Genomic DNA, 576,716 nt, shown 5'->3' with positions numbered 1-576,716 from the left:
TGGATGTATTTTGAAAATATGCACGTGCAAATGAATAGAGTTTTAACAATTATTGATTTATAACAATGAAGGATAAAAGGAACACGTTCAATTGCTGCATTGGTTTGTGAGTGAAATATGAAATAGGCAGTGTGTACTTACATGAAGCTTTGCAATCTAGCAGAACTGTTACAATTATGCTAATTTTTTCATATGATTCATCTGTATGCTTAACTCCATTATCAATCCATTCTACGGGTATGATGCGTATGGCTACAACATTTGGGATTGAAGGTACCACGTAGTTGGTTTGTTCCGTGATGCTGTCATGATTGCCTTCAAATACCTAATGCATAAAAGAGAAAGTGGTTAATGTTGGAGAGAACCATGAGAAATGCCATGAAGGCAATTATCACTCAATTCACAATATAACAAAATGTGCTCAAATAATGTGTTGGGTGATATGCAAAGATTACCTTGTCAATTACCACCCAGTGAACTCCATCGGTGGTGTATGAAATTTCATATTTTGAAACCCACTGAGGTTGATCTGGATTACCCTCGGTTATTACGCCGACAAATGTACTTCCTGGAGGTATTTTAACTTCTATGAATGGGGAGCTGAACAATACAGACAATAATAAGAAAATTAGCATGATTGTATCCACACAAATGTTTTTAAAGGTATATTATTTACTACCTTACAGTATAGCATGAATACAGAATATGATAGACTACAGGTGTAAGTAAGAGGTTTTATACGTTGTATCTTACTTGTCATCGCTACTTGGAGACCATGGTTTGCCTGGTCCAGGAACATCTCCTGATGAATATGAAATCTCAGGATTTTCCATTGGTATTGAACAAGCTGCAGTGACAAAAAAAATGGTTCTTTATAAACACTTGTTTTCCATTGTTTCAACATTTCATAGGTGCACTAAACATATTCATATGCTCTGTGGATTAACACTGTGAGGAAAAATATAAATCTTCGAATTATAGCCTAACATCCATGTTACATTAGCCTCACACATTTTAAACACAGTCATGCAATACAAATCCGTAAAGGTATGGCGTTTCAATGTTCTAATGAGAGTGGCTAAATGTTGACAAGGAATGGAGCCTGCAATGAAACATTTGTTTATTAATGACAGTATGCTAACGTTGATCTCGGAAGCCTCCATTCGTTTTATAATTGACAAATTAAATTTACACTGATCTGGAAATACTTCTCATAATATTCATGTTGGATACGTTCATAGTCTAACAATAATATGGGAAACCTGAAAAGGTTTTATCACTCCAAAATGAAAGCAACATTGGTCTAAAATACAAAGAAGGAAATGATATGTCCTCACGTGTTGTGGTTTGAATGCTTGTTGTTGTCACTGTAGGGGTGGGAGTGGGCGTTGTTGGTGTTTCAGTTGTTGTTGCTGTTAAGGAAAAAAAAGTACGTTACACGTGTGGTGCAGAAAATATCCGTACACGGTTGATAATTATGGAAATAAATTCAACCATTTTTAAAGCAAGAGGTAATATACAGACAACTCTCTTTCACAAGGAATATTTTATCGGTATTCATAACGACATCGATATTATTAATGGCAGTGTAATTATTGGTAATAGTGTATGAGTATTTATTAAATGGTTTTGTTGGATGTATTTTGAAAATATGCACGTGCAAATGAATAGAGTTTTAACAATTATTGATTTATAACAATGAAGGATAAAAAGGAACACGTTCAATTGCTGCATTGGTTTGTGAGTGAAATATGAAATAGGCAGTGTGTACTTACGTGAAGGTTTGCAATCTAGCAGAACTGTTACAATTATGCTAATTTTTTCATATGATTCATCTGTATGCTTAACTCCATTATCAATCCATTCTACGGGTATGATGCGTATGGCTACAACATTTGGGATTGAAGGTACCACGTAGTTGGTTTGTTCCGTGATGCTGTCATGATTGCCTTCAAATACCTAATGCAATAAAAGAGAAAGTGGTTAATGTTGGAGAGAACCATGAGAAATGCCATGAAGGCAATTATCACTCAATTCACAATATAACAAAATGTGCTCAAATAATGTGTTGGGTGATATGCAAAGATTACCTTGTCAATTACCACCCAGTGAACTCCATCGGTGGTGTATGAAATTTCATATTTTGAAACCCACTGAGGTTGATCTGGATTACCCTCGGTTATTACGCCGACAAATGTACTTCCTGGAGGTATTTTAACTTCTATGAATGGGGAGCTGAACAATACAGACAATAATAAGAAAATTAGCATGATTTTATCCACACAAATGTTTTTAAAGGTATATTATTTACTACCTTACAGTATAGCATGAATACAGAATATGATAGACTACAGGTGTAAGAGGTTTTATACGTTGTATCTTACTTGTCATCGCTACTTGGAGACCATGGTTTGCCTGGTCCAGGAACATCTCCTGATGAATATGAAATCTCAGGATTTTCCATTGGTATTGAACAAGCTGCAGTGACAAAAAAAATGGTTCTTTATAAACACTTGTTTTCCATTGTTTCAACATTTCATAGGTGCACTAAACATATTCATATGCTCTGTGGATTAACACTGTGAGGAAAAATATAAATCTTCGAATTATAGCCTAACATCCATGTTACATTAGCCTCACACATTTTAAACACAGTCATGCAATACAAATCCGTAAAGGTATGGCGTTTCAATGTTCTAATGAGAGTGGCTAAATGTTGACAAGGAATGGAGCCTGCAATGAAACATTTGTTTATTAATGACAGTATGCTAACGTTGATCTCGGAAGCCTCCATTCGTTTTATAATTGACAAATTAAATTTACACTGATCTGGAAATACTTCTCATAATATTCATGTTGGATACGTTCATAGTCTAACAATAATATGGGAAACCTGAAAAGGTTTTATCACTCCAAAATGAAAGCAACATTGGTCTAAAATACAAAGAAGGAAATGATATGTCCTCACGTGTTGTGGTTTGAATGCTTGTTGTTGTCACTGTAGGGGTGGGAGTGGGCGTTGTTGGTGTTTCAGTTGTTGTTGCTGTTAAGGAAAAAAAAGTACGTTACACGTGTGGTGCAGAAAATATCCGTACACGGTTGATAATTATGGAAATATATTCAACCATTTTTAAAGCAAGAGGTAATATACAGACAATTCTCTTTCACAAGGAATACTTTATCGGTATTCATAACGACATCGATATTATTAATATCAGTGTAATTATTGGTAATCGAGTATGAGTATTTATGAAATGCTTTTGTTGGATGTATTTTGAAAAGACTTATGTTGCTTTCAATTTGGAGGATTCAACCGAATTAAGGTTTCCAATATAAAGAAGGCAATTATATGGCCTTACGTGTTGTGGTTGTTGTTGTTTTCACTTTAGGGGTGGGAGTGGGCGTTGTTGGTGTTTCAGTTGTTGCTGTTAAGGAAAAACAGTTATGTTACACGTACCATGCAGAAAATACTCATGCGGTTGATATGTATAGCAATAAATTCGGCACTTTTTTAGAGCAAGAGGTGGTTTACAGACATTTTTCCTTTGCAAGGAAGACCTTATAAGAGCGTCAACATGATTAATGCCAGTGTAATTATTGGTTATCGAGTATGTGTATTCATTAATTAGTATGAGGGAAAATATGCAAGACGAGTTATTTTATTATTGATGCCAAGCAGTACATTTGACAATAAAGTAGTACAAAGAAAATAAGGAATAGGTAATTTACTCTTGTGCTGACAGTCTTGTAGAAGTTGAGCAAGTAAGCTAATGTGCTCATGATATTCAATAGGATAAACACGGACATAAGCAGCATTGGAGGGGATAGATTGGTCGAAAAAGATGATGGTTTCCGAGTGTTCCTTAGAGTTGCCATCAAATATCTGAAAAATAAATGCAGTCATTACAAATATGCTTTAAAATATCCTGTCAGCATACTTGCATTGTGATATGTTATTCCACAACACTCTCACAATTAACCCGTTGAAACCGGTCAAAGCATTACCTTGTTTAGCGGAATCCATACAATTCCATCAACACTGTAGGAAATTGTGAATTTTGTAACCCATTCGTTCTTTTCTTCCTTGCCCTTGATTTGTATACCAATAACTGTATTCCCTGGAGGGAACTCGAATTGTAAGTATGGGTTGCTAGAAAAAATACAGAGAAGAATTAATGTCAGCAAACGTAAAGATGATTCTTATATTGATCTTAAGTAAACATGTCCTTGATGTGGGCATTTGCGAAGTGTTTCAGGCACACCTGTCATGTTTGTTTGGGGTCCAGGATTCATGAGAATCCACCTCAGAACTTGCTGAATTTGCCGATGTTTGCTCATCACTTGAGGAGGAGTATTTTATCTTCGGGATAGGCATTATGTAATAGCAAGCTGCAACGAAAATCAAACAAAATTTACGTTTAAATCCCTTGTTGAAGATGAGTCATTGAATAGGTTTCTAAATGATTATGGCATGAATGTTTTTTTCATGTAAAAAGAAAATGACGCGGCATGCATTACAGAGTATGATCATACATTGTACAAATGTGCAAGAATGTTTACATCATGAGACCTCCTTTGCCAGAAGCAAAATATCATAATAGGTTTTTCCCCTTTTTTCTGGCAACAAAACTGACACCTTTTTACAAGGAATCATGTTTACATTAACCACAATACCTGCAGTCAAAATGCAAACAATTTCAAGGACAGTGCATACATTATCAGGGTGTTTTTTGTTTGCATTTTGACTGCAGGTATTGTAGTTAAGGTAAACATGATTCCTTGTAAAAAGGTGTCAGTTTTGTTGCCAGAAAAAAGGGTAAAAAACCTATTATAATGCAAGAATGGTTAATCCTTTTTCATACCGAGCAATATCCTAAGCAGGAATCAATAGAAGTAGTTAAGTACGGATTTTTACGTGAATATTTCAGGATAACTCTTTAAGACTCATGTTGCTTTCAGTTTGGAGGATTAAACCGAATTAAGGTTTCCAATATAAAGAAGGCAATTATATGGCCTTACGTGTTGTGGTTTGAATGCTTGTTGTTGTCGGTGTTGTTGTTTCAGTTGTTGTTGCTGTTAAGGAAAAAAAAGTACGTTACACGTGTGGTGCAGAAAATATCCGTACACGGTTGATAATTATGGAAATAAATTCAACCATTTTTAAAGCAAGAGGTAATATACAGACAATTCTCTTTCACAAGGAATATTTTATCGGTATTCATAACGACATCGATATTATGAATGGCAGTGTAATTATTGGTAATAGTGTATGAGTATTTATTAAATGGTTTTGTTGGATGTATTTTGAAAATATGCACGTGCAAATGAATAGAGTTTTAACAATTATTGATTTATAACAATGAAGGATAAAAGGAACACGTTCAATTGCTGCATTGGTTTGTGAGTGAAATATGAAATAGGCAGTGTGTACTTACATGAAGCTTTGCAATCTAGCAGAACTGTTACAATTATGCTAATTTTTTCATATGATTCATCTGTATGCTTAACTCCATTATCAATCCATTCTACGGGTATGATGCGTATGGCTACAACATTTGGGATTGAAGGTACCACGTAGTTGGTTTGTTCCGTGATGCTGTCATGATTGCCTTCAAATACCTAATGCATAAAAGAGAAAGTGGTTAATGTTGGAGAGAACCATGAGAAATGCCATGAAGGCAATTATCACTCAATTCACAATATAACAAAATGTGCTCAAATAATGTGTTGGGTGATATGCAAAGATTACCTTGTCAATTACCACCCAGTGAACTCCATCGGTGGTGTATGAAATTTCATATTTTGAAACCCACTGAGGTTGATCTGGATTACCCTCGGTTATTACGCCGACAAATGTACTTCCTGGAGGTATTTTAACTTCTATGAATGGGGAGCTGAACAATACAGACAATAATAAGAAAATTAGCATGATTTTATCCACACAAATGTTTTTAAAGGTATATTATTTACTACCTTACAGTATAGCATGAATACAGAATATGATAGACTACAGGTGTAAGTAAGAGGTTTTATACGTTGTATCTTACTTGTCATCGCTACTTGGAGACCATGGTTTGCCTGGTCCAGGAACATCTCCTGATGAATATGAAATCTCAGGATTTTCCATTGGTATTGAACAAGCTGCAGTGACAAAAAAAATGGTTCTTTATAAACACTTGTTTTCCATTGTTTCAACATTTCATAGGTGCACTAAACATATTCATATGCTCTGTGGATTAACACTGTGAGGAAAAATATAAATCTTCGAATTATAGCCTAACATCCATGTAACATTAGCCTCACACATTTTAAACACAGTCATGCAATACAAATCCGTAAAGGTATGGCGTTTCAATGTTCTAATGAGAGTGGCTAAATGTTGACAAGGAATGGAGCCTGCAATGAAACATTTGTTTATTAATGACAGTATGCTAACGTTGATCTCGGAAGCCTCCATTCGTTTTATAATTGACAAATTAAATTTACACTGATCTGGAAATACTTCTCATAATATTCATGTTGGATACGTTCATAGTCTAACAATAATATGGGAAACCTGAAAAGGTTTTATCACTCCAAAATGAAAGCAACATTGGTCTAAAATACAAAGAAGGAAATGATATGTCCTCACGTGTTGTGGTTTGAATGCTTGTTGTTGTCACTGTAGGGGTGGGAGTGGGCGTTGTTGGTGTTTCAGTTGTTGTTGCTGTTAAGGAAAAAAAAGTACGTTACACGTGTGGTGCAGAAAATATCCGTACACGGTTGATAATTATGGAAATAAATTCAACCATTTTTAAAGCAAGAGGTAATATACAGACAACTCTCTTTCACAAGGAATATTTTATCGGTATTCATAACGACATCGATATTATTAATGGCAGTGTAATTATTGGTAATAGTGTATGAGTATTTATTAAATGGTTTTGTTGGATGTATTTTGAAAATATGCACGTGCAAATGAATAGAGTTTTAACAATTATTGATTTATAACAATGAAGGATAAAAAGGAACACGTTCAATTGCTGCATTGGTTTGTGAGTGAAATATGAAATAGGCAGTGTGTACTTACGTGAAGGTTTGCAATCTAGCAGAACTGTTACAATTATGCTAATTTTTTCATATGATTCATCTGTATGCTTAACTCCATTATCAATCCATTCTACGGGTATGATGCGTATGGCTACAACATTTGGGATTGAAGGTACCACGTAGTTGGTTTGTTCCGTGATGCTGTCATGATTGCCTTCAAATACCTAATGCAATAAAAGAGAAAGTGGTTAATGTTGGAGAGAACCATGAGAAATGCCATGAAGGCAATTATCACTCAATTCACAATATAACAAAATGTGCTCAAATAATGTGTTGGGTGATATGCAAAGATTACCTTGTCAATTACCACCCAGTGAACTCCATCGGTGGTGTATGAAATTTCATATTTTGAAACCCACTGAGGTTGATCTGGATTACCCTCGGTTATTACGCCGACAAATGTACTTCCTGGAGGTATTTTAACTTCTATGAATGGGGAGCTGAACAATACAGACAATAATAAGAAAATTAGCATGATTTTATCCACACAAATGTTTTTAAAGGTATATTATTTACTACCTTACAGTATAGCATGAATACAGAATATGATAGACTACAGGTGTAAGAGGTTTTATACGTTGTATCTTACTTGTCATCGCTACTTGGAGACCATGGTTTGCCTGGTCCAGGAACATCTCCTGATGAATATGAAATCTCAGGATTTTCCATTGGTATTGAACAAGCTGCAGTGACAAAAAAAATGGTTCTTTATAAACACTTGTTTTCCATTGTTTCAACATTTCATAGGTGCACTAAACATATTCATATGCTCTGTGGATTAACACTGTGAGGAAAAATATAAATCTTCGAATTATAGCCTAACATCCATGTTACATTAGCCTCACACATTTTAAACACAGTCATGCAATACAAATCCGTAAAGGTATGGCGTTTCAATGTTCTAATGAGAGTGGCTAAATGTTGACAAGGAATGGAGCCTGCAATGAAACATTTGTTTATTAATGACAGTATGCTAACGTTGATCTCGGAAGCCTCCATTCGTTTTATAATTGACAAATTAAATTTACACTGATCTGGAAATACTTCTCATAATATTCATGTTGGATACGTTCATAGTCTAACAATAATATGGGAAACCTGAAAAGGTTTTATCACTCCAAAATGAAAGCAACATTGGTCTAAAATACAAAGAAGGAAATGATATGTCCTCACGTGTTGTGGTTTGAATGCTTGTTGTTGTCACTGTAGGGGTGGGAGTGGGCGTTGTTGGTGTTTCAGTTGTTGTTGCTGTTAAGGAAAAAAAAGTACGTTACACGTGTGGTGCAGAAAATATCCGTACACGGTTGATAATTATGGAAATAAATTCAACCATTTTTAAAGAAAGAGGTAATATACAGACAATTCTCTTTCACAAGGAATACTTTATCGGTATTCATAACGACATCGATATTATTAATATCAGTGTAATTATTGGTAATCGAGTATGAATATTTATGAAATGCTTTTGTTGGATGTATTTTGAAAAGACTTATGTTGCTTTCAATTTGGAGGATTCAACCGAATTAAGGTTTCCAATATAAAGAAGGCAATTATATGGCCTTACGTGTTGTGGTTGTTGTTGTTTTCACTTTAGGGGTGGGAGTGGGCGTTGTTGGTGTTTCAGTTGTTGCTGTTAAGGAAAAACAGTTATGTTACACGTACCATGCAGAAAATACTCATGCGGTTGATATGTATAGCAATAAATTCGGCACTTTTTTAGAGCAAGAGGTGGTTTACAGACATTTTTCCTTTGCAAGGAAGACCTTATAAGAGCGTCAACATGATTAATGCCAGTGCAATTATTGGTTATCGAGTATGTGTATTCATTAATTAGTATGAGGGAAAATATGCAAGACGAGTTATTTTATTATTGATGCCAAGCAGTACATTTGACAATAAAGTAGTACAAAGAAAATAAGGAATAGGTAATTTACTCTTGTGCTGACAGTCTTGTAGAAGTTGAGCAAGTAAGCTAATGTGCTCATGATATTCAATAGGATAAACACGGACATAAGCAGCATTGGAGGGGATAGATTGGTCGAAAAAGATGATGGTTTCCGAGTGTTCCTTAGAGTTGCCATCAAATATCTGAAAAATAAATGCAGTCATTACAAATATGCTTTAAAATATCCTGTCAGCATACTTGCATTGTGATATGTTATTCCACAACACTCTCACAATTAACCCGTTGAAACCGGTCAAAGCATTACCTTGTTTAGCGGAATCCATACAATTCCATCAACACTGTAGGAAATTGTGAATTTTGTAACCCATTCGTTCTTTTCTTCCTTGCCCTTGATTTGTATACCAATAACTGTATTCCCTGGAGGGAACTCGAATTGTAAGTATGGGTTGCTAGAAAAAATACAGAGAAGAATTAATGTCAGCAAACGTAAAGATGATTCTTATATTGATCTTAAGTAAACATGTCCTTGATGTGGGCATTTGCGAAGTGTTTCAGGCACACCTGTCATGTTTGTTTGGGGTCCAGGATTCATGAGAATCCACCTCAGAACTTGCTGAATTTGCCGATGTTTGCTCATCACTTGAGGAGGAGTATTTTATCTTCGGGATAGGCATTATGTAATAGCAAGCTGCAACGAAAATCAAACAAAATTTACGTTTAAATCCCTTGTTGAAGATGAGTCATTGAATAGGTTTCTAAATGATTATGGCATGAATGTTTTTTTCATGTAAAAAGAAAATGACGCGGCATGCATTACAGAGTATGATCATACATTGTACAAATGTGCAAGAATGTTTACATCATGAGACCTCCTTTGCCAGAAGCAAAATATCATAATAGGTTTTTCCCCTTTTTTCTGGCAACAAAACTGACACCTTTTTACAAGGAATCATGTTTACATTAACCACAATACCTGCAGTCAAAATGCAAACAATTTCAAGGACAGTGCATACATTATCAGGGTGTTTTTTGTTTGCATTTTGACTGCAGGTATTGTAGTTAAGGTAAACATGATTCCTTGTAAAAAGGTGTCAGTTTTGTTGCCAGAAAAAAGGGTAAAAAACCTATTATAATGCAAGAATGGTTAATCCTTTTTCATACCGAGCAATATCCTAAGCAGGAATCAATAGAAGTAGTTAAGTACGGATTTTTACGTGAATATTTCAGGATAACTCTTTAAGACTCATGTTGCTTTCAGTTTGGAGGATTAAACCGAATTAAGGTTTCCAATATAAAGAAGGCAATTATATGGCCTTACGTGTTGTGGTTTGAATGCTTGTTGTTGTCGGTGTTGTTGTTTCAGTTGTTGTTGCTGTTAAGGAAAAAAAAGTACGTTACACGTGTGGTGCAGAAAATATCCGTACACGGTTGATAATTATGGAAATAAATTCAACCATTTTTAAAGCAAGAGGTAATATACAGACAATTCTCTTTCACAAGGAATATTTTATCGGTATTCATAACGACATCGATATTATGAATGGCAGTGTAATTATTGGTAATAGTGTATGAGTATTTATTAAATGGTTTTGTTGGATGTATTTTGAAAATATGCACGTGCAAATGAATAGAGTTTTAACAATTATTGATTTATAACAATGAAGGATAAAAGGAACACGTTCAATTGCTGCATTGGTTTGTGAGTGAAATATGAAATAGGCAGTGTGTACTTACATGAAGCTTTGCAATCTAGCAGAACTGTTACAATTATGCTAATTTTTTCATATGATTCATCTGTATGCTTAACTCCATTATCAATCCATTCTACGGGTATGATGCGTATGGCTACAACATTTGGGATTGAAGGTACCACGTAGTTGGTTTGTTCCGTGATGCTGTCATGATTGCCTTCAAATACCTAATGCATAAAAGAGAAAGTGGTTAATGTTGGAGAGAACCATGAGAAATGCCATGAAGGCAATTATCACTCAATTCACAATATAACAAAATGTGCTCAAATAATGTGTTGGGTGATATGCAAAGATTACCTTGTCAATTACCACCCAGTGAACTCCATCGGTGGTGTATGAAATTTCATATTTTGAAACCCACTGAGGTTGATCTGGATTACCCTCGGTTATTACGCCGACAAATGTACTTCCTGGAGGTATTTTAACTTCTATGAATGGGGAGCTGAACAATACAGACAATAATAAGAAAATTAGCATGATTTTATCCACACAAATGTTTTTAAAGGTATATTATTTACTACCTTACAGTATAGCATGAATACAGAATATGATAGACTACAGGTGTAAGTAAGAGGTTTTATACGTTGTATCTTACTTGTCATCGCTACTTGGAGACCATGGTTTGCCTGGTCCAGGAACATCTCCTGATGAATATGAAATCTCAGGATTTTCCATTGGTATTGAACAAGCTGCAGTGACAAAAAAAATGGTTCTTTATAAACACTTGTTTTCCATTGTTTCAACATTTCATAGGTGCACTAAACATATTCATATGCTCTGTGGATTAACACTGTGAGGAAAAATATAAATCTTCGAATTATAGCCTAACATCCATGTTACATTAGCCTCACACATTTTAAACACAGTCATGCAATACAAATCCGTAAAGGTATGGCGTTTCAATGTTCTAATGAGAGTGGCTAAATGTTGACAAGGAATGGAGAGTGCAATGAAACATTTGTTTATTAATGACAGTATGCTAACGTTGATCTCGGAAGCCTCCATTCGTTTTATAATTGACAAATTAAATTTACACTGATCTGGAAATACTTCTCATAATATTCATGTTGGATACGTTCATAGTCTAACAATAATATGGGAAACCTGAAAAGGTTTTATCACTCCAAAATGAAAGCAACATTGGTCTAAAATACAAAGAAGGAAATGATATGTCCTCACGTGTTGTGGTTTGAATGCTTGTTGTTGTCACTGTAGGGGTGGGAGTGGGCGTTGTTGGTGTTTCAGTTGTTGTTGCTGTTAAGGAAAAAAAAGTATGTTACACGTGTGGTGCAGAAAATATCCGTACACGGTTGATAATTATGGAAATAAATTCAACCATTTTTAAAGCAAGAGGTAATATACAGACAACTCTCTTTCACAAGGAATATTTTATCGGTATTCATAACGACATCGATATTATGAATGGCAGTGTAATTATTGGTAATAGTGTATGAGTATTTATTAAATGGTTTTGTTGGATGTATTTTGAAAATATGCAGGTGCAAATGAATAGAGTTTTAACAATTATTGATTTATAACAATGAAGGATAAAAAGGAACACGTTCAATTGCTGCATTGGTTTGTGAGTGAAATATGAAATAGGCAGTGTGTACTTACGTGAAGGTTTGCAATCTAGCAGAACTGTTACAATTATGCTAATTTTTTCATATGATTCATCTGTATGCTTAACTCCATTATCAATCCATTCTACGGGTATGATGCGTATGGCTACAACATTTGGGATTGAAGGTACCACGTAGTTGGTTTGTTCCGTGATGCTGTCATGATTGCCTTCAAATACCTAATGCATAAAAGAGAAAGTGGTTAATGTTGGAGAGAACCATGAGAAATGCCATGAAGGCAATTATCACTCAATTCACAATATAACAAAATGTGCTCAAATAATGTGTTGGGTGATATGCAAAGATTACCTTGTCAATTACCACCCAGTGAACTCCATCGGTGGTGTATGAAATTTCATATTTTGAAACCCACTGAGGTTGATCTGGATTACCCTCGGTTATTACGCCGACAAATGTACTTCCTGGAGGTATTTTAACTTCTATGAATGGGGAGCTGAACAATACAGACAATAATAAGAAAATTAGCATGATTTTATCCACACAAATGTTTTTAAAGGTATATTATTTACTACCTTACAGTATAGCATGAATACAGAATATGATAGACTACAGGTGTAAGTAAGAGGTTTTATACGTTGTATCTTACTTGTCATCGCTACTTGGAGACCATGGTTTGCCTGGTCCAGGAACATCTCCTGATGAATATGAAATCTCAGGATTTTCCATTGGTATTGAACAAGCTGCAGTGACAAAAAAAATGGTTCTTTATAAACACTTGTTTTCCATTGTTTCAACATTTCATAGGTGCACTAAACATATTCATATGCTCTGTGGATTAACACTGTGAGGAAAAATATAAATCTTCGAATTATAGCCTAACATCCATGTTACATTAGCCTCACACATTTTAAACACAGTCATGCAATACAAATCCGTAAAGGTATGGCGTTTCAATGTTCTAATGAGAGTGGCTAAATGTTGACAAGGAATGGAGAGTGCAATGAAACATTTGTTTATTAATGACAGTATGCTAACGTTGATCTCGGAAGCCTCCATTCGTTTTATAATTGACAAATTAAATTTACACTGATCTGGAAATACTTCTCATAATATTCATGTTGGATACGTTCATAGTCTAACAATAATATGGGAAACCTGAAAAGGTTTTATCACTCCAAAATGAAAGCAACATTGGTCTAAAATACAAAGAAGGAAATGATATGTCCTCACGTGTTGTGGTTTGAATGCTTGTTGTTGTCACTGTAGGGGTGGGAGTGGGCGTTGTTGGTGTTTCAGTTGTTGTTGCTGTTAAGGAAAAAAAAGTATGTTACACGTGTGGTGCAGAAAATATCCGTACACGGTTGATAATTATGGAAATAAATTCAACCATTTTTAAAGCAAGAGGTAATATACAGACAACTCTCTTTCACAAGGAATATTTTATCGGTATTCATAACGACATCGATATTATGAATGGCAGTGTAATTATTGGTAATAGTGTATGAGTATTTATTAAATGGTTTTGTTGGATGTATTTTGAAAATATGCAGGTGCAAATGAATAGAGTTTTAACAATTATTGATTTATAACAATGAAGGATAAAAAGGAACACGTTCAATTGCTGCATTGGTTTGTGAGTGAAATATGAAATAGGCAGTGTGTACTTACGTGAAGGTTTGCAATCTAGCAGAACTGTTACAATTATGCTAATTTTTTCATATGATTCATCTGTATGCTTAACTCCATTATCAATCCATTCTACGGGTATGATGCGTATGGCTACAACATTTGGGATTGAAGGTACCACGTAGTTGGTTTGTTCCGTGATGCTGTCATGATTGCCTTCAAATACCTAATGCAATAAAAGAGAAAGTGGTTAATGTTGGAGAGAACCATGAGAAATGCCATGAAGGCAATTATCACTCAATTCACAATATAACAAAATGTGCTCAAATAATGTGTTGGGTGATATGCAAAGATTACCTTGTCAATTACCACCCAGTGAACTCCATCGGTGGTGTATGAAATTTCATATTTTGAAACCCACTGAGGTTGATCTGGATTACCCTCGGTTATTACGCCGACAAATGTACTTCCTGGAGGTATTTTAACTTCTATGAATGGGGAGCTGAACAATACAGACAATAATAAGAAAATTAGCATGATTTTATCCACACAAATGTTTTTAAAGGTATATTATTTACTACCTTACAGTATAGCATGAATACAGAATATGATAGACTACAGGTGTAAGTGTAAGAGGTTTTATACGTTGTATCTTACTTGTCATCGCTACTTGGAGACCATGGTTTGCCTGGTCCAGGAACATCTCCTGATGAATATGAAATCTCAGGATTTTCCATTGGTATTGAACAAGCTGCAGTGACAAAAAAAATGGTTCTTTATAAACACTTGTTTTCCATTGTTTCAACATTTCATAGGTGCACTAAACATATTCATATGCTCTGTGGATTAACACTGTGAGGAAAAATATAAATCTTCGAATTATAGCCTAACATCCATGTTACATTAGCCTCACACATTTTAAACACAGTCATGCAATACAAATCCGTAAAGGTATGGCGTTTCAATGTTCTAATGAGAGTGGCTAAATGTTGACAAGGAATGGAGCCTGCAATGAAACATTTGTTTATTAATGACAGTATGCTAACGTTGATCTCGGAAGCCTCCATTCGTTTTATAATTGACAAATTAAATTTACACTGATCTGGAAATACTTCTCATAATATTCATGTTGGATACGTTCATAGTCTAACAATAATATGGGAAACCTGAAAAGGTTTTATCACTCCAAAATGAAAGCAACACTGGTCTAAAATACAAAGAAGGAAATGATATGTCCTCACGTGTTGTGGTTTGAATGCTTGTTGTTGTCACTGTAGGGGTGGGAGTGGGCGTTGTTGGTGTTTCAGTTGTTGTTGCTGTTAAGGAAAAAAAAGTACGTTACACGTGTGGTGCAGAAAATATCCGTACACTGTTGATAATTATGGAAATAAATTCAACCATTTTTAAAGCAAGAGGTAATATACAGACAATTCTCTTTCACAAGGAATACTTTATCGGTATTCATAACGACATCGATATTATTAATATCAGTGTAATTATTGGTAATCGAGTATGAGTATTTATGAAATGCTTTTGTTGGATGTATTTTGAAAAGACTTATGTTGCTTTCAATTTGGAGGATTCAACCGAATTCCAAATTAAGGTTTCCAATATAAAGAAGGCAATTATATGGCCTTACGTGTTGTAGTTTGAATGCTTGTTGTTGTCACTTTAGGGGTGGGAGTGGGCGGTGTTGGTGTTTCAGTTGTTGTAGGAACGATGATTGTTGTTGCTGTTAAGGAAAAAAAGTACGTTACACGTGCTGTGCAGAAAATATCTTTACACTGTTGATAATTACGGAAATAAATTCAACCATTTTTAAAGCAAGAGGTAATATACAGACAATTCTTTTCATAAGGAATACTTTGTCGGTATTCATAACGACATCGATATTATTAATGGCAGTGTAATTATTGGTAATCGAGTATGAGTATTTATGAAATGCTTTTGTTGGATGTATTTTGAAAAGACTTATGTTGCTTTCAATTTGGAGGATTCAACCGAATTAAGGTTTCCAATATAAAGAAGGCAATTATATGGCCTTACGTGTTGTGGTTGTTGTTGTTTTCACTTTAGGGGTGGGAGTGGGCGTTGTTGGTGTTTCAGTTGTTGCTGTTATGGAAAAACAGTTATGTTACACGTACGATGCAGAAAATACTCATGCGGTTGATATGTATAGCAATAAATTCGGCACTTTTTTAGAGCAAGAGGTGGTTTACAGACATTTTTCCTTTGCAAGGAAGACCTTATAAGAGCGTCAACATGATTAATGCCAGTGTAATTATTGGTTATCGAGTATGTGTATTCATTAATTAGTATGAGGGAAAATATGCAAGACGAGTTATTTTCTTATTGATGCCAAGCAGTACATTTGACAATAAAGTAGTACAAAGAAAATAAGGAATAGGTAATTTACTCTTGTGCTGACAGTCTTGTAGAAGTTGAGCAAGTAAGCTAATGTGCTCATGATATTCAATAGGATAAACACGGACATAAGCAGCATTGGAGGGGATAGATTGGTCGAAAAAGATGATGGTTTCCGAGTGTTCCTTAGAGTTGCCATCAAATATCTGAAAAATAAATGCAGTCATTACAAATATGCTTTAAAATATCCTGTCAGCATACTTGCATTGTGATATGTTATTCCACAACACTCTCACAATTAACCCGTTGAAACCGGTCAAAGCATTACCTTGTTTAGCGGAATCCATACAATTCCATCAACACTGTAGGAAATTGTGAATTTTGTAACCCATTCGTTCTTTTCTTCCTTGCCCTTGATTTGTATACCAATAACTGTATTCCCTGGAGGGAACTCGAATTGTAAGTATGGGTTGCTGGAAAAAATACAGAGAAGAATTAATGTCAGCAAACGTAAAGATGATTCTTATATTGATCTTAAGTAAACATGTCCTTGATGTGGGCATTTGCGAAGTGTTTCAGGCACACCTGTCATGTTTGTTTGGGGTCCAGGATTCATGAGAATCCACCTCAGAACTTGCTGAATTTGCCGATGTTTGCTCATCACTTGAGGAGGAGTATTTTATCTTCGGGATAGGCATTATGTAATAGCAAGCTGCAACGAAAATCAAACAAAATTTACGTTTAAATCCCTTGTTGAAGATGAGTCATTGAATAGGTTTCTAAATGATTATGGCATGAATGTTTTTTTCATGTAAAAAGAAAATGACGCGGCATGCATTACAGAGTATGATCATACATTGTACAAATGTGCAAGAATGTTTACATCATGAGACCTCCTTTGCCAGAAGCAAAATATCATAATAGGTTTTTCCCCTTTTTTCTGGCAACAAAACTGACACCTTTTTACAAGGAATCATGTTTACATTAACCACAATACCTGCAGTCAAAATGCAAACAATTTCAAGGACAGTGCATACATTATCAGGGTGTTTTTTGTTTGCATTTTGACTGCAGGTATTGTAGTTAAGGTAAACATGATTCCTTGTAAAAAGGTGTCAGTTTTGTTGCCAGAAAAAAGGGTAAAAAACCTATTATAATGCAAGAATGGTTAATCCTTTTTCATACCGAGCAATATCCTAAGCAGGAATCAATAGAAGTAGTTAAGTACGGATTTTTACGTGAATATTTCAGGATAACTCTTTAAGACTCATGTTGCTTTCAGTTTGGAGGATTAAACCGAATTAAGGTTTCCAATATAAAGAAGGCAATTATATGGCCTTACGTGTTGTGGTTTGAATGCTTGTTGTTGTCGGTGTTGTTGTTTCAGTTGTTGTTGCTGTTAAGGAAAAAAAAGTACGTTACACGTGTGGTGCAGAAAATATCCGTACACGGTTGATAATTATGGAAATAAATTCAACCATTTTTAAAGCAAGAGGTAATATACAGACAATTCTCTTTCACAAGGAATATTTTATCGGTATTCATAACGACATCGATATTATTAATGGCAGTGTAATTATTGGTAATAGTGTATGAGTATTTATTAAATGGTTTTGTTGGATGTATTTTGAAAATATGCACGTGCAAATGAATAGAGTTTTAACAATTATTGATTTATAACAATGAAGGATAAAAAGGAACACGTTCAATTGCTGCATTGGTTTGTGAGTGAAATATGAAATAGGCAGTGTGTACTTACGTGAAGGTTTGCAATCTAGCAGAACTGTTACAATTATGCTAATTTTTTCATATGATTCATCTGTATGCTTAACTCCATTATCAATCCATTCTACGGGTATGATGCGTATGGCTACAACATTTGGGATTGAAGGTACCACGTAGTTGGTTTGTTCCGTGATGCTGTCATGATTGCCTTCAAATACCTAATGCAATAAAAGAGAAAGTGGTTAATGTTGGAGAGAACCATGAGAAATGCCATGAAGGCAATTATCACTCAATTCACAATATAACAAAATGTGCTCAAATAATGTGTTGGGTGATATGCAAAGATTACCTTGTCAATTACCACCCAGTGAACTCCATCGGTGGTGTATGAAATTTCATATTTTGAAACCCACTGAGGTTGATCTGGATTACCCTCGGTTATTACGCCGACAAATGTACTTCCTGGAGGTATTTTAACTTCTATGAATGGGGAGCTGAACAATACAGACAATAATAAGAAAATTAGCATGATTTTATCCACACAAATGTTTTTAAAGGTATATTATTTACTACCTTACAGTATAGCATGAATACAGAATATGATAGACTACAGGTGTAAGTGTAAGAGGTTTTATACGTTGTATCTTACTTGTCATCGCTACTTGGAGACCATGGTTTGCCTGGTCCAGGAACATCTCCTGATGAATATGAAATCTCAGGATTTTCCATTGGTATTGAACAAGCTGCAGTGACAAAAAAAATGGTTCTTTATAAACACTTGTTTTCCATTGTTTCAACATTTCATAGGTGCACTAAACATATTCATATGCTCTGTGGATTAACACTGTGAGGAAAAATATAAATCTTCGAATTATAGCCTAACATCCATGTTACATTAGCCTCACACATTTTAAACACAGTCATGCAATACAAATCCGTAAAGGTATGGCGTTTCAATGTTCTAATGAGAGTGGCTAAATGTTGACAAGGAATGGAGCCTGCAATGAAACATTTGTTTATTAATGACAGTATGCTAACGTTGATCTCGGAAGCCTCCATTCGTTTTATAATTGACAAATTAAATTTACACTGATCTGGAAATACTTCTCATAATATTCATGTTGGATACGTTCATAGTCTAACAATAATATGGGAAACCTGAAAAGGTTTTATCACTCCAAAATGAAAGCAACATTGGTCTAAAATACAAAGAAGGAAATGATATGTCCTCACGTGTTGTGGTTTGAATGCTTGTTGTTGTCACTGTAGGGGTGGGAGTGGGCGTTGTTGGTGTTTCAGTTGTTGTTGCTGTTAAGGAAAAAAAAGTACGTTACACGTGTGGTGCAGAAAATATCCGTACACTGTTGATAATTATGGAAATAAATTCAACCATTTTTAAAGCAAGAGGTAATATACAGACAATTCTCTTTCACAAGGAATACTTTATCGGTATTCATAACGACATCGATATTATTAATATCAGTGTAATTATTGGTAATCGAGTATGAGTATTTATGAAATGCTTTTGTTGGATGTATTTTGAAAAGACTTATGTTGCTTTCAATTTGGAGGATTCAACCGAATTCCAAATTAAGGTTTCAATATAAAGAAGGCAATTATATGGCCTTACGTGTTGTAGTTTGAATGCTTGTTGTTGTCACTTTAGGGGTGGGAGTGGGCGGTGTTGGTGTTTCAGTTGTTGTAGGAACGATGATTGTTGTTGCTGTTAAGGAAAAAAAGTACGTTACACGTGCTGTGCAGAAAATATCTTTACACTGTTGATAATTACGGAAATAAATTCAACCATTTTTAAAGCAAGAGGTAATATACAGACAATTCTTTTCATAAGGAATACTTTGTCGGTATTCATAACGACATCGATATTATTAATGGCAGTGTAATTATTGGTAATCGAGTATGAGTATTTATGAAATGCTTTTGTTGGATGTATTTTGAAAAGACTTATGTTGCTTTCAATTTGGAGGATTCAACCGAATTAAGGTTTCCAATATAAAGAAGGCAATTATATGGCCTTACGTGTTGTGGTTGTTGTTGTTTTCACTTTAGGGGTGGGAGTGGGCGTTGTTGGTGTTTCAGTTGTTGCTGTTAAGGAAAAACAGTTATGTTACACGTACGATGCAGAAAATACTCATGCGGTTGATATGTATAGCAATAAATTCGGCACTTTTTTAGAGCAAGAGGTGGTTTACAGACATTTTTCCTTTGCAAGGAAGACCTTATAAGAGCGTCAACATGATTAATGCCAGTGTAATTATTGGTTATCGAGTATGTGTATTCATTAATTAGTATGAGGGAAAATATGCAAGACGAGTTATTTTCTTATTGATGCAAAGCAGTACATTTGACAATAAAGTAGTACAAAGAAAATAAGGAATAGGTAATTTACTCTTGTGCTGACAGTCTTGTAGAAGTTGAGCAAGTAAGCTAATGTGCTCATGATATTCAATAGGATAAACACGGACATATGCAGCATTGGAGGGGATAGATTGGTCGAAAAATATGATGGTTTCCGAGTGTTCCTTAGAGTTGCCATCAAATATCTGAAAAATAAATGCAGTCATTACAAATATGCTTTAAAATATCCTGTCAGCATACTTGCATTGTGATATGTTATTCCACAACACTCTCACAATTAACCCGTTGAAACCGGTCAAAGCATTACCTTGTTTAGCGGAATCCATACAATTCCATCAACACTGTAGGAAATTGTGAATTTTGTAACCCATTCGTTCTTTTCTTCCTTGCCCTTGATTTGTATACCAATAACTGTATTCCCTGGAGGGAACTCGAATTGTAAGTATGGGTTGCTGGAAAAAATACAGAGAAGAATTAATGTCAGCAAACGTAAAGATGATTCTTATATTGATCTTAAGTAAACATGTCCTTGATGTGGGCATTTGCGAAGTGTTTCAGGCACACCTGTCATGTTTGTTTGGGGTCCAGGATTCATGAGAATCCACCTCAGAACTTGCTGAATTTGCCGATGTTTGCTCATCACTTGAGGAGGAGTATTTTATCTTCGGGATAGGCATTATGTAATAGCAAGCTGCAACGAAAATCAAACAAAATTTACGTTTAAATCCCTTGTTGAAGATGAGTCATTGAATAGGTTTCTAAATGATTATGGCATGAATGTTTTTTTCATGTAAAAAGAAAATGACGCGGCATGCATTACAGAGTATGATCATACATTGTACAAATGTGCAAGAATGTTTACATCATGAGACCTCCTTTGCCAGAAGCAAAATATCATAATAGGTTTTCCCCCTTTTTTCTGGCAACAAAACTGACACCTTTTTACAAGGAATCATGTTTACATTAACCACAATACCTGCAGTCAAAATGCAAACAATTTCAAGGACAGTGCATACATTATCAGGGTGTTTTTTGTTTGCATTTTGACTGCAGGTATTGTAGTTAAGGTAAACATGATTCCTTGTAAAAAGGTGTCAGTTTTGTTGCCAGAAAAAAGGGTAAAAAACCTATTATAATGCAAGAATGGTTAATCCTTTTTCATACCGAGCAATATCCTAAGCAGAAATCAATAGAAGTAGTTAAGTACGGATTTTTACGTGAATATTTCAGGATAACTCTTTAAGACTTATGTTGCTTTCAGTTTGGAGGATTAAACCGAATTAAGGTTTCCAATATAAATAAGGCAATTATATGGCCTTACGTGTTGTGGTTTGAATGCTTGTTGTTGTCGGTGTTGTTGTTTCAGTTGTTGTTGCTGTTAAGGAAAAAAAAGTACGTTACACGTGTGGTGCAGAAAATATCCGTACACGGTTGATAATTATGGAAATAAATTCAACCATTTTTAAAGCAAGAGGTAATATACAGACAATTCTCTTTCACAAGGAATATTTTATCGGTATTCATAACGACATCGATATTATTAATGGCAGTGTAATTATTGGTAATAGTGTATGAGTATTTATTAAATGGTTTTGTTGGATGTATTTTGAAAATATGCACGTGCAAATGAATAGAGTTTTAACAATTATTGATTTATAACAATGAAGGATAAAAGGAACACGTTCAATTGCTGCATTGGTTTGTGAGTGAAATATGAAATAGGCAGTGTGTACTTACATGAAGCTTTGCAATCTAGCAGAACTGTTACAATTATGCTAATTTTTTCATATGATTCATCTGTATGCTTAACTCCATTATCAATCCATTCTACGGGTATGATGCGTATGGCTACAACATTTGGGATTGAAGGTACCACGTAGTTGGTTTGTTCCGTGATGCTGTCATGATTGCCTTCAAATACCTAATGCATAAAAGAGAAAGTGGTTAATGTTGGAGAGAACCATGAGAAATGCCATGAAGGCAATTATCACTCAATTCACAATATAACAAAATGTGCTCAAATAATGTGTTGGGTGATATGCAAAGATTACCTTGTCAATTACCACCCAGTGAACTCCATCGGTGGTGTATGAAATTTCATATTTTGAAACCCACTGAGGTTGATCTGGATTACCCTCGGTTATTACACCGACAAATGTACTTCCTGGAGGTATTTTAACTTCTATGAATGGGGAGCTGAACAATACAGACAATAATAAGAAAATTAGCATGATTTTATCCACACAAATGTTTTTAAAGGTATATTATTTACTACCTTACAGTATAGCATGAATACAGAATATGATAGACTACAGGTGTAAGTGTAAGAGGTTTTATACGTTGTATCTTACTTGTCATCGCTACTTGGAGACCATGGTTTGCCTGGTCCAGGAACATCTCCTGATGAATATGAAATCTCAGGATTTTCCATTGGTATTGAACAAGCTGCAGTGACAAAAAAAATGGTTCTTTATAAACACTTGTTTTCCATTGTTTCAACATTTCATAGGTGCACTAAACATATTCATATGCTCTGTGGATTAACACTGTGAGGAAAAATATAAATCTTCGAATTATAGCCTAACATCCATGTTACATTAGCCTCACACATTTTAAACACAGTCATGCAATACAAATCCGTAAAGGTATGGCGTTTCAATGTTCTAATGAGAGTGGCTAAATGTTGACAAGGAATGGAGCCTGCAATGAAACATTTGTTTATTAATGACAGTATGCTAACGTTGATCTCGGAAGCCTCCATTCGTTTTATAATTGACAAATTAAATTTACACTGATCTGGAAATACTTCTCATAATATTCATGTTGGATACGTTCATAGTCTAACAATAATATGGGAAACCTGAAAAGGTTTTATCACTCCAAAATGAAAGCAACATTGGTCTAAAATACAAAGAAGGAAATGATATGTCCTCACGTGTTGTGGTTTGAATGCTTGTTGTTGTCACTGTAGGGGTGGGAGTGGGCGTTGTTGGTGTTTCAGTTGTTGTTGCTGTTAAGGAAAAAAAAGTACGTTACACGTGTGGTGCAGAAAATATCCGTACACTGTTGATAATTATGGAAATAAATTCAACCATTTTTAAAGCAAGAGGTAATATACAGACAATTCTTTTTCACAAGGAATACTTTGTCGGTATTCAGAACGACATCGATATTATTAATATCAGTGTAATTATTGGTAATCGAGTATGAGTATTTATGAAATGCTTTTGTTGGATGTATTTTGAAAAGACTTATGTTGCTTTAAATTTGGAGGATTCATCCGAATTCCAAATTAAGGTTTCCAATATAAAGAAGGCAATTATATGGCCTTACGTGTTGTGGTTGTTGTTGTTTTCACTTTAGGGGTGGGAGTGGGCGTTGTTGGTGTTTCAGTTGTTGCTGTTAAGGAAAAACAGTTATGTTACACGTACGATGCAGAAAATACTCATGCGGTTGATATGTATAGCAATAAATTCGGCACTTTTTTAGAGCAAGAGGTGGTTTACAGACATTTTTCCTTTGCAAGGAAGACCTTATTAGAGCGTCAACATGATTAATGCCAGTGTAATTATTGGTAATCGAGTATGTGTATTAATTAATTACTATGAGGGAAAATATGCAAGACGAGTTATTTTCTTGTTGATGCCAAGCAGTACATTTGACAATAAAGTAGTACAAAGAAAATAAGGAATAGGTAATTTACTCTTGTGCTGACAGTCTTGTAGAAGTTGAGCAAGTAAGCTAATGTGCTCATGATATTCAATAGGATAAACACGGACATAAGCAGCATTGGAGGGGATAGATTGGTCGAAAAAGATGATGGTTTCCGAGTGTTCCTTAGAGTTGCCATCAAATATCTGAAAAATAAAAGCAGTCATTACAAATATGCTTTAAAATATCCTGTCAGCATACTTGCATTGTGATATGTTATTCCACAACACTCTCACAATTAACCCGTTGAAACCGGTCAAAGTATTACCTTGTTTAGCGGAATCCATACAATTCCATCAACACTGTAGGAAATTGTGAATTTTGTAACCCACTCGTTCTTTTCTTCCTTGCCCTTGATTTGTATACCAATAACTGTATTCCCTGGAGGGAACTCGAATTGTAAGTATGGGTTGCTGGAAAAAATACAGAGAAGAATTAATGTCAGCAAACGTACAGATGATTCTTATAATGATCTTAAGTAAACATGTCCTTGATGTGGGCATTTGCGAAGAGTATAAGGCACACCTGTCATGTTTGTTTGGGGTCCAGGATTCATGAGAGTCCACCTCAGAACTTGCTGAATTTGCCGATGTTTGCTCATCACTTGAGGAAGAGTATTTTATCTTCGGGATAGGCATTATGTAATAGCAAGCTGCAACGAAAATCAAACAAAATTTACGTTTAAATCCCTTGTTGACAAGATGAGTCATTGAATAGGATTCTAAATGATTATGGCATGAATGTTTTTTTCACGTAAAAAGAAAATGACGTGGCATGCATTACAGAGTATGATCATACATTGCACATATGTGCAAGAATGTTTACATCATGAGACCTCCTTTGCCAGCAGCAAAATATCATAATAGGTTTTTGACCCTTTTTTCTGGCAACAAAACTGACACCTTTTTACAAGGAATCATGTTTACATTAACCACAATACCTGCAGTCAAAATGCAAACAATTTCAAGGACAGTGCATACATTATCAGGGTGTGTTTTTTGTTTGCATTTTTACTGCAGGTATTGTGGTTAATGTAAACATGATTCCTCGTAAAAAGGTGTCAGTTTTGTTGCCAGAAAAAGGGGTAAAAAAATCTATTATAGTGCAAGAATGGTTAATCCTTTTTTTTCATATCGAGCAATATCTTAAGCAGAAATCAATAAAAGTAGTTAAGTACTTTTTTTACGTGAATATTTCAGGATAACTCTTTAAGACTTATATTGCTTTAAATTTGGAGGATTCAACCGAATTCCAAATTAAGGTTTCCAATATAAAAAAGGCAATTATATGGCCTTACGTGTTGTAGTTTGAATGCTTGTTGTTGCCACTTTAGGGGTGGGAGTGGGCGGTGTTGGTGTTTCAGTTGTTGTAGGAACGATGATTGTTGTTGCTGTTAAGGAAAAAAAGTACGTTACACGTGCTGTGCAGAAAATATCTTTACACTGTTGATAATTACGGAAATAAATTCAACCATTTTTAAAGCAAGAGGTAATATACAGACAATTCTTTTCATAAGGAATACTTTGTCGGTATTCATAACGACATCGATATTATTAATGGCAGCGTAATTATTGGTAATCGAGTATGAGTATTTATGAAATGCTTTTGTTGGATGTATTTTGAAAAGACTTATGTTGCTTTAAATTTGGAGGATTCAACCGAATTCCAAATTAAGGTTTCCAATATAAAAAAGGCAATTATATGGCCTTACGTGTTGTAGTTTGAATGCTTGTTGTTGTCACTTTAGGGGTGGGAGTGGGCGGTGTTGGTGTTTCAGTTGTTGTAGGAACGATGATTGTTGTTGCTGTTAAGGAAAAAAAGTACGTTACACGTGCTGTGCAGAAAATATCTTTACACTGTTGATAATTACGGAAATAAATTCAACCATTTTTAAAGCAAGAGGTAATATACAGACAATTCTTTTCATAAGGAATACTTTGTCGGTATTCATAACAACATCAATATTATTAATGGCAGTGTAATTATTGGTAATAGTGTAAGAGTATTCATGAAATGGTTTTGTTGGATGAATTTAGAAAATATGCACGTGCAAATGAATAAGAGTTTTTACAATTATTGTTTCATAACAATGAAGAATAAAGGAACACGTTCAATTGCTACATTGGTTTGTGAGTGAAATATGAAATAAGTAGTGTGTACTTACATGAAGCTTTGCAATCTAGCAGAACTGTTACAATTATGCTTATTTTTTCATATGATTCATTTGTATACGTAACTCCATGATCAATCCATTCTACTGGTATGATGCGTATGGCAACAGCATCTGGGATTAAAGGTACCACGTAGTTGGTGTGTTCCGTGGTGCTGTCATGATTGCCTTCAAATACCTAATGCAATAAAAGAGAAAGTGGTTAATGTTGGAGAGAACCATGAGAAATTCCATGAAGGCAATTATCACTCTCAATTCACGATATGACAAAATATGTGCTCAAATAATGTGTTGGGTGATATACAAAGATTACCTTGTCAATTACCACCCAGTGAACTCCATCGGTGGTGTATGAAATATTATATTTTGAAACCCACTGAGGTTGCTCTGGATTACCCTCGGTTATTACGCCGACAAATGTACTTCCTGGAGGGATTTTAACTTCTATGAATGGGGAGCTGAACAACACAGACAAGAATACGGAAATTACCATGATTTTATCCACACAAATGTTTTTTTAAAGGTATATTATTTACTACCTTACAGCATAGCATGAATACAGAATATGATAGAGTACAGGCGTAAGTGTAAGAGGTTTTCTACGTTGTATCTTACTTGTCATCACTATTTGGAGACCATGGTTTGCCTGGTCCAGGAACATCTCCTGATGAATATGAAATCTCAGGATTTTCCATTGGTATTGAACAAGCTGCAATGACAAAAAAGAATGGTTCTTTATAAACACTTGTTTTCCATTGTTTCAACATTTCATAGGTGCACTAAACATATTCATATGCTCTGTGGATTAACACTGCAGTCAAAATGCAAACAATTTCAAGGACAGTGCATACATTATCAGAGTGTGCTTTTGTTTGCATTTTGACTGCAGGTAGTGTGGTTAATGTAAACATGATTCGTTGTAAAAAGGTGTCAGTTTTGTTGCCAGAAAAAAGGGTAAAAAAACCTATTATAATGCAAGAATGGGTAATCCTTTTTCATACCGAGCAATATCTTAAGCAGAAATCAATAGAAGTAGTTAAGTACTTTTTTTAGGTGAATATTTCAGGATAACTCTTTAAGACTTATATTGCTTTAAATTTGGAGGATTAAACCGAATTCCAAATTAAGGTTTCCAATATAAAAAAGGCAATTATATGTCCTTACGCGTTGTAGTTTGAATGCTTGTTGTTGTCACTTTAGGGGTGGGAGTGGGCGGTGTTGGTGTTTCAGTTGTTGTAGGAACGATGATTGTTGTTGCTGTTAAGGAAAAAAAAGTACGTTACACGTGCTGTGCAGAAAATATCCTTACACTGTTGATAATTACGGAAATAAATTCAACCATTTTTAAAGCAAGAGGTAATATACAGACAATTCTCTTTGATAAGGAATACTTTGTCGGTATTCATAACAACATCAATATTATTAATGGCAGTGTAATTATTGGTAATAGTGTATGAGTATTCATGAAATGGTTTTGTTGGATGAATTTAGAAAATATGCACGTGCAAATGAATAAGAGTTTTTACAATTATTGTTTCATAACAATGAAGGATAAAGGAACACGTTCAATTGCTACATTGGTTTGTGAGTGAAATATGAAATAAGTAGTGTGTACTTACATGAAGCTTTGCAATCTAGCAGAACTGTTACAATTATGCTTATTTTTTCATATGATTCATTTGTATACGTAACTCCATGATCAATCCATTCTACTGGTATGATGCGTATGGCAACAGCATCTGGGATTAAAGGTACCACGTAGTTGGTGTGTTCCGTGGTGCTGTCATGATTGCCTTCAAATACCTAATGCAATAAAAGAGAAAGTGGTTAATGTTGGAGAGAACCATGAGAAATTCCATGAAGGCAATTATCACTCTCAATTCACGATATGACAAAATATGTGCTCAAATAATGTGTTGGGTGATATACAAAGATTACCTTGTCAATTACCACCCAGTGAACTCCATCGGTGGTGTATGAAATATTATATTTTGAAACCCACTGAGGTTGCTCTGGATTACCCTCGGTTATTACGCCGACAAATGTACTTCCTGGAGGGATTTTAACTTCTATGAATGGGGAGCTGAACAACACAGACAAGAATACGGAAATTACCATGATTTTATCCACACAAATGTTTTTTAAAGGTATATTATTTACTACCTTACAGCATAGCATGAATACAGAATATGATAGAGTACAGGCGTAAGTGTAAGAGGTTTTCTACGTTGTATCTTACTTGTCATCACTATTTGGAGACCATGGTTTGCCTTTTTCAGGAACATCTCCTGATGAATATGAAATCTCAGGATATTCCATTGGTGTTGAACAAGCTGCAGTGACAAAAAAGAATGGTTCTTTATAAACACTTGTTTTCCATTGTTTCAACATTTCATAGGTGCACTAAACATATTCATAGGCTCTGTGGATTAACAGTGTGAGCAAAAATATAAATTTTCGAATTGTAGCCTAACATCCGTGTTACATTAGCCTCACACATTTTAAACAGAGTCATGCGATACAAATCCGTAAAGGTATGGCGTTTCAATGTTCTAATGAGAGTGGCTAAATGTTAACAAGGAATGGAGCCTGCAATGAAACATTTGTTTATTAATGACAGTATGCTAACGTTGATCTTGGAAGCCTTCATTCGTTTTATAATTGACAAATAAAAGCAATTTTAATAAAAACAAATAAAAGCTATTTTCACATCGGTTTATTGTACGGTAGTAGGGTATTTGCATTTGTTTAGAAACTCCTTTTTTGTTTTCCACATAATGCACGAGCTTGATACGCGGTGGTTTGGGCTGTTGCAGTTCTTAATTATTAAAATTTCATTCCCTTTATTACTGCTAATCCTACATAATACACTAGCATAATATGACTTTGAGACTCCCCACCGCCTACGCATTCCACAAGGAGTGACTAACCCCATATCTGCATTTGTCATCAATATGCTAAATTCCTCTGTTGATATGTAAACTCGTTTGTCAAGGCGCTCTCCTCCTCCCACCCAGCTTAAAATACGCTGCCAAGCTTAGCAGTGTTCATTAGGACGCTGTCTTTCCGACAGCTCTGTTCTTCACCTGAGGACGGCTGCTTGCGTTGTGGCCGAAACGCCATGAGAATTTTATTTTGTTACGTTTTATTTTTATTATTTCCCTTCTACGTTACTTTACCGAAAGAACCAAGAATATAAATAAAAGCAACATTGATCTGGAAATACATGTCATAATATGAATGTTGGAAACGTTCATATCCGAACATTAATGTTGGAAACCTTAATAAGTTTCATCACTCCAAAATGAACGCAACATTGGTCTAAAATACAAAGAAGGCAATGATATGGCCTCACGTGTTGTGGTTTGAATGCTTGTTGTTGTCACTGCAGGGGTGGGAGTGGGCGGTGTTGGTGTTTCAGTTGTTGCTGTTAAGGAAAAACATTTATGTTATACGTACGATGCAGAAAATACTCATGCGGTTGATAAGTATAGCAATAAATTCAGCACTTTTTGAGAGCAAGAGGTAATTTACAGACATTTTTCCTTTGCAAGGAAGACCTTATAAGAGCGTTAACATTATTAATGCCAGTGTAATTATTGGTATCGAGTATGCGTATTCATGAATTGGTTTTGTTGGATGTATTTTGAATATATGCACGTGCAAATGAATAGAGTTTTAACAATTATTGTTTTAAAACAATGAATGATATAGGAACACGTTCAATTGCTACATTGGTTTGTGAGTAAAATATGAAATAAGCAGTGTGTACTTACATGGAGGTTTGCAATCTAGCAGAACTGTTACAATGATGAATATTTTGTCATATGATTCTTCTGTATGCTTAACTCCATTATCAAACCATTCTACGGGTATGATGCGTATGGCAACAGCATCTGGGATTAAAGGTACCACGTAGTTGGTGTGTTCCGTGATGCTGTCGTGATTGCCTTCAAATACCTAATGCAATAAAAGGGAAAGTGGTTAATGTTGGAGAGAACCATGAGAAATGCCATGAAGGCAATTATCACTCAATTCACGATATGACAAAATATGTGCTCAAATAATGTGTTGGGTGATATGCAAAGATTACCTTGTCAATTACCACCCAGTGAACTCCATCGGTGGTGTATGAAATTTCATATTTTGAAACCCACTGAGGTTGCTCTGGATTACCCTCGGTTATTACGCCGACAAATGTACTTCCTGGAGGTATTTTAACTTCTATGAATGGGGAGCTGAACAACACAGACAAGAATACGGAAATTACCATGATTTTATCCACACAAATGTTTTTTAAAGGTATATTATGTACTTCCTTACGGCATAGCATGAATACAGAATATGATATAGTACAGGTGTAAGTGCAAGAGGTTTTCTAAGTTGTATCTTACTTGTCATCACTACTTGGAGACCATGGTTTGCCTTTTTCAGGAACATCTCCTGATGAATATGAAATCTCAGGATATTCCATTGGTGTTGAACAAGCTGCAGTGACAAAAAAGAATGGTTCTTTATAAACACTTGTTTTCCATTGTTTCAACATTTCATAGGTGCACTAAACATATTCATAGGCTCTGTGGATTAACAGTGTGAGCAAAAATATAAATTTTCGAATTGTAGCCTAACATCCGTGTTACATTAGCCTCACACATTTTAAACAGTCATGCGATACAAATCCGTAAAGGTATGGCGTTTCAATGTTCTAATGAGAGTGGCTAAATGTTAACAAGGAATGGAGCCTGCAATGAAACATTTGTTTATTAATGACAGTATGCTAACGTTGATCTTGGAAGCCTTAATTCGTTTTATAATTGACAAATAAAAGCAATTTTAATAAAAACAAATAAAAGCTATTTTCACATCGGTTTATTGTACGGTAATAGGGTATTTGCATTTGTTTAGAAACTCCTTTTTTGTTTTCCACATAATGCACGAGCTTGATACGCGGTGGTTTGGGCTGTTGCAGTTCTTAATTATTAAAATTTAATTCCCTTTATTACTGCTAATCCTACATAATACACTAGCATAATATGACTTTGAGACTCCCCACCGCCTACGCATTCCACAAGGAGTGACTAACCCCATATCTGCATTTGTCATCAATATGCTAAATTCCTCTGTTGATATGTAAACTCGTTTGTCAAGGCGCTCTCCTCCTCCCACCCAGCTTAAAATACGCTGCCAAGCTTAGCAGTGTTCATTAGGACGCTGTCTTTCCGACAGCTCTGTTCTTCATCTGAGGACGGCTGCTTGCGTTGTGGCCGAAACGCCGAGAATTTTATTTTGTTACGTTTTATTTTTATTATTTCCCTTCTACGTTACTTTACCGAAAGAACCAAGAATATAAATAAAAGCAACATTGATCTGGAAATACATGTCATAATATGAATGTTGGAAACGTTCATATCCGAACATTAATGTTGGAAACCTTAATAAGTTTCATCAGTCCAAAATGAACGCAACATTGGTCTAAAATACAAAGAAGGCAATGAAATGGCCTCACGTGTTGTGGTTTGAATGCTTGTTGTTTTCACTTTAGGGGTGGGAGTGGGCGGTGTTGGTGTTTCAGTTGTTGCTGTTAAGAAAAAACATTTATGTTACACGTACGATGCAGAAAATTCTCATGCGGTTGATAAGTATAGCAATAATTTCGGCACTTTTTTAGAGCAAGAGGTCATTTACAGACATTTTTCCTTTGCAAGGAAGACCTTATGAGAGCGTCAACATTATTAATGCCAGTGTAATTATTGGTAATCAAGTATGTGTATTCATTAATTGGTATGAGGGAAAATATGCAAGGCGAGTTATTTTCTTGTTGATGCCAAGCAGTACATTTGACAATAAAGTAGTATAAGAAAATAAGTAATAGGTAATTTACACGCAGGGTAACAGCCTTGTAGAAGTTGAGCAAGTAAGCTGATGTGCTCATGATATTCAATAGGATAAACACGGACATAAGCAGCATTGGAGGGGATAGATTGGCTGAAAAATATGATGGTTTCCGGGTGTTCCTGAGAGTTGCCATCAAATATCTGAAAAATAAAAGCAGTCATTACAAATATGCTTTAAAATATCCTGTCAGCATATTTGCATTGTGATTGTAAAATGATATTTTATTCCACAACACTCTCACAATGAACATGTTAAAACCCGTTGAAACCTGTCAAAGTATTACCTTGTTTAACGGAATCCATACAATTCCATCAACACTGTAGGAAATTGTGAATTTTGTAACCCACTCGTTCTTTTCTTCCTTGCCCTTGATTAGTATACCAATAACTGAATTCCCTGGAGGGAACTGGAATTGTAGGTATGGGTTGCTGTAAAAAATACAGGGAAGAATTAATGACAGAAAACGTACAGATGATTCTTGTAATGGTCTTAAGTAAACATATCTTTGATGTGGGCATTTGCGAAGAGTATAAGGCGCACCTGTCATGTTTGTTTGGGGTCCAGGATTCATGAGAGTCCGCCTCAGAACTTGCTGAATTTGCCGATGTTTGCTCATCACTTGAGGAGGAGTATGCTATCTTCGGGATAGGCATTATGTAATAGCAAGCTGCAACGAAAATCAAAACAAAATCCACGTTTAAAGCCTTTGTTGACAATATGAGACGTTGAATTGGATTCTTAATAATTATGACATGAATGTTTGTTTTCATGTAAAACGTATATGACGCGGCATGCATCACAGAGTATGATCATACATTGTACATATGTGGAAGAATGCAAGATTGGTTAATCCTTTTTCATACCGAGCAATATCTTAAGCAGAAATCAATACAAGTAGTTAAGTTAGTTTTTTTACGTTAATATTTCAGGATAACTCTTTAAGACTTATGTTGTTTCCAATTTTAGAGCATAAAGTTTCCAATATAAAGAAGGCAATTATATGGCCTTACGTGTTGTGGTTTGAATGCTTGTTGTTGTCACTTTAGGGGTGGGAGTGGGTGGTGTTTGTGCTTCAGTTGTTGAAACTTGTATTGTTGTTGCTGTTAAGGAAAAAAAAAGTACGTTACACGAACGGTGCAGAAAATATCCTTACACTGTTGATAATTACGGCAATAAATTCAACCATTTTCATAGAAAGAGGTAATTTACAGACAATTCTCTTTCATAAGGAAAACTTTGTCGGTATTCATAACGATCTCAATATTATTAATGGCAGTGTAATTATTGGTAATAGTGTATGAGTATTCATGAATTTAAACTTAATTTGGAGCTTTCGTGACTGCAGGAATTATTCTTTGGTTCTTTCGGTAAAGTCACGTATAAAGATAAAATAATAAATTAAATTAAATACTAGCATACGACGTTTCGATTGCAACACAAGCAATCATCATCAGGTATAAATTAAATAGAAACACAAATCTAGTATACTTAGAAATGTAATGTAATACAACAGAGAGTCGGATAACATAACAGTCAACACCCTATCTGGTTGATTACGTTCTTCCTGAGAACCAGAAACATAGACAGACATATAAGCAGACAGAGATACATAGAGAGAGAGCAAACATAGGCACAAAGAGAAACTACGCCTCTGTGTCGAGGCCTTAAATAAAGGGGGGGGGCGGGGGCGGGGAGAGAGGGAGGGGTTAGAGAAATTAGCATGTCCATGAGTGGAAACGGTGAGTGGCAAGGTGTAAAAAGCTTGAGAGGGGGGCAGGGGCGGAGAGAGAGGAGTTAGAGAAATTAGCATGTCAATGAGTAGCACGATGAGTGGTACGGTACGAAAGCTTGAAAAAATTAGGAGGCAGGGAGAGAGACACACTAAATTAACTAACCTAGCAAAAATTTCGAAATGTAATGCAATGCAACACAGAGGGTCGGTCAACACACAATTAACGCATAGCCTGGTTGATTACGTTCTTCCAAAGATTGCTAAATTAGAAGTTAAGTGTGAAATTTGAAAAAACACAGACACGAAGACCGATACACAAGCAGAGAGAGACAACGAAAAAACCCAGAGAGAGAGAGAAAAAATTAACTTAAAACTTCCCCGTAGAAGTGGTTCAAACTTAATTTGGAGCTTTCGTGACTGCAGGAATTATTCTTTGGTTCTTTCGGTAAAGTCACGTATAAAGATAAAGTAATAAATTAAATACTAGCATACGATGTTTCGATTGCAACGCAAGCAATCATCATCAGGTATAAATTAAATAGAAACACAAATCTAGTATACTTAGAAATGTAATGTAATACAACAAAGAGTCGGATAACATAACAGTCAACACCCTATCTGGTTGATTACGTTCTTCCTGAGAATGCTAAATTTGAGAGAGAGATTAAACATATTTAATTTACCGGCACACCCCCATTACCCATGGATGCCGGATAACATGACATTTTCTATAATATTAAACATATAACAGGAATTTCAATGATTGTGGCACAGTTTTCGAGTTTTATTTATATATATATCATTAAGTACATCCCACTGCACTCAATTAGTTATCATAATATGCAGAGATTGGGTAGAAGTATAAAAGCCTTACGTGTAGTCGTGTAAACTTTCGTTGTACGTTCTTTTGTTGTGGTGTATACTTTTGTTTTTGTGGTTACTTCTGGAGTAGTGTGAACTTTTGTTTTTGTGGTTCCTTCTGGAGTAGTGTGAACTTTTGTTTTTGTGGTTCCTTCTGGAGTAGTGTGAACTTTTGTTGTTATGCTTTTTTCTGGAGTCGTAGAACCTGTTCGTTTGCTTATCGAGACCGGTGCAGTTGTCGAAGCTAATGTAAGAAGGACAAGAATGCAAGATTAGTAATTTTTTAATACCCAGAAATATCTTCAGCAGGAATGAATGAAAATAGTAAAGTAAACTTTTTTAAATGTAAATATATAGATTGAGACCATTTCTATATAACTTATCAGACGGGATATAATAGTTGTTAACTTCATTTGAATCTTGCTAGCTATAACAACAAATGGGACCTCGTTTGCCAGTACCAAAATATAAGAATAGGGGTTTCCCCTTTTTTCTGGCAAGAAAACCGAAACCTTTTTACAAGGAATGTCTGCATTAACCACAATACTTGTGGTCAGAGTGCAAACAAAAAACATACTCTGATAATATATGCATTGTCCTTGAAACTGATTGGTCCACACCAGAGACAGCTTTCTTTTGAACCTCGTCTCAAACTGAAACCTTTGTAAAAAAACCTTTGTAAAAAGGTTTCAGTTTTGTTGCCAGAAAAAAGGGGAAAACACTATTCTCATAACAAATATTCATAGCTGTCAACCATACGGTTTACTCATACTCTTATACGGCGAAATTTAGTTTTCAGGTCTATACGGCATACAGTCGTTTCAATACGGGCAATGTTTTGTCTTTGTTTGTGTTTCTCCCTTATGATGGAACTTTGTAGGATGAACGTTGAGATTTATAAGGGCACGGTGTGACCAATATGGTCTGAATTGGTCTGTAATAAGGTAGGCACTGATAACGGGTTGACAAGTATGAATATTGCCTAAGCTTACCAAATTAGTGTTTTTATTTGATATGTGATTATGCTGCATGGACAACGATGAGGTTTACAAATATATAAATTAACAATTTGTGTTGTTTTCAGTGTCTGGTGTAAGTTGAGTGTTCTTCTGGTGTTTGCGAGACTGGAGGAGTAAAATGATAATCATGAAAATAATATTTAACTTAAATTACATAACTTATGTTTTTTTGTTTTGTTTACAGTATATTATTAGTAGCGTAAAATATAATTGTTTTACGAGGTTATTGGAAAAAAATTATACCAAGGCATATGTGAAAAGGATTTGTATGAAATAATTCAATTTATGAAATTTAGAATTACATGTTATATATTTATGAAACGCATTATCGCCAGAAAATGTAAGTGATATCTGCAGTCTTATGTGTGCTTGTTTTCAAGCTTTAAGTTGTGATTTCTTCGGTTTGAGACGTTTATTTTGGTGGTGTGTTTTGACGCTGATGGAGGAAACGTAGAAACAGCTACGGATTGTAGCTGTAAGATGCAAACCGTTAACAAAATTATAATGTCAAGTAGAGCCCTTTGACAATCCACTGCTGGATGAAAGCCTCCCAATCCGTGTTGGTCCTGAGGGTTGTTAGAGCCTATTCGTGATTGTGGAGGGAGGCCCAGGATGGGTTCAGATATTACTTCCCACTAATGTTAGCCGTGTCCAGGAATTGAACTCAGATTGCAAGGTTGATAGCCCATATTATTGGTTCTTTCGGTAAAGTCACGTAGAAGGGAAATAATAAAATAATAAAATATAAAACAATAAAAAGTCTCACGACGTTTCGATTGCAACACAAGCAATCATTTTTTTCTTGCTGTGGATTTCACACCTGATGATGATTGCTTGTGTTGCAGTCGAAACGTCGTGATAATTTTTATTGTTTAATATTTTTATTATTTCCCTTCTACGTGCCTTTACCGAAAGAACCAAGAATATGAATCCCTGCAGTCACGAAAGCTTTAAATCAAAAAGTTCATAGCCCAGTTCAGGAATCACTGGCCCACCCGTCCACTCAAGTAACAACTATTCAGGAAATGGATATACTGTTACTCTGGACTCTACATGTTTGAATTTTGTAAGTTTAAATAGGTATTGAGTTTGCTTGCAGAACTCTTTACAATCACACGTAAATGGTAATATTTGCTTATATATATGTACATTTTTAAATAATGATGTTTATTTTTTTTTAATATAAAAAAAATATGTTACCTTGATCCGTACACCCAAGAAGCACTTCTGCAATCAAGCTAATTTCATTTTTCCATTCTACTGGAATAATGCGGATATATTTGGAATTTGGAATTGAAGGAACCAGGTAGTTAATATGCACTGCAATATTGTTATGATTGCCTTCAAACACCTGCAAGCATAAACAGAATACAGTGATTAATTCATCATAATGTGTCACACTCCTTTCAAAATCCACCACTGTGATAATAATCCCCCATGCTCTGTAGGTCATGTGGATTGTTTCATCATACATCACGATGCTGGCCAGTACGGGCTGGTGAAGGGGGTGGCCTAAGACACGTTCAAATATCAATTGCCACTGATTTTAGCCGGGAATCGAACTTGTCAGGTTCATAGCACAGTGCACGAACCATTGTGTCATTCTTTTATCCAAATACAATATGTGTCAAATAGATATGGCTAAACTGTTTGTTATATCATTTTATTACTGAATATATTACAGATTATTTGAATGATATGAGCATAATACTAGAAATTAGGAAAATACCTTGTCCAGAGTCACCCATGTAACTCCATCATGGCTATATGAAATAATGTATTTTGTAACCCATTCTTCATCTTCTGGGTGACCCTGTGTTTTTATGCCAACGACTTCACTTCCAGGTGGTATTTCAAATTGTATGTAAGGAGATCTGTAAAAAATCCATATAACATTTTTATGCATTTTAAAAAAATGTTCAAAGATGCAAAAAGTATACTTGTGTGTGTATATACTCATATAAAAACGTATCGTGTGTCGTCGGAGCATCATGGCTATTATAACTAAATGAACAGACAAAATTCCATCTCTAAAGATTAAAGGTAGCCCTGTATTTTCTTGCTTATGCCACAGTTCGCGAAAGGACATCCACGAGTGAGATCTTCAGAGATCTCCTCTAGAGCAGTGATTTTCAATGGGGGGGGCACGCAGACCCCTGGGGGTACACGGCAATGTCCAGTTTAACATGTAGGCTTTCGTGACCAATATCATCCATAACAGAGGTTTTTTGGGGGGGTTAGATCGTGTAAATATATAAATGTGTCGTTAAAATAACTATGATACAATTTTAATTAATATGGTAACCTAGAATGATGTAAAAAAAACCTTTCTGAACTCATTGATCAGAAACAATGTGGTTTCAAAGAGTAACCAGCGAGCCTGAACAAATTATGTTATGCATAACATAACATATTCGCTTGCAGTTACTATATTTATGTCCATTTCTCAGAACCATGTTTAGTTCGGCAAAGGGGGTACTCGGTTGAAACAAAATGTAACAAGGGGCACAGTAGCCCAAAAAAGGTTGAGAAGCACTCCTCTAGAGGGAATATTTATCCACTCTTCCAGGCTAGCTATACATTCGAGGTGGGAGTACCCGAACTTTTACACCACCACACACAAAGCCATTTATACTGTTGAGGAGACTGAAGTGAGGGGATTCAATAACATTGCAGCATTGTTGCAACTGACACCAGCAGATTGAACCAGTTGTATTTGTTTAAGTATAATTTATGAAAAATGTTCCAGGGGGAACCATCAACCAGAGACAAATATATATTTTTTATCAGGACAGAAACACTTACCTGTTCATTTATATAACCTTAATACTACATGACATTAAGTAATGTGTTTTTTATGCAATATTTCGGTTTTGGACTGATGGTCCCATGGTATAGATAGATGGTTCATGCCATTGACATTTTATAACACATCAGCAATTGTTTTAGAGGTTCCACTCTGCTGACTCGAGCCAGGTCACAACTAGCTCAATGTTTGCCTGCTTAAATAAATGCTGCTGTAAAACATGAGCAGAAGGCCAACAGTCCAATGGACTGGAAGAAATCATCTATTTTTATGTGAAGACAGACATTTCTCAATAAGCTATATGTGTATTACAAATAAGTCCGAAATAGGATTTCTCCACAATTCTGACTGTTGCCTGATGAGGCTGGTTGTAATTACTGGCATAGCGTCATACTCGAATTGTAAATGTTGTGGGTTTATTCTCCAACACACCGGTGTGCTAAACTAGTAACTAATTGGAATATTTTGGTTGCATGACAAACCTTACTAATGGGCTGTGTCGGGTGGTGGCGGATTTAATGACACTTATATTTACTCCAACTAACCCAAAAAAACATCTATTATGGATATGTGCATGTACATTCGATACAATATAATAATGTATTTTATTTATTCAGCGCTTTTCCCACACTCAAAGTACTGAACAATAAAACATATTCAATGTTATACATACAAAAAAATCTATTACATGAAAAAACACAATGACATTTAAAAAACATAAGAACAATATATTCAAGTTTTAACTCGTGTAATGCATACTGATCATTCTTGTCTGGAGTCCATGGCGCATCATAATATTCTTCAGAACTTCCTGATCCTTCATCTTCACTTCTGGATGAAACTTCAATTTTCGGGTTCTCCATTGCATATGAACATGCTGCATTGAAAAGAAAAAAATCTAAATTAAAATGTTCCCATCATGTAAGAAAATGGAGGATCACAACTGCCAGTTGTTGTAGGTTAGTTTATTAGTGAAGAATATTGAGAAAATCCTACAGAGCTGGGATGCTATCACCAAGGCTCCATATAAAGATTTTACCAGCAACCCCCACTCCATAGTTACTTGGCTAATGGTAGGAAATGAAAAACATTAATTAGCGGAGGCATATCGACTCCTTCACCCAGAATGAAAAACCAGGAAATACTATCCCGCCACAAAATTGGGCGCAAATCTGGAGTTCCCTGGCTGCTGGCCCCAGATCACTTCCTTTGAAGGCCACTCCATTTAAATGAATACACGGAACTTATCAAACGAATGACAGGAGGGCGAGGTTTTCGACGACCTCCCCAGACTGCCCTAGGTGCCTACGGGAAACTATACAGACTTACCTGCATGCCTTTTGGCTGTGCCCGGACATCGCTAAATTCCACCAGGACATTGCTAAATATTTCAATGGAATATGTGGCGCAAACATTATGCCCGCGTTGGACTCCTTCCCTTGGGGCCTGAAACCATTGGGAGTGACCAAGCCACAATACACCCTACTGCAAACTTTCAATGTTGTCTGGCTGTAATGGAGCACCTCAGCTACAAAATGAAAGGGAAGGAACGGGAATTTGGGACGGTTTGGACACCCTTCCTCAATAACCCCATCTAGCGTCAGACACTGAATAGCACTATAGGGTAAATTTAAAATGCAAAATAGTTGAAGGGTGTGGAGGTGGGAGTAGGCTCTAGGGCCTACTCTATCCTCAGCCTACCCTATAAGATGATTGATCCTGGAGGGGAAATGGGCGGATGTGGTCCTCCAGTTACTCTCTTTTTTTACCTCTTTTTGGTCCCCTTTACCCCCAGTCCCCATCCCATGCCTGGGTTAGAAAATGAAGCTGGTGCACCTTATCTTGCTCCTGTTCAACGAGGAAAGCCTACCCAGAGGGCACCCCCCCCCCCAAATGCTATTACTCGTGTATGCATGTGCCTTCTGATGTGACTGCTGATAGTGGTTACATTTCGATTTAAAGCTTTCGTGACTGCAGGGATTCATCTTCTTGGTTTTTTTCGGTAAAGTCACGAATGTGACTTTACCGAAAAAACCAAGAAGGTGGTTACATTTGTTTTAATAGTGAGAAAATACACACGAATACAAATTTAAAATAAAGAAACTGTCTCACGTGTTGTAATCTGATAACTTTTTGTAGTAGATCGAGGTGGTGTGGTGGGCACTCGTGGGGAACTTGTAGAAACTGCCGTAGATGTAGATGCTGTCAACAAAATTAAGTATTAAGAATACAATCATAGGCTGAAAACACAATACTTTTATTTAGATAATCAAGTAATGATAATTTACTGCCATTCGTCAATTCACAGATAAATGAAGGCCTTCCCCAGACTACCAGCCTTGGTTGTTGTTTGACCATACTTAACCATACTGATCAGTATAAGTTGATGAAGGGGATTGCAATGGCCAAGCTCAAATGGTAGAGTTCATAGCACAGTGCGAAATTACCATGCTAGAATTTTCCCCTATTTAAATTACATAATGCATATATTGAAAACATAACATTTATAACAATGAGGCAGAAAATATGTATATTCAAAATATGTTGAAGAGCACAACAAATTGAGTATTTTAACTAAATTACTGATGTTTATTTACTAATTAGGAATTGGGATTGAATGAACAATTTTATAAATAGTCATTTTTATCGTTATGAAACGAGTTTAGCAAACGTAATTTGTATAAATGTTGTCAGTTATGTTGGAAATGTATCTTATTAGCATTATTGTTTGAAATGTACTCTGTTGTAAGCTGGAGGTTAACCCAAACTTAGAGTATTAAATATATCTGGAAACGTTGTTGGTATTTCCATTATTTAATAAGTGTAAAATATTGTTTATCCCGGAAAAGATTTTGACCCACATTGGGCAGCATTGAAATACATTTTGAGAAAAACTGTGTATGACATATCCCGATTAACATGCTGCATAGCAAATTTATTTCAGCATTTAATTAACATGTAATAGACTAATTTTCCTTTGAGAATGAAGGAATTGTATGTACAATTTTACAAGGTAAAACTCAACACATTCATCAACTCATTCAGTTGAGATATACAATAAAACAAACTGGAAAAGAGCACAATAATGTACACTTACGTGAAGTATGAGTCTTGTGAGTTACGTGAATTTTTGTTGTGGTTTCTTTTGGGGTAGTCGTAGATTCGGGTGGTGTGCTTGGAGGCGCGGATGTGGAAGCTGATGTGAAGAGAGTGCGACAGATTAGCCTTTTTATTTGCAGAGCACACAAGACGTTAAGCAAAAGCATGATAACAGTGAAACGAGGTAAAGCATTTATCCTCACGCAGGCAGGCTTGTACAAGGTAGGCCTGTACGCTGATGTGATTGTGCCAGTCGATTGGATAGAGACGGATAAAAGCAGCATCAATTGGGATAGATGGCTTGAAATAAATGATGATCTCTGAGTGTCCATTGGAGTTGCCTTCAAATATCTGAAAATAACAGTCAGTGCAAATATGGTTTAAAATCTCCTGTCATCATACTTGCATTGTGATTGTAAAATATATGAATTTACAACACTCTTACAATGAACATGTCGTTACTTTTTGAGACCTGTAAAAGTGTTACCTGGTCTATCGGCACCCAAATGATTCCATCAACACTGTAGGACGCTGTAAATTTGGTAACCCACTCATCATTCTTTCCCTTGATTTGGAAACCAATGACCTCCGTGTCTGAAGGAAACTGAAACTGTATGTAGGGGTTGCTGGAAAACAGTAAAAAAAAAACATTATTAAAGTTTGCAATTCGACCACCTTATAATATAAAGTGAAACGTTTCCTCATGTGGATGTGTTTGAGGTTCTGAAGGCATACTTGTCATCTTTGTCCGGGGTCCAGGATTCATGAGAGTCTGGCTCAGAACTTGCTGATTCTGGTGATATTTGCTCATCACTTGAGGAGGAATATGTTACCGTGGGGATGGTCATTATGTAATAGCAAGCTGCAATGAGAAAAACAAACTGAATTGACATTTCATACCCTCGTATATTGTGAACATGTTACATTTTATTAGTAATATTATACATTTAAGTAGTAGTCTCAATGATTGTGGCAAAGTATTTGATATAAATATACTTTATTTGAAGGAGGGTCAATCTCACTGTACTCTATTGTATGATATATTGTGAACCAGAGTAAAACCACGTCGCGTTAACATTTTATGAAAGTGCATAAACTTCAGGTACTCAAAATGGGTACAACAGTCTTACGTGTAGTAGTCTGAGTCTTTGGAGTTGTGGTTTCTGCCGGGGTAGTCGTAGATTCGGGTGGTGTGCTTGTAGAAACAGACACGGATGTGGAAGCTGATGTGAAGAAAGTGCATGAGATTAGCCTTTTAATTTATTATTTACATAATCAAAAAGTAATTCCTTAATTGAAATGTAATTTACTAATTTTACTTTGTGAATGAATAGAATGCTAAATTTAAAATAGTACTCTATGAAGTACAAGAATGTAATACTGTGTTTTTTATTCAAATTAAATATTCAGTCACACATTCTCAAACATGCTTTCTTCAAAGTAAAAATTAAAAAATCACAATTCATTCATCAATAACAATGCCTTAAAATATTTTTTTTTATGAGAAATGTGTTGAGTTTTTGTTTTTAATTGTACTTGTGCACCTCTGCAAATGCATCATCACCAAATCATATGTTTCATAAAAGTAGTTTTGAGACAGTGCTATAAATATTATGACCTTTAATGGTGGGAGTACTTCTCCATTCGACAATGTAGACCTGCAAGCAAATGCCTATGCCAATGACCAATTACCCTGAATGAATCTGATGTTGTCATTTCATCCAAGCTAAGCAGTGGTGAGTCTACTTAGTACTGGGATGGTGACTAATGTAGATCAGAAGGTGTTGCGGGCTTGTGTTACAGGGTGGCCAAGAGATGACAATTCTGCAATGGAACTTTGAATCTTTATGGAGTTTTGAGGGTTAAATGCATGTGTTTCTCCAGATTTCCAGTTTCCTCTCATATGCTACTATCAAATGACCAAATATCCGTATCGAATCCTCACCTAAAACAATGTTGTGTGACTCATTGATGCTCTCCTAGATACATATATTACAATATAATCATTATTGTTGTAATATAGCCCAGATAATAAATTTGTTTTAATGTTACTAGCATTTTAGAAGTGTTTCATTGAGTCATCGCATCATGGATTTCAATGTATGATCTCACAAATGGAAAAATGATGTTATTACACTTTTATTGACAAGTGGTAATCATTGATGATAAAATCAGCACCTTCCCAAAACTGCAGTAATTACACATGGCTCCAGTTTGAAACGTAATTTTCAGCAAATAGAGTTTTATATTTCAAAGTAAAAACTGTGGATGATGAGCTGAGTGCTCAATAGACGTCGAGGTGTGTAACTATTCTAAAGAAAATACTAGAGTTGTGCAAAAACTAGTCGATAACTTCCAGAAATGTTAGAAAGAGCAGTGTAATATGTAATCCTTACATTTGGAGGAAGACTAAAAAACAGGGGACAAGAGCACAACAATGTACACTTACGTGAAGTATGAGTCTTGTGAGTTACGTGAATTTTTGTTGTGGTTTCTTCTGGGGTAGTCGTAGATTCGGGTGGTGTGCTTGGAGGCGCGGATGTGGAAGCTGATGTGAAGAGAGTGCGTCAGATTAGCCTTTTCATTTGCAGAGCACACAAGACATTAAGCAAAAGCATGATAACAGTGAAACGAGGTAAAGCATTTATCCTCACGCAGGCAGGCTTGTACAAGGTAGGCCTGTACGCTGATGTGATTGTGCCAGTCGATTGGATAGAGACGGATAAAAGCAGCATCAATTGGGATAGATGGCTTGAAATAAATGATGATCTCTGAGTGTCCATTGGAGTTGCCTTCAAATATCTGAAAATAACAGTCAGTGCAAATATGGTTTAAAATCTCCTGTCATCATACTTGCATTGTGATTGTAAAAATATATGAATTTACAACACTCTTACAATGAACATGTCGTTACTTTTTGAGACCTGTAAAAGTGTTACCTGGTCTATCGGCACCCAAATGATTCCATCAACACTGTAGGACGCTGTAAATTTGGTAACCCACTCATCATTCTTTCCCTTGATTTGGAAACCAATGACCTCCGTGTCTGAAGGAAACTGAAACTGTATGTAGGGGTTGCTGGAAAACAGTAAAAAAAAAACATTATTAAAGTTTGCAATTCGACCACCTTATAATATAAAGTGAAACGTTTCCTCATGTGGATGTGTTTGAGGTTCTGAAGGCATACTTGTCATCTTTGTCCGGGGTCCAGGATTCATGAGAGTCTGGCTCAGAACTTGCTGATTCTGGTGATATTTGCTCATCACTTGAGGAGGAATATGTTACCGTGGGGATGGTCATTATGTAATAGCAAGCTGCAATGAGAAAAACAAACTGAATTGACATTTCATACCCTCGTATATTGTGAACATGTTACATTTTATTAGTAATATTATACATTTAAGTAGTAGTCTCAATGATTGTGGCAAAGTATTTGATATAAATATACTTTATTTGAAGGAGGGTCAATCTCACTGTACTCTATTGTATGATATATTGTGAACCAGAGTAAAACCACGTCGCGTTAACATTTTATGAAAGTGCATAAACTTCAGGTACTCAAAATGGGTACAACAGTCTTACGTGTAGTAGTCTGAGTCTTTGGAGTTGTGGTTTCTGCCGGGGTAGTCGTAGATTCGGGTGGTGTGCTTGTAGAAACAGACACGGATGTGGAAGCTGATGTGAAGAAAGTGCATGAGATTAGCCTTTTAATTTATTATTTACATAATCAAAAAGTAATTCCTTAATTGAAATGTAATGTACTAATTTTACTTTGTGAATGAATAGAATGCTAAATTTAAAATAGTACTTTATGAAGTACAAGAATGTAATAATGTGTTTTTTATTCAAATGAAATATTCAGTCACACATTCTCAAACATGCTTTCTTCAAAGTAAAAATAAAAAAATCACAATTTATTCATCAATAACAATGCCTTAAAATATTGTTTTTTATGAGAAATGTGTTGAGTTTTTGTTTTTAATTGTACTTGTGCACCTCTGCAAATGCATCATCACCAAATCATATGTTTCATAAAAGTAGTTTTGAGACAGTGCTATAAATATTATGACCTTTAATGGTGGGAGTACTTCTCCATTCGACAATGTAGACCTGCAAGCAAATGCCTATGCCAATGACCAATTACCCTGAATGCATCTGATGTTGTCATTTCATCCAAGCTAAGCAGTGGTGAGTCTACTTAGCAGAGGTGTGGACTCGAGTCATGTGACTTGGACTCGAGTCAGACTCGAGTCATGAATTTGATGATTGCGACTCGACTTGGACTTGCATAACAATGACTTTGTCCCACCTATGAGATGTGGACTCGAGTCATGTGACTTGGACTCGAGTCAGACTCGAGTCATGAATTTGATGACTTGCGACTCGACTTGGACTTGCATAACAATGACTTTGTCCCACCTCTGCTACTTAGTACTGGGATGGTGACTAATGTAGATCAGAAGGTGTTGCGGGCTTGTGTTACAGGGTGGCCAAGAGATGACAATTCTGCAATGGAACTTTGAATCTTTATGGAGTTTTGAGGGTTAAATGCATGTGTTTCTCCAGATTTCCAGTTTCCTCTCATATGCTACTATCAAATGACCAAATATCCGTATCGAGTCCTCACCTAAAACAATGTTGTGTGACTCATTGATGCTCTCCTAGATACATATATTACAATATAATCATTATTGTTGTAATATAGCCCAGATAATAAATTTGTTTTAATGTTACTAGCATTTTAGAAGTGTTTCATTGAGTCATCGCATCATGGATTTCAATGTATGATCTCACAAATGGAAAAATGATGTTATTACACTTTTATTGACAAGTGGTAATCATTGATGATAAAATCAGCACCTTCCCAAAACTGCAGTAATTACACATGGCTCCAGTTTGAAACATAATTTTCAGCAAATAGAGTTTTATATTTCAAAGTAAAAACTGTGGATGATGAGCTGAGTGCTCAATAGACGTCGAGGTGTGTAACTATTCTAAAGAAAATACTAGAGTTGTGCAAAAACTAGTCGATAACTTCCAGAAATGTTAGAAAGAGCAGTGTAATATGTAATCCTTACATTTGGAGGAAGACTAAAAAACAGGGGACAAGAGCACAACAATGTACACTTACGTGAAGTATGAGTCTTGTGAGTTACGTGAATTTTTGTTGTGGTTTCTTCTGGGGTAGTCGTAGATTCGGGTGGTGTGCTTGTAGAAACAGACACGGATGTGGAAGCTGATGTGAAGAAAGTGCATGAGATTAGCCTTTTAATTTATCATTTACATAATCAAAAAGTAATTCCTTAATTGAAATGTAATGTACTAATTTTACTTTGTGAATGAATAGAATGCTAAATTTAAAATAGTACTTTATGAAGTACAAGAATGTAATACTGTGTTTTTTATTCAAATGAAATATTTAGTCACACATTCTCAAACATGCTTTCTTCAAAGTAAAAATAAAAAAATCACAATTCATTCATCAATAACAATGCCTTAAAATATTGTTTTTTATGAGAAATGTGTTGAGTTTTTGTTTTTAATTGTACTTGTGCACCTCTGCAAATGCATCATCACCAAATCATATGTTTCATAAAAGTAGTTTTGAGACAGTGCTATAAATATTATGACCTTTAATGGTGGGAGTACTTCTCCATTCGACAATGTAGACCTGCAAGCAAATGCCTATGCCAATGACCAATTACCATGAATGCATCTGATGTTGTCATTTCATCCAAGCTAAGCAGTGGTGAGCCTACTTAGTACTGGGATGGTGACTAATGTAGATCAGAAGGTGTTGCGGGCTTGTGTTACAGGGTGGCCAAGAGATGACAATTCTGCAATGGAACTTTGAATCTTTATGGAGTTTTGAGGGTTAAATGCATGTGTTTCTCCAGATTTCCAGTTTCCTCTCATATGCTACTATCAAATGACCAAATATCCGTATCGAGTCCTCACCTAAAACAATGTTGTGTGACTCATTGATGCTCTCCTAGATACATATATTACAATATAATCATTATTGTTGTAATATAGCCCAGATAATAAATTTGTTTTAATGTTACTAGCATTTTAGAAGTGTTTCATTGAGTCATCGCATCATGGATTTCAATGTATGATCTCACAAATGGAAAAATGATGTTATTACACTTTTATTGACAAGTGGAAATCATTGATGATAAAATCAGCACCTTCCCAAAACTGCAGTAATTACACATGGCTCCAGTTTGAAACATAATTTTCAGCAAATACAGTTTCATACTTCAAAGTAAAAACTGTGGATGATGAGCTGAGTGCTCAATAGACGTCGAGGTGTGTAACTATTCTAAAGAAAATACTAGAGTTGTGCAAAAACTAGTCGATAACTTCCAGAAATGTTAGAAAGAGCAGTGTAATATGTAATCCTTACATTTGGAGGAAGACTAAAAAACAGGGGACAAGAGCACAACAATGTACACTTACGTGAAGTATGAGTCTTGTGAGTTACGTGAATTTTTGTTGTGGTTTCTTCTGGGGTAGTCGTAGATTCGGGTGGTGTGCTTGGAGGCGCGGATGTGGAAGCTGATGTGAAGAGAGTGCGTCAGATTAGCCTCTTCATTTGCAGAGCACACAAGACATTAAGCAAAAGCATGATAACAGTGAAACGAGGTAAAGCATTTATCCTCACGCAGGCAGGCTTGTAGAAGGTTGGCCTGTACGCTGATGTGATTGTGCCAGTCGATTGGATAGAGACGGACATAAGCAGCATCAATTGGGATAGATGGCTTGAAATAAATGATGACCTCTGAGTGTCCATCGGAGTTGCCTTCAAATATCTGAAAATAACAAGCAATCAGTGTAAATATGGTTTAAAATTTCCTGTCAGCATACTTGCATTGTGATTTTAGAAACATATTAATGATTCTACAACTTCTAGATTTGAAGCTTTCGTGACTGCAAGGATTCATACTCTTAGGTTTTTCGGTAAAGTCAAATATATAAATAATATAAATGAAATTGCATTTTTAAATAAAATAAATAATAACAGATAATAATAGAAATAAAATTATATAATTTTATTAAATAAAATTATATAATTTTATTTCTATTATTATGTCTACGCACAAATTATATTCTTTTATTTCTATTATTATTTCTAGTTTTTTCCTACGCGACTTTACCGAAAAAACCTATAATTGTATTTCTATTATTATATATAACTTTATTTATATTATTAGTTCTATTATTTATTTTTTACCTACATTACTTTACCGAAAAAACACACGAGTATTCTACAACACTCTTACAATGAACATGTCATTACTTGTTGAGACCTGTAAAAGTGTTACCTGGTCTATCGGCACCCAAACGATTCCATCAACACTGTAGGACGCTGTAAATTTGGTAACCCACTCATCATTCTTTCCCTTGATTTGGATTCCAATAACCTCAGTGCCTGAAGGAAACTGAAACTGTATGTAGGGGTTGCTGGAAAACAGTAAAAAAACATTATTAAAGTTGACAATTCGACCACATCACAATATAAAGTGAAACTTCTCGTCACGTGGATGTGTTTGAGGTTCTGAGGGCATACTTGTCATGTTTGTCCGGGGTCCAGGATTCATGAGAGTCTAGCTCAGAACTTGCTGATTCTGGTGATGTTTGCTCTTCACTTGAGGAGGAATATGTTACCGTGGGGATGGTCATTATGTAATAGCAAGCTGCAATGAAAAAAAATATAATTTAAAATACTTTTTTTTTTTAAAAACGCGCGTTAATGAAATGCCCTGTCCGAGCTGCTCCTCCACCTTCTCACATCGCTCCTCCCCCTTCTCCCATCGCCCCTCCCCCTCCCCTCATCGTTCCTCCCCTTCCCCTCATCGCCCCTCCCCCTCCCCTCATCGCCCCTCCCCCTCCCTTCATCGCCCCTCCCCTCCTTCCACATGCCCCGCCCCTGGGCGTGGCTCCCCGAGGCTTGCCGTGACGTCAGGGACCACGTGGTGATTGACAGGCAACGTGAGTTGAGCGTGGTCAATTAGAGCCGTAAACAAGATTGTTTAAAAATATATTTTATTAACTTTCATTGATAGAATATAGTATTGTCATCAGTGTGACATAGCTATACCAAGTTGGCAGTCGATAGGATATTGGGAATACGGTTGAAATTGAGTTACAAGATTTGAGGATACGACAACACACAGACTAAGTTAAATAAAAGCGTGTAAAATGTTTAAAAATATGTTTTGGATTTTTTATGATAGAATATAGTATTGTCATCAGTATGACATAGGCATTTCAATTTTTTAGTCGATATCACATTGGGAAGTGGGTAAACATTGAGTTACAATATTTATTTTTTTAGTTAAAAAAGCGTGTAAAATAAAAACAAACTGAATTGACATTTTATACCCTTGTGTATATTATTATTAATATCATTAATCTAAATAGTCGTCTCAATGATTGTGTCAAAGTATTTGATACAAATGTACTTTCTTTGAAGGAGAGTCAATCTCACTGCACTCTATTGTATGATACATTGTGAACCAGAGTAAAACCACGTAGTGTTCATATGTTATGTAAGTGTATAAACGTTGGGTACTCAAAATGTCTTACGTGTAGTAGTCTGAGTCTTTGGAGTTGTGGTTTCTGCCAGGGTAGTTGTAGATTCGGGTGGTGTGCTTGTAGAAACAGGCACGGATGTGGAAGCTGATGTGAAGAAAGTGCAACAAATGTGCCTTTTAATTTAATATTTACATCATCAAAAAGTAATTCATTCATTGCAATGTAATGTACTAATTTTACTTTGTGAATGAATAGAATGCTAAATGAAAAATAGTACTTTTTGAAGTACAAGAATGTAATACTGTGTTTTTTATTCAAATTAAATATTCAGTCACACATTCTCAAACATGCTTTCTTCAAAGTAAAAATTAAAAATCTGAATTCATTCATCAATAACAATGGCTTAAAATAAAAAAAATATTATGACGAATGTGTAGAGTTTTTTTTTATTGTACTTGTGCACCTCTGCAAATGCATCACCAAATCATTTGTTTCATAAAAGTACTTTTGAGACAGTTCTATAAATATTTTAATGGTGAGAGCATTTCTCCATTCGACAATATTGACCTGCAAGCAAATGCCTATGCCAATGACCAATTACCCAGAGCACACAAGACATTAATCAAAAGTATAATTACAGTGAAACAAGGTAAAGGATTTACTCTCAGGCTGGCAGGCTTGGAGAAGCTGGACATAAAATTTGATGTGCTTGTTCCAGTCAATTGGATAGATACGGATATAAGCAGCATCGCTAGGAATAGGAGGACTGAACTTGATTATTTTCACAGAATTTCCATCAGAGTTTCCCTCAAATATCTGAAAAAAATCAGTTGAACAAGAGTTAGCCAACACTACTGTATTGTGATTTAAAATTGTTACGAATGGTTGCAAAATATTGTGAAAAGCAACATGTGGTAACATCATGGGGTCTATACAAATGTTACCTGGTATAATGGTATCCATAATGTTCCATCAACACTATAGGAAACTGTGAATTTTGTAACCCACTCTTCCATCTTTCCCTTGATTTGTACACCAATGACTTCATTTCCTGGTGTAAAATTGAACTCTATGTAAGGATATCTGGGGGAAAAATTAAAAACAAGTAAATAACAATTTTTCATGATTGATATTTTACAGTATCATTAAATATAAATGTTAAGGTGAGTGTTTGTGAGGGGGGAAGGCATACTTGTCATCTTTATCTGGAGTCCATGATTCATGAGAATCCTGCTCAGAACTTTCAGAATCTGGTGATATTTGCTCATCACTTGAAGAAGAATATTTAATCCTCGGGGTGGGCATTATGTAATAGCAAGCTGCAATGAGAAAACCAAAACTAAGATATAATTCTCTATGTATTGTGCGCATTAAACATGAATGTAGCAACATCTATTCGTGAACTTTTTTTTAGCTTTCAGTACACTTCTAGGCATTCCATGATAATACTTTTGAACAATATAAATATAATCTGTAATGTTTAAATATTAGGTAAGCAGAGGTAAACCTGATTATGAGAAGTAAAAATATCTTACATGTAGTTGATTGAGTCTTTGGAGTTGTGTAAATCTCTTCTGGGGTGGTAGATTCAGTTGACGTGCTTGTAGAAACAGATGTGGAAGCTGAGTTGAAGAAAGTGCATGCCATTAGCCTTTTTATTCTCAGAACACGCAATACATTAAGCAAAAGATTGATTACAGTGAAACAAGGTAAAGAATGCACCCTCAGGCTGTGGTAGTAGCTTAAATAAATTTTACCATATTAGGAATATATTTTTGAACGTGAAACTAAATAAATGCAGTTTTTTAGTTCAATTAATGAACCTCCTCTTATTTTATCTCAGCATACAATTAAGTTTCAATCACTTGATTTCATGTACTTTAGTTTAAAAAATCTCTCGAATGCTATGTCATCATTTATAAATAAAGTAATGTGCATTTTATCAGCATAGCCTATAAAGCATAGATTAATTCATGTGCTTTAGATATCCTGTCATTATTTTGGTGCTGGATGCAAGGGACAATCATAGGCTTCAGTGGCAACCCACATTATTAGATTTTTAGATGGCAGTTCCTTTATTAGAGCATTTGTACCAGATTTAACTTTCGAAAATAGTTGTTATAACGCAGTTGTTTCTCAAACTTTTTTGGCTCGCGGACCACTCAGCCGATGCAAACATTTCCGCAGACCACCCCAGCCAGCCAGCCCATCATCCCTGGTGACACAAAGCATTCACTTCTCTATCTAAATTCCACTCATACTAAATGATTAATATTACCGGAACATAAAAAGTTTTTTTGGTAACGCAGCTGTAGCGATTTTTTTAGGGGGGTAGGGTGGGGCATTTCATTTAGATCTTCGGGTTAGGGTTAGTTAATCAGGCTAGTTTACCTAACTTCATTTTTAAATTAAATATAAGTAAAATGTAAATTAATGTCCAAAACATAAGGTATAAACGTTGTCATTATTGTCCAGATCAACCTCCGTTTGCATCACAGAACCACCTGGAGGACCGTCAAGGACCACCGGTTGTCTGGGGACCCACACTTTGAGAACCACTGTTATAACACTTGAACAATTTGGTAGAGTTATCCATAGTGCTCACTCGTATGGATTTTCGTTGTGCTTTCTGAAACGAATTTCTTGGTGGTAGAATGAGTGCTGGATGATTTTGTAGTGTGTTCAGTGCTGAATGTTGTCTCTTCAGCTGAAAAACACAGAACATGAAAATGCAAATTATAAATAAATAAAACTTCTGTATTTTGTTGCAGGAAAATAGTTTGGGTTTTTAGGGTAATACGGTATCTGCAATTTCTAAAACAATCTCTTCATTATTCACCTCCTACCTCTTCACAAATAGTCCTATATACTGTAGGCACAATTGTAAAATTCGCTGGAGGAATATTTATGATATAAGGTGTAACATTACAGAAGGTGTACTATGCTTGCCTTATTACTTTAGAGGTGGGGAATAGTATATGTTGTGTAGATATTTACTCTGGCACATCTGCATAATGCCAAAAGAAGTGGGTTCCTTTGCAGTATCTCCACAACTGTTTCCAAACATTATCATTAGGAGATCAACAGCCAATGCCAGTGTTGCTCCCTCTCCTTTGCGCCATCCCACAACTTCCAAGTTCTGCCTCTACAGTATCCTATCATTTGGCTTCAGGTCTTCTCCTTGATTTCCAACCCGAGGTGCTATTTCGATTTCTGTCAGTAGCCTTTACCCGATTACATGCCCCACGCATGGCAAACCTTACTTGATTACATCCACACAACTTTTCTGTGATGGTCTATTTTCCAAATTCGAATTTGTTTACCCCACCCTGTCATGAGATCCAAAGTATTGTGCATGCACCTTTATATTCTGAGGTGAAAATAAGCTTGTGTTCCATTTTCTTTGTGTCAGCTGACCAATTAATCAGAGCTTAAACACTTGTCTTTTAAAATCAATTACCTTTCTTTTCTTCCAAAGTGGTGAATTGTATAGTCCACCAAAAACCCATCACACTAATAAAACAAGTATTTTGACCTCCCACTCACAATGCCTTGTCTTGTGCACATTACTGTTAAAATACGGAGGGAGCCTAAATAAACATTCATTTACAAATAACGATATGGTTTGAATCGAAGATTACTTACGAGGCAGTGTAAACACGGGTAGTGAGTATGTAAGATCAAGATGTGTAGCCCAAGGTGATGTAGTACTTTTTTGAGTTGATTTATGAGTGCTTTTATGGGTTTCCGCTGGAAAAATAAAAGAATAAAACATTAATTCAGATATGTAACCAAACTAAAAATAACAATTTTATTTTTCAAAAGTGTACAAAGTAAACTCACTTATTGGTGTTGTAGTCGTTGTCCCAGTTTTAAATGGTGTGGGAGCTAGAAAAGACATAAAATATTGTCAAGTGGGATTATACGATCACACACAGTCAATATTAGCTGTTCCATTACTTATGTAGTTATAGTAATTCTATTTTGCAGTCCGTTTGTCAGTCACACACACACTCACTTTGGTGCATCTTGAGTGCAATAATCTATTTTAATCGATGCATCATTGTACGTGTAATAGTGCAATGATGCACTATTATAAGTTGGTCTATACATGCAAGGAAGCCATAACGATTACAACCCTATGACCTGTTTTGTGCAATGAAACACAACACTTGATACTACTTTATCCTATTTAAACATGTATGTTGAACTTATTTTGGATCGTACGCAGCCAACCTTGATAATCGGAGGTGTGGGGGAAGGACAACAAACTAAACACACACAAAAAATCAGTTCTACATCAATTAGTTTTCAATATGGAATTAAGCGTGGATAAACATATTTCAAGACAATTGACATGGCATCTTATGAAATCAAAAGTTAAAAAAGGATCCCAATACTCAAATCAATTGGAAAGATAATTCAAGATAAGCAACAAACATGACCACGTGATTGTATGTACTTACTGATCTGGCAGTGACAGTAAACTCTGACTTCATAGTTGAGGCACTGAAGTTCTGGTTGCAGTCTGTTATAGCAATGTAGACCGTACATTAAATCACACGTCACACCATATTGTCCAGCTTCGTCGTACGCCAGGGGGGTGTCCTTTACGCGGCACTGAATTGTCACAGGTGATTCGCAGAAGACGTAAAATCGACGTAGGTTTGTGAAGCTCTCAAGGTCACCTTCCTTGTCCGTAAAGGGTGAGTCTGAATCCATCCAATCTGACCAGCCATGCTTGGTACACCCTGGGGGCAACAACTTTGGGGTTGTACTTGGTGGTGGGGTCGTTGGTGGAGAAGTTGTAGCAATAGTTGTTGACTGCTCGGTAATTACCGACTGACAGCAAAATCGCACTTCATAGTCAAAGCAGAGTGGGTAATTAATTTGCTTGTCGTTGTGGCATGAAAGACCGCTGTTACTGCAAACCACACCAACTTGATGGGTAGCATACCATGGTACATTCAAACCACTTACACGGCACTCAACACCAGACACAGCAGATTCGTCACAATAAGAGTATTTTAGATGTAATGCGGTGTGGGATTCAAAATCACCACCATTGCCAATTGATGGTGAACCACTATTCATCCACTCTGACCAGTATCCACCTGCACACTCCTGATACACGTACAGGAAGACAAATGTTTGGTTAGAAAATCTGCTATAACTGAATGCCAAATATTCAACACCGACATAAAAACCTCGCATATGTAAGTGAACTGACAATAAAAAATATGCAGATTCCTATGTCAGCCTTCTTTCATCTGTTATAATTCCAAGTCTACTTTGGTGATCAAAATAATTGCTTTAGGTGGCATGGAGTGGATGGCACATGTATACGTACTTGTATTTACACTTTCAATATGTAAGGTATACGTCTGAATACTTTATGGACTATTCATATAATTAAGTTAAAGCTGTGTTATCCAAAACTCAAATATATTAAACGTTAACTACTGTATTTTCAAGGATCATAATGTCAATTACTTATAATTCGGCATCATGAAAAATATGCAGCTTCGTCCCCATTTTACGTGATCGGCCAAGTCCAAATGAGATGAAGGATGTACAAAACAATCGCCTGTTACATATTTAACTGAAACCAAATTATTTTTTATTTTCAGCTACTTCACAATGCCCATTAACAATTTTAAATGATCATCGATGTCTCGAACAAGCACAAATATTTATTTTAACTTCAGTTCAACGTAAACATGTTAGATTCTGCAATCAAATACTTGCCTCTCTGGGTGGCGTAGTACTTTCAGGAGTCTGTAAAGTGGTGATTACCGGAGTGGTGGTGGTTTTGACAGTGGGGATTTCTGGAGTGGTGGATTCTGTTGTAGTGGTGGTGGTAGTTTCCAGAGTGGTGATTTCTGGAGTTGGTGTTTCTGGAGTGGGGGATTCTGGAGTGGTGGTGGTAATTTCTGGAGTAGTTGTTTCTGTAGTGGTGGTGGTGGTTTCCGAAGTGGTGATTTCTGGAGTTGGTGTTTCTGGAGTTGGTGTTTCTGGAGTTGGTGTTTCTGGAGTTGGTGTTTCTGGAGTTGGTGTTTCTGGAGTTGGTGTTTCTGGAGTTGGTGTTTCTGGAGTTGGTGTTTCTGGAGTTGGTGTTTCTGGAGTTGGCGTTTCTGGAGTGGTGGTTTCCAAAGTGGTGATTTCTGGAGTTGGTGTTTCTGGAGTGGTTGTACTCTCATATACTGTGGTTGTTATTTCTTCAGGTGTTGTTGGAGTTTCTTCATACCCTGTGGTGGTTGATTCTGGATATGTACTTTGTGACTTAGTACTAAATCCCCCTGTCGGACCAATAGTAGTGGCTTTACAAGGCTGGCCTAAACAGTGGATGCGTCCTTTGGAGCAGTAACTGAAACACAGAGTACAACATGTATGGTCACATTGTAAATGTCTTATGAATTATTGTATATAATATCAGACCTAAATTGATAGCAACAAGAGTATTGTCTGTAACATTGATAAAAAACAAACCATCACAATTGGCTCATATTAGTTTTCTTATTTAGTTGCAGTGACATAGTAGCCTGGTTCGCATGGGCCCTGGTGCAAGGAATTAAACAGGGTCCCCTGTCCAATTTCTCCCCTCTTTGTAGAGTGATGCCTGGGCCTCTCCAGCCCATGGGTCCTGGAGCATTTGCACACCTTCAAATAGCGATACCACTGGGTTATATGTCATACTTAAACTATTAGAAGTTGTATTATCAAGGTCATAGTATGTATACACAATGACCTACTCTTGAATGTTACGTAGTATGGTCTTAAAAATATGCTTCACAACAATATGATTGGGTAATGCTGTGCTGAAATTACATTGTGAAAGGATGTGCATTTTTTGGAGCATACACACAAGCCAAATGGGAAGTGTGATAATCCTAAGGCTTTTAATTTGCATGCTACATTTTAAAATGACTTAAAACTCTTTCTATACACGGTTGAAACCTTTTTAATTTGATCTTGTAGGCTATTTATTTATCATCATATAGTATTTACTATTTGGGCACAAAGTATAATTTTTTATCGTATTCTTTGGTTCTTTCGGTAAAGTCACGTAGATAGAAAAATTATAATAAAAAAAAGTGAATAAAACATTGCATGTTTACTGGGCAGTAGCTTATATAAACAGTGCCCATACAGTCATGTACAAATACTCTTATGTTGTATTATATACCTATTCTGTAAAAGTTTTTTAATTTTAACTAAAATGAAACAGCACAAAAAGTATTTAATTAATGAGCTATAGAACAATTCTAATTATTTGACAAAAATAGAGAGGCATGTGCATTGACATTGGGTAAATGATAAGTCGTGAAGACTATGCACATGCATACTAGGAGATGTTACGATCTGAAAAGTTGTACATTTAATTACAGTGTCTTATTTACAACCAATTACATCTTGAAATGCATTCGGCAGCTCTACACAACTGTTTATCTTCATTTATCGGGTTTTCTTACCATGTGTGACACTTGTCTGACATCGTTGGTATCACAGCACCCTCCTTGTATTTTATTCCAGCCACAATTATACAGAATACGCACTCGTCCTCCTTGACACAGCTTTTCTCGGACTCATCCAAAACCTGGTGTCGTGGAGACATTCACAAGGAGAGAAACAAATAAACTACACTGCTCAAATGGTTTCATGCGTTGTACATTCTTACACTCAAGTTGTTCAAATTATGGTTACTAACGAGGCCATTGCCAGGTAAGGCATTGAACAAAAACAAGACAACAGCAGCCCCTTTTTGCTGATCTACTGTTGGATGAGGGCCTCTCCCCACACCGTGCGAGTTGTGCGGGTTATATGACCATACTTCACCGCGCTGGTCAGTGCGGGTTGGTTAATGAGGAGAGCACAGATGTGGGCGCAGAGGAGTACAGCCTACAACAATGGATTTTGATACTTTTCTTTGTACTACCCACCGCACAGCACAGCTCTGCAGCCGACTTTGACAACGTTGCATACACGAAGGTCATCCATACAAGCACTATCCAGGCTCAAAACTGCTTAGCTTCTGAGATTTGATGAGGTCTGGCGCATTATTAAATGATTTAGTCAAAGGACAATTCTGGAAGACATTGCGGCCTGCTCCAATGTATACTACGCATGCCATGTGCAGGTGAATATAATTCCACTTACAATCCATTTTCTACCCTGTATGACTCAATACTTGAGTTATTATTAATTACAAAAATTGCAATTCAGGATACCATTATTTTCCTTACAATACATTTGTGATATTGAATGGGTTACATGTAGAACCATATGTATACCTCACCAAGTCAAAATGTTATCAGGATTATGAGTGTTTAGCATATGGGACGAAACTGGAATACCCAGAGACAATCCACCAAGTCGATGATGTTAAACCACTCTAAGGTTTGCGTTCACAAACACTTTCTGTTCTGCCATCTCATGGCCACTTCCAAGCACAGCAGGTTTTAAAGATTCACAGTTCAGCGTGATTCACCGACCCCTGCCTCTAAAGCGCTCGATTACAGGTGTGTGGCGTGTGTGCTCATTTATGCGGTGTTCAGAAAAGAAAACTATTTTAAGGTTTATTAAATTCATGCAGGATGCTTACGTAGCCATCGGGACAAGCGCAGCCCTCCACGCAGCTGTCCTTGCAGTTTGAGAGGATGTCATTATAGAACATGGCATTTTTGCATGTCTTGGGACACGCTGAGGTGCAAGCCGAGTACTCCATTGGGCAGTGGCCGCATTGCATGGCTAAGGATGGAACATGAGAGAGAGAGAGAACATGGTCACAAGGGATATGCAAACAGCTTCAAAGTGCGTTGTTTTATTTGGTTAATGAAAAACCTCAGACCTAATTTAACATTTTCTATGATAACATTATATATTAGTAGTCTATTAAACACACAAACAAAAAAGCCATTATTTTTCAGCATTCAAATAGCATTTTCTTCAGCATTAATACTTGAGTCAACCTCGCAATTAAATAAAAATGTCATGATTTAGGGCTGTGATTGATACTAAGAATTAGGTCCTTTTTTACAAAGTGGTGACTACATGGCATGCAACGTAAACAAATACAAAGTTTTGCATTTTTATTGTTCCTTTTCATTGCATATATAAGTGAGCTAGAATAATCAATATGAATTGATGAATCAATTAATTTCTTCACCACTATTAAATGTACACTAGTAAAAAAATACAAACAAAAAGTTTCGTGTGAAATCCAATTCCCATTATTCTATATGATTAGCATCTGGTAATCTTAATTTCTAATACATTAACTCAGTGAATACAGGTTAAATCAAAGAATTAAAAAGATTACAAATTCCCCCCTGTGGTAGAATACTTTCGTTAGATGAAACTGTGAGGAAGTTTGGGAGTGTAGCCTTGTGATTGCTACAGAAATATCTCCCAATTCTGGCAATTTTTTCCACAATAAAAAAAGATATAATTGCTGTGTTGTGCTGATCTTCTCTTTGTGTGTAGGAGGCCTCTTATAAAATGAAGAGATGATTATGTGAATAGTCCTTAGCATTTACAAGCCAGATCAAAAAGTGACCACAAGATAAATATGAGGCTTGTTTGAAAACTATATCAAGTACACACCTCCGAGGTCTGTCTGGAGACATGTCCAACAATTCCACACGCGCCAACATCGACATCACAACAAAAATCAAGTGGCACAGCTTTGCAGGCAATCTAGAAGCCAATGGCACTTCACTTACGGCAGAGTTCGTCGCTCCTCCACTCGATGGGCACACCGTTTGCACTGCACTCGTAGGCGTACGCCGCAATAGCAGTGCACAGGCACTCGCAGTCACCGCCGCTATCGCAGCCACACGCATCGTAGAGGCAACGGTCAGCGTACGGTGCCACAGCGACCACGCCGTGACAGTCGGCGAACAGAGATGAGCGGAGCACGCCGCACTTGCGCTGCGACCACGCTGCCCGGTGAGGGTGCATCAGGCACGTGTCGTTGATGACCACGGCCGGTGCGCAGTACGCGTGCACCTGCATCACATGACACGCAGTGGGGGAGAACGGCAGGGAGGGAGGGGGCGGAAGGTGTGGGGGTAAGGGGGGGGGTTTGTGGGGTTGATAAATCGAGGGACAGGAGGAGGTTGGGATTTGAGACGGAATTGTTGAGTTCATCAAATGCAACACGCAATAACAAACTGCACAGTGAAAGACATTGGTAGTGGCAAGGGTCTGTGGCAACATTTTATCGACTGACATTTTTTGTCAAACTTGGACAGTATTTACAGTTAGAGTATAATATAATAGACAAGTCTATTTTTCCCACCTTCCAGCTGTCACCGAATATGTTTGGCATCTCTTCAGGTGGTCCTGCAGCTGGTGTCACAAAGTCATCATTCTGATCACCATTGAAGTTTCCACATAAGCCTTCCACCTGTGGGATTAGATGCATATATGATTACAACAAATATAAAAGTGCAATTTTCACCATAGATATTGCTAAGAATAAATATAATTATTGTCTTTGCTAGTTATAGAATTGTACCATTTGCTTTTAATATCTACATTCGTCTAGACAGCTAATTTAGAGTCCCCAATTCCTGTCGTGCTTGGAAGAGATGAGACTCAAGCTGGGTAAACGATGGTTCCAACCGACACATATCAGGAACACTACTTAGAACCCTACTTACTTTCTTGTTTGCTTCCATCCTTTCAAATCTAAACACATGAAGGGTTTTCTGACCCCCGATGCAATGAAGAGCAAAGCACATCCGTGTGTGCGGGCAGCTCACGTACCAAACCCATGTATTTGGGGTGAAGCCTGATGTAGAGCCGCGTGCTGTAGTCCCACTGGATGGACACGCCGATGGGAGTGTCGACGAACAGATAGAGACCTGCGCGGCGAATATTGAAATTGCCGGTGGAGTCCACGACATTTTTCCCCCGCACCAGATCTATCTTGAAGACATCGCCATTGTGAGCACGCCAGTACTTGAGGCCGATGTTCTTGGTGCAAGTTACACCGCTGCTGCCGCACGGCACGTTCTCGACCGTGAGGATGAAGCCGTCGTTGTCCACGTCGCCCATGTCGGTCAAGTTTAAACTGCTGTAGTCTATCAGGCTGTAGATTGTCCGCGCAAGCACATACTGGCAGTTGCCCTGGAAGTCATAGGCACGTCCATCAAAGGTCCTGTAATGCGGGTCGCCGTACACCGTGCACACGCCTGGGCAGCGCTTGTGCTCACACTCCCAAACCTGTCCATTGCACACACTGTAGTGCAGAAAAAAAACAATGAATCCAGTTATCATCAATGCGTACTTTTTGTAAACACTTTCAATCTCATGATGAAAGTGTGAATATGCATTAGCTCTGTCTGTCTGTCTCATCGGTCAATTTATAACAGGGGTGGGGGCACTAACACTTTATTAAAGATGATCCAGTACTAATGAATATTTGGTCTAAAATAGTTGTGTTGCTCTAAGGGACCAACCCCCGATTGATGTCTGGCAAAATTTATCAAAGTGTCACCCAAAATGTGAAGCAAGCCAGAGGAAAACATACTTTCAACAACGAACAACTGTTGGAAAGAGTTACAAAACCCATGCGGATGGACATTTCTTTAATCAAAGGAATTTAGAAGATGTTGCCTTCTTGAGAAGAGACAGGGACTGGCGGTATGGTCAGTTCAAGGTATGCAGCAGTAAAAGTGAGTGTGTATATGTGCTGAACTACTGCCTAACATCGAACTCGCTGTTGGGACATTGTCCAACAAGCACATTACAAGGATACTATCCCTACAGCACCCATGCTACTGTGAATCATAGCTTGCCCCTTTAAAGTGGTTAATTCTCAAATATATAGTCCATGATGGACTCCTTATATAAACACTGCCACATGTTCCTGCTTCTCAGTTACTGAGTGTGTCTGCGTTTAGGAGTGTTGGTTGAGAAAGTTTTCAATGCAACAATTTTAAATGGGCTACAGCAATATTGCAGTAGTTCTCAGACTGTGCTATGAATGTGATGACCCATGAATTACATTCCCAGCCACGGTTAACATTAGTGCCCAACAATATCTTAATTGGTTCTGGATCTCCCCTCCCTACCCCCACCTCTCAATCAACACCCAACGACCAGCATGGTGAAGTAAGGTCATTCAACCTTCATTCCTTACACAGCATGGGGAGGCGTTCATCTGGCACTGGATTGACAAAAAAACTCTAGATTGTTATCAATGATTTCAGTGCCTGAAGAAGTTCCCAGCACGTGGAGCTAAACGTCAGACATCATGCATAACAACAACACTAAGTACAGCACAAAAGCACACCAGAGCTATCCAGCAGAACCACTTAAAACCAACGTAGTAGTATTATTTATTAGTGGACACCTTACCAGTTGTTGCAGTCGAGTGTGATGCTTTGTCCCGTTTGGAAACTTTGTCCGCCGTGATAGCAAGGGCAATGGGCGGGTTGCACACATTTAGAGCCGTCCCACACCAGGCCCGTCGAGCATTCGCAACCAGCATCGCATTTCTCCGTGATGCAGTTGGACAGGCTGGGCTGTACGGGGGGAGGCAGAATGGCATTAGGTGGGATTGGGATGAGAATACTGGAAAACACCAACAAGACACCCCGTGGCTGTCAGGTTTCAGAGATGCCACTCACAATAGATTGACCGTTCAGTGCGAAGGGAAGTGCCATTCAAACGGTTTAACTCACACACGCTGCCACTGGTGAGATTAGTTTGACAAGGGTGGGGTTATTGGTGAATATTTTTGGGTGGTTTTCCCTGTGATGTTGCGTATGTTTCTATATGAAGGCATGACACGGTAGTTTCTCGGTGTGTGAGCATGTATGGATGTATGTTGAACTTCTTCCACACCGTATGTAGCCAACCAAGCTAATCCGAGGTGCGGAGAAAGGACAACAAACTAAACACAAAAAGCAGTTTTAAAGAAAAAAAATAAATCTAGATTTTAAAGTGCATAGCTCCAGTGGCACTGTACAAGTGCATAGCACTTGAATATGTAGAATATATGAGACTTGTCAACCCTGAAACCTCCTGTTGGGGTGAATGCGGGTAGCCAAATTACAGCTGGCCAATTCTGCTAGCAACTCATTTACGCTGTCATTGCCAATTATGTCACGTACATGTCTTTAGGTAAACCCGCGATGTAACATTTGTTTGTGCCTGTTATCAGAAACTATTTGTTGAACAAAAAAAAACGAATTCCGTTTTAGGTAAATTGCTCAACTAATTTAGACAAGGGGGAATGTTTTATTTGAATATAAGCTGAGCAAGTATATACATGCTATTGGAGCTCAAATGACACCGCAATACCACCATCACCCCCTGCCGGCTATTGTTCAGTATTTAATGTAATTTTATTGTGCAGATAAGGTAATCCGACGCCCTCTAGTGGTTACTCCCACACATGACCCCTCCCTTAACCTGAGAGCTCTGCGCTCATTTATTTCACAGCAGTGGATATCATGACACTCATCAACATGTGCTGATTTTAGGCTTATCATCTTGCAACCTGTAGGAGCGCGAAACCTTTTTAAGATCGACAGAGTTGAACTATCTTGTGAGCTCCAAATACAAAAATCCCCCGTATAAAGATTGTTGGGGCAAGTGCTGTTAGTGAGCACCTATGATGACCGGCACGGTACACGAGGGGGTGGGTGGCCAGCATCACGCCCGGCCGCCTTTGTTTCCCCAGTGGCAATATTTACACACCACACTAGGTACTCATTTGAGGCTGAGTCAACCTCGGGGAGGCCCAGGACTGGTTCAGATAATAGTCACTGGTGTTGGCCATGAACAGGAATTGAACTCGCGTCGCTGGGTTTTTAGCGCAGTGCGCTAACCGCCGCAATGATGAACACAAGACACACGCACAGAAAGTGACGGAGGTATACAGATGCAGAGACGAGTAGACCAACGCAGAGAGACACGCGGAGATACACAGAGAGAGAGATATAAATAGAGACCCTGAGAGAAACAAAGACACGGAGAGAGAGAGACAAGAAGACATGAACAGAGAGACATGAACAGGTAAGGAGAGAGCACGGCACTAGAATGCGCTACCGTGGTGACATGGCTCAAGGGAAGCAAGTTCGCAGCTTTTTGCAGACGTTTCCAGTTCGAGCCCAGCGGCTACTCTGGTTATTACTGAGGGTGTAATAACCATAAATAACCATACATTTGGGTTGCCGTAGTGGCGAGATATTAACTCCCTCGTCTGGTATGCAGGAGGTTGTAGGTTCGATCCCGACGACTTTATATTTGGAGTTTGCATGTTCTTCTCATTGTCACGTGAATTTTTCTCTGGGTCCTCCGGTTTTTTCCCCTCCACATTAAGAAACATGCATTTAGAGTATTGGGCTGCTATAAACTTCAACGTGATAAGCCACTTCATTCAGCGATCATTTGTGGCCAAACCGCTTCTAAAATAAAATCAATATAGCTCAGTGGACTTTATCTGGTAAAAAAATGGTTATCGTTGTATCTGCTTTACAGTGGAAGGACTTGATCATTGTTTATTGGTGCCAGGGTCCCAATTGGCCAAATTCGAAAAATTACTAATAAATTACTCAAGTAGCATTGCACACAGCAGCAATCATCACCCCCTACTGTCAGAGGAATGCACATTTTCAGGCCAAGTGCTGAGTCACCTTGTGCCCACATGGACAGCTGCCACGAGGGGTGCCGTTTAAAATATGTTGAAATGAAATGTAAGGCGCTTTGACTTAGCTGAGGTATTTGAGAGCCATATAAATGCAAGATTATCATTATTAAATCAAGGGAGTTATATCACACGTGGCCTTGCATGAAACTGTTGCTGCCTTTTGCAAGTTTATCCAGTGAAACAGGATAAAAAATATATACTTTGCGCTCAAATCATAAATACTAAATAAATAGCCAACAAGATCAAATGAAAAGCTTTTCAGCCATGTATAGAAAGAGTTGTACGCCATTTTAAAGTGGTCTGAGATTCCTCGGCACAAAGGGTGCTATGAAAAAACAAATCATTATTATTACAGAAGGACAAATGGAAAGACATATAGACATAAATGGAGCGAGAGAGACACAGCGATAAAGAGAGAGAGAGAGAGACACACACAAATAGGGGACGAGTGGTTTTCTTCCGGGAATGAGTGTGGCGTTTCTCTGGGATTTCGTGCTCACGTTGTTCATGTTGCCGCAGGTGACAGGGCAGGAGGACTTGCACGGGGACCACTGCATGTTTTGGGGGCACAGTCCGCTGTCGTCAACGCAGCCTTCCGAGCTCCAGCAGGACCATCCACCGTACTCGCAGGTGCTGCAAGCGGAGGGACGCCATGAGGTCATTGCAAACACATACCCACGTCACGATTGGTCATCAGTATCTTCTTGGTTCTTTCGGTAAAGTCACGTAGAAGGGAAATAATAATATAATAAAAATAAAACATAATAAAATAATTCTCACGACGTTTCGGCCACAACGCAAGCGGCCATCCTCAGGTGAAGAACAGGTCTGTCTGAATGGAAAGACAGCGTCATTCAGACGCTGTCTTTCCATTCAGATGCTGTCTTTCCGACAGACCTGTTCTTCACCTGAGGACGGCTGCTTGCGTTGTGGCCGAAACGTCGTGAGAATTATTTTATTATGTTTTATTTTTATTATTTTATTATTTCCCTTCTACGTGACTTTACCGAAAGAACCAAGAAGATGAATCCCTGCAGTCACGAAAGCTTTAAATCGAAATTTGGTCATCAGTAGTTGCTTGTTCAGGAACAGTCTCGTCCCTGCCATATAAAAGTGGAACTTCCGCCACTGGACTGATTCAGAGCTACAAAGAGAAGGCGAGCACTGCTTCGACCACGTTTGAGTGAGAAACCACCGTAAAAATATATATTTTTCGCATTTTAACTTTAAGTGTTATGAGTTAGTCGTAAATCTTATACGTAGGCTTTCAAGATAAATATGATTCATTTTCGAATTCCTCCAGTCTAAATAAAGATTATGATTCTTTGTCGATCTAATGCCAATTGTCAGTTATACCCTCTGCCACCCGACATAGCCAATCAAATCAGGTTGTGACATTGGGCAAATATGCCAAATTATTTGTTTTTTCAGCAAACTGGGGGAAGAATGATGGAAAGCAAGTTATTTGTTTATAATTTTATACGACGTTTAATTGGAGATTGCATCCAGCATTATCACGTGTTAACACGTGAGAGGTGAGATATCAACACCTGATGATGCTGTCCAGCGAAACCTCATCATAAAATAGTAAAAAATTAGCTTGATCTTCACAATTATGGTTCGCTGAAAAACCAAATCATTTGGTTTATTTGCCCACGTGACAACTTCATTTGATTATGTTTATTTCGGGTGGCGGAGGGTATACGTGAAAATTGGTATTATACCGACACGATCTAACCCAAAAGTAACTAACTGTGAAACATAGTTGTTAGGAGTATAGGCAGACGATATTTTTACTAGGTCAGAACTCATTGAGGCTCCAAGTCTCTTACAAAAGTGACCTGGGTCGAAAAATATATTGCTCAGCATCATATGCAGGAGAATTGACCGAATTTTATGAACTTCCAGCCAAACTGAACATCGATATTCATGGTATTCATTGCTATCTGCCTGGTTGACGATGCTCACCAGTTTTTGCAGCCCATTTGCAAAACGCTGCCTGGCGCGTAGTTTGTGCTGCTGTAAGAACACTTGCACTGGCTCTGATCCACACAGCTCAGACCATCGAAATCAAGGAGAAGTCCATCTGGGCAGTTGCAGCCCTCCGAACATTCCTCGTGACATTCCTGCTTCCCACAACACGCACAAGACAGGAGGCTTACACGTGCACAACGACAGCAGAAGCCAGGTAACTTGATAGCATACTGACCGCTATCATCATCCGCCCCCTGTGATTGGTTGTAAAGGTTAATATAATGTATTGGTCTTTATTGATTCTTCTTTACTCAAATTATATTCATTGTATAAACATGATTTTTTTGTCATTACGCTACCGGCAACAGTTACAATTCAGGACTTGATACCATGTTTTATTTTATTTCTCCCCACTATCTACTAAACAGACTTCTTTCATCATCCAGTAATAGAGAGCTCTCTTCTGCTTGGTCTTGTACAACCCTTTATCAATCCGCTCCTCTCAGAAGAATTCCCAGTAGCATGTCGGTCATGGGAGGTTGTTTGCCCGTACGTTTACACGTTGGCCAGCGTGGGCGGACCGAGGACTGGTTCAGATATCACTCGCCACTAATGTTAGCCACGGGCGGGAATGAAACAGAGTTCGCCAGGTTCATAGAGCAATGCGCTAAGCACTGCACCACCGCTCCACCCCATGTTTGGCACTAAACCAGGCATGTTAATCGGAATGCTTTCAATGCATACTAATCTTGTTCGCAGTGTTAGTTAGAAGGGGTAACATGTTGTACAGCTGATATTTTAAGGTAGATGGCAGGCACCTCAAGGTTGCTCAGCGAGGCACAGGTACTCCTGCACGAAGAGGCACACTGCTGGTACACCATGTCACCGGGACACGTCACGGCTGAGGGAGAATTGACGAGACATCACAGCATCAGATCATATCGTTTACGCGACTGCTCCAGCACAACATTTACAGTTTAAAAATATAAACACTGTATGTTGATAAACTATGTGTGATCATTGATATGAAGCCAATACAACTGTCGTGCGCAGTATGTCATTATGTACACAAGTTACTGAATGACAGAATACTCACTGCAATCTAGAAGTAGACGCCAGTTGGCCAGGACGACTCCTCGAGAAGCACAGATGTACGCGTAGTCTGCGAATGTCTTACATTCGGCGCCTCTCAGAGCCCCAGCTGTGCACACCTCATATGTGCAGTCCTTTTTGAAAGCATCCGGGTTGACACGTGTGTGGCAAACTAAGAAAATAAAGAGGAGCGTTCAATGCAGCGCTGCGACCAAGTCACACAGAGCAAGGTGTCGACGCTTATTGGAATGAATGAATATATTTCGTAAAATGGATGAGCTGGTATATGTCAGAATATGTTCTTGCAAAAACATATCCTGCTCGCACACAAGATAATTACCTGAGATTCATTGTTAAAGGGCAACTTATAAATCTGAATTATCGTGATTAACGCAAACATAATTTTTACGTCGTTGAATTAATGCATTTACGGCACAGTGGATGCTTTTAAAGTAAAATAAGCTACAGTTTCCATACACTTCCACTCAATCGGGATGCTGTTCTAAGCCAATGTCTGAATCATAGTGTCCCGAGAGGAGCAAAGACTGTTCGGCATATTTGCAGATGTCAAGAGGATACGTACAGTTAAACGGGTCGTTCATCAGTTTGTTGCAAGTCTCTTGGGCGGCCGAGTTGAGCTGGGCGTACGTGTTGCACGGAGACGCCAGCGCCAGCGAATTGGCATCGGGGCACGAGTTGGTCGCTCCCTGCGCCACCTTCCAGCGAGCGGTGAAGGCCCACACCTCGATCTCGACATCTCCCGCACGCGTCATGAAGTCGTCGCGCTGGTCGCGGGTGAAAGTGCCGCACAGCCCGGCCACCGTGCCTTCGAGCTCGGGCGGAGCCGTCACGTACAGGCGCCGCACGCCATCCCAAGAGATGCGCAGGCCGTTGTCCAGAGTCACCTGCAGGGATGATATCACTGTGTTTTTATTTTTTTAAATGCAAGTCAGAAATCCCCACGTGAACAGGAAAGATGATTGAAAGCTGAAAAGTGCACGAAGAGGCATGGAGAGATCCATGCTTTATGAGAGACAGAAAAAGGAACACACCGTTCATCAGGGAACAAACACAAATCAGAGACTCTAATTGACAATGAATACAAATAAGTGGGCTTGTTTTAGGATACATCACTGGACGGGATTATAGCCGATAGACAGGACTGGTGATAAAATGTCAGCCATCGGAGAGAACGTGCCCACAAGATGATGACCACCATGGATATGGAGGGATGAGATCAATGCATGTGCACTAATGAGATCGATGGTAGCAGCGGATGGTGACCGCACGGATTGACATTGGCCGATGATGAAGCCTCCCACGTGGCAATGTGGACAATTCTGGTGTAAATATACATGTGACACAGATGTGTATGAAATACATTATAACCAGTGATATATATAATATCTGTGTCACGTGATTTCATTCATTTTATAAGTAGGCTTAATATTTATCTTCTGTTAGGTCAGATTGTGTGGGTATAATATTTCTTTATTTTTGCTGTCAGCCAGTGGAGGGTAATAGTTAAAAATTTACATTATACCTACACGATGTAACCCAAAATAAACTAATGATTAGTCATGTCATTTGATGTTTGATTTTGAGGTCATATATAAAATTTTATATATATATAAAAATAAACATCTGGTAGTACATATTGAATATAAAAATGTCCTTTATTTATCTAGGGAAGCCTAACTGAGTCTCAAGACTTTTTTCCAGCAGGGTCATGCATTAGGATGATTGATAAATGTATAAGTGGCTCAGAGATTGGCCAGTGTCCTCCGCCCCCAAACTGCTTTCCACCCCTCAACGTGAGGCTTCGTCATTTCTGTCGGCCACTTCATGTTTATGGTGTTCACAGAGAGTCACCCACAGAGCTCATACTTGGCACCGTACTTACCCTCACAAACTGGCCAGAGACACGTTCCACCAGGAGGCCGGGGATTTTCCGGGGCAGCTCCCCGATACGCCACCCGTTGAGCAGACACTCGAGAGGCCCTTGGAGGCGCAGCGCTTGTCCACCAGCACGAATGTTGACGGCGCGGGAACACTGCGTGGTGATGGAGCGGCACGATTCAGGTCAGGGGTTGCATGCATCGAGGCGAGTTGGTTGATGTGTTCTTCCCAGACGCAATTAGGATGTGAAGTTTATTCTTTCACAAGGTGACAGCACAATGGGATGAAGTGGGTTTTGTTTTGTTTTTGGTGTTGTTAGGAAGATGTTGTTGACTACGTGAAGAAAGTTCAAATAGACATATTAGAAGGGGAGTAAGGCGAGAAGACACGCTTCCGCCAAAGTTATTTCAAGTGTCATAATTTTGTTGTAAGGATATTTATTTTCCACCTGGAGTTTGGGTGATGAGAACTGGTTGTCAGTGGATTTTAAACTGCAAAATATATGAAAATAAAATGTTTTCATGTAATCATACATTCAGGAGATGTGTAATATTAGATTGCTGTGTAAATTATGTATCAATGCAGTGTTATGTAACTATCACTATGTTGACCTTATTTGATCCCTTTTGATAAAAAAAAAACCTGTTCATATGATTCCACAAATGTCGGAATATTATGGATAGGCGTACCTTGTACTCTAGTGGTAATGCCTTACATCGATAAGCTGATGTTGAATCGTGGTGGGTATCCTGTGAAATTCAGTGGTCATTTTGCACCTGTAGAGGGCATTAACCTTGAGTTGAATTACAGTTCCTCACACTCCCACCCTTGCTTCCCCGAGCTAGTACTGACACAGCTGGCTGTTGTTCCGTTTTCACGAGTGTGTGTCGCACCACTTTGGCAGATGATCCGCAAGCGGCTCCCTCCAGCTCTATGGCGTAGGCCTCAGCAGAGGGGTCCGAGGGTTCCACCAAGGTGTACGCGCATCCCAGAGTCAGCCCTGCCGCTTCGTAGGGTCGCTTGTCGAACGTCGTCACGTGCGTCTCTCCCACTACCTTACAAGTGGCTGCACCACACACAAGGGACCACCATCATCGTCATCACGGTGGCTAGTATCCATGGGATTTCTGCCTTGCAAAATGTTATTCAGAGTAAATAACGGTGGTAATGACGTTTTGTCGTAGTGGTTGTAGAGAGCTAGAATAAACTCAGTATTCATACTCATGTATGAATGTTTACTTAACACGAGCATGATAAGACAATGCTATACCCGCAGTACATTTCAAACACTCCTGTACCTGCATGTATATTTAATCATGTAAATGCTTATAATATACATCTGGGCTTTTACGTGAATTCACCTCTGCAAATGTGTCGAATGTCAGGTCAATTTCACTCACATTCTGGTATCCAGACATATAATTGTATTTATAGCAGGTTCTGAAAAACAAACATGCGAAGGAGACTAATTCACACACGGCTGCAACGACACATACCTTCACATGCAGTGGTCGTGCATTGCCAGTTTCCACCAACACACGTGCTGTCAGGAAAGAAAAAGATTCAAGTCATCAGATCATTGCCTACATCTGTTGGTCCTCTGAGTCAAATAACATATTAAACACGTATACATTTAAAATGGAACAGCTTGTGATACATTCAAAACTTTTCGGACTGTGCGTATATAAATTGCCTAATTTGGTTTGGAGCGGTGGCTAGCGCACATCGCTATGAACCCAGGGAGGATCCAAGTTCCGATTCCCAACCGTGGCTAGCATCATTGGCGAGTGATATTTGTAGAAACATGTAAGTGCGTGTGTGGACCACGGGAGATGGAATGATGTAGCACGTGCTGTTCATAGTTGAGACAGTTGATTTACAACAGTAAAGTAGAATTATGTTTCGGCATTTACTTAGTAATTGTTATGAGACCATCCTGATTGGAATCACCTTAGTCTACAATTAGCAAAGGTGCCGTGGTGGAAGAAGAATAAAAAGAAAAATAACCAACGTATCTGAACCGATCCTGGCCTCCCCGCGTTCACAAACCCGCACTAAACAGCGTGATGAACGAAGTACGGGCAAACCACCGCCTACAATCGGCCGACACAGCTCTTTAAGGCATTCATTTAATTAATCAGTGGGGATAATAAAGTTCCCTTTTAAATATCGAGCGATGGTATTCCCAGTGTCGTGGTAAATATAGTAATTATCAGCTTCGATGGGTGCTGCAATTGGTCAGGTGGGGCCCCAATATTTGATTTGCGCAATTTGCGGAAGCCAAACTTTATTGCTCTAATTAAATAAAAAATATATAGTGGAACGTAAATGAAAGCATTTTAATATAATAAATTTAAACCGCGTTTTAAATACGTTTGTTGTTGAAAACATCTCTCATGGTGGTTGTCAAAAGGCCCCAACTCTTAGCTTTGGCCACCAGGGGGGGCCAATGCACCCCTGCCCCAACGTTAGTTACGCAATTTGGTATTCCAAATGCAAATTGCAACATTATTGTGGGACCTTTGCGCTTGTTGAGCCCTCTGCTGGAACCAGCCAGCAAAACGCGCCCTCCGTGTTACTCCGCATGCTCACCAGTTGTTGCAGTCGACGAGGATGATGCTGCCAGTGGGATATTCATCTCCCAAGCTCGAGCAGGGACACTGGTCCTGCGTGATGCAGGTCTTGTCGTGCAGCAGGGTACCGTCCGGGCAGTGGCAGCCCTCCACGCACTGCTGGTTTTCGCAAGTGAACACGGCGCTCTTGCACGTATGCGGGCAGGCGCTCCCACAGTCGTCGTACACCATGGACGGAGGACATTCAACGTCTGTGCAATGCAATTGGGCAGGGGGAAGGGGGCAAAGAGTGAGTTAAAGAGAACAAAAATGCTTTCGGTTGGTGGTCAGTGCTGTCACCGAGACTTTGTGCCTGGCTGGGTAAAGTTAGCTAGGAGGCTTAGGAGGTCAGTCGGAGCGCTGAGCTAACACGACTGAGATCATGGGTTCGAATCGAGGCAGATGTCTGTGATTTACACTGATCTTAAGTGTTGTGAGTTGATTGTCTCAACCCTGCCACCAATGACTGCACGCAAAAAAACCATGTAGTTCTGTATAGTTTTACACGTTCAGCTATGTGGTGGTATACTGGAGGTCGCGGGTTAAATCCCGACCCTCACGCCTATTTGGAATTTGCATGTCTGTGATGTCTGTCTCCCCGTGGTTGTGAGTTTAGATGATTTAGCTATTATAAATATTCACATAAGCCACTTCGTTGAGCTATCATTTGTGGCCAGATCGCTTCTGAAAAAGAGCTATGTAGAGCTTTACCTGGTAAAATAAAAATTGTAAAAAAATAAATAGCTCCAAAAGTATGTTATACGTAGCAGAGCATGTGAAAAAGCAATGCTTATTGTGTACCCGAAAACTCTTCATGAGCACATAGTGTTCTATGAAAAAGAGTAATTGCCCGAAAAGTCAACTGTTTAAGATATTTTTTTTCCTTTTAAGACCACAGTATTATTGATCAACGTGTTCATTTGTTGTTGTTGTTATTTTTGTTGTTCACCACTGGCAGCGCCGTTGTCATCAAATAATTTGTGTGCACCAGAGGTCACCTGAGTTGATCTCAGAAGTGTCTCTGGTGTGTTGTGTCACCCTTTGTCAGCCTTTCTCACACATGGGAGGGTCCCCAACGCACTGCGATCGATCTAAATGGCTACCTCTGTCTTCGTGACGTGACGCCAATAGCACATTCAGTGGGTGAAAAAGGAAAAAAAGTGGATCGAACTCCTTTCGGATTCATAGTACAGTTTCGCAAGAAGTTTATATTCTTGATTCTTTCGGTAAAGTCACGTAGAAGGGAAACAAAATAATACAAATATAAAACAATACAATTATCACGACGTTTCGACTGCAACACAAGCAATCATCATGCGTTGCAGTCGAAACGTCATGAGAATTTTATTGTTATATATTTTTATTATTTTATTGTTTCCCTTCTACGTTACTTTACCGAAAGAACCAAGAATATGAATCGGAATCGCAGGTTTATTCCATCGACTCGCTTGCGGTGGTTGGGGGCTATAACGTGAGAGCAAGGTGTGTGTGTGTGGAGGTGGGAAAGGCGTGAGAAAGACGCACGGCACAGATCCGGTGCCCGCCAGCTGAGCCTGTGTCCGCGACGCGAGCACGCCCCGGCATACGCCTCGAAGGAGGCACAGTGGCAGTCGGTTCGGTTGTTCATCAAGCAGAGGCACACGTCCTCCAAGCAGGCGCGCATGTACGGCTCTGGGCTCACGTCCTGCAGAGAACAGTCGTGACAACACGCGTCAAATGAAGGGGGCAGCCTTCAAACCAGAGGCGGCCACAAAACCAGTGTCGAGTCGCCACCAACTTTGCTTCGTTATCCCAACAACTAGGCTGTTTTTTTTGCGGGTGTATATTGCAGTAAATCTGAAATATTCAATAGAAAAATTGTTCAGCTCATGATTATTAATGACGGGGGAGGGGGGATTGCCCGATGTGGAGGGACGTCACCAGCTAATGGTTATTGGGGAGGGGTGCGGCATGTGGGGTGACGTCACCCCCTTATGGTTATTGAGGAGGGGTGCGGCATGTGGAGTGACGTCACGGATAAAGCCTATTATTTTGTCATCGTCTTTCGAACTTCATCTGAAATTAGCGTTGTCTTGGTTTTTTATCGTTGTAAGTAATGATTTATTGCTTGCGCGATCCCCACTGGCTTTCATTTTCAATCTTAAATTCACTTCACAAGTTCAACGGGATATGCAGTGTCATGAAGAAGAGGTTCCTCTCGTCAGGCATTTCCTGGCAGCATACCCGATAAAGCTCAACGCAGTTTGAGCGAAACCTCGTCGTATTTTGATGTTAAATTCAGTCATGAAAAGTCACCAGTGAAGAGGAGGATTATTATTGGTCAGGATTTGATTAACACATTATCCCGTACAAATAATATGTGTACACGTGACAATCTTGTCTGATGGTGGAGGGCTCGTGACAATAATTTTGCCATAAAACTACCACGTGGCCTAAATCCCAAAAACGTAAACGTGGATCAATTAAGTAACATTCATGCATCTGACTAGTATTTCTCACTATAACGCAGGATTAACCTACCTCGTGTAAAGTGTGATGCGTGCTTGGTAATACGTACGTCTGTGCAGTTGGAGAACTGATTGTGGCGGATCTTCTTGCACTGCAGATAGGCTATTGGAAGCGTATCTGGCTGACACATGCTCACGGCCGATGAGCTTTTAAGGCAGCTGTCATCTGAAAGGGCAAAGTAGCAATGTATTTCATAAATGTACGTTTCAAAAATAAGAATAATATACTCTGTAGAAAATACATCCACCGCAGAGATAGAGCGATGACGTCCCCTTGTGTGCAGGAGATAAGATGGATTGTCGCATCACAAGACTGACAGATGGTGGACAGCTTGAGGAGGCCTTCATCCAGCAGTGGATTGATCATGGCTGCTGATGATGCAAGTCCTTAGTGCCACATTTATCATTATCGCTTGCGTGGGTACATATTTTTTGACGTCCCATGTGTAGTGTTCGTTAAAAATATTAAACAAAGCTACACGTATCCAAGACGTGGCATGTATATGTGTGTACACGCATCCACTGCTGGATGTAGGATGCAGCCACACCGTGTATGTCGTGCGGGTTATTTGATGATCACGCTTGTCACTGTGAGTTGGTGAAGGTGGCGAGCTTAAATGTAGTAACGCTGGTACGTTATAACAGTGGATTTCATTCCATCTCTTATCTATGTCTTGCTTGAATCGACAGACGTGGCGTAACTATATTATCAGGTCAGGGGATGTGGCAATCTGTCAGGTGGGGTCCCGATATTTGATTCGTTTCGCACGGTCTCTTGCCTAATTACATCATTACGCTCACAGTCTCGCTTTAGGGGCGCTCCAGATTCGCAAAATGCAGCGGCTAGTTATGCTACTAGCGTCTCATTTGTTCAATACTGTGTTTACTATGAACCTCAATGTAACAGGCGTACCATAAAATCATGATCTTTTCTCACACGCAGGAGTCTTCACATGCAATGTATGGTTGGCACAAGAATATAATTCGAATACATTAATTCTCCACGCCCTGTGATATATTGCGCAGTGGCATAGCATGGTTGGCATGGGCCCTGGTGCAATAAGTGAAATGGAGTCCCCTATTAATCAACTTCCACCCTCCTCACTCCTTCCTCAAACCCTTTTCGTAGCCCACAGCCTGAGCCTTTCCGGCCCGTGGGCCAGTGGTGCAATATCGCACACTTTTGACAGCTACTGCCACTGCATTTAGATTATTTATCGCAGATTTTGCTAATATAAATTTCCAAATGATAAACCACTTTGTTGAGCTATCATTTGTGGCCAGGTCGTTTATGAAAAATAACTTAATAGCTTAGTGGGCTTTACATGGTAAGATAAAAAATGTGTTTAGTTTTATTTGTATATTAAAAAAAAAAGTGCTTTGTTTAACTTTCCTATACTTTGCACTCCTGTCGTGTTTTTCGTATTGTTTGATGTTGTAACGTTCTGACCCGCCTCTACTGGACATCTGTGAAAAAGGGCTTTAAAGCTAATCGGATTCTTCCAGTAGAAACACATTCTGTTCATTACACGTACCCTCGCCGGGCTCCGTGGCTCGCCAGCTCATTCCGAAGGCGAGCGGGCAGGTAGCGAGCCGTCCGTTCTTCCCGGTCAAGTCGTCCGATGTGTCGTTGTTGAACAGGCCGCAAAGACCGCACGTTTTCTGACTGAGCTCGTTGGTGACCATCACGGATATTGCATTTTCGCCGTCCCAGCGCACGGTGAAGCCCAGGCCGCTGCGAACGAGGATGGAATCGGCGATGCGCTCGATGAGGAGGCCGTTCCACGACGTGGGAATGGAGATGAGGCTGGAGCCCGAGGAAGCCACGGGGCCGTCGTCGCTGCCACTGAGGTCGAGGGCGATGAGCCCGATGGTGATGGTTAAGTTCCTGCGAGAGCGCATCGTACGTCAGACAAGGGAGGTCAATGATGATGATGATGAATCAGGAATGATTATCATGCATTTGGAACTCGCTGTCTCATTCAATAACAGTGTACTCGTAAAATAATAAAGGTACCTTAATTATGGTTCTATGAGCCTCGGGCACAATTAATGAACTCTAGAAATGTAAAAGGTGTTATAGTCTGGCTCTTTGAAGCTCCATAATCGGGCTATCTGCACATTATTTCATAAAATGATGGATGTGTGTGCGTACGTATACACCTATTTTAAAGGTGCAGTGACTGCTAATGTCCACTAACTGCTCATGTCCAATCAAACTAAATGTCGCAGGCCATTCCTGCTGTGGTGTCGGACCTCTTGCAGTTGGCGAGCGAGTTGCACGGCCGCACAGTTCTCAGCACCACGGAGAAGGTCTGGTCCGTGCAGTCTCCCGCCAGCAGATAGGAGCAACCTCCGCGGAACTCGAACAGGGACCCATCAAAGGAGCGGAAATGGCTGAGACCCCACGCCACGCACTCTCCGGGATTGCCTGTGGGTCATGTGCAAATGATACGCTTGTACTCCACAATAGAGGGGAGGGGACATGGTGCAGCAGGGCTGGAGGGACACAGGGCTCTTGACCGTCAGGACAAGAAATGAGCCATGCTAGGCTGTTCCAAGATAGCACTAGCACGGATTGGATATGATTTCATATAGTCGTGGAAACGTAGCATTTGTTGTTAAAAGTGTATTATATAAGCAGAGCTCCCTTCTGTGTTTCCACATATACATACAACATGCTTCAGTCTGTCGGACTATTGGCTTTCTAGACCAGTATTATCCAGCAGCATTTGTTAATCGAAGCAAAGAAACTGGACCGGTTTTGACCTTTTGGGTCTCATCGGTAGAGTCAGGCTTGTAAAACAAATCTTGTCCATGGCCAGAATGAGGACTTGGGTGACTGGATTTGGTGGCACGTCTGCTAACGCTAAAGTTCCCACTGACGGCGCTGATTACCAGCGGCATAGTACCATGGTTGGCATGGGCCCCGATGGAAGGAATGACACTGGGTCCCCTGTCCAATTCCTCGCCAGCCCACCCCCTTTGTAGCCCGGCCTGGGGCCTGTCTGGTCCGTGGGTCCTGGGTGTCTCAGTGTCGGAAACGACACTAATGCCCCCTCCGGCTCGTGCGTTCCCGGTGCAGTTTCACCGCCTGCACAATCGATAGCTGCGCCGCTCCTCATTACCCTTAATAGGCCGATGTGAACACCGTGTGCTGAGTCTCATCGTACCTGGCTCGAAGTAGACCGTGTTCATTTGCGAAGGACTCGCGATGTCTTCCGCTGTAGAGATAATGGGATACATCATACGGGTCAATTGACTGCACACGCGGATATAAAACATACTAAATAGCGCACAATTTGTGTGGTCCATGTAGAGTCCAATCCATAGCTAGATGAGGGCCTCCCATCGCCGTGTGGATGTTATTTAACCACACTTAACCACGTTGGTCAGTGCGTAATTCACTCCATTAATAACACTGCGTAACAAATGTATAATTTTTTTGTTTCTGGGAAGTAAGTGTTATTTCCTAATTGCTATTATTCCCCACAAATTTTACTTTTGTGACCAGGACAGTGATATTTTGAAATTGACCTATTTTCAATGAGAAAACGCGGTGTGCATTTGTGTCAGTCCTTCACATAAAGTTCTGGTCACAAAAGCAAAGTTTTTTGAGGCATAAGCAATAAAAAACAAAAATTAACCCGTAAAAACAAAGTTTTTCACTATAAATCCTTTATATGCGTGGCGGCTAGAGTCCTCTCGTCCTCTGGCTTGAGATGGCTGCCACCTATGGGTCAGATGATTGCCTGCCACCATTAAGCAATTGGTAATTAAATATATTTTATTTTTTCCTAAAGAGTGTAAAATTTTGGAAAAAAATGTTCACGAAAATAAATTGTCACGCACAACAAGTCTGTGTGCAAAATGTCAGCTCGATTGGATCACGGGAAGTGGGTTAAAAAACGACCGAAAGATTTGCACGGTCGTAAGCACGCAAGCAAGTGAACTTAATATAAAGGATTTAATAACACTTACTACCCAGGAACAAAAATCGTGTTACATAGTATAAGCGAAGGCAGGGGGAGCATAGTAGCTGAAGCATAGAAATACAAGTACTGTAGCGTCGTCTGCTGCTCACCACCCTGCTGCCTACATTTGTTGTCCAGCCTCAAGCCTGCTAAGCTTTCAAGATCTGACGAGATCGGGCACATTACGGGTGATTCAGTCATGGGTCAAACTGAAATTTGAGTTGACATCTGAATAATCCCGCTGATAGGCATCGTTGCTTATTATTGTCACTAAAAAACATTTCTTCAATGTCGCATAGGATCCATTTCTTTTGTTAACCACCACAAAACTTCCCGAAACCCTAATCCATTATCACATCAGATTACCTATGATATGTTTATATTTGGTGCCTTTACGTCCATTATCTGACCCACATTATCCTCCCCATATTTGTCCAGCGCTTGTTATTTTAATGTCATACCGGGCACCAAATCACACACTGTAGATAGCACGTAGTAAGCTACGCGTGTGCGTGCTGCATTAGATCAATGGGCCATTGCAATGCACACTCCAGCACTCATTTGTCACACACATATATGCACACTCCAGCACTCATTTGTCACACACATATTTTGGGGGGGGATGTGTCCCCCCCCAATATATATTATAATTACGACCTTGCTTCAATATATTCAGGACTACAGAGCTTGGACAAGTGTCGTTGGTGTCAGATGATCTGTGGTTCCTCGCGCTTCTGAGTCTTTTTTCTCGTGTGGAGCGTGAGCGACGACTGTGCGCGTTCCAATTTGAAATTATTATAACTGAGTCTTTGCGAGTGGGTGACCCGGACGCAATTTCGGCACCCGACACACCACATTCAGCATACAAGTGTACGTATGTGTTCGTGTCTATAGCACACTGCTCGGATGGTGACTCACGGTAACACTGTGGGAAGCTGCCGTTCCAGTGGCCGTCGATACAGGCGATGAGTGGCGGGTCGATTGCCATCGCAAAGCTGTAGCCTTGGGCACAGTCTGCTCGGCAAGTCTGCTCTCCCGTCACCTCCATCACGCAGCTCACGGCACCGTTCAACGGCGGATCAGGTGTGGAGCACACGATCCGATTCACTGTGGGAAAAGGCACAAAAGGGTTCGGGCATCGGGAGGATGGAACGCGGGGCTAGGGATCATGATGATGATGATGGTGGTGGCGGTGCATGGTGGATGCGGAGGGGACGCGACGAAATGTCGCGGTGTCTGACGTTTCGTTCCACGTGCTGAGCGCTTCTACAGGAACTGAATCGAGTTCCTGAAGGAGCTCCCAGCATGCGAAACTGACAAACCGAGCAACCAGAAAACGCATTGGAGAGCTGTACAGCACAACCACGAAAATGTACGCAGTTGCTGGAGAGATTGTAGATCGATGAAGGAAGGTGTCATGGGGGCGATGTGGAGCAGTGACCACGTGTGGTTTGGAGAGGTCTAGTCGTGTTAGGTATGCTGCTTGCCAAATTAATTTTACTCTGTAGTGCATAATTATTATTTGAATTGTACACATTCGGTCCGTTTGTCAATCCACTGCTGGATGAGGGCCTCCCCCACGGACTACGCTGGGTTTATTTTGACCAAACGTTGCCACGTCGGGTCAGTTTACAAATAGTAATTAAATCGTGAAATGCCACTATACAGTAGTTCAGCATTATAATTAAGGGCATTAATTAAATATATCACCACTGCATGCGTTGACTTTTAGATTAAATAATACTTTCAACCTATACCAAAATTAATTGTAATGTATAGCCAGTGCTACAACGATGATAACACGTAATACATCTTTTAAAATGTAATTCTTCATGACCAATTAACGGCCCGTCCGTGACACGTCTCTGTTAGAGCCCTCTCGTGGTGATTGGATGCATGCGGCGTCAGACGACGTCAACATAGGAGACTGGGAGACAGGGGGAAGACGGGGGAGACGGGCCGTGCCGGGTCCCGCAAGAGAACTGAAGTGGAGTTTCGTTTTTGCCGGTTACTCACGGATGCAATTCGGCATCTCTGCCGAAGGCGTCCAGTTTCCGCTTCGACAGTTGTAGACGCCGGTAATTCCGCCCTGCAAGTGCAGATTTCTGATGTGAGCACTCGACGCAGTAACTGTTGACGATGATGTGGCTATGGTGCGCAAGGAACAAAATAACCTTCAAGAACGTTGACCTTAAAAGCAAAACATATAATAGGCGACCTTACAAGCAATGTCCCGAAGAAGGACCATTGCATGAAACTTCGTTTATTAATGTTTTGTTATTTTAAGGCCGTGTTCTTGACGAATGTGTTGAGGTTTTGTTGTTGAAGGTAATGGTGTAGCCCTGAAATGTCTTCCTCACTCCACTGCTGGCGGAGAGGCCTGCACGACAGTGAGCTCGAGAGGCAATTCTAGAGGGTATTTTGGTCTACTATTCCACGTTGGTCAGACGTCTCGGAAGTGGTGAGAGTACACACACAAATGCCACTGCGGGAGATTGAACTGGTGACCCCAGGATTAAATAACGCGGATGATTTATCTGACCACTGTCATTATCAAATGTTTTGCAAATCGACTTTTTCAAAAGTTTGGTTGTTTTATGTCTAACTGATGTTTCTAAATATGTTGAGGAAATCGACAAAATGTAGATTTTTTGTAAATTAAATAATCGTGAGGAAATGCCCGTGAAATTTCACCGTTCAAATCCGACAAAATATGATATTTGTTCCTCAAAATATCTCACGCGCACACACGTACACCCTTCAACACACACGTGAAAATATATGCATATATCCACATAGGTATATTCATACACAAATACATACACAGTTCAGATGGACGGACAAGTTACGATATTATATACTGCATATACTGCACAAATGGTACAGGATTGTTTATGTCTGGATATTGATAAAATTCACAGCGGTTGGTCAATTTATTGCTTGATAGAGGCCTCCCCACGCCGTGTTGGTCGTGAGGGTTCAATGACCATACTTCACCACACTGGTCGATGCGTGGTTGGTGAAGGGCAAGAGCGGGGCAATGCCCAGAAGCAAGTTCAGATACCACTCGCCACTGATGTTATCCGTGGCTGTGAATTTAACTCGGGTCGTCAGGTTCATATCGCAGTGCGCAAACGACCCATGCCATATTGGGCAATTCCAATATACATATATAAAGTGAGACGCCCCGACATTCACCTGTAAGTGGTATCCTTTCATACAGGAGACGGTACATGACAATTGGCCTTGTGAGTCGGACGCGCATTCAAGGTATCCGCTTTCGGGGGGTCGCAGTGGTTCGCATGATTTGAAGAAATCGTCGGCTTTAGACTTTTCAGGTCTGGCAGGAGGGAACACAGAGTATATGATCAACATTTCATCGTCAGTATCTTTTGAAAGAGACATTTGAGTGACTCGTCATCTAAATGATCCTTCGAGTAATTCACTAAAGGCCCGCGGAGACTCGCGGGCATTTCCACCTGTTCGCCTGGAGGGCAGCGGCATAGATTGCTTGGTATGGGCCCTGGTTCAAGAAATGAAATTGGGCCCCCTGTCCAGGAGTCCTGGCCCAGTTGTGCTGCCCGCACACTCACTAGCTAAGCCATTGCTGGAAAGAGCGATAGCAAACCGTGGGCTGTTTTTCATCATCATTAGCAGTGGTCAGCTGTTGTCTATCCACTGATGGATAAAGGCCTCCTCAAGCTATACCCATCTCTCCGCATCCTGGAGTGTGGTTGTGGTGTAATGTAATACAGTATGTCTAATCTCACATTACCATTAATTCAGATTTATCAGCCAATTTATTAAAGAAGGGCTTTCGAATATGTTACAAATATCCATTAGCCAGTGTTTTACATAGGTTCCTAACGTTTATACAGTTATATATCAGTTTGCCGTAAATGTTAACAGACCATTTTTGTTGGAAAGTTTTGAAAGGCTCATGGTGAAACTGACAGAAGAGTTGTAGTTCCATCCCCTACAGCAACAACTCAGCTTTTGAGTGCTGTTTCGCATGTATTGACCTCTGATATAATAATCTTGGGATATTTGTAGATGTAGCGACTAATTTAATCAATTTTAGGTTATTGGAAAGTGTTGTGATAGCAGCATGTATTCGCCTAAATAATAAAAAATACAGTGAAATTAAATACAACTATTTTAATATATTCAATGAATTAGCTCAGAACTATTTCTTAATTTTGTAAACGTGTAACTATTATCTTGATTGTATATGTTTATCATATGATAACGTACAGCTCTTTGTAAAGCCACTTTTGGAATAAAGCTTCCCCACACCTTGTCGGTTATGGGGGGTTGTTTGACCATACTTCACCACGCTGGTCAATGCGGGTTGGTGAAGGAGAGACCTGGCACCAGTTCAGATATCACTCGTCACTGGTGTTAGCCGTGGCCAGGTAATCGAACTCAGGTCGCCGGGTTCATTGTGGTGTGTGCCAAGCACTGTGCCACCACTATATAGCCCGTTGATCGTGTAATTATTGTCCCACATGTCTATGATCTGATGTTTTTGCTCAACGGATTTTCTTCCATGGAAACTATAACCTGTAGAAAGGCAATCGCTAGAAGGGTTATTTGGTCACTTTCATTCATTTACTTACAATAAGTGTGTAAAATGTACTAACCAACACAACTCCGATCATATTTGAAGCGAATACGATACATTTCATTGTGACCATGAAGCTAATGAATAGAATCATCAACCACTGGCATACAATAATGAAATGGCACACAATAAACATCACAGCCATTGTTTTTTCTATGGAAGAATGAGATTTAATATATTTCTGTGCCTCCATGATGAAGGCCTCTTCAAAATATCCTGAAATTCTGTCGTAAGATGGAATCATGTTATCTACTTCACGAGCTGGTCAGCGCGTGTTGCTTATATACATATACCAAATGTAATTAAAAAAAAACCTGCACTGACAATGTACATATACATTCGTCAAAATGTTGGTCAATAAGATATCCAGAATATGTCCTAAATAGCTACTTAAACTACATGGAAATTTTACTTAATCGTACCGAACATTTGTTTCAAATGCCCTGTGGAATGTTACCAGCCGAATATGCCGCTGCCACCTGCTGTGCTGTCACGCCCGCGTCTGTGACGCAAACGTCGAACGCTGTTCAGCACGTGCGCGCACAATGCGAACAATACGGGAAGGAAGACGAGATGGCGAGAGTAACAAAGAGGTCAAGCATACTCACAAATCGGTCAGTAACACTGTCAGCACGATCAACGTGCGGCACACCCAGGCCGATGGTCCTGCCATGGCGTAGAGATGAACCCACGTGGGCACACACACACACACACACTCCTCTGCCCTCTCCTAGCTACGATGATGTCAAAATGAGTGCGTGTCTCAAGATCGTTCCGGTGGAGCTGCTGAAAGATCGTCTGTCTCTCTTCGCCCTCCTTCGTGCAATCGCGTCCCTCGTGGGAGCGATTTAGTACCGAAGTGAACGAGGCGCGGTCTATTTATACGGATTCCAACCCGGACACGTCGCCTCAGCCTTACCTCTCCAGAACAAACAAGGGCACGGGGTGAGTTTGTATTTCCACAACGTAGCTACCACCACCCCAATACCCACCAATCCCGCATTAGTATTTTGTTTGTACCATCAGACTAGCGCATAGCTCTTAATGCTTTGTTAAGGATGAGCGCCAATACCCACAAAGGGCAGTGGTCTCATAAACCGTGTACATAGCACATATTCCTATGTATCCGGGTTCGACGGGGGTTTCCAAATGTGTACTCGCAAGCGGCTGCACACATGTGCATATGTACACCCGTGAAGAACTACCACGATCCATTTGTATATCGCATACCGATGTATTGCCCTATACAGTGAGGGAAAAAAGTATTTGATCCCCTGCTGATTTTGCACGTTTGCCCACTGATAAAGAAATTATCAGTCTATAATTTTAATGGGAGGGTTATTTGAACAGTGAGAGACAGAATAACAACAACAAAAAATCCAGAAAAACGCATGTCAAATTTTTTATAAATTGATTTGCATTTTAATGAGGGAAAGATGTATTTGACCTCTCTGCAAAACATGACTTAGTACTTGGTGGCAACCCCCTTGTTGGCAATCACAGAGGTCAGACGTTTCTTGTAGTTGGCCACCAGGTTTGCACACATCTCATGAGGGATTTTGTCCCACTCCTCTTTGCAGATCTTCTCCAAGTCATTAAGGTTTCGAGGCTGACGTTTGGCAACTCGAACCTTCAGCTCCCTCCACAGATTTTATATGGGATTAAGGTCTGGAGACTGGCTAGGCCACTCCAGGACCTTAATGTGCTTCTTCTTGAGCCACTCCTTTGTTGCCTTGGCCGTGTGTTTTGGGTCATTGTCATGCTGGAATACCCATCCACGACCCATTTTCAATGCCCTGGCTGAGGGAAGGAGGTTCTCACCCAAGATTTGACGGTACATGTCCCCGTCCATCGTCCCTTTGATGCGGTGAAGTTGTCCTGTCCCCTTAGCAGAAAAACACCCCCAAAGCATAATGTTTCCACCTCCATGTTTGACGGTGGGGATGGTGTTCTTGGGGTCATAGGCAGCATTCCTCCTCTTCCAAACACGGCGAGTTGAGTTGATGCCAAAGAGCTCCATTTTGGACTCATCTGACCACAACACTTTCACCCAGTTGTCCTCTGAATCATTCAGATGTTCATTGGCAAACTTCAGACGGGCATGTATATGTGCTTTCTTGAGCAGGGGGACCTTGCGGGCGCTGCAGGATTTCAGTCCTTCACGGCGTAGTGTGTTACCAACTGTTTTCTTGGTGACTATGGTCCCAGCTGCCTTGAGATCATTAACAAGATCCTCCCGTGTTGTTCTGGGCTGGTTCCTCCCCGTTCTCATGATCATTGCAACTCCACGAGGTGAGATCTTGCATGGAGCCCCAGGCCGAGGGAGCTTGACAGTTCTTTTGTGTTTCTTCCATTTGCGAATAATCGCACCAACTGTTGTCACCTTCTCACCAAGCTGCTTGGCGATGGTCTTGTAGCCCATTCCAGCCTTGTGTAGGTCTACAATCTTGTCCCTGACATCCTTGGAGAGCTCTTTGGTCTTGGCCATGGTGGAGAGTTTGGAATCTAATTGATTGATTGCTTCTGTGAACAGGTGTATTTTATACAGGTAACAAGCTGAGATTAGGAGCACTCCTTTAAGAGTGTGCTCCTAATCTCAGCTCGTTTCCTGTATAAAAGACACCTGGGAGCCAGAAATATTTCTGATTGAGAGGGGGTCAAATACTTATTTCCATCATTAAAATGCTAATCAATTTATAACATTTTTTGACATGCGTTTATCTGGATTTTGTTGTTGTTATTCTGTCTCTCACTGTTCAAACAAACCTACCATTAAAATTATAGACTGATCATTTCTTTGTCAGTGGGCAAAGGTACAAAATCAGCAGGGGATCAAATACTTTTTTCCCTCACTGTGCATCTGAGCAGCCATCAATATAATATACGCCACGCAAATGTAACTGCATTTGTTTCTTAGGTGACCACTATCGCCGTGAGCCATTTTATTTTTAAGCTCTGAAAGTTATACAGGTTTATATTTACAGGGGGACGTCGTCCAAATGAAACTGAGTTTGATTCCAGGCCCTGGCTGACATGAAGCAGCATTTCTCATCAGCGGACGAGTTAAAACTCATCACCGCATTTCAGCACTGAGGATGAGCGTATGAATACATAGTCCGTGCATGGGAAGGAATTACGTATAAGAGGCTCTACTTTCTTTCGGAGAGGACACGGTGGCTTCTGGTGCAGATCTCAACAAGCTCCAACAGTATGCTGTGTGCCACAATAAGCGCAAGTTGGACTACACCACCTTCTAATCCATCAACAAAGGGAGAACTCCGTCCATGCTGGTTATTGTCTATGTGGGAGTAGTATCTCAATTGAGACCTTCCAAGACTGCTGGTGTGGGACGAATCCCATGACTACCAGACTTGATGGCAAAGGACGACTTTGTGTGTGGGTTTATATGTGAAAGATAAAGTGTTTGGTAACTCAAAAAAAGTAATAAAGCATTGTGATTTCAGCAACAGTTGGCAGACGTGTTTGATACAATGTCCCACATGTTCACACTCAAGATATTTGCGACCAACTGTGGACTCTCTCGTTGGTGCGATGTGTGTCGCCAACGCTACGATGGACAATGTGGATGTTTAGAGGGATGGAACTCGTAAATCGCCATCTTATCAAGTGTGCTTATATAGTTTCATTGACCAAGCTCAAACTGCCATACAATTTCTACCGAATTGTAAGAATGATGAGAATGTAGAATATCCACCAAAGTTCTCTCCACGATTCCATGTGGTGGCACATTTAACTTTGGTTGTAAGAGAATGGTGCATTGTCCAGATTATGAAACTGACACAAACACCTGGGGGGTCATGGACGTTCATAAACGGAGCAAAATATATTGGAGAGCTCCTGTACATTAGTGACGGGGCATACAGGTCCGGCTTGATTTAATATTGGTGTGAGGTTGGATTTCTTTTAGGTCAACATATGTTAAGGATGGAAAAAATGTCTTTACTTTGTTTTGCCAGTCAGGCGTGTTGGTCTAATGCAATGTCCTATTGTATGTCGTGTATGCATTGCGTGATGTACTTAAATGGAAAAAGTCCACGATACTGTATATACAGCGACCAAAACGGACATTCTAGATAGCCCCGAACGATCGCCACAGGTTCCAGAACATTCCGAGCATAATTATTGGTAGGTCATTTTAATGATGAAGTGCCAGCTTTCACCCAATGCAACATATTAACACACTTTTAAATCTTGACTTAAAGCTTTCGTGACTGCAGGAATTCATATTCTTGGGTCTTTCGGTAAAGTCACGTAGATAGGTTCAAAGAAAATAACCTATCTACGTGACTTTACCGAAACCTATCTACGTGACTTTACCGAAATACCCAAGAATACACTTTAAAATGCCTCCGTTCATCTATGTTATGCTTTATTATTATTAGTATCGGATCTGCAGGCTTGTGAGGTGCAACGAAGCTACATGATAACCCTTATTAAGACATTACAAACACAAGTATGTTGAATGATGTTTTAAGCGCCTACATTTTTGTGTTTTTGTTTTAATCCACTCTCTAAAACTCTACATCATCATCTAGAAATGTATTGGAGCCGTGGCGCACTGGATTAGGCACTGTTCTAGAAAGTTGGATCACTGAGTTCGATTCAGCGCACGGCTTACATCATTGGTTAGTGATATTTTAACTGGTCAAGGCTCACCCCACGGTTACCAACTCGTCCCAATCTCGTAGTGGATTGAGACAAAAGAGATGTACAGAGCGTGTCAACTCTAAACAGTATAAGATGAATAACACAAAGATAAATGACATGTTAAGGTCGCCTATTATTCAAGTTTACAAATAATAATGCGCTCCGTAGTATATTGAGTGGTGGGGTAGTGGTTAGCGCACTGCTCTACAAACCCGGTGGCCTGAGTATAATTCCATGCATCAGTGGCGAGTGATGTCGGAACTGGCTTAATCGCCTCACCTTCCCCTTTCACCAACCCGCACTGACCAGCGTGGTGAAGTATGGTAAAAAAAGTCCACATAATCGACAAGGCGTGGGGAGGCCTTCATCCATTGGTCGATTGAGAATGACTGGAATGTACAATAGGGATAATGAATATAACGTGTTTGTTACCCACAGTGTGTTCATTCCATGCTCTAAGACACTCCTTTGCGTACAAGGTTAGTAATTCCTCGTGCTCGTGCATTCATATCAGGGCATTAATTTCAAAATTTCTCGAACGTCATTTGGGTCCTAAATTACGAAACCTTTTTGCCACTCGCCCTCCCCCATCCCACCCCGCTTGTTTTCTCTCCATCTGTCAGCGTCTTCCATCTGAGCAGCATGGTCGGTGTGTGTGCGTGCGTGTGAAAACAGGATCCTGTTCCCGGATAGCCAACCTCTTTGATTGCTTAGCGGATCAGCCGCAGGGGGCACACGAATGTGCTTATTTATTGTTCATTTATTGTTCTACTTTTCTACTCTCACCATGCGACCCATCCGCGCACAAAGGTCGCTGAACGGCGTTGTTAACATGTTTGCACAAAAGCGGAGTCTTAACGGTAACGCACGTCATCAGAGAGTCCCAATTGTAATGCGCAGTCTGAATGTTCAATGCGAACTCACCACTCGGGGACATAGATTAATGGTAGAGCCATTATAGCGTAATGAATTACACGGAGTCATTACTGTTCTGTACTCCCACGCCATACAGGTGTGATGTAAATATCGTCAATGCATAGAGCAGACATACATTTACTCCAAGTATAATGGACAGTTCGTTTTGTATCCTTTACATTTTAAGGACACTTTAAAAAAGAGTTGTGGGTAGAGGGAGAGGGGAACCTTCAACCCCCCTTACCGGGGCGATGTTTGCTCGACAGACCTTGTTTTCTTCTTCTTTAGTGCTGCCTAACGGCGTGTGCGACTTCACGATGATATTGGTCCCGGTCTAGCACGGCGTGTAGAGTTTGTGCTGTTGTTAATTGTAGCCATGTTTTGATGTTACTGAGCCATGTCGTTTTTGGCCGTCCTGGTCGTTTTTTCACTTCGATTTTTCCTTCCAGGATTTGCTTTAATAGCTGGTATTTGTGGTCGTTTCGGGCAATGTGGCCTAGGTAGTAACACTTCCTGCTAATGATGGTCTTCAGCAGTTGCCTGTCAGTGCCCATATCTTGCAGAACTTGTGTATTGGTGGTTTTGGCTGTCCATGGGATTTTCAGCATTCTTCGATACAGCCACATCTCGAAAGCTTCAAGCCTTGTTTTACTATACTATATTACAGGCTGCACATTTTTTTTCAAAGATTTAATTCTTCTGGAATACTCCCGATCTCATCAGATCTCGAAAGCCAAGCAAGGGTTGAGCATGGGTAGTGCTTTGATGGGCGATCGCCGTGCATAACAGGTGTTATAGGCTGCGGGATCGTGAGCATCAGAGGTACGTTGAGCAAAATAATCGTATGTACGTGTATTTTATTTCCTCTGTTATTTGCCTTCATAAACCCGCGTTGACCTGCCTGGTGAAGTATGGTTAAACAACCCCTCCACAACCCTCACCGCGTGGGGAAGCCTTCATCTAGCAGTGGACTGGCAAAGGTCTGTACTGTATTTGTATTTACAATTACGCTGCATGGCCACCGTTCCGAAAGTAATTTCATATATCCTTTCTTTAAGATTACTGACATTGAACATTACATACAACCTCTTACTAATAACTCATCGTAAATTACGACATCATCATTTATGCCATGTTACTTAGAATTAAAAAGACAACTTACACCTGGTCATTTGATTTCTTTATGTCCTTTATTTATCCAAAAGTGTCCAGTTCTATATAACTTTTCTTTGTTTTTCAGGAGGCTCTTGCATTTGGATGTTAAACATATTCTTAGGTTATTTCGGTAAAGTCACGTAGGTAAAACATCAAAATTAATGAAAATAAAATAAAACAAAAATCACGACGTTTCGGAGGCAACACAAGTCTCCGTCATCAGGTGGGACCGTCACAGCCGAATTAGCTGCATCAAGTGAGGCAATGATTCAAGATGTAATCCCTTATAAGCAAGTTGAAGGGGGAGGAGAGGGGGGGGCTCATCAGAATGTGGTAGCCAATAAATGGAACGTATCGGGAGGGAGGGGGGCGGGGCTCAAAGACAGCACGGAGTGCTAAGTACAACGCATCGGGAGGGGGGGGGGGCGGGGCCAAAAAAAAATGGACGACGGCTTGGACGCGGTTGCTGCTGCACACGCCAACACATTGGACAGAGAGGGGGGAGGGGAGGCCTGATACACATGATAGACAAAATAACGAAAATGCCCATGTTAATAGCAATGCTGGCTGAACAATGAAGAGAGTACTGTTAAAAAAGAACTGGGGATGTTAACACTCGGTAAAGTAAAGTAAAATAGTGCCTGTCAGATAAGATGGTCCAAAAAAGCGTAATTAAGTCTTTGTGTGGTTGATAACATCTTTCCAATGATTACTAAGTTTGTACCCATCATCACGGTTGAAATTATGTCTGTGTTTGTATATTTGTATGGCTTCGTGTACAAACCTTTGATGGTAGCCGGGAGGTTTGCAGAGAACCTTGGTCTCGGAAAAGACAATTTCATGAGAGCCCATCAAGTTGTAGCAATGATCGGCAACGGCAGAAGAATCAGTTCTGCCGTGTTTCAGATCTGACTTGTGCTCGCGGACACGATCAGAAACATGACGTTTCGTTTCTCCAATGTAGCAATCACCACAAATGCAACTCAATTTGTAGACTCCAGGATACTGTAAGTCAGGAACGACATCCTTCACAGATGGAATCAGATCACGGATTTTATGCACTGTACTGAATCGGACTTGGATCTTATGTTTGTTTAGAATTTTGGAGATCTTTTTGGTCACGCCTGCTATGTATGGTAACGTGATAGTTTTGGTCGGAGTTTCATGTGGCTGTTTCTGTGTGGTGGGAGAGACAGCTTGGCGGATAGTACGGTCAGAGTATCCGTTCATCCTGAGGGCCCGATGTACATGTCTTAATTCACCGGTCAGGTGGTGTTTGTCAGAAATGCCATGGGCTCTGTGGTATAGCGTTTTGATGAGAGAATTCTTCTGAGATGGGTGGTGGTGGGAATCCGGTTTCAAGTAGGAATCTGTGTGGGTGGCTTTCCTGTAGACAGAATGTCCCAAGGATCCGTCAGGCCTCCTCTCAAACAGAATATCCAAGAATGGTAGTTTACCATCTATCACGTTACCATACATAGCAGGCGTGACCAAAAAGATCTCCAAAATTCTAAACAAACATAAGATCCAAGTCCGATTCAGTACAGTGCATAAAATCCGTGATCTGAATCCATCTGTGAAGGATGTCGTTCCTGACTTACAGTATCCTGGAGTCTACAAATTGAGTTGCATTTGTGGTGTTTGCTACATTGGAGAAACGAAACGTCATGTTTCTGATCGTGTCCGCGAGCACAAGTCAGATCTGAAACACGGCAGAACTGATTCTTCTGCCGTTGCCGATCATTGCTACAACTCGGTGGGCTCTCATGAAATTGTCTTTTCCGAGACCAAGGTTCTCTGCAAACCTCCCGGCTATTATCAAAGGTTTGTACACGAAGCCATACAAATATACAAACACAGACATAATTTCAACCGTGATGATGGGTACAAACTTAGTAATCATTGGAAAGATGTTATCAACCACGCAAAAAAGACTTAATTACACTTTTTTGGACCATCTTATCTGACAGGCACTATTTTACTTTACTTTACCGAGTGTTAACATCCCCAGTTCTTTTTTAACAGTACTCTCTTCATTGTTCAGCCAGCATTGGTATTAACATGGGCATTTTCGTTATTTTGTCTATCATGTGTATCAGGCCTCCCCTCCCCCCTCTCTGTCCAATGTGTTGGCGTGTGCAGCAGCAACCGCGTCCAAGCCGTCGTCCATTTTTTTTGGCCCCGCCCCCCCCCCCTCCCGATGCGTTGTACTTAGCACTCCGTGCTGTCTTTGAGCCCCGCCCCCCTCCCTCCCGATACGTTCCATTCATTGGCTACCACATTCTGATGAGCCCCCCTCTCCTCCCCCTTCAACTTGCTTATAAGGGATTACATCTTGAATCATTGCCTCACTTGATGCAGCTAATTCGGCTGTGACGGTCCCACCTGATGACGGAGACTTGTGTTGCCTCCGAAACGTCGTGATTTTTGTTTTATTTTATTTTCATTAATTTTGATGTTTTACCTACGTGACTTTACCGACAAAACCTAAGAATATGAATCCTTGCAGTCACGAAAGCTTCAAATCTAGATGTTAAACATATTTGTTTTATGGAGTACTTCGTTGAAGCTTCTGAGCACCGCAAAACAATCTCACACCGAAATTTTGATTTAAAGCTTTCGTGACTGCAGGGATTCATATTCTTGGTTCTTTCGGTAAAGTCACGTAGAAGGGAAACAATAACAATAATAATAAAATATACACCGATTTAAAAGTGTTCCCCTCGTGTTGACTCATGCGGGATGCGTCCACGTGTGTGTGCGCTGACCAGCGTGCAGTATGGGCCAAGTAACCCTCGCGGACCCGCACGCCATTGGGGAGAGGCCCTCGTCTAGAAATACGTTACCTGAATACAAAACTAATCTTGACTTAAAACTTTCGTGACTGCAGGCATTTATATTATTTCAATCTTCATTTGAAGCTTTCGTGACTGCTTTGGTTCTTTCGGTAAAGGCACGTAGGTATAAAATAAAATGAAACAGTCTGACTCAGCAGCAGATCATGCTTTCCCACCCACCTGATGACGGACGCTTGTGTTGCGCCCGAAACGTCGTCATTTATTTTATTTCATATTATTTGTTTCTTTCTGTAAAGTCACGTAGATAGAAAAACATTTAAATGAAGTGAATACAAATATCACGACGTTTCGATCGCAACACAAGTCGACTGCTTGAAACGTCGTGATATTTTTTATACGGTTCGATAATAACAACAAGAATGCGTGTAAATGCGGTGCATCACGTTTGATGTAATCACAGGCTGCATTCCAGAATGGTAGTCAATGTGCAATGCATTTCCAATGAACACGAGAGGCTATGGGCCTCCTCTCCAGAGAGGGGTGAGTGGCGGCGCTAATTAATTGCAGACGCTGAGGACAGACACCTGCAAGCGCTGTGATTCTTCGTGTGCGGTAAGTGTTGCATTTGATGTTTTATTACTTTATTTTACGATTATAATTTGTATTTCTCACGTTAATAGAGTTATTCAAAAGTGGACATTTTTGATGACAACGTAACTCAGCTTTTAACATGGGAAAACGATGATCGTTTAACGAATTTTCACTTAACGAGCAATTTTCGCGAAACGTATCTCGCTCGTTAAGCGAGACAGGCATGTGCTTGCAATTTCGGGACCACCCCTCCTTTTGCCCCATCCACCCCCGAGAAGTTGTCAGATGCGGACCGTGGGCGCCAGTGCAGTTGCACCGCCTACTCTCTCGATATCTCAATTGGCACTGGAGGGGTTGGGGCCTTTGTTGTGGCCATACCCTGGCGTGCACCCACCACCGTGATCAAGGCGCTGATGGATGATACCGCAGCAACTCGATTCAGGGGATTATTTTAACGATTCTTTCTTACGAGTCGGCGAGTGTAGCTATGTAATATGGACGTGGTAAGATGGACTTCATTTCTGAAAGGCGTTTGTGCTTCCATACGTTGAGTTGGGCGTTCGAATGTGTTCTGCGTGTGTTTATGGATGTCACATGAACGCGCCGTGCAATTCGGTAGTTTTGCGGCAATGTTTTTTTCCGCGATACGATATGAACTCATACCATATTGCGATTATCGCGATATTTTACTGAACGTATCGTTTTTGTTCTTTTCCGTACTAACCGGTACGATTAAAGATTAAACCAAAGTTCGCGCAACCGCAGTTCACTTGACATAAGCCTGCCGTGAGTATTCCAATCATGGCAACAATGCAATCTAAAACGATTGTAAGGCGTCTGCTGTCAGTTACGCCAGAAATACTTAAATTACTAACGAGTTAAATCGCGACATTTCTGTCAATATGACTACCAATGCCATCAATGACTTTCAAGCAACGTTTTTTTTCAAAAGCAATAGTCGTGTTTATTTTATTCATAAATAATTCACATGTAACCAACACGTGTTTGTTTTCTCTAAATATTTCGTTAGAAAATAAAATTAACGACGATCATCACGATATGACAGCATTTTATCAAACGGACGATACGATTATCGCGGACCCCATATCGTACAATATACATATATCGCAGTATCGCCGTATATCGCGGCGACCGCGGCAGTTGTACACTCTACGGGTGGGTATTGGAGATGTGTGGATGTATGTTGAACTTCTTTCGCACCGTATGTAACCAAACGTGCTAATCGGAGGTGCGAAACACAGAGCAACGCGTAATTCCCAATCGGTATTTAGTTTCATTTAGCACGCGATGTAGTCAAAATAAAATACTGCATTAAGAACACAAGACATGCATACATGCACAGTAGCAACATGTGAACGGGCTCCATGTATGGCGATGTACAAGATATATTATTTGACATTGATGTATTATTACATTTCGATGGTGCAATTCAGAGCCCCTCGGTTCGTTCTCCAGGCGCGGCAGTTGAGATGACGGTCACATTTCTAAGATCCTCCCGCCTTCCAAGATGTTTTGGCCAATGTGGAAGAGTAGGCCTAAACAGCCTCTAGAGGGGCTCTCAAGAGCTCTCCAAAAGCCCATGCTAGTAGAGGTCCTTATGCCAGCAGTGGAGCGAGCCAAACTTTGCAAGGCTTGCCACATTTAACTTTATAATGCATTTTATTTGACACTACAAATGAGTTAAGTATCCGTAATGTATGAGTTCAGTTGTCAGGAACTTTAGAAATACTATGTACTGTACGCAATTAATTTCAAACCCAGCCTTGGGAAGTACGCGACTAATTTCAAACCGCTGTAATGAACTGCGTGTTTAATGTGTGTGTGTATATATATCAAGGCCGTAATTATAATATATATTGAGGGGGGCATATCCCTCCCAATATTCAAATATGCTCAAAATTTCCCCCCCCCCCAATATATTGCTAGAAAATAGATTTCTGTTTATATTATTGTGGTTATGGTTGTACTTTATTAATCCCTAATCTCTGCCATTACATACAATGAAACAAGAAAAAGTAAAAAAAACAGAGCAATGTAATACAATACACTATTAGACATTATTGTAAAAAATAAATTAAAAGTCCATCGTATGTGTTAGTGAAGAAGACATGGGTAAAAAAGGGGCATGCATTCCGCTATCGTGATGATAATAATCACACGGGAGTGCAGGCGTTTTCCGAAGGTAGGGCAAATGTCGGCGTTGCGAAGTTGTCGCGTTGGGAGCGATCTGCGCAGTGGATGCGCGCACTGCGCTATAGACCCGACGAGTGATATACAGTATCTGAACCGGTCCTGATCACTACCCACACCGCCTCCACACTTCAATTCTGATCAACCAGCAACGGTGAAGTATGGTCAAATAAATTTTGATTTAAAGCTTTCGTGACTGCAGGGATCCATCTTCTTGGTTCTTTCGGTAAAGTCATGTAGAATGGAAATAATCAAAGAATAAAAATAAAACATAATAAAATAACATCGTGCCCATCATGGAGGGTATGGTCAAATACCCTCTATGATGGGCGCGATGTTAGGTCTTCATCCATTACTTGGATTGAGCGTTTGTAATTATTAACATTAATACAGCTATATGATAGGACTATATACCGCACAAATTAATGATTGATTACGTTATTTCTAAATATGCGTCAAAACCGCACCGTTTAAACCTGAAGACTATACGGTACAGTATCGAGAAAAATACAACTTATATGAAAATTAAACATTGTCGGACCGTCGATTTGAGATGGGCAAGAGGGTTGCTTTGTGAATCCATCGTTCGCGTGCACGCTTGCAATTACAGGAGGAGGAGCACGTGGAACTAGACAACACGCGTAAGTTGGAGACATTCAATAAAACTGTGGACTTGGGCAGAACGCGTCGTTAGAAGGGGGCGACGGAGTCCGGTGATGGAACGAGATGAAGTGCAGCATAGGACCGTGGGGAGGCCGTGGGGAGGCCATCAGCGGTGGATAGACAACGGACGCGACTGATGAGGCTGAAACGGTTATAACATCCAGTATACGAAGAGTGAGAACCATTCTAGATTTGAAGCTTTCGTGACTGCAAGGATTCATATTCTTAGGTTTTTTCGGTAAAGTCACGTAGGTAAAAAAATAATAATAAAAGTAAAATAATTTAAAAATTAAATAAAGATCACGACGTTTCGGAGGCAACACAAGCCTCCGTCCTCAGGTGGAACCGTCACAGCACGCTTGCTGTATACAGCAAGCGTGCTGTGACGGCTTGTGTTGCCTCCGAAACGTCGTGATCTTTATTTTATTTTTTATTTTATTTTACTTTTATTAATTTTAATTTTTTTTACCTACGTGACTTTACCGACAAAACCTAAGAATATGAGTGACAACCAATTGTAAATGTTGTGGATTTACTCTCCAACACACCGGTGTTCTATGCTAGTAACGAATTCGCATGCTATGTTTACGTGACGAACATTACTAAGTTGGCTGTGTCGGGTGGTGGTGGGTTTAACAACACATCTATATATGAAGTGAGAACCTACGTGAGGGCTTTGGTTTCCGAATGGAGCTGTTGTGGCGAGTAATATTGTCGAACATCGCGCAAAGGTTTAGTGAACGAGTGTAGCAGCAACGGACAGTCACGGCAATGCAGTATAGAGTGTTGGCTATAGTGGAGAAATAACGTGTGGTCTGTATTCGGTCGGCGATTCAATCTGCTCGTGTGCAGGTAAGGTTCTAGATTTGAAGCGTTCGTGACTGCAAGGATTCATACTCTTAGTTCTTTCGGTAAAGTCACGTAGGTAAAAAATTGAAATTAAAATTAATAAAAATAAAATAAAAATCACGACGTTTCGGAGGCAACACAAGTCTCCGTCATCAGGTGGGACCGTCGCAGAAAATCTGGCTGTGACGGTCCCACCTGATGACGGAGACTTGTGTTGCCTCCGAAACGTCGTGATTTTTATTTTATTTTTTTATTAATTTTAATTTCATTTTTTACCTACGTGACTTTACCGAAAGAACTAAGAGTATGCAGGTAAGGTGCCAGGTGGGAATCGTGGCATCGCTGGGATGAGTGGGGGATGGCGACGACTTGGGGAGGCGTTCATCATCCAGCAGTGGATTAATCATGGCTGTTGCTGCTGATGATTTGATACGCGAGGCCTTACATTTATAAGCAGAAGATGAAGATGGAAGTGGGAATTGAAACTCCGTGTGGGAAAATCTCGTGAAGCATCGTGACGGCGGCGTGGCGTGCATGCAGCCGCATTACACGCGACGAACACATTCGGACGGGACAGTATTCTCTAAAATTTTAATGTTATGAAAATTAACGTTTCTCAAGACTACAATATGGCCCCATTTGCGAACAACACGAATAAGAAGCCTATGTGCCTTGAGCATGTACATTAGATACCAGTCCGCAGAGTTTTAACACGTTCTACAACACAGTTCAAACTTACCCACGCAACATTTACACAAATATATAATTTTTATTTCTCCAAAATTACCATTACCAACCCTCCACGAACCTGTAACAAACGTTATGCCACTCAGTTTTTATTGCAATGGTAACGGGGACATGACCTGAGACGAGATTGCGTTGACAATGCATTCGGGGGGAGGGGGAGCGGTGGCGCAGTGGTTAGCGCACTGCGCCATGAACCAAACGAGCTAAGTGTAGATTCACGCAACGGCGAGCGTGAGTGGCGAGTGAAAACTGAACTGGCTCTACACAACCACACCACTCCCCCCCCATCTTCACCAACACACCGGCTAGCGCCATTGACTATGCGGGGGGGGGGAGGATGCTTCATCCAGCAGTGGATTGGCAAAAGGGATGTAATTAATTTCATTATATAATCGTTACATCGCAGGACCGTAAGAAAGTTGCGCCGGACGGCTTATGGGGAAGCTTCCAGTGGATTCATCATGGTCGATAACGCTAACAGTGTATTTAGCAACAACAACAACAAAAATGGGTTTCAAATTCACTTCAGAGAAACCTCTGCACATCGAGTCCGGGACTCACTCGCCACGGCCGCATTGATTGCAGCGACCGCGACAAATACATTCTAACATTGATTTGGCGCAATAAAGCTTTGTCCCCTCGTGATTCCGTCAATTTGCTGATAATTTATACATTCAATCTTCGATTAGAATTTTTTGTTAATACATGACGGTGAATATAGCGACCGCTGGAAAAATGGATAGGGTGTCAATTCATAGTCAAAATACTACAGTACCGTGCATTGAAAACCCCGATTTGATGCAAGTGAGTTTAGTTATCGATACGAATCGATGCATCGAACGCGTCCGTTACACTCCTATCACGTTTGGAATGCCGACTCGTTATATACACAGTGCCGTATATCAATGACGTAGCTATCGAGTGTGCAGGCGGTGCAACTGCACCGGAAACGCACGAGCTGGAGGGGTCCCAGTGTCGGGGAACGAAGAGGGGTGGGTATTGGATTGGGGGAGGGTGTTCAATTTTTAAATCCTTTATATTAAGTTCGCTTGCTTGCTTGCGTGCTTGCTTGCTTGCGTGCTTGCTTACGACCGTGCAAATCTTTCGGTCGTTTTTTAACCCACTTCCCGTGATCCAATCGAGCTGACATTTCCCACACAGACTCGTTGTGCGAGACAATTAATGTTCGTGAATAAAAATTCCCAAAATTTTACACTTTTTAGGCAAATTTTTTTTATTTTACATATATTCAAATATAACTCATTCACAGTATAAGAGCCCAGAGTGTAACCCCTCCACAGGCCGTGGTGGAGTAGCGCAGTTGCTAGCGCCCTCGCTTCCCATGCCAAAGGTCGCGGGATCGATCCCCGCGTCCTCCACAGGCGAATATATTTTTAAATCCTTTAAATTAAGTTCGCTGCCACGCATATAAAGTATTTATAGTGAAAAACTTTGTTTTTACGGGTTATACTTATATTCGTTGCACAAGGACCCATGCCGACCATGCTACGCCACTTGATCCATTTACTTACATTGAGTTTCAAAGACACACTTAAGAGACTAATATAGAGACCCAGAGACTCGCTCAGAGAGACCCAACGCAACAGCTGAGCTATCCAGTGCAGTGGGGGGCACGGGGGGGGGGGGGCACGGGCCGATGGTGCTCAGGCACCGGGCTATTAAGAGGAGGAATACATTGTACAGGAGGGATGGATCCCATTTATTGCTTGAACCAGGCGGCCGTACCAACGCTGCTGCTACAGTCTACATAAACTGTCCTGCGTACAACGCAGCGCCGACGTGTCATCATGTCTTCTTCGCTGCCCCTTTCTGCTGCTGCTGCTTCTTATTCTCCTCTTCCTCCTGCGCTCGCTTCTTCTCCTCCTTGATCTCCTTGTAGCGCCACTTGGGGATTTCCAGGAGGTGTTTGTCCATGCTCTTGCGTCGCCGGTGCCGTTTAGTTCCGTCGCCACCGCGGTCCGCCGAAGCTCTCCGCCTGCCGGGCGGGGACGCCTTGATGAGCTTGACCCGGGGCGGCTCCCCCCCTGGACACACGCTGTTGCGCCGCCACAAGTTCACGGGCAGCGAGCGCGTCCGTGCGCCGTACCTGACCCGGTAGCTCTCCGTCGCTCCTCCACCACCTCCTTCTCCTCCTCTCGCGCCGCTTGCGCCCGACGCGGGCAATGCCACCCCGACTCCACCGCTCACCGTGGAGCACATGCTGACCCGTCTGTCGGGCCGCCTGCGGCGAGGACTGTCCGAGCCGGCGATCACCAGGACGTCCGTCCTTCTTGGCGGAGCGCGGTGGTCGATCTTGCGTGCTGCCGCTCCGCCGTTGCAGCTGTCGCTTGCCATGTCGAGCATCTTGGCCAGCTCGGGCACGGAGACGCCGCGCTTGCCCACGGCGGGCGGGCTGTCCGGGCACAGCGTGCTGCACGCCGTGCTCACGAACGGGCTGGCCAGGCTCGTGGAGACGCGCACCATGTGGTCCAGCACACCGCCGGCATCGGGGTCCCTGGGGAAGTTGATGGTGAGCGTGTCTCGCAGGCACTCGGACAGCTTCTGCATGCAGGTGCGGGGGGCCACTGCGCGGGCCACGAGAGCCGCCAGCGAGGTCCACTCCGGGCAGAAGGAGGCGCGCAGCTGCTCCGGTACGGGTCGGCTCAGCAGGCGGCGGATGGCAGAGGCCGTCTCCCAGCGGCCCGTGTGCAGGGCCCACTCGGGCGGCGTGAGGCCTCGGTTGGGGTCGGTGGCCGTGATGTCGGCCCCTGTCACCCACGGTCCACGTATCCGCATTTCATGATTAGCACGGTTGGCTACGTACGGTGGAAATAAGATAAACGTGCATACGTACACGATGCCCAGCGTCGACATTTGGCGAAACAACGCGCAAGATAATTGCTGATTTAATGAGAATACTGTGGCAAAGAAAAGACAAATATAGGGTAATGTTAAATAAAACATTAAGACGTTCTTTAATCACCTTAATGTATGTGTATTTATGCATCTTCTTGGTTATTTCGGTAAAGTCACGTAGAAGGGACATAACAAAATAAAAAAATAATAAAATACAATTCTCACTAAAATTTTGAGAATTTTATTTTATTGTTTTTTTTATTTTATTATGTCCCTTCTACGTGACTTTACCGAAATTTTTATTATTTTATTATTTCCCTTCTACGTGACTTTACCGAAAGAACCAAGAAGATGAATCCCTGCAGTCACGAAAGCTTTAAATCGTAATGTATTTATGCATGTTGAACTTATTTCGTACTGTACTTTGCCAACCGTGGGAACATTTATCCAAGCGTATAAATGTTGTTCATTATCACGTGTATGGATATACCATGTGCAAATAATACAATAAATATATTTAATACATCAAAACGTGCTTCCTCACATGTGATGGCTGCTCTTGTCACAGCACTCATTGTAGGTCTCTGTAGCAGTATGTACAGCCTGACGTGTCCAGTTACAACTTTATCTGGAACTATTACAACGATGTTATGAAGAGTGTTGTTAAAGAGCAGAGGTGTGAGGGAAAAACAATAAGCTCCATTACCAGCCTCAGCGTAATTGATTTTACACCTAAAGTCAAGTTGCAAGAATGCTAATTAAGTCATGGAGCTGTCTATACGTATTTGAATTTTTAGATTATAAATAATAAGATGAAGAGGCTATAATTCAATGTTTTTTATGATTACATATTTGAGTATACTAAAGGTTATTCATATATTTCATATGCAGACACGGAAGGACGTCTCCATTAAGTAGCGCCTGAAATCATTGCTCGTTCATATATCATTTCCTATTTTCACTTATGCTGAAAATGTGCAGTGAACACCTACGGGCTATATGTCCATGGATGGTGATGACGATGATGATTTTCACTCACCCACTTTTTATCTACACCCCCCCCCCCCATTGTTTTCGATGTAAAGCGCCGCAAAGCGATATAATTAGTCAGTGAGATAAGGGGCGCCGAATTATCGACGTTTTGCATTGGATGTCAATTGTGCGACCTTGCTTCCCATTGGCCAGATGCCTCGTGCGTGCATTATGACTCCACATGTCAGAGACTCATCTGTCGCGCGACACGGTCTTGAGATATTACGATGAAAAGGCGCTTTATACTCTTTATTATTAACATTTAATTTAAGTATAAGTTTCATTTTAAAAACATATGCGCGAAAACAATTACACAGAGCACACCGAGGCAATACGTTTTGCAGTATCCGTTGCCAAACCTGTCAACCCCTTATCAGTGCCTACCATATTACAGATAAATTCAGACCTTATTGGTCACCTCGTGCCCTTGTAAATCTCAACGTTTATCCTACAAAGTCCCATCACAAGGGAGAAATGCAAACAAATAGACAAAACATGTGTTTTTTTGCCCGTATTGAAACGGCTGTACGCCGTATGGTCCTGAAAACTCAACTTCCCTGTACAAGAATACCGGTAAACCGTATGAGTTGACACGGTATGCGTTGCAATACGCACATCGTGTATACTGTATGTGGTGGTTAAGTGATTAGTCTTGCACGTTGCATGTATTTGATCGTCTTTCGTTGATGCAAAATTAAGTAGAATTTTTCTTTACGTGTTTGATCCTGTTCTTTTTCTGAAATCAAATAATGTTGCACACATTTGCAACGATTGTGCACATTGTAGTTATACGTATATGTCATGCCGTGAAGACGTGCCAGCCAGCTCGGTCAACCCATGGGCACCTGGGTTTGTCCCGTGACCTCCTGTCAGCGAGCCTTCGACACTTCACGTGACAGCCTCAAGGTGCACCTAGCCTGGCACAGGCACTGCGGTGACGTCACCGTCACTTAGTGGCGAACGGGGGCTGCTGCTGTTGTTGTTGTTGTTCTCGTTGTCTGCATTGCGTTCAGGTGAAGGCGCCGGGAGGCGTGCGGCACCTGAGAGCATGAGGGCAGTGACGCAGTCGCTGCGGCCCTGCATGGCAGCCTTCATGAGGGCCGTGAAGCCGTGCACGTTCCTCACCTCCACGTCCACTCCCGGGTAGTAGTTAAGCAAGTAGTTTATGATGGTGATGTGCCCTTACACGCAGCATGCAAAGAACACGCGAGCGTCATCGCTACAGAGCAATTCATATTATTTTGTTCTTTTGGTAGTCACGTAGAATAAAAAATAATAAACAAAAATAATAAAAAGAATAAAAAAAGATTTCGAGGCTTAACCCCTTGTTATCTCTGCCTGATGATGACTGCTTGTGTTGCGATCGAAACGTCGTGTGTTTTTGTGCTTTTAAATTTTTTTTATTTTAATTTACTTTTTCTTATTTATATTTTCTATTTTTTATTTACATTTTAAAATTATTTTTCTTTATTTTCTATCTACGTGACTTTACCGAAAGAACCAACTAATATTAATTCCTGCAGTCACGAAAGTTTTAAGTCAAAATTCACATAGCAATTGTTTTTTTTAACAGCCCTATATCGACCCACCGTGGCAGTCGTAAGAGCCGTTCACCATACTTCACCACGATGGTCAGTACAGGTTGGTGTGCGGGAGGTAGGTAGGGTAGGACCGATTCAGATTTCATTTGCCGCTGCCGGGAATGAAACTCAGCAAATTGTGACGACGGCTCGTATTGAATCGTGTGATCCACGTGAATTATATCCTGCGTAGGCAATTATGCTTACCATGAAGAATTCAAGTGGAGGGAATGGTGGCGCAGTGATTAGCGCATCGCGCTATGAACCTGGTCTCAGTTTGATTCCCGCCAACGGCAGAGATCAATTGCGAGTGATATCTGAACCCCCTTTTAACAACCAGCACTTACCAGCACGGTGAAGTATGCACATTACAATTACTCATGGAGCTCATGGTTAAACAGTGTGGCACTGATTGATATCATTACCTTGCCAGCAGTGAAGCCGGTTAAGCGTTTGATCTTGCACCGTTTCAACCGCTAAGCTAGTGGTTATCCATACTAGTCACGTAGAAGGGAAATAATAACATAATAAAAATAAAACATAATAAAACGTGAGAATTTTATTTAATTATGTTTTATTTATTTTATTATTTCCCTTCTACGGGACTTTACCGAAAGAACCAAGAATATGAATCCCTGCAGTCACGAAAGCTTTAAATCGAAAAGTTATCCATACTCTTTGGTTCTTTCGGTAAAGTCACATAGGTATAAAATAATAAATCTACGTGACTTTACCGAAAGAACCAAAGAGTATGGATTCCTGCAGTCACGAAAGCTTCAAATCTAGTGGTTATCCTTTGGATAGACTTGCTCCACCATGGCAATGTGGAGAATACACTGCTGGCACAGGGCTGTAAGAATTATATGAGCGTCGTTCTATGCTCGTTCGAACCCTAACTCACTCTGACGGTACTTAAAAGTGCACGACAAATACATTCTTGCCGCAAACAAGCAGATCACCGGGAGTGTACCCGATCTCATCACATCTCAGAGAGATAAGCGGGTTTGAGCCTGGGCAGTGCTTGCATGGGCGACCAAACATGCACACACCAAGTTGGCACATGCACTGCATCTTTGGGGCCTACGTGGTTGGCAGCAGAGGGCAGCGCAGCAAAAGGCGTGGCGGTATTGCAATAAACAGGACCCTGCGGGGTGGGCTGGTAGGAACGAATAACCAAAGAATATAAACATAATGTATTATTACACTTGTTAAGCCAGGAAAGCCCCACTGAGTCTAAAGGTTTTTGTAGGGTCATGCCAAGTGTTTGCAGTAGGGGGCGATGTTGCTACCAGGATAGCGTCACTGAGTCTAAAGGTTTTTGTAGGGTCATGCCAAGTGTTTGCAGTAGGGGGCGATGTTGATACATGGACGGACGGACACATTAATCTATTGGTGGTCTGGTCCACTTCGTTCCTACCAGTATAACCTTACATGCCCATGCCCCGCGTCTTCACTGAACGAACCTGAACTGATGAGCGCGCATGGGGACGTATCGTTAAACAGCCCCCAAGAACATCTAGCAGTAGATTGACACAATGGCTGTACGTGTAAACATTGTCTTCCCAGCCGTGTGTGGTTCACTCGTTTGTTGTACGTCATTTGATAGCTGCGGGTGGGCAAAATCCGTGGTTGGAAATATTCAAAGAAAGCGGGGCTGTGGACGGCGTGCACACAGACAAAAAAAGTACAGCCCTGGAATTACCTCGCTCACGACACTGCTGGCGAAAAGGCCTCTGCTAAGAGGGCACTCTAGAGTCTACTCTCTTGTGTCTTCAGGGAACCACTCCAGATGCTGTTTGGCCTATTCTGATTCTTCCACGCTGGCTAGCTATCGGCGACTTTCGGAAGAGGTGAGATTTTCCCCATTTTACCATACCACACACGACCTGTCAACGAAATGTAATGTGCCCATTTAAACTGTTATGTGGACAGAAGTTTGAGGCGTTTTAAAGAAACCCGCCAACTATTTAAAATGCCACGCGGGCAGATCAAATCGGCGACCTGTGGATTGCAACTTCAGTGTGCTAACCAATTCACCATGGCAAGCACTCCTGGGGTAACGCACAAAGTTGAATATCACCTCTACTAAAGATCAACCGTGGGAGCGAGAGTACATTCCTAGAGAGAACCCCCCCCCCCACAACTTACCAGCTTGAGCTGCGAGGAGTAACGCAGTGTTTCCCTCCTTGTCCTTATGATTGACATCCAGGTAGGGGCAACCGGCTAGTGCCACGACCACATCCACGAACCCGAAGTAACAGGCCACCATGAGACCCGTCTGCTTGCAGACACGTACAGGGGTTTCCATATGGGGTACAACGTCACATATCTGACTCGACGGCGACTGAGGTATAGGAGATTACGTAAACATTTCTGAAATGAACATCCATACAAAGTAACGGTTACATTATGAACAAATATGTTACTGGAAGTAGAAAACGCCAACTGATTTAAATCAAGGGGACACGTATGATAAACTTTAGAAGTGTACCAATGGACTGTACTGTATGTGAAATTAAGAATTCATTTACGTGTGACAACGTCAGATTTGTGAACATACGTGGAAAATCACAGATACACCCTGCACTTTGTGTGTGGCTGGTTAATTGGTCTGGGAGGATATGTGATGGTCGGATATGCGACGAACTGTATACAGTATAAATGTCTTCATGAATAAGCCTATGCGTAGGATGTAACAACACACTGTTCACAAACTGCTATCGGTGTGTAACGCTTGGCCGGAATCGACAGGAATGGGCAATGCCTCATAGTCCCCTACAATTATCATTACAAAAATGTCCAGGTGAGAATACCAGGTGTTGTACGCTGGGGCTGCGAGGTGGGCAGGAGATGGCAGCACAGCAATTGATTGAATTCAGAATTGTTATCCCGTCGTAGGCGTGGTCTTTCTCTGTTTCCACAGAATCTACTTCTAGATTTAAAGCTTTCGTGACTGCAAGGATTCATATTCTTAGGTTTTTTCGGTAAAGTCACGTAGGTAAATTTTTTTAATTAAAATTAATACAAGTAAAATAAAAATAAAATAAAAATCACGACGTGCCCAACAATTGTACATTCGCGCATGTACTTCATTCGCACCGTACGTAGCCAACTGTGCTGATCGGAGGTGCGAGGCAAGGACAACAAACTAAACACACACAAAGTAGTTCTAAAGAAATTAGTTTTCAATTGAGATGTGAAAGTGCATAGCTCCAGTGGCTTTCAGACGGTGTTCCAGACGGCCACATAAGCGCAACTGAAAGCGCGTGATGCGATGGCCAGTCAAAAGCCACCGCTGCTGCGAGGATGACCGGAGTTTGCGTGATGATTGTTTATGCTCCTTGATGGTTTATGTTCCCAACGCAGGGCTCTCCCTCTCAAACGAATGTTGAGACTCGGTGAGTATTTCTTGAATAATGGTCGTTTATTTATTTATTTATTAGCATTGCTGTGTATAGATGTGATGCATCAGATTGTACCTATCATGATCGCGTCTCCTTCATATATCACTGTCCACGTAAATGAAATGAAATAAAAGTATTTTTTTCACAAACCATCGGCCCAACGGCCGTCTGGGAGTGCATCATTTCAGCACCATTGCCAATCCATGTCAGTATAAGTAAACTCTGGACCGGTTGCACGACATAACAGACTCATCAACAGTGAGGCTTGCATCGTCAGTAGTCATTCTGCGCCTTTTGAGCCACACTGCACTGAACAGTAAGGTACAGCCCTTTGTCAGTCCACTGCTGGACGAAGACCTCACCATGCCAATCCGTGTTGGTCGTAGGGGTGTTTTATTCTACTTAACTCGGCTGGTCACTAGTGTGCATTGGTGAAGAGAGAGGGGGGAGCCCAGGGCCAGTTCAATTGTCGTGTGCGCAACTTATCTTTGCCGTGGCCGTGAATAAAACAGTGTGCTAACCACTGCGCCACCGCTCTGCCCGTTTGTTATTGCTGGATAACAATGAGGGTTCAACAAATAGTTGGTAAACCGGTAAATCGTTTCCCGATTAAAAAGTCAGGAATTTATTCCTATGAAATAGTTTAAACCGCATGGCGCGTGCGACTGCGTGATATATTTGCCTTCGATTCTCAGTTATAATCATAAAGCATAGTAATACTTCATTTTATATAGCGTAATTCATGCTAACAGCATCCCATAACGCCGCACGCTAATTATAAATAAACACCAAATCCAATATACAGCCACTACCAAGCAAATGAACACCCTACTATATCAGCAAAATCAAAAATGAATAAGCCAATTAAGAAACGGCACCAAAAAAAACACAACGAAAGCGTCTGGGATGTGTGGCCCTTATGGACCACACATCCCAGACCACAACCAAGCCAGGAGAACCTTCACAGGAGGAGCGGTGGTGGAGTGCAAAACAAAGTTACCACTAATTATTATCAATTGGCCCAGTTCACAGGTAAAGGTGCAGCCATGAAAGTTGTTTTCTCGCGCCACTTGGTGCAGAAGGGCCTCCACTCGAGGGAGCTCTAGAGGGTATGTGTACGAGTGTCCACGTTGATAAGATAGGACGTTTTGTAGGAAACGAGCTTGCTCACATTTTACCCCACCACACGCGATCTGCCGATCGACTGTGGTGGACCGATTTAGATATAAAACAAAGACACAGATTCCCCCGTATAGCCTGAACAGACTGTTGGGGCAAGTGTTGTTAGCGATTACCTATGAAGGCCGGCACGGCACACGAGGGGGTGGGTGGAAAACACCACGCCCTGCCGCCTTTGCCTCCCCAGCGGTGATATTTATACACCACACCAGGTCCTCATTTGAGGCCGAGTCGACATAAGGGAGGTCCAGGATCGTTTCAGATATTCGCTATCACTGGTGTTGGCCGTGAGCGGGAATAGAACTCGGGTCACCGGGTTCGTAGCGCAGCGCGCAAAGCTCTACACTACCGCTCCGAACATGTGTATGTATATACATACACACACAGCACTACTGTGTGTGGGGAAGTTAAGAAAGTTGCCCATTGCTTTAATTGTCGTGCCGGGAGATCGAATTAAACTAGCGACCTCTAGATGATCCTTATGGCGGTCGCCCCGGGGTACCAAATAATACAAAATGGCCGAGGCAATTAAATATTTTATTTCTGGGACACTACTTTTTTTCCAGGGGTGTACATAACTCCGCAACTGGGGTACCAATCAATCCGAAATCACTGCCACTCCGCGATGTCAAAACGCAGCGAGGACGATTGCGCTGAAATCCTGAACGCTCGCGTATGCACCATCGTGCATCGTGTACAGCTCGTCAAGATGAGTCGATTGCCGCATCGCCGACCATCAACAAACTAAAAATTACTGCATCACGGACATTATGCAAGAGCCGGGGTACTATGGTACCCCAGGGTACCGCCATAAGGTTCAGATCGCACACAATATGTGACGCAAACCGGTAACCGTTTATGTTACCGTTTTCATGTTTGTTTTTGTTGAACTTCTTTCGCACCGTACGTACAAACCATGCTCATAGTAGGTGCGGGAGAAGAACAACAAACAAAGCACAACAAGCAGGTCTAAACAAATACGTTTTCGATCAAGATTTAAAAGTGCATTGCTCCAGTGGCTTCCTAATATCGGCAGGCCGAGCGTTCCAGACGGCGGCAGACGCGTATCTGAAAGCGCGCGGTGCGTTGACCGTCTTTCTCCGATGGCCAGCCAAACTCCATTGCGTGGATGAATCATGCAATTACCGGTAATGCAAACAACGTTTATCAACCCGTGTAAAACACATGAAACGCTTTGCCGCTTGTATAGATATGTAACGACTCCACACTCGAAGTGGAGATCGTATGGCCGAGCAGACAGTGATAACGTGAAGACAGTGACGACGTGAAGACAGCAACGATGGCCCGAGTCCCTCTCCACAGCCTCGAACATCCCTTCTTGCCCTGCTTTTATCCTCGTGGATTCTCTGTGGGAATTTCCCCAGCTGTCTCTTTAGGACACTCTGGGGAATTTCCCAACCAAGATCCTCCAGACTTGCTGGCGCCTTGTCTTTGCATCCAACCTCTCTGACACCCTGTCTTCACATCGAGACTAGGGGTCGGCACGGTTTGGCTCAAACCACCAAACCGCGGTTTGAACCGAACCAAATCGGTTTGGTTTGGCTCTGTTTGAACTGGTTCGGTTTGGTTTGGGGCTACGAAAACCGACTCGGTTTGGCTCGGACAGGGTGGAACCGGCTCAAACTAGTTTGGTTGGTTGTAAAGGCGACACGAAAGGACATGCTGTAGTTGCCTTTGCCTGCGAATTCACTTTGCAATTGCATCTCCATGGCTCGAGCGGCTCAAGACGGCGCCATCCCCGGCGGCTCCAGCATCACAAGGTATCTCATCCACGACGTGGAAGAGACCAAACACGCCGGTAGCGACGAGGAGCCGATGGCGAGCGAACGTGAGAGCCCGGACGCCACGCGCGGCGACACGCGGCAGAGCCTCATGCGCACCCTCGGCGCCGCAGCGCTGCAGACCGCGACGCAGCCCAAGCCCAAGAAGGCCCGTGTGTCCCGAGCGCTGTGGCACGACGAGTACTTTGAGACGAGCCAGGCCGCGGGCGACGTGCAGAGCCGGACCTGCAAGATCTGCACCCTCCAGTACGCGGGCTCCACCTCCTCGGGCACCCGTATCAAGCATCTCAAGACCCATGGGATCGTCGACCCCGAGTCGCCCACGGTCGTCACGTCGCCGCCGACGGGGAAGGGTTTGCTCGTGCAGTCCAAGATGGCCACGCCCATGTCAGCGCACGCGAGCAAGGCCATGGACAGCTTTGTCGCCGAGTACATCGCGACGAGTGGTCTAGGCCATAAACACGTAACATCGGATCCCTTTACGACTCTTCTTCAACGAGCTGCCCCGGGTTACGAGCCCAAGTCTGAGCGCACGGTCAAGCGCCGCATGCTCGAGATGTATGTCGTCCTCAAGCTACTCGTGCTACAGTACTTTACTACTTTTGGCTCTTGCGTCTCCTTGACCTACGACGGTTGGACAAACGACGCCATGACCGGCTTCTTCTCGGTCACCCTCCACTGGATGGACCCGGCGTCGTTCTCCATGTGCAACTGCATCATTGACTTCTTTTGGGTGGCCCCGGGCGAAGGCGTGGGCAAGCGCATGGCGCAGCGCCTGCACGAGCTGCTCGACGACTTTGGCGTGTGGCCGCGCCTGCTCGCCGTCGTCACCGACAGCGGTTCTGACGCCGTCGCATCCGCCAAGTCCCTCACGCTCCTCGAGGGGAGCAACCTGCGCTCGACGTGTTGCTTGCGGTGCATCGCGCACTGCGTCAACCTCGGCGTCAAGGCCTCATTCGGCGCGTTCGAGACACTGCTGCGCAGCCTCCGCGCGACGCTCGGCGCTATCCGCAAGAGCAAGACGAAGAGGGCGGCCTACACGTCGCTCGCGCGGCACTACCTCAAGTGCCCGCTGCAGCCGCCTTGCCTCGACGTGGTCACACGTTGGGGTAGCACGTACGTGATGCTCACGGCGTCGCTAAGGCAGCGCCAAGTGATCGACGCCATCTGCCTTGAGCCCGGCTGGTCGCGGAGCCAGGCCGGCTTGTCGGACGAGCAGTGGGAGCAGGCGGCGCTGCTCTGCCAGTTCTTGGAGAAGCCGGCGGCCATCTCCGATGCCATGGGCGCCGAGGAGTACTGCACCATCTCGAACGCCATCACGGCGCAGGAGGCTCTCTTGAGCCACTGCATGACCCACCGCCCGAGTCCTCATGTGGTCGTGAGCTCGGCCACCGTGACCATCTCCGACTACATGGTCAAGTACAGCGACCTTCTCTCGTCCGAACCAAGCCGCGTCGCCCGCTTTCTCGACCTGCGCCACCCCAAGCCCGCGGCCTCGAGCACCGAGTACAGCAATATCAAGGACATGATGACGGACATTCTCAACCAGCGCTACCCAGCGTTGACGACGGACGCGGCGCCGAAGGCGGCGCCGCGTGGCGGCATTAACATCCTCTTTGACATGGTCTACGCGCCCAACGCTCACGACGGCGCCGCCTCCGAGGTCGACCGCTTCCTGCTTGAGCCGACTCAGGACCTGAGCATGGACGTCGTCGAGTGGTGGAAGCTGTACGGCGGCAAGTACCCGCGCCTACGACGCGTGGCCCTCGACTATTTGCCTATCCCGGCGTCGTCCGTGCCCTCCGAGAGAGCAAACTCGGCCGCCAAGCGCTCCTTTCTCGACCGACCAAACCTGCACAAGTGCACGTTCAAGGCCGAGATGTGTGTGCGCTCGTGGGCGCGGATGTTGCCTAGTGTTGGGGTTTCACTGCCATTGAACTACCACACTGCGTTCAAGGACATTGGGCGTGCCAAGCTTGAGGAGATGGCTGTGGACGACATCGTCGTCCAGTACTTGCTAGTGAATCTCAATATGAAGAAAGCCTGCGTAGAAATTAGCGATTAATACACTTGATATTTGTATTGAATGCGAATATTGTTTGCCGCGCATCTTTTCGGTTCAAGCCAACTCAAGAGGTTTGGTTTAGCTTAGTTTGGTTTGGTTTTGGTTTGGTTTGGTTCAGTCGTCGCTGGTTTGGTTTGGTTTGGCTTGCTCAATTTGAAACCAGTTTGAGTCGGTTCAAACCGTGCCGACCCCTAATCGAGACTCACGGACACAGTCTTTACAGATAAATACATTACTTAATATCATCTGTAAATTTAGGTATACTTCGCTGGTATAGCGGTGCTCAAGCAGGAACCATTAAAGGTAAACAATTAAGCTAAGAGTTAGGACCATTGTATGCATTATTTTGGACTTCTTTCGCACCGTACGTAGTCAATCGTGCTAATCATAGGTGCGGAGCGAGGACAGCGATTGTAGGAAATTATTGGTTGACTAAAAAAAACTTTGACTCAAAAGTAAACATCTTGTGAAAGTAACCAACAAATAATTTATGATTTTGCTTGTTCGGAATTGAAGCATTCACTCATCACTTGTGATATTGCCAGGATTAAAACAAAAAAATCAGTCATATAGCGGTGCTCAAGCAGGAACCATTAAAGGTAAACAATTAAGCTAAGAGTTAGGACCATTGTATGCATTATTTTGGACTTCTTTCGCACCGTACGTAGTCAATCGTGCTAATCATAGGTGCGGAGCGAGGACAGCGATTGTAGGAAATTATTGGTTGACTAAAAAAAACTTTGACTCAAAAGTAAACATCTTGTGAAAGTAACCAACAAATAATTTATGATTTTGCTTGTTCGGAATTGAAGCATTCACTCATCACTTGTGATATTGCCAGGATTAAAACAAAAAAATCAGTCATATAGCGGTGCTCAAGCAGGAACCATTAAAGGTAAACAATTAAGCTAAGAGTTAGGACCATTGTATGCATTATTTTGGACTTCTTTCGCACCGTACGTAGTCAATCGTGCTAATCATAGGTGCGGAGCGAGGACAGCGATTGTAGGAAATTATTGGTTGACTAAAAAAAACTTTGACTCAAAAGTAAACATCTTGTGAAAGTAACCAACAAATAATTTATGATTTTGCTTGTTCGGAATTGAAGCATTCACTCATCACTTGTGATATTGCCAGGATTAAAACAAAAAAATCAGTCATATAGCGGTGCTCAAGCAGGAACCATTAAAGGTAAACAATTAAGCTAAGAGTTAGGACCATTGTATGCATTATTTTGGACTTCTTTCGCACCGTACGTAGTCAATCGTGCTAATCATAGGTGCGGAGCGAGGACAGCGATTGTAGGAAATTATTGGTTGACTAAAAAAAACTTTGACTCAAAAGTAAACATCTTGTGAAAGTAACCAACAAATAATTTATGATTTTGCTTGTTCGGAATTGAAGCATTCACTCATCACTTGTGATATTGCCAGGATTAAAACAAAAAAATCAGTCAATATTGATCCTTCATATATCAGCCGCACGGCTTTCTCTCAGCAAACTCTGAACCGCAACATTTCAGTACAAGTGTTTCAATACGAGCAAAACTCTGAACCGGTTACAACATTCATAGTTTCACTAGGCGTCGGACTTTCCCGAATTAATGCAGGTGAACTGCCGATCTTAGAGGCAAGGACCTTGTCTTACCGACATGGGTAACGCAAACGTGTATTGTAATGGTATATCGTAGTATTTCAAACTAATCATTTGCGTTTTTGTTAATAATATAAATATCAAAATAAGTCAGCAATCTCCATTTTTCTCCGTCTCTTCGCATAAATAAAAGTCATCTTTGGGATGACATAATACTGGAGCATTCCCAGAAGGCTGTGCAGCTTATGGGTAGGTGTAATACTTACCTATTGGAATGGATGAGGCTCGGGGTAGGCGGTATTGTGATCGGCCTATCCAGACGCAATAATAGTTCTCCAGATATTATAAAAGATGGAATGCGTGTATATTTATAAGTTTGCTGGATTATTGGATTATGCATGTTCAAATCGTCAAGATGATATTATATATATAAAATGGCATTGACAGGTATAATCACATTGAGCTTGTGAGACAGCCTAAGTAAATAGAGGGCCTATTAATGCAAGTTTAAATACATAAAAAATGTACATAAACTAGATTTTTTGCCCGTCCAAGGATGGGTGTATATTGCAGTAGATGTGGCACATTAGGAATGGATCACTCTTTTAAGTATGTCCTTGTGCAGCAAGGGAGTAAAGTGTGGTTCTGTGAAAGTCCTGATGTGCTGTGCAGTGCATCAATGCATGTGTGTACAGCAGCATGTGATGACTGAGTCGGGCCTGTAGGTGGCTGGCAGGGTTATTGAATGACCACGCGGATATACCAATCACATGGTTAATGGCGGCTCGGGAGCAAGGCTGGTTGTAACACACGTGTTGTTGCATTTTACAGGTAAAGGACCCAAAGGTTGTTTTTGATCGTTATATAAATGTTCTAGACTTCTTCTAGACTTTAAGCTTGGCTTTCAATTGTTCGTTTGTGATATATCCAAATAGAGGCGTTTTAGCACTGTGCATTGTAAAGGGATAACGCACTGTAATTAGTTACTGTCATTGTAATTATCTAACTCTAATACTGTGTAGTCTATAACCATGCCCATGTACCCAGAGTATGACTACTTGCAATGCTATTGAGAATAGAACACATGTAAAGTAGTAAGCTGTACAATGGTGAGATACAGTACGTATACTGTACACATACAGTACATATAATGGGTGTAATATACCGATATAAGTGGATGGTATAGATAGACATACAGCTTAGGATTAAAGTAATAGTCGAATAGTGATGTACAAATGTGATTGTCAAAGACAAGGATGGTTTATCAGTAGTAGAATTGGGTTTAAGATAGAGGGTTATTGAATGACCGCGCGGATATACCAGTCACATGGTTAATGGCGGCTCGGGAGCAAGGCTGGTTGTAACACACGTGCTGTTGCATTTTACAGAGTGACGGTGCTGTTCTTCCCAAGATTAATATTAACCACAATAAATAAATGTGCTTGCCCTCGATTTGGAGCACCTGCCCACGTCCTTCATTTCGAGTGTGCAACATAAATCTAAAATATTCAATAGAAAAATTGTTTAGCTCATGATTATTAATGAGGGTGGCGGGTTGCCCCATGTGGAGTGACGTCACCCCTCATGGTTATTGTGGAGGGGTGCAGCATGTGGAGTGACGTCACTTGCTCATGATTATTAATGAGGGGAGGGGTGCGACATGTGAAGTGCGCGACCTTCTTGTGCGTTAGTGGAAGTTTCCACGCGGGCATGAATATTAACCAAGGGGGGGGCCTCTTTTGCAGTGACGTCACGCACAGATGTAGCACGTGCTGCGTAGATTAATTTTGTACCGTCACTTTCTGTAAAGAAACTTCATATTTGAAGCGACTTGGCATAAGAAATTATTTAATTTAACTCGACCTTCCTCTGCTTTCGTGTAAAAACCCACCCACTCATGAATATTAATGATGGGGGGGTGGGCCTGATGTAGAGTGACGTCATGCGCGGGACGGACAGACATTTCTGGCTGATTATAGTAGGTAATAATGCGATGCTGTAGCGTAACTTGCGTGGGGACATGGGGTGCCTTGTCCCCTTCGTGGCCAAATTTACGAGCTTAGGCCCCCTTGACAACCACTATGATATATTTTCAACAAAAGTGTAAAACAACAAAAACGTACGTATTGATGTGACAAGAGGAGCCGCGATATATAGCCGAGGTGCGACCGTGCGAGTCAAATCAAATATTGGGGCCTCACATGACCGATTACCGCACCCCATGAGCTAATAATGTAGTTAGGCCACTAATTGGATGAAGAGAGCAATCAACTTAGTTACAATTGCGATGATAGAAACGGCGAGTGGATAAAGATCAGCGTCGCCAGACGACAACACGAACAATGTGGAGAACGCACGAGTCATGCATCGCGACTCGCATCAGTGGGACAAACTCTTCTTCTGTGACCTACTGCTTTCGGATGTGTTCTCGGGCTGGGACGAATCTTGCTCAGCATGGTGATGAGGGCTTCTTCGGCAACGCATTTCGGTTGGAGCTCAACAACACCCCCGGTCATCGTGCCCAACAGCACGCGCCGATATAACTCGAAAACACATCCGGAGAGTTTTAGAGCACAAGCTTATACGCAGTAATACGCCTGTACGATTATTATACTCGTGTTACGAATTATTAGAACATCTGATAGGACGAGTATCCAGATTTGTGATGTTTCTTTGCTATAACAGCCAAATGGCGATATTACTGGTAACATGTATTTAGTTTAAATAATATTTAATATTTAGTGCATTAGGTTGAGAGTTTCTTAATGAGAATGTTGGAAGAGGGTGATCAACCTTTGTTTCTCCAGCACTGCTGCAACGTGGTCTCCGAAGTCGTATTCACAGCACGAGTGTGACGTTTCATTTGATTGAAATTGAATAATCACCTCGACTCTTGGCTTCTCGGCTCCATCATCCAACACAGGCACACGAATACTCAACCTCGCACAGACGCAAAAAAAAGTCAGGAAAATCACTTGAAACGATTCACGCTGTTCAGGAACACGTCGACATTCATGCAGACTCGCCTGAATTTCGGACAGTCACCAATGCTGGATTAATTTAGGAATTCTCAATCAATGATTTTGCACTCTCCCGAAACAGCCTGAAGCAGTTGAAGTGATTTGACATGAATCAGTTGGCGCTACGCGTGCGTAAGATTACGCACACGCGCTACCATACGGCGCATCCAGCCACACGGCGTTACCCGTCCGTTGTTGTCCATCTCCGTGACTTCTTCCACGGTGGGGCTTCTTCGCAGCTGGAAACGCACCATGGGGCCGTTGTTCTTTGCGCACGCCTGGAAGAGCGAGACAGTCCCAGCACCGGGAGTGTCGTCCTCTTCGTCGCCGCAATCCCCCTCATCGATATCCGACATGGGCGGCAGGACAGAGTCATCAGAGAGCACGCTCATGCTGTCGGAAAACTCCGACTCGTCCGAACTCCACCGCTCGTCCTCCTCATCCTCCTCCTCGTCCTCCTCCTCATTATCCCCGCTGCCACTGCCACCGCCGGCGTCTTTAACGTCGCCAGCGCCGCTCCCCGCGCCCTCGCGGCTCAGCTCCGCGTCCGATTTCTCCATCGCCGCTTTGGCGGTCATCGCTCGGTCCTCGATGGGTGCTCGGCGGCCCATGCGCGTCGCGATGGCTCTGCTCGACCGGGCATGCAGGGTGACAGCATCACGACAGCTCCGGGCCCCGTCCCCTCACTCGCCCAGCCCGGCCAGAGCTTGTTTTTGTGTCGGTAGCCGCTCTCCTCCTCCTCCTCCCTCCACAAGCGGCTGTCCGGCGGGGACCGCCACGGGGTGACCCACGCCGTCGCTTTAGACGATTGTGTCCGCCAGTGCGAACTTGGCAAGGCGATCGGTCGGCGCTCGGCGTGCAAAGGGTCAACGTGGCTTGGAGGAGGAGTGCGAGGCACACACCTGTGCGTAGGTCAGACAGTGCGCTGCCGAGATGTGCGCTCCGGTGCCATTAAGGCGATTTTCGCGTTCCCCCGAGGGATGGATTGTTGCCTGCTTGGTCGGATTTATTCGGATTTATTCCCCTGCGAGTCGAGGCGGTGGGAGTTAAAGGGCTGGGGCGGGGGGGGGCGTTGGCCGACTTGGGTTTAAACCAGGTGGAGGCGAGCCACGCGACTAGTTTACGGAGGTGGCAGCTGCTTCCAGAGCCGTTACCCAGCCTCGCAGGAGACCGCCTGTGCCTTCCAAGTCTGCTGCTTGGCCAATATTACCGCGAAATCGGATCACGCTTGCTTGCAGCAGATTTGCAGCGGATTACTCGAAAAGGCATGTGTGTGCTGCTTGGAATTAAGAAGGCCATTTACGATTGGCGTCGCGTTGAAATGTTCAGACGACCTCGCAGCCATGTCAAGACGACTTCGGATCATGCCGTTAAGTCGCTTTGCTGTCCCTGCCACGTATGTGTGTGGTGTGTGCGTGCGTCGGTGCGTGAACGAGGCTGTTGTTGTTGCACCACATTCGCTGAGTGGGCAATGCGGCGCAGGGAGAATTTGGCGACTGGGGGGGCGATGTTCAACTCATCGTGGCATCAGATATCGGATTTCGTCTGTGCGTCACAGGCGGTGCGGTCCCACTGAGTGCCTCGTTATTGGTCGATTAGGGCACAAAAGCGCTCGATTTTGTCGCCGCGCAGCACTGCGCACTCGTGTATCTGGAATGCTGATGTCTGGATGTGTGTGAGGTTGTGAGTGCTGACTGTGTACTCTGTATCTGCGTGTGGGGGGGATGTGTGTGTGTGTCCTCTGTATCTGAGTGTGTGGGTGCCGAGTGTGTACTGTGTATCTGTGGTTCTGAGTGTGTACTCTGTATCAGAGTGTGGTTGTGGGTGCTGACTGTGTACTCTGTATCTGCGTGTGTGTGGGGAGGGGTGTACTCTGTATCTGAGTGTGGTTGTGGGTGCCGAGTGTGTACTGTATCCGTTATGCAACGTTCGTCTTTCCCTCTCGAATCGCGTTAATCCTCCTCAAGTGCATCAGACTGATAACAACCCCCAGCACGAATGGCACCGCCATCTGGGAACAACACAGACGCAGACAGACAAGCAGCAATGACAACCATCACGAGTTTAGCATCTTTGGCTAACTCTTGGAGCAAGTACTGTGGATATATATACAACACGCGCCGGGGAATTGATTTGCCAACTGTCACGCCCGGCCCTCATATGCTTCCCGAGTGCTGTTGTTGTCACACACCGACGTAGCCCACTCTTTATTACAGGCTCAATTGACCTGTAATCCTACGCGGAAGCTAGGTTATGTTTACATCCACGACCATAAATTAACCGTTAACCCTTAACCGAATCGTCATCCTCTCCCCCCCAACTCGTGGCTTTCTCTCCCTGCTGCTGCACGGTCTTTGCCAGGTGTTGTCGTGCCGCCTTATCTCGTTATCACCTTTGTCACACAACTCACATTGGGTCGGTCTCTCCGTAGTTTTCCTTCGTAATAATAATAATGTAATTTACCTATCCACGACAGACCGAATCTCAAGAAAACATTTGGAAGAAACTTTTTTAGCAGGGTCTTGCATTTGTAGTTTTATATTTTTTTAACCTATCTCTCATGTCCACATCAAAGATGTTTTGTTAAATAAGTTAATTATATTTCCCGGATCACATATCATGCGTAAATTCATAGTAAATCGTAAGCTCATGATACATGCATAAAATTACGTACATGAGAATCGATTACTGTATTTACAAGGTATGATAATTATACATATAATTATTACGTTTAGGACTTTTGGCCAAACGGCTCTATTAAAATGCACATTAAGCATCTAAAGTTTATATTGTTCAACCAAGCGAGAACGCAAGAAACTAGGACAGTCTTATTTGCACGAGCGATATTTATATAGGTGCGTTCACAGATGATTTTTGATTCGCATATGTTGATTGTGGTAGGTCCCGTGACATCCCCAGTCACGAAAGAGTGCTTGCTGCACTTCTCAATTTTAAGAGGTTAACTTTTAGAATCACCACATCGATTAATGAATCGGTGAAGAATGACGTTGCATTGAATTGTCAGAATGACTGGTACCGTTAGGGGCCGTCCATAAATGACGTCACGCGATTTTGGACGATTTTTTACCCCCCCCCCCAATCGTCACACGGCGTCACAAAAAGTCAGACCCCCCCTCAAATATGCTTGAAATCGCTTTAAACTATTGTCATTGGTCATTGTAGTGCGTATTTAATGTGGCGCTGCACTCTGATGCTGTATGAGAAAACATATATTAAAAAGTCTATTCAATTAAGTAGAACGTGTTGTCTATATTTATTTAAAGTTGCGCATTTTGATGTGACGTCACATTTCTCACCCCCCCCCCCATCACACATCGTCACAAATGTCTGACCCCCCCCCCTAGGTGCGTGACGTCATTTATGGAGGCCCCTTACACCCCTGACTTATCGTATGATCGAGCGTGTGAAACAGAACCCTTGACCGATGAGCGGTTCGCGGTTAGATCCAAGAATCGATTACTAATTAAACAACGAAATGTCTTTTAGCGCCTGTCGTGGCTGCAGCGGTTAAGTTAAAACATGTTTTTTTTTACCAGGTGAGAGATCACGAGACCAGGATGCGTCTCAATTGCAAAAGTGACCTGAGCCATCAAAATAGAAAAGAAAAAGAAAATAAAGTGCAGCAATGAAGCAAATATATGCAATGTGTTCGCATTAATCTATTTCACATTACAAATACAAAAAAAATGAAAATTCACGCACACTTATGCATGCACCGTGTGTGTGTGTGAAATTGAATATGCATCATGCTAAGCATTGTGATACGGGTGTAAGCATAATGGATGATTGCGTATTCCGCTGCCACGTGTTAGGTTACTCGTCGATTGATATTAGAATACACAAATACTATCTGGATAATAGAGCAACAATAGTCACCGAGTTCAGTCATCGTCGCCAGGCGTGCTCTATCAACTGCTGGATTAAGGCTTTCCCAAGTTGTCGCCATCCCTATGATTAGCACGCATGGCTATGTACGGTGCAAAACACATTCCTGCGGAGGGAGCTGGTAGGAACGTTGGGTTGCTCGGCCAATGGCCAGGGTCAACGGCGGCGTGGTGTATTCCGCAAATATGGCCGACTGTGAGGGCGGGCACAAGCCGGCGTGAGTAGGTTAAACGTTGAGTTTTATAAGGGCACCATGGGGTGACCAGCCCCTCCCCACCCAGCCCCACCCCTCCCACCCCCCACCCAGCCCCACCCTCCCCACCCAGCCCCTCCCCACCCTCCCCTCCCCACCCAGCCCCTCCCCACCCTCCCCACCCAGCCCAACCCCTCCCATTTTTTTATGCACGACGGACGGACGGACACAATAATCCCCTGTGGGCTGGTGTAACCAGGAGGTTTCCTACCAGTAAGAAGTTCAACATACCTCCCTCACGGTTTGTCTGAATGTGGATTAAAAACGAGTTTATGATCATCGGGTCTCATCACCAGCTGGTAGAGGCACGTCAGTGGAATGATCGATGTTCACAACATATGCACATGAAGTCACGAGATCAGGTCGCTTTTACGGAACATTGGCCTGTCACGTTCCATCATCTCAGTCGCCGACGCGGAGAAATTGTTTCATACTTTTATTTTCTCACGCATGGCCTATACTGCAACGCTTTGCTATCTGGAGCCTCCAGTAATGTACTTTGTCCACTCCAGTCTGTTCAAAATACAGCTACTCGGGTTCTGACCCGAACTCATCGTACAAGACATATCATCCCTCTTCTTCCATTGAATTCAAGGTCCTCCTTCTTACATTCAATGCCCTGAATGATCTCGCACCTCCGCATATTCGGCAGTTGGTGTTGTTTCAACAACAACAACAACTCTGAGGTTAGCAGATTTAGATCTCCACTGCATCCCCAGAACGAAGCACAAGTCTATGGGCAACGATCTCTGGGGCTTTGCTTTAGTGGAACCCGGACTGTGGATCTCTCTGTCGAAGGCTTTCAGGGAGTCCGGTTCAATTGGAATCTTCAAGTGATTCCACCTAAAAACATTTCTATCTCAGAAGGCGTTTTCTATCTAAACTCAGCCACTTCTTACTCATTGTCATTGATGTAAATCGCCTTAATATTTGTTTTATTAAAAAAGGCGCTATATAAGCTTTAACCATTATTATTCATCTGAGGGGTGATTAAAATGCAACAAAAGGATTTGAATATGAATCCTGATATTTTCAATAATATAACATTGTTTTGAAAACTTCAGTAGTTTCATGTGTTATGTCCATATCACAAATGTTCTTAAAAATCAATTAGCAATGGACCTAAAATCACTCCAGTACAGTACTAATTAACGGTTAATAACGCGCCTGGAAACAATTAAGCTCGGTTTGATTTCCAATCTGCATGAATGCGGTCGACGAATCAAATACAGGGTGGAGCGGTGGCGCATTGGATTGTGCAATGCACTCTGAATGCAACATATCTGAATTCGATTCCTGGCCATAACTTAGATGAGTGACCAGATATATCTGCATCGTTCTGGCCCATCCTTACCATGAATCAACCCGTCCTGACAAGCGTGATGAAGTATGTTCAAACAACCCCCACGACCGATACGTGACTGCCAGCAATTTAATTGACGAAACGTAAACGAGTTACAGGGCCATTAGATTCTCACAGCTGTGAACAAAAACACAACACATTCGTCAATAACACTGCCCCTAAAGATTTAACGTGCACAGTAGGCGACGTTTATGGAATTTGCTCCTGCTACTATGTAGATGGGCCATTGCCCAAACGTCGTGTGTTATATTAGAAATGTTTTTAACCTTCGGGCAGCGTTGTCGTACGTATGTGTGTATGTTGAACCTCTTTCGCAGCCTACGAGGTGAACCATGCTCATCTGAGGTACGGGGGAAGGACAACAAAACTGAACACAAAAAAGCAATTTTAAAGAAACGAGTTTTCAATATTGATTTAAAAGTGCTAATTTATACTGGCATCCTAATATCGGAAGGAAGAGCGTTCCAAACGGACGCAGAAACGCATCCGAAAGCGCGCGATTCAGTTGCCGTCTTTGTTCGATGGCCAGTCAAAAGCCGCTGCGAGGATGACCGGGGATTGCGTGATGGTTTATGTTCCCTGACGAGATCAGCAAGGTATTGCGGTTCATTTGTGGTGAACACTTTCTGTGTAATGAGTGCGACAATTTCGACGAATGCGTTTAGTTTTTTTTTTGTTACAGGTATTTTCACTTATGCATCATAGCTAACGTAGCATCGCAATATATATTTTTGATCATTTTCCTAAAAATACATTTTTGGAAACACATTTCAAGGCAGTGCAAAAAAAACCAAGCCACGCGTTTATATTCGTTCCCTTCGCGCGTACAATTTGGGGTGAATCCCTGCGCCAAGCCAGGGCAAAGCGGATTGCGTCCATCCCTTCGAATTTGCTTCACATTAAATCCGCAGCCGATGGCCAGAAATAGTAACGGACGGCTCAGTTTGCTTAATGAGTGACGACTTATTTCCGGCACTTACAGAATCACTTTAGGGCAGCAGGGCAGGCTGAGTAAATAATTAGCCCAGCAAAGCATGCAGTCGTAATAAGAGCAACGATAATAATTACACCATCGCACAAAACAGGAATCGATTCAATCGTTTTTTTACAAGGTTAACATTTGTTCATTGGCGTTGATTGGTCACTTGTGCATTTTTCATTGAGATGGCATGGGGGCATTGCATTAACCACGAGGCTATCATCTTGGCAAACATTCGACTTCACATCAGGGGTGGAAAAAAACTATTTTTTCAGATCCGAATTTGAGGTTTAAGGTTCAACCCTTAATAAACCTTAACACACCTAATAAACCTCATGGTTTTATTCGCAATACTCCCAGATCAGTACTAGTCCTCCTCCGACGAGTCCATGTCGTTGCCCTCGGACATAGAACTGCATTCGGTGAACGCCGCATAGTTGCTTTTGAGGTAGACCAACTTCTCCACCGAACTGGACGCCAAGCTGTTCCTGCGCTTGCTGTGTATGAAGCCCATCGTTGTGAAGTTGCGCTCCGAGGCTGCAGAGGATGTCGCCATCGTGAACAGCTTTACGCCGATCTTCTGAAGATCGGGCCAGGCTACGCCGTCAGACTGCTAATACTGCAAAGGTGTCTTACGTCCCTTGAGCAGCATACCACTCAGGACGATCATTTATCTCGGTGCCATTCATTGCCTCCGAAAAGCGGCGCATGCATTCAGGTGACTCATTGCCTGCTCACTCTTCTTGTGATGGTTTAATCTGGTGTGACAATGTTTGCAGACGGCACTCTTCAACTTGTGCAGTTCCGGATCATTGGTGAAATAGTGCTAAAACTGGCCCATCGAGTGTCCTCTGGCCTTCCCTACGTTCGCCGACGCCTCGTTGACCACTCCATTCTTCTCCATCACAATTACATCACTATCACATTCTTCGGAATCGAGTAAATCCTCATCCAGGTCCTGATCCATGATCCTGCTTGCTGTGGAAATTGGGTTCGTTTGATAACACGAGTAACTCAGTAATGCCAAGATTTTTGATTTCTGGGCTCCGGCCTTCCGCAGTTCCATTACTTCAGTCAGACTTCCTGCAAAAGCCAAAATGGCGTCTTTTTATAATAAACCTCAAAACTTCACCCTAACTGGCCCTTCGGGATATTGAGTTTTTTTTAATTTAAACTTCATCAAACCGAATTGTTTTAAACCTCGCCTTGCCACCCATGCTTCACATGTTGTAACTGATGAGGGCTTAGGAATAATCCAGGCACGTGCCGGGTGTGTTAACAATTACAGATAAGTAGTAATACCATCTCATAGGATGATGCCGTGGTGTAATGGTTGGCACACTGCAATTGTAATCAAAGGGTCGCCGCCTCTGTCTACCTAAGCAATATACATGGGTACACCGAGGTCGATGGGCCGCAAGTCATGTTTGGCAGGATAAAGTGAGTACTTCAACCACTTTCAAGATGTGGGGCTAGCGTGGAAGAGTAGGCCAAAACACCATCCTGAGGAGGTTCTCTAGAGCTCCCTCTAGTGGAAGCCCTTCTACCAGTAGTGGCGTGAACAATAAATCGCAGGGTTGCACCTCTATATTTCACAAACTAATAACAATAACAAGAATGATGTTCAGCCTTTTGTCCATCCACTGCTGGAAGAAGGCCTCCCCGCACTGTGTCGGTCATAAGGGTTGTTTGACCATACTTCAACCGTGCTGGTCAGCGAAAGGGGTGTCCAGGACTGGTTTAGATATCAATCACTACCGATGTTGACCACGCCCGGGAACCAATTCCGGATTCATCTTACACACCCGCATTGTTCCTGTGAATATTTGACCTCGGAATCGGCCCATTTATAAAATTGTCATCATCTTCTTGGTTCTTTCGGTAAAGTCACGTAGAAGGGAAATAATGAAATAATAAAAATAAAACATGTATTTTATTATGTTTTATTTTTATTTTATTATTCCCCTTCTACGTGACTTTACCGAAAGAACCAAGAAGATGAATCCCTGCAGTCACGAAAGCTTTAAATCGAAATAATCATCATCACCATCAGCCATGATCAATCCACTGCCGGATGAAGGTCTCCCCAAGCCATCTAAACAATATTTCGATGGTATTATATCATTCGTACCTCTATCTCATGACCGTGTACGTAACGACGTGTTAATATTTTCCCTTCGTTTAAATTCACGCACTGCACACTCAGATTAACTTTACAGTGCGTGCATGTGCAACAGGCATATGCGCGGTGCAATTAATCCACGGCTAAACTGTGTTGCCCCGGACTACGAAACGGGAAAATCTCTCAAGGACTCCCATGTGGGTATCACCTGCTCAGGGTGTCGACGAGCACACGATGTCGTGCTATTATTGCGATCGCATTGATTTGGTGCTGACCATCGCACCATTTCATCTTCTTGGTTCTTTCGATCGAATAAAGGAAGACATGAAGACGGTCAACGCATCCCCCGAAGATGCCCTGGACCGAGCCAAATGGAGAAGACAATGCCGAAAAGCGGACCCTGCGCCACAGCGGGAACAACGCTAGGAAGAAGAAGGTTCTTTCGGTAAAGTCACGTAGAAGGGAAGTAATAAAATAATAAAAATAAAACATAATGAAATAATTCTCACGACGTTTCGGCCACAACGCAAGTAGCCGTCTTCAGGTGACTTCTACGTGACTTTACCGAAAGAACCAAGAAGATGAATCTCTGTAGTCACGAAAGCTTTAAATAGAAATTTACATCGCACCATTTGTTGCTGCAGTCAATGCAACTTGCTCAGCCCTTTGTCAGTCCGATGCTGGATTAATGCCTCCCCCGCGAGAATAATACTGCATAATGGAATGACAGCAATTCATTACTCAGAATGTGTTCCTCTCCAACACTGAGACAGACCTACTTTTAACATGAGCCCTCAATACACCTTTTTAATTAGATGCAGTCAGCCAGTCGAGTTCGGTGCCTTCAAGATATTCGTAGGTACCACGAGGAGCACGTAATCGCTTACAGGAGCACAACTGGTTACCGGGTGATATACTCGAAAGCTGCAAATGCCGTCAAAGTGTTCTCAATGAGAATGAAAAATATCTAAATCACTGGCAAGTCTGGTACACGCACAGCTATGTGGACACTGACGGAGCCAGTGGGGGTGGGGTGGCACGTGCCCCCCCCCAATTATCCGATCTAAATCCCTAATTTAGATCCGATCATTGGGGTTTATTAGTAATAAATCGGCATTTTGCGACCCCCACTGCCACTATGTAGCATATTATTATGTGCCAGCGACTCTATGGGATGATAGGACAATAGTCTGAGTCCATAATTGGCAATAAGTAACGGCAAAGCAAGTGACTCAGAATTATGCGCAATTGCGTATACAGGACACGACTTCCCTGAAGGCATTCACCTTCAGCGAGCGCGATGCCGATCACACACGGTTCGAATTCAATCCTCGATCGATGGCTGCGCCATCGCCGCACACGCGTCGAATAAAAAGCAAGGGACAAGTCCTTACTTACTAATAACTCCTATCATTTTTCATTGCTGGAGAAGTTGCCCCCCCCCCCTACCTGAAAATCCTGGCTCCGCCATTGTTTGTGGATATAGGTGAATGTGCGGGTGTTTGCAAAAAATACTGACACAAAATAAGGATAGGAAGATTGATGGTATTGTGGTTAGTGCACTGATTTATAAATCACAGTGACCTAGGTTCGATTCCTGGCTGCGATGCCCATCACCACAAGTTGCAATTGCAGGTGTGTGAATCTGGGTTAGCTATGTATGTATGTTGAATGTCTTTTGCAACCATACTAATCGGAAGTGCGTGGGAAGCACAACAAACTAAACACACAAAAAAAATTATTCAATCCAACTGTGTATAGTTTTGAGTGTTTCCCTTCATATACGTGGTTTTTTAAAAGAGTACTCCAATTTACTCTCACATACAAACATACTGAATAATAAATTATCCCAACATCCCATTGCAAGGTCCCCTATTAAAAGCAGTTCTAAAACTTAATGAGGCTTTCCTGAACAATACAGGACATCGTTATTGTGTGTTCACAGCCTTGCTCAAATAATTGCCTTTAATAGTAACTATAGGGAACTTATTCTTAGTCATGGCTCAGGTTTGGCTCAAGCGAGCCGACTCAGAGCCATGTTTAATTTGAGCCGGCTCTGAGTATGGTCCCTGCCACGCTCAGGATTTCCATGAGCCGAGTCTGAGCAAAGCCACGGCTGCACTGCTTCTGCATCTTTGTAAGATAGCAGCTCAAGCCTGAGCTGAGCCGCGTTAGAGGCAAAGAAAGAGGTGAGTAGCCACTAAGAATACGGCCCTGGATGTTAGCCATGTTACCATAACGATAACATCAGAGCTAACAATAGCCCTAGCCCTATCCTTAGGGCCAATCACAGCCCTGACCTTCGCATGAGAACCCTAGCCATAACTAAGTATAGTGCTAATCTTGTAAGCTACTTTGGGACGCTTTCCATTGCATATTAATTGGGGTGAAATGATTTGCTCCCCGTGATGGGTTGATGAATGGCAATGATTCGGGGTCGTGATTCGATTCGAGAATTGATTCATTTTCTAAAAATTCCAGTGAATTTTAGCACTGCAAACGGCTGTAGAGATCATGGGAAGCTGTTGCATACAACACACTAATAAAAAGAAAAAGAAATACATTCTAAAACACATTAAAAAAAATATTTGAACAGGTAGGGCCACACTGAGTTGTATAGACTTTTTTCAGAAGCAATCCCGCCACAAATGATAGCTCGACGAAGTGGCTCATCGCGTGGAAATGTATAGCAGCCCAATACTCTAAACGCGTGTTGATTATAAGTGTGGAGCGAAAAACCAGAGGACCCAGATAAAAATCAACGCGAACACAAGGAAAGCATGCAAACTCCAAATATACAGGCATCAGGTCGGGATTTGAACCCACGTGCTCCTGTATATCAGGCAAGGTAATTAACATTTCGCCACCGTGGCACCTGTCAATGCAAGTACTGGGAGCTTAAGGATAATAATGAGAACGGATTAATCTGCACATCTGTAGTATTAATGCTTGTGACAATGCACTCAGCATCAATGGCAAATAAGTTACCAACTTCATTAACAATATTATATGTGCAATTTCCATCATGAAGGCATATGGGAAGTGTGAGATTTCTCATTGCATGAGGGTAGAGTTAACAATTGTTTTGACTATGACCAAACAACCCAGAATGCACAAAATCTTAACAAATCTCAGAGACGAAGTGGGAGTTGAGCCTGGATGGGCGAATAGCGTGCATAAAATATGTGTTTCGATTTTAAGCTTTCATGACTGCAGGGATTCATCTTCTTGGTTCTTTCGGTAAAGTCACGTAGAAGGGAAATAATAAAATAATAAAAATAAAACATAATAAAATAATTTTAAACATAATAAAATAATTTTAAACATAATAAAATAAATGTATTATGTTTTATTTTTATGATGTTTAATTTTTATTATTTTATTATTTCCCTTCTACGTGACTTTAAAATAAAACATAATAAAATAATTTTAAACATAATAAAATAAATGTATTATGTTTTATTTTTATTATGTTTTATTATTATTATTTTATTATTTCCCTTCTACGTGACTTTATCGAAAGAACCAAGAAGAAAAATACGTGTTATATGCTTCTGCGGGGTTATGTGGTGGGCAGAAGAAGGCAGGGAAAGCACATCCATTCTTGTACTGTACTATCCAATAGCTGGCTGAAACATGGTCAAATAATCCCCAACGACTGACACAGAGTAGGGATACCCTCGTCTAGCAGTGTATTGACGTGCAAGTACATTTAAAGGGTGTTCCAAAAAGACGGACCCAATTTCAAAGCAGTATATTTCACGATGGCAAAATTTGTGTTATTTTATTTTATTTTTAACTACGTGACTTTACCGAAAGAACCAAAGAGTATGGATTCCTGCAGTTACGAAAGCTTCAAATCAAGATTGATGGCAACATGTTACAATTACATAAAAAGTTACAAACGGTTTAATAAGTTATCAAGTTTTACTAACCATTTTATAAATGCTCTATGTGCCCTCCACCTGCTGTACGGACAACATCGAGACGATAGTTTAATTCGTCCCAAACGCCTCTCAAAGTGTCTTCTTCCACTGAAGTGACCGCTGCCGTGATTCTGTTTTTGAGGTCATCCAGATTAGTCGCTAATGGTGGCACAAAAACACAGTCTTGTGTGCCACCATGCTCTTTGACATTGGCGGATCAATGCCAAAACGCCGCTGAAACGCACGCTGCACCGCAATTACGAATTCAGTCTTGCTGAACTGCAGAACGCAAAACGCCTTATGTTGCGCGGTCACCATCTTGCGAATGACTGAGACTAGGGGCTGTTTGTGCGCTGGGAGAGGCATCTAGCCGTAATCATTTGGAACTCTATGCCTCGCCCTTTCAAGTGGTAAGAGTTTCATTCATGGGCGGTTCGTGGTTGCATAGATATAGCGATTTAAAATCGGGTCCATCATTTTAAAACACCCTATTTATAGAGCACATGAACGGTCTAATTCTGGACTCAGTGAATCAGGCTAAAGGCATCATATTTTGCATCACATTCACTGCATCTTAATGCTGTGAATGTTCCAATAAATACGAGTGAATTGACATATCAATGGAGTAAATATGCACAAGAATTGGAAAGTATAGTAATAGGTTTTTACCCTTTCAACTGGTACAACAACTGACACCTTTATACAAGGCATCATGTTTGCATTTTGACTGCTTGTGTTGTGGTTATTGCAAACATGATGCCTTGTATAAAGGTGTCAGTTTTTGTACCAGTTGAAAGGGTAAAAACCTATTACTATATTTTGCCACTGGTAAAGGAGGTCTCATAGTGTTAAAGAATTGGAAACTAAACGCATAATAAAAACGAAGCATTGGAGGTATGCATGCTTGGAATTGCATTGAGATAAAGAAATAGGGAGACATCATAAGAAAACAAAAGTCAATCTGCTAATAAAAGTAACTGGGCTTGGGCAGGACACGTTATAGAAGGGATTCATACTGAATATAAAGAATAGTGGCAGCCAAGGAATGGAATACGTCTGAGAGCTCAGATAGGGCAATGAAATAACCCCGTGTGAAGGTGCTAAGTGAATTACTAAATCGCAGTATCACTCGAGATTGTAGCAGTTTTGGCAGGCCTTTATCTATCAGTGGATTGGCCATGGCCGATAATGAAGATTAACAACATGAATATCACTGCAAGCTTTATATGCTTTTGCGAGCTCCTATACTCCCCTCTAATATCTAGTCGTGCAATTTGGACTGCAGATGTGGTTGAGGCGTTGGTGTGGCTCAGGTCGCAGGTAACTGCGCAGTGAGGCAGGGACCGCAGTCTCTAGGCAATGCTTATTAATAATGATAATTCCATTCCACAAAGGTGAGCTACCGGCACGTATTGATGGCTCCGGCTCCACCCTATCCGACTCCACCCCGCCAGCCCGCCCGCCCACCCACCTCTCCGTTCTCCACGAACTGTATCGCATGCGTTACCATGCCACCCCTATCACAGCGTCCTCGTGTTCACGGTAATTCTGCTTTGTCACTTTCCACCTCTGCTCATTCACGATACCCGTGGTTGCTGCTGTGCCCTATGTGCCCAAAGTGACCACGGTGAGCAGTGACGTGGTGGTGTTTGGAGCACTCCGCTGCGTTCCCGGACACGTTGATTCAATTCCAGGTTACGCAACACAACAACAAATTGGAAATGTGTATTTTCGGTCAACTCAATTGAAAGTGAGCAGCTAAGTAACTAAGTAATTTATTTATATAATGTGACGCAAAATATAATGGTGAATCATACGTGTTAGATTGAGCAACTATTGCCAACTTTGGTGATGGAGTAACAACATGTGTATCATATGACAGGATGACTTCTTGAGGTGCTACAAGACTATTCATTTGATTAACACCGCCAGTCCACGCGCTTAACACAGGTACGCACATTCACAAGACATGGCTGCAACGGCTCAAAGAGTGACACTAAGGATTTGCATTTATCAGGCACTCTATTGCCGTGGCATCTCAAAGTGCATTACAAAACAAGACACCACAAAAACACCAACATCGCCTGGTTAGGAAATGGGAAACGATGAAAAAAGAATCGTAGGTAAAATAACAATGCACAACAAATACCGAAACAACATTAACAAAACCCAACACGTGCTCCGTTGAAATATCTCCGCAACACAGGCTGCCAACTGCTGCCTGTCATGTGCACTTGGTTGTGAACAAAAGGATGTGCGTGTGGCAAGGTCAATAATACTGGTAGGAACGAAGTGGACCAGACCACCAATAGATTATATCGTCCGTCCGTCCGTCCGTGTATCAACATCGACCCCTACTGCAAACACTTGGCAGGACCCTACAAAAACCTTTTGACTCAGTGGGGCTTTCCTGGCTTAACAAGTGTAATAATACATTATGTTTATATTCTTTGGTTATTCGTTCCTACCAGCCCACCCCGCAGGGTCCTGTTTATCGGCCGCACGGGTCTTGCGTACGTCTCGAATGATCACTGTTTACTCGTGTGAACCCAGACTCACATACCGAGTATATCGCCGCCATGCAACATTGCAAAGACAACAACGCTCGGTTACTCTGTGAATTAAACGATGCATAGCGGAGACAATATACACCTTATAATAAGTGTGCTTAATTACAGACCATGTGTCTTACCATGTGAAGGGAATGACATCAAGAGGTTCATAAGACAGAACTGCAAACTGGACAGTGGCACACGCGTTAGCCTACTCACCGCCAAAAACTAAAATCGTCTCCGAAAACACTTCGTGTCTCAGCACCGTTCTCTCGCTGCTTGCTCTGTGCACCATGTGCTCGACTAGGGAGAGAGATAGGGTTTGGGTCGATGTAGCAGTGGGAGTGGGAATGAAAAGGAGGCGGGCGTGTGAATGCACAGGGAGCAAGGTGCAGTCAGTGGTGGCGGTGGTGATACCAGCCCCAGGGGTCGGCAACCTACGGTTCCGGAGCAGCACGCGGCTCTTTCAGGGCCACTTCGTGACCGTTCTTTATTGAGGACCACCGCCTCGTATTCTCGTGCATTGCGGCTCTTGAAAAAAAAATCTATTTTTTTTGTTACCGAATTCGAAAAAAAGGCTCTTCTTGTTATTTTGGTTGCCGACCCCTGGGATAGCCCATTGGGAGGCCTAAGCAGAAATAATTTTGGGAACACTCCCCCCTGCTGCCCCCCTCCCACCTTCATTTCAATGAATATCACAGAATCAATAGAGACAAGAGATCTAGATGCACCCAGATAAGTGACATGTGCACAGCATTTGAGATGTAGTGAAATGAGAGAAGTGAGATGCACCCACGATAGAGAAGACACATGGGATGGCTTTTTAGAAATGTTTAAGGAGCTTGTTATGTTTATTAAGGTTTTAATGGGCTGATATTTTATGCACCCTTATTTTTCAGGAATCTTAGGCTCGTTGGGCTTCTTGTTGACCCCTAAGCATTTACTCCATTTAATAATCCCTTAGCATTGTCAGTGACTTGGTGGGACCATCACTTTGCTATCTCCATTATGTCTTAAACATAGGACTCTTATACTCAGGATCAGGCCATAACACTGGGTTTCCCGCATATGTCTGAACCCTGGGCTATCGTTTGTTTTGATATCAACCGTAAGTGGATATCAAAATAATCCAGTGTAACTGACAGTATGTATGTTAGTAGGTTTTTACCCTTTTAACTGGTACAAAACTGACACCTTTATTCAAGGCATCATGTTTGCAATGACCACAACACAAGTAGTCAAAAAAGCAAACAAAAAGAAGCAACTCTGATAAGGATGATAATATGCACTGTCCTTGAAGTTGATTGGCCCACACCCGAGACGGCTTTCTTTAGAGCCTAGTCCCCATTGGTGTAGGGCCAGATGACACCAGAAGGCGTACAACTCAAACACAGTGCAATATCAGAGTATTGAGAGCTCGGGGTAAGCATTTACACTATGAGATCTCTTTTACCAGTGGCAAAATATAATAGTAGGTTTTTACCCTTTTAACTGGTACAAAACTGACACCTTTATTCAAGGCATCATGTTTGCAATGACCACAACACAAGTAGTCAAAAAAGCAAACAAAAAGAAGCAACTCTGATAAGGATGATAATATGCACTGTCCTTGAAGTTGATTGGCCCACACCCGAGACGGCTTTCTTTAGAGCCTAGTCCCCATTGGTGTAGGGCCAGATGACACCAGAAGGCGTACAACTCAAACACAGTGCAATATCAGAGTATTGAGAGCTCGGGGTAAGCATTTACACTATGAGATCTCTTTTACCAGTGGCAAAATATAATAGTAGGTTTTTACCCTTTTAACTGGTACAAAACTGACACCTTTATTCAAGGCATCATGTTTGCAATGACCACAACACAAGTAGTCAAAAAAGCAAACAAAAAGAAGCAACTCTGATAAGGATGATAATATGCACTGTCCTTGAAGTTGATTGGCCCACACCCGAGACGGCTTTCTTTAGAGCCTAGTCCCCATTGGAGAGATCTCATAGTGTAAATGCTTACCCCGAGCTCTCAATACTCTGATATTGCACTGTGTTTGAGTTGTACGCCTTCTGGTGTCATCTGGCCCTACACCAATGGGGACTAGGCTCTAAAGAAAGCCGTCTCGGGTGTGGGCCAATCAACTTCAAGGACAGTGCATATTATCATCCTTATCAGAGTTGCTTCTTTTTGTTTGCTTTTTTGACTACTTGTGTTGTGGTCATTGCAAACATGATGCCTTGAATAAAGGTGTCAGTTTTGTACCAGTTAAAAGGGTAAAAACCTACTATTATATTTTGCCACTGGTAAAAGAGATCTCATAGTGTAAATGCTTACCCCGAGCTCTCAATACTCTGATATTGCACTGTGTTTGAGTTGTACGCCTTCTGGTGTCATCTGGCCCTACACCAATGGGGACTAGGCTCTAAAGAAAGCCGTCTCGGGTGTGGGCCAATCAACTTCAAGGACAGTGCATATTATCATCCTTATCAGAGTTGCTTCTTTTTGTTTGCTTTTTTGACTACTTGTGTTGTGGTCATTGCAAACATGATGCCTTGAATAAAGGTGTCAGTTTTGTACCAGTTAAAAGGGTAAAAACCTACTATTATATTTTGCCACTGGTAAAAGAGATCTCATAGAGTATGTATGTTCTTATAAGCCTTATAAATTGTAAAGTTGTAACACAACATATTACGATAAAAATGTAAATATATACAACTGCAGTTCACTTATGTTAAGGGAACTGTAGTAGCATACATTTACATTGTAATGGAGGTCTAGAAAAGCTCAAAAAAGATACAATGTATAATTACAAGGTTAGGGGAAACTAATTTTGTTATAATCATCATCGTGAAAACGTATTGTAGTATCATGAAATATTATATTGCAGAGAATCCAGTAATAACAGCTGATCGACTCCTAGTAGCATTGCTAAGTTGCGTGGACATATTTGTATTGTATGTATGTTGGACTTCTTTCGCACCATACATAGCCAACCGTGCTAATCGGAGGTGTGGGGGAAGGACAACAAACTAAACACAAAAAGTAGTATGGTGAATATATGATTTGACACTGTTACATGGAGTGACCAAGCAAACAGTATGAGACAGAATCCGAATCAAAATGTGTAGCGAGTTGATGGTCCTCAACCTAGGCACTATTGACTGCACAAAAACACCCCAACATGAAGTGTGTTTGGTTCTGTGATTAATATTTTTTTTGCAAAATTCCAGCTCTAAGAATGAAAACGATTGTTTTGACTGTCATGCATTTGATGACGTGAGACTGAGAGCACAGTCGGGAAAAACATTTGGGGAAATTTAAATGAATACAAAATATAGAAAATTAACAATATAGCGATTGCTCCAGAACAGATTTTGTACAACCTACAGTCCTTGATGCACTTTAGACCTGCACCACTTTGGAGGCCATGGATTAAACCTACTGACCTCTGACGCGGACAGGAGATTGTAGTGCGTTAAGTGGGTTTATGAGCCCGTCCCTGAAAGCCCTACGCGTTATCTATTTGGATTCTTGGGTTTTAACTGAACATCTCCGTTCCTTTCCCACACGCAAAATGCTTCACGAAAGGAAGTGGGCAACCATCCAAATGCAGGATCATCCACAAAAATAAGAATCTTGAGATTCGGTGAAACTGCATAAAAATCATAATCAACGATTTTTGGGTTTAGATCGCGTTATTTATAAATGTGTCGTAACCCTCCACCACCCGACACGGCCAATCAGTAAAAAAAAAGTGTCACGTTGACAAAAGACAAATAGTTCACTGCTTTAGCCCACCGGTGTGTTGAAGCGTGAAACCACAACATTTACAATTTGAGTACGACGTTTCGCTGGTAATTGCATCCAGCATCATCGGGCAATTCGCCAGAATGGTGAGGCTCTGCTGTGTCACCATTCTGGCGAATTGCCCGATGATGCTGGATGCAATTACCAGCGAAACGTCGTACTCAAATTGTAAATGTTGTGGTTTCACGCTTCAACACACCGGTGGGCTAAAGCAGTGAACTATTTGTCTTTTGTCAACGTGACACTTTTTTTTTTACTGATTGGCCGTGTCGGGTGGTGGAGGGTTACGACACATTTATAAATAACGCGATCTAAACCCAAAAATCGTTGATTATGAACAATATTGGTCGCGAAAGCCTACGTGTTAAACTGCATAAAAATCACATTCGGAAAGCAAATGATATATATACAAATGTTCATTGTGTTGTGTATTTTCTATGACACCGTGATGAACCTCGAGTTGGATTCACGTGTGGGTGGTGTGCTCCCTTTGTGAAGATTTTATTTTCATAACAGCCACTTCTTAACGCGAAGGACCACTCGTTGAAATGAAAACGTACTCACACTCGTTCTGCGTCGATGCACATTGAACGGGGGCAATGATGAATGCGCATTACTGTGCAATGATTCAGAGGAACATTAGCTCTTAGCTAGATAAAAGTCTTCCCTTGCTGTGTTGGCTACGGGGGTTGTTTGACCATGCTTCACAATGCTGGCCAATTTAAGTTGGTGATGAGCGACGCTAAGCAACGATCCAGATACCATATCACTCGCCGCTGATGTTGGCTGGGAATCGCGCTTAGGTAACCGAGCTCATAGTGCAGGGCATCAAACCACTGCGCCACCATTCCACCCTCATTAGTACTTACTGTAAAGCACTCTGATTATGACGAAAATATCGATAACATTGAAGGAAAAAAAATACATTTGCTACATTCCAGGTGGGAAAGGTCCTGCCCCTCCGTGTGGATACGTGGTCATTTGAAGATATTTCAAAAGTAGTCCCGTGATATTTTTTGTGTGAACGGTTCTCCAGCGCAGGGATTTGCAGGGCAGGTGAGGTTGCTCTGTGAGAGTTTCGAGTGAATGGTTTGTTTTATGACATGATACTGATAGCACTATCAGGATAACATTGGATAAGAAACTAAATTAAGTGACATCTAGCCCAATAGTTGCACGATAGGAGTGGTCCAATACGGGCCTGCACACGGCAAAAATACAATGTTAAAGGTAAGCCAACATTTTTCGATTTAAAGCTTTCGTGACTGCAGGGATTCATATTCTTGGTTCTTTCGGTAAAGTCTTTAGGACGTTGTCTTTCCGACAGCTCTGTTCTTCACATGAGGACGGGCTGCTTGCGTTGTGGCCGAAACGTCGTGAGAATTTTATTCTGTTTAATTTTTATTATTTTGTTATTTCCCTTTTACGTGACTTTACCGAAAGAACCAAGAATATGTAAGCCAACATCTGTATTCATAGTCATCCACCATGACCAATGTACTGCTAGATGGAGGTCTCATCGAGCTGCCATCATCTGTCATGGTTCTGCAATGTAAGAATCCACCATACAACTGCCCATAAGCTGATATGGTTATTTATATCCACGGTGGATGTCCTATTGAGCATGTTCACTCCTTTGGTTGCCTATCGGTCATCGTCCAATCGAGTGACGTATTCTGCCCAGGCCCACTTAATGTTCTCGACAGCCACATGACGACTTTAAACTGCATGTATTCACGAATTCATGTGTTTCTATTTCTCGGTGCGATTCCAAGCACGCTGTATTATAGGGCTTGGCCAATTCAAAACGCGTATCCATATCACACACTCTCCACAGGTAAGGGATGCAGTTGCTTTGACACCTGTACTGCTTGTTCTTCTGCGCACCGTACTACGTGAGGAATTGTGCAATGTTCATGTTGGTCACACAGATATGTGCTTTGAGCTGCTGCTGTTTAGTTTTTCGCGGTTATGCTGTATAACTCTGGCTTGTTTTTTTTATTTGTACCGCACGTCGTCCGGCACGATGTCTGGCGTTTCACTCCACGTGCTGAGAGCTTCTTCACCGTTTCTGAGGTGGAGCGTAACATTGGACCTCACGTTGAACGACACGCGGTACAACCAGAAAACACGTGGGACCTATGCTTAGCGCTGCTTCCAGCAGTCCTCTTATTTGTAGTGCTGACGGTTCAGTGGAACGTGGCCACAGTACCTTGATTAAGCATTTCATTACAAAATACGCAAACTGGGAGATCCATCAATACTGTGGATACATTATTTGGTTCTACAGTACTTCGTTATGCTGATGTAGGGTCACTTTCTGAAACGTCGCCTATGAAATACTTTTGAGGCCGTGTTAGTGACTGAGTTTTTTGTTGATATGTATCCCGCAGATATCGAATTATCCTCTCACTGCTTTCTCAACGCGTGATTGAATTCGGCGAGATCGATGGCACCATGTCTTCCAGTGGAATGTTAAAATGTTTCACAAGTGCATTGAGTTTCGTACAAGATGTGTAGAGGATTTAAATTAAAAGTTTTTTTTCACTACCGTACAATAAAAGTGTTTAGTGGGGTATCTTTAAATGGATCGCCTTGAATCGTACTGCATAATGAATCATGTTAAATTGCTGGAAAATAAACATCGAATACAAAGGTCATGTTTATTATCAATATGTGGCATTGCTCAGACTATAATTTCCTGCTGTATATTTAGACACTATATACAATACATTTCATTATGTCTGTAAATAAGGTAATTAAAACAAGAAAGGTATAAAGGTGCAAATCTCACATTACTTGCTTTCATCACTGCTGCGAGAAAGACCGCTACTTGAGGCTCTAGTCAGCCCCCTGTAGAGGGTATTTGGCCTACTCTTCCACAATGGCCAGACATCTTGGAAGAGGCGAGAGTATCCACACTTTACCCCACCACACGGAACCTGGAGATTCAACGGTGATGAAACCCAATCGTATTGCCGGGCGGACAAAGGTGGGTGGGTGGGTGGGTAGAGGGGGGTGGGGCTCGAATTAATACATTTAAACACTTCGCCTTTCGCGACTAATATTATTAATAATACATGTTTTTTGGGTTAGATCGAGTTAACGACAACTATATTTTTAGAATGAAGTAGGCGACGTATCAATCTTTATGAAATAGAGACCCCCCCTCCCCCCCTCCATAGTTACCGGACTGCAGAGGAGAAAACAATTTCAATCACCTCCGAATGGATAAACCCAGGCTTCAGAACTTTCCGAGAGCAGAAGGATTGTTGCTTCAGAGAGAACGCAGGAGCATTCCCGTCTCGATAAGCCAAGGATCACTACAAGTAGCCTTACAGCCACTCAGCAAGAGCAGAATTCATTGCATTATTCAACAAAAAGTAAAGCAGTTCGACTTGGACGTTATTAAATAAGGAATTTGAGGAATAGGATTAAGCCATTCATAGTTCACACTAAGTAGTGCTGCCAAAAGAGCATTGTAGGTAATAAGAATATTTTATTACAAGTGCAACTACATTCATATTCTTAGCTATAGGCCGAAAGTGCTAAATTAAATTAATGGGGGTTGAATAGAAATGAGATTTTTAATCATGAAATGTGCAAGACATTACATTATAGTCACTGCACTACGGAAAGATTGTGCGCATCATTCACACCTAGATTGGAGGGAGGGGCGAGAGAAAGTGAAGAGAAAAAGAGTGAAAATTGTGCTGGGGCCACTCTGCTCGTGACTCGTAATAATGTGTCGGTGGGTGGCAGTCGCCTCTTCAACGTTGATAGATGAATTTGATGCATACACAGGCAATGGCCTGGAAGCTTGCCACTTCAGTTCTCCTATTTGTTACGTACCCATATGGCCTTTAACAGAGGTGTGGACTCGAGTCATGTGACTTGGACTCGAGTCAGACTCGAGTCATGAATTTGATGACTTGCGACTCGACTTGGACTTGCATAACAATAACTTTGTCCCACCTATGAGATGTGGACTCGAGTCATGTGACTTGGACTCGAGTCAGACTCGAGTCATGAATTTGATGACTTGCGACTCGACTTGGACTTGCATAACAATGACTTTGTCCCACCTCTGGCCTTTAACATTAGCCTGAGGTGCTGTAAGTTCAGGTTAATGAGTCAGCGTTTTTGTCATAATCAGTTTCAAGTCTGAGGGTAAACTTTCTAAAGAATAAATATAAATATATTTTTAAAAACTTGCCTTTGACAAAATTTGCCAGAATGCATCCAACTTCGTACATTCTCAGAGGTTAAGCAGAGTTGAGCTTGGATGGACAAAGTTACCATTAGAATAATTGTCACAATTTGATTCATAAAGTGTATATAGATGTAAAGTACTGTCTGGGTTGCAATGGCTACATAGAACAAATGCCGACCTCAAAAACTCTGCTCTAAAACAGCCAAGGGACGTTCACCGGATGACGTGGAGAGAAGACTTGCAGGGTCTGGTTGACAGGCCCAAAGACCCAAAACACAAAGCAACTGGAAACACGTAACGTTGAGCAAGGTCATACAACCTTTAAAAAAAATACGATGGGAAGAGTTCCAAAGTCGAGCCGTGCAAGGAAATAAATAGAAGTGTTTTGAACCTGCGGTGTGGTAAGGAGCCGTCCATAAATGACGTCACGCTATTTTGGACGATTTTTGACCCCCCTCCCCCTTCGTCACACAACGTCACAAAAAGTCAGACCCCCCCTCAAATGACGTCACAAAGCTCTGCCCCCCTCCCCCCCAAAAAAAATTAAACATGCTTCAAATCGCTTTAAACTATTTAGAATCAGTAAGAGTTTTATTCACCATGAAAGTTCACACAGACAAGGAATTTACTATGGCAGGAAGGTGCATACATTCAACATGTAGGAATCTTCAAACTAAAATAAGTGGTATACAGTCTAACTATACTAAAGTTACAAAGTCTAACTAATACTATTGTCATTGTAGTGCGTATTTAATGTGGCGCTGCACTCTGATGTTATAGGAGAAAACATTTATTAAAGTCTATTTAATTAAGTAGAACGTGTTGTCTATATTGATTTAAAGTTGTGCATTTTGATGTGACGTCACATTTCTCAAACCCCCCCCCCCCTCGTCACACATCGTCACAAATGTCTGACCGCCCCCCCCCCGAAGTGCGTGACGTCATATATGGACGGCCCCGAATTTAATAATGTGGATGAGACAAGTCAGTCTGGAAGGACGAGTGCTCAACGTGTGCAGAGAAATCAATAAGTGAAGTTCATGGCAATGGGAAACACAGCAGTCGTCAATGACGATTGATACGGAAGCGATTGTCCAGTGGCAAGGCGAACACGACAGAAGTGAATCGGTGAATGGAAGTTCGGTCTCAAGTCACCATGAGGGGGTGTAGTCATGAATGCAGTTCATGAAGATCTCCAAAATCAACCTGCCGCACGTTTTTCATCACGACACCCACTGCCGTCCAAACACATTGTCCTGCGGAGGGAGCTGGTAGGAACGTTGGGTTGCTCGGTCAATGGCCAGGGTCAACGGCGGCGTGGTGTATTCCGCAAATATGCCCGACTGTGAGGGCGGGCACAAACCGGCGTGAGTAGGTTAAACGTTGAGTTTTATAAGGGCACTACGGGGTGACCAGCCCCTCCCCACCCAGCCCCTTCCCACCCTCCCCTCTCCACCCAGCCCCACCACTCCCATTTTTTTTATGCACGACGGACGGACGGACACAATAATCCCCTGTGGGCTGGTGTAACCAGGAGGTTCCTACCAGTAAAAACTGCGCCAGGACTGCCTGGCAGAGAGCGACTGGAGGGAGGCATTAAGGGCAAAATCAGCACCAAACCAGTTATCGCGAATCCTACAGTCGGTCTGTCCACCTGGCTTTACCCTGTGGCATGCCGTCAGGTTCCAACTTCGACCATTGGGGTCTTCGTGACAGCTGACACTGGCAGCTGTGGCATCATACAATGTCACGTATTGTTGGTGACTGTCCACCAAGTTCAATGGAGGGCTCTGAGAGTGGCACATGGCTCGGTGATTGTATACACACACACACTGAATGAATTAGGGAGTCTCTGGTTTTGTTTTCAGCTGTTTATTTGTTATCACGTCGCTTTGTTAATGCACACTGGAAGTGCTGTGCACCACCTTGTGATCATTTACATTACAAAATCGAACAAATGTGTTTTTTTATTTTTAATTTCAAAAATAACAATAAAAATGTAAAACAGAAAAAATAGCATGTTCAAAATAACAATGGGTGACTGTAAACTACACCTCAATGACTTCCAATATACATTACAGTACGGGGCACACGGTGTGACATGCAAGGGTACAAAAACATGTTTAGAAAATTACCCCCTCCGCTTCATTGGTATTTAACGAGTTCTGAAGCATTTTAGCCGTTGTGAGATAATACAATGGAATTTGATGGCAGTGGCTAGGGCAAGGTGAAACAAAGCCTTTACGGTAATACATTGCGCACTCCGGCAGAGAAACAGTCCAATGTGCACGTCCCGCACACGAACAGCTCCACATAGCCATGGCCCGTTCCACGATGTGGAGAGGGTTGACACTCTTATTACACGTCTGTCAGGACACAATTGGAAATCCATATTTGTCCCGGTTGTGCCAACGCAAAAGTTGTTTTGCGCCAGGGTCACACGTGTGCAGTGACATGTACAGGACGTGGGTGGTGGAGACATTGGGAGTGGGAACGGTTTCCGCTTTTAAATATTTGTGCACTCTCAACTGAAGGCATTCGGTGCAATGTGTACTGCTGTAGACAAGACGGTCTCATCCGGTACCTGTCTGTCCAAGTAGGTGGGCTACAGCAAACTTAATAACAATGTGAGCAAAGAAGATTCAATCCGAATATTAATGTTATCCTTTTACGTACGTTGAGGACGGGTCATCATGACTGGACCGTACACAGCTTTACACTCAAATCGGGCAACGAAATGGATGCGTTTATAAGTTACCTGTTTTGACCACGACTTTGTGCGAGGAATTTGACATCAGCATTCTAACAGTAGCACAGCTATCTTAGACAGTTGTAGTATAATATAAAGACAGCATTTCATTTAATAAGACCTAAAAAAAAGTATTGTATTTCAGGTGTACTCAATAGGTGAACTTGTTTGGTGTTCAACAAACTACGGCTCAAAATGTATTATCTAAGAATATAAATCCCTCCTCCTGAAGGGCATTCCTTCTCAGGGCCGCTGTGCTTTTTAGTGATTTCAAAGCCACACCAAACACTGCCACTTCATTGGGCCTCAATAAAGTCCTCTGCAAAATTGGAATCTACAGTAGTCTCCCATGTAGAATGAATGATGCAATGAGAGCATGCATTATAGATTCTGTAGTATGCCAAAGAAACGGCTAAATTTATAGCCCATGCCCACAGACTCATCCATTGATGAGAAACAAGAAGAGGTATCGTAGGACAGAGAACATTGCCCCATTTCACCTCCTTGTGTCACAAACTAATACGACCCCAAGTCAGCACCACACACCTAGCCTTTAAAATACATTAAACCAAGCATATTGATGCTGCCTCAACAATATTACAAGTACATTTTCATAAATGGTGGTGTAAAAATTGAAACGGACATGGTTGAACTATCCCGGCTCGTTGCTTACATATCCAATGTGTGAATTTTGAAGTGAAATGAAAATGGGAGGCCGAATCGAGATTTAGGGGCCGCGTTCTCTGCCCCACAGCTCAGTCACCACTCAAATCGAGTGGAACCACGTGGGCTATGCAAGGAGGGTCATGGTTAAGAGTTCACGTATTCATTCTTCAGGCGATTCAACCCGTCAGCTCTAGAACAGCTGTTGAGACGTGGAGCAGACAGCACCGATACACTACTCTTTACCATCGTTTTCAACCTGGTGGACGATCAGCACAGAGCATTTAATTTGGAGCATAACTCGATAGGGTGACACAGGGCACGGTCATCGCAGCTCACACTCTGGTACTATAACACCCAAAGGTTGCTTTTGAAAGTAAACACTGTTTATCATCGTATTAATTAATAATCGAACCACCTACTTTGTGTACTTTTTGGTATAAGTAATACATTTCTCAATATCCAAGCACAGTTACGTCTGTTAAAATCAAAGCAAAATGATGATTAATAGCATATACTGTTTTATTCATGAAATTGGCACATGTTGCTACAGTGGTGTGTTGTAATGTCCAGTTGGAGTCGAGTTAACCATGTAATTTACAATTTTTTTGCACAAATCTGTTAGTTGCTACAGCCAATGTGGTAGCGGGGTCCCTGTACCACACACTGTGTGATCACAGGCAAAGAACCCCAACCCAAGCTGGGGTCCTGGTCGAGTCTAAACTTGGGTTACGAGCCACAAATCGTGGTAAAATGTCTGGTAGCCATGTAAAGTTGAGCCTGGCAAAACCAGAATGCTGCGTCAGTGGTGTTGAACTTTTTGGGCAAAAAAATGTTTTTCTTCACAATGTATTCACTATTTACATCAGATGTGAATACCTGTTTCTAGGTGCAAAACAGTAGTTTTTGTTGCATTTTTCTAGCTGCCTCGCCTTCCACACTTCATAGAACAAAAACAGCACAATCCATTTAGGCACTCCACTGATTTCAAATTATCCATTTACTTTCTTCCAAACAAGGTGATTGAATAATGTGATGCCTACGACGGACAGACGAATGTTACAAGGTTTCATGAGTGTATTGAGATTGGTGGGAGCCGTAGAGGCTTTCAAAATGTTGTCTTCTCTGTCATGTTTGCCATTCATTTTAGTGCGGTATCTATAAATGGATCATCCTGTGATCCATGAGGAGTAGAGAGCACTTTCTATCCCAACACCAATGATTACAATCCTGCCAAAGCCGATGCATACCTGACACTTTTTATGCATAGCCGTCACATCATAGCTGTCAATTAGTTATCACAAGCGCACCATGGCCTCAAACAATGGTAATCACAGACCCACTCTAAGCCATTTTCAAAATGACACAATTAAAAAAAAGGTAAAAATAAAACATGACAACCGCAAAATGTAAGTATTTACTCAAACATTTTGAAAAACTAATTTCTGCATAATCATTCAATCTTGTTTTAGTCCTATCACAGTGGACTCTAAGATTCACTTTAGAAAAAAATCCCCCATCATGTATTGCCCCTGCTTTGAATTCATGATATATGCCAAGTAGTTCTCTCTATGGACAATAAAAAGATGGTTTTAAGTTAAACAATGATGGCAATAAAAACAACCTTCAAAAGTGTTACACTCCACTAATATTTACATATTGATACCTTAATGAATGCTGCATGGCTGTAAAGGTGTATGGGGGTACAGGTGAGGTGTCATACAGGTGCAGGGCCATACAGGTAAAGAACTATACAAGTGTGACTGACGCACATGTGGAGGGTCACACAAGTGTAGAGCATACATATGTAGGGCGCACAGGTGTAAGGCCGCACAGGTAGAGGCAATAATGATGAATACTTCAATCGTTAAGGGTACTGTCATAAAAACATGTCCCTACCTTTCATTCTTCCAAATTCCACCCAACCTGGCCACCAAATGCAACTCAAACATTGTGTTATCCTTCAAAATGCAGACTATACAAACCTTCACGAGAATCCTGTACATAACCATTGATCGATACACGTTTTGCTGCTGATAAACTGTGCCATAGTTTTATTACATCATGTGAAATCGTTGTGTCTGCTCCAAGGCTGCAGGACCACGGTTTATTTTGCTCGTCCTGATATTCCGGGCTTGAGACAGAGTCTCATTATATGTATAAAAAAGTCAAAGGTACAGAAGGCAGCCAATAGTGAAATCGCATACAACCCATATATGAACGAGCAATGCTAAATAATAAAGTTAAACCAGTTGCATGTCGTGCCACTTATCTGGAGTTTGTACAGCACCCCTCACGCCAAAACAGCAAATGTACAACGCGCGCACGCACACTCATACGCACGGTGTATATCTCAAATAATTAGAAGTGGCTCCTACATAATCACGTGTAAAGGTAAATTTCATAATAAAATTACACCGTGAAACCAATTGCTTCTCAAACCGCAAACCATTTACATCACATGCCATCTGTCCTTCACAAGCACATTCCAAGCATCCTAGCGTCCCTATCCGCCAAAAGACGAATCTCCATCCTCCACCACCAACCCACGTTAAACCCCTTTCACTTATAAAATCCCACAAGGCTCATTAACCTTGCACAGCTAAGGCAGGCCAAGGCCTTGCACAGCTAAGGCAGGCCAAGGCCTTTGTGGGACTTGACCATTTCTGTTAATGCCAGCAACTATCCAAACATTTAATTGTGATCACTGACGGCACAGAGACTTGGGTACCGATTCATCCTTGTCTTGTACATTAAACGCTTTAAAAAGTTAGTGTGTTAAATGTTCTTACTCCATCAATGAGTGTCATTTGACACTCTACACTGTACTATACTTTCCAACAGCATGTCGTTTTATCACATGCATGTGTTACCAAGACTTAATATGTTCCTTAAATACAGAGCAAAAATTACGGTACAAGGACTTACAAACTTGAGTGTATCATGCATCGGATAGGCTTTGGTGAGTTGTGTTAGTTACTTTGTAAATGTTTGAGGCAATTTCAATTGCAATAGTACAATACAGTAATTAATTTTCCTTTCTATAATTAAGTTGCGTATACATGTAAACATTACCACGGTTGCAGTCACTCAATGCACATTAACTGATGCAAATGTATTTGAAAAACATGTGAATATACTAGTTGATGAATAATTACATGTTTCCCAAGCTACAGTGTGGGGTATTGATTTTTGTTCTTGGGTCACAACGCACGAGAATGCAGGAAACTTCAGTTTAAAACCTGTGAATGTGTATATCAATGATAGGGGATTAACGCCATCTTGACTTTCACTTCCTTGGCTAGGAAAACTTACAGAGCCAAGCTCTCTCTCTACCCAATTTGCTACCAGCCACGAAAAGCTGGGTGTTCACGTCCCATAACCCTCAAATACAGCAAACACACCATGCTACGCACTAGACTAGTAAACGTACCAAAACCTTTCTGCACCAACCGCCAGCCACAATCCAAAAATAACGCTGATCCAACATGAAAGAGAAAACTGCACAGTGGGCCATGGAGGGCAAAGCACAGAGCCAATCGGTCCAAATCCACGTCATTGTCTGAATTTGCCATTTCCAACATGAATGTATAATACTACTACAGTAATGTATGTATGTTGAACTTCTTTCGCAACATACGTAGCCCAACCGTGTTAATCGGTGCAAGGGAAGGACAACAAACTAAACACAAACAACTGTGGTAAAGAAATGAGTTTTAAATCTAGATTTAAAAGTGCATAGCTTAGTGGCTTCCTACTATCGGAAGAGCGTTCCAGACGGCTGCAGAAGAGCATCTGAAAGCACTCTTTGTTCGATGGTTAGCCAAAAGCCGCTACGAGGATAACTGGAGTTTTCGTGATGGTTGATGCTCTTTGACGACATCAGCAAGGTATTGTGGTTCATATCAAGGTATTGTGGTAATGAAACTTAGTTACCGAGGCAAAACTCACTTAGCCTCAAGACTTTTTCACCAGGGTCCTGCTGAATTGGGATATTTTTCCAGTTCTATTAAAGAGTGTTTTTGGCTTTGTGTGGGAATAAACCAGGGTACCCGAAGATCCACCATGCATACGAGGGGGTGACATTCAGCACCAACATTTCCCGGCCACACTTTGCAGTCCAATATCTGCAATGCACGGCAAGCCTTTGTGGTCACCCAAATAATTACTAACAAGGCTCAAACCCTACTTAGCTTACAATAATCAAGGAGTCTGGGTGTATTTAGGGCGATTTTGTTATATGTAAATCTAGGCAGTAAGATCCCAATGTTTCGTTTGAACTCCTACAATATTCTGCATATTCTGCCGTTCCTTGTCTGAGTGAAAACTTAGCTAAATTCCACTAACCCCACTATGAAGACCCCAAATTAAATTAGACCTAAATATACCGTAAAAAAACAAAGGTTAATTATATCTATGAAGGCCACCATCTTAAAAATGACCCAAGCAGAGAAAATATATTTTTTGTCTGCGGCAATAGCAGGAGAACCGTGAATCTGTACATAGCGAACCACCTGACAGCAACGTGCTAAGCATTTCAAAACCACTTAAATTCCTGCAGCAGAAAGATGACGATGCCTAGCGTATGATTTCAACCATAATTCAATCGACTGGTTTATAAATTGCCATGTGACAACAATGCTTGCACGTGATTGGCTACATGTCTCCTGAAGACCGTGGAGTTCCTGTCAGCAATAAGAAAGAATGTAAGAGGAACTGGCAGAGCACAGAGACCTGTCAATCAACTTCAGTCACCAAACAGAGTACAACTATGTGGGGACTTGTTAGGCTAAAACTGCACCTTTACATACAAAAATGGTACAGTCCACCACAGACTGTGTGGGGTATTTGAAGGGATTCATTTCATATACAGAGCGGGGTGTTGAATGGGAAATCAGATACAATCTGCCTGGTCAGTACTCATAGCTATTTTAGGTGGAAATATTTTGTTTTGAGATCTATATGACATGTGTTATTTTAGTATCCGAATTATTTGTCAAAATCGTGGCAATTATGAAAATATTGTTATGTAAATAAAAAAATATTTTGAGTCAACTCAATTTAAATTAGTAAGAATGAAATTAAGCATTCATTTTTACATTTAGTGACTGCAATGTATTGCGAGTAGAAGACCCTGTTTAGGTAAGAAAAAAAGACACGCCCAAGTTCCTGTGCCAAATCTTCCCCGATATTTGGAATGCAAGAAATGTAAAGTTACATCTGTAAATACAATACAATCATGAAACCTGATTTATCTCGACCACAGAGACAAACTAAAATGGCCATTAAATGGCTAAAATTTGAACCAAAATAAAAATGCTTTCACACACGATTCATTTGAAAACATAATACAGATTGGGGTCCATATTACATGGTGATAACGCACGTTTTTAAATCACAGCCTCTCACTTTAACGAAATTACAATATTACTACATACTCGCCAATCCAATCGATTAAGTGGTAGGATTGTAATTTTTAAACCCGTTAACTGTACACATTTTCAAGGCTAAATTTACCGCATTATGAATTACGTATTCTTGTTTCAGTTGTGATGCAATCCTTGCTTTGAAAATGCGGCACAAGGGTTTTAAAATCGGGAGCTTGCCCCTTAAAAATCAGTAGGCTTGGCATTTTAGCGTTACTTCTAGTCAACAGTTGGCAGCTCACGGCTCCACTTTCAGGAAGCGACTGGATTTTGCAATCTGGTTTGACGTGTACAGGCATATTTAATCGTTGAAATGCGAAGGCAACTTGCATAATGCACCATTGTCACCCAACGGTCGACCAGTTTTCTGGCAAGCTGCACAGGACTGCATGTGCTGAGGAAATCACCACAGCCACCGTGTTCCAATCGCCAATTAATCCACACGAACGCGTCACCTGAGACTGAAAAAGCAGAGGCCAAGGTCGTTGCTATCAACATATTAGAGCCATGAGCCACCGCTGAAAGTCAGTGATAATGTTTTATACTTAAACGTCACATTTCATTTGCCATGGGACAGATAACGAAATGGGTTTCATAACCCATTCAATTTATTAATCATGCACCAATGTAATGTCCCTTTGTTTTCCACCCATATTTCCCACGTTTGCCATCATGGTACGCTCCAAATCAAATGCTCCACACAGCATGGAATGTTTAATAAAAAAAAGGGTTGGGAGGGGGGTTGCTTTTACTTAAAATAAAATGTCTTCTCTTTGTCACGTCACCCATAACCTTCATTGATGTGTGCATCAACATAATTCATTTTAGCAAATACAATGTAATTCACTAATACGTGTGTTTGGTGACAGTGAAAGAAATATTGCAAAAACTCTGACTGAAATTAAAATACCATATTCACAAGAGGCTGAAGGTAGTGGCAGTACAGAAGATAAATTGCCACAGTTTATGGCAACTAAATTCCAAGGTAAAGATTAAAAGCAAAATGATGCCAATGACAGTTGTAATAATATTAAGAGTTTAAAGCCACTCTGGCACGAAAAATATTTTACATCAGAGTTCAGGTTAACGCATGTGCACACGCCCATTGACAGATTTACATACTGGTATCAACACACGTATGCACCTGTATGAAAAAGCACGAATGCACACACACGTCTTAAGAGGGGCCTTATAACCTACCCCTGTGTTTGCACATCTATAATCTGACCCCATTAACCTGTCAATATTAAATTAATCGGATTCATTTGTTCACTTAAAAAAGAAAAGACAACCTTAACCTGCCTTCTTTAAAGCAGAATCTTCAGTTCATGTTTAAAGACAACAACAGTGGTCCAATGTAATGTGTCCGCTGTCTTTAGACCCAAACTTAACACAGTACAAAGAGATCGTTAGAACTGCCCCTTGTACACGCACATTGCGCAGAGCTGCATCATTACACAGCAATGCAGAATTATATGTAGATAAAATGCTTTCTCCACATCCCCCCTTCCCCCTCTCGTCTAGTAAAATTATTTTCTTCAACATCATAAAACAAAATAAAAATGTTTCCTCCGAGCATAATAACCATAAGGTCAATGGCTGCGGAGGTGGACATGAATCAGCCTTTAAACGTCTGCAAATTATGTGAACTAGCAAACACAATACTCTTGAGAAGAAAAAAATCAATCCAAAGATGAAAGAAAAAAAATAAACTCTACATATCAAACCAATACATTGGCAATCAGCAAATGTTGGCCATCGTATCCACTAGCAAACACCACACCTGTGAAAAAAAAAATATTTATTTTCCTCTCGCTTGAAGCACACGCACACGCGCAGGCAGCGGCTCGGCAACTCCGCGCGGGACCGGACCGGCGCTCACACCCAGGAGTCCGTGGCATCGCGGTAGTGCAGCGAGTCGTAGTTGCCCCTCCCGGTGACCGCGGCGGCGGTCGCGACTGCGCCGGTGGCTGCTGCGGCGGCGGGGGCGGCGTGCGCCACCGCGCGCCTCGTGCTGTAGAACTCCACGTAGTTGGCCGAGGTGCCGGGCGGGGGATGGCGCGCGTGGGTCCCGCACGCGTCGCCGGCGAAGTGCAGCCGCTCGTCGAAGAACGAATCGTTGGCGCCGGGCAGCGCCGGGCGCGCCGTCCAGTACACCGCCTCGTAGTCACGGCGTGACGGGTCGCCCCGCCGCTGTCTCTCCGCCAGCGTCGCTCTCATCGTTGTCTGTGCAAACCGCGGTGGTGGTGACGCGGTGGAGACACGCGGAGTTAAAAACGGCAAGTTAAATACGATTCCGCTTTAAATGGCGAAAAACTAGGATAGGACACATCGTAGGCAAAAGAATACGAATGCTAATTGGTCCGTTGTTAATAAGTGAACTGCACAACAGTGTTAGAGTGAAAGTAATGATCAGGCATCATAGTGTTGCAATTATTAATCCTTTTAGAATCCATACGTCTTTTTCCCAAATGTGTTCGGTTTAGAAAAGAAAGACATATAATTTCATGTTTGTTGACATTTCCCCTTTATATTTTGCTGCTTTCGTTACTATAATATTCTTATTACTTTTAATGGTTGGTTGAAATTTGTCTATTTTGGTCAGCATTTCAGTGTAAGGAATAACAATGTGTCCATTATAAACAGATACAATAAGATAAAAAAAATGTCTTGCTTGGTAAAAAAAAAGTAAATACTTGTTTCATTGGTGTCTTTTCGATGTATAATTGCCCCTTTAGCCTATCATATGCAAATCTAAGGTTACAAAGATTATTGTGCTCCATACCACACTCCAAAGTCTGGGCGACTTTTCCACAGACAGTAAAAACCATTTGACCTGAACATCTATCTCCTAAACATAGGTAAACCATTGGTTGAGTCTATACACTTATAATTCAGTGAATAAGAAAAAAAACCCAAGGGCCATATTTATTTGCAACCCCATATATATCACCAATCCTCAGCCGGGGGCCAACCACAAGACTACGATGCCTGCCAATGATGTTAGAGCAGAAGAGGCAATGGAAGCCGGTACCTGAGTGTGGGATTGATCCTCCACATTTTGGGAGGCATAAGAACTTCTGTAAGTGCCGGCGCAAGGCTGGGGGGGGAGTCCTGTGCGAGACAAGGAGGATTACGCGATGGGTGTCCCAAACAAACTTTGTTAAAACACAAAACAATTCCTGGCACTCCACACAAAACCAACAGCTGCGCACAAAGCAACAACCAAAAACACTCACACAACAACCAGCACATGGGTTACTGATGGGTATGGAGAAAAATTAGTAACGCGGTGGGCAGCAGTGGTTAACGTGTTGGAATTGATGCGATGCCCGTGTTAAAGTTGACCCAGCAGCCGTTTTATTGTCAGTGCTTAAACTCGGCATAGGGCGTGAGTTTTCTCCTGGAACACCAAAGTGGGACTCGGCAATGTTCCTCTCACTGTTTTTATTTAATTCCGTGATGCGTTACAGCGCATCACGGAACTCGTACGAACCGACGTAGACATCTGCGCGGGATACACCCAATGCAGCTGTACCATCCGACAGGTGTGGCACGGAGTAACCCTTAGCTAAAGGGGGCCTGCCGTCCCGTCCCTCTCACTGTTTCATGCGGAGTTATGCACAGTTGCAATGTGCTTTGTGAAGGCTTCGCCTCCGCCTCCAGAACAATGCACAATTTGCGTCGGTTACAAACGTAGCACTTAATGAATGAGCTCCCCTTTAGATTTGTGACACGTTCACAAGCCATCGAAAACTCTCCCTTCAAATAACGCCTTAATTTGTTAGTTCCATTGGAACCTTATCGCAGAGGAGTAATCATGTATTTTAATTAAACTGAGAGCTGAAGGCCTGCAGTACAGGCCTTTTGCCGCAAGTAAGCCACCGACTCACCCCTGCTCGAGTCTCTCCTCACTGGCAGCTCCGGGCGGTTACTACGGTGACTGGGGGATGAGCGGACCGCCTCGTACTCAGAGCGCCGCGACTCGCGGAAGCTAGAGGTGTCCCGTGCCGTGGAGAGGGCACTGCCCACTGCACGCGAGAGGCCACACGCATATACATGAGAAAAACGCATGCGAGCAAGTCGGGCAAAGACAACATCCACAGACTTCAACCGTCTCGTATGTGGCCGCATCTGTTTGCCGTGCTGTTGTGGCACATGCGCACGGCACAAAATGCAGACGTGGTCATATGCAACATGCACATGGTACAAGTGCGCGTGTGTTGGAACAAGTTTTGTTTTCAATTTCGCTTTAAGACTGACAGTGGCACACTAGGCAAGCAATGAGTAAGACGTGAAAATTTTATATAACGTGCCAGGTACATGCGGCGACTCGTGCGTGTGAGAATTGACAATTTGTAGCGTCATGTATGCTGTATGTCAAAGGTTCACTTGACTCCTGCAGGCACTAGAGCTACTACATTCAATTGCATAAATCATGAGCAATCAATTAAATTTTTACGTGTGTCTACATCTATGTAGATGTACCTATACGTTTGCATCTAAGGTGTGTAGGTTGTTTGGAGCGGTGGTGCAGCAGTTAGCGCGCTGCGCTACGAATCTGGCGACCCGAGTTTGATTCCCATTCATGGCCAACACCAGTGATGAATATCTGAACTGGTCCTGGGACTCCCCCAAGATCGACACCTCAAAAGAGTTCCTGGTGTGGTATATAAACATTGGCACTAGGGAGACAAAGGTGGCCGGGCATGGTGCTGGCCACCTGCCCCTTCATGTGCTATGCCAGCCTTCATTCACACACAGCTCTGTGTGTGTGTAGGTGTGTAAATGGGGAGTGGTGGAGCAGTGGTTATGGCTCTGCGCTACAAACCCGGTGACCCAAGTTCCATTCCCGCCTATGACCAATAACAGTAGACAATATATGAACTGATCTTAGGCCTTCCCAAGGTTGACGAGTTAAGTTTGTAGTCACAGTTAACATCAGTGGCAAGTAGTGCATAAACCTGTCCATGGCCTCCTTTAGGTCAGCTCAGCCTTAAATGAGTAGCTAGGTGCGGTGTTGAAACATCGCCATTGAGGAAACAAAGGTGGCTTGTCAGTGTTGGTCACCCACCCCCTCGTGCGTCGTGTTTGGCCTTCACAGTTGTTCGTGAACAACACTTGCCCCACGAGTCTGTACTGGCTTTACAAGGTTTCTTTGCCTTAGTACGTGTGCGCGTGTGCGCGTGTGCACGCGTAGTTGTGAGTGTGGGTGTGTGTGTCTTACCCGACTGGCTGCGGATGGCGGCGGTGGCACGCGTGGGAGATGCCGGCTGCGAGACGGCGCGCGGTTTATTCCGTTCCCTCTCCATGGTGCTGAGGACCAAGAAGTGCTGTTGACTCCAGCCATCCTGCAACACAGAGACATCAGCGCCAGGCAGCAGAGACATCAGCGTCATGCATCAGGGATATCAACATCAAACAACATGTATCAAGGTTGCTGTTTCAGTCAACGTATACACAAAGTAACAGACTATTTAGATAATAACAGGTTACTTTTTACACGGAGACCTCGACGTTTTGGCCAATCGACCTTCAATAAATACACCAAGGCGTGAAACATCCCAAATACAACAAGGCGTGCCAAAGAAGTTGTACATGCATACATACTTTTCGATTTAAAGCTTTCGTGACTGCAGGGATTCATATTCTTGGTTCTTTCGGTAAAGTCACGTAGAAGGAAAATAAAAAAAATTTAAAATATTTTTTTTATTTTATGATTTCCCTTCTACGTGACTTTACCGAAAGAACCAAGAAGATGCATACATACATTAACTCAACTCTTCCGAACTACTTTTAGTGTTTAGTTATTGATGTCCTTCCCCCACACTTCCGATTATCACGGTTGGCTACGTACGGTGCGAAAGATTTTCGCACCGTACGCTCCGTACTCAAAAGTGGAGTCCGAGCCAGATACTTGCGCAGCAACATCGTTTATGAGGGATGAGGGCAGCACTGCAAGGATGCTTCTGACTGCCAAACTGCCAATTTGCGATGCTTGATGGAGCGGCTCCGACTTCAATCACCAGGGCCAGCTCCACGCGTGAGCAGAGCAAGCTGGCGCCGTTTGTCGAGTCTCTCTTTAATTCCTTGCTCACAGTCATGCTCACGTCTAGCCACTTGGGGGTGCTGCAAGTGCAGTTGTCAGCTCAGCCGGAGCTGCTCGCAGATGTACCCGCGATTTGACTCCCAAAATCAAATTGTTTTAACATTGTAGTGGCTGCAAGGATTCAGTGAACCCCTTAACTTACAATAGATGCAAATGTCAGAAATAATCGATGCTGAAGTGTACGCTTAAATGCGTGAATTATGAGTTTGACGAGTTTAATCGACGAAACGATTCATTGTTACACACCTACTTAACGTAACAATTCCTTGCTCAAATCAGACGCATATGGTTCCATGATTCTTCTGCATTAACTAAATGCACTGAATGTATTATTTATTTCCGGTTAAGATAACAGCACAAAGACATAACACAGGAGACGGAGAATACAATGAAGAGAGTAAAAACTGGATGAAAAAAATGTTTATTATGAAATCGAATCATCCCAAATTGTTGGAGAATAATTTAATTGCAGGGAACTGGGCAGATGAATTGTTACATGCCAGCAGAATTCACTCAAGTGCAGAAATATTTGGAACCAGAGAGCAAGTGACACTGCCAAAAATCATGAGCTATATAAACACAAATTAAACGCAACTTTTGGGTAATGTATTCCATACGTTTCTAAATGTCCTGTTAAATATAAAAAAAAACTCACGAAAAATGCAGTTGTGCAATTTATATTAACAAATTAATCTCGAGTTGATAACATTTTTACATATTGAAGACCTATTTTATTTCACACAGCAACATCTGGAAGTGTGAAACCATGCCAGATTTTTAAAGTTAGGCAACACAACAGGAACAGCTGAATTCACGAACAATTAACTCTGGGTTATTAAAACTAACTCAACACATTAATCAACAGAAGAAGATGTGAGTGGTGGTGGTGGTGGTGCTGGTGGCGGTGTTGGTGGTAGTGGTGCTGGTAGTGCTGGCGGTGGTGGTAGTGGTGCTGGTGATGGTGGTGATGGTGGTGCTAGTGGTGATGGTGGTGCTGGTGGTGCTGGTGTTGCTGGCGGCGGTGATAGCGGTGATAGTGGTAATGGTGGTGCTGGTGGTGGTGGTGCTGGTGGTGGTGGTGCTGGTGGTGATGGTGGTGCTGGTGTTGCTGGTGGCGGTGATAGCGGTGATAGTGGTAATGGTGGTGCTGGTGGTGATGGTGCTGGTGGTGATGGTGGTGGTGCTGGTGGCGCTGGTGCGGGTGGAGGTGGTGGAGGTGGTTTCCATTCTCACAAAGGCAAAAGCTCTCCCCCGGGAAGACCGTAGGGAGGAAGTGGTGTAAACTGTGGGTCTCTGTGGGTGTCTGTGGGTCTCTGAGTATTGGTCTTTGTTGGTGTCTGTGAGTGAGTATGGGTCTCTGTGGATATCTATGAGTATAGGTCCTCTGTGGGTTTCTTTGACTGGGTCTCTTTGAGTATCGGTCTCTGTGGGTCTCTATGAGTTAAGGTATCTGAGTGTGGGTCTATGGGTCTCTGTGGGTATCTGAGTAGGGCTCTCTGTGGGTCTCTATAACTGAATCTCTAGGAGTATGGGTCTCTGTCGGTGTCTGTGAGTCTATGAGTATGGGTCTGGGTTTCTGTGGGTATCTATGAGTTTGGGCCTCTGAGTATGGGTCTTAATGAGTATGGGTCCTTGTAAGTCTCTATGAGTAAGTCTCTATCGGCCTCTGAGTATGGGTCTATAGGTCTCTATTATTTTTAAAATGTTGATACTCCTACTGATACACCTGCTATTATGGAGTGACTCATGCTGCCAGCTATGGCTGCAAAGTTTGGTCGTCCATGTTATGTATATTGTTTTATTGTTAAATTTGAATCACAGTTCCTAAGATCACTGTTACATTGTTTTTATAGCTTTATTTTGGTGATTTCGAAAACGTTTTGGTTTAGCTATATTTGTTTGTTGTAATACAGAGGTAGACTGATAACTTTAATCTAAATTGTCTTATGGTTGTTATTGCTTGACTTGCATCCCACTGGGATTTTTGCACACAACGTTGATATACGGTGCTTTTTCTGGAAGACTTTGCTGCTTTTTCCTGGATGTTTCTGTTGCGCGTAGTCACTTTAAGATGCTCCTTGTTCATGTTTTTGTTTGTTGCGGTTGCACCCGATTCAAGAGCCGCATGGCTCACAAGGGCTATACCTAATTAATGAAACTGAAAACTGAAAAAACCCACCTCAGCCTTAAAAGATAAACAAAAACATAACAAGCAACGCTTGGGGGTCGTGGCCCTTCTTCATAGCACACACAAATACAGAGGCACGCTGGCTTCCTTGAGAGGTAATGACCCCATGTACTTCTTTGTGACTTGGCAAACGTTTCAGCAAAAAAGACCCGCTTACATAAGCAACAAAAAAACAGACAAAATATTTTGCAATCACCCCCATTCTGCATAGTTAGAAACGGGACACGTTTTTATGGTCTAATTTACACATGTTTTGCGTTATGTGTTTGTTTTATCTGGGACATCCCTCTCCCCCCCCCCGCGCCACCCATAACTACGTTCATTTTCACAGCAATAATCTTCTTGAAGGATACAGGAAGGGTCATACTTCATTTACGGAAATGTAACACAAAAGTTGGATAATTAAAGTTTAACAGCATAGATTTTTGTCGAAAACATATCCAAAGCATTCTCTTACACACACACCTGCATATTTCATCAGTTGTTTGCCAAATGATCTTGGGGACAACTGTGGCTGGACTTCAGCGCAACGTTAATGCAGCCACAAATAAGATGTCACAGGATTCTGTTGCGAACTCACCTACGTAGAAGACATAAATGAGTCTAAATGGGTAGGTGGTGGTAGTATTCTAACGTAATAATACGAGGTCTGTTACTTGCAGCCATCACCAATTTGATTAAATCCAGTGTGTGGGTACTCTCACCTCTTCAAATAAATCTAGCCAGTGTGAAAGAGTTAAAATCCCCTCTAGAGCTCCCTCGACTGGAAGCCCAACAGCAGTGGCCTGAGCTAACAATAACAAGGTTGCACCTTTACCTTTGAACTGCTAAACCACCTGGTTCCACCAGCACACAGGGATTATTGTGTCCATCCGTCGTGCTTCAAAAAATGGGAGGGGTGGGGCTGGGTGGAGAGGGGAGGGTGGGGAGGGGCTCGGTAGGGATGGTGGGGCTGGGTGGGGGGTGGGAGGGGTGGGGCTGGGTGGGGAGGGGCTGGTCACCCCGTGGCGCCCATATAAAACTCAACGTTTAACCTTCTCACGCCGGAATGTGCTGTACCACGCAATGACTTAGCTTTGCCGTTGGTGCCTCAATATGGCTTCCGCTGACCAATCAGAGTTGCATGTGCCATGGGGTTTGAACGAAGCTACCGGCATAACCGATTTCTGACTTTCAGAATCTGGATTTCACTCGGAAAATTATTATGTTATATAAACAATTAACGCTACTTTACATTTAGGTACAGTTTTTTTTCTTCCTGCTTGTTCACTAAGCTGGTGTCTCGATTTTTTGTATCACTAAAACTTACTCTTGAATGGCTCTCCGATAGGTTTTCGGGTTATAGTGCATGTTGTTTGGCATGATATCTGACATTTTGCTGTGCATGCTGGGAGTTTTTTTCTGTAACTGAACCAATTCAGTTCCTTAAGAAGCTTCCAGCAACGCAGAAAAACAACATCATGGTGTTCAACATCCGGTATAATCTGAAAACACATCGGAGAGCCATATAGCACAATCGTGAAAGCCTACAGACAATAGTTGTACTGTTATATGATTCTCGGGTCAAGGGTCAGCATATTTCAGGCAAGAATCGGTCACACACCATGCAAGTACAGGCTACCACGATCCAATCTCATGGCCAAAGTAAGCACTGTAAATATGCGGATCACATCATAAACAAACTGCATTCAGCTGAATGAGCTCGAAGGCATAAAACTCCGGGTTAATGAGATTATCTTGTCTTCAGAGCCAAACCAATCAATGGCCCCATGGCTCGCTGGGACCGCGGGGGCATCCGAAAGCGTGCCTTCATGCTGCTCAACGCTACACTCTTTAGCCGCGGTGGCCTCTGTGTTGAAGGCGAGAAACACGAGACACGAGATAATCTACATCCACCAGCTGAGCGGGGACGAATCCAGAGGGGCTGCTGCTGCTGCATGCACCAGTAGGACAGCCCGTGAACCGATGCGATGTTGACACGGCGTACTCATTAGCGGGATTTGAGCTATTAAGCAGCCCCACCGCGTAGCCCAACCTCCCAGCGTGGGTTTAAACTGTGCAGATGATGATTGGTGGGGGCTACTCGACAGGCTTGGGAGCAAATTGTTGTACATCGGGGTTTTGAGGTGGGTTGATGGAGGTGAGAAGGTGCGGTGTTGAGGGACTCAACGTGGGGGGGGGGGGGCTCATCCTCACTCTATGCAAATCGAAGCCATTAAGCCGTCCCTATTTCATATTAAACAACTCTTTGCTTCCCAAGCAGAATGAATGCAATGTCGTAGATTGTTATTTTACCATGTTGCATGCACATTGCACAAGAAGAGAAATTATCATTTAATCATCGCGACATACAATCTGTGCCTATGTGTAATCCAAAGCGATAAAATATATTGCCTTTTTACGATTGCTGTTGTCCTTGCAATCGTGAGATATGTTCATCGGTCTGAAATAATTATTTAGAAACGATCCTTAACGGTAATTGCATTATTTGATAATTCCACATGGTGTTGTGAATGCTTTGCCAATAATGCAAGCCTTTGTGTTTTATTCCGTATAGATTGTGTTTGACAGCGGATAATTCTTATGAGGCACTGTAGCGGATTTCCACACACGTACTAATTGAAGCGATGCCAGATTTGACAGGTCCCTAACAAAACTGAGCTAATGTAACACGTGGGGGTGATGAACATTCATCCGCGCTGGGGAAAAACAATCCCAAATGTTCTGCACATTTCAGTGGAAACGACTGTCAGAAACGGTGAAAGAAACGTCTGGTATTTATCTGGCTAAGCGTGTCCAATGCAGATGATCATAATAATTTCATTATTAGTTTGCAGCCCTTCGTCAATCCACTGCTGGAGGAAGACTTCCCCATGCTGCACGAGTAATGCTGCTTGTTTAACCATAATTCACCACGCTCATCAAGGGCGAGTTGGAGATTCAATCAGATAGTCACTTTCCATGGGATGTTAGCCATGGGCATGGAATCGAACGTGACTCGCCAGGGTCATAACGCAGTGCGATTCACCACTTCGCCACTGCTCCGTTCTGCAAATTAATCTCATATCGGCATGACCAAAAACTAGCCAACTGAATCTTCTTGGTTCTTTCGGTAAAGTTACGTAGAAGGGAAATAATAAAATAATAAAAATAAAACATAATAAAATAATTCTCACGACGTTTCGGCCACAACGCAAGCAGCCGTCCTCAGGTGAAGAACAGGTCTGTCGGGGAGACAGCGTCTGACAGACCTGGTCTTCACCTGAGGACGGCTGCTTGCGTTGTGGCCGAAACGTCGTGAGAATTATTTTATTGTTTTATTTTTATTATTTTATTATTTCCCTTCTACGTGACTTTACCGAAAGAACCAAGAAGATGAATCCCTGCAGTCACGAAAGCTTTAAACCGAAATTTACCCAACTGAAGTTGTGTAAGTTTGTCGTTGAGACTGCAGATTTATTCTCATAACGAATGGACCTATTTCATATATCCACCCACTGGGTATATTTTAACGAGTGAGTACAAAGACAAAAGCCCAGCAAAAACGCTATTAGGCAATGAGGAATATGAATAAGCACATTCATAGCAGGACCCTGGCCAATATAGCAGGGTAGTGGAGCGTTGCATCCGTCCCCCAGCAGTTACGCGAATAGTCATGACTCGATTTTACCTCACCTAGTATGCAGGAGGTCGTGGGTTCATCCCAAACTCTCATGCCTGGATATATTTGGAATGTACATGTTCTTGCCATGGTCGGGTGCATTTTTCTGAAGACGGCTGTAATCTTGATTAAGTTTTCCATGAACTTGAAAAGAGGATAAATGCGTGCATTAATGTTAACAGAAGTCAGTTTGAACATTTGTTAAAATAAATAAAACCATCCTATGTTATTTGTTAAAATAAATACAACAATCTTATGTGTCCTAACTTTTGGGCCACATAGTATATAACATATGTGAATTGAAAAACACCAATCCCTATGCATGTATATCGATGCAAGCAGAGAGAGCTTAAGAAACAATACATTTCTAAGTATACTAGATTTGTGTTTCTATTTCATTTATACCTGATGTTGATTGCTTGTGTTGCAATCTAAACGTTGTATGCTAGTATTTAATTTATTATTTTCTCTTTATACGTGACTTTACCGAAAGAACCAAAGAGTAATTCCTGCAGTCACGAAAGCTCCAAATTAAGTTTATTAACCGATGACTCAACGCATCGTTCCACCTCATCTGTGCAGGTGCGGATCAAGGTGTTGTGCAATTAGTGATCGATTTACTCCAATGCGCTGGGTTATAGTGACAAAGGTAAAGGTGCAGCCCTGCAATTTCCTGCTCACACCACACCTGGTCAAAGGACCTCCACTACAAGCAGCTCTAGAGGGCACATGTCAAGAGTATTTGGCCTACTCTGCCATGCTATGTAATGGTAGATCAAGCAAATTGTCTTTATGCATTATCATAGGAAATGTAAGTCAACTTGAATAGACCAAACTGCTTGCAGATACTGTATTTACGCCATTTGACGTTTATAGAAAAAAATATATTCTGCACACATACCTACCACTCAGAAATGCATTACTCCTTCTCAATCAAGATGCATAATTATCCCGGTGTCAAGCAGAGGCACAGCACATGCAAGCTAATTTTGCAGAGAGAGGCTCCGGAAAGTACACCCCCCAGAACACTCGTTGCTTTTATAAACGCAGTGACTCAGTGTCAAGCCGCTGCAGCCCCCAACCCCGTCCACTCATTGCAGCCCAACTCCCCCCCCCCACTTCCACTTCTTTACTCCCTCCGCAATCCATCGCCCCCCCCCTCGCCTCCGCCATCCATCCCCCCCACCTCCGCCACTCCCTCTCTCCTTGCTCCTCTGGGCTGCACTGAGAATTTACACGCCGGAACGTTTCATCCAGGCCAAGTGAGGCAGAAGAGCTCCGTCGAGCACCCCGAGGCAATAAATCACACGAGCCGTTCATAATTTATGAACATATTAATTTCCCCTACCATAATTTAAGGATTGTTATGGATGTACTATAGATAATTGGAATGCCTTAGAACATTAATTAACCAGCAACTGCCAATTAAACATTGTTGTCCCTTTAGCCTCCCTTTTAATTTAAGCAGTAAACATTGCCATGGCTTTTTTCACCAACACTTGAGGTTGAATATCAATGGCAAAGTATGAGGGAATGTTTGAAAGTGCTCTTTGAATTATATCTTTATCGAGTTGCTAACCCTGGGCATGATGGATACAAATCCCAAAGCAGCTCAATAAAACCTCGACCCCTTATCCGACTAATTTCCCACAACATTTGCAATTTCCTTAAAATCAAGATCCTTCATAAATATTTTTTTATACGAGCTGAATACCCCTTACGATGTGAAGTGTGCATTAATAAGCCTCCACTGGTTTTAAGAGTAAACAAAAAGCATTCACATTTTCAATGCACCTATATACAGTAATAATAATGTTGATTCTATTTCTAGAGGAAAGCCTTACTCTCAGAACACTTTTACAGGTACATCCTGTATTTGGGATATTTTACTAATTGCATTTAAATAGTGGTTTTTTTATGTTGAAGAAACAGAGTACTTGGACAAAGTCATACGTAATAGCGGTAACACTCAACACTGCCATCTCCTGGGTCACCTCGCAGTCCGAGGCTATAACCCCTGGTAATGCTCAGTGGGGTCTCTAAGTTAGGAATTAACCAGGCTTACACCTGCTCAGCTTCTAAAATGAGACACGATTGGGCACATTCATGGTGACTTGTCCATGGGCAATATCGATCGCATTATATCAGCATATCAATACATTACGGTACATACACACGCAGTGATTTGAGTCGAGATAAGGAAAACGGTGCTGTCAGTGAAATGTGATTTGTTTTCTCTCCTGAATTAAGCGAGGCCATAAGCAATTATGTGTCACTAAAACGATGTGAATATAGCAATAAAAATATCATTATTAAATGACCTCTGACAATAAAAATGATAATGCAAGGGGTACAACAACAAAAAAATGTAACACTCTTTCCAAACAATTTAATCTTCTAGTTTTTCAATGGGGTTCAAATAATGCTAAGCCTAATTCAATAACAGCCACCGTTTTAGAAACATAAACATGAAACGCAGTGGCTAGCGCATGCTTTACAGTCCTGGCAGTGTCATTAATCTCAGAGAGCACGACCGCATGGCATCTCCGCAGTAATGCACGATGATACGTATCGGCATTTAATTAAGGGCAGCGCTGCCACTGCTTTGGCTCCTGGAGAGAGGCCGTCTTGGGGTTCAAGGCATTGCTTCGTAAAATACATTTTGAAACTTCTACACCCGTTATGAACACAAGTGTGCATCCTCTCTAACATAGGACGTACGCGTGAAGCGCATGTGGACGAATGCACATGCGTATTTACGTGCGCTCGCCATCACCGGCAAACTTTAGACACGCGGAACACATTCACCACAAAGACAAAGGTCCCCTTTATAGCCTACACAAGCTGTTGGGGCAAGCGCTGTTAACGAGCACCTACAACGGACAGCATGGCACACGAGGGGATGGTGTGACAAGCACCAAGCCTGGCCACCTTTTTTAAACACCACACCAGGTACTCATTGAAGGTTGTATTGACCGAGAGGAGGCCCAGGACCGGTTTAGATAATCACCACTGATGATAGCCGTGGCTGGAAATCGAACTCAGGCTGCCGGGTTCATAGTACAGTGTGCTAACCACTACGCTATTGCTCCAACCACACGCACATATATGCACACAACAGTGGTAGGTGTGTATACAGATAAGTGTCTCCAGAAACCAGAGTACACACTGACACACATACACAAGGCGCATGTCATCTCAACCCTAACCAGACCCTGCTTAATCAATCAGTCACATAACCCTACCCCCACCGCACGCCAAAGTAAGATTAAGCTGCGACCTTGAATTGTAGAATCTATAATCTGCTTCCATGCCGGGCGACTTTACGCTTATTAAGTTGTCCAAGTGAAGCACAGATACACGGAATCTTCTTCGAACACTACTCGCCAGCTCTGCACAGAGCCCCGGGTCTGAGGGTGACATTATATTCCATCGTTCTGCCGATATAAATGTCACGATGCTCCCTGTCTATCACGGTGCACTGTACCTGTGCCAGTGTTTTTGGGGTCAAACTAAGCAACCACAAAAAGTGATTCTCCCCCCCCCCATCACCACTGTTTACCTAAGAGGTTGCCTTGGGCAAAAAGCTTTTGGCCCCTTGTGTTTCTGGAACATTCTGTGCCATCAAGGCCTCCAGTGAGTGGCTCAGGGTCAGTGGCTTAGTGAAGTTCACTGTGGCGGGTTATTAATTACTTGGCGTAGTGAGATGGCCCATGTTGGGATTAAGATAGGGGTGCAATGATCTCTCCCCTACACCTCAGTGAGTTGATGATTTGTCAAAACTGAGAGTATTGGTTAAATTAAAGTAGCTTTTTTGTTACGCTGCGGTGAGTGTTAGCACCTCTGGTGGATGCAGAGGTTATGAGAACCCATCACATACAAGATATGTATAAATACAAAAAAGTAAATTTTTACACGCACAATTCGATGCCTGTATTGCAAGACATTAATTGACAAATCACTTCAGCGTTACGCACGCTTAGTAAGGGCATTATGCCACTGTAGCACACAACCGAAAAATATTCTGCATCACTTTACAAACACTTGGCATAGAAGTATAAGAGTAATGTACTCAACCCGAAAGGTGTCAGTTTCAGTTTGTCGGAACATAGCCATACTTACTCGTTGATTCTTTCGGTAAAGTCACGTAGGTATAAAATAAAATAAACCACGACGTTTCGGGTGCAACACAAGCGTCCGCCATCAGGTGGGAAAGCCATACTGCATGAATATGCTGATGGCGCAGTGGTTAGCACGCTGCTCAAATAATCTGGCGACCTGGGTTCGATTCCTGGCAGTGGCGGCTGACATCTAAACTGGTTTAGGGCCTCCTTCTCTTCACCAAAATCCACACTGAACCAGCATGGTAAAGTATGGTCAAACATCTCTCATCCCTGACATGGCATGTGGTTGGATTCATCCCACAGTATAATGTCGTGAAATATTTCCATTGTTAACTGTGATGTGTCTATACTTCTTGGTGTATGGTATTTTTTTCTGCAATATTTTGCTGTCTTTTCTTGGATTTTCTGTTTGCACTCAGTCACATATTCACTTTAAGATGTTTTTTTGTTCATGTTTTTGTTTTTTGTTTGTTGCGGTTGCACCCGATTCAAGAGCCGAATGTCTCACAGGGCTATACCTAATAAATGAACTTGAACTTGATATGCAACCATATCCTTTAACATAAACATGTTAAGGAAACAAAACTGTACTGCCAGTAACAAATCCCTTAAGGTGATGTATCCTCCCCGCCGCACACCTGCACTACCAAAAAAAATTAACAAAATCGATAAGCATCACTCATCGCAGGAGTAGCACTTATGGCATTCAGGAAAATTTAATTCATCTGTATTTTTGTTTAAGTGAAGTTTAAAAGGCTGACCCTGTAAACGGGCATATTACAGCATTGAGACGCAGCACGTGCACGTACATTTGTATGGATTTCAGTTTCAATGCAGAGTCGCACACGCCAGTGTTTTTAAACGTTCACCGCAGAAGGTTCTCATTTTCCAGTCAACTAGAAGACCGATGACCAAATCACCTGGAACGTGCCCGACCTCATCAGATGTTTGGCAGCTTGGCAGAGGTTGTACCTCGACAGTGTTGAAATGGGTGAACATCATGCACGTCAGGTTTTTATGAGCGGCTATGGGCCTGTGCTATGTTGTGAGAAGCGGGGGGAAGTGCAGAAAAATCCACTGCTGTACTGTGCCTCTATGCTCCCAGGTCTGTGCTCCCTGCTTTGATAACCCGCACCGACCAACGTGGTGTTGTATGGTCAAATCAAGCTAACCTGGGAAATGTCCTCAGAGGATAATAATTTAAGGCTGAGCTGACCTATGGGAGTCCTTTGCACATGGTGTTGTTTCCAGGCCATGTCAAACATTCACTCAGCCCTTAACAGTCAGGTTAATTTAACCTAAAGGAAATCTAAAAAGGGATTCTCATTTCAAGTCTAGAAATCCAGCAGGAGGACCTTTCTCAAGCTTAAAATAATAATTTCCAGCCCTTGTCAATGCGCTGTTGAATGAAGGTTACCGCCACGTCAGTCAAAGAGATTTGTTTGCCCATATTTCGGCATGCTGCTCAATGTGGGCTAGTTGGGGTGGAGCTCAGGACCTGTTAAGATATCACTCGGCACCAAAGTTAGCTGTGGCCACGGATCTAAATCTGGTCGTCGGGTTAATCGCACAGTGCAGTAATCACTGCGCCATCCATCACTCCACCCTTAACTAGCTGAGAGGAGAGGCAGGAATGAGGCTATTCACGGTCCTGCCTGACTGGGCAGCAGATGGCTTGGCTGTCTAAAAGCCCTGCCCAAGGGAAACATTTGTTAAACTTCTTGTGAGAGTTTGACCACTCTGTGGAATTGGCGTATTTCTGGGAGAGAGAAAGACTTTCTCTGGCACGTACTGATCGACTCTCATTGTACGACCGGTAAAGCCGACACCGTCCACGCGCTGTCATGCTCGGTTCTACTCAGGTAGGCAAGAGCATCATGCCTGTAGAGGGTACAAATAAATTCAGTGCTGCTGTACTTTGGTTGCCAGTGCTGCGTGCATTAACGTTTCTGTCTCCAGTTTTTGTTTCTGAACCATAAATTATGTATGTACTGTATGTTTAACTTATTTCGCGCCGTACGTAGCCAACTGTGCTAATCGGAGGTGCAAGAGGAAGGTGGAGGAATGGTGACATTTTACAGCCTCCCGTTAAAGTTTTGATATCCAGTCCAGATCTTTGGAACATGCTTCGTGAATTTCAGAGATATTTCCAGATAATTATCGTTTTCGGAACCAATAAATGTAGCATTGTGGTTTTTGCATTGTTTTATTTATCTATTCCCAGCGACGGCTAAGATCAGCGGCGAGTGATAACTGGCCTTCCACTCTTCACCAATCCACACTGATTAGCGTGGTGAAGTATTGTCAGGTACAAATCGCCTTGACAAACGTGAGTGGGGGGGGCCTTGATCCATCAGAAAAATTAAAAAGGGCTGTAAATTGTTCTCTTTTGTAAAGCTTTCACTTTCTTGACTGGTCCACTTCACGATGTTATACTTGCTATTTTTATAATTAACTGTCACTTATTTTTATTATTATATTATTTAAACATGTCAGCGCCATATTATCTCATCAATAAAACGGAACCACAACACATCGCGTGGGTGATTTGCCATATTGTTAGTAATGGAGAAATTTGTACATTTTCAATAATTAGGTGAAAGAAATATTTTCCCACACGTGAATCTGGTCCTTGATCCTCTTCATAATTTGTGTTGCCAAATCTAACAATGGCAAATACCTACGCCCAGATCTGCATTGATCAATGTGAACAACAATGGGAAGTTACTCCCCAGTAAACACGCCAACGTTGGACCTACGTTGGCATGTGGCTGGAACTGATTGGACCAACATTGGCCCAGCATTGCTCCAATATTCCATATTTTATATGGTCAGCTCTGGATGAGGCCATCTCTTCAGTACTGCAGGCATACTGATGGGGTAGTGGGGGTATAAAAAAGTGCTGTTCACCCCACCCTTGCCCGAGTGACTCTTACCCGAGCACGATCTGTTATGAGTCTTCGGATGCTTTCAGATCAGGTCATGTATAGCATATACCTCCACCACACTGCTCAGTTGTGTCTGGGGTCAAGGGCCATCAACCCTTGAACACTACTCTCAATTGCTACAAGAAACAAAGCCAATCCTCGAAAGGATCAATATGGAAACGACATATGTTTACCCACCAACTATGAGACAAGGAACTGCTAAATATTGAGGTCAACATCCGTGGCCTGAGATGCAACATCGGAGAACTCGCCAACTTGTGCAAGGAGAAGGAAGCCATTGTTGTCATGGTGGTGGAAACATTCCTGGACCCATCTGTTCAAGAGAGAGCAGACTGCATTGCAATACCTGGTTACACCATGTGTTGCCAAAGAGATAGAGCTGCCTCATCCAGAGGTGGGATTGCAGTGTACTGCCTACGAGGAATTGACATTAATCATGACATGGAACTGATGTGGCTCACAGTCAACTTATGTTCCCAGAAGCTATTCATCGGAGCCGTGTACAGACCACCCAGTGCTACCAATGACATATTTAACTACCTGGACAGCTCCATAGCATTACACATCAAACGCTATCAAAAATGATAGCGTTTGATGTACATTCCATCATGCTGGTGGGAGACTTCAATGTCCATCATGAAGACCGGCTAGGTAACCGAATAACAGACTCAGCTGGCCACCAAGTGTTATAGCTTGAAAGCTGCTTGGGCCTTCAACAGATGGTTGAATTTCCAATAAGAGGTGACCAAATCCTGAACCTTGTCATTACTGACTTTCCTCTCATATCTGCAATGCTTGCCAACCTGGGCACCTCAGGCCATAACCCAGTCCTGGTAAAGCTTGATGTCCATGCGCAGAAAAATAAGCCCTACAAGAGGAAAGTGTGGCAATACAACAAAGCCAACTACTGCTGAAGGAGAGGCTTCATCGCATCTACAGACTGGTCAAGAGTCTTCTCGGTGATAGACCCTGAGAAGACGTGTAGCGAGGTCACCGACATCATCTGTAATGCTATGGAGCTGCTATACATCCCCAGCAAAATTGTCACCAAAAAGCCCGGACATAAGGCATGGTTTGACGAGAAGTGCAGGAGAGCTACAAGGAAGAAGCGATGCCTCTTCCGCCAACTCAAGAAAAACAACACTGCCGTCAACAAGCTGAAATTTTCCCAAGCAAGACACTTCTAGAACCTGGCTGAGAAGCAGGCTAGAAGGAACTACGACATCAAACTCAAGGAGCTTATTGATAGAACCTTAACCAGAAAGAAATGGTAGAGGCTCATCAACTCCCTCTCTGGAAGAGCTGCAAACTCTGACATCCCCCTGTCATTGTGCACATGGATGTTGTCCATATCACAGCACGGGATAAAGTAGAAGTGTTCTGTGAGATTTTTGCAAAGAAATGCCGTCTCCAAGATGAAAAAGATCTGGCCCCATACATTGAACAAAGCACCACCTGCTCAATTAAGAACATCACCTGCAAGCCCAAAGACATCAACAGGCTCCTAAAGCGACTCATGCCCGAGAAAGCCACCGGCCCAGATCTAATCCCCACCAGAGTTCTCAAGGAATGCAGTGCTGAACTTGCAAGCCCTCTGTGTCGCCTCTTCCACTGCTGCTTCTCAAGTGTAGTATTCCAAAACCAATAGAAGCTGGCCTCAGTAATCCAAATACACAAGGACTCTAAAGCCAACCCATCAAAGAATCACCCCATATCCCTGCTCAGCATCATTAGCAAGGTTATGCAGGGAGCAGTAAGCAAACAACTTCAAAGGTGCATGCTGAATAACAACCTGATCTCCTGCAGACAGTTTGGATTCAGAACAGGTCACAGCACAGCGGACCTTCTGAATATCTTCTCTCAGAGGTGGAACACCTCACTGGACAAGGGGGAAGACTACAAAAACTCAACTATTGATCCTAAGCAAAATAAAGTTTAGTTGCAATTGTGTGTGCTTACAAGGCTATGTAGCGAACAGCAAACAAAGGTTTTGCACAAAGACAAAAACGTACTTAGGAACGGCACTTGGCATCTGCAGCAGCAATGCAACCCCCATACCAGTGCCGTCATTGGTGCTGAACCAGTGGCAGCAGCTATCAGTGTGTTAAATAGCCTGGCTCGACATTGGAACGGTGTCTCAGACAGTATGAAAATCATCATTAAGATGAAAAAGTTTAAAATGTCTAAATTTTTTAATATTCTTCATAAATCGCGTTTTTTATTGTGCGTTATTAAATATATAATCGTTTGTTGTGATAGTAATGAGCCAAAATATAATGAGTGTGTATTCTCTGGTTGTGTGGATGAAAAGTGGGTTATATTCTTGTACAATGCTGATTGCGTTTTCTTTGTTCAAGGCATTTTTTCCCCTTTATTTTTGTAAGTTACAAAAATGCAGTAATTTTTTGCTTTAGTTTTTTTTACCAGTTCCCTATCCCTGTAACATGTAAAGCACGTACCGGTACTCCCTTTTCGGTATCGCGAGGTACGTAACCATGATAGTAACTAAGATCTCCACAGTATAACATTTGTACTTTTGCAGGGCGCCCATGAAACAAGAGGCTCACAGCTTACTGGGCCCTTCATGCTGAAATAAATAACATGAAAAAATATGGCCAACTGGCTCACAAACTCAATAAACAAAATGGCACAGTAGAACCGTGCCGTCTACTGGATAGAATGGATGGGCATGTATTAGTTTAAAATATTGCCACTAAACAGGCCAGGGTTAAGTGCAATAGTTGCTTGAATGGGTCACCACCATGCACGAACAGGCTGACACGGGGCCATGCTCCCCACTTTCCCCAACCTGCACTGACTAAAGTAGACAAATATGATTAAAAAAAATCCCCCCATAATGCAAGCAGCATGAGGAGAGGCCCTCATCCAGCAGTGGATTGAGATTAGCAGCATAGGCGTACAATTAACTCCGTTCCGTTTTCCATACTGCGTTGCGCGTTAAACCTATCTGCAGTAATATGCACTTCTGTCGCTGCTAGAAATGCCTGCCTTCAGATTATACAACCCAATACGTGTGAATTAAATTGACAGTAAGCAAAAGGGCATAAAAAATATATGGATAGTTACTCACGACAATAAGCATTTAGCGATGCCTTTTTGCTGTATATACTGCACCACTGTGTTTTAGCATGAATTTAATTGCTGTGCAATTACTTTACCACCCAAGCCACTGATTATGATGATGAGCTGGTCTGGGTCGGAGACGCTGAGCCATTACATTAAATGTTTCTGCTCCAACAAACAAATTGTGCGGCTTATGTTGTGGAAAAAGACTAGTGACCAAATTATACAAATTGCAAAGGCAAGGCATGCGCAAAAATACAATAGTACGCTAATGTAAAATCAACCAACATCTTTGCTCACGACAATTCTAATGTTACATATTAATAGGGGTTACATATATTTTAATTCGTTCATGTTTTAAATATACCATTATCAAATAATCGTTATGATTATCCACCCTATTATTTATTATCCATCCAGAAATTCCCAAGTGTCCATTAATTTTCTTCGGAGGTTCCTGTATTGGGTGAGATGTTTGGCCAATGTCATTAATGAGAGTGTGACATGCGGGAGGAGTATCCAGAGAAACTGCAGCTATATCAAGGAATGGCGCTAAATGCTTATCCCCTGGCCACCTCAAAGTGTTTCATCTACTACACCTGGCAAGCCCTGACGGTCGCCAGTCCAAGTACTAACAAGGCTCAATTTGGTGTGGTGAGATGGCCCAGCGGTAGGGTATTGGCCGATTCTCGCCAAGGTTCAAGGCTCATATTCAGTGGCCGTCCTGGTCAATACTGGGAGGTGTATTAACCGTGAAAACAGTATGTGCCATCTGCTTCCCAGCGGACATTAAATTGACGTCACTCGCAAGAGTCGGCCATTGTGAAAGGGAGTCGTGCGTGTTGGTGTCACGGTCAAATTTGAAATGAAATGCGCAGATCAGTTTAACACGCAGGCTTTCGCGACCAATATCATCCATAATACAGGTTTTTTGGGGTTAGATCGCGTAAATATTTATATTAACGTAAATATTTATATTCACGTGTTAATATTTATATGCACGCGTTAATATTTATATTAACGCAATCTAACCCAAAAAAAGCCTGTATTATGAAATACGCAGATATATTCTTGATTGGAATCGACATAGCAATAACCGTCTGCTAAGGCAAAAAAAACTTGGCAGGACCATCTTGAAAAAGAGTCATGAGAGTCGGTGAGGCTTTTCTGTATAACCAAGTGAAGTAATAATGATAACAACACAAAATAAGCCTTTGCAACACACGACTGCAACCATCTTCTGGGTTCTTTCGGTAAAGTCACGTAGAAGGGAAAAAAAAATAATAATAAAATACAAATCTCACGACGTTTCGGCCACAACACAAGCAGCCGTCCTCAGGTGAAGAACAGGGCTGTCGGAAAGACGCTGTCGAAAAGACACTGTCTTTCCGACAGCCCTGTTCTTCACCTGAGGACAGCTGCTTGTCGTGAAAATTGTATTTTATTATATTAGATTTTTATTAATTTATTATTTCCCTTCAACGTGACTTTACTGAAAGAACCAAGAAGATGAATCCCTGCAGTCACGAAAGCTTTAAATCGAAATTTGACCGCAACCATCTTCAGGAGGTTGAATGATGCCCGCAGCAGTGCATGGTGAAAGCTCGACAAAATAAATTTTCAACACGCAGCACAACCCAGAACACACCTAACTCAGAAGGCCCAACTTTGCTTCACTCCAAAACACATATTGAAATAATTAACACCACTATTCACATTACTTCGCACAATGAAACACACGGACATGGCAATGAAATACTAAATGCCAGTGTGTGCACGGCGATACAAATAACACATATACAAGAAAAATAACCCATAAAGATGAATACACTTGAAAATATGGAGCAAAGGTCATAAATGAAAGCAAAAAGAGGTTATTCCCATACAAAGTAGCAGATACACAATGGGATACACACACTCAAAAAGCATGCACAACGATTGAATTATTCCAGTCTATAAGGTCACTCAATCTACAGTGGCCAAAGCATATATCCAATGCAGTTCTCCATAATATGAATGCTCAACGATGATGGGGTTATTGCTATTCAAGTCTGCACATCAATGCAGTGTGCGTTATTTCTACAAAAACATCTAAAATGTGTATAGCCAATTTATATATATTGCACATGTTTTTTTGTTAAATGCAAACATCTAAGACTTCAAAGGCGCCAAGAATGCCTGATTAGTCATGGGAGATGGAGCACTTGTGCCTGTGTGCGCGCGTGCACAAGTGTGTGTGTGCGAGTGTGTGCGAGCGGCATTTGCATGAGACTGCATGCACGTACGGGATGCACATTGTATTTTGTCCCAGTGGCATCACAAGCTTCGGAATAAAATTTGTTTATTTTTAAGCCACGACAAACAACATCGGATGAATTTTCTAAGAACATTCATTTGTCAGCGTTGTGACATTAAAAATAATTCGGAGGCTTTTCAGATGCTCACAGGAACCTACCAAACTTCACGTGCGCTTTTCACGTGCCCGTACGTACACCCTTCACGTGCATGTCCGTATTCTGCCACGGTTTGCGAGCTCACTGCAAACTCACAGACCTAATTGGTCCAGCATTCGTGAAGGTCGCGCTCTCGGTCAACCTGTTAAATAGAATGTGTTCCTCAGATTGGGCTTGACAGCACGCCGGATGGACACGTGTGTCCGGGTGCGGCACGAGATGTTCAACCCTCCCTGGTATGGGGGCGTGCCTCGTCGGAATGCAACCGCTCCCCAATTGCAGCGAACCTAACAGATCCCTGAGGTACTGGAGACAAATTGTTTCCTTAAGTGAGATTACATGTGTGTATTTGTCTATGTGTGTGTGTGCGCACGTCAGCACTGGGGAGACAAAGACGGCCAGGTAACGGCCCTGGACACACAATCCCCTCGTGGCACGTGCCAGCGTTCACAGGTGCTCACTAATGGCACTTGCCCCAACAGGCTGTGCAAGCTGCATGGGGGATCTTTGCATTTTGCGTGTGCAAGGTCGCGTGCATATTGCTTAACGGTCACATTGCGCACATTTGAATATGCAAGCCACTTTGTGGCCCGGTTGCGTGTGTGTGCATTCAAGCCCCACTTGTGTGTGTGATGTGAATAATTGGAGGTAGACAGCAGCATTCCCTGGAGGAGAGGGTGTGGTTGTGCATGCGTTTAAGCCTCCTGGGGCGCGAGCATTCTTTGTGCGAGGCGCAGATCACATGCAGTCGTGTGTGGGCATGTGTGCACATTCGTATTTATCTTGCAAGCGCAACAGCACATTTTGCGTGTGTATGCATTAAGGATGGCACGCCTGGGTGAGTGTGGCTGACTGGATGCTGGAAACGGTATATTTGTTTAACTAATTAGTGTGTATGAAACCACGAGAAAAACGTGCATACACATCCACTGGCCAACCAACAAATCAGTCCACCCGCTCCATGACAGCTGCAATTTCTCATGCTTTGTGTTAATTACACTACAAGTGAGATCGTCGATTCTGCCAGATGGAAAAGGAGAGAAGGCCGAGCGAGAGAGTGGGGAAGACGAGGATAAGGGAGATGACTGGGACATGGTGAAGGATATCTTCGGAGGGAGAAAAAGCACTCGAAGGTCTGAAGAATGAAGGGCAGAGGGACACCCGGGATGGATAGAGGGGTGGAGATGGATTTATCTAACCACTGCTGAAATGGACTCTCCACAGAAGCAACCAAGACATTACAGCTTCAAGATGTCTACTGCTGCTGGGTTTACGTCAATGGAATACATTGTCTCATATTGCTTCGTCTAGAGCAAAATCAATGGGGGACCCTGCTGATGTAAGCATCATTCACTCACTTTCCTATGTGGCTTTGGAATAACCTATTTTTTAAAAGTAGAAGATTGGAAGTCATTCTTTTCAAGGCAAGATTTTGTTTTATAGATGGAATTTAAATATACTTTCCAAACTCCATTTCCAGATAAAATGGTTGTGTACTTTGCCCACAAAATGTACAAATGGACTCCATTTTACTATGTTGACAGTTACATAAAGTGCTGTGAGCGAGTATCTATTAAGGGTGGCACTATTCACAAAACGGTCATGCGGTCAGCACCCAATGCCTGGTCATGCTCGGTCTCCCCAGTGTTAATGCTAATCTCACCACAGCGATTGGTACCCATTTCATGGTGGGATGACCTCATCATCATCATCATCATTTGTTATTTATACTGCGCCTCCCATCCGGTGGATCTTGTGGTGTCACAACAAAGGGGGTATTTGAGATAATTATTCAGTCAGGAAGTAATTAAATACCAAATACAATGTGCAAAAACAATAATGTAACACAGATGTAATACGGGGCACCACGGTAGCAAGATGTTAACTACCTCGGCTCGTATGCAGGAGGTCTTGGGTGAAATTCCAACCCTGACACCTGTATATTTGGTTTGCCCGTTCTCCCCGTAGTTGCGACGATTTTTCTCCAGCTTCTCCCTCCACATTTAGAAACGTGCGTTTAGAGTATATGGCTGCCAACTTTACATTTCCACGGGATCAGCCACTTGGTTGAGCTATCATTTGTGCCCAGATAGCTTCTGAAAAATAGCTATATAGCACAGTTGGCCTTACCTGGTAAAATATACAAACAATAGTAAAACATACAAAAACAAATGTGACTAAACAACATTTAAAAGCTAAACTGTACTTGAGACTATTCTCGTTTTTCGCCCACTGCACTGGAAGTATTTATACACGAAGTGACTTTCGTGTCAGATTCAGGTGTAAGGTATAGCCAGTTCATGAAACTGGTCTATCAGAGATTAGGGAGCATAATGGTGTGCATCAGCTACAATGAGACCACGACCCAACCAACGCATACAGATGGGGACACAGGATCACTTATTTAGCCACACAGGGTATCATTGCATCTAGCAATGTGTCAAGTCCAAACTAAAGAACTTGTCTTAACAGTCAGCAAAAATTTGTCTAAATTTCATGTTCTCCAAGTGATTCCTTCTTATTTCTGTCTCTGTAATTCCCAGCATCATCTCTCCACACTTCTTTAGACATTTTACAGATTTTTTCTCCACATTATTTGTCAGCGTTTGTTTCCAATCCAAATTTCGTGACAGGAAATATATTCCGACTGCAAGGCTTCTCCTTAAGGCACATTGGTATTTTGCTTTTAATCATCAAATGTATCTCTGCTCTCACTCACGACTTTCTTTCAACATTTTAATCCAGGTCGGCCTTCCGTAATTGGCTAAAATATCCCTACTCTGCCGTGTTATCCTAGTTACGCTACCTTCAATTAATATATATTTTTGCCAAGCAGCGTTGGAAATAAACGCGTTGCACAAAACACCACGAAAAAAACTGCACTACTCTAAGATTGCCCAAGGTCAAAAACGATGCAACAATCGCTCAACTTGCAACTTCTGGTAATATGACTAGTTTCTTACAGGTTTATATGACAGCAGTTATTGAGGTATAGCTTTTTTTGTTTCCAATCCAAATATAGCTGTTTATCATTACTCTCATCATTATTTCACATTATTCTTGATTTCAAGCTTTCGTGACTGCAGGAATCCGTACTCTTTGGTTCTTACGGTAAAGTCACGTAGAGTATAAAATAAAATAAATCACGACGTTTCGGGCGCAACACAAGTGTCCGTCATCACGACGTTTCGGACGCTTGTGTTGTGCCCGAAACGTCGCGATTTATTTTAATTTATACCTACGTGACTTTACCGAAAGAACCAAAGAGTATTTCACATTATTTTGTCAATCATGCTTTTGAGTCTATTTCTGTTCCAGTGGGGTATCTGCACCCTATTGGAGGAGCAAGGCTACATGTAGATACGAACGGGGTGAGAGGCGAGAAGCTACATTAGATGTCACTTTGGCGGACGCAGCCTAAAACGTAAAATCCTCGTACAACAATCGATCAACATTACTCACATACATAAGCATCACGAACCAACAACCCGACTTTTGTTTATTTACCATTTACGTAGGAATGAAACTATTCGAGCCGTTCATTACCTCGGAAATCTCTTCATGATACAAGATTACAATTCAATTTGTTCTGTTTACGTTATAGTCAACGTCGCAACTGCGGTTGGCTACAGGGGTTGCTGTGAACCTATTACACACCATACAAATACTGCAAGCCCAAAATAATCTTCTTGGTTCTTTCGGTAAAGTCACGTAGAAGGGAAGATGATACTCATACTCTTAGGTTTTTTCTTCGTTAAAGTCACGCAGGTAAAAATAAATAATACAAATAAATAATAAAAAAATCAAATAATCATAGAAATAAAATAATAAATCACGACGTTTCGGAGGCAACACAAGTCTCCGTCATCAGGTGGGACCGTCACAGCTAAATTTACTGTATCAAGTGAGGCAAAATTCCAAGAGACAAGCTCTTAAATACAAGTTAAGGGGGAGGAGGGGGAAGGGGCTTATCTGAATGTGGTAGCCAATGAAGGGAAGATGAATCCCTGCAGTCACGAAAGCTTTAAATCGAAATCTAAAATAATCATCACTCACGCGCAACACGACATACAGTAACGCAACAATCGTTTTTTTTCTCAATGTGCCCTTAATTGTCACCGACTGGCTTGTCCAGCCTTAACGTGCTCTCTAGCTTTGATGTAAACTGAAGCCAGTACAACAGGTGGGTAAAAATTAGTGCAGCAACAACAATGTATAAGTGTCTTCTCATCAACACCGCAGGAATTATTCAACGTGAATTTTTTAGTTAAGGGATCAGAGTTGCACAGTGAAACACAGCGACTTCACATCTCAAATAATAATGAATTTGATTTTCTTCGATTATTTCAGCAAATTCCAGCTCTGGAAATATAAACACGTTGGTTTTCTGCCAAGCAATGAACACCTTTATGGGAGAGCACACGGAAAAGTGCAGTGCTCCTCGCGCCGATGATAAACGATTGGTCGAAATCTCAGAATTAGTTCCGTGACACCTTGCATTGGCCATTCCTCTAACGTGTGGCATTGCAAAGATCTGAATTAAACATGTCCATTGTCTTATGACATGATGCCAATAAACAACATTTTTGTAAAGTAACGGTAAAAAAATCAAATAAAAAATACGATATATTCAGAGAACCTGTCATTTGCAATGCATTGATGACTCCTGTTGTGCAATTGCTCCAAGAGAGGCCGAATGCAACGTAAATAAAAGAGGTCCTGGATTGGTACACACACACACACACCACACCTTCTTGTAGAGGGCTCGCAGATCACGATACTGCCACAGGGTACTCAGAACTTGCGCCGCTGCTTTGACGACCTTCGGTGAAAACCTGCATGGGTCAGAACACACAGCAATGCATTGTGATGCACAGCCCCTTTGCCAATCCAATGCTGCTTGAAGGCATCCCCCCACACTGTGGCAGTTTGGCCATACAGGGGGTCCAGCATAGTTCAGATATTACATGCCACTGATATTGCCCACTGCCAGCAATCGAAACCAGGTCACCAGGTTCATAGCACAATTCAATATGTATGTTGAACTTCTTTCACACTGTACATAGCCAACTGTGCTAATCAGAGATGCGGGGAAAAACAAGACACTAAACACAAAAAAAACTATTCCTAAGAAATTTGTTTTTAATCTAGATTTAAAAGTGTAAAGCTCCAGTGGCTTCCTAATATTGTAAGGAAGAACGTTCCAGACGGCCGCAGAAGTGCATCTGAAAGCGCACGATGATGCAGTGACCATCTTTGTTCGATGGCCAGTAAAAAGCTGCACTAACCACTGCGCCATCCCTCCACCCTTTGTGTGAGAGAATGGCCCCATGTAAGTGGATATCACAGAAAGCAAACTTCTGGAATCCCTTCAAGTGACCTGTGATTCATACAGTGGGATGGGGGGGGGGCAGCACTTTCCCACCTATGCTGCCATAGAGAATAATGGTTCAAGGCATGGACAGTCAAGATTATGCTTTTCTATCTCAGAGCTAAAATTTAACCAAATTAAGCAAACCGAATTTATTGCAATGGTTATTTCACTCGTTAATGTTCTGAGACCATGAACTCGCTACACACGAGGACCCGGATTAATCACAGGCTTGCTGCCTGGATTCGAGCCCAGGATCTCAATGGTGCCAGCTCAGCGATCCGACCTCCGAGCCACCTGGCCACCTCCAGAGCAACTTAAATACAACAGAAAAATATGTATTTGGCATTCTTCAACAAAATGATTGAGATGACATAGATAACAAAATGTCGGGAACATAAAAAAAGACTTGAAATAGACAAAGAGCCAGAAATGCTGATACATCGACTTTCACGCACATACATACATGCGAGAGAGGGACAGGCATTATGCAGACACAGCCAAACAGATGCAGAGATACATGCATGGACATAAATGCACATGCAGCCATACATATAAACATTGACGAGGATGCACTGACAGAGAGAACACAAAGAGTGGTGATAAATGAGGGAAGGCCTCGCACCCGTTAGAGGAGGTCCAGGTGTCGCTGGCATACATCCGTGACTTATCCTTGGGAAGGGAGTCCACTCTGTATTGGAGTGCACAAAGGAAAAACAAGGGGTGAAGACAATGCTTCATAATTCAACGTCCACTAATCAGCCCATTGCAGAAACACACTTTAAAAAAATTATTCTGTTTGATTTACTTTCAGAAAATGGGAGAAAAAAGGTGATTGGGAAATGTACAGTTATGCACGTGATGAGAACTGATTTTTTAAAAATATTAATTTATTCCGCTCACAGCTACATGCGTGTGTAATCTCAGTGTGCAATTATCCATCAGCACTGTTAACAGGACTGAATACCCAAACAAAATACCAGTTTCGATCGATATCACTTCTGATGAAGTAGGCAATAAATCAAGAGACCACATGATACTTCAGCCCAAGATTACACTGTGTGGCCAGTGATTCTAGCAGCAGTGCATGTCCCCCCAGCCAGTAAAAAGCTTGGACAGCAACTTTATAGGACATCTGGTAATGTGCCCAAATGGACCTCTATCTGTCGAGTTAGAAGGCATTTTTTTTTATAACAGCAAGACAGACTTTGCATCTTTATCGCTCTAATGGACATGCCTTGCCCTTGCCACTGGGAATGGCCACAGCATGCTTAAATAACCATTTTGGAACCGAGCATTTCAAGGAAATTTAATTATGCCACATGGCTTAGAAGGTCGGAGCCCTGAGCCAGAATTTCTGAGATCCTGGGTTTCTTTTATGCACTAATAGATGCATAAAATAAATACCCAGAGAAATATATTTCATTATTAATTCCAAGTCTCCAGCATTAAAAAAACCATAATGTGAAAAATAATGACCATTTCTCTTTATCAGGGTATGTGTGAAAATGCATATCCCCTAGTGTGTGGACAAAAAAGGTAATGTAAAGAGATCTCAGAAGTAGGTCTGTGACATATGCTTCGGTGGGCCATTCTCTAACACCCAGCAGAGACATGCACCGTTTCTGCGAGAATTCTGAATGGACATATTGATAGCACGATTACAACCACACGGGCAAAAGAGGTCAACATTATAAATGTAAATCCTTCATATGAATTAACCGAGACTGGCAGACTGGCCGCGACACAATGGAACGACTTGTGCCCCAAGAACGAACGCTGCCTGTCTGTGCGGCGGCGTCACCCACCTGTCCGTGCGTCCGCGTGTCACGTGGACCAGCCGCTCGATCCCGCCGGCGTCTCTCAGCGCCTTGGCGTTCTCCATATTCTGCGTCGTCACCTCGTTGAGGGCGCAGCAGACGGCCGCCACCGTGTCCTCCGACGCGCACATTTCCCCGTGACCGTTGTTACCGTTGCCGCCGGCCCCCCGCGCTGCTGTCATCAACGCCGTCGACGCCGTGGCGCCCGGAGTTTCATCGCCGCTTGTGCCGCTCGCCATACCTCCTCCTCCTCCACCGCCGCTGCCTCCCACCACCCCGCTCGCAATGCTGTTGTTTGTCACGGGCTCTGGCAGGCGCTGTACGAGGTCCCTCATCGCGTACTTGCCTGATGCATGGGCGGGGAGTTTGTCAATGATGGGGAGGTTGAAGCGCAAGCTGGAAAACGGAGTGTATGATGATCGTAGTGGTAATAATAATGGGTCTCCGACGTGTTTTCGGGCTATGCCGTGTGCCGTTTCGGAACGATGTTCAAACTTCAGGTACTTGTATGTATGTTGAACTTCTTTCGCGCCGTAGGTAGCCAACCATGCCTATCCGAGGTACTTCAGGACATCGTGCTGAATGACACACGGTACTACCCGATAACACGTCGGAGAGCTGTGCAGCACAACCTTTAAACCAGACAGTAGGAATAATAGTGATGTTTAATACACCTCTGCATCAAGGCCTCCACACTTTTTGTTAGAGTGCGAGTCTAATGGTGTTGAACGTAGCACTGTTTGTCCGTGTGTGTGTGTGTGTGCGTGTGTGCATGTCATAGCGGTTAGCGCACTGTGCTACAAAACCCGGTGACCAGAGTTCGATTTCCACTCATGGCAAACACCAGTTGGCGTATATACCTAAACCCGTGCTGGGCCTTCCATACTTCGACTGACCCTTAAGTGAGTGCCTGGTACGGTGTGAAAACATCAGCAATGGGGAGACAAAGTCTGGCGGTTACGATGGTGGCCACCCCCCCCCCCCCCCATGCACCATGGCGGCCTCAACAATCTGCACGCTAACAGCACATGCCCCAAGGATATATATATAAAGACATGAAGGGGGATCTTTTTCTTTGCATGTACACACCGATGAGCTCCTTGCTGAGCACGTCCATGGCCATGTTGCGCAAGGCTGTGGCCACGGCACAAACCACGCGGTCGCTGTCCATGCGCAACAGCTCCACCAGGACGGGCAGCCCCTTCTCGCGCCGCACCATGGCACGCACGTATTTCGACCACTGCAGAGAACGTTCGCACAAAGACAAAGATCCCCCATATAGCTTTAACAGACTGTTGTGGCAGGTGCTGTTAGCCAGCGCCCATGGAAGCCGGCATAGCACACGAGGGAGTGGGTGGCCAGCCTTTGTCACCCCAGTGACGATGTTTACACACCGTAACAGGTACTCATTTAAGGCTGAATCGACCTAGGGGAGGCCAAGAACCGGTTCAGATAATCGTCACACATACAGGCAGAGCGCTGACACGCCGCATGGGCATACACGAACAAAACATAGGCGCACAGCAGGCGAGACGTGCAACTCCACCAGGGCATACATACGGGTGTACGAGTGGTGCAGGTGTCGGGCCGCGTGGAGGAAATTGAACAGGAGGCCCCCATCCAAAGGCCATTGACAAGGGGGCCCCATTTCATGCCTTGCATGAGGGCCTAGTGGTGCACATGCACGTGAGTTCAGATTATTCAGGTCTCTAAATAAAAACTGGGTTTTTGGTCCCAATTGGCTTTTGCCTAGTTGAAAGTAAAGTTACATCCTTACTCTTTGGTTCTTTCGGTAAAGTCACGTAGGTATAAAATAAAATAAATAACGACGTTTCGGGCGCTTTCCCACTTGATGATGGACGCTTGTGTTGCGCCCGAAACGTGGTGATTTATTTTATCTTATACCTACGTGAATTTACCGAAAGAACCAAAGGGTATGGATTCCTGCAGTCACGAAAGCTTCAAAGCAAGATTAAAGTTACATCACCTGCTTATCACTGAAGATGCATACTTCCATGCTGTGTGTCCCATGCTGTTCAACATGACTCGGAAAAAATACACTTAAAAATACAATCATACTTTCATCAAATGCAGCACCCTCTTGGCATCCACTGTCACACCAATGTCTTAATCCAAATATCACCACAGAGCTATGACGGTGCCTGATTTTTATTTTAAAGTCATTTTTATCTCATTAATCACAGCCAACTCAGGACGCAATCTAGGTCTTGTATGTATGTTGAACTTCTTTCGCACAATACGTAGCCAACTGTGCTACATATTTGCTGATATCTCTTTCACTGGCAGCTTTAAATACAGGTAGTCCCCGACTTACGATGGAGATGCGTTACGACGACCCCATCGAAAGTCGAAAATGGCCAAGCCTACCCAGGAGTCTTAAAGAATGGTGATAATTTAGCAAAACAGAGCAATTTACAGTACCGTACTGTATAAACTATATGCGTACAGTACATCCCGGCAGCGTCCCAACGTACAGTATCGTACCTCGTACGCTGCTGCGTTTGCCTGCCGCGCGAAATGTAAAATATTTAACAATTTTGTCATATCGTTATCGCCATCATAAGATCGAAATATCGTAAGTCAGACCATCGTAAGTCGGGGACTACCTGTATACAATTCATATTGATTTAGCTACATCAATATATTTAAGAATGTATACACAAAATCCCATCAAGTATGTCACTTTTTTGTTCAGCTTGTATATAACTATCATTTTTTTGGCAATTAAAAAAGCATGTAATATTAGTCAGAATTGTTTAAATACATTAAAACCATTTAGTTACCAAAAGCATTCGACTCATCCCCAATACATATTGCAGTTATATAAAGAATACAGATACGTACATATATATTACACGTATACATATATTCTATAAATCATACCTCAATACATCTACATTCTGATTAAATCAACCTCGTCACTTAATGCTATATATATAACCAAATTGTGTTGCAGACCATAGTGATATGTACTGTATATAAATAATACATAAACACATCTATGAATAATAACATGCGCACGAACACAACCACATCCAGAATCTGTACAGACATTCAGACGTATGAGCATAATGATACGGAATACCATAGCAATGCAACACTAAACAATGATACAAATGCACATGTTTTTTTAGATTGGGACCGTGTGTGTAATTATATAGAGGAATAAAAAGATGAATTCCCTGCAAATCAATGGATTGTTACAATTCAGGGTCACAATATGAGACACCTCCAAACATATGAGATGTGTGTGTCTTGTTCCTTTCAGTAAAATACAGATCGTACAGCAACAACAAGGATAATCATTTACAACCCTTTGTCAATCCATTACCACGGTTGTCAGCGGCACATCCGTCGGAGCTATTTTTGTTGACTACACTTGACCAGACTGACCAGTGGCTGGTTGGCGAAGGGAGGGACCAGCGCCAATCCAGACAATCACTCTTCACTAATGTTGGTCAAGGCCAGGGATCGGACTCAGGTCGCCGGGTTCATAGCGCAGTGCCTGTGAATCACTGCCGATGAATGTAGAGATATCCAAGTGTCATTTTGAAGCTATATATAACCAAATTGTGTTGTGGACCATATTAGTAATATGTACATAAATCATACATAGACACATGAATAACATGAGCATATCAACATCCACGTAGCAATCGTACAGGTGTTCACACGTAATACACACATTTTTTCCCGATATTCAGGAGCGATTGTAAATAAACAATTATATACGCAAATATATACATAAACAAGATCACAAATTATTCATCATTGGTTTCCGATTCTGCATTATCTGTTAGGGGTAAAAATATTAATTTCCCATGTGAGTTGATGCATTTTCATGATGTGGGGATCACAATTCGATACAAAATGTGTTTCGTCTTGTACGTATCATGTGATCTCTCTTGTGCGGTCTTGTTCCTTTAATGAGCCAGAAATAAACATTTGCATACAATGTGCGTACAATTAACAATAAATAATGCATTCTCAGACGCATCAGTCCATGAAAGTATTTTAATCCACGAATCAATGGCTCACCGCATGATTCCTATGCACCACGTGCACACATCAAGCACATGTCTCTGTCTGCCTGTCTCTTCAACCCTCTCTCTATCTCACTCTCTCACTCTAAGTGATGCTAACCTTAACCTCGCCCTGTCACGCCATCTCGTGATGTATTCCTTTTGTTTTAAGCTGCTTTTGCCTCCGTGCGCCGAAAACTCGTCAGCGATAAATCCGGTCGCCTTGGGAGTGTGCGCGATCGTTCCTGAGAAGGCCTATCCATCTGCCGGCGCGTTACTCACGCTGCTCACAGTGCAATCAGGTGCTACCACATCTTGCCGGAGAAATACGCCCACCAGCCCCCACACTCCCCCCACCACCCCAGGTATCCTCTGTGTCGCCACCGGCACTGCCGCCGACAAACGAGAATTTATTTTAATGTGGGGCTGGTGCTCTTCCCCCAGCGAACCATGCACACTCACTTACACGGTAAAATAACTGAAGTAAGGGCACTTCACTCTCACGACTTCGCGCAAAACCACTGGGAGCCAGTCAAATAAATTAGTCCTGCCTCGCTTTATTAAAATACAAGGTAGCTCAATTCCCTCTTTATTACAAAATAAATTGGCACACCAACGGAATAGCTGAGCCACCTTGTACTTTAGCAAATTAAATGATAAACATCACCTCACTGCTGCCAATTGAATCCAAGGAAGCCAGTCCCACTAGTCAGCCTCTTATTACAGTGTCAAGAAACTTGTAAAGAGCAGCCTTAGGCAATGGATAGATTTGTTACAGAGTGGGCAGCTGGGATGTGAAAGGGGTCAACGTTGTACTGCGCAATGCACAACCTTGAAGTCTGCTCCAATATTGTGCTCTAGACCACGTGTGCCTGTAGTCTACGTGTTGGCATCGCACTTATAGCAACATATCTTTGCTGGTTTGTCATTCACAATGTGGGTGGTGGGGGGAGGGACACTAAATTCGATGCCCAAAGTGCCCCCGTAACTATTATAGAGGGGCACTTTCCCAGGACTCTAAGTATACTCTCTGATGTGAACGAATGCAACTGTGCGAGGAGGATTATAAGGTGACATAAGTTGTTATTGAGACCTAAGAAAAACCGGCAAATGCATAAGGAGCAGGACAGCAGCCAGGTCTGTCTGGGTCAGCCACCACTCACCATGTGACTGCACTTGACAACACCACATACAGTATAACTCTTGCAATGGCTGTGGCTTACTATTGATACATTAAGTCCAAGGTAGGATGCAGGAGTGCATCAGGGTTGTATTTGGTCAGCATGTTTTTAGTTTAGTCATAGTGTGAATGTAGTCGACTGCAACCTATGGATTTATTTTAGTCGTTCTCTTGGTCAACTAGACTAAAGGAGTCAAATGTTTACTCCAATCTAAGTTAAGTGTTGGCGTCTGAGGGGCATGCAATCCATCTCCCCCACCTCAATATAATCATGTCAGCCAATCAATGAACTCAGTAAACCTTGTTATATATATGTAACCAATTACAATGTTTGGCCTTGCCACCTCTGATAATTGTATCTTAGTCTTCATCTTCATCCAGATTCATTAATTTTGTCTCGTCATAGTCAGTCGCGCTTTAGGTTTTATGGGTAGTGGGTAGTCAATGTCGCGCTAGATGGTTTTCTCGTCCACTTCATTGGTTACCGTTAACCGAGATAGATTGTTTCTGTCACTGAATACGTTAACAAAATGAACAACTTAGGGAGGAGCGAGACTCTCGGAATGGGGGGGGGGGACACACACTGACCTTCCAGCCCCCTGCGGCGAGGTTCTGCAGTGCACCTGCGGCGCCCTCCAGCGTGGCCGGGTTGGCGCACTTCTTGAGCAGGCCCAGGTACGGGTTGACCACGCTCGGGTGGAACAGCCGCTCGGGGCCCCGGGGAGGATCAGGACACTCTGGGATAGGTCCCACGCCATCCCACTGACAAAGACAAAGATTCCACAGTATAGCCTTAACAGACTGATGGGGCAAGGGCTGTTAGCGAGCACCTATGAAGGCCGGCAAGGCACACGAGGGGTTGGGTGGCCAGCACCACGCCCGGCCACCTTTGTCTCCCTTGTGGCGATGTTTACACACCACAGCATGTACTCATTTGAGGCCGAGTCAACATAGGGGAGGCCCAGGACCGGTTCAGATAATCGTCACCGATGGTGGCTGTGAGCAGGAATCGAACTTGGATTGCTGGGTTCGTAGTGCAGCGTGCTAACCGCGACACTACCATTCTCTATAAACACACACACACACGTGTCGGTTTTAATTAACTTACAAACACGCACGTATACACTCTTAACCACCTTACTGGAGCAGTTTTTTTCGTGCAGAATGGCTCTCATTAGTTTTTGTGGAGTGCTCTTTGCTAAAAACATCTGGAAACCCAGTGAAGTGGCCATTGTACAGATCGGACTCTGCTGATGGTATATTGATGATCAACACTGGCTCAGAGTTTTCTGTTTTAATGAATGCTGCTGGAAAACATTGGTCGAGAAGACTCAGTCCAATGGACAGATAACACGTGATATTTTAAGTGGAGGAACAGACCTGCCCTCTTTTCATTGTATATTTGAAACGAACTTATCTGGTCTTCGTGTATTCATTACAGATTGTTGTGGGGCTTAAGCGGTAGCACAGTCGTTAGTAAATTTTTCCATCATCTTGGTGACCTGACTTTGATTCCCAGCAATGTGATGAGTGATATATCTGAACTGATCTTTAGCATGCACCCCCCTCCTCCTCTCCACCTTCACCAACCCACACTGACCAGCGGGGTGAAGCATGGTAAAAAAAAAAAGCATCACGGCCAAAATACTTTGGGGAGGCTTTCACCCAGCAGTGGATTTAAAGAGGGCTGTGGCTATAAATATAACCGTGTTATCTCCCGCAAACTCGCTCGTACACGTAAATACGATTGTACAATGGCACACGTTGCAGTGAGCAATAGTACGAGAGTCATATGTACGTGCACATAAAGGCTCAAGCGCGAGCTTAGAGCGCAGGCACATGATGCGCATGAGCATGCATATCGGGTGCATGTGTCTTGGCAATGCAGGGATCACTCCCCTGGAGGCTCGGTATGTTAGCGGGATGACCCATGGTCCCAGATTTATAAAATTTTAATCTCAACATAATGCGAGCAGATGCATGTCAGCGCCCGGATGAAGCAGCATGCATCACTGCAAGTGACTGAATTATGCATGAATAGGTTTATGCACCACGAATAAAGAATTTAAGAAAAAAAAAAGCTGAAAATAAATTCCCACCGAATGTAAAAGATACACAAATGCATTAGCTAGGACTGCCGATATTTAATGAAAGTTACCGCAGCCAGAGAAAAAATATCGACAATGCCTGTATAGCTTATTATCAAGTTAAATTGAAATCTATTAATTAATCTACACAAAGCTGCTGACACAGATTAACGTAATTTACTTTCGGAGTTAAATAACATTCATATCATAATCATATTTACCATTATTTATATATCAAGTACAATATTGCTTTGTGGAGATATATATATATATATATTTCCCCCCCCCCCCCCCAAAGAAAGTGCCCTCTGAGTTCAGTACAGAAGCGTCTATACAAACCATGAAGGGCATTTTAATTATTCCAGATACTTGTGAAGTTTCCCCCAAGACACCAGCCAATAGAATTTCCTCAAAAACCGTCAAGGTCCGTTTTTCATCATCACAAACGAGTAGTGTGTGGACCATTCTCCAGTCGCTATTGAAAGAGACCTCCTTTGCTCAATGGGGCATTTTCCCGAAATAAACCGACCGACCGATTAAGCCGTTCAATACCCATTGTGCAATATGACAATTCTGGAAAAATCAGTTTCACTTCACTTTCCCTGCTTCAATCTGACCAAAGCGATTGTTAGCAGGTCTACCTCCCCATACCATACATACAATCATGAGGAACTCCAAAAGCAATGCAGGCGCATTAAGCAGGGTGCAGACACATTAGACGTGGAGACGACACGGGCTGTATTATTTATACTTTTCAACAAAGGTTAATATTACATCTGTCTGTCTCTCTGTAACATGGGACCACGATAATTACCGTAAAGTTAAAGCAATATAAATTACGTTTGAGTGTAAATTGATTAAAGAGTTTCCCAAAAATTGGAAATTAAAAGCCATCACTGAATGGATATCAGCCAAGGAGATGACATCACATGCCATGTATGTGCCTCACCTCCCCATGACTCTGGCTTCATGGTGGAGTGTGCTAACCACCGTGCCGCCGCATCCTCGAGCAATAAAATGGCAAAACATTTTTTTTTTTTACCAGGTAACGCCCACTGAGCTATATAGCTCTTTTTCACAAGCGACCTGGCCACAAATGATAGTTCAACGAAGTGGCTATCATGTGGAAATTGATAGCAGCCAAATACTCTAAAGGCATGAAATTGATTCTAAATTTGTGGAGGGAAATGTGAAGGGAAAAACTGCACGCTTGCCTCATCCAGCGGCTTCTTCTTGCGCTTCTTTCCCCAGCAGCTCGGCTTCTCCTTCTGCCGAGCCCGGCCTGTCCGACTGCCGCCGCCGGCACCGCCGCCTCCGCCAGGTCCTGCCGCGCCTCCATCCTGGGCGCTCGTTCCACCGCCGCTTCCACTGCCCGAGCCCCAGTCGTGACCCCGCAGTGTCTCGGCGGCCAGGCGGTAGGACAGGTTGCGTAGCACGCACACGCAGTTCTCCACCACCTTGCGGCACACAACAAAAAGACAAAGATCCCCCGTATAGCCTTAACAGACTGTAGGGGCAAGTGCTGTTAGCGAGCACCTATGAAGGCCGGAACGGCACACGAGGGGGTGGGTGGCCAGCACCACGCCCGACCGCCTTTGTCTCCCTAGTGGCGATGTTTACACACCGCACCAGGTACTCATTTGAGGTTGAGTCGACCTAGGGGAGGCCCGGGACCGGTTCAGATAATCGTCACTGGTGTTGGCCGTGAGCGGGAATCGAACCCGTGTCGCTGGGTTCATAGCGCAGCGCGCTAACCGCTACACTACGGCACACAACGCACTCAGGCTCACACGCGTGTACGGTGCGATGTCTCACATCTGACCAGTCACACATCTGCCCTGACCAATTATCCGTCAATACCCGGGGGAGGCATTTGCACGTGGTGTAACTGTCATTTTCTATGTAAAATTCCCAAACATAACCTTTTTCACATATGGTAATGCATTCTTAATGTCGCCTATATTCCAATCCACTGTTGGATGATGACCTTCCTCATGTCATGCGGATCATGGGGGTTATTTGACCATACTTTACCACGCTGGTCAGTTAAGTATAAATTATAGAACTTAATTTTCAGTAAGATACTTTTCAGTCACGGGAAAGGGCACAGTTCAAAAGCAATCACATTCATTATTACCAAGCAACAAATCCAATTTTCCACGATAACCTGACAGGGAAGGCACGTGTTCTTTTTTTTTTTAAACACAAAAGAGTTTCAATGTTATGACCGTAAACTCGCAGAATCATTGTGAAAAAGAACGATTTCCAAATGTATTATTTATTCTTGTGATTTTCAAGTCAAATGAAGCTCGATGCAAAATACTGAAGATCTCATTAGCGGAATGGAAATGGATGAACGTGAACTGCAATGCAACTGCACAGTAATGTGAGCACACACTGAAAACTTCGGGTCTTTGATTTGATGAAAAGAAAACCATAGTTTCTGGATAAATAAATGTGATGAGGAGATAAAGCTCTCAAGTAAAAAAATGTACAGACATGTAAAAATAACTGACCATTTTAGCTATTATTCTTTTTCAAAATATAATGAAAATTGTGTTATGAGCATCTTCTATTGAGATGACAAATCCATTCGTATGTATGTATGTATGCTTAACTTATTTCGCACAGTACGTAGCCACCCGTGCAAATCAGAGGTGTGGGGGAAAGACAACAAACTAAACATAAAAATCAGTTGCAAAGAAATTCGTTTTCAATCTAGATCTTAGTGCATAGCTTCAGTAGCTTATTAATATCGAAAGGCCGAGGGTTCCAGAAAACCGCAGAAGCGTATCTGAAAGTGCGCAATGCAGTGACCATCTTTGCAGAGAGTTTTGACCGAGTGTGCTAGAGAATGGTAAACAGGAACCGATGTTCACAGGGACCTTTTATGCACACACAGTAGGCAACACACCTTTCTCCACACCCTGCTACGAGTTAAATGTTTGCGCATATCAGTAAATTACTATTTTTGTTTCTCACGAATGCATTTAGCCAAGTTAACTTTCCAGCCAAATATAATGTGAATGGCTTTTTGTGCATTGATGAACAACACTACATACTTGAGAACCCCGGGTTTTCATCACGGGCGGCTGCCCAGATTCAAACGCAGAAACTCAAGTGCCAACTCGTTGGCTCTGACCCCTGAGCCGCACCATCCACCTAGAAATAAGTTTGATTTCTGTATAACAATTGTTTTTTAATTGGTTATTTGCATTTATTTGTAAATAAGCAACAAACTGTGCACCTGCATTCTAACTGCGAATGTATTCCAGGGTTTCGCCTAATGGAAGTGGACTTGACACAAAATAAGCGTAGTTGCTGCTTCAGCACAAATCCTGGGTATTCTTCAATGAAAGAGCTATGGGGTTAATGGGATAAGGAAGAGCCATTCTAAATGTATATGCAAACTTAAGAGTGGGCTCACACATTGACCTAGCTGGTGCAGCTTGTTTCAAACCCTTTGGCGCATTCCAAACATGATCCTTATTGACCTGGTGCTGCATCTATAAGTACGGGCCACAAAAACCAGCGTTGCAATAAAACCAATTACAAGAGGCAATAACCTCTTGCCCACAAACAATTGAATCTGCGCCATCATTAATAATTCAATTATTGATATCACAATTGACATGCCGATATCATTGACACCCGATGGGATGTCAATTCTCGTTGCCATTTACTATGTGACCCACCCCGACTTGAAAGACAGGGCTGACCCTCTGCGAATCGAGTAACCCACGTAAGTATCCCCAGGAGACAGCAGCTCTGCCCCTTATCCCCTCCGTCTCTGTACAAGCCTGTGCAATGTTTGAAAGCACATGCGGGAAAATGTGAACTTGGGCAGAACACATCGCTAGATGGGAAAATGGCCACGAGACTGGTGACAGAAAGATATGAAATTTCGGGTCACATTCCGCACGTGGGCTGGAGGTTACCCCCTCCCCCGGTCTAGATGATTAAACAAGAGACTGCTTGTGTGTTTGTGGGGAGGTCTGTGTGACTGCTCGTACCTTTCCTCCCACATCTTCTGTGTCCAGGCAGGTCTCTATTATGTGCAGCAGAGACTCCACAAGTCCGTCGCACTCCCTCATCTGCCTCCGAGCCTCCTCGCCAGCCGAGCTCATATTCCTACAGCCGTGGGACACACAAGCGAAGTGTTGCAACTACACGCGACGACAGCCTGACGCCACAGCTGTGCATTACCTCCACAGTTCTTGTGGGATGCTATGGCCAAACGCTACACTTATACACCTGCTCGCTCTGTCGCATGAACAGAACAAGCTGCCTTTTGGCATTACAATACAGGTCACTTATGCATGACATGCCAAAGCAAATACTATTATTTACCCAGAAGGCCTCACTAAGTCTTAATACCCTTATTCAGCATTGGAATATTTGGTCAAATCCACTTTTGCGTGTTTCAAGTGGTTGAAGGAAACAAGAAACACTCGGATAAAATCCATGCATACGAGAGGATAGGACTCGAAACTCTGGACAGGTAGATTTAAACCACAGACCAATCAATACAATCCAGTGAGTGAACCAAATCTATGTGAGGACTAAACCCATTGCCATATATTGTTTCATCTTTCGATTTAAAGCTTTCGTGACTGCAGGGATTCATCGTCTTGGTTCTCTCGGTAAAGTCACGTGACTTTACCGAAAGAACCAAGAATATGTTTCATCTTTGTTTTATCTCTGGGTGTGTGCGCGTGTGTGTGCGCGTGTGCGTACCTCAGGCACCCAGTAGCATTTCGCAACACCTGGGACTGAATGCCCTGCGCAGGGGAGGCGAGGGGAGCGCTCGCCGATTCACCATCCCTCGCTAGACCGGCGCAGGGCACCACCACGGAGGCAACGAGGGCACTCAGTGCATCCGTCACCATGACCATTTTCAGGGCCTCGCAGGACGAAAGGTTCCAGAGCAGGCCTAGATTGAGACAGGGAAGGTCAACGAGCACGAGGCTACGTGGTTCAGTGAGACAGGAAGGCGTCAAGTGTCTCCTCCTACTGCACGGAAGCCACTTCAAGGGGGCCTCAGAAGTAGCTCGATGATATCCGCTGTCGTGGGTCATTATCTAACAAAAAGCCTTGCATTGCCCTGAGAGATCCAAGGGGATTCTTTGTCGCACGATTTGAGCAGATGGCACCATCAGGATAAAATTGGAGCAGTGACATGAATAGAGATTGTCCATATCTCAGAGCAAGAGAGAAAGAAAAGAGAAAGCATGTTCGATTACCATGCACACGCATACACCAGCTGTCGCCTGATGATGCCGGTTGTAATTACTGGCGAAACATCGTACTCAGATTGTAAATGTTGTGGATTTGCTCTCCAACATACCGCTGTGCTGTACTAGTGACGAATTGGCATGTTCTGTTTACGTGACAAACCTTACTAATTGGCCATGTTGGTCAAAGGGGTTGTATGACTATACATCACCATGCCGTTTACTGTGGCTTGGCAAGGGAAGAGGTTTGGGACTGAAAAAAAGGTGTCAGTTTTGTTGCCAGATAGAAGGGTAAAAAAACAATTATCATATTTTTTACTGGCAAATGAGGTTCCAATGGTGAGGTTTGGGACTGTTTCAGATATTATTCGCCACTGATGTCCACTGTGGTTGGGAATTGAACTCAGGTCACCGGGTTCACTGTGCAGTGCTAAACTCACTGCACCACAGCTGCCCCATATATATACATTTAAAAAGAAGATGAAAACATAATTTGGCGTGAAACTCTAACATGGCATTATGTCCACATATAACAAATTCTTAAATAACCTACACTGTTGAATGAAAAACGTAAATATGGGAAAAAAGTTCAATCACAAAGTGGAAATTACCGATAAATAGAACTTCAAATCAGGTTAAACGTCATAACTTAGGTCATTGTAATGTATTACAGTTGCCGATACGGTTGCCGACCTTCAGCAATTCCATTACACTAATGTGTTTTAAGCCATTACTAAGTGCAAACATAAGGTCTCCTTAAAAAGGAAATTGGAATTGCTGAATTTCCAATGAATTATTCTGGAGCTGCAAGTAAATAATATTATTCCTGCTTACTACTCCTTAAATTCAGGGTTCAATATTAAGAGGGCAACAAAATCAAGTTGATGCGTAACTACAAGTGTGTACAAGAGCAAAATTAGTATCACATATTGTCTAATCTTCGGTGAAATTAGCAGCCTGTGATGGATTTCTTTCTAAACCAACAATTTTTATTTTAAACTATATGTCGCGTTATTACAGAGAACACTATTGTTTGAGGCAACGCATTTAATAAATAAACAACCTCACCAATCACCGAGTTCTACAGTTAAGTGTGGCTATACTGTTCTTAGACTGTTCGCTATGTGTGTGCGAGTTAGCTGAACGAACGGGCCAGCCAGCACATACGCCGCCTGATCCACGGTCCCCAGCTAAGTCTCTACGGCGAACGAGGAGCAAAGAGCGAAGACAGACGACCCCTTGAGTTGATCCCCCATGAACGAGCACCGAATCCCCTTGCTGTATCAAGAACGGTGCCCCCGCTTCCGGCCACGTGTCCTTAACTCCTCCATTCGAGACACCGCTTCAGGTCACGTGCCCTTGACTTCTACAATCGAGGCCAACTTACGGTCACGTGCCCTTAGCTCGTCCAATCGGACACCGCTTCCGGTCGTGCCCTTAGCTAGTCAAATCGAGGCCCGCTTCCGGTCACGTGCCCTTAGCTCGTCCAATCGGGGCACCCGGCGCTCCTCCAGCACTGTGGCTGGCGCGACCCACATGTAAGGCTCACCGAGCTATATAGCTCTTTTTCAGAAGCAACCTGGCCACCAATGATAGCCCAATTAAGTGGCCTATAGTTTGGAAATTACGAGCAGCCAAATATCCCATTATTTAGGATGAATTGGCTCTTGGTGGCTCACCTCTTCTCCTTCCTCTTAACCTCCCCTCGCCCCTCCCTCGTTCCTGTCCCACCTCTACCCTTTCGTGATCCCCAAGTGCCCTTGATCATGGTCACTCATTTATCAATCCTTGTTATGCCCCTGCCATCTTAATCATATTGTTACCATTGTGTAAGCCATGCCAAGCGCCTTCAGTGAAGGCGCTCTATTAACATGGCCACACAAGACGGAGGTGTGGTCATCAGCATCACACTTGTCAGTTCAGCCATTAAGATTTCCAACAATGTGCATTCATTTCTGGGAGAACAAATATTTGTGGGGAAAAATATTCTCTAATACCAGCAAAGTGCTTGAGAATGGTGGTGCGGTCAGTAACCATGCCTAGCCACCTTCCTCTCCTGAGTGCTGTTTATTTCCTGAACCAGGTACTCATTTTAAAGTGGATTTGATCTAGGGGAGGCGGCCCAAGACTGGTTCTGATATAGTTTCGTCACTGATGTTAGCCAGGGCCTGGAATCAAATTCAGGTCACCGGCTTTGTAGTTCAGCGGTCTAACCGTAACGCCACCACTCTCTATTATACAACAACTGCCAAATCGCCAATAAATGACGGTGACATCACCACAGTGCTTGTACCAGTTCAAATATACTTTGAGGTGAAATAAAGTTCCAAAAGCTTTCTGGCAGGAGATCATAGGTCAGACCAAGGTGCCATGGGTTGACTGAGATGACCATTAGATGCACCATCTACGTTCCCCAATGTGCCAAATTGTGTTTTAGCCGCCCGGCGCTCTGCTCGTTGTTGATTGGCATCACTCCTGTGCCCTCCTTTATTGTTGCACAAATAAAAATGTCTCTGTATAGCCTTAACAGACTACTAGGGCAAGAACTGGCACTGCACACGAAGGAGTGGGTGGCTAAGCACCATGCTTGGTCACCTTTGTCTCTCTGGTGGTGATGTTTGTACTCCCCACCAGGTACTCATTTGAGGCAGAGTCAACCTCGGGGAGGCCCAGGACAGGTTAAGATAATCGTCAATGAGGTTGGCCGTGAACGGGAATCGAACTCAGGTGGCCAGGTTCAAAGCGCAGCGCGCTAACCGCTACACCTATCGCACCCCACACACACACACACAGGCACAAAGGCATACGCACCGGTGGCAAGCTCCTGCAGTTCTGCGTCGCCGGCCCTGCGCAACAGCGTCGCCAGGGCTGGCACTCCCCCTGCCTGCCGCAGCGCCTTCTTGTTGTCGTCGTTACCGTACACCAGGTTCTTGAGCGACCCACACGCATTCTTCTGCACGTCGGCCTTGGGATGTCCCAGCAGGTCCACCAGCAGTGGTACGCCGCCGAGCCTTCGCACCTGCCAGCACACCGAGTGAGCGGGAGGACGATAGAACAAGGCAACAGGAGAGTGAGCGAGCAAGCCGATGAGCAACTGGTCACATGCACAATTGCTATTTATTATAAATATTTGCACACTATGTTGTATATTAAAAAGTAAGCTTAAATAAAAATTGTATTACCAGGTAAGGCTCACCGAGCTACGGAGCTCTTTTTCAGAAGCAACCTGGCCACAATTGATAGCTCAACGAAGTGGCTTATCGTGTGGAAATTTATAGCAGCCAAATACTCTAAATGCATGTTTCTATATGTGGAGGAAGAAATCGGAGGACACGGAGAAAAAAAACACACAATCACGGGGAGAACATGCAAACTCTAAATATACAGGCGTCAGGGTCGGGATTGAACCCACGACCTCCTATATACCAGGCGAGTTAAAAATGTTGCCACCGTGGCGTCCACAGTGGCAAGATGTTATAGAAGTCGTGCAGTGGTGAGATAGAACGGTGGTGCAGTGGTTAACACAGTGAGCTCTGAACCTCTCGTTCCGAGTACGATTTCCTGCCACGGCTAACATCAGTGGTGAGTAATATCTGACCTGGTCCTGGGTTCCCACGACCCACCCCACTTTACCAGCCCACACCACCCAGCATGGTGAAGCAGAGTCAAAACAAGCCCCCATGACCAACCTGGCATGGCGAGACCTTCATTCAGCTGTGGATTGCATACGCTTGCACCTCATTTATAGAGAGGCCCAGGCTGCGATAAGTTAATATTTTGAGAATGAAGGCTTCGTAACAACACCACTAAGACCACTGGGCACTAATGGCAAAGCATCCAGGTCTAGGGATGAAATTATACTTTTTAAAATTGAAGGAGTATGAAGGCTGTATGTTAAAATACTATAATAACACAAAATTAATCTGAAACGATTGATATGTCAGTGGTGCAAATACCTAATAGAATGGGGAACCGAATAAACACGTGGCATGGCCTGAACATGCTTTCTAACTTTTTTTGTTGTGTTGTATTATTAATGTAAAGCTGAATTTATGCTCAAATCTAGGCAACCGGTCCACAAATCAGACATATCCCTTGCACTGGAGTCCAATTGAGGTGAGATTCTTTCCCCCGCAGTGAGAGAGGGGTCATGAACCATCTAAAAACCTACCCATATATATATAAAAAACCCATCTCAGCACATATCTATCGTCTCACCATCACGCCTTATGAATGCAACAGCAAAGGTTAACCTTTTATTCACCCAAGTGACTCAAATTGTGAGCTGTACAATACGTACATAACACGTCTATTAATCGGTGATAAAGCCCCATTGGTAGAATAAGCCAAAAAAAAACCCCTTAAGACAACTGACGCTTATTCGTGTCATACCTGGTGAGCACTACAAGCAGCTAACTAGAAGGGCTGTTTGCGGTTTTGTTCTGGGTCATTACATCAGGACATTATGAGCAAATCACCCTGAATGTACGTGATCTCGTCAGACCTTTGGAGGCTACGTATCGTTGAGCCTGTTATAATATTTGGATGTAAAACTGCCTGGGAATCCCAGGCTTGGGCTGCAAATTGGCCAGTAGATGACATCATAGCAATGGATTGAACCCATCTGTGTCACGCTTGCATGTTATCCCCTCATAGGCATAGATTTCTCCAGGATTTCCAATATCCTTGCACGTGGAACCAAACACTAATTACATATGCCAAACAATCACAATGCAGGACCCTGCAGAAAAAACATTATTGAGACTCGGAAAAGCCTTCTTGGAAAAGGGAATGACTATTTTTATATTCAGTTTAAAATCGATTCCCATTTGATTCAGCACTGAACTGAAATGTCCGCGAGTGAAAATCATGTAGTCAGAGGATGAAATGTTAAAGCATAGATCTCTCTGCCCTGTGTATATGGCATTCTTCGATCATTTGTCATTGTTAATACAGCTTTGCTGGTTAAAATATTCACCCTGGGTCAATGGGCTCTCTTGGCCAGATAAATTCCTCCTACGTGGCTAATTCTTGAGATAAGTTGTTCTCTTGCGGGGGCTCGCTATTCCTGTAGAACGCCCCTCGGCAGATATATAACACAGCACGTTACAATTTGATTCTTTGTTTATATGATTTAATATTCTTTTTTTACGTAAAATCATGTTTATGTAAAATAATTAATAGCAACAATAATAATCCTATGTGGGATGAAGGCATCTGCACGGGTGATTTGGGGTTGTGTCACTATACTTCACCACACTGGTCGATGTGCATTGGTGATGAGGTGACACCGTATTTATTTAGCTCGTGTGTTTGAGATCGGGATTCACAGAATTCTGTTCTGCTGCTTGGATCATTAGTTTCCCTGGGGGGGCCCTGGGTAGCTTCTATGGGGGGGGGGGGGGGAGCCTGGGTAGTGACGAGGGGAAGGATGTGAATGCCGATTCCCTGTTCCCGTGGGAGGCCAAGGTCTAGCCATGATATTGCTCGCCACTGATATTAGTTGTGGTCAGGAATCAAACCCAGGTTGCCAGATTCATAATAAAGAGTGCTAAACACTGTCACTGCTCTCCTACCCCTCCCCCCTCCTATATCCAAGTTATTTATGGGTCTGCAGACGTGGGGCTGCAAGGTGGCCAGGAGACGGTAGAGTGGTGAGTGTTACCATTGAGTGTGCATGGGTTTTCTCTAGGTACTCTGTTTCCTCATACTTGCCATCCACAAGTGTAATTTACCAATGGACCAAATGCAGGCCTCTGGCAGAAAGAGTATTGAGACATGATTTGTCATTAATCATATATTTAATTGAGTGAACACTATACATTGCCAAATAAATACTGTCTTTAAAATGTATTTTTTTTTCCATTTTCCACAATGTTTTCCCAATTGTGTTATTGGCACCACGTAAAGAGATGGAGAACCCATTCAGGTTAAAGGACAACCTTTCCATATCTATTGAGAAAAGAGTTCCTTACTTGTGCTGCAGGAACCACTATTACTATGATCCAAGCACAAAAGTACGTGTCAGTAACTGTACGCTATCAGAGCAGAGTACAGCCAATTTGTAGACACACTATGAGCAGCATCGTAAAATCCATTGCACAAGTTTGGACACTCGTGAAAAACGGACATGAGGTCCATCATTCTCTTTTCTGTCCAAGAGAATTCAAATCAAAATCGCATAAAATACGACAATGCGAACATGCATTATATATGACACGTGTGTAAGACATGTGTAAAATACTAAAACACGTAATTCACATGAAAACCTCAAGAATATTTTCCCTGCTCTTCTTTCATCTCACAACTCAATGCCATGTTTCCCGAGAATACCACGCTGAATGTCTGGCAAAAGAATCCCATTACTTTGGCCACAAATCATTCACTTTTTCTGGCAAGAGAAGCTGCCATAGATTAAATTTTTTTGCCGGTGCCCAAGAAACATAAACTAAAAAAATATGGGGGGTGAAAAATCCACGGAGTGCCCTCCAGATAAAATTGCTTGTGAAGATAGTGAAGAAGTAGCTTGGGAGAGGATTACTTATTATATTTTATACCTACGTGACTTTACCGAAAGAACCAAAGAGTAGGATTACTTTGGTTGGAGGTGGGGGAGGATGTGAGGGAGAAGGGGGGGGGGATTGGAGGAGATGGCAGTGTGGTGAGGGGCATATTCAGGCCCTGCTCCCATACGCAGCCCCCCACACATCCACATTTCCCCAAAGCCACCAAGCAGATCTGTGTGGATTTCTCAAGTGTATGTTTCAGAATTTTAATGAAAAATACTTTGGACAAGCCATGCCTGTATTCATCCAGCCTTTCAAGGTTATGAATCTATAAGCTGGGCCTGTGATTGGCATGGCTATTTATTATCTGGAGAGCTCAATTTTGAGGACTTTTAATTAATGACTCTCAGCCATGGAGTAGCATTGCCAGAACTGACGTGCATATTTAAGCTCGTGCCTAATTACCGACGTGTCATGGGAGAGGCAAAGGGTCAGTTTTGACTCCATAATGGGGAAACAAAACACGTATATTGCACACTTGAAAAATATCACTAATTAGTAAATAACAAACTATTAATTAAAATTGTCCCATTTTTTTCCACGTTTGCAGGGGCAAACAGCACCTTTGTTTAACGTGTACGCTTCCCCATTGGGTAATGTGCCACACAGCAAATTAGTAATATATAGGTAACTAGCGGGAAGTACCCGGCGTTGCCCAGGCAAAACATATATTTCAAAACTTATCTTAAAGCATTACATATACATACACAGATACGAAGCTATTGTGAAAGCCCAGGTGGACTGTTTGTCCATTTCTCCACCAACAAAATAATAAGAGGCTTGCAGAAGTCCCGGCCCTGACGTCATTCCTGGAGGCAGGAATGACATCAGGGCCGGTTCAGGGATTTGGAGGTTGGGTGAGGCCGTGGCACTCTGAGTGAACCCGGCTGGACACGTGACCTATCAAGGTGGGGGCCGGGGGCCCTGGGGGGACCTTGGGTGGCCAGGTGGACAGCCGGGGCGCTTCGAGAGGGTTCTAGAAGAGGGGCGTGACCGGGGTGGGGCCTGGACTCGCCGAGGCCGATATAAGCAGCCTTCTCACGGGGCTTGAGGCTGCCCGTGTCAAGAATGAAGAGGGATCGTGAAGACGCCTCCTAAGAAGAAGAGTCAAGCCTACCTGGCTGGGTCATGCTAGTGTATACGAGAGTCTGAGATAGAGTGACGGTGTGTGTGTTAGTCAGAGCAGGACGGTGTTTACCACCCTATGTTAGTGTAACGAGGTTGTTAATAAACAGTGTTGCCTCCAAAGAAGTGCGTGCGCCTATCTGAGCCCATTACAGCAATATATATCGACTCTATAGCACAAACTACTAACTTGACAAGAGTGCCGTCATGAGGCCTAGTCCCGTGCAGAGCCCCCGGCCTTGCCTAGATTGCCCAGCCGGCCGAAGTGGCACTTTGGCAGGCTGGCACTGGGCTGCTACCCTCGCCCTCCCTCACCATCCCCCCGCCCGCTCTACAATAATAGTATCTAAGCGCTATAATATTAGTATCTACCGACCCTATAGTAGTAAGTGCACACATTGAGGTGGGGGGGATAAGAAGACATGACACTTTGAAGAATTAACCTCAGCGTTGTGTGTATTTTTTTAGTATTTATAACGCGAGAGAATTCCCCCCCCCCCACCTCGCAATGAACGCGTGTGCGTTGCTAGGGGCAACCCCCGTCAGCTTTGCCAGCGGCGTAAGGAAATAAATAAATAAATATCACTAAATTGCTAATTTAACTACTTTAAAGTTGACGGATGGGAAAATGGAATAACGCTGGCTCACCACGGGGCTTATCGCGTGGTACCTGGGTACTTTTTTTAAACGTAAACTCCACAAGACAAAAAATAAGTTTATAGGTAAGAAACATGAATGAGATGAATAAAGATTGTATTTACTATTTTGACACGCGGTATACGTTACTTACACTACCAGTATACAATAAGAGAAGAATGACGAAATATATAGCCACTTAAAGTTAAGGTTACAAATTTGTAATGGGCCATTTCTGTAGATTAAGAGGCATGGGCAACTGCAATCAAGTGGCAAGGCGGCCAGCACCGCCGCCAACAATTGCCCAAGCTATCTGGCCCTCAATTGAGATGTTGGCCAACTCCATTTCTGTGGGAGGAACACCAGAGCACCCAGGAGATAATCCGCACATGCAACAGGAGGCAACACTCGATCCCATACAGGTGGAGCAGATGTAGTAAACATTTACCGTACAGCTTTTCTGGCAAACCAGAGTTATGGCACCTCCGACGCTCACGAGAAGGGGAGTTTTGCAACACTTGTGCTAAGCTTTTTATGTTGTATGCCAGCCGAATTGCCATTGAAAAAGAGCCCCTTAGCTCAATGGGCTTTACTCAGTGGGAAATAATCTTCTGACTCGACCCTTGCCTCCAGTGCTGGATTACAGGCATGCATAGCCACCATCACCTGGCTTCACTAATGGATACTTACATTTACGCAATTTCAAAGAAAGGAATTGATTCTTGAATCGAAATGTGGCCCTGAATCATGACGATTAATCAATTTACCTAGGGGGGGGGGTACTAAATTGTTCCAACACATCTCAGTGCATTTCGGAGTGTCTCTACATTCATAAAGAGTGCAAGCATTTTCAGCATACCATAAAAAATGTTTAATTGTGCACCTGCAATTTAAGTTATTTAACGTTGCTTCTTATCACCTTAAATGTTTCATGCCTAATCAACACACATACATACATGGTTGATTAAATCTGTGCAATGTTAAATAAATGATGTAATCATTTAATTGCTTCATTCATGATAAGGTAAAAAGGGAGACTAACGTGTGGAAATTAGTTCGTTAAATGCAACCAAGAGCATTTGACACTTGGCCTAAATTGTATGGGATTTAAATTACATCCTCGTACATGATTAATAAAAGGAAAACCGTGACCACACAAGACACCCCATTAATTGGCATGAACCACGGTCACCCAACAGTCACAAGAGCACTTTCTTTACTTTTTATTTTATAAACCGCTCATTCCATTTTGGTCATAAAGGCAATATGCCCTTTTGAGTCCTCACAAGGTTGATAAACAACTAACTTTGGGCTCTCCAGTCAACATCATCCAAAATTGGCAAACACATCTGCATAATTTCAGCTAACCAGCCGTTCGAATAATTAAGAACGCCTCACTCGAAAGGATGAATCTACAGTCGACACCTGTGCTCCAATGTAGAACCCTTTGCGCTCCTCCCGGAGAGGGTTATTCATCACGTACGTCAAATCTGTTATTGTGTGCCCTTGCATGCGCACGCGTGTGTAGAAGTGGGCCCCTCTCAAGGGGACGCATACTTGTGCACTAAATACAAAAACGGCGGCTAGCGATTGTTTTTCCACACCAGGTCTGCGTTCGTGCAGCGATGTGTACGCTACTGTAGGCGGTCAAAAGCAATTTGATTTTTATTAAAGTTGACGGATTGTGGCATCGAGGAGGCAGATATCGGGATAAGAAATGAGAAGTTAATTGGGAGTTGGCATTGAAGATGAGGTGTATATTTGTAATTTGTATTGGGGAAATAGGATAGGTAAGTGGTAGTGGGTGAGGATTCAGCATACACTCAATTATGCTGCATTTTTGTTTCATGTTGAATGAAAATAAGGCAAGTTTCTGTGTTTGTGTTGCATAAGTGTGACAACAACCCAGATATTGCTTCTTCCCGAAAAAGAGTGCTATCCCAAGAATTTGTTTGAGCCTCTGAGGAATACTTAGGTGCAAAAATGATAATGGGATATAAAAAAAATCACAAGCTATCTGCAGAAAATTTTAAAACTGGATCTGCGAACCCCGCCGCTGCCGAATGGTACACGGAGTTTGTCTACCACGGGAAAAACTGCCCATTGGAAGACAGCCTTGCATTTGAAATTTCCGGGATTATTTTAAATGCCGTGATCGTTTCCTGAAATTTGGTATTTTCTGGCCAGAAGGAAAAAAACATCAAGCCTTCAAAGAAAATTACAAGCCTTCATCCGTCCATGCGGTCCCAGTACGCCTGCACATACCTTTAGATACTTCATGGCTAAGTTGCCGTGTCAGTTTGAATATTTTCTTCGTCGATTCGTCTAATATCGATATAACAGTACAATTTTACTATTAAAATAATTATCACCACCACCATCAGCCATTGTCCATCTACTGGTGGACGAAGGCCTCCTTATATGTCATCACTATCTCTAACAGTCCCAACGGTGCCACAATCGCTCACTCCTGCACATGACCTCTGATCTAATCGCTTAATCTCTGTGGCGGTCATCCTCTCGGGCATGTTCCCTCCTTTAGCTGCCACTCCCCTTCATCACTCCTCGCTTCACTCTTGGCCGAAATTCCATGTCTATTTTTCTTGAGTCAATATTAGGTTATCTGTATTCGTTCCCTGATCTGTACATTCCTCTCTGACTCAGCGTAATGCAAAGCTTGCAATGTTGCATAATTTTTTACACACTTTGGTTTTAGTTTTTCTTCGTCAATATTGACAACGTATACATGCGTGACATTTTCCATAACAAATTAATCTTGTAGTTCAAATGCACGACGGCAGGCAAAAAAAGTTCCCAAGCAAAAATACTAAATGTAAAACCTTCACGATCGTTGCAATGCAGAGAACGGAGGCCTCTTAATTGCAAAGCTTTTCAATCCATCATCATTTAGTGAGCTATAAAAGTTGCATCACAAATGCAGTAAGTGGTTGGAAATCTGTGAAACTGGCATGAGACTCAAAATTAGAATAATTATTTGTACTGGAGGAATCCGATCAGCTATAAAGCTATATATACTCTTTGGTTATTTCGGTAAGTCACGGAGGTAGGAATAAAACAAAATAAATCATGACGTTTCGATAGCAACATAAGCCATCGTCTGCAGCAGACATCGTGCTGCTCGCAGCAGATATCGCGGCTGTCGCGATTTTCACCTGAAGACGATGGCTTGTGTTGCTATCGAAACGTCGTGATTTTTTTTTATTTCTACCTACGTGACTTACCGAAAGAACCAAAGAGTATGCATTCCTGCAGTCACGAAAGCTTCAAATCAAGCTATAAAGCTCTATTTCACAGATGTCCAGTAGGGGTGGGTAAGAATGTTACAACAACAAATAACAGAACAAAAACATGATGGTAGTGCAAAGTATAAGAAAGGGAAACAAATCACCCAAACACATACAAATTAAACTAAACCATCTCCATCCTACAAAGCCCACTGAGGTATTAACTTATTTTTCAAAAGCGATCTGGCCACATATCGGCCCATTATTTGGACATTTATAGCACCAAAATATTCTAAATAATCTTAATGCATTTTTCTAAAAGTGGAGGGGAAAAACGGAGGACCCGGATAAAAAAATCCACGCAACCATGGGGAGAACATGCAAACTCCAAATATACAGCAGGCGCCAAGGAAGGGGATCGAACCCCTGTCCTCGTGCATACCATGCGAGGAAGATTACCATCTCGCCACCGTGGCTCACCCACCTCCTACCCCCCCCCCGTCCACCATTTTCTGCACGGCCCCTCAACCTCAAGTCACGGACCACGGATGTCGTTTCACCAAAGCCGGTGACAAGGTGGCGATATGACGTCAGTCTTGGGGAGAATGTCGCTGCTTTTAATCCAATGAAAACGACCAAACATTCATTGACTTTAATGGATCGGCAGCTTTTGTGGTGCAAGTGGGAATGCCTTCTGCTGGCTTGAGTTGGCAAAATAAAAAAATCGACATTCAAGAGATGTGCTTTTATCATGAACTACTGGCACACGAGGGGATTGGGTGGCCAGCATCACGCCCAGCCGCCTTTGTCTCCCAAGTGGCAACGTTTACACACCCCACCAGGTACTCATTTGAGGCTAAGCGATATCTAAGAAAGGCTCAGGACCGGTTAGAATTTTTACCACTGTTATTGGTCGCGAGCAGGAATCAAACTCGGGTCGCTGGGTTTGTAGTGCAGCGCACTAAAACCACCACACTACCGCACCATTTACACCCATTCATATTATTCACACATTCGTATTTTTCGCACTGATTTGTATCTATATATATGATAATAAAGAATTTGAAAATGCAATACGCACTATTAACTCGCTCTCAAAGAGAGAGAGAGAACAACTTGGAGGTGTGAGGAACCGCAGTTAAGCAGGAGAACGCAGCCACGCGGTGAGCCAGCGTCAACAATTTCCCAAGCTCTGCAGTCCTCTGTATACGAAAATGTTTACTGCCAATTAATGAGCGTTTACATTGGGGAGAAAACAGGGGCACCTGGGGAAAAACCATGCATGCGAGGGGGCAACACTTATACAGACCGAACAAGTAGAGTCCAAATTTCGATTTAAAGCTTTCGTGACTGCAGGGATTCATCTTCTTGGTTCTTTCAGTAAAGTCACGTAAAATGGAAATAATAAAATAATAAAAATTAAACATAATAAAATTATTCTCACGACGTTTCGGCCACAACGCAAGCAGCCGTCCTCAGGTGAAGACTCTGTCTTCTCAACAGACCTGTTCTTCACCTGAGGACGGCTGCTTGCGTTGTGGCCGAAACGTAGTGAGAATAATTTTATTATGTTTTATTTTTATTATTTTACTATTTCCATTTTATGTGACTTTACCGAAAGAACCAAGAAGAAGTAGAGTCCACTCGAGCAGGTCAGAGGGGTATGATACCTCAACACCCATGGGAAGGGAGTTCCACAACATTCGTGTGATCCACCAACGCTCACCTCCAAAATTCTAGATTACAGGCATGCACCACCACTGCGCCCAGCAATATTATATTCATAATATAACTTTGAATGTTTCTTCATGCAGGGAGCTGTTCAGTTTAACAACATAATGAGGTACTGCATCAGTGGTACTTTCCATGATAGTTTTCTTTTATTGACAAGTGTACTTTTAATATGAATGGTTTAACGCAGGGGTCGGCAACCTGCGGCTCCGGAGCCGCATGCGGCTCTTTTGAACCTTGACCGCGGCTCCGGGGCGGATGCTAGCGAGGGGAGGAGGCGCACTGTGACACCTGCTCTGGCGTTGCCGCTGCTGACAGGTCGCCGCTCAGCTCCACACTGCCCGCCCGGTGACAGGCAATAACGTTGCCGTTGCTTTGTCACATGTTTGGAAGAAGTAAAAACCTTCCTGGGCAGCAAAGAGCTCACCTTTGCTGAGCTGGAACAGCCAGAGTGGCTGGAAAAATTACATTTTATGGTAGACATGACAGCACATCTAAACACGCTAAATACAACCCTTCAGGGGAAAGGAGGCACAGCCCTGCACATGCTGGAGGAGGTTTTGGCATTCGAGCGCAAGTTGACAGTGTTTGTCAAAGATTTACAGAGAGGTACACTGTCTCACTTTCCCTCTTTGAGAGAGTTCAAACAAAGTCATGATACGATAAATTTGGAATATTTCAAGTCTGCAATCACCACAATGCAAAGTTCGTTTGGGAAACGATTCTGTGAGTTCAGAGAGGAAAAAACGACATTATCCTTCCCTGTCACTCCCCTGGCGATCGATCCATCCCTATTGAATATGACTGCATTTGCAGGTGTAAGTCAACCTGATCTTGAGATGGAACTGGCTGATATAGCCGACAAAGATATATGGGTGTCCAAGTTCAAATGCTTGACCGCTACTCTTGAGGATGTTGCCCGTCAGAAGGCCATTCTGGCTCAGAATCATAAATGGAGTGATATTGAAAACCTTCCCAAACAGGACAAACTTGTATTCGAAACATGGAATGCCATCCCCAACACTTATATAAACATGAAAAAGTATGCATTTGGAGTCCTGTCGATCTTCGGCTCCACATATGTATGTGAGCAGGTCTTCTCCAACATGAACTATATTAAAAACAAACATCGATCACGCCTCACAGATGACAGCTTGCAAGCCTGTGTGAAAATGAAGGTGACGTCTTACAGCCCTGATGTGCAGACACTGTGCACTGAGGTTCAGGAGCAAAAATCCCATTAACCAGGTAATTTAGCTATTAATTTGCAAAAATATATTTTACATTGTTAAGTGAAAAAGTCCTTTTTTTATTCAGATTGACAGCTGACTGCACGATCCTGTATATAGCAATAAGGTAAGAAACAATATATGCAGTGTTATATTTGTTTTAATAGTTGCAATGGTTTTGCGGCTCCCAGTTTGTTTTTTCCTTCGGAAATGGGTCCAAGTGGCTCTTTATGTCTTAAAGGTTGCAGACCCCTGGTTTAACGCGTTAAAAAAAAGATTTGCTTCACTCAACACATACGAATGAAAACTGTTAATGTATCAATTAAAAACTGTTCAACTGTAAATGCTGTTTAAATGTCCCAGTTTTCTCAATGCCCCACCGTGTGAAGTGAATTCTCCAAACTGCAAATAGATCATTCCATGTCTTCCCTCTTCCTTTTCCCCCAAAAGATGGGCTGGAAAAGTCAGCCTACTCTATTGCATTGTTAATTTATGAGGCAGTGTTAATGACGGATGTGGCGAGTTTATTTTGTCTTGTGCTTTGTTGCACCGCTGCCAATGCTGTCCGTCTTGACTCTTTGTTTAGCCGCTACACACTTCAGAGAACACCACATCTAATAAACCCTCCCTTTTGTCAGCCAACCTGGATTTTCCCCACTTGGTCCGCTCCTCCCATTTTGGTTCCAGCTATTATGACCTCCATTTGGTCCTCAATAATTTTTCCATGGCAACTAACCAACGGATTTCTGCAGAGTCAAGAGAGAATTGGCAAAACAATGGTACAGCCTGAGAGGAGAAAATGGATCACGGGGAATTATGGTCTAATCGGAACTGTCAGCATGCCCCAAAGCAAGCATCAACTGTCAATGGAAAGTGGTATCTTTGAGATGAAGGTCATACCTCCGCAATAAAATAATTTTAAATAAATATGCCACGTCCCTATGATAAGATGATCTACAGGTCACCCTGAGATAAATACCTCATCAATTTAGCCTTCCACATTGGGACATCGGGAGGAGAATGAAAGTAGTTACGTGAAAGCACAATGTATTTACGCCAAGGTTTCTGCAAGGTTTCCTCTCACACACAACGAATACTCAAATAATTAGACAAACCTAACAAGTAGGACCCTCCTGACACAGCTTCAATAACAACTTTCTCTCCTCCTGACTCACATTTGGTATCTTTTTGGGTTTGGCCAAAAAGCTATTATTGTCCAATTAGACCTGTAGCCCTCCATCACCCCATACAGTCAAACCGATCGAGTTGTTACGTGGGGCAAATGCAGCCATTTTTTTTGTTTCTCAGCAAATTGGTGACTTTGAAAGCAAGCAGAATATTTGACAATGTACAAAATTTCGCTAGGGATTCATACCAACATCATCAGGTGGTACCAAGAGCTCAGATCTGTCCGGGTGAATGCACTGCCTGATCTTGATCTTCAGGTGAATGCAATTATGTCATCCGAACAGCCATGCAGGTGAACCGGATTGAACGGTTCATACTGATTGCTTAGTTACAATGTACAGGGGGTTAAAATAGTACACTATTTAATTGTTGGAGCAAATAGGGTATCCTTAATTAAAGCAAGGTGTATTATGTTAGTTATAATTCATACTTGTTTTTGTAAAGCTTAATGGTTTATAAAAAAAAATCCTCTTTCGGGGCTAGGCATAGTATAATTGTAGCAGGTGAAAAAAAGTGATTATTTGTTACACAATTTGAGCCAGATGTATAAATATTTATTGTTCGTAATTTACATTATTGTAATTCAATAATGGATTACTTTTATTCAAAAGGCCAGATTTATTTCATGTTATAATTCTAGTTAAGCAGTAATTAATTAAGTTACTTAAATTAGCACCATGGGGATTAGCACTGAGGATTTATTGTAGATGGTTGATTTAAGAGATTGTTGGTGTGGTAAATCATTGTAATTAAATAATCAATTGAATGAACCTAAACGGCTAGAATTATTTATCCATGATATAAATGTCTTCACTCCTCCCCCAGATTCTCTCCACCCAAGTCACCAATGCCTCGTGTCATAGTCCCCGGTCAACCTTTGCTCAATGAGAGGTCACCCCTTGTAGGCAGCTGCTCCATTCATATTTAAATGCCTACCCCTCTGCGTCCATCAAGTATCTTCGTCCACACCTTTACCAATTCACTGTTTTTGTTCTCCCCTTTTCGGCCCTGCAGTTCTGTATCACCTTTGTAAAACTACTGTGTATGTAAAACTACTCTCTTCCAAGTCCCTTACATATGCACGTGCCCCCTATTAGTTGACAGTCTTTCTAACCCCAAACTGAACTGTATGTAATACATCACCGCATATCATGTTCGACTTGGCTAAGGGATGCCATCTGCCTACACACTTGGTTTGCTGGACATTTTGACACTTATACAGTATCCTTAGCCATTGAAGATCGCCGATTGAAATGCAGGATTATTAATAAAATATTAATTGCGTAATTGAGCATTTGTTAACTATAACAGAATACAGCAATTATCATAACACATCATTAAAATAAAACAAAATAATACTTAACGTGCCAAAAAACAAATGCCACCCAGTACTGACTCAAAGAGTGAAAATATGCCTTTTCTACAAACTAAATGAAATTCCACTGCGACGAATCACACGCGTGGGAGGGGAGTGGGTGGGAGTGGGGGAAGGGGGCAAGTGGGGTGCTGAGGAAATGCGCACCTCTGTTTTGATGTTGGAGTCGCGGTAGCACAGGTGCTGTAGGTAGGCCGCCGCGTTGCCCTGGATCGATGGAAGGTTGTGCTGGAGCATCTGGATGACCTCCAGGAGGTCAGGGTCGCGCCAGCCCAGCTCTCTGCACGCACGCACAAATGCACATTTTCGCGACGTAAGTCTATTGTCAGCCGTGTTAGTCTTATACAGCTGACAGTTACTCATCCGTGTAGATGATCATTGCACTGCAGAGGTGCCCGGGTGGCTCAGTGGGCAGAGCATCGAGCTGGCACTGCTGAGTTCCCAGGTTTGAATCCTGCGATTAAACCCGGTTCTCAAGTTTAGCGAGTCGATGGCTTCAGCCATTTCGATCAGGCGCTAAATACCAATGTTGAGGTCTGCGATGCTATGAGAGGGCTGTTTCCTAACAAAGGTTAATGACACTGTTCGCTACAGAGTTCCAAGTTGAATATTTTTCCCCACAACTATGTTCATAATACATAATAATCAAAAATGTAGAGTCCTTTATGAATTCACTAAAATCAACTGTAGATGGGCTCGCCCAAGGGGATGTCCACGCTCAACCTCGTGCTGCTTCAGATCATCGCTCTCGATGATGCGGAGGACCATGCCTATGCAGGAGGCCTGGCTATGTATGGGCAATGGATCGCAACACCCTGGATAAACATTTGAAATTGCCCATTTGATGGCTGGGTGATTACCACGACTGGAAGAAGGCCTCCCAATGTTGCATTAGTTATCAGGGTTCTTAGATAATATTTCACCACACTGCTTAGTGCAGGCTGGTGAAGGGGAGGTACACGCCGGATGAGTTCATGTTAGCCATGACCAGGAATTTAACTCAGGTCGCCAGATTCCTACAGAAGATCACCTACCACTATGCCACGACTACCCCCAAAAAAACTGCCGTATAAATCAATGTGGTACTTATTCATGGCATGATGTTTCTTTATAATTTATGAAAGGTCAAATAATATTTTCCTTTGTAAAAATGGTTTGATTGGCAGGGAGACGTCCAGGCAGACAGAAAGCAGCATAAAACATGAAAACAGTAACTACCACACATCACATATTCATGCGTAAACACTCATGAACTCAGAGACAATACATCCATGCGTGTGTTTGCACGCACACACACACACAAATCGCAACCACTCATTCAAATGCAGTTACTTAGAATTCATATATGCTTTCACAGATTAAAAAATATACTCTTCGTCTCCTTCGCTCTCTCTTACTTTCTCAGAGGGATCATGCATGCATACATAATCACACTAGCACTCAGGAACACTTAATGTCACACAAGCACAAGCACGCCAGGGCTCGCACATGCACAAGTGTGCGCACGCACACACGCGCGCACGCCAAAGCCTGTGTGCGTGCACACGCACACAAAGAGTCATACACAGACACACACAACAAAGGCAAAACAAATCAGGTACCCTCGACACGTAGGCACGACACGACGCTAAAGCCAACAGCGGGCCCGAGCGAGGTGGTGCGGGGGGGAGAATCGTACTTGAAACGACTTTCAAACTCCGCTCCAGTGCAAACAGCTTCCCCGCGGAATCAGCGGCAATTTCAACAGTTAACCGTTTGATGGATTCGGGCTGAATTACTTCGGCCGAATCGGTATTGCACAGCACCCGTGTGCAGCGTGCTACGATGCAGCTGTCAAAAGAAGATGAGCGATGCTTTTTTTATTCATATGCTTAAAAAAAATCATCTATTTCAGAAGCAACTGCGTCAGTGAATGGATACCCTGTTGTCTGTCTGGATGGTTGGCTTACTGGTCTGGCTTTTCAACTGGCTTATGAAAAGGCTGTGCATATAAATTGAAAGCCCAAGCCTAGCAATAGCCTATGAAATGGCACAGCTGGTCCAATTAACTTAATCTGGTGGCAGAAGTGATTTTTAAGTCACAGGATCGCACCCTGTTTATGTGACACGAAAGAAAGTTGACATTAAAATTAATATAATGGCTGCAGCTTCCCACCATCACGTGTGACCGATCTTGATGCATGCAAGGGGAGAGTAAAGTTTAACCATTTGGCAATAGGAGGTGCGCAAAACACATGGACCATCACGACAGCAGATGGAACGCATAGAAAGTGCAGCGGTATTTACTGAACAAGCAAAATGACAATGGTAGGGTCACGAACATTGCAGAGATCCAGCATTTTTGTCAAGAGGGTTTTAACTGGAAGAGTAGACTTGGAGAAAAGTACGTAGACTCAGCTGCTGCTGGCTTGAATCCGTTTATTGAATCTGTTCAGTGAGTTGCCTGACGATGTTGGGAAGAGGCTTGGAGAGGGCTCCTAGTTAGTCTCTTGATGAGAGAGGGTGCCAACTGCAACCAGTGTGCCTGAAATGATGGAAGTCTTGTGCCAGGGGCGGTTTCTTCATTAGGGCGATTGGGCGACGCACCACCAATGTCATTCAACCACAGAGTCACGCTAGCCGTCACTGTGCCTCTGGATATAGTCCAATCAGCGTCATGCTACGTTCTGTGGAGTACCGCCTCTTTTTGGGCGATTTCCCTCCGGCTGAGAATCGCCCCGAGTGGTCCCATAGACTTACATTCAAAGATGTTTTTTTTCGAACGGGGGCGCTGCAATGCATTCTCTATGGCTTCCGGGAGGGCTCGCCCTAACGTGCTTACGTCATCATACGTGCTTACGTCATCATACGTAAGCACGTTTCATCCGACAATATAATTTGTCGCCACCTAGTGGAATCTTTAATAAAAGAAACTTGAGTGGTTTGTTTTAATAGTGAGTATAGAAACAAACAAGATGTATTGTAAGAGTCACTTTATTTTTCATTAATATTAAAGAAGTGAAGTTGCCTTTACATGCTTAAGCTGTTAATTTATCCATTGCATGGGTGGACCTTATCCTTATCAATCATCCAGACATTTGCCCCCCCTGAGAGATTTTGCAGGAGCCGCCACTGTCTTGTGCTATGGTGAATGCGGTCTAAAAATGCATTGTGAAGAAAAGAGCCGAGATCTGGGATTTGAATGCAGGATTCAATTCGCCCCGTTGCCTAAACCAGACTGACCAACGGACTGCACCAAAGCAAAGACTCAAATTAATTATTAAATTGCATTCCTCACTTAATTTGCCTGAATCTCTCCTCTGAGAATTGAAAACATTGGTTTCACTAGCATGCGGAAGTCTCAGGCAAAGCGTATGGGGGTAAGAGTGACGCCTACACTAAATCGCCACTTGAAGGATTGTTCACAAGTCCTGTGAAAAATATCTTTCAACTGTTATTTGACCCAGACAGAACACTACTTTGTGAGATTTGCAAATGGATTATGTATATCTCGACATGATGCTGATAGCATAACTTGAATATAACTGGAAGTAGGGACCATACACTGCACTGCAGGATAAAAGCACACCTGACTTAAGCACTTTTCTATACTGTATATACAAGGGACACAGTCTACATTACGCTGGTGAGGGAATGACAAAGGCCAACTTCTGATACAAGCACGCTTTAGATATAAGCACACCTGGCCTTGCTCCAAAGGTGTGCTTATATCCAGGTTCTGTTGCATATATATAGAGAACCGGGTGGGGTACCGAACTCAAGTTATAACAAGTCATATTAAATATCAACTGGTTAAGTTTTAGTCCTCCATAGAAGTATTCATACTTTAAAATGTAGAGCGACATCGCGGATGTCACTGTGTAATGCCGGCCCGAGAGAGGCACGGCGTGCGATGTATTGACATCGCGGGCACCACGAGAATGTGGGTGCAGTACCGGCCTGAGAGGGGCTCGGTGAGAACTGTCTGACAGCGCTGGATGGCACCATGCTCTGCGTGTAGTGCCGACCCCTACAGGATGGGGTGTCAGGGTGCCGGCCACGGGAATGGGGTTATGAAAGGCCATGGCACTCTGGTTGACCCTAGAGGACACGTGACTGGTAAAGTCTACACAGGGCCCCAGGTGGGGGCTAGGGGTGGTCACGTGTCAGGGTCGAGATCCTGCTCGAGGATTCTAGAAGGTGGTCGTGGCTAAGAATGGAGCCAGCCCCGCCACAGAGGATAAAAGCCGGAACCCCGAGAGAGACCGGCTGCTGTTGTTCATCCTGAAGAATCTACGTTCTGCGTTCTACAAGTCACCAACACGTGGACCTGGACCCAAGCTGGGGTCCTGTATGGTGTAGCTACTCCCAGTGTAATTAGTGTAGTTAGCCTGGTGGTCCACCTCCATAGGTTGTTATCTGGTGAAGGGGCAGTTACCCCTTTGTGTTGGTATCAATAAATGTGTTGTCTCCAAGAAGTGCATCTGCGACTCAGTTGAACTCACTACACATGTATTAATTCACTGATATAAACACCTATATAGGGAATACAACTGTTGGAATGGGCTTTCCTAGCACATACATTATTCATGTGAAATAAATCACTTTATAATGCAAGTCTACTGGAAGCTCACAAAAATATACGGACATTGTCCAGCTTGTAATGTTAATAATCTCCCAAGGGACAGCTTTAATGTGAGTGTTCAAGAAGCTTACTAAAAGGACCAGTTTTGCCAGCTTATTACACACCAGGCATTGACCAGAACAATCGGATAAAAGACCACCGCAATTTCCAATTATTCCATACGGTAATGGGGCCAGACAGAGATGGAGCAAATCCAAAAACTACACATAAAAGATATTTCAGAAGTGATTCATCCACCTTAACCCATTCACCCACAATCTGCTAAATAGAGTACAGTATATCCAATTAAGTCCTGACAAGGCGACATTGCGTTTGTTTTTTTCTATCGCTGTTACATGAGCACTTGAGTACGGCGCGTTCTATTCGGTATTGATAGAAAGAAAGAAAATACTGGAGCGATCAATGTCCTCCTTTAGCCAGCAATTTAAATGGCTCCCGTTAGCCATGCCAAAAAAGCAATTAACCCTCTGCCTCTTTCTTGTCTGCCCTGTACTTTCAGAGCTGGGCATGACTGTAAAGCATGCACGGCAGTCAAACCCGATCTCATCAAACCTCCGAGGCAAAAAAGGGATGTCCTAATAAAAGCATGAATTGCTTGACCATCACGGTAAAGCCTGGCATCACATTTAGGGGCACCATATGTGTGCACAGTAGGGGGGGGGGAAATATTAAACTCCACCACCCAATCCATGGAAAATGTGATCGATCGCTACAATTCAGAGTTGCGATTTTAAGAAATACTTTTTTTAAGAGGGGTGAACGTAAGAGCCATCTATCAGCTGCAGGGGTCGTGCAAAACCAGTTTAATACAACATGTATAGTAACGTACGACCCTTTTATCGATCAGCTGCTGGATGAAAGGCCTCCCCTTGATGCATCAGTCATAGGTTTTTTTTAGCCATACTTCACCATCTTGGTCAGTGGCGAGTTGGTGTAGGGGGCAGGGGGTTTCAGGATCGGTTCAGAAATGACTTGTCACTGATGTTAGCAGAGGTCGGCAATCGAACAAATCACTGGGTTCACAGAACAGTGCGCTAACCACTACGCCCCCCCCCCCATCACATATATATTGATAAACATAAATTGTTACAAATGTGATTTAACACGGATCGTGTGTGAGTTTATAAATCAATATTGATCAATGAACAGATGCATTTACACGACTAGTGCTCATTAAGGCCACTCTCCCCACTGAATATAGTTCACGTAATACTTAAACATCGCAAGGAGTATAGTGTTGTTCATTTGAATGTTGATGAAGGTGTGCCCAGGTCCAGGACAGACATCACTCGCCACTGACGTTAGACATGACTGAATCAAATACAGGTCATTGGGTTCAGAGATTAGTGCTCTCACCGATGCACCAAGGGCTCCATTCCATATTTTGGGAAGAAGTCACCATTTAGGCTGATCAGGGAGAACCCTGCAAGGGTTACACAATTCTCAGTGCCGGACGTGCATTGTGACTTTGCCGATTGTTTGAGTCACACTCAAATTAGCATCAGCAGCCATACCTTGTGAGAAAAATTGAGAAAAAATGCAAATAAATAAAACCCCTGGACAGGTTTCGTTTGTCATGTAGATGAAGCCAGCCTTGCGTGCGTGCACTGCCAAGCGCTTAAATGATGGGTAGGAGCTGCGCGCGACCAAAATTTCCCCATTTTTGTTGATGTTTTATTGTAAATGTACCTGCCGTAGCTGGATTCATGCTGGAATACAGGCCACAAATTAGACAACCCCCTGCACAAAGGTCCAATTGGGGCGCAATTCTTTTTCCCACAGCTGAAGATGGGCCAGGAGCCACTGGGAGTCTCTCCGCAAAAAAATGGCCAGGGCACAACACACACTCTTCAACCACCCGACACACACATACACCTTTGGAAGTGAACCCTCTCTCCCTGCTCTGACTTCTTGTAGCTGCTGGACATCAGCAAGACCCCACGATGATATGAGCCTGTATGAAAGTCCTGTGATTGAGAAGGCGCCTCGCAAACGAGAGGGCATGAGTTTGAATTAAAAAAACTATCTTGCGTTCACAAGTGCTCGCGTGCAAAACTGCTGTTAATTTAAAACAAAATTGGAAATTGTCAACTATATTTGAAATATGAAATCGCAGTCTTCTGAACTGCGGAGAGCTGCATCATCTGACAACAAAACTGGCTTCTGATAAAGCCAGAAAATAATTTTCAGCCCTATCTTGGTGTAGCAACTTCTGATTTTCTCTCCGTCTTGCACAGAAGCTGCTTAAGCTGGTGGTAGCTTTTTGCACCATAGTGTTATTGGAAAGTCACTCTTGCGCACACTGCACATCGATCACAATCGAGTTGGTTACGGGTCACACTGCAGCAAGTGACATGCAACCTGACTAATCAGTGTTGAATCGTTAGAGCAGGTGAGCTGATGCTTTCTTCCATATAGCTTGGTGGCCCTTAACTGCACTGCAGGGGCTGGTGCAAGGTGCATTTTGATTAATCTCTGTGCTGACACTGGCCGCTTACTAAGCTGTTGTAACAGATAACCTCCATGTAACAAAAGGTTAAATGTTGGCAACTGGATTTTTTTTTGTATTGAGAGAACATGGAAGACATCTACATTTCATTACTTTTACCATCTGATCAGCCACAAAAGCTACTTCAAATGAATAACAACAATAATTTCAAAGCCCAATTGAGTTTCAAATGTCTTGGTCATTCCTTTTAAAGGAATGCTTTTTCACGCGAGAGATAAAACAGGGGTCAGAGAAAACATAGTCGGCATACGAGGGGACAATGCTTAAAGGTCCGCACAAATGTATTCATAATCCACTTACTGTATCAACATCTCCTGGTCACCTCACAGCCAAGCAGGCTTGGGGAGCTTCACACATTTATGTGATCCGCAAACAAGTGGCCTCTTGATTTCCCTCTTGACTCCAGACGCGTATTACCACACCCATCGTATATATGGTCAAATATATGCTTTAAGGGTGGAACTGTGGCACAGAGGTCAGTGCACTGTTCCATAAACCCGGTGATCGGAGTTAGATTTCCAGCTATCACTGTTAAGTTATATCTGAAGTGGTCCTCCACCCATCACAGTTCTTACTGACCAGCGTGGTAAATTATGGTCAAACAAACCCCATGGCTGAAAAATGTGGGGAGGTCTTCATGCAAAAGTGAATTGAAATAAGTATAACCCGTAAAAACAAAGTTTTTCACTATAAATCCTTTATATGCGTGGCAGCGAACTTAATATAAAGGATTTAAAAATATATTCGCCTGTGGAGGACGCGGGGATCGATCCCGCGACCTTTGGCATGGGAAGCGAGGGCGCTACCAACTGCGCTACTCCGCCACGGCCTGTGGAGGGGTTACGCTCTGGGCTCTTACACTGTGACGTTCAGCCAAAGCCATGAATGAGTTCTATTTGAATATATGTAAAATAAAAAATGTTTGCCTAAAAAGTGTACATTTTTGGGAATTTTTTTTCACGAACATTAATTGTCTCGCACAACGAGTCTGTGTGAAAAATGTCAGCTCGATTGGATCACGGGAAGTGGGTTAAAAAACGACCGAAAGATTTGCACGGTCGTAAGCAAGCACGCAAGCAAGCAAGCACGCAAGCAAGCAAGCGAACTTAATATAAAGGATTTAAAAAGGGATAAATTATGCATTTTTCTGAATATTTTTTCAACACTTCAAAGCACGGGTCTGCAATCTTATGCGACGACCGTACAAAGATTCCCATTCACATCAAGGTTACCGCCGCCGTAATGGGTTAGCGTGACTATTTTTAGCACGTCTCTCTTAAACTATTGACTGAACGTATATTAATATTCCAGCAAAGGCATGTGCACACATCGCCATGCAAATTTTCTTTTTTTTCCATGTGGGCTATGCAGATCAACTTGAGTGTGCAAGTTCTTAATTTTAAACACTGGCAAATGTGGATTTACAGAATGAAGGGTTGATTTTAGAAAAGATAAACAAGAAAATGGGTGATGTGGGTGAGCCAATTACTCAACTCATTCAATATGGCATCCTCAGCAAAAGACTCAGCCGTAGTACGTTGATCAACAGTGGGCATTCAAATGATGGTAAAAACCATACAGGCAAGTATGGCGATACGCCTCTGCTGAGCTCTGAAGAGACATGGTGATTTAAAAATCACTCATCCATTTTCCCATAAGGTATCAGTGCTTTTATACCACAACTAGTGACATATTGCAGGGAATCCACACAAGTACAGGCATAAAGATACCCTACACAGACAAATACTCTTTGGACAAGTACTGTTAGCAAGCACCTATTTAGGTCACAATGTCTCACAGGAGGGTGTGGTGTGCGTTTAGTACCATGCCTGGCAGCATTCATCTTCCCAATACTAGTATTGACACTATAGCAGATACTCATTTAAGGCTGAGCTGACCTAAAGGAGGCCAAACAGGTTTACACACTACTTGCCACTGATGTTTACTGTGACTGTGAGGTCAATTTGGGAGATAATGTTGATAGCATGGTGTACTAATCACCACACCATATGCTAGCACCTAAAAAAATGCCTCCCCTACACACAAATATTCCCCTTATAGCCTGAACAGAATGTTGGGGAAAGCGCTATTAGCGAGCACCTATGTAGGCCGGCCTGGCACATGAGGGGGTGGGTGGCCAGCACCACACCCGGCCGTCCTTGTCTATCAAGTGGCAATGTTTATACACCACACCAGGTACTCATTTGAGACTGAGGCGACCTAGGGGAGGCCCAGGACCAGTTGAAATATTTGTCACTGGTGTTGGCCGTGAACGAGAATCGAACACGGGTCACTGGGTTCCTAGCGCAGAGCGCTAACATACACTCACGTAAACACATACACATCAGGCATACGTAATACTTGTGGAAAACTTAGAGAATTCCTCTTTCTCAAACAACATCAAAGCAAAGCGTCACACATGTAAACTACACATATAAAACGACATTTCTGAGAATCCATGATCATTCTCAATGCTGGTGGCGAAAAAAATGCATTAGATACTAATTTTCGGCTGACTTGACAGAGTAGGTGAAGTCCAGGCCAGATTCATATTCTAATTTCATCTTTAATTGTGCATGGCGAAAAACCAGAGCTCAGTCACTACGGTTATAGCTCAGTGAGCCAACCGCTTTGCTGTTGCTCCTCCTCAATGCTAACACAGCAGAATTAGAGTGAATTTGATTTTGTTTTGCAGTTTCAGAAAATGTTGTATATCGGCTTTCTTTGTTCAATGCCACCATTCTTTAATGGATAAGAAAGCACTCGCACCATGCAACATATGTAATTATTTCCATGAACTCCCAAAAAAAGCCACACAAAACTCAAGTGTGTGCACATACACTCATCATGACATTCTGGCATGGCTCAATTACATTTGCGAAGAAACTGACGTTGCATTTAAAAGTCATAACCTCAGAATTTGGAAATAGGAACAACATTACAACAGGTTTTTCCTAGAATTTCAATGGCTTATCAGAGATACAATTGAAAACCCAACCAAAGGACCCTTAATGATGGTGTCAATGATTAATGTATTGTCGTATTACTGGTCACCATTTAATGACAGCCCCTTGTGTTCAACACAAGCATGCCGAGGAGAATAACAAACCATTGGCTACGTGCACATCCTTCAAGTCCATGATGTATAAAGTCACCTTCAGATTAAGTCACTGTGGAGTAACTGATATCAGACAAACATTGGCATATTGTAGGGGATGATCCATTCACAGATACCTCACTTAACTATAATTATCCTCTTACTTACTTTCTTCTGAACTCTTATCCAATAAAGGCTGCCTATGTTAGACAAAGTGTATCAGGAGAGTGTGAAAAGATGTATTCAGTACTTTGATATTGGTGGAAGACGTGCACAGGCTTTGAAATAAAATATATTTTTCTCTTTAATTTCTCACTATTAGTCATATATAGATGGATCGCCCCTGTACGCTGCCAGTACCGTAAACCCTGGACACGCTTGCAAATGAAATTTTCCACCTTAAAGGATTATCCAGGATTGTTTTTGTTTGTTCATAAATTAAATATATATTTTTAATCATCTGTTTCTCAGTATTACAGGCATATGTTGTGATTCCAAGTTAGCTGATGGCTATGCTTTAACATTTTTTTCTGTTATATTAAGAAACCCTTGTCAGCATGTGATTGTGCACCATGCTGCTCTTTGATCTATTGATGTATAATTCATACAATTTTGTTTTAGCTGCAGCGAACATAACATTACATTGCACTGAATTTGCTGCGGGTGCACCGCACGTTTTCCTGCCATACACCAATACAAGGTGCAATATTGGACTCAAGATAAATAAGAGCAAAGCAAAATTCATGTTAACAACTTCCCTAGAACAAACCGAGGAAATCTGTTGGAGGGAAACAAATGGAAAACACCTCGGGGTATACATGCCTAGGGCAGTTATTGAAGGCAGACGCCGAAGTAAATTGATGAGATGGAGAGACTGACAAAGGCAAGTCGCAAAGCTATGGAAAACTGAACTCAATAACAAAAAGCAACAAATAAATGTGCCAAGAGATGAAAGTTTGTATGATTTCAATCCCCTGCTATGATATGGATCAAAACGTAGACGTTGACAATTTGTTTTTTAACAAAAGCTGAAAAGTGTGCAAAGAACCATGGAGAGGTGTGCATGCTTAGAATTACAATGAGAGATAGAAAGCGAAATGCACACAGAACAGAGAACGTGCGCAAGCGAGACACAGAATTTTGACTTTCAAGTCACGAGGAGGGATGACGACCAGTGGTCACGGCTAATGATGGAACGTCAGCAAAAGAACACAACATGCCAGAGTGGACGGATACCTTGGAGATGGAGCAATCAAATAAGGCCATGGAGCTTGATAGATTTTTGTATCGGATGACCCATTAGGACTGGGGAAACCTTCATCCGGCAGAGGATAGATCACGGCTGCTGATTATGATAATGATGTCTCTTCTTGGTTCTTTCGGTAAAGTCACGTAGAAGGAAAGTAATAAAATAATAAAAATAAAACATAATAAAATAATTCTCACGACGTTTCGGCCACAACGCAAGCAGCCGTCCTCAGGTGAAAAAAAATGATAATGATGGTGACACAGATGCGTGTTACTTTAAACAGCATTCTGCACATTTGTTTCGCTTATTCTATAAATATTTTAACGAGCAAAAACAGTCCGAATAAACCACCAATGAATCTTTAAAAAAGACACACGACGTGTAAAGCGTGAACTCAAGTATATATTTTTTTCTGGAGTCATTCTACTTACCCGCCGCCACTTTCCTTCCAGTCGAACTCGATTGCTAGCCACTTCCCGGACATTTTCCACACAGAAGCTCATGTGTCGGCGATGAGAGAAAGCCACTCAATCTGTGAATGGGCTGTGCGATCGTTGGACGCTGTAATTCATTCCAGAATCGCATGTGCACGCTCGCAAACTGCCCACGGGAGATCGCAGCTCCTAGTAAATTGCCTCCAAGCGCGGTTCTCATTTTCACCTTTCTTTGAGCGAAACGTAACGGCAGATACAGAAGTGCAGCGCTCAACGATGCGAATTTAAATCAATTGCCATGTTTCTGGGTGAGTGTGTGGAGGACTGGGGGAGGGGGGGGAAGGGGTGGCAGGGGTGTGGGGGTGGTGGCAGAGGGAGTGTAAGACGGTGGTTGTCAGTGCTTCTGTTTGTGCATGGGCTGGCTGCGCTAAAGGGAATGCAAGCAACGAGTTAACTGTGGGCTAACACTCACACGTGTACACACTCTCAAGATCAACACATGTTTGTGCTTCTAATCACACGCCGCCGCTTGCAAGCTTGTCCATGTGATTGCTCTTACCGACAAACACACAACACGCGTGCGTGTACTTGGGCGAACAACCCAGTACCTTGACTCGCAGTTTGAACACAAAGTTAATAACACACCGTGCACGTACGGGCAGTTATAGAAGCCTGAATGACATTTTGACAATTGCTCATAATTAGTAGGTATGTTTTAGTTAGGAGTTGTTGCCAAATCCATGTCAGGCAAACTCCCAGTAAGCCAATACAAAACATTAGCATACAGTATTCAATGTAACAGTCCATAGGATATTGGTAAAGGAGAATTTTAAATGTAAAAATTGCATGTCAGTGTGTGTCCCATCTCAGAATACTAAAAGTTGAGCAACTAACATTCTGGAATATTATTGTTTTGGCATCAAACAGAGCATCAGATTCCAGCATCTCTGCTCGGATTCACCCTATTAATAATTACAATGACAGCCTAAAGGGGCATTACAACCCGTGGCAGTATCGATATAAATGGCCTGCTCTGGGCACTTTGTAGAATTGAATCTAAATCAAAAATGGATTTTTAAAAATGCGTTTTGTTTGGTTGTTTATTTATTTATTTTCACCCGACAGCTTGAAGGCACGGCAACACACTCATTCATCCTGTCTAACCCTAATTGCTTTTGTTCACACCGCAATCAGCCTTTGACGCAATCTGGTGCCCATTTCCAGTGCACGCGCGTTACCATTAGGGGTGTGGAAATGAAAGGAACAAATGCTAATGTCATTGTAATCATCTTGCAGAATGCGTTTTCCCTGCAGGTGGTAGTTTTGTATAGACACAAAATACATATAGGCGGGTTTGCATTTGAATAAAACAATTAAGTCCCAATTTAAGTTAGGGATGCCCTTTTTAAATGTCTACGCATAATCGTGTCTCCATGAATAGTTTAAGTTTCACGCTAACACGGCTTACATAGTATTACTGTGATTGTACTTAGAAAATCACAGGCATAAGAACCATGCCAAGATGTTCAATAACCGTAAGCAGAGGCTTAACTCCGCTAAAAAAATAATAATAATAATCAATGTCAAGCAGATAAAACTCAGGGAACCCCGACTCAAGGAACCACAATGAACAGGAATGGCTGGTTACATAACTGTATCATTATAGAAATCAACATTATTTCAGCCATTTATCAATCCACTACCGTGTTGGTTATGGGAATTTTTCAGTGTGGGTTGGCGAGTGGTAAGCAGAGTCCCAGAACCAGTTCGTACGACTCACCAATGATGTTAGCTAAGAGAGACAAACTCAAGTCACTGGGTTCCACAGTCAGGGGGATAAACCCACTTCCCTCAGCATTAAGACGTAGGTACAACGCATCATACAATGATACTTTCAGAAAATATTTAATCAAGCACGTTTATCAACTGCTATCCATATAAACTATTCCTAATTTTGATAAGAATGTGTTGATATCAACACCCGTTTAAACCGACCCTAAGCTAGATATACTAATAGATACTGCCAATCTTTGGAAAGAGAACTGTAAATGAAGAACAACGTTGGGCCAAACTGGAATTATGTGAGGAGTTGAACAAATTTAATTTCACGCCAAGTGATACGACATGCTCTGAAGTGGGATCAATTTGCGTTGGTGCCTCCTGACACTGGAAACAGGTGTTCGGCACAAGTGATTGACAAGACTCGCCAGGTCTCACAGCTCAAGACAACAACAGGCCCTACCAAATGTTCATGTCTACAGGGTAAAGGTTCGCCAATTTAAAAAATACAATAATTCGGGATCAAACAAAAACGACGATGGAATTACAACTAAAATGGAAAAACCAGTGCAAAATAAACCCAGACGGTTGCAATATATTCAAAATGTCAACAGAGACTAAATGAAACTAAACGCAACTTAACAAACACAAAAGTCACTGGATGATGTTTTAGATTAAACGGATGATGGGCATTTCCAAATATAAATCAACTGGTACGGTTCAAGAACAGGTAATAAGCCCAGTTCTGTAACAGAAGTCCATTTGTCCAGAGCCTTGATTCCATCTGCAGCTGAACGATTATATTTATCAGTGCCAATGTCCATTGCCTTCCATTCACTCTTGTCCTCAACATGACCTCAACCTCCATGCATGTCCAGGCAACATTCGCCGCCTCTCCGTCGCTTTGTTTTTAAATCACGCAGTCAACAATCACTCCCCTCTCTCTCTCTCTGCCCACTCTCCACGCGTGCCCGGCCTCTTGACGCGCACAAAGTGTAACGCGCGTGTGTAGAGAGTGTGTCACGTCTTGGCCAGGCTAAGGTGCAGTGTCGCGGGTGGGCATCGTCCACCCTACCTACCGTAGAAAAGAACCATGTTTCTCCTCGTCACTCATGCGTTGGGCCGAGAAGACGAGACGACAAATCTTCCTCCGAAAAAAATAAAATGTACGGTCAAATAAATAAGCAAATTGAAAAAAAAAATCACTGCGTCCAAAACACGAAAGCTAAATATTCCTTCGCCTGCTATACAAAACACTGCCCCTTAAACTTCGACGTTGGAATCGAAAAAAAAAGGAATAGTTACCAATGTCTTATTTTTCAAGTCTTCAACACAGATAAAGGGTTCCTTTTTTATTCTTTTGTACCGAAGACTTGCAAATCTTCTGCACGCATTACCACATACGACACAAGAAAACGGTGTGCCTCTTGCTAAAAGACGTGGCTTGGCTTTGGCTCAACGACGGAGGAGGAGGAGGGAGGAGGAGGAGGGAGGAGGAGGGAGTCCCGCTTGAGGTGCAGGTCCGCGACGAAGCCGCATGCCTGTTCCCAGGCTGGGCCCGCATTGGGAAGAGAGCTCCGCTGCGTAAAAATAAAAAATAAAGGCCGCCCCTCCCCTGACCTACTTTTACCCCTGTGCGCCAATAACAGACGGGCAGGCGATTCTGGAGGGCTTACGGGGGTGTGGGTGGAGTGTGTTGTGTGTGTGTGTGCTGTGTGTGGCATTGTCGTTAGTTGCATTGCTCTGAGATGCCCGAGTGAAAGAGAGTTTTGATTCCTGGTCAAACACAGCAGTGGGAATTATCTGAACCTCGCCTAATCCTCATCCCCCTCGGTGAATTTAAAACTGAGTGGCCAGTACGATGTGTCAACATCAACACGGAGCGGATGACGGCAGCCCCAAGCTTGATTCTGTTTATTGTTCTGACCTTAATAGGCATTCACGAACATTTTCTCCAATAGCTTATATATATACATATTTAAATGATAATGGTTGCACTTTGTGAGGGGCGTGGGGGTTGCAGTTTGGATTTGAATGTACTTGCACATGTCAGTATGTATTGGCGGAGTGTGTTTATACGGATTATGGGTGGGTAAACATGTCAAATGGTGAGTATGTAATTTTAAACGTGCGTTGTGCGGGTGATTATACGCATCAGCGTCAAACCAATGATTATATCCGTGCGTGTAGGTGTTTACATCTGTGGCCAAGTGACATCGTGCGCTCGCATGCGTGTACGCCGACGATGCGCACGCATGGCTTGAGCGGACGCGTGTCCGTGCGCGCGCGTGCCAACTTGAAATGTGCAGAGGAAAATATGCGACCGCACCACGCACACGTCAGCGCACAAGGGCAGATTTCTGGCGACGTGCATCATTTTTGGCACGTTCACGTCTGTGAACACCCTCGCTTGAATGTCAGTGAGTAATGGCTTGTACACAGGGCACGTGCCAGGTTTAGATTGTACGGAAAGACCCCATGGAGTGGCACAGGGGGAGGACAAAGGCTGAGAATCGATTGCTGTTTTATCGGCTGGAGCACACAGGTCTATGACAAGAGAAGCAACGATAAGATTAATTTTATATTTCATTTTTTTTCTGTCTCATTGTTTTCCTGCAATTGCATTAAATGACAACGCGTACGTGCGTTGTGCGCACATTTGCGAATGTTTGTAACGCGTTTTTCCCCCCAAACTTGTGAACGTGTCATGGAAGAATGGCTCCCTGTCTGCACGTACGAGTATTATCTTAGTATCCGCACAGACGTTAACTTGCATGTGTAAGTGAATATACATATGTATGCGCATGCGACCACAGAAATGACAGCACACATTTGTTGTGGTAAGTATGCACGCCCATATATAAACGTGGATGTAATCAGGTGGATCAGCAATCACTGCATACAGCCAGCTTCGCTGAGATCCTGAGTTTGAATCTGAGTTTCCACTGCCCGTTATTAAACTGGATTCTCAAGAATGACGTACCACCCATGATCTCAGCCTGGTCAACAATAACTGCACAAAAACCCACCAAATAACCATTTTGTTTTTCACTGAAATGTGACGAAAATCCCAGCTTTGAAAATAAAAACACGTTTGATTGTCATGTGACCCACGCGTCTAAGAGCAGAGTGTGTGGGAAAGTATCTGCTATTGTGTAAATATGTAGGATCTTCCAGTTGTGTGAAAACTTGTGCAGACATTCTCAGACACATGGGGTCATAACATTCCCTTAGATTTCTGAGTGAAATAAAACTGGGAATAAGCAACATACAAATAAAACCCATGACACACATATATACGCCCACTAAACAACCACATAATGGTGAGTTAATGCCAAAACAGCAATTTTTTTTATCAAAGGAAAAATGTAATGCACCTTTCTATACTCAGCACATCAGTTTTAACTTTAAATATGGTGTGAAGAGAAACATGTCCTACCTATAAGTCAAAGCAGAAACAAGAGATAAAATAATAAAAAGATTAGCGTGTCCTTCTAGCCAAAGGTCAGAACACAAACAGAACATATAAAAAGTATAGAGTCCATTGCAACGCAAACAACTGCTCATGTAGTCAAACCATGCAATAGCCACAGCATTGCATAGGTCGTGGATAGTTAGGGCACCTCAACCATGTGATCATCATAAAGTGCCAAATCAATACTTGCAACTTCAAAATACATTTCACTTCATATGGATTCCAAAATAATCACAAAAACACACATATATACGAAACGTACAACCGCCGTTTGCTCCCACTTGCATCCCAGTGTTTGAAATAAGAGTTTACAAGAAAAACACCCTCCCGTCGCTGCCAAAAATGTTCTAAATCTTGCCTCCTGAGTCTCACCATAAAATCTCTGCAAGCCAAGCCCTCTTGTCGTGACCTTCGCAAAAAATCCAAACTTGCCACAGTATCTACGAGACGCGAGATAACGAGAAAAATAGTACGTGTACACAGTACGCGTTCATTTTTTTCATCTCTGCAAAATCTTATTTATTGGATAAAGTATTGGGTCTGACTCAATTTGTGTAAGCCACAGCGCAATCACCAGCGCTGGTGCTCTCATATGCGGCTCTCGCCATCAACATGCCACGGGGGCTGCTCAGTCCTGTTCCCAAAGCCATTTATCACATGATACAAAAGCGGATAGGCCGTGCCTCAGAGTTTTTACAAATCTTTACTACATTTGGCATTCGGCTTAGGCTAAGTGCAGTGGCGAGCTCATTTAACAACCCACCAACCCCAGTGAATATAAAAAAATGCCAATTTTGGAAATTTAGCACTCAAAAAATTCTATTTTTTTCTTTCAAGATCTATTGAAAATTAGCAGATTGGCTACTTTAGCCGTACATTTGGTGATATCGTGTGCGTGGGGGCTCCGTGTGTTTCTCTAGCCCAGGGGTCGGCAACCTACGGCTCCGGAGCCGCATGCGGCTCTTTACGGGCTGCTTCTTGACGATATGTACGTATGTACATAGATGCATTGCGGCTCTTGAAATACTGAATTTTGTACCGAATTGGAAAGAAATGGCTCTTCTTGTTATTTGGTTGCCGACCCCTGCTCTAGCCCATTTGTTCTGTCCCTGGCCATGAAATTCCATCATTCTGTACCATGACTCTATACTCTAGTATTTTTTAAAAAGCATAGCATATATTTTGGAGGCATTTTTGTTTAGAAGCTGCATCTGAGACAGTCACACAGCTCCCATTCATGGCCAAACCAGACCTATCACTACAGCAAGGGGGAAAAACACAATTTTCTTTGTTTTTACTTTTCCGGCTAAAAAGTCTACGTTTTATTTGTGTTTTACAAATGGCTGGTCTAACGACAGGCCATTAATCGGCAATGTTTTTAGAAACCATGCCATTCTGGTCAGCAACCTTGTTCTTTAGATTAATGGATCTTCCCTACATAAAGATATTTTATAAAACAAGACACACGGCCTTCGTGTAAACACGCTGCATGCGGCTTAATGGATCTTCCCTGTATAAAGATTTTCAAATTAAATATTAAATAAATAACTCTGCCCGAAGCTCTTTTATAATGTCCCCAAGGGAATCGAATGCTGATTTAGATAAGTTTGATCGGCCTTACCACTCAGAAGCCTCTGTGCGTGGACGAGCGGACGAGCATGCTCGTGCGTGCATCCCTCCACTAGGTTTACGAAGCCGACAAAAACATCAGTAACTGGTGCAGTGGTGAGTATCGACATCATTGCTGGGGATACAAGGTGGCTAGACATAGTGCTGGCCCAATGCACCCGCCCCCCCACCTCCCCCTGTTACCATATAGAACATGTCGCCACAGTCTCTAACGTTTAACAGAGGATTTTGGTCTTTGTTCCATTCTGGGTTTGTGTTCTTGCGAGTGAATATGTCTAGGTATGTGTGCGTGTGTGTGTGCAGAATGCACGAGCAATTCTGGCAAAATAATGGCATTTAGGTGCATATCAATGCACCCCTCCCACCCTCCATCCTGGTTTGTTCCAGGACTCAAAGTGGTTGCTACATAACCTGCATGCACAATCACTTTGAGATCAGAAAGGAAGACTGGTTCAGGAACACCCCACTAACAAAGCGAAGTGTCAACACTCTTGTTTTAAAATAATTTCCGTTTGTAATGAACAAGTGTGCAGTGTTGTACATCGATTCTGAATGCTATATCACCAAGATATCTTGGAAAAGAGCGTTAATTATACTGGAAGCTTTACGTTGGCTTAGATTTTGTCTGAAGTGCAAAACAATTATTATTTATTTAAAAAAATAATGTAAGATATTGCAATTCTCTTCGAGGATGCTCTTGGCATTGCTCTCAATTGGATAATATTAAGAAGCAACATCAACATTGGGCAAATGATACAATTATGATGATGTGGCAAAGCCTACATTCAATAGAGGTTAAGTGGTGGAAGAAAAGTCAATCTCAATACTCCATTTTATCCATATTGTCCAAGAGCATATACAAATCCTAAAAGCAAAAAATACAGTGTGTGGCACTATTGGCAATACAGCCGTCTCTGGCCTCTCTGCTGACAAAGCCTTGTAAATGTGGGTAATTTTCCAGACACGTTTGGCTGTGACACAGCACATAGAGGGTGTGAACAACAATGCCACGGGACCTTTGCGAGTCTGCGAGCTTGCAGAAGGACAATCCCACTGACAACAACTTGCTTGTTGGATAATGTTCCCCCAACTTGTCAACACATTGGTCCGAGACAAGGGCTGGAGCCGGGTCGCAGTGTGCGGTGAAGCAATGGATTTGGCAGGAAATGGAATGGGCCTTCTTCAGACCACTAAACAAAAGCCTCATTTAGCAATGGTGAAAATAGTATGTCTGCCATAATATACAGCAAACGATCTTGCCTGCACCGTGATGCCACTTGTGCGATTAACCTTGCCAGTCTCGCGCAATCGCATTACTCCGCGTTTAGCCGTAAGAGTCATCCGTAGCATTTTCTTAATTAGAAAACGTGTCTGTCCCCACGTATAACGATAATAGCTCTAACAACCTAAAATGTCCTTGTGGGTGCAATAAGTCATTTTAATAGTACATGCAATTTACCTCATTATGTCATTTTAACGCAGTAAATTTTGGCATTTCTGCCTCTAACTACGTGTTACAAACACTTCGGTTCGATGCTGGTGAGCAAACCATGCTTTGAAATTATCCATTTTAAAATTCACCTCGACTCTCTCAAAGTCACACTACCTTGCCCATTGGTACATTTTAACAAATGAAACGTGGGGATAAAAACAAGTTTAAAATGTAGTGCAAAGAAAGTATTACTTAAATTAATTACGTGTTTAAAAAAATGAAATAACGCCACCTTCTTTTTTTTTTACACAACATTAGTGACACAAGCTGGGAATATTTGGTCCATTAAGTGAGTCACGAAAATTTACATTTAGATATTTATGTAAATTCAACTTAACGAACGTCGAAACTCAAAATGCTGAAACGATATTGCACTCAACACGATACACACATCATGTTTAACAGGCATCCAGCCACGATTGCTTAGCAGGCACATTCAAGGACAAAGTACCACCATACATGTATTATATCTATATAAATAATGTATTATTCAGTGGTTCAAAACACATTTCATCTCGACAATTCAAATGAATTGTCTTGAAGTGTACGCTATGTCGTTAAGTTAATTATTCAGATTTGTATGTGGCATATGAATTACTGAAAACTGTTTTCTGCATCATATACTTTCAACCCTCTTCATTTAAAAGCAATATTATCATTTATAATACACCGTGTTGTACATATCCATTGCCCATTTAAAACTATCGAAACTATGGAGGTATTAGGGCAGAAAGCTATTTTGTTCAGATGGACTCGTATCCTTATTGGCTGTGCCCATCTCGGAAGCTAAGCATGCATGAGCCTGGATAGTACTAGTAACAACGACCACCATGCATAAAACAGGTATCTGTAGGCTGCTGCAGGGCTATGTTATTGTACAGAACTATGCTCCCCACATTCATTAACCAGCACTAACCAGCATGGTGAAGTGTGATAAAGTAACCCCCATGACCCGAAACTGTGTGGAAAGTTCCTCATCCAGCAGTGGCTTGACAAAAATGACTTTACATGTACACATTCATTTTCCTTCCCACCAGCGAGTCCAAAATGTTATGTCGCTTGCACAACACTTTACAACCACAATGCAGCCTGCAGGCCCAACATGTAGAAGTGCCAATGCAAGGCTCACATCTGCCACCCCCTCTTAATTATATAGTGGCATGGGACACCCATGAAACAAGTGCAGCAACGTTAATGGGAGTTCAGGAAGGCCTCCTTTGGCTTCATTAAGGCATATGAACCTGTGACATTATGCACATGAATAGGTCAGTGTTTCAGCATTGCGACCAAATCTGTGTGTAAAATTAACAGGCATTACAAAGTGTGTTGAGGACATGGGACCATGTTTTCGCACAAGCTGCACACAGCTTAATGGAGTCACCATCATTAGAAAACGGAAAATCAGAATTAGCATGGAAAAAAAGTATCTTGCCTTGTCCTTGTGAGAAAATAATCCAAAAGGCAACACGAACTTGGAAAAATAATGATTAATATTTCAAGTCCCAAACATTGGATACGAGACAACATTGGCCTCTGCCATGCGCACTGATAAGCTCTTATATGGTGATAAAATCAGCACAGTAATAGGTTAACGGAAAATAAGTAAGCAAAAAAAAACACCACGAATGGGAGGTTGATGGGGGAGTAAAACAGAATAAGCTATATTTATCACAGCCGACCTTTAGAAATAAAATGGCCTAAAGGTCTAGAGTATGGATCTGCACACACAGCCTCTGCTTCGTTACAAGCTCACGCCCAGGAGCGGCCTTGACACTGGGCACAGTTTGCGCCCGCTAAGCTCCACTGCCCGAGCGAAACAAGGCACCTTTCAAAGCCTCCTATTCTGGATTGTGTTATAAAAACAAGCAGGTTGAGAACATAGCTGCAACATCACACTGGATTTGTCCTGTGCACGTTCTCACGCATGCTACTTTACAGATTCATCATCATGAGCCACGGTCAATCCACTGCTGGATGATAGCCTTTCCAAGCCACTGCCATCTCTCATGATGTTGCAATGTAATAATCCGCCTAGCATCTGCACACAAGTCGATTTCATCGCTCCATCTCCTCAAAGAATGTAGTGTTGGACCCGTTCCATTCCTTGACTATCACTCCTTAATTATTATTGACCAATGTCTACCGTCCTTTCTAACGACGTGTTCTGCCCAAGCCCACTTACTTTTCTCAACAGTTTGAATGATGAAATGAACCTTCATTGTCCATTTAATCCTGTTTCTGTCTCTTCATGTTAACGTTACAAGTTATGTTGCGTATATAACTTTTGGATATTGTCAGCGGAAATTACATATGCAGGTTACGAACGCCAGAGTAGTAATCAACAGCAACAGTTAACGAATAGGAATCAAATACTGCTCACATATTTTATATCACTTTCAATCAAACGACATTCCTCCACAGTGTATGAAAGGATGGATGAGTAACATGTTATGAGGACCATATATTTAAGAAATTAAACATCACCAACCGACTGACAGGGCTATTTTTGAATCTCATTATTATTATCATATAATAAAAACTATCTTGACTCTGAATGCTTTTAAAATGACCTCAAAACTGTTTAGGAAATTTACAATAAAATATATCACGGAAGCACCAGCATTTTTTCTTCTTGTAAATAACATTATTTGTGAAGAACATTATTAATAACATTATTTGATTGCATTGACAATAACTTAAAAAGCGCGAGTCTTTGCACACTTTATAAATACAGTCGAACCTCGGAGATCAAACGCCCCAGAACTCGAACAATTCGGTGATCAAACAAAATTTTCGACCATTTTTTGCCCCGGACATTGAACAAAAATTCGGAGGTCGAACAACTGGAAAGAACCTGTTTGGGCCGAGACGCGTAGCCAGGGCAACCGAGACAAATGCGAATGACCCAGTTTACGCGTAGCTCTCGCCCAGTGCAGACCCGCAAAACATCATGATCAGTTTTTAGTAAAAAGGCACTTAAGTGAATCACAGTTAGTGCTAGAAAAAAGTCAAAGAAAAGAAAAAACCCCAGAAGGGCAGTTACCCAACGTTTTTATGAAGGGGGACTCCCCTTCCAAGCAACACTGACACCTCCTCCTCCCCTCCTCACCACCTTCCACTCAAGCCATCCACTCTCCTTACTACAGGTAAAATGAAGTTCAATGTTCATTTATTCTATTCATTATAACTGTGTTTCTTGTTTTTTTATGCTTTTATGTACTATACTGTATTTTAATATTGTAAACTTTGTGTAAAAATGGCCCATAATAGGAGCATCCTTGGGTGGGGAACCAATTAATGCTATTTCCATTCATTCTTATGGGGAAAATTGATTCGGTGTTCGAACAAATCGGTGTTCGAACACGGTTTTGGAACGACTTAAGTTCGATCTCCGAGGTACTACTGTACCATATTTCAAACCTTTCGACCGCCCATTTATCTACACATGTGTACTAAATCACTTGTGACCACACCCACTGCTTTTAGTAATCAAGCTGAGATCAGCAGACAAGGCCAAAAAAATACATTTCTCTCTGAAGACTTTCACACATAATGAGTAAACGGTTTTACAGCAGACTCTTTTACAACTATGGATATTTTTTGAAGGTCATCGCCGATGTGTAAATGTTACACATGCAGCTCGCATGCATCTCATGTGCTGAAGCCAGGATTTTAATTAAGCTGACCATCTCCTTACATTTTGTCAACACATGAGGACACTTACATTTTTAGACCCGCATATTTTAACGTTTCTGGAATCCAGAAGATTGATTTTAAGGCCACAGCGTTTAAATAAAAATGAACAAATGTATCTGCATCATCAGAAAACCAATCATAATTCATTTTTTTGGATTAGAGCGTGTGAGTATAATGTCTATTCGAGATGTAATGCTCCTTCTGCCCCCTAACACGGTCAAACAATTAAAGTTACCACAAGAATAAATGTGCCCCACTGATGTTGTTTTTCAACAAAGCAATATGTTGAAAGAGCAAGCAAAATGTTATAATTACATGCGACGATTCACCGGAGATTACACCCAGCATCCTCAGGTATTAGCAAGAGTTCTAACCTGAAGTGAATTGACATTGTAGTCACACGATCTAGCCCAAAATACGAATTATGAATCATAATATTGGTCAAGGAGATCGACGTATGAAAACACAATCATAAATTAACACAAAGTATAATTAAATTAGTTGTAATTTACAGCCCTTTGTCAATCCACGACTGCTGGATAAAGGTCTGCCCATGCCATGCCAGTCATGGGGATTGTTTGAATATACCTTGGCGCACTGATCATTGCAGATTGGTAAAGGGAGAGTGGGTTGGGCCTAGGTCTGGTCCAGATGTCACTTGACACTAAGCCACAGCCAGGAATCAAACTCAAGTCAACAGTTTCATAGCAGGGTGCACTAATCACTGCACCAACTGCACGAGCATAAACGTAGCATTTGCGATATGGTACTGACAATGTTTTCTCATCGGACTCGTAGCATGTGCTGAAAATAACTGCAGTTGGGAGTTCATGAAAACAAATGAATCATGATACTAATGAGACTGACATACACACGAGTAATGTATTCTTCGATTCATATTGATGAGGCTATTGGTACATGTGTAGTGGGTCCAACTGATTCGCAGATGTTGTCTTGGGTGCAACACTATTTATTGCATCAACTCAGCACAATATAACGTAACCTACACTCGGGTGTTGAACGCCCATCTAACCACGCTATGGCAGAACTAGACATGGTCTCGCTATCCCGGTCCGGACCACGAGCTGGGTCCCGGACCGCGTGGCTAGAGGCTTCTTCAACCCAACGTGGATCTTCACTCACCAACAGTCAAGAACCCCGAGCCCCACATGGGGCCCGTTATATCGGCCCGGGCTGGGGCTGGCTCCGCCTCTTGCCCCGCCCACCTTCTAGATCTCTCGAGCTCTTTCCCGAAGGCTCCCGAGAGCTCCTCTATACCACGTGACCACCCAGCAGCCCCCGTCCACCGGTGGCCCCCCTCCAATATCATCCGGTCACGTGTCGGCAGGTCAACCAGCGTATCATGCCCCAACGTAACCCTGGCTGGCTGACACTCCTTCTCGCTCCCTCACCGGGAGCCCGCACCGCATACTGTACGTGGTGCCTCTGCGCTAACCAGCGCTCACCCAAGCCCCGCTAGGGCTGGTACTACGTCCAGTAACCGGGCTACACATAATGACAACATTATCCGCCATGGCCTCGCAAGGCTGCCACCACACAGTGACATTCACAGTCACTACACATGTGGTGACATAGCGCTGACTGTTGGACAGCAGCTGCAACTGCAGGTGGGCACTTAGCGCACACGCCACTGAGCATATACGCGGGTGTGCTGGCAGGGCAGAGGAACTGGGGCAAGGGTCAAGATAGACCTCGTGTGGAAAGCCCCTAGAACCCTCCAAAGGGTTCGAGAAGGGAGGCGCGCCTAGGGCAGAGCCAAGCCGCGCCGAGGGGAATAAAAGCAGCGGAAAGCGAGAGCTCTGGGCTGCTGGTTCTGGGATTGAACTCGTCTCGTCGTCGCTGCCGCCTTCGCCCGATCATTGCGCGGCCGGATAGTAGTCAGCTGTCCTGGTCGATGCCGCCGGTGCCACGCGGACAGGGTCGTGTCTGGACGGGGCGCGCGGCAGCGTGGTCATGTGTGAGAGAGAGAGGGAGCCTGAGTGGTGGCGTAAGCTCAATAATAACGAAAAAAGAGGGCAGAGCGGTCCCTCCTGCGACCACCTCGTCTCCGGCTGACTGTGTGTGCGACACACGCCACCCGTACGCACAGACGACACTACACATGCATAGAATTGCACAAGAATGAGTTTTGATTAATAAATGTTTTAGGTGCTGCAGCCACAAGAGGCACTGTCAGCCACCTCAACATTAAATAGAGTGGATTTGTGTATCGAATTGCCATCCTCAAATAAGCTTTAAAAAGAGATAAATCGCTCTATCTCAAATATAAAACATTTTAATTACAACACGTAAACTGCAAGCAGCAGCTATAGCACCGCATACAAGTGGAATAATTATTAATAAACTGCCTCATTGCTGGCAAGCTGGAATAATGCGGCACCACTTCTCTGCTGATTTCATGCAGTGGTCTGAAACTTGTCTTCTGAAGCTACGACGTGCAAAGCACTGAGGGACACATGGATTGTAGATAGATGAATGCACCAATGAATAAATGAGAACAAATACACTGGTGAATATGTGGATCACAGAAAAGTATTCTACAAAAGAAAAGGAGGAATAGACGGGATTGATGGACATGTAGGTATATAATGAGTATATGACTATACGGATGAAGGGATGATTTGATTTCTGGATGATTGGAACATTTGTATGTCTGGGTGATAAATGGATAGATTGACATTTCCCTGGCTGATAGAGGCAGCACATCCCAGGTCTGCCTCCATACACCTTGGGCTGCAGTAATGAGCAGCACCAATGCTAACCGTGGCACCCTAAAGACTGCTTCCATGCGCTAGAGCAAACCAGCCGCCAAATGCGTCAGATCATTCCATCGGCGGCTCACTAACAAGCCTTCTTATCTCTGCTGCTCACCAGAAACTCGCTTAATTACTCTGTTACAGCTCGCAGCTGTCATCGTTTTCTACAAGTGCCAATTAGCTAACTACACATGGCTGTGGATGAGTGAAACTGGCATTTCATCACGAATTATATACATCAGTGGCTCAATTGATGATCATTTTTAGAAAGCTTTTCCAGAAACAAAATACTGTACTTTGAAGGCTTTTAAAAATATATATCTTTTTTTTAAATGCAGGGTTTGTTGGAGTTAAGGTTAGGCTTGAAAGGATTTTTTTTTAATAACACGTCAAAGCAGATATCGATGTAAGAATGCTCGAGTGCAAATGTACATGCACAAACGCACACTCAAAGTGCAAATCAACAATTTCCTAGAAATTTCACCAAGTGACACGAAGTATGATGACCGTACAAAGGCGTGCACACTCCCCGAAACGTGTCATCCTCCTCTCGTGCACATCCGCTCTTGATAGGAGATGGTTGAGAGGACAGAGGTACGGAGCGGCCATAAAATTGAGGTGCAGAAGGATGTAGAAAGGTGTGCAGCCGTGCGAGATGATTACATGCCAATCCGGAAAGCAACTATCGCTGCAATAGCGATAGACGTGCCTGGTGCAGCCTAAACATCATCTCTTTAGCCAAGCGTGAATGTTCTCTGTAATCGCTTTTCTCACCTGCCTACTTGAAATTATTCATGTGTTCCCCCTCGCACTCTTTACATAAATAGATACCTACAACAAACGCCAAGGATTACTTCAGTACCGCAGAAGCAGGATACAAACACACCCCATTGGGAGCAAGGCCATGTGTGCTTATATCCAAAGCAAGCTTGTATCAAAAGTAGCCGTTGCCTTCCCCTACCCCAGGGTAAAGTGAAGTTATGGCAGAACTGTGCTTATATAAGGTGTCTTGTATTCAAATTATACTGCATATATAAATAAGAGTGTGTATATATATACACATGTATTAATGTATTATCAATAACGTATCTTATTTACAATCCTTTATTGAACTGAATTATATGAAGAGGATTTAGTAACAAGGTGAATGACTATTGGGATTGTTGTTTTAAGGCAGCTCTTGGAAAAGACAAGTACATCAAGACAACACAGACTTACAAAAAAACCCTTAGACTTACATATACTTACACGGCAACACACCCATAGACTACTAAGACTAACAGAGAGAACTATAGACTTGCATACATACGTAGATGTTCTTTAAGTATAGACAACTAATAGCCTATTGAGATCAGGAGTCAAGGGACACCATGGGTTTATATATGCACAGCAAAACATTGCAATGTGAATACAAATGCAGAATGATACCTTTTGAAATTAAATAGATAAGTACACAATAATATTTAATAATTTTGCCTTTGAACATAAAAAACAAGGTATCTTTTACACAATGCTTTGTGCCCAAGGCTCTTTGGGCAGTACAAGCAAAATCTGAACCTGTGTCAACAATCGGTGTCTCATAGGCTTTCTTGAAACAATGCTGGTGTACTGTTTGGTGTTATAGGCAAAGCCCCATCTCTTTAAGATATGGGCCCTATTTGGATGAAAAATTATATTATGCACAACACAAATGATCATTTGCATGGTTGTGGAGCGATAGCGTAGCCAAATATATTTTAAAAATTATTATATATTTCATACTTATACAAGCAACAATGACACAATTGAAATTAGTAAGCCATATCTGGTATATTTTTGTATGGGTGGTTCCCGATTTTTTTTCATCTGCAAAATCTCAGTGCAAAGTTTCATATGAATTGGAACGATATATTTTGAAATATTATACAAAAAATATGACATCACTTCCGTTTGCGAGGTTGCCAGGACACAACTCTCACATTCCACTGATGCCCTGCAAGAGACCCGACTACCCAACCTTTTGACCTCCAGTAAAAGTGGCTTCATATCCACCGAGTAGTATCGTCTTCGATCAGAATGTTTGAAATAGTCTTCTTCTTCTCTCAATAATTTCAAACCGCTGCTTTATTATAATGAACATTTCCCACTTGAGCACCCCAGCACATGTTCTGCAAATGTCATTTTCCAATTTGTGATAGTTATTACAATGATTATTTTGGTAAAGTCACGTAGAAGGGAAATAATAAAATACTAAAAATAAAACATAATAAAATACAATTGTATTAAAATAAAACATAATAAAATACAAGTGTATAAAATACAATTGTATTTTATTATGTTTTATTTTTAAACTATTTTATTATGTTTAATTAAAATTATTTTATTATTTCCCTTCTTTGTGACTTTACCGAAAGAACTAAGAAGATGAATCCCTGCAGTCACGAAAGCTTTGAATCGAAAAATGATTATTTTGCGGAAAACCTCTCGATAATTTTGATCTTGATACCAATTTTCTGCATTATCCTATAATACTATAGTTGAAAGATGTTTGTTGTCTGTTCCTATTATATTTAAAAAGTGCCTGCCCTTGGCAACGTTTGTGGGCTAATTTTTTTTATATAAAAATGTTGTAGTTGTTCAATTGAAACTGCTTCGAGAAAATGTTTTTATTCAATCCAAAACCAACCTTAATCTCCTCTATTTTTCCTATATTGTTGCATCCACAATCTTGTTATTTATTTTCCTTAACAAAAATTAAATTGTTCTAAATATATTTTGATATTGTATGCCTTTCCGGTGTTTCTATTTTACAACAGAACTTTAAACATTTTTTAACGTTAAAATATTTGTGTCACTATTTGACTGTATTGTTTATTGGTTTGAAAAAGGTTCTGGGATGCACAGAAAGTATATGACAGTAAGAAATTACGTTCAATAATTTATTGCATCCAAATGAACTACAACAAAATATTTAAGACCTTACTAAAAGGCTGCAAAGTGGGACTCAAGATCAATGGACAAAACAAAAGTCACGTGTAAAGTCTGCTATCCAAGTGAGGATATCTGTAGAATAGACACAATGGAAAAACGATAAAGAGTAATAGATGATATACTAAATAATGACATTCTAGTGCATTTAATGCACAGTGGTTAGCGCACAATACTATTTATATGTAGTCCTCAGTTTGAATCCCAGCCACTTAGCATATCAGTAGTGAATGACGGCTGAACTGATACTGATCCACCACATTCACAAACCCACACAGACCAGCACGTTGAAGTTTATGGTCAAACAACCCTTTCCCGTGACTACCATGACATTTTACATGTACTGTAACAATATTTATATAAAGAAAAAATCAAGGTCATTAGCCAACAAACAATGCCATGTACATAATTACATCCATAATATAATTATTTTTTGGGTTGGATCGCATAAATATAAATGTGTCGTTAAACCGGCCACCGCCCGACACAGCCAATTAGAAAGGTTTGTCATGCGAACAAAACGTACCAATTAGTTACTCGTTCAGCACACCGATGTATTGGAGAGTACACCCACAAAATTTACAATTAGAGTACGACGTTTCATCGGTAATTACTGCCAGCCTCATCAGGCATCCAGAATTGTGGATAAATCCTTCCGTTTCAGTCTTAAATAGAGGGGGTAAATGTGATGTCGTCACTGTGAGCCAGAGGACGGGTTAATGTAGTCATATAAATTACAATGGATATCTATTAATTATTTGTGTTATTCACAGTTAATCAAGCTACATAATAATGTATATACATAATTTATGTACATTGTGTATGTATAATGGTAATACAAGATTAATCGTCAATATAGAAATAAACACGTGAATAACGCTTACGTAAGATTCATTTCCATGTTAATGTAGTTGGGGAAAAAATAATTGTTATAAAAATATATATATTCATGTTGCAAAATAAATCTACTTTGGACAAGGCTGCTTCTTGCCAGAATGTTTTACTTAACTTATTTTCAATCGAGCAAACAACTTTAGGTAATATTTTATTTAATTACTTAAAAAAAAAATACGAAGAACAAAACTACCAATGAGGCAGCATTCATTTAAATACAAGACAGCATATGCACTCGTGGACAAACATTACGTTTCGTGCGAATATTAAGTGGCACAACACAGCCATATGCCAACACCCCGACCGGCACAGACTGATAGATATCCCGTTGCCTCATAATTAGAATGAAAAACGTGCGTGGTCTGCGAGAGAAACTGGATTAATATTTAAAGCCTTCGTGTATAAAGAGATGCAGTCCCATTCTGAGGCAGCCTGAGGTGAGAAGCGGCCGCATTAAAAGGCTTGCAGCCTTATTGTCCACGTGGTCACACTTCATGCCATTTACGCTTAAGTGTGTATACGTTGACACCGCAGCGTTGCGTTTGCACATTTTTGCAAGGTGCGAAAGCTCGAAGGGGTATGGGCCGATCCACAAATGTCTTCATCGCACACAACAACGCGGCAGTGACGTTACGATTAAGCAGGGAAGCAAATCATCAGTTTTGTTTTCACAATTGGGGGTTCATTATATACAATGTGGGTCTCATGTCTTGTTTGTGTTGCATCAGATTTGTTCTGTCTCATTTGTAGAGTTTCTTTTCACCCCACTGACTGGAGTGAAACATTCGCAAATAATTTACATATATTCTAGATTTTAAGTTTTCGTGACTGCAAGGATCCATACTCTTTGGTTTTTTCGGTAAAGTCACATAGGCTGTGACAGTTCCACCTGAAGACGGAAGCTTGTGTTGCCTCCGAAAGGTCGTGATTTAATTTATCTGTTTTCTTTTTTAACCTACGTGACTTTACAGAAAAAACCAAGTGTAATTTACATATAACTGACATGAATGATGATTTACTTCGTAAGCACCCGATTCGATGCATGCATCGTGAGTTTTAAGAATTTATTTTAACTGACGAATCGATGCATCATTAATGATCTGTCCACTCACCATTGGAACCTCCTTTGCCAATAGCAAAATGATAATTGTTTTTTTACCCTTTTATCTGGCAACAAAACTGACACCTTTTGTCCACTTTCGCTTAGTGGCAAAAGTAAAATGTTATTTTTCGCCATTCATATTTATAAAGGTACGATTTGTTGTGGATACTATGCTCCACGTATACAGGTCTCTAAAATGTGCGTATAGACACTTGCACAAGCTCATCATTGCGTGTTCATGTGTTTACGTGCACGCACGAAGGCATGACAATTTCAAAATCGAGGTAATTGCCATCAAGAGTATAATTACTATGAATCCCATCATTATGGCAAGGGGGCCAACACATGATTCCACGCGTAGTTATTGTGCCCAGCAGGTGTCACCGCACCCTGCTGCATCGTTTGCAAACTGATCTCTTTGATGACGGGAGGTGATGGTTTTGTTTGAAACCGTAAACATATTAGCAAACTCCAAAACGAATTTAGTGAGTCCCACATCACTGACATTCAGTACGACAATGAAACAAGAAACCAACTGTCTGGTGAAACAACAGCAACGGCTAATCAACGCAGCACTCGACAATAACAATTTCCTCTCCTTGTTTCAAAATACCATTAGGCAAATTACCCCTCATTTTGAGAATCATGGTTTGAGAATGTACACACGATCATCTGCAAGTGCATAGCATATACAACATACATGCGTGTGCGTATACTTGTACGTGTGTTCGTGTGTGTGCTTTTGGTGATTATGTTCGTAAAAAAAAACTGAGTGCAGCTGTTTGTTCGCGCCCCCCCCCCCATGCCACCATTAGTCGTTGGGACTGTTTGACCATACTTCCTCACGCTGGTCAGTGTGATTGGGTGGAGGAGGTACCTAATGGGTGGCCTATTCGGAGAGTGAATGTCCTGCATGAAGCCATGAATCCACTCCTGGGTCACCCAATACTCACATCAGGCGTGACGAGGATTCGAAACAAGGTCGCTGGGTTCGTTAACGCAAAGCGCTAGCCACTGCACCACCGCTCCACCCCGTCGTGTGCGCTCTCAAATTAACGGACACGAGCGTGCGCTCGCGTGATGAAATATTCAACCACACTCGTCAGCAACTAGCCAAAAATAATTATTTCATGACCATGAAAAGCTTTCACGATTGCAGGGATGGCAAGACAATACAGCGCTCATCACTTATCAGCAACGATTGCAGAAGCACGCCCCATGGGGTTTTAATTTGTATTGAGAGCGCTCATTCTAATTTCAGGATTGGGCACATCAGCACAGGACTCATGCACGCTGCTGCGGCAAACCGTTTACTGATGCGATTTCGGGATGTGCAGCATCTCCGTGTAGTTGACTGGCAGGCTGTTGTGTGTTTTGTGAATGCTTATAATCCAGTAACTTAGAGATGGGGGGGGGGGGACATTGCAGCCTATGACTAAATCTCGATTGAAGGTGCCCAATCTCAAAGCATCTCAGAACCAAATAATGATTGCGTCTGGTTACTACTTGGATGGTAGACTGCCTGCAAATACCAGGTAGTGAATGTAGGCATAGGCTCCAAGGTGGCCAATACGTGGTAGCACAGCAATGTATGTTTGAATCTAACTGGTACAGAGTTGAGTATTATCCCCTTTGAACGTGCGGCTTTCTCTGGGTACCTCAGTGACCTCCCACACCACAAACACTCACGAAAGGAATTTTGCAAACATCCAAGTGCAGTACCCTCCTGAAAAATAATAGTATGACTCAGTGAGGCTTTCTTGAGTAAAGGACTGTATTTAATTAATATTCATGTGTGCGAGACATCCTCCTACAGCGCAATGAGGTGTCTGTTAGGGGAAGTGAAGCAATTATTTTCTGGAGTTTGAGCGTGGACACTTCACTAGACAGAAAAAGAAATAAACGCGAGCACTGAGATGATACTCCTTATAAGGTCACTTCGTATACTGTACAGAGCTCACTGCACAAGCGAATCAGTTCGAGCTGAAATTGCAGAAAAGGTGGGATAACACAAACCACTGCTGACAGTGGAGTCAAGGAAACTGCAGTGGTTTGAGTGGGGAAGGGGATGTCACCTTATGGGACATGGTCGCAGTATACAGAAGGCGAGGGTGCCCCACGATCAATTGGATGACAAATGCGATAACATGGACAGATAAAGTGGCACAACAGCACCTGACGAAGTCTGGAAAAGGAGAGGCAAAAGTGGAGGCTTGACAGCCGATGCAACAGTGGCACCCCAAGGACCACCAGTAAAAGTCTGTAAATGAGGAGGAAAAAATCATCACGTGATGGAAAAACTGTCATAGAGAAAATGGTGCAAAAAGAGGCGATTGGTGTAGACGATGCTCATGATGGTGAGCGATTACTCCTTTGATAGCCATTGTTTCCTTTCAGCAAGCAGGTTTCCACCCAAGCACAAAATACTCCAACGTTATAGGGGCCAAACACACTAAATAAAACTAAGCTATATCATGGGATCTCCTTTGCCAGTACCAAAATATGAGAATAGGTTTTCCCCTTTTTTCTGGCAACAAAACAGGTCTTAAGATGTGAATACACCAAACTGAAACCTTTTACAAGGAATCATGTCTGCATTAACCACAATACTTGTGGTCAGAATGCAAACAAAAAAACACTCTGATAATATATGCATTGTCTTTGAAACCGATTGGTCCACACCAGAGACAGCTTTCTTTTGAACGGTGTTAGACAATGCATATATTATCGCAGTATGTTTGTGCAGACGAGATTCCTTGTAAAAGGTTTCAGTTTGGTGTATTAACATCTTCACACACCTATTTTATTGCCAGAAAAAGGGGAAAACCTATTGTCAAAATAAGCTGTTTATTCTACCAAGTAAGGCCCACACAAAACCAGGCTCATGCTGAAAAGACTTAAAACATAGCGGGACTTTCCTGTGTAAACAAAGCAATTGGAATCTACCCGCACAGTGGAAACCACTTACATATTTACTCACAATAAGTCAAAAGTAAAATTTTCGGATAATTCATAAGTGGAGCACATCCCTCTTTCAAGGACCGTTCTGCTTATGACAGCATTGCCCTAGGTCAAGGGTCAGGCACCTGTGGCTCGGAGCCCCATGAGGCTCTTTAAGAACTGCTGCTTCGTGACGTTATATTTATTAAGGAATCACCGTCTCTCGTATTTCACATGCATTGCAGCTCTTGAAATTGAGGGGGTTTTTTTTACCGAAATGGGAAAAAAAGCTCTTCTTGTTATTTTGGTTGCCGACCCCTGCCCTAGGTGGTCACACGGACACCTTGCCTCGCAGGAATGTGCCGAGGTGCGTTACCAATGTACAAACCAGATGCAAAAGCTTATGATTAAACCTGCCTATGGGTTCCCACCACGTTGCCAAGGGACAAAAAAAAATGGGTATGCATTGTGAATGGCCTTATATCACAGTAAACACTGACTTATTACATGCTTGGCAAAAATATCTGTAAACTTGGCTTAGGAATTTGAGGATTTGAAACTAAACTCAATTAACAATGTCTCGTTTATCTTCTTGGTTCTTTCGGTAAAGTCACGTAGAAGGGAAGTAATAAAATAATAAAAATAAAACATAATAAAATAATATAATAATATAATAAAATAAATGTTTCGTTTCTTAGCAGTGTCTACTAAATGTAGAGAGAGACAAAGAATAAGAAAAAAAAGCAATTGTATACCCAACATAAGGCAACTGCTGTAAGGTGGTTTATACCGGAGGTCCTTACTGTATTGTTTTTATGGCTATGTAAGCATACGTGCCCCACAGACACAGGTTAAACCGAGGACACTTGCAGATAAATAAGTAGGCCCCGAAACGTAAGGTAAATTTCTGAGAGAGCATGTGTCATGGCACATTCTGTTAGAAGACCTTGCAGTGTCATTTCAGTCGATAAAAACAAGACTTTATGTTTTAATGTTAATAAATTCAAGGTGTATTCATGAGGCTCATAATGATTTAAGTGTAGCAACAGCTTGCCGGTGTTTGAAGTACCCATCTAACATATTCTCCTTTGCACATGTTCATTCCATATGCATTTTTTTTTATCATTTTAGATTTCCCCTCCCCAACCAATGTCTACACAGAGTAATTCAGTCATGCACTCTATAGGTCTCTAAACACACGGTTGCAATGCCAGCATAGCACTCTGAAGACCATTAAGAATTAATATGTGTTCCCCAAAAGGGGAAAAGATACAAACCTCACTTTGGAACTTAAATCCCCAATGTTATTGGCGAACCCTAAAAAGCTACATGGAATAAACAAAATATTGGGATTAAAGTTATGATTTGTCCACAAAAAAGATATCCCCTGGACTTTGAATCTGGGTTTAAAGCCAATGATAGTAAAAGGTGCATCCACGTTCCTTGCCATTCATGCTCACTCCGGTAGCTTTATAGGATGGCAATTATCAAAAATATGGCTATGGGTGACATGATGTCTATCTGGTGAGGTGCAATGAGTGAGCCATTGTTGGTGCTTGAATGTGCATTGTTAGCTGGATCCATGGGTTCATGCAGGACATCCACTCTCTGAATAGGCCACCCATTAGTGTTAAAACAAAAAACTGCCATAATATGTGTATTTGGCTTTTGTGATCCGTGTACAACTCCCAGAGTGAATATTGAAGAGGCAGCGGCACGCTGAGCTGTCTTTCAATTCATTAAACTGCCAGCAGAGGATGGATAATAGTTTAAAACACAATGTATCCAAACATACAATTGTGTGTTGCAGACTCAAACCGACACACTTACATAATAACAATTTTAATTCCTTGTCAATTCACTGATGTATGATGGCCTCCATTATGCTGTCACTCATTGGGATTGTTTGACCATACCTCACCATGCGGTCAGTGCGGGTGAGTGAATGAGGGGGGGGGGGGGTTTGGGGTGGGGACTAAGTAACGATTCGGAGGCATGAACCAGGAATCAACTCATGTCTCTGGGTTCAGTGCGGTACGCTAGCCACTGTGTCACTGCTCCAAGCTATGCATGCGCATATGGTGATATTGTCATACATAGGCATGCAAAACAAAAAAATAATGAATAAGCTAATCACAGAAAGACAAAGATCCCCCGTATAGCCTTAACAGACTGTAGGGGCAAGTGCTGTTAGCGAGCACCTATGAAGGCCGGAACGGTACACGAGGGGGTGGGTGGCCAGCACCACGCCCGATCGCCTTTGTCTCCCTAGTGGCAATGTTTACACACCGCACCAAGTACTCATTTGAGGCCAAGTCGACCTAGGGGAGGCCCGGGACCGGTTCAGATAATTGTCACTGATGTTGGCAGTGAGCGGGAATCGAACCCGTGTCACCGGGTTCATAGCGCAGCGCGCTAACCGCTATACTATCGCTCCCCACACACAAACAAACTAAACATACATTTCCAGATATTCTTTTATATTTACATAAAGATACTTAGCGGTGGCATGACGATTATTGCACTGTGCTTCTAGCTGGTGACCTGAGTTTGATTGCCGGCCACGGCTGAACTCCGTGGTGAGTAATATCTGAGCCTCTGCTCTTTACCAACCCGCCACTGATCAGGGTGGTGGATTATCGTCAAACAACCCCCATAACCAACAAGGTATAGGAAGGCGGTCATTGGTAGCAGTGGATTGAAAAGGGGCTGGACAGTAACATTCATCACAATTATTTCCATGACATACATTGATACATATTTGAAGTAAGGATGTTTTTTTTAATGAGCCTCGTCACGATGATTTCCATCTAATGTACACGTAGCCCACTTACACCGAATGAGTGTGGTGGGCTCCCGCAAGCTTTCATACCGGAAAAAACCTAAGAATATGAATCTTTGCAGTCACGAAAGCTTCAAATCTAGAACTCCCGCAAGCTGTTTGAATCGTCTTACAGCGCGCACGTTGTGATGCTTCCTCCAAGGGCAGCCGTAATGCAACGTAGATACACGCAGTGTGTAAAATGTGTGTGCATTTAATGTAAATGACATCCGAAAATGGTGAAATGCTCTGGAGGGCTATCGGTCTTCAGCTGCAGCGTAAATTCAAATGAGAGCTAAATCGTGGTGTTCGCATTGCTGGCACAGAGGACAGAGGTCAATGATAAGATGAAATATAAATGCATTACTGCATGCGTATCTCACCATCACTGTCCATAGACCATTTTATGAATGTTTTGCTCACAGTGGGAGCTCTCCTAAATCCCCCTTTTTAGCTCCAGGTGTCCAGCATTGATACCATTCAGGAGTAGTCAATTTATTAGTCGAGTCATTTAAGCTAGTTCCTAAACTCACACATTACGCAGAGCTTTACGAGTCAAATAAATCCTGATGCTTATAAACTGACGCGTGGATTTCGCGGGAACAATAAACCCGCACCGTCTTAAAAACGTACACCTCCCACTGTCTGCAGCCAACATAGCCAATACAGAGTTGGTGGGGAAATCATATTCTTCGGTTCTTTCCGTAAAAGTCACGTAGATAGAAAAAAATAAGAATAAAAATAAAATAATAAAAATTAAATTAAAATAATAGAAAACTAAAAAAACACTTAAGTAGACTGTAGCCTGGTTCTAAATCGGAGTGTACTGGCAGTCTATAATGTAGACTGGAGCCTGGTTTTTAAGCTGGTGAGTGCATTGGCAGTCTATGATGTAAACTGTAGCAATGGTTATTAAACCGAGTGAGCGTACTGAAAGTCTATAATGTAATCTGTAGCCTGGTTCTTAACCTAAATAAAATGAAAATAAAAAACAAAAACCACGACGTTTCGATCGCAACACAAGCAGTCGTCATCATCGAAACGTAGTGGTTTTTATTTTATTTTATTTAGGTTAAGAACCAGGCTACAGCCTACATTCTAGATTGCCAGTACACTCCCTCCGATTTAGAACCAGGCTACAGTCTTCATTAGTGTTTTTAATTATTTGTATTAAATTATTTATTATTATTATTTTCTACCTACGTGACTTTACCGAAAGAACCAAAGAATATGAATTCCTACAGTCACGAAAGTTAAGTTAAAATTTGGAGGGGAATGTTTATTTCATATACGACACAGAACACAAGTGGCGAGAGCGGAGGGACTCTGCTGAATTTACCGCGCTGTGAATCTGGCGACCTGAGTTTGACTCCTGCCAACGGCTAATGCTGTATCAGCGGTGAGTGGTATCTGAACCGGTTATGGATGTCCACTCCCCCCCCACATTCACGAACCTGCACTCAGCGATTTAGTGAAGTATGGCTCAACAACCCACGTGATTGACAAAAGTATGAGGAGGCCTTCAACCAACAGTTGGCTGTAACAAAATAAATTAACTTGCCTCGTACAGGAATTAGTTAAAGCTAAGTTCATCCGCATGATTAAGATGGGTGACCTAACCTGGTTTATGTCATTAATGATGGAATGTCTTTTATTGCTTCAAAAGTAACAGAAACTAATGTGATCAGTTCGTAATAAGCCACACCTTCCCAGAGTTGAAATGTTTAATTTACGACTATAATGAGCCAATAATGTCTGTGTGTCCCGCACGTGACGTCACACCACATTGGCCAGCCCCCCTCATTAATAATCATGAACAGGTGACGCCCTCCAAATGGACACCCCCCCCCCCCCCATTAATCATAATTAGTGGCTGGCATCACTCCACATGGGGGGTCGAGGCGCCTCCTCCCCCCTCCTCGGCGTCAACTTACAACCCTCACTACAAAGGCAGAACCCTCACGTCACGCTGTTGAGACATCAAAGTAAAAAGGACGTCATGATGAACAAGGGATTATAACCTTTAAATGAAATACGTCTGTGTCACCGCGCCCTTACAAATTACACACGCATTAATGCAATGAATATCACGTCGTAGTCTGGTGTTCACTTGCAAGTTTCAGATTTACTGCAATACACTCGTCCTTGGACGGGCAAAAGGCTAGAGATACATATTCGTGCACGCATATTTACACAAACTCACATGTGGCATGTGCGCACATTACCTAACAAAAAAAACCGACTTTATTCCATTCCCCTAATGAAAAAAATCCCAATTTTTGCACACAAAAGAGATTCGCACGTGCATGCATACAAAGGCCTTATTCTCACACGCAAATTCAGCTTCACAATCACTCACGTGCTCATGCTAACCACCATCACTTGTGCACACGGGACAACACACCGCTGTCTCCTAAGCAACACAGAAAAATAAACAACAAGGAAAAAAATATATCCTGTATAGTTATAACGGACTGTTAGGGCAAGGGCTGTTAGCAAGCAGCACCTACGAAGGTCAGCACGGCACACGAGAGGGTGCCTGTGGCCAGCACCACGCTCCGCCGCATTTGTCTCACCACTGTTGACGTTTACACACCGCACTATTTAAGGCAGAGTCGACCTACTCGGCAAAGCCCAGGGCGAGTTAAGATGTTTGCCACCGGTGTTAGCCTCGTAGTGAAATCGAACTCAATTCGCCGGGTTAGTAGCATAATAGCACTCACCACAGAAACAACACACACGAACAATGCTCACGCACACCTAACGCTCATTGCTGCTTCGCCCTCCACTTTGTCCCGAGCACGCTGCGAAATCGCCCTCATTACAGCACGGCCCAGCGGCACTAAAGCAAATCGCTTCATCCGACATGTCCAATCGCACAACACAACAATGGGCTCAGGGTAATGAAGCATTTACCCGAGATGGCCTCAAGGACAGGTGTTTTATCAGCTTTATTCTGGGGGCCAGAATTATCGTCCTTCGTGCATCCGTCTCGCACCAGCTGGTTGGCTTGCAGGCTGGAAGGCTGTTTAAACAGTTTAAACTGTTTGCTTCTTGGGGTCTATCTGGACACACATCTGACCACGCGAAGGTCTTAATACTCGGTCAGACATATCCACCACCCTCCACCCCACACACGTTTGTCTGCATATCCATCTGTGTGTCCACCCAAGCTTTGCAAATGCCCAGCTTAATGTCCGCTAAGCAGCGACTACATCCAGTACCCACACACCCACTACTCAGCCATTGTGCAGTATTAATGCTAAGTGCTGAGAGGCTGAATGGAAGCATGTGTGCGCGAGAGAGCACGCTTGGCAACAAGCCTGCACGTGTAAATCAATGGCAATCAATGTCATGATTTTGAAGGGCGGTAATTGAGAGAACGAAGGCAGGCAAGGTAAGGTAACATGCACGACGGGATGACGAAATAGGGGATGGAGCAAGACAATCCAGGTGTGTGCATGTGAGCGAGGGTGAATTGTATCCAGAACCGTGCAATCTGCACACGTGGGCATAAACATTCGACAGCACAACACAATTACAGGAAACTCAATGATGAAATGTCTCCGATGTTAAGGAACAACATAAGTGGGAACGATTAACCACCACTTAACACTGGGTTTTCAAAACTCATGTTGTCATGCTCCACCCTTGATATGCTTTGCCATGTTTATCAATGTATTCCATAAAGAAAATAAATCAAATTCAACACACAGCTTATGCTTAATACTAAATACATCCCATGCGGTACAGAGAGCAGCGGATTCAATTTAAGAGTCATCTGTCTGTCACGTGGAACAACACACAATAATATCTCTTTCTTCCACAAATGTTTATTCAGGACCAAAATCCGTGACATCTTGGTCACCGACACCACCAAAGTGCTTCGCGCAGAGGAAAAAACACTCACAGGGTTCTCGCTCGGTCTTTGTTAAACGCCGAAACACCTGGAGATTCCCATCACTCCAAAAATGTCCTGGGTTATGCTCCCATCTAAATCACAATTACATGCCGAGTTGTTAATTTGTTATAACTTCACTTGAAATTGCATTCGACATATTTTCCTGTTTACATATTAGTACAATGGTAACCCAAAATCTGTGAAAGGTTTCTGTAACTTTATTGGACTCTCATCAGTCTAAATATAATCTTCCTAAGCCAATATGTGTTAAAGGATATTTAATCGTGAATAATGATGACTTTTGTTGCCTCGATTTATATTTGCCACTTTACTGTAGTTTACTGCATCTGTTATTTTTGTCATGTCGGAGACCCATGTCACTCATGTCCTTGAGACTCATCCTGGTCTTTTGACTTCTCACCTGGTTATTCTGAATCGATGCTTCATGTACCACGCAGACAATATCATCATTTTTTGTATTACTTATGCCACATCTCCCACGCAATACTTCCTGAGGTGCAAATATCTGTTGTTTTTAATCTCATGATTTCCATTGGCATTTTCCAAACATCCCAAAATCGGATCACAAAACTTTTACAATGGTTGGCAACTGTCCTGGCTGCCTTTCTTGCTTCTCTGTAGTTTCCATAAAAAAATTCTACATCATTTTGAGATGCAATTTGCGTGCACTTCAACGTGTAAAATTAACAAAAAATAAATTGCCTTTGATCGGTTCAGATTCGTCAAACATGAAAGGACATGCCATGATGCAGTATGCAGCGAGAAATTGTGTAAAGCCCTGACTCGTGCTATAAATACTAAGCTCACACTGTTCAAATGCAAAGCTAAAACAATAGTGATATTCAGCTTCACAATTATATACACACTCCATAAGCGCACATGTCCATCGCGATGTACAATTAATTAACACTATACATTATAACTCTGCAACAAGAAACTGTCCCACGCATACACCTTTGCGATGAACATGATGGACATCATGTCGAGACAGAGTGCTGTAGGAATAAGTCGAAAATTATGGGATACACTGTGTAGTGTTGCATATGTGCTGAAGTGTGAGTGAAAATAATGGAGCACATTCAAAAGCCCAAATTTCTGGTTTGAGGTGGACAGCAATTGTGGGGAACACTTTATGCAGCTTTTCACACCTCTTAGCTCCTTCGGGGACCCTGCATTTACTCATGCTCGCATAGTGATGGCTACTCACACAGGGAGAACCTCTGATCTGCACAATTATTATCGTGTATATTCCAACATCGCAATATATTTCAATGATATTCTTTGGGTCTTTCGGCTAAGTGTACGCGACTTTACCGAAAGATCCAAAGAATATGAATTCCTGCAGTCACGAAAGCTTTAAGTCAAGGTTTATTTCAACGATGCTAATCTTCAAAATGCAACGCTATTTAAAATAATTCTTCCATATTTTGGATGACAGCAGCAAGTAGTGCACCACCTCATGTCAGAGAATGGCCTTTGAAGAGATCATCAGAGTAGTACTTTAGGGGTCCCTTTAACAGACTTTACATACGCAAGGGATGTCCTTGAAATGGTTTGCGAAGTGTTCTTTGCTCCTCAATCCAACGACATTATTATCATCATTATCATTATTTTCTCCGAGCTGGAATGAAGCTAAAGTAATGTTATTTGTGCAGTCACCGCTGAAGCCATAAACTCGATACACCGGAGAACCTGGTCTACTCACAGGTGGCCAGAAATCACAAATCGCCAACTGGGTTCTCAGCAGTGCGCGGCTCACTGCCGTAATGCAGGCGTTAGCCCTCCAAGCCTCGTGGTCACAACCAGCTAACGCTTCTCTCAGGGCAAATAGTTCCCTTGAAGAGGTCATCCTTTAAAAGGAGCGTCTTGGCTCTTGGCCGAGTGAACAAAACATTAAAAAAAGAACAAAGTACACATCACTGGCACGCAAACGTCTCTTCTTGATCACGATGACCATTACCTTGTCCATGCGACAACACACTAATGTTCACATTCACTATAATGTAACTATTTATCATGAAACTACAATTATTATTCAATAAAAACATCGAACTTGAAAAATATTTCACCCGGTTTAATATTCTTAATGAAAAGGATAGAAATGTATTGGCAAGGAGGAGTTTTAATTGATTTTACAGGACAGCTTTGCTTGTGGAATATCTGACAATCTACCTCCCCATCCCTATTGACAATTCAGCCACATTTCTGCAACAACTACTACTCCAAAAAATGTCAAGCCTGTGATAAACGCAATAAACACACTGGAGGGAATAGGATAATTTATCCTTGGCTTGATATTATTTAATCATGTAAAGTCTCCGAGTGTGCCGCTTGTGAATGAGTGGAAGTAATGGAATTCTCTGCGTACGTGAGGGAGTATGATTGTGTACATTATCATTTCAGTACATATCAATGTTAAGATCAGTACTAACCTGGTCCAACATTATAATTGACAGTAGAGTATCCTTACTCTTTGGTTCTTTCGGTAAAGTCAAGAGATGGCTTTGACAAGGATTTATATAGCTTGTCAAAGCCATCTCTTCGGCATACCTCAGCAACTGTTGTCGCTGTTGCGCCCGAAACGTCATGATTTAATTTAGTTGTTTTCACTTTTTATTTTATTATTATTTTCACCTACGTGACTTTACCGAAAGAACCAAAGAGAATGGATCCTTGCAGTCACGAAAACTTTAAATCTAGAAGTAGAGTATCCTGGCATGGGCCATATATATACACACAGGGTGTTTCAAATGTCAGGGCATATACAGTTATTTCATTTATTTTAATAGCGGCATTAAAACATTTTTAATGTTTATTCTTCAAGTTAATATTTTATCTGTTATCATTATTAATAGCTATATCTATTTTTCATTAATATATACTTTTTATCTTCCATTATTAAAAAATGGAAAGAAAATTGACGAAAAGACAAATGAGTTTAATTCGTTTTTATGTACGCTTAAGGAGGTTGTAATCTAAAAAAAATGCTACATTCAATCAAGATAATTCATGCATGCATTAATATTAAATGGAAGCAATTTGAAACATTTGTTGAAATAAATTAAATAACTATGTAATTTGTTGAAATAAATATAATAACCCTGTGTCCTTATTTTTGAGCCACCCTGTATACACACATACACACTCGTATGTATTTTGAACTTCTTTCGCACCGTACATAGTCAACTTTGCTAATCGGAGGTGTGACGAAAGGACAAATATAAAAAGCAGTTCTAAACTGCCACTGACTTTCTATAAAGTGGTGAAAGCATACCAGGCAGTGCACACTTTAACCACCTTTGAGGAATGATGGGCCGTCTCACCCCAGACCGCGATTTTTCGCGTGGTTCTTGATATACTGACTGAGCAATCATGGCCAACAAAGATTGTGTGCACTTTAATTGTCATATAAAACACACTTCTATTCACACACACCAGCTTTATAAAATGGGAGCGGAAAAATGTTTCTTTGTGCAGACAAATGTAAAAGCGCACATAGCAAGCAGACATCTGCAACTGTGTGCGTCAAGAAAACAAATATGAGTATTTATTAATTGTATTTCTATGCATATAAAACATTTCCGTCTTTAAAAATCAATCACCATATCTATCAATAGGTTTAATATTGAAGGGAGTCAACATTCCACATTAGGAAGATCTCCTTTATAACAATGAGAAACAACCCCTGCTGAACAGAATTTGCTAAGTGATCATTTCATATTTCCTGCATACTTCACAAAGGCAAGGCCGAACGTTAATTTCAAATCCATTTAAATTTCTGCTTGGAGGGCACGGTATGTTTCTTGAGTGTTCATGCAATATATTGTTTTCCTACACAAAAAAATACATATATTTTATTATGCGAAGAAAGAAAAATGCATGCTTAAAATATATCAGTACATCTTGCAAATAAACATTAGAGGAGTTATTCTCAGGACACCCAGAAAAATATTATTTTACAAATATTATTTATGGATTTCAGCTAATCATAATTTACATAAAACTAAACATGCAAATGCTCAAAACTAACTCACTATTATCAAGTTGATAGATGATGTAGAGGAAAAGCTTGCAAAACTAGCAACTACATTTGAATGAACACGTGAATTGGACGAAGGCATTAGGTAGCTTTTAGGTTTCATTAAGTTATTTAAGAATCGCAGCATTTGATGTTCAGTTAAGAATGACTGTCCACACACTTCACTAAAACTAGTGATCCACAACGGCTGTACATTGTGCTGTGTTGAAGGAGCTTTTCACTGAAATTTGTGAGTGCCCACGCATTGCCAAGTTACCCACCTTGCATCACTGTGCATTAGTTCATGCTCCGTGAATCGCTGACTTTCTAGAGCCCCAACCTTTCCCAGCCACGTGAACCTCGGCCTTCGCAAGCCCTACTGCACACGAACTTTCTTTCCAAAGCCCAAACCAAACCCATATTACCCACACCAACAAGCATACCAACACCCGACATACACTGACTATCACTTACTTGCCACTGTACTTGATGGCTTTTGTCGTAATTATCCGTAACTGGCAGCTAATTACTGTAATTACTTCACAGCAACAGTAACAATATTTAATCGATCTTCCTGAGGCTGGAGAAGCAAGTTCAATAGGACTGAAAACATAATTAGAAGTGTATTGAACGCAGCAACTCCAGGAGGTCTTGTGCAGCATACGCAATAGACAAGAGCCAAAGGGCTGAAGAAAAGAAGATATGATCACAATTTGTCGATTGAAAACTCATTTGTTTAGAACGGCTTTTTGTGTTTAGTTTCTTGTCCTTCCCCCGCACCTCCGATTAGCACGGATGGCTACGTACGGTGCAAATGAAGTTCAACATACGTACACAATATCTGAACCGCTAATGGGTCCCCACTGAATGGCCCAGTGTGGTAAAGCGTGGTCAAAACACCCCCCCCAATGTCTGATGGAGCACTGGGAGGCCTTCACTTCACAATAAACTGACAAAGGGCTGTACATTATTATTCTTATTATTATTTATAAAGTAAATTCCTAATGATTTTCATTTGTTAGACATATATATACACGTCTGATAAGATTTCAAACTGGGTGTGTGATACAATGCACTGCCGAATATGGTACACGTGTAAATTGTTCCAGTTTGTAGAAGTACATTGTTAATGAATGCTCCACCATGTGTTAATGAACATGTCTCGCACGCACAAGCTGGTTTAAAGCAAAGCCGACCCCCTCTGTGAAACAAGACAGAGCGAAACAAAAGAGAGAGGCAGTGCGCCAATTGGCAATTATAGCAGAGGGCATACAAAATGTAATGCAGTATTTGTTACTGACTGCTGCAGAGTTGCTTTACCCGCGAGAAAAAGTTAATTTGCAGGCATACCAAATAGCAGCTACTTGTGCAGTGTTTTAAATATGTGCGAAGCAAAATAAAGACACAGACGCAACTCAACACCGATTTAACGAAGGGACAACCTAGTATTTGCCTTGGACAAAATCACCCGGATATGTGCCTGCTTTTGTCACATCTCTAAATATGGTAAAATAACCACCCATGATTCGTATGGCATGGGGAGACCCTCATCCAACAGTGAAATGACAAGGGGAGAGGGGCTGTACATGTTCTGCACACATGTGTAATGACAGGGTGCCATCTGTTGGCCAGGAGGGATAATCACGGGTATGGGTGCATTATATAATAACCAACTATAAGGGGGGCGTAACTGGGCTAAAGGTTAAAGGTGGGGTCAGTCGGGAAGCTCCGGGAACCTGCTCGAAGGTTCTAGAAGGGGGCGTGGCCAGAGGCAGGGCCTAGCCACGCTGAGGAGTATATAGGGGGGACGTGACCGAAGGTTCGGGGCTGTCGTGGGGTCCGGGTCCTGGCTGCCGTCGCTGTATTCGCCGTCATCTCTTCTCCATCGTCTGGCCGCATGGCCGATCCGCTGTACGGCTCCCATCGTCGTCGTCGCTATATTAGTCAGCCAGCTATATAGTTAGACGCCGACGATGGGGCTATGTGGATGGGTCAGCTATGCGTAGCCCCGTATATAGGTATATGTCGCTCAGTGATTGTGCCTGCAAGTGTGAGAAATAAACAAGGAGCCCTCTAGACGTCGTGTCTCGGAAGTCGCTCACTACACATGTACAACTTAGGGTTAAGCTTTTACTGGTCACTGGATGTTTGCCAAATGTCTTTGTAATATAATAAGTGCATAGCGGTCCTCTCGAGCGCAATCTTAATGGAATGATGACATTCTTGTGCCATTTTTATTTTTTTTTAAAGTTCCCAACTAACATTTTACCATTCGTAAGATTATTCTTGTTTCATTTTGGCCAGATTGAAATGCGTTTTTTATTTGAACGTCTACTTTTGTGAAACATATGTTGAATGACATTATACTGTGAATAAATACAATTATCAACAGTTAAATTCAATTTCCCGCACCTCTAATTTCCCGCACCTCCGATTAGCACGGTTGGCTACATACAATGCAGAAAAAAGTTAAAAGTACATACATACAATAGATTTTACATGCTCCCAATCAAACAAATGACGCTTATTACTAGAAGACAGTACCTGTCACTGAGCAACGAACCCCACCACCCCCATCATCCCAATCTCCCCACCCCTGGGTGCCACCCCTTGCAATTCAAGGTTACAGTCACAATTCATTAGTCCAGTATACATTTTTTTCTACATACAGCAGAAACCTATAGGGAGAGTCAAAATAAGCCTCACATTAATGAATACATTTTAAAACTAAAACTATTGCTCGTGAAACAAACATTTATCTTTGTATATGTGTAGTTAATTTAACAGAAATAAACATGAAGACCCCTATATACCCGACGGGTACAATTGGGGGACAAACATTTTTCCGGGAGGGTAAATGTTGCACCATATCATGCAGCAATAATTACAAAGGCAATAATATTGGCAAACATGGTGATAATCATGACAATCTTGTTGCCGACACCAATTACCGAAAAAAAATATGCAAAAATATAAGTAATTTCTGGATTAGGTACAGTACAACATCGCATATCTGGCTTGCTGAGGACTCAGCTATGGGAGGATATATAAAAAGGTCAAATATGTGAACATCTGTGGAAAATTACATTATGCAATGCACATACATGCGGACAGCTGGATATTCCACGCTGTTCTGATAAAAACCGACTACTTCCAAACTTACCCCTGGTCCTTCTGCAGGCTCTCGGAGGACGTGGAGCGACGCAGGCGACCGTCAGGCTGCATGAGATGCCTGCTGTGCGCCGATTCTCCCGAGGGCCTGCGCGCCAGGCCCACCGAACCAGGCTCCGTGTGCGAGGAAGCCGAGTGGCTGCTTCGCTGCCTCCCACCTGGGCCGCTACGCGAGCTGCGCTGGCTGGACGAGCGGTGCACAGCTACGCAGAGACACACAGACCCACGCAACAACAAGACTGAGAACGGCAGCCATAGAGCCAGGGGCAGCGACGGCAGACAGAATCGGTGCCATCGTTGTTACGAAGTTGAGAATTTGCTGCTGCAACTCAAATTTTCTTTCATCAACATCTCATCTCAACCATCCCAACACCATCTCATCGCAACCATCCCTGCTGCAGTGTAGCCTAGGGATTCCCCGGTGGTAGTTGTCCCCCTCTGCAGATGCCCACAGCAGTGGCCTGCAGATTGACATTAATGTACCAGTAGGGGTGATATTGTTACGTGGTTGTTCTCCAGCAAGTAAATCATGAGTCGTTTAAGAAATGTGGTCAATTTTGCCCGTGATGCAGGCACGAGTGGCCTCCTCTAGTGAATAATATAACAAAATCTTTATCATCAAACGTGAAGCACATGACATTATTATCAACTAGGGTGGCCACTCGTCTCAAATAGTGAACCTTTGCATCGAGCGGAAAAAATACGACCAATTGGCCATATTTAACTTGGCATGTAAAAATTCACTCTCCCCACAGTGAAACAATGAATAGTTATGAATTTCTTTAAAATTAGATATTTTTTTCTCCTTTTTTACTCCTGTCTCATGTGTATTATGCAAATGTGGCGTTGGTATATATCATGCACATAATTTGCATGAATCGTAAATAATCCCTTATCATATGCACAATTTGATACATGCCCAGTTAGTGTGATAATTCATTTAGATAAATTGATGCATCGGTAATGACATTACCAGTCAACTATAACTATCATCATCATCATAAAAAACCTTATTCAATATCACTATGGCTAATAACAATTATTATTTATATGCACATCAAGTCATCACCATTTTAAGTGAGCGTGGGATAAATTAAAAGTAATTTTTTATGTATATTTTGTACATGAGGGAAGGACACCATGAGTCTAGAATGCCCCACTAATACGTGGGCATACCTTTCAAACCTCTTTAATGACAGGTGAGTGGCCCATTTGCTGTACATCCTGTATACCACCGGCTGCATGGCAGCCCTGTAAGTGGGTGTCACACACGCGATGATGTCCAAGAGATAAACCAAGCTGGATTGCGGTGTGCACAATCACGCACAGTGCTGTCACTCTCAAAGTGTATTTGCTGTCAAAAGTGTATTTTATGTGTATACAAATTATCAAATGACAGGCTTGTTTGATAATAGTCCCGCAGGAGGCTGGCGCTGGCTTCAAAACGGAGCAAACGCTAAACCCGGAGGCAAGGGTGCTGAATACAGTAAAACCTCCCCCCACTCACATCCACACATACCATACCAAGTGCATTCACTCTAATATAATTCTAAGCCATTTGAGATTAATAAAAGTAGACTGCATCTCTGACATCAACAAGACATCACACCGCTGACCAGCATTCCATGTTTAACAATGAAGAGATACGTGCAGAGTACTGTGCATTCACATTATTCACAGGACGAATGATGCTCCATACGAATACAATAATTTGTCAGAAGCAGACGCTGGATTGGCAGAGGCTGGTTGCACTTGGGGTTACGAGCAATAGAATTGAGAAAACCAACACAATTCCATGATGCATACCTGCATTGCCCCGGATAATATTGGATATTACTAAGCGAGCTGAAACAAATGTTAAAGAAAACCACGACTATAGATTCTGGCAGAAGCCTACGAAATAAATCAGTATAGTAGCCATAATGCACTCATCTTTGAATTATGTTCATTTGTAAAAACAACAACCTAGTATTGAAAACTACAGACATGTTCATAATTGTGATTTATTTTATTCTATACATACGTGACTTTACCGAAAGAACCAAAGAGTATGGATTCCTGCAGTCACGAAAGCTTCAAATCTAAAATGTTCATCATTATAAAAGGATGAAAATATCCTGGTCTAAAATGAGACACTGCCATAAACGTTAGATTATGTAATTAAAAATTCCAATGTCAAATTCCAATGCAGTCCCAAACATATTGTGGAATTACATCTTAGAGGTCCAAGCATTACCGATTGAACGGCCGTTTTATCTCCACAGCAACTCTATTAAGGCTCAGACGAGTTGGCTGTGCTTCTCATGCCCAAAGGGACTGCTTACTAGCCCTCGGTAACAGTCACAACTTCATTTCTAACGATGCATATGGATGGTAACTATAATACAGGTCAGCCCACGGGGGTTTAACTGGCCCACATTCAACTGAAGCCGCTGTGTGGCCGATATAAAATAAAAAATCCAGAATCACCTATTTATGCATGTCAATGCAAACTATTAGGCAAAATTGTTTGCAAGAGTAAAGTGGAAGTAAAACGATGCAATTTTCTCCCTGTGTAACTTTCTTGAATTCTTCAATTGTTACGCAGCATCCTATCCTTAACACGCCACTTTTTTTAGGTGCATTTTGCAACATAGTTGGACACTAATGAGCCATTACACTCAATGATGCCCCATGTCAAGGTGCCCAGCAGGAAATGTAGGCAAAGAGAACATTGCTTGCATAGCCTGTAAATACGTTTCTAATAAAGGTATTTAAGGGATGTAAATTAGGTAAAAATAAGAAAATGAGGACAATAACTACAGTGCACATGTATTTTTCTAATAAAATTAGTTTTTTCAAACTGTTCACAGCCGTTATGCCCATAAAAAGACAGCAATATTGGAGGTTGCCACGATAAGCATGTGACCCCATCCAGCCAATCAGAGAACGTTTTGCATGTGAAACAGCAACACATTTGAAATCTGCTTTGGACAAAACAATCTGTTGCAGACCCACAAGTAAATGTATGGTACACGTTAAGTGTTGCACTCTGTGTTAAATGTAGCACAGAAAACATTATTGGTTGCAACATCATTTCAAGAAAATTGCACCTTTTGCCAGTGTGGAGACATCGACAAAATTGCAGAATTACCTGAAAATGCTGGATTAAATCAGGATCTATGAGACTGAATCCCAACCCCCACGAATATATGCTCGCATGTGCAAGGAATGGCTTCCTCTGAATTAAAACTGCTGCATGCCAATGCTTGGCAAAATAAATGATGAATGGATACAGTACAGGCTATTAGAGATCATGATGCTAAGTGGAAATAAATTAAGTCATCCATAAGCTGATAGCATTTCATCAGGAAACTGATGGGTTTTATTCTTCCTCGGCGTTATTTGGATTCCAATTTTATTTTTCTTCTGCCGACTTTATCATACAAAAGTTGTTGACACAGCAACGCACAATGTTCTATTTATCATATATATTGTTGCAGCAATACGCGGACACATGCTGCGTGATACAAACGCAAATGCGGAAACACGCGCATGCACGTCCACCAACATATTCCTCCCAAGAGACAGCGGAGAAATTGTACAGATAGCTCCAAGAGAAGTGAATTATTGATGTGCTGCTATTTGTTACTAGAGTGCACCACTTTAAGCCAATGACCTTGGCTCACTACTGAACTATAGTGAAAACATACATTTTACGCCCACTTAAAAAAAATGGGAAGACACATATTAAACACGTTCCTTCGGAGTGGGCAGGTAGGAACTTGGTTGGACAGCGCATTCGTGCACGACAGACAGACAAATAATCCCTGGTGGGCAGTGTGGAACCTGTTGTTCCTACCTGTATGTATAAAAGATAACTTGACTTTAGGTAGCCAGGCAGACAGCCCCCTGAACTATCGCCCCCCCCCTCCCTTAGGCCCCTCCCCCCCTTAGGCCCCTCCCCTGACCCACTTTCTTTTAGGCCCCTCCCCTGACCACCCCCATATCCTCAGGCCCCTCCCCTGACCCCCCTTCCCTTAGGCCCCTCCCCTAACCCCCCTTCTGTTAGGCCCCTCCACTGAGCACCCCCCCCCATATCCTTAAGCCCCTCCCCTGACCCCCCCTCCCTCAGGCCCCTCCGCTGACCCCCCCCTCAGGCCCCTCCCCTGACCCCCCCCCACTCAGGCCCCTCTCCTGACTCCCCCCTTCCTTAGGCCCCTCCCCTGACCCTCCTCCCTTAGGCACCTCCCCTCTCCGTACCCGGCAGTAGGTCTCCACCAATCAAAGAGCTGTTTGTAAGGTCTCCACCAATCAAAGAGCTGTGTGTATTATATATTATGTACGACAGACAGTCAGACAGACAGACAGCTAAATAATCCCTGGTGGGCAGTGTGGAACATTGTTCCTCCCTGTATTAGTTTGCTATCCTTGGTCCTCCCCACTATTTCTGTGCTGTCATAAACTAGTCAACCAATCAAGCAACCAGCATAAATTTACTGGTAATCCAGGGTGCATTATGCCCAACAGCGCTACCCTACAGGTCAATTTGTGACACCACTGGTGAATTTGAGTTGTGTTTCCCCCCCCCCCATGCATAGTTTTCTTTGTGCACCCAGCTTCCTCCCACGGAAAAAAAACCCCTCAAAAATAACACAGATCAAATGTCCTCATGCAGGACCCAGTTGAAAACTTTTTCTTTTCAGACTTAGAAAGGTGAAACTGGTTAATGGTTATTGATAAATGGTTTGCCTTCTTTTTCTGCATTAAAAAAAACCAATGACAGTAATAAAACATCGCACGCCGATAGTTAACACAATTTGACGCAGTTTGTCTTCATGCATGTGCGTCCGTGGATCTGATCTCTGACAAATACGCGCATGGAAGATTTGTGCAGAACAATAGAAGGAATGACGGCCAGTGGTCGAGACGAATGATGGAGTGGCAGCCAACAGACGGAATACGCCTGTCCACCAAGGAGATGGAGCAATGGGATCAGACCATGTGCAGGAAAGACAGATCGTTGCATTGCGTGACCATGAGGAGATGGTGATAACTTGGATAGATCATGGCTGATGATGATGTGTAACTGGGAGAACACATTAAGAACTTGCTGCCAAATAAAACACGTGCTATTATCATAAAGTGAACATCACTGCATCCAATTGATCGTGTATTCAACAAACAAAACAAGCAGCGAGATTCACATTTCACGTTTTAATTCGTGAACTCTTATTCTCAAGAGAGGGGCAAGTATCTGGATGCCAATGCTGCAGCAATGTTCATTACCTGACCTACTTCAGAACGCAGATGGGAAGGGTCACATCTCTCTCCATGCCCCCTGATAAGGAAATACATAATCTACCAGCCAATCCAACAGGAAATTACATACTTAGGTAATCTTACTTATGCATCAGTTCAAGCTCCTGCCTTTATATAGCATACTTGCTAAATAATGGATCAATTGTAAAGAACATCAGTTCGTTCGAAACTATTTCTTAACTGAAACGTGCACGTCCTGTAATATACACAACATCCTTTGACAACAAAAGCTCCAGAAAAGTTACCCGCGTAAATAAGATACATTTGGAATTGATGCGACCGAGTTAAACAGAATATAAATAAGCTCTTATAGTGTGTACGCCTATCGTGCATTGTGGCATCTACAGCAGTCGTAGCATTGCGCCATAATCCCAATCAAACGCCGGCATGCTCACGAGTTGAAATGCACGACCGGCTTTCCTTTCAATGGCACGGCTGCCTCCAGCCTTGGGGAGCAACCTATCCATCGCACCCTGCACACCTGCTGGGATTTTTTTTGTTCATGATCACCGTCACCTTCGGCCATCTCCCTCAATGGAGCCTCCCCATCTCGGGGAGCATGCGCAGTCATTTAGTTTCGTTCATGGGTAGTCATCCCTTCTAGCAATGCGCTCTGTGAAAATGCACCAACTTTTGCAAATAGCAAGGGTTTATCAGAGCGCAAACAGAAATGTGTGTTGCTGTCATAAAAAAACACATTATTTAAATGATTTGGTATGCTAATAACCTACATGCAGACTATTAACTTTTTTTACCAATGTTACGCAATTAATTTTTCGTTTTGTTTGCTCAATTAAAACAAGTTAAAGTTTTTCGCATAATATTCCTCTGTAACTGCAAGAAGAAGCCACACGCAAGCCACTAATATCCCTGGAGGTGGACACTGAATTAATGCAACTGCTGGGACCTACCAATTACAATGGGTGAAAAGTCCATGACCTAAGCACAACCTGTGGGTTGCTTAACAAAGAGAAGGGGGTTTGGTAGTTAGAAGGTAAATTCGACAAAGAGCAGCTGCGATGGCCACAACATTGCCTTCATGGTTTACCCGAGCAGGCCAATAAAGTGGCACGCTATCGTAAAACTGATTGCTGATGTCAAATTACATCGAATAAAACATGACATTTGGTTTGGCCATGAGCCTTCATTTAGTGCTTAAGGCGAAGAAAGGCAATGTTGTTATGTACAAGTCAGAATAATGTTATCTATGGCGATGTGTGAAAAAAAACACGTAGCAATAAATTTACAAATCGTTTGGTGATGCTTCATTGGCAGTGGTACAGAAGCACAGCGAACAATAAAACTCACATTTGTCAAAAACATTGCCTCAAAAAGAAAAATAGATTTTAAAAATAGACATAATCGCACACGCAATATGAGGAAAGGGCATTGCTGAAAACATCGCCTTTCATATATTTTTGTTCTTTTCAGGCCACAATGTTATTGATAAATATATTGAGCATTTTAAAACAAAATATCGGTTACCACTAAAGTCACAAAAATGTCGACGTGTTTTCAAATTCTTATGGGTAATGGGTCTGCACTCTCCTCTGTTGGTGGGTCGGTGCTGGAAACTCCACATGCCCATGGTGGGGACAAGTCTATCAGTAAAATGAACAGTGATGATTTCCTACAAACTGGCACTCACCTTGTTCCTATGACCACTGTTTCATTGCTTTTATGGCTTTATTTTAGTGATTTTCGAAAAGTTTTTTGGTTTGGCCATGTTTGTTTGTTGTAGTACAGAGTTAGACTGATGGCCTTAATCTAAGTTGTCTTGTGGTTGTTGTTGTTTGACTTGCATCCCACTGGGATTTTTGCACACAGTGTTGGTGTACAGTGTTTTTTTCTGCAATATTTTGCTGTTTTTTCTTGGATTTTCTGTTTGCACTCAGTCACATATTCACTTTAAGATGTTTTTTTGTTCATGTTTTTGTTTTTTGTTTGTTGCGGTTGCACCCGATTCAAGAGCCGAATGGCTCACAGGGCTATACCTAATAAATGAACTTTAACTTGAACCTTGTTGACCCCATGAGGATATTTACGCTAGGTTGACCCCCTGCCTGGGGTTAAAACTGACAACTTTTCAAATGCAAGTCAAAACGTTCCATGGGTTAATATTACACTTGACATATGTTCACACTTCTAAAAATGTTGGATAAAGCAAATAAAGTGTAAAAGAGAAAACTCACAATGACCGTCATTAGGAAAGACAGGTTGACAGATGGGCACTCAGTGATAGCGACAGGATGACCTAGGCATGCATTAAGGGCTGGTTATAATGCAAGCTGCATCACTACGTGGGTTAGGGGGGATGCAATATCACTGGAAGGATTAACGCACCTCGCCGTAAATAATGAGAAAGTCCAAAAAAAATTCGAGGATTTAATTTTGATAATTAATTCACTTTGCGGCGTGCGCATAATCAGCCTGACCAAGTGCACGCGCGCGCGTGTGGTTTACCAGTGTGTGAATGACTGCAAGGGTAATTTTTTAAAGCAACGTTCACACGTGAATGGTATACATTAATTCTAGCTGCACAGTTTGTGCACTCATCGCGTAGGCAGCAGATTGAAGTATCGTCAGTAGGATTCCGATTTGTTTCTCCCAATGATGCAGTGGTGCAGCATCTTCAAAGTATGCCAGCTGCTGAAATTAGATTAGCACGTTTGGCTACGTATGGTGCGTAAGAAGTTCATCATACATACATACATTTCAGCAATGTCTCAAGGTTTGCTGCTGTCATCGTCTAATTGTTAGCACACAGTGGACTTATAGTTCAAAGGTCGCCGATTCAATTCGATCTCCCAATTGGACATTCAAAAGCATGGGACACGTTTTCAAATTTCCCCCCCCTCCTCCCCAGCCTGTCCATGCAGCAGTATAAGTGGAGATACCACAACTAGTTGATCGGCAGTTGGCATGCGAGGGTGTAAAATGTAGGTATTCTCACATGTTTGTTTGGAAAGTGTGGAAGAGTAGGTCAAATTCCCTCTGGAGGGGGATTTCGAGAGCTTCCCTTTCGTGGACTGGGTACATTATACTATGTGCTGGTGCTTTGGGACAATTTTACAAATATTGCAAATTTACCACACTTCATACATTACAGCAGAGATGCAATGGTATCGGCCTATGTCAAACTATATGGAGATAGAGTTACTGGCTCATAAAGAGATATTTGTGCAGGAGTTGGCTAAACGTTGGGTATTGAGATTTATACGAAGAAAGCAGTATAGTAAGTGGGATTCTGATTTATGGTTGTGTATTATGACTGTTCTCCCCTTGTATGCGTGGGTTGTCTCCTGACATATTTGCTTCCTCGAAAATGACCGCATTAATTCAATTAGCTCCAGCCCTCGTATTTATATCCATGTGGTTAATTTTGTCACAAAACATCAATCTTCTCAATTTGCATGCAAACAAGACAACGCGCACCACACGTTTTGAAGTTGCACTGCGGCGTTGGCCTGGTGGCTCACGGGAATCATTTCACGTCAATGCACCGAGCAGGCAATGCTGAGATCAGGGTTTGAATCTTGTGGCAACCCATGGTTAGGGGCCATCCATTTAGTACGTACGCATGGAGGGGGGGGGTTAACCCAAATGCGTGCGCTTGCGTATGGGAGCTCTACTGACAATGTACGTACGCATAGGAAACGGGGGGGGGGGGGGGGGTGAAGCCTCGATAATAATTTGTCTACGTTGGCCTTCAAATGAGTTAGATAGTCCGGCGGTGGACTATCTGTTCGCTTAAACACGTTAATATTATTAATCATTGATCGTTTCTGCGTGGATTAAATATTGGCCGCTCTATCGGATTCGGGGGGGGTGCGTCAGGCGTACGTACGCAGGTGGGGAAGGGTGTAAAAAGTACACGTGCGTACAGGGAGGGGTTCAAGATTTTTGCGTATGTACTAAATGGATGGCCCCTTATCACTGGAAGGATAAACTCAGTTGTAATCTAAGTGCATTGATGGTCTCAGCTCAGTCACTAATGACTTCACGAGAAAAAAAAAACATCATTAAATTTAGTTTTTAACTTAATTCCTTTCATTACAGCTCTGACGATTAAAATGTTTGATTTGATTTACTTCAAACAACAAACACTATTTGCTCAGAATATGAAAAGGCATTCCTACCGTGTGGCTAACGAGAGCAAATTAAGTGGTTCAGAAAAAGTTCGGACAGACTTTTCCAAAGCCATTCGCTGACAAGTGAATATTCCTCTGCGTAGGGTATCACGGTTGTGGACATCGTGCCGAAAGACACGCGGAGTAACTCAGAACCCCATTGGAGAGCTGCGTATTCTGTCCGCACAAAGCCAGGCGATGTGTCGATTGCGGATGCACGCACGGGGCCTCGCAGATTTACCGGATGACGCTGCGGTGTTGTACACGGCGTAGTCGGGTGGGGAGCGGGCGCGCGAGATGGTGTGCGTCGCAGACTCGGGACTTCGGTAAACCTGGTCTTCATATATCGGAGTGATGAGGCGATCGGGCGACGTCACGTAGCGCACCTCTGTCCCCGCTCCCTGCTGGCTTGAATAAGATCCCCTGAGACCTGAACGGGCCATAGGCAAACGCGCGCGCACACACATGTCAAAGACAAAGACAACAACCGCAGCCCAACCCTGCCCATATAGCTGCAAGGGACTATTGGGCTAAGTGCTGCCAGTACGGCAGAGAAGGCTGTGTGTATGTGTAGTCAGCACCACGCCCGGCCACCTTTGTCTCCCCAGTGCAGATGTTAAGTGTACCGGGTACTCATTTAAGGCCGAATTGACCTAGGGAAGGCCCAGAATCGATTCACATATTCCTTACCGACTTTGGCCGTGAGTGGCAATCGAACTCGGGTCACTTGTAGCACAGTATGCTAACCACCACACGACCGCTCCCCCAATATCCTGCATTGACTGTTTGATTTCTATCATTGCAGCGTTCAGACATGTAACAATGCATCGGTTCATCTATAAATATTGATTCTTTCAGTCAAGCTGCATATATTGAAGATTAATTGGAATCGATGAAAAATGCTATGACATGAAAAATTATGCAAATCAGAATCTTGATCAAAATCAGAATATTTACTTAGACTGACTAATGAGACAAACAAAACTGTACTGTTGAGTCAGAAAATCATGAGGAACAATACAAATGGAATAAAAAGTTATAGGTTATTGCATTAAATCATAAACCTAAACTGTGACCATTTATTAAATCATTGCATATGGAGGGAGGGGGTTGAATTGTCACCATGTCAAGTAAAAATAAAATGGTAAAGGTGCAGCTCTGCAATTTCTTATTTGTGTCACTGCTGGCAGAAGGGCCCTTCACAAATGGGAACTCCACAGTCGCCCCCCTGTAAATGGTATTTTGACAAACTCATCCATGACGGTCAGAGATCTTGGAAGAGGTGAAAGTACCTGCTACTTTATCCCACCACGCATTTATAATGCTGCTGGATTGCAAGTTCAGTATGCTAACCATTGCACCATCGTCGTATCCTACATGTCTAGTCCCGAGGCAATATGAAAAACATGTTTTTTTGGCATAGGCACGCTGCGGGTGCTCGTCGCTCACCGGACAGGCTTCCAGGCCTCTGCCGATCCACCCGCTCCGGGCTCTGCCGGTCCGAGCCTCCCGGTGTCCGCTTCGCTGGCGACGCCTGCGACGATGGAGAGGATGACCTGGCCAGCTGCTGCTGCTGCTGCTGCTGGACCTGCTGCTGGTGGTGGTGATGGTGGTGGTGATGCGTCATGGCCGATCCCAGCGGCGGCGCGCCACTGCTAGAAGCCACCGAGTTCCCGTAGCCGCCCAGCAGCGGCGGCGACTGCGATGATGACCGGGCGTAAGCTGCAGCAGGGCCCGCAAGCGGGGAGGCGGCGCTCGACGCGGGAGATGCGTGGTTTGGCGAGGCCACCGCCATCGGCGCTGCCGAGCGGCTGTTCCGGTACGACAGCCAGTAGTAGTTTCCCGATCCAGCTGAGGGAGCGGCCGCTCGTTTGCCAACGTACATGTCGGCTCGCTGAGCGGGGCTGCCCCCGCCGGGGCCTGGCGATCCGTACGGCACGTGCACCAGTGTGTGCGCCGAACGGGGCATCCCGCCGTGGCTGTGCCCCGCTCCGTGGTGCGTCCCGATGACGGTGCCGTACGGAGGCTCGCGGTTGGGGGGCAGTGACGCGGAGCGCTTTGGGGCGAAGGTCTCGTAGTCTCGCTCGGCGTTGCCACGCGTCTTCAGGTCGTACATCCGCATAAGCTGAACAAAACAAAACGTTAAATTTTTATTAAAAAATATGCAAAAGTAGTCCTCGCTTTAAACTAAAGGTTTTCTTTTTACAATTACAAAAGTAAAAAGTAAAAAAGTAAAAAAATATATAATTTACACCACTTTGTTATCATTTAAACTTTATGAATTACTAAAATTATCTTACTTGACATTTTCTTTTTAAGAACTTAAACTCCCCGCTAATGATATAAAAACACATTCCTCACAAAGGTAAAGCCATTACAATAAACTATGACTAATAGAGATGGGGTCTTATTATAGTTATGAAGACCTCTACAGGTAAATAAGTGTCGGATAGCTAACGGGAACACCTGGGTGCCAATTTCAGCTTTCTTCATGCGGTGCTTGGTGCAAGGGACATGCACAGCGTAGGAAAGAGAGGTGTCGAAAAAAATGCTTTGCTCCCGGCTGCCTCTCACAAAATAAATATCACTTTGCTATTACAGAGGCAGTTATGAGAACCACGTTAAATTATCTGGGTATTCCACCATTGGGTTATTCTCACTGGGTGACAAAGACAAAAGTGAGGGGCCCGCATTGTAGAAACTTCACCGCGGGACAACGATTCAGAGTGGCGTGGTTATCACGCTCGTGTGTACGCGGATGTGACACGTGCCTGTGTGTAAGCGTGCGCGCGATCGCCACGTTGCTGCTGCTGCTGCGTGTACACATTCTGCTGCTGCTGCGGCTGCGGCTGCTGAGCGGACAGGCTGCGCGTCAGCATGGTGCGCGAGCCGCTGTCCTCGGGCGCGGCTGTCGCTTGCGTGCCCGCCCCCGCCTGGAACCCGCCCCCCGCCAGCGTCTGGGAGAGTGACTGGGCCCCCGTGTGGCTGCTCGTCTGGTAGCTGCCCGTCTCCTGGTAGCAGCTGTCCGGAGACGAGTTCAACTTGGATGACACCGCTCCTTCTACCGGAGAGGGAAACAAATTACGAAGGAGTTGGTCATCGTAATGTACGGGCTTGCAGCCCTTGAACATGTTTGCTCGTAACTTAATTTGGAGCTTTCGTGACTGCAGGAATTACTCTTTGTTTTTTTTGGTAAAGTCACGTATAAAGAGAAAATAATAAATTGTATTATTTTTATTTTGCTAGTATGTAATTTATTATTTTCTCTTTATACGTGACTTTACCGAAAGAACCAAAGAGAAATGTTTGCTCGTGCCACTGCTGGTCTAAGGGTCTCCAATAGAGGGAGCTCTAGACAGCACTTTTCGTGGGCATCTGGCCTGTTCTTCCTTGCTGGCCAGACGTCTAAGAAGAGGTCGGAGTACAAACACTATGTATACAAGTGTTTTTTTCTTCATTAAAAAAAAACATCATTAATAGTATTATTTGTACTATTCATGTTTACCCAAGAGAGCCTCACTGAATCTCAGGACTCTTTTTCCTGCCAAGTTTTTTGCAGTATGGGGCGATGATTGCTGTGTGCATTCCCATTGAGTACTTTGCAGGTTAACTTTTCAAATTAGAGCATGATGCCAGCCCACAATAGCCTCCTCTTGCGAATGGCATCACGGGATCTACAACGTTCTGTTTTTTGTTTTACACACCCGCAGTAATAACCAGAGTGGCCACTAGATTCGAACTGTGAACCTCTGCAACAAGCGGTGAACGTGCTACCATGAGGCCATGTCATTATTATTAGTTATGTTTTTTTTTCATCATTTGTGTTTTTGTGTAGACATTTACACATCCTCGCTGTTCGACATATTTTGCGCTAAATCGTTTCTCATGTGCCACCAACGTAACTTTCAAGCGGAAACATCTGCCCTTTGTTTGCTAGAATGTAAAGTGGGAATTTGTTCATTGTGATGATGTAAGCACGGAATGTGCGAGCAATTTCAATTTACACGTCACAACTGAAGGTCAACGATTTCCATTTGAAAAATATTTAATATCTGTAGATAATGCGTGGATGAAGGAGATCAAAGATATACGTACACATAAGGTCCGATCATCTACGTGCAGGAGAAAATAAAAACATCAGCACTGGGCAAAGACAGCTGAGTGGGACTGTGGCCATGCTGACTGTGTGTACTGTATGTTTAACTTATTTCGCACTGTAGATAATCGGAGGTGCGGGGGAAGGACAACAAACTAACACAAAAAGCAGTTCTAAAGAAATTATTTTCAATTTAAATGTATGTACCGTTCCAGCCTTAACAGGCACTCTCCTACAATACTTTTTACAACGGTCTGTATGGCTATCAGGGTGATCTTCATCTTTGAATAGCACACATACACAAAAAGACAAAGCTCCCCCGTACAGCCTTACAGACTGTTAGGGACAAGTGCTGAGCGGGGATTGAACTCAGGTCGCCGGGTTTATAGCGAAGTGCGCTTTTCACCCACACAGACACAATTTGAAAATACAGAATCCCACGGGGGGGGGGGGGGGGGGAGAGGTACCACTCACTGTGCAAGGGATCAGGCCCCTCGAAGAGACCCCTCTCCTGCAGGGCACGGAGGCAGGAGTCGACCAGCTCCGAGCCCACGCTTACCCGACCCTCATCCTCGCTCAGCTCCCCAGTCGCTCCGTCTGCATTTATTATAACACACAAGAGAAAAGGACCACCCATGTAGCTTTTCCAAATTAGTGGGGCAGGTGCTGTTAGCGGGAACCTGTAAAGGCCTAGATGGCACATGATGGGATGGGATGGACAGAACTATGTTTTAATCTCCTCGGTGTTCATGTGTACACACCATGCCCGGTACACATTAAAAGTGTAAAAATCCAGGACTGGTTTATAACAGCGCTCAAAATTAATTTTAAACATGGCGTGGTGCAGCACGTCAACCCCTCAGAGCTTCACACACACACCCAGCCATACAGGCACATACAAGTACACACATGGACATAGTGACACACACAAACAGACATAGGAAATACACGGGCTTACAGGCATATACTTATGAGGCACACAAACATACTTGCAAGCAGACATACAGAGGCACAAAGGTACACAGCCAAGGGCAAAGAAAAAAGATCCTCCGTTTAGCCTTAACAGACTGTTGGGGCAAGTGCTGCTAGCGAGCACATATGAAGGCTGGAACGGTACACGAGGGGGTGGGTGGCCAGCACCACGCCCGGATCGCCTTTGCCTCCTGAGTGGCGATGTTTACACATCGCACTGGATACTCATTTGAGGCCGAGTCGACCTAGGGGAGGAGGCGCAGGACCGGTTCACATAATCGTCACCGATGTTGGCCGTGAGCGGGAATCGAACTCGGGTCACCAGGTTTATAGCGCTACGCGCTAACCGCTACACCACCGCAGACATACACACGCACTGAGTTACACACATACACACATGGGCAAAACTCAAACAACAGGCACCTTGTGCCCAAGCATTAACTGTGGCTCGGGTCAGGCGTTGTTTTATCAGTGGCCTCCATTAAGGCTGAGCTTGACACAGTTTGAGCAGGTGAGACCCAGTACCACCCACGGTTGCTAGTGTCTCCCTGGAGTAGTAAGAGTTTCAATAATGGGTGGGCAGTCAATTGCGCTCAATCAAATTTAAGTCAAAGCGTTTTAATCTGTCATGACGAGGAATCACACCTCGTATCCACTGGTAGTGTTAACTGTCCTTTACATTACCGGGGTGACAGCCATTCAGACACCAACTTAAAAAAATAATCATTAATTGCATGCAAATGAGTACACGGGACAAACAATGCATCGACGCAAATGACATGCGGCATAACCAGATGCGAATGTGCCAACTCCTCCATTTATACCTTCCCATGTAATGCATGTTAACACGCAAATGTCACTGTGTTTAACCTCACTCTTCAATGCTTTTAGTGGGGCACTTAGAGTGAAACATTGCACCGAGCTTCACTGCATGACATGCGGCTCATTCAACATAAAATGTACTTTCTGCAAGAATGGGCAACCAAGTATCCGTGCTGCCTCTGACCTGCTAACCAAAACGCAGTAAATAAATAAAACATCAAGCAGAAAAAAATGAATTCATATGTAACGCTTCAGATGGAATGTTGTTTATGGGATTTTTTTCCCCCACGCCAATTATATCTAATTTATGCGGACTGATAGTAAGCCCGAGTAACCCACAATAACAATACAGTCTTTCATTTCAATGCCCGGCAACTACAGGTAGCAAACTCTTAATTTCAATTGGGAACAGCCTTGGAAGGACACACTGCGGGGCTTTTCCCAATATCTTTTTAAATAACCATTATACTTATCTGCTAGAGACCATTCTTGGGCACTGCAGATGCTTTGATGTTTTGCTCCATATCTGCCTTTGAAAAACCAACCCTCAGAGCAAAGAAATCCCCCAATAAACATAATATGACCATCATACCCACGGACCATGAGAACTGTTTTAACCCGGGGCGCCGACTTGATGCTTCAAGCCCAGGTCTCTAACGTGGTGGGCTCAAGGAATCCGGGGTCTTATCCTCAGCAAAGTAAACGATAGAGGTGCAAACAAAGAGACAGAGGTGCAACCCTGCAATTGCTTGCTCGTGCCACTGCTGGTGGGAGGGCCTTAACTAGAGGAGGCTTTAGAGCCTCCCCTAAAGGCCTACTCTGACATGCTGGTCAAAGTTTTGGAAGAGGTGGCAGTACCTACAATTTGCCCCACCAAATGAAACCTGCCGATTGACGAGAGTGTACCCATTTATTCTGTTGGGTGGAGAGAGATGATGAGGATTTAATAAACCGCTGGATTCTCAGCTCCAGTAATCACTCAAATACATAAAACATATAGCGCTGTGCATATATACATGCTATATAAATACATATTGTTGGTCTTTTCAAGTGTGCATATTTTCACCCAAGGAAGCAATTTGCTTTATTATGTCCAATTGAAAGGGCATTCCCAACTGAGAAAAAAATTGTTGCGTAACACTTAACAATACCTCCAAATGTATTCTGCCCACATATTGAAGTTTTGAAATAACAATACTGCTGAAACATGGGAACTGACTTTTCCAAGGTGTCAATTATAAATCATTAGGCGCAGCTTGCGCTTGCATTTATTTTACATCAAATGTCATCTTTTGTCATATTTTTCACTTCGTGTCAAATTACATTGCATGTTGTTGATGTTTTCAGTATTCGTGTTTGGCTTGCTGTTCTCTTTTTCACAAGCGCTTGTGGTAGAATGTAAAAACACTGAGAATAACAAAGTTTTTTACCCGAATACTGTTCTCGGCATAATGTGTGTTACCTATATAGAGCATAGCACCTGTACCGTTGCAGAATGCCCCATGAAACGAGGCCTAACAGCTAATGGACTATTTCTACGGAAATTGAAACTAAACTAAAAACTATTTTTTTTATTTCACCACGTAAGGCCCAATGAGCCTGTATAGCTCTCATTCAGATGCAACCCGGCTACAAATGATAGCCAAATCGATTATTCTAAACGTGGAAGGAACAACCGGGAGACCGGAACAAAATCCAAGCGACCACAGGGTGGACATGCAAACTTCAAATATACAGAAGGTGTCAGGGTCGGGATCGAACCCACGACCTCCTGGATACCAGGTGAGGTAGTCCATATCTAAAAATAGAAAACACTGTTAAACAGTCATATATATCTGGATATATAAATAGTTAAGGGAAGCATACATTAATGGACACTCACCTAAAAAAAATGTCCCGCTGAAGAAAACTGATTAAAAGGCTTCACACCCATTGATTTCTGGTTTTAACTTTTTCTTTTTTCCCCGAACAAGTTTCACTGAGTGAAGGAAAAACCAAAGTGACTAAGGATACGTGCATACGATTGGCTGGAGGCCCCTTTTAGAGAAAGCTATGGTTCATTCATCCACAAACGGAATAGCAGCAGACCAAGCAGGCACAGGTCATTTCTGGTGAACAACGATTCTGCATAAAATCGAGGGCGTTATGATTTGTCAAAAGCTGTGCCGGTGGCATTTTACGACATAATTTTACGATGTTGGCATCATTATAAAACAACTATAATCTATGTTGCACTGAATGGAAGTGCCTCCGCTTAGCTTTTCCGGAGGGCAACGGCAAGCCCAAAAGTGAAATATTACCTCAATGGGAATCTGACTTGCTATAAATTAATTTTGCTCACCAACCTGCCTAAGCCACATTTTTACCACAATACAATGCCACATCGCGTTTGCCAAGATTTATTCACACGAGCTTTCTGGCTGTGGTTTCATGTTCAAGCTAAAGTCTTATGTGTTAGCGCCATAGGGTCTGGTACATCCAAAGAATAACACGACAGGGTTAATAATATCGGCGTGAAGGTGTGTATGCATAGTTTAATTTCCTATATAGATACGTGTACAAAACAGTGTATTTAGGTTGCATCACTATCTACAAAGAAATGTATACCACAGAGCCATTGTGGCCAAAAGCACATGGCACAGTCCGGTACTGAATTTCCTATCACAGCACATACCCTGCACAAATAAGTGGCCTGACTTTTTTTAAGCACACTTGTTTTCTTTCTCTTTTCTTCTCATTATATTTATATCACCAGATTTGAAAGGAGTGATGCATTCTTTTCAACCTTCGGCATTCGTAGCAGAACGAACCATGAGCTGGAAGACGTGGGGGAGGGGGGGGCTGGCATGGGGAGAGGACTGAGTGATACGCTTCCCAGCCCACGCTGGGTGGTTGGAATTCACGGCACACCAAAACCTCCCTTACTGCTGCCGCCCACGACTTATCGGAATCAAAATCGGAATATTTATTTAGGCTGCAGGAGGAATCCGATGAGCTGTGAAGTTCTTTTTCACAGATGCCCAGCATGGGTGCGTCAGAAAGTTACAAAGGTAAACATTACAAACGATAGGAGTGAAAATGGTAAGCAATTCACTAAACATCAATACTTTTTTTTTATAAGTGTGATTTATCAAGATTGGGCAAGGCAGCAAAAACAACAACAACAAAACAGTCCCAGACTACACCAAGACAACACCACACAGTAGGAGTCCCTCAATAAAATTGCAGATTAACATTGAACTATCAATACAGAGGTAACGATCAAAGTTACAAATCACATTTGCAAATGTGACTGTATCCATCCAGCACTAATCTTCTGCTTCAGGATATTTTTTGACTGATGATGGGGGCCCTCGCTTTTACCAATCATATGCCCCCGTCAATATGACACAACCACCCGGTGTCTCTCTTTCATCTAACCCTCTTTCAATTACCAACTAATGAACAGACTGGAAATCCCTCTCTTCCCCACGTAAAATAAATTTCATTTTTTTTGTCTGTCAGGGCATGATGGGGCTTTCTCGATCAATGTTCTACAGCTACTTTTTTCAAGCAATAAACATCTGGCCTGGTTTTTAACCTTCTGAATCTCAGCAGCACAGTCAGGCCTGTTTAAAACAAACTGCTGCTAGGTTAAATGATGTTAGTGGCAAAGGAGCCTGTTTAGTGGGAACAAAATTACGTGAAAAATCAATAAAATATTTACTTTTTACGTATTTAATTGTATTTTTGTTATGCCAAGGCTATTTACAAAGCTTGCGTTATTGCTTAAATGTGTTCACGAGCTAATGGGGTTTGTGGAAGCCACTGTTTCACCTGTGTGAATGAAACAATTGGGACTGGACGAACATCGTGAAAAGCGGCTTACAACTGAGCCCTAAAGTTTCTTCCATTATGAGGCCATAATCCAAGTGCAAGGCTGCATGGAGAGGATTTATTTTCCCTTTCCACAGACACAAAGGTCATTTCAAGTGCTCTTAGATCTAGTGGGACCACAATAGAGACAAACACTGCTTCTCGTGGGATGAAATGTGGGCACAATACGGGGGAGGGGGGGGTAACTCCTGCTCTTATGAAAGAACGCCATAAAATGTGATGTCCACACAAGACAGAACTTGTGATTATTGTCTCATTTAAGAGCCTGCACCTGATTTGGCATAATTCCACCTACAGTGCATCTCCGATAAGCATGGGAGATTAATACTTTACATAATTACCACAAAGTGTTTGTGTTACTTTCATTTAAATACAGCCCGATGATACAATGGGAACATTAAAGACATTGCATATAGGTTAAGTCTGTAATAACAAACAAAGAACTCGTGCAATATTAAAACTAGACATCTAACTCATGCAATGGTCCATCAATCAGAATCTCACGAATCATGCCCGATTGTTGTATGTAACCTGCAGCCACCACAGGTGCTATTCACCTGGAATATAAAAGATAACCGATTCCTAAATCAAATGGATGTCCTCGAATCACGACAATGCATCAAATCAATAGTGCTGACAATGGGGGGCGGGAGGGGGCAGAAGAGGGTGGCTGGCTAATTGTTAAACGTCTCGTTCAAACATCGACGACAACAGGGCACTCCACCATTCACTAAGACACACACACCCAGGGGGTGTTGTTCAAACAAAATCGTCGTTCTCTCCTCTACAGTCTTTGCTTCTCCTCCTTCGCCACGGAGGTGACGTGGCCCAGGGGTAGTCCCGTTTGCGCTGCTCATTGCAAAGTTTCGCACTTTGAGCCCTTCGGCCACAGTCCAAATGCGCAAAATTACTCGCAATGAGAATGGCATGAATACTAATTAGCAAAAATTATTAGTTTACCAGTTTTCTCCCTCTGAATGTGAATTAAGCTTTCATACAACGGACATGGCGTTCGGTCAAAAATATAAAGCTGCGGTACTGCTGTGGACTGAGCACTTGAGTCTGAGAAGCTTCGATCAAACAGGAGATTCGTCAGAGCAATGCCACTGAGAAGTTCGTGCATTTAGGCCCTTTGCTCTCTGGAAGAAATGAACACAAGTTATAATCTGTGTACACCATTGGAACCTCATTTGCCAGTAAAAAATATGATAATTGTTTTTTTTACCCTTCTATCTGGCAACAAAACTGACACCTTTTTTTTAACAAGGAGTCATGTTTTCATAGACCACAATACCTGCAGTCATAATGCAAACAAAATCACGCCAAAAGGCGCACGCGTCATCTGGTCCAACCCATGTGAGACTAGGCTCTAAGGAAAGCTGTCTCGGGTGTGGACCAATCAACTTCAAGTACAGTGCACATTATCAGAGTTATGTTTTTCTGTTTGCATTATGACTGCTGGTATTGTGGTCTATGCAAACATGACTCCTTGTAAAAAAAAGGTGTCAGTTTTGTTGCCAGATAGAAGGGTAAAAAAAACAATTATCAAGTTCTAATCTGTGTACACCAATTTTTGTTTAATTAGTTGGGTGGTACGCTGCATAGCTAATTCGTGTACAGTATTGTTACGTTCGTTTGGTGATGTTAGGTGATTGGATTCGCAGGTTGGTTAGTCGGTTGTTTGACTACAGAGATAACTGGTTATTTCCTCAGTCATTTCTTAAGCAGGTGGAATATTGGTTGAGCCAAGTCCCCAAAAGTATTCAGTCACTGCCCGTATCCATTCAGAGTTAACGTGGAAGGCTCACTCTTGACACCTCGCAACGCACTCCGCAAATCTCGGCGGAATTTAAAAGGATGGCTCACAGGCTCAATATTGTACCGACAATTGCTTTCCAGGCCAAGAGGTGAAGGATCAAGGTCCCAGATGCTCAGAGACACTGTTATTGTGTGGCCGAGATGGCTCTTGAAGTCTCTGATCGGCCCAGATTCCGTTTTCCGGGAGAGACCAGTGACGGCGCTTTGGCTGGGATTGCTTTGTTAAAGGTCAGGGGGTCACCATCACAATGCATATCATAACACAGGTGAAGGGTGGGAATTATTGGGGTTTATACTGAATAATATTACAAGCCGCAGATGCAGAGATGGAAACAAGACTCGCTCGAGGAGGAAAAACAGAACAAGTGACAAACGGACAGAAAACGTCAAACAATAAAAAGAACATATGGCAACTTCCAGACACACAGTGACACCACACGGAACAAACACCTTCTCACGTGGACAGACAAATAGATATATAACAGGCGAGTAAGCAAGAAGGACAAATCGAGAGCAAGGGGGAAGTTGGATGTTACATGCCGAGGCAGACAATGGGTAAGAAAGGTACAGTGAGGGAAGGGTTTGAGCGTAGATGGGCAAAGGTATGGAGATAATAAAGGCTAAAGCAAGGAATGTGACAGTCACCCCCAAAGACTAGGGTTTCATAATCACCCCTCGCACCCTACCATGCTACTTGTTTCGTTGACAACCGCCAGATGTGTGCAATGTATAATTACTTAAATTGCACTTTAATGGAGAATAAAGGTGTATGTGGTCGAGGTTACAGTTCGGTGAATATGGAAAGGGGGTGGGGGGCGTGGGACAGTGCGAGTACGAGAATTTTACACTTTGCTACGGCTAGACTTTGCCCAAATGGACACAAAAGGGCCATACTGACGTTTAATTACTTCCAGGATATTTAAAAAAATCTATAATTTGGAACTCTTTCAATCAACTGCTGGATGAAGGCCTCCTCATGGCTTGTTGATTATAGCGGTTTTTGTTGAGCATAAATTGTTGTCCTTCCCCCACACCTCGGATGAGCATAGTTGGCTACATACAGTGTAAAATAAGTTCAACATACATACATGAAGGGTTCAAGACGGGTGAAGTTAGACATCACTGGCCACTGATGTTAGCCATGGCTAGGAATCGGGCTCGGGTCTCCCGAGTTCATAGCAAAGTGCATGAACCACCACATCACGGCTGTACCCCACGTGGATAAACCTCACGCTAATGTGTGACGGGGCCTGTGCCGTCTGTGCAATCGCGGCAAGTGTCACAACCCAAGCAAAACTTCACATTGCACAGCCCTGGCCGACACATCGGCACCGTTCATCCAAAACACGTACACAGTTGCACCTCCCCGCCACTATAATACCGGACAATTTGAACGCTTCTAAAATGACAAAATATGCAACGCTGGCGGTGACGCTTGCAAATGAGACTCATCCAGGTCTCGAGCTCTCGCCTGATTAAACAAGTAAACTTGACTTGACTGTGCATTTACAAGGTTTGAAAACACCATGCATTCTAAATAGCCACGTATGATTGCCTTAGGGGCTATATACAAAGTGCACGACACAGCCAACTAATAGAAGTGTCACGTGAATCAAAATTTGGCCAAATCTATTAATGATTCAGCAGCAGCACCACCGGTGTTGCTGTTGGACAGCCCCCTCTCACAACATTTAAAGGGCTACAACGTTTCGCTTGAGATTACATCCAGCATCATCAGGTTGAGATCTGAGCTCCTGTTAACAACCTGACGAGGCCGAATGTAATCTCCAGCGAGGTGTCGTTATTCATTTGAACGTTGTGAGATTAAACTCCAACATCAACGCCGGCAGTGTGCTGAAGCAGTAATACACATGGCACGTTTGATTCAAGTGACATGTTTATAAATTGGCTGTGTGGGGTGGAGGAGGGTTTACGACGCACATTTTTACATGAGCCGACCAAAATACCCCCCACCAGTTTACGAATCGTAATATCGATCGTTAAGACCTACATATGAAGTAAACAAAACGCACGCTTGGTATTACAAATGCGTAGAAGTGCCCGTGCGTGCGTGTGTTGTATAGTAACATAAAGCCCGTGGCGTGCATGCACGCACGAGGCTATCTTACCCGACGTTCGCCAGTGAAAAGAGTCATCTGTCGAGCTGCGGGACGAGAGAGAGACAGAAATCGCACAACTTGGTCAGCGGAGAAACAGCAGCAAGCACCACCACACGTACACAGCTCGCACGCTCAGACGCACACTCGCATCCTACCCGCACTCCTGGCAGGGCTCGGGATAACTCGTCTCGTGTAGAAACGTGTAAAAAAATAAATAGGTCCCATTAATGACTTCCTTGTTGTCGGAGCAGCAGAACTGGTTTTCGCTCCTTGCCTGTTTAAGACGAGGGAGAGAAGCAAAAAAAACCCAGAAAGACCCACCCCTTAATGACATCTCAGCCTATTTAACCTGTGGGTGTGGGCTGTCTGTGGGTGGAAGCTTACGGCTTCGCTATGTTCCGTGTGAGTTTCAACCGCAGCAGCACAATACTTTCTTTCCACACAATTATGCTACGCGCAGTCGCCGAACAGCGTCACCGTAAAGTATCAGACGGATAAAATCGTCCAATGACAGCAGAGACACAACAATCCGGCAGGCGACACCTCAGGATATCATTATCCATCAAGAATCGTAATACACTTACTCAGGTTTTTTTTTAACCAGCTGTTTACAAGGCACATTTAATAAACTGAGGCTTGTGCATATTTCTGTCGAAGACAAATAATATTTTTTTTGCATATTTTGTACTGGGTGAAGCTAAATTCAGTAAAAAATTAACCCGTAAAAACAAAGTTTTTCACTATAAATCCTTTATATGCGTGGCAAATAAATTACAGTACGTGTTCAATGGGCCACAACCCAGCCCACATTGGTCTTTGAAACGGGCGGCTAGAGTCCTCTCGTCCTCTGGCTTGAGATGGCTGCCACCTATGGGTCAGATGATTGCCTGCCACCATTAAGCAATTGGTAACTAAATATAAACATTTTTTTCCTAAAATGTTGAAAATTTTGGAAAAAAAATTTCACGAAAATAAATTGTCACGCACAACGAGTCTGTGTGCAAAATGTCAGCTCGATTGGATCACGGGAAGTGGGTTAAAAAACGACCGAAAGATTTGCACGGTCGTAAGCGCGCAAGCAAGCAAGCAAACTTAATATAAAGGATGTAAAAATACCAATTCATGGTGTTTCGTGTCGTCATTAAAGACGAGAATTGAAAAAAAAAGTGCAAATTTTTTTCCCTCTTCAGTGGCAGATTTAGGTTTGAACTTTAGGTCTGAGGCAATGACTGTGCCCCTATCCCAGCCACCTTCATGTTAAATATTTCCTTTGTATTTTGAACCTCACGTCATAGATAATTTGACGTTATTAGTTTCACCACTACCTTCATGTGGGCCCCTATCTATAATACAATCAAAACCGCATCTCAACTTCAAATTCACAATAGCCCATCCTACAACACTCTAGACGCCCCTGCACAGCATCAACTCATTCACATGTGCAGTGATGCATCATGTTGTTGGATAGACACTTGTGCAATGAAGGAAGTGGATCCCCCCCCCTGCCCCCCAACCCCGGCCACCCCATATTATTTCTCCCCCTCTATCGTAGCCCAATGCCCGGGACCCTCAAGCCCATGGGGCCCTGGTGCAGTTACACCGCCTGCACACCCGATGGCTAGGCCACTGCACACGTGAACCACCACACGGCTTTGGTAAATACGCACGCACATTAAGACTGTGTGCTTGCCGCTGGGATGGGCATGCAAGAATGAAAATGTTACGACACGTCTCTCTTTACTCTCTCCACCTCAAAAGATAATGCCCCCCCCCATCTTGTTAGCCCTGCTCAGGCAGCCGAGCAAGTGTTGTCCACGTGCACCCATTATTATGGCTGGCCGGGCACCACAAGGCAGCGGACAGAGCCCCAACAGCAAGCACGCTTGGCTGCCATCATATACCCAATACAGAAATAGTTTGTCGGAAAAACTACAGAAGGTACTGAATTAGTCAAGCTACTGACAGGTACAGACATTGACTGTCATTGATGATGTAAAGTAAAGCTGGAAGCTGGGCTTCGGGTCTTTGGAAGGCACGCATTACCACCATGCCCATCTATCTCTTTCTCACTGATGCGTTTCAAGACTAAGTTAACTCTTGCTCATGCCAACTTATATTCTCCACGCGACAATACCACCTCCCTTAGAATTCAGTGCATCGAATGTGTTCACGGCAAATACTGCCAAGAGGTCGAGAGGTCATAACGACCACAACCAGCGATGCCATCAAACCTCACCCATCGCTTCCTTCCATAGGACAGATTGCAAAGTTGTCCCTTCGCCAATAACATACCTCAGAGGTCTGTTCTTACAGCCAAATGACGTGAACGCACATAAACAACGTAGCTGCAAAAAACACTTTTGTTTAAAACCCCCCTTGGTTTTGGTTGTAGCATTCATATTCAAGCGGGATGTAAGTATGCATAATTTACTTAAACGGCAACATATTGAGCTTCTGAAGCACCATTACGAGTCGAAACAACCGCGTGCATAAAGTAGCGACAGTGCATTAACGTGTTGGGAGCTTGTCAGTTAAGAGTTGTGGACACTTATTATCTCTGACATAAGTGGATTTTAATCTTTCTCGAGGAAGAACGGGCCATCTCGTCTATGGCAGCCGCAGGCCTGATACCCGTACGACCCGCACAGACGAAAGATAAACTGTGCATCTTGTGTGGTTATTATGGCGGTTGCAAGTACACAGGATCGGGTCAATAAATCAATCAAATGCTTTGTTTAAAGCCAAGCGCGAACACATTGAGGTGTGACTACAGAGTGAACTGCAATTTGAGCAAACAAGGACAGCGATAATTGCGATGGAAAGTTGCTCAAAATTGATGTTTCGGATTAAAATGCTGAGTTCCTAAAATAGAAATGGCACTAAAAGCAGTGCTTAGGTGATTAATACAACATAATTTTTTCATCCATGTTTTTAAATAACCAATCGATTTAACATCAATTTTTAAATGGTAGTGCACCAGGCAAAATTACCTCAAAAGAGCAGGAAACCAAATTGTACGCCCAGCGTGACGCGGTGATGATGATGACGACGATCACGATTACCGTTTCATCAATCCCGTCCCACTTTGCCCTCGCGTCCGGTTCCATTAAAATTCAGGCGTTGAGCTCCACGTGCGTGTAAAGTGTTTCATTATTCATGACAATAATATGCAAATGTTATGCAAATTTTGGTAAATCAATGAATGAAAGCAAACATCCATAGATGAATCGATTGACGAATCGATTTGCACCAAATTAATGGAGGTAACAAGTTCACCGACCGCGTCCCTATGGCTTGACCATCCACGGTTGACCGCGAAATCCATGTAAGCATCCTGAAGAAGCACTGCACTATGACTGCACTGCTCGCGATGATGATGCCGCTGTATAAGAATACACATGCCATCTCGTCTCCCATGCAGCCCATCACGGGTCCCAGTTCAGGGAGGCAGTGTGGTTCAGGTTGACTTTTTTTCCCCCCCAAAATATTTTATTCACAAAAAGATTCAGGTACACACAGAGGATATGAAAGGGGTTTGACACCAGCACAAACACGTTATGGATTATAATGCAATGGAAACCTCTTCTTGGTTCTTTCGGTAAAGTCACGTAGAAGGGAAGATATAAAATAATAAAAATAAAACATAATAAAATAATTCTCACGACGTTTCGGCCACAACGCAAGCAGCCATCTTCAGGTGAAAACCTGGTTTCGGCCACAACGCAAGCAGCCGTCTTCAGGTGAAAACCTGAAGACGGCTGCTTGCGTTGTGGCCGAAACGTCGTGAGAATTATTTTATTATGTTTTATTTTTATTATTTTATTACTTCCTTTCTATGTGACTTTACCGAAAGAACCAAGAAGATGAATACCTGCAGTCACGAAAGCTTTAAATCGAAATTCAATGGAAACCTGTCTAAACCACATGTTTCAATACACTGTTTCAATATACTCTACAACTCTGGTGTCTTCCTAAGCTCTGATATTCCTGTAGAAAAAAATGGAGGGGGGAGGGGGAGTGCCTAAATGTCCCCATAAATGTTTTTAATAATCAATGCCCACTGGAGGAGAGGTAGTGAAGGCTTTCCATGTTTAGGGGTAAGGTTCCTCCCTGCCCCTTAGTTTTGCACTTAGATGCTCTAGAGCAGCATATTTTTTACAATTTATTGGCCCATTCCTGCAGTGTTCGTGGAGCGTGCTCTTTCCAGTAGGCTATAATGTGTAGCGTTTTGCCATGAAATTAAAATTTTGGAATAATGTATTTGCCTGCCTGGAAAGGCCTTGAGGTTTCAACCCACACAGGGACGTTTATGGCGGGGGTGAGATGCCTGTTTTGTGAATGTGATTCAAGTAGCAAGTGATCATTTGAAAAAAACTTGTTAATGTCTGGACATTCCCAAAAGGCATGGCTGTATGTTTGAGGGGTGTCCGGGGGCATCGTGGGCAGTTGGGAGAGGTTGTTTTGTCGAATTTGGCTATTCTTTGATTAGTTAAGGAATAGCCATGGAGACATTTAAATTGGGTTTCTCTGAGGGGGGCGAGTGAAGATTGTGTTGCAATACTAGCTCAGATGATCTATTTCGGCACTTCCTACTGGGGCACCATTAAGGGAAGACCAGGTTTTGTCGGGTTTCGGTCGTGGTAAGGAGGCTTGTTTTGTTAGCAGAGTGGAGCCGACGGAAAGCTTGTTTTTTTTGTCCGGGGTCCATGAGCCACTCTGTTGTTTGGGGGGCAGTAAGGTAAAGAGATAGTTCCTACTCCCGCAAGGCTGCTCTGAGTTCAGGCATACCGAAGAAATTGGGAAGCGGGTCAGTGATATTCTGTGCATAAGTCATGGAAGGGTCGTATTTTTCCGGTTCAGGTTTACTTTACATATACTTGTAATATGTTTGATAGTATCTACATATTAGTCATATTTTACATTAAAAAATTACTTCCCATTTCATGTTTGGGTTACTGTAGGGTAACAAAACAAAAGGAGGTGGTGTCGTATTACGAACTGTGAACCAAACCATATTTTCCCCATATAACTTTGAGTTTGCGGATCGTGGATTTGCCAATCGCGGCTATTTAAAGAACGTAACACCTCACAAATGGGAAAAATGTGGGCGTATTCCTTATTCGATAGTGGCAGCTTTCATGTACAGTAACACAGCGTAATGAAAGCAACAGGGCGGTGCTCATCTCTTGTCTAAAGCACAGAATTTCCACCTGTCCCGGTTTCTCTAGGATCATCCTCTATTAGACGGGGCTGCCCTGGGTAATATATACATATTGCGAGGACATTAAAAGCCCCGTTTTTTTGTTAGTTGCATAACGATATGCCGTTCAAGACAGCACATTTAAAAAGGTTTGCCTCTCCTTCCAATATTGTCAGATATTCTTCCCATTGTCTAGTTTTTTTTTATACATTGGAGGTGGAAACACCCTCTAAAGTCCTGAGCCAATTCTAGAATGTCCACATTATCATGACAGTGACCAGTATATCCACAGGAGTACCATTGCTTATGATCCACAGAGTAGTACTTACTTTAATAACCTCAGAGGCTGGAAGATTTAAGTGGAGTCCCCAACTGGGATTTGAGCTTAGAGCTCACAACTTTACAATTCGAAAGGCGCATGCTTAAAAGTGCACCCGAACTCAATTGGATTATGCATAACATATCAATGTTAGAAATAGCGTAAAAATAAAGGATGTACATTGTTTAATAACAAGAGAGTAACGTCAGCAATGAGAATTATCGATATATTATGTTCATGATTATCAGTATAGCCACATTGATGACATGGACATGTGCAGCCATTTAGTCGATCCACTGATGCATGAGAGCGTCTTCTTGGTTCTTTCGGTAAAGTCACGTAGAAGGGAAGTAATAAAATAATAAAAATAAAACACAATAAAATAATTCTCACGACGTTTCGGCCACAACGCAAGCAGCCGTCCTCACCTGAGGTCCTCACCTGAGAATGGCTGCTTGCGTTGTGGCCGAAACGTCGTGAGAATTATTTTATTGTGTTTTATTTTAATTATTTTATTACTTCCCTTCTACGTGACTTTACCGAAAGAACCAAGAAGATGAATCCCTGCAGTCACGAAAGCTTTAAATCGAAACATGAGAGCGTCTCCAAGCCATGTGGGTCGTTGGAGTTATCTGACCATACTTCACCATGCTGGTCAGTGCCAGTGGGTGACCAGCATAGCCATGAGAGCATAGATGTACAGGGCAACGATGGAATTTGCTGCACTGCTCTGTTGGCCACCATGCAGCCCTGCAGTCTATGACAGCATGGAATACGTGGTGGTCACTTGCCCAAGCACTATCCAGCCTCAAGCCTGCTTAGCTTTTGAGATCTGATGAGAACGAGTGCATGCCGATTAATAACACACACCAAGAGGAAAGTAAAGATAACATCAAACTAAGAATGGAAGTCAAGTAGAAAACAGACAAAGCTTAGCAAATCAGTTCAGTGTACCTGCACAAGATGTTAAATATTTAAAATACATGTCTGGTTTAATAAAACCATCCATGTAAAGCATATGTGTGTCTTGGGGGTGTATAGGAGCAGAAACTATTCCAAACCAAACAACAGCTCCAATTACATCAATAATAGGTAAAGCTGCAGCAAAGCAATAATTTGCTCATGCCAATGCTGACAGAAGGACCTCCAACAGAGGGAAATCTAGACAGCTCTCCGAGAATAAATGAAGGTCTTTCGCTTCCATGCTGGCCATACTTTATCCCACCACTAGTGACCTACCGATCGACTACCTGTGGTGAACCCATTCATACTGCAAGGAGGAAATAGGCGGGGGGAGAATTTAAGAGATTTCCCCCTAATGTTTCAACTCCCGTGCCGATAGATCGGATCGAACCGGTGACCTCTGAACCGCAAGTCCTGTGTGCTGCCCATTACACCACAGATTGAAAAGTCATTTATTTGAGATCGGAAACTCATTTCGTTGGAACTGTTTTTTTGTGTTTCATTTTTTGTCCTTTTCCCGCACCTCCGATTAGCACGGTTGGCTACGTACGGTGTGAAAGAAGTTCAGCATACATACATACAGCAGCAGCATTCCTTACACCAATAAAATCCTTGTCAAAATACACATCTAACCTGCCTGGCCTTGCTGTGCCTCAAGTGCCTCCCCATCCCTTCACCTGCCTTGCCGTGTGATGTACGTCCATCTCCTCATACATAAACAGTCTCTTCCCAACACATTCCGTGCTCCATGGTTTCGTGGATGACATCCATAAGGGGCCTAGGCGCACGTGCGATTTTTGGAATGTCCCCCATATGCGCGGCACGGAGCGTGCCAGAATCATAAGCAGTGCGCAGATGGATGCAGAATTCAGGCAGACACGTACACAAAATGTATGCATGCTCAGCATGGCTTAGACACAGGCAATGAATCAAGGCTCTAAGTCAAACGTTTGAACATTGTCCTGCAAGTGAAAAACTTACAAATCCATTAAAATGAGTACATGGAGTATAACACGGAGCAAGCAGATCATATATGGATTGTGAAAATTATGCAGGAACAATAAATGGTAATAATATACCACACACACCGATTATGAATATCGTATAAATGATTTAATTTAACATTTTCACAGCTTTTATAAAATGTGAACAAGTTCGTAATTGAAAAAAAATTGAATACTACTTTTTTTTTACTTTAATAATAAATGTACATACAAAGTCATACTTTTAGAACCTATATAATGCCAAATGTGTGGGCTGGTGATGGGTGGTGTATTGCTCATTTAAAATATATATTCTACTCAACGGTGACATGTAATTTTGTTTTATTCCTATGCATAGCATCAATTCCCACATCTTAAAAAAACTGCTAAAAGAATGGGATCATGTGTGGTTCATATGCCATCTGAAAGATTCCAATTTGAAGGCGAGAATTTGTAACTAGGAGGCTGTAACGCGGCATGCGCAGACTTCAAAACGCGGGACGTGCCACACCAGCCATTGCTCAACACTTAACCCTTGTGTGCACGAATCACTGAATCCAGAGACACAAACTTCCCATCGCCAACGTAGCCCACCCTCTGCTTTCTCTCGTGGTCCCTGGGACAATTTCTAGTCCACCAAAGTAGGTCACACGATGGAGGGACAGCATCCCTAGGAGTCAGGGGAAGACTGCCAACAGAGCCGATGCCGCCACATTCCAGCACCCTTCACTGACATTACTTTCTTGGCCTGCACCAACGCAGCGGCTCTGCCCGGCCGCTTACGATTGCGTCGTTAAAGATTCCGGATTGGAAAGGGTTACTGTAAATGTCGGGGCTTGACCCTGAAAATTAACATGTCAAACGACTCAAACATAATTATTTTGTATCATGAGTTATCAGTAGACAAAAACATTGTCATGAATTTTTTTTATTTTAGATACTACTGATATCATCTCTGAGCAATGAAGCTCTGTCTCATATGCTGTAAAATACTGACAAGTGTCGGAGAAACACAATTGAGATTGAGATTTTAAAAGCACATGAATGCGAATAATTGTTCTTTAAATGTTTACTGCAGCAACCCTTCACTTCAATCCATTGATTAAATTACGTGTGCATACAACGTGGTTAAACAACAACAAATATTAAACGGAACCACTTTTCTATAATGTATTGTAACATTTTGACCACCTCATATTCACACATATAAATTGTATACGGATACATAATATGCCCACGATAAAACACACTTCGTAATATTCCAATGTGAAACAATACACGAGCAGCTGAAACAATTTTGCTGCCATTTGATAGACTTCTCAAGGCACAGCCACACAGATAGTTGCATAATAAAAAAAATATGCCCAGCATATAGCGGGCAAATTATATTTCTGTGCATGCACTGCCACACGCTTTGACAAAATAAATAAAACTGGATTCCATACAACACAAACGCACCGTGGGTTTAACGCGTTTCACGTTCAATCACCTGAATTCATGACCCAGACCCCGAATGTTCCGCAGGCCACGATTGCAGGGAGACTACTGCCGTCCATACGCCTGCCTGGCCTCACCCCGATCCGTGCTTAGAACACGCCACGGGCATTTATATAACGGGGGTGCAAAGGATAAAAAAAAAATTCCCACTCACTCTGTAAGCCTGGGACGTCTTCAAAAGAGCCCCGTTGAATGGAGGATGCCCACAGCAAGTCAAACGAGGCAATTTTTTTTATTTCAAAAGTTAAAGGATTGCTAAGTGGAAGGGTGAATAGCTCTACTGGACGTGGACGCACGGTGCATGCAGCAAAGCCAGCGGACGGGCGTTCGGACGAGGAGACACACTGCACAGAAGACACCAGCATCTCCCCCCCCACCACCTCCCCATGGTGCCCCCCCACCCCACAACCTTGCTACCACCCCCCACCACCTCCTTAACCCCCACTGTCACACAACCCTCTCACTCCGCTTGAAGTGAGCGAGATTCGAAAAGTGGGAGAGAGGCGGATATCGCGCCCGTTACTACGACGCTTTATCGAGCGCTGAGGGCTAGCTGCGTCAAACAAGCACACGTGGAACGACAGGTCGGGTTTAACGTCAATCCCAACGAGATTGAAACAAAAAACAGGCATTACTCCCCGCACCTCCACCAGCACTTCTGTCACGAAGCTCAGCCCAGCTTATACACTCTTCTCAATGGTGGCCGATCCCTCTAACCCAGCTCGCAAAACGTGAACCTGCCTTAAACATTGCACGCGATGGGATACCATCGAGGCCCCAACCCCCATTCTCGTCTACTTCTTGGAGAGCCACTTGCAACATGGGGTTCTTCTGGTCCACTTTCAGCAGACAGCGCAGCCTGCGCATGCTGCGCATGCACACAAAGACAAAGATCCCCCGTATAGCCTTAACAGACTGTAGGGGCAAGTGCTGTTAGCGAGCACCTATGAAGGCCGGAACGGTACACGAGGGGGTGGGTGGCCAGCACCACGCCCGACCGCCTTTGTCTCCCCAGTGGCGATGTTTACACACCTCACCAGGTACTCATTTGAGGCTGAGTCGACCTAGGGGAGGCCCAGGACCGGTTCAGATAATCGTCACTGGTGTTGGCCGTGAGCAGGAATCGAACTCGGGTCGCCGGGTTCATAGCACAGCGCGCTAGCCGCTGCACCACCGCTCCCCACACACACATGTGCAGTCACACGAGGCGCTGCTGCACGCCGGTTTCAGTTTCATTTAATTTATTTCGTTTATTTGGTGTAGCCCTGTGAGCCATTCGGCTCTCTTGAATCGGGTGCAACCGCAACAAACAAAAACATGAACGAGAAAACATCTTAAAGTGACTATGCGTAAACAAAAAAATCCAGGAAAAAAAGAGCAAAAATCTCAGTGGGATGCAAGTCAAACAACAACAACAACCACAAGACAACTTTGATTAAAGCCATCAGTCTAACTCATGGCTTTAATCGGTGCATAGGCGCACGCGTGTGTTTGAATTGCTCCGCAGATGTTCATTAACAGACTACAGACAGGCATTTCACACAACGTAAGATACGCATCCACCGAGGCAACAACTATTCAACAATCTTAACAGCAAACACGTAAAAACGATCGTACTTTATTTTTAATGTAGTCAATTATTTCATTAAATATTACATAACTGCTAAATATTCTGAAGCTCATAAATAACGACGTACATGTTCCAATTCTGAAATCGTCAATTATTCACCTGTGTTTAAATTACTCAAATATCTTGTAAATAAGCACATTTCTTTACATACATGTTTTAAATGTTTAAATTGTCTATTAAAACGATTGAACTTATGACAGTAAAAACTAGCACAAGAATTTACTGAGAATTTTAAAAAGATAAAGGTTTACTGAAAAATAACAAAATTACGTTCACAAGTACCACATATTAATTAAACAAGCCATCAAATAAGCATATAGAACAAGCGTTTTCTAAAACATGTAAAAAATATCGTTCCAAACAGGACGCGACATTTAAGTCATCGGCAAAAGAGCCTGGTTCCAAATTAACACCTCCCTGTATCAACGGTTAAAACAAAGAAACCTTCGTCTGGTTTCCACTCCACTCAGACTCATCATCAAAACAACCGCCCGAGGTTATAGGCACAAGTCACACATTCATAACATCGGACCAAATAATGTGGGGTCAGGGTGGGTGCCAAGTCGATGGCGATTTTGCTCAACGATCAAGATGATCCTTGAACATATAAACTCTTCTGTTGGCGTCCCACATTGGAGCTCAAACCTCAACCCTGCCAGAAGCATGCTCAACTCAGCCCCTGTTATAGTAACGCAATGAGACGAAGATATTCGCCAATATACGTAGATCCCTTCTCTTAGTTTTTTCGGTAAAGTCACGTAGGTAAAAAATGAAATTAAAATTAATAAATATAAAATAATAAAAATCACGACGTTTTGGAGGCAACACAAGTCTCCGTCATCAGGTGGGACCGTCGTGATTTTTATTATTCTATTTTTATTAATTTTAATTTCATTTTTTACCTACGTGACTTTACCGAAAAAACTAAGAGTATGAATCCTTGCAGTCACGAAAGCTTCAAATCTAGAATTAATACGTAGATCTCCCCCCAAAAATGGCATGACTGAGCACAAGGACAGGCATTTTTTTGCATGCCTGTATCGGTGCGACACTTTGTTGTACATTATTAAATCACACGCGTGCTCCTTGCTGAATGCTTGCAGGGGTTTAACATCCATTTACCAAGGTGAAAGGTATTACCCCGAAAGGTAATGTGGCACACGGATGATGAAAACGCCAGCAGGGAGGGACTAAATGACGATGGAAATGATCACGCTGTCGATTATGAATTACACAGTTAGAAGTGAAGCAGATAAAATAGGATGCAAGCTACCAGAACATATCTCCAGCAAAACAGCCCACATGAAAGGAAAAAAGCTGCAGTCATTTATATTTTTTCAGGGAATTGCAATCGGTTGCGATATCCCGACACCGCCCGACTGGCTTTTGTGCCGCCGCTCGGTCTGTTTGTGCGACAATCTCCAAGCCGAGATTACCCGTGATCCCGTTCCATTTTGAGTGCCATCGTTCAAGAAGAGGGTCAATTTAAGTGTTATCCGCTCTCCATTCGGATACCCGCATTGTGCGGCGTCAGCATCAACGGGGATAAATCACTTTGACCCGGCCCTCTGTTTTATGAGTGGAATTTGTGTTATTTCTCCGTTGTCACCATTCCATCTTTGCTAACCCTGCCGCTTTGTGTTTCTTTACCTTTGCTACATACGATTTAGCCCATGCCCAAACAACCTGGATTGCGCCCCGTTTCGTTGGTTCTCAGAAGCTAAGGCTGAGTTGAGCCTGGACAGCGCTTGGACGGGTGACAACTATGCGCACCAAAGGGTTGTACAGGCCGTGGAGCTGTGTGGTGGGCAGCAAAGAGCATTGCAAACAAAATACACTGTTGTATTGTACTTAAATGCTCCCTGCTTTCATCAACCCGCACTGACCAGCATGGTTAATATAACCACCACGACCCACATGGTGTGTGGAGGCCCTCATCCGATAGGGGACCGACCAAGGGCTGTATACATGCAGCCAAATGTCTATCCATGATAACATTGCCTCTGTAATCCCAAACTGTCCACGTGTATCTAAGCCCTACTCAATGCAACTGTATGCCAATCTTTCTTCGTAGGTCGCCTAATATCTGCGCATCTCATCGAATTAAATCTCGGCGTGTTCCTGTTTACCTGGAAATGCTTCTTCCCTATCCTTGCACGTCACCCACTTCTCACGACAAATTCGACGGTGATTGTGCTACAATTGCATTTAGGAATTTTGTCAAAATGTGCCGATGAGTATTCACTAAGGTCTCAAGGCGGCTGCGATTCTCTCCCAAGCCAATTGTTCGACTTTCCACTGACAAGCGCATTAGTGTTTTTTTTTTTAAAGCCTTACCTTTTTTTAAATCAATATTATTGGACACAGGCCAGCCGACCGAAACTTTGATATCTTTCCTATCAGCTACAGAAAAAAACGGCCTATTATTTTTAATTGCCATTGCATCTCCAACCCAAGATTCATAAAACTTCATCGAATGCCACTGTCAATAAAAATGCAGCAAAAGTGTGTCCTTGCCCGACTCCCCTTTTATTTTGGAGATTTCCACATAACTCCGTAGAGATGTTCCATTTATTTAAATGGTTGACATATATGTTAATTATTTGTTTGCAGTAAAGGCATACATATACAGTTATTAAAAAAATATTAACCATTCCGGATTTGATGAGAACACAGCCATCATAATGACCGATGGGAATTAACTACGGGAAATGTACGCAAAACGAAAACAAAAAGGCTGCCAAAGTTAACTAACTACTAACTAGCTAAACTAATTAGTTGGGCTCAAGATAAACGGAGCAAAACAAATAATATACCTGTTCATTAAACAAATAGAGATACACGTCTGTTCAAGGGAGACAACTGGAAGCCACAAGCTGATACACGTACCTCGGCCAGTCTGTAGAGTCAATATTTTGAAATAAAGGTGCGTGTGCGAGCAGGTTGGAGTGCTTAAAAAAATAAACGAACTTAATACTAAACAGCAGAATACCAATGTGCCAAATGAATGTTTGTCATAAATGTATATTGCCTGCTACAGCATCTACATCAGACAAGGACAGTGGCAATGAAACGAAAGCTGAAAAGTACACAAAGAATCATATCGAGGTGAATGCTTGTAATATAATTGCACCAGAGACAAAGCAACACGTGGATTAGACAATGTAGAGACATGAGAGAGATCGCCATGTTAACCGTTAAGAAACGTGGCAACGTCGCGATAAAGAATGAGTGGCCGGTGGTCGAGACAACTGACAGAGTAGCAGATAAATGAGGGAACCCCGCGGAAAGGATGTCCTCTGTGGAGATTGTGCACCAATGAGGTCATGTCACGCACAGAGCGAGGTGGATATTCTTTGCATTCACATTTGTCAATAAGACTGCCTCAATGGCTCTTCGTAACATCACAATCGTGTGCTATTATGAAGGACCATTAGCTGAAACATCATATATAGCGTACTTTTCTATTTAATGCCACAATGTTATTGATGAACATGTTCAGTTTGTTGTTAATTGCACTTGTGCACCACTGCCAACACAACAGCAGCATCACCAGATAACCTGTTTTATTATTTTCCCAAGTTCTCTGCAGGAGGAACATTGCACTGAATTTATTTTAAAATACATTACAAAATACCCCAAGTGTTCATGAGTAATCATTCCAAAAATCAATGTTAAAAATGTGCATAAATGTACCGACATCAACATTTGATACTAAATGACAATTGCGTTGTGTATAACTCGGAATCGAGCTCAGGTCAGTCGGTTTTGCAGCTAAATTTACCAGCCAATACGTTACCATCCTCTCAAACGAAACACGGACTCTAATCGTATACACATCCCAAAGCAACTTACAACGATTACATTTGTTAGATCACGTGAACAACAATTATTTTGAAGTCATTATTATTGCAACACAAGTTGTTTATTCAGAATTACTGTATAGCCCGATAACCCATGGCCGCAAGACACTGCACACAGAAAGCACGCGGGCAATACCTGCCTGCACATGGCCGCACTAGCCACAAAGGCAGCCCATGTGCATTCAATAGACCATCAATAATGCCACCTGGTGCAGCATTGCAACAGCTAGGCTGCGTAATCTTCTCTGAAATAGCGTGATCTTTTGAAGTCGGGCGCAGACTAATCCCACAAATGAACTCAAGACGCCAGCACAGATCCCATTCCCTTGGGCAGAGAGAGCAGCAAGAGGGGAAAGTGCGCGAGACTGAGGCAGAGAAACAGAAGGAGAAAGTGAGTGCGAGTGAGAGAGTTTTGGACAACTTCGAATGATCTCCTTTACTACAGAGGGTATACTCGCCTGAAATAAAACTGAAACCAATCTCATCACTGGCCTGTTGGTTTTTGCCATTTCGAATTAACTTGGGTTGTTGCAGTTGACCTGGAAGACGAGATTAAATTTCGGGCATTTGCTGTGTGCGTGTCTCAGAAGACTTGGAATTTTATAATCAATCATAGCGTAATGTTACTGGGCCATCTCAGATAACCAATGTGGAATGTTCAATTTACGAAAGGCCGTGACACTACGGTGGCGAGATGTTAACTTCCTCGCCTAGTATACAGGAGGTGGTGTGTTCGATCCTGACCCTGACGCCTGCATATTGAGAGTTTGCATGTCTATCTCCCCGTGGTTGTGTGGCTTTCTTTCCGGGTTGTTTTTTCCCCTTGACATTTACAAACATGCATTTAAGAGTATTTGCCTGCAATAAATGTACATGTTATAAGCCACCTGAATTGAGCTGTTCTTTACGGACAGGTGACTTCTGAAAAAGAGCTTCATAGCTCAGTGAGCCTTAACTGGTCAAATAAAAAATAGTTTCGTTTCACAATTTAGTGTATATATTGAACACTGCCAGCATACTGAAAAACACACATTTGGGGAATATGGTACATACACTGCCCCTTCCTCGAGTAAAGCACACCTGAAGGCTCGTCTCAGATCAGGGAAAACATTCACTATCAACTGCTCACCAGAGATAACATTTGTTAAATAAAAATGTAAAAATAGATTTTGTAGTGGTAGAGCCCCGAGTGCCAGTTCCATCGCAAGGAATTATGGGAGACGGTGGGAACCTGGCAACGGGGTGATGGAAAACACAACTCCTGGGGGAGAAGTAATTTATGCCAACCAGACATGAAAAGTAATGTGATTTAAACATCCACAACTGGCTGACTCACTAAGTGGCACTTGTAAATAATTAGATGGCAGCACAGTACAATCTGTGTGCGTTTGTAGTTTTGAAAATCTGTACCACGAACACCGTGCTGCTGATCCATTTCATATGTGCAGGGGGAACACTTTTATCGTGGTGTCTATATCTTAATAGATTGTACATGCACAGCTCCTTTGTCAATCAAATGTTGCATGAGGGCCTCCCCATGTTATATTGGGGAGTACGGGCTGAAGAAAGCATAGAAGTACTGTACAGTAAAACAAATGATTTTGTCACACTGCCCTCTGCTGCTCAACAAGTATCCCTACAGTCCAGACTGTATTTTTACAGGCAAATTCATCTCATATGCGATTAATTAATGACTATTTAAATCAAAGCAGACGAGAGTCTCATTATAAATATAAAATATCAGTTTACAATCACTTCAAATGAAACTGCTAAACCAGACGATCAACTGTGAATTGAAGTCACATATAGAATGTATAATTATTGAAGAATGCATTTGGGATTTTGATAGCGTGTGTGAAAGCTGGCTTTGGCAACTGTTTGCTAATAGAAATTCCCCACACGGTTTACACATCTATCTCATATGTACGGCGTGAAAAACAAGTTGTACGATGTGCACACTTGAAATAAATCATCATCAGTCATTAGTCAATCCACTGGTAGACGAGTCCCAAGACGGGCCCCATAGCGCACAATCCTGCACCTCGGATTAGCACGGTTGGCTACGCTTGGTGCGAAAGAAGTTCAACAACCAGTAACAGAATACATCGCTTCATCTTCACAAGCGACGAGCCCTTAGGTACATTTCCTTTGTGGTTGCCACTCCTCCATTTGTCTTGACTGCCGGCCATCGTCCCTTTTTAAATCCTTTATATTAAGTTCACTTGCTTGCTTGCGCGCTTGCGTGCTTGCTTGCTTGCTTACGACCGTGCAAATCTTTCGATCGTTTTTAAACCCACTTCCCGTGATCCAATCGAGCTGACATTTTGCACACAGACTCGTTGTGCGTGACAATTAATGTTCGTGAAAATGTTTTTCAAAAATTTTACACTGTGTAGGGAATTTTTAAAAAAATATTTAATTACCAATTGCTTAATGCTGGCAGACAATCATCTGACCCATAGGTGGCAGCCATCTCAAGCCAGAGGACGAGAGGACTCTAGCCGCCACGCATATAAAGGATTTAGAGTGAAAAACTTTTTTTTACGGGTTAATTTTTTAGCGATGTGTCCAGGCTCTAGCCCCATCGATTACTCTTATAAAGAGTCAAAATGATATCTCGAACTTGTGAATGTTCTCTAGTCCATGTGTTACCATTTTCTGTCTCTCAATGTAATTCCAAGCGTGCACTTCTCCACTCCTGTTTGCGCACTCTTCAGCTTCCCGCTCCATTTTATTTGTCAATGTCCGTGTTTCTGATCCGTATGTTGTAACAGGTGGAAATAAAATATGAGCGATGAGCGATAAAAAGCGCACGCCATCTCGCGTGACTGCCGGTTTACGGTTTCTCGCTCTGTGCGCACACCAGCGGGATGGATTCATTGTCATCGACCAATCTGAACCACAGGAGGGACAAAACAACCACGACAATACGTTCCCATAATCCCACCTTAAAGCAGCGACTCTTGAAGACATTTTAACTCTTCTGCCCGCACTATTTTCCAAACCCTGAAGCGAGTGTTTTCCATTGAAATTCTTGTATTCGTAGAAATTTCAAAAACTGGTGATGTCAACAGAGGTATATTTGTCCACTTTAGACTCTTAAAAAAGCTTTTCTCTCACATGACAGTGACCGTGACATATACAGCACAGTAATGATTAATCTTGCTCCCCAATGGTTTTTTCTTGGTTTTGTAGAAGGATTTGCATCCGATGAGTTGAGCTAAAAATGGGTGTTTTACTTAGAGAGTTAAAAAGTTTCGACAAGAGCTCAAGGAAAGTATTTTTTCAACCACACAAAAGGATGAAGTCTTCTTATTCTCTGCGTCGCCAGGAGATGCCTAAAGCACACGTAAGCCCGGTGGTAAAATTGGAGCAAGCAAAAATTGGCATCGCATTTGACTATTTTACTTTATGCTCGACAAGACGGGAACACAAGAACAGAGAGGGAGCTTTGCAGTTGGAACTCCTTGCCAGCTCAATGCCGCTTCTGCCTGGAGACCTCTTTGTGTTCCTCTTCTTTAGTAGCCAAGTAATATCATGGAGATAAGAGTGAAGAATCACCATGTTCATAATCAAGTTCAGGACAGCATGCACCAGAATGGTGTGTGTGTGTGCCTTTTAGAATTGAGTCCATTGCTGCTGATGTACTAGGATTGAAAATTGGCTCAAATTATATTTTCATCACAGCGTGCAACCTAAGCAGAGCACATCTTGAGTGTCAGGGGTCCGTTTAATTTTATCGACTAGACCAGGGGTCGGCAACCAAAATAACAAGAAGAGCCATTTCTTTCCAATTCGGTACAAAATTCAGTATTTCAAGAGCCGCAATGCATCTGAGTACATACTGTACATACGTACATATCGTCAAGAAGCAGCCCGTAAAGAGCCGCATGCGGCTCCGGAGCCGTAGGTTGCCGACCCCTGGACTAGACCATGTTTTATCTACTAGACCATAATTCATGATAAACATAAATCACAGTGTTTTATTAGTCCACTGATGGATGCTGGTCTCCCCACTCTGCATTGGTCTATGAGGGTTTGTTTGCCCATACTTTACCATGCTGGTAAGTGCTGTTTGATGACTGCAGGAAAGTGGCGGGTGGTCCAGGACCAATGTAAATATCATAACTATCACTTATCACCGATATTAGCCATGGTCGGGAATGGAACTCAGTTGACTTGGTTCTAATATATGTAAATCACCATCATATGTTGACATTCTTTAGCACTGTACATAGTCAACCATGCTAATCGGAGGTGCGGGGGAAGGACAAACTAAACAAAACAATACATCAGATAAACAAAAAATATACATCAATATATCAAGCGGTAGCCTATGTCAAGTGGTAGCCCAGAACCATATTCAGTTGGAGTCAAACTTTTTTTTTGGAGAATCATCGTTAAATTTAGAGTGTGAGCACTTTCTCATATAAATGAGCTATGTTGTACATAAAGATAACTGTTCGTGTTTGCTTCAGCTGCTAGTGCTTATTTTAGCCAGAGAAAGATTAGCGGCGTAAACCATGGACAGGATTTAAAGTCACGATCTCATGGCTTTTGCTTGACCAGCCGAGCTTCTCGAATGCGGAGAATGTAGACAAATGCCTTCGCAGGTAAACGATATGGCGGCTATCAGATGCAGGCATTGCTTAGCGCTTATAGCATAGCTGATTTTAGTGCCCAAGGAAGCGAGTTTATTAATACTCTTAGTTCTTTCGGTAAAGTCACGTAGGTAAAAAATGAAATTAAAATTAATAAAAATAAAATAATAATATTTACTTTTAAAATAATATTTTTAAAATAATTAAAATAAAATAGTAATTATTTTTCTTAATTTTAATTTCATTTTTTACCTACGTGACTTTACCGAAATAACTAAGAGTATGAATCCTTGCAGTCACGAAAGCTTCAAATCTAGAATTGAGTTTATTAATTCGATGAAATTGACATTGGTGCATGTGTAGTGAAGTTAAGGGTGTCACTATGATGTTAGCGCCAGGCACTGTCATAAGACTGCTACTGTGCGTCTAGAACCTCTCTCTGGGGCCAGAGTGAGTACGGTATACGAACGGTGATGGCCTGAGAGAGAGAGGCCAAGTCAGCACATGGTCGTCTGGGTGAACCCGAGAGGGCACGTGACCGGGACAGGGTAGTGAGGGGGCCCCGAGGGGGGCTTGAGGGACACGTGATGCTGGGTCGAGATCCTTCGGGAAAGGTCTCGAAGGGGGCGTGGCCGAAGGCGGAGTGAGGCCACGCTCAGGAGCATAAAAGGGGCGGTCCCGAGAGCATTCTTGGCTCGTCTGTGGAATCATCCTGGGGCCCTGCATCTCGTCGTCTCCGGGTCTTCGCTCTTTGCTCGGCATCGTGGGTCAGGCAGCATGTACACTGACTGACCCGCTGACTGACCCGTTCGTGTAGTTAATCCGCTACTCACATAGTTAACCGTATAGTTATCACTTAGATGTTGAACCAGTTACGTTTAGAGTTACCCTGTTGGGAAGCTGTTAAATTAACGTGTTGCCTCCAACTCCAGTCTGTGCCTCCGTACAACACACTACACATGTAAACATTTTAACTGTGGAATACGCCAATGTAGAAAAAAATATAAATATGAAATGTTAATATTTTGTATTTAATAATTGCAAAGGGCCATCATTTGATGAATTTACATGCAAAATTGTTCATACTGTTTGTGGTCCCTAATGGGACACACTTGTTGGGGAGAAGTTGAATCTGCTTGACTGGAGGATTTTTGCCTGGGGGCTTATCATGGCATAAAAAATACTAAATTTGGTGAAATATATACAAATGACTTGAGATTTTGACACAAACATGTGCATGCGCGCACAAACAGTCAACCACTATCCTTAGTGTGCAAACATATGAATGTTTAATTTTTTACGATGATATGTTTGCGATAATGTCTCCGGCAGAAATATTTTCACCTGGATTTTACACAAAAAAAATATAATTTACACTCACTAATCCAACAATTTGGCATTATTTTAACACTCAGCTTTGAATGACATGTTCGGTTTATTTTATACCAGTTGCTATGAAAAATCAACTACAGATACATTTGTATTAAACTGCTCTGTATGGGGTAGATTAGTGGTACAGTGGTGAGCACAGTGCGCGAAGAACCCAGTCACCCGAGATTAATTCCCAGCTGTATATATGTATGTTGAAATTATTTAGCAGCATACGTAGCCAACCGTGCTCATCGGTGGTGCAGGAGGACAACAACCTGAACCTAAAAAGCAGTTCCAAATAAATGTGTTTTCAATCTAGATAAAAATAAATTAGATTCATTAGCAATGGTCAACATCAGTGGAGACTGATATCTGAATATCCCTTAGCCACCAACTTGGGCGGCTAAGGGCACTGACCAACGTGGTGAAATATAGACAGACAAACCCCAGAGCTTACACAGTGCAGCAACGCCTTCATCCTGTTGTGGTTTTACAAAGGGCTGCAAATTATTTACGACAAAAAATAATATGAACTCTTAATTATTATTCACGTAAAATTCGAATTAAATTATACCACCAACATGCTTACAAAACTCTGGCAAACAGACCCGCCTAACAAGCATGAGGCGTGTTCATTACTGGAGTAAAGTGCAAGGTTGGAATTTGAATCAATTAAAACAAAGCACACTTTATCTTTCTTTACATTAAAAAGATAAGTGAACGGCATCACACTGAAGCACGGGATAATAAGAGCTAACATGCGTGAGCGTCAAGCTACATTATTCTTGATTGGTCTAAGAAATTTTAGGAGTAAATCAGAAATGATCCTTATGGCGGTACCCTGGGGTACCAAATAATACAAAATGGCCGAGGCAATTACATATTTTATTTCTGCGACACATTTTTTCCAGGGGTGTACTTAACTCCGCGACTGGGGTACCAATCAATCCGAAATCAGTGCGTTTCCGCGATGTCGAAACGCAGCGAGGACGATTGCGCCAAAACCCTGAACGCTCATATGCACCATAGTGGTGCATCGTGTACAGCTCGTCGAGATTAGTCGATTGCCGCATCGCCGACCATCAACAGACTAAAAGTGACTGCATCACGGACATTGTGCGAGAGCCGGGGTACTATGTTACCCTGGAGTTCTGCCATAAGGTTCAAATGCTGGTATATGGTGAAACATCCCTTGGTTCTCTCCTTTTCCCTGACACGTATTTTGTATCTGAAATCACAGAATTTAATAATACAATTAGATTTTTTTTTTATATGCAAATGCTGGATATTTTTCAAAACCAATGAAGGAATTAATTTCTGAAACATGTGTAGAAATGTAGAAATTACAGACATAAATGAAGTCTGATTTTACGTACTCCAAATATTAATCTGAACTAAAACTTCTGAGAAACAAAGTGCTTTATTTGTCGTTAAGGATGGTAAATTAATATTTCCCTTGACATTAATATTCTGCAGCCTTGCCCACAGCTATCAGGCCAGACTTTGGCAATTTGCAGCGAGTTTCACGGTTAAAGCTTTCTCTAAGAGGCTTGTAGATATGATAGCAAATGTTATTTGCACGTGTTTGTGTTGTTTCCATAATCCTGTGAAGCGCAAGGAGAAATCGATGATTTTTTTTTAATAAAAAATATTTTTGGAGGGGAATATATTGAGAAATCTACATGACCTCGCAATGCAAATTTCTTTACAGATAAAGAATTATCATTTAATGGGAGCATGCACGGTCCATCAGCACAAGCCATTCATGGTCTTGGTGGGCACAATATGAGCAATTTAGAATCACATGCATGGCCTTGTTCACCTTACACGCAAAGGGACGTGTGCACACACAGACACACATCAAGTGTTTCCCTCTGCAGCCACAATTGCCCCCTGGAGAGAGTATCCAATGGTAAACAGTAAGCAGCCCAAGTACACACGCACAGAGGCATAAGCAGGTGGCGTATGCACACTCTTGGGTCCAAATTTGAGGAAAATCAGCGTGACTAATTCTGAAAATGGGATTAACGCCTGAAAAAAGAGTGTACAAATTAGACAAAAGTCATCATTGTGATTAATAGCTGTAAAAGCAATTAAGCTGTCGAAAAAGAAATTAAGTAAGTTGTAAGCCATAATCAATGCCGATCGTGTTGTGTACAGAATTACGTTGCACTGTAAATACACGCACGGTCGCAATGATCCCACTCTAAATGGTGCTGGACCATGGAGACCCAGTGCAGCTGGCGTTCACACAATTCTGGGATGCGTGGAGACTACTTGGGTAGCGAGGCACAGTGCCACGCGGCCAACTGCAGTGCTCGCTTTACTGAATAGCGACGCACAGCGCCACGTGGCCAACTGCAGTGCTCGCTTTACTGAATAGCGACGCACAGAGCCACGTGGGCAACTGCAGTGCTCGCTTTACTGAATAGTGACGCACAGCGCCACGTGGGCAACTGCAGTGCTCGCTTTACTGAATAGTGACGCACAGCGCCACGTGGCCAACTGCAGTGCTCGCTTTACTGAATAGTGACGCACAGCGCCACGCGGCCAACTGCAGTGCTCGCTTTACTGAATAGTGACGCAGCGCCACGCGGCCAACTGCAGTGCTCGCTTTACTGAATAGCGACGCACAGAGCCACGCGGCCAACTGCAGTGCTCGCTTTACTGAATAGCGACACACAGCGCCACGTAGCCAACTGCAGTGCTCGCTTTACTGAATAGCGACGCACAGAGCCACGTGGCCAACTGCAGTGCTCGCTTTACTGAATAGCGACACACAGCGCCACGTGGCCAACTGCAATGCTCGCTTTACTGAATAGTGACGCACAGCGCCACGTGGCCAACTGCAGTGCTCGCTTTACTGAATAGCGACGCAAAGAGCCACGTGGCCAACTGCAGTGCTCGCTTTACTGAATAGCGACGCACAGCGCCACGTGGCCAACTGCAGTGCTCGCTTTACTGAATAGCGACGCACAGAGCCACGCGGCCAACTGCAGTGCTCGCTTTACTGAATAGCGACACACAGCGCCACGTGGCCAACTGCAGTGCTCGCTTTACTGAATAGCGACGCAAAGAGCCACGTGGCCAACTGCAGTGCTCGCTTTACTGAATAGCGACGCACAGCGCCACGTGGCCAACTGCAGTGCTCGCTTTACTGAATAGTGACGCACAGCGCCACGCTGCCAACTGCAGTGCTCGCTTTACTGAATAGCGACGCACAGCGCCACGTAGCCAACTGCAGTGCTCGCTTTACTGAATAGCGACACACAGCGCCACTCCGCCAACTGCAGTGCTCGCTTTTAGTGCGTGACTCCACTGGGGAACCCAGTCGGGTAACTAAAATGATTGTGGTCAATCTGCAACAATTGTGGATGCCGACGGTCAGCGATGCATTTGCATGCACGTCCCACGGGGAGCATTAACAATGCAATTAAAGCTAATTCTTTCATTTGCAATACGTGCATAGAATTTTGCGTGTAAGAATCGATTATTTTCTTTTTCAATTTTATTTAGAACAGAGAATTGTAAAACATTACATTTGCAATCGTTGACAAGTTTCTTATTTGTTAACATCCTTGTCAGAGAATCGACTACTGATTTTTTATTTTATATACATGTCAATGAATTTAACTATGTATGTAATGAATTAATGAGCCTCACAGCCACTGAGGTGCTACAATGCAATCAGCATGCATGAAAAATAGACATGATTCTTGAATCGAATTGTGACAATGCATTGCATCATGGGAGACAAGTGTAGAGTTGAATTGTTACAGACCTCATATCTATCAATCAAGCCTGCGTTCCTCTATTGTTTACAACTCTTTTCACGATCGTTTATTTTCAGGACAAAGCTGTACTTTTTCATGATCTTTAACAATTTTTATGGAGTCCGTAAAATCTACGGTCGATTACAATGCTCATTTTATTCTTTATTGGAGTCCATGGAACGATAAAACGAAGGTTAATTGGTTTGGCACACACATGCAACATCGCTATCTCAGAGACAGCTGATGAAGAATTGAGCATCAAAACGCCGGGGAGGGCACGTGCCACTTTCTCTGCGTTTCCTACATTTACAAATGTCCAGTACACGCAAGCCCTGATATCTCTGCTGAGCTTCTCAGCCAGCGAGTCAATTTTCAATGTGATTCACCCTGCCTGCCCTCTAATCTGACCCTTCCTCTCCACTCTGCCAACCAGAGAGGACTCTGTGACCATCCCCGCTGGTACCACCTGGTTCCTGACCCTTTCCAGCAGCAAGAACGAAAGGCAATGCATCACACACATCATTGAGCTATTTTTTTTACATTATATCGGAATGGTGATAATCGGAAAAATATAAACGGTTTCTAAATATCAGCTGTAACGATCAATGAGCAATGAAGATAATTGTTACGACTGTGAAAAACGATAAGAGATAGTAGTAAATGTGGTTCTCAGAGAATTTATGTGGTTAATGTTTATGATGATGACATTTGAATGATAAGGCCAATGGCATTGATGATAATGGTAATGATAATTTACGTACTTATGTAGAGGACGATGAAGATAACAGCATTGTTAAACGACGGGTGACAATCTCATGGAAGGTGGCGATGGTGCTGGATAGTGAACCAACCTCACCCTGCCAGGCGGGCGACTCTTCACATCGCTCCGACTGCCTGCCAAGTGCACAGGCGCCGCCAGCACCAGCACAGACAGCACTTGGCGACGCGAGCGTCACGATGACAGACGGGTGTCGCGCTGACAAAGGTGAACTGCTAATGTGCCCCCCTGCTGGGAAAGTGACGCTGCCATGGGCCGCAAAGCCAAACTCTGCGACCTTGGATAAATGCGAGCCCCCTGCACCAGTACTGCACACAACCGTGCCAACACACAGGGGCACCACATTCCCTGGCAGATATTGCGGTAGGCACTGCCAACCAAGGACACCTTAATTATATTAGTACTCAGTTGTTTTTTAAAGCTGGATGATGCCTTGGTGCAATGGTTAGCACACTGGCAATTTTTAGCGGTTGCCAGTTCGATATCCCCAGCGTGGCAGTTGTAACAAAGGTTGCGTCTCTTATATCCCCCGGCCCTCTGTCCACCCAGCAATATAAATGGGCGCAACAACAGGCAGGTCACTTGTGCTAGGGTAAAGTGTGGAGTACTCACGCCTCTTCCAAGATGTGTGGCCAGTGTGGAAGGATAGTCTACAATACCTTAGAAAGGGTCCTCCTCTCTAGAGCTACCTCTAGGAGAGGCCATTTCATCAGCCGTGGCACGAGCAAGCAATTGCAGCGCTGCACATTTACTGTTTACGTTTAGCAATGCGTTCAATAACATCGGTCACACTTTTTCTGGCATAAGGTATTCCAACGGTTTTAAGGTAATTTTGGGGTGCTGATTCCAAATCTGGCATCAGTTTTTGTCTATCACATCAGGTTCTTGAGATATCAAATATTGCATTTTCAATAAAAACTGCAGAAGAAAAATAATAAATAAATGTGGATATCTACATAAAATTATATTATAAACACACTATCCTAAAAATACAGCACCATATTTTAACACTAAAGCAGTCACTGACTCGCAACAACTTGCAATCATAAGTGACAGAGTTAATTTCGGGTAAAATCAATGAAAATGGGCTATGCCGATAGCATAAAAATGAGATGTGAAAGAGCAAATTTGAGATCAGATTTGGAATCAGCACCCTGGAATCAGTCTAAAACAGCTTCAAAAGTCCAGGCCAGAAAAAAATGCTTTTTTTTTTGACCAGTGTAATAAGTCCAATATTACATTTTCACGTGGGAAACTTGTTTTTTCATAATTATGCACACCCCCGGTTACTCACCAGTGTGGTGAAGTATAGTCAACAGCTCCCCGAGACTATCGTGGCACGGGGAGGCATTTATCCCTTGGTGGATTCAAAATGTCTAGAATTTCTATTTTCATACGTCACAAATTATACCACTAAAAGTACGTGCATAGGCAATGCTTAAGTTGTAAAATTCTCATAATAAACAAGAAACTCCATTTCCTTAGGTGCTTAATTGTGCCCGTGTTCACGCACTGCGTAAACCCCACCGTGTGCGGCGTATGTGGGTCACGCCAATGTATCGATTAAAACAGCGACCTAGTGTTAGCATGTGAACCATGCACCATCAATGCGTCTCATTAGGATGGCTTGCTGTAAAATTTTGCCCCGTAGGCATTTCTCCAAATCTTGCGGATTTATAAAACAGAAACAGTAGCAAGCGCCTCTATCACCGCTGCTATGCCAAGTGCTTGTGCCGTAAATCAACAATCATCCATCTCCCCCTACCTACAGACCCCATTAAGGATCATTCATCAACCCATTTGTAATCAAAAATGCATCGCTTCTTGCTCAGCAATTATGTGGTCCTCTGAAGCAAAACAATGTTGTGGAAACATTTTTTACCCTTTGAGCCGAGACTAGAAAACTACAAAGAAAGACACAAAAACGCAAACAAGTACAGATGAAAAGCAATGTGTTAGTCAGGAATAATATTGCAATGAAAAAAAATTGTCCGAACATTTTTCATGATCTTTTGAAGGATAGGCTCTTTACAGAGGTCAAGATCTGTGCCCAGCTCAGCACTGGAATGGGTGGCACGCGGATCTAATTATAACATGTGGGAAAAGCGGAGCTGAAAATGAGTGCAGTGGTAACTGAATTGAGAAAAAATTTACTGAAATATTTTAACTCAAATCAGTATTGAAAAAGACAAAATCAACTGAACTGAGAAAATTAAGTCTTTAAAAAAAATGTATGTATTAGAGCTGAATAACAGAAATCTTCACTAAATACGTATAGATCATGGTCTCAACTGGCACCCAGCCATGCCTTCTTGCAATTTCTGTGTTCAAAGCATTAATGTAAGTCTTTTGACAATCCCTGCACATTGTTCCATTTCGGAGATATTTAAAAAGAAATTATTGGATAAAAATAATGTACATATATTTTCACTGTCAATTACGTTTGCATGCATTTTCGATTTCACAGCTAACACGAACACTGAATAATATATATGACATGTATCTAAGGTGGACACTTTCACAGTGCAATGCATACTCCTGGTGTGCATGGATGCATTACTGGTGCTTGAAGAATTTACTTTACAAACAAGCCAAGTAGGAAAAATATGGTCAAGCCATAAGTGCTATTATTATTAAGGAGTACTGGGAATTCCACTGAGGATACCAGGTTTAAGCCCACGCTGTCATCAAAGAACACCACAATATTTTAAATATCCAGAGGGCAAAGATGACCTCGGTGTTAACGTCTCATATGAAAGATGACACCTTCCCTGAACCATGCTGGGATCTATATATATTTTATTATTTCGCATGCATTTCATACATTTCTAAATTCATGACATTACCCATAGAAAAATCATAGCACCTTTTTTTTTACAGTAAAGCCTCATCGAGTCCCAAGACTCTTGCAAGAGAGTGTTGGATGGAGTTGTTGGTCATATCCAGAGGAACTTAATTGCCCCTTTGGCATGTGTCTGATATGCATGGTGGATATATTTTGCATGACCTACTATAGCTCCGCGCAATGCTGCTTGTCGTATAATGCAGAGCGCACCGGACTTGCAATCCAGAGCTCACTGGCTTGACCTCCTGGTGCCGATCGACTAACTACAATGTCTTTGGTAAAGTGTGGGTACTCCCGCCTGAAGACATCTGGCCAGAGTGGAACGGTGAAACCAAATATCCTCCAGAGCAGCCCTCTTCAGCTTCCTCTGGATGGAGGCCCTTCTGCCAGCAGTGACGAGAGTACGCGGTTGCAGGGCTGCACCTTTACTTTTAACAATTTATAAAAATTTTAGGTTTTACAAGCAGTGCACCCCCCCACGCAGTTGGTAAAAAGGCAAGGGGAGGAAAGTCGTTCCAAAACTTTTTTGAATCAATCTTTGTTTAGAACGATGCTGCGGCTTCTCTAATTTAACAAACCAAACTCTTAGTTGATGATTATCGAAACGGGAGCTTGTCCCTAAGAAGCCAATAACAGGCAAATACGGCATTTCCTGCATACAGGGTGGCCCAAGTCAGGACACATCGGGTGATTATATTTATTTGAACAAATCACACAAGATTATTTAATTTATTTTTACTAATGTTAAAACTGCCTCCCATTAACATTAATGCATGCATGAATTCTCTTTAGAAATTAATATCGGACTTTTTTAAGATTGCAGGTGGAATAAAAAAAAAATCATCAATTATGCTTTGTCTTAATTCATTTGGGATTCTTGGTCGAGTTAGTAAATGACGGATTTGAGGTGAAAAGAAAATTAAATATTAATAATGATAATTATCTTCTTCTTATATATATAAAAGTCAAAAATTGTGTGTGGGTTTGTGGGTTTGTGTGTGGTCGCACACTTGGCTCTCCAACGGTGGAGTTTACGTAAAAAAAATAGCCAGGTACCACGCCGTAAGCCCCACGGTGAGCAAGTGCTATTCCTTTTTCACATCTGTCAACTTTAAATTACTTAAATTAGCGATTTTGTACGCGTCCATTCAATTTATTTATTTATGACGCGTGCACGACAATACCAAGTCACACGCCTTCAGTGGGAGAGAGGGTGACATTTTCTTTCGCGTTAAAAATGATATAAAAATACACTAAACGCTGACAAATTCTTCACTGTGCAATGTCCCCCCCCCACCTCGATGCGTGCAGTACTAATATATACAGTCGCTAGATGCTACCACTATAGGCCGTAGATATTACTGCAGAGTGGCCGGGGAGATCGTGGCTGGGGGGAGGGGTCAGGGTTAGCAGCCCAGCCCCAGCCTGCCAAGGTGCCACCTCGGCCAGCTGGACAATCTAGGCGAGGCCGGAGGCTCTGCACGGGACTAGGCCTCACCATGCCACTTTGTGCTTTCGAGTCGATAAATACTGCTATAGAGTCAGCATGTACTACTGTAGTGATGGAAGGTACCACCACAGTCGGTATGCACTGATGTAATCATAGCAGGTACCACCACAGTCGGTATGAACTGCTGAAATCATAGCAGGTACCACCACAGTCGGTATGCACTGCTGTAATCATAGCAGGTACCACCACAGTCGGTATGCACTGCTGTAATCATAGCAGGTACCACCACAGTCAATACGTACTGCTGTTAGATTTTTAAGAGTGGTTTTGAAATATTTTTAAGACCCGGGCAACGCCGGGTACTTCCCGCGAGTACTACTATAATGAGCAAAGAATGTGTGTGTCCCGCGCGTGACGTCACTCCACGAGGCCCACCCCCCCGCATGACATCACTTCACATGAGGCCCACCGCCCCTTCTATTAATATTCATGAGTGGGTGGATTTTTACACTAACGCAGAGGAAGGTCGAGCTGAATAAAATATTTTTTTACGCAAAGTCGCTTAAAATATGACGTTTTTTTACAGAAAGTGACGGTAAAAAATATATATACGAAGCACACTGCTACATCCGTACGTGATGTCACTGCAAAAGAGCCCCCCCCCCCTCAGTCATATTCATGCCCGCGTGGAAATTTACACTAACGCAAAAAAGGTCGCGCACTCCACATGCCGCACCCCTCCACAATAGCCATTAGTGGGTGACGTCACTCCACATGCCGCACCCCTCCACAATAACCATGAGGGGGTGACGTCACTCCACATGCCGCACCCCTCCACAATAACCATTAGCGGGTGACGTCACTCCACATGCCGCACCCCTCCACAATAACCATGAGGGGGTGACGTCACTCCACATGGGGCACCCCCCCCCCCCCTCATTAATAATCATGAGCTGAACAATTTTTCTATTGAATATTTCAGATTTACTGCAATCTACACCCATCCTTGGATGGGCAAAAAAGCTAGTAGATACAGTATTAACTTAAAGACTAAACAATTAAAATGTGTTAATGGCAGTATTAAAATAAATTAAATAACCCTATGTCCTGACTTATGGGCCATCCCTGAATGAGTTTTCTTATTTATTGGAATTGCTACGTTTTTTATATGCACACTTTAAATAATGAATATTTTAAGATTATTATTAAATTTCTTGGGTCTTTCGGTAAAGCCACGTAAATAGATCAAATAAAAAATATATATTCTCAGCAGCTCTCCCACGATATTTCTCACCTGATGAGGATTCCTTGTGTTGCGATCGAAACGTCGTGATATTGTTATTTTTATTCTTTTTTAAATCCTTTATATTAAGTTCGCTTGCTTGCTTGCGTGCTTACGACCGTGCAAATCTTTCGGTCGTTTTTTAACCCACCTCCCGTGATCCAATCGAGCTGACATTTTGCAGACTCGTTGTGTGTGACAATTTATTTTTGTGAAAAAAAAATTCCCAAATTTTACACTGTTTAGGGAATTTTTTAAAAAATATTTAATTACCAATTGCTTAATGGTGGCAGACAATCATCTGACCCATAGGTGGCAGCCATCTCAAGCCAGAGGACGAGAGGACTCTAGCTGCCCCGATGCCACGCATATAAAGGATTTATAGTGAAAAACTTTGATTTTACGGGTTAATTTTTTATTATTTGATCTATCTAGGTGGCTTTACCGAAAGACCCAAGAATATTAATTCCTGCAGTCACGAAAGCTTTAAGTCACGATTATTATTAACTTCGTATGTTGATATTATTTCAATGTACATAATTGAATGTTGCAAAACATATCATTTGAAATATTATTTAATGTTAAGTACATTACTCGTATTGAATTATTACTCACGCTACCGAATCTGAACTCTGTACCCCTGTGCCGACACAGCATTCAATGCTTCATTCCCTCCCTTGGCTTCCTGAGCAAAACCCCCGTTAGCCCCAAAAGGCCCTCACCTAATTTTACATTAACGATAGCAATGATTTACGTTACTTCAACAAAACGTCTCAATTTTGTACGGAGTCAAAAACACACCAAACATCAATCCTCACATGTGGAATGTGATCGACTCATGAAGAATCATTCACTGGCGCTGTTTACGTCGAGATCCCGCTATTTGCGGATGCCCCAATGGTGCGGAGGCTAAGATTGTGGTAAACAAGAGAAAAGATCCTCCAGCATTCGAGCCGTAATCCCGCAGCTCGGCAGGCTCCCCCCATGCGTGTAAAATAAGGAGTCCACACATCGCCCGTTAATTACCGCTGGGAAATTATGAACTTCGCCACGTGCAGATGATTAGCGAGGATAATTTAATGATAAAAATAAAGAACGAAAAAAAATCCCATCATTGCACACGACGTGGCGCAGTGCACTCTGCGGTGCGAATCTGTCACAAATCAACAAACCAATACCACGGCTATGGCCTCACAATTTTCTTTTTTCAAACGTGGCATTAGCGGTTACCTACGCAGCAACATCTTCGAGCTCAGAACAATTGACCAAAGTAGGGTGAATCGATTGTGTTGTTTGTTGCTGACAAAACTCGAGCTGGACGAAAATACAAAGACATTGATCCCCCTTAATAGACTGTTGGGGCAAGTGCAGTTAGCGAGCACCTATGAAGGACGGCACGGCACACGAGAGAGTGGGAGGCCAGCACCACGCCCGGCCACCTTTGTCTCCCCAGTGGCGATGTTTACACAATGCACCAGGTACCTATTTGAGGCAGAGTGGACATAAGGGAAGCCCAGGACCGGTTAAAATAATTGTCACTGATGGTGGCCGTGAACGGGAATCCAACCAGGGTTGTCGCTGAGTTCGTAGTGCTCTAACCGCTACACTACCGCTCCCCTCCATGCGAACACACACATTGATGCACACAGCACACACAGCACACACAGCACATACAGCAACAACAACAACAAAAGCTGCCATTTGGCAGTAAGGGGCAGTCATATCACCATGGGATTGTTGGCAGCTAGGTCCACTATGAGGCCACATGATGTGCCGAAGGCTCACTGGAACGAGGTCAAAGGACATGTCTAGATGTTTTTGACTTAACACGCAGACACAAGTCCTTAGTTTAACCCACGGATTATTGATCAAGCACTCCACCACCAGGGGTGGCCAACCTGTAGCAGACCAAGAGTCAAAAAGTATCTGTGTGAGTTCTAGAAAGAGCCAAGTGTTTGTGTGTATATATATATAAAGTGTATATATATTGACAGTTTTCGGCACAGCACGGGAGACATTCATTATTCTTTGCTACTACTGTGATGGTACGTTCTACACGATGCTTCTTCGATCGAGTAGCATGCGGTGGATTCAAGAGCCGCATGAGGCTCGGGAGATGCCAGTTGTCTTCTTAGGTTTTTTCGGTAAAGTCACGTAGAAAGTAAAATAAAATAAAAACAAAAATCACGACGTTTCGGAGGCAACACAAGTCTCCGTCATCAGGTGGGACCGTCACAGTCAGATTAGCTGTATCAAGTGAGGCAATGATCTTGAATCATTGCCTCACTTGATACAGCTAATCTGACTGTGACGGTCCCACCTGATGACGGAGACTTGTGTTGCCTCCGAAACGTCGTGATTTTTGTTTTTTATTTTATTTTACTTTCTACGTGACTTTACCGAAAAAACCTAAGAAGATGATTCCTTGCAGTCACGAAAGCTTCAAATCTAGAATAGATGCCAGTTGGCCACCGCTGCACTACATGTACACTGTAAGGAACGCAGCCAACATCAAGCTTGACCATCTTTGTCTTCTCAAGACAATAAAAGTCCTCCTATTTGTTACCGGCTGCCCTTATTACCCACGCACACACACAATTAACTACTGAAGCTCCTGCAATCTGCCGATGGATTATTCAATCCTATTGCACATCCCTTTTGTTAATGCACTGCTGGATGAGGGCCTCCCCACGTCGGCTAGTCGTGGGGGTTTATATATGACCGTACTTTAGCAGCCTGGCCAGTGTGGGGTTGGTGAAGGCAAGGAGCATCGATGCTGGAGCAAAGTATGACAATATAAGGTCTTCCCGCAGCGGTATTGAATTGCTGTTTGATGCGAGGTGGTCAACCATGCAAGCGCTATACACAGGCTCCAGCCTGCTTGGCTTTCAAGATCTGATGAAATTGGATGCATTCTGGGTGATTTGGTTACAGACATATTCCACCGAATACTTCGGGTTGTTTTATTGTTCCAGGGGCAAGATGAGTGGAGTGGAAAATCTACTTTTTTTCCCACAGATAATAATCAGAATCGGAGTAGAGCGGTTTGAGAGTGGTTAGTACATTATGTGAATAAGGCGGCGACCTAAGTTCAATTCCTGAACATCGCTAAGATCACTAATGATATCTTAAACCAGTCCTGGGATCTCCCTTTACCTACCCGCATGAACCAGTGTGACCATACAACACCTAAGATTGACAGCTTTGTCAATCAAATACAAGATAAAGTCCGTCACATGCAGTGTTGGCCGTGAAGGATTTGTTTTTGCTTTACCATACTTCACCACAGGTTGACGAATGGGGGGGGGGGGGGGAGCTGGTTCAGATATCACTCGGCAACAACGACGTTAGCGATGACCAGCAACTCAACTCAGGTTGCTGGGTTCATGATACAATGGGATATAACCACGACAACATGACATTACATAAATACATCTATGTTGTCCAACCCATCTTACCAGAGCAGAGAAATATGGTAAATACCTACCAAATATGGAATATCTCTACATACAGTGGCATGAACACCATACCAATGGCGCTCACGCCATTATTTCCACGATAAAGTGCCTTTCCATGATAAAGTTTTCCCGTCAGGTTGTACGAGCACGCATTTTATCTTCGCAGTGAATTTTAAATGAAAACTGCAGGCTTGGATCAAATTCATAATAGCCAATGTTTTGGTCCAAAACCCTTCACGGGATTCCAGTGACCAGGCTGCTCCGCGAATGGTTTGCGAGGTGCCACCAGGCCTGTTAAATCGCCGAGGCGTACGTCACCACCAAGGTGGCGCCGCACATTTTACTGGGTCTCTTTAAACGAGCGCACTCACGGTCTCCGTGGCGGCGGGCAACGTTTACGAGGGTGTGTGAAAAATAAAATAAAATTCCGCGACCGTGAAGATGCTGCCAAAAATATAATTTCATAAGTACGTGCCAGAAGATATAAAATGTTATGAATGTCTGTACAATTTTGTAGCATGCAGTATTTACTGCACAGCACGTCAACGCCTCGGTGGTCGGTATAGACAACTTTGCATGTTGCAAGTCTGATGCAAGCACCATACAGTAATGAAAATAAATAACTTCCCTTTATATGGTACGGCACGAAGTTCGATACACTTGGCAAACTACCAGTAATTAGGCAGATCAGTCCAGGTAATAGACTTCAAACAACTGCACTAAAAACGTTTTCGGGGAAAAAAAACTCCGAAAAATATGCCAAGACTCAAACCTATTAGTACTCTACAGTACTTTGTTTTACCAGATAATTTATAGTAACCATCAACACGATTTCAAACTTGGCCTCGCATAATAAGGTTGCTATCACTTTTAGCGCGTCTTGATTTGGTTATTTTAATAATGCACGCAAAAATATTTTTATATAAATTATTCAGGAGGAAAACATGCATTCAGAGAGCATCCGTATATGTTATTCGCAGCACAGTTTGCCGATGTCGTGAAGCAGCATAAACAACCACGCAAATTCCGGTCATCCCCGCAACGGCTGGCGGGCTATCGAACAGACGGTCACCGCATCGCACACTTTCAGATGCGCTTTCTGCGGCCGTCTGATATGTTCATCCTTCAGATATTAAGACGCCACAAGGACCTTTTTCATTTTAAAATCTAAACTCGCCTTTTGCCCGTCCAAGGATGGGTGTATTGCAGTAAATCTGAAACTTGCAAGCAAAAAGCAGACCGCGACGTGATATTGCATCAATTTGTGTGCAATCTGTAATGCCGCGGTGACACAGACCTATTTCATTTTAAGGTTATAATCCCTTGTTCATCATGACGTCCTTTTTACTTCTATGTCTCAACAGCGTTATGGAGATCGCGTGACGTGAGGGTTCTGCCTTTGTAGTGAGGGTTGTGAGTTGACGCTGAGGAGGGGGGAGGAGGCGCCTCGCCCCCCCCATGTGGAGTGACGTCACCTGCTCATGATTATTACTGGGGTGTCCATTTGGAGGACGTCACCTCTTCATGATTATTAATGTGGGGGGTTGTTCGATGTGGAGTGACGTCACCCACTCATGATTATTAATGAGGGGGGGTGCCCCATGTGGAGTGACGTCACCCGCTCATGATTATTAATGAGGGGGGGGGTTCATGTGGAGGACGTCACCTGTTCATGTGTATTAATGAGGGGGGCTGGCCGACGTGGAGTGACGTCACGCGCGGGACACACAGACATTCTTTGGTAAATATAGTAGCAAATTTAAAAGTATTTTGTCCTTCCAACGCACCTCCGATTAGTGCAGTTGGGCTCGTATGGTGTGAAAGAAGTTCAACATACATACATAGCAACAGACGAAACGGAAAAAGATAGAGAGAGTGGGACCACATTGCTCACGCGTACCGTACCACAGTACTGTACCGTATAAAGTCCTTCCATTTGACATCTTCAAAAGTCAGCCTTCGAGACAGCAGGATGAGGGAAGAATGGAGGTGAGAAGCACAGGCAGGAAGACATGAAGATGCAAACCATTATGCTGCTGCCACCTATCTAATCATGGCAAAATAAAATCAGTTCCAAAAAATTCCTATTCAATCAAATGCCAGGTGACAAATCACGAGGATGTACAGGGCCATCCATGAATATATCGTCTATTATTAAAACAATAAGTCAGTGAGACGCCAGTTTGGACTGCAAACGTTGACAACATATTTATAATATATTCAAAATTAAATGTATGCCAACAAACTCAAGAGGAATTTGAAGCAATCCCACCTGAGATGTGAGCACGTATCAGGGACTTTTGAATCAATACGGCGTGTGTGTGATGGCAATGCCAACGATGGGGAAAGGTAGTGCCAGTGGTTAGTGTGCTGCGCTACGAACCCGGCGACCCGGGTTCAATTCCCACTCACGGCCAACACCGGTGACGATTATTTAGTACTGGTCCTGGGCCTCCCCTAGGTCGACTCAGCCTCAAATAAGTACCTGGTGCGGTGTGTAAGCATCGCTACTGTGGAGACAAAGGTGGCCGGGCATGGCTCTGGCCACCCACTCCCTCGTGTGCCATGCCAGCATTCATAGGTGCTCACTAACAGCACTTGCATCAACAGTCTGTTAAATATACTGGTAGGAACCCACTGGTTCCACCAGCCCACAGGGGATTATTGTGTCCGTCCATCGTGCAGGGAGGGGCTGGGTGGGGAGGGGAGGGGAGGGTGAGGCTCGGTGGGGGGTGGGGCTCGGTGGGGGGTGGGGAGGGGCTAGTCACCCCGTGGTGCCCTTATAAAACTCAATGTTTAACCTACTCACGCCGGCTTGTGCCCGCCCTCACAGTCGGCCATATTTGCAGAATACACCACGCCGCCGTTGACCCTGGCCATTGACCGAGCAACCCAACGTTCCTACCAGCTCATTCCGCAGGAATGTGTTATATGGGGGATCTTTGTGTCTTTGCCAACACCATGGCAGACATGTCGCGGTTTATAAGAGCTAAACTCATACGATACAAATTTCATACTGCTAAGTGTGTGCGTTAAGTTCTATCGACCTAACTCAATTTGATGGCTATTTATAAATGTTGAATAAGTAATGATTTTATGGGCGCGCTGGATGGGTTATTTATCTGTAACACAGACATTAAGGACTAGATCTGGAAAGTGACCCATTGTTACTATACACTTGCATCATTTTAACCATAGGTAATTTATCATATATCATGCCAAGGCACCAGCATAAGGTGATCAATTCTTGACGCAATAACCTCGCCGTGTCTTTAAAGATCCACTTTATAAGCAAACAGTGTGACTTGGTAATGCCCAGTGGAATTTCACGATAGCGTGGTTTTCAAACGAACACAGAAACGTGCAATGTGTGCATAAGAAGCTCTCGGCCACATACAGAAAAACCACCAGTTTATAAAAAACTGTCCTGTGGTGACAATTTGTCTGAGACCACCATCGCATAAATCATGAAAATGTGATCAACCGACAAGCAGCAGTGAAACATAGAAACAAATGAAGACCAGTTTCATCCTCATTAGTACTCGTTAGTGAAGGACAGTAATCAATAATGCTGAGAGCGCTCTTTATACACACAGTGCATGTGTTTCTGTGTTGTTGAAACTTTATGTTTTCCGTCCTGCGCTAACTTCTATGTTGTGATGGGTGTTTTCATCATTTACAGATGTGAATGATCGTGGTGGAATTGACGTCTGTGCAAACTGACAGTGGTGAGTGCTCAAACCACCAAACTATCCAGTCTGGCTGGCTAACTCCAAGATCCAGATAACCACAACCTGGATAGCAAGGCTTTCTTTGTGCATTAAACATTGTGCGTAGTGCAAAGGTCGACTGAGATGAACACATTTTTTACTTGGTTGTCTGGAATCCAATTTACAATCGTCTAGAAATAGGCAGGTAGGACGAAGGGGGAGAAAATGAAAATAAGCCAAAAAAAATTGACAGACCTGTAACGGGAATTCAGCTTGCACACCAGGATTATCAGCGGTAAACTTATGGAAGGGCTTTGGAGTATATTTTAAAGTAAGCACAGCACAGAAAATCCCTCAATTTAGTATCTGTGCATTAAATCAGAGGAGCACCTGCACCAACACGGCGCTCAGCTGGGATCTCCACAGGCTCTGGCTCACAAGGAACAGTGAGCCCCGTGCACTGAACATCTGATACCGCATCCTGCAGCAGCCTTGATTTTTATCAGATCGGTCACCCATCTAAGCAATGGCCGCCAACACCTAATCTAGCTCAGCTCCTGAGATCTAATAAGATCAGGCCCCAAGGCAAGTATCAGTTTACCCAAGTGAGAACTCCAACATGGTTTATTCCTCTTGAAATGAATACCGAGTCGTGCTTCTGAACGGCCACTCGCTGGAGAAAATGGATATAAAATGTGGCGCTAACCGTTCCCCTGCCACAAACACGAATCTAATAAAAAAAACAGCCGACTATAACGGGTTTAAAAAATGGCTCCTAAATTTAACAAATCTGTGAGGGAAAAAAACCCACAGTGGCAATATTAAGGGCTTTAAGAGTCAGGTATAGAAGACCCAGTGATAGTTTTTGAATAGAAAAAAAAACAAGGCACGTGAGACCAACCAATAGGAAATGTGGTGTTCACGTTTATAAATCATATTAGTAATGTTTATCACGCCACAGTGTGTCGTAACAGTAATTCAATAGTTTTACTGGAAGGCAACTTCCACTGCAGATGCATTTAAAAACAATCTGTGGTACACGGTGCAATAAAAAAGCCAATATTACTTTTTGGAGAAAAAAACTGGCACGTTGCTCTTTTCTTTCTATTTCTTGGAAGAGCAAAGTTTGCACTGCTAAATATTCATGATTGAGTTTACCATCCTCTGTATGCATTACACAACACTTATCAGTTTCATTGCTTCATTATAGGCATTAGGCACACACAGAAGCATCCAATGATTTAACTTTGACAACTTATTAACTGATAACCACCGGAATGGAAATAAACATCAATTACACCCCTTTGTCAATACTCCACTAAATGAAGACCCGCCAATGTTGTATTGCTCATTATGGTTATTTAGCCAAATGTCACCATGTCTGATTGGTGCAGGGGGTGGGTTGCCCTGGACCGGGTCACATATCACTTGCCACTAATCCGAGCTATGTCGGAAATCACACCCATGTTTGTTGGGTTAACGGTGATGTGCGCTCACCATTGCTCCACTATTCCCGTGGTGGAAAGATGTTAACTCCCTCTCCTGGTATACAGGAGGTCGTGGGTTCGATCCCGAGCCTGTATATTTGGAGTTTGCATGCCTCTCCCCGTGGTCGCGTGCATTTTTTTCCAGGTCCTCCGGTTTATCCCTCCACATTTAGAAACATGCGATTAGAGTATTTGGCTGCTATAGATTTCCACATGATAAGCCACTTCGTTGAGCTATCATTTGTGGCCAGGTCGCTTTCGAAAAGGAGCTATATAGCTCAGTGTGCCTTTCCTGGTAATATAAATAATAGTTCATAGTTTTATATGTTTGCTCCCCACAGTGACATATATACTGTGCTCTATACAGTAAAACAATAATTATACAAGCAGTGAAATACGTGCAGCACATGTATGCCTCTGTCTGTGTATCTCTGTCTGTTCCTATTTCCATATCTTTCGAGATTTGAAGTTTTCGTGACTGCAAGGATTCACACTCTTTGTTTTTTTCGGTAAAGTCACGTAGGTAAAAATGTTAAATAAATTAACTCACCGCTGTACCAATTTTACTGGAGCAGTTACACCTGATGACGGAGGCTTGTGTTGCTTCTGAAACGTCATGAGTTAATTTCTTTACATTTTTTACCTACCTGACTTTACCGAAAAAACCAAAGAGTATATTTCCATATCTGTTTGTCTGTATGTGTGTGTAATGTGTGAGTGTGTGGTATTTACTGTGTTGGTATTGTGTGTGTGTGTGTTATACTGCAATGAGTACACAAGTAGGTGATGTGTAGTATGTTTAACACGTAGGCTTTCGCAAACAATATTATCCATTAAGTCTTAAGGATTAGATCGCGTAAATGTGCCGAAATACCCGCTACCATATGGCACAGCCAATTAGGAAGGTTTGTCACGTAAACAAAATGTGCCAATTCGTTACTAGTACAGCACACCGGTGTGTTGGAGAGTAAACCCACAACATTAACAATTCGAGTTCGACGTTTCGAAACATTTATATTTACACGATCGAACCCAGAAAAAAACTATTATGAATGTGTAGTATATGCATCACATGTATGCTTCAGGTCATTTCCACCGAAGGTACAAAACAGGTGTAGTAAAAAACACAGGTAAACTCAAACACCCTTTGCAGCAAGTGGTTCTCACAGTTTTTAGCAGCTTTTGGAACAGATTTCAGACACATTTGCATGCACACAACATACATTCGGAATGGCAATAAAAACGAACCTCCGTTCACAGTTGAGAGGTAAGACATGTCACATTAACTAACAAACATGTAATCAAGTGTCTCTCCGCTGGTAGTGTTCCCCAGGGGGTTCTAAGGGCCGCTATTGGCTACACGTGGGCGCGCACAAATGCATGCCTACACAGCGTGTTAGCTTGTTGCGTGTGAGCACAAATACACACACCCACACAAAGGTCCGCAGTCGAGCTTTAGAGAGTAGGCTGCAGGGAAAGGGTTGTCCAGCAACAATACATGGCTGCCTTCAGCTACCCAGTGCTGATCATTTACACACCAAACCAGGCACTCGCTTAAGGCTGAGTTGACCTATAAGTCCAGAACAAGATCTGATACAATGATGTTTGCCATATTGCTACGAACCAAGACTGTTTCAGATAATTAAACAATTATGTTGGCTGTGAGTGGGAATCGAATTCGGGTGGTCGAGCTTGTAGCACGGCATGCTATCCACTGCAGTAATGCTCCCCACACTGGACATGCGCACACACAAACGCGCACAAGACAAAGTTCCCCTGTGTAACCTTAACAGACTGTAGGGGCAGGTGCTGTTAGCAAGCACCTATAAAGGCCAGCACGGCACACAATGGGGTGGGTGGACTTAGGGGAGGCCCAGGACCGGATCAGAAAATCGTCACCGGTGTTGGCCGTGAGCGGGAATCTAACTCGGGTCACCAGGTTCATAGCGCAGCACGCTAACCGCGACACTACCGCTCCCCACACACACGCACGCACACGTACACACACGTACACACACACGCGCTCCTCATACACACCTGATGCTGCTCATACTGGCTGTCTCCGACTCCTGCAGTTTGCATCTCTCCAGCTGGCTTGCCACGATGAGTCGCTCCGCCTCCAACTCACGGGTTAGCCGCTCAAACTGCAGCTCCTGTGGCGACAAAGACAAAGGTAAGGTTCCCAATGTAGCCTACACAGACTGTTGGGGCAAGTGCTGTTGGCGAGCACCTTGTTGAGGCCGGTACAGTGCAAGACCACACCAGGCCGTCTTTGTCTCACCAGAGCTGATGTTTACACACATTGCACTCATTTACGAGTTGACCTAGGGGAGGATCAGGACCGGTTCAAATATGAGTCACTTATGTTGACCAAGAGTAGGAAACAGCGATATAGTACGCAGACACACACACCATCAAAAGTGCCCTCATGCTCAAATTCGCATTGGGCAAATACCCATCCTACTCGCTGGTCCTGACTTAATGGTGGAAATTCCACATTACAGTGGCAGGAATCAATCTCTCTAAAGAACAATCCATGAATCCTTCCCACCTGACGAGACTGTCGCATCAGGTGGTGCTCATTTTATCAGACCCAAGTGGGATGATGATGTCCTGGGGGCTTGGATATAACCCATGGCGACATCTCCAATGCCAGCAATATGAGAGGCACTGAAAAAAGATTGCGGGGGAAAACAAATCTGACGGAAATGAGCAAACGAACCTTATGGCCGGACCCCGGGGTCCCATAAGCCCCCGGATCTCGCAGAAACTGCGTTGTGACATTATTTTGTCTGTTGAAGGTGAACGATACGGAAATCTATTCCTCTCGACGAGCTCTACACCATGAGCTAATTGAAGTTTAAAAGTTTTGTTTCTTCTGCACATTCGTCCTCGCCGCTGCGCTTGGACACGACACGACAACAGAATGATCCCCGCGCCAGGTGAGTCGCGGCATTTATGTGCGCAGTGGGACCGAGTCGCCAAAAATAAATAAATTAATTACCATTTTGACCTCCGTTTATTCGGGACCCCGGGGTCCCGCCATAAGGTTCAAATGTCAAGAAAGGAATATTGGCCCATGAGCCTTACTTTTGGGAAAAGGTTAAACCAACTCTGGAACATTATGTCAGTTTAATAAGGTGTAAATCAAATGTTTTTTTCTTCATTATAGACAATAGAGTCCAGTATCAATAATGTATACCAAGATAACAGAGGGTAACACGGTGTTATCAGGTGCTTAAACGGGCCTACTTGATGGCAACCAGCGCAATCTATCACAGTGCATGTTTTCAAACAGTTAGGACACCAGGCGGAGCTAATGAAGTTGTAATTCGTAACGAGTGCCGTCAACAATCACCATCTCATGGAGTGGCAGCACCTGGCATAGGTAATGAGTGAAGAAAATAGAAAGTTTGCACGCAGCTGCTTCTGGGAGCCGCTGGCAAATCCCAGCGGCTGCACGCGCCTTCGCTGAACACATGGTCGACAGCTTCGGAATGCCAAGTCCTCCACCCCCCTAAGACACGCTTCTTATTGACCTTTTGCACCGAATGCCACGTGGGTGCCAACTGCGACGTGGAAACGACACAGCAGTTTAAGTACGCGATATACGTAAATGACCATGCCACGCGCAAATGTTGTTAAAGGTTGATATGATGATTATTATTATTAATTATGTTGTTTACCACGAGGGTTGAGAATGCTAGTTGTGCTTTTGTATAGGATATATGGCGGGCGAGTGATGGCGCAGCAGTTTGCACACTGTGTGTTGTTGATATGGCGACACGAGTTCGATTCCGGCCACGTTTTAACGTCAGTGGCGAGTGACATCTGAACTGTGTCTTGGGTTGCCCTGTCGACAACCTGCACCGACTAGAGTGGTACGTACGTGTGTGCGCATGTTGGACTTCTTTCGCACCATACGTAGCCAACCGCGCTAATTGGAGGTGCGGGATGTACTAATCGGAGGTGTGGTGCAGTTACGTCAAAAACTCCCATGATGGAATGCGGAGGCCTTCATCCAGAAATGCACTGACAAATGGCTGTACATTGGTTACTTAATTTCCGGTGCATGTGTATCACAAGCACCATCGTCGTCTTTTAGAAGTTTTATTTTCTCTACAAAACAAATTCTTCAAACCTTGGCGCACACATGACAATCCATATGCAGCACACGCAGCCTTCTTAAACGAAAATATCCCTGCAGAACTTGATGAAAACGTTACAGTCAAGACTGGAAAAATCTCGACCCAGAATGGCATGCAAAAACCAATCAACCACTGGAGCGGAGCTGCTCCCTTATCCCCCAACGACACACACGTGAACACAAATACAATTGCACACAACAAAGACAAAGATGCCCCCCCCCTCCCGCGTATAGCCTGTAAAAGACTGTAGGGGCAAGTACCACCCCCTCGTGTGCCGCTACAGTACACACGAGGGGGTGGGTGGCCAGCACCACGCCCGGCCGCATTTGTCTCCCCAGTGAGATGACATGCGAATACGCGAGTTTTGCATGTATACACGAGTTACTAAAATGTATATTAATTCCCTATTCGCGACCAGACGGACTTGAGTATTCGCGAGTGTAGGTAGTGCCAGACCACCGATGCCGGGCAGGTGTGTGCTGAATGTTGTCACATTTGAAACTGCCTGCCAAGATTAGGAATGCCCCCTCGGCTTTTGTCCTCAAATCTCAGAGTAATCACGCTCTGAACTCGCCATTGTGCATTTTTCACTTTACACATACTTACAGTCGACTCGTTAAAACATTTTGGTACAAACGAGTCGACTCCGTGGTCCATAACAAAATGAACGCGAATGCAATCGGGGAAAGTGTTGCGGCTAACGCTCCCCAGAGACCTAAAATGATAACAACTGCGCGGACGTTGTGATCGAACACCGGCAATCTCCCGAAGAGCCATCCTCCTGAATTCCTCACCACCACCTCCACCATCACCACCTCCACCATCTCCATCGTCGTTAAACCATCATCAAAAGGTAATGATAAAAACATTGTTCTATATATATATTTTATTGTAGTCATTCTTACCAAACATTTACCATTCCCCCCCCTCCCATGTCCACTTGTAACAGGAACGTAACCCCACTTTTCACATTGTAACAATGTTTCTGCATTCGCGAATTTTGTATTCGCGAATGTGTTTTTTTTAAAGAACGCAACCGTATAACCTTAACAGAATGTTGGGGCAAGTGGCCACAACACATACATGCGAACACACACGGCACACAGTAGCTGTGATTACTTGCTATTCTTTTCCACTGGTGGAAAAGAAGTGCAAAGATTAATGAAGTTGACTTAAGCATTTTTAAACATGTTGTGTGTTTAAACGAGAATTCGTCATGCCGATAAAAAAAAAACGTGTGTACCCAACTAAACCAACATGTGGCTTTATCGAACGTCGGGCGTGCTTTTTGGGGATGAAGCTAAACGCGTCATTACTGCTCCAAATCGTCATTCTGCTGCTACCAGTGACTGCTGTAAAAGGGCGCCCTCTGTTCAAAACGAACGAAACGCAAACATCCACTGCACAAAAGAGCACGACAAAACAGAGATATATATGTAAGTGCTGTTGCCGAATGCGCTCATGTAGCCGTGCATGCATGTTATGGCAAGCACATTCAGACACACTCAGTCGAGCACATAGTCATACGTGCATAAACCGCACAGGCGTGCGCACACACACACAAAAGACTGCATTCAAATGGCCTTTTTGTAAGTCAACGCACGCACGCACGCACACACAAGACAAACGGCCCAAACTTGGTCATAGGCAATTGCACCGCAAACACAGCCACGCGCGAACTCCGCTCTCCCCGTTCAACCAACGCGTACACAATTCACATATCCGCGATCCTACGTTGTATCCAGCTGCTTGGCTCATGTCCCGGGGAGAGAGAGGGAGACTGCAACTTCCAGGAGCCGCTACAACTGCTTTAGGGCCGAAGAAGCGCGCGGGAGAACTCGCGACTCGAGGAAGTGGCTGGATGAGCGACATGCGCGCACAGAGCACCCAACCGCTCGACTCTACACCCCACTAACAAAACCCAACCCCCTCTACTCCTTCACCGACGAGGCTTGACAGCTGCCCACGGACAAAAGCAAGGGAGTGCATGTGGGGGAAGGGAACGGCTGCGGCAAGATGCAGTGTTGGGGCTGATGATGATCATCATCATGCAGAATTCTCAAATGCATAAAGACTTCCCTCCCATCGTCCACAGCTCTGTACAGCTGCAATCCATCTCTTCCCCGTACGTGCTAATGATTGTGTTGCGCTGTATCTGCTTCAGTGGTCCCATCACTGGTGTTCTTCTTTCTGGCTGCCACTCAATCACCCGTTTTGTCCATGGGACATAATTTATACCATGATATCTTGCCCAAAATGACACGATAATAAAGTCATGTATTTGCTACCACGATGCATTTAAAAGCGCTTAAAAAATGATGGAGGCAATACATTTGCGACAAATGTGTAAGATTATCATTAAATGATTGCATTAAAATGCAATATGCATACCTTCAAATGTCAGAATACTTGTTCATTATAATTAATTACGAAAAAAAGTGTATTTAAAATGAGATGATTAATACCTCTCAAGGCTTGTGATATACTGTAATGGCATTGTGATATAACGAATGTCAAAGTACATATGAATCACTTTTCCACCGTTCAACCTCCCCCCAACCTAAGTTTTATTCCTAACCAAGGCTCTCATTAGAGGCAATTTTAAAAACTGTATCGAGATGTTGAGGCTTTAAATTAAATGGGTTACAAATAAGGAGACCTGTGGATAGCAGCATTGCTGTAGACATTTTTTTCTCTACATCTCTCACTGAAGTTTTAGTGGGGTATCTATACATGGATTGCCCTGGACCCCTGTATTATATATAGTGCATGTGTTGTGAGATCTATACGACTGTAGTTCACAAGCTGCAAATATTGACTGTTTTTACAGAGGCTCACATTCATGGTGTCATTGTACTATAAATTGACTGGAAGATACCAAATCATTACAATTGTATATACTCAAGTCATGTTCATGGGTACATGAGCTTCTAAACACAAAGGGAAGTTGAAACTAGTTCAGAATGGGATAATGCTGAAACATAGCGACACATATTAGGTTCACTCTGATGATCCCATACTTGTATATTTACCACACAAGCACACACACACATATAGTTCCGGAATAGAATAAGGAAATTTATGTTAGGGGTTAACCATGCAGAAATATAAATGTAAAAAAAGCGTGAATCCGTACATACTTGTAATAGGCAATTTATATACACTGTTTATATATAGGTATAAAAGAGTAATAACAACTTATTTTGGTGGCTGCAATGGGGAGGGGGTACAATTTATGGAGCGGAAAGGTAGATATCTCAGGCCCCTGCACAACACATCAAATCTGACCTGTGACATTGAGCACGAACCCTGTTTGTGCGGCAGGGCAGCGTGCGGCTGTTCATTCCTCATCGTGTATTTTAAAGAGTAATAATAAATCAAACCAACAGAAATCAATTTCCAAACGTGTCCACGGAAATGGAGCTCGCATGCTCCTGAAATAGAGTCCACCGGGCAAATGTGATAAGGTGGGCCCCTCTCGTCGTCCGTAGCAGCAAAGGCCCCCCTCCCCCCTCCCCCCCACACTATTGTTATTTTACCTCGGTGTTTGCATCCGCGGTCCTTTGTCATTCTTTCCTGGGTAACCACCACCGCAATGAGTAACCGCATCCGATTCCACTCACCCGGACCGTGCAACAAATAAGACGCTCCGTCTCCATTGTGTGGGCCTGGTAAACCGCGCTGCTCAAGCAGTAAAAAGAATGCCTACGACATGAGAAACCGCAAAGAGCACTCGGGGAACACAAAAAACCTGGCCGTGTACAGAACCAGGCTGACTGTGCAAAACAGTGATCGTGAATGACAATTAAAGCAATTATCATTCAATCACTGGGCCAATGATCAATACATCCATTGGCTTGTCGAGCTGTCTATCCATCTGTTTCCCTACTCCCTAGGTAGCCGATCTATCCATAATGCCGCCCACCCCTGTACTCACTCAGCCCTACGAACATTTATCCACATGTTCATCTAAGGTAGAAGACATTTATTTAACTCTCTAAATCTTCATTCTCCAAAACAACACCAACCTCTCTCCATCGGTCTACCAGGCACCCTGTCTGTCCCCCCATTAACCTAATTTATTTGTTCATTGATTTATCTATTCATTCACATACACATTCGTCCATGTAAATCTAAACATCCGCATATCTATAACATTATTTGACTATTTGTCCTTGTAACCCATCCAGGCTGATACATAGTAAGTTCCCATCATCATAATTTAGGCTGCCAAATAACTGAAGTCTTCTCTTCCTGCGTGGTACCACCACATCATATGTTAACCAGTATTGAGCCTGTGATACAGACCGGTCTGCAACCCTGGTGAGGTCCCCAGCAGTGTCGAGCTCCGTGGAGGATCCTACAAATAACTGAAGTGCACAGTAAGTAAATAAGATTACTTTTGAGCAATAGCCCTCCTTCAGGGAAGAGCAAGATGTGAGGCAGAAAACAGTAACATTGTAGTTATGTTGTAGTCGCAAATCAGATGGGGATTTCTGACATCACTCGCTCTTTGGGATAAATGACCTGGGCTCCGACACACATGCTCCTTCGGCTTGCTATTTAGATGCACCACAGAACGGGGATGGGTCGTGCCTTTATTGCTGAGAAAAGCAGCTTGCTTGCTTGCTGTCGGGTAGGTATCTGAAATTGACATGTAATTGGTGTTATTTATATTATGCCAAACCAATCCATCGATCCATATACCGTGCGCAATTGCCACATTCATATGCACATCATCCTATGGTGCTCATCCATCTCTATTTAGACAGACAAATTAGGAGAGCCCAAGTGAAGATTGTTGTTTAGCCGCACGTGGCGCTCAAACACTGCGCTGGCACGGCAGCAGGGAATGCGACGCCACACTGTGACCATTCCGACACGCCTACTCAGCTGTCAAAATACCAGGAAAATACCATGGAAAAAAAGTGAGAATATGACTGCCGGGCAGAACATGCCCGTGCACTCAAACCATTTTCATTTCCACATCCGAGGCCTGGAAAAGGATATAAATGTCCACACTAGACCATATACGTCCCAAATTATTATATCTTTGGCCAGGGACTTTCACGAAAACGCACATCGCTCCATACAATGGCCTTGAAATTCTGGTCGGTTAGTATCGCTTCAATTCAGTCCAACGAAGTCGCCAGTTAGGTCCTGGGAAAGCGAGGCCGACCCATACGAATTTGGAGAACTTGGATTGATGATGCCGTTGCTTGGACAGGGCTCAACAATGGGACAACTCGCAAGAATTGCTGAAGACAAGAACCCTGTGGAGTAGGACAGTCCATGTCGCGGCCAACTCTCGGGTCGAGGAAGGCTTGAAATGGAAAGGAGCCTCAGGCATTTGCAGCGTAATCCTAAGAACCCCAAAAATATGTAATCGGAAACAAGTGAGTAATCCTTTCCCATGTGCACGAGTGCAAAGTTGTGTTGCAAATGCTTATAATGCAGCTGCAAGTTTTATTTAGTCGTGTGTTATCAAGACCAAAAAACCCACTGCTAAATACGTTTCAGCAATGTACGACTGCATCTGCCACGTTTGCTGCACTATGTTAACATCACTTCTACACATGTACTTGCACACAATATGTGCGCGGATACATATGTATTACGAGCAGCTTAACTGTACGACAGAGCCTCAAAAATGCACTGATTTCCTGGACTGTAACCACTGCTTGCCGAACTGTAATTTCTGGTTCTGATTAAGGGCAGGCAGACAGGCATTGCTGTGGAAGCGTGTGAGCCACAGAGGGAGCATGTGCACGTGTGAGCACTCGCGTGCACATGTGCGTATGTTACTGCACACATTACGAATAGTAACCATAGTGCTGTATTATAAATTGTTTTCTTAAATACTTTTTCAAGAGGGTCTTTGTCTGGGATGTTCAGATAACTCACTTTTATGCACGATCATGAGTCACGACTACATTTAGAATAATTGGTGAGTGGCAGCCGAGGGAGGAAATGAACCGAAGAGGATGTTTGAGGAGATAGTGATGAAATCAGCTCGTGTGCAGGTGCCGGGTGGATTTTTACACCACAGGAATGTGAGACATATGGGACGGCTTCGGTAGGCGTTGAATTTTGGGCAGTGCAATAATCATCCCTGATAATCATGATGTTGTGGATAATTGTTGTTATCATATAGACAAGACAAAAAATAATCTTTACATTGAATTTTTTTTTCAACCCATTGGCCTTCTGGACAATAATAGGCCTGAATCTATAGATGCTATCCAGGAGATCAAAAGTGATTAACGTGTAGCCTGCTTAAACAAAGTCTGCTGTGAAACATTGGTCTGCAAGGTCAATAAGGCCACTGGACTGAAAAAGCATTTCTTTGAGCATTTCTGAATGCGGGAGGAAATCGAAGTGCCTGGAGAAAGCCCACGAATACAAGCGAAGAACTCCCCCCGGTCTAGGATTTCACAGTTGTGCTTTATAGCTCTCCGCTGTGTTTTGGGGTTGTACTCAATGTTGTTCGACATAACGTCCGATGTTTCACTCCCGAAGAAGCTCCCTGCAAATGCAGCAAAACATTTGAAATCGTAATAATAGGGGTTTTCCCCCTTTTTTTCTGGCAACAAAACTGAAACCTTTTTACAAGGATTCATGTCTGCATTAACCACAATACCTGCAATCAAATGCAAACAAAAAACACACTATGATAATATATGCATTGTCCTTGAAACTGATTGGTCCACACCAGGGACGGCTTTCTTTTGAGCCTCGACCCAATTGTTGCTCGACCAGAGGTCGCCAAAAGGCGTACAGCTCAAAGATAATGCACTATCAAAGTATTGGAAATCGTGCCAACCAGAAAACACATCGGAGAGCTATGAACAAGCAACACTCGTCGAGGCCAGACAAACTGCTCGGCAAAAGAGCAGTGCTTGCTGTACTACATCATACAAATAATGATGTCGGTGTGATCCACCAGTTTCACTGGATTAACAGACGTGGGCCACTGCCGCACCGGGAAAATACATTAGAGATGGGAGGAGTCGGTGCATGTGATGTGTGGGAGATTTACATGCAGGCCATGCAGAGCTTTACCGGCAACATGCCTTCCGATTAAATGCTGCGACACTAAACTGTGGAATAAATGCGACATCTTTAACGTCAGGATATTGCTTAAATATTTGGTAAAACTATTTTCTAAGTGTTAGAAAATATTTTTATTTTATTATATTATTTTATATTATATTATTTTATTATGTTTTATTTTTATTATTTTATTACTTCCCTTCTACGTGACTTTACCGAAAGAACCAAGAAGATACAAATTACACTCGCACAAGTACAATACGAATGCATGTCATGATGCACCAGGGCCTATTGCCAAATTGCCCAGAATGCGCCGCTATCTCGTCAGATCTCGGACACCAATCAGAATTGAGCGTAGATAGGGTGCTTGGATGGGTGAACACCATGAATCAAACAGGTGTTATAGGCTGCTGCGGGGACACACTGTGGGAAGCAGGGGGAGATGCAGCGAAATTCGTTGCTATATTTTACTAGGCTGGGAAGTCTATGCTCTCCGCCTTCATGAACGCATGCTGACGAATGCGATGAATTATGGTCAAATAACCCAACAAACCTACACAGCACGGGGAGGCCCTCATCCAGCAGTGGAATGACAAAAGAGCTGTATATGAACATGTATGGGAAACGAGCACGGAAACACAGCACACTCGCAGCGCAAAGTTCATATATAGTAGGGTTGTGTATAGATTGATGACACTATGAAAAGTATGAATTTAAAAAAGCTAAAGCAGTGGACTTCAAGCTGAGTAGAATATTCCCATGAGACATTTCATCAGCTGGGGCACTTCATAGATCACTGCTCATATATTTCAAGCTCAAAAAAATAAAAGATATAGCGAATACAGTAATTTTTAAATCCATTTCAAGAAAAAGAATTGTGAAGTTCAGTGCTGAAAATTCTATTACACCCTTCACAAACCACTATCGATCAATATGTATTTGCGGTAACATTTAAGGCACGATGGTGAATGAATAAAGGGGATTGCGGAGTAAAAGAGTGGCGAGTCAATAATTTCAGGAAAAAGAGAGTCCTGGATGTGCAATGTCTATAATCCACTTCAGCTAAACAAGCCATAAACATTTTTTAAAAACTTAAAATATTTAAATGTACATTTTGCTTAATGGGTGGATCTTACCAACTTGCAATTTTGAGCAATGTTATTGTAACTCTCGTGAACAATGAAATAATGAGCAAACAAAAATATCCACACGTTTTATTTAGCAATTATGTTGACTGGTTTAAATTTTGAAGCTGTGTTTTTGTGTGTGTGCATATATATATGTGTGTGTGCATTATTAAAATTATTGTTGTTACACTGCTGTATTGGGATATGGGTAAATTAAAAAGCTGTGTTGTCAAGAGCAGGTTTTTCTCTGGGTGTGCCCATATTTTTCTTTCCAAGATTATGGATAATCTTGGTTTATTTTGCACTATCCTATGTGTCTGGTCAGAAGGGATTTACTACGGGGGCAAGAAAGTGAAAATGTGACATTTTTTTTTATTTTACAAACACTTGTGTCCCTTTCAATCACAGGATATAATAAGGAGATGCTCTTTACATTTACATTCTTTATTAACCCACGACCGGATGAAGGCCTCCACATTGCAATGCCAGTCACTCTGGTTGCTTGACCATACTTCACCATACTGGTACATGTCGGCTGTTGAAGTGGTGGGCCCAGAACTGACAGGTTTATGATTTGTTTTTGCCGAAGTTACTCAGAGTGCCTTGAGGATACATTTTCCATAAATTGGAGAGAGACAACATTATTCCACATATGCTAACCTCAGGGGTGAAACTGTGGCACAGTGGTTGGCACACGACTCCTTAAACCTGGCACCCCGAGTTACAATTCCAGCCATGGGCTCACATCAATGACAAGTGAAATATTAACCGGTCCTGCATCCCCCCCGTTAATCAACCCACACAAACATTCGAGAAGGGTCAAACAACCCCTATGAACGACACAGCGAGGGGAAGCCTTCATCCAGCAGTAGACTGACAATGGGCGATAATGTTTTTTTATTCAATACGGGTATTAAAATCCATTCAGGATTTCAGTGGGACTTTATTAAGTGCATGCAATTTAGCGTTATCTGCACAATTGTATGCTGAACATGCCCGTAATGTTGTGTAAACAAAATGCAGCAACAATCGACCTTGTATTGGCATTATTGACAGCATCGTTGGATAAACAGAACAAGTGAAAAACTAACTTAAATTGAGCTTCATGAATAAAAGTTAAATTTATAATTCTTTAGGAATATTCTCATTTTTTTGTCATAAATATTCACACATCCCTTCTATTTGAGCCTCTCTAGACGTAATGTTTAGCGACGGGGTTTTTTCTTCAATCACTGTCTCATTTATGGTTATCATTTTATTGCAGCAAGCCCTTACAAAAAGCTCACGAATGTAAGCCCTTCATTTGTTGTTGTTGCGGGAATGTCAGGGCTGGGATAAGGGAGAAACCATTGAAGGCTGTGCGAATTACATGTTGAGCAAAAAGCATAGTTGATCTGTTAATACCTCCCTGCTGCTGCTGCTGCTGTTGTATCTGCTTTTACACACGAATAAATACACGCGTGCACTCATACAACAAAACACAAACGAAGCGGGAGTGCTCGCTTGCATACTGCACAAACACGCACACACACGCCAACAAAAACTACCCCCGGTGACAAGGCACAAAAATACATGAAGTTACACACCACATTTGGTCATGCCGTTTTAAAAACTAACATGTTACACATACACACAGACACACATTCTCAAACGTAACTACACAGATAAATTACCCACGAATAGAATATGCATAATTTAATTCCTACCGAGACCAACACAAACACCGTGTTGGCTTAATTTCCTACCCAAATTTAAAATAATTTCCACTGCCTAATTTCCAAAACTTGCATCTTTCGTGGGAAATGGAGAATCTTCTTTGGAAGAAATATATTTTTAAAATGCCAAAACAAAAATGTATATTCCAAATCACATGCCAAAAGGGCCCTCAAAAGAGAAGCCAAAGACACAAGTTGCTTCACTGTACAATGATCATAGTTGCCACCTATCCTGGTTTTCCCAGGATAGTGCTCATTTTTGATAGCCACACTGGAAGATAATGAATGACACATCAATAAAGGCAATGCATTTACATGTGGCTTGCCCCTTTTCCAGTATTGACAGATATTGTTCTTCCGACGATGAGTGTCGGTTTTTTTTGGACCTCAGAGGTGGAAACCAAAACTGTGATGGCAGTGACTTACTAAACTATCCCTGAGCCTTCAGAAACCCGCTGCTTATTAAGCAGGCTTGTGGGAAGCAATGTGTGGTGGCATCACACGATCGCTCGATTTCTGAACGGTATTGCTTAAGTATCACGATATCGTCAAAGAACAAAAATATTGGTAGAACCAATTTTAATCTTAGGTCTTTGTATATGGAAGTATTGCCATTTTTGATGTAAAACAATGAAAAACCCATATGATACGAAAAATGCATGTTCATATGGTTGTTAAACTCAATATATATTGTTCTCAACACCGAGGAGTGACACCTGCACAGTTTAAACAGATTGGTGCATTTTTGCAGTTGTATCTATCTGCCAGCAGAGGCGTGAACAGGTGATTGCAGGGCTGTACCTTTTACATCCACCACATTTATTAAAATCTATGGCCATCCTTGCAAACGAGTTCCAAAAAAGCATTCAATCTAGCTACACTGCAAAAAGAACAAAAATCTAATAATGTGAAGCAAATAAAGTGAAGGACCATAAAAGTGTGCCAATGTTTTTCTTTTTTACTTAAGGACAGGGACAAAAGAAAAGAGCAAGGGAATGATTTATGGAGGCAATGGTAACCTGAAAAAGAGTAACAGCAATATTCCTTTTCGGTAGGTTTATCTTCTTCCCCGAGAGGTGAGCACGACAAATAAGGAAGCCACTGAAACACTGCACGCGCTCTGACGTGCCGCGCACGTTTTAACGCAAGCGCGTCACTCGACCCCACCCCATGCGAGAACGTGACCCACCCAACATTCGTTGCAACCTGCATCTGCAACGGACCTCGCGCGACTGTGGATTTGTGCGGAAGCCGTGAAAGGAATCATTGCTCTGACCCACATTCATTCAGTTTTAATTAATGGTCGATGGGGGGGGTCACACCGTCGGTGCGTGTGGTTCCTGAAGGTGGCTTCAAACACCCTGGGGCCAATGACGGTTAAATTACATTTTACTATTTTATTTATTTTACCAGGTAAGACACACTGATAGCTATATAGGCCATTTTCAGAAGCGACCTGGCCACAAATGATAGCTCATCGAAGTGGCTTACCACGTGGAAATGTATAACAGCCAAATACTCCAATCGCATGTTTCTAAAAGTGTGGAGGGAAAACCCGGAGGAACCAGAGAAAATTCCATGCGACCACGAGGAGAAAATGCAAACTCCAAATATACAGACCACAGGGTCGGGATTGAAGCCACGACCTCCTGTATATCAGGCGAGGTAGTTAAAAATATCCCCCCTACCGCGACGGCCATTAACATAGAAAGACGACCGGTCCCGTTCCAGTAAGAAAAACCTCGCGCAAATGCACGTAGGCAGGCAACTCTATGGGGTTACGCAAGCACATCGCCAGACTAAAGCGCTCATAAAGGGTTGATCACCTGGGCGACCGCCCCGTGGGAGAACCCAATGCGACTTTAAATAATAATAAAAAAGGAACTGATGAAAGCCTCACTGGCTCCAAAAGAAATAAAGGCATGTTGGGAAGCGAGGGCGGCGAGGGGATGAGTTTTTTTTTATGGCGTCCTTTGTTGTGTAACAGGTCGAGTGATCTTGAACTAAAGGCGCTCCCCTGTTTAAACTCATCACGTGAATGATGGCTAGAGAAACACATCGTAGGAAATGCAGGACATGATGGCATCAGAGTGGGGTTTTTGGCAGGCAATGAGTAGTCAACCATCGCCCCGAGGCACTTTTCTGGATTGTCACAATTCAACGATTGCCACACTCGATGCGTAATTATTCACCCTCCGACCCCCTCCACGGCAATTCAGAGTCAAGATTTTATTTAAGAATCAATTCTATTTCTCTCGTGTTTACCATCGCCTTTGTATTCTCATTTGGTCTGTCTCATTTGTACAGATTAGTTTATTCCAATATCCAAAAATGCTAGATTAGCATGTGATTTGCATAACATTGTCATTAGATCATAAATAACACTATGTAACACGATTTTTGTTCCTGGGTAGTAAGTGTTATTTTCTAATTTATTGTGCTTCAACAGTAGAGAAAATGGACTTTATGTGAAGGAATGACACAAATGCACACGTTTTCTTATTGAAAATAGGTACATTTCAAAATATCACAGTCCTGGTCACAAAAGCAAAGTTTGTGGGGAATTATAGCAATTTCTGTACTTTTGAGGCATACGAAATAAGGAAATAACACTTACTACCCAAAAAAAAAAAATTTGTTTCACAGTGTTATTAATGAAGTGGATTATTAACTTTGCTTTTGTGTCCTGATCACAAAAGCAAAGTTTGTGGGGAATATATAATAGCCATTTTCTGTACTATTAAGGCATAAGCAATTGGAAAATAACACGATTGATTCAAGTGCGATATAATGCATGCCACTGTGAGCATACTAATCAATTTTAATAATTGAATGTTTCATCATTACATGCCCAGTTGCTACGATGGAATAGAAAACAAGAAACAGCTGGCACATTGTTTAAGACCACATGTTCTTTAATTCCATTCTTGTTAGACTGTACAGCTGCTTAACTGCTTCGCTACTGGCAATTTAACAAAAGTACTCTCGTAAAATATATTCCTGGGCATGACAGCAACACCAATTAATTTACCGTTGCCGTCTAACCATTGCCCTACAACTTTCTTGGAACTCATTGCCGGTCACTGTCTGGGATTTGTAAATTATTGGCCGGTTCTGCTGGTTTAAAGTGTTCTGTAAAGCGTACAAGACGTAAACATAGTGCCTCTGTGCTATACGAATGGCGTGATTACAAATGTACTCGCTCTTAGGGTAACAGTGGTGGAGGTCAAGTGACCCGCGTGCTGGGCTTCGCTAGGCCTTGTGTTCACACGAGGGACACGTTAACCATAACCCCCACGGAAAACACCGCGGGCACACTTTAAAAGGCCTTGCTAACACGTGACTTCTGATAGCTAAAAGCATGTCCTCTTGCACCAGGCAGCACAAAGTATTTTGGGCTGAATACAGGGAGAAGAGCACAGGGTGAGATGTCCAGGGTGTCCACAAAGGTGTGTTTGAGAACTTAATAATTACAATGATGAAACAGTTTGAGCCAGGTTGATAAAAAAAAACTACGCACACCCGTAGTTGATAGTACGAAACTTTCATGGTACGTGTCTCATCCCACTAGTCTTACATGTGCCTCCGCTACAGCGGTGACGAGGAACGTCACATTGAGATTTGAGGGGTTCCAGGTGTTCGCTCGCATCCTGGCTGTGATTGCTTTAAACGCTTCTGTTATGCACGCTGTTGAATAAATTCCAAGCTTTTAGCTTTAAAAAAAAGCTAAGTAGCGTACAAAATCAAGGTCTCCTTCACATATCCGAATCTCCACGTAAAATGTTTTTAAAGAATCTATTACACAACCCATCAGCCGCACGGTCTTCTGGGAGTGCATAAAATCAGCGGCATAGTTTAAAAACAAGCAATCTCTGGACCCGTTTATAAATAGTCAATGCTGGTAAACTTCTGATCTTACAGAAGACATTGTCTGCTTAACTATTTTGTTATTTATATTCTCCACACTAATGCTCATGATTATCTTTAGTTAAGTACGGGATAGGTATATAAGGAATACATTGCCAAGAATGCAACCGCTCAGTTTAAAACGGTTTAATTATATGTATGTATTTACATGGAGACATTCAAATTATTTTGGAATAAAATGCGGAAAAAAGTTGTAATTAAGTAATATTAAGCGTTATAAAATTCATATTTGTATATTTATATCATTAAGGTATAGTGTTTTCTGGATACACTGTACAGACAACAACCACATATACATTACAGGAACCTGATTTGATTGATAGCACATATTTTTTTTTCACAATTAGTAGGTGACAAACAGATTTCTAGCATACTTGAATGAGTTTCCAACATAGAAGTACTAAATATACGTACAGAATAGATAACATGGGGATAAGAGGATTTGACCCTTTTGGCGGGACCCCAGGGTCCCATAAGCCCCCGGCTCTCGCATAAACTGCGTTGCGACGTCATTTTATGTCTGTTGAAGGCGAACGACACGGCAATCTATTCCTCTCGACGAGCTCTACACAATGCCCTAAATCGAAGTTTGAAAGTTTTGTTTCTTCTGCGCATTCGTCCTTGCTGCTACGCTTGGATGACACGACATCAGAATGATCCGCGCCAGGTGGGTCGCGGCGTTTATGTGCGCGGCGGGACGGAGTCGCCAATAATAAATAATTAATCACGATTTTTACTTCGTATATTCGGGACCCCGGGGTCCCGCCATAAGGTTCATTTGTAGAAAAGCTAAAATTTAACGACGCTCATAAGCAGGATCAGTCTCCCGTGAGGGCGTTGTTTTAAAGCCAGTTATAACTCCCTCCACTCACCCACGCCCCCTTAATCCAACCAATTTACTCGGCTTGTTTCAAATTAGGCATGAAGCGTTGTACGTGCTCCATCCTTTTTTAATGCCTCATCCGTAATAAAACAACGCCATTTAAAACCACTGTCTTGCTCATGTCTGTTAAATCATAAAAATCCCAATTTTATTTAAAACTCTCTCGACATCGTATCATGCGATAAAGAGGAGTCCATTTGGAACTCACAGAGCAGCGCATCACCCTGGGTATTTTTCGCAAACTTCCAGCAGAAGATGATATCACAGAACTACCTCCGAGGTGCTTTCAAGAGGGGTGCTGCACATTTTACATGCACCAAGCTATAGAATGTTCTTCTAATGTAAGCCAAACCATAAGTTTTATACTAATAATAACTAGAATTTTGCCAACTTAGAGAAAAATTTTAATTTGATACGGTGATCTTTTTTTGTATGCAGCTGTTGGTGACCGGGCTTAGACTTGAGAACTCGGTTTAATCACAGATGACTGCCGGATTTGAACCTAAGATCCAGAAATACTGATCCATTGCTCTGACATCTGAGCCACCGGTCCCACCTCAAGTGGGGTTTTTATTGTCCATATTGTCTGTGGCACTCGTTAACCTGGAAAATAAGTTCAAATGTTTTTATACATAGGCTTCATGACCAACAATATGGTTCATAATTGGTTACTTTTGGGTTAGATCGTATAGGCATGTACATTTTCAGCTATACCCTCCAGAGCCAATCAAATCAACTTGTTGCATCTCTAAATATGCCAATTGATTTGTTTTTTCAGCATACCATAATGTTAAAAGCAAGTAAAATATGTACAATTCTAGACATTTTACTGGACATTATGTCCAGCATTATCAGGTGTTAACAGCTCAGCTCTCACATTAATGCGCTTCCTGATTGGTCATTAAATTCATCAACTAAAACTAAACTATTTTATATCACCAGGTAAGGCTCACTGAGCTATATAGCTCTTTTTCAGAACGAAAAATCCAAACACCAGCCCGCAGGGAGAGAGACATCCAAACTCCAAATATGCAGGCATCAGGGTTGGGATCGAACCCATGATCTCCTGTATACCAGGTGAGGTAGTAAACATCTCGCCACTGTGGCAAGATGTTAACAATCATGCACGTGATCCAATTTAATAATTAGTTGATTACTGGATGATTGGTTAGCATTGGCATTAGTTTAACGAGGTGAATCTATTTAGCGAGTGTGAACAAAAGCTATCCTTAAGTATACGAAGGTGTATTGTTGGTAAGTCATGATGTTGTGATTCAAGTTGAGCGTTAATTGGTTAATAGGGTTAGCGAGGTAATATTATGGTGATTTTAATATAAAATGTAACATCAACAATCTCTGTGTAGTAACGCTTATGACTCGTTCACACCGGAGTTGGAGGCACACTTGTTTATTTAACACCACACGTTGTGACATACACACTGAGGGGGTATCGGCCCCCTCACCCGTCTATCTGAGGACACACCTCTAGGCTAACCCTAGCCTGCCTCTGAGTCCTCCTCTAATGGGCTAGGGGAGGCTATCTTGGCCCGACACTGGTCAGTCGGGCCCGGTACCCAGAGTCCAGACCAGCACTGGCTCTGGCTCTGGTACCACGCCACTGGCTCGAGCCTGCGCGGTCCTGATAAGGACGGCGTGCCAGGGGGAGACCAGGGCTCTATCTAGGACGTCTTCCGTCTTCTCTTCTTAGCTAACACAACACTCCCGAGCCCTTCGATACATTCCCCTTTTATACCCAACCCCTCCCTGAGGGGTGGGGCCCCGGGGGATCATAATGACCGAATCGACCCCCCAGGGTGTCTGGCGCGGACGTCGCAGAGGGCACCTGCTCGTGCACACATGTAGCCCCGCCTACTGTGTTTGTTTACCATAGGCTGCCATGCATAACGGGCTCTCTCTCTAACACCCCTACATCTGTAATAAACCTCTATTACTAATTCCACATTGTGCTGATGATGCTGGATATAAATCTCCAGCAAAACTTTAGCACAAGTGTCAAAATGTTGCTAGCTTTTCAACAATTTAGTTTGATTTTAAAAGTCTAATTAATTGGCATATTTGCCCACGTGACAACTTAGCTTGAGTATCTCTGTCAGGTGGTGGGTGGTTATAGCTGATAATTGCAATTATCCCTGCACATTCTAACCCAAAAGCAGGGGCGGTTTCTTCATTAGGGCGATTGGGCGACGCACCACCAATGTCATTCAACCACAGAGTCACGCTAGCCGTCACTGTGCCTCTGGATATAGTCCAATCAGCGTCATGTCACGTTCTGTGGAGTACCGCCTCTTTTTGGGCGATTTCACTACGGCTGAGAATCGCCCCGAGTGGCCCCATAGACTTACATTCAAAGATGTTTTTTTTCGAACGGGGCGCTGCAATGCATTCTCTATGGCTTCCGGGAGGGCATGCACTAACGTGCTTACGTCATCATACGTGCTAACGTCATCATACGTAAGCACGTTTCATCCAACAATAAAATGTATCGCCACCTAGTGGAATCTTTAATTAAATAAACTTGAGTGGTTTGTTTTAATAGTGAGTATATAAACAAACAAGATGTATTGTAAGAGTCACTTTATTTTTCATTAATATTAAAGAAGTGAAGTTGCCTTTACATGCTTAAGCTGTTCATTTATTCATTGCATGGGTGGACCTTATCCTTATCAATCATCCAGACATTTGCCCCCCCTGAGAGATTTTGCAGGAGCCGCCACTGCCCAAAAGTAACTTATTATGAATCATAAAATGAATTTTCATAATTGTATCTGTAGCTACCGTGGGGTGGTGAGGAACGAACAGCAGTGGGGCAGTCATAAAAAGCAGGGAAAAGTGTACAAGGAGGTGAAAGTAGCAAAGAGTAAACGATGAACGGCCTGATTTTTAAAGCGCATATTTTCTTTCAAATCGGACTGCGAAGGTGAAACCTCTTCAAGGAAACCCCATCCAACAACTTCAACGTTCAATTTTGGGCACGTTTTGCGCACCTGGAAGATCGTGAACATGCACGGGCATCAACGTTCGAGCGTTGACGCAGAAAAATCTTGACAAGGAATGGTTGAACACCGCAAGTTATCGTATAGTTTTTGTTTTTTGTAAGCCCTCACCTTCCTGGCATCTTTTAATTCACCGCCTTGATCTTTGCCTGCCTATCAAAATACAAAAAAAAGTCATAAGCCGGCTAAAATTCGTGGAGAGCTTTTGTTATTTCCACCTCTCACACAAGTGTGGTTGTTTGCCCGTTAAATCTCCAGCACCCATTTGCCGGAGTGTCTCAAGGGTGTGATGCCTCCTGTCTGTTGGGACATGGAGCTAGCACCATCCGGATAGATAAATAGATACTGCATTCAAGCCCTGCGTGATTCAGGCCAAAAATTGGCACCCCCCCCCCCCCCCATGCTAACAAAAGGCCGTGGTGTAGTGAGTTTGATTAACTCCGTTCAGTTGCCTAAAAAAAAAGTCAGTAAAAAAATGTTGAATCACTGTTAATGGGGCGATTGTCTTTGTGTTTTCATCGCAAGTCGTATCTCTTGTCTTTGACAACACTGGGATTTAGAGCAATTCATGGAAGGCCACTTGGAACACAATTTCACTCAATCCCAATCAAAAGATTAAAATCACCATGGCGACGCAGCACTGCAGAAAAGGCAACGACAGAGAGAACCACTCAACCGGTATGAAGCTCCAGGAACAGAGAGGGGTGCGCCCAGCAATGTGCCCCCTCGCTCGGTGCATCACAAACTACATCAAGCACTTGCAAGCTACATTGCCCATGCCCTTCAAAAAAGCAAGGGGACAGACAAATGAAAGCCTGTTTTTCTTGTGTCCTTTGATCAATAATCACACTTGATGTACCTTTGCACAGTTAATTGATTGGGACAATCGATGGGACACAGTATTAAATTGATGCATTTGTTCATTTGTGCATCACACTTAAATGTAAAGTAACACACGTTTTAGTGTTTATGGATGTCTACACTTTGATTAATCGTGCTCGCCATGAGCTGGATATAGACCAGGTGCTTGCAGGAAGCTTGAGAATACATAGCTGGCATGGATGTTTAGGAGGTAGAATATATTTTTAAAAAGGAAGACCAGTTGAGATGCATAATGCTCACTTGAATAACGGTCCTGTTTTTGTTATTCAATAAAAACATTTTTTTTTACAAAAGCAACAGACTGCACAGAGCCAACCCCTTCATATTGCAAGGTTATGTGAATACACTACGCTAAATACAATGGCTCTATCCGGTGGTCTCTGTGCCCTATTTCGAGGGGTATTTAAGCAACCTCAGTCATGGTAAACATACGCTGCATTGGTTGGATGTACCCACGTTTTAGTCAACAAAAGGTAGTCTGCCAAAAGTTATACTTAAATACACTCGACTTGAAGCTTTCGCGACTGCAGGAATTCATATTCTTTGGGTATTTCGGTCATGCCACGTAGATAGAATTTTTCCCACCTCGGCAGCTCTCGCTATATTTTTTCACCCGATGACGACTGCTTGTGTTGCGATCGAAACGTCGTGATAATTTTATTATTTTTCTATCTACGTGGCTTTACCGAAAAACCCAAAGACTATTTAAATACACTCTTCTACACAACTGTAGTTGGACACAGTCTCATGAAATGTAAACATGTCAATCTTGATTTGAAGCTTTCGTGACTGCAGGAATCCATACTCTTTGGTTCTTTAAGGTAAAGTCACGTAGGTAGAAAAATAAAATATTATATCACGACGTTTCGATCGCAACATAAGCGGTCGTCCTCGGGCAGAAACAATAATCCAGCAGTGATAATTGATATTACCGAAAGAACCAAAGAGTATGTAAACATGTCAATAGTCACAAGATAACTTCAATAAGTAATTCTGTTTTTTTTTTATAAACATTTGTAAAATAAGAGAAACAACATATCTCTCCACGTTTGGAGCTGTCAAGCTGTTCTTTGTAACCACCAAAATGAAAGAAATATGCTTGTGGGTTTTTATTCTCTCTTCTTTGCTACCACAGTGGTCTGCTGCCCACGTTTAAACAATAGCGGAAATTTGTTTTTGAAACAGATTATGGGAAACCACAAATACACCAAGTTCTTGCACGCAGTTAAGTATTCTGGGAACATCAAATATGGGAAGGGTTCCAGCACGAGTTTAAACAATGAGCAATATAATATATTACGATATGAAACCAGATGATATTTTATGATACTATTGAGAGATAAATTCAAATAGTTTTACTTATTACTTATTGATGTCAGCAGTAGGGTGTCCTGCGAGAGAACAGCTATCATTTTTCCCCCGTGCTGCCAATTATTCGGAAAAACATAATGCAAAGCGCTTATCTGAAGAATAATAGCTACTTATTTCTGAACTTTAATTAATGAGTTTGATCAACGATAATCTCAAAATAATATTTTTCAAACCGGACTTTACAATTATCACAGATCTTATATCATGCATTGGAAACACTACTTAGCACTGAAGTTGGCCCATTATTTTTGTGAAAACAGACACGACTATGAATCTGTCCTACAAAATAGACATTAATTTGTAATTGTGTTCATAAAGCCACACATCACATTCATTGGCATGCAATACTTTTAAATTCAAATATTCCTGCTGCCTGGGATGCTGGCAGATGTACGAGTCATAAAATCAAAGAGGAACACGATGTCTCAATACATTGACAGGAACTGTATGTTCTAAAGTTTAACCATGGCTGGAGGTGAAGAATTGGGGATTGACAAGAGGAACCCTGGCCTTCAGAGTTCAACTGCATTATACAGCAACAATAATTATTGTGACTTTCCACATCTTAAATCATATGCTTCGCACAATGAGCATGTTTTTTTGTAAATAAGTTAATCATGCTGCATTGAGAAAACTAACGTTCAAAGAGAGATTTCTTGAAGTGTTCTGTTATTGGTCGCCTGTTTGTGTTTCTGCTAAGAAGTGTCAAAATAATAAACATTCCAGCCTGACAGAATCGTGATTTTACTCACAAGTTCCACGTTCTTTTTGAGGCATCAGAACGCTACATCTGCAAAGTGTGTAAATGCATGCTAAAGTCATCTATGTATATTTTTTTATGCACTGGCAGAAAAAAATTACGGGACGCATAATTATTCCGGAAATCCAAGTTATTGGAAAACAGATGAACGTCCTCCAGTGTAAATGCTTTTAAAATTGACTCCCGATGAACACGTGACCACACCACTTCAAAGCAGCCCATCCAAACTGGTCAAGTACAGAAGACAGTCAGTGCCACTGCTGCACTGCTACACTGGCAGCAGCAACGACTATGTAATTCATCTTTACTCAGGCCAGGCCAATGGTTTAGTTGCTAATTCATAGCTCTAATCATCACTGCAGCAGAACATCTAGTATCTGGTCACACCATCTTATAATATTGGGATGCTTCCATATGACCTGTCCAGAACACAAACCCAAGGCTTTTACTAACACCCAATAGCACTCTTCACCAAACGAAATATAATTTAAGTAAGCAAATCATGTTTTAATGGTAATTCATACATGTACCAATGAGGAAAAATCCCATCTAGGTCAAGCAGCAAACACACACACACGGATACATAAAGTATAGCCAGATGCTGTTAGCGGAGCCTCTATCACAAACAGCATGAGGGTAATGGGTTGATGACCACATTTTTCCCAGTTGCCTCTGCTGCCTCTCCGAACACTGGCGAGGCAAAGGAGTGCCTAAATCAGATATAATACAAATCAAATGAACTCCGCACATGTCATTAGCGCTGTCTTATAGCAGAAGAAAATAGAGATGTGGTCGTCTGACATTTCATAAAATTGCCATTCGGCAGAGCGAATAGAGATGTATTCACTTTCAAAAGACTACACTTTCCACTGTAACATACTGTGAAAACTGGACATTTCTAAAGAGAATTGACTTGTGAAGAAACATTTCATCTCTGTTCATAAGGCAGTCTTAATTACGAATGTGAAGACTTAATTTTTTTTTATGTTTGTGCACCACTGCCAGCAAGGTGCCTTCATATGTTTGTTTATATCAGGTGCAAGTAATCATTTTTTGGACATATGTACATCACAGGACCATGAAATGTGTCCAGCGATTGGGTTAGGACTTCACTCAGCAGTGGATTGTCCATGGCCAACGATTGCCTCTGATGTATATGGTTTGGATACGAACTTAAAATGACAAAATGTAATATGCCGACTATCACTATACTGTGCAGAGTGGTGTGTGTGTATATATATGCAGACTCGCATGCATACGCAAAGAAGTGGAAACAAGCCCAGAGTTTGCCGTGTTTAAACAAATGCTGCTGGAAAACATTGGTCCCAAAGGCCCAATGGTCGATGAACTTAAATGTTATTTTATTTCAGCCATGAAGCAGATGCCTGGGTCTCTTATTTATTTATTTATTTCCCACACGCAGTCCAGCAGGAGAAACACGTACAATAAATTCACGAGCACACACATATTGCGGTGACCTGATGGAGGATAATTGCAGTGGTTTAGGCAATTTATTTTCATCTGCATTCAAATCACTGTATGGTTTACATACCACATTGTTTGTGTGCACATGCGGCACACAATGTGTTGCCAGCACGGTACCAAGAATGATCAGCACTGGCTTGGCATTCATCAACTGTGTAAGCGTAGCTAAATTTTTTCTAGTTTAATGTTGGAGACATTTTAATAGTCACTCTTTGAATTAATGTCCAGCATAAGAACTGGGTTTGTGATTGTACTGTATTTTGTCAGAAAAAGCTCTGTTCAAGAGAACATTATAATGAAAACTCCTTGATTCATTGCCTTGGGGCTATTCCTCATGCATTGTACGACTAGAGCGTCTCCTTCTCGCTCCGCTATTTCCCGCTCTGGCAGATGTAAGATAAAACTTTAAAAAAAAATTAGGGCCCACTGAGCTATGAGCTCTTACTCTTTAGTTCTTTCGGAAAAGTCACGTAGAAGCCACCTGGCCACGAATGATAGCCCAACGAAGTGGCTTATCAAGTGGAAATTTATGGCAGCCAAGAACTCAAAACGCACGGAGAAAAATCCACGCGACAAAGGGGAGCACATGCAACCTGCAAGTATACAGCAAGCGTCAGTGTCAGGGTCGAACCTACAACCTCCTGCATACCAGGCGAGGTGGTTAACACCTCGCCACCGCGGAAGTGGTAAAAAGAAGAGTTACAGTGCCTTCCCCAATTACATGCGACTTGCCAAAGCAACAGATTTGCTTACTCTCGAAAAAAATTGAAACATTTCACCACACAATAAAATGGGTGGGTGATTGGGCGAGCAGACGAACTCAGAAAAATATGTAACAGAAACATTAACACCACCACAGTGTTTTCACAGCACAAGGTTTCTTCACCCACCACCACCACCCGCCTGGCTAATTGGCGATCATAGCGCACACACACGCAGCTTCATAGCGAGGCGACAGCACAACCAAAACTAATTACGTGCTATTGTCCAGCCTCCAATAGATGAAGCAGGCAGAATGATGAGGAAGCAGGGGGCCCATTGGACTGATTTAGAGGAGAAACGCATGCTCGACGTGCAGCATGCAGGGTTCGCATTCTCATCGCAAGGCGATGTAGGCACTTTCGCCAAGCTGTGTGGGGGGGGGGGGCACTGGCTGCAAATAAGCGACGTTCCGGGCAATGGGCCTCCCCCGCAGTGCAAGAGAGGTACTGCGGGGGAGGGCCACTGCCCGGAACGTCGTTTGTTGTATGCGCTTTTTTGTGTTGTTGACGACTGTGTTGAGTTGTTCTGTTGTTGTTGCTGTTGTTGTTGTGTCATTTGTGTCCGCGAACCACTGCCAATGGCAGTGTCACCAAATAATGTGTGTTCAGATGCACAAGGTGTTTGGGTAAAGTCACGTAGAATGGAAACAATAAAAATAATAAAATAAAACATAATAAAATAATTCTCACGACGTTTCGGCCACAACGCAAGCTGTGTCCCCGACAGACCTGGTCTTCACCTGATGACGGCTGCTTGCGTTGTGGCCGAAACGTCGTGAGAATTATTTTATTATGTTTATTTTATTATTTTTATTGTTTCCATTCTACGTGACTTTACCGAAAGAACCAAGAAGATGAATCCCTGCAGTCACGAAAGCTTTAAATCGAAAAATAAAAGTGTTTGGGCTCAACGTTTGTGTGCATCTCGCTTCGAGCAGCCTAACCACCCTCTGCTTGCATAATTAATTTGCGGTAACATTTATATGCAAGATTGGAAACGTACACCTATATGCAACGGGCTCCCTCAACAATAACACGGTGTACAGTGTGCTTAAGAAAGCCAATGTTACACGATGCAGACTGAACGCATGCCTCATTCTTAATGCAGGTTGACAATGTTGCTTAATGGTAAATGGGACGTGCTAGATGCACACCGACATGCAGCATACTTAATGCAGGCTAATATTACATTAAATTGCCCGTCATGTGCTATGATGAAGGCCCATTTTTCGAAACGTTGCCTGTTGCTTCTATCGACGAATGCAGATTTTTTTTTGTAAATGCAGCAATGCTGACAGTTTCACCAAGGATATGATTATTTTACGTACAATTGGCTTACTGTACAGTTTTGCTGCAATGCAAACATGGAGTATGTATATACAATCATCCTACAGCACTGAAATAAATAATACAAATGCATTAATATCGCGGAGTTAATTAACATACAGTTGTATAACAATTACGACGCTGCGTTATGATCACACGTACGTGTCAAGGACTGTTTAAGCTGCATCTGTTTTTACCGGAGAGGATTTTTACCTTCTTGGTTCTTTCGGTAAAGTCACGTAGAAGGAAAATAATAAAATAAATAAAATAAAACATAATTAAATAATTCTCACGACGTTTCGGCCACAACGCAAGCAGCCGTCTTCAGGTGGAGAACAAGTCATTCAGACTTCCTTCGCGACAGACCTGTTCTCCACCTGAAGACGGCTGCTTGCGTTGTGGCCGAAACGTCGTGAGAATTATTTTATTATGTTTTATTTTTTATTGTTTTATTATTTTCCTTCTACGTGACTTTACCGAAAGAACCAAGAAGATGAATCCCTGCAGTCACGAAAGCTTTAAACCGAGGATTATTACCCTCGGCCCACAATGTGAGGCAACACTGAGCCCCAGCAAGCTTTCTGCAAGGGTAATCTGGCAATTAAGAATATGCGGGCACAATCATCCGCGACCGCAGATGGTCAAGTGATCTTACGCACCACATCAATTATCATAAATTGCGATTTTAGGAGAAGTTGATGTCTCCAAAGCACATTATGAAGACAGCTGACGATGCCCCCAAATTGTATGCAGTACACATCCTGAACACAAGCAGAGCACACCCAAGACAGTGAAGTACACAGCTGGCGCATTTAAATATAAAAAGAGATATAATCCAGAATGCGGTACATCTATATTTAACGGCATGCTATAGGGGGATTATCTATGTGTCACAGTTACAGTGAGATGGAGTATGATGTATGTGACTCTGCCACACATGAGCTCTGAGAATGGGCCCTCTGCATCTCAATAGGATCCACCACACAAATGTGATAAAACAAGTTATGTAATCTAGCACCTGCTGGCCTGCGATAAAATGCATTTACATCTCTACATATTCATCATTTAAAATACTTCATCCCTGCAAAGCATTCAAATAAACAATCCATTGTGAGGGGGCCAGTTTGAATTTATTTCAATTTGTTTAGGAAATGCTGCGTTTATTCTGTGAAAATAAATCATTTAGATTCACTGCATTTCAGTACTTAAACAGCTGCACTTAAATTTCACTAAAATAGAGCTTCACCACCACAAATGTGTTCAGACAATTAAGAAATATATGCATTGAATCACGTGTGTAAGATTTTGTGTTGCTTTTCTTTTATGTTGCGTGATGGGTTCACGTCACCTCTACATCCACTAGAGGTGCTATCATTTACCCCTCCTATGTTTAATTACACTGTGTAACCATTTTTATTTTATTTTTGTTCCTGGGTAGTAAGTGTTATTTCCTAATTGCTTATGCCTCAAAAGTACATAAAATGGCTATTATTCCCCACAAACGTTGCTTTTGTTACCAGGACAGTGATATTTTGAAATGTACCTATTTTCCAGAACATTCCAGATCAATTCAGTGCTGAGTAAATTTGGTGTAACTTCTAGAACATTCTAGAACTTTCCAGTAATATAAATAGTAGTATAAATACAGGGGCCTTAGGCCCACCAGTTCAGTTTATTTCCAGCTGCCCAAGTGGATACATATCTGTATTTTTCTGAGATGGCATGAAGAGGCTGCAAGCGTCCGGTAGACACATTTTGCTATGTCTGCGGCCAATTTATCAAGACAAGATCGAACGCCTTGAAGTATGAGTACGGCTAGGAGGTCATCGGAGATTTCAAAATGGTGGCATTCCTGATGGGTCTCCAAAGCGGTTTTACCAAGTTTCCCTGCTATCTTTGCCTTTGGGACAGCAGGGACACAAAGGCACACTACAACAGGCGGGACCAGCCACAACGGACCGAGTTCTCTGTGGGGAGGAACAACATCAAGTGGGAGCCACTGGTGGACCCCCGGAAGGTGCTGATGCCACCACCGCATATACAATTGGGCTTTATGAAACAATTTGTCAGAGCTGTAGATAAGGAGTCGGTAGCCTTCAAGTACCTTCAAGACTTCTTCCCTAAGCTGTCTTAGACAAAGGTCAAAGCCAGTGTCTTCGTCGGACCACAGGTAAAGGAGATCCTGGAGTGCAATTAATTCCCCAAGAAGCTCACTAGTAAAGACTTGGAACAGCTTTGTCGCAGTGGTTCGTGGCTTCCTGGACAATCACAAGGTCGAAAACTATGTGGAGCTGGTTGAGACTCGAGTGAAGAACTACGGCACAATGGGCTGTAGGATGTCCCTCAAAGTCCATATCCTTGATGCTCATCCTGATAAATTCAAAGAGAACATGGGAGCATACTCGGAGGAGCAAGGCGAGCGCTTACACCAGGATATACTGGACTTTGAACGCCGCTATCAAGGACAGTATAATGAGAACATGATGGGAGACGACATTTGGGGGCTGATTCGTGAAAGTGATTTACAGTATAATCGTAAATCTCGAAAAACTACTCACTTCTAAATCTTTTGTAGTCATTTTTGTATAACTTCAGTATAAATAATGTTAATTTTGATTCATATGTTTTTTTTCTGACTTAATGTGAAAGAAAAGACACAAATTCGCCCGTTTTCTCATTGAAAATAGGTACATTTCAAAATATCACTGTCCTGGTCACAAAATCAAAGTTTGTGGGGAATAATAGCCTTTTTCTATACTTTTTAGGCATAGGAAATTACGAAATAACACTTACTACCCAGGAACAAAAATTGCTACATAGTGTTACAATCTACTCTTGAATTGAATCCTGGCTCTGAATCGTGATAAATCAACTCACCAGGGAGTGAAGAATTACAGAATGCAGTGTATATTAAATACAATAGCATGACAAATCAATCAAGTACATAAACATACTCCTAACATATTGGGCTTTCAGACGTTATAAAATTTAGTTCTCTCGACTGTTAATATCCTACAAAATGTCAAGTATCGGCTGTACCATCCATTCGAAGACTTCTTCGCTCAGGGCCCACTCAACCGGATTGCGCCACCATGTGCTCAGGCAATCGCTCACTGCAGTGTGCATCCCGGCTAAGTGCACCGCCATCCCCAGTGTCTTTCAGTCTTTGAATTCAAGACCAGGACCGCCGGGACCAAGGCTGAACCTGGAAGCCTTTTAAGACGCTAGTTGTAAGGTCCAGATCCTCTAGGCTTTGGCCTGTCGAGGCTGGATCCTCTAGACAAAGTGCTCAGATCGAGGCCACACCCCTGAGGCTAAGCACAAGATCTGAGAAATATCATCGAGGCCAAGCATTGGCCTCGAGCCCGGAGAAGAATTTCCTCAACTCTACAATAAGGCCACAGTGGCAACTTAGCAAGAGCGGTGCTATCATAGTGAGCTACAACTCTCTTCCCTGTCATCCTTTTGCTGCAATTATTCAAGGGATAGGCAACATTGCGAGTAGTTTCAAGGCAATCTTCTTCTTTCATGGAAAAATTAAGTTAGCAATGTTGGACTACATGAAAACATCCAGGGATAGATTTGCCAAATGAATGCCCTTGAGGAATATGGACTCCATCAGCCTTGAATGCAATTCCTGCTGAGCACAATGGCTCAGCCATACCCTGGTCCGGATATTACCCCAGGTCCAGAGTCCACTGCGACAGCAGACATCACATCATCTGCCTCATTCTGCAGGGTGCAATAGGAACCAATTCTACTGCCGCCACCAGATAACCCAGAGTAACCAGGCCATCCATGGCTGATGTCCGGTTCCGGCAAAGCAAGGGACGCAACCTCCACCTATGGCAAGGCTCCAACCAGTCCACCAGATAAATTATCTCCAATTGTTTACAGATCAGGAAGTACACCATCTTCAGCTGTGTAGTCAACAATGGGCATCCTTGAAGTATCCAGGGCTGGAGTTTCTGAATAGAGAACCCTGACACGGTACTCCAACCAACTCCTGCAGGAGTTTCTTCCTGGAAGCCCTAACAACATCATGGGGAAATTGCTACCGTCAGTTCAGCTTCCGAATCATAAGACAGATTGAATCTCTCCTAAGCCAACAATGGGAAGGGCGACCTCTTTCAATTGTTCTTACCAGGTAATATTACAGCTCTAACTTTAATTTGTTCTCTAATCTATTGGTTCCTCTTCCTCTATATGTAATTCTAAGCATGTACCGCTCCATTCATCTTTGCGCACCTTTCAGTTGATGTTCCATTTTTTCTGCCAGTGTCCCTGATCTGAACGATAAATCAAAGCGGGCGATATGCACGGATTAACACTTTCCTCGTGCTTTTCAATGCTATGTTCCGTTTTCAAAATGGAACTTGCTCCCATTCACTTTATTTTCTTTTATTACAGGCATTGTAATCCCAGGCCGACTTCAATAACCGTAACATTCTACCCGGTTCTCTATTTATATCCCTCTGATGGATACCTTCAATTATTTAGTCAACTTGTTTTACGTGAAGTTTGTTCACATTTGTCCTGAGCCATGCTTTGCAAGACTTGTGTTTAAGTTCGAACTTCTCCTGTAGTTAATTCTCTTTGTACAGTGTCGTCAGCAAATCAGACACCGTTAACATGTTATGTCAGCAACATCTGAGTTCGTTAACATTTTTCTCCATTCATATTCACGCCTTCATTTTTCGAATCAATTGGATTTGGAAAAGTCTAATTCATTTTAAATACCTTTTGTGCCTGTTATTTGTCGACCATGAAAATCCATTGGACTCAGTGGAGTTTAATGCAGTCATCCAAGCATTCACGAAGCGCGGGTAAAATTAAATAAAAATTGGAAATAATACAACACATTGATAAATATTGAACCGCTACATTGATATTACATGAATATAGTAGCAATATACGTATTGGGAGTGGGACAAGGTTACATTTTTTAGCCAACGCTGTTCACAGTGACATCAACAAGGTTAGAATACTGAAAAATGTAATACAGGTGCTGTCATTGTGGTGGGCGTGTATACTTTCAAAAATGTCAGTTTTCACAACTTTTTGACAATACCTGTATGACGTCAAATAAGTATTTTCAAAACTCGTGGTGGAGCCAATAATCACAGCATTAAAATGTCACCATATTTTGTGTTATATCTGTACAGTGAAAGCACACAACAGCCTCATTATAAATGAAATCGTTTGGGCATTACACTTTCATATACTTTTCGTTAAAAAAGCAGCCCTCATTTGAAGAATCATGGTTATCTTTAGGCCAACAGTTTTACCGTTTATCTTTAGCCAGTAAATAAATAAACATGGATCCACATTGGCCCATTCTTGGCCAGTTGTGGTCAATGTTGCTGTTTATATTGACCCTTTTTAATTGCTTGGTTACCAAGAGGTCACAACCATCCAGCGATTACTTTATTCTGGCAGATGTAAAATGTCGAATTATACAATTTTTGCATTATGAATATTACAGCACCATGAATACTGGCATCATCTTCAAAAATCAGTGGATGGTCATGATTCACGTAATGATGATGATGCTCAAAGACATATGGGGATCCTAATCATTGTGAAAGGTGGTTACAATTAAGCCTGGTGACACCCAGAATAAATAACACATTTAATATTGGCTGCAACTGCAGAGTAATTATGACTTCTGTAGGTAGATTAATGATGCGACACCAAAGCAATCCAGTGACACACACGAGTGTCATTTATAAGAAAACGGGATGACTGATAGTGTCAGCAGACGGTGAGCAGTGAAGTGGACTTTGAACCCGAGCGTTTAAATTAACGGATGCCACAGGACGACCAACGCACCTATGACAATATCAAACAGAAGGAACACCTTTCCAGCACATGCACGGTATCCATCTCAGCAAAGATAAAATCAGACACTGTCAGAAATTACTCGGCATATATCACTCGCTATGGTTTTTTTTGTCCAAATCCCAACTCTCCTACCTCACTCCTTCGCCCCCACCCCCTTGCCTCGCCTCTCTCACCATTGTCTTTCACCTGCAGTCACAAAAGGCCATTGCAGCCATGATGGCATTTGGATATTTAAAACGCACTTGGCCAATGTCCTATGACTCTCCCTGCTTCTGTGCACACCTCTCCGTGTCTTTCTGTCCCCCCCAGTCCGGCTTTTCCTCTTCCTGTCCGTGTCTACATGTATGCTTGTCCTCCGCTGCATGTTTAAATATCTGTGCCCTTCTACACAAGCGTGTCCTTGTGCTGCTGCTTTTCGTACGCGTGATCCTCCATCTCACTACCTCCGCCCCTCTCTACCTGTGTGCCCCCCCCCACCCCGCGTCGCTCCAACCAACAATCTCATTCCAAAACGGCATCCCTCTCTCCTCCCTTTTAAAATTTTCACGCACGTCTTTTCCAACAGAAGAACTGTAGTATACCACCATCATCATCATCACGACTACACAGACGCACGCAGACACACAATCCGCCGCGTTCACTCACAGAATTCGAAGCGGGCTGGAGCCAAAAACAAGGCAGACGAAAGAAAGCGGCTCGGTAACGCTCGCTCAGGATCGCACGCGCGCTCGGAGGTCACTCGGCAAAGCGCCACAGGAGGGCTCCGCCTCCAGGCACAACCCTCCCGTGGCCCACCACCTCTCTCCCCACCCAGCCAAACCACCACCACCACTTTAACATTTCTTAACTAGATAAACTCTATACACCTCCTCCCTCCCCTGGCCCTACCCACTCCCCAGAAGCCTTTCTCCCTCTCTGCTAATCCTCCCCTCCATCGTTTCTTTTCTTTCGCTCGCGCTCATAGATGGAGGGTTCCCCTCCCTGCAGGAGATGAGCAGACGCAATTCGCGTGTGACTGGACAGCCAGGGCACAGATTCCCACCACCACCAAACGCTCAGCGCAGTTCAATGGAAGGGAGGGTTTGGTGGAAGGTGGCGGAAGTTTGGGAGCACCGTGCGCGTATGTGCAGCGTGTATTGTGTTCGTGGCGTATGTGATTACACGGATGTGTGTGCGCGTTGCGTGTCTGTGCGCGTTGCGTGCCTGTGCGTGTGATGACATGCAAGTGGGGTAGAGCCGGTGGTGCATCTACCGGTCATCTCAAGTCGGTCAACTCATGGCACCTGCCTGGGTCTGTTCCAGAGACCTCCTCCTGTCAGCAGCGAGCCTTCGACACCCCCACTTTGGCCTCGAAGTGCACCTGGCCTGGCACAGGCGCCGCCGTGGTGACGCCACCGTGGCGAATGGCGGGTGTTGGTATGTGTGTGAATGCACCTTTGTACATACGAGTGCTGAACAAAGTTTGGGAGAGTGATAGCGTTGCGGTGAGCCGAGTTCGTTTCCCGCTCACGGCCAACGCCAGTGACGATGACCTAATCCGGTTCTGGGCCTCCCCGAGGTCGACTCGGCCTCAAATGAGTACCTGGTGCCGTGTGTAAACATCATCGCTCGGGAGACAAAAACGCGCGGGCGTGGTGCTTGGCCAGGTACCGCCTGGTGAGCCATTCCGCCCTTCGTCATAGGTGCTCGCTCACAGCACTTGCCCAAAAAGTCTGTTAAGACTATACAGGGGTTCTTTGTCTTGTGTTGAATAATGGAAAGGGCCGGGTATGTGGAACAGGGTGGGAGGGAAAGTCGGAGGGGGGTAATGGAGGAATGGTGAAGGGACAGGAACGTAGGAGGGAGTGGTAAGAGAGAGAGAGAGAGGGCGGGCGACGGGAGGTGTAGGAGGAATGGTAGGTGGTGCAAGGGCATGTGGAGGAAGGGGAAGTTTGTGAGCGCACGCCCACACGCCTGAGCACGCGCTCTTTCAAAACTCTGCACCTTACCCACCTGAGCATTGTGTTGCACCACCCCCACGACCACCACCACCACCCAACCGCGCCACTCCCCGTGTGACCCATCGCCCTACACCGCGCCCCACGCCCACAGAGCGGCGTTGTCACGGCGATCCCCGTCTGGTTTGCCGGCGAAACCGCGACACCATTGGGCCACGGAGCACGCGGTGGATGGGGCTCACCTGTCAGGTTAGGGTGGCACGCGGCTCAGATTACGAACATATTTTATTCACTTGGCTGCTAGCTTTCTTGGGTTTTAAAGACTTAAGATGTTTCCATGGAAGATCCTGGGTCCACTCCCCCCTCTCCCTCCCCCACCTTTAACATACATTTAAAAAAAACCTCCTTTGCCAGTATCAAAATATTAGAATACGTTTTCCCCTTTCTGGCAATACAACAGGTGTTACGATGTTAAAACACCAAACTGAAACCTTTTGCAAGGAATCATGTCTGCATTGACCACAATTGCTTCCGCTAAGCGCAAAACCCTTGGGCACAAATGGCAGCAGCAGGCAAGGATGGAAACATTTTACTGATGAGCCTGAATGAGGATGAAACCAGGATACAGTTGCCAAGTTGTCCAAAAATAACAACAGCCGTGCCCATTAGCTCTCCGATCTGGTTGTCAGCATGGGCCATGTGCAGGATATACGCTGGAATGTTGCGTTAATTTTGCCATGCAAAGCATGATGGGGCTTCCTGTTCTGCTTTTTATCGTGCTTTGGTAGTCTAATCAAATATTTGCCGTGACCCATATAAACCGTCAGGGCAAGTACTGTTAGAGAACGCATAATAAGTAGGTGTACACACTGTACTGCAGCAGGTAACTTGTTAAACACTGAATAAACCTAGGAAAGTCCCAAGTCAAGTTAAGGTAAAAATAAAATGCCACGGGGGAGGAGGGGAGGGGTCTTTTCACGTGGCGATTAACCCAACCCAGGTCAAAGTAACTGTCGTTCAGTTAATCATTAACTGTTCTGCACATATGCTCACAGACTACAGTACCTGTACTTGAACCTAAACTAATAGCAAGTACACGCGCGCGTACACACACTCAGACACAAACTCACAGCCGTGACTGTAAGCCGTCCATAAATGACGTCACGCGATTTTGGACGATTTTTTACCCCCCCCCTCGTCACACGGCGTCACAAAAGTCAGACTCCCCATCCCTCATATATGCCCCCCCCAAAAAAAAGAAGATAAAACATGCTTCAAATCGCTTTAAACTATTGTCATTGTAGTGCGTATTTAATGTGGCGCTGCACTCTGATGTTGTAGGAGAAAACATTTATCAAAAAGTCTATTTAATTAAGTCAAACGTGTTGTCTATATTTATGTAAAATTGCGCATTTTGATGTGACGTCACATTTCTCAACCCCCCCCCCCCCCCTTGTCACACATCGTCACAAATGTCTGTCCCCCCCCTCCCCGAGGTGCGTGACGTCATTTATGGACGGCCCCCAACGACAGGGTTTGCACACCCAGAGCGCACCTCCAGCGTGGAGTCAGCGGATATTTTCAAGGCTTATTTTGTACAAACATCCGGCGTCGGGGTTACGTTAACCACATAAAGCCACGGACATGACTTCACGTCCAACCCTCCGGCGTCACCACGCTTGTCAAGAGGGTGGGGTGAGGGGTGCGACAATCAAAATATCACTAATTCCTCACCACCACCACAATCATTATTACAATTCTAAACGAGGGGTATTATAATATCCTCACCATCATCACTACCACATTTATGCCATCACCAATAATGAAAACTAATTTCTTTAAAAGTGCTTTTTGTGTTTAGTTTGTTGTCGTTCCCCCACACACCCGATTGACATGGTTGGTTATGTAGGGTGCGGACACACATGTACGCATGTTGAACTTCTTTCGCACCATACGTAACCAACCGTGCTAAACGGAGCAAATTTTTGCAACATCACGATAATTATTACCAACTATCATCGCCATCATGAGTATGGTATTACTACCATCATCATGACTTGGCTACAAGCATTTAGAAGTGTGGGTGGGGGGCTGAGTGTTTAGCAGGGGGTGGTTGGGTCCCAGGCCGCCCCCTCCTCGACATGCGAGGGGGCTGCCCACGTCGCACGTGTTGTTACAGAGGCACTGGTGTGCAACAAAAGAAAAGCTGTCATACAGCAAGCGCGGCAGAATAACTTAAACGTGAACAAAGGTAATCGAGCACTTTGATGGACAGACTATGAACCCCTTTGGTGGACTTTGCTGTAAGTTAGGGGTGGGGAACGTCCGGCCCGCGGGCCGTGTAAGGCCCGCGAAATCATTTGGGTCTGGCCCTGCCAAGGCAACCACAGGCGGGACTCGAAATTCAAGAAATCTAGGAGCAAACCTGGAAAAGCAGTTGCGAGTAGCAACATCGATAATTGGGTTTTTACCCTTCTATCTGGCAACAAAACTGACACCTTTTTTACAAGGAGTCATGTTTGCATAAACCACAATATCTGCAGTCATAATGCAAACAAAAAACATAACTCTGATAATGTATGCACTGTCCTTGAAGTTGATTGGTCCACACCCGAGACAGCTTTCCGTAGAGCCTAGTCTCACATGGGTTGGACCAGATGACGCCAAAAGGACAGTGCATACATTATCAGAGTTATGTTTTTTGTTATGCAAACATGACTCCTTGTAAAAAAGGTGTCAGTTTTGTTGCCAGATAGAAGGGTAAAAAACCAATTATCATATTTTTTACTGGCAAATGAGGTTCCAATGGAGTAGCAACATCATCAATACCAGCTAACATCACACGCCTCACCAAAGAGAAGCAGTTCCAGCCATCACATTAGGGGTGAGTTAATTAAATGTTTGACCAAATATAACAAGCTAATTTTTAAGTTGATAATTTTGTATGGCCCGCGAATGATGTTATAAATATCCAAATGGCCGTTGGCAGAAAAAAAGTTCCCCACCCCTTCTGTAAGTTACGAGGAGGGTCCTGGCAAATTTTTGAGATAAAATGTAAGTGCCGGGTTATACTGCAATGACTTCTATTATTATATCACAGAACTTGCACAAGTGCTGTAAAATGTAGTCAATTCCCACACTCCATCTCCCTCAAACTCCTGCAGCCCTATGGATCTGACATGAAATAGGACACGTCAGAAGCAGAGAATGAATGTGCTTTACGCTAAGAGAAAAATCAATTACCACCAACTTGAGATTTAGTAAAAAAAAACACGAGGGTGAAATGTCTAGACTGCTGCCAAATGTTGTTTCTTTTAAGTAGGAATTACATTTATTTTTTTCTAAGCTCTATAATATTGCTAATTATAAAACATTTTCAAACACGAAACTATATAGTGATTAAGTAAAAAATTAAATTGTGTTTGTGTGGATGGGGATGTGTGTGCATGTGATTGAGGTTTTTTTTGGGTCTGGCTGAGTTCATGCATTAACACACGGGGATCTCTAACGAGACCATATACATCATAATACACAATCATATAGAAAAATACATCAACATGTGATGTATATATAGATCTCCAGATGACTGCAGGGAGGAGTGGTGGCACCGCGGTTCGTGTCATGTGCGTTTAACCAGGCGACCGCGGTTAACATCAGTGGCAAGTGCTATCAAACTGTGCAGTGTCATGAAGTATGGTCAGACAACCCCCATGACTGAAATGGCATGAGGCCCTCATCCAGCAGCAGATTGACCAAAAGAGCCGAACATTTTTGTCATTTGCACGCTCTGAACCACGCGTGTTGATGTATGTACACGTCATGCAAATTACATGCAAATGACACAAAATCACATTAGGCTCAGGCGGCGAACACAACTGTAGTGCCAATGAACCGTACAAAAAAATATATGAAGCCATACAAAGGGAGTGGAATAAGAGATGCTTGAATCAACACCATGACCCAAAATCATGACAATTCATCGAATCGCTGTGTAGAAACGTACGAACAAACCGGGCGGGCGGGCGGGATAATTGTCTCGTGTGCATGCAGTGTGCGTGCAGTGTGCGTGCACAGTCTGGTACCGCGTGCCGACATTCAGGCTGAAGGTCAGGAGCACACGGCGGCCGTTAATGACACCAAGGGGCTCTGTAACCGCGACGCCGTCACTCACGGAGGCGCACACGTTTCACTCACAACTTCTCGCATCCAACCTCAAGGGTCAGCGACAATTGGACGTGGGGAGCTCAGGTCAACAGTTTCTGCATTTAGTGCAGTTAGCCAACAAAGCAAATGCACATAAACACAAAACAGCGGTGGAGCTTTTGCCACGGTTGTTAGCACACGGTACTGTGAACCCAGGTTCGCCTAAGTTCAATTTATGGCCATGGCTAACAACCGTAGAGAGTGAAATCTGAACAGGCCCTAATGAGGCCACCCTTCACCAACCTACAGAGACCAAAAAACCTTCACAATCAACACGACGCGAGGCTTTCATCCAGCAGAGGATTGACAAAAGGTTGGGAACTATTACTTTATTTTGCTAATGCTGGATAGGTCTATTCAAACAGCGAGTATGCCTGTTACTTACTGAGGAGTCAGAAATGTCTTCTTACCTATTTCATCATTGGCTGAACAAGCCACTTTATTCGGCTATTATCCATTTACGATTTCCAATGAGCCTATAATTGCTGGCTTTTACCACCACTTGAACAAAAGTTGGGGATGCTTATCTTCGCAGTGGCTCCTCCTCTCGTGTAAAACGAGATTTTAAAACGAAGTCGCTATTATTGCGCCGTGAGATAACTCCACTAACTACTTGTGCACAGTGCATCATGACGATAATATCATGTCTGTGGATAGCACACTGGTTTTCATATTCAAAGTTACGTCACTCACTGTTCCCTGCAGTTCTTTCACACTAGCCTCCACACACACACAGCTGTTGGAAGGCATATCAACCACGTGCATCAAACACAGCCAACGAACGAGTGTTGGCCACAACATCGACTACCTTGTGTACTCCTTCGCTCCACGTGGTGCTTTAATGAGCACAATGATGGATGTGTGCTCTTGTAGGCTTCCTTTAAAACAGACTTCATTGAAGTTTGAAATGTGAAACTTGGAACCAATAAACAAATAACTTTACCAGCCAAGTGAGAGTGTCAGAGGCTTTCTATTACAGCACTGGCAAATATTGTCACACTGTGCCTTTATTTGTAAAGGCAAGATGACATAAGTGCAATTGCTTTGTTTGTGTCTACCCACCACTCTTAACTGTCCGTCTTCATATAAACGGAATTTACATTTACCAATATACCCATTGATTTCATTTCTTCATTTCTTATTATCCATACTGTTTAACGTCCACCTCTTATATGAGAAATGCAGGATATAGTAATGCTTGGCAGAAATTTCCAATCAGCTACAGGATTCAAACTTTTGAAATCGAGCCAATTGGCTTGCATGGCAAGTGCACTTACATCTTGTCTCTGCAGGAATTTGATTGCGATTCAATATGCAATCATCGCAATTCTGTTAAAGGACAAACACAATTTTAACAATGTATTCACCGGCAAAGTACAAAAGAGCTGACATAAAAAAAACGAATACACGCAACTATACAATCATATTCTGCATATGTTGTATGGGACACTGAGAAAAGCAAACAGGCTACGGTTATGCAAGCACATGTTATAAGTGGTGTGAATCTAGCCCGTGCTGCAGACCGAGATGCTCGTCAATAGCGTAATGGGACCGTAATACATTATGGTGCGATGGCGTTGCCATCTACATAATTGCTCTACGACTCCGACTCTGCTAGCGACAAGGGAGAGCTCGGAGAAGACATTAAAGTCACATGTGGATATTATTCGCAGAGGCTCCCCTGATTCTTTTGACATTTATTGCACCAGGCCTGTTGCAGATTCTGATTATAATGCCCATGGAAAAGAATGGGCACACAGACAAAGATACCCTATGTAGGCTTAACAGACTTTTTGGGCAAGTGCTGTTAGCGAGCACCTATGAGGGTGGGCATGGCACACGAAGAGGGTGGGCGGCCAGCGCCATGCCTGGCCACCTTTGTCTCCCAAGTGATGGTGTTTACACACTGTACCAGGTACTCATTAAGGCTGAGTCGACCTCCAGGACCGGTTCAGATAATTGTCACTGGTGTTGGCTGCGAGTGGAAATCGAACGCGGGTTCGCCGGGTTCGGAGTGCAGCGCGCTCACCGCTCCACACACATATACAAGACAAAGATCCCCCTTATGGGCTTAACAGACTAGAGGGGCAAGTGCTGTTTGCGAGCATCGATGAAGGCCCGCAGGGCACACGAGGGGGTGGGGTGGCCAGCACCCCGCCGGGCCGCCTTTGTCTCCCCAGTGGCGATGTTTACACACCGCACCAGGCACTCATTTGAGGCTGAGTCGACCTAGGGGAGGACCAGAACCAGTGCAGATAATCGTCACTGGTGTTGGCCACGAGTGGGAATCGAAGCTGGGTCGCCGGGTTCGTAGCGTGCTAACCACCGCAATACCGCTCCACACACGTATACACCTCCGATTAGCACGGTTGGCTACGTACGGTGCAGAAGAACGTCACATTCATACAAGCACGCACACACGAACAAATGTAGGTACACGAACGTGTCCAAACACATGCATGCACACACACAGACAATAATCCACTGTGGGTCGGGTAATGTTATCAAAGAAAAGACCTAGATTTGAAGTTATCGTGACTGCAAGGATCCATACTCTTTGGTTCTTTCGGTAAAGTCACGTAGATGGGAAAAGTAATAATAATAAAAATAATAAAATGAAAATAACTAAATTTAGTTATTTTCTAAATAAAAATAATAAAATGAAAATAACTAAATTTGGCTATTTTCAACTAAATGTAGTTATTTTCATTTTATTATTTTTATTTTTCATCTACGTGACTTTACCGAAATAACCAAAGAAAAGAGACCCGCTTAAAAATCCAGACAAGACACCCTTGGAAGAGGCTGGTAGTCGGCCACACCGAACAGTGATAAACATCCCCCATATAGCGCACATAGGCTGTTGGGGCAAGTGCTGTGAGTGAGAGCCTATTCGGCACACACCAAACGCACCCCATGCACATGCATACGAGGATGTGCTGTTAATCACCGCATGCACACTTGCAGACACATCGGTGAATATAAACAGAACACGTAATTCATCACAGCGCATCCATTCCACATGGCGAGAGACTGTAACAAAGTAATTTACAGAACAGCAGTTTAATTTAAACTAACAAATTACAATTTCCGCATTAAGTTATGTTTATGCTTCTTGAATAAGCCCCATCCATCCTGCCCATGTTGACATGTCAGCCTATGCTGCCCACCATTGACCATTCTGCCAAATTATTGCATTTTCATTGAATAAGCACACAGATGTACATGCAAATGAAGTATATAAAAACGTCGTATCATACGAAATGGATTACAGTTACAGAAAATAAAATGCAAAAAGACGACAAATACATAAAGACAAAAATCGTCATAGTGCATGTGAAAAATCAGCAAGTGGTAACATTGTAGAAATAATCACAGATTTTTGTATTGACTAAAACAAACGAACAAGGGATTGTACGTGGTGTACAAGCTGCCTATGGTTTGGAGTTTTTTTTATTGTATCCTTTTACACAAAACAGGTGTATAGGCATACATATGAACCCTGTGTTTTTATGGATGGGTAATGTACAATCGTCAAAAGGAATATAATAATTTACACAGCCTCACGCTTTCCAAATTGTTTTTCGAAATCACCACACAAGGGTGTTTTTCCCTGTTAGTAGACAACGGAGCACCGCATGCTTCTGCAGGCCTAGGTGGTTTTGATTCTGCTAAAGCCTTGCGCAGTCGGAAGTCTTGTGTTTATATTCTTTGCAAGCCTTGTGTGCATAATTTGCGATGGTTGGTGTTTGGCAGGATTCGCATATTCAATGAATTTGGCATGGGGTGCGATGGGAATGCTCCTGGTGTTAATCACTTATACATTCATCAACAAACGTAACCCTTAAACTTATATAAAACTTGGATAAATACACAAACAAACCCATAGTAATGTGATTCTTTTAAACTCACGCTCACATAGCAATATAATAAGTAGGTATTTATTTTTGTAGGTTTAGCGTGTACTATTATAAACTCCATTGTGAAGTTCAACTGAGGAGAGGCTCTCAAGAGCATTAACCTTTGCTACAAATGTACACACAAGTAAACACGTACACAATCGAATTAAAGACAAAGATCCCCCGTATGGCCTTAACAGACTGTTAGGGTAAGTGCTGTTAGCATACACACACACGTACATATCTGCAAACACAACACACACACACACACAAAACATGTCAACTATAAACACGTGGTGTCACAAATATGAATGAAGAAACACACAAACACTTCCCTGTTAGCCTCATTTTAGGAAATTAGATCAAATGCTGTTAGCGAGCATCTGTTATGGCCATCGAGGTGCACAATGGTATTTGATGGGATCAGCACCACAGACATACCCAAATATTACGTGCGTGCATAAGCATAAACACACCTGCTTGACTTTTCTCTCTACAAAGGAATTATTTTTAAAGTGTCCACCCTTCCTCAACGACAACTCCCACCCCACATATATGCCGCGCGTGTCTCGTCAAAAGGTTTTTAGGGGCTGTGGATTATAAACACCACCTTCCAACACTGTTTCGAGTCACTAGTATCGCCTTGCAACAGCATAGTTCACTTGGCACCACAAATTGAATAAAAACAGTCAATGTGGAAGCAAAGCAATACATTTCTTTCTGTGTTCTCAGTTATATACATATATTTTGCAACCTAACTTTTTGGAAAATATAGCATTGGTGATAATGAAATACCCATGGAGTGCTGCAGACCCAATTTACAGGGGCAAACCAATTTACACTTTGGTCGTGAAGTTTTCAGTCGTGTGCTGTTGGGATCCTATGGTAGACACAAGTAAATATAAATGTTTAGAGCGAGTCATTCTATACAACATTATAAGAGAGACAACATCAGGTTTGTGCTGTTAGGTGGCATGGGATGCCATTTAGAGTGTTCCTTCACTCTGGGCCATTCCTTACAATCATGTCCCAGTAAAGTACAAGGGCGTTGGCTACACTTTAGTAAAAGGTAAAAAGTACAGACCCCCTGCAACTGTTGGAAGAAGGTCCTCCACTAGAGGAAGCTCTAAAGAAGTCCCTCCTACAGGATATTGGGCCTCCTCTTCCCTCCAACTTGCCAGGTGCCTAGAAAGAGGTGGGAGTGGGTACACTTAACCCCATCACACGTGACGACCTGCTACTGATCGAGGAGCCCGCGGTGCATCCATATAAACTGCCAGGTGCACAGACGCAGGGAGATTTAAGAAGCTCACCCCCATTGCTGCATCTGCCATGCCCAGGAAATCGAACCGGTGACCTGTGGGTCGAGCAATGTGCTGGCCCGTCACACCACGGCAGCATGCCACCACAATTTTGAACGAGACATTTCATATCCACGTGGTCCTGTTCTGCCAAGTGAACATTAAGCAAGTGGACATAAAGCATGCGCAAAAGGACATTAACCCCACTCATCAACGAATATAATGTAATCTGCTTCTGCTCAATAACAGCATATCTGGAAAAGTCATATTTTCCCCACAGGGCTATTTCACAAAATCTTGGTCTTACACGACCAGACATTCCTATTATTATTTTATGCACCTCTGCGGGCCCATCATTTATTTTACACAGACGCAGGTGAGAGCCCACTGAAAAAAGTGTTTTCAAGAGAGACCCTGGGTGACTCGACGGGGAATAGAATTAATTGTGAACTGCAGGGTTATTTTTCGTTTCGCTGTGCGATTTCGGCTTCGGCACCAATGCACGGTGGATTACGCTCGCAAGAAATGTTACAGCAGCCGTTTTACAGCAGATGGTGAACTTTGATCATTCTCTACCATACTATTATTGCATGTGTATTCAAGCTTGTATAACTATAAAAATTGGCTAAGTGTCAAGTACGCTAACCACAGAATGTCCCTGTTCACAATATGCAGCATTAGTACGTTTAAAATGGAGCTTTAAAATGCATGCAAAACAGTCATCACGTCTTCATCAGACAAAATAACAGCAAACTAAATTTCGGTAAAGTCACGTAGAAGGGAAATAATAAAATAATAAAAATAAAACATAATAAAATAATATGATATTATAATATAATAAAATAATATTATATTATAATATTATATTATAATATAATAAAATAATAAATTTGTTTCATAAAATAATATAATAATATATTATAAAGAACCAATAAGATAAATTCCTGCAGTCACGAAAGCTTTAAATCTAAAAATAAATTGGTGTCAATTTAATTCAAAGCGACTTGTGAAATTCCCAGTCCTCCCGTTTTCAACCACTCCCTCTTTCCACTGATAAATCTCTCCACAACACAGCGAACTCGAACACACAGTGGGGGAGGAAGAGGGAGAGATACAGTGCCGGAAAAAGCTGAAGACGCAAAGTCGCTTTGGCGCAAGAGCAGACACGTGGGGGATGCTGAGAAGTGCAGATGCTTTCATCCTAAGAAACAGGCCGTGCCGCATTGCTAGGACGTTTACTTCAGAGCCGCAGAGAGCCGAGCTCACATGCGGCGCACAAACTTAGCAAGGTGCGAACATTTCGATTTAAAGCTTTCGTGACTGCAGGGATTCATCTTCTTGGTTCTTTCGGTAAAGTCACGTAGAAGGGAAATAATAAAATAATACAAATAAAATATAATAAAATAATTCTCACGACGTTTCGGCCACAACGCAAGCAGCCGTCCTCAGATGAAGAACAGGTCTGACCTAAATCGGAATTACTTTATTATGTTTTATTTTTTTTATTTTATTATTTCCCTTTTACGTGACTTTACCGAAAGAACCAAGAAGAAGGTGCGAACACTTTAGGCCAATAGTTATGAAAACCGCAAACAGTGATAACAGCTTGTTGCTGCAATACCTAAACCCGAGGCAAGCAGCGATTCGCTCGAACTCCAGACCGCCCCTGCAATGTGAGGAATAGTTGTGATTCAGGGTCACGATTCAATGACAAAATGCGATTACTTTGGTGTCCTGTTTGTACAGCGCTATTTGTTTGTTCTGTCTCATTGTTCCATTAGCCTTGAGGTAACATTTGCACACAATTTGCATACTTATTTGCATAAACAATAAACAACCTATTATATTATTTACACGGACAATCCTATGCATGTGTTATTGAGCATAATAACACAATTGAATGAACGGTTACTTGCTTAATACATCTACAATTTTTTTTTACGAACAACATCATCAGGAAGCTAAATATTTACTCCATGCGGTTTCATCCGGACTAAAAAATCCTTCTGGGTTCAGGGTGAAAGGCATCAAGCCCAAGCGAGCCTTCACGAATGGACGATTTAGGCATTGCAGTTTACTAACTCGCAGTCGATTAGCTTGCCACGCAATGTTTCACCACATCTGCACAAATTGGCAGATGGTGAACTCCCGCTCAGCAACAATGCCCCTGCAGCGTATTGTCATTGGGCAGAGAAGAGGGGAAACAAGAGACTCTAGACCCAGAGGCAAACGTGCACAACGCTGGGGCCACCCAAACAGCGTTTAATATGATTTGGCCCGCACGTATTGTTTTAATTACGGCTATTTCGGATTTTATAGGCGCTGCGCTGTACTTTTTCTAGCCTTCCTTTAAGGCTTTTAGTTACGCATGCAGCGTCTACACGTGTACATACAGAACGCAAGGAATGCAACTTTTCTCTGTACATGTACGAGCTTGCGCACGTGCAAAGCGATGTTTTTGTTGGTGCAAACGCACTTTGAAAGGAGCAGCACGCGATGGGTTTTGAGTGAGCGACGTCTGCCAGTGTGTGTGTGTGGGAGTGTGTGGGAGTGTGTGTGGGTGCGTGTGTGGGTGCGTGTGTGTGTGGGAGCGTGTGTGTGTGTGGGAGCGTGTGTGTGTGTGGGGGAGTGTGTGTAAGCGTGTGTGAGAGAGAGTGTGTGTGTGTGGGAGCGCGTGTGAATTTCCTCAAGCAAGCGTGACTGCACTGCACAGATCTAACCGAATGCAGCTGAAATCCCTCCACAGTTCGCAAACACCGACAGAATTCTAAAAATGTTGAGCGGCGGACAAGATTAAGAACCTCGGTGCGATCTTACAAATGTTATTTGTAAAATTATAAGTGTGGGTGTTATGTTGTGCATTGCAGCCTACAAACATTCGATACAACTTCTCCAAGGCGTTCACATTCCACATTGCATCCATAATGGTATTACTAAAGATGGATAATTACTGTAGAAAGCAGTTTGAGCTAAAATTATAAAGCTATATAAAGATTCCCTGTATATCCTCTAAGACTCTGAAGTGCTGTTCGCAAGCACCTATGAAGGCAACCGGCACGGCACACTAGGGGATGGAGTGGCCAGATCCACGCCCGGCCACCTTTGTCTCCCCCGGTGCTGATGTTTTACACACAGGCACCAGGTACTCATTTAAGGGTGAGTCGACCTAGGCGAGGCCCAGGAACCGGTTCAAATATTCGCCACAGTCATTGGTCGTGAGCGGAAATCGAACACAGGTCGCCTGGTTAATATCATAGCGCGTGCTGACCACTTCGCCCCATTCTCGCCCACTAAAACTTTACGAGCACACTTGGTAGTGTGAAGGCTGTAATCATACTAGCCTCATCCCCCTAAAAACGACGTGGCCGCCGCCATGGCGGTGGCGACACACGTCACGTCGAGATTTGAAGCGCTCGCCAACTTATTGGCCGCGAACCGTTTCAAATGCGTCGTCGCTGTGCCATTGAAGTTCATTCGATCTTTTTTGTTAAAAACGAACCAACTTCAGTGCAAAAAAGGTTAATGGTGCCAACATTGCAAAAGCTCAGTTAAACGCACTAGAAAAACTCAGATTCTTCAGTAACACTGCCTTAAAAGAAGAAAATATAAAAGGTGACGTTTCGGACAAAGGTCCTTCTTCATAGCATGTCCATGAGTATATTTTTGTACTTTTAAGGCCTACCGTGTTATCTACAAAAGGGTTGACATTTTGTCTGTTGTGCCCGTGCACTGATCTCAATGCAGCAGCACCACCAAATAGTTCAGTGTGCCGTCTCATTATGTTTTAACAATGTACAATACGATTACAGACACCTCATATGGTAGTATTTATATATATTTTTTAAATCAAAAGCTTGCAACAAAGCTCCAAAGAAAGTAAATACGCTTTTCAAATGAGCTACTCCAGCTTGACCAATTCACTTTAGACCTTCAAGCATAGAGCACTGTTAGCCAATTATTATTAATTTGTCATTTCATAAGAATGATTACCTTTTAAATCAGGTGTTAGTAAAACCTTGCTTTTGATAGTTTAATTACATCCATGATTAACTTTGTAAGCCTACATTCATTTTATGTTAGTCTATTAGTGGTTACAGCAACAGTGCAGGAGCTGTAGTACATTAAATGCATTTATAAAATAATTTACATTTACAAAGTTACAGTAATTAGCCGCAGTCAAATGCTAATCCATGTTACTGTACGTTAATAGCCATTCATCACTATGGCTTTTCATTTCTAATACACACGGAGTATGAGAATAATAATCCACAGCAGGCAGGATAAAGGCCTAACATCATGGGGTTTGTTTTACCATATCCCATCACAATGGTGAGTGCGGGTTGGTGAAGCGGGTGGGCAGCCAATGATTTTAGCCATATCTGGGAGTCAAACTGAGATCGCCAAGTTTACAACATGTCATATGAACTACTGCACCTCCCCATCACAAGACAATGGAAGGGCCATCATTTCTCAGTGAATATTTTTTCCAGATCACTGCTAGACTAGAGTAAGCACATGTGAAGTAGTCACGGCCATAGTGAGTAAGTATACTGGATGTGGTGTGTCGGATGCAGAAATATTTTCCAGGTCACCTACGCAGACAGGCCCATCTGACATTAAGCCCTGCATATGAGTGATTCATCCACTAGATACATATATTTTTTTAATGTAAATTTTAGCCAGTTGTACTTTTGCAATGCTCATGTATAATTCACAAGCCTATGTTGACTGTTGCACAACTGTTGAAACGTTTAACACTACATTTGCTTGGAATTCATGGCGAGGCATATTTGCTAAACTCTAATGCAGCATCTTTTGAACGACAACCCTTGGGTTCTCTTTTCACATTGCTAAATATGGATTTTCTTTTCCCGCTGTGAACTCTGTGGATTCGACAAACACCCGTGGAGGAGCAGCACCACCTACTGAACGGTCCTGCAAAACCCGAAAGTGATTGCAACATTCTCGCGATCCTGAACACGACACAGGCGTCTCCAGTTCCGAGATTTCTACCACACCGAGACGAACGGAGACGTCCCCAGCTGTGGGCGCAAAGGGTGCGCGAGCATTTACGAGCGTTCGTTTGGGCACCCACGCATTATCCACACGCAGGATGCACTTGAAGTGTATTTGGTCACTGCAAACGCAAGAGAAATGTTGATGACGTATACGAGGCAGGAGTGATTACAGGCTGCGTCTCCAGCACTTGCATTCCTGTGACCTTACGAGGTTCACAATGGAACACAATATTTCCACTCCACCATTGCACCGTTTGTTTTGCTTGTAAGCAGCTGGTGATGTCGTTGTGCAATACAAATTAATGTTTGTCCATTTCAGTGGTACACTGTCACAGCCTCGCCGACTTTTGCGTAATCAGAGATAACGTTGCGCAGACTATTTTTTACCTGGTTGTGATTTACCAATTTCATTATCCCAATCCGGTAATAGTCGAGCCTCCCTTGCAAAACAGACTTGTATCACAACGGGCTCTGACCAGGTAATAAAATCAAGTTGACGTTTTTTGTACGCAAACTATAACATTAAACAATTAGGCTACCCAATTGATTTTTCAGCAAGTCATGGGCCTGTTCGCTCCTCGCCACTACTTTAACTACTTTAGCTGCACAGGAAATTCGAGTTTAAATTGTGTTTATGCTCTCAGGAGTTCTCAGGGCTGAACATGGTCAATAACAGCATAATTATTGATTTTTAAAAAGGGTTCTGCCCAGTCAGTGGAATGACAGCACCAAGGTCATCGAGCTCATGGACATGAAAACACTTTTAATCGGAGGGTCAACTTGAACTTTGAAACCAGGAACTCTGAGCCGCACCGTCACGCATGCCTCGTCAAACCTCAGCCAGGACGCACGCTCGCACATTCCTGTTCAAACCGCGCACGGTTGCCTGGCCACACCTGTTCCTTGACAGTAGCCAGGATGGTGGAGGTGTTGTGGGGTTCCATGTTGCCCTCTCTCTCCCTGCCGCTGCTTTCCTTTGTCCGCTCCTTGCTCTCCGGCTCGGCCGACGTCTCCCGCCCTCCGCCGTCTTGCGGCCGGCTCGGTGCCGACGGCTGAGCGTGCGCCTCTGCCACGGGCATGGCCCAATGGCCGGCCTCGTGAGATGTTGGGCGGTCACGCACAGGTTCGGCCGTCAGCGATCGCTGCTGCAAAGCACAAGAGATCAGCTCGGTTCAGCATCAAGCCGAGCGCACGCACACGCCCGTGCGCGTGCGTGCGTGTGCAATCCCACGGAAGCACTCATGCACACGCAATCGCACACACGAGTACTCTAAGGTACACGAGCAGACAAATACCTCTGTGTGACACGCAGGGCGAAGCAAGTTGATAATGGATGATCTGTCCTTCACCGTCAAACAGCACGCGTCGCATAATCGGATTGCCAAAGCTCCCAACTCAAACCGCAGACACATAGGTTTATAGCCGGACGGGTACAGACAGTAGTCTCTTTATGCATGTGTAATCTGTGCATGTGCCAGGTGCCTCCGATTCTTTATGGGTCCCTAAAAATTATCGGTTTCTATCCACCGCTTTTTCCCTATTTGTGTCTGTGTGTTTTGCCATCTCTCACTCCATCCGTGCCCACCACTTTCTCCAAGTCTGCTTCTGTCTGAAGTGGGTTAGTCTCTCCATGTCTCTCTGTATCGGTCGCACTCACTCCGTATCCATCTTTGTTAGTGTCTTTCATTCGGTGTATCTACCCATGTCTTTGTATCTCTCGGACTCATATTCCCACCACCCTCATCTGCACAGGGCAAGATTATGCTTGAAATGCAGTTAGAATTAATGAGAGTGCTGTATGCATCTATTCAATAATTTCCTTTAGTTAATTTTGATTGGATGTTCCAATAACTACGCCCAGCAGAAAATATGTGATGGTTAATATTTTCTCCATTTATGTTCACGACTTTATTTATCCAATCCAATTTTCAGAAAACATATTCTAATGTCGCTGCAAATTATGTTGGTGATAGCATGTCTCCTCCTTCTCGCCTGACTTGCCCTCTGATAAGCATCTTGTCATTTTCGCCACACAATTTCAGTGGAGCGATTTCAAATCTCCTAAGTTTTTTTGGTAATAATTTGGGCATATTAATTAATTTATTTAAACTGGTTTGTGAGAACTTGAATGGCTGCATCAATTTCCACCGATTACAATGCCTTTTCATATTCTACAAAGGCCAGAATTTATGGTATTTGAATATTATTTTTTCTATTTCAATCTGTTTCAGAATTTCAATTATATATCTCAGCAATCGAACTACGTTTCATGTGAGCAGTAGGAAATTTCATGTCACATGTGAAGAAGAAAACACTGCCCATCACAGCATGAAAAAGGGAAATCTCTTGGCTGATGGTTTAATAGTCAACATCATAAAAAAGCAGGACCAGTTGTTGAAGCAATTGGCAGACCTATTTACTTTACACGATGTCACATACCTCAATTGTGGAATTAGGCCTCATTTTATTGAAAAAAAGGGTACAATTCTGACGAAGAATTAGAGACGTATTTGCCTCTCATCACACGTGTGTCATTGTTCACAAAGATTATTGAGGACAGAAAAATACTCATGTGAACTGAGGGGAATGGACAGGAAGCTACTTGTGGGGATTGCAGGGTTACTGCCCACTCCACCCAAAGGGGAGTGGCATGTGAAAACATTTACAAATAATAGCGAATGTCTGGGTTATGTGCTGCCGCAGAGGAACGAGTTCACTCAGTACCGACTCGCATACGGGATGATACTCTTGAAGTAATCATAAAGATTAAGGTTTCTCGACCGGATACCTACCATCAATGAGATTCTGAGAGTGAAAAAATAGTGACATTCTGGCCCCTCCTTCACCAACCAGCATGACGAAGAATGGTCAACCAACCCCCAACGACCAGGGGTTGACAAACAAAATGACAGCACCATTTATCTTCTTGGTTCCTTCGGTAAAGTCACGTAGAAGGGAAATAATAAAATAATAAAAATAAAACATAATAAAATAATTCTCACGACGTTTCGGCCACAACGCAAGCAGCCGTCCTCAGGTGAAGAACAGGTCTGTCGGAAAGACAGCATCTGAATGAACACCACCAAGCTTGGAAGCGTATATTTAAGCTGGGTTGCGCTTCCAAGCCTGGTGGTGTTCATTCAGACGCTGTCTTTCCGACAGACCTGTTCTTCACCTGAGGACCGGCTGCTTGCGTTGTGGCCGAAACGTCGTGAGAATAATTTTATTATGTTTTATTTTTATTATTTTATTATTTCCCTTCTTCGTGACTTTACCGAAAGAACCAAGAAGATGAATCCCTGCAGTCACGAAAGCTTTAAATCGAAAGCACCATATTTTTCTCTAATTTTTTTTCTAACTCAATATTTCATTTAAGAGCCGCAATGCACATGACAACGGTCCTTAATATGTAATGTTACGAAGTGGCCTTTAAAGAGCAGCGTGCCGCTCCGAAGCCGCAGGTTGCCGACCCCTGCCCATGACGGAGATGGGGTGGGGAGGACTTTGTACAAAAGTGGACTGACGAAGGGCTGAAAATTATTTACTGGGTTCTATTATTTAAATGGAGAAATTGTCCCATGACAAATGCTATATTTAGATATCAAAAGTCTTAAACCGCGAGTAAGGAGTTTTATTGTTCATAATGTCAATAATTTGGCCCGTGTAAATAACATACTTGTAAATGTGACAATATTGTCGGGTGGATGAGCACGATTGGCTACACATGGTGTAAAAGATGCTCAACATGCATACATAATGACAAGAATTCTCGCGTAAAACTACAACCCAAAAACATAATGGATCACATACCCTCAAGGCTGCCTAGGCAACAATGCATAGGTGAAGTCATAGGCTAATGCTTCCTCACAGTTCAAACAGGCGCATGTGCCATGAACTCGACGCAGAGCACTGCACTCTCCCAACAAGTGGCAAGGGCGTCCACGTTAGTTTAGCCTAAGGGCGCGGAGATTTGGGTTCCAGGACAATACAGCCGCAGGTGGCTCTTGACATTCCGAAATTCTTTAAGGGATTGACAGTTTGCTTTTGTGTAGACGATTTTTTTTACATTGTAACGGTAAAACAAATGGGCGAGGTGGTTTGTGTGCTATATTCAGTGCTTTTAAAACATTTATGTTTGAAACGAGCACACAAAGATCTCCCATGTATATTTATAGAAAGTGCTTTAAAAGCATAGCACAAGAGGGTGGGGGGGGGTGCATTGCCAGCATCACATTCACCCAGCCACATTCGTCTTGCCAACACCAAAATTTACCACACTCAACCATTATTTGGTTGAGTCAACCCAAGGCAATGAGAAGGGTCAGTTCTGAAACACGTTTTGACTCCGGTATATTTTTTCCAACCAACCGCGCTGCCCAACGTGGTGAGTGATTATTGTCACACAAACTCCTTGACCGACACACAGTGTTGGGAGGCTTTCATCCAACAGTGGATTAACCCAGGACTATATATTAATAAATGAACAACGTGCACATCTTTTGGACGTGACCGACCGACCGACCGTCCATCCCTCCAGCAACACTTTATTTCCCCAAGATAGATATGTTTTAGAGTAGGATATATTTGATTATTGATCATGGCTCGGAATTGAACCCAGGGCAGGTCACTGGGATGTTATCCACTGCATCACAAGTAAACGTGAACTCCTAAATTAGAAGCTTCTTCCGTTTCCCCATATTTACAATAAGGCCGGCGCGGACTGCACAGTGGGGGGTTGTCTGTAGCTGATAATTTCCTGCGGGCAAGTACAAGCAGAACCCACAACGACCCCCAGCCGCAGTACAAGGTTACAAAACTCGACGACACAGACATCGCTGGCTTGCCCCCACTCCAAATTATAACTCCAGACTGCAGTCAGGCCCATTCATTATTCGTAGTCCTCGTGGAGTAATTTTAATCATCAGATTTCACTGCTCGTGTGATAGAGCGGTGGCGCAGTGGTTCACGCGCTGCACTCCGAAACCGGCGACACGAGTTCGATTCCAGCTCACGGCCAACACCAAGTTCTCAGCCTCCCGTATGTCGAATCAAACGAGTATGAATTTCGATTTAAAGCTTTCGTGACTGCAGGGATTCATCTTCTTGGTTCTTTCGGTAAAGTCACGTAGAAGGGAAATAATAAAATAATAAAAAGAGAACTTTTTTTATTATGTTTTATTTTTATTATTTTAATAAAAGAATAAAAATCTAACATATTTTATTATTTCGATTTAAATCTTTCGTGACTGCAGGGATTCATCTTCTTGGTTTGTTCGGTAAAGTCACATAGAAGGGAAATAATAAAATAATAAAAATAAAACATAATAAAATATTTTTTACGACGTTTTGGCCACAACGCAAGAAGACAAACGAGTATGGTAATACCCCGGCGCACGTCGGGATGCATTCCTGAAGGTGCGACGATGAATATCCAAACGACGTAATTCAAAGCAATTTACAGGGTAAGTGGAGGCGAAGGCTGAGAGGCGATGGATACGAGAAAAGGCGGATGATGCTGTCAGCGACGGAAGTGTGGGTTGAGGAGACCCAAATCGGTTAGTGGCATTAATATAGTGACGGCGTATTTGCGAAACGACATAAAAAAGGGGAGACGTAAATCGGGGTATTGCTGCACCTCGTGAGTTGTGTAAACATCTCCACTCGGGAGACAAAGAGGGTCAGGCGTGGTGTTGGCTACTCCCTGCTTCGCGTGCCGTGGCAGCCTTCATTTGGGCGCTCTCTAACAGCACTTGCCCCAAATGTGCGCGCGCGCGCGTGTAGCACTCTCGAACCATTTATCATACAGTTAGTCCTGTATATTTAATTTAGCATTTTCATTTGTTTCACTCCAGATCCTTTTCTGTTTAGAAGTTTAAATCTGTTCATATTTTGCTGCTGTGATATTTAATACTGCACGTGTATTTGTTGCACTAACAGCTGTTTACACTCCCGTGTGTTTATTTTATCCGAGTCGTCAATGAAAAAAGGATTTCTGGTCGTCACAGGCTCTTTTACGGTCTAAATTTTGTTTTCTTTGAGAAAAAGTTACATGCAGTACATAATCATCCACGTGTTCAAGTCAAAAAGTTGACAAAACATACGTTGCAAAATGTCTTCATCATCATCATCGAATTTTACAAAAACATAAAGCCCATATTCTTTGGGTCTTTCGGTAAAGTCACGTAGATGGTTCAAAGAAAATAACAAAAAAAAACTACTACAGTACTACAAAACTACCACAGTAGTTTTTTGTATTTTTTTTTACCATCTACGTGACTTTACCGAAAGACCCAAAGAATATTAACTCCTGCAGTCACGAAAGCTTTAAGTCAAAATTTAACATAAAGTCCCAGTCAGTCACTCTGTTCCCAGCATTCCGATTGGCTGGAGACTGGGACGCGAGTGGGGGCCTGAGTGGGGACGCGTGGGTGGGGTGCGTGGGGGAGGGGGGGGCACGACTGGGAGGGGTGCACGGGGGGGCGGGGTCATGAGGGGGGCCCACGTGGGAGGAGGTGCGTGGGGGGGGGGCTGAGGGTTCTAATGCATTGGGTGGGGGGGGGGGGCTGAGGGTTCTAATGCATTGGGTGGGGGGGGCTGAGGGTTCTAATGCATTGGGTGGGGGGGGCTGAGGGTTCTAATGCATTGAGGGGGGGGGCTGAGGGTTCTAATGCATTGGGTGGGGGCTGAGGGTTCTAATGCATTGGGTGGGGGGGGGGCCTGAGAGTTCTAATGCATTGGGTGGGGGGGGGGCTGAGGGTTCTAATGCATTGGGTGAAGGGGGGCCTGAGGGTTCTAATGCAATGGGTGGGGGGGCCTGAGAGTTCTAATGCATTGGGTGGGGGGGGGGGGGCTGAGGGTTCTAATGCATTGGGTGGGGGGGGGGGACTGAGGGTTCTAATGCATTGGGTGGGGGGGGGGACTGAGGGTTCTAATGCATTGGGTGGGGGGGGGCCTGAGGGTTCTAATGCATTGGGTGGGGGGGGGGGCCTGAGGGTTCTAATGCATTGGGTGGGTGGGGGGGCTTAGGGTTCTAATGCATTGGGTGGGGGGGGGGGGGGGCTGAGGGTTCTAATGCATTGGGTGGGGGGGGGGGGCCTGAGAGTTCTAATGCATTGGGTGGGGGGGGGGGGGGCTGAGGGTTCTAATGCATTGGGTGGGGGGGGGGCCTGAGAGTTCTAATGCATTGGGTGGGGGGGGGGGGGCTGAGGGTTCTAATGCATTGGGTGGGGGGGGGCCTGAGAGTTCTAATGCATTGGGTGGGGGGGGGGGCTGAGGGTTCTAATGCATTGGGTGAAGGGGGGCCTGAGGGTTCTAATGCAATGGGTGGGGGGGCCTGAGAGTTCTAATGCATTGGGTGGGGGGGGGGGGCTGAGGGTTCTAATGCATTGGGTGGGGGGGGGGACTGAGGGTTCTAATGCATTGGGTGGGGGGGGGCCTGAGGGTTCTAATGCATTGGGTGGGTGGGGGGGCTTAGGGTTCTAATGCATTGGGTGGGGGGGGGGGGGGCTGAGGGTTCTAATGCATTGGGTGGGGGGGGGGGCCTGAGAGTTCTAATGCATTGGGTGGGGGGGGGGCTGAGGGTTCTAATGCATTGGGTGAGGGGGGGGCCTGAGAGTTCTAATGCATTGGGTGGGGGGGGGGGCTGAGGGTTCTAATGCATTGGGTGAAGGGGGGCCTGAGGGTTCTAATGCAATGGGTGGGGGGGCCTGAGAGTTCTAATGCATTGGGTGGGGGGGGGGGGCTGAGGGTTCTAATGCATTGGATGGGGGGGGGGGACTGAGGGTTCTAATGCATTGGGTGGGGGGGGCCTGAGGGTTCTAATGCATTGGGTGGGGGGGGGGCCTGAGGGTTCTAATGCATTGGGTGGGTGGGGGGGCTTAGGGTTCTAATGCATTGGGTGGGGGGGGGGGGCTGAGGGTTCTAATGCATTGGGTGGGGGGGGGGGGGCTGAGGGTTCTAATGCATTGGGTGGGGGGGGGGGCCTGAGGGTTCTAATGCATTGGGTGGGGGGGGGGGGCTGAGGGTTCTAATGCATTGGGTGGGGGGGGGGGGCTGAGGGTTCTAATGCATTGGGTGGGGGGGGGGGGCTGAGGGTTCTAATGCATTGGGTGGGGGGCTGAGGGTTCTAATGCATTGGGTGGGGGGTGCTGAGGGTTCTAATGCATTGGGTGGGGGGGGGGGGCCTGAGAGTTCTAATGCATTGGGTGGGGGGGGGCCTGAGAGTTCTAATGCATTGGGTGGGAGGGAAGGCTGAGGGTTCTAATGCATTGGGTGGGGGGGGGGGGCCTGAGAGTTCTAATGCATTGGGTGGGGGGGGGGGCTGAGGGTTCTAATGCATTGGGTGGGGGGGGGGGCTGAGGGTTCTAATGCATTGGGTGGGGTGGGGGGCCTGAGGGTTCTAAAGCATTAGGTGGGGGGGGGGGCTGAGGGTTCTAATGCATTGGGTGGGGGGGGGGCCTGAGGGTTCTAATGCATTGGGTGGGGGAGGGGGGGCTGAGGGTTCTAATGCATTGGGGGGGGGGGGCTGAGGGTTCTAATGCATTGGGTGGGGTGGGGGGGCTGAGGGTTCTAATGCATTGGGTGAGGTGGGCGGGCTGAGGGTTCTAATGCATTGGGTGGGGGAGGGGGGCTGAGGGTTCTAATGCATTGTGTGGGGGAGGGGGGCTGATGGTTCTAATGCATTGGGGGGGGGCTGAGGGTTCTAATGCATTGGGTGGGGAAGGGGGGGCTGAGGGTTCTAATGCATTGGATGGGGGAGGGGGGCTGAGGGTTCTAATGCATTGGGTGGGGTGGGGGGGGCTGAGGGTTCTAATGCATTGGGTGGGGTGGGGGGGGCTGATGGTTCTAATGCATTGGGGGGGGGCTGAGGGTTCTAATGCATTGGGGGGGGGGGGCTGAGGGTTCTAATGCATTGGGTAGGGTGGGGGGGGCTGAGGGTTCTAATGCATTGGGTGGGGGGGGGGCTGAGGGTTATAATGCATTGGGTGGGGGGGGGGGGCTGAGGGTTCTAATGCATTGGGTGGGGGCGGGGGGGGCTGAGGGTTCTAATGCATTGGGTGGGGGGGGGGGACTGAGGGTTCTAATGCATTGGGTGGGGGGGGGCCTGAGGGTTCTAATGCATTGGGTGGGTGGGGGGGCTTAGGGTTCTAATGCATTGGGTGGGGGGGGGGGCTGAGGGTTCTAATGCATTGGGTGGGGGGGGGGGCCTGAGAGTTCTAATGCATTGGGTGGGATGGAAGGCTGAGGGTTCTAATGCATTGGGTGGGGGGGGGGGCCTGAGAGTTCTAATGCATTGGGTGGGGGGGGGGGGGGGCTGAGGGTTCTAATGCATTGGGTGGGGGGGGGGGCTGAGGGTTCTAATGCATTGGGTGGGGTGGGGGGCCTGAGGGTTCTAAAGCATTAGGTGGGGGGGGGGCTGAGGGTTCTAATGCATTGGGTGGGGGGGGGGCCTGAGGGTTCTAATGCATTGGGTGGGGGAGGGGGGGCTGAGGGTTCTAATGCATTGGGGGGGGGCTGAGGGTTCTAATGCATTGGGTGGGGGAGGGGGGCTGAGGGTTCTAATGCATTGGGTGGGGGAGGGGGGCTGAGGGTTCTAATGCATTGGGGGGGGGGCTGAGGGTTCTAATGCATTGGGTGGGGTGGGGGGGGCTGAGGGTTCTAATGCATTGGGTGGGGTGGGGGGGCTGAGGGTTCTAATGCATTGGGTGGGGGAGGGGGGCTGAGGGTTCTAATGCATTGGGGGGGGGCTGAGGGTTCTAATGCATTGGGTGGGGTGGGGGGGCTGAGGGTTCTAATGCATTGGGTGAGGTGGGCGGGCTGAGGGTTCTAATGCATTGGGTGGGGGAGGGGGGCTGAGGGTTCTAATGCATTGGGTGGGGGAGGGGGGCTGAGGGTTATAATGCATTGGGGGGGGGCTGAGGGTTCTAATGCATTGGGTGGGGGAGGGGGGGCTGAGGGTTCTAATGCATTGGATGGGGGAGGGGGGCTGAGGGTTCTAATGCATTGGGTGGGGTGGGGGGGCTGAGGGTTCTAATGCATTGGGTGGGGTGGGGGGGGGGCTGATGGTTCTAATGCATTGGGGGGGGGCTGAGGGTTCTAATGCATTGGGGGGGGGGCTGAGGGTTCTAATGCATTGGGTAGGGTGGGGGGGGCTGAGGGTTCTAATGCATTGGGTGGGGGGGGGCTGAGGGTTATAATGCATTGGGTGGGGGGGGGGGGCTGAGGGTTCTAATGCATTGGGTGGGGGCGGGGGGGGCTGAGGGTTCTAATGCATTGGGTGGGGGAGGGGGGCTGAGGGTTCTAATGCATTGGGTGGGGTGGGGGGGGGCTGAGGGTTCTAATGCATTGGGTGGGGTGGGGGGGGGCTGAGGGTTCTAATGCATTGGGTGGGGTGGGGGGGGGCTGAGGGTTCTAATGCATTGGGTGGGGGGGGCTGAGGGTTCTAATGCATTGGGTGGGGTGGGGGGGGCTGAGGGTTCTAATGCATTGGGTGGGGTGGGGGGGGCTGAGGGTTCTAATGCATTGGGTGGGGGGGGGGGGGGGGCTGAGGGTTCTAATGCATTGGGTGGGGTGGGGGGGGCTGAGGGTTCTAATGCATTGGGTGGGGTTGGGGGGGACTGAGGGTTCTAATGTATTGGGTGGGGTGGGGGGGGCTGAGGGTTCTAATGCATTGGGTGGGGTGGGGCTGAGGGTTCTAATGCATTGGGTGGGGGGGGGGCAGAGGGTTCTAATGCATTGGGTGGGGGGGGGGCTGAGGGTTCTAATGCATTGGGTGGGGTGGGGGGGGGGCTGAGGGTTCTAATGCATTGGGTGGGGGGGGGGGGCAGAGGGTTCTAATGCATTGGGTGGGGGGGGGGCTGAGGGTTCTAATGCATTGGGTGGGGTGGGGGGGGGGGCTGAGGGTTCTAATGCATTGGGTGGGGGGGGGGCTGAGGGTTCTAATGCATTGGGTGGGGGGGGGGGCTGAAGGTTCTAATGCATTGGGTGGGGGGGGCCTGAGGGTTTTAATGCATTGGGTGGGGGGGGGGCATACGGGGTCGGGACCGGCACTCCGCAATGTGTACTTCTGTAGAGGTGTAATTGTGTAGATGTATGGGTACGGATGGGAAACAAACACAAGGGGCGTGGTTAGGGCTGTACACGAAGGAGGTGCTCGCACCGACGTCCGCACCTACATCCCCCACGGGCCCCTCCCGGGGGCCGAGTGCTATAAAAGGTGGTGAGCCGGAGGGCTCGAGGTCGAGTATTAGCTTTAACCAGCGAAGAGTGAAGACCAGCTAGAATAGGCCCCGGAGCTCCCCTGGCTCGCTGTCCTTGTCAGGACCGACCAGGGCAAGCCGGTGGCGTGGCCCCGAGAGCCCAGACTGACGTTCTTATAAGAGCCGGTCTGGAGACTCAGGGTGCCGGGATCCCAGGTTGACCAGGGCTGGGATAGGTAGCCTCCCCTAGCTCCGTAGTGGAGGACTCGGGCGTAGGTTAGCGGGGTTAGACGTCGTGTCTCCCTGATAGACGAGTGAAGGGGACGATACCCCTTCAAGTGTTGTGTGTACCCGTTACTGTACACGAGTTGGTATTAATAAATAAGTGTGCCTCCGACCCCGTCGTCAAAGCCTCCTGAATACTCACTACACTTCCACGAGTAGCCACACAAAGTTATGGCATTATAGCTTTTAGCACCGTCTGTATTTATTTTGGCCAAATCAATTCTATCGCTGTCAGCCTCGTCACCCGGTGACGGATGATTCGTTTGTTGATTTATTACAAAAGGGGCACGAAATGAAACAATACGTATTTGCGCGAGGAATATTTCACCTTGAATTCTCTCGAAATAACGTTCTTCCACCACCCTCCACGAGGATGCTATACTGGTAGGAACCTCCTGGTTCCACCATCCCACAGGGGATTATTGTGTCCGTCCGTCGTGCAGGGAGGGGCTTGGTGGGGAGGGGAGGGTGGGGAGGGGCTGGGTGGGGAGGATGGGACTGGAGCTGGGTGGGAAGGGTGGGGAGGGGCTGGTCACCCCGTGGTGCCCTTATAAAACTCAACGTTTAACCTACTCACGCCGGCTTGTGCCCGCCCTCACAGTCGGGCATATTTGCGGAATACACCACGCCGCCGTTGACCCTGGCCATTGACCGAGCAACCCAACGTTCCTACCAGCTCCCTCCGCAGGAATGTGTTATGCAGTACCAAAAATGCACAACCCCACACACACACCGACACATCGTGTATTTTACATACACAAAACAGAGCGCGCGCGCGCGCACACGCGGACGCTAATGGACAACCCACAGCGGTAGGCACAAGCGGTGGACGAAACTGGGTCACCCTCGCGTAAGATTGAGATTTATTACAGCTGCACAAGATGCCCCGGAGGGAGTGGGGGGGGGCAAGTGGTTCCTGCATGAGGAGGTTCTCATTCAACAGTGACTACCAAACAGCTGACTATCGTATAAATCTGCGCATACAAGCTCGAGATTTTACGCTCATTCTCTTCCCGTGTAATTGGCGGCCGCCTTGTGGCGTGCAATCCGCGTTAAGTTTTGTGCCGACGGACACAATTTTGCGTTGCGCCGGGCATGCCTGCTCCTGTCAATCTCTGCTCAGATATCTGCCACTTCCCCTCATTATATTACTTTACTTTTTTTGCATTTTGTATTGCGTTCCTTGATTTTGTTGTTTCAAATGTAACAAATTTTTGAGGGCCGGCCACTTTACACGCAGGATAAATTTGCAAGGGATGTGCAACGAACTGCAGAGATGACAAGGTTACCCCCGGGGATCTGATTGTCACTAAAGAAAGCGGCGTCACACGCTCCATTTATTATTTATTTCGGAGCATGCGAAAGGCTTCACACAATGCAAGATACAATTTTTACTTTTAATGACGAGTATGAACCAGATAAGGCTGGTAGACAAAGGACTACTACTACGACAGTATTAAACAAAACACAGATGTTCAGATTAAAATATATAATAAATTTCCCTTGAGAAATATATAACAGCTAAGTAAATAAAACGGACTCGAACTAAGAAAAAGTGCCCTTAAATTGTAAAAAGTTTGCAAATTTTACTTTTCCATTGCTGCTGCAGATACAACAAAATGACAATGATATACAATGTAGACCCACCTACACATGATAATTCTTTGTTGGGAATACAAATTTCAATTTCGCTGCAGTGGCACAGTGCATTGTGAATCTCTATCAGTGTTCATTCCAGGCTAAATAAACATTGGGTAGACCATCAAAAGCAGAATCTACAATCAATTATATTGGGTCACTATGCTGAGAGGACAGCTCACTCGCAATATATTACTTCCCATAAATGGTAGCACCACAATCAAACAGAAAATGAAACTAAAACTACACTATTTACTATTTTTATTTTACCAGGTAAGGCCTACTGCGTTGTATAGCTCTTTTTCAGATGCAACCTGGCCACAAATTAAAGCTCAATTAAGTGGCTTATCGTGTGGAAATGTATTGCAGCCAAATACTCGAAACGCATGTTTCTAAATATAAAGGGAAAAAACGGAGAACCCGGGAGAAAATCCACGCGACCACGGGGAAAACATACAAACTCCAAATATACAGGCGTCAGTCGAGATCGAACCTACGACCTCCTGCATACCAGGTGAGGGAGTTAACATCTCATCTGTTGACAGCCACTTGAAAACGCAGCAGGCCGATGCTTCTTCACAATGTCTGAATCTAGCCGGCACAAGGTCACAAAACTCGACGACACAGACATCGCTGCCTTGCCCCCACTCCAAATCACAACTCCAGATTGTGGTCAGGCCCATTCAAAGTTACAGTAGTTATGGTCGAGTCATTGAATCAACATTTACTATTGTATGGATCTGAACTTCTTTCGCACCGTACATAGACAACCATGCTAATCGGGAGGTGTGGGGGAAGCCCAATAAACAAACACAAAAACAGTCCTGTATATATTTTAGCATTTTTATTTGTTACACTTTATGATCGTTTGCTGTCATGAACTTATGTTTATTCATTCATTACCGATGCTTACTAAATTGATGTTTTATACTAATAATGCAACACATTGGTGCATCTCAAGGTACAGAACATAGGATATAACTAAATATGGCTCTACTCAGCAATGAAACCAATGGTATAAAACTATAAAACGATTAAAAACAACTCTGGAAATCCCCCTACCTGCGGCAGAGACGATGCACACGAGAGAGGAGAGGGGCTGAACGAACGGCCACGCGCCCGGCAACTTGCAAATGTAACTTGAACACACTGCACGCACAATCCATCCCCTTCTCCTCTCTAGCCAGCCCTGCCGCTTCACAGACAGCAGCAGCAGCACCCCACCCCTCTCCCCGTCTCCCTGCCTACCCAATACTTAACCCCCGCCCATTTCTCCCTCGCACACACACACACCATGCGTAAATGTGCAGGAGCACAAGCAAGCACATGTGCGTTTGCTCACCCATGTATGTGCATGCGCGCTCACGCGTGGACTAAACGCATACGTGCACCATTACACCGCATGGACGAAGGAATGAACACCAACGACAAAGGTTCTCGCCCCTATAGCCGTGCAGAGCCAGCGATGTTAGTGAGCATCTATTAAGGCCGCACACGTCACGCGAGGGAGTGTTGGGGTCAGAAATCGTGCTGATGTTTACACACTACGCCAGGTACTCATTTAAAGGCCGAATTGAACAAGGGGAGGAACCCAGGACCATTTAGATATATAGGATCACTGATGATGGCATCGAGCGGGAATCCAACTCTGCTCGTCAGTTTCGTAGCACAGCGCACACACACAACGACACAGGCAGACAGAGGATGACAACATACGCTGGAACAATTCCACACGCACACACGCATGCATGCATACACACAAACCCATGCAGGCGCGCGCACACACACACTCGCTTATGTGTGCACACGCACGCATGCACTCTTAAACGCTTGAGTTAACAGGAGTTATTAGACTTTGCCACTGATGAAAAGGGTAGAGTGCACGTTAATAAGTAAATGAAAGTCTCAGACCCGTGGAGACGCGAGGCTGATGCAATGGGTTGTTATTTTGCTAACGATTCAATTTAACACATCAAATGTGCTCCACCTGAATGGAGCACAAGACCAAACCTGCAATTTAAGATAAGGTTAGCATCTGGCAAAGGTTCAACGTTTTGTTCTCCCTCCCCCCTGTAATTGAATGGAATGATCCTAGTCATATGGCTCTCCCAAGACAGACCCCACAATAGAGTGCTTTTCAAACAAACAAGTAAAGGTAAACAGCAAAAGTTAAGCCCCTCAACGGTGCATAAGCCAATGCAGGTGTGCCATCATTTCTCCTTCAAGGGGCATTCATCCTATAATCTCACTCAGGGGCTAGATAAGTCTGCAGATACACACTTTGCTCCAACACAAATAGGCAATCGGCACGTGTATGCATACACCTCGTATTCAATTTAACAAAGGGGGCGGCACGAACAGATGTGCACCTCACTCCTGTCCACCACCAGATGCAGATAGACACGAGCAGACGGATAATCAAATCTGTAAATGATGCGAAAATGCATCATAACATAAAAATAGGGCAGGTCGGACAAATCATGCGTTTCAAGCTCGCAACTATACAATTTGGACTCGTAACAATGCAGTTCAGCAACTGCCGATTGTTTTTGCATAAAGCACAAAAACAGAGTGCTTTTTTGTACAAAACTGGTAATATAATGAACCTGCCACCACTTCTGGGTCACTCATTACAACAATAATACTCGGATAAGATGTACGTATGTTGAACTTCGTTCGCAGAATATGTAACCAGCTGTCAGAGGTGCAATTAGTTGAATATTTATTCCACTTCCAGATGACTCCTCTTATTCAAGTCAAAATGATGTTCTGCTCAAATGAGCATTAGCCAGCACTCGCCTCCGATTTAGAACCCTGAGTCAGTGGTGGAAATGCCACATTCCTATGGCAGGGGTGTGTATAATCATAGGCCAACCTCTGTTGACTTCCCCACAAAGTAGTAATCAATGTATATACCCAGGAGGAATGGTGGGCAGAAATAACCACCAACCAGGATTTGAACTCGCAACTTCATGACAATTTCAAGCCACTCACCCGCTTACTGATGAGCCACACAGCTGCACATAGGCTTAGATAGTTTAACACCAAAGCTTTTGCGGCCAATATTATCTATAATACAGGGTTTTTTTTGTGCGCTTGATCGCGTAAACACACCGGTGTGCTGTACTGGTAACGAATTGGCATGTTCTGTTTACGCGACAAACCTTACTAATTGGCTGTGTCAGGTGGTGGTGGGTTTAACGACACATTTATATTTACGCGATCTAACCCAAAAAACACTGTATTATGGATAGGCTTGGATGATGGAACAATCGTCGTACAGATGATAGGATTTTGCTCAGACCGAATTTAGGGCAGGGCTAATATGAATGTTGGATATTAGGCATACGACTAGAGGAATGTTGCAGAAAATCATCGCGTGTGTGAGACTGGGGACACGTGTAAGTGGGTATGTAAAAATCTCAGATACATACGAACATCTATAGAGGATGATAGTTACACCGCGCACATATACCACAATGCGTGTGGCCGGAAAGTTGGTCAGGGTGGCTACGTGACCGCCATATGTGACACTATCTATATATATTTTAAGTCACTTTGGAGTGGCTGGAAGAGGCAATAGCAGAGTGAGAAAAGAAAATAATTTCATAACGTGTGAAACGGCTCCGACTGGAAGCCTTCACTACGAATCCACGGCACGAAACACCCGAGCGAGCGAACCCCTTCAATTGAATGGAATATTCCAATGTGCCCCATTTATTGAATCAGACCCCATCACCCCGACCAACACAGACTTCAAACATGGCCTCACTCAGTCACAAAGCTCCCTCCCCCACCATCCCCACGTCAGGACAAAAGGCAAAGGGATCAATGGAGCTGAAGTCATACACCGCTTCAGTAAGCTCCACCCCACCAATGCCAACACTGAAAAGCCTCGCAGCCATGCACACGTGTGCGTGCTTATGGACACGCACATTCGCCTGTGTTTGGGCGTACGCACTTTCCGCATGTGCACAATAAGTGTGCGCGGATCTCGCAGCCCCCAATATGCATCGCTACACTTTTGCTCAATGGCAGCACTCTCCCTGACAGTCTACGAGGCTAAATGAGGAACCTGTCCAAGTATGTATTGCGCGGATGTGTGCACACTTGCGCTTGCTTGCATTCTTGCCAACCAGCATGCCTCTACAAGCTTGCACGTAGGCATGCGGGTAAGTATTGCATTTGTCTGCCCGCATACAGGGCACCTCAATTTGAGACACAGCAAAATGGGTGGAGGCTGGTTGGCAAGAAGGCACAAATGATCTTGAACTTCTTTCACATCGTACGTAGCCAACCGTGCTAATCGGAGGGAAGGACGACGAACTTTAAAACTCACACGGGTTTGTTTTTTGTCACCATGCGGGTTGTGTTTGTGCACCTCCCCAGTGCTGCGTGTCACACGCACGCACGCAGCTTGGACGGTTTGTGCAGTTTTCAGGGCACCGGGGTCGATTTAACACCACACGTGGTCAATCTATCACCACTCACAATCCAGCACTAACAAGCATGAGAGCTGGGGTAAGCCGCGGTGCTTAACAAGTGATAGGTGAGTAATGTGAAGATAATGGGATTAAAGTTAATCCCATCTCCAAACTTTGTCTACATTGTTTACACCCATCCCCTCTTTCCTGTCATTCTGTCATTATGAATTGTGTGTGCATTCACATGTCGATAAGACTACACGTAATAATAATTGCTTTCACATCAATATTGATTTTAGCATTGTATACAAGTGCCCCGAATATGCAATGACTATAGACCTGGTTTCTTAACAATGCTGTTCAGGTCTTCAGAAATCCCACACTGTACATTTGATGGTCTGTGCTTGAAAAACAGTCGAGGAATAGCTTCCGTATTGTACTTTAAATCTGGATGCAGTTAGTCTGGGCTGGATTAACGGAAACCACACTCACATTTTGCGTCTCGAAAGATGGTACTGGCCATACTTTTCTTCTACAGAACCAATTGTATTTAACAATATAATTGTACACACTACTTTTTTTAAAATCGGTAATGCCGCACTGTAAGTTTATATGATTGAGGTTTCTGCAATTTTGTTTGAGGAAGGTATGGAAAGATAATTAATTGTATACTTCATAACCCCTTTTGTATTCTGTTTGTGATATTTTGACACAGACCTTCCCTCACTTGCTGAAGAAAAAGTGTATTTATTATGTCCTTTAAAATACAGAAATGTTATAATCGAATCACGATAAAATACGTTACCACTCTCTGTTGGGGTTTGGGTTGTAACGCGCGTTTGTCCAACACGATGTTCGATGTTTCACTCCACGTGCCAGAAGCTTAATCAGGAACTGAACACTGCAAAAAATGTACGAGCTAAAAACTCATTGGAGGGCTGTAAGGCACAACCGCAAACGTTTCAGTTTATTTCATGTGTTCCACAGATGATGCCCATTCATTGAGTTGCCTGGCTATTTTAGGAGCGAGATCCGTTGTGCGTGAGCACAGCAGCAACGAAACATGGCAGAGAACGAGCACAGGGTACAAAAAAAACATACGTCGTAGTTACACTACCATACTTAATTATTTGACAATAGAAAAAAAATAACAACACATTTCAGCTTCGTGTTACGTAGTGAGATGTGCAGATCTACCATCATCGTCACGTATCGCGATCATCACATTTTTGTCACATGCGGTTCCATGTCAGTTTTGACCAGGATGTTACCCTTCTCTCTCCCTGCAGAGCACAGACAATTCCTGGCAAACTTTCAGGAAGGGACTTCTTTGGAAACGTAGTGTCCACGCTCCGTTATAGATAATTTGCCACACCTCTCTGTGCACACAACGGCCCAAACGTCGCATACACAATGTCAGAAATAGTTTTCAAATTAAACACTTGATAGATTGTTAAAAAAAAATGTGCAGAGAATGTTAAATTAGACAATGGGGTACTTATAGGTTTTTTATATTTTGTTTCCCCTCGGATTATTCGAGCGAGTGCTCAAAGTGAAATGCAAACGTTGCAGGCGACGGCTTTAACCAGGCTCCCTGACAACACAGAAATGGCTCTCGCTGCCGAAAGGGAAACAATAAAAATGCTCGCACAGGACTTCATTTCATTTTCAGGTCTGTTTCACACAAACACAGCGCCATGCCGATGCCTAACAATCGACAGAACCCGCCACAATTTGTTTTACGTTAAGTATTTTCTCCCCCCCCCCCCCAACTGTTGCGTTAGGTTTTATATTGAAATAACACCTGGTCGCCCTGCAGCTGCATTATTTATCGTGCTTTTAGCCCATCATAATATGTCACGATGAATTTTTCCCAAGTTTTTTTTGTTAAAGCTTTTTTTCAACCACTGCAAGCAAGAGGGCATAACAATGGCAAAAAAACTTTGCTCGGTGAGCTATCAAATATTAATGCTTCCACTTTTTACAGTTTATATGCCAATGGTATTCACTACAGCAGAGAGCTCAGTGGGGTACAGACTATTCAGGCCTCCTGAGCTGTACTGACATGTCTTCAACTAACAAAAAAAATATTCCAAAAACATGTACAACACGTAGAAGGGAAATAATAAAATAATATTAATATAAAAACAATAAAAAAATCTCACGACGTTTCGACTGCAACACAAGCAATCATCATCAGGTGTGAAATCCACAGCAAGAATTTTTTTTTCTTGTTGTGGATTTCACACCTGATGATGATTGCATGTTGTGTTTCAGTCGAAACGTCGTGAGAATTTTTATTGTTTTTATATATGTTTATTATTTTATTATTTCCCTTCTACGTGACTTTACCGAAAGAACCAAGAATATGAATCCCTGCAGTCACGAAAGCTTTAAATCAAAATGTACAACACGCCAAAGGAGCCCAGTTGGTACTCCGTATTAGGGTTTCAATTATTATAAAAACACCCTTTTACAAATCATTCGTGGGCCAACACATTTCCAAAGGCGATCACAAATTCACACAATGTACTGTGGGAGCCTACTGTGATAAACAACTGGCCATTATGTCACATCCTGCCTTCTACTTATATGCAGGAAATGTTTAATGGAAAATAAAGTGTTTTGAGTCGCGGCCACAACACACGCACAATTTTCCAACGAAATGACTGACAACGCTTGCCGCTGCTACATCCCTCCCTGAATTACAAAAAAGCTCGCTTCCTCTCAGTGACGTTACAGACGCAGCAGCTATCAATGGACGTTTTCGACTCGCCAAACCGCTTAAGGATAATTCCAAATGTGGTGAATTCACGAATAAACACAGGAATGTGAACAATAAAAAAAACACTGGAGTAAGCGATAATATGTGATAATGTATGATAATGTATGTTAATGTATGTTAAGCCTCTGGCACTAAGGGCGTGAATTAAACGGGATGAAGATCAGGGCGGTGTGCACTCTTCGATTTGCCGTGCTTTCAAAAAGTGCTGCATTCGCGACAAACTCTGCAATCACCCAGAGTAAGACTCAGCCGTTTTGAGTGATGATGGGTCATCACGCAGCTACACGGCAGCGTGGATCCAGTCAGCGTTGAACAGGCTGTGACCAAATTCTATTTTTCGTGCTCATTTAAATTGATGGATTGAGACGGCATCGGAAAAAAAGGTTCGATTAAATCGATCTGAAACTCATTTAAAAGCACAACTAAACAATGTTAAGAAACAACTGTGCGTTATAATTGCACACGAACTAAAAAAGCACATCACTAAAGAAAAAAATGTGATGTTTTTGTTAAACATCGCAACATTCAGGTCTCGCCATCATGCGGAGTGTTGTTCAATGAAGACTGCATTTAAATGAGCACCATTACATCTGTCACAGTCAAACAATGCATCAGTGCTTCCATACCAAATTTACACGCCAAAAACTATAGATATGAAGAGTGAGCACTACATCAAACATCATCAGTAACCACATTTAACTCGATGAATGTGCGGTATAACGAACTGGTACTTTACGAAAGTATGACTTTTAAATAAACCTGAATGAAATGAGATTACCACCGTAGTACTATATAATGAAGCACACCATGGAACACTGATCATTAGAGCTGGGATATTCTCACAATTCCTGTCATTGAATGGGATATTCTATTCTTAGCGTCAGCTAAGGGCGGTTGGGGCTGCGCAGAGCCCAGTGTGGCATTCAATTAAGAACGGAAGGCCCATTTGGACCTGGCTGGTATAGTGGAAAGTCCTTGATGTTATCGGCCGACTGGTATTGACCGGAATCACCTTTGAAATGTATAACATAGGCATCGGTCTACATTTAGAATGGCACTTCCACTTCACCGATCTTGCCTGAACAGCACCCAGACTCATGGTGCAATCGGCCCATTTCCATGTGAAGGGATTCACCCGCACCTGCACTGGGGGTCAGGGTTGTTAACGACCAGTAACCGCTTTCGGAAAGTCGGGACCTGGTAACTGTTTCCAATGCAATTTTAGTCATGAATGCACCAATTGGCACTCACGAACGTATACACCACACGGCAGCCAAAGGACATTAGCCCACGTTGTCAGTTAACCCTTTCCCAAACTGATCACATACACGTAACCGAGGCTCCCACAATGCCATGCGGGAGGGCGTGTGGCACAGTTTGACGCCAGCTATCAGTGCGGTTGTGTCGCTACAGTTCTCTGCGGTGAAGATGTACAATGTCTTAAAACACAACGGCTATGCCTCTCTATATAAAATTAATACTGAACTGCTTGCGCGTTCCAATATTCAGCAGCAAACGGGACCCACTCTGCAGGAAATGGTTAAAAGGTAAAGGTGCAACCCTGCAATTGCTTGCACGCTCAATCCACCGCTGTAGGAAGAGCCTCCGCAAGCGGAAGCTCTAAGGGGTATTTGGTCTCCTCTTCCATGCTAACCAGATGTCTAGGAAAATATACCTACATTTTGCCACACCACGTGACCTGCCGATCAACTAACGGTGGCACTCAATTACACTGCTGAACAGACAGAGGTGGTGCGGGGATTTAAGAAACCTGCATCATTGTTTCAACTGCGGCCACGCTGGTAGGTCAAATTGAACCGGTGACCTCCAGATTGCAAGTCCAGATGTGCTAATCATTACTACACAGAAGCTCCCTCAATGTCATAGATGTACGGCAAACCGGTAACCGGCTATTTACCATTTGTTTTCATTCAGATACTGACAATACAAAAATGACACATTTGAACAAAGCTTCTATGTCCCACAGCCTGTGGTCTGAAGCAGCATTTTCAATCCGTCGCGGTGTGCGAATTACAAGAATGTGCAGATTATTGGAGTTCAGTTATATTCCTGTACTGTTGTGCATTAAAGTACGGTACTCTAGTATTTTACCTTTAAGTTGCATGTTCAAGAACGCTCCTGTGAAACTAAAAATGGCCATTCAGGCCATGCACAAATAGGGAGTTGTGAACTGTCGTTGAGGTAAGGCCCAAAAACATGAGTCTTCAAATTTCATGTTTGTGGAAATTGGATCCGACCTTTTATATTGCTTGGAATCAGCTTCCCCCGCTACTGGAGCACATTCTTTAATAACGTGAATTTTGCCCACGGCATGCATTCTCTATGTATATGCTGTACCATACAATATATCCTGCCGATGTAATTAGTTGACAGAGAAATTAAATTACCATATAGTGTGCGAGTGCGAAGCCCTTAGTCGTGAAACGCAAATGATGAAGAGGACATGAGGCCAGCAGAACGTGCAAGGGCACTACTTTTAGTCAATGGACGTTAAAACAAGGGTTGAATAAAATTGAATGGTAAAAAAATGTAGAGTATGACACCCACCAGGTTTGCGAAGGGTGGCCTAATAGTTGCTGTGCCAGACGCAGCTCTGGCAACCACAGAGTTTTTGTTCCACGCTGTTACTCTTCGTGCTGCCTAGTGCGGGCTACTATAGGTGATTCACCGCCATTCCACCAATTACTAACGAGTTTGTTTTTTTATATTCAGAAACACACGTCGATTTAAGAATACGCACAGGAGATTCTGCGTCTCACTTTAATGATCTCATTTGCATTGTTTGATAGAGTATTTGTTCTGCTACACTAAAGCAGTTTCGCTCACTCCATTCATCTGATTAGCATTGGTATATTATCATCGTCAGCCATAATCAATCCACTGCTGGGTGAATGCCTCACCAAGCCTTCACCATCTCTCAAGGCCTTAGAATGCAAATCATTAACATATAATAATTGTTTTTTTACCCTTCTATCTGGCAACAAAACTGACACCTTTTTTTACAAGGAGTCATGTTTGCATAGACCACAATACCTGCAGTCATAATGCAAACAAAAAAACATAACTCTGATAATGTATGCACTGCATATATTATCAGAGTTATGTTTTGTATGCAGTGCATACATTATCAGAGTTATGTTTTTTGTTTGCATTATGACTGCAGGTATTGTGGTATATGCAAATATGACTCCTTGTAAAAAAGGTGTCAGTTTTGTTGCCAGATAGAAGGGTAAAAAACCAATTATCATATTTTTTACTGGCAAATGAGGTTCCAATGGCAATAACATATAATTTCCATGTAATTTGCAAAAGAAATGCACATTTGATTCTAGCATACATTACAGGATCCAATGTATCATAACTGTTGAATCAATGCATTATTAAATGCCTACTGTGCCTTACACTACTGAAAAAACAGACAATTTGAACAATTTACTGTATTCTGTGTATAGCTGCGTGCAGGAGAGTAAATTAAACTGCTGGTGAGGGCAGGAAAGGAGTGAATTTTATTTTTTACCAAAAGGACCAGAATCGCACATCGTTTAGTGCGATCCTATACATAGTACAGCACAGTGATTGCATTCAAAATATAGGTCATGTTTTTTTTCTCTCCAGTTACATTAATTCCGTAGCATTCTTAAGCGACAGGTATCTAACGATTGGCCGCTTCTCATCCCCTGGATTGCGCGAATTGACATGACTTGGGGTTCAAGGTTATTTTGTCCCACTGGGACAGAATTGTCCATCTCGTATGTTTCGTCTTGTAAGTTTCGTGACCCCTCAACCCAGTAAACATGCAACGTTGACATGTGGTTGGAACTATGTATATATAATTTATATAAATCACTATCGTTTCTTACACATACACGATTCCAAACATTTATCGTGAACATAAAATTATGTTTCAAAACGACGAATCGTTACACGTCTGTCATGATCTAGTGTCCAGTACAGTACTGTATAAGCTCTGGTCTCTGTATGTATGTAAAACTTCTTTCGCACCTTAAGTAAGTAGCCAACCACGCCAGAGAAGGTGACTGCAACAGGCACTGATGTTTTATTAAATAAAATCCTCAACTCTTTAGAACATTTTTGGTATTCGAGCTGCAGTATTCTCATCGCCATTTTTCTGACCTCAAAAAACCTCCGGTTGCAGAAATTTCATAGCCAGGGGAGTTTTCCCAACTGAGCATTCATTTTCCTGGCGATTTTTTTTACATATAGACCACGACGTACACACACAGGCACGGCCTACTTATTTTTCGAATAACGTCCAGGGGTCTTTAAGGTCCACTGTGAAGGGGGCGGCGAGCACCGGCGGTTTGGGAAGCCACAGAATGTATTGGTGGCAATGGCTCCTGCTGAACACTAATGGATTGCCATGGGCAAACACAAGTGGTTGTGTTATGGTGTTAAGTTTCCAGCGTGGAAACACGTAAACAGTTTGAATTAAATAATAATTTACAATACACAGTTTGGCAGCAATGTTTTATCTCTTGTATCCTTTTCCCTGTATTTTCGTGCATTTCCCGTCTTTTTTCTTTCTTTGGGATAAACTAAACGCAAGGCTTAATTCATACATTGGCAATAATATTGATTACTGCCACAACATGAGTCAGATTTAGGCATTGTTTATGTGGCTTAAGTCAGATTCTCAATAACATAATTAACACGAGGGACTGTATCCAGAAGAGAAAATCCCAACACGCGATTTCTCCTTACCTCCTCTCACCACTTCTTCCTCCTCCCCGTGATTGAATAGGAGCCAAGAGGGACTGCTAAAGCCAGCCCCGAGGCGGTTGAGCAATAAGCTGGGACACCAATTATCTCTCAATTTCCTCCAACGGCCACAGCAGGCACCCACGAAACCAATTGCGAGGGAAATTTGATCCTCAGACACCACATCCGAGACAAATGGGGTGAATCGAGTGTCCTCCGTAGGAGAACCGCAATTTAATTTTTAACTATGGTAATGTCATGTACCACTTTATTTATTTGTCAAATGTGTTCCGAAATGACAACAATAGAACTAAACATTCTGAAGGCGACATATTCTTGGTTCTTTCGGTAAAGTCACGTAGAAGGGAAATAATAAAATGATAAAATAAAACAATAACATTCTCACGACGTTTCGATTGCAACGCAAGCAACCATCATCAGGTGTGAAAACCACAGCAAGAAATGTTATTATTATTTCCCTTCTACGTGACTTTACCGAAAGAACCAAGAATATGAATCCCCGCAGTCACGAAAGCTTTAAATCGAAAAATTCTGAAGGCTATAATACTGTACTGCAATGGTAAAACACTCTACTGATTTATTTATTTACCATTAAGAAGATAATCAGCAAGCAAATGAAAGATCATACCCGAGTGGATGACCAGCATGGAGAGAGCGCAATGAGATCAATGAATTTGCAAGAGTGAGATGGATTGTGACATTTCAGGACCATGGAAGATGATGACAGCGTGGGGCGTAGGGTTGGGCGAATCCCACGATTCTTAGCGGAGAGTTTTGATGTCCTTCATAAAATCAAATACGATTTCGAATGGAATCCGAAATATGGGGGCGGTGGGAGTCCCATGGTGGTGAGATGTTAACTCCCTCACCTGGTATGCAGGAGGTCGGTCATCGGTTCGACTCCGAACATGATGCCTGTTTATTTGGAGTTTGCATGTTCTCCCTGTGGTCGAGTGGACTTTTCCAGGTCCTCTAGTTTTTCCCACCACATGTATAAACATGCATTGAGAGTATTTGGCTGCTATAAATGTTCATCTATCATTTGTGGCCAGGTTGCTTCTGAAAAAGAGCTATATAGCTCAGTGGACCTTACCTGGTAAAATAAAAAATAAATGTTTGGTTTATAGTTTAGTTTAGCCTTTGTGTGGAGAGCCCATTGTGGCATTAGAGCAATAAGAGAGGGCCTGCGGAACTGCTGTTGAAGCACATGGCCAATGGATACAAGACATGTTTCAATGGCAATTTTGGTTCATGCCACCTCGCTGATACCGACCCAATTCCAGCCAGACATAACCATCGGTATCACCATTGAAACATATTACATCAGCATCCGCCATACATTTCAATGGCTATTATGATCGATAAAAGTCAGCCAGAATCGCCGGTGTCGCCATTGAAATCATCACCAGTGCCAAGGGCATGCAACTGGCCAAATTCCACCCTGACTATACATGGAGCAATTACATGTATATTCAAGCATACACAAAGGGCAACTCAATTTACATAAACCCTGGGCTCATTCATTGCCTCCCACCAAGCCCAGCAGGGGTTCCACGAGGTCCCCCCCACAGCACCTCTGGCACCAATGTTTGGGAAGCCAGGCCCAGTAGGACTACTGCTCAGATTCCTGGGATTAACTACAACCAGGAACACTGGAACTGCATTGCTATTACCTGGGCAAACAGGACTAACACTGGGACCTCTCGAGCTGATACTTGCACTCTCAAGACCACTGGGACTACCAATGGAGTCACCAGAAGGACACGCGACAATCGAGACTAAAATATGATTGAACGCTCACTCACGCATGTGTGTATTCACACACAGATGCTCACTCGTGTATGTATATTGTATCATGGAAATAGGCCAATAAAAAAAAAACTAAATTCCTCTAGGAATTGTCCAGAATTTCCAAAGCCCTAGTGGGGAGGCCTCCATTTAACAGTGGATAGACAATGGCTGATGATGATGAACTGGATACATACTCTTAGTTTTTTCGGTAAAGTCACGTAGGTAAAAAATGAAATTAAAATTAATAAAAATGAAATAATAATAAAAATCGCCATTTTTTAAAATTATTATATTATTTTATTTTTAATTAATTTTAATTTCATTTTTTACCTACGTGACTTTACCGAAAAAACGAAGAGTATGAATCCTTGCAGTCACGAAAGCTTCAAATATAGGATGCTGGATACATGCACTGCACATATCAGCTGATAGTCTGCAATTAGACGGATACAAATGACAATCATGATCAGCTTAAGTGTGAGTCAATCACGAGTAATGGTGCGCAGATTCACTCTTATAGTTACACACACATCCACTTATTTTTGGTGGAAGGCACTACATTACTCGTGGCCCACTCGCGAGCGATAACTTGGGCTAATGCAGTGTAGCGGATCAACACTTGGACCTACGCAGCAAACAAATACAAAACAAGGGAACTAGTTTAACTGGTTCGCGCAAGTTGGAGACAGCTTTTTCATTCAAACTGATAGCAATCTCCTACTGGCTTGGAACGGGCAACTTTAAACAGAAAGTCAATTGCATTCCCACGTTTCAAAAGTTTTGCAAAAGTAAAGCTCCGTACGGTATATATTTCTTCACATTGGGAGCTTTTTTAATTTCATAGACTTTAGCCAGGAACATTTAAGTCTGTTAAACAGCCTTAAAAATGGCATGCAGTAATGACCAAATTCTATCACAAAAAAAACTGACCACCCCTGCTTGAATAATGTCACCGATTAGCTTAGAACTCAGATTTTTTTTCTTACATGTCTGTTATTGAAATAACTAACTTGCACGAAAAAGAAATAATGAAACGATTTCTGTTGCATATCAATGAACCGACTGTCTAAGTGAAAATTTTGTGACCATAGTTTAATTGAGTGTAGATTGAATTTCGAATGCGTTCATGAAAGTAACGTTTAACTGTGGAATTTTGTGAACGCCTGAATTATGATACCGTAAAATAAACTTCCACTATGAGCAGTATTTTCATGGTTTGTTCCAGTAGCTAAACCTTAAACATATAAACACTGATAACAAAGCTCACAAAAAGATGACAAATGCCATTTCATGAACTTTAATTTTGAAATCATGACCTCAAACGCTAGGTGCTCAAACATCAACTTCAGACCATTCACTTTTGGAGACATCTAATTAATGCTGTAACACAAAGTGACCCACGAAATGAAGCCGGAATGTTTTTCTTTATTATCATCATTATTGCACCTCATCTTCCTTTAGATCAGCTTTTTATACTCCTTCACATGAATTGCAGCACAGCCTCATTAAATTGTAATACAACCTTTTGAGGAGGTCCCCAACGACCCCTCCATCCACACCCCCATCACCCCTTCAACCTTCAACCCCCCACCACCACAAGGCACAAACCCCCACACTTACAGGCCCCAAATGATTCTACCTAAGAGGCCCCCAAGATGCCCTTATGATTTAAGAGGCTATATTAATATTAAACAAGGACAGTGAGGCCTGACTCCAGGTTAGCATCCAATTAATGTGACCGACGCCGATATAATGATGATGCTTAGAATAGGAAGACAATGGCAGCCCCAGAGTGGGAATTACAATAATCTACTATGGATTTGATTGACTGCTGTACATCCTGAAGCTCTGCGTGCACATCAATTATGGTGCGAGCGTTGTTCAATTATGCATGGCTGTGTTTTGACCGAATTGTAAGACTAAAATGTACAGGATATAAATGATGTTGGAGATGATGATGATGGTGTGAAAATGAGTACCTGTGGTCATTTTAATCTGTGCATGGCAATATATTCAGAAGCTAAATGCCAATGTCGAGGTCTGCTAGTCACGAGAGGGCTTCAGAAGAGTGTTTGCGTAGTTTTAGTATTCCTCTCCTCCGTTGAAGGAGCGCAGACTCGTGGTTTATTATATGGTCCATAGTTTGAGCTGTATTGCCATATTCGCACTGAGCCTTGTCTTTAATGTTCCATTCATGAATGAAATGCGTCCAATGCCTTGTTGATGTATGTTTTTGTATATTGAACTTCTTCCACACCCTATGTATCCAACCGTCCTTATTGGAAGTTGATGTTCTGATGTGGTTGGTGGTACAGCAGTGGCTTAGAGAAATGCCAAAGCCAGCCAGGTGGTGCGATGTTTGGGTCTAAAATTAGTGCATTTATTATTCTGTACGTCTGTGTTGTTCCAATTTTTGTTCACCAGCGTTCTTCCAGATCTGGATAAAGATTCTAGGATGGTGACAAGAGTGACCCCAGAAGGGAGATCGGGACTTACATCAGTGGCGAGGTACGTTGTTGAGGTCTTGGTTGATGGTTCGGTTGTAATTTGCAAAAAAAAAACATCTAAACTCACTTGCGGTTTGCATGACTGCGGATATTTGGTGGCAGATTGTATTTCAGAGGATGAAGCCAATGGGATTGGTGTCGGTTTCAATGTTCAGGTTATAATGAGCATTGCGTTATTTAATTGTGCATTTGCCACTTTCGCTTTCGAGCTTACGGGACCAAGCTGGAGCGCAGTCCACTGCCAATGAGTAGATCGGAAATCGGTCGGAAAATTCACTGAACATCAGCTGAGGGCGCCCCAGGTATGTGGTCATAAGGAGAGATGACACTGCCTGTAAGGAAATTATGTGCGGCCGACACAGTGGGCAGTGGGGTGCTTTGTGAATTGCGTGGGCGCGGGGTTTGGGAAGCCCTGCAGCCAGTGAATTTAAGAATCAAGCGATGAATGTGTCTCCTTTTTGAATCTTTTATATTAAGTTCGCTTGCTTGCTTGCTTGCGCGCTTGTGCGCTTGCGACTGTGCAAATCTTTCGGTCGTTTTTTATTTAAATCCTTTATATTAAGTTCGCTTGCTTGCTTGCGCGCTTACGACCGTGCCAATCTTTCGGTCGTTTTTAAACCCACTTCTCGTGATCCAATCGAGCTGACATTTTCCACACAGACTTCGTTGTGCGTGACAATTAATTTTCCTGAAAATGTTTTTGTTAAATTTTACACTTTTTAGGAAAAAAAATTATATTTAATTACCAATTGCTTAATGCTGCCAGGCAATCATCTGACCCATAGGTGGCAGCCATCTCAAGCCAGAGGACGAGAGGACTAGCTGCCCGTTTCAAAGACCAATGTGGGCTGGGTTGTGGCCCATTGAACACGCATATAAAGCATTTATAGTGAAAAACTTTATTTTACGGGTTAATTTTTTACTATTCTATTTGAATAATTTCTTGTTAGTTTTATCTCGTTTGTACAGTTTTGTTCACTCCAGTCGTCTTAATTGTAACATTGAAGTATAATTTGCATGAATTGTAAATAATTGTTTCTCACTCGCTTAAATTGACTCTTGTATTGCGAGTTAAATAACCAATTTTCCTTGTTTACATCAAATGTGCACAAAACGGAATGTGTTTTTTTGCGAGTGCAGGGATGCATCAAGACAGAATAGATGCATCAATTAAATGTTGTTGTATACATTGTCAATAATCACTAAAACATTAACAAACCATTCATTTAATTTGACAACTACCGTATTTGCTTTTTTGAATTAAAAATATTTATTACGAGTTGATTACATTAATCAAATAATAAAGTGCATGCGAATACTATAATGACAAGGATATTTTAGATTTGAAGCTTTCGTGACTGCAAGGAATCATATTCTTAGGTTTTTTTCGGTAAAGTCACGTAGGTAAAACATCAAAATTAATGAAATTGTTTTATTTTATTTTCATTAATTTTGATGTTTTACCTACGTGACTTTACCGAAAAAACCTAAGAATATGACAAGGATATTGGCTTCAAAATGCAAATGCGTTAAGACAGTGGTGTGGTAGTGAGAACAGGACAATAGCATTGGCACAGCCGATACTTGTGCAAGTAAGATTTTTTTTAATAGACTGTACTGTACATATTTTTTTTGCCTTAACATTCTTTTGCACGGTGGAATCACGTGCTCTGCAAACCCCCCCCCTTCACCCCAGCTCATATCGAAGCCGACCATTGTGAACAACCGGAAGGTAAAATTCATTTTAGTTTTTATTCCTGGACCATAGCCAAACTCCTGTCCGTAACTCCTGAATTAAACTCACTTCGAATAAGTTCTCCCGCGAATAAGTCCTAACAGAACTCATCACAAGTTCCCAATTTCATTTTTTCTTAAGAAAAAAAAAGTATCTTGTCAATTTTCTTTTAGAGAAGCCGCAATTAAAATAATAACTTAAACGGCTCTTTTGTCAATCCACATCCAGATGAAGGCCTTCCCCACACCGTGTTGGTCATTGGGGAATTTATGGCCATACTTCACCATGCTGGTCAGTGCAGATTGGTGAAGTGGTCCAGGACTAGTGCAGGTATCAATAACACACCACTGACCTCAACCCTGGCAATGTGTGCGAACCCACTGCATCACCACCACACCACAACCACCCCCATTCCCCTAATAAGATGCTCATTATTCATCACTTTAAACTTGCTTCCAATTTGCATGCCCCATTTACTTACTTCACAATGAGCAATGCCTCACTCAGTTAAGCACACATGTTTAAGTAGTTTTTTTTATCATTATTAAAATTCAGTTTACGACTCGTCAAGCTACAGAATACTGGGTGGCCAAAATCTGCAATGGACACATTCAGTATGGAGCTTTGACATTTAACACACTGGTCTCTGTGACGAACAACAATCAGTAACAACTAAAATACATTCGTAAAACGGAGGTAACAACTAACCCTCACGCAGCATTGTTGGTCACATACAATGTTTAAAATGACCATACGTCTCACCATTGTAAGTTAGCAATGGATTGAAGGAAATGTCAAGCAAGCCGGATGCCATTTCCAGACTGAGTTTATGGCCCCTGATGTTTGCTTCGCCTAAAAGTGGAAACAATAGAACGAAACCGCGTTAGCTCTAAGACAAACAAAATATCCCAGACATCAACAAGGCTGTAGCAATAATAAAAACAAGTGGCTACTGCCACTAATCGGAGAAGACAAATAGACACATGTAGTCCATAACCACGTGGAGAAGGGGGACCGCCAAAAGGAAGACAGCTGTATGTATGTAAGTTGACGTAAGTAGTCATGCTAATTTTGAATTTGGAGCTTTCGTGACTGCAGGAATTACTCTTTGGTTCTTTCGGTAAAGTCACGTATAAAGATAAAATAATAAATTAAATAATAACATACGACGTTTCGATTGCAACACAAGCAATCCTGATTTATACCTGTTGATGATTGCTTGTGTTGCAATCGAAACGTCGTATGTTATTATTTAATTTATTATTTTATCTTTATACGTGACTTTACCGAAAGAACCAAAGAGTAGTCATGCTAATGTTCCTTGTATGTACTGTATGTTGAACTTCTTTCGCACCACACGTAGCCAACCGTGCTAATCGGAAGTGTACGAGGGTAAGGACACCAAATTATCACGCAAAAAGTTGTTATAAAGAAATGGGTTTTCAATCGAGATTTAAAAGTGCATAGCTCCAGTTGCTTCCCAATGTTGGAAGGAAAAGCGTTCCAGACGGCCACAGAAGTTAATATGAAAGCGAATGATGCAGCTGTGATGTGCATTTGAATTGAGGATGAATCTGCAACAGCATAATACTGCAAACAGAGATGTCAACACAAATGTACCTATATCAAGCAGTGTATTTATGTTGGATTAATGACCAAATGAAGACGTTTGTTCAGCATTAGATACTTCTTTTAGAACCCGTCTTGTCAATATTCCTCTGTATGAGGGTCTCATGCTTTTCGGGCCATGAGGGATATTTGACCATACTTCACCATTCTGTTTAATGCGGATTGGTGAGGGTGGGAGAGAGTGGAGAACAAAAATGGATTTTGCTGCACTGACCTACACTGCCCACAAAACCGACTATTGTATACAGGTTTGTTTTGCACAGTGGTCAACCATCCAAGCACGAACCAGTCTCAATTCTGCTTAGCTTCCGAGAACTGATAAGATCAGGCGTATTCTGGGTGATTTGATCACACTCTACCCTTTACATACCGAGGTTTTAAAATAATTGATGTGAAATAAGATAATGTCCATAAAACGGGGTGAAGTACACACGACGGCATTACCGCAAGCCAAAAGAACGCCACAATCAGCATGGAGATGAAACTGCCCATCTGTGTTGTGAACCACAGCCCAGTTAGCGGCCCTCCCTTTTAACCACATCCAAATACCTGCCCACTCCCACACTGGGTTCAGGGCCGGGTTATTACGACACGTCCTGCATAAACTCACCCACTCGAACGTTCACTCCAACGCCCACGTGGACGGACACATAAAATTACGTGATTTTTTTTGACATTCAACAGACTACTCCTTGGTTCATCTCTGCTTTGATTAACCCCTCGTGCGTTATGTAGGGATGTATATGCACACATCATCATCGGCCATGGTCAATACGTTGCTGCATGAAGGTCTTCCCAAGCTGCCACCCACATCTCATGATCCTGCATCCTGCAATGTATTCTAATCTTACTGGCACGTGAACTCATTTCATTGTTCCAGTTCATCGTTGGACATTTTCTTGAATGCATTTCATATCTTGGCTGACACTACCTTATTATTCCAATTTTGTCTCCAATCCGGCACGTTTGATTTACAAGACAGAGTCTGCGTTTCATACGCAGTGATGGTAAAATCAAAAGGGCATCCTATTCACACCCAGTGAGATTCTTAGCAGCCCCTGCTCTTTCACCCGCAGTTAACCAAATAAGGATATTGGGCTTGTTAACTATACAGCACGCAGGAGCAGGACAAATAGTGCAGAAATATGGAACACGCAGTAATGAGTCACCTAGTGAGCAATCATACCAGTTGTGGTATATTTGCATGCAAATGAACTGTGTCGGTGCAAGGCTGAATGCCCACAAAAATGGCCAAGCGTCCGAGCAAGGCGCTGCTGAAAAAGGGTATCGTGACTCGGTCATGCATATATGGTAACATTTTAATATCACTATGATACTGTCGAAAAAATGTGATTTTTTATTGTAATAATTATATGATCAGCCCTTTGTCAATCCACTAATGTATGAATGCCCTCCTCTGCTGTGTTGGTCATGCTGTTTGACCATACTTCACCACACTGTTCAGCACAGGTTGGCAAAAGAGGGACCCCCCCCCCCCCCCCAGGACGATTTCAGATGTCGCTTTGCCACTGGTGGTGGCCACGAGCTGGAATGGAATTCGGGTCGCCAACTTCACATTGCAGTGTTGTGTGAGCCACTGTACCACTTCCCCGCATTATAATACTCTGGCAGTTTATATAATTATTTTTTTTTGTATTCCTTCGTGAAAAGGAGTGGCTTTTACACATGACATATCTAACAGACTCGTGCCCTGAGCTTTTCCTAATCACACCCAAATGTATGACAATAAGAACATATTTATTTCATTATTACAGTACATATCATTTGTGTCCCTTACAAAAAGGCCTTATCCCTGTAGACATTACAGGTGTGGCTGGGAATGCCGGGATATGTCAGATCTTCTGCATGCCTAGAAATCAGTGGAAGTAACTTACTGGTGTAACAATCAATGCAGTGTTTAAACTTACATGAAATTACATCTTCCTGCATGTGTAAAATCAGTGTAATTAACTCAAATGCGAGTCTTGGGGAAAAGAAAAAAACATATATTTTCATACGCTTTAGAGCTTCATGTGATTATTGTCCAACAGAAGATGCAAGTGCTTCCTGTGGATTTAGTGACTTGTGGCTAAGCTTGTTAAATGATACCCAGTACACGTGTAACCTTTCACGACCAATATCATCCATAATAGGTTTTTATAGGTTAGATCACGATCTAACCCAAAAAAACACTCTATTATGGACACATGTAACCGTTTGCAGAATTGATAACTGCTAACAAAAGTCAAAGGCCGGTAACTCTTTTCTGTGGAACTTTTAGGAATGAACACACCGATTGACATGCGCAAACGGACAAACCGCATGGTGGTCTAAGTCACCACGTGGCACATTGGCCCTCGTTTCTCAGTTCAAGGTGCACCCTGCAATTGCTTGCCTGCTAGCACTACTGGCAGATGGGCCAACATTGGAGCGAGCTCTCGAGGGTATTTTGTCTACTCTTCTACGCGGACCAGACTTTTTTAAAGAGGTGGGCATACCCATTAGTTTAAAGCGCCACACGAAACTTGCCGATCGATCGGTCAAAAGGTAAAATATGTATTTTATTGCCTGACATTTCTATATGTGAGCAAAGCGGTAACCTGTTGTTTTGCAGTTCTATCCATACAGTTACTGGTAAGGCAAAAAACTATATTAATAATCCCACTTGTGGCAGAGGAAGAGGCAGTCGGGAGTTGCAGAGACGGATGAAATTCGTGATTTCAGTATTCTCATAAGAAAAAACCTCACCAATAAACACTTGGTCAATGTATTTCATGACGAGAAGTTTAAGCAGATAAGGAGGCTCAATATAATCATCAATACAAGTCTCCTCTCGTTCCCTTCTGTGTTCAGTTAGAGACGTTGGGAACAAATTAGATCTTTACCATTCTCTCTGCTTTGCACCAGCGTCACGATTTCCTTTACTTGTACTATACTCATTTCTGTTCCAGATCATCAATGCGAGTCAAATACAATTAAAAAGAGATTTCTTATCCGACTGCTAATGAGTGCTAATGGGAATTGCATTAGCACATCCGATTAGCACGGTTGGCTACGTACGGTGCAAAATAAGTTCAACATACACACGTACATATGTGGTACAGTACGTTATAAAGCAAAGGTATTTCCTATATGGAATCACTATCTGACAGCAACTGCTGAGCCCTCAATAAATTAAGTCCAAACTCTCACCTATGATTGCCCCAATGCCTTTAAAAAAAGGGTGGCAGCTCTTATTAAGTTTAACACGTAGGCTTTCGCGACCAATATTATTCATAATCAACGTTTTTGGGTTTAGATCGCGTTATTTATAAATGTGTCGTAACCCTCCACCACCCGACACGGCCAATCAGTAAAAAAGTGTCACGTTTACAAACTACAAATAGTTCACTGCTTTAGCCCACTGGTGTGTTGAAGCGTGAAACCACAACATTTACAAATTACTCAAATTGTAAATGTTGTGGTTTCACGCTTCAACACACCGGTGGGCTAAAGCAGTGAACTATTTGTCTTTTGTCAACGTGACACTTTTTTACTGATTGGCCGTGTCGGGTGGTGGAGGGTTACGACACAGCTCTTGTTAAGTGGCGGCCAGGACAAAGCCGATGTGCGTTCCATTCGTCTCGTCCTGCTGTGGCGAGCCAAGCCACGAACTCACAGACCCGCCTGTCACTCCACTCCTTTCTAGTCGTCCCACCACTTTCTCGCTCCTGTTATGGCCATTACAGTGCCACCTCTTTCCCCAAAAGCTTCGTGGACCTACCCCTTGATCGGAGGCAAGTAAATGCGTCAATGCGCAGAGAGAGGGCTTCTGCCCACGTCACCTCCGACATACCGACTATTGTATTGTCCCATGCTGGCTGTCCCATGCTGGCTATCCCAACTGCCGGTGTGTTTCAATGCAGTGGCTGTTTGCTGTACGCGTCTCATCATGAAATAGCATTTTGTTACTCAAAAAGGGGAAGTGATGATCTAACATGTCTTTCAGCACTCCCTAATAAAGTCTCGGAGACTCCATCAAACTTGCCTGGGTAAACAGACACAACTGCAATCGCGCTTATGCAATCTTTACGGCATATGCAATCTTTTAATGGCCTTCATTGTCAGTTATTTGAAGCGCAGCCTAATGTACGATTAATTATTTCATAAGGTTGTTTTAATCCTCTTTGAAAAGGTTAATCAACAATGTGTATTCTACTGCTGGCAATAGTCATGTTGTTTCTATTTATGGCAACTGAAGAGGCAAGGCATTGCACTGCTTTAGTAAAGGAATGTAAGATGTACAAACCAAGAATGTGGGAAAGTATGATTAATCTTAACCTTGTGTTGATAAATACCGTTAGCCAAAAAAATTAAAGGCGGGTTAGATTTATCATCACCAGAAAAGGTTTTACGCTCTTAATTCGAGGTGAAAGAGCGGCACTTTTTCTGGGAAACGTGAGGTTTGTTTTCATTGGTATCGTCAAATCAGTGTGCTCCCAGTTCAACAGGAATCAGACGCCTGAAAATTCCTTTTCGAGGTCAATCCCCAAGGGATTTGTTCAAACAGAACACGATACGACAGAGTGCAAACACCAAGTCAAGCTCGGAAGAGGAACCATTTACTGAAGGGGGGTTTTTGTTCTTTTTTTAAAACCTCAGGCCCCGCATTTCGCACAATAGCTTCAATAAACGCACATGCACTTGGACCACCCAAAAAGTTGCGTTCAAGTCCGCTGGATGTTACCGTGCAAAGTTAAGAAGTGAAAAAGATTTTAAATTATAAATGGAAAGTGACATTTTAACATTTCCCAGACTGAAAAATCTACACAGGCATGTCGAATGTGGAGACAATGCTGACACTGTAATATATAACAAGACATTTTGTAACTCCTTTGCAAACAAGCACGCACTGTGTACTATATTTTCAATGTTGTTTGCAATAGTGCTGTACAAAAATGTGATGTTGAAACAGTGTATGTTGGATTTATAATCGGTGTAGAAAAATATTCCCCTTAAAAATTTATGGTCTTCGTAAGGCTATGCTGGCCACGGAGACCGCTTTGGCCATATCGAGAAATTCTCAATGCTGCTCAGTACAGATTTGAGGGTGGAGGCAGAGGACACGACTGGCACAATACAGTATCATTTGGCACTGATGTTAGCTGTGGCTGGGAATTGAAAGAAGGTAGCTGGATTAATCATTGCGCGGAGTGTGACCCAATGCTTTAACCTGTACGTATATTACAGCTGGGTACAAGCCAGACATTACCACTGTGCATGGAACTATTCTGACACAACATAGTTAGGCAAAGATTAAAATTTCTCCACGCGAGTTTGATGCAGTTTAAAATGAACTGGACTTGTTATTATTGAAGCTGCCTGCATTTTCTTAAATGGAAGTTTAATAGTCAAAATATATACAATACTTACATATACACTTTTTATTTAAAAACATTTAAAATAAAGTTTTGAAAAGTAATGTTCCATGACATTTTCATTTCAAAGATTCCAGATCCCCTGTTCAGTTACATCAAGGGATTAAGATGCGAAATGAATATGTAATGTATTGTATACCAGGGCACCACACGGTAATTACATGTTAACTGAAACCTGGGCTCCTTTGTCTGGCCAGGCTCAAATAAACACTTTGAGAGTAGAATCTGTTAAAACGCATGCCAATCAAAAGGTGACTTACAAACTCATACTCTTTGTTTTTTTCGGTAAAGTCATGTAGGTAACAAATAAAATAAATAAGTGACACACTTAAGCGGTGGTGCTTTCGCTACCTTGTCCCCACCTGCAGAAGGATGCTTGTGTTGCGCCCGAAACGTCGTGATTTAATTTAGTTATTTTCATTTATTTTATTAAAATGTATACCTACGTGACTTTACCGAAAAAAACACAGAGCATGAATCCTTGCAGTCACGAAAGCTTCAAATCTAGAATTGACTTACAAACTCAATTGATATATCGCCACAAATGTTTCGCTCACGACTCTAATGTTTGCATGTTTCTTCCGTTGTCTAATAATGGTAGCGGAGCTTTGAAATAAGTTCCCTAGTGTTGTCTATTGTTTACTCGTCTCTGCGTGTATGCGTCTTTCGAGAGTACGTCTTGTCGCGTCGTGTTTTGGTTATGCAGCTGCGTTGGCAGTGGTGCACAAGGACAATCAACAACAACTCCCAACACTGTGACCTTACAATAAAATATGTATAATCGGGGACATTTTGGAAAATGGCCCTACTTCAAAGCACATATATCGTGTGCTGAAGGTTGTATCAGTATAGACTTTCGCTTGAGTAAAGTTCATCTGTTTGCATTACACAAAATTACCATCAGCTGCACGCATTCACTTTTGTATATTTAAAAAGAAGACTATACACATTGCAAAGGTATTCAAATTCAAGCCACCGTTAAACATGGATAAATGTGTTACATTAATCATGTAATGTAAACATGTCTTGATGAATTTTGTCCATGACCAAACTATGCATACTGCCTCACGCTGCAATTGTAAATTATATTTCAGGACTGTAAATTATTCCTCAAAAAGCGCCATAGCCACACAACATACAACGCCGTCCTGAACATGACAATGCAATGGAATGGAATGCAAGTGGAATGTAGTGCGTACGAATGCAGAATGTATACATTGCAATGCGATACCGAGATATAAAAAACACACGGAAACACTGCACCATATATTATGTAAAGTACGGTTGTGTATTTGAAGAGCAAATGTACAGTATACACTGCAGTAGATAGTATACTAATATATACAGGTACTGCATTACATAAGCCATAAAGTTTTCCATTTAATTGAACCTACGGATCATTTACATGTAAGCTATGAATTCACTATCACGTTGTAGAACGTAGGTAATGATTCTATGAGGCACTACACAAAGAATGCCATGCACAGGTAACGCATCGGCACTTAAGTTCAAACGTGCTGCGCAGTTACAATGCATTTAGAGGGTACAACATTGTAAACCGTGACTCATTCAAACAGATCCAATACAATAACCGTAATCACAACAAAAATAGGGAGTTTGAAGTTGGTCTCTTTCAACAATTCACTTTTCTGTTTAAAACGTTACCCTAATTCCCCAGAAACAAAGCGACAATTAACCCAAAAACGCACATAGATGAAAACAGCAGGCAAAAGTTAAAATTAGTTGCCTAAAAAGACAACATTCATTCACTGGAAATGCAATTGTTACAAATGCTCCACACATACACACACATTACCTCTGTTTGGCCGGCTAGCAAAACACTGTTACATCTAGAACTACAAATAATCACATTAACTTCCTCACCTTAAAACTCAGCCCAAACGCATCCCAGCTACTACCATACCAACCTCCATTTAAACTAAAGCGCAATGCTCACCTTGTTGATGCGAGTCAAAAACGGATTCCGGTCCAGTGGCGCCTCCCTCTCTCTCGCGCGCACCTTTTGCCCACGCACAGCTCTTGAAAATGTGGCTCCAGCCGAGAGCAATTCGTGATGTCCTAATAGGATCTCAGCAAGCGGATCCTCTAGGCTCGCTCTCGCTCTCTCTCTGTCCGTATACAGTGAGTGAGACCAGCCCTACCGTGAAAGCCGGCGTTGGAGTGAGAGAGAAAGGAGCAGAGAGGGGAGGAGAGAGTTGGAGATAGTGGGGGGTGGGTGGAAAGCCACACACATATATTGACAAAAACCATGAAAACCGGTTCTGGAGACGCCCGCAGATCCGGGTACCCCGCTCTGCCACCACGGGTGGCTTTTTTTTAAGTTGGGATGCCTTTTAAAAAAAAGTTGTGGGGTCGGGGCAAGCGTTTGGGAGGGAGGCTTGCTTTGGCTCTGTGCTGGCTTGATCCTTGTGATGGAAGGGAAGGTGGGGAGGGGGGTCCACTGTGTGTACACACAAGCCTCGTGAGGGTAGCAGCAGCAGCAGTCGGGGTGGGGTGGTGGTGGTGGAGGAGGCATTTTTTGTAACCGCGTTATCCTTTCACGGAGTTGGGTGTGACCGGCTCCACGGCGGTGGGATTCCCTCCCATCAGCGCACCCTCCCCGTGTCCTGTGACTTGCAAACCCTCAAGCACTGCCACAACTGCCACTGTGCATAGCGAAGGAGCGGCGGACTGGGCTTTAAATCCAGACCTCCCGGCGCGGCAGTTAAAACATACAGTGAGCACGTTTCTTAAAACCTCCCTGACCACACACACACACTCAGTTCACCCAGCAGCACATTACTATATTCGCAGGTTACGCGGCGTGGTGGGGTAAAACGTAAGGAGTCCCACTCCTTTCAAGACGCTTTTGGTCAGCGTTGAAGAGTTGGCCAAATACCCTCAGGAGTAAGGTCTCTGAGACTCGAGGGAGGCAGCATCGGAGGCTTGGTTTAGCTCAGCTCTAGGCTCCCTTTTATCGAGGCGTTTCTACCAGTAGAGGCGTGAGCAGGCAATTGCAAGGGATGCACCTTTACCTTCGATTACATACTGAGCATTGCTTGACGACGACGACATAAGAGGTTGGTGCCAGTAGGTTGTGCACTACTTGAGCATATTGACACAAGACACAGGAAAGTGGAAACAAATGGAAACCTACGGACCATCTTTGACGTATCGTGATGATGATGATGTTGAAATAATGTACCGTAGTGTGAATTTAAACAACAGACTTCAGCGGGGGAGGATTTAACATCCGTGTGCAGTTAGACATTGGCTGTTCATTAAAAAATAGCCTTAGGCAGAATATTCGTTGAAGGGATGGTAACCAGTGGTTGAGACTTACGCTTGAGTGACAGCCAAGAGAGATGGATGGGCTGATGTGATCAGCACGTGTGGAAGTGCTCGCGTGGATTATTTCCAGAGATGGGCAAAGAGTTAGGGAGGTCGTTCATCCAGCAGTGGAGTGATCACGATTATACTAATCGAGTTTGATTATGCTCCTACGACAATCCTAAAACTTACATTTAAAATCTATATATATAATTTGAGCGGCCAAAAATAATTACAGTCCTGCAAAGACTTGACATCTGTGAAAAAGAGCTTCATAGCTCATCGGATTCCTCCAGTCAAAATACAGATTCTGAGCCTAAAGTTGTGCATTGCTTTACAAATACTGCATCGGGAATAAATCACTTTCATTAGTGAACCAAGTAATTTGCATCCCGTGGAGTGTGACGCTAACGCCGATAACAAAGCGAGGATTATTTCACCATTCTTAGTCACGTTGGCCAGTGTGGGTTGGTGAAGGCGGGGGAGCGTATAGACCAGGGGTCGGCAACCAAAATAACAAGAAGAGCCATTTCTTTCCAATTCGGTACAAAATTCAGTATTTCAAGAGCATCTGAGTACATACTGTACATACGTACATATCGTCAAGAAGCAGCCCGTAAAGAGCCGCATGCGGCTCCGGAGCCGTAGGTTGCCGACCCCTGGTATAGACCGTTGAAGCATCCTCAATTACAATGGAATTCACTACACTGCCCTCTGCTGGCAATATATCCTCGCAGCAGCAACGCCTGTTTTATGCATGGTGGTCACCCGTGCTCGCATTTTCTCGGCTTAAACCTGCTTAGCTAGAAAAAAAACATGCAATGAGATCCACCTCATTCAAGCGGCGTGATTCGATAATTATGCTACGAGCCCAAACCGCACTAATATTGGGTAACATGGATGTTTCTTTCTTCAGGAGTGGCGTGGTCAGCACAATGTAATTGCAATATTGAGGTCGCCCGTTGGATCTCCCAGACTGGCAGTTGAAACAATGGGCAAGTTTTTGTTGTTTTCATCCCATCGCCTCTGTCGACCCAGGAGTATAAATGTGTACACCACAAGGCGATCGGCAGGTCGCTTGTAGTGGGATAAATTGTGGGTAACTCCCAACTCTTCCAAGGAATCTGGTCAGCTTGGAAGAGGTAGAAATGCCCTCTCGAGCTCCCTCTAGAGCAGTGCTTCTCAACCGGGGGTACGCGCGGGCCCATGGAGGTACGTGGCAATGTCCCAGGGGGGTACGTGAGGTGATTTAAAAATGTGTGACATTATATCATGCATGAGAGTCATTGGTGAATAATCATTTATGAATTTGCCAATATAAGATAACTACGAGAAATGTCCAATCCATGTGGTTACCTAGAACGATATAAAATACCTTTCTAATCTCATCGATCGTAAACAATGCGGTTTCCAAGAGTAACCATCGAGCACGAACACATTATGTCACACGTGCAGAATGTCCGTTGCATTTATTCGCTTGCAGTTACTCGCTAGTTAGGATAACCTCACAAAATGGACAATTGGTTAAAATATTTCTGTTCATTTTTCATGCATTTATTTCTCAGAAGCACGTTGGGTAGAAACGAAATTCAACGAGGGGGGCACAGTCGCCAAAACAAGGTTGAGAACCACTGCTCTAGTGAAGGTCTCTTCCGCTAGCAGCGTCGCGAGCAAGCAATTTCAGGGCTGCGCTTTGACCTTTTATATACTGCACGTGTGTGTGTGTGTGTGAAAGAGGTGCAGCCTGAAAACCACTGAGATCTTGACCCAAACCCCCCGGTGTATCTACCCTCTCTGCCTGTGTTTGTGTTCCCCTTTGTATACGAGTAGACGAAATTGATCTCCCTCGCTAATTCAATCACAAATATAAGAAATGGTCCTTTTAACTTAATGAAAAGGAACTGTTTGACATTTGACCAACATGCCTATGGGACCTTTAAGAAGATCTCGTGCTCAGAGAAAAAAAGGTTTTCAATAGATTTTTGATTAACTGGTGTACGGTCACCGAAATAGCAGCATCAATTTATTTTCCCGGTCACCCTCATCCATACACCAATTACACTACTGGATTTCTCCTTGCTAGTTTGGTCCAAAAGCGAGCTTTCCCCGGGTCATCAAGCGGTTTCATTAATCTACAACGAACATTCATTAACGGACATTAATCACAGTAATGCGCCAATCACTGACAATTCTCCACCTGAACATACAATGGCCCTTTTGCAGACAATTTCGTGACGCGTGAGAACCATTGTGGCTCGTTTGCGTGAGCAATCGTCGACACACGTGCCAAAATGCACTGCTGCGTATATCAAATCGTGTGTATACGTTCACACTTCTTCCGATGACGTCGCACAACCACATTTGTTTGGCGCAATGCATCCATTCTGTTTAAACTCTGCCATTGTTTACGTCTTGTTATGGAAAACTATGCCCTGTTTGCCAACTATATTTTCCTATGCTACAGCAGCAGAAACGGGGGGATTGGCTTTTCGTGCTATTCAATGGGCCGGAGCAGAAATTGGTACTGTGTTACCCAAGGTCGTAAAACTTTAGTAAGTTGACTGCCATGCAATAGTCCCATAAACGTAATGAATGGGAAGTTGTGACCCCCTGCTGTGTCGAGGATAAAAAGGCCGCGTGTAGGATTTCCCGTAAGTGAAAAATGCCATGCGCAGACATGTTCAGGAGACGTAGAGAGAGAGAGAGTGATGCTGCGCCGTGACATTGTTGATGGATTCTTCCTCTCAAGACAAGATGCAAATAGCATGCTTGAATTCATCTCAGGAAAAAAAATACAAGTGTATATTAAATCAAATATTTAAACGCGCAGTCATATCTAGTCCCTTTAACCCTTAAACGATCCATATTCTGTCCCACCAGGGTCATGGAGTCATATACAGTATAATATTTCGCCTTACATGCCTGTACTGGGAACTATATATTATACTGGAAGTTATATATAGCGGGTCACTTAATAGGAATCCAGGCTGAGCCCTGCATAACCGAGCATTATTTCTGCTGGTATTTGTAAGCACTAATGCCTGTACTTGGCTGTATTTCATAGACTAATGGATAGGATTAAAGGATTTATTATTAGAGATTATGGCTATTATGAGCATTTAAACATCAAGTGATGTGCTAAACAGTGGCACGGCACTCAAAAGTCCATATACACTACGCTCTAACTTAATAAGTGCTAAAGACTTCGAACAGCCAAAGACTGGCCCATGTTGTTTCTTGCTCATGACACTGCTGGTCACTCGAAATGTATGTAAGTATACAGTAATGAGTTACTCATTCATTAATTTACAGCCCTTTTTTATTAATTACTGAATGGGGCCACCCAAAAGCCAATGTTGTTGGTCCATTGGTTGTTATTTAACTATACGTCACCGTGCTGGTCAGTGCATGTTTATGAAGGTGGCGGGAAGGGGGCAGCACAGGTTCAGATATCATTTACCACTGATGTTAGCCATGGTCCGAAATCACACTCGGGTTTGTGGGCTCATAGCACATTGCATTCATCACTGCGAGTCCCCATCCACCCACGTAGATTTTCACAACCACGAAAAAATTTTTTATCACAAACAATGTGAGAATTGTATTTTATTATGTTTTTTTTTATTTTATTATTTCCCTTCTACGTGACTTTACCGAAAGAACCAAGAAGATGAATCCCTGCAGTCACGAAAACTTTAAATCGAAATTTAATGTGAAAATAATACATTTTGAACCACATTATCACAGTTTTAGTTCTAGATTTATATTTCATGGCCACAGAGATCTACATAGGGTTTGAGGGAACAAACATCCACCCTAGCATTTTACACGACTTCTTTTTCATTTACTCTACCTCCCTCTGCCCATCATCGGTGCACATATCTCTTGAGTCCCCCTCTCCTTCAGGCACATTTTTGTCACCAACGGCCACATCTGAGCCACCCATGCTGCCAAACGTGTTGCAGTATTCACACGTAAAGGCCCTCTGTGCAATCTGAACCACAGTGAGTAATTAATTATCCGCCAGAAGCTCAGAGGTTCCAGACTAAGTGTTAATCCTTCCCTCTCGGTGGCTTTGGCAGGCTTAATAAAAAATGGTTCATAATCTGGTTGAGGGCTTTTATCTAAAAATGTTGTGTTGTCCAACATGTTATACGGAAAGAGCATTACACGTAATGTCCTACTTGTTTGTTTCTATTTAAAAACTACATTTCAAGGGTTGCTGCCATGGTCTCTTCATCGTTATTTGATGGCTGAAGACTCACCAATGCTGTATTGGTTGTATGGGTTATTTGTTCATACTTCATGACACTTGGCAGTGATGTTAACCGTGGCAAGAATTCCAACTCATATTTCTGGGTTCATAATACAGTTGGCTGACCGCTGTGCCACCCACTGTGCTCTATTATTTTAATTTAATTACCACATCATACTGAATGTACACTTATACCACGGTACAACAAAGGGACAGAGTGTTCCCCGTCAAATGACCCCCATAAACATGAATGCACATGATCATACGGGTGTTCTTAAATATATATTAAATTGTGGCTTGTCTCAGAGTCCTTATGCGTAGGCTATGGTGGTTGCTATTCAAGTACAAAGCCCACTACGTGCCCGTATGCATGCATTCACAAACATACGCATGTATCCGCTCCATGTCCACACTGCACAAAACGGCAGCACACTGACAACTGTAACTACTACCACTAATACGGATGCCCTTGAGCCAATGGCCCAAAAATGGTTTACTGGTACCACCCAGGGTGGCACAATTCTAACAACGATTTTTTCAAGTCATTTTATATTTAGATCACAAATATGCCTCAAAGCAAGGTCACCGTGATAGCTTTAAATCGAAAGAGATTGTTAAAGAAGGACACTGTAATATGTTTAACGGAGAATAACATTTTACAAATATTCTTTTGGTTTTCTTCTTGGTTCTTTCGGTAAAGTCACGTAGAAGGGAAGTAATAAAATAATAAAAATAAAATATAATAAAATAATTCTCACCACGCTTCGGCCACAACGCAAGCAGCCGTCCTCAGGTGAAGACCAGGTCTGTCAAGAACTTGTTCTCCACCTGAAGACGGCTGCTTGCGTTGTGGCCAAAACGTCGTGAGAATTATTTTATTATGTTTTATTTGTATTATTTTATTACTTTCCTTCTACGTGACTTTACCGAAAGAACCAAGAAGATGAATCCATACAGTCACGAAAGCTTTAAATCGAAATTCTTTTGGTCTTTCGGTAAAATCTAGATTTGAAGTTTTCGTGACTGCAGGGATCCATACTCTTTGGTTCTTTCGGTAAAGTCACGTAGATAGGTTCAAAGGAAATAACAAAAAATAACAAAAAACGACGACGTTTCGATCGCAACGCAAGCGGTCGTTATCAGGAGGAAAAAAGAGAGGAAAGCTACTGAGGCAGACTGTTTTAAAGGTTTGAAATGGGTGTAGCCCAAGGGTCATAAACGAAGTTGGCGGGGCTAGTGATATTAATGTGAGAAATTAGCCCGTTAGTGTAAGATCAGAGCAAGACCTCCACGGCGAACGCGCGGAGGTGGCTATGTTAACGTAAAATAAATTAACATGCTAATTTCACTGAAATTATGTCATATAACATCATTTATATGACGTCACTTCCACACTTTTATGGTATCGTGTGACATTGGGGGACGTCATTATTGTTAGCACGAAAAACATTAGACATTAGTAGACAATGAAAATCCAAAAAGTTCCAAAATTGTCCTCACCCAAAATCTGAAATTTTTTAAAATAAAAAACTCGCAAAGAGTGGATAATGGTAGTCATTTCCACCCCAGGTCATACTGAACAACCTCCCTAATCCTGGCTCATGGGCTAATACTGTGTGCATCTGTAAACTGCGACTGTTATGAATCATTAGAAATTAAAGACCACATTTTAGGTCTCACGCATATGTACGTAGAAATACACGCACAGTCACACACTTGTACAACATTCATCACGTGCGCACTCCTACAAACACAATCATATCTACACATAACCATTTACTGAATGGTTACGAGCTATCTATGGCTCTTAAGGCAATGTGTCTCAGCATATTTCAATAGTTTGAATAATTCAGGCTAATGTATGCCACTTCAATTTAGTTTTTAATTAGTTGTTTCCAGAGTATTATTAACATTGTTAAATCATATTACTGTCACTATGTCTTTTTGAGGAGCGAGCAAGAATGTTCCTTTCTGAGCCTCAAGCATTTTGATACATTTTCATAATAGTAATAATAAAAAAGTTATATCACAAACGATTCTGAGATTATTCAGAATCTATGTATTTTAAAGTTTGGTATAAAAATGCCAAAAGCTGCAATGTGAATCAAGGACCATTTTCATGGTTGTGCTGTAGCAGTTCATTACATAGACTTTCAACAATTAAAGCAAAACGAATACTCACAAAAAATAAGTGTGCCTAATTTCGATGAAGGGGGGAGGGGGGCACGGCGGCATGCACTAAACGATGAAGCTAGTGGCCCGTGTACGATTCCTGGCAGTGGCTAATGGAAGTGGCAATGATATCTAAATTATACTGGTAGGAACCTCCTGGTTACACCAGCCCACAGGGGATTATTGTGTCCGTCCGTCCGTTGTGCAGAGAGGGCTGGGTGGGGAGGGAGGGGCTGAGTGGGGAGGGGAGGGTGGGGAGGGGCTGGGTGGGGAGGGTGGGGCTGGGTGGGGAGGAGAAGGTGGATAGGGACTGGGTGGGGAGGGGCTGGGTGGGGATGGTGGGGCTGGTGGGGTATGGGAGTGGTGGGGCTGGGTGGGGAGGGGCTGGTCACCCCGTGGTGCCCTTATAAAACTCAACGTTTAACCTACTCACGCCGGCTTGTGCCCGCCCTCACAGTCGGGCATATTTACGGAATACACCACGCCGCCGTTGACCCTGGCCATTGACCGAGCAACCCAACGCTCCTACCAGCTCCCTCCGCAGGAATGTGTTTCCTGCTCCCCGCACCCCCCCCCCCTCTTTCACCAACCCACACAGACTAGGTTCGCTAAGTTATGGTCAAACAACTCCACGATTACATGATGTGTAGATGCCTTCATCCAGCAGTAAATTGACGAACAGCTGTAGATTATTACAGTTGGGATGAACAAATTCAAAAAATATAATTGTTGATGGGTTTTTACACACAAAAACTAAACTTCTATAAAAAAACGAGTTCATTATTGTACGAAATTTTGCTTGTGGAAATATTTACAAGAACTGAACAATCTGATAGATATGTAAAATAATCTTAAAAATTGTATTCCATTTATTTGCAGCTAAGCAACCTTGCAGCATGGGAGGCCTTTATATAGCAATGTGTTGACAATGAGCCGCACATATCAAACCGAAGCATGAGGGTCAGAGCAAAGGGTTTACACTGCTGCTTTAAAGACGATTCTGTGGTTCATTCATTGCACTGCTGGTTGATGAATTACTTATACCATCAGCATCTAAAAATATACCATCGTGCAGTGCACAAAACCCACGAAGACAAGACGAGGTTTTTGGGGCCAAGTAAGGAGCCAATGTGGATGCTAACTTGAATGAATATAATCGGTGGGATATGGTGGAGGGGTTCTAGACAGCACTCTTATATTTAGTTTACAAATGCTGTACTCTAAATGCGCACATGCAGAAACCCCAAACAGGCCTAATGCCGTTGTACCTAAAAGGGAGTCCACACAAATCGATATTCCGATGAAGGCGAATCTATTTTTTATTACTTTCAGTAAAACATGCAATAACTTGTATGTAGCTTGTCTCCACATGTGTGCCCATGCTCAGGTCACGTCCATCTGTATCTCCCTTTTCCCTGTCCCTTCTTAAATCTTCTAGAACAGGGGTAGGCCAACCTGCAGCTCCAAAGCCGCGTGCGGCCCTGTACGGCCTGCTTCGTGACGCCAGGTATGTATATGTGTGTATTGCATTGCGGCTCTAAAATGTCGAGTGTTTTGCCCCGATTTCGAAAAAAAAATGCCTCTCATTGGCTAATGTAGACCCTCTTGTGCCATAGAAGCTTCTCCCAGTTCTACTCTTCAGCGACTCACCCTCCCCCCCTTCCAATCCGTTCTCGCATCACCGCCTCCAACGGTCCCTCATTTGCCTTTCCCATTCTCCTGGACTTTTCTCCCCTTCGAATTCCTTCAACCAATCCGGTGCACACGCTCGGCGCTAAGCCAATTGGTGCACCGTGCACCAACCCCCCCACCCACACATCATCCCAATCACGCGCATTCCAATGTTGTCCAGCCGACAGCTGGCGAAGACAGCGGCCTTTATTTATTTATTTCCGGGTTCACCGGTGGCATTTATTTAATTACTTCGGGTTCACCTTTTGGTGACCCTTGGTTACACATTACACCTGCGCATGGGCATGTGCATGCATAGAGGGAAGCGGTCATGGGCCTCCCCTAGGTCGATTCGGCCTCAAATGAGTACCTGGTGCGGTGTGTAGTAAAGACCGCACACTGGGGAGACAAAGGCGGCCGGGCGTCGTGCTGGCCACCCACCCCCTCGTGTGCCGTGTCCGGCCTTCATAGGTGCTACTCGCTGACCGCACTTGCCCCAACAGGCTACACGGGGGATCTTTAACTTTGTCTTTGCACAGAGTGAGCATATGTACGAGTATGCTGGCATGTCCATCTGCAAGCTCTTGTTGTAAATCCACTGCTGGATGAGGGCCTAATCCACACTGTTGAGGGTCATGGGGGTCATTCGACAGTGCTTCACCACGTTGGTCAGTGGAGGTTGATGACGGCGGGGAACATCGATGTGGGGTCACGGAAGTACAATACAACAATGGATGTTCGTTTATTGCCCTATGCTGCCCACTATTGCCCTATGCTGCCCTGCAGCAGCCTCTATAACAACCCACATGGGTGGTCCTACAACCAAGGGGCGATTCTCGCTCAACTCTGCTTAGCTTCTGAGCTCTCACGAGATCGCGTGCATTCCAAGCGATTGAGCCAAATGCCTGCTGGCATGCTGGCACACGAATAAAGTATGACCAAAAAGTACACACGTGTGCTATCCATTATAACACAAAGCATTCTCTGGTCACCTTTGAAGAAACGTTAGTTGATCTTGTATTGATATATCTGCGAGCGATATATTAATGCTACTACTGCTGCCCAGTAAACATGGGCCAATGTTGGCATGTGGTTGGAACCGTTGGACCAACGTTGGCCCAACATTCCACATTTACTGGGTGTATATGGTGTGTATGTGTTCATGTAGAGTCTGTGCACATTCACACACATTCAGTTTCATTTATTAGGTATAGCCCTGTGAGCCATGCGGCTCTTGACTCGGGTGCAACCGCAACAAACAAAACATGAACAAAGAACATCTTAAAGTGACTACGCGCACCAGAAACATCCAGGAAAAAACAGCAACAGTCTTCCAGAAAAAACACCGTATATCAACGCTGTGTGCAAAAATCCCAGTTGGGATGCAAGTCAAACAATAACAACCATAAGACAATTTAGATGAAAGTTATCAGGCTAACTCTGTACTTCAACAAACAAACATGGTTAATCTTCTTGGTTCTTTCGGTAAAAGTCACGTAGAAGGGAAATACTAAAAGAATTAACATGAAACATAATAAAATACAATTCTCACGCAAGCAGCCGTCCTCAGGTGAAGAACAGGGCTGTCGGAAAGACAGCGTCTGAATGACGCTGTCTTTGAATGACGCTGTCTTTCCGACAGCACTGTTCTTCACCTGAGGACGGCTGCTTCTGTTGTGGCCGAAACGTCGTGAGAATTGTATTTTATTATGTTTTATTTTTATTATTTTATTATTTCCCTTCTACGTGACTATACCGAAAGAACCAAGAAGATGAATCCCTGCAGTCACGAAAGCTTTAAATCGAAACATGGCTAAACCATACGTTTTCGAATTCACCAAAAGAAAGCTATAAAAACAATGTAACAGTGATCATAGGAACTGTGATTCAAATTTAACCCACGTGTACTTTGGTCATACGTGCGGTGTTTGCGATGCCTGTCATACAGCCATTTTAGTCAAATGTAATGAATTCTCAAATGGCGTTTGAATAATTATTGAATCAACGTTCATTCCAAAGAACACGGTCCGACGTTTGCAACAGTTGGATAAACAATAAGAGAGAAACCTGAGCGCATGTTGATTTGAGACAGACGTGAAAATACATTTGATGACATAATCCACATTGCCATTGCCTTACACTCTTACACCACGTACATACACACATCTGTTATTTTAATGTAATAATAACAACTCCTTTTATGAAGTGCCTTTCATTGAAGATCTCAAATCGCTGCACAAGACATCGCAGCAACCATTCAGCATAAAAATAACTCATGAAACTAAGCATATGCAATAATACTCTTGTATAAGTGCACAACTTTATCTATCTGTGATGAACGCTGCACTTTCCGTCGTTTTCATGCAGGGGGCGCTGCAAGTTTACGCGCCCCCTGTATGAACGACGGAGGCACGGTGACAGACGTTCGATTACATTGGAATCGATCTGCAGACGGCGGTCTTCTGGCACGGCCAGCTCTATGTCGCCTCATCTCGATCCCGCAATCCCAAACAGATGAAAGTCCGCATCGAACCGGACCCCAAACAAGGCCATCTCCTTAACGACGAGAGAAAATTCACACGAAATGTCCTTTTCAATGAAGTCTTCCAGATGTAAAATAATATAAGCTTTTAATGAAGAAATACAATTATCTAATTCAAAACATATTACAATTAAAAAATGTTTCATTTTAAAACTTCAAAACGGAGCATCGGGTGATTGCGTGAATGCGTCGTTCATGTGCAATTTTTTTGTGACTTTCCTGGCCGAAAGCTATAAATGGTTGTGAGGAGCGCCGCAGGCGCCCCCGAACAACCCCTAGTGATACAATGAATGCCAACAGTAATTTGTTTGCAATGACTAATAGTTGAATAAATTAAGTGTGTACGCACGTGTTCAGACGTGTTTTTAAATTGTCCACAGACTCGGGGATTCTGAAATCTCGTGGAAGGGAGTTCCAGAGTGTGGGGGCCGCTGCTACATGGAACGCTGCTCGGTCGACCACCTCTTTGAGCTGGGAACGCAGAGACGACCTGCATTCCCAGATCTTAAAGACGATCAAGGGGACGTGTGGGTGCAGCGCGTCTCTGACGTAGGCTGGGGGAAAGGTGGAGTCAGAGCTTTGTAAGTTCGCAATATGATTTTAAACTGAATCCTATATGAAACTGGAATATATATGTTGAACTTGTTTTACACGGTACGTAACCAACCGTGCTCATCGAGTTGGAAGCGAGTGAAGAGAGGCCATTTGTGTGAGGTCAGGATGGAATGAATTTCCGTGCCATCTAATTAAAGGCGTGTCCTGGTGTGTGAATGCAACCCCCCGCCCCCACCAATAATTTATAATTTTCTGGGTATGCCGCTGATCCTCGCTATCTTCAAATCAAATTAATCCACATCCTCGTGGGTCATTTTAATTACGAAACCCCAATAATAGCACAACCACTCTTTTGTGCACCATATTGCCAGCGTCATTTCAATTCCAACTCCATTCATCAGCCCTGCATAGTTTAGAGCTACACACAACATCTCACAGAGTGGCCCTGACTCCGTTTTTGGAAAACATTGCCAAGAAGTGATTTAAATGATGTAAAGGTAAAGGGCGCTGCCCTGAACTAAACACGCTCATGCCAGTGTTGGCAGAAAGGCCTCCACTAAAGGGAGCTCTAGAGAGCCCCCCTAGAGAGTATTTGGTATTTTCTTCAACGCTGACCAAATTTCTTGGAAGATGTAGAAGTGTCCATAATTTTCCCCACGAAATGCAGTCTGCCGATCGACTTACCGGTGTAACTATTATGTTGGGTGGACAGAGGCCAGTGGTTTGAATACAATGTCGATTGTTTTAACTGCCTCACTGGGAAAACAAACTGGTGACCTCTGGCTTGTAAGTCCAGTCTGTGCTTGACCATACTGCACCTGCTAGTCAGGGTGGGTTGGTGAAGTGGGGGAGCCCAGGATTGGTTTAGATATCAGTCGCCTCTGATGTTCGCCTTGGCCAGAAATCGAACTCAGGTCGCCGGGCTAATACAGCAGTGTGCTAACCACTCTAACCTTTTCTGTCATTGTCATTGTCAAACTAACAAGTTGAAACATACCCTTTGGTTCTTTCGGTAAATATGATGGAACAAATATGCTTCATTGGAAGGATGTTATTAACCAGGTAAAACCTTAAATGCTTTATGGTTGTTCCATTAAATTTGCCGGGCACTAGTCTATTTTTCCGAGTGAATTGCATCCCCAGCGTTTGGCATTGCTGCTGCATTGGCATTGCTGCTGCATTGGCATTGTTGCTGCATTGGCGTTGTTGTTGCACCCCCCGCGCATCCCCAGCTCTCTCAGTCTCCCACTTCCAGCCCCGCCCACTTCCCCCCCGTCCAGCTTCACGTCGCCCCCTCATCGTGTCCAAGCAACGCTCCCCTCCCCCTACCCCCTCCCCCTACCCCCCTCCCTTGACCCTCCCCCCTCTCTTACCTATATAACCTCTTACCACGGCATCTCTCTCCCACTTCAGCAAAGAACATTTCGTGTTGTGGTTTTCTCACCTGATGATGATTGCTTGTGTTGCAATCGAAACGTCGTGATTTATTTTATTTTATACCTACGTGACTTTACCGTAAGAACCAAAGAGTATGGATCCCTGCAGTCACGAAAACTTCAAATCTAGATTTAACAAGTTGAAAGTTCTGTATACCCTTTATAAAAAATCAAACGAGGTGGTCATAGCATAGCAGTATGTACGTCCATTCCAGGAAGCTATTGTCATTGAATCCATCAGACAAGGCGACTGGTGGTGATGCCTGCTGTAAGCATGATAAAAAGTATAACCCGTAAAAACAAAGTTTTTCACTATAAATCCTTTATATGCGTGGCAGCGAACTTAATATAAAGGATTTAAAAATATATTCGCCTGTGGAGGACGCGGGGATCAATCCCGCGACCTTTGGCATGGGAAGCAAGGGCGTTACCAACTGCGCTACTCCGCCACGGCCTGTGGAGGGGTTACGCTCTGGGCTCTTATACTGTGACGTTCAGCCAAAGACATGAATGAGTTATATTTGAATATATGTAAAATAAAAAAATTTTCCCTAAAAAGTGTAAAATTTGGGGAATTTTTTTTTCACGAACATTAATTGTCTAGCACAACGAGTCTGTGTGGAAAATGTCAGCTCGATTGGATCACGGGGGATCACGGGAAGTGGGTTAAAAAACGACTGAAAGATTTGCACGGTCGTAAGCAAGCAAGCAAGTACGCAAGCAAGCACGCAAGCAAGCAAGCGAACTTAATATAAAGGATTTAAAAATCACACAAGCTACATTAAAGCAAAACTATTTCAGAATTGTTCTCAAAAGACGGCGTATCTACTCCACATTTCAAAGTACAAAGCATAGCTGATATAAGTTATGAAAGGTACACCATTACACGGTCATTTTATTCAATACAATTTTTATTTCCTTTATTTTTTTATGCAGATATTTAACATTCGTGCCACAAAGCGCAACACAAGTGTAACATGTGATGGAGTTTATCATCTAACAATGGATACATGGAATACCCCATCGCTCAAAAGTGGACTCCCAACAATATCTCTAGGCCCTGTTCTTGCAGACGGCAACAATGAGCGGCTGGGAGGATAATTGCCCGTTCAGCGTGGGATATGTGACATGCACAGAGTCAAAGGAGTCTTTGTTTATAATGCACCAAGTTAGACTATAGGGGCAACTGCTACGAGAGATGGCCTTGTAATACTGACCAGCTGCTTGATGACAAGTTTGTGGAGCCTACAGTGACTTATTTATTTGTCTCTCCGAGCACCGATGTGAAAACATCTGCACACATTTTACGTATTACTTACCTCTCGCGATTCCTAGAAATGACTCATGCGGCCAGGTGTACATATTAGAAGATATACACAGATGCCCATAGGTGGGAATCAGTGGGGTTGTAGTGCAGTGCTTATTCACAAACACCCAAGCTTAAACTTTGCTCACTTTCAAGCTCTGTAAATTAGGAAGTTACGTACCTGATGACGTAACTTTTTCGGATTATTTAGGAATTATCTATGAAAGCCTCAGGCTTCAGACTTTTTTTCAAGAGCGTCAACAAGCCAGGCTCAGATATGTACATCAGCGACACACTCATGAGAAATACACCAGCAGATGGGATGTCCAGAGTAGTGCCTGAGCCAAACACAATTTGCAGCGTGCAATGGGAGCAAAACGACACAGCACAAATCAATCAGGCGGAGTGTGTGAATGTCACTGACCAGCAGTTGCGCCAGATCGTGCAGCACACTGCGAGAGATGAAAGTATGCAAGCACCGATGTCCATTGTTCTGAATGGATGGCCAGAGACGAAGGGCGAAACGCCGATCATTTGTCAGATAATATTTGGTTCTTCGCAGACAAACTAAGTGTACAGAATGGGATTCTGTAAGCTCCGGTCATTATATCCAAATCATTGTGGCCGAAGGTGTTAGCACGTACACATTCGAACCACGCTGGAGAAGCATGCCCCAGGCAGACACGCAGCACTCTATCCGAGCCAAACATGCGAGGCGAGATCTAAAAAATGGTCAGCGACTGTTCTGCCTGTGACGAGCATGCACATGTGGAGCAGTAATAATCCATGATGTTGCACAAGAGGCCAACATGACCCTGGCAGATCGTCAGCAGGAGCTTATGCAGCAATGCTGGCTGGGATTATCTGCTGATTGTTGACCCCTGCTCAGACTTCTGGGAAATGTCGTTGCTGTGTGCCGAGTCGAAAGTTAAGCAGTGTAAGGCACAGTTTGCGCATCATGGCCAGCCAACCAGATACATTCATGGTCTTGGTTTATTTCCCCCAATTTGTAACGCCCCTTGACTCAACCTGAGCACCACAGAAACAAACTTGGCAATGCGGTGATCATGGCCTTGTGTTCTGCCTCACGGCAGGAGTTTTGCCTCACGGCAGATGGGGGGGAGGCGTATGTACACAGGAATTTCCTGTTTTTGATGCTGGTTTTGGTCAGGTGATCAGGAAGTTGTGAATTAAGATTCCCGCTTATAATTCAAGATGGCGGCACACATCGCGTCCCAGTGAAGCCAGACGCAGTTGTCCATCGTGGGACTTTGAGAAGCATTGTCTGTAAGTTTGTTTATGTTCTTATAGTATTGGCAATGCTGTTGTAATGTTGGAATGACCGTTATAGTGATGTAAATGCCTTTATGGTGCTGTTAAGTTGTTGTGGTAAATACGAGGCCTAGTTAGCAACGAAGCCTGCAACTTTCCTTATTGTGGATGTTACTTGTGATTTAGTACGTCGAGTCAGACTTGTGCCCAGGTGGCTATGTTGCGATCCTGAGAGTAAAGATGACGAAGTATCTCATCCACAGTTTAGTGTTATGTGTAATGCTGTACATTTGGGGTGCAGTGTGATGAATACACGATGTGCCTTTATGCAACGCAGCGGCTTGTGCTCTTGTGTAGTTGTTCAGTGGTAGTGTGGGGGCCTGGTCCATCCAGGGTCTATTGCTGGGAAACATGTTATCTGGGACAATGTTCTGGTGCTGTGGTGTTCATTGTGTTGGTGTTTCCGGGTTATAACAGATGCTGTATCTGTGTTTTCTCACCGATTTTACCTCATAAAATACATAAATAAATGACGTTTGGAGTCGGACGTTCATCCTGGCTCCGAGGGTTTATTGAACGCGAGGTTAACTACTCAGCTAGCGGTGCAACGCAGCGCACAGCGAGGCCGAGACACCTTGTCATGCAGCACGCGCAATGCATTAACGCACTACACACAGAGTTCATCTTTACACTCCTCGGCGCATGCCAGTAATCTCTGCCTCTCTCCATCCAAAACTCCGACTGACTCCTTGCCATTCCCATAAGCTAATTAGATTCCCTCAGCAGATCCATCTCTTTTATTTCCCTCATCCTCTCATTGATCCTAATCCACTCTCTCTTCACCCACATCTTTGACTCGCTCAGGCTCCAGAGGTTGGTGCCTCTCCCCTGAAAAAATGGGCGAGCAATAGCAGAAAGGTTAGCGCAGTGTTTTTTAACCCATTTCCCGAGTTTTAGTTCCCAGCTACGGTTATCATCAGTGGAGAGTGATATCTGAACATGCCTTGGCCCTCCTCTTCACCAACCCGCACTGACCAGCATGGTGAAGTATGGTCAAACAACTCCCACAACTGACACGGTGTTTAAAAGGCTTCATCCCGCAGCCGATTGAAAATGCGCTCGCCACAAATTAACCGCAATACTTTGCTGATCTTGTCAAGCAACATAAATCATCACGCAAATTCCGGTCATCCTCGCAGCGGCTTTTGGCTTACCATCGAACAAAGACGGTCACTGCATTGCGCGCTTTTAGATGTGCTTCTGCGCCCATCCGGAAAGCTCTTCCGATATTAGGAAGCCACTGGACCTATGCACTGTAAAATCTCGATTTAAAACAAATTTCTTAAGAACTGCTTTTCGTGTTTAGCTTGTTGTCCTTCCTCCGCACCTCCAATTAGCATGGTTGGCTACGTACGGTGCTAATTAAGTTCAACATACTGTACATGCATCACAGAGATAATCACTTCTCCACCAAGCACACAACTAGTAACCAGAATTACAATGATAATCCGAACAATAATTATCTGTTAAATGAGATAACAAAGAGAGCCAACAAACAGCGTCACCCTTTGGTCTTCCATTTCTGTCCTCTTTCGGCACCACAGCATCAATCACATCACAAAATATATAACACCATGAATATTAACAGCGACAGACCACATGCCTTTTTTTTCTCTTCACGTTTTCAAATTCAAAATGTACAATATAATCCACGTCATTACCAACATCACATTGTGCTGTCAGGATCACGGGGTGAAACGAATCAATCTTTTAGAACTCCATCATCAAAGTGTTATATCACACCAGGAAATGACTCCCGAGGATGACACCATGGATTTACTTCTGGAGTCTCTTTGAATTAAAAAGTCTATCTTGACCGACACTACATTGCACTCCTTCGTTCTTTGTAGAAAGTGTCTCCCTGCACGATGCACATCAATGTAATACTTTAGCGATGAAGTCTGCATCTTGCCACATTAAGTTAAACATTGAAACCGATCGTATTACACTGGTCAACAAAAAAAATACATTTTTTTCTGGCCTGGACTTTTGCAGCTGTTTTAGACTAATTTCAGGGTGCTGATTCCAAATCTGATCTCAGATTTGCTCTATCACATCTCATTTTATGCTATCGGCATAGCCCATTTTCATTGATTTTACCCGAAATTAACTCTGTCACTTATGATTGCAAGTTGTTGCGAGTCAGTGACTGCTTTAGTGTTAAAATACGGTGCTGTATTTTTAGGATAGTGTGTTTATAATATCATTTTATGTAGATATCCACATTTATTTAATATTTTTCTTCTGCAGTTTTTATTGAAAATGCAATATTTGATATCTCAAAAACCTGATGTGATAGACAAAAACTGATGCCAGATTTGGAATCAGCACCCCAAAATTAGCTTAAAACCGTTGGAATACCTTATGCCAGAAAAAGTGTGTTGACCAGTGTTATTGCTTTGCGCGCTCATGAGCGACCTGAGACCATCAACAACACGCACTTGAGAACCCAGAGTAAATGGGCGACTTCCCAAATTAGAAACCAGCCTCTCAGCAGTGCTGTTGGCTCGGTGTTTAACATGGCCATTACGTCTTCTTGGTTCTTTCGGTAAAGTCACGTAGAAGGGAAATAATAAAATAATAAAAATAAAACGTAATCAAATAATTCTCACGACGTTTCGGCCACAACGCAAGCAGCCGTCCTCAGGTGAAGAACAGGTCTGTCGGGAAGACAGCATCTGAATGAAACACCCCAGGCTTGGAGCGTATATTTAAGCTGGGTTGGCCATTACGATTAACCCGAGTTACTAAGAATGAACAATGTATGGATATCTAACTAATTTCTGGAAGGTTTGTTCCATGAAATTAGTTTTCTCTCAATTTCTGTCGATTATTTCAGTGGCACATCTATAAAATGGATCACCCTGTATTATTGGAATAAAAACTGGTTCGCATGACTGCAGTACTATACGGAGCTTTTGCAATTATAAAGTGTTTTCAGGTTGCACTACTTGTTCTTGTTTTTAGAATATGGAGCGGAACCTGCAGTACAATCTGAAAACACATACATCGAAGCACATCAACATTGATTATGTTAAATTCAGTCGTGAAAAGTCTTAAGCAACTGGTTAGGAGTTTTATTCGAAACAATTTGATCAATACATTGGCACATATAAATAATGTTTTTGAAAACGAGGCAATTTTTTCAGGTAGTGGAGGGTTAATGAAAATGATTTTTGCATAAAACTACCACGTGGCCCAACCCAAAAACAAACGCGAATCATTGCATTGGCTACGGTTTAAATGAATATGAAAACACATCGGACAGCTATAACAACAGGTTTTCGCGAACTTACAGGAAGAAATCCATTGTGTTGAGATATACTCCGTGACGCATTCCCCCTGTAAATGCAGCCAATACATAACCAACACACATGCAGCCCCATACATAAAGTGAGGAAGGTGTCATGCCTGAGATGACATATGCACGTACCAGACAGTACGTTTTGTGAAAAGGCCTTGAAGCACATTGAAAGCAAAAGCTTTAAATCTCTCCGGCTATATCGCCAAGATTGATGGACGTTTAATATCTACTTTAATAAAAACGTACACACATCCAGGTACAGCAATTGATTTTGCTCCACTGTTGTCTGCTGTCCACTTCGTATCCCCAAAGGCTGTTGTGCATGGTGGTCACCCATCTAAGCAATATCCAGGCTCGCATCTACTTAGCTTCCGAGATCAGACACTATAAAGTACATTGCAGGTAATTTGGTCGTAATCGCTTCAATAAAGGTAATCATGTACAGGCCCTTTGTAAAGGCACGCATCGGCAAAGGACTTCCCATACCATGCTGTGTCAGTCGTGGGTATCGTTTCGCCACACTTTACCATACTGGTGAGTGGGAGTTGAAGCGAGCATCCCTGACCAGTGAGGATATCACACGCATTTGACGTTAGCCGTGGCAGGGGACAATGCAGAGGACCTTGGGAGAAGTGCACTGTAGTTTACATATATATTACATAAGATAGAGTGCCACGATAAATAAATAAATAAAGATTAATAATACAGGCTGGCTAAATCCGTCAAGAGGCTTACTGAGTATTCATCAGTGAATGCATTTAATTGTATGTCTGTATCTTATCTCTATTCAGTTAACCATCATTTAAAAATCATATTAACCCGAGTTGCATCCAAAGTGTTAATTGTGGCGTTCATAGGCTGACTGGGGAGACTCAGAATGGAAAGGCCAACGCGGGCAAAGCAGAGGAATTTAGGGTGGCGTTTAACATTTTACCAGGCAAGGTAAACAAATGCATTACTTTAAAATTAAATCTATCCATAAGTACATTATGAGTAAAATTATAAACCTCCACGTGTGTCTTTAGCCTCACTTGCCGATATTGCAAAATATTTATATTTCAGAGCTTGACTGCTGTAGACACAACATTTAGTCAATTTACAAAAACAAGTGCCCTCCTCTGGAGTGACGGAGGATATTCTATCTACTCTGCAAATACAAAATCATTATAATAACCCCGTCATGAAACTCGAGGCGAGTTGCGGTGACAACAACCTACAGGGATATTCAGAGGTGAATGGAGAATAACAGTAAAGTAGCAAAGTAAGTTTGCAGGGAAATAATTGAGTTGAAAACTAGAAAACGAAGCGTCATCACCCACAAGACGTTGGAAAGGGTGCCAGCATTGGCACAAGTCTTTCATTTTTACCATTTGCATCTTGCCGGGTCAGCCCTACACCAATCTCAATAATAAAAATTGGAGTAAGTAGTACTTGGCAATATTAAATAAAAATCTATGTTATACTTTAAATACCACTGGTTACATACATCCAATGTAATAAAACCTGTTGTCACACAAAGTCCGCAACCATCCCAATATAAAATCAAGTGTGCTATGCACCACGACAGAAGATTATCGGTCGTATATTAGTGCAGTCCCCTATATATACATATTAAGACGTTTTCAGCTAATTCATGAGTGTTTATATGTGGGAGGGAATTAGAGCACCCGAGGAAAAACTCACGCGTGTCAGAGGGAAACACTCTTCCCCCATATACGGTGGACGGAATTGCTAAGAGCCCGCATTTACTGTACTGCCTTCTCCTGGCAAGCCAGGATATGGCACCTTGGCACTGATGGAAGTTTCACAACATTGCAGCTTTGCAGGATAAATAGGTACATTCTGGGTTAGAGGTGACTTCCACTACCACCCTGCTGTCTGTCTGTACACATTTAAAAATATATATTTTAAGTGGATAATTGTTACATTTTAGTTTTGTGCAATATGAGCCATCCATGAATGTCTTGTTAACATCAGACAACCATAATTATGTGGTTTAACAGGCCTAATTTTGCCAATGAGACTCACAAATTCAAAACCAGTCCAGAGTTTGCCTGCTAAAATGGTGCAAGTAGAAATGTTACGCAATATTTTTTTCCATAAACAGACAGATTCCTGTGTGTTTAATCATTCATCTCGAGCTCAGTTTTAAGTAACTTAATCGGAAGGTGGGAGGACTGTGGCTCACCCTTTGTCATCTTGAATCAATTAAGTACAACACATTTTTTTGTTTATCAATTGACAGCTATTTTAAAGTGGTGAGCATCGCAGGATTTTGGACGTTCAACACGGGATGACCTCACCACAGTGCAAGCTCAGCGCAACGATGATGTCATCAGCGGTACTGACCGTGATGATGATGACATCTTTGATGCAATTAAATCCTGAGCTTCAAGTGCAAGTGTTGAAAACTCACGCGTAGAAACTATTGATGCAAATTACATGAAAATGTGTTCAAATCTAACTAATCAACGATTTAATTCACCAGCGATGACAGATTCACCAATTCGTGCAGCTGCAGTCGTGCGCATTTAGCCGTCAAAGTGCTGTGTGGCCGGGTGCGGCGCAGTCTCCTCATCGCTTCTCGAGGCCGGAGAGCCGCGTGCGGATCAGCTCCACGACGAGATGCTGAGGGCGGCGCGCGAACTCAGTCAGGACGTCGTGTGGACTGCTCACCTGGTCCCCCGCCAGCCGGTCGAGGAGCGTGACGCACACCACGCCGGCTGCCACAGCAACAACGACACACAGAGCACTACTATTTATGCAGTGCTCTGCTACGAAGCACACAAGATGCACCTCCCCTCTTCTAGACATTTGTCGATACACTTCTAAATGAAGGCATTTCCTCATGACGGTATATTAGCCATAGCCGGGTTCATAGCGCACAAACGAATTCTAGCCTGCTCTCTTTCTCGGCCTAGATATACACCTCCTCTCATGTGTTTTCCAGTTGTGTCACTCATCTTGACGCCAACTTTGCAGCTTTCTTTATTGCATTCTACACATCTCTTCCTGTCGTTGATTATAGCGCAGTTCAATTTGAGCAAATCTGAGATTGATTAAAACTTCTACATTCCCCATTCATTCCTACGCCTTCATTTCTCCAATCCAGTATTTTGGAAAACGTCTTATAATATCGACCAGAGAATCTCCTTGCCAGGCTCTCCTTCTGAAATTTATTTTCTCACTTCACGCGATCACCGTAGCTATTCTATTTATGGTGCATTGGGATCTACGGATGAAATGTGCCTTACAAATAATTATTCTTTACAATTATCCTTGCAAATGGTTTAAACCGTTTCTAAATGTTGTTTTTGTTTAGGCTATGATTAGATACGGTATGTAGAACACCAGCACTCCACGTCGCAGTTTCAGGCAACACGCAATGGGTGATTTTGCGGAGGTGAATTATATAAACGCCAATGCTGGCTTATTTTCAAACCCGGTTCTTCTGCATAACAGCTGCGTGTATTTCGTGCTACAACCTGGTGGAGGAAGCTCTGTTGAATCCACTCTCTGAGAGTACAAAACTATAGTGTAATTTTCTGTTCCCCTAAAATATAGCCACGTGAACGCTGATACTGCAAAGCAACTGCAGATGCCCATCTGAAGCTGTTTTACTTGTAATGGTATATTTCATTTCCTTCCACCAGGACCTTTCTGAACACATGATTTGCCCACGGCTATAGCCGATTCACCTCCAATCCAATGAATTGTCGCAATTGAAGGTTGTAATTAGCTAAGGGATTCAACTGTTGTTTTGTCTCCCTTTTGACCCTCTCATTTATTATTGATTTGAAGCTTTCGTGACCGCAGGAATCCATACTCTTTGGTTCTTTCGGTAAAGTCACGTAGGTAGAAAAATTAAATATTATTCTTTTTTCTTTCATTACATTTTTCTACCTGCGTGACTTTACCTCTCATTTTTATTCTCGTTTTATCTGGATCGTTTGTACAGTAACAGTGGAATATAATAAAAGTTAAATTGGAATATAATTTGTGAAAAAACATTCCAAGCCATCCTCAATCAACAGGTGGATGCAGACCATGGGAGACATTTTGACCATACTTCACCATGCTGGTCCATATGGCTTGATAGGGGTAGGTGGGGAAAGGGCAGGACCAATTCTGATATCACTTTCCAATCATATTAGCTGTTACTGGGATTCGAACTCGGGTCAGTGGGTTCATATCGCTACTGTACGCGCAAACCACTCTACCCTCCACTCCACCATAAATAAAAACTATTCTCAACCATACAATTCGAGCTTTAACAATGAATGTTCACCTTAATCGACTAACCGTTGCTTCGCTACACCCTGACAGCTCAAGTTGCATGCGTCTCTGAGTGTGTGCTGGGCATGTAGGATGTTCTGCTTCGTGTGGTGTGCATTCATCTCGTGCCCCCCCCCACCCCCGTGTTGGGATGAAAACGGGACGCACCTTGCAGGCCGCTGAGGCGGCACAGTACGGAAAACACGGACGACTCCATCTCGATGTTGCACACCCCCGCTTCGTGCGCCGCGCGCAGATACGCCAGCTTCTCCTCGTGGCTGTACGTGCACACGGCACCGTCCAACCGGGCCTGGCCTGCACACGAAGAGTCCGCAAATTTAGCTTTTACACACACACACGAACAGAGGCACTAGAACGGTGTGGAATGTAATGATCGTCGTAACAGTAGAGACATGCTGCTGGAAGCTTGTTGGCTTAATGGCCTCTTAGCAGTGCTGCTATTTTTTGGTTTTGGAAGCCAACATCGGCCGTAATTCTTGCGGAGGTGTATCACCTGTACCTTCCCTTCTAGCCCCACCCTCCCAGTCCCTGACTGCCACATTTAGATAAGCTCCTCCCCGCTCCCCTGAACCAGTATATAAGATCTTATCTCTTGGATTTCTCTTCATTTGATACAGTAAATTTGGCTGTGATGTCCCACCGTCGTGATTTAATTTAGTTATTTTCATTCATTATTATTTTATTATTTTTTACCTACGTGACTTTACCGAAAAAACCCAAGAGTATTAATGGCCTCTGTAAAAGGGGACTGGGTGGGAAGGAGACGAAAGAAGATTAACAATAATCCCATGTGACCAAATCACCCGAATGCAACCCTACCTCATCACATCTCAGAAGCTCAGTAGCGTTGAGCTCGGATAGCACAAGGATGGACAAACACCGTGCGCAACAGCTTGTTATAGGCTGCCGGGCACTCTGACCCCTGAGCCACCTGGCCACCTCCGACGATGGCGTCGCCTTAATCATACACCCCCCTCCCGCCACCCTCCCACCCAACTTGAGGCTTACAACCTCTGTTGGTCACCCCGGTGTCATATCCGCACCCTCGTAGAAGTCGTGTGTGCACATGGTGTTGCCCAACACGGTTTGGAAGCCGCCCACGGCGCGGCCACAGGCGACCAGCTCGGCAGCCAGCCCGGGGTGCAGCTCCGTGCTGCGCACCACAGACTTGCCCAACACCATCTGCTCCATCTGTGGCTGGAAGCATGCGTCTACAGCCGAGCGCGACACCACCACCGTGCCGGGCTCCAGACCTGCAGTACGACCAGGAGGTGCAGGGAGCAAGCGGTTATAAAATTGCAATTGCACGGCTGTATTTTGCCATGTTTATTTCCTGAAAAAGGCAATGTGCGTCAATGCTGCCCTCAACTGTGCGTCTTGGACCAGAGGATACGTGAAGGGATTTCAGACGTAGTTTTGCGATATCCGTTTGAGTGGGCCATTCTCTACGCATCAATAGTGTGGGAGTGGCAGTGATGAAGACGGTCTGTGTGTGGTGCTGCTCAATCTGTCCAAACTCGTTTTTCCATGCTGTTTGTGTTGTATAATGTAAATCTATTACATTTTTGCGATGTTTATGTGTACTGTTTACACGTATGCGGTTGCCTTGAAAAGCACCTAGAAATACTCTCAAGACTTGGAGGCCTAATAAATTCAAATTGCTATTATGATAGTCCTACCTTGTTCACACACATTCCCCCCACTGCTCAATTGTGAAAGAGATTAGTTGTGTTAACGAAATGTCACCTATACTCTTTGGTTCTTTTGGTAAAGTCACTTTACCGAAAGAACCAAAGAGTATGGATTCCTGCAGTCACGAAAGCTTCAAATCTAAATGTCACCTGACTGAAAGGATTTTATTAATTTAAAGGGCTTCAAATATGTTTCAGTACTGTAACTCCCCCACTAATGTGATATCTTGCCTCTCCCTTCGATCCTATTGCCCCAATGTCCAGACCTTCAAATACATAGAATGAATAAATGAATGAATAAATAAATAAATTCATAAATAACGTGCGGTGACAATACATAGCTTCTAGAAGTAGATTTATTTTGTAGAATCATCCAGGGCCGGAAGACATTTCTGGAAGCTTTGGCTCGTCACTGCTCATCATTTACTTATTCATCACGTTACCTGTTTATTTAGTTTATATCTCTGCCGACTCCTCCAGGAGAGCTCCCCCACCCCTGAAGTTCTGAACATTGGGGCCATAGGATCCAGGGGATAGGTGGACACCACAACTGGCAATAGACTAATGTTCACGTCTTATAATTTCTTCCTGAAAGATCGTGAACTTCAAAAGCATACACAGGTAAAAGTTTTTACATTTCTCCCCATAACCCTCACTCCATAGTGATAATGCACCCGAACAGGCCGGTTTTATTTTAACTCTTAGTTCTTAAGTCACTGCGGCAGAGAGGTGCTGTCATACCAAGTCCACCCGACGTGCCGATACGAATGACGGTAACATCACGGCAATGCGCGTGGTGCAACAGCTTTATTAGCTCATGCAGCAAAATGGACATGGAAGGGACCCCCATGCCGTGCTGTACTCACGAACAAGCAGACACGAGACAAACACACACAGACACATGGGTGTAAGAGCACGCATTGGTGTGGGCACACACAAAGCAAGGATCACTTTTCTAATTATTATTGTTAATGTAACGTACCAAGTGTGTAAGTATGCATGAACCATTAAGGTACAGAGGTCGCTGTGGTCAATGCCTTTGATGCCATCACATCCTGCCTTTGCTTCCTTCCTTCTGCAAGATCCCACAGCTGTAATAAAGTCAACACCTATCCTTCAAGGTCTGTTCCTAGAGTATCACATCTTCTGGAATTAGGTCCAACCTCTGGGTGTCCACTCCAATGCCTACCTAGGACTACCACATTGCCTGGCTACCTGCTCAGTTTTAGTGTTGAAAAACCTGCACTGCACCACTGATAAGAACATGCCATGTATAGCAACTGATATAACATGGCACTGAATTTATTATTCCGTGACACATTATACTGTTGCACAATTTACCAACAAGTTGCTCTTTTATTATTATTATTACCCAGCAATGGATTGAGAAGAAGCTCAACTGAGAGAGAGGTTGTCACTGCAGAGGCAATGTGTCTAATTCCCAGTCATAGATATTGGAAGCCATGGGCACATGCTATTAAACTTAGCCTCTGTGTGACAAGCTGTATTTTAAATCACATTTGAGTAGGGTTAAAGTGTGGTGTCCCTTAACACTTATTACAAACTGCCTGTACATATTTGAAATATAGAACCTACATAGTTTGCGTATAGTGAGATAATATGAACATTTTTTAAAGGAACGAAACAGGAGGATTTCTCCACAAATCTAGCTGTTGCCTGATGAAGCTAGTTGTAAGTACTGGTGAAACGTCATACTCAGATTGTAAATGTTGTGAATTTTCTCTCCAACAAACCGGTGTGCTGTACTAGTAACGAATTGACATGTTCTGTTTACGTGACAACCCTTACTAATTGTCTGTGTCGGGTGGTGGCGGGTTTATCGACCCATTTATATTTACGCGATCAATCAAAAAAAAACTATATTATGGATAATATGAATATGGTGAGTTCAGAGATTTATGAAACTTCCGTATGAAATATTGTACGCCTAATATAAACTGCCTCCCTCACACCCCAGATGTAATGCTTGATTCTCCATTTCCTTGGTAAACATTCCCTAACCACGTCACTGATCATGTGCATGGATTCATGTAATGATATCAATTCTATAGCCTCTTACTGTACAGTCAGGGGGCAATCGCAGTAATTATAATCTAGAGGTTGTGCAAACACTGACCCTCGCCGTCTATTCCTGTTGTTGATTCACGTCACACAGTGGCTAGAAACTATGACATGTTTCCACCGCAGCGGTATACATCGTACAGGTAAAATATGAACAATATGAATTTAAATTTACGAATGATGCCCTGACTGGTGAGCATTTTAAATTTCGTTGTACTGGTGACAATGACAATGAACGATCTATCTATCTATCAATAACGAAAATTCAGACTTTGAAAGTCAATTCAGACTTTGAAGTAAATTTTTGATCGAACTAAAAGGTTAACTCTGAGCCATGCTTGTACAATGATGGTGTTGATTATGACGGTGATCATCATCATAACCAATCGTTCACTCTATCAATACTCACTCGTGGGCACAGGCCCTCGTATGATAAGTAGCAGTGATTAATGTGGTGGTGGTGTTGATCACTGGTGTTCTTACACTGGCTGCCAGCACGGGTCCCGCCTTGTACATGCTGTATCGGTCATTGTTGCCACATAGGTCGGTGATCGGATCGTGAACCGTCTCTGCGAGGGCGAGCTTTGTGCACAGAATGCCCACAAACTCGCGCATGCGGGACGCGCTGCCTCCAACACAAACAAACTGGAACACACACAGAAGCAGAAATCAATATGTATTCTATATATCAGGGAACATAGCGTTTCTCATCTGGCAAAACAGGACGTTGCTCTTGTTAAGTTTAAATCCCCGTCAGCACTATTTTCTCAGTAATCATGGAAAGGTAGCCTTTTACTTATTTCCCACTGCACAACCGGCTCGGCCGGTTGTGCAGTGGGAGAAGCCACTTGTACTGTGGAGAAGCCACTTGTACTGTTAGAAGTCCACACTGGCTTGGCTCAGATGGGTCAGTGGCAAAGGAGTAAAAGTGTAAATAGACCAATCCCCCTTGAAGAGGTAAATTTTCTCGGCTTCAACATCCGACTGACCCGCAGCCCCCATATGAAGGGGAAGGCATCCATCTTCCAACCACCCAGGACATCGATGCCACCGTGATACCCACAATGTAATGCAACCCATATGAATATATTTATAAATTGTACATAATCTACCGTAAGTTAATATTTCCCAAAAATGTCCTTTTAGAAAATGAGCTATTTATATGTTAGCTTGTTGGATTGTGAAAGGCTAAGTGTTTACAGAGGGCATGGTGTTATGACCATCATCTATTAAGTAACTTTTAGAATTAAATCTTTTAATCTCTGCCACGTGAAAATGTGCGCTTGCAATTTGGATTGCACGAGCAAAGTTCGTAGAGCAAAAACCGCCCAAGCAGCGTCACCTTAACATCTCCAAACATGGCGGGGAGGTCATGGGTCAGAGTTCCCAGGCCGAGGTGATACAGCACATCTTCGGCCATCGTGTGGACATGGAGGTTGGGCACCCGCACAAGCCCAGTCCTGGTTTTACATATACACAAACACACACGGGTAAACACACCAACCATTGTATCAGGTATTACCTCTATGTAACTTTCATCCTATGTCGATTGTTCAATGTTAATGTGCCATTTTATTGAGGGACTACGACTCTGTGGTAACTTGGTGTGGCCTGGTACTGTTTTGTTGTTTTTGCTGCCTTGCCCAGTCTTGATATATCTGACTTAATGAATTTCGTATTACTTATATGTAATGACTTACCATTTTCTCTCTATTTTGCACTCCTATCGTTTTTTGTATTGTATGCCGTTGTAACTTGCTGACCTGCCCATACTAGACATCTGTGAAAAACATCTTCATAGCTCATCGAATTCCTCCAGTCTGATTAAAGATTCTGCGTGGTATATGTTACAGTACGTGACATAAAGTACAGCAGCTACGACTCGGACGTTGGGCAGGTCTTATGCCATGACCGAGCATTGTCCCGCGATCGGTTTCACCCATTGGTTAAAGATGCATGTGTATGGTCAGTTCGGTGTGATTGAGCTGTGATTGGCTTTACTTGCACGTGTTGAAAAGTGGATGATCACTCACAGAGACGCATAAATTACTGCCTTGCTTGTGATTGGTGGGACTTGCACGTGTGAAGGTGGAATGACTAATCTCCCCGGCAGATTATTCATATCCTGCTCATCATAGGTCGATTGTGCGTGCTTTTAAAATCAAACAGTTGATTGCCCGAAACCATGTTTGCAGATTTCTGATTTGGAGCAATTAGGTAGGCAGCCAGTTGTAATGACTTAGAGTGTAGCTGCTCTCCCATTGCCTGATGACGGCTCGGCTGTGTATAAAAGTAGAGCTCGGAGGCTTTGCCTAAATGAATAATTTACCCGCAGTCAGGTACGCTACCAGTAGCCGTGGAGTTTGAAGGCGCAGGGTTGATTCAACAGCCCGCTGAGATCTGCCAAGTGTGTATGCTCGGAATAAACTCCTACACTGGCGCTGTGTAGTTGAATTGATATATTTGATATATTTTTTTTATATATTTTATACCAGGGTCCTTGGACGTAATAGGAACGCCCCTGTGTGGACGGCGGTGTCTGGTTAAGGGCAGCAGCAGAGCTGGGCCAAGCAGAAGGGCCCCGAAACGCTGCTGTCCCCCTTAGCTCCGCCATGTGGCAAGGCGGGAGCGGTGCAACCGTGTGCTACCTAGCTTCCGATTTAACGTTGTTGGCTAACGTACGGTGCGATACAAGTTCTACATGGAATAACGTCTTACAACCTGCAAAGCCGAAACTCTTGTGCCGTGGACTCCTGAGAATCATCGGTGAACTGTCCCGCTAGAGATTAGTGAGAAATGCTGTTGTGGGTGGTGCCTGACGTAAGAGGGGCAGAATTGTGACGAGGTGGCGTGGGGTGCCGTCTGGTAGATGCAAGTACATTTAACTTATTTTGCACCGTACGTAGTCAACCGTGATAATCCGAGGTGCGTGGTAAGGACTATAAGCTAAACACAAATACGTTAAAAAAAGAATGAGTTTTCAATGTAGATTTAAAAGTGCATAGCTCCAGTAGCTTTCCTAATATCGGAAGAAAGCGCGTTCCAGACGGCCACAGAAACGCATCTGGAAGCATGCGGTGCAGTCACCGTCTTTGTTCGATGGCTTGCAGCCCAAAGCCGCGTGATGGTTTATGTGCCTTGACGAGATCCGCAAATGGTATTGTGGTTCATTTTTGGCAAGCACTTTGTGGGTGTGTGTGTGTAATGAGTTCGACCTTGTAATGTGCGTGGCGCGCGAGGTCACATCGCGATTTAACACGTGGGAGTTGAACGGTGTAGGGGTTATGGTTGAAGGGGAGTACGGTATAGTGGGCCCTCGGGCACCACCGTGAATATCTAGAACCCGAACGTATCGCCCAAGGGCTGGGTAAAAAAAAATCACAAGTGTGTGCGTAACCCCCAGTGTTATCCGAATTTTTATTTGGACTTCCTCCACCTGGACGGCCATCCACAGCGGCCTTTGTATGTCTTAGCGGTGGCTGAGCCAAAATGATTTCGGAGCGTGTGCGAGTCCAGGAAGGCACGAGAGCAGAGGTTTGCAACATGTGGCTCGGCAACCGCATTGCGCCTATTTAAGGACTGCTTGGTTGATGCATTGCAGCTCATGAAATATTTAGGTGTTTTTTTTATAGATTATTAAAAAAAAATTGCTCTTGTTATTTTGATGACCGACTCCCTGCACTAGGGCATAGGTGTAAGTCTGCTCTGTAATTACTCTTGATGGTGGTCCATATGCATCCTAAAGATAACCCCCCCCCGCCCTCAAAAGAGTACATATGTGCTGGTCCCCACACTACTCCATCATAAGTGACCTGGCTGATCATATGACACACAGACATCAGCAACATGCGCTATGCATGCTATAGAATACAATAAATGCGTTGTACACTCCAGCATATCCTCTAGTGTTCTGGGGATATTTACGTGCAAAAAAATATTAACCTTGTATGTACACTACAGCATCGGGATAATCCTTTGGCTGGGGAGTTTTTAATTTAGAAGCCTGCGGGAGCGATCCCAGGAGAGTACGCTTGTTTGGTTCTGCTGCTAGGGACGACTGCTCTGGGCCGCTCTTAATACTGCAGATTGTTTTGGATAAAGATTACTTTGAAAAAGCAAAACCATTAGCTTCACCTCTATTGCTCCCTTGCGTGCATGGGGTTTCTCTGGGTTCTCCAGCTTCTGCCCACTGGGTAATAAACACCTTGAAATAAAAACTCTATGCAAGGGCCTGCCTGAAAACGGGTTCTACTAACCGGTGTGGTTTACCTGGATAAATAATTATTAGTGATTATAAGTTAACTATAAAAAAACACTTACATTTCCTGGGAGCAACTTGTGGCTCATTGGCAACGATTCTGCAACTCCTGGTATATAAACTCAACATTTTTATTTTACCAGGTAAGCCCCACAGAGCTATATGGCTAGGATTGAAGCTTTCGTGACTGCAGGAATTGCTATACTCATTGGTTATTTCGGTAAAGTCACGTATGTAGAAATAAAATACAAATTCAATTAAAATATATCACGACGTTCTTTGTGTGCTGTGTGGTTTACGACATTTTCACCCGAGGACGAGTCCTTGTGTTGCGTTCGAAATGTCGTGATCTATTTTATTTTTATTTTGTTTCAATTTTATTATATTTCTACATACGTGACTTCACCGAAAGAATCAATGAGTATAGCTATGTGGCTCTTTTTCAGAAGTGATCTGTCCACAAGTGATAGCTCAACGAAGTGGCTTATCTGGACATTTATAGCAGCCAAATAATCAACATATTTCTAAAATGTGGAGGGGGGATACACCAGAAGGACCCGGAGAAAAATCCACGCGACCACGGGGAGAACATGCAAACCCCAAATATACAGGCGCTGGGGTTTGAACCGAACCCATGACCTGTTGTATACCAGGTGAGTTAGTTAACATCTCGCCAACGTGGCATTACTTAATGCATTGGACTCAATACAGTACAGATACTATAACATTTATATAAAGCTGTGTTAAATAAATTACTCTACTAAAACAAACTAACACCTAAGTTAATGTTAATGCTGTCACAAATCCGCAGTCGACAAATATTCTAAAGTCTTGTAGTTCACCAATACGGGTCACGAACTACAGTTTGTGTGATTAAATACATTTCGTTTTGTAACTGCTATGTTTGATCATTGCTGATACGAGGTGCTGGGCACACAACATGGAAATGGGCGGTGAAATTGGCGAGGAGCAGCACTTGCTGCAGATCGTCACGGTTTCGAGACAAGTAAGCTGCCGTGGCTAACACTACAGGTGCATTAACAAACTAACAAAATGCACCAACTCGCTTCGAAGTGAAGTTAAAAATCCAGTGACGTTTTCGCAACACACTCGGCCATATGCGTGTCTGCGTCACGTTTCAAATTTGACTAATACGTAAAATTGCCGACGAATTCTTTAATTGGGTAAAACCACGGAGCGACATTGTCCCCTACAACTAGAAAATATCAGTCCAGTCTGTGAGGCAACACATTTGTGATAGTCTTGCACTATACGAATGGGATGAACATCACACGTATTCAATTATTTTTGTTTATTGATTTTAACAGATCTAACACAAAATACGTTTTGTTTTACGTAGCGTCGTTCATGCAAACTGCATGTCAATTGCCGTGGGAGCACAGACAAGCTGCAAGGATAGCCAGGCGCTGAGCCCGCGCCATCAATTGTCCCAGCTCTACGGTCCTCTACATTAAGATGTTTTCAACCAATTAATGAGACTTTTCAAATGTGTGGCAGCCCTCGCAACTGATGGCTTATTGGCGAAAGTGGCCTCCTGAAAAGGAGTGAAGAACACTGAATCAGGTCGTGACCTTCCAAGCAGAAAAATTGTTCGGCGGCCGGCACGCCGCGTTCCATTTTCCTCCTGCTGTGGCTGGCGTTACATGCTGACTCCAGTCTACTCGGAAGGCATTCGGCAATAAACTAAGGCTTGCTTACAAGATGTGTAAAAGTGACCAAGAACAACAAGGTTGAAATATCCAACGACACGTTGTATCTACGTCATATTTCGCATGCATTGTCTTTCAACTTACTGAAATCAACGTCAATTGGCATGTTTTGGTCACGTGACACGTTGCTATATTTGGCCGTGTTGGGTGGAGGAGGGTGTACGACAATAATGATGGCATTATACTCGCGCGATCGGACCCAACAACCAATTAAGAACCATAATCCATGATACAGGGTTTTTTTTGGGGTTAGATCGTGTAAATATATAAATGTGTCGCAAAACCCGCCACCACCCGACACAGCCAACTAGTAAGGTTTGTCACGTAAACAGAACATGCCAATTCGTCACTAGTACAGCACACCGGTTTGTTGGAGAGCCAAACCACAACATTTACAATGTGAATACGACGTTTCAACAGGAACTACAACTAGCTTCATCAGGCGACAGCCAGATTTGTGGAGAAGTTCACCTGTTTCGTTCCTTACATAGAGGCGTAGATGTGATGACAACTCTTGTGCGAAGTTGGAGGGGGGGTTATTTAATGCATAGTTATATGGTAATCGACGTACATTATGCGTAATTGGCAGAATAAAATCTATTAAATAAATTTCAACAAAATAATTTATGAATGCGGAAAGCAATACTCACTCTGTACTGGCGTTTTCCCCTTCATTCTGAGTCAGGATTGGTGACATTTTAGGATCTGTATGAACAAAAACAAATACAATATCCCCGTATCACCAAAACAGACTGAAGGAGCAAGTGCTGTGAGCGAGTAGCACTTATGAAAGCCGGAACGCCACGCGAGGGGGGGTATGTGGTCAGCACCACGCCCAGTCGCCTTTGTCTCCCTAGTGGCGATGTTTTAACACACTGCACAAGGTACTCATTTGAGGCCGAGTCGACCTGAGGGAGGGCCAGGACCGGTTCAGATTATCGTCAGCGGTGTTGGCCGTGAGTGGGTATCGAACTCGGGTCGACGGGTTCGTAGCGCAGCAGGTGAGACGGGGGTTGCATGACGGGTTTCTGAAATATGACCGACACCGTGACTTGCATCGAAACTGCTCGAGTCAATCGTGGAAACAAAGCATTTGACGAGGACATTTGAAGTTTCGCTTCACGCCACAAATAACTGCAAGCTACAAGAGGGAAATAAATCCTTTGAACTTTTAATTCCACCTGTGGAATGTCAAACATGTCGGCATTACTATTATATGTAATTTGATAGAATATATGGGTATATATATAGCCCTTCTATTGGTCTATATTGTGGTATATATGTGTATACGCTAATTTACATAGATGCCGTGTTATAAGTATAAATTAAGTAAATTGCAATTTTAAGCAAATTATTAAAATGGTTAAATCATGACAGATGAAAGATGCATAAGCATGAAAAGTTTATATGATCAAGTTCACAGCTCAATATAAAACGGATTTTTTCAAATGAAAATTAAGTTTTGAGTGGTGTTGTGGGGAGCGGTGGTGCAGTGGTAGCTACTCGATGATTACCAGCAAAAACGTCACAGTACTCAAAAGTAACTAATTGGGACGTTTTGTTTACGTGGAAAACCTTTCAAGTTTGACTGTCGGGTGGTGGCCGGTTAACGACACATTGATACTTACCCGATCTAACCCAAAAGCCTTTATTTTGAGCGATACAACTCGGCAACCTAAGTTCAATTCCCGGCCATGAATGACACCATTGCCAAGTGATATCAGAGCCGGTCTGGGTGCACCCATCCCCGTCATAACCAACTCGTGATGACAAATGTAGTGAAGTTTGGTCAAACAAGCGTCCTGTAACTGTCACGCCATAGAAAAGTTTTCACGCAGCCAGCAGCCTGTCAATGATGATGTTAATACAATGCCGGCAATTACATAACCGTGATTTTGTGTACCGCGTATGTGATGAACGCACTTTCCTTACTTGAGTTTAGCACTTTTTACATTGTATTCTCACGACAGTTTTGAATATTGTGTATATATATATTTACTATTAACATGTAGCACTTGTGTTCAGTTATACATTTCTCCCCCCCACCTCTCCCAAAACAAACGTTACAATTACGTAGTATTTATTTTGTGAACAATTCGATAAATAATGTATAATGTTCATCGACACATCGTGCCAAAAAAAGTCCACGTAGTTGGCATGCCAATTATTATATACTTCCTCTTATTAATTTTACACAAATCCCCCCCCCCTCCTCCTCCTAAGCCCCTCAATACAAAATAAAGTGAGCTGTCACTCCGGTTTTTTGCCACGTACCTGATTGTAAGACGACTGACCAGCTGGCGATCACGCGTTCTATTGGGCAAGCAACCCGGACTCATAGGGTTTTTATAGAGACACCACCCCTATGACACACACACACACACCACCAACTCACAAAACCACATAATTCACGCGAACTGACCACTTCACGGATCCATCTCGTGACGCTCTTAAAACATTACAACCCAACCCCCCCCAGTAGAGACACTCCCCTCCGGTTCACGAGGCAAGCAATGGTCCCCATTGGTCTTTGAGTGGGAGGTGTGTGAGCAGCGTGAAGCATCTTGACAGCCACTGAGCTAGTGCGAGTGGAGGTTTGTCCAGTCGTGACGTTCCAATGCAGTGCCGTAATATGAAAGGAATGTCCTTGTGTGCTTTAGGTCATGGGCGTCACTGCATCATAGGCTATGCCTTTTTTGTGTCAGTCCACTGCTGAATGAACGCAACCCCGCGTCGTACGGGCCGCGGTCGGGGTTATTTTGACCATAATTTACCACGCTGGTCCAGTGTGGATTGCTCAGGGCGAGAAGCATAGACGTTGGGGGATAGTACAGGACAACAATGGATCCCCTTCACCCACACCCCTGCACCGCCCACAGCTGCCGAATGGGCACGTCACCCCGAAGTCTATGGATATCGGTGATGCACGGTGGTCGTCCATGTAGGTAACGATCCAGGCTCAAAGCCGCTTATGTTCCGAGAATTGACGGGCTTGGGTTGCGTCAGATGTGATTTGGTCAGAGGCTATATACAGTATAACAGTAACATATTCTCGTAGAATCTCAAAGCAATGAATTATAAAATAACAGACCGAAATAAAATGAGTTAAACTATTGTAGGGGTGTCAGGGGAAGGATTCCCACCAATAGATGGGTTAGGGGGAGGGGTGATCGAGGTGATATAAGGAGAGAACGGGCGGGAAAGGGGGGCCTTTGGCGGGAACGGGATTGGGACGGCTGGCGACAGGTGTGAATGGAAGGAAAGGAATAAAGGACGAGACCCCTGCAATCTCGTGTCGGCTCCTCTCTACACTATTATCAGGAAATAGTTAATAATTTAGCTTTTTCAGGATACTATCCTCAAATGAAAATCTGTTCATTCTTAACCATATATTTTAAACACCAACCCACATTACAGTCCTATATATATCACACATTAATCGCAAACATGTGCAGCCTTTTGTCAACTCACTGCTGGATTAATACAAGGTGCCCATGTGCGATGTTTGTGGTGCGTGGGGTTGATTGCTGGGGTTCACTGTGGGTTTCGTGAAGGCGCTGGGCCCCAGGAGAACGAGGTTCACGTTTGAGTACTGAGCCATGCTGGTCTAGAACGGAACTGAGGAACCGTGGGGTATAATCAGGTTCAAGTCACAAAGCAGTTAAACGATCAGACGGAGCCAAAAAACAAACTTCTTCTTAACCGTTGGCCACATCCTGTTAACTTCAGTGACGCACACTACTGGTGTCACTGCGCTGTTTAAAATTTACATGTCTAGGGAATTGCTGTGATTCATTTCCTCTTTATCGAAGTTAAAATTAAGTGGTGGGCACACCAGGGCACGTCCTTAGCATGTATCTCTCACATACTGTAGCAGTGTCAGCTTTTTGGATGACCGTATTCTACGAATAAGGTATATGCATGCCCCCTGTTTTCCTGTATTTCAAAGTAAAGGTTGGTCTTCTGTGGAATAATCTGGTAGGTGTTTGTGTGTGCCCAGATCTGTATAACGTTTATACACACCGGACACAGGTTATGAGTGCGTCTTATAATCCGGATAATACGGTATAAATATTTTTTATCTGCTTTCGACTCAATGTTTCTCTATCATCTGAGATGCATGGGTTAATCGTAGCGCTCTACACGTACCACTATGTCCACTACCCACATCTGCGACCAATTATTGAGGATTACATAACCGGTATAATTCTAAGACACTAAAATGCACTACAGTACTCGTGTTTGTAATACAATGGCTGTATTATCACTTGACTTAAAGCTTTCGTGGCGGCAGGAATTCATATTATTTGGGTCTTTCGGTAAAGCCACGTAGATAGAAAAAATTATAAAAATAAAAATATCACAACATCGCAACACAAGCAACTGAGTCCCGTGAGGTATGGTCAAACTCGGAGCCTTCATTCGCGGAATGTTATACATCAGTGAACTCATACATAATACAATTAACTTATTTTATTTAGTTGATGTATATACGAGAAACGGATCACACATCCACGGAAAACATTGGATTCCTTCATTTACCAGTGGACAGAACATGGCTGACGACTAAATGAGGAAGTACATCAGGCCAAATACGTTGGGAACATTACACATTGCAAAAGACAATGCTTTAATCACAACCACTATTTGAGGGTAGTCAACAAAAGAGTATTTGCACCTGTGCCTTGAGGGCAGTCAACAAAAGAGTATTTGCACCTGTGCCTTGAGGGCAGTCAACAAAAGAGTATTTGCACCCGTGGAAGGGGAATGCCAAACTAGAATAAAGATCATTAAACGTGAGCGTTGGGATTACACGGATTGTCGGTAACGCAATGGTGGTCTATACACACGTAACACGAATGTACATGAACACTTTTAGTTGCTAAAAAACCGTGTCACTGCCTCAGAAATGCAAGACAATTTGGACGTATCGCGTCTGAGGTTGATATAAGTATAACCCGTAAAAACAAAGTTTTTCACTCTAAATCCTTTATATGCGTGGCGGCTATAGTCCTCTCGTCCTCTGGCTTGAGATGGCTGCCACCTATGGGTCAGATGATTGCATTGCACCATTAAGCAATTGGTAATTAAATATAATATTTTCGTCCTAAAAAGTGCAAAATTTTGGAAAAAAAATTTCACGAACATTAATTGTCACGCACAACGATTCTGTTTGGAAAATGTCAGCTCGATTGGATCACGGGAAGTGGGTTAAAAAACGACCGAAAGATTTGCACGGTCCTAAGCAAGCAAGCGAACTTAATATAAAGGATTTAAAAACTCACCACTTTATTCGTCAATGAGTCCATAAGGCGGAGTTTGACTTATATATTTGGGGGGGTTCGCTTTGTCCACCACATTAGGAATCTCGGGTGCATATAATTATTATTTTAAAATCCTAATTGTAAACTACTGAAAATAAGTTAATTAATGTGCCCAGATTAACATGTAGGCATTCGCGATCAATATTGTCTATAGAGGTTTTTTGCCTTAGATATTGCATAAATATAAATGTGTCGTTAAATCCGCCACCACCCGACACAGCCAATTAAGCGTCCAATAACTCTGCGTTATTGACTTTAACGGTGTGTTAAGTTTGTTTCGTTAATTGTACTTGTGCCCCACTGCCGGCGCAGCGCTGTCACCGATTTATTGAAAGTTTGGAGATTGCATCTCCAACTTCATCAATCTCCAACTTCAGCTCGGAAAGCTTACGAAACAACTGGAGCCTTGTATATTGTGCGGATGTGCGCGCACCACCGTCAGACGGATGTCACGTCGCATTGGGGAGCAAGTGCTTCAAAATCTATCGTTCTGTACTCCGCCTTCAAACCCGCACTGACCGGTTTGGTGAAGTTATGGTCAAATAGGCTATTTTGAGGTCCTCATCCAGCAGTTGATTCCACGATAAAAAAAAAACGGGTTGTAACATGTACACGCAGCGTACAAATGCCACAGCATCTGGAGACGGGGCGTACAGGGCAGTGTGATACTCGTCTGCTGGGGGTAAGGAGGCGTCAACGTTGTGTCGTTATAGACTTAAATAGTGAGTCACGAGCAGAGGAAAAGAGGAAGGTCAGCAGATGACCATTGCAATGTCGTAGGGCAGTAATGGTATCGTTACAACAGCCAAGGACACATACTCTTTTGTTTCGATTTAAAGCTTTCGTGACTGCAGGGATTCATCTTCTTGGTTCTTTCGGTAAAGTCACGTAGAAGGGAAATAATCAAATAATAAAAATAAACATAATAAAATAATTCTCACAACGATTCGGCCACAACGCAAGCAGCCGTCCTCAGGTGAAGACCAGGTCTGTCGGGGAGCATTCGGACGCTGTCTCCACGACAGACCTGGTCTTCACCTGAGGACGGCTGCTTGCGTTGTGGCCGAAACGTCGTGAGAATAATTTTATTATGTTTTATTTTTATTATTTTATTACTCTTTTGTTCTTTCGGTAAAGTCACGTAGGTATAAAATCAAATAAATCACGACGTTTCGGGCGCAACACAAGCATGTGTTGCGCCCAAAACGTCGTGATTTATTTTCTTCCTGCAGTCACGAAAGCTTCAAATAAAGCCAAGGACACATTTAATGTCAGGACCTCAGTATATTTAGTAATATGCTATGAGAAAGGATCGTTTCCTAACGATGCCGAATACATTTTCCATTGAAGTCAGTGTTATTGACGACTATGAGTTTTTTTGTCGTTTGTCTTTGTGCACCACTGCCAACGAACCAGCATCACAAAATCATGTTTCGTAACAACATTAGATTGTAAAACCATCGCCCGCCCTCTATTGGGTCAGCGTTATGACCCTCAGTTAACTCCGCAATCCGGGCCGACACATGGATGTTATTACTACAACATAACAAACTTACCGTGCATCAGTTTGGTCTGGATCTCCTAAGTAACTGTTTTGAAGAGCTGTAAATGATCTATATGTGCACGTGCAGTGGAGGCCTTTTGTCAACGCATTGTTGTATGGAGTGCTTCTCCACCTCCGTGCGGGTCTTGTGGAGTTATTTGACCTCCAACACGCTGGCCATTGCGGGATAGTGAAGGCTGAGAGAATGGACGTTGGAACATAGTACAGTACTGTACAACAAACACATTCCTGCGGAGGGAGCTGGTAGGAACGTTGGGTTGCTCGGTCAATGGCCAGGGTCAACGGCGGCGTGGTGTATTCCGCAAATATGCCCGACTGTGAGGGTGGGCACAAGCCGGCGTGAGTAGGTTAAACGTTGAGCTTTATAAGGGCACCACGGGGTGACCAGCCCCTCCCCACCCAGCGCCACCCCTCTAATCCCCCCACCCAGCCACACCCTCCCCACCCAGCCCCTCACTTTCGGTCGTTTTTGAACCCACTTCCCGTGATCCAATCGAGCTGACATTTTCCACACAGACTCGTTGTGCGTGACATTTAATGTTCGTGAAAAATTTTTCCAAAATTTTACACTTTTTAGGACAAAAATATTATATTTAATTACCAATTGCTTAATGGTACAATGCAATCATCTGACCCATAGGTGGCAGCCATCTCAAGCCAGAGGACGAGAGGACTCTAGCCGCCACGCATATAAAGGATTTATAGTGAAAAACTTTGTTTTTACGGGTTATACTTGTTGTTTTTTTTTAAAACACTCATATTATCCGCGAATCTTTACTGGAATCCGCGACTCAAATTATCCGCGTGGGGCTGTAGGGTCCACAGAAACTGTCATTATCCACGGATTTTTTCCCTTCCTGTATTTCGGAACGGGTTCCAATAAATCTGCCAATTTTTGTTGCAGATAAGTGGAGGAAAATCGCTAATAACCTCACGGATAATAGGATACACGGTATTGGCCCCCCATATCACCATGGATTAGGGGAGTTCTGTAATGACCAATGTTTGTTTTGGATTGTGCCATGTCGTAGTTTTGTGCCAAATTATTTTCATGGCCTCTCCACCACCCAACACGATTTTTTTCCCGTTTACAAAGATATCATTTATACGTGCCGATGTATTGATAAAATTCTGACCAACAAAAAGCTGCACTACCGGGTGGCTTAAGAGTGGTTCAAGACTTTTTTTTACTTGACCCTGTGCAATGCCCGCGCGTTTGCAAGTGTGCACTTTCAAGTTTTATGTCGGCACATTCCTGACGAAAATGTTTGTTCCCCTCGTGAGATGTTGGCGTTGGATCGATCCGCGTAAAACACACACACACCCCACCACCACCCACGCGCATGCTCACCGCAAATGGATGAACTGGTTGGAACGGGCGTGGATTCTGGACGGCAGATACTCGGTCGGAGGGGCGGATTTATGACAGCCAATCGGATCGCCGTCACACAGCGTTGTTTCCCAAGCCACGCTTTGGGAACCCACCGGTAATCATACACTGCCGTGGGTCAGTTGTTTGGTGTTTTGAGTAAGACACGGCTCCAGGTAACCGTCGTTGCTGACTCTTTTGTTCAAATAGCATGTTGCTGTGTGCATGTTTTATTTGTGGGCGTTGTTGGGGTGGGGAGGGGGGGTAATTATGAATGGAATTCGATGTATTGCACTTCTTTGTGCAACAATGGCGTGTTGAGATGAATGTCTCACCAATGCAGATGCTGTTCTCGGATAGAGACTTCTCTTTTAAACGTACCAAAGCGTTGAGCTCACCATAATCCAGTGTGTACTAGTTCGTGTTTAATATTTGTTGACATAAAACTGCAATGACGGTGAGAGTCACCTATTTTGTTTTTGTTCAAATGTTCCCCCGTTGTGTTTGTCTAACGTTTTTTAAACGCTGGGACTATTGTTGTAAACTAAAGTTCTGAACAGCATAACGATTCGTGCGTGAAGGCAACATGTTGTCATAACGTCGTTCGGTTCCATGTAAGCAAGCGTTTGGAGTAAACGTATCAACTTCGTAATAAACAACACATTGTTTACATGCAAATACCACGTGTTGTCTAAATTGGTGCAGGTCACGTGTATTGTTTAAAGCTAGTTCTGAATTGGCTTGCCTTATGGTGTAGAGAGAGGATCGCATTGTCATCACATTCCACAAAGGAATTCGCTTTTAATTTTTTAAAGGGGTTGCATAATTGAAGATTGTATAGCACGCCCATACATGTACCGAGAAGTGCGCATAGACGGTAATTGGCGTTATAGGCATTTGTCAACGTTAAGTTTCGGTTGTACTCGGCATATATTTGGTTGTATTCTTTGGGTCTTTCGGTAAAGGCACGTAGATAGGTTCAAAGAAAATAACAAAAAAACTACGACGTTTCAGGAGAAACGACGACCGCTTGTGTTGCGATCGAAAAGTCGTAGTTTTTTTTAATTTTCTTTGAACCTATCTACGTGACCTTTACCGAAAGACCCAAAGAATATGAATTCCTGCAGTCACGAAAGCTTTAAGTCAAGAGCTATTTGGTTACTCATGGGAATCGTGCAATGAATATGTAGTGTAGTACTGTGATGCGACTGCGAACCAACGTGGGAATGGACAAGGTTTCTCTGGCAGTAATTGCACTCGTAAAAAAGAATGCAATCTCTCGCACATTGGGCACACGGCCAACACCAGTGACGATTATCTGCACCGGTCCTGGGCCCTCGCATCGGTCGACTTGGCCTCAAACGAGTACCTGGTGCGGTGTGTAAAAAAAAAACATCGCCACTTGGGAGACGGCTGGGCGTGGTGCTGTCCACCCTAACCCCTCGTGTGCCGTTCCGGCATTCATCGATGCACGCCAACAGCACTATGCCCCAGCAGTCTGTTAAGGCTTTCGGGATGATATTTCTCTTTGTAACTCTATAGGTATGCAGAAGCAGCAGCAGCAGCAGCCCAAGCAGTGGGATGAAGGGCATCCGGCGACGAAACTGCAACGCATGGCGACCACGCTGGCCTGCCCTGTGACCTCGCGCCGTCTCGCCGAGCACCTGGACGCGACGGACTCCCTCCGTGGCTTCCGCGAATCCTTCCACGTGCCCCGTATGCGCGACCTGTCCGCCGGTGAGACGGGGCAATCCCTGCAAGGTGCTCGGTTCGTCACCTACCTGCAATGCCAACTGCTTTGGCTGTGTGCCTTATAATCCTGTCGTGTCCTTCACCTCTTTTAGGGGAGGGTCAATAAAGTTAGTCTCGCCTGCTTGGGGAAGTCTGTATCGGAAAAAGTCAAACAGAGGCAATGTCGTAACAGTGTGGACTTTGTACCATTGCATCACTGTCACTAAACGAGACGAACGCTACACCATATTATAGCAGGGAAACGGACTTTTTTTGTCAACTTTGGTACAGATGCGCTTGTTTGGCAACAAACAAATATGATAAATTATCAAGATTCAGGATCGCGATTCAGTTCATGTTTGCATTATTCTGTCTCTTTGACTGGCCTATTTTCTATTCTTTCTCGTTTTGACTCGTATGTACAGTTCGCATTCAATGGAACGGCATATCATTTTCAAATGATTTGCATGAATTGTAAATCAGCAGGTCTCGCGCACACACATAATCCAATGCATATGCAGTGAGTCTACAGATTGGTTTTGATCGATGACTCGTTACATGCATAATATTAATATTAACCCTGTCAATAAGACGGGGACATCTGTAAGCATCTTTCACTAAATCAGGAGTGGCCCACTGCCGCATAAGGCCGAGCACATTGAAACGACCCGCAAACGGAATTTATCTGACACTGCAAGCACCTTAGCTTTAATGATCTGATATAAAAGGGGATTTTTTTCAACTTGGCAACCCCACGTTTAGGAAATCAGCATGCTTTGTCACTTCTCTTTACACTTGGTCGTCATGCACAACATGTTTTGGGTCATTGCATGACGCTAAGGTGCGCGTTCATGCCTGGCCCTGCCAAAGGGATTTTAAAGTCCTCTTTAACCCTTGGTAAAGGAACGTTTCCCCACCCCTGCATTAAATAATTAAGCGTCAATCATAAAATATATATAATTGCTACAAAAAGGTACTTGTGTTCCGCCGTGCTAGTGGACAAGTCACTGCTGGAGGGAGACGCGGACCAGGACTGCTTGTACCTGGCAGGGAACTCACTGGGGCTGATGCCGCGTGCTGTCCGCACTGTTTTGGAGGAGGAGCTGCACAAATGGGCGACCACGTGAGTCTAGTCTTCTTCCTGCCGTTTTTCATCCAAGTGGGGGCTCTGCCATCCCCCCCCCCCTGTTCTCCATCTGTTCCTTTCTTGGGCCACCACATTCATCTTTATTCCACATTCCTCTATATCCTGGTTCAGCACTTAGTGCCACCTCTTTCTATGCTCGCCTCTCAGTCTTCACCTTAGTGCGATGGGAGTCACTCGAATGGGAGTCCCTCACTCATAGAGTTACATTGAGATCTATGTAATTTGTTGTCGACAATCATCTGTTTTTATCCTTGAGAAATCTGATGAGCTATGAAGCTCTTTTTCACAGATGTACATTAGTATAGAGTTACATAGCGATCGATATAGTTACACAGAGTTACATAGAATAACTCTGTTAGTTCGTTGTTCTTTCCCCGCACCTCCGATTAGCACGGTTGGCGACATGCAGTGCGAAAGAAGTGTAACATACACTGTGCTTCCATTTTAATCACCTTTGTTCTGAAGTTATTTTCTTATGACATGTCTGAGCTGTCGGAGTGGCATTTCTTTCAGCTTCTCTGAGATGGGCCCAACTTTCGCCTTCTTCCCTCATCTCTTAGTTTCTGACCCCGTCTAAGTCAGGTGATATCTGATAATCATCTTGTCATTCGCATTTCTGTGGTGTACATCAGCTGTTCTTCCCTGGGGTTTAGAGTCCAGTATTGCTCACATGAGTACTTGTCTGAAAATTCCATAACTATTCGGCTTCTTTCCCAATTGCAATATTTAGAGTTTCACGATGCCGTTGTGTGCTGCCTTACAGGGGGGTGTATGGACACCATGAAGGTGCCAGGCCCTGGGCTGTGTGCGATGAGACTCTCACTGCCAACATGGCCACACTCGTAGGTATGACAATGCATTACATGGCTCACAACTTTACATTTTACAGACATTTGCCTTGGCTCATTGAGGTTTGATAATTTTTTGTTCAATGTATAATGCACAATATCGCATGCATGGACTTGTGACCGCTAACAAAACCAACATTGTATGTTATATTGTTGAGATGCTTAAAGTGATCTCGTACGTTTTACTGTTTTGGAGCTGCTGGTGTGTAATGGCTAGCACGTGGGATAGGATGCTGTACACTTGGGGTGCGAATCACAGGACATCCCACAAAATACAAATACAAACAGTCCCGGCCACGTTTATCAGCTGCGGCTGAGCACCATATTCACATCCATGCTCAGCAGCAGCCAACAGCACGAGAAGCCCCTCTGCATGTTGCTCGTTAGCCAATCATGCACGGATAGCAGACCTGACACATGGCGCGGGAGACTTGATGACATCACAGCCAACCCAGGGTGTGATTGGCTGTTGGCTGAAGAGCTCAGCTTTGCAGCAATGCCTTGTGAATACATTCATAAAGCGTCGCTTTGTATCTGGCCAAGTTTGAAACTGCAATCAGTTCTCTCATGCCTTACTCGTAGGTTCCATTGAATGTGCACCAAGATCGCTTTGCCACCCCCAAGGGTGGCACGGCAATGGGGCACACTCGTTTCTTACCGTGCATATGCAACCCTACTCCATAGCGCCATCAAAAATATGTTGTAAAGTCTCGCTCTAGATCTGAGCAGCCAAGACTTTTGCACACGCGTGGAGGCGGTGGCGAGAGGAAAGTGAATCGGCTGGGCGTGCGAATTCCCAAACGGAAGCCGCGGCCACTTTAGTCATCATGCAGGTAACTGGAAGGGCCGGTAATCACCGGCCACGTGTGAATCTCACGGATTTTGGTCGCAACTGCTGGAAAAAACGGCTGTTATCTGCGGTTCTGAAATGCGCATATGTAAACTCGCAACACTAACAGTTGGATGCGGTGACATTCAGGAGCGGAGGCCCATGAGGTGGCGGTGATGAATGGCCTGTCCATTAACCTGCATCTTCTGATGGTAAGAGCTGCACTGGTTCAGGGTTTTAAGGTGGTTTGTGGGTGAGAATTTATTGGTTTTTGGGGCGGTGAAATGGCCTAGCATCAGCGCGTTCACCGCTTCTTGCCGAGGTTCAAGGTTTGAATCCATTAACTGCCTGGTTATTACTGCAGGTGTGTTAATAATAAAATATACGCCATCTGCATTAGAGTGGAGGTTAAATATAGCGTGACATCTTTGGCAAACGTAGGGCATTTAATCAGGTGTCATGATTCATGTTTGCTAAATTAGAAATTACCCACAAATCCATTGGGGAGCTTTTTGCGTAACATCGCGTAAATACAAACGTGTCGATAAACCCGCCGCCACCCGACACATTTACGCAATCTAACCCAAAACAACTCTTATGGATAATATTGGTCGTGAAAGCCTCCGTGTTAAAATCTATTCAGATTTAGCAAGTATCGCCCCCTATTGGCAGACCACAGAGCTGTTGGCGCCTTGCTGGCTGCCTTCCCACGTGTCTGACATCCCATGCCTCCGTTCGAAAACTGTCTACACGTTACAAATTGTGCAGCGTTGCAAATTGGATTAGTGACGCTCCATAAAGTAATGCATAATATTTATATGTGTTTGTGAAGGGAAGTGTCTTAGTTGCTAGCGCTATACGAAGTGACCTTGTACTATTCCAGGCAATGTACCACACAAGTAGGAGATGGACTAAAATTAGTGGTTTATTTGTTTTAACCAGGTGAGAACTCAAGAGACCAGGATTGCCTTATTTGCAAGAGTGACCTGGGCCACCGAAATGAAAAAGCAAAACAGCATAGCAATAAAGCAAACAACTGTTACATGTAAAATCAGAAAAATCTCACGAACTTAAATCAATGTCAAAAAACAACTTCCCTGTAGTGTAAATTGGTTCGGGTAAATAATTTTTCGATTGATCATAGCATAATTTAATAAAGTTTTGAAACTACTATACTAATATGTAAATGGAATAGGATTATTTGTGAAATGCAATTGCAAGTGAGGTTACCAGCGAAATGAGAGCTCAGCATTAAGTCGTGATTTAGATGTCAGAGTGACCATGAACATTTGTGAAGCGATAGATTTCCAAGTGTTTGGAACATTAACAGCGAAATATGCCCCCTGAGTCTACACTGAGTTAATGGGTATCTGTGCAAGTCTATGGGTCTCTGTGTGTCTACTTGAAGTGATGGATTCCAGATGTTTGGGACATTAACAGAGCCTGAGTGAGAATTGGGAGTTTTTTTGTCCTCGGTGCAGTGCGCTTTAGTGCTGTGAGTAGCTGGTCCCATGTGTTAACATTAGCACTAGGAAGTCAAATGCAGCGCTGCTGGTTATGGTGGCGGATCCACCACAGCCTCGTGTGTTGCGCAGAACCTAACGAACACTCGCCAGCAGTGCTCGCGACGAACCATCTATAAGGTCACGATGGAGGCATTAGCCTTCTCTTATATTGTGTGTGTTTTCACGTTTGTACCTTTCAGCTGGCATTTTATAAGCCCACTGCACAGCGATACAAGATCATGCTGGAAGCCAAATCGTTCCCATCAGACTATGTAAGTCATCGCTTTCGTTTTATATTAACGATCAGCGCTGTAACAGTGCTTTGAACATGTGCGAACGCAGATTATTGATTATATATTGGAAGGGCAAGGTGCTTGGCAGGGCCCGTCTCTACTTGTCAGTCCTGCGCCAAGGGCAATATTTACTTGGCGTGTGTAAACTCGTACAGCAGCAATTAATCGTGTTTTACGGTGCCAACAGCACCTGAGGTGACCAGGAGATGGCAGCGTCATCCCTCATCAGCGCGCATTCTCGTGGTGCTCGGGTTTACTTCCACATGCCACTCATCAATGATATTGGTCAAACATCGCCTCAATGCGGGAGCCTCTCTGAAGAGAAGAAGAAAAAACATTGACCCATTAAAGCCTTTCGTGGGTAAATAATTGGTACTCTATTATTTCCGTTGTAAGCAATGGGTGGTACCGTTTTCAGTTGCGGCGATTGTATTGTGTTGCGTGCTTCACTTCCCGAAGCACTTTGCTCACCCACCGCATCCCCATCCCCCACCTTCTCGCCTCGCCTCGCCTCCCAAACAGTATGCGATGGAGTCTCAGATTCGACTGCGTGGCCATGACCCAGAGAAGACCATGCTGCAGATATTGCCTCGTCAGGTCAGCAGTCATTATTGCTGGAGAAACACGCATCATCCTGTGGGAGGTGGCATTTTGAAGGGGTAAATGTTTTTGCGTGTGTACGTTGAACTTCCTTCGCACCGTTATGTAGCCAACCGTGCTAATCGGAGGTGCGGGGAAGGACAACAAGCTAAACAATAGAAAAGTGAATTAATACACGCAATAGAATAATTCGAGATTGGAGTCCATTAAATCAGTCATCCCATCGTTCATGTCATGGGACATTACGAAACCGATAACCAGGGTCACAATTGCGGCGATTGGTGCTTTCTAGAAATAATATTTTGCGTGTGTAGTATTTTCTTAATTGTTGCCAGCCTGTCCACACGTTTCTGTCTGATGACTTTCTCAAGTTTACAGAACTTGTAAGAGTCGATTTAGGGTTAAATGTTGTCTACACATGTGCCACACTTTATGCACAGTGTGGCCCATCCATTGGCAGCATGGACAAGGTTGCACACACGTCTGCTTGCACACAACCTTGCACATCAACAGCACTGTTGACAAAGCATGTAGACCATTCACCTCACCCCCAATCAACACTGACCCAACACTTCAATCAATTTCCATGATTCACATTCATGGCTTGATTCTGGAATTCACTTGTTTTTGTTTTCCCCTTCTAATTTTTTTACCATCTAATTTGTATTTCCCATTTATTCTGTCTCATTTGTAACATTTTCTTTGCTCAATTGCCTGACTGTAACAGAATATAATTTGAACACCATTTGCATAAATCATAAATAATCGATTCTCACGCAATGTGATGCTAGTACCACGAACGTAAAATTAGCACGGTTGGCTACTTACGACGCGAAAAAAAGTTCAACATACATACAATTATATTTTCAGCTAATCGTCACGTGCCCGCTGCTCACTCGTGTACTTCTTAATGAGCGAACCACCCCATGCCCTCTCACCGCAAACTCCCCCCACCTCCGCTTCTCGCACCTCCTTGCCCGGCTTAGGGGGAAGAGACACTGCGTCTGGAGGATGTGCTCGAGACCCTGGAGAGGGAGGGAGACTCTATCGCCCTGGTGCTCTTCGGTGGCGTGCAGTACTACACGGGACAGCTCTTCGACATGCCCGCCATCACCCATGCTGCACACACCAAGGTGCTCACACATGCACGTGCCTGCGTGCATTGTGAGGAGTGGAACGTGGCACCCTCCCCCACCCCCTCCAGAGATTTTCCAAGTTGTCGCAATTCAATTTTTGTGGTTCCATCTACGAATTATTTTTTTAATATGTATATATGTTGCGGTGAACGATGGCATCTTGTTGAAGCAGGAAAACTCTGAACCGGTTTTGTGGGCTGTTAAATGCGGTTGGGTAAAACCCCTTGACAAACAATGTGACACTCATCCAGTGCAGTACAAAAAAGTTCTACGTAGTGTATTCTCCATTTTTGAGGTATATTGTGTATATTGACGCAATGAAGCAACCAGGCAAGGCAGTAGCTTAGCGTTGTTGGCATGGGCCCTGGTACAATGAATGAAATTGACTTTCACCGTCTATCCAATTTTTCCCATCTTGATGACGTAGCGTCTGGGCCCCTCCTGGCCCGTGGGCCCTGGTGCAGTTGCACCGCCTGCACGCTGGATAGCTACGCCAACTGCCAATGCCAACTGCCAGAAAAGGGGCTGCGTACGAGCATTTCCCGCGGGGTCGCCGTGTGGTTTCCCGCGTGTGTGTGTGTTTTGAAATTCTTTCGCACCGTACGTAGCCAACCGTGCTAATCGGAGGTGCGTGGTTGTGAGAGCAGGGCTGCCTGGTGGGGTTTGACCTTGCGCACGCCGTGGGGAACGTGGAGATTTTCTTGCACGAGTGGCAGGTCGACTTCGCCTGCTGGTGCTCGTACAAGGTGAGCGCTCGCCTCGTCCCCCCCACTCGCCGAAATCCTGGCTCCTCTCGTTTAGTCGCCGTACAGTCGGCAAGCATCAACTCCAGTACAATGCTTAAACCTCTTGTGCATGAATTAATCAAAATCAAAAACAAAGAATTTGTTGTGGTTTTATGTGGCTTTAGGAAACAAAGGAAATCCCCTAATGCATGTACAATATATCTTATTGTTGTCCACCTCTGGATACGGGAAGCAAGTGACTGATGATGATAACCTCAATGGATGTGATGCATGAGTGGGTAAAGGAAAATTCATTATTAAATCGTGAGGATAATTTATCAAGGGACACCTGGACCTATTAAGCATGCGTCTTTATAATATGTATAGGCAGGTGCCTGCAGAGATATATGATCTCTCTTCAAAGACATGCCTGTCTCTCAAAAGAATCAGCTTTTTTTTTTTATAACAGTGTCTGTGTGAAGCTGAACAGATACAATCTTTACTTTGCAAGTTTAACCTGAATGTAACAGATGCAAGATAACTTTAGAACTGTACTGGAAATGTAAGGTAATAATAATAATTCAAATTCCAGTTACAATTACAGATAAAAGCAAGAGGTTTGAGACGAAATACAGTGAAAGGGTTAGACAAAGCAGACGACCGTTTAGACCAGGGGTGGGGAACCTTTTTTCTGCCAATGGCCATTTGGATATTTATAACATCATTCGCGGGCCATACAAAATCATCAACTTAAAAATTAGCCTGTAATATTTGGTAAAACATTTAATTAACTCACCCCTAATGTGATGGCTGGAACTGCGTGTGATGTTAGCTGGTACTGATGATGTTGCAACTCGCAACTGCTTTTCCATGTTTGCTCCTAGATTTAATGAATTTCGAGTCCTGCCTGCGGTTGCCTTGGCAGGGCCAGACCAAATGATTTCGCGGGCCTTATACGGCCTGCGGGCCGGACGTTCCCCACCCCTGGTTTAGACGTTTCGAGAATAGACTCCAACAGACGAAAGTCCAATTTCCTTTTTATGTTTTTTTCCCCCTCAATTATTCATATTGTGCTCTCGGGGTCATGCTAAGAGATGAGGTAACTATTCGGAACTCTGACATAGCTATGCATCACCACGTGTGTTTGAAGACTGCTTTCCTCAGAGGTCCCTTGGAGTATTTTTTTTTCTCTATGTGCCCTGTCACAGAGATTCTTGTTTTCTAACAGTGACGACAAAATGTTAATCCTCAAAGCTGTAAATTTAAATTAAAAAGTAGTTTCACGTGTTAGCTCGCTTGCACACTTATTCCTAACTGTGCTGAGCCTATCGGCTCGCTACACTTGAAGACTTGTTTAAATCATCGGTGTCTGCCCAGATTTGAACCGGGACCTCTCCCCGAGTTGCTCCACCTGTTGACGTTGCAATAAGTGATTGCTTTTTCTTGTTGTTCAGTACTTGAACTCAGGGGCTGGAGGGTTGGCCGGAGCCTTCATTCACGAGAAGCACATGAATACGATCAATCCTGTGTAAGTGTTGCAGACACACACACAAAGACAAATGTCCCCCAGATAGCCTTATAGAGACTGTTTGAGGCAAGTGATGTTCATGAGCATTTTTTCAAGGCTGGCATGATGCTCAAAGGGTGGTATGGCCAGCACCATGCCAGGACACTTTTGTGTCCCCGTTACTGATATTCGCATATGGCATGAGAAACTCATTTCAGGCTGAGTCGACCTGAGGTATACCAAGGACAGGTTCTAATACCACTTGCCATTGATCTTTTCCGTGGCCGAGAATCAAACTCTCGGGTATCCGGGTTCATAAATCAGTGTGTTAACCACTGCACCACCAGTCCCCACGAACTAACAACAACCGATAATGCCGTGGTAAAGTATAAGGTTGAGTCAGTGAAGAATACAGAGGAAGTAATTGAAGTAATCATTGACCGCCCAACCCTGTGCTATGAAGAAGGGCCAATGCCTGAAACGTCAGCTATTATATTTTTTTATTTTAAGGCCACGCTGTTTTTAACAAACGTGTTCCTGTAATTGCAGGCTCATTGGCTGGTGGGGTCACAAGTATGAGACCCGGATGAAAATGGACAACAGTACATGGCTCAGCACACACGACCACACGCACGCCAACATGATCACACTCGGCACGCACCTTCCATGCCTATCTGTGTAGAAATGCCAGAACACCATGCGGTTGACACCAAGTGCAGTGGAGCCTCAATATGTCCAACCTATTTCTTATCTGTGTATCAAGAGTTGCAGCTGAGCGCTGGAGTAAGTGGTTTCCGCATCTCCAACCCACCCATCCTACTCGTGTGTCCACTGGAAGCCAGCTTAAAGGTATACATTTACTCTATATACTCAATGACATCTTGTGTATATTCTAGAATGGTTCATGTACTCCATAAGAGGTTTTAGGTTAGATCGCGTAAAGATAAATGTCTTTAAACCCGCCACCACCCAAAACGGTTAATTAGTAAGGTTTGTCAAGTAAACAAACCATGCCAATTCGTTACTAGTACAGAATACTAGTGTGTTCGAGAGTAAACCCACAACATCTACAATTCGAGTACGATGTTTCGCCGGTAATTACAGCCAGCATCATCAGACGATGGCCAGTTATGGAGAAATACTCATCCTGTTTAGGTCTTAAATCGAGGGGGTAAATGTGATGTCGTCACTTGTGAGCTAATCTGGTGCGAAGACCAGAGGGGGGGGGTGGTGGTTAATGTTTCTGCATATAAGCTACAATGGATGTCCATATGCATCTCTATTCACCATGCAGCTTGCTCACGGTCTCAAGGTTAGCACTCTGGAGAAGGATAACAGCGTGCTGCAATGCTAGTCACACCATCACTTTGTGCTACGTAGGGGTTTAAATATCCCCCCCATGCTATGCCCACCACCCGTACCTTAAATGTAGCCTTTAATAGTCGCAGGGATCAAGTGATGAATCCATTACATACAACATATACGAATCAAACAGCCTTGATTCTTACACAAGGACTGACGCATAACGTGAGCTTAAGAGTCAATATGAATCGACGAATCAATGCATCCGCTGCACCCATAATCTTAAGTGTGCATTCACATTAAATGGGAGAAATACGAGGATAGGATGCTACCTTCTATCAAGCAGGTCTGCTTCATCCCATCCCTAGTGCCAGCCAAGCTTTTTTTTATTGCAATAAAAACGCGAGCCCGGGGTACAATACGCTGATCAACATCTGCCAGCCCAACTGTCGTAGGTGCTCACTCGCCGCACATTGTCTCACAGTCTGAAAGGTAAAACAGGGCCCCGGTTGCCCCTCTTGCACTGATTTGTAACCACAGATCTTCATGGAGGCGAGCATGCCTGCGCTGCGCGCCAAGTCCCGGCTGCTCACCGGCTACCTGGAGCTGCTACTGCTCACGCTGTTCGCCGAGAGCCCCAAGGGGGGTGCGAGCGTGCGCCTTATCACGCCCAGCGATCCCGAGCAGCGCGGCTGCCAGCTGTCGCTCTCCTTCTCCATTCCCATCGGCGTCGTTCACCGTGAGCTCAAGCGCAGGGGCATCGTTGTGAGTGGCTCGCGTTCGCTTCGCACACGCGCGCACTCAGAAATACAGCAGGAGCAACAACAACAACACCGACCACCTTTCACCACCACATGGCTGTGTGTCACCATAGTGCTTGCGCCTGGCTGGGTACATATTTGAGACCACATAAAGTGCGAAAGGTACGCTTGGTAGAAGTTTGCGGGACAGGCTCGGGTGTTATGGGTTAGCTGACTTGAGATGATTGACTTTGTGTTCATTCCTTCAAACAAAGACAAAATATCCTGTATAGCCCGAGTGGCAATGTTTACACGCCACACCGGGTACTCATTTGAGACTTAGTCGACCTAGGGGAGACCCAGGCCCAGTTCAGAAATTCATCACCAATGTTGGTGGTGAGTGGAAATCGAACTCGGGTCACCAGTTTTGTAGCGCAGCGTGCTAACCACTACACTACAATGCGTTACGCTTCCACATGCGCGGGTCACGTGACAGATTTGACGTCACAGCTCACTTGCCGTGCAAAAAATCTCTTCATTATTGAGCTCCACCCCCCCAAAAAAAAACAAGTGTATTTTTATAATTTTTGCATGGTGTACTGTCTGGAAAGTACCCACATGGCAAATGTCCAGTTTGTTGCATGTCGGGAAGTACGCTAAACATTTTGAACAGACACACATATTCACAACTTTGCCTTTTATATATATGGAGATTACATTGGCGCGGGTGGGTTGATTCTAGGAACTTGAATTGTGAAAAGAGACAAGAAGTTGGGAAATGAGTGACAAACGGTGACTCACCAGTGACTCATTGATGATGGTGTTGCAATATTGGGCATGGTTATATACGATTGAACATGTTAATTCTAGCAATGATACAAATTTTTGATATATTATTAATGTTGATATTGTTGATATTGATCATTATAATGATAATAACTATTCTTTGCCCTCTATCCTCAAATCTTTATCCTCTGCTCCACCTTCCTCCCTTACCTCCATCCTTTGTCCCCTCTATCCCTGTTGCCTCCGTCCCTCACCCCGATCCCTCACCCCGGTCCCTCCCCGTGTGTTCCTGTGCCATCCTCCATGTCTACCGGCAGTGTGACATGCGGGAACCGTTCGTGTTGCGGGTAGCCCCAACTCCGCTCTACAACTCATTTCAAGACGTGTGGCGTTTCGTGCACACCCTGGCAGAAGCATTGAAAGCCATCCAGTAGTCCCGAGTGCAAATCTCACATAGGACTGGGGATATGGGGCTCAAGACAAGTTGCATGTAGTATATCATAACAAAGTTCAGGGCCTAGACTATTGCACCTGGTGTATGTGTTCTGTAGGTCCAGGAGAAAATCTGGAACCTTGGCAAAATGTAGGACCCGAGTATTATGTAGAGGTAGCAGAAGACACAGTTTATGACTTGGGGCAGTCTGTAAAAATGAAACCTTTTCATTGACACTACATGAGCCGTTGATCCAGATTCCAGATAGGAGACTGCGTAAAATTACACGGAGCTAATTTACAATGTTACCGAATTTTTTGCGTATAGAAAATAATGTACACAAGTTGTGGACTTAGGAGTAAGATACTGCCCAAAAAAACAAATATGTTTGATCTTGTTGTTAAGAACCACCACAAGCTGCATGGCCCAGGCTGCCGAACGCGCATTTGAAGATTCATTAATGAACAACATACTTTATAGAGTTGCAGTCAGGCGTGTAATTATAGTGCTCTCGTAATTTCTCCTCGTGTATCTCCCATTATAATATGATTCCATCACAGGAGCACTATCATTACACGCTTGACTGCAACTTTAAAGTCTTTTCATTAATGAAGCTTCAAACAGGTGCTGGGGAGCCCAGGATGTAAGCCTCGGGGTTCATATTTTCAAGAAAAAAGCAGTTTCCTTTTTTAGGGTTACATGTTCCATCGAATCAAAATTAAAATTGGAGAAATGTATACATTAATTATCGATAATTTTATATATATAATCAAGATGTTACCAAGGCCAACGCCAATGATGATCAGCCTCGCCTCACCAACGCTTTCCGCCCTCTGCCACGACCACTAAGGTCTGACCTGACAGTCTCCCACCGTCCACTCTTAGAATATAAGTTGCTAGGATATGCAAGTAAATGAGTTTGATGTCAACAGTCTACCTCCCCCCGCTCCCTTCTGCCTGTTTATGTGACTAATAGCCAAATGTGATACAATGCAATACGGATGTATGAAGCACCTTAATACGGTTACATCTCAAGACAAATGAAGAAAAAGTAAATGTCTGAAAAGTTTTTAAGAAGAGGGAACTCTGTAAAAAATTTTTGTGTGCGCAGGAAATGAGGCGGAGAGTGCTGTGGGCCCGAGAGTGCATTGAGAGTGCGTTGTAGCCATGTGACTAAACACTTCGTACACAGACAGTCAGGGTTTAGCATGGGGCTTAAACAGGTGTTTGCACATGATTAATTAAATACGTATCATATTTCATTAAACCAAACTAAGATAGGCTTGGCGAGACAAAATGAATACATTAAATATACATGAAATATTGACTAACTGTGAGTTAGAGAGCTGAAGTTCCTGTGTTTCGGTGAACCGACTGTTAAAACATCACGTTACCTCGCAGTATTAGATGTTGAACGCAAGGGCATATTGTGCTCGGTTAAATAAAGTGGCAGTATTCGTGCAATATTTACCTGGAATCTGATATTCATGTCATAGTTACAGTATGAGTGTTCGGATTAAACCGCGATTGTCATGTGTGAAGTTCAACCAACTACAACCGTCATGGTAACTGTAAATCTTCACTTGTTATAATCGTATTGGTGGTAACTCGAGGTGATGAGTGACCGGCAGCTGTATTGCTGTGTCAGCGTTCAAGCAGTGAACGGCAGTAGTTCGGTATTTGATCGCGTAATTGTGCGTATAACAATGAATTGTCAAGATTAAACGGCACGTTTTGATTCCTGAATTGATTTTGTGTGTTTGTTTGATATTTACCGTATTTGCTTGCATTCTTTGGTATGTCGTATCTCACGTACTGCCTTGTTTGATCAATTAGCCTAATGGCAACATACAATTTCAATATATTGTAAAGAATCGATTATTACACGCATGATTATATGCACACATGAGCATAATAATCAATTTCAGAGCAGACGAGCTGTAGCCACAGATCAGGCTACCCGTGTTTTAAATCGCCTGGTTTGACATTGGAATCGTGTCCCAGATACAATGAGAATTATTGGTAACATTTTAATACCGACGATAATCACCCAGGAATGTCTGCACTTAACGCTCGTGACGTCACTCCACATCGACCAGCCCCCCTAATTAATATTCATGAGCAGGTGACATCCTCCAAATAGACACCCCCTCACCCCTCATTAATAATCATTAGCAAGTGACGTCACTCCACATCGAACAGCCCTCCTCATTAATATTCATAAGCAGGTGACGTCCTCCAAATGGACAACCCCCCACCCCTCCTCAATAATCATGAGCAGGTGACGTCACTCCACATGGAGCACCCTCCCCCCTCATTAATAATCATGATTAGGTGACTTAATTCCACATAGAACAGCCCCTCTCATTAATAATCATGATAAGGTGACGTCCTCTAAATGGACCCCCCCCCCCCATTCATAATAATTAGTGGCATGACGTCACTCCACATGGGGGGCCGAGGCGCCTTCGCCCCCCTCCTCAGGGTCAACTTAGAACCCTCACTACAAAGGCAGAACCCTCACGTCACGTGATCTCTGTAACGCTGTTGAGACATCAAAGTAAAAATGACGTCATAATGAACAAGGGATTATCATCTTAAAATGAAATAAGTCCGTGTCACCGCGCCCTTACAAATTGCACACAAATTGATGCAATGAATATCACGTCGCGGTCTGCTTTTCACTTAGAAGTTTCAAATTTACTGCAATACACCCGTCATTGGACGGGCAAAAGGCTAGTTTAAAACATATCTATTTTTGTAATTGTGCATTAAGTGTATGTAATTTATGTTCGATTAATAAGTCAAGAAACATGTAAATGTAATCATTGGTGTTTATCAAGGAAAGCCACATTAAGTCAAAGGTGACTTTTTCAGGAGGATCCTGCATTTGGGTTTTTACTTCAAGATGTTTTCAGACAATTCTTGATGAGTGTTTATACAACATTCAATTACTGATGAGTGTTTTATGCAATGCAAAGAAACCGGAGCAAACCTACGCACCAGTACAGATGTAAATATGGCAATTAGCCCACTTGCTGTACTGCCTTCTGCCGAACAAGAGTACGGCATAATAATAGGGTTTTTCCCCTTTTTTCTGGCAACAAAACTGAAACCTTTTAACAAGGAATCATGTGTGCATTAACCACAATACTTGTGGTCAAAATTCAAACAAAATACACTGATAATATATGCTTTTGGCGTCCTCTGGTCTAGCACCAATTGAGACGAGGCTCAAAAGAAAGCCGTCTCTGGTGTGGACCAATCAGTTTCAAGGACAATGCATATATTATCAGAGTGTGTTATTATTATATTTTTGTACAGGCAAAGGAGGTCTAATGATGAAGAGTACGTCACCTCAACACCTATGGGAAGGGAGCTGCACAACATTGGTGTGATCCACCAGTTCTCGGCTCCACTGCTAGATTATAGCATTGCGGTGTGCGCCACCACCGCACGGCTAAGTCTGTGCTCTCGGTTGCACAATCCTGGCTAGCTGGCTCAAAAACGCAACATATGTGGGGTTTTGCTTGTCTTCAAATCAATTCTTGAACTCCTACACAAGCTTATTGATAAGGACACAATTTTAGCGTGTGTACTACAGCAATTTCTTTAAATAATTTCAAATTCATAAGCTGTTGGCAGAAAAGGAGAGCACAAGTGGGTAAATAACAGCTTCCTGGAGGGAGCATATCTTAAAAGCCTACAGCAAAATTACTACCAACTCCCTCGCTGCAATTGGGAATACAAAGGCACGCCGCTCTTTGCCCTTACACTGAATTTAGCAGTGAGAGAGTTCCTCAAGAATACAAGTCTTGCAAGTGTGTCCGCACACCATGTCTTTGTAATACTTTTCCACGTGGATTCTATGCAAATTATGCTATTGATTATTATACGGTATTTGAACGCACAAAGGCCTTGATGTGTGTGTTTTCTTTGCGTGTGCCGAGTAAATATGTGCTCTTCGTATCGGAGTGTAACAACAAAGGCTTTTCGTTCCCATTGTTGATCGTGAAAAAAGGTTGTTGCACTATGGGAACCTCATTTGCCAGTAAAAATATGATAATTGGTTCTTTACCCTTCTATCTGGCAACAAAACTGACACCTTTTTTTTTTTACAAGGAGTCATGTTTGCATAGACCGCAATACCTGCAGTCATAATACAAACAAAAGAACATAACTCTGATAATGTGCACTGTCCTTAAAGTTGATTGGGTGTGGATCAATCAACTTTAAGGACAGTGCACATTATCAGAGTTATGTTCTTTTGTTTGTATTATGACTGCAGGTATTGCGGTCTATGCAAACATGACTCCTTGTAAAAAAGGTGTCAGTTTTGTTGCCAGATAGAAGGGTAAAGAACCAATTATCAAGGTTGTTGCACTTTTACAGAGATACGACGCTGCGTTTGAGCAAAGAGCCCGAAAGTTTGAAACGTGTATTCAGTCTGTGGTCTCCTTGGTTAACCCATCAAATTCTAAGTGGTCGATGTGTGTCCTTCCACTATGCCCGTCCAGACATCACCAACATTCCCTCGAGGTTTTCAAACTTAGGTTCAACCGAGATTCGAGCACCAACTAATGACCCACGAACTTATGAACTTATCCCCCCCTGGACCCTACTTGCTGGACGCTTCTGGAACACCGTCATACGCCTGCCTACCCGTCCATGCACCCACCCTATCGAGGCCATATAAGACGTTGGCCACTAACCACTGGTGCCACCCCCCACCCCCCATTCACATCTACTTTTAGCAAACGGCGGAGTGAGCCAAGCTCACAAGACGCACGGACACCAGCGGCAATGTCGAACCCGGAGGGCAGCAGGTAACAAACCGCGCGTTGTGCGCGACTCTGTGCTCTGCTTGTACCCGTTACATACTATACACACCCACAGCCCTGTTGGTGAGTCCACTGCTGGATGATGCTATCCTCACGTCGTGCGGTTCGTGGGTTGTTGTGGACCATACTGCTCGGGTTGGGGGAAGGCAGGGGAGGCATAGCATTTACACCTATTTTACTTTTATTAATTTTAATTTTTTACCTACGTGACTTTACCGAAAAAACCTAAGAATAGGAGGCATAGCCGTTGGGAGAATATGACACTACAACCATGGGTTTTGCTGTATCGCCCTCTCCTAACAAGATACAGGAGCCTACACGTGTTGTATACGTGCTGGTGGCAACCAAACCCCATCCAGGCCCAAACCGGATTGATCAAACGTGCCCCATTCGAGCGATTCAAGAGGTTGCTGGGTGGACCTGTGGGCAGGACTGAGTGCATTTGCACAAGATACATTTTTGTGAGGTTGCTTAATCTTGTAATCCTGTGTTTCTGAAATGCATACACGCTCTATACTGGGAAGTTCCGCTCCAGTGGGAGAATACAATTTTCAGAAAGAAATACGACGTCATAACAAGAACGCTTGATTAGAGCACGTGGAATGTGCCCGATCTCGTCAAATCTTGGAAATCAAGCAGGCATTTGTGCCTGGATGGTGTTTGTCTTAATGCGTGACCACCATGGATACACGTTATCATTTTTTTACTCCGTGGTGGCCAGCAACATCCATTGTTGTACCGTACTTCTATGTACCCACGTCTATGTTCCCCGCCGTTGCTAACTGCCACATCCAGCAATCGATTGAGAAATGGCATTCCACGAACATTACTCGTGCAACAGCAGATTATACGAAAAGGCGTCTACAATATTAAGAATGACTGACTTATCCATGATTTAACTAGTTATTAGATTGAATTTGTTTCTGGATATTTCTTAGGCTTTTCATCGTTTCATCATGATTGATAATTTCGGACTGATATTTAAGAGTATACTTAACCAGCCTCAGACTTCTGGCAAATTCCCTTGTACCAACCATGTGCTCCGATGCTAAATTTAGATGGTGGTGGTGATGGTATGCACCATCTGTGACTTACAAACTGTTTATGGTGGGTGGGTGTCGGGGTGTGAGAGACATGTGGGGAGTGTCAAGGCAAGTGGGTCATGCAGAGAGAAGTTAGAGGCCCTATGGACATCATTTTATTGCAGCTGCTGTTCAACTATGGTTGAATCCTCTATTTACAGCCCTTTGTCAATCTAATGCTGGCTGGGGGACTCCCCACCCCCGTGCGGATCGTTCGTGGGGACTATTTGACCATACTTCACCACCTGGGCCAGTGTGGTTTGATAAAAGCAGGCAGTATTGGCGTGAAAGTGTAGAAATACAGAATAATGTAATTGCTGCGCTGCCCTTTAAAGGACACAACTATTTTTATTTTGCCAGGTAAGGCCCACTGAGCTATATAGGTACTTTTGATGCCCATCACATAGCCTTGCAAGCCCCATGACAACTTACTTGTGTGTAGTTGTTGCCCATCCAAGCACTATCCAGGTTCAACCCTGTGCAGCTACTGAAATTTGACGAGATCAGGCACAGATCATTTTAGTAGCAATTCAATTACCGTTTCTTTAGTTGATTTATCCAATGCCAATAAACAGTGCCCCGTTTATAAGGAGTTGAATTGCAGTATTTTGTGGTCTATCTTTTTTTAAACTTGTGAATGAGGGTGCAATGTTGTGCACTGCTTGCGTGCATTTATCTGTGCTGCTCCTGCATGCTTAGGGGGAATGTGATAAGCAACATGCCAGGGTGCTGCAGTGCACGCCTGCATTCTTGCCGCGTGCATCCGTCTAAGCATTTCCTCGATATGTAAGCATGTGCTTGGTGAGTGAGCGCACTGTGCTGTCAACTTGGCAACCTGAGTTCAACACCTGTTCCATGGCTAATATCAGTGGCGAGTGATATCTGAACTGGTTCCTGCAACCCACCACCAAGCCCCATTGATCAGCGTGGTGAAGGTTGGGTCAAACAGCCCCCGTGATTTACAGAGCTTTCATCCAGTATTGTACTGACAAAGGACTGTACGTTATTACGAATTTTCTTCATATATATGCAAGACGTGTGCTTGCTTGGTTAAATGAACCATGATTTCAACAGTTTGCATACATGTTCTATTTCACCTTTGTATTTACCTCTACCCTTGTCTGTTAATCTGTGAGTCAAGATTACCTGCATACCAAACCTGTGTGTTTGCCGGTTCACCTGCATATTTGGTTAACTTATGGGCTTACCTGTGTGCACTCCCTGGCACGGCTACCTGCTGATTATATGTACACCTGCATACGAGTATGGCATTCAGTGAAGACTTTCAGATGATACTTGGGCTTGTGCGTAAAATGGAGATGGTGAAGGCTTGATGAGTATGGATGAAGATGATGATGGCTCTGTGAGAATGGATAATGATGATAATGGTTGATAATGGCCTAGTGTAAGTATGGATAATGATGTTAATGATGGAATGGTGAGTGTGGCTGTTGATGGCTCTGTGAAGATGATTATTACGTTTCTTTGAGTGTGAATGACGATGTTGTTGATAGCTCTCTACATGTACATGAGTATTATGAAAATGATCCACGTGATTATCCGAACCTCCAATTAGCACGGTTGGCTATGTACGGTGCCAAATAGCTTCAACATAGTTCATGCATCCACGATAACGGCTTTTTTTTATTATCAGACCGGCACTGGCAACGTGGTATGACCGTAAAGAGTTTGTTATGGTCGACTTCAACGTGGGAGAGAGTCGCGATGTGAACGTGGAATTCCAGGATTACAAGATCACATTCAGGTACGAGTCACCACACAGAACCAACTCTGGCACCAACGTTATCACCACCATGACCATCAGAAGCCATTTTCAGTCCACTGCTGAATGGATGCGAACAAGTGTTTGCCCCTTGCCACTTTCAGAGTTTACAGTTCACCTTGTTTTTTCACAATTAGTTCTAATTATGTAACTAGGCCCCATCAGGTATTACATTTTGCCTTTGGCTGTTCATGCATCACCTTAACGGTTAACACGAAGGTATATTAATATTATTTTACATATCATTCTAGATTTAGTTGAATCGTATCACCAAATACAGTTGCATTTGCAAGTGTGCTTAGAGAACACTAATTATGAATGCTTTATAAATTTTAAATTGAGGATGATGATGATAAGGGGGGTGGTGTTATTTTAATTAAATTTCCGCTTGAATGGGTGTATGTATGAATTAATTAAATGACTCCACTGCTATAATTTGTTTTATCAGCTGCGTGGCTGGTGATGACAACATCCGCTACTACAATGAGATCGAGCTTTATGAGAAGCTCATACACTTGGTGAGACACGCATTTGCTCGCGAATACGGTAACAAACGCACGTGTGCACAGGTACACACATTAATAGCGCTTGTGCAAATACACATACTCGTGGATACTCATGCATGTCCGAGGATATATTTTGACAAACAGAAAATGTTCACGATCCTCTATCACCACCCCCTCTTTTCCACGCAGGACTGTCGTTTTAAGGTCTTTGATCGCCACATTCACTGCACGCTGAGGAAGGCCAAAGGGGCCATTGATTGGTTACGTCTCACCAAGGACAAAGAAAAGGTACATTTCAATACAAAACCGATAGATTGGCCCTTTGAAATTACATATATAGTCGCGTTCGAGACGTAATTTTGATAGGTTTTTTTTATTTGACAAGAGCCCGGTAAAAGGCACAAACTGTAATAATGGAGGGGAGGGGGTACAGAAATTCTGCAGACCGAAGTCTGAACTCGATGCTCCTGGGTTCTTAGAAGGGGGAAGGTTGGGCTCAATTTTGACTGTTAAGAAAATTAAATTGGGCTTGGGCAGCCCGCATCGCTGGAGGCGACGGTGGTAGGGAGGGTGAGATCAACAACTGTGTGGTGGCCGAAGGAGGCAGTGTGCCCAAGAGGATCTCCACCTTGGAGATGCGAACGGTGAAATGGACTCGTGCACAAATGCTGAGTGGATTGTACTATAGCAGGCCTGTGAAGGATGTTAGCGATTTTTGTGGAGGCCTCCATTCAGCAGTGGATTGATCAAGGCTGCTGATGATGATGGTGGCATGCTGTCTCTGTGATTACCGCCTCATCGGAGAGAAGCATTGATCTCGGGGTGGAATTAATTAGGATGAATCGCTTGTGTCCGGGAGGCTCAGAAGTCAGGCAACTCAGCTGGAACCTCTGAGAACCCTAGGATTTAACTTAGGCAGCCACTTGTGATTAACATGAGTTATCGGGTGTGGTGAACTGATGGTGTAAACATGTTCACAAATGACCACACAGAAAAAAAAAATAAACCTAAAATGCAGTGTTTGACTTCATTGGCAACATTTCAGCTTTCTGAACTAAAAATAAAATATTGGTTTTACCATCATAAAACGAACATTTATGTGATGAAGACACGTGGAAAAGTGAACACCTCGTGTGTGCATGAAAACGTTCATGGAAAGAGATCTCAGAAGTAGTGTGATCATTCCTTTTACGGGCCATTCTTTTACACACGGGCCGATGTACTGCTTCAGTGTGAGTTCTTAATGGTTACGTAGTCTCGTGGCATGATGACAGTCACATACTTTGAATACACTTTGGAGAAAGACAAAAGTAATGGAAACACCTTTCGATTATGATGATGACGATTATGGCTCAATTACAGTTGGAGCTGTCTGGAGCTGAACTCCAGAAAATTTCCGTCCCCTGGATCCTAGGGGGATGGTTGGCTTAAAACAATATTCCTTTATAATTTATGTCCTGGTTTTGATGATAATGAAGTATTTTAGCTACTTAGCATTATAACACTCACTATAACCAATTGCCGAACCCCAATCACCATCCATAACAGAGGGGGGGAGGGGGCGGTTGGGTAAGATCGGGGAAATATAAATGCGTAGTCAATTCTAGATTTGAAGCTTTCGTGACTGCAAGGAATCATATTCTTAGGTTTTTTTCGGTAAAGTCACGGCTGTGACGGTCCCACATGATGACGGAGACTTGTGTTGCCTCCGAAACGTCGTGATTTTTGTTTTATTTTATTTTATGTTTTACCTACGTGACTTTACCGAAAAAACCTAAGAATATGCGTAGTCAAACCTGCCACCACCCGACACAGCCAACTAGTAAGGTTTGTCACGTAAACAAAACATGCCAATTATTTATTAGTTCAACACATCGGTGTGTTGGAGAATAAATCTACACCATTTACAATTTAAGTACGACGTTTCGCCGGTAATTACAACTTACAACCAGCCACATCAGGCGACAGCCATAATTGTGGATAAATCCTCCTGTTTCGGTCTTAAATAGAGACCCGATCAACCCCAATCACCATATATTCTATCTCGCTTCTGCTTCGACATCATTTGTGTGGATCTTTGAATTTAGCCCACCTGGCTGAGCACCGACTTCGACAACTGGCGGGACTGGCGGGAAGAGAATGACGAGGGGATGGCGCGCTACGTCGACTTCCAGAAGGTGAAGGAGCAGGCCGGAGAGCATGGAGATCAGAATCAGAATCTTTATTTATCGTGGAGGGAAACCGATGAGCTAAGAGGCTCTTTTTCACAGATGTCCAGTAAAGATAAGCCAGGGATTACTGGGGACCATAGGGGAAGACGGAGGTTTCGTCTCTACATAAAGGAGACCATCTAAAAATATACAATTGAATCTAGATTATCTGTGGGTGATTATCCAGCTTGTTGAATAACCGTCTTTGTGATTTGTGAATATACGTTTTACGTGCACTCTGGTTTCATTGTTTGCTGCTTCTCACTCTACTCAGATGAGTGCCCTTGTGTCGATTGCTTTAAGAAACAAATAAAACAGATGACACATGATATATTTTCACCCCCATTCTATGTTGGTATACAACGAATATGTCTTTGTAACCCTAATTAGATTTTTTTTCGCACTATCTCTGTTTTTGCTTTATTCGGGCTGCCCCTCCCCATCCAATGACGGTGGGTGATCAAGAGTTAACTGTAGAATCATATAATCTTCATTACGGTGGGGCACACTATTAAACATTTTTAGTAAAGTGTCAGCTATGTTTGTAAGTTCAACATCACAATGTAGGAAATGGAGCATCGTTCTCTGTATCTGCTATGACAACTCAAACATGAAATAGATTTTCAGTTCATATTAAATCTACCAACATTTTCTGAGCAGCCCCTCCCACCATCAGCCCTGCCCACTCTTAAATAGCCACCCCCACTGAACCACGAGCTCTGCCCAGACAGTGTCCTCACTCTCTGATGTCAGCCCAGCCTACTGGTCATAGGCACCACCTCTGCAATCCCACCCACTGCTCAGGTAGCTCAACCCTTTCACGGGTTGAGTGCAAGGCTCAAACATTGAAACTCGGACAAATTCACACATCTTTCAAATACTTTGGAAAAACGAGACAACCTTTCTGAAAACAGAAGGACTGTCCAGGCCAAACCAGGACATGTAGTAGCTTTAGTTTCCGTGGCCTCTTTAATTTTGCTTGGGATAAGATACTCTTGAACAAATGTTTCCAGCAGCATTTGTTAAACCAGGTGCATTCTGGACCAGTTTTGACATTCCGTTTCATTAGCGGTCAGTCTTTAAAAAAGCTTCCTGAGTTGCCTATAGAGCAGTACCGTATTGGCGATGATGATTCACGCTACTCTGTACAATTAGTTTGTGATGTTATTTGTGACTCTTCTCTGATTGTTTTTGTACTGACAGACGCTCAAAGAAATAACGGACAAAAACAAAGTCGTTCCGACGATGGATGATTTGGACGTGAGTAACCGTATTTTATTGTGGAATTTGTGAAGTGCCATCATTCTTTCATCCAGCCAGGCCAACCTGCAACTCAGGAAAAATTCCAGTTTGACTCATTTTAATTCCTCTGACGTACCATGTAACCTTTGATTGGACAACTGTTAATACTCACCAGTTTGCATTGAGGTTGAACTGCATTCTGGCAACCTGAATGATAATGTTTCTGATTTAATTTGCATCTGTGATTTTAGAAATCATGTTGTATAATGTATTATTTCAATGTCAGAATACTGTGCATAGAATAATGAAGTTTAATACAATTATTCTTGGTTTTTTCGGTAAAGTCACGTAGAAGGGAAATAATAAAATACTAAAAATATTAAACAATAAAAATTATCACGACGTTTCGCTGATGATGATTGCTTGTATTGCAGTCGAAACGTCGTGATAATTTTTCTTGTTTTATATTTGTATTATTTTATTATTTCCATTCTACGTGACTTTACCGAAAGAACCAAGAATATGAATCCCTGCAGTCACGAAAGCTTTAAATCAAAATTTAATACAATTATTTTTTTTTTCAGGATGATGATGAAGATGTATTATCGACACAGGCTTCAGATGAGTTCCCTGGTATGTTTTTTAGTGCATGATGTGAATTACTTTTCACGAATTACTCAGAATATGCCTGGTCTTGTCAGATCTCAGAAGATAACAGACCTGGGCCTGAACAGTGCTTTGGTCGGTGACAACCATAAATAAACATCGTATCATGTGGGGCAGCAGGGCTACATGATGGGCAACAGAGGGAAGTTCAGAAAAATCCACTGTTGTACCATATTTTCTATGTTCCCCCATGGACCTGCACACTGGGAGGTTGTCCTCGTCAGCAGTGGCTTGACAAAAATAACTGCATGTGAAAAAATTTCTCACCACTGCACCACTGATCTCCACCCAGGGAATTGACAGCTATTTAAAAATGTAAGCTTCACAATGGATGTACCCCACTTAGAGCAAAGTTTAGTGTCCATCACACCCTTGAAAATTATGTGCAAACACAGATTCAAAGCTTAGATTATGTAACAACATAGTACCATATACTGTCGTGTACGAGTGCTGTACATTATATGTAGGCATCTCTCCAGTCAGCAGCAGGGTGCTGCCGTGGTTGTTTGTGGATAGCGATCTGGACTTGCAATTCAAATGTCACCGGTTTTCGTTCTCCTGGCGCGGCAGTTGAAACAATGGCGCAAGTTTATTCATTCCTTTTGTCCCTGTTCACCTAGCAGTTAAAGTTCAAGTTCATTTATTAGGTATAGCCCTGTGAGCCATTCGGCTCTTGAATCGGGTGCAACCGCAATAAACAAAAAACAAAAACATGAACAAGAAAACATCTTAAAGTGACTATGTGACTATGTGCAAACATAAAATCCAAGAAAAGACAGCAAATAATTGCAGAAAAGACACCGTACACCAACGCTGTGTACAAACATCCCAGTGGGATGCAAGTCAAACAACAACAACAACCACAAGACAACTTAGATTAAGGCCATCAGTCTTACCCCGTACTACAACAAACAAACATGGCTAAACCAATAATCTTTTCGAAATCACCAAAATAAAGCCATGAAAGCAATGAAACAGTGATCATAGGAACTGTGACCGAATTTTCACAATAAATGGGGACACCACAATCAGTTGATGGGCAGGTCGCATGCGGTGGGGTGATAAAGTATGCATGCCCCTACCACTTCCAATGTGTCTGGTCAGTGTGGAAGAGCAGACCAATTACCCAAATGGAGTATCTCCCTGAAGTTCCCTTATACCAGGCATGGCAAGCAAGCAAGCAATTGCAGGGCTGCACCTTTGCCTTTTCTTTTTTACAAACCCGCAGTATAACCCAGGGCACATTCCTGTAATTCTATTGGCAGATTTCCTCTGGTGGTGTAAGATGTGGACACGCCTGTCTCTTAACACCAACTCCCAGTCGGGGTGTAAGAACTGGTCAGATTCCCCTGGAAAACAGGTGGTTGAGTCGTGCTTCATCTTCAGTGGCAAAATGCATTAGAGTTTGTGCTAACAATAATTCGATGTCACAGAGTGTCCATTGGCGAGATATGGCAATGACCTCTTGGTAACAGGGCCCATATTGAGAGCATTTAAATTGCCTGGCTGCTGTGATATTGCACCCTACTCCACATAGCTCTGTGACCAGCCCGTTTAAAGAATAATTGTTGTTGTGTGGTTCATACTGTTGTGTATTACTACACTATAAAACTATCGCCAAAGCTATCACCTGATCACATCAGACCTCGGCAGCTATGCAGGGTTGAGCCTGGATGGTGCTAGGATAGGTGATAACCGGGGCTATGTCGTAGACTGTTCAGGAACATCCATTGTTGTACGGTCCTTCCATGCGTCCACGTCTATACTCCCCACATTAATCAACCCGCATCAACCTGCACTGACTATCATGGTGAAGTATGAGCAAATATTTTCCACGATCTGCATGGCGCGGGGATGCTTTAATCCAGCAGTCAAACGACAATATACTACAAATTGCACATGCAAAGCATCCCACGTCATGCGGGAACTATGAAGGTATAAAAGTCTGATATTTTTCGAAGAAATCCACATGACCTCATTAACCACACCCTTTCCTGGCCTTAGCCAGAAGGCTGGCTACTACTTGGCTAACTCATATTCCATTGTGTTGACACAGACGATTGTGATCTCACCATTCACGTGTAGACCCACCTCGTGACTCCCTCCCCCTTCCCTTGCCTGCTGTGTGCGGGCCCCCACTGACATGAGCTTGCCGGATTGAGTAAGAATGTGCGTCAGTGAGTTGTTAAGTGTAACTCCTTAGGCTCTGGTGCGCCATTTCGACAAAATACAGTGCAGGACAACCGCATTCCGGTAAAAATAGACTCGCCGCCGACCTGGGGTCTTGTCTACGCACGCCTTTCAAAGAGTTGCTGGTTCAGTTGTTGCGTTTATAACGGTTGGGTCCACGCCCTGACATATTTGCCAGCTTACTCGCATTACAATTCGAGCCGAAGGGCAATGGAACTTGAAAGTGATTTTATCATGGGTAGCCTGTGTGGGCCGAGAGGGCTCAACTGCTGCCGTGAAGATCCTGTGTTTCAGTCCAGTGTTTAGCCACCCGTTATTAAAACGGGTTCTCAAGCGTAGCGAGATGCACACGTTATTTTCTTCATATAAAATGTTGGTGGGTTTTCACATCAATCTGTCATTTATCAGCTGACGAAAATATTTGTAGCTTGATCACTATGTGGTGGACATGCGAGTAAGCGTTGATAAGAGGCAATTTAAGAAAACTTTTTTTTAACTAACACATAGTTTCCCTACCTCCTTTAGGCCACATTTTCATGTTGATCAAATTTATTTTTCAAATACAGACTAAGTGTTTGTACAATGCACATATCTGATAATTGGTAAAACTGGAAAATCTGGACCTCTGGTGACGCCGTGAGGACTGCCCGAACGTGACCCCATTTTCCCTGTAACCACAACACAGTGTTTAATGGTATGTCGTTTAAGTGTGTCGTTTAATCGTGTCATATGTTCTCAGTAACAATTCCATTGTTTTTTTCCCAATGAGCTAATGGCTAGTACGGTAGAGCGACAAGGTGTCTAAATAGCATTCCAAGCATGGAAATAATTGTGACCCTTTCAAGGTGAAAACAAAGAGCTCACTATTGAATTTTTTTTTGTTATTTTGACTGGGTTTTAAAATTGCCTGTATTCTGCTCTGTTCATTACAGATCTTCCAAAGTTGGAGTGAGACTGGGATGAAAAGAAATCTGAAATCGAGGACTTGAGGGGTTTGGGGGAGTTAGAAGTTGGTTGTGGGGATTAGGCTAGAGGAAGTGGAATAAGAACAATGGATTTTGTCCACGATTATAGCTGTGTGCTCAAGGCTGCACAGCGTTGTGTGAAGTCAAAATGTATCTCAGTGACAACTGGAAAGTATATATTTATGTGTTTTAGGTCCTGCTACAAATAACGGTCGAATATGTTAACATCCAATATGTAAATAGAATACGTTAATAAATTTATACGTAAAAATGCATAACAGAAGTGTGTTTTTTTATGTACTACAATAAGTGTTGTGGTATGAATACGTGTTTTTAAGATATGTGTACACCGCATATGCAAACGTGAAGGGAGTACTTTCCTTCTCTTGTGTGGAGCAATATTTTTATTACTGGCCATAATTTAAAGTCCCGCTGTTATTTAATATTAAATTCACCTTCGGCTTACATGAATCATCATATACATTCTTCATTTCCTCTCACTGCCCATTTTATTTGCATATGTCTGCGGGAATACCATCGATTACACACGTCATAATGAGCATACCTATACAGAATAACCCTGTAGCAGTGACGTGCGGTGAGGTCAATGGCTGGGGAAGCACTGGCTCGTGTCAGAGCCAGATTCACACACTGAGGGGGGCGTGTCCTCACTGAGGGGGGCGTGTTAGACACGTCCCCCTGCCTCCCCTGGCGCTTTTTCATTCGCAGTTTCATGACGAGACCAGCGAGCCTAAATATCTTTATACACATACGTGAAATAAGTTACCTGGAGTATGGAAGGCGAGGACATGAAATGAAGGGGACTACAAACATTACATTGGTGACTTACTGAGATAGTAACAGGCACGCGCTTATTGCCCGCACTCCATCCAGTTACTGAGGGGTTGCGCAATCAGAGGGGAGGCTGAGCTCGTCGCTGCCTCACCTCTTGTCTCTTCCTGTACTTGCAGCGGAGCTCCGCAAGTTTGGCGATTGTGACTATAAAAATGATTGGAATCGTACAGAAATAGCATTTATAACAGATCAGTGGAAAAATCTTAATAATAATTTTAGTAGATTATTCTTTTTTTTTACTTTTCGTAACAGCTATTTTCATTGGAGTATGACAGGTGAGGCTCTGCCTCCCCTGACCGCACGTCCCTGTCCTGTAGTAACTGTACCGCATATGGTGATATCCTTATGCATATATATATGTATGGAGAACTTTCTCACCGTAATGATAATTTAGTACATTTGGTATTTGTGCTATTCTAATTGGGCAGGGCTATCACAAATGAGCTGTGTTTCAAAGACAGATATAATCTGCATGTAGAGAGTGATGTTGATATGTGCAATTCAAATTTAGTAATTTTCGGGTAGAAAGAGGACAGCCTGATGGATTCTAACTGCTTAATACACTCGCAGTAATAACCAGGACAGCCTGACGGATTCGAATTGAGAACCTCTGCAACAGGCACTACAACTCGTCCATGTCACCGTTTTCATATGCCAATGCTTTTCTACATCCGTTTATTTCCTTTATCTATACTGTATAGCCATGCAGCCACACAGTGCAATCAGATATTGTGTATAGCACTGTTTAAATATATAGTATTATACACACACACACATGTACATATATTGTGGTGTCGTAGGTATCTTCTTCTACTCGAGGCTTGTGTGTGTGTGTGGGTGGCGTGCGTCGCACACACACACTCAGTCGGAGACGAGGTGGTCGCAGGAGGCACCATCCTCCCCATTTATTGTTGCTGTTCACGCCACCAACTCCGGCCCCCCCTCTCTCTCTCACGACCACGCTGCCGCACGAACCGGCCCAGACACGACCCTGCACGCGTTGCACCGACGGCGTCGACCGAGACAGGCAACTACTGTCTGGGCGAAGGCGGTAAGTGACAAAGGCGGCAAAGGCGGAAAAGGCGACAGCGACAACGAGACGAGTCTACTCCCAGAACCGGCAGCCTGGAGCTCTCGCTCTCCACTGCTTTTATTCCCCTCGGCCCGGCTTGGCTCCGCCCTAGCCGCGCCTCCCTTCTCGAACCCACCAGAGGGTTCCAGGGGCTTCCACATGAGGTCTACCGTGACCCTTGCCCCAGTTCCTCCGCCCTGCCGGCACACACACCGGTGTGTATATGCTCAACGGCGTGTGCGCTAAGTGCCCAGTTGCAGCTGCTGTACAACAGTCAGCGCTATGTCACTACACAATTATACTCACAGTATATGTACATGTATAAAACTGACACTAGTGGGTTCATCACTTGCATGGATCTTTTCAGGGCCATAAAAAAACATTTTGTAATAGACAAAGATCAGAACTGTGCACAGGCTGAGAGCCAGTTCTCAACGCGCTGGTGAAACTCAAGTATCTCAGGGATGTCACTGAGTGGGTTAAGGGCTGTATCTAAGCAGCCTGGCAAGCGGCAAACACCAATTTAACTTGATGAAACATCTGACAGGTTGATTCATCAGGAATTAATTAATTATGATGAACAAGAACAATAAATGTGGGTGCCCATCGAGCGTGAGGACCGAGTCATTTTATTTTTGCCTTTAGTCTTGGACATGCTAGCAGCAGAAATGCAAATGTAGGCCCCATGGTCTTTACAATTTGCAGGCAATGTGGTTCGATGCGAGACAGCACGAGTCATGTGCACAATTAACTGGGAAGAGTGGACTGATAACCTGAAGGGAAATGGCTTGAAAGTAAATGGAATGTGGACAAAATACACGTTGACAAGGTTCCGTCTCGCGGAACGTGAAGTGTTTACATGTGATTGTAATCAGCTGCAGAATGCAAATATGTTTGAACTAGGATCAGTTATACAGGCAGATGGTGAAATGGATAAGGCGATCAGGAGAAAAACAAAAGCGTGGATGAAGTCAAGAGAAGTCCGTGGCGCGTGACAGGTGCCAATCTGGCTTAAGGGGGCGACATCTCCAAAGCAGAGATAAAAACCGGTTAAAAACTGCAGAGAATCGTGATGGTGTATGGGGAATATGGAAGAGCAAACATTGAACTTTGCGGACAAGATAATGCTGAGGATGGATGGCGGATGCATGAAGATGAAGGTGTGAAAGTGGCACCATTGCAGATGTATTTATGGCGAGGAGGCACACATTGGAAAGAGAGTACAGAGCATGGTGTTAAAACAGAGGAGAGCAAGAGGAACTCCAAGAGGAAGGTGACAGTGCTCGTGCAAATAGAGCTAGGGTGTGCTGTATTCAACAGGTGTGGATGAAAATTACTGATTGTGTGCCACGAGTATGGCCTTCTTGTGATGCATGAGGTGAGGTGTAGCCTGCATATTTGTTAAATGGAACTTATTTGTCATTTGTGTTCGCGTCGTAGCTCGATTTGCATTGTGCTCTGCGTACGCACTCTTGCGTAATTATGATCATCGTGACATTTGGGCTTTCGCAACCAATGTTATGATTCGTAATTATTCACGTGCAAAAAGTTATTAATTGGTGGAAGACGGTGTGTGACACACATGTTAATTACACATTTAAAAAAAATAAAGATTATGGTTCATGTGGAACATGTGTGTGTGATGTGTACGCTGCCCAAATGAAGAGATTGATTTTTATTGTTGGAGGGACAAAACTGGAAACCCATCAGAGTATGTTTTCCTAGGGCTATACCATGATCCAAATCATCAAATAAATGCAACTAAACTATTCAACTTTTTATTTTATTTTACCAGGTAAAGCCAATTCAGCTACATAACTCTTTTTCAGAAGCGACCTGGCCACAAATAATAACTCAACGAAGTGGCTTATCACGTGGAAATTTGTAGCAGCCAAATACTCTAAACACGTGATGTTGATTCTAAATGTGAAGGGAAACCCGGAGGACCCGGAGAAAAAAATCCACGTTACCACGGGGAGAACACGCAAACTCCAAATATACAAATATACAGGCGTCACAGTCAGGGTCGGGATCGAACCCGCGATCTCATGTTTACTAAACAAGGTAGTTAACATCTCACCAGGTTGGAGAGGTATTTTAGAAAACTGATCTTGATAATTGAAAGCAAACGTACAAATGTGCATTAGCAGACAGCTTATAATCCATGTATATTGCCAGCTTTGAACTTAGATCTGAAACATTGGACACTGACAAATAATGATGGACAGAGAACGCGTTCACCACAAGACTTAACCAATCTGCACTGATCAGTGTGGGGAAGTATGGTCAAACAACACCCATGACTCGCATGAAACGGGGAGACCTTCATACACTAGTGAATTGACAAAGGTTAGTGTTGTAAATTAAACATATATGAAATATATATATCCCACATGCCCGTATCTCTCAAGTGCATGGCCGCTTAATCTTGGCATTTGCAACGTTTGTAATTATAGAATCTAATAGTCGTATTTAAAGACCCATGTACGCACTGCGTATGAGCCAGGCGGCTGGACTTGTCCAGACCAATCCACCTTTGACATATTCTCCCACTGCACAACGACGCTCATTCATCTATACAGGTGAAAGAGATGGATAGTGTGTGGATGTTTACAATGTGTGTCAATGCAGTATTCATCAATTAGGCTGGTCAAAACATTTTTAGAATAGTTCCATATTACAGTTCTTTATCAATCTACTCGTGCATGGTGCCTTCACAGGCCATGTTAGTAATGGGGGTTGTTTGACCATACTTCACAACGCTGGTCAGTGGAAGTTGGTTAGTCAAGTATATCATGTATGTGTATTTATGTTGAACTTATTTTGCACCGTACGTAGCCAACCGTGCTAATCGGAGGTGCGATTAGGTTGCGTATGCCAAACTTATTATGACTTATTCACCTCATGCCACACCGATCTGCCCATCGCGCATGAAACTGGCTGACATACTGCAACCAAAGCCATTAAAGCCTATATCCTCAGCCCAGACAGGTACACAACCCTAAATATATGCCCAATACCACACAGCATGAAAATCCATGTCATATGCCTGCATGAAAACGAAACATCACTTTGACGAAACAGTACTGGATTGAATTAAATAAGGGAATCTGTCCAGTTTGCACTTTCACGTAGCTCAAACATGACTCAAATGAATGTATTTAGGGTGACTGGGGAAAATTATTCTTCACGACAAGCCGGGACACATCAGCCTTCCATCTCATCAGCGAAACATTTCGGCTGCAGAAAGGAGGTCTAAGTCAGCAGTCTTAATACGTCTTACCATCACGATAGGCTTATAGTATTTGTTGTCATCAATTAGTCAATTATGCTTAAACTTTTAATAGAAATGTATGCAGGCTTTCAAATCATAATACGATTACCTAAATTGTAGTGTCACATTTGGGCCTAGAAGAGAATATATGCTGCTAGAGGAAACAACCAAAGGAGAGATAAGATGATTTAATAATAATAATAATAGAGCAAATCAATTGTGAAATTAAGATTAACTTCACAGATGCACAGGAGGTGACATCATCAACATGGGAGGCGTATGTCAGCAGACAGTACGAGTGATGATCACCAAAGTTATGACGTAATGGAGCATTTTGCTTTGTCAACAATAGAATCTAAGGAATCCCGTGCTTCACCACACCCATCTTTTGCTGTGATGTGATATTTGTTTATATCACAGTTTAATCTGGCTGAGCTTTGTCCGACATGTGCAGAAGGAATGTGGCTTAATTTATGAATTTTTTTGGAACAAGGACCGGGAGTTTTGTATGGAAATTGCGAGAGTGTAACGATCAAAGTTTGCTAATTTGATCCATTGTGATTCCCAGCCGCGATTCAATTCAATACGGGATTTGTTTCCTTATGTTTACCATATAATTTGTGTCGTCTTTAATGTATTCTTCCCATTTGTACAGTTTTGTCCACTTTGTAAAACTAAATGTAATATTGGAATATGATATTTCCAAATTGAAAAACAATGATTCGTAGACGTGTGACTTGAACTATGTGTAGTGTCGTAGGTCTCTTCTTCCTTCTTGCTCGAGGCTTGTGTGTGTGTGCGGGTGGCGTGCGTCGCACACACACACTCAGTCGGAGACGAGGTGGTCGCAGGAGGCACCATCCTCCCCATTTATTGTTGTTGTTCACACCACCAACTCCTGCCCCCCCCTCTCTCACGACTACGCTGCCGCACGACCCTGCCCACGTTGCACTGACGGCGCAATGATCAGGCGAAGGGTAGCGACGACGAGACGAGTCCACTCCCAGAACCGGCAGCCTGGAGCTCTCGCTCTCCGCTGCTTTTATTCCCCTCGGCGCGGCTTGGCTCCGCCCTAGCCGCGCCTCCCTTCTCGAACCCTCTAGAGCAGGGGCCGCACAGCAGGAGGTGAGTGGTGAGTCCGCACATGGCCCGACCATTATTTTATTATTTACCACTCCTGTCCGCGCCTCTTTCCCGCACTGCACACTTGTTTCAGTCACAGTTTTGGTAAGCCCACAAGCTCTAACCCCGAGCCAAAATGAGTAAAAAACAAACGTCACTGGAGAGCTTCTTTGAAACGGGGGAAAGACCTAATGATGAACCCCCCCCCCCCGATTCGTAAAAAAATTGTCTTCCACGAAACTGGTCCCTGGTGCCAAAAAGGTTGGGGACCGCTGCTCGAGAGAATTCCAGGAGCTTCCACACGAGGTCTATCATGACCCTTGCCCCAGTTCCTCCGTCCTGCTGGCACACCCGCGTATATGCTCAACGGCGTGTGCGCTAAGTGCCCACCTGCAGTTGCAGCTGCTATACAACAGTCAGCGCTATGTCACTACATATGTATTGTGAGCTTTCAGAATCGATGTTAATTGAATCAATGCAAAGGTTTTTTCTTGATTGTGCTGCATCACTCTCAAATGTGTGTTTGAGCTGCCTGAATCTGCCAGCATTTGGAGCGAATCATCAGACATGCCGAATAAGATGTGGTATCATCTGAAAGCACATCTGAGAGCTAATCAATGCATACCTTGAAATGATGTGGGAAAAAAGTCAGACAGCAAATGCAGATTAGACAATAATAACAATAGGTGAAGACAGGGCACGACCTTTTTCCGAACAGGTAAATATACAGAAAATTATATACCAGCAACGTTTTACCCATGGCACATCACGGGAATGGCAGTAAAACACGTAAATAATGTATGGGGGGAAATAACCGGAAATAGAAGACAGGAGAATGAATGGGAAATAAGAGGAAAAGGATGGATTAGGAGTGCAAAAACGGGATCAATGGTTCAGGAAAGACAAGGATAGGGAGGAAGTGACAGGCAGGAAGGAGAGGAGGGGTAGAAGGAAAGACCAGGCCAATACTGCAGGGATGAGAGGGAAGGAAGGAGCAAGCAGGTGTGATCAGCATGGAGCAGTGCCTGTTTTCACAGAGGGTGGGGAGAGGGGAGGAATTCAGAGTGGGGGTGGCCACGTAGAAGTTATGTGATTTACAGGAGGCTTGAGCTGATTTAGATATATAGATGTACCCGATTCGTGTGTTTTGGTGAATGTCAGCTTCGTCTAATTTGGTGAAAATAAGCCAATACGAACAAGTGGACAAATTGCTATGCCAGTTTGTTTCAGCGATTGAATTAAGATGTGAATATTTCTATGTATAACGAATTATTGAAAACCTTGTGTGGTGCTGTTCAAATAATGGACTCGTCATGTTCTCTCGTTACTGGGTCCGCAGTTAACTTTTTGCTAAAATGAGTGCTGTTTATTCACGTCAATACAGTATAAGTTTAGGACCAATAATCGCTCCTTAATCGAAATGTTTTTATGGCATTTTATCAAGAAGCTGTTTTCAACGCAGTGAATGCAGATGAGAACTATTTATTTTGTGATTCCTGTACCAATGCATTGCATATCCGTGAAAGGCATTTATCTCCATATGCATGCTACCAGGATCTTCACTCTTTAATAAAAAAAAAATACCGTGCACATGTGTAATGCGGGCGTAAGCGACCTTCCGGAGGTGACGTCACGGGGGGTGGAGTCATGTGACGTGGGGGGAAGGTTCGGGGGCCTTAAGCGGGTAAACCGGAAGGGGAAGTCAGTCGGGGTGTGAGCGGAAAAGAGTGAGGCCACGCGGGCAAGTGTGGAGAGGGGGGGGCGCCGACGGCCATCGGGAGCCAACCCCGAAGATAAGAGGAAGCTGCGGAGTGGTGTGCAGCTGGGGAGGAGACAGCCAGGAGGGCTGCGTGTTAGAGGCAGCGGTGTGGCTGCCAGGAGGAGCTGCGGAGAGAGAGAGAGAGAGCAAGAAGCTGTGAGAGCTGCGGAGGGAGAAGAGCAGCAGCGAGTACAGCCAAGGGGGGCTGTGTGAGAGAAACAGCAGCGGAGCTGCTGTTGTGGATCGGGCCGACATTGGAGTCAGCACCGTAGAGACGCCACAGAGAGAAACAGCAGCGGAGCTGCTGTTGTGGATCGGGCCGACATTGGAGTCAGCACCGTGGAGAAGCTACAGAGTAAAGACAGCCGTGTGGGTGTACAGCACGAACCGAATAATAAAGGACACTGAGCCAGACATCGTGGTCCAGTCGTTTATTACACTGGTGTCGGAAGTGCAACGGCATGTCGAAACAAGTGAGGAAGAAAGTTAATCCGGCGCCTGCATCGGCTTCTTCGTCCGACGACGACGAACTCCCCCCAACCACGGATCCTGTTGGGGTGGTGGAGGAGAGCCCGGCTGAGGCGACCACGGGAACGGGAGTGGAGGATGTTGGCGCGGTGGCGGGTCCGTCGACATCATCAGACGCGGATCAACGATGGCAAGCGATGGCGGTACAACTGGAGGCACTTAAGGACGTCCTGGCGCATCTATGCCATCTCGTCGCGCCAGGGACGATGGAGGATGCAAGTGGTGCTCCGCGGGCCGCCACATTGCCTGTCCTGCCGCCGCCATTGCCCACGCGGCATGAGGCCGCCATTTTGCGCGCTCCGTGGCGCCAAACCGCCATCTTGGCCACGCCGCGGGCCGACGCCATTTTGAATTTGCCATCACAACCACCACCATTGGAAGACGGCGGGAAGAGGAGTCGGAGTCGCCACCTTACAACGGTTAAAGAATTTTCCGTCGGTGGGGACTGGAGCGCGTTCGCCTGCCGCTTCTTGGCGGCGGTACGCACAGCAAGATGGACCGATGCGGAGGCTTTGGAGGTGTTGCCGACTCTCCTGGACGACGAATCTGTCCGATTCTTCCGTTCCATAGCGACCGATAAGAAGGCAACTTTATGTGGTGTTTTTCAAGAAATGGCCGATGCTTATGAGCCACCAGATGATGCGCATCGGCGATTCGCTCAACGACAACGAGCACCAGAGGAGTCGCCCGTGGCGTTCAGGGGTGCGGTGCTGGAGCTGGCCATGGCAGCTTATCCTGAGACGCCACAGGACCTGCTTGAGCCTCTCATATTAGGGAAAATGTTGGAGCTGTCTCGGGATCTAGGGATCCCCATGCCTGTGTGTGGGCATGAGAAGCTAACTTCCCGGATGGCTGCTAAGTGTCTCGATGCGCAATTCAACCTCCGTCGCTGGAAACAAGTGACGGCGTGGACGGGGGGGCCCGTCAAAGAAGGAGAGGCGCTGGGGTGGAACCCTGCGCAGGCCGTCTATGTTCCGGATGACCGGGGCCCTCAACAACTGACGGCCGCCTCCGCTCCATGGACGGGACGCGGCGGGCCGAGACCGCGCGCGGTGCTACCAGAACGGGGCCGTCAGGAGGCGAGGCCTGCGCTTCGGCGCAACGAGGCCGAATGTTTCCGCTGCGGGCGTAGGGGCCACTACGCCAGAGACTGCTGGGCCCGCTTCCCGGCTCCGCCGCAGCAGGAGGCCTCGGCACCGGTCAAGTCGGCTAAAGATCCTCCGAAACAGGCATGTCGGCACGCACCAGACACTCGGCAAGGCTTTCCACCTCACCCACCACCTGTGTTGCGCGATCCTATTGTTGTTGTTAAAGAAAGGCCATCGACGGGGCCTTTTCATTCAGTTACGCAGTGGCGCAAATTGGCACGGAGAGTTGTCGCGGCCGCTACGGGTTCGTCCACTGTACCGGGGTCCATACAAGGTGTGGACGTGCGCATTTTGGTTGACTCGGGGGCGTCTGCGACTATTATATCGGATGTCATTTTCCATCTGTTGGGCATTCCGTCGGGGGCTGTGCGTCCGGTTTATGGGTCGTGCGTCGCTGCGAACGGGGGTAGCATGGGTATCGTGGGTCAGGTGGATGCTAAGATATCTATTGGGGATGTGTCGGCCTCGGGTGTTGTGTTGATATCGAGATCTTTGGCGGTTCCTTGTTTGTTAGGCACCGATTTTTTGGCTAAGATGCCCATTTTGATCAAAATCAATGAGAATTGTATTGAACTGCCGGGGGGCCATCAAATCTCGTTTCTGCCGTCGCCCTGGGGGCGACCTGCTTCGGCCGTACAAGTGCAGGCGCTGTCCGTCGCATCTGTGGACATCCCACCTGGTACACAGATGCTTATACCCTTGCGGTATCGGAAGCCCCTGCCTGATCGGCTAGGAGCAGTAGGGGTCTTGTTGTCACCGTCCGCCACGATAACAACCGGGTTGGCGTTAGTGGGGGCACAGACCATCGTCCGGCCGGATCAATTACCGTTTTTACAGGTGCTTAATGCGGGGGGAGAAAACGTCCGTGTCCCGGCCGGTACGGTTGTGGCACATGCCACTACGGCGTTTGCGACTCATGATTGTCCACATAGCCGGGGAGTTGTTGCTGGGGTTTCCGAGCCAAGGAGTTCGGATGATCGTTGGGTTGCTCATTTGTGTGACGAAAATTCTTCCCTGTCCATGGAGCAACGTGGTGCGCTGCGTAAATTGTTGTTGACATATTCCGATGTGTTCAGCTCCGATGATTTGGATTTGGGCCGCACTTCCTTGCTTTACCATCACATTGAGACGGGCGATGCTGCCCCTATTCGATTAAATTCGCATCGGATGAGTCCTGCGGAGCGAGAACACGTACGGGGGGCAGTGGAAGACATGTTGGCTGCGGACATTATATCGCCATCTAACAGCCCATGGGGCGCTCCAGTCGTCTTGGTTAAGAAGAAGGATGGCAAATTGCGATTTTGTGTTGATTTCCGCAAATTGAATAAGATATCGGTGGCAGATGCGTACCCCCTGCCGCGTATGGATGACTCCCTCGACGCATTGTCGGGGGCTAAGTTCTTTTCCACACTGGACCTCTCTTCGGGATTTTGGCAGCTTCCCCTTGACGAGTCCTCACGGGAGAAAACCGCATTCCGTACGCCGCAGGGGTTATTTCAATTCAACTGTCTCCCGATGGGATTGAATGCGGCCCCTGCTACATTTCAAAGATTGATGGAGCTCGTTTTGACGGGGTTGCAGTGGGAGACATGTCTTATATATTTGGACGATATCATTGTCTTCAGCCGCACATTTGATGAACATTTGACGCGGCTGGAGACAGTGTTCACGAGGATGCGTTCTGCCAAATTGAAATTCAAACCAAAGAAATGTCACCTACTGCAACGGTCCGTCCGCTATTTGGGGCACATTGTGAGCGCTGAGGGAGTGTCCACGGATCCGGAAAAGACGGCGTGCGTCCGGGATTGGCCGACTCCGGCCACCGTGGGGGATGTTCGGCGGTTTTTGGGATTTGCCTCGTATTACCGAAGATTCGTGCCGGGTTTTGCGACGATTGCGAGGCCTTTGCATCTCCTTACGGGTAAAGGACGGAAGTTTGTTTGGGGACAGCCGGAGGAGGCGGCCTTTTGGAGTCTGCGTGATCTATTGGCCACGGCCCCAACATTGGATTATCCCGATTTCGATCACCCATTCATTCTTGATACGGACGCGAGTGACACAGGTATTGGGGCGGTGTTATCACAGTCTAAAGGGGGTGTAGAGCGTGTCGTGGCGTATGGTAGCCGAGTCTTGTCTCCTGCGGAAACCCGCTACTGTGTCACTCGCAGAGAACTATTGGCGGTTGTTTTTTTCCTACGGCAATTTCGACCATACCTTTATGGTCGTTCTTTTATTGTGCGTACGGATCATGCGGCCTTGCAATATGCCCTTAAAATTGACCAGCCATCCGGACAGTTGGCACGTTGGTTGGACACGCTACAGGAATTTTCCTTCCAAATTCAACATCGGAAGGGAGTGCGCCATGCGAACGCGGACGCACTTTCCAGATTACCGCGGCGCGCCCCTTGTAAATCTGAGTCGGGGACGCATAGGTGTTCGCCGATTCCAAACCCCCCTCAGCCGCTCACGTTGGCCGTCGAGAAGTCGGACACTCCGATGGAACCGGGACCGGCTGACGGGGTTTTGAATCTGCCGCGGTCTGTCTGGATCCGGGAACAGATGATGGATGAGTCATTGGTGTCCTTGCGGAAGCGGTCTGCTAAGGACAATGGGAGTCCGAGTACGGCTGTGGGGCCGCAAACCGCTCTCCGAGATGGTCTGCTTATGTGGCGGGAGGGGTTCCAGGAACGTTGGCGCCTGGTGGTACCAACGTCCTTGCGGTTCGAGTTGATTAGAACCCTCCATTGTGACACTCTCTTACATTTAGGGGTGCAGAAGACCTTGTTGACGTTGCAACGTCATTATTTTTGGCACGGCATGGCGACAGATGTCGTAGGGCACGTGCGCGCGTGCCCTGCGTGTGCACAACGTAAGCCGCCGAAACATCCTTACGTGCCGCCTCTCCAGTCGATTCAGGTGTCTCGAGTCAATGAATTGGTGGCGCTGGACATATTGGGACCTTTTCCACCATCGGCGAGGGGTAATAAATATTTGCTGGTAGGGGTTGAGTACCTCTCCCGTTGGCCGATGGCCTGGCCGTTGCCCGATCAGTCGGCCGCGGCCATTACCGACGCCTTTTTGTTTGGGTATATTATGGATAAGGGGGCGCCTGAGAGACTCCTCACGGACCAGGGCAGGAATTTCTCTTCTAAATTATTGGCGGAAGTGTGCGCGGGCCTTGGGACTAAGAAGGTACGGACATCCCCATACCATCCGCAGACGGATGGTATGGTTGAACGGCTGAACAGGACATTGTCTGCCATGCTTTGCCATACCGTGAGTGAACAACAATCAGATTGGGATCTGCACATCCCCGGGGTGCTTTCGGCGTACAGGATGACGCCTCATGCGGCTACAGGATATTCGCCGTTTTACCTTATGTATGGTCGGGAAAACGTGCCGCCGGTGGATGTGCAATTGGGAACTGGGGTGAAGGGACCTCGTAAACCACTTCCTGAATACATTCAGGACACGGTTCGCCGAGTCACGGAGGCGCGGGAGAATGCCCGCGTGGCTACGGCCAAAGCCCAGGCCCGGAACGAGCGATATGCGCGACGGTCTGAGGGGGAGTGCCCTTGGAAGGTTGGGGACCTAGCCTGGCTTCATTGTCCACAGGTACGTCCGGGGACCTCGCCGAAATTGCACAAACCCTGGCATGGTCCCGTACGCCTCATTGCGGTTCCCAACCCACAGTCAGCACGCGTCCAGATTGGGTCTCGTCGCTGGGTTGTGCATACGTCGCGCTTGAAACCATATGTTGCTCCCTTACATGATGCGTCATCCCCCAATGTTGCCTTGCCGGGGTCTGTTGCTGCTGACTCTCCCCTGCCTGCGTCCATTGATCTCGCTAGAGCGCCTGTCGTACCTGTTCCAGACAGGCCGGCCGTGACATTGCGGGGGACGAGGGGCCCTGCTCGGAGGACGCCTGCCAGGTCTGCGGGACCTTCGAGCCCTGCAGCTCTTCCGACCCAGCTGCGGGCACGGTCACAGGACAAGCCCAAGACTAACTCTTTAGGGACACGGGACGTCGGTGGACTTCCAGCTGCGACAGGGGGATTACCCCCTGTCATTCCTCGACTTTCATCGCGTTCCCGTTCTGCGAGTGGGCCGCCGACCGTCCGGGACGGGCCGGCGACCCGCACACGTTCCAAATCGCTTACGTTTCGTTGATTGTTGCTGTCTTGTTATTTTTTTCTTACAGTTGTATTTATTGCATGCTTTTGTACGTTCGTTGATGTGAATTGCGTTGTTGTTGTTCTTGCTGTTACATTATATGCTTAGTGTCCTTTAGGGGGGGAAGCTCGGTTCGCCGCATTACGATTTGCTATTGGTCAGCCGAGGTCGGCTGGGATTTTTCTACGGGGGAGGGTGGTGTAATGCGGGCGTAAGCGACCTTCCGGAGGTGACGTCACGGGGGGTGGAGTCATGTGACGTGGGGGAAGGTTCGGGGGCCTTAAGCGGGTAAACCGGAAGGGGAAGTCAGTCGGGGTGTGAGCGGAAAAGAGTGAGGCCACGCGGGCAAGTGTGGAGAGGGGGGGGCGCCGACGGCCATCGGGAGCCAACCCCGAAGATAAGAGGAAGCTGCGGAGTGGTGTGCAGCTGGGGAGGAGACAGCCAGGAGGGCTGCGTGTTAGAGGCAGCGGTGTGGCTGCCAGGAGGAGCTGCGGAGAGAGAGAGAGAGAGCAAGAAGCTGTGAGAGCTGCGGAGGGAGAAGAGCAGCAGCGAGTACAGCCAAGGGGGGCTGTGTGAGAAAAACAGCAGCGGAGCTGCTGTTGTGGATCGGGCCGACATTGGAGTCAGCACCGTAGAGACGCCACAGAGAGAAACAGCAGCGGAGCTGCTGTTGTGGATCGGGCCGACATTGGAGTCAGCACCGTGGAGAAGCTACAGAGTAAAGACAGCCGTGTGGGTGTACAGCACGAACCGAATAATAAAGGACACTGAGCCAGACATCGTGGTCCAGTCGTTTATTACACATGTATGCCATGGTCCAATCAATACTTTTTAATGTAAAAGAATCCAGAAAAGCGAGGCTCAGTTTCCGTGTGAATTCAGTTCTCTCGTAAAGACCATAAAAAGTATTGCAATAGGAGTTATTCTTTTGTGAATGCCACAGTTGAAGACTTAGTTATTACGTAACATTGCTGACGCATTTGCATACACGTAAGCAGCATACTTAGAAAATGTGAAGAATGATTGGGTGGCAATGTGGCGCAGTGGTAACACTGTGCTCTAACCCTGACTTGGAAGTCTTTATGTGTGGAGTGTGTACATTCTCCCCCCGTTATGTATGGGTTTCCCACGGGGTCTCTGGTTCCCTCCCATAGCTCAAATATACAATGAAATTGCTTTTGGCCAAACACCCCAAAATCGCAGGACCCTCCTGTGGTTTTCCTGGGAAAATAAATAAGTAAATATGATTATAACTATATACTCTTAGTTCTTTCGGTAAAGTCACGTAGGTAAAAAATGAAATTAAAATTAATAAAAAATAAAATAAAAATAAAAATCACGACGTTTCGGAGGCAACACAAGTCTCCGAAACGTCGTGATTTTTATTTTTATTTTATTTTTTATTCATTTTAATTTCATTTTTTACCTACGTGACTTTACCGAAAGAACTAAGAGGATGATTCCTTGCAGTCACGAAAGCTTCAAATCTAGAATGATTATAACTTTCATGACCGACAGATGCGGTGTGAGAGGCTTTCATCCAGCAGTGAAGAGACTAGGGGCTGTACAAAAATAGTAGGTCATGATGAGGCACATCAGGTTTATTGCTGGTGAAAGTTTCAAACTGCACCTAAATTTGTCTTTTTTTTCACCAAATATAACATTGCGTAATTTGCAATGGTGTTTGCTTCATATACAACTTACTGGTTATATTGTTTTTACAACTTCTCAATACAAAGAGTGATGTTGTACCAGCTGCTGCTTAAATGAAACCACATTTTTTACTATTTACTGCAGTTTGTGAACGGTTTATGACATAGGCCTGGATCACCAAAGCACCCGAAATGTGCCCAATTTCTTCAGGTCTCGGAAAGCTAAGACGGTTTAAGTCTGGATAGTGATTTAACTAATTATTCGGATATGCTGGTGCGTTGGCAGTGGTACACAGAGCATAATTAACAAATAAAATGACACACATTCGTCAATAACACTGCCTTAAGGGAAAACAAATATATGTAAGAGGGGACGTGGACCTTCATAGAATGGGGATAGGTGACAGCCACACATTTCACAGGTGTTGTCGGCTGCTGTGGAGCGACGTGGTGCCAATAAAAACAGCCATTGTATTCCACCTATATGCTCGAATGTCTTTGCCTCCCCGCGTTCACCATCGTGCACTGACTCGCGTGGTGAGGTATGGTCAAGTAACTGTCCACGATTCTCATGGCGTGGAGGCCCTCGTTCAGCAAGTGGAATGACATTAAGTGCTGCACGTGTGACAAGGTAAAGCTGCAACCCTGCAATTGCTTGCTCACACCACTGCTGATGGAAGGACCTCTTACGAGAGGGAGCTTTAGAGAGCTACTCTGGAGAGTGTTTAGAACTATTCCTCTGCACTGGCCACACGTTTCGGAAAAGCTGAAAGCACCCACACTTTACCCCAGAGGTGGGACAAAGTCATTGTTATGCAAGTCCAAGTCGAGTCGCAAGTCATCAAATTCATGACTCGAGTCTGACTCGAGTCCAAGTCACATGACTCGAGTCCACATCTCATAGGTGGGACAAAGTCATTGTTATGCAAGTCCAAGTCGAGTCGCAAGTCATCAAATTCATGACTCGAGTCTGACTCGAGTCCAAGTCACATGACTCGAGTCCACACCTCTGCTTTACCCCACCGCACGCGACTTGCCTACGTATTGACTAAGCGCGGTGTGCTTCGTGTTCCCGTTTACTGTACTGCCGCTCAGTTGGAAGAGACCGCAGAGGCGGAGGAATTTAAGAAACATTTCTAATGTTATGGAACTGGCTGTATACACATGCGTATGATGTGATATGGGGGCTATGATTTGCATATGATACGTCCGGTGGAGGGTGGAGCAGATGGCAAGGTGCCTCCTCTTCCTGAAGGCGCTGAGAGCCACAGGTGAGTGTGTGGGTGAATGCGTGGGTAAGTGAGTGGGTGGCTGAGTGACACAGGTGAGTGGCTGAGTGAGAGCCACAGGTGAGTGGGTGGGTGAGTGAGAGCCACATGTGACTGCGTGGGTGAGTGAGAGCCCCAGGTGAATGCGTGGGTGAGTGAGAGCCACAGGTGTTCGTGGGTGAGTGAGAGCCACAGGTGAGTGGGTGGGTGAGTGAGAGCCACAGGTGAGTGGGTGGCTGAGTGAGAGCCACAGGTGAGTGAGTGGGTGAGTGAGAGCCACAGGTGAGTGGGTGGGTGAGTGAGAGACACAGGTGAGTGAGTGGCTGAGTGAAAGCCCCAGGTGAATGCGTGGGTGAGTGAGAGACACAGGTGAGTGAGTGGCTGAGTGAGAGCCCCAGGTGAATGCGTGGGTGAGTGAGAGACACAGGTGAGTGGGTGGGTGAGTGAGAGACACAGGTGAATGCGTGGGTGAGTGAGAGCCCAGGTGAGTGGGTGGGTGAGTGAGTGCCCCAGGTGAATGGGTGGGTGAGTGAGAGCCACAGGTGAGTGGGTGAGTGAGGGCCACGTGTGACTGCGTGGGTGAGGAAGAGACACAGGTGAGTGGCTGAGTGAGAGCCACGTGTGACTACGTGGGTGAGTGAGGGCCCCAGGTGAGTGGGTGGGTGGGTGAGTGGCCGGCGGAGAGCCACAGGTGAGTGGGTGGGAGGGGTTCAGTGGCAGCGAGGGAGTGCCGCTTGCGTCATCCTCGCCAAACAAAAGAGCAGCTAGCTCAGCGCATTGTTCATTCCTACCGACTGACACGTGGTAGTTGTGCGTCTACCCCAATGCTCTGTCTCCGACACGGCGATATCTCTGTGTAGGGGGACTGTGAAATCACCCTTTTCCCATCATATTGCGTTCGTGTATATTTATACGGGCGCGCGTATGTGGTCTTCAAATTTGGCCGAAGTGTTGTAAGTTATTGTGGATAACTTGGATTTTGCTTCTCGCTTAGACAGGTGGATGCTACACGCCGTTGGTGCGGATTGTAATTGTTTTAGTGCGGTACATCGCGCAAGGGTTATAGAGATAGGCATTAATTAACCGAACGTTACCTATACATCAAGAATACTTAACGACATTGTGGACCTCAAAGCGTCTGTATTTGAACAGGTAAGCTCGTGATTGCAATGAGTGATGTATTGGCTAATGGCGAGGCTTAACCACATTGCCGTACGTGTGCTGGTAAATGCAGACATATTTGACGACAGCACATCTGAACGTTGCCATTTACAAAATGTAAGAAGATCAACGTACCGACTACATAGAATACGATGCGATCTGCCTGCCTTCGAGTCAATTAGCCGAACAAGCAATGCTCATTGCTTCGGGGGTACAATTTCTCTTTACAGTACTGCTGTTTTCGCTTACACGGTTAACCGCAACAAACTTCATATGCTGTCATACGGCAAGGAGCAGACATTCACGAAACGTATTTAAGCAATCGTACTAATGCCATTTGAAACGCCGTCGTGTGTGAACGGTGTAGACCGCCGGGTCTGTTTGCGATGCTATTGTTGAGTAGCGTTTGTTGTCGGCGGCCCTAAAATCCATAATTCCTTACCTAACATTGCTCATCTTGCAACGTCCATTGTAAGTATTCATCTACAGCGCTAGTTACAGCCGTTTTGTCAATCCACTGCCGGATGAGAGACTCCGCACGCTGTGCGTCTCGGTAGATGTCAATTGACCATACTTCACCACGCTGATCAATGTGGGTTGGTGTATGGTGGGGGGAGCATAGACGTTGGTGAATAGTACAGGACAACATATGTGTCTACGGTCATTCGTTGGCACATATTTGTTGATGACTACAACGGGACATCAGCACGGCTAGACACAATGAAGGAGACACACCTAGGCTGTTCGTCAAACAGTGTTGGCCACAAAGAGCCTTATTGTTTAATTGACGGCAGTCGTTGAGATATAAGGACCGGGTATTGAGAGCCACAGGTCCAAGTGAGGACAAGATTGGATATAATAACTTAATTTAAATACTGTAGAGTATCATCGTTTTCACTGAAAAGGTCGCACGTGTTTTGAGAGGTGGTGTTACAGCAGAATTGAATGAATAAGCTACAGTGGTATGATACGAATTGAGATGTTGACAGAATGGCTACAATCAATAGTGCGACTGATGAGTCCGTTGAGAAGGAATGTGTCGTGCAGGAGATATCCCAAAGGCTCGGCTGGAGATACGACGACGATGATTCTTAAACGGAAAATGGGGGGGGGGACGAGGAGGACGAACATTTATTATTTTGAATCGGACTCTCCATGAGAGATGATGTGGATGACGAAAGATGGAAATAAGTTGAATGAACATCAGCTTTAAGTTACGAGGATGACACTAGAATAACGCAGTAGATTTCCAACAAATAGCGTACACACACACACACACACCTTCACGCACATATTCATCATTCAAGAACTGACCATTGTCGTATGTTCGCAGGCTTCTGGGCGCATCCCGGCCACTCCGTCTGGCCGGCCCGACCATCATGCAGCCACCAATAACCGGGGCCCTGCGTCGTACGGCAAGCACGAGCGCCGGTATCCGAAACCGAGAGGGTGGCGCAGGCAACAACATCAGGAGGTCGGGTCCCAGCCGCTTCGGAAGCAGCGTGATGGCGCATGGACGAGGTTCGTCTGGGTCTGGTGTGGATGGATCGGTGGTGACCCGCAAGGTCATGCTCGTGGGTGATGTGTCCTGTGGGAAGACGGCCCTCCTTGGAGCGTTGGCAGGGGACCCTTTCAGACAGGTGAGAGGCAGTGACCCGTGTTTGTATGAGTAGCTGCGGGCATAAATGGCTTTTTTGGGGGGGAGCGGGAAAGGAATTAACTCCCGTCTCCACAGATGCCGGGAAATAAACGGGAGTCTCTGGAACTATGGCCACCGAATGTTTGTATTCAATCATTTTACAAGCCTTTAATCAAAATCATTGACCTTGCTTGGGTTTTTATTGAAGTAAGCTATCGAGAGCCGCTGCGTTGGTTTCAATGTCGGGGCCAGGAGGTTCGGATTTGGGGTTGGGGACATCTATACTTATGGCTGATTTTCTCTCGCAGCATCGTGGGGGGATAGTGCAGTCATCGCAATCTAGGTACAATTAATCACTGGGAGATCGTTGTATGGATAACCTTTACTTTAGCTGGTGGAAAGTCCATTGGGGTTTCCGTTTACAAAATTAACAGTTATTGGTGTCCTTGACAATACCCAATGAAATTTGTATTAATAAATATATTGTTGGATACTTTAACATGGATTCATATATGATCTTGTTATTGAGTGACGTACATTATAATATTGTTCTAGAAAATAACAAGAAGAGCCATTTTTTGAATTCTGTTAAAAACTCAATATTTCAAGAGCCGCAAAGCACGTGAATACGAGACGGGGTGGTCCTTATAAATAATGTCACGAAGCAGTCCTTAAAGAGCCGCATGCGGCTCGAGAGCCGCGGGCAGCCGACCCCTGCTCTCGAAGGACCATAAATAATACATTTGGCACAATGATTGTGTCGTCTACGCTTTTAATAAAAAAAAATGCCAAAACTCAATGATTACAAAATTGTGCCTCTTCAAAAAATTCCGACCTAAAGGTTGTTGTTACTCAAAAGGGATCCGTTGTAAATTCACCTGTCATGGCATGTGGGGCACATCTTGCTACTGCTTCCTACCTACACTGGTCCTGGTATTAGGTGTATTACACGTGAGAGTAATTGTTCCCCCTTTCACATACATGGATTACATTGAAAAATAGTTATGTGATTGATTGATTGATACTTTAATATACACTATAAACGCATGTTTATATTGTATGTATATTCTCATGCAGTTCCTGATATAGTATTGCCGTGCAGTATATTGTGTACTGTATATTATATGCAGTACACACATGTAACACGACATGTTACGTATGGCAACATAATAAGTGAACAACAATCTGCTCTGGGCTGTTTGCTCTAAAATTCCAGGGTGTGACGGAGCAAAAAATACTTTTTATTTGGCAATCTACATTTTTCCAATGACATAAACGCTCCTGTAGCTTTGCATACATGCATGAAATGGTATGTAAAGCTTAAATAAACATAGGCTACATCACGGGAAAAATTACATTAACAGTGTGGTTGAGCAGTGGCAAAGAGGTTCGCACACTGCTAACCAGAGAACCTGATGACCCGCCTTCATTCAAGCCCGTGCCATTAGTGAGAGTGATAATTGAACTGGTCCTTGGTCCTCTTTCATCACCAGTGTGATGAGGTTTGATCGATAACAGCGTGGGAAGGCCTTGATTCAGCAGTGGATCGACAAAAGGCTCTACAATAATTACTTGTACGGTAATAAATTGGACCACCAGGTAACAACATACTATGCCATGCCTTGAGCAATGTGTTCATAAGAGCATCCGCCTATCTCGTGTAACCCTGCTCATTGTTTACCCAATGGGCAGTAGCTGACATCAGCAATTGCAATGGCCTGGCCCATGTGCCTTGTTTTGTTTAAGTAAATATTGACCTCACAACCCAGAGGTCAGCATAACGTGGCGGCAGTAATATGACATTACAAGGAATTTAATATACCCCAGTGCTAATGTGCAATAGTGTATGTCCAGAAACTACTAGAAAAACATCTTGCCAAGTTAAGCCAACATTATTGCACTCTACTGCAGCGGCAGGCCCATCAATCCATAACTGCATATCATTGTATTTTATGCCTGATGTGTTGGCATATGCGGTACAGTAGTTAAGAACTTCTTCGTTAAGAGACCAAGACTCAAATTGCGTTTCAAAAGTTTAAGCCCATGACTTGTTTCTGTAAAAGCAAATATGTACCATACTCCTGATTATAAATAAGACTGTACAGTAAGACTGACCCCGAAATTGTGCCTGGTGTGTAATAACGTTGTATAAATATGGTCATATATGTACTGTACAGTATATACACTCACCCACTGGATTACAACCCAACTTTTGCATGAAACTATGGTGGAGGGGAATAAAGTGCATCATGCCATCCGGATAGAACAGGAGCCAGTATCCTGTTCACCATGATGTTACCTTATTTGTAATCCAAGTGCATTTCGATAAACTATATATTACTGTATCTCATTGGGTTATTTTACCATTGTATTTCAAAAGACAGCCTGATACACATTACATGCAATTCTATTTTTGGTAAATTGTTATACTGTGTATAATATCCAAAACAGCATCTTTTAAATGCAGTACAATATTGTTGCTGTTATGGATTATGGTCATAATGATTTAATTGACCTCTACCACAGTTCTACCCATAATGCAATGTGCCAGAAACACTATAATTTAACAATGAATACACAGTTTATTTCATGCTATAATTTTAATACGTAAGTGTAATGCTTATAGTAGCTGCTAATAAGTAACTACAGTATTCATATGCCATTTAAAAAACTGTCTATCAGCAAAACATGTTTCAATGCAATAGTCTCCAACTCTTATACACTCATCTCTTTGACCTCTAAATTTATGTGCCATGAAAAAAGAGCCATTGCCCAAAAAGTTGCCCGTTACAGTATATGCAAGTATTTTCATTTTAAGGCTGTGTTATTGATGAATGGGTGAGTTGATTTATTATTTGTGCTTGGGGCACCACTGTTAACAAAATATCATGAAATAATTTTCTTAGGAATTAAATTACACAGCAGTGCAATAGTTCACTCTGTTGTCTCTGTACAATCTTTAGATTTACAGTCGTGTATACAACATCTGATTTTTACTTGCAGTATTTCGTTAAAATATGCCAATTATGACAACTTAGGTACAAGATTTTTGCCCCTTATCTATGGCATTTGCATGGGCTGCGAAAACTCCTATTATTCTCGGTTAATAATACAAATTCCTAATAATAATAAAATGTCCCAAGTATAACAGGAATCGCATGGAAAATTAATCCTATTCACACATTTACCCTGTGGATAAGAGTCAAATCGTAGATTACATCGTGGCTATTGGTCTCCCATATCGCCACGTGTAAGAGCAGTGGCGATATGGGAGACTGTGGTGGCTAGGAAATGTTAACTCCCTCGCCTGGTATACAGGAGGTCGTGAGTTCAATCCTGGCCCTGACGCCTGTTGTATATCGGAGTTTGCATGTTCTCCCCGCAGTCGCGTACATTTTTCTCCGGGTCTTCCAGTTTCTCCCTCCACATTTAAAATCAACATGCATTTCGGGTATTTGGTTGCTATAAATTGCCACATGATAAGCCACTTAGTTAAGCAATAATTTGTATTCAGGTCGCTTCTGAAAAATAGATGTATAGCTTGGTGAGCCTAGCCTGGTAAAGTTAAACATACTTTAATTCAATAGTTTAGTTCTGGAGAGTAATAATATATATAAAGCGTTTATTAAGCGACTGACAGGTAAGTTTAATTAGTGGGTAGGTTTGTCAGTTAATTACATTATTTATTCCTTTACCTACGTGACTTTACCGAAAAAAACCTAAGAGTATGAATCCTTGCAGTCACGAAAGCTTCAAATCTAGAATTACATTATTTATTGTACAATGCAAACATGCTGAGTGATGCACTATTACTTCCATGCAGCTACCTTCTTAGTTTGGTAGAATGTTACAGTAGTTAAACAACATTTGTTTGCTGTCGACCTCACATGTGGTCAAAAACTCCCCACAGCCTTTCATGGGTTTTGAGATAATTTTAAATCAAGTAAATGTCACACAAACCTTAAGCAAACAGCGCATCATCTACATGTGTGATGAGCACGGTTGGATACGTATGGCGGTGCGAAATAAGTTCAACATGTATATTTGAGTGTACTCGTTGGGTCAGTAGAACATGTCGAAAAAAACATTGCCTTCTTTGCTTTATGAACAGAAAATCAACACGTGTCAATAACTCTGCCTTAAAATAAAAAGGGGACCTTTTAGACAACGGTCCTTAATAGCACATGTTTACGTGCTATTTACATATTTTGTTCTTTAATGGCCACAGTGTTATTGATAAATGTGAGGTTTTTTTCATATGCTGTGCTTGTTCACCACTGTCAACAACGGGCAGCATCTGCAAATACTGTGCTGACTCTGTTGACGAGTAATGATTTCACATGAAAGGCCTGCCAAGTCTCATGCGGCGGGTGGCCTTTGCTACACCGAGGAAAAAGGAAGGACACATCATACTTTCGACACTGTGTTGAAGCGTCCTTTCCATGTGGCGGCACTGCATGCGTTCTGTGCTCCACATTTCACAGCGTAAAAACGTGATACATTTATTCAACACAAATGCCGAAATGAAAAGCCACTCGTGTATGTGCAGATCCACAGTGGATGTTAAGGCCACAGCCCGCAGCATTGTCCCCAAGAACAAATACAGCTGACTCGCTGCTGCATTCTTGTAACTGTTTTTTTAATTAAATAATGTATGATTCACTCAGTGCAATGTTGCTGTCTCTACCCCTCCCCTGGTTGTTGCTCACCACACAAACTGCCCCCCCACACCCAACACACCTGCCACAGGGATATGTGCCCAGCGTGTTTGACAGCCGCTCGGTGACCCTGAATGGAACGGACGGCCGGAGTGCAGACATCTTGGTGTTGGACAACTCAGGTGTGTATGGGGGTGGCAGCTGATATTGTGGGTTTAGCCAGAGCCAAAGCTCTTAAGTGGTGTTCACTCAGCATGAGGCTCGTGTGTGTGTGAGGGGGGGTTTCATAGCCCCACACCGACTCACATTTCCATGATGGGGAAATTGTTCTTGAAAAGAAAATGCAACCAAAAGAGCTGTTGGCAATTGGAGATGACCTACACATGTCACCCTTGCAAAAGAGGCAATGTTTCCTTTGCCTCAGTCGGTGTATTTTGTCTCCTGCTTAAATGAAGGATACTCACTGGGTTGTTGGATACAAGTTTGAAGCTTCATCCATCAGAAAATCTCCACTCAGACATCACAGCATAGCTCACCAGTAACACCATTTGCATTGACTTTTCAAAGGTATTGAAGAGATGTTCCAATGATGTCACTATAGAGTCGTGTTTCTCAATTCCTAGATTTATTGATGCACTCCTTTGATCCATTGATTGTTAGGAAAGAGTTTGTGGATCAAACAGATGTCTGACACCACCGAAGTAGCTGAGCTGAAAGGTGTCCAGGAGATGAGAGAATAGAAAATACTTTCATATTCGAGGAGTTTTGAGTGTTAACTCGTATAATGCTGCATGGGTGTTCTCTGGGTACCCTACTCAATTATTGTCCAACACTTTACTCGTGAAATTGGCTGAGGATCCCAATGCAGGAACCTCCTAAAAAAGAGATGCATTAAGGCTTACCTGGATAAAGAAAGGACAATTATTGTGATTAACGAAGCTTCAAGCTTTGTGTTGAACAGCCTGAGAAATACAAATCGGGGTGCTTGTCTAAGGACAGGTGTTATTCGTTTTTTGGGTTGCACTTTATTAAAGCGCAAAGAATGTTCCAGTTTCCCTTGTGGCTGCTGTGAGTGTAACACCCTCACCCCAGCTGTCATCCTTTTAATGTTCTCACGTGCAGAGACTGGCCAAACTATTGTGTGGTGGATGCCGTCCAACTTGAGGGCTCGGCGTAAGTGTGTACTTGGCATATTGTATAACAAAGCGGTAATTAGTCAAGTGTATTTGTACACATTATGTGTAGCACTGTTGTATTGGTTAATAAGTACATTTTTTTAGTCTTCTCATGATGATATGTCACTCGTGTGGAGTGCAGTCTTGGAAGTAAATTCAATATAGAATTCATATTTAGTGCAGTATAGTATTGTCCACAAACCATGTGTGGAATGTAAATTTAAGTTAATATCAACCAATATTTTGCAGTCACTTTTAAAATGTATTTAAAATCAAGGTCCCATGTTGGTCATGATTTGCATTTCACATAGCACATATGTGCTAAAGTATCGCTAAGCACTTAATTGACTGAAACATCAATTATTTATCCAGGACAGCCTTATTTTCAGGATTCTTTTAAATAGCATACTGCAGTGGGATATGAGGCCGATTTGTATATATCATTAAGGAAAGCTTTGCCATTAGAAAAAAACTCGAGTGTCCACAAAGAAAACCCACACACACACGTGCAGGGGATAACACTCAAATATCAACACAGATAGGTTAAATAATCCACTTGCTGTACTGCCTATCTTGGCCGTCTTGTAGCTCGGCATGTTTTGCGAATTACACAACGCTGTTTGATCCACCAATCCTTGCCATTAAAGTTTTGGATTATAGGTGTGCCCCTGCCATAACTCAAAACACCGAGAATGTGCCCAGACCAGTCCCAGAGTAGTCGCCAAGACTAGGCATTCCTGTAGGGACGTTTTTTGTGGTTGTTGCTAATTCTAATATCCATTAGGTATACCGTGCAGTTCACCGATCTCTCTCATAATATTAAGATGGCGCTTTGATGCGCTAATATCTTGATAGGATACAAACTGCAGGAGTGGCTTTAAAATGGCTACAAACGTGTGACAGATGAATAGCCTCATAATGCAAAGGGGTGAAACGTGAGAGTCTTGAATTTCACCTACAGTGACCTCAAAAGGCGATGTGTACCCACTGTACTGTTATTGTGTGGTACATACTGTACATATGCACACTGAGACACGTGTATTACTTACAAATGAGCTTGCATGCGTCTCAGCAGTGTTAGCATATCCAGTTCTGCACATGTGTAATCTGATATAAGTAATGTACGGACGTATGTTAAAGGATGATTGATTCATATTAAAGGTTGATGATGATAGCACCGATGATGCAATACCTGTTGCCAATTTGTGCCTTGCGTATTGGGGTCGTGACTATGGTGGCTGGAAATGTGGGAACTTTTGTAACATTTATATTTTCTTGAAAAATAATGATGAGTCAGTCCCGGTGTGGTAATGTCTGGCCCCGACAGGTTTTTTGTTTATAAGGACAGGTCAAAGAGTGTTTAAAAGGTTTACTCTGAGGAATAATTGTAATTTGTTGAGTTTTACACGAACATACATGTTAAAAAAATAATATTTAAATATTCCACGTTTCATGTTTTGGTACTTTTAACAGGGTGTCTTGTGGCTATACTTGGTAAAGTATAATTATAGGAGGCCTGTATGAACCCACGAACCTCAGGTTGAGAATCAGTGGTATGCCTGCATGCTATATATAGCATGTGTGCATACTATATACATACTATGTAGTATGTACGGACGTTGTATAGTACAGTATGCATATATACTGTTATAGCAGTGGTTCCCAACCTCTGATCCATAGGCTAATTATTGTCAGCAAGGCCATGGGAAGTGATCCGCAGAACTGTTCAGATATTATGACTTAAGTAGTTTAAAAAACATATATTCATGCATGGTGGTCTACTAAACAATTGTTTTGAGGGCCAACAGTGATCTGCGGGTTGATCAAGATTGGGGACTACACCTATACACTGTATGTAGTATTATATATGTATAAAGCGGTATGCACTTTATACTTTACAACGATAATTATATTTATCCAGGTAAACTTTGCCGTGGCTTAATACTGTTTGAGGATGGCCCAGAATTTATGTTTGGCCATTTCCTTTTTAAGGTGTGGTTTGGGGCTCACTGGTGGCGAGATGTTATTGCCCTTGCTTGGTATGCAGGAGGTCGTAAGTCCAATCCGCCCCTGACGCCTGGTATATGTTCTCCCTTCCTGTGGCCACGTGGATTTGTCTCTGGGTCTTCCGATTTCGTCCTCCAGACTTATAAACATGCGTTTAAATTATTTGTCTACCATACACTCCCACATATATGATGATATAAGCCACTTCGATGAACTATCACATGTGGCCAGGTCGACTGGTAAATTCAAGTTTATATACTTTATGTCGTTTGCATGTGGAGAGAACTGGAGTCGTACACGAGGATAACACTCAAAACTAATATTTAAGAGCCAAGGAGGGTTCATGAGCCCACTCGTCGCCTGGCTACGACTCAGGCCAGTGAGTTCAGGAGTTCTGTGTGATCCAATAAACCATTGCCTTAAAACCACCGAGTTAGAGGCGTTGCACCGCCATGCCTGGCGATGTATTTGTTTTTGCTGTACACTTTTTGCATTTCAACGGCACTATACTATAATGCATTATGGTGCACACTTAGATTAAATCCATATTCTATTGGTACATAGGAAAATATTCGTGTAAGGGATACAGCAGTGAAGGCAGTCATCCGAGTTTGATTCCTGGCCATGGTTAAAATAAGTGCCAAATAGTATCTGAACTGGTCCTGAGCAGCCCTCTTCACCATCCTCTTGTGATCGGCATGATGCAGTCGCTCACAGTTCCTATGATCACTGTTACATTGCTTTTATGGCTTTATTTTGGTGATTTCGAAAAGTTTTTTGGTTTGGCCATGTTTGTTGTAGTACGGAGTTAGACTGATGGCTTTAATCTAAGTTGTCTTGTGGTTGTTGTTATTTGACTTGCATCCCACTGGGATTTTTGCACACAGCGTTAGTGTACGGTGCTTTTGCTGGAAGATTTTGCTGTTTTTTCCTGGATTTTTCTGTTTGCGCATAGTGACTTTAAGATGTTTTCTTGTTCATGTGTTTGTTTTTTGCTTGTTGTGGTTGCACCCGATTCAAGAGCCGAATGGCTCACAGGGCTATACCAAATAAATAAAACTGAAAAAAAACCCTGAAAAGTCTGGTCAAATAACAACCCATATGACCGACGTGGCATCCGCTCAGCTTTATTCAAAGGTAGATTGACAAAGGGCTGTACATTGTATTATCATTTGTATTAGCATGCTTGTCGGTGATGGTGTTTACGGAACACGCGTACATGTGTACCATTGCGTATTTCCGCGTAGTTTTTACAGAAACAAAATGTTACATGCTATCACAGCACCACTCTTCTATATACCAATCACAGCGTTGAAAGAGAAACTATGTAGTTGCCCTGTGAGCTGACCCTATGCTCACTCCTGTAGGTTCCTCACACTACGACACCGTGCGACCACTCTCGTACCAGCACGCTTCCGCCGTGCTGCTGTGCTTCGACATCAGCCGCCCAGAGACGCTTCACAGCATCCACGTAAAGGTGCGAGATCATGCATCCCGTGTTGTCCGAGTGAATGTGCCCGTGTGTGTGGCTTAGGGAGAGTGGTAGCGTAGTGGTTAGCGCACTGTGCTATGGACCAGCGACCTGCATTCGATTGCCCTCCACAGGTAACATCAGTGACAAATATGTTAATTCATCCTGCGACTCCCCTAGGTTGACTCGGCCTTAAATTAGTATCTGGCATGGTGCTGGCCACGAAAATTGCTCGTGTGCCATGCTGGTCTTCAGTGCTTTCTTGCGGCACTTATCACAAAAGTCTTTACGGCCATATGGGAGATCGTTGTCTTTTAGTTTAGGGGATGTAGAGACATCTGTGCACTCTTATGTTAGTTATAATGTACGAATTTTTTTCTGAACAATGTAGAAAGAAATGTACCCTATATTATCGTTTGTATCCCTGGCCTCTCTTGCAAAATACCTTTTTGTCTCGGTTGCCTCACCTGATTGAATAAAAATAGGATGCATGATTGCAGAAGTGTTTTTTGTGATGCCACTAACGGACGTGACGATGATCGCCATAATTACGGCATTTTAAACGTGCCTTGGTGGTAATGATGACAGTTATTTCCCAGCCTTTTAATACTAATAATAATGCCAATGCTGGTAATGTCTTGATGGTAGCACTGATAATACAGATGGTAATAACATCGATGATGATTGTGCTCACAGTGGCATCGAGAGGCCAAGTCCCACTGCCCAAGTGCCCACCTGCTGCTTGTTGGGTGCAAATCGGACCTCCGTCTCTCGAAATCCCAGAGAATGGTGTCTCACCACCAGGTGAGTCCCCCGCCCTGCCGTTCTGCGCGGCGAATGACGCCGCAAGCAGCGTCGCTACATTTGAACTTTCGAGCGGATTCATCTTCTTGTTTCTTTCGGTAATATGACTTTGAAACCCCCCCCCGCCCACCTCCTACGCATTTCCCATGAATATGCTAAATTCCTCTTGATATGCACATTTTTTTTGTTAAGGCTCTCTCCTTCCACCTCCAACCCAGCTTATATATAAGCTCCTAGCTTGGCAGTGTCTCATTCTTCACCTGAAGACGGCTGCTTGCGTTGTAGCCGAAACGTCGTGAGAATTATTTTATTTTATTATGTTTTATTTTTATTATTTTATTACTTCCCTTCTACGTGACTTTACCGAAAGAACCAAGAAGATGAATCCCTGCAGTCACGAAAGCTTTAAATCGAAATTCGAGCGGATGTTGCATCATGCTGATGGGTGCGCATTATGTCCTCGACCTCACAGTCAAAGGCAACCAATTTGGTTACGAGTTAATTTCGTGAGCGAATACAATGACACGGGCATTTTCTTGGTTTCTCACTGTCTTTCAGTTGGCTTCACGAGCTAGCTAAATTACAGCAGTACTACTAACAGCAAGTCTGTTCCAAACACGAGAGTTATTATGGCACATTGTACAGTAAGTCAAAGTGCAAACGTGAAAAGTGTCAATCAACACAGAGTAATCAAATTATGGCAATAAAAACTCGTACACCTTCATAATACACGCGGTATATAGTCATTTAACGTGGCCTATGGTTGAGTACGGGAGCATGTGGCATTGAATCAGAATAATTGTTTCCCTGTCTGCCTACTCCCGCATGGAACTTGGACTCCGTATTGTGGGTTTGTGTTTTGTACGTGCATTAGTGATACAGAAGTGAGAATACTGGGTCTGGAGAGGGGGTCTGAAGGGGGTCTGGAACATAAGCCCTTTCTTTTCATATGTAAATCTTAGTTTACTCTGCACGGATATGCTCTGCATGGCCTTTTTTCAGAAAGCTTCCCCCCATGCAGAGCGAGGGACACGTGTACAGGACACGATCAGTGTATGGTAGAGGAGCTGGCTTCTCGTAATGATATTTTAAGTTCAAATGCCAGTCATTTGTTCAAGCATGTCATCGTTTTGAGTTCTGCAAAATTATGAGACCAACTGTCGATTCCTAAGGGTTAGGAATACTGTAAATTGTGCCACCAGAGAAACATAGCATTTTCACCACTGGCTCAGGACTGCCAACAGATGTGTAACACTCATTCAATCATTAGGACTGCTAACCAACATTGCTGTGCATTGTCTTTGAGTTGTGCGCCTTTTGGCGTCATCTGGTCCAACCCATGTGAGACTAGGCTCTAAGGAAAGCTGTCTCGGGTGTGGACCAATCAACTTCAAGGACAGTGCACATTATCAGAGTTGTGTTTTTTGTTTGCATTATGACTGCAGGTATTGTGGTCTATGCAAACATGACTCCTTGTAAAAAGGTGTCAGTTTTGTTGCCAGATAGAAGGGTAAAAAACCAATTATCATTGCCATGCATGTTTTACAGGCATCGGAGTCGGCCACGCAGCTGGGGGCTGTGTGTTACGTGGAGTGCTCGGCAACAGACAATGACACGAACTCTGTACGTGATGCTCTGCTGAGCCCGACCACTGCCCAGAAGACGCGCCGGCAGCACCAGCAGGGAACTCCCACTGACACTGGCTGCAGCAGCAGTGCAGATGCAGCGGGCTCGAGTTTGGCCGAAGGGACACGCGAGCCATCGACGTTCAAGCGCACTGCCTCAAAACGACTGCTGCGTCGGCTGTCCCTGCTCAGGGAACGGCAGCCGCCCCGAGCTGCGCCCCAAGAAGCCCCAGCACCTGAGGTTGAGAGAGACAAGAAGAATTGTGCCATTATGTGAACACTGTGCCCCTCTTTAATGCGTCCCTATTATACTTGTATGTCAGGCTATGTAATCTACCGTTGTGTACATTTGTGGAATGTACAGTGATGAAAACATTCCACAATAGCGATAAGTTATGGAATCTGGAGTAGTACGAGTATCAACTACAATTGTGTTTCCCTGTGCTTTATTGGTGAATGTGCCCTGAGACTCGTCAGTACTGCCCTGGCTGACCCAAGTGTCCCTGGGACTCGGCATTGGTGCTGGTTGTCTCATCTTAACCACCACCGCCCCAAATCGCCCTCCATACTCGCGTACTTTTTCTCCTTTTTGTAAAGTTAATTGAGATGTGGTTGAATTTAGATGCATTATAAATCGTTGTTTTTTTATAACTCTTGTTACATCTTCATTTGTGTCTGTGGTTGCAAGTTTATTCATATGTGATGCAAACTTTATTTCGTGAAAACCTACGAGTTAAACTTCCTTTCTATACCTGAATAAGTACAGCCTAGGTACCTATTTACAGTAATAGAATACAGTATTTTCTAGCACAAACTTTTTGCACTACACTTTTTATATCAATAAATAAAATACACATATTTATATAAAGTTATATAAGGCAATCATTGTTAAAATTATTAACGTGTACAAGTACATGTTGAAAGTCCACAAACTGCTGTATTTAATGTACCTTGAATATAACATTTAATATATATAGAATTGATACTTAACAGCAAGGCATGATATTAGACATTATGGATAAGTGTAGAAATAGTCATATTCATACATTTCTGATTACTTTTGAAACGGTGCTTTGTCAGGACTCTAAAAGTAATCGGTTACAATTATAATGCCGTGCTTTTGATGAGGTAGCAATCCAATATCACGAAATAACTATGTCATGAGTCACTACATATTTTAAAACGGCATAGACCAGAAATAAATAAGGTAATACAAATCGTACATCCTTAAAAAAACCGCTGTCGTTGTAATATGTGATTTGCAAAAAGTATCAACTGCTTATTTATTTGCTTTTCCATAGTAAAATAAACTTTAACTGTTCTATTTTAATGTTTTCATCCCAGTTATCTGCTTCAACTATAGTTTTCATACCATTGTAATGCGAGCGTAAATGGGGTTTGCTGCTGGGCTCTGGCCCAATCACACGGCCCGGGGTATTGGGGGGCGGAGCCAGTATGAGAAGGCCGGATGTGACGATCCGGAAGGGGAGGAGTCAGGATCATGTGGGAAACAGGATATAGGTGGGAGCCCGGAAGGGATCGGGGTCAGTTGTGGGAGTAAAGAGGCTGAGCCATGTTGGGTGGCCGGACGGGATCCGCGCCATCGGCCACGTGGCCGAAGGACCTTCAGCACGCCGTCGGCCAGCGGTGTGCGGAGTGAGGGAGTGGAGGAGCTATTGGAGGAGCGCGCGCGAGGAGACGCTGGTCCGCTGTCAGGACCAACGGGGTGTGAGGAAGAGCGGAGGAGTTGACGAGGGAGCGCGTGCGGGGCGCGCGCAAGGAGACGCTGGTCCGCGGTCAGGACCAGCGGGGTGCGGAGAAAGAAACTAAATTAAAGACCAACGGAGACCAGCAGTGCCTGACGAAGTCATTTATTACACCATTTAAAGTCAAAATTATAAAAAGACATCCTGTACTCAATGTTTGGTTGCATGTGGAATAGCAGGAATTACCACGGAAAAGGTTTACCTTCTTTACAGTCATGCTCCATATTGATGTTAACTAGCATGGTTGTGCGATGAAAATTGCTGAATTTTAATATTGGTTGCTGTGGCATCACTATTACACAAATACAGACTTATTTTAGCCCAACATCAAAATTATGGCACGGTTTACTTCATTGCAAATTGTAGGCATATTGATTAATTTGTCACTTGCACGCGGGCTCACTTTAATGCCTGTGCATTAATTTTACAAAATTGGACGATTTAACTGGATGCACATTCATATTTTATTGGAGAACACATTACGGTTTCTTGTTGTTGAGGTTGTACATTGAGACGAATGTTGTCTAAATGCAACCGTGAGCAGAATTTACATTAACTTTGACAATTTGTAAATGTAAACTCACCACACTTTAGGTGCTATGAAATTGAGCTGCACATGTTTGACCCACTCACCTCTGTGGGTATTTAATTGCTGACGAAATGCAATACTTGTACCATAGCTTTGTTAAACGTGTCGTGAGCATGATCGCTTATTCTGGCGAAGCTCGCTTTTTTAGGTCTGGTAGTTCAAAATTGCCCAATCACTGGCAATAAATACTGTACAATATTGCATAAAAGCAATTGGGTACTACCATGGGCATTTTTTTAAATCAATCAGGAGACTCCCATACTGTACAGTATTTCCAAGGTACTTTGGTTACCTATACTGTCTGTATTGTATCAATCAAGTTTACTCCACTATGTAACTATGCAAGGGTTGTGCAGGCTTTTCATGCGAGATATAATTTATCTAAGACTTTGCCAGTGTCGTACATTTGCCATGAGCCGAGTACAAATTCTCACATTTTTCCGGGGGCTAAGAATGAGTACTTTATGAAATGGAAATGTTACTCTTCACCGTGCTGGTCTCACGCTGTCAACAATCTGTTGCAGACCCCAGTCAGGGAGTCGTGGTCCTCAGACAAACTGCCAGACCGAGAATATGATGTCTGATTCCAGTCTAAATGGTGTGCGTTTCGATCAGCGCAGGCCTGCCCCCTGGGTCATGCTGCCACCAGGAAACATTAATACAAGATCAGTGCTGCCAGATGGCTTTTGCTGAAAAAAATGTCGAAACCTTTGGCCAAAAGAGTCCAAAAGGGCACGTTTTTACCAAAGTGGAGCCAAAATAAAAGAGATTTAAAATTCGTGCATGGCTGTGTTTTATACACTTTAGATTTATAAAATAACTCAACATTTGCAAAAATGTAGCCTTTCATTAGATTTTTAATATATTTTATTAGTTATCCATTATCATTTGAGACATTTACAGACGACAGTACCTAGAAACTGAAACAGTGTCTAAAAGTGCCTCCATTTTGGTACGTCAACATTCACATGAGTATAAGGACACATGACCACTAAGTGACCGTTTCTTTAATTTAATTTTAAGGTGTGTTTAAAGATGTTAAAAGAGTATTTACCGTCAATATATTACTTTAAAACTAGGTAGGGACTTTATGACCACTTCATTCAGCTCATGGATCAAAGAGCATACGCTACATAAACATTCCACCGGCTATTTGGCAAACAAATTAAGTTGTTTTCCCATTGCGTGGCAGAGGCTTTCGAGTACTGTACAGATTTCCCTCACTTTATGCGAGTTCGGTTTCTGTGATCTCGCGTAAATGCGACTAACCTATTTTACCCAAAATTCGCGACCTGCGGTTTGAATTCGTGATGAAAATAGAACTGCAAGACGCTTCTGCAGCGGGATACTCCCGCCGGAGGTGAGAAATATGGTAAAAGTGGCTCGACACGTGTCGGACAGGGACCCAAACACAAGCTTATCTCCTCGGTTCCTGCCCCAACTTCAACCCACACTAGGCAGTGTGGTGAGGTATGATCAAACAACCCCCACGACTCACATGGTGGGGAGGTCCCATCCAGTAAAGGATGGTCAAAGGGCTGTTATATTCAAATATTCATTTAAAAAACTGTCTAAAAAGAAACCTTTTAAAAACTCACGAAGTAGGGAAATTTGTGAGCTGAAATCGTTGTTGCTTATGCATATACAGTATTGTATGGCAGGCTGTCAACTTTACTCGCAGTAGGACACAGCCATTAGCAAGGACAGCACAAGAGTTTATTTTATCACATGCAAAGAATGATCATCTGTCAACCACAACCCGAAATCACTATCATGTGTGTTTTGACAGAAGTGGCATGGATTTTATACGCTCCATTTATGGTTTGGTATTGATGGAATGTATAATGCAGTGTAGTGACACAGACTACAGGTTATTGGGCCTTTATTCGTCATTTCTCCTGCACGGTATCCATGCGACAGCCTCTGCTCCCTCAATGATTGACAACTGCTGATGTAATTATACATGTTAATTAGTGTCATGGAATTATCTGCACGGATTAACAAGTGTAGTGTATTTCACGGAGACACACACTAGAACTTGGAGGCAACACGTCTATTATAACACACCAACAGGGTAACTGCATACACGTACACTTGGTTAACTATACCACAACGGGGTAACTACATAACCGGGTCAGTCAGTAACATACTGCCTGAACCACGAAGCCAAGTGTAAAGACCGAAGACCGAGGATCGAAGAGATGTAGCACCGACAGGTTCCATTCCAACAGCCGCGATCGCTCTCGGGACTTCCCTTTTATACTCCCGAGCGTGGCCTCGCTCCGTTTTCGGCCACGCCCCTTCTGGATCTTACCAGAAGGTTCTCGACCAAGCATCACGTGTCTCTCGAGCCCCCTTTTGGGCCTTCTCGCTACCCTGTCCCAGTGACGTGCCCTCTCGGGTTCACCTAGACCAGGGGTCCTCAAACTACGGCCCGCGGGCCACATGCGGCCCGCCGAGGACATTTATCTGGCCCATGGTCACTAATTGGGCTGCGCTTGTGAGCACTAATTGGGCTGCGCTGGTGAGCACTAATTGGGCTGCGCTGGTGAGCACTCATTGGGCTGCGGTGGTGGGCACTGATTGGGCTGCGGTGGCGAGCACTGATTTGGCTGCGCTGGTGAGCACTGATTGAGCTGCGGCGGTGGGCACTGATTGAGCTGCGGCGGTGGGCACTCATTGGGCTGCGCTGGTGAATGGTTCAATGGGCCAATTGACTGGACTTGCCCCCCAGGCCTAAGGCTGCCAGCCCTCCCCTGGCTGCGCTTGACTGGCTCTCCCTCCCTCAGCTCCCTCACTTGCCCCTCGGCTCCACTCCCAGTGATATTCCTGTGTGCTGGGGATGTACTGCGATCTGTGAACAAAACTGCAGGTGTAATTAACTTTGTAATGGCACCCGCACCAGTGTGAGCCTGGGGTAAAAGCGGAGTTCCCCCAATCAGACTGCATTGATGGGCAGTGCAGTCTGTATGTCTCTGTGTGGGCAAGGTTATTGCTGGTATATTGCTTTTGTAGCGCTGTATATATATATTGGTATTTTACTAATAGCAATTTTGACTCCCTAGGAAACTGATGTCAGGAAAAAGAAAAATTTACTCGGAGTGTAGGATATTCAAAGAACAGTGGACTTATGATTACTTTTTCATGCAGTACAAGGAAAGAGCTGTGTGTCTGATATGCCAGAATATAGTGTCTGTGTTCCAAAAATACAATTTACGTCGACACTATGAAACTCAACATAAAGATAAATATGATTGTTTGGTCGGAGAAGTGAGAAAAGATAAAATATTAAAACTGAAAAATACATTAACAACTCAGCAAAATACTTTTGTGAAGCAGAAGCAGCTAAATATTTCATCACTGCGAGCAAGTTTTCAAGTTGCCAAGCTAATAGCGTGCACTGGCAGACCATTCGTGGAGTGAGAATTTGTTAAAGAATGCCTTATTTCTGTTGCCAAAGAGTTGTGTCCAGAGAAGGCCGATTTATTTAGTACAGTGAGTCTTTCAGGACCTACAATTACACGGAGGATTGAACAAATGGGAGACAATTTGCATCAGCATTTGCAAAACTCCACAAAAAAACTTTCCTATTTTTCCTTGGCACTCGACGAAAGCAATGATGTTCGTGATTCTGCACAACTTCTAATTTTTATTCGTGGGATGAATGACTATTTCGAAGTCACAGAAGAGCTTGCTGCACTGCAAAGCATCAAAGGAACAACTACAGGAGAGGATATCTATGAAAAGGTTTGCCAAACTGTGAATGGTTTGGAGCTGAATTGGGCTAAACTAGTCAGTGTGACAACTGATGGTGCTCCTAGCATGGTGGGGTCTAAGAAAGGAGTAATTGCTCGCATTAACCAAGAGATGGACAAACAGAACCATTCTCATCCAATAGCCATACACTGCCTCATCCACCAATAAGCGCTGTGTAGTAAATCACTGAAGTGGAACTCTGTTATGAAAATTGTGGTATCTTGTGTTAACTTCATTAGAGCTCATGCACTAAACCACAGACAATTTCAGGAATTTCTGTCTGAACTAAATGTTGACTATGAAGATGTTCTGTACCACACAGAAGTCCGTTGGCTGAGTCGAGGGAGAGTTTTGAAACGTTTCTATGACTTACTTCCACAGATTACAGCTTTTCTGCTTTCAAAAAACAAAGAAGTACCAGAGCTCAATGATGCAGAATGGAAATGGCACCTTGCCTTTCTGACAGATGTAACAGAGCTACTCAACAGTTGCAATGTGCAACTTCAAGGAAAGGGGAAGCTCCTCTGTGATATGCAATCACATGTCAAAGCATTTGAAGTAAAATTAGGCCTCCTCATCAAACAAGTTAAGGAGGAAAACTTCTGCCATCTCCCCACAACTCAAAATCTGTTAGCGGAAAAACCATTGGTTGCAATTCCCAAACAAAACATGTGTGGATTCACTGGAAAAATTGCAAAAGGAGTTCCAATTTAGATTTAAAGAGCTTCATCTCCATGAACAGGACATACAGCTTTTCCGTAACCCATTTTCTATTGACATTGAAAATATGGATACAATTTACCAAATGGAACTGGCTGAACTGCAGAATTGTGACTCTCTGAAAGACGCATACAAGCCAAGCAGCCTTCATAATTTCTATGCATATCTCCCCTCTGAGACATATCCTCATCTCAGGAACCATGCACTCAAAATGGCAACCATCTTTGGCAGCACTTATGTCTGTGAACAGACTTTTTCCAGAATGAAACATTTGAAATCTCCAACTAGACTAACGGATGCACACTTGCATCACTTGTTACGACTAGCAGTGACAAATATGGAACCGGACATTGACCATCTCATTAGCCAAAAGCAGGCCCATAGTTCCCATTGAAATACTGGCAAGTTTGTTGATTTAACTTTAGTTGTTCTTCATTTTAAATATTGTATTTGTTCCCGTTTTGTTTCTTCACTTCAAAATAAGATATATGCAGTGTGCATAGGAATTTGTTCATAGTTTTTTTTAACTATAGTCCGGCCCTCCAACAGTCTGAGGGACAGTGAACTGGCCCCCTGTTTAAAAAGTTTGAGGACCCCTGACCTAGACTGTCACGTCCTTACTTGCCCTCTCTCAGACCGTCACCAGAACTATGGCTCCTAGGACCCACTTGCATGCCATACCTACTCTGATGCCAGAGAGAGGCTCAAGACGCACAGTACAATTCTTGTGACAGTAGCTGGCGCTAAACACCATAGTGACTCCATTTAGGTCACTACACAAGTATGGAGATACTGACACCCAAACGTATTGAGTACGTGCATAAGATAATGGCCCATTCACTAACGGTCTGAATGTGCATCTTTTTTTTTAAAGCCGTTGCTGGATGAAGGACTGTCTCCATGCTGCGTGGGTTAAGTGACCATACATTACCACGCTGGAAAAGTGCGGGTTAGAGAAGTCGCAGATACAGTACATGTGTAGTGACATAATGGGTCACTACGGCGCCTAGCGCCAGTTACTGATAGAGAGGGGAACTGGGAGTGTAGTAGCCCTCTCTGTCAGCAGGTTACGCTATTTCATGGAAAGGGTCCCTAGGGGAGCATGGTTCTGGTGGCTTGCAGAGAGGGGGCATCTGAGGACGTAACAGCCCGGTTGGCTGGCAAGGGCACTTGACATGACAGGGTAAGGATGTGGGCCAAAGGTGACAAGGGACACGTGGTGTGGGACCCAGGACCTTCTGATGAGTTCCAGAAGGGGGCGTGGCCGAGGGCGGAGCCAGGCCACACTGGGGGGCATAAAAGGGAGGTCCCGGGGCCGCATCGGGGCTGTCTGCTGGAATCCGCCGTGTTACGTCTTCTCCTCAGTCTCCGGTTTTCGTGCTCGGCATCGTGGTTCAGGCAGTATGCCGAATGACCTGACCCATTTATATAGCTACCCTGTGGTGGTTACCGGTTATGTAATTATCAAGTTGTGGTAGTAAAATACACGTGTTTCCTCCTGAATTAGTGTTTCTCTCAAGTGAATCGACTACACATGGGTTCAGACAAATAGAGTGCAATGGATTTTGCTGCACTGCCCTCTGCTGATCACCACAAAGCACAGCACTGCCTGCGCAGTGCTGTGCATCCAAGCAATATCCAGGATTCTTCTCCTCGTGTTCTGCCACCACAGTTCAGTATGTTAATCCAGTATTGGACTCATGGTGATATGGCCTGGTCTATAGCCCTGGCGAGGTCCTCCACGTTACACACACCAATATATGCCCCATGGTTTGTGTTTCACCCCAGTCGCATGTGTCAGTGTCGTACTGTTTGACCTGTCCACTCCCATTTTGAAGGCGATTTAAACAATATCCAGGTTTACTGTGATCTTTCTCTGCACTAGTGGTGAGGAGTTCGGAAACGTTGATATGCAGACATCCGTGGCTATTGCCGAGTCACATTCGCCACAATTCCAGTCGTGTAGCCATCGGCGATTTAATTTAAAGTGGTTCCGTTGCGTTGAGGAAGCCTTTCCGTGATTCCAGGCGACTTAAAGCTGCGGTTGTGGTCATGTAGCGGATTGCCTACAGTGTCATCAACCTCTTGTGGCCCTTCCACTTTTGCTTGAAACCACGCGGACAGGGTCGTGTCTGGGACTGGTCAGGCGGCAGCGTGGTCGTGTGTGTGAGAGAGAGAGGAGGCCCGAGTGTTGTGGAGGGGTGTGTTGGAGAACCAACACACCGGTTAGTGCTGTACTAGTGACGAATTGGCCACGTTCTGTTTACGTGACAATCCTTAGGCTGTGTCGGGTAGTAGCGGTTTTAACGACACATTTATATATTTACACGATCTAACCCAAAAAAAACTGTATTATAGATTGTTAAGTAAACATTAACTGTAGGTTTGCTATACTTACAGCTGGCTCCGATGTCCAGCTCACTTCTGCCACTTGATGCAGAAGTCGGTGCTGCAGCTGCGGCTGTAGGTACTGCTGCTGCAGATCTTGGTCCTGCTGCTGCAGGTCTTGGTCCTGCTGCTGCAGGTCTTGGTCCTGCTGCTGCAGATCTTGGTCCTGCTACTACAGATCTTGGTCCTGCTGCTGCCACTGCAGTGTTGGTTCTGCTGCTGCTGCTGGTTTTGAATTGCGAACTATACTTTCTCATCGCAAATTTTACCTGCCATGAGATGGCAATGCTTTGATGATATATTGTGTAAGGCAAATATATTTTACCAAAATATCTTAATTTAGCTAAATGATTGTCCCGCTACTACCTGCTGTTAACAGCAGCACAATATAAAAAAAATATGTACGCTTTATGCATTTGGTCAAGTTGTTGTTAAAAACAGCTTCGAGTGCACCTACATTTGTAAGTGAAATTTTACCTAGAAATAACACAAGTCCAAATATTGTTTTTCAAGCACCTTCCACGCATTTACCTATGGTGCACACCACTAATGCTAATGGGCATCATTGCTAGTTCTCAATCGGCCAAGTGACATTGCATTGGGAGACTATTTCTGCTCTTCGCAACTGGAATACAAATATCGAACAATTGCTATAAAAACACATTTTAGTACATTTTAACATTTAGCGCTTATTGTAAACCTTTTATGATAACAAATTATTTGTAATAACAACAATAACATGGTATTTTTTTTATATCTATCTGCATGTAAACATATCGTGCAGATTAATTGCCAACATAAAAAAATTATGAAAGTGTTCTGAAGCCGTAATAGGATTAGTTTAAACGTATTAATTACAGATCAAAGTGATTCGATTATTCATCGATTGATGTAAATGACTGGTGACGCAAGGCCAGTTTCAGAATTGACGGTAATGGTCTACAAATGCTAATGTCGACTTTAAATAAATTATAATAACTATGGTAGTGTGCTAGAACCTACAAACTTAGATGTTCATTGCATGCGAAATGGGTGACAGCAGGTTTCCAATAAGTGAGACATTTTTAACAACCAAGGTGGTCACTTTCCAACTAGACGACCTTATGTTTCGTGTGACGAGTCTTCTGGGAAATGGTGTCATGACATTCTCCCACAGGCAGTGGTGTAAATGCTGCCGAATACGTTCCTTTTCAAAAAGGTAAGCTGGTTGGGTCCAACCACACGCCAAAGCAGTCACAGAACACAGTCTGAAAAATTGGCCTGCTGGCTTTAAATTTGACAATTTGCTCAGTGGAGGAATTTCTGCATTTTGCAAATGTGCTGGACAGTTATCGTGTTTTGTTTTGCGTCAAACCATCCAAGGGCTGTCATACACTTTGCACACTAGTCAGTTGAAGCCTGTATATGTTTGAAAGGACAATCCAGTGGTTTCCACGCAAATTCACAATCTGAATAAACTCTGCCTTGCATAGACCAGTTTCGCATTTGACTAGGCGCTCCTTGAAATGAGGGCAAGTCTGTAGATCCGTCTATGGTCGAAATGAAAATCTTCAGTAAAGCCAATTTCGATGTCCGTCAACCAATAGGCAGGGTCAAGTAATTTGTGGATCTCCTGTTTTTACACGCTTTTATTTAACTCACTCTGTCTGTTGTTTATGTTGTTGTCGTATTCCCAAATCTTGTAACTCAATTTTAACCCACTTTCCAATGTGGTATCGACTGCAAACGTCGTATACTTATGTCTTACTGATGACAATACTATATTCTATCATAAAAATATATTTTAAATAATCTTTTTACACGCTTTCTATTAACTCACTTTGTCTGTTGTTGTTGTCGTATTCTCAAATCTTGTAACTCAATTTTAACCCACCTCCCAATGTGATATCGACTGCCAACTTGATATACTTATGTCATACTGATGACAATACTATATTATGTCACTAAAAATAAAACAAATATTTTTAAACATTATTTTTTTTACGTTATGTTTCGTCTTGGGTCTAATTGTCCACGCTCAACTGACGTTGGCTATAAATCACCACGGTCCCTTACGTTGTGGCAAGCTTCGGGGCCACTACCTGGAGTCGTGAAGTTTTGCCATTTCACTATGGGAACCTCATTTGCCAGTAAAAATATGATAATTGGTTCTTTACCCTTCTATCTGGCAACAAAACTGACACCTTTTTACAAGGAGTCATGTTTGCATAGACCGCAATACCTGCAGTCATAATACAAACAAAAGAACATAACTCTGATAATGTGCACTGTCCTTAAAGTTGATTGATCCACACCCGAGACAGCTTTCCTTAGAGCCTAGTCTCATATGGGTTGGACCAGATGACGCCAAAAGGCGCACAACTCAAAGACAATGCACCATCAGAGTATGAGAGCTCGGGGCAAGCATCTACACTATGGGAACCTCATTTGCCAGTAAAAATATGATAATTGGTTCTTTACCCTTCTATCTGGCAACAAAACTGACACCTTTTTACAAGGAGTCATGTTTGCATAGACCGCAATACCTGCAGTCATAATACAAACAAAAGAACATAACTCTGATAATGTGCACTGTCCTTAAAGTTGATTGATCCACACCCGAGACAGCTTTCCTTAGAGCCTAGTCTCATATGGGTTGGACCAGATGACGCCAAAAGGCGCACAACTCAAAGACAATGCACCATCAGAGTATGAGAGCTCGGGGCAAGCATCTACACTATGGGAACCTCATTTGCCAGTAAAAATATGATAATTGGTTCTTTACCCTTCTATCTGGCAACAAAACTGACACCTTTTTACAAGGAGTCATGTTTGCATAGACCGCAATACCTGCAGTCATAATACAAACAAAAGAACATAACTCTGATAATGTGCACTGTCCTTAAAGTTGATTGATCCACACCCGAGACAGCTTTCCTAAGAGCCTAGTCTCATATGGGTTGGACCAGATGACGCCAAAAGGCGCACAACTCAAAGACAATGCACCATCAGAGTATGAGAGCTCGGGGCAAGCATCTACACTATGGGAACCTCATTTGTCAGTAAAAATATGATAATTGGTTCTTTACCCTTCTATCTGGCAACAAAACTGACACCTTTTTACAAGGAGTCATGTTTGCATAGACCGCAATACCTGCAGTCATAATACAAACAAAAGAACATAACTCTGATAATGTGCACTGTCCTTAAAGTTGATTGATCCACACCCGAGACAGCTTTCCTTAGAGCCTAGTCTCATATGGGTTGGACCAGATGACGCCAAAAGGCGCACAACTCAAAGACAATGCACCATCAGAGTATGAGAGCTCGGGGCAAGCATCATACTCTGATGGTGCATTGTCTTTGAGTTGTGCGCCTTTTGGCGTCATCTGGTCCAACCCATATGAGACTAGGCTCTAAGGAAAGCTGTCTCGGGTGTGGATCAATCAACTTTAAGGACAGTGCACATTATCAGAGTTATGTTCTTTTGTTTGTATTATGACTGCAGGTATTGCGGTCTATGCAAACATGACTCCTTGTAAAAAGGTGTCAGTTTTGTTGCCAGATAGAAGGGTAAAGAACCAATTATCATATTTTGCCATTTCATTAAAGCATGTTTTTTAAAAAAAAGTATTTGTAAATATTACCTATTAAATACACATTTACGCATGTCCGAGGTTTGTATTGGCTTGAGCGGTGTGGGCACTGTCTTGATATACCGCTCTCTCTGGCATTCCTCAAAGCTTGCAACCCATTGCTGAACATACTTTATCATCCCTTTCCAATAAAATGTCCTGCCCATGATCATCTGCGTTTTTGTCTGCACCCAATGGCCAGAAGATTCATGAAACCACTGCAGAGCTTCGTTTTTTCTTCGTCATTTATTTTTCTGCAATTTAATAAAGCTTCCCTTCCACGGCTTGAAACTTTTTTTCTGCCAAGGGCCATTTGGATATTTACAACATCATTCGCGGGCCATACAAAATGATCAATTTAAAAATTAGCCTGTTATATTTGGTCAAACATTTAATTAACTCACCCCTAATGTGATGGCTGGAACTGCTTCTCTTTGGAGAGGCGTGTGATGTTAGCTGGTATTGATGATGTTGCTACTCGCAATTGCTTTTCAAGGTTTGCTCCTAGATTTAATGAATTTCGAGTCCTGCCTGCGGTTGCCTTGGTAGGGCCACACCAAATCCCACCCTTGGGGCACGCTGTTAGGCTGCAAATATTTTTTAAATGTCCTCATGTGTCCAACCCATTTCTATAGGCAGTTTAATGATGTGTGTAGACCAAACAAATAAAAGTACCTGTACTTTCCTGGCAACACGGTGTGGTTGGTAATTAAAATGTTCGAAGTGTCTCTGGAAATTAACGTGGGATAGTCAACAATCGCCATACAAAGTCTTTCTTATCCGACTCTTAAGCAAAGCGACGATGCACAGCGAAGTGCAGAGGTTCAGTTGCGATTCCTGGTCACAACACGCAAACATGCAGTGCTGTATGGATAGGCTCGCATGTGCAAACGTTATAAGCACTTGCTCATACAAATTAAATTGAAAATAATGCAGCACAACAGTAGTACTGGGTAAAATGTAAGATAAAATTGAAGTTATAGACTGTACTTACTGCGTAAACTTTAATATGAAAACGGACACAGTTTTAGATAAAATCGAATATTGTCAAAGACTGTACTTGCTGAATACATTTTAAAATGAAAACAGTTACAGTTTAAGATAAAATCAGACATAGTTAAAGACTCTAAAATTCCGCGGGCAAATCATTGAGAAAAATCAATTACATGTAATCAATAGCAACGATTTTTTTTGGGTACGAGATGTCACGGAATCAATAACTTGTCATCAATGGCGACGATTGATGGATAGATATGTTCACGGAATCAATAACATGTCATGAATGGCAACGATTAATTGATGGATCGAGATGGTCACGGAATCAATAACTTATCAATGGCAACGATTTATTGATGGATCGAGATGGTCACGGAATCAATAACTCGCCATCAATGGCAACGATTCATTGATGGATCGATATGGTCACGGAATCAATAACATATCAATGGCAACGATTAATTGATGGATCGATATGGTCACCGAATCAATAACATATCAATGGCAACGACTCATTGTTGGATCGATATGGTCACGTCAAGGTGAAGTGGCACGCCCCCCCCCCCTTATTTCCCCTTACTCTGATTGGCTAAGCGCCGCTTGTATTTCCCGTCCGCTTTAATCGTATTACAAAGTGTTAGCGAAGGTAAAAAAAACACTTTAAACAACAACAACATCAACAACACCATCAACCAATAGCGAGCACGGCTCGCTTGGATGCGTTACGAATAACAAAGCCAAGCCCGTCGGGGTTGGTGGTGGTGGGGGGAGTGCAACAACAACAACATTATATTGGTTCTTTCGGTAAAGTCACCTAGAAGGGAAATAATAAAATAATAATTGTTACATTTTTATTATTTTATGACTTCCCTTCTACGTGACTTTACCGAAAGAATCAAGAATATTAATCCATGCAGTCACGAAAGCTTTAAATCGAAACAACAACAAGGAGGAGGAGAAGACGCGAGAGAGGGCGGTGCAGAGAGAGCGTCGGCGCGTGACGTCACCGGGGGAGGGGGGTGGGGGGAAGCGGTGGGCGGCCATCTTGGTACAGGAAGATGGCAGCGCGCGCGTCGAGTTGGACTCGGTCGCGTCGCGCTCGTGAGCCCGTCGAGGGGCGGTGGGGAGGGGGCGGTGGGGGGGAGGGGTTACCGGGGGGGCGGGGCTTACCGTAGGGGGAGGAGTTACCGGGAGGGGGTTAGGGGGGGCGGGGCTTACTGTGGGGGGAGGGGTTACCGGGGGGGGGGGTTACCGGGGGGTGGCAGTTTACCGTGGGGGGACGGGTTACCGGGGGGGGGTGGGGCTTACCGTAGGGGGAGAGGTTACCGTTGGGGGGGAGGAGTTACCGGAGGGTGGTGGTTTACCGTGGGGGGGGTGTGTAGTGGGGTGATTACCTTGGGGGCGGGGTGTGGTACCTCCCTTAGCAAGATGGCCGCTGCGGTTTCGTGCGCACTGTAAACGTGGTCACGGGGTGCTGGCAAGGGGGAGGATTGCCGAGTGATGTTGTACAGTTCGGGGTTCTACTCCCTCCTCACCACCGCAGCTTCTCGCCGCCGGACGCTACAGGAAGGGAGGAAGCTCACGAGGTACGAATTACGAACTTTAACTGCGCTTGGGTTCTGCAGTAATACGGAAAAACGTTGATTTCGTTAAAACCCACGTAGGTTTTTGTGCAGTACCGTGCTGGATAACGTCAACATGTACACACTGCCGATGTGCTGCGTTCTTCCCCGCCAAACATTCAGCGAGGAAACGAATCCGTTCAGTAAAAAACATGTAACTGCAGTGAAATAATTCTACTAACTCGAAATGTTGATTTAAAGCTTTCGTGACTGCATTAATTCATATTCTTGGTTCTTTCGGTAAAGTCACGTAGAAGGGAAATAATAAAATAATGCAAATATTAAAATAACAATTCTCACAACGTTTCGACTGCAACACAAGCATTCATCACCAGGTGTGAAACCCACAGCAAGAAAATAAAAAAAATGTTGATTGCTTGTGTTGCAGTCGAAACGTCGTGAGAATGTTTATTGTTTTATATTTTTATGTATTACTTTATTATTTCCCTTCTACGTGACTTTACCGAAAGAACCAAGAATACTACTAACTCGTTTCAGAAAAAATGCAGCGATAAATAAACAACAACACTGCAGGCAACTTTAAGACGCTGCGTGGGCCCCGACTGTCGCATACGAATGCTATTTTGACGATGCTAATCGCGATGATATAATGGAAATAGAATAAACAAAAAATACTTTAAAGTTGCTGCCAGCTGAGTAATTCGTGTCACTCACATAATTGTGGTTTGTTCCACGCTTTTTATTTTGTTATATTCCAGCGTCAGTGAAGCGACATCATCGGTGGCCGCCTCCTTGTGATCGCTTCCTCATCATTAACGATTCAAACTCGTGGCCGGAACATCACAGTTCAGGTGTGTATCATCATCATCATCGTCGTCAATCCACTGCTGGATGTCCCTTACGAAGGCAACCTCCAAGCAGAAGCAATCTCTCTTACGGTTCTGTTATGCAATAAGTCAATACTGTTGTAAAAACAATATTTGCCCGTGATCACGTCACCCGGAATGTGTCAGATCTTTGCAGCTAAGCAGGGTTTAAGCCCGGATAATAACGCTTCAGGTAGAGGGCAAGTGGCCCTCTGCCAGCACCAGCGTGGTGAAGTATGGTCAAACGACCTGCACGGCGTGGGAACGGCCCTCGTCCAGCAGTGGATTGACAAAAACGGGGGCTGTGTGTGTGTGCAGTACACACACAGTACACACACACAGTACACACACAGTACACACACACAGTACACACACAGTACACACGCAGTACACACACACAGTACACACACACGCAGTACACACACACGCACTACACACACAGTACACACACACACAGTACACACACACAGTACACGCACACAGTGCACACACACGCAGTACACACAGTACACACACGCAGTACACGCACGCAGTACACACGCACACAGTACACACACAATACACACACGCAGTACACACACGCAGTACACACACAGTGTACACACACACGCAGTACACACAGTACACACAGTACACACACGCAGTACACACACATTACACACACAGTACACGCAGTACACGCACGCAGTACACACAGCACACACGCAGTACACACACACAGTACACGCACGCAATGCACAACGTCCATCGGAAATGCGTCGTAAACGCTAAGATCGTGTGTGTGTCCGAACCTGTTCTGACCATCTCCTCGGTTGATTTACCCCCAAATAATTCACCCCCAAATAATTCACCCGGTGGGTTGTGTGAACATCAGCATTGGGAAGACAAAAGCGGCCGGGCGTGGTGTTGGTCACATTGGCCGCCCACTTTATATTGCGTGGCCATTCCTAATAGGTGCTCACTAACAGCGTTTGTTGCAACAATATGTAAGGCAATGGGGGGGGGGGGCGCATGTTTTATTTTGAGCTTTGTGTTGTACCAACAATTCGGTGTAAGAGTACTGTACAGTATATGGGTGACTATCAGCGCTGTGACCTAGGTTCAATCCCTTATCGTGATGTACAGAGAACACCAATTGCAATGCCAACGTGGCTAACGTGTTGTTAATGTGTTCAATGAAATAGGATCGGTTTAGCATTAATTAAACATAGTAAGCAGTTCAGTCTTGATTTGAAGCTTTCGTGAACTGCAGGAATCCATACTCTGGTTCTTTCGGTAAAGTCACGGAGATATTATTTTCTATCTACGTGACTTTACCGAAAGAACCAGAGAGTATGGTAAGCAGTTGTTTTCTCGCCAAACGGCGAAATAGTTTGTCGTTCATAGATGGCAAATGATATCTCCCCAAATGGTACAAATTTAACCTTCATATGATAACCAGATCACCCGGTACACGTCCAATCTTTGTCAGATCTCAGAAGCAAAGCAGGATTGAGCCCTTATGGTGCTTGGAATGGTTACCAGCATCCGAGCCAAGTTGTCATGGGATGCTTAGAGGTCAGTTCAGAAAAAAATATATTGTTGTACTGTACTTGTATGCTCTCACGTCTATGCTACCCACCTTTATGAACTTCTAATAACCAGCGTGAAGAATTGGTGATACAATCGCACAACTCGCAGTACGTGTGGAGGCCCCCATTCCGTAGGGGATTGGCATAAGGACTGTGCATTGACATTTAATTTTTTGAACTCCGAACGTCTTGCCTTACCACTTCATACTGGATACTTACAATGTTTGCATGTCAGGGACTTTCGGTTTCTGCACAGTTGCTCAATGCGGTAGAAATTATTTATTCTCATCATTGGAATCTTGTTCCAGAGTCGAACATAACAATCACGGTTAGTTAAATAAAACCTGGTGCTCATTTTACTGGTCTCTTAAATGGTGTTGAAGATGATTATGTAACTATAAGTGTGACCGGAGTTGGGATGTGAACTCTGAACCTCGGTATTGTGGGGGAATATACTTTGTAAACGAAGCTATATTTAGGCATACATGAGCAGCAGAGGTTGCAAACGGGTTTTGATTCCTTACCCGTACCCGGCCGCACCAGGGTCGCAAACGGGTACCCGTACCCGGCCATACCCGATTGCGACCTCTGGGATGAAGCCATGTTGCAGGCGCGGGTGGGTTGATTCTAGGAACTTGAATTGTGAGAAGAGACAAGACGTTGGGAAATGAGTGACAAACCGTGACTCACCAGTGACTCACGGCCTACCTGGACGCACCAGGGTCGCAAACGGGTACCCGTACCCGGCTGGGTACGAGTAGCCGGGTATCGGGTAGGGTACGGGTATCGGGTACCCGGTTGCGACCTCTGATGAGCAGTGACCTGTAGGCTTTTGTGTAGTACCTCGCCTAGGTCAACTCAGCCTAAAATAGCGTGATCAACATCAACACTGGAGACGTACCACTGGACGTGCGTCGTGCCGATTCAACTAGCCCATTCATTTCCTGGTTTGAATTGACATTGATATGTGCTTGCAAACACAACTTAATCCATTGAAGCAAGTGTGTAGATTGTCTTCTACTTATACATGCGTAAGTAGAACAGGTCTTACAGGATTATGACAACACAGAACGTGTATTTTGGCATAGCTGTGCCTTTTATGTAAAATATGTGTGAGCTGCACTGTTTAATTGCATAAAGAAATGACAAATTATTCGTAGTGAAGGCTTGCGATGTTTGCCCTATCTGGGACAAGCTTGAAAATTACTGGACTGTATAGCCCCAATATAGCTCTAATGGCCCAGCACAGATGTTTATTCATTATTCAAGCAGCTCAATTTTCCACATGAGGATTGGAAGAGACACATTGCAGCTTATAAAATAATCCATTTAGCAGACAACAATGTCAACCCAAGGGGTCATCATGCATCACCAGTCAAATATGTGGTTTGTATAGTTTGTGAAGCTCATTAATCACAATTGCACAATATATGTTGTGCTGTATATGTTCTTTTCAGCCAAGAAACTGCTTCATACAAAATGAAATATATTTCATTTTGTGTGATGCTTATGTTTAATGCGTTGTATTTACTTCCACGTGGATGTACAGTTCTTAATTGGAGCACGATTTTCTTGCTTTTTTACTTGGGCGTGTTACCCATGAGCCACATCAGCTACAGTATTTCATTTATTCCTACTCTGATGAGTTTCGATCGTCAGCTGGGTGTGTCCTACCTTTGTACACTTGTTGGAAGCAAACAATCAATGGTCTGCTGTGTTAGGTTGGCAGTTTGAGCCTACCTCGTGTGATGTAGCATGCTTGCCGCTGAGGAAGCAGATATGGATGTATGTTTTTGTTGAACTTCTTTCGCACCATATGTAGCCAATCGGAGGTGTGGATATCTGGGATTCTGTGTTTTGAGGATACACATGTTTTCATGTGTACATTAAAACTCTACAACATCATTATACTCTACACAAATCATTTGTGCACAGGTGCATGGTGGGTAGTCCCTGACACTGTAGTATGTCATATTGATGCCACCTGTCACTCTGCACTGAATTACATTTCGTCAGGTATTTTCTCAGTTAAATGTCAAGGAATAAGCCTGCAAGCTTACTCTGTTTTGACTCATGGGTGAGACATTTTTTCGAGGTACCTGTTTGTAAGTTCTGTATGTTTTTTATTCCAAATGGTTTATATTTGACCTGTTATGATGCTTTGATTGGATTATTAAACAATCCATGCAACTAATCATATAAAAATATATTATGTTCGATTAGTGTGTGTTGTATATGCATTTATGAACCTTTCAACCACCAGTGGTGCTTTAGAAACTAAAGTGTTAAAATCGGGATCCATGATCTTTAAAGTTCTGAAACTAGTACGGGGGCAATTTGCTACGTAACTAATTTAAACTCCGTTACAAACTGTGCCCTGTCTCGTCCTAAATCTGCAATCCCTTTTATCTCCCTGTGTTTCTAGGGACATTTTCTGCATACAAGTTTGTTGGCCACAAAGTGCCGAAATGTAATTTTCAAGACATCCCGAGAGCCATCGGCACGGCCTCTCACTCACACAATCTGAGTGTTGCGTGCAGGTAAGAGATTGCTTCTAGATTTGAAGCTTTCGTGGCTGCAAAAATAAATAATAAAAATACTAATAATAGAAATAATATAATAATAGAAATAAAATAATAGATCACGACGTTTCGGGCGCAACACAAGCGTCCGTTATCAGGTGGGACAACCACAGCAATAAACAATTGCTGAAGTGGGCAAAAGAGTTGCTGTAACAAGATGCTATATAGGTAAGAGATGGGGGAGGAGCCAGGGAGGAGAGAAAAAATGAGAGAGAAGGAGAGAGACACACATATAGGCAGACCAAGGAGAGACCTCCTTCTCTATCTCTCTTCCCTGGCTCCTCCCCCGTCTCTTACCTATATAGCCTCTTGTTACAGCAGCTCTTTTGCCCACTTCAGCAATTGTTTCTTGCTGTGGTTGTCCCACCTGATGACGGACGCTTGTGTTGCGCCTGAAACGTCGTGATCTATTATTTTATTTCTATTATTATTTCTATTTTTTTATTTTTTTTTACCTACGTGACTTTACCGAAAAAACCTAAGAGTAAGAGATCGCTTGTTTAGTGCACCAAGTTTTTTTTTTTATCAACAAATGTTAAGCAGTGCACGGGCATTAATTTATTAAACCCATGTATTAGCATTATTAACAATGTAGCATTATAGGGCATAGGAAACTGCTTACTCGGTTCGAAGCTTTCGTGACTGCAGGAATTATTCTTTGGTTCTTTCGGTCGGCCTATGTGTGTGTCTCTTTCTGTTTGTCTCTGTGTGAGTCTCTCTGCTTGTGTGTCTGTCTGTGTGTCTATGTTTTGTCTCTCTCTCAAATTTAGCAATCTTTGGAGGATCGTAATCAACCAGGTGGGGTGTTGACTCTTGTGTTGGGCGACTCTCTCTGATGTATTGCATAATATTTTCAAGTTTACTATGTTTGTTTTCTCATTCATTTGTACCTGATGATGGTTGCTTGTGTTGCAATCGAAACGTCGTATTCTATTATTTAATTTAATTTCTTTCTACGTGACTTTACCGAAAGAACCAAAGAATGCTTACTCGGTCTTCTGTAATGAACTCGACCTCTCAGCTTTGCTGGCTCGGCATACGACATAATTCCCCTGAGCCAGCCTCGCCAACCACCGATCCCGTTTGATTATTTAATGCTTCGATCAATTGCATTGTTTCCCTTTAATCGCATCAACTGGCCAAGTGTACCGGCCACATGGCTGTTCCATGTGTTTGCGGCAGCCGTGCTGGGCGGCGCCGACCGTTGCTGGGGCTGGCGGTGATGCAGCGCGCCTCCCCTGTCGCCGCCGCCCCCCCGGCACTCACCGCGCCACGCCGCCGCATGCTGCTCGGGGTCTTCATCCTCCTCCTCGTCGACATCATATGGGTCGCCTCCTCTGAGCTCACCTGGGTACGGATGCGATGATGCAATGACGACGAGCGGCACTGGACCTGAAGTGGGCTAACTTGTTACAGTTGGCATGCCAATCTTTGTTTTTTCTCTCTATTACAGTGGGAAGTCTGACCGAGTGTCATGACTTTTCCAGGAGGGTCCTGCCACGTTTTCAAATTAGGGGGCAATAGCTGCGATGTAGATTCCAATTGCGTAAATTTTGCGGATCATTTTTCTAATTTGGCAAGTTTAGACCATGACGCCGGCACGCAGTGGCACTTACGCTCGTGAATGATGGTGTGGGAGTTTTAACGTAAGTGTGAAGCAGATTACCTTTATTTTTATGGTTACTACGCCTGAAATATTAATCGGGGCGGACGCTGGATTAAAACAGTGAGCCTCTGCAACAAGCGGCGAATGTGTTATAGCTGGTCCATGTGTTATAGCTAGATTGCTTATGACCAAATCACCCGGGTTGCACCTGACTTTGTTAGATCTCAGAATCCAAGCAGTTTTGAACCTGGATAACGCTTGGTTGTGTGACTACCATGAATATTAGGTGTTGTAAACTGCAGGGCTATGTGTTGGACAAAAGACAGCGACAGTCCACTTGTTGTACCGTACTTCTTTGCTTCATTGTTTGTTGCCCTTGGCACTAACCTGCGCCACCATAACCTTCACGGTGTAGAGGGGCCCTCATTCAGCAGTGGATTGCCAAAGGGATCTGTACATTACAGTTTATTGGTGTGAGAATTGCTTTTTCAGAATTTTGTTGTGTTGTCATTGAAGTACCACTGCAAATGTGTGTGTCTGTGTTTGTGGATCCGCAGTATGCTTTCCGCACATTTGAGAAGCCCTTTTTCAGTACATTTGCCAAGACTTCCATGTTTGTGGTCTACCTACTTGGGTTCCTGCTCTGGAAGCCATGGCGCCAGAAGTGCATGCAGGGGGTCTGCTTGGCACACAGCGTTCCGGTAATTTCCTACATGAACAGTGCGGCCCATTTATTTTTATTTTTTATTGCACTTTCAATGGCACTTTCACCACTCTGTTCCAAACTTTTACCATGTGTCAAAGACCTTTTGGGTCTGGTGGGTATTGATGGCTGGTAACTGCATAAATACTATGCTTATGCATGTTTTTATTTGTAGTGGCTGTTGATACAAAATTTAAAGAACTTTACTCATGTTCACTGCTACTCCTGCTGCTAATTTGTCTGTTGTTTTCTTTTTTAGTTTATTGAGACGGATGTTGGGTGCATCAGCACCAAAAGCCGCAGTGAAGCCAGCGCTAATTCCTTGTTGGTACGTGTGCGAGTGTGCTCTTTAATTGCACTTGTCCCAACAGCATGTGTAGGCTAACAGGGGCATCTTTGTTTTTCCAAGAAATTATGGAGCACGAATGGGGGTTATCCATTTCTAGACACCCTACAAAACTAATTTGGAGAAGGGATGAGTTTCAGATGTTTAAAAAACTACTTTTGGATTTTTAAGGATCATTTCAGGTCATGTACTCATGCAAGATGTCTTCTTGCGAACAATAGTAAGGTCATCTGATTCCATATCGGTAACGTCCCTTTTTGTTTTGTATCTACGTCCTGATATTTGGATTAATTCGGATATTGGGAGCACATCCCTCTTGAGAGAAATTATAGAGAAAACTACATTTTTATTCAAAGCCTCAATGTTGTATATTTATTCATTAGTTTAACATTCTCCTCTGTAAGATACGGAGCCATCGCTGTCACCATATTCATTCACCGCTTGAGCAGACAGGAAGAGGGTCATTATAAATCAGTGGCATATCTGTAAATGTTTCACGCTGTGGTTCTGTACTGCACATAATTGGTGCCGAGCAAAGAAAAAAGGTCCCAGTTTGATTGGGCTAAACGTGGGGATAATTCCCTTTATACGCTTGAAACAAAGAATAAGACATTCTTGTACAGTATGTGTGAAGATGCATTATCATAAGCATTTAGACATAATAACCCATGACTGTTTTTTTGGCTCAAAAGATTGTTTTGCAGCAATTCCATCTTATCCAGTTCAATAAGGGTGTTCTGTAATCGTGTATGAATGCTCATGTGTGTCTGTGTGAGGATAGTTTAGTGGTCGCTTGTGCCTGCTAGGCGATATACATCTAGTTTATTGCTTATATCTCTCCTCCCTGTTGACCCTCATAGGGTGAACCACTGTACATGCCCGTGAATTTTAATGACTCCAGTGGAGAACAAAGCAGCAGCGTTGAGGGAAATGATACAGAAGATCCTGGTATGAAGAGAGAGGGCAAACATGCAATGCATACCCAAACATTTCCCTTTAATGCATCGAAATAAAGTGTAGCCAATTTTAACGGAACTTTTCTCTACCCTACTCGTATATATAACTCTAAACACATCATCGCAATATATTTAATCCCTCCCCTATTGCTGAAACTTTACTTCACTGTAACTTCCTTCATGTATGTCTATACGGTACCTGCATAACCATAACCACATGACTGCTTAACACCTACCCTAATACTGACACTGCTTCACTTTAACTGTGACACTATTTCTGTTCCCAACTATAAGAGCAACCATATCCTCAAAACACACTTACTTGACAGTAACATGAATACTCTACCTAACTATAATCACAACGTGTATACTCTACCAGACCATCACCCTAACCCTCACTTAACAATGCAATTGACCTTAACGCACTTTCACCTGAACATGACATTTATGCTCTGCCAAAATCTTAACCCTTGATATTTTGCTTATATATCTTTAATCAAGGATGCTACAATGCTGTCAGCGTTAGCACAATAGATTTGCGATCCAGAGGTCAAAGACAATGCAAATATAAGTGATTGTTTTGTTTGCATGTTCACCACAAGTACGTGTGGTTAATGCAGACTTGATTCCTTGCAAAAGGAATCTATTTGGTGTTTGAATATCTGTACACCTGTTTTATTGCCAGAAAGGGTAAAACCTATTCTTATTTTTTTATCCAGATGTTGCTGGTGTGTTTCTATCTCACAGCATAGCATTTTAACAATGGTGCATTTTCTTAAATCCCCCCCCCGCCCACCACCAGTCTATGTCCACCCAGCTGTATGAAAAATATCTGGCCTAGCATGGAAGAGCAGGCCAAATACTCTCTAGAGGAGCTCTTTTTAACTGTGACTAAGATGCCCACCTTAATCACAAACATTAAATCCAACTTCTGCAAGCAGGCGACGCCAAGAGGCCACGCGTGCGCTTCAGCAAGCTGACGGAGGTGCGGCAGCTGCCGTCGAGGGATGCGCTGGCTGCCAAGCTGTCGCGCATGTCCTACTGGGCCGGGAGAGACCACGAGGCAGCCATACGGGCCGCGGGCAAGCTTCCTGTGGGCCAGGTCGCCAAGATCAGCCTGCTGCTATGTTTTGTGGTGGGTCACAGAAGGTCCCTCCACTGGAGGAAGCTCCAGAAAGCCGTTAACGGAGGGAGTTTTCATCTACTCTTTCACGCTGACATTTAGTTGATTAACTAAATGTTGCATACCCATGTATATACAGCTTTGTGAACAGAGATGGCGGGAGGAGATTTAATATACTTGCGGATTTCTTAAAATGCCACGCTGTTAGAACTGGCAACCTCTTAATTGGAAGTTCATAGCGCTCCCCATTACACCAAGCAGCATATCTTTCTGTAAAGCAGTAGGAGAAATAAGGTCGCTTAATCTAATACATATATTATGGTTTGATAAAAGTACATGAGCAGCTCTTTGTCATACACTGCTGGTTGATAACCTCAAGTTGTGCACATCGTGGGGGTTATTTCACCATGCTTCACCACGCTGCCCAGTGTGCGTTGGTGAAGGTAGGGGTGTTTTTCTGCACCACCCTCCACTGCCCACCATATAGCTTTGCAGCATATAATAACCTGTTGCACGGTGGTCACCCATCCAAGCACTACATGCACACACGTGCTTAGCTTCTGGGATCTGAATATTCCAGTGTATTCCGGATGATTTGGTCATAGATTGAGTCACTTCATTTTTTCTTTGCCGAATTGGTTCACTTTTAATTGCTAATACCACACTCGTGCACTGTTTGTAGTAGTGTTCGAATTATAACTGTAAATGCAGGAACTTTGTCTCGTGTACTTAATTTAGACTCATTCACCGAATCCTTAATGTATTTATTTGAAACCATACGAGGGATAGTTTTATCCTGGTTGTGAGTAGGATACATGTTCTAGAAGGAATTGTACATCTTTATTTGTCTCATAAATGTTATTCATCAACTTGTAATCCAGTATATGGTACTTACGTGAATGAAACAGTGAATTGGAAACTGCGTAAGAGCGTGGCAACCAGAAGCCATTGACTGCTGATCTAAACTTGTTTTTGTTGCTTTCAGTTATAAAAAAAATAATGAAACTCTATCTCGACATTATTGTTGTTTCTGAAGTGTGTTATTTTGTCCTTTTAAATATATATTTAAATCTGGGGTGAAGAGTACATCGACTAAATATATCTTATTTTGGCACAAAATAGGAAAACATGCCCTCATGTGTGTACAGCCTAAATCTTGCTTTCATTCGTAAAGGTTTTGCGTACATAGGTGTGTATAAAACTTGCCCAAACCACTTATCATTGAAACATTCTTACTGATCTTTGTGTATTTAACAAAACAGTTAATTGTCAATGCAAGTTTATATTTTCCCAGCATCAGTTGCTATGCTTCATAAAACATGGTAGTGGATAACAAAATGAATAAAGCTGTGTTCCGACAGGTTGTAGCTTTCTGAGTATGTCTGTGTTTGCTCTTTTTTTGCAGTGGTTCATGGCCAATTTGTCCTTTCAAACAGCACTGGTAAAAACCCAGGTCGCCATTGTGAACATTCTCACCTCTACGTCTGGTAAATGCTTCAATCGCATATCCACATTTTTTAAAAGAGCATCTGAATAAGCAGTGCGCCAATTAGCAGAGCTCTATCAACAGGTCACAATGGATCTCATGTGCTAAATGTTAAGGTGTCTTGTTAAAAGAGATACAATGGCATTTTATGTGTGAAGGACGTTTATTAAACAAGTTATTCTGGTGATACTGCAAAGCCAGCAGTGCAGGAGCACTAAAAAACCCAACACATTCATCAACACAATAAGACTTTTTGAACAATGGCCATTTTACATTGCCTGAAACGTCGCCTCTTATATACCTTTCCTCAATGTTTTCACATCTCATATTGGGCTTAAAATGCAACAAAGATACCTTTTAAAACATGCATATGATATTAATATGGAGCTATGATATTAATACATCGACCTGGTTCATGACATGTATCGGGCCTGCCTTCTTTGAAGCCACCCAGGAATATTTGCATGGCTTGTCTGTGGGTGTGCTTGTGGAAACGGGGCGTTTTGGTGCATGTGCCTAGCTGAGGTTTTTTCTTATCGATGTGTAATTGTTGCCTGGATGTGTTTAGGTCTGTTCACGCTGGTCCTGGCTGGTGTGTTCCCCAGTAACAGCGGAGATCGCTTCACTCTCTCAAAACTGTTGGCCGTTGGCCTCAGGTATTGTCTTACACGTGCACACTGTTACATTGTGTTCGTACTCACAGAAGTGCCTCCAAAAGTATTAACCAGACCAACAAGGGGATCAAACCAACTGCGGGGGTGTTTTTGTGTGAGCAGTATTGGTGGCGAGGTGCTGGTGAGGGTGTCTCTCAGCACACAACCAGGAGACAAACAAGAGCTTGGTGAGACATGCACACAACCCACACAGACACGACACAGACGAAGTTCCCAGTGTAGCCTTTAACAGACTGTTTGAACAAGTGCTGTTAGCGGCACTGTGCGCCTAAATACATGAACGCCTGCACAGTTAAACACCCAAACACACACATCTGCATGCACTATTGTAAAACATCAAGCATGAATTTGCTACACACCCACATATATGTGTAGTGCTGTATTTAACGTGCATATTTCAGTGAGCCCTATGAGTACAAGCAAGGCGATAACAAGCCTTGACATGGAACACCATTGTTTATTTTAATACATAACATTTTCTATCTTAAGTCTATTTCAAAATCTGAGTGTCACTGTATCAGTTACAATTGTTTAAACTTAGTGGCACATTCCGTAGGTAATTCATAATTGTGAAAACATCTACAACTATCCTTTTGCCCGTCCAAGGATGGGTGTAAGCAGACCGCGACGTGATATTCATTGCATTAATTCATGTGCAGTTTGTAAGGGCGCGGTGACACAGACCTATTTCATTTTAAGGTTATAATCCCTTGTTCATCATGACGTCCTTTTTACTTTGATGTCTCAACAGCGTCACGGAGATCGCGTGACGTGAGGGTTCTGCCTTTGTAGTGAGGGCTGTAAGTTGACACCGAGGAGGGGGGAGGAGGCGCCTCGCCCCCCCCCCCCATGTGGAGTGACGTCAGCCGCTAATTATTATTAATGAGGGGTGAGGGGGTGTCCATTTGGAGGACGTCACCTGCTCATGAATATTAATGAGGTGGGCTGGTCGATGTGGAGTGACGTCACGAGCATTCAGGACAGACATTCCTGGGTGATTATAGTAGGTATTATATAACAGGAGGCAAACTTTTTGTTGGATGTGTTCACGCATGTGCACGTGTACTCGTTTTCCTGTACCGTTTTGGCTCTGTGCAGGCTTCGTGTGCTCTTTGGCGGGCGCGGCACTCTACGCAGTGTACGTGGTGATTCTCAAGAGGCGGGTAGAGAGGGAGGACAAGGTGGACCTGCCCATGTTCCTTGGTAAGTTATGTACCCGACCTGCTACTGGTCGCGCTGTGGCGTAAAGAACAATGGATGATGCTGCATGTGTGTGAGATGAAGCTAGTTGTAATTACTGGCGAAACGTCGTACTCAGATTGCAAATGTTGTGGCTTTGCTCTCCAACACACCGGTGTGCTGTATTAGTAAAGAATTTACATGTTCTGTATACATGACAAACTTTACTAATTAGGTGTGTCGGGCGGTGGCGGGTTTAACGACACATCTATATATTTACGCGATCTAACCCAAAAAAAAAACCTGTTATGGATATTGGTCGCAAAAGCCTACGTGTTAAACTGTATGTGTGAGTCGGGAGTGGTAGTGTAGCGGTTACCGCGCCGCGCTACAAACCTGGCGACACGAGTTCAATTCCTGCACGTGGCAACCACCAATGATGATTATCTGAACTGGTTCTGAGCCTCCCCTAGGTCGACTCAATCTCAAATTAGTACCTGGTGCGGTGTGTAAGCATCGCCACTAGGAAGACAAAGGTGGCTGGGTGTGGTGCTGGCCACTCACCCCCTCGTGTGCTGTGCCAGCCTTCATAGGTGCTCGCTAACAACACTTGCCCCAATAGTCTAAGACTATATGGGGGATCTTTGTGTTGAGCAGTAGTGTGCCTTTATTAAAATATGCTTGACTCGTAATCTCTACTCCACTGCAATCACAGCAAATCTGCCAGCCAACATTTTTTGTGCATCTGCCAATCATCTCAAGTCAACCCATGGCACCTGGGTCTGTTTCCTGACCTCCTGCCAGCGGGCCTTCGACACTTCACGTGGCCTCAAAGTGCACCTAGCATGGCACAAGCGCCATAGTTACGTCACTATCACTTAGTGGTGAAGGGAGGTTGTTATAGTTGTGTGTAGAAGAACAGTTGCCTCATACACATGAAGTAATAAAACGTCAGTGATAGTGATAAGCACTGGACACGGGTTAAGCCACACGAGGCAGGGCAGGCTGTTTGACCTTGCAGATTAGAAATGCTAACGATACTGAGACTTTACCCCACAACAAGCGATTGTACCATTATCGATTCACCCCCAAAATAATGCCGAGTGGACCGGCAGTGGAAAAAGTAAATTTCCCAACGTTTTTGTTGTGCTGACTTGGAGATGTAAATTAGCCAACACTGCTTCGTTGTGTCTGTGCGTGTTTGTGAATGTGCAGGCTTTTTGGGATTGTTCTGCATGCTGTTCTTTTGGCCGGCGTTCTTCCTGCTGCATTACACGGGGCTGGAGCCATTCGAGCTTCCTAGCCGCACAGTCTGGCTCTGCCTGCTGCTCAACGGCATTTTGGGCACTGCCATCACTGAGGCTCTCTGGCTCTGGTCAGTACAAACATCGCACACACACACACACACGTGGTGCATTAATTGCACAGCAGGACACAGTGCATGGCGCATGTGTGACGTTAATTGAATGGATCTGGTTTTGCCTAATTAGGTAAACTTAAAAAAAAGATGACATACATTGATACTGTTTTATTAATGGAAGCATTAATGTCAGTTTATTTATTACTTGACCTTTTCCTTTCTTGAGACAACTTCTGTATGTATGTATGTATGTTGACCTTATTTCACACCATACATCGGCATCCGTGTTAATTGGAGGTGCAGGGGAGGGACAACAAACTAAACACGAAAAGCAGTTTTCAATAAATTAGTTTTGTCTAGATTTAAAAGTCCATCGCTCCACAGTGGCTAATAGAGGTACAGTAAAACCTTGGATTGCGAGCATAATTCGTTCCGAAAACGTGTTTGTAATCCAAAGCACTCGTATATCAAAGCTAATTTCCCCATAAATAATGGAAAATCAGATGATTTGTTCCACAACCCAAAAATACTGTATTCATATAAAAATGATTAATACAAAATACCTTTTTTATATTTTTATTATTTAAATTTAATATAAAGTAATTACATTTATTAAATTTAATCGTGGCTGGTGTGAGGGAGACGAGAGAGAGGAGAGGAGGAGGAGGGTTATTGTGTAGGACGACTTTCACTTGCAGTAGTTACTAAAGAACAGTCACTACACTTGGACACAAAATTTTAAAAATGCTTTACGCACACACTCGTGGTCACAACACTATAGTAAACAATATACGCTCGCACGAATGTTGACTGTACGAGTGAGGCACGCCGACTGAGACCGAGCATGGGAGATGATTACCCACAATCCCGCAGCGAGAGAGAGAAGAACCATTGGCTCAGTTGTGATCACGTGACGCTCAGCAGACAAAGCGTATACTGTACATACTACAGTACTCGTATTGCAAGACCTCGCTCATTTATCAAATGAATATTTATTTAAAAATTTTGCTCGTCTTGCAAAACACTCGCGCAGACCAAGTTACTCGCAATCCAAGGTTTTACTGTACACGGGGGATCTGGCATTGATAATACCTCGTTTCACCTCTGAAACAAGTTAGACAGAGCTTGTTTGCACGTGTAAGTCTGTGCGACCGTTCATTCCTCCTTACATGTTGCGTGTGTGTGCTCCCACCATTCAGGGGCTGCTTCTTGACGTCATCGCTCATGGGAACTCTGGCGCTCAGCCTCACTGTACCCCTGGCTGTCTTAGCCGATATTTGCTTCAGGAAGGTGAGCCGTGGGTTTCACTGGGGTGGGTGCAAGGCGTTAGAACCTTAAAAGGAGATGCAAGAGAAGAGAGTTTATCTTGTAGGTGTGTACGTAGGCTGTAAATCCTACGGTGTCTGCCACGAGTTTAAGGATCATTGCGCCCTCCAGTGACGTAATGCCGTAGACTTATGATATGTGAGTGAATTTGCATTGATGTCACTAGGGTGCTGTAATGTGTTTGACAGCCTGAAACACATAGCCTAGGAGCATAAGGTATATATGTGGGACAAGAGCTGTTTGATTTTTGTAATGAAGCTTACACATTGAGGGGGTGACATGGAAATTAATGTCTGCAGTTGATGTTAATCTATTTTAACTGTATATGTTACGTTACAAAAGTGAATATTGACTGAGTAAACTGGAAAGTTTAATGACTTGTTTCTTGAGATTACCTTGCATTTATTTACAAATGTGGAAATGGTATTTTTGAGTATATATATACGAAATCAGATTATACCTAATGAACACGGTGATACGAAAGGGGATGCGCAGGTAAGCAGACGCGCATCTGCCGGGTCTTTATTGATGTGCACTGACGAAGGGATCCACCCCATGCCCGGTGCAGGTGCAGTTCACGTGGCTCTTCTTCCTGGGCTGCACACCCATCTTCCTGGCATTCGCGGCAGCGGCAACGCTCTGCCACTACAACAATTGGGACCCCGCCACAGTGGGCCTACGCCGCATCTTCGCCTTCCTGTGCCGGCGGCAGCGCATGCAGAGGTGCAGCTCTGACACACGGCAGTGCAAAGATTGTAGCTTCCCCGTGGCCCACTCTGTTAAGTGAGAAATCACGACAAATGGCATCAATGTGGCGACTGATCATCGATCTCCCCTTCTTCAGAGCGACAACTAAGCAGTACAACATTCCCACATGTATTGACGCTCACTAATTTGCTGAAAACATGTATTTTTTTTCAAATTTTCTTGCTGTGGTTTTCACACCTGATGATGATTGCTTGTGTTGCAATCGAAACGTCGTGAGAATTTTATTGTTTTATATTTTTATTATTTTACTGTTTCCCTTCTACGTGACTTTACCGAAAGAACCAAGAATATGAAAACATGTATGTTGAACTTCTTTCACACCATACGTAGCCAACCGTGCTAATTGGAGGTAAATACATCTTCATATACAGATGACTGCAGGCCTTGGGCAATTGTTAGCGCTAGCTTACAGCCTGGCTGACATGCCACTTGCCTGTGGTTCTTCAGTCTTTGTGAGATCCAGTTGGTATGAATGATGCTATACAATACTAAACTTTCATTTTCACTTCAGTTTGGGTTTTGTACTTCCTGCTTTATTTTGTGGAAGATGCAATCCAGAAAATAAACAGCTCATCTTGTAGATGCGTGTCTAGGCTGTGTGTTCTTTGCTGTATGATACAAGCTAGAAATTTATTTCGTGAAAAGGAAATACTTTAAAATTATGTCCTAGCAAGGTATTATGGCACTTGTGGAAATTCTATAGGTCAGCATGTTAGGCAAATTCCTCCCGAATGAGCAGTGTGCTCTCCCTCGCTCTCCTTCAGGTGAATGGAGAGCCGTTGAAATGAAAGAGGTTACTAAGGCCAATGTCTTCGATGTCAGCACATCAACATTTATTCCACATGCCATCGCAGCCGCTCATTGGAAATGGGTGCCCCTCTATATTGGTTCTCCTCAATTTACTTTTATTATGGAATTGCCAACGTCACTAGGGATGTCACAGGTGATGTCACTAGAGCACAATAATGGGAGTGCCTGACTATAATTTTAAAGTCTTTGTCATGGGACCTCCTTTGCCAGTACTAAAATATGAGAATAGGTTTTCCCCTTTTTTCTGGCAACGAAACAAGTGTTAGGATATTCTTGGTTCTTTCGATAAAGTCACGTAGAAGGGAAATAATAATTTTAGTATAATTATTTTATTATTTCCCTTCTACGTGACTTTACCGAAAGAAACAAGAATATGAATCCTTGCAGTCACGAAAGCTTTAAATCAAAAGTGTTAAGATGTTAAAACACCAAACTGAAACCTTTTACAAGGAATCATGTCTTCATTAGCCACGATACTTGTGGTCAGAATGCAAACAAAAAACACTAATAATATATGCATTTTCTTGGTTCTTTCGGTAAAGTCGCGTAGAAGGAAAATAATAAAAAAAGAATAAAAATAAAAAAATAAAAAATTCTATTATTTTATTATTTTTATTCATATTATTTTATTATATTGTATTTTTTTTCCTTCTACGTGACTTTACCGAAAGAACCAAGAAAATGAATCCCTGCAGTCACGAAAGCTTTAAATCGAAATATATGCATTGCGCCTTGTTTTAAATCTCACCATTGGTGGTGTGTGTCTGTGCCCACAGGACGAGTGACCCCGAGCAGTGTGAGAGCCTCATCCCCCTGCAGACGGTGCCAGCGCCCGGAGGCAGCCGCGCATGACGCCAAGTGACGCTCAAACAATGCTGATACCTCACCCTAACACTCGCGCTGCAGCCACAACTCTCAACTTGGATGCAGAGCTGGTTCCGTGTTATGTTGGATGGGCGGATGGGCAGACGTGCGGGCGGGAGAGGACAAACCAAAAATATATTCCCTCCTCTTGAAGGACTGCTCCAGTAGCAAAAAATGCCAAATTATATATATAGATATAAATGTGCGCGTGTGTGTATATATCTACAGTATATAGAAAAATACTTTCAATCAAAGTGAGCGACTCGGTGCATTACCTTCTGATGAATAATATTCAGCAAGTTATTTATTTAACAATTTATGTAAACAATCGAGTCGAGCAGCAATAACTTCGTATATATAACATGGTAAATTAACCTGGAAATGCTGCTTTTTTTGCCAACTACGAATTAAAGTTGAGTGGTAAAACATTGCTGAAGAATTGAAGAACATTGACAGTTAAAAAAATAAAACATTCTTAGGCAAGTCTCAAAATACTATCGTTTTAAGCTTAGTGAAACAAGGTACAGTATTGTCACAATTTTTTCTGTTAAGTATAAGGGGTTTATTTTCATTAGTTTAGCTGGAGCAGCCTTTTAAGACCTGGTACACTGGAAAAGGAGAGCAAATGGTGCTTAATCTTTATGGTATATGTTAATATTTGTTTGCAGTGTCGAATGTCTTCCTGGAAATATAACTGCGAGATACATCAACAAAGAGCCTTTTCGATGTTTTAACAATAGATGTCTTAATTATTTTAAAGACTTCAATCTAGACTGCTTGATTTAAGCTGTGCAGACTTACCATATAATTGTCAACATGGCTTTTATTTTTATGTGAGGTGCTAATCTGGTTTTACTCTTATGAATATCTGTACAAGTAAATGTATACATCGATATATTAATACGCTGTGACTAGCACCCATTGTCACACTGGCATTTTAGAGTTTGCGTTTGTTTTTGTAAGATGAAGTGGAATAACATCCTCAGGTTTAAATTTCGATTTAAAGCTTTCGTGACTGCAGGGATTCATCTTCTTGGTTCTTTCGGTAAAGTCACGTAGAAGGGAAATAATAAAATAACAAAAATAAGACATAATAAAATTATGCTGTCTTTCCGACAGACCTGTTCTCCACCTAAGGACGGCTACTTGCGTTGTGGCCGAAACGTCGTGAGAATTGTATTTTATTATGTTTTATTTTTGTTTTTTTATTATTTTCCTTCTACATGACTTTACAGAAAGAACCAAGAAGATCCTCAGGTTTGTAGTGTATAATACAACCACTGCCTGCAGGAGATGGCACAATTTCACGTGCATGTATTTACGATTCACACAACTGTTAAAACAACTGGGAAATGCGTTCATGTTAAGATGATTCAAGTACCTCCTGAGAAACTGAAGCCATGTTGATTACTGCGACAGCAGAGTCCAACGTGTTTTCTCTTTTTGTGAATAATTTTGCCAATGTAATAATATGCTACATTTGATGGTTGACATGCACTCGTTTTTATTTTTAAAAAGAACCATGGTATACTCTTGTACACCATAGTATTTTATGTAATTGTACTTTGTTCACAGTATACCATGGAACTTTTATATAACGAGGATTTATTGTTAAGGTTTACAGGTTTTTTTTTTACATTTTATGGGAGCTCATTAAAGATGGTGATGTGCTTTGGCCTTTCACAATATATTCTTATAATGGGAATGTGTTTTTCAAGACTGCTTATCTCCTGATACTTTCGTGTTTCTAGAAATGTGGTGATATTTAATTAGTAGGTGGTGTATAGCTGAATGATGGGGTGCACACACGTTCAAAAGCTTCTGGCCCAATTTTACCAAAATTGTGCAATTATTTAAATTAAATCTGCATATCCTCACTCAACACAAAGGAATGTCGTTAACCTTTGAACTGCAAGCTGAATGGAATGTTGGGAAAACATGTTCTCGTCTGAGCACACGAGGAGTTTAGTAACTTAATGACTGAATATTTTCATTTGCTTTGTAAATATACTTCTTAAGGTGTTTAAGATGTCACTGAATGGTCAGCTTCTGCAAAAGCACAAGTCGGAATATTTGTTTGCTTATATCCACGATGCCTTGCTCATGCTGGTATGATCACAGCATTTGTAATATTCTGTGATCCACAATTTTTTAAGTTAAATAGCATTCACTGCACTTGGAATATGAGAATTCAACGGTAAAATGAGCTAAAACCCAGTTATTTGATTAAATGTTCAACACAGAATGATGTTCTATAAGAACAGTCCTTTGTTGAATACAAATACTGTAAGATTACATGTAATTTAGATGATAACAAAACCAAGTTATTGCTGATTTTTAACCTAAAAAGTGATGTTGCTGCATTGCCTTAAATTCCTAAAATTCAGAAGTCATGTCATGAAATGTGACGACTATTGTAGGAGTATGCTGCTGTGAGACAATGTCCTGTTTACTTCCCCACTAACCCTGTGCTGCAACTTCATGGAAGATGCTTGTTGACCGTGAGTCTCAATCTGGACTTGCCTTGTACCAACCATGTGGTCTTATCCGATTAATAATGCACATGTTTCAGAAAGCAGTCTTTAACTGATTCACTGTAAAAGAGTGGGTTTAACAAGAGCTCTTATTTTCATCTCGGTGTGCACAGTTGGCAGCTCAACTAAGTTATAAAACTAGGAAAGTGGATGTATAAGATGTAACACGGTTTTAGATCACACTGGCCTGCCTTCCTGTCTTATGGAGACCACAAAATTGTTAACACGATTCATGAAAACTTATAATTGCTATTTTTAGGTATCTAGTTTCAGGAATGGATTGGTCTCAGTGTGCTGGCCCTGTAGCACAAATTAACAGCTATGGACTGGCTGTTATGATTATCGTTAAGGATAAACCAGTATATATTGCTGCTGTGTTGTATTGTTGCTTATTATCGGCCACAATTTTAAATGTAAATAGATGGTGTTACTTTGGGTTCATAATGCATGTGAAAATACAGAAGCTGTGTTTGCATTCTCTATTGTGCAGGCAATTAAGCCCAGTTGGTAATACATTACTAGATCAGGTATTTAAATATTACATCAGCATTGTAAGCAAGCTGGGTAGAAATGCTTATAATCCCCCCAAAGCTTCCAGTCTCTCCCAAAAACGGTATTTTACTAAGGTATTGGAATGTGCCATTTTTTTTATTAAATCTCACTACGTGTTGTTTTGATGCGTTTTTATACCTAATGGCCATCTTAGGCTTTGGACAATACCACTGAAAGTAAGCATACGCTGTTGGGGCATAACCATTGTGAGCAAACCGGTACACTGAAAGATGGGCACATTTAATGGTGTGTAGCATGTACATATTGAATACAGTATTGCACACGTTAACAAATGCACAAAACTGAAGTTCAAAGATTGAGTCACTGAGTTAGAAAAAAAAACGTTATTCGTTTTGCCCGGATGATGGTGGTAGCATCCATTGCTTTTTGTGATATGACTGCCAATATTGAAAGCCTGGCTAGAATTATCTGGCCTAATTACATTCCAGGGTTCTGGACTCGACCCTTAAGTCAGTGGTTTTCAATCTCCCTGTGCTCGCCCATAAATAATCAATGTTTTCAATTTCCAGTAACCACGTTTGTAAATTCGATATTTTATTATGGTTCTCAAACAAGAAAATCAAACATCACAGCAGCAGTCATTTAAACAATGTACTGTAACATTTTGCAAGGAATCCTTAATTTTTTTTCTCTCGAATGCAACATTGAAAATATTCTTGAAATGTGATTGCTTTATAACATTTAAAACCCTTGAACATTGCCCCTTTAGCAGAAAAGTATGCGTAATATAATCAAGAAGGTGCCTATAACAGTGGTAAACTGGACAAATGAGGCATTCCTATTTCGTCATCTGCATACCCCAATGCCTCCAAGGTTTTGAATGAGCAATATCACCAGATACGTTCTTTTATAAGCATTATTCTAAGTCTACTTAGTGTTGAAATTTGTTTATCAGCACTTTCATAATATGCTCCTTTGTCAGTCCACTGCTGGATGAAGGCTTCCCCATGTTGTTGGTTATGGGGGTTGTTTGGCCATGGTTGAATCAAATATTACTTTGACACAAATGTATATGAAGCACAGCTGATGTTTTTCGGCAAGCTGATGTCACCAACTGGGCACCAACATTTTCCGATTGATATATATTGTAGGCCTAATTGTTACATTAAAATTTCAATGCATTGAATGATACATGAAAATCACATCAGTTTATAGACTGAAACATCTGTGTTGCACATTGGACAAACTATTTTGTGCTGGCAAAAAAGTGGCTAAAATATCTGAAAAATGGTAAGTAGTGCTTTGATTGCGTATACATGGGTTTATGTAAACCACTATGCAGTTTTCTGCTTGCTGTGTGCCTCGCCATTGGGGGATATGGTCACATGTACTCAATTTTCACCTGAACTTGACACTGGAGAATGTAACGATTCACTCCCCAACCCCACCAACAATGCAATTCATCTTGATAATTTGGGATCTTCAGTCAAGTATATTTTTATTATCTTGTCCATCTTAGTTCCAGCTCAATTATTTTGGTGTACTCTTCGCCTTAAAAAATAATTGGTATCTAATAACTACATTCTTTATATTTATTTTTAGTCAATTATTATAGATGCTCAATTCAATGCACGCACCTTAAAATTAAGACTTTACTTTAAGCTGTCACTGAATCGTTAGATGTTTAACCTCATCTAATAAAACTCAACCAAGAAAGTTAACCACCATCACAGTGGAAGACCATGGTTCTCAAGTTAAGTGGCCGTTTTGGAAATAAAAAGATGATTTTGAAACTGCTGTTTTTAGTTATCCAGAAATTCATAATGAAAGAAATAAAATGGGAATTTATAAAAAAAATATATACAAATAAAAAATGAACATATGAACATGACTGTTTATTCTCCATTTAGACATTTTAAAAACCTGAAACCTTGTTTTACATTGTTGTCTGGGTTAGGAACTGCCTTGTGTTAATTTGTATAGGTTAATTAGTACCCTTGATTAATTTTGAAGATGTCTATTTTCTCATCCTTGCACTAATTTCAGGCATTATTTGCACTCCCATTTAAATTAAATGTATGCTTTGCAAGGGAAACCTGAGTATTCACAGATACACAGCCTTTTAAAATTCAATAATTTGCACAGGTAATATTCAAATGATGGATTCAAACTTACAGAGGCAAACTTTTCCAGTATGGTATATTAAGCCCACCTTACAAGCATGTGAATATTCTTTGGGTCTTTCGGTAAAGTCACTTAGATAGGTTCAAAGAAAATAACATTAAAACTACGACGTTTCGATCGCAACACAAGTGGTCATCATCAGGAAAAGGGGGTTATAGCCTCTAAAGGCAAACTGCTTATAAAGGTTTAAAAATGGGCGTAGCCCAAGTGTCAGCAGCATGGGTGGGCAGCTAATGTTAATGTAGGGGAAAACAACACGGGCAGTGGGTCTCCACTAATCAAAGGGCCGCCAGGCAAACATTGCACCTCGCTCCACACACCCACACTGCTGACGGAGGTTGCTGCTAGAGGTGATGGTAGTAGTGCGTAATGATGGTGCTGGTGGTGGGCTTCCACCAATTAAATGGCTACCAGGTCTAAAATGGAAACATTACAGCCAGTTATGACTTAAACTGGTTGATAACGTCCTTCCAGTGATTGCTGAGTTTGTACCCATCTTCTTGGTTGAAATTGTATCTGTCTAAACATGGATGGTTTCATGAACGAATCTTTGTTGATAGCTGGTGGGTTTGCAAAGTACCTTCGTCTTAGAAAAATAAATTTCGTGTGAGCCCACCGCATTAAAGCAATAATCAGCCACGGCCGAGGTATTGGTCCTACCCTGTTTCAGATCTGCCTTATGTTCACGGACTCAGTCCGAGACATGTCGCTTAGTTTCCCCAATGTAACTACTGCAGAGGGAGCTTAGTTTGTAGACGCCGGGGTAATCCATGTCAGGGATCACATCCTCCACAGATGGGTCGTTACATTAAGCGACACATCTCGGACCGGGTCCGTAAACATAAGGCAGATCTGAAACACGGTAGGACCAATAACTCGGCCATGGCTGATTATTGCTTTAATGCGGTGGGCTCACGAAAATTATTTCTCTAAGACAAAGGTACTTTGCAAACCCACTGGCTATCAACAAAGATTCGTTCATGAAGCCATCCATATATACAGACATAGACACAATTTCAACCGAGAAGATGGGTACAAACTCAGCAATCACTGGAAGGATGTTATCAACCAGTTTAAGTCATAACTGGCTGTAATGTTTCCACTTTAGATCTGGTAGCCCTTTAATTGGTGGAAGCCCACCGCTCGGACCATCACTGTCCACTCCTACCATCACCACGAGCAGGAGCCCTTTATTGGTGGAAGCCCACCACTAGCACCATCATTACCCACTACTACCATCACCTCTAGCAGCAACCTCCAACGTCAACAGTGTGGGTGTGTGGAGCAAGGTGCAATGTTTGCCTGGCGGCCCTTTGATTGGTGGAGACCCATTGCCGGTGTCGTTTTCCCCTACATTAATATTAGTCGCCCCGCCCATGCTGCTGACACACTTGGGCTACCCCCATCTTTAAACCTTTATAAACAGTTTGCCTTTAGAGGCTAACCCCCTTTTCCTGATGATGACCGCTTGTGTTGCGATAGAAACGTCGTAGTTTTTTGTTATTTTATTTGAACCTATCTACGTGACTTTACTGAAAGACCCAAAGAATATGAATTGCTGCAGTCACGGAAGCTTTCAGTAAAGAAGCATGTGACTGTTTAGTAATTCCCTGTAGAAACCAACATCCTATATGAAAATCTAATCACCGACTCCCGTGTAAATTGTCCCTGGTGTCCAGCACTCTGCATACCAAGTCATCCGGCCACTGAGCTTGCATTGAAGGTCTTCGTTCATTTACCTTGTGTCAGGGTGTGCGAGCTTGTGCGAGAAGGGTCTGGTACGTTTGCAGGATCTCGGCCTCTTCCTGCAGGGTACTGTCCAAATAGTCTTCCTCATGCTCCGGGACATCTGCTGTCACCTCTTCCATTGCCTCGCGCTCACTGCGAGCTTCCTCTTCTGTCCTCACCCTTCCGTCTGAGCAAATACAAATGTCCCATTTAAGCCTGCAGACTGATGAGGTAAGTGCTTTCAATGTCAGCATGACACATGAGGTATAATCAGCACCACGACCATGAGAGCCTTTCAAGTGCTCATATAAAATTTAATCATGGCTAACTAAAGATGCAAGGAGCCCATGGAACCACTGGGACAAGAAGCGAGAGGTCCTGTGCCATCGCTTAGTACGGCTCGGGTCTGCTTTCCAACAGTCGTGGAAACCAGCAAAGGGTCCTCACTTTGCTTAATCACCAATTACGTCACAGCTATTGTCATTGCCATCTCCACATGAAATGTGCATCACTCCGTCCATTACCTGTGGGAGTGGTGGCTGAGGATGAGGAGGAAGAGGAAGACGTGGAGGGGGGCAGCACCCCTCCGGACGTAACAAGAGCATCCACCGCACGCTGAAGATTCCCGCGCGCGCTGCGCAGGGCTCTCTCTGCCATCTCGTAGTCGAACCCCAGCGCCATCACCTACGTAAAAATTTTGACAGCAAAACTGCTTCACACCTTAATGTTCAGTAGTTGTCAGTAAAAAAAAAATCATCATTGTGATCAACGGCTAAGCCTCCCATAGCTGCAAAAACACGTTCCTTCGGAGTGGGCAGGTAGGAACTTGGTTGCACAGCGCATTTGTGCACGACAGAAAGCTCGCGGTCACGTGACGCACTTCAACCAATCCAGGAGCGTACATGTTTGGGAGGGGCTATGCACGACAGACAAATAATCTCTAGTGGGCAGTGTGGAACTGTTGTTCCTACCTGTATAAGTTGTTGATTAATATTCTTAGGTTTTTTTCGGTAAAGTCACGTAGGTAAAAAATTTAAATTAATAAAAGTAAAATAAAAATCACGACGTTTCGGAGGCAACACAAGCTTCCGTCTTCAGGTGGAACCGTCACAGCCCGACAGCTGTATCAAGTAAATGAGAGATTACAGGAGATACCACTCTGTATATATAATGGTTGAGGGGTGGGGGAAGGGCCAGGAATGGCCCACTTTTTATTATTATGGTAAGGTGCGGTTTGAGACTATGAATAGACTGCATAACAAAACACTGAGCCTTTATTATGGAGAGGTTCGGTTTGTGACTACGCCTGGCCTACATATGTAGGCTCAGTGTTTTGTTATGCAGTCTATTCATAGTCTCAGGCCGCACCTTTAATCATTGGAAAGATGTGATTAACCATGCAAAAAAGATTTAACTATACTTATTTGGACCATCTTATTTGACAGAAAACTATTGCAGGTTACTGATGGACAGCCAGTTTTGTTTTTGTTTAACCAGGTTTAGCTTTCTACCAGGTTTAGCTTTCTTTTTTAACACTTTTGTTATGTAGGCTAGGCGTAGTCACAAACCGAACCTCTCCATAATAAAGGCTCCGTCTTTTGTTATGCAGTCTATTCATAGTCTCAAACCGCACCTTACCATAATAATAAAAAGTGGGCCATTCCTGGCCCTTCCCCCCCCACTCAACCATTATATATACAGAGTGGTATCTCCTGTAATCTCTCATTTACTTGATACAGCTGTCGGGCTGTGACGGTTCCACCTGAAGACGGAAGCTTGTGTTGCCTCCGAAACGTCGTGATTTTTATTTTATTTTACTTTTATTAATTTTATTTTTTTACCTACGTGACTTTACCGAAAAAACCTAAGAATATGCATCCTTGCAGTCATGAAAGCTTCAAATCTAGAATTGTTGATTAATGTGAACCAAGTATGGAATTGCTGGTTCAAACGTCGGTGCCAGCTACCAATATTCTACTTCAGTGCGAGGAACATGCGATGCATGCCATGGATCATGTATCAATTCGTACTACTTATAATTTGAAGAGAGCTAAGTTTTCAGTGTTGGTTTCTGGTTAACAATGTGGTATTTTGCTTGTTTCGGCCCCCTCCCTGCCTCAATGATGAAATTACAACAATGCCCTTCTCCCCAAGAAAAACATCGCTCAGCCTCATGACTCTTTTTTGGAGGAACAGATGACCCCTTAAAGCCCACTACAACTTTTGAGAACCCAGGTAAAATTACAGGAGGCTAAAAGCTGGATTCAAACCCCCGTCTCCAGTGCCAGCTCTGTGTTCTAAGTCACCAACTGCATGATACTACAGTGTTTGAAAATGTTTTGTTTCAGTAAATGAAATGTTAGGGGCCAGTCATTACTCATTGCATATGATTACGTTTTGGATCAGCACTCATCCTTTTCATGACGTTTGGATAGTTTTATGTGATGTGTTATCACCTGGAGGAGGAGCTCTTCAGTAACCTCTACAGATTCTTCATCTGCATCATTGTCCGACAGAGCCAGTAGCTCTGGGTGGTCTTCCAAAATCTGGACATGCATGCACACACAGCTTACACTTACTCATGTGCACAACATCAACACCTTCCAACATGCACTACCAAGGGCAGTGAATTCACCACGGTATATGTGCCAAGCTACGTGCACATTAACCTGTAGTATGGAAGAATACTATCATCACTGAAAGAGTCAAGGGAGATTGACTCTACGTGTTTTCTGGATTAAATAATCAGTGTTTGTACGCCACGGACTCCACCTATTGTATTGGAGCTGCTGGGTGCTGTTTGCTGCTCTAAACAATATTAGTTTATCTTACATTGACACTGCCGCAGCATCACGCACTGCTCTGCAACATCAGTCACACTCCTGCATACAGAGACCTCAAAACTCACAAGTACAATAAATCGTGCATAGTTCACACCTGACCCGAATGCCAACACGCTTGAAACACATAGACAAAGATCCCCCGTATAGCCTTAACAGACTCTTGGGGCAAGTGCTGTTAGCGAGCACCTATGAAGGCCGGCACGGCACACGAGGGGGTGGGTGGCCAGCACCACGCCCGGCCGCTTTTGTCTCCTCAGTGGCGATGTTTACACATCGCACCAGGTACTCATTTAAGGCTGAGTCGACCTAGGGGAGGCCCAGGACCGGTTAAGATAATCGTCACTGGTGTTAGCCGTGAGCGGGAATCGAACTCGGGTCACCGGGTTCGTAGGGCAGCGCACTAACCGCTACCTAACCGCTCCACACGTAAAATAAATTGTTCATAGTCCACACTTGACCCGAATGCAAACACGTTTGAAACACACACACCAATGCACGCACGCCTCCTTCGTGTATGGATAGAAATGCATTCTGACCTATTCACCTGTGTCTTAATGAATACAATGCTTGTCACTTTGATGAAAGGGAATGGTCTTATATCTCAAGGACAATTGTTTTCATAAAACGTATGCGATTTTCCCAGCAATGACTCACTCCCCAAGGACATTACTATTGCCTTGCCGAATATTTCAGTTTGTGAATTGTCATGTAGGGCTGACGTGCCTGGAACTCTAGTTTGAGTTAAGCTTTAACAATTACCTTCCAATGTCAAATGAGAATTTACAGTATGCCAACTCCAATCAATGGCACATTAATATATTAAACGAAATATTGTCAAAGTGCCCCCCCCATGCTCAAATGAGTACAATATAGGGCTCGTCTCCTTTGGAAACTGAACCAGTGGTGGAATTTCCACATTTCTATGGCAAGAACCAATATTTCAATTGGGACAACCAGTTCAGCAGGGTCACAGTTGGTTGCAAATATCGACTGGGATTAAACAACTTAATTTTCCATCAAGTATAATTATTTGAATCGTGGGTTGCTGCTCATCAAAATGCTTTGACACCTTCTGCGATCTTCAACATATTTCACGGAGAGTCCCGTCCAGCGGCTCGCATTATCCCACCAACTGATCCCGTTTCTTCCCCTCTTCCTGTCCATTTCCCCCTGCAGCATCAACCTAGAGCTTTGGGAGGGGTGGGGAAAGAAAACATGCGGCGTGTGGCACCTGCAGAGCGCGGTGAACGTCGTTGTCGGCCTGCCGGAGGGCCTCTGCGGCAGTGCGACTCGCGAATCCCATGGCCCTGAGATTGCGCAGCGAATCGGTGTCCACCCAGTGGCCCCCCGCCGTGCGGCCGTAGCGGCGCATGCGGCGTGCCTGACGCCTCTCTTCACGCTCGCGCTCGCGCATCGCCCGCCGCTCCTACGCGCACACGCACGGTGGCATGGCTATAGTGTGCAGGCGGTGCAACTGCTCCACAGCCCACACAGAAGACACACGCGCCAGATTGCAAATGGGAGGGGAGAAATTATACCGTGTCCAAAATTCTTTCCACGGACCACAAAGCTCATGCTTTGTGCACAATATTCTGCCGCACACACAAGTCCAACCCATCTACCCATTCTATAAATTTGATTGTGATTGAGTGTTTTTTTTTGTTATCATGTACAACCCTTGATGGACATAACAGTTTTGATTCTGATAAAGATTTAACGATACCTTTCCACTCTGGTCAAGTGGATCGGTGAAGGGGATGCCCAGGCCCTGTTCGGATATCACGAGTCACTAAAATTAGCCATGACTGGGAATCAAACTCATAATAAGGCCGGGTCAATAGCACAATCCGTTATCACTGCATCACTGCACTAAAGTGTAAATAATGTATTCTGACAAACGTGATGTGATATATGCGCATGCATGATGAACCTGACATGAGAGTGTATTGTTATACACACACAAACACATCGACTTACACACAGACATGTATTGTAACCCATATGATATTGTTTCTTTGCAAGGCAAGTTGGTTCATGCATAATGAGGCTTGGGGTCATGGTTGGTGACTCGTGCATAAAGAGCCACTTTGCTGAACAGCCAGTTGGAAGACAGCAATGCAAGTAGCTTACCCATCTATCTGTACTGAGCTTTGTGTGGTATATCTTTTTGTGCAGAACACTCCAAAAATAAATCCTGAGACTCTATATGGTTATGACACACCTCCCGTCTCTGCATGACGTGTGTGGCAGCCATCTCCAGGTTTCCCTCACAAGCCCGCAGCCCCAGACGAGCCTCCTGCGGCGTAAAGCCCAGAGACACGAGGTGGGCCAACTTCTCCCCGTCCACAGCCAGCCGCGATAGCAGCGTCTCTGCCTGCAAGCAACACACACGTGGCCAGACAAGTCAAACGCGAGTAATGCACCAGGCACATCATACACGAGTGTGATACACCAGGCATGTCATGCATGTGTAATATACCTAGCATGCCTCCTGAAAAACATTACCCCCTAGCAAAGCACTGGGGTATAATATTTATATTATTTTATTATTTCCCTTCTACGTGACTTTACGGAAAGAACCAAGAATATGAATCCCTGCAGTCACGAAAGCTTTAAATCAAAAATTTTTAAGTTAAATTCATTGGAGAAGTGCACCATATTGTGTGTTGCCGATGCTGCTGCCCACAAACACTTGGCTTTATTTGGTGGCCATCCATATAAGTAACTAGCAGGAAGTACCCGGCGTTGCCCGGGCAAAAAAGATACACACACACACATCGACTTACACACAGACATCGACCCACACACACGCATCGACTCACACACATACACAGTGAGGGAAAAAAGTATTTGATCCCCTGCTGATTTTGTACATTTGCCCACTGACAAAGAAATGATCAGTCTATAATTGTAATGGTATATTTATTCGAACAGTGAGAGACAATAACAACAAAAAAATCCAGAAAAACACATGTCAAAAATGTTATTAATTTATTAGCATTTTAATGAGGGAAATAAGTATTTGACCCCCTCTCAATCAGAAAGATTTCTGGCTCCCAGATGTCTTTTATACAGGTAACGAGCTGAGATTAGGAGCAAACTCTTAAAGGTAGTGCTCCTAATCTCAGCTTGTTACCTGTATAAAAGACACCTGTTCACAGAAGCAATCAATCAATCAGATTCCAAACTCTCCACCATGGCCAAGACCAAAGAGCTCTCCAAGGATGTCAGGGACAAGATTGTAGACCTACACAAGGCTGGAATGGGCTACAAGACCATCGCCAAGCAGCTTGGTGAGAAGGTGACAACAGTTGGTGCGATTATTCGCAAATGGAAGAAACACAAAAGAACTGTCAATCTCCCTCGGCCTGGGGCTCCATGCAAGATCTCACCTCGTGGAGTTGCATTGATCATGAGAACGGTGAGGAATCAGCCCAGAACTACACGGGAGGATCTTGTCAATGATCTCAAGGCAGCTGGAACCATAGTCACCAAGAAAACAGTTGCTAACACACTACGCCGTGAAGGACTGAAATCCTGCAGCGCCCGCAAGGTCCCCCTGCTCAAGAAAGCACATATACATGCCCGTTTGAAGTTTGCCAATGAACATCTCAATGATTCAGAGGACAACTGGGTGAAAGTGTTGTGGTCAGATGAGACCAAAATGGAGCTCTTTGGCATCAACTCAACTCGCCGTGTTTGGAGGAGGAGGAATGCTGCCTATGACCCCAAGAACACCATCCCCACCGTCAAACATGGAGGTGGAAACATTATGCTTTGGGGGTGTTTTTCTGCTAAGGGGACAGGACAACTTCACCGCATCAAAGGGACGATGGACGGGGCCATGTACCGTCAAATCTTGGGTGAGAACCTCCTTCCCTCAGCCAGGGCATTGAAAATGGGTCGTGGATGGGTATTCCAGCATGACAATGACCCAAAACACACGGCCAAGGCAACAAAGGAGTGGCTCAAGAAGAAGCACATTAAGGTCCTGGAGTGGCCTAGCCAGTCTCCAGACCTTAATCCCATAGAAAATCTGTGGAGGGAGCTGAAGGTTCGAGTTGCCAAATGTCAGCCTCGAAACCTTAATGACTTGGAGAAGATCTGCAAAGAGGAGTGGGACAAAATCCCTCCTGAGATGTGTGCAAACCTGGTGGCCAACTACAAGAAACGTCTGGCCTCTGTGATTGCCAACAAGGGTTTTGCCACCAAGTACTAAGTCATGTTTTGCAGAGGGGTCAAATACTTATTTCCCTCATTAAAATGCAAATCAATTTATAACATTTTTGACATGCGTTTTTCTAGATTTTGTTTTTGTTATTCTGTCTTCCACTGTTCAAATAAACCTACCATTGAAATTATAGACTGATCATTTCTTTGTCAGTGGGCAAACGTACAAAATCAGCAGGGCATCAAATACTTTTTTCCCTCACTGTATCGACCTACACGCACACACATATGAACATACACACACACATTTGAACTTTTCTATTTACTAACTCGGTTTTTAAAGATTAGTTTTCTATGTACATCATGTTAGGGAAAGAACCAAGGAAGAGGGGAAATGCAAGCAATTGTTAATGCACCTTTGAGGATCAGAACACTGTAATCGAAGGTGAAGGTCATACTTAACTTGTATAATTTGCCTTTGTCTTGTATTGAATGCTAGGAGTCATAAGTAAATGGTTAATTGTATAAAAAGACGTGTATTTGTACTGTAGTCTTTGTTACTGTTGTTTTTAATAGTACTGTAGTAAGGTGCTTGAGGAAGCACAGATGGTCTATAATTTGTAATACATAAAGTTATATTGAAAAGTAAAATATGAGCTGTGTCTTCAGAGAGCCACATTTGAACTGCCCAAGAACTGCACGTGGCTCACCGACTGCGGTTTGACCACTGCTACATTTTCTTATGAAATCTGACCACTTCATGATGAAACTCCAAGACATATGTGTGCAAGCTGCAAATATGGAAGTGTTCCTGCTTACAGGTAGCTTCACAATGAGAAGACGAACATATGTGATCTAGAGGGAGAAATTGTGGCTGCGTGCATACCTGCACATCTCACCTGGCTGAGATGATGTATTGCCTGCTCAGAATTACCCTGATGATACCACACGATGCCCTGCAGCAGGTACAGACGAAGAAAGAGTGCCTGCTCACGCCCGCTGCTCCCCTGTTCATGGACACACACGATGCATTCTTACAATACCTATATTTGTGCTTATCTATGTTTTATTTCAATTGTGTTATCGGCATTGTTACGATACCAAAAATCCATTTGCAACTCTTGCAGAGCAGTGCATACATCTTTTGTTAGAGAATGGCCTATGGAAGCACTTATCAAAAAAATACTTCTTAGACTAAATTATTATCCACCCATTAGGTTGTACTCTTTCCCACATGCCCACTATGAAAAAAATATCATCGCATGGCAGCCAACCGACTTTTTTTTTATTATAAAAGCTCGAATTTTAGCCCAATTTGATTTGATATGTTATTTCGTGCGGTCATTAGTGACCAGGCTCAGACCATCAGCTGTCTACATGAGAACTTAGTTAAGCCACACATGGCTACCACAATGCAACCTCAGAATCTCAGCAGTGTAAGAAGCTCAGCGCTCCAATTGCTGAACCACCGCAGCCACCTACCCCAACATTAAACAATTTGGTGATAATGCATTGGTCAAAAAAAGTCAAAAGTCAAAAGTCACTTTATTGTAAAGTGTGTTACATGCATAACATACAACACAGATGAAATTACAGTCCTCTCTCTTGGTCCCACGGTGCAACCAAGCAATTAAAAAATGAATCACAATTAACAGACATAAATAAACAATAAACAATCGGCGATCAACACAAGATAAATAATCAAAAATGTAATAGACTTAAAATAAACAACAGTCAAGAATTATAAAATGTAAAATATTATTTAAATAAAGTATTTAAAAAAATAAGATATTTAAACCGGTGTGGTAGTGCGATGTAGTGCAATGTGCAGTCCAGAGATCAGGATGTACGAGTGAATGTGTGTGTGGGGGTTGGGGTCAGGGGGCAAAGGGGGGGAGGGTGGGCAGAGGGGGGGAGTGATGGTAGAGCAGGGAGGGAGTTGAGTCTCCTGACAGCCTGGTGAAAGAAACTGTCTTTGAGCCTGCTGGTCTTGGCCCGAAGACTCCGCAATCTCCTCCCTGACGGCAGCAGGCTGAAGAGGCTGTGAGATGGGTGGGTGGGATCACCTGCAATCTTGATTGCTTTGCTGGTGATGCGGGTGTTATAAATGTCCAGAAGAGGGGGGAGAGAGACACCAATGATCCTCTCAGCTGCTCTCACTATGCGCTGCAGAGTCTTGCGGCAGGACACGGTGCAGGTGCCGTACCACACGGTGATGCAGCTCGTCAAGATGCTCTCAACGGTGCCTCTGTAGAAGGTGTGCATGATGGGGGGCGGGGCTCCTGCTCTTCTCAGTTTGCGGAGAAAGTACAGGCGCTGTTGGGCTTTTTTGGCCAGTGATGCAGTGTTGTGACTCCACGACAGGTCTTCAGAGATGTGCACACCCAGAAACTTGGTGCATCTCACCCTCTCCACTGCAGCACCGTTGATGGTTAGCGGAGTATGCTGGGTGTGCACTCTCCTGAAGTCCACAACAATCTCCTTCGTCTTCTCAACATTCAGGTGGAGATTGTTGTCCTTGCACCACGTGGCCAGCCTGCTCACCTCACTCCTGTAGTTTGTCTCATCCCCGTTTTTGATGGCACCCACCACAGTTGTGTCATCCGCAAACTTAATGAAGAGGTTGGAGCTGAATGATGGTGTGCAGTCGTGGGTCAGCAAAGTGAAGAGGAGGGGGCTCAGCACACATCCTTGGGGGACCCCTGTGTTCAGTGTGATGGTGCTGGAGGTGTTGCTGCCAACTCGAACTGCCTGTGGTCTCCCTGTCAGGAAGTCCAACAGCCAGTTGCACAGGGAGGTGTTGAGCCCCAGGTGGTCTAGTTTGTGGATGAGCTGCTGGGGGATGATTGTGTTGAATGCTGAGCTAAAGTCGATGAACAGCATTCTGACGTAGAAGTCTTCAGTCTCCAGATGGGTGAGAGCTGAGTGGAGGGTAGCGGAGATGGCGTCATCGGTCGAGCGGTTAGACCGATACGCAAACTGGAAAGGGTCCAGGGCGGGGGGAAGGACAGACTTGATGTGTTGTAGGACTAGCCGCTCGAAGCACTTCATAAGGATTGGAGTGAGTGCGACCGGGCGGTAGTCATTGTTGCAGGAGGGTGATGACTTCTTCGGGACCGGGATGATGGTGGTAGCTTTGAGGCACGTAGGTACAACAGCCTGTCTCAGCGAGGTGTTAAAGATGTCGGTGAAGACATCTGTGAGCTCCTCCGCACAGTCTCTCAGGACACGACCCGGAATGTTGTCAGGGCCCTGGGCTTTCCTTGAGTTCGTCCTTCTGAGGGATCTCCTCACGCTATCTGGGGATAGCGTCAGCACCTGGTCGCTGGGAGGTGGTGGAGTCTTCTGTGCTGGGGTGCTGTTGTCTGCCTCAAAGCGAGCGAAGAAATCCTTCAGCTGGTTCAGCAGAGAGGTGGAGCTGTCACAGGTCTGCGGAGAGGGTTTATAGTCCGTGATGGTCTGCATCCCTCGCCACAGGTTCCGGGTGTCTCTGCTGTCATTGAAGCGGTCGGCGATCCTCCTGGAGTACTGCCTCTTGGCCAATCTGATGCCTCGCGACAGGTTGGCCCTGGCTGTCTTCAGGCCCATCTCCTCGCCAGCTTTGAAGGCGGCGTTCCGAGCCCTCAGGAGCCTGTGGACTTCCCCTGTCAGCCATGGCTTCTGGTTGGCCCGAATGGAGATGGTTCTGGTGACCGTGACATCCTCCATGCACTTCCTCATGTAGGAAGTGACGGTCTCCGTGTACTCCTGGAGGTCTACGGTGTTGTTGTAGGTGGCTGCCTTTCTGAACATGTTCCAGTCGGTGGTGGAGAAGCAGTCCTGGAGTGCCTCTGAAGACCCCTCAGGCCACACGCAGATCCGCTTTATAACTGGTTTGGTGACTTTAACCAGCGGCCTGTATGCTGACGTTAGCAGAACAGTGGTGTGATCTGAGGCCCCAAGGTGGGGGAGGGGACGGGCTTTGTAGGCACCTTTGTGTGTAGTGTAGACATTGTCCAGGATATTGTTTCCTCGTGTGGGAAAGTTGATGTGTCCCTGGAGTTGTGGAAACACGCTCTTGGGGTTGGCATGGTTGAAATCCCCAGCCAGAATGAGGAAGGCATCTGGGTGGGCTGTCTGCTGGTCACCGATGTGCTGATGGAGTTCATACAGTGCCTCGTTCCTGTTGTTTTCGGAGCCAGGGGGGATGTATAGTGCCACCAGCAATATGGCACTAAATTCCCTCGGCAGGTAGAATGGCCGGCATTTAATTACCATAAACTCCACCAATGATGAGCAGTGTTGGCAGACCACAACAGCGTCGCGGCACCAGGCATCGGTGATGTAAACACAGAGTCCCCCGCCGCGAGTCTTCCCCCCCTCGACGAGCGCTCTGTCCGCCCGGTAACATGTTAGCCCGGCTAGCTGAATGGCATGGTCCGGGACGTTATCGTTAAGCCATGTTTCCACAAACACAAAGACACAGCACTCACTCACAGTCCTGGAAGTTGTACGAAGAAGGCGGATATAGTCCAGTTTGTTTTCCAGCGAGCGTACGTTGGCCAGTGTGATGGTAGGGATAGCCGGCCGGTGAGGGCTAGCCGCTCGCCTAGCCTCGATACCTCCGCGCTTTCCCCTCTTCTGCTTCCTCATACACCGCCTGTGGCGCTTCCACTGTAGGCTGGTTGCAGTAGTGGGGGTCGGTGGTAGAGCAGGCCTCTGGAGCAGACCGCAGTCGCGTAGCTTTTCCGCGTCTGCTGGGTTTATATCCATGAGTGTGGTTCTGCCGATGGCGAGCAGAAATTCGCGAGAGTATGTGCGCCTTACGTTTAATCGACGTGATGATGACGAACAAATGCACGTAGATGGATAACACAAAAAACATAAAAACACCGATCTGATGGGAGAGAGAGGAGCCGCTGCATGTGTACGCGCCGCCATCTTCCGTTACTAGTGGTACACAAGCACAAAAACCCCAAAAAACTAAACGCATTCGTTAAAAACACTGCCTGAGAATGAAAAAGATATAGGAGGCGACGTTTGAAACAGACGGCCCTTTTTCACATCAGTTTTTTTTTTTATAAATGTTGTGCTGTGTAGTGTCATGTCACGGCCACATGCCTTAAGGGAGTAGAGCCTCTCCAGGTTGACCCCGTAGCACTTGTTGAGCGTGGCTTGCGCCGACACCAGGCGGTCGTGGGCATCGGGCAGCGCGTCGAGGCTCTGCAGGCGAAGGTAGGCCCACACCACGTCGAGGCACAGCACCGCAAAGTTATCTACGGCCGACAGCAGCTCCGAGCGGCACTGCCTGAGAAACAACAACAACGCTTCTTTTTTTCAGCATGTTTTTTTTACACTGCCTGGCCAAGTGCTGTAAGCAAGCACTTGTTATTACAACTGACACAGCACAAGGAGGTAACAATACTGCACGTGGCCTGCATCTGCAGTTGACAATTTGCATTCGCTCATTTTGATAACATCGAGTTTCCAGAGAGAGTTGGACAACAACAAAAAAACACAGATGTGTCACTAGGATTGTACGTATGTATGCCGAACTTCTTTCATACCGTAGGTAGCCAACCGTGCTAATCGGTGGTGCAATTTTAGTGAAGCAAGGTGCCAAGGTTTCCCACGATCTAATGAAGCTACACAAGAGGGAATGATCTATATCTGCTTGCATGGCTGTGGGTGGCGGACAATCGCACTTGAACTCCCGGTCGGCGTCCAGCAGGAGCAGCAGGGCAGATGAATGCTCCCCCCGCTTCAGCATCGCACGGCCCTTCTCGTGCAGCGACATGGCCAGCATGAGAGCCTGCACACAGCCACATCACACATACAACCACGACGATATAAAACAACCATTAATATTCCATGTGGATCACGACCATTCACCCAAATACAATCAAGCAAAACAAATAACATGATTTAGCATGAAGAGAATTGGCAAAATATTCCGAATGCAAGGACCCGTTTGAAAGAAACTTGTAAGATCCTTTGAAGCGTTCTTGGATTTTTCATGTACTGGGATATTACAAACTACTGGGACAAGTACTGTTATAGAGCATCTATTAAAACCAAATAGCAAATACTTGCATTTGTTATGTCATACAATTTTGATATCATATCAGCTACTGATTTTTAAGTGAAATCAGCTTTGGGGAAAGGTGGACAAAGTTCAGATACCACATGTTATCTCTTTTTATTTCCAGGAATTAAACCTGGTTCAACAGGATTGTAGCACATTATTGTGACAATTACACCACCACTCTCAAATACTCACACACAACTGATGATAATGCACCAATCATACTCACAATACATGATTATTTGCAGATGCAAGATGAAGCTCAACAGCAACTCTAAGACCCTTCTCTCTGAGTGATTACTTTACCTTTTTCTCTTGCTGGGGGATTTGAATGGGGTTCCCCTTTTGATCAGCAATCTGCAGATATGGTGTGTTGGCTGGAGCTTCTGAGTCATCATCTGAGCATGCACGCACACGAGCACAGCAGATATAACATGGTTCAGGACGTGGTGTTAATGGAATCACATTACAGCGAACAAGGTCACATTCTGATCCATGACTATGATCTGATAATAGGTAATTAAGTGTGCTAGTTCATGTCGCGCGATTAATTTTGTAAGGAATGTGGGCGAGCATGAGTCACCACTGAAAACACTGCTGCTTACAATCTGAATTACCTTAATTAAAATTCAATAAGTAATGAAATCCACTTGTTGTCTTTTTACAATTGGAAGATAAGTAAAAGAGTGCATTATTGCCAAATGGATAAGTTGGTTGTAAAAGCTTAAAAAAATGTACATACATTTTTTTTTTACTTTACACAAATACTGAATATATTGTAATACCAGCATACAAACCTGCATACACTTTCGAACTATATTAGGAAATAGCAGCCTCTTTACAAAATGGGGTCACAGTTTACATTAAAATATTAAGCTGTCAAAGCTCACTGAATAATCTACAGCACGCTTTGACTTCCTGAGTGCATGCCCAACCGACGTTTAATTGCCACTCGCCTTGAGCCATATATTCATTCAAATGGATTGAAAATTAAGGAAATGTGTGGAATTTCTGTTATCACCCAAAGCTCAAATCAGGCCATCCCCAACTGTGGACGTAGGACTGCTTTCCTAGTCTGACAGTGGTTCGTGGATTACAAGTTTATCTTTGAAATACTGGATGCGGAACGGTGGTGAAGCGGTTAGTGCGCTGGGCTACGAACCCGGCGACCCGGGTTCGTTTCCCGCTCATGTATACCAACACCAATGACGATTATCTGAACCGGTCCTGGACCTCCCCCCCCCCAGGACGATTCAGCCTCAAATTAATAGCTGGTGCAGTGTGTACGAACATCGCCAGTGGGGAGACAAAGGCGGTCGGGCGTGGTGCTGGTCAACCCACCCCCTCGTGTATTGTGCCAGCCTTCATAGGTGCTGCTAACAGCACTTGCCCAACAGTATGCTAAGACTATGCGGGGGATATGTCTTGTTTTTGAAATACTGGGTTAATTCAGGGGTGGAGTGATCTGGCAAACCTATTTTCTTAACAAAATCCTGTTATTTCCATGAAGACAAAACCTGAGCCTGGTAATAGTTTGTATTATTTATAGTGAAACCATTGAAAAATATCGCAGGCTAATTTTTGAAACACGCAATCCAATGCTATGGAATTTACTGTTTAGTGGGAGTATGAAAACCTGGACTACCTGGTGCATGGCATTCATGAACTGCGAGGAGATGCAGCGAACAATAAGTCAATGTTGCTTTGCATGTAGTTACATTTTTAAGTTTCGGGAATGCGATTATCAACCAAAATGACAATTTTCAGGGGTCCACGAAACACCCCCAAATTATATTAGGACATGGTATATTCACCCAGATTGTTATGAAAACACACTGCAGCGAGTCTTAAAAGTGCCCAGTCTATGGCAACAGTACCTATGTCGGCCAGAAGCTGTGCACCCTGCCGTGTTCGCGCCAGCCTCAGCTGCTGCTCCTCGCTCTCATGAGCCTGGCGCTCCGTCAGCATTAAAGGCACAACCATGATCTGGGCGGCAGGGCGAACACCTTGCTCCTGCAGACTCCGGCCTGCAACCACACATACCGCACGTACACAGCACACATACCACAACTATAGCCACTGCACAGCGATGACACGAAATGGCATGGCATCGTACCGCCTTAAATGCAGAATTGTTACCGACTGCCAATCGGCATAGACCTAAATAACCCCACCTTGGTCCAGTTTTACACATCCATTAATCATACAACATATACAATGACTTTGTTGCCCAATTCACTCATGAGTTGTTTTGCACATGAATGACCAACACAATCGGAGTATGTGTATTCGTTATTCTGTCTTACCGTCTTCTATGATGCGCCCAGCGGATATAAGCTTGAGGTTGACAGAAGGGATATCGCACAGCTGGCCTATTCTGTATGCGAGGGTAAGATGTGATGGGAGAATATACAAAAATGCAATGTTAATGGTTTAATGATTTTTACCAAGCATAATTAGAATTGCAAATGTGACATATAATGCTCATTGAACAAAAAAAGAAAATCATAACGGGAATGACCAAGTGTGATGTATCCTGAACTGTGACTGCATTCATTAGACCTCCTTTGCCAGTACAAAAATATAATAATAGGGTTTTTCCCATTTTTTCTGGCAACAAAACTGAAACCTTTTTTATAAGGAATCATGTGTGCATTAACCACAATACTTGTGGTCAAAATGCAAACAAAAAACACACTGATAATATATGCATTTTCTTTGAAACTGATTGATCCACACCAGAGATGGCTTTCTTTGGTGTGGACCAATCAGTTTCAAGGACAATGCATATATTACCAGTGTGTTTTTTGTTTGCATTTTGACCACAAGTATTGTGGTTAATGTACACATGATTCCTGATAAAAAAAAGGTTTCAGTTCTGTTGCCAGAAAAAAGGGGAGAAACCCTATTATATTGTGACTGCACTGCCTTCTGCATGTCACAGCTCAAAAGTGCACGTGAAGTGACCGAGCGCAGTGCTGCAAAAGCTCACGTTGCCTTGAGCTGCTGGCCTGTGATGTCGAGTCTCGTTTCGAGTGACCCCGTCTCAAGTCGGCCGCCCTAATAAACAAACCACAGCATGTCATCTTCACTGTCATCGTCACCATCTGTCCTCGTGATACTGTAGCATGTCAATTGAAGATATATTTCAACTGGAGCAGGATTGTGGTTATCATTTGTTAGGCAATATATGTGCTAACATTTGCACAGCATCTACTATGATGAGCAATGTAGCACACATATTGTGTCTATTTATCGGAGTCCTTCAGACTTATGACCAGTTCACCGAACAAAATAGTTGGAGGAAAACAACTGGAAAATAATGGGATTATGTATATCTTTGGAAATAATTGAAAGCAGACTGAGATGAGTGATGGCAAAGAGGCGAATAAAGGCGTATAGGAGTGCTTTTGGAAAATTGTATTTGACGATGAAAAGCAGTATGCCCATTTGCCCAAAAACACACATTTTAAATCAGTGCACATTACCTGCCATGACATATGGATAAGAAACATGGAAGCTGACAAGTACAATGGAAATATTAAAAGTACGCAAAAAAATATTATGCATCCTAGAATTTACACTGCATGGCAGATAGAGGAAAACATAATCAACTAGACAATGAATGCAAATTAGAGACATCATATCGGCTTTTAAAACATTTGGAACGATACATCACTAGAAAACATGATGGCTTATGGATGACAATGGTGAAGGGATGACAGCTGAAGGAGATGTGATCAAGAGGGACATCACAAAGATGGAGTGATGAGACTAAATCATGTGCAAGATGAATTGTGGCATTGCAAGACTGACAGAAGTTAGGCCTTGAGGCCTTTATCCACCAGTCGATAGATCACGGTTGCAGCAATGATGTCCCAACAAATATTCTCATGAGTAGTTTATTCTTAGCCTTACCGTACAAATCCAGTTATTTTTAACTCCATGACTTTCATACCATCACCGCTGCTCATGCCTTGCATTATGCAATATGACAGTAAGTGAGCAACGTAAATAATTAAACGCCTCGACCATCTCCGCACGTCGATTAAATCTTGAAATTTTACTTCTAGTGTTCAGTTACGGTGGTTGTAGCTCTACACTGAGAGAAAAATAATCCATATTCACTGGAAATTTGGAAATGATGTCCTTGCCCTACACTTTGCTCTGTGCCACGTTTTTCCGATCTGCTCTTTTCCCTGTGCTGCAATGTGCGCGTTAATAACCCCAGGTCTGGCCATGCGGTATCGGAGAGTGGCGAGGCCGGACTGCTTGAAGGCTGCCTGCTCGTGGAGCCTCCGCAGGGCATGCAAGCGCAGCGTCTCCAGGCTTCCCAGCACCATTGACAGCTCCGCACTCAGCTCAGAGCTGTACCGTGCTCCCAGCTCCTGCCAAACACCCGGCATGCACAAATACACACAACAAGAACCACACACACGCAGAGGAGTGTATCAGTTATTAATGGAGCAGTGCACTACACAGCACGTAAATACCAAAAATAGAACATGTTAAAAGTATAAGGTCTACATTGTCAACAGAGGGCAGTGCAGCCAAATATCCCTTGTATTTGTTGTAATGTAGCTTTATGCTCCCACATCTATGCTCCACACCATCACCAATCCACACTGACTATTGTGGATATGTGTGGTATAATAACCACTATGATATTCGCGCCATGTAGAAGCCCTCATCCAGTAATCTTCTGACAAAGTATCCGTATATGTAAACAAATGTATGGCTTTCCATGGTCCGTATTTAATGATAATTCTCAAGGATTCGAAAAAATATGACCTCTTGCTGTATTAAGAATATCAGTGTCGAGGAATGCAACTGAGACATTTGCCGACCTTGAATGAAATGCAATGTAAACCAGAACTGCGGTGTGTGGAGCAGTACAGCGCAATTACCTCCAAGGCAGCACCAGTTCCTCCACTCTCAGTGTAAGGCTCAAGCCACAGCTTCACCCCGTCCCTCCTCAGAGCATCCCGCACACGCACCTGCAAGTGCTCCTCCAGGAGAGAGCCTGCCTCCATCTGTGGAACTGGACAGGGGCAAGGCAATGCAATGTTTACATTTTGATTTTAATAGAAAAAAAAACAAGGGGGTGCCGGAGTGGCTCAGAGATCAAAGCGTTGAGCGGGCACTGCCGAGATCTTGGGTTGGAATCTTGACAGTCGTCTACGATTAAACTGGGTGCTCGGGTGTAGTCAGTTGATGGTCTCAGCACGGTCACCAATGACTGCACAAAGAATACCATCTTACATTTAATTTTCCACTTAATTTGGCATATACAGGGCCACTCACACCCCAAATGGGCACCCCCAATTGTGAGGCTGATGGTGCCTCCTGCACATTTTTTTGGTATAAGTCATGAGAAAAATTGCTTCAGTGAGGCACGCTGGTCTGTGAGATTTTTAAAAAGAATTCTTCTTTAACGACGTGATATTCAGAGCAAAATTGTAACAAAAATGTATGGTAAAAAAACGCAAAACATTTCCAGTGAAGTGTGGACCATATTTATGTTTACATGAACATTCAATTAACAAAAAACAAAATATGTATACGGGCGATAAGTTTATGAAGTAATATATCAAACATAAATAGTAGACAATTACACATTTAGGGAGTCCATGCAAAAGCATGACCCTACAAGAATAGGAAAATGGGTTTAGCTCAAGGGAAGAACAAAGTAATGGAACCATCACAAGGAATCGCTGAAGTTTTTGACAAGTTTGAAAGGGCAGTCTAAAGTGCATCATAAAAACAACCAGTCAGCCCAACACATAACATCTGGTGAAACCTTTCACAAAGGACAGACAACTGTGAAAACAGGGCAGCACGAGGCGGTGTTACAAATTCAGGGGGTACAGGTGTGGTGACGGTTGCTGCTATTAGTTCAACCTTGCGAAACATTATTTCCACATTGTTTGGGGTTAATCAAATCTTAAAATTGATGCTGCATTACGGGAAAAGGAAATATGGTTTGGTGCTTTAGAGTTCGAATCGTTGGCAAATACCATGTAGGTTCAAGGTTTGGGTTTATAAAATATCTCAAATGAAAATTCATCTTCACTTGCGTGACTTTAAATGACACACCAAAAGGGTGAAAATTGTGTTTTATGCAAACATCCAGAATCCAATTCTATGAAGCATTTGTTTTAGGAGCCGTCCATAAATGACGTCACGCACCTAGGGGGGGGGTCAGACATTTGTGACGATGTGTGACGAGGTGGGGGGGGTTGAGAAATGTGACGTCACATCAAAATGCGCAACTTTAAATATAGAATTGTTATAACACTCCTACAACATCAGTGCAGCGCCACATTAAATACGCACTACAATGACAATAGTTTAAAGCGATTTGAAGCATGTTTTATTTTTTTTTTGGGGGGGGGAGCTGTGACGTAATATTTGAGGGGGGTCTAACTTTTTATGACGCCGTGTGACGAGGGGGGGGTCAAAAATCGTCCAAAATCGCGTGACGTCATTTATGGACGGCCCCTTAGTCCAGCGTGGTGAAATGTGATCACAGAACCCTCATCCAGCAGTGGACTGACACACGGTTCTGTGTACACGTACTGCTTTAAATGACCAAACCACACCGTACGTTCCCAGAATCCGCGCAGAGTTGAGTGTCACACTGGGAGAGATAAACGCCCATCAGGCATAACGGGTAAATATTGTTATAGGATGCGGGGCTACTTGGGGGATGGCAGCAAAGGGCACGACTGTAACCAGCAATGTTGACCTGTGCTTCAATGCTCCCCCGTATATAGTCTTCTGCTGATGATAGCAAAAACAAGATGAGGTTTTGCGTAGAATTCGGAGCCGAATATTCGACGGGGTTTGAGTGAATTACAATGCGAATCGTTGATGGTTTTGACATTACATTTATAATCGCTTGACTGCAAGTCTCTATGACAGATACAATTTGAGACAATTCGTCTATTAAAGTTCTTAGATGAATATATAAGAACGTTATAAACTAAACATTACATTTCCTCATGAAAAATTGTTTTGCAATTCCAAATGCAACATCGAAAATACAACAGCGACCACTAATAGCCTCCCCGCACACACAACACAAACACGACACTGAAGCCGTTCACAGCCACAATACAGAACTACCACGATTAGCATTATTGTTGACAACGCAGTTAAGCATTATAAGCGCCGTGTTATTGTACGACACGGTTACATTTAAATTATATTAGGGTCGCACTGTACGTACAGTGACGAGTCACGCAATTGTGTACGTGAGTCGCCATCTGCGCTCAAGCGCAAACTGCGACACGCGACATTTGCGCTCCCGTATCGCAAATAAATCTCCTATCATTCGCACGTCACAAATCACAAGAACCGACGATTTAAGCGACGCTTATTTTTATATTTTTTTAAAAACTTGCGGTACCTTGTTTTGTGCGCGTGTGAGCGAAATATCGACCCGGAGCTGAGCGCACGTGGACAGTGCGCACGCTGAAATTTGCATATTCATGAGTAGGCGGGGCCTCGCTCTGCTATCCGGCCAATCACAGCTCGGCGGCAGTTGTGACACGCCCCTTATTAGCATGGTGATTGGCAGCGTGTTTTTGTTTCTCTCGTATTGAACATTCAAGTTCAATTTCGATTTAAAGCTTTCGTGACTGCAGGGATTCATTTTCTTGGTTCTTTTGGTAAAGTCACGTAGAAGGGAAATAATAAAATAATAAAAATTAAACATAATAAAATACAATTCTCACGACGTTTCACCTGAGGACGGCTGCTTGCGTTGTGGCCGAAACGTCGTGAGAATTGTATTTTATTATGTTTTATTTTTATTATTTCCCTTCTACGTGACTTTTCCGAAAGAACCAAGAAGATTCAAGTTAATTTATTAGGTATAGCCCTGTGAGCCATTCGGCTCTTGAATCGGGTGCAACCGCAACAAACAAAAAACAAAAACATGAACAAGAAAACATATTAAAGTGAATATGTGACTAAGTGCAAACAGAAAATCCAAGAAAAGACAGCAAAATATTGCAGAAAAAGTACCGTACACCAACGCTGTGTGCAGAAATCCCAGTGGGATGCAAGTCAAACAACAACCACAAGACAACTTAGATTAAGGCCATCAGTCTTACTCCGTACTACAACAAACAAACATGGCCAAACCAAAAAACTTTTCGAAATCACCAAAATAAAGCCATGAAAGCAATAAAACAGTGACGGAATTTTCACAATAAACGACATAAACAACATGTACTACCAAAACCCTGCAGCCATAGCTGGCTTCGTATATCTGTAAACCGCCTAATCAATCTTATTACAGATCAATTCAGGATCTTATTGGTGACCCCGTACCCCTTATAGACCTCAACGTTCATCCTACAAAGTCCCATCACAAGGGAGAAACACAAACAAATATTGTAGATACAAATGTTTGGGGGCCGTCCATAAATGACGTCACGCACCTAGGTGGGGTGGGTCAGACATTTTTGAGAAATGTGACGTCACGCGATTTTGGACGATTTTTGACCCCCCCCCCTCGTCACGCGG

At 43.1% G+C, this 576,716-nt stretch overlaps 9 protein-coding genes across 19 annotated transcripts; 4 read left to right on the top strand and 5 right to left on the bottom strand.

Moving 5' to 3' along the window:
* Positions 1-59,968: 59,968 nt before the first annotated feature.
* On the bottom strand, positions 59,969-84,274 carry LOC144938094 (SCO-spondin-like). The gene is made up of 20 exons (XM_078865791.1): positions 84,254-84,274; positions 80,994-81,066; positions 79,896-80,084; positions 78,177-78,227; positions 77,260-77,434; positions 76,539-76,891; positions 75,054-75,169; positions 74,021-74,180; positions 72,477-72,708; positions 71,381-71,427; positions 70,703-70,950; positions 69,889-70,038; positions 68,569-68,890; positions 67,712-67,794; positions 66,888-67,045; positions 65,420-65,552; positions 62,621-62,787; positions 61,025-61,499; positions 60,555-60,662; positions 59,969-60,262 (listed from the first exon to the last, which is right to left on the bottom strand). Exons 1-20 carry the CDS (start codon positions 84,272-84,274, stop codon positions 59,969-59,971), a joined length of 3,555 nt encoding a protein of 1,184 aa, XP_078721917.1.
* Positions 84,275-99,842: 15,568 nt separating this feature from the next.
* Positions 99,843-117,401, bottom strand: ANKRD33B (ankyrin repeat domain 33B). Its single transcript, XM_078865743.1, has 4 exons — positions 116,915-117,401; positions 105,815-105,944; positions 103,127-103,267; positions 99,843-100,966 (listed from the first exon to the last, which is right to left on the bottom strand). Exons 1-4 carry the CDS (start codon positions 117,338-117,340, stop codon positions 100,005-100,007), a joined length of 1,659 nt encoding a protein of 552 aa, XP_078721869.1. The 5' UTR covers positions 117,341-117,401; the 3' UTR covers positions 99,843-100,004.
* Positions 117,402-141,709: 24,308 nt separating this feature from the next.
* On the bottom strand, positions 141,710-412,220 carry LOC144938172 (catenin delta-2-like). 5 transcript variants are annotated; one of them, XM_078865938.1, is made up of 24 exons: positions 411,796-411,828; positions 403,555-403,644; positions 372,565-372,813; positions 323,052-323,167; positions 281,814-281,848; positions 272,671-272,793; positions 270,872-271,161; positions 269,550-270,225; positions 268,342-268,530; positions 258,662-258,872; positions 210,221-210,353; positions 195,790-195,997; positions 192,482-192,677; positions 191,758-191,875; positions 188,959-189,201; positions 186,246-186,419; positions 181,524-181,674; positions 180,423-180,780; positions 179,240-179,305; positions 177,994-178,078; positions 153,904-154,027; positions 152,570-152,707; positions 151,711-151,790; positions 141,710-150,902 (listed from the first exon to the last, which is right to left on the bottom strand). In XM_078865938.1, the coding sequence occupies exons 2-24, from the start codon at positions 403,555-403,557 to the stop codon at positions 150,555-150,557; spliced, it is 4,314 nt and encodes a 1,437-aa protein (XP_078722064.1). In that variant the 5' UTR covers positions 403,558-403,644; positions 411,796-411,828; the 3' UTR covers positions 141,710-150,554. The 5 variants fall into 5 exon arrangements, with proteins under 5 accessions (XP_078722064.1, XP_078722065.1, XP_078722067.1 ...); XM_078865939.1 differs by having other exon boundaries at positions 270,872-271,158; XM_078865941.1 differs by lacking the exon at positions 403,555-403,644 and having other exon boundaries at positions 411,796-412,220.
* A 19,205-nt stretch (positions 412,221-431,425) lies between these two features.
* On the bottom strand, positions 431,426-448,210 carry LOC144938171 (uridine phosphorylase 1-like). Its single transcript, XM_078865937.1, has 8 exons — positions 448,073-448,210; positions 446,449-446,503; positions 441,153-441,270; positions 440,294-440,455; positions 438,470-438,584; positions 437,081-437,290; positions 436,185-436,331; positions 431,426-434,464 (listed from the first exon to the last, which is right to left on the bottom strand). Exons 2-8 carry the CDS (start codon positions 446,493-446,495, stop codon positions 434,316-434,318), a joined length of 948 nt encoding a protein of 315 aa, XP_078722063.1. The 5' UTR covers positions 446,496-446,503; positions 448,073-448,210; the 3' UTR covers positions 431,426-434,315.
* A 5,877-nt stretch (positions 448,211-454,087) lies between these two features.
* Positions 454,088-469,377, top strand: KYNU (kynureninase). Of its 2 annotated transcripts, none has more exons than XM_078865742.1 (14): positions 454,088-454,173; positions 455,598-455,792; positions 456,783-456,909; positions 457,697-457,779; positions 458,761-458,822; positions 460,316-460,387; positions 460,931-461,005; positions 461,995-462,141; positions 462,792-462,890; positions 464,324-464,397; positions 464,926-464,978; positions 465,140-465,225; positions 466,219-466,443; positions 467,522-469,377. In XM_078865742.1, the coding sequence occupies exons 2-14, from the start codon at positions 455,600-455,602 to the stop codon at positions 467,636-467,638; spliced, it is 1,413 nt and encodes a 470-aa protein (XP_078721868.1). In that variant the 5' UTR covers positions 454,088-454,173; positions 455,598-455,599; the 3' UTR covers positions 467,639-469,377. The 2 variants fall into 2 exon arrangements, with proteins under 2 accessions (XP_078721868.1, XP_078721867.1); XM_078865741.1 differs by having other exon boundaries at positions 454,106-454,231.
* Positions 469,378-472,376: 2,999 nt separating this feature from the next.
* On the top strand, positions 472,377-483,345 carry LOC144938048 (prostaglandin E synthase 3-like). Its single transcript, XM_078865740.1, has 8 exons — positions 472,377-472,463; positions 475,215-475,325; positions 475,792-475,861; positions 476,039-476,137; positions 477,937-478,026; positions 479,263-479,319; positions 479,886-479,934; positions 483,090-483,345. The coding sequence occupies exons 1-8, from the start codon at positions 472,441-472,443 to the stop codon at positions 483,107-483,109; spliced, it is 519 nt and encodes a 172-aa protein (XP_078721866.1). The 5' UTR covers positions 472,377-472,440; the 3' UTR covers positions 483,110-483,345.
* Positions 483,346-500,905: 17,560 nt separating this feature from the next.
* LOC144938047 (rho-related GTP-binding protein RhoN-like) lies at positions 500,906-515,387 on the top strand. 3 transcript variants are annotated; one of them, XM_078865739.1, is made up of 6 exons: positions 500,906-501,125; positions 502,468-502,774; positions 507,523-507,613; positions 511,981-512,090; positions 512,781-512,888; positions 514,437-515,387. In XM_078865739.1, the coding sequence occupies exons 2-6, from the start codon at positions 502,514-502,516 to the stop codon at positions 514,788-514,790; spliced, it is 924 nt and encodes a 307-aa protein (XP_078721865.1). In that variant the 5' UTR covers positions 500,906-501,125; positions 502,468-502,513; the 3' UTR covers positions 514,791-515,387. The 3 variants fall into 3 exon arrangements, with proteins under 3 accessions (XP_078721865.1, XP_078721864.1, XP_078721863.1); XM_078865738.1 differs by lacking the exon at positions 500,906-501,125 and adding an exon at positions 501,985-502,058; XM_078865737.1 differs by lacking the exon at positions 500,906-501,125 and adding an exon at positions 502,049-502,096.
* Positions 515,388-529,760: 14,373 nt separating this feature from the next.
* On the top strand, positions 529,761-553,072 carry LOC144938170 (solute carrier family 35 member F5-like). The gene is given in 16 exon segments (XM_078865936.1): positions 529,761-529,886; positions 529,888-529,928; positions 534,788-534,902; positions 536,127-536,295; positions 537,108-537,251; positions 537,513-537,581; positions 538,460-538,547; positions 539,497-539,690; positions 541,084-541,165; positions 541,733-541,820; positions 541,941-542,005; positions 542,937-543,041; positions 544,233-544,392; positions 545,577-545,667; positions 546,272-546,426; positions 548,058-553,072. Coding segments are annotated over 16 exon segments (1,686 nt in total). The 5' UTR covers positions 529,761-529,842; the 3' UTR covers positions 548,134-553,072.
* On the bottom strand, positions 546,379-575,679 carry NUB1 (negative regulator of ubiquitin like proteins 1). Of its 4 annotated transcripts, XM_078865932.1 has the most exons (16): positions 575,593-575,679; positions 573,089-573,222; positions 572,408-572,569; positions 571,174-571,241; positions 570,488-570,558; positions 570,059-570,208; positions 568,488-568,579; positions 567,775-567,908; positions 567,218-567,404; positions 563,017-563,124; positions 560,169-560,321; positions 559,179-559,373; positions 557,561-557,650; positions 555,629-555,788; positions 555,116-555,291; positions 546,379-546,479 (listed from the first exon to the last, which is right to left on the bottom strand). In XM_078865932.1, exons 2-15 carry the CDS (start codon positions 573,212-573,214, stop codon positions 555,122-555,124), a joined length of 1,866 nt encoding a protein of 621 aa, XP_078722058.1. In that variant the 5' UTR covers positions 573,215-573,222; positions 575,593-575,679; the 3' UTR covers positions 546,379-546,479; positions 555,116-555,121. The 4 variants fall into 4 exon arrangements, with proteins under 4 accessions (XP_078722058.1, XP_078722057.1, XP_078722061.1 ...); XM_078865931.1 differs by lacking the exon at positions 546,379-546,479 and having other exon boundaries at positions 554,818-555,291; XM_078865935.1 differs by lacking the exon at positions 546,379-546,479 and having other exon boundaries at positions 554,818-555,291; positions 563,017-563,073.
* Between the last annotated feature and the right edge of the window lie 1,037 nt (positions 575,680-576,716).

The sequence above is a fragment of the Lampetra fluviatilis genome, chromosome 21 (genome assembly GCF_964198595.1).
Source record: "Lampetra fluviatilis chromosome 21, kcLamFluv1.1, whole genome shotgun sequence".
NCBI classification, from domain to species: Eukaryota; Metazoa; Chordata; class Hyperoartia; order Petromyzontiformes; family Petromyzontidae; genus Lampetra; species Lampetra fluviatilis.
The sequence above is the reverse complement of the archived record's forward strand: the minus strand, read 5'-3'. Positions and strand labels throughout refer to the sequence as shown.

Bases quoted from the DNA above. Each gene is read 5' to 3' on its own strand.
- LOC144938094 (XM_078865791.1), bottom strand. From the start codon at position 84,274: ATGGCAGGACCATCGGCCTGG. The intron at 78,228-79,895 runs GTGAGTCACCAT...TTATCTCTACAG, and splicing joins CAGCTTCCCACAGTGTTACC to CGGAAGACATCGCGAGTCCT. The intron at 61,500-62,620 runs GTAAGGTGTCCA...TCTGCACTACAG, and splicing joins ACACTCGACTGCAACAACTG to TGTGTGCAATGGACAGGTTT.
- ANKRD33B (XM_078865743.1), bottom strand. From the start codon at position 117,340: ATGGGCCGCCGAGCACCCATCGAGGACCGAGCGATGACCGCCAAAGCG. The intron at 103,268-105,814 runs GTAAGTTGTGGG...GCTGCGTGTAAG, and splicing joins ACTCCTCGCAGCTCAAGCTG to GGCACATCACCATCATAAAC. The intron at 100,967-103,126 runs GTGCCGCACGCC...CGTGGGTGACAG, and splicing joins CACTGCCCTCATGCTCTCAG to GGGCCGACATCACGGCCACC.
- LOC144938172 (XM_078865938.1), bottom strand. The intron at 181,675-186,245 runs GTCAGTGTGTGT...CGTTCTCTGCAG, and splicing joins TCGCCGCAGGGGGCTGGAAG to TGGTCGAAATACGTGCGTGC. The intron at 152,708-153,903 runs GTAAGACACACA...TCTCGCGTGCAG, and splicing joins CGCCATCCGCAGCCAGTCGG to TGGGCAGTGCCCTCTCCACG.
- LOC144938171 (XM_078865937.1), bottom strand. From the start codon at position 446,495: ATGTCACCAATCCTGACTCAGAATGAAGGGGAAAACGCCAGTACAGA. The intron at 436,332-437,080 runs GTGCGGATATGA...CTTCGTGTGCAG, and splicing joins CACACACGACTTCTACGAGG to GCCAGGCCCGGTTGGACGGT. The intron at 434,465-436,184 runs GTGCGTCCCGTT...TTGCTGTGGCAG, and splicing joins CCGCCTCAGCGGCCTGCAAG to CCGGCGTGGTGTGCGTCACG.
- KYNU (XM_078865742.1), top strand. From the start codon at position 455,600: ATGCAGAAGCAGCAGCAGCAGCAGCCCAAGCAGTGGGATGAAGGGCAT. The intron at 456,910-457,696 runs GTGAGTCTAGTC...GCTGCCTTACAG, and splicing joins CTGCACAAATGGGCGACCAC to GGGGGTGTATGGACACCATG. The intron at 457,780-458,760 runs GTATGACAATGC...GGTGACATTCAG, and splicing joins CAACATGGCCACACTCGTAG to GAGCGGAGGCCCATGAGGTG.
- LOC144938048 (XM_078865740.1), top strand. From the start codon at position 472,441: ATGTCGAACCCGGAGGGCAGCAG. The intron at 472,464-475,214 runs GTAACAAACCGC...TTTTATTATCAG, and splicing joins TCGAACCCGGAGGGCAGCAG to ACCGGCACTGGCAACGTGGT. The intron at 475,862-476,038 runs GTGAGACACGCA...TTTTCCACGCAG, and splicing joins ATGAGAAGCTCATACACTTG to GACTGTCGTTTTAAGGTCTT.
- LOC144938047 (XM_078865737.1), top strand. The intron at 502,775-507,522 runs GTGAGAGGCAGT...CACCTGCCACAG, and splicing joins CAGGGGACCCTTTCAGACAG to GGATATGTGCCCAGCGTGTT. The intron at 507,614-511,980 runs GTGTGTATGGGG...TCACTCCTGTAG, and splicing joins CTTGGTGTTGGACAACTCAG to GTTCCTCACACTACGACACC.
- NUB1 (XM_078865932.1), bottom strand. From the start codon at position 573,214: ATGGAGGCAGGCTCTCTCCTGGAGGAGCACTTGCAGGTGCGTGTGCGG. The intron at 570,559-571,173 runs GTGAGCTTTTGC...CCTCGCATACAG, and splicing joins GGCCAGCAGCTCAAGGCAAC to AATAGGCCAGCTGTGCGATA. The intron at 563,125-567,217 runs GCATGTGGCCGT...GTCCATGAACAG, and splicing joins AGAGGCTCTACTCCCTTAAG to GGGAGCAGCGGGCGTGAGCA.